This window comes from Neofelis nebulosa, chromosome 7 (assembly GCF_028018385.1).
Source record: "Neofelis nebulosa isolate mNeoNeb1 chromosome 7, mNeoNeb1.pri, whole genome shotgun sequence".
NCBI lineage: Eukaryota > Metazoa > Chordata > Mammalia > Carnivora > Felidae > Neofelis > Neofelis nebulosa.
In genome coordinates this window covers 137414790-137879982 of record NC_080788.1, presented here as the reverse complement: position 1 = coordinate 137879982, position 465193 = coordinate 137414790, and the positions used below count along the sequence as shown (strand labels likewise).

At 43.9% G+C, this 465193-nt stretch overlaps 3 protein-coding genes, 2 long non-coding RNA genes and 1 other non-coding gene across 31 annotated transcripts; 3 read left to right on the top strand and 3 right to left on the bottom strand.

Moving 5' to 3' along the window:
* Positions 1–24737: 24737 nt before the first annotated feature.
* LOC131518272 (uncharacterized) lies at positions 24738–25438 on the bottom strand. Its single transcript, XR_009264985.1, has 2 exons — positions 25213–25438; positions 24738–24959 (listed from the first exon to the last, which is right to left on the bottom strand). It is a non-coding gene; the product is annotated as an uncharacterized LOC131518272 (long non-coding RNA).
* Positions 25439–33497: 8059 nt separating this feature from the next.
* Positions 33498–36508, top strand: LOC131517678 (uncharacterized). Its single transcript, XR_009264740.1, has 3 exons — positions 33498–33916; positions 34501–34551; positions 35021–36508. It is a non-coding gene; the product is annotated as an uncharacterized LOC131517678 (long non-coding RNA).
* Positions 36509–55333: 18825 nt separating this feature from the next.
* Positions 55334–55680, top strand: LOC131518271 (large ribosomal subunit protein eL43-like). Its single transcript, XM_058740826.1, has one exon. It carries the CDS (start codon positions 55350–55352, stop codon positions 55626–55628), a length of 279 nt encoding a protein of 92 aa, XP_058596809.1. The 5' UTR covers positions 55334–55349; the 3' UTR covers positions 55629–55680.
* A 39703-nt stretch (positions 55681–95383) lies between these two features.
* On the top strand, positions 95384–159097 carry PRIMA1 (proline rich membrane anchor 1). 5 transcript variants are annotated; one of them, XR_009264738.1, is made up of 6 exons: positions 95716–95850; positions 96527–96652; positions 103945–104080; positions 140295–140424; positions 152538–152707; positions 154873–159097. XR_009264738.1 is itself a non-coding variant. In XM_058740154.1 (5 exons), exons 2-5 carry the CDS (start codon positions 96560–96562, stop codon positions 156152–156154), a joined length of 462 nt encoding a protein of 153 aa, XP_058596137.1. In that variant the 5' UTR covers positions 95384–95696; positions 96527–96559; the 3' UTR covers positions 156155–159092. The 5 variants fall into 5 exon arrangements, 3 of the variants coding, with proteins under 3 accessions (XP_058596137.1, XP_058596136.1, XP_058596135.1); XR_009264739.1 differs by having other exon boundaries at positions 156052–156164; XM_058740154.1 differs by lacking the exons at positions 95716–95850; positions 152538–152707 and adding an exon at positions 95384–95696 and having other exon boundaries at positions 156052–159092.
* An 8879-nt stretch (positions 159098–167976) lies between these two features.
* On the bottom strand, positions 167977–438397 carry UNC79 (unc-79 homolog, NALCN channel complex subunit). Of its 22 annotated transcripts, none has more exons than XM_058740139.1 (55): positions 437419–437522; positions 427837–427910; positions 395126–395246; positions 389366–389383; positions 387566–387870; positions 384071–384241; positions 373879–373971; positions 364675–364730; positions 363865–363994; positions 338086–338150; positions 333168–333256; positions 332497–332537; positions 329796–329824; positions 324546–324775; positions 320479–320650; positions 318637–318867; positions 304925–305115; positions 304234–304357; positions 302151–302291; positions 299819–300040; positions 297481–297708; positions 293193–293334; positions 291391–291470; positions 291158–291306; positions 285992–286149; positions 282354–282535; positions 280012–280213; positions 278759–278938; positions 277206–277271; positions 268323–268609; positions 265862–266044; positions 265112–265274; positions 262443–262592; positions 260643–261734; positions 252849–252956; positions 249432–249548; positions 246567–246650; positions 241869–241971; positions 239481–239621; positions 236372–236410; positions 225678–225790; positions 225504–225589; positions 224442–224615; positions 221155–221223; positions 218082–218192; positions 212423–212527; positions 203951–204028; positions 196482–196571; positions 194255–194430; positions 193111–193297; positions 191444–191641; positions 189576–189653; positions 171342–171383; positions 169005–169157; positions 167977–168219 (listed from the first exon to the last, which is right to left on the bottom strand). In XM_058740139.1, exons 5-55 carry the CDS (start codon positions 387810–387812, stop codon positions 168139–168141), a joined length of 7827 nt encoding a protein of 2608 aa, XP_058596122.1. In that variant the 5' UTR covers positions 387813–387870; positions 389366–389383; positions 395126–395246; positions 427837–427910; positions 437419–437522; the 3' UTR covers positions 167977–168138. The 22 variants fall into 22 exon arrangements, with proteins under 22 accessions (XP_058596122.1, XP_058596125.1, XP_058596112.1 ...); XM_058740142.1 differs by having other exon boundaries at positions 260643–261704; XM_058740129.1 differs by having other exon boundaries at positions 260643–261860; positions 437419–437521.
* LOC131518346 (U6 spliceosomal RNA) lies at positions 334217–334320 on the bottom strand. The gene has a single exon (XR_009265036.1). It is a non-coding gene; the product is annotated as a U6 spliceosomal RNA (small nuclear RNA).
* Positions 438398–465193: the final 26796 nt, after the last annotated feature.

Genomic DNA, 465193 nt, shown 5'->3' with positions numbered 1-465193 from the left:
AGAGCTTTACAGCTGCTATCTCAGATACAATGTAATCATCCGTAACAAACCAATGACTGAGTAAATAAAACTTTCTGAGGGGGGCGTCATCCTTCCCATCTGACAGATTAGGAAACTGAGGCTGCAGGAGGTAGAAAAGCTCTCCTCTGGCCTCTCAGCCAAGTGGCAGAGGACCTGGGGTTTGGATTCAGTTTGTGTCTACACCACAGCGCCCCTCAGAGGAGGCAGGGGATATTGTCCCTCTTGGCTTGCCGCCTCTGGCCTCACAGCCCAGCCCTTGGCCTACTCCCTGGGTCACCCGTCCCAGTGCCAACTCGTTGTTTCCTGACCTCTGATCACAACTCTGTCTGTAGCCCAAATCCAGCCCAAACCACACACTGTAAAAATTCTCTGAATAAAGTCTTGTCGAGAGAGAGAGAGAGACGTTTGCACAATCAGTAACTCCCAGGCTCCCCAGCACGGTCCTGCTCAGATAAGAAGAGTTACTACAGTGAGTTCAGGAGCCCCCTCACCTCCTCTGGGGTAACAAGGCTGACAGGGTTGCTCAGGCCAAACACTGTCAAACTCAGGTGGCGTTCAGTGCCCTGCACATGGTAAGTGCTCCCGGGAGCACATTTCTCACCCGGGAGCACATTTCTCACCCGGAAGCAGAGATAATGCACGAACCTTAGGAGTCAGGCAATTACATTCCAGTCCTGCCTCTGCTAATCTGGGCAAATAATTTCGCCTCTCTGGACCTCACTTTTCTCATCTGTAAGATGGGGGCCATTCTACTCACTCTGCTGGCTTGCTGGGACCATGGAGAAAGACTTGGGTCCGACAGGGCTCTAAGACGTACCAAGGCGTGGTGGAGGGGGAGAGAGAACCCCGAATAGTGCCCAAGGGCTTGACCACATCTAGCTCCAGTTCAAAGACATCTGTGAGGGGCTGGCAATGACAGTTCCCATCAGACCTTGAATGGATGATAAGGGTGATGTAAACAGGACCCCAGCTCCACAGATCCCTTCCCGCAGGCTAAAGGATGTGTTGGGTGGCTTTATCTCTGTCAGGATGCAGTGGATTCTGGGAGGAGAGAGTGTGGGCAGAGGAGGGAGGTAAGAAGCATGAGACGCGGGCTGGACAATGCAGGCCACTCCCAGGGCCAGAGATGCGGATTTTTCCGGCAGGTCCTGCCCAGAGTGGGAAGTGAGGCAGCAGATGTGCGCTCGGTATTCACCCAGTGAAGCCTGGAGTTGGATCGTCGGCCACAGCTCCAGGAACAGTGTGCTCCTCTCCTCTGCACTCACAGCCCGGAAAACTCCATGAGTCTCATGAGTTTTCAGCACCAGTCGTGAGCCGATCATTCCCCGCATCTGTCTCCAGCCTGGACCTTCCCCTAACCTCCAGAGTCCTATCCAGCCGCTCTCTTGCTCTCTCCCCAAGGATCTTCCAGATCCTCCAGCTTTCTACACCCAAGACTGAGCTCCGGGTTTTCTCCCCAGGCTTTTCCTCCTCAAATAACCGCGGCTCTTTCCTTCCAGGTGCTCAGGCCAGACCTCAGAGTCATCCCTGACCCCGCAGTCATAGCCTTCCATCGGCTTGCCCCCTGGACTCTGCTTGCAAACTATATCGAGAATCCGACCCCTCGTCACCAGTTCCTCTGCTCTACCCTGGACCCATCTCCCACCGTCTCTCGCCTCACCCGGACGCTTCCAGAGCCTCCTAACTGGGCTCTCTGTCCCCCTCCCCACACGCAGAGAAGTTTTACCAAGCTTTGCCCTGGATATAATGTTAATTTAATTATTAATTAACAGTGCCCAGGAGGACACAAGTGAACATTGGAGAGTCACTCTTTCCTCTTCCCCCTTCAATTCTGCCAAACGGTCATCTCATGTGGAGGGAGTGTCGAAAGTCTGCTCCCCACCCCCCAAAAGAGCACAAACCTTCAATGTGGGGCCGCCTTCTAACGCCCACTGTGAGCATCCTGGGGGCAGTGCAGGGAAGGGTCTGCCTCAGCTTCGTCTTCTCTCCCCACACGCAGCCCCTAGAAGCTCTAGAAGCTTCTAGAGCCCCACACCGGGAGCTGATGCTCTCTGAGACCAGTAAGCCCTGGCCAGCGCTTTATATACTGGAAAGAGGCACAGAGGGGCTCATGCTCACTCTCCAGATCCTCCAGCCATACTCTAGGGCTCCTCTGAGTACCCCTGTTTCACAGAGGAGGAAACTGAGGCACACAGTGATTTGTTCAGTTTCATTCAGCTGGGAACTGGCAGACCTGAGACCTGAACCCCAGGCTCTTCTGAGTCGGGAGCCTTAGCGCTTTTCATTGGTTTCTTCCTGAGGCCAAGCCCTGCAGAGACGTGCCAGCCCAGGGAACAGAGGAGAGCATCGGTTGGTTGTGAACTTCTCAGACACGCCCAAATCACCCCACAAGGGACCAATCACCTCAGCCAGACCCCTGAAGGTAGGTGTGCCAGGTAAACTGAGGCAGCTTGGGCTCTGGATAAGAGCTGAGCTCCTGGTTGGGCACTTGGCCCAGAGAACATTGTTTCGGTGGCTAGTTGAGTGGTGGCCTAATTTCGTCCTCTGCAAAGACTATGTTTTGTATACGGGATCACTCTCCACCTGTATGCCCTGTCAACTGACTCTTTCCTTCCTGCTGTGGCCCCCTGTGAGGACCCTAATGGCCCCTGTGGATCTCTTTCCTCCAGCAGGCACCCTGAACCACAGCAGAGGTGGTGGGGATCTTGAAGACCCTGAGAAGCACCAGGGAGTCAGACGAGGGGGCTTTGAAGTGACAGACCCGGCTTCACATCTTAGTTGTGACACAAACCAGCTGAGTGACCAAGGATAGGTCACTTAACCTCTCTGAGCTTCCGTTTCCTCCCGTGTCACTGGAGGGACTGCACTCCCAGGTCAGCACTGACCGCCAAATTCCTAGAGGAGGCCCAGTGAACAGGTGGGAGTGCTTCCCATCCGCCCCCCCCCCCCCCCCGCCGCCCCCCACCGCTCTAGCCTCACCTGTGGTCAGCATTTCCGTTCGTGAGAGCAGTTCCCTCATTATCAAACGAAGAAACTGAAGCTGAGAGGTGCAGTGGCTGGCCCAAGCAACCCGGTGAACTAGTGGTATGGTCAGGATTAAAATCCTGGCTCCCCAGATCAGGGCTCCCACCCCCTCTTTCAATAATGTCCTTGGCTAAGAGGAAAAGGCACGATTCTCCTCTGAGCGCTCAGTCTTGGCCTCAAATGGCCACAAGAGGGCGCCGTGGGAATTCCTCGGGGTCTCTTGCGCTTTCCACGGAAGGAGCCTTTCAGTTTCAACCTTCATGGCCTCCCTGGCTTGCAGCCCAAGGCTCCTGCACCTCAAGAACTCTGACCAAAGCCCCCCTTCCACACCCCAGCACTTCGAAGATATTCCAGAGCCCCTGCTCATTCTTCTCCCCTGTCTCTACCCTCCACCAGCGCCCCCATCCCAGGATTATGTATCCCCCTTTTCCTGAGTAGATGTGGGATCCTTAGAAACCCCATGTTGTTTTTGTCAAGCAGTTGGTTCACACTGGGCTTCAGGATCCACCCACACTCCCATCTATCTATCCACAAACATCTGCTCAGCACCTGCCGGGTGGGAGGAGGGCGGAGGGGACCCATCAGAATCATCCTCTGACTCATGGGGAGCGTAGTCTAGTGGGGGGGACGGAGTTAGTTATAACATGCGATGACATGATGCGCCTTAGTATGTTAGCTGGAAAGCAAGCAGAAGGGCTGACCGTAGGAGCCTCAGGGTTGGCTTCGGGAGGGTGTTACCCCTGGGAAGCAAGGGACTTGGGCAAAGAAGGCCTACATTTCCGAAGGAGGGACCTCCACCCCCAATGCTGGACACAGTCTTCTCATCTGTGTAAATGGGGACAATAATACCTGTTCTTCCATTCCCTCATAGAATGAAAGAATAAGCTCTGGGGTGAATAAAAATGGAAGCAGGCTGGACGCTGAAATACCATGTGGACATGCGGGGGGTATATTTCGGCACCAGCATTTTTGTCCCTTCCCAGCAAGCGCTGGTTGGCCGTTGGCTGTATCCAGTCAGCTCGCACTTCACATTCTCCCACATGCACAGTCCCTCGCTTGACCCGCTCACAGATGCATTCGCCACTCGAGCTCCTGGGTGACTGATGAGAGTCCCCAGGGGGCTCTTGCTGCTGGCCCTGCCAGGGCCACCCTCCCCTCTTCCTTACCTTGGTTTTTCGTGAGTCGTTTTCAGGTCCTTGCCTAAGGCTTGTTAAAATCAGAGCCAGAAGGAAGACAAACCAGGTGACGCTGGAGGCCATCTCGGAGCTCCTAGAAGACTGAAATCTGCAAAAGTGACCCCAGGCAGCTATGGGCACACTGCCCCCTGCTCCCACAGGGTGCTGGCCAGGAAGAGTCTGGGGTGAAGAACGCTGTTTGTATGTTGGCATTGCCTGGTTCCCCCCTTTCCATCTTGTCAGATAACACAAATGACAAGCTATTTCCAAGTTTCCCTCTCCAAACAGGGTCCTCCAGGTCTGGGGTGACAGTGGAGTGAGAGGTGAGCCCCCTGCACGCCCCAGCAGCCCCCCTCCACAGCCTCAGAGGACGGCTCTAGACATCACAGAAAGCACATTCACGTTCCAGGACCCGTGGTCCTTGCAGGACGTAACACTTGGTTTTGTCTTCCCTCCTTGCCTTGCCATGCGTAACCAGGTTTGTAATTCTCTGATTCTTCGGAACACACACTTTCTCCAGAGAGCATTCTCTGAGAGCAGGCTGGAGCTGCTGCTTCCTAAAAACAGAGCCTCTGGTGGCAGGGGGGGGGGGGGGGGGGGGCCTGGGTCCAGGATCAAACGCTCAACAGGGTTTGGTGGAGGGGGGCAGGGACTTACCCTCCCTGGCCAAGGAGAACACGGGGCAGCTCAGCAGTAGATTCATGTGCCTACCATGCTCCCTTTCCAGACCCCTTTCCTCCGACCGTTGCCCTAAATACCCATTTTAGCCCGATTCCAGCTGGACTTGAAGGTTGAGACAATCGGGGGGTGTCAGCATTGTCTAAAAACAGTGCTGTGAAGGATGGGCAGAGATAGATACACTTAAGCATTCTTGGTATGAGTGTGAGTTGCTGTCGCCTTTTTGAAGGGTCTGTTGGCAGCGTCTCTTAAAATAGGAAATAGGTCTGCCCTTAGAGTTCCAAGAGTCAATTCTACAGGAATATGGGCACATGGGCGCAAAGAGTTGTGCCCGAGGATGTTTGCGGAACTGTGCCCGAGGGTGTGTGTTTACAACTGCAACAAACACACAAAAGGAAAGACAAAAAGACAAAGACTTGAAATGTACACAGTACTGTAGCACAGAATGTTTTGTAGCCACTGATAGAATGTCCTGAGGCTACAGGTGCTGACTTAGTAAGGAGGACCTCAAGATGGATGGTTTCATGAAAAATAAATAAATAAAGCTCAGAGTTAGGTGTATCGTATGACCCCATTTATGTTAAAAAAAAAAAAAACAAACAAAGAAGAAAAGGTAAAGTAAAAGGGGCTGCTTGGGGAAAGTGTGGGAGGGAGGCACCCCAAACTGATAACAGTGGTGATTTACGAAAGGTTGTAGGATGGGAGAGGCTTGAAGGGGGTTTCATTTTTTAGTTTATAAACTTCCATTTAAAAATTTTTTTCTCAATGAGCACATAGGTATGTATCATGATTTCATCTTGAATATTTATATTTGATTTTGCTCAGCATAGTCCTGCTCAGAACCTCTGAAGTGGGTTGACAGTATAATCATTCAACAACAAACATTTCCCAAGTGAGCCTCTGCTCCACACAGCTCGGAGCTGGGTCCCGAGGACAGGAGACACCGTCTCCACAGAGAAAGGCACGTGAAGGGAAAAGCACCTTACAGCATGACAGAATCTATGACAGGGTTTTCACAGGAACAGGAAGCAGGTATGATCCATTTCCCTGGGTGAAAGTAAGGGAGGCTTCTTGGAGAGAGTGGTGCTTTGTAGTCTTGGAGATGATTGGGGTGTATCAGATGCATCAGTGGGAGAAGAGTGGGGGAGTCTTGTGGGCAAAAGCATTGCAGGAGAGGAGATGTGAATGTCTGGTACATTTCAGGGATCACAGTGGGAAGGTGATGAGATGAGAAGGGGCAGGACAAGGACAGAGACAGGGCTGAGCTTTCCACGGATGCACTCTGATGTGCAGGGGTTCAGCCAGCTGCCAGCAGGGGGCGCTGAACCCCCTCAAACCGCAGAATCTGGAGCCCGCGTGGGGGTGGGGGTGGGGGTGGGGTGGGGGGGGAGTTGGTCACAGGGCTTCCTGTGGCCTGTGTGCAGGACGCTGGGCTCTCAGGGCCCCAGGCTGGATGCTGAAGGCAGGCGGGTGGACAGAGACCTTGCCACAGACAGTGACTGCCTGTATGAGGATGGGGGGGCGGGGGTGCGTTGGGAGGGCACCTGCCCTGTCTCACTGAGGGACCACCGGGCCACTGGCCGTGCCCTAGAAGGCCACTCCCGAGCTTCTGCAGCGTGGCCTAGGACTTGAGACAGCCCGACACAGTGATTTCATGGATGATGTTGCTTTCCTTTCCCAATGCGTGTATTTGGATTTAAAAGGAGAGTCCACTTCCAGAAGAGTGTGAGTACGCGGTGACACAGGAGGCTGTGACCACAGGAAATGAATGGCTGGAGTCAAGGACAGCAGACACGGGGTGTTCTGAAGGCTGAGTCAGCGTGGAGTGTCTGTGGTGTGGCTGACTGCTGTCAGCCCATCCTGTCTGCCACCCTGCCCCCTTCTCTCTCTCTCTCTCTCTCTCTCTCAATCAGCTCTTCGCTCCACTCCTCCCAAGCCCTCACTTCTGGGGCCTAGACTCCCAGCCCTGAGTCCTTCCCCTGACATCCAGCAGATCCACCTGGAGCACTGCTCTGTGCCCGGTCTTCTTGGGGACGCTGGGCCACGACGGGAGACAGACACTAAGCACTGCAGAGCTTCAGGCAGTGATGGCCCCATGCAGGAAACGAAACAGGGCCACGGGACAGATCGGCAAAGGCCTTTCTGGGGAGGGGACGTCAAACTGAGAGCTCAGTGTCCAGATGGAGCCAGACGTGAGAGTAGGAATGTCCCAGAGAGAGTCCCTGAGGCGGGAATGAGTATGGGGCTTTCAAGAGAGAGGGAAAATTGAAGGGGACCCCTAGAGTTTTGGCTGAGCAACCAGTTTGAATGGCAAGGCTGATTCCCGGGAACGGGAAGGCGGCAGAGGACGTGAGGTGGTAGGACACTGAGCGTCAGAGGTGCGGCTGGAATGTCACATGGGCCGTTGGAAATATGAGCTTGGACTCCCAGGGAGAGCTCAAGCGAGAGGCTCCGTGGTGGGCAGGTGTCCAAGGCCTGGAGGTAGGTGAGGTTGCTGCCTGGTCTCAACTTATAAAGGTGACTCAGTGGCAACACAATGCCATTGAAAGAAGATTTTAGTGTTACTCCCTAGGAACAGGAGGCTGCAGGCGGCATGCAGGGAAGCAGTTTAAGATCGGAGACTTTGAATACTTCGGGCAGGCTTGGGATGCAGGGGTGGTCTCCAGCTGTCGGGGACCTGGCCCTGGGTGCTGAAGGCAGGGGAATATCAGCATGGTGTGGGGCAGGGCTGGATTTTCGAGTGGCTGGGGTGTGGACCGGGGAGGCTTCATGGTAGGGTGTCCTCGCCCCCAGGAAAGCCGGACCACAGGGAGCCATAGACAGCTTTGCTGTTAGCTTGGCCCTGTGATTGATTCATGTCCAACAGACAGAAACGGAATGCAAGAAAAGAGAGAACAGTTGTCCAGGGGACAAGGGACGAGTGAGGGGCCGGGCCCCAGCCCCAGGCGCACAGTATGAGTTAGAGGAGGGGGAAGGGAAGGAGAATGAGGAGTGAATGCCAGGAGAGCCCCACGGTGCCTTAGTGTCAAGGGAGGAAGGCATTCAGTTCAAAGGAAGCGACCAGCTGTGGCCGATGCTGCTGACAGGTCAGGGAGAGCTGAGACCTTGCTTCTGGGAGCCTGGAGGCCCTGGGTGACCGGGACACGGGTGGTACCGGGATGTGCTTCCCAGTTCTGGCTCCTACTCTCCCTGGAGCATCCGGGTCGCTCCACACCCCCCCACCCCTGTGAGTACCTCAATTGTATCCCAAAGGTCATGTGGGGTCCTTGAGGGGCCGTCCACAAGTGAGGGACACCACTGGGGAGGTCAACTGGGGCCCGGTGGAGGGTGGGTTCAGAGAGGGCCCCGCTGGATCTGGGAGGTCTGGAATAAGGGAAGGCAGAGCCCTGGGTGGGGGCAGCAGCGTGGGGACAATGTCAGGAGGCCTCAGCGCTGCTCCATCAGGGAGATGAGGGACAGATTCTTGAGCAGAGTGTGGCTTGGAGCTGGGGCCCGGGGGCAGGTGGGCCAGCCAAGCAGAAAGAAGGAGGGTGTCCTTGCCCCCCCAGACTGCTCCCCCCTACACTGCCCCCCCCCCCCCAACTCGGTCCACATAGCACTTCTCTGAAATCGTCTGGGGAGACACGACCAGGGCCCTGGAGTCCACACTGTGTCCTTCATTTTGCTGCTTTTGTACATGTCATGCCCTGAACCTAGAGCTGCTTTAGTTCTTTCTGGCAAACTCCTGCCCATCCTTCAAGACCCAGCCCAAGTATTGCCCCCTTCAAAAAACCTTCCAGAACCACCCATTGTCCAGGATTGACACCTCGGAGCACCCACAGCCTGGGCTCTGATCTGTCTGGGTCTTTGTTGTTCTATGTCACCCACTCCCTCCCCTCTCTCCCTCAGAGGCCAGGGAAGGACTCTTCCTACAGCGGCCCCAACAAGATCACATGTCCTGCCCTGATGCCGTTTCTGTCCCCAGTCCATCCATGGCCTCAGGTCCCCTTGACAAGCAAGTTAAACAAAGAGCAAGTTCAGCTGACCCAGCCCTGCCTTGAACCTCAATGTTTTCAAGCATTTTAGGCAGAAAGAGGGGCTTGTCACTACGGGGGAGGAACTTGACAAGTAGAAACACAGCCAGCACCTGATCCCCACTGGCATGGGGTGGGGGGTGAGGGAGCCTTTCCTTAGTAAAATCGCAGGTGCGCTCGGGTGTCTGGGATGTCAGTACCACGACGGTGACAAGAAAGCCTTTTCTTGACTCAGCGTGTCTTAGAGAAGGTTCTTCCTGATCCCTCCTCCTATAGATATGGAGACTGAGGTGCAGAGAAGGTCCTGGCCCAGGGTCCCTAGGCAGTTGAGGGCAGAGCCCTTCCTCTGGGGAGCAGGGTGTGGGCTTGGCTCAGAGCTCAGAGCTGGCCTGTGTTGTGGCCCACGTAGGACACACAAGTGGGTGCCGAATCCGTATTAACCAGTGGTTTACTAACAGCAGCTCCAACTCATGGAGCGTGTACTGTGCGCCCTGGCATTCGCCGCTACGCGTGGAGGGTGGGCAGCTTAAGGGTCAGCCCAGTGCTCCTGGTGCCCAGACGGGGCCAGGGCCGTCTGATGCCCTCAGGGTCTGGGCCAGCAGGAGCGGTTCTCCCAAGGCGCCCCCTGGTGGAGGAGAGTGGCATCCCCTCCCCCTTTCCTCCCAGATGGACAGCCGCCAGGGCAGTTTTCACTGCTACCTGCCTCTAGCTGGGCCTGTGTAGGGATTCCAAGTTCAAGGGTAGACGAGGGGTAGAGGTCATTCTGCAAGAGACGTCATTAGTCTGCAACATACTGGGGCCTCTAGCAGGGTGGTCAGCCCGCAAGGAGGAGAGAAGGGAGGCTTGACCCAGTGGGGGTTGAGAGGGTGGGCTCTAGGCGGGGAAGGGGGTAGCTAGCAGCCCCCTTGGGTGGGGAGGACCACTGGCAAGTGGGGTGACTCACCTGAGGGAGACCCGGCACCCAGGACAAGAGTACTGGAGGGGAGGGGAGGGCCCGTGCTCCCTGCCTGCAAACCCTTCCCCCTGTAAAGCACCTGGCCTGGTGACATGGCTTCCCCCGGTGGCCCCATTGTGGTCTGTCAGGAACCCAGCACCTGGCTGCCAGCCTGAGCCTCTGGGTCTCCCGGTCCAGAAGCCGGGCTGCCTCAGCTCCAGAGCCCATCCCCGGCATGGACTGGAAGGAGCCCACCGCAGCTCAGGGTCCTGGAGATGCAGGACCGCAGCGCCCCCACCTCCCCTTAGAGACCTTGCAGGCACCTCTTTTACGACAGCCTCAGACGCGATGCTGCCGCGACACCAGAGGTGAAAGCCAAGGGCAGCCCTTCCGCCTGCAGCCTGCTAGCCCTGCTCGGCCACCCAAGCAGGGGTCACTTGTGAGCTGGGGCTCACACCACAGAGGCTGGGGCTGCAGGGCATGTCTGTCATGCGTTAGGAGTCGCAGCAGCTATTTTCAGCTTCTGTACCAAGGACGTTTGGCTTTCCTGAGTCATCTCTGATTTGGTGAGAAGCCTGACGCAGGCAGGGAGGACATCACCACGAGCGAAGATGCATGAGAAAGGGTGGTGGCACAAGGCCACCTCTGGGTGGGTCATTCACGGCACACGCGGTCCGAAGGTGGAGCCTCAGATCCCAGACCTTGGGCCTGCCCCACCTCTGGAGCCCCCATCGCCCCCGTGACCAAGGAGAGTCACACACACATTCTCCCCAGCTCCATTCCCCCTCGCCCAGGATGCAAAAGAACAAAGAGTAAAAAGTGATTCTCACCCCCTCCCCTGCTCCAGCCTCCTGGGTCCCCTCCCTGGACGCAGCCTCTATCTCCGGTTCCTGGCGGGTCCTTCCAGAGACGGTGCAGGCAACTCCAGGCTGCTGGGTGTAGACCCAGTCTGCAACTCCTTCCAGCGTGTATACATTTGTCCACAGATGATAGCACCCTCCGTCGGACCACCGGGCCACGGGGTCGGTCCACGTCAGTGTGTAAATGAGCTCCTCATTCTTTTTATCAGTCGCATAAAGTCAGGCTCTTAACGGGTGTCCCCAATTCTGGTCTCCCCCACCTGACGCCAGAGTCGTGTTTCCAAGGCAGGTGCCCTGCCACGGTCTTTAACTGCCCCTAAACTCTACTCATTCGTAATTGTGTCATCAGTTACTTAAAGCACCAGAGTTTGTGAAGGATTTCATTTTTTTTTTTTTTTTTCCTGAAGGAATGACGGCAGTTGTAACGTTATCGCTGTAATAATACCAGAATAGGTTAGGAATCTTTCCGACGCATGGAATACAAATAGTGTCCAACTCTCTTAAACGAAAGGGGAAGTTCATTGGCTCTTGTAAGCTGGGAAGTGGAGAGTAGAGTCAGCTTGGAGGGATGGCCGGCTCCAGAATCCAGACGATGTCATCGGGACCAGGTTGGTCTTTAATTATTCCATATCCTCCCCTCTGGAGGCTTATGCTCCAGGATTGCCTGTGGCAAGCTGGGCACCAGTTCTGTCCCCACCTCGTCTCGACCTTCAGGTCTAGGAAGTACGAATAAGAATCCCTTTTCCAGAAGCCTAAGCGGCGGTCTCCCTTCGTCTCTGTAACAGCTCGGCAATGCTACGCTGCAATGACAAATAGACCCCCAAATTATGTTATATTGTGTTACCAGATATATATACATTGTATCATGTGCTATTATCTGTGTTATGTAATATAATTTTCTTATATAAACTATATAACTACATTTCACTGTCATGTCATATCCATGGTGGACACTCCTGGCCTCTTCTCCATCAGGTTGTTCAAGGATTCTGACTCTTTCCATCCTGTGGTCCACCGTCCTCTAAGGAAGGAGACTGTAGCTTTTTCTGTAAAGGGCCAGATGGTAAATATTTTAGGCTTTGAGGGTCTCTGTCACATAGACATTGTCTCCTCCTCCTCCCCCTCCTCCTCTCCCCCTCCTCCCCCTTCTCCTCCTCCTTCTTTTTTATAACCCTTTAAAAATATAAAAAAGCATTCTGAGGCACCTGGGTGACTCAGTCAGTTAAGCATCTGACTCTCGGTTTTGTCTCAGGTCATGATCTCCTGGTTCATGGGATCGAGCCCTGCATCGGGCTCTGCGCTGACAGCATGGAGCCTGCTAGAGATTCTGTCTCTCCCTCTCTCTTTGCCCCTCCCCCACTCATGCTGGCTCTCTCTCTAAAAAAAAAAAAATAAACATTAAAAAGTTAAAAAAAGGGGCGCCTGGGTGGCGCAGTCGGTTAAGCGTCCGACTTCAGCCAGGTCACGATCTCGCGACCCGTGAGTTCGAGCCCCGCGTCAGGCTCTGGGCTGATGGCTCGGAGCCTGGAGCCTGTTTCCGATTCTGTGTCTCCCTCTCTCTGCCCCTCCCCCGTTCATGCTCTGTCTCTCTCTGTCCCAAAAATAAATAAATAAAAAAAAAAAAAACAAAAAAAAAAAAAACAAAACAAAAAAAAGTTAAAAAAAATATATAAAAATCATTCTTAGCTGTGGGTCAGGCAAAAACAGTGTCCCACAGACCACTCTTGGCCCACAGGCCTTAGCTGGCTGCCCTTGGCCCTAGAGCCTTGTCATCTGCCCCTGGGCAGTGGAAGGGCAAAGAAAAATCAGTAGCAGATACTCCTGTTTTTAAGCCTCCACTCAGCAGCCACAGGCATCTCTTCACCTCATGCTCCATCACGCAGCCCCAGTCACAGGGCCACACCGATCTTGGCGTCTGCACAGGAAGAACAGGAGCTAGGTTCTAGTCTCACTGGCTTTCATAAGGTCCCATGATTATTATTTAATGAACTGGTGGGTGTATCGGTTAGTTTTTGCTGCGTAACAAAACTGTCTTAGTTTCCCTAGGGCCACTGTAACAAGGAACCGCCAACTGGCTGGTTTAAAAGCACAGAAATGTATTCTCTCACCATTCTGGAGGCCAGAAGTCTGACATCAAGGTGCCAGCAAGGCCACGCTCCCTGTGAAATTTCTGGGTGATAATCCTTCCCTGCCATCCCCTAGCTTCTGGGGGTTCCTTAGCTTTTGGCCACATCACGTGACCTTCTCCCTGTGCCTCCTCCATGTTTCTGTCTCCAGAACTCCCTCTCCTTTCTCTTAAGGACATCAGTCATTGGATCTAAAGCCCACCCCCATCTGGTATGACCTCACCTTAACTTGCTTACATCCGCAAAGACTCTATTTCTGAATAGGGTCACAGCCTCAGATACACGGGGTTAGAGCTTCAACATACCTTCCTGAGAGACACAATTCAACCCATTACACAGGCCATGCAGGCTCCCCACTCCAGAATTCCCACCCTCTCCACACCCCACGTTATGTGCATCACGCTGGCAATGCACCCTGACTCTGCTGCAGGAGCAAGTCACCAGGTAGGTTTCAGAGACGGAGGCCACTGGTTGTACCTGATCCCAGGTAATGAGCACTCTGTCCCTGGAGGTGTGAAAGCCAGACTGAGTTTGAGAGTCACTCAATTGAAGGAACTTAACTCGCGTGTATTAACAAACTGAGGCTACTGGGCTGGGTGCCGAAAACTGAGATGATTACAGCCCTCCGGGGAGATAAACAAAAAAACAATTGCCTCAAAATGTGGTAGGTGCAATTGTAGGAGGGGAAAAGCACTAAAGGCTAAAGGAAGCCAGAGGTGGGAGAGAGAAAGGTTTTGGGGAAGGCCTTCTGAGGGGGGGGGGTAGACCAAATGCATTAGATTGGGGAGCTCAGAGGCAGGTCTGGGCCGCGTGGACACGGATGGATACGTTCATCACTGGGGGTCAGTAACAAAGGCCCAGGGAGTGGACAGGCCCTGAGAAGAGGGGGGTGGGGGAAGGCAGGGACAGGAAGGGAAGGAAGAGCGAATGGAGGGAGCCACAGGAGGAGCTAAAGGAACAGAGTTCAAGACAGAGAACAAAGCAAGCGGAGAGTGACAAGCACAGTAACAATAGAAATAAAGCACAAATGATCTTTGTGTTTCCAATGGATTCAGAAATGCATGTAAATACATTTGAAATGGACTCAGGGAACACATGACAAACTGCCCACAGTGGGTGGGGGGGGGGGGTCACTGGAGTAAAGAGGGGTGGACGAGGGGGATTCTAACAGTATCTGGAATGTTCTGATTTTTTTGAAGGAGAGGGGGCCTGGGTGGCTCAGTCGGTTGAGTGTCCGGCTTCGGCTCAGGTCGTGATCTCACTATTCATGAGTTCAAGCCCCGTGTTGGATTCTGTGCTGACAGCTCGGAGCCTGGAGTCTGCTTCGGTTTCTGTGTCTCCCTCTCTCTGCCCCTCCCCCACTCACACTCTGTCTCTCTCTAAAAAATAAATATTTAAAAAAAATTTTTTAAGGAAAAATATATGTATATAGTATTTCTTTTACTTCTTTGACATCCACAGAGCAAAAAGACAGAGCGGCTATGCCAAAATGGCAGCCGTGGCCAATTCTGGGGGGCGGGGAAAGGTGGTGGTGGTCGTTTAATCTTCATTCTTAAAACGAGCACATATTATTTTTCATAAACAAGAATAGACTGGCTTTTCCTAAAAAAAAAAAAAAAAAAGACTGAAAGCAAAAATGCCGAAGGTCACCTACTAACAGCAGTTAATTCAGAGTATGGGCCGTGTCATATCGTTTTCCTGTTGGTCCAATTTCCCCAAATTAAAATGAGGCAAAGGATGGGGGCCAGAGTGGAGGACCCCAGCATCTGGGAGAAGGCCCAGCCTGGACAGCCCTATCTCCCTTGCTTCTCCAGGGACTTGACCCTGCATGGTTTTGGTAAAGGGGGAGAGAAGGAGGAGGAGAAGTTGGAGGAAATGAGGAAATAGGAGAGGGACGGAGGGAGGGGGGAAGAGAAGGGGGTGCCTGGCCAGCGAGCCCCATCTCCAGGGCTGGGGAGGGGCAGGCCTGGGCTCAGCCCCTGGTGCTGAGTCTTCTTTCTTTTTAATGTTTATTTTTGAGAGAGAGACAGAGACAGAGAGACAGAGCTTGAGCAAGGGAGGGACAGAGAGAGAGGGAGGGAGACACAGAATCCAAAGCAGGCCTCAGGCTCCGAGCTGTCAGCACAGAGCCCGACGCAGGGCTCGAACTCACAAACTGTGAGATCATCCGAAGTTGGACGCTCAACCGACTGAGCCACCCAGGCGCCCCTGGGGCAGAGTCTTATTGAGAATAAACCATCTTCTTCTTCGCAGATTGTACAGGGTGCAGCGTTTTCCTGCTTGGGGCTTTTAGAGAGAAGAAGAAAAAGTCTATCTTCTTCCGTATGTTTATCTCACTCCAGGGAATTCTCTGGAATGGAGAAAGAACCTAAGTGGCATTGGTTCGCAGTGAAAAACAGAAGAAGAAGAAAAGCCCTGTCAGCTGGAAAGTGTCTGCGTCGCCGTGGAGGGCCCTCTCGCGTGGCAGGGCGCCTATTATTAATACGGACGTAATGACATTAGGCCGCCTGATGAAGTCAGCAGCCCTGGGCCCTCATCTTTCAATTACGCTTTAATTTGAACATCTTCGACAAAGAGGCCAAGAGGAGAACCAAGCAGGTTTTAGCCTGGGTTTTTTTTTCCCTTCCCGTGAAGCAAACGAAGCACATTTCAAACTCAAGGAGTCTGGGATCGCTCCCCAAATCCTGACACTCAGTCTTGAAAGAGAATTATGTGAGCCCTGTGCACCTGTCACCAGCGGTCCCTAATAATAACACAGAAGACTTTCAGAGCTGAGAGGATTCCCCGGGGATCCAATCCAGCCTCTTCGCTGACAGGCCGGGAAACTGAGGCCCAAAGGGGCCCTAACTTGCTTGGAGCCAAGCCGGACCCAATTCACAGAGTCTAGATTTCTTTTTTTTTAATTTTTTTTTTCAACGTTTTTTATTTATTTTTGGGACAGAGAGAGACAGAGCATGAACGGGGGAGGGGCAGAGAGAGAGGGAGACACAGAATCGGAAACAGGCTCCAGGCTCCGAGCCATCAGCCCAGAGCCTGACGCGGGGCTCGAACTCACGGACCGCGAGATCGTGACCTGGCTGAAGTCGGACGCTTAACCGACTGCGCCACCCAGGCGCCCCAACAGAGTCTAGATTTCTAACCCTGCATCAGAAGGAGAAAACACCTCCGATGGATGTCGGTGCTTCTGTGGAGCCATCCCGTCACCACAGTAAGTGGAGGGGCCTTTGCCGCTCAGATGGGGGCCTCCGGGGGCTGGTGCCCATCAGACTACTCTCCTCCTCCTCCTCCTCCTCCTCCTCCTCCTCCGTACCCGCCTGCAGTTCCCAGCGCCGCCACCAGGTGGCCCCAGGCATCGCCGACCACAGCTTCCCCAGGCGAGCAGCCTGGCTCCACTCCCAGGGGCAGTAAGTGCAGAAGGCTCCGTGTTCCCCGCCCTCCTCCCTCATTGTATATTTGATCAGCTGAACCCTGGAAAGGTCGTGAAGTCTTGGGAGGTGCAGGAGCACAGGGGCTGGGGGCGGGGGCGGGGGGGGGGGGGGAGGCCTGCAGGTCTCCGGAGCCTGTCACTTCCTATCTCTGAGCCTTGCCTCACTCACCTGTGAACAGGTGAGTACCTAGCCAGCTGCCTCCTAGAGTTATTATGATGATAATGGATGCAAAGCCCTGTGGGAATGGCTGTCCAGAAGTTTCCAAATGCCAGACTGTGAGTCAGAACCCCCCCGGGGAGCTTGTTAACAAGATGCAGAAGGTTCAGAGCAGGTAAGTCTCCAGCGAGGCCCCTCCCTCCTCGCAGGCAAGCGGGTGACGCGATCCTGTCTGCCATCTCAACGCAGAATACTGGCGAGGGGAGAAGGTGTCCTGACCCTCCGCCCTGTCCCAGAGCTCTCCCTGGGGGCACCGCGGCTGTCTTCCCACCATGACACCTGCCCACACCGGGGATCACAATCTGGCAGGAGGCCGACATGGAAATTGCTAGCATCCTGCCTGGAAAGCCGTGACCTTGCAGTGGGACGCGGCTCACGCTGGGATGCTGTCACCCTCTGTGAGGTGCACAGCAAGACAGCAGTTACCAGCAGCCGTCGCCAGAGCTTGGCGCTTGCCGGTGACTAATGCTACAGATGAAAGCAGATTTCAAGTCATTCCTGTACAAACATCAGTCTCATCTAGGATTTCTAGAATGTCCTGGGGGTATGGTTAGCACAGCCATGCAGACAACCGGGTCCAACCCGTGGGCATGTGTCCTGCTGAGGCGGCCATGGGACAGTGGAAAAGACAGATTCTTTGTGCTTCAGGGGTTTAGGGAATGGCTCTTGGAGGAGAGGGCATTTGAGCTGGGTCTTCGAAGAGGTGAAAGGGCCCTCCGGGAAGTGAGGGTGTGTGAGAAAAGGGACAGAGGCCTGCAAAAGGCTGGGAAAACTACAGATATTTGGGTAGGACCAGAGAGAGAGAGCAGTGGGCGGTGGGTGACGGGGCGGGAGTTCTGCAGGGGCTGTTCTGGAAGGCCTTGTGCCTTGGTGACAAGAGCTGTCGATGGCCCCTTGGGCAGGTGGGCCTGGAGCTGTGGCCCAGGGAAAGGGCTGGCAAGAGGAACCGGGGAAATAGTAAGTGTCAGCTCTCAGGGCCGTTGCCTCTGCAAAGGCGGGCAGGACGGATGGAAGAGGAGCGGGTGAGGAGGCGGCCACAGGTCCGGGGGTGCCGGGACCTGCTCTGGTGTGAGCGAAACCAGGGGCAGCTTCGCTGAAACTCCCAGGGGCCACAGAGGGATGAGCAGAGCAAGCAGCACAACATAATTGGGACCAGCTCACTGTCTGACTTTGGACAAGTCCCTTCTTCTCTCTCAGCCTTAGTTTCTTTATTTATGTAGTGAAAAAAGGTGGATGAGGTGGTCTCAAAAGGCCCTTCCAGTGTGGACTCTCCAGAGTTGTCTAACTAGGGCATATCTTTGTTCCTCAAGGAAGCCTCAACTAACAAGAATGATGGGGACCTCTATACTGCATATGGGTCACTTCTGGACATGCCCTTCACACTGTCTGGAGAGTCTATTCATGTGCTTCTGGCAAGGACTGCTGCATACAGTTGCACAGGCTACGCACTACACAACTCCAGGCACTGCTATCTCTTTAGGCTGGAGTATGATGGAGCCGTGCCGTCTGCTGAGAGCATCCTGGCCGTTCCACGGACATACCATATGCAGAGCACCTGGAAGGCCTCGTTCCGGGAGCCTGGAAACTGTCCCCTAACGTGACTGAAGACAATATAAGAGCCCTGAATCAGGAAACCGAGGGCCTGAGTTCTAGGCTGACCTGCTGTGTTACGTGGCAAAACTGTCCCCTCTCTGGGCCTCTGTCCCTTTGTCTGTGAAGTAACAGGGACAAGCGGCCTCTGAGGCCTTGTCCAGTGACTGTGTTCCCACTGCCAGAACCACTCACCTCTGAGGAATGTGCACAGCTCCCCCATAGCGGATACAAAGATCATGACCACTGCCGAGGTCCTCGACAGACTCCAACATTGAAAGGGCCACATGGCCTCTCCTGGCCCATCTCTGACAGTCCTGGGAGCCGAGACTTTTCCATGGGCCTGCGTGCCGCAGAACAGAGCCTCCCCTGGGCTCGGTCCAACCCACAGGCTCCCGGGAGTCCCGGGGGATCATTCCATGCGTCAGCGGCTTCCCCCTGGTCATGGCCATGACCTAAGGCTTCATGACTGCCTCGGCTGCCAGGCCAGCATTAAATGTCCAGGCTGAGTGCTTGGTCACCACGGTGCCTGACAGCTGGGTGGTTCTTCCTCAAACCGTCATTATGTCCTTGAAATCCTATGAGTGAGACAGCTGGATATGCTGCTGAGGAAAGCAAACAGGGCATTCATCCTGGGGACTCTAGCCCACGGACAGGGTTGATGAGATTCACTGCTTTGCAGGAGCTCGGCCCCGTGACAGAGTGTAACGAACCTAACGAACAGCATTCCCTCCACACCTCACAATCTATGAAGCTCTTTCCACGCTCATTAAGTCACTCAACAAACACGGAGGGCCTGCTCTGAGCCAGCTCGTGGGGGCTGTCGACACGAACCAGCCCCGGTATTGCTCAGAACTGCTCACAGCCTGCCTGGCTCATAGCTCGTTTGATTCTTATGATCACCATGTGAGACAGGAATTATGTTCACCCCTCCTTTTGCAGAGTGGAAAACAGGACAGGAAGATTAGGGGACTTATCCAAGATCCCATAGCGAAAGGCCAAGCTAAGCCCTGAATGCAGGCAACAGACTCCAAGCCTCAGGCTCTTTGTCCCCTGCCAGGTGCTGTGGCCTGGAGTCAACACTTCCCCTTTCCTTCAGTTTCCTTGTCTGTACAGAGGGAGCCCTGGACGGGTGACCCAGCTCTGACGCGCACAGATCCTTTGATCCCCCGTCTAGAGCAGATTTGGCAAATACGAGAGTCAGCTCCAAAAATCAAGTTGGCAGATCTAGATCCCTAAATCAGAGGAGGACTCTGCCTGACAAGCCAATGGGGCAAGCAGGTGTTCGGGCCAAGTTTGAAATACGCACAACTCACCCTTATAAGCTATAAACACACGGTGATGCGAGTTCATGCTGTCCGTCATCCGGCCTGTGAGTTGACGTCCACAGTTTCTGAGCCAAGTTTCAGCCCAGAAGCAGATGTTCATTTCTCCCACAGAGTCCCACATTGTAAATCAGGTGCTGGGCAGGGAGAGGGGAGCGAGGGGGCTGGACCTGGCCACGCTGAGGACGGGGTGGGGGGGCGGCCACAGATGGTGGAGGACCAGTGAGCCTCCACAACAGCCAGGGAGCTCAAGATGTCCCATCCACAGGGTCAGCTGCTCCTGCCCACGGGGCCTCGGTGTAGAGCGCTGCCTTAAAGCGGTGGGGGTTAGGGGGTAGGAGAGGCCCACTGGAATACCGACCCTGCTGTTAGGGTAACGGTGCTTGCCAACAGCTCCCCCTCCCAGAGCCACCCCCACTCTCCATGCTGTTCTGTGTCCCCGGGAGGGTGATCACGCTTCTCAGCGGTTTCTCACAATGGCAGGCACATGCACAGAATGGAGGTACCACAGAGTGAGGTTGGGTGTTTATTCCTCTGGCTCTTTCCCTTTCAAAGATGGCAGGGTCAGCCAGGCTGCTGTCCCCTGCAGCCTCTACCGAGTTTTGGTAACCTCTCACACTCCTTGCCCTTCAGGCTGAGAGGTGACAACGGCTCCCAGGTGTCATCAGCCTTGTTGATTTCCCTTAGCCCTGCCTATGACTTTGTAAATGTCCCCATTCTCAAACTTGTGATTTCTCCCAGGAGGCTGACAATGCAGCCATTACTATATGTCATAGAATCTAGAAATATCAACCTTGAGATGCACTCTTATGTCTATTTCCCACTAAGAATAAATCTCTGCCTTGGAGCGCCTAGATGACTCAGTCTGTTGAACGTCTGACTCTTTGTTTTGGCTCAGGTCATGATCTCGAGATTCGTGAGTTCGAGCCCCACGTCGGGTTCTGCACTGACAGTGCAGAGCCTGCTTGGGACTCTCTTCCTCTCTCTCTGCCCCTCCCCCGCACTCGCACTCACACTCTCTCTCTGAAAATAAATAAACCTTTAAAGAAAAAATCTCTGCCGTAACAGTGACATAAATGAGACCCTTCAATGGTGATACTTCCCTGTCACTTTAAACTTTTTCATTCCATATTTATCAAAAACGCTATTTTAGGGGCGCCTGGGTGGCGCAGTCGGTTAAGCGTCCGACTTCAGCCAGGTCACGATCTCGCGGTCCGTGAGTTCGAGCCCCGCGTCAGGCTCTGGGCTGATGGCTCGGAGCCTGGAGCCTGTTTCAGATTCTGTGTCTCCCTCTCTCTCTGCCCCTGCCCCGTTCATGCTTTGTCTCTCTCTGTCCCAAAAATAAATAAAAAACGTTGAAAAAAAAATTTAAAAAAAAAAAAAAAAAACGCTATTTTAGATCTGTTTAGACCTAGAGGTTTTTGGTGTTTTTTTTTTTTTTTTAAATAATGCATCCCCCTTGTGTGTACATTGAAACAAAAACATAAGCAAAATAAGTCAATCAAGGTATTCCCAAAACTTCTTCACACACTCAGAGCCCCCTCTTGCCATGGAGCCATCACATCCACGTTTGTTCACATTGTACCAGCTCTGGGCCATCGAGGGCACTCGCGACGCAGCATTCCTTAAAGAAGTGTCCCACTGTTGTCTCTGGGATTTTTCCCCAAGCCACTGCCCACATTCTGCAAATGCTTGTGGGCCAGTATGGGCAATGCCAAGTCTACCGTGACTATCAGCCGTCAGCATCAACTGTAAAGTGTGCCTCTGCTCCAGAGAAGGTAAAGTGTTTGTGTCCGAATCAATGAAATATGAGTTTTAATTACATTGACCTTGGGTAAGTCAGGTTGTGTCTCTGGGCCTTCGTGGTTTCATTTGTAACAAGGTAACTTTGTCCAACTTGGATGCAATCCCAATCAAGATTGCCGCAAGTTATCTTGTGGATATCAACAAACTGGTTCTAAAGTTTATTTGGAAAGATAAAAGACCAAGAATAGCCCATGAAACACTGGAGAAGGACAAAGTCAGAGAACTGCCACGACCCAACATCAAGACTTACTGTAAACCTGCAGCAGTCAAGACGATGTGGATTGGTGAAAAAACAAATAGATTGAAGGAACAGAATAAAGAGACCAGAAATAGACCAACGGCTCTTCGAAGGAACAAAAGCAACGCAGTGGAGAAAGATAAGCCTCTTCAACAGGCACACGAAAAAAAAGAAAAAAAAAAAAACACCCAAGGTCTACACACGGACCTTATAGCTTTCATAAAAACTAACTCAAAAGGGGGTGCTTGGGTGGCTCAGTTGCTTAAGTGTCTGACTTTTGGTTTTCTGCTCAGGTCATGATCTCACAGTTTCTCACAGCCCCTGCATTGGGCTCTGCGCTCAGAGCATGGAGCCTGCTTGGGATTCTCTCTGCCCTCTCTCTGCTCCTCCCCTGCTCTCTCTCTCACTCTCTCTCAAAGATAAATAAATAAACTAAAAAAAAAAAAACTAACTCAAAATGGATCATGGACTTCATAGAAAACACAAAACTATAAAACTTCTAGAAGGTAACACAAGTGACCTTGGGTTGGGCCATGGCTTTTTAAATCCAACACCAAAAGTGCAATCCATGAAAGAAAAACTGATACGTTGGGCTTCATCAAAATTAAAAACTGTTTTGTAAAAAATAACAGTTAAGAGAATGAAAACACAAGCTACAGACGGGCAGGAAATATTTGCAAAACATACATCTGATAAAGAACTTGCATACATAATATATAAAGAATGGTTAAAAGTCAACAGTAAAAAAACGAACTACCCAATTTAAAAATAGGCAAAAGTCTGAACAGGCATCTCTCCAGAGAAGATACACAGATGGCAAATACGCACATGAAAAATGCTCCACTTCGTATGTCATCAGGGAAATGCCAATTAAAACAACAACGAGACACCACTACACACCTGTTAGAATAGCCCAAACCTGGAACATCAAAATCTGACAACATCAAAGGCTGGCAAAGACGTGGGGCAACAAGAAATCCCATTTGCTGCTGGTAGGGATGCCACGTGGTGCCGTCACTTTGGAAGACAGTGTGGTGGTTTCTTACAAAACTAAACAAAGGGGGGAGTTGGAGGGCAGTAAAACTTGTCCGTATGATACTCTAATGGTGGATACGTGGCATTGTACACTGGTCAAACCCATAGAATGTACCACAGTGAACCCCAACTACAGACTCTAGTTAATAGTGACATATCAACACTGGCCCATCAATCTCAGCAAACATACCACACCAATGCAAGATGTTAGCCATGGGGGACACGGTGTGTGTGAGTGGGGCACGTAGGAGATCTCTGTAGTATCTCCTCAATTTTCTGTAAACCCAAAACTACTCTTAAAAAATGAAGTCCATTTAAAAAACCAAGAAAGTGCATCTGTAGCTACCTCCTTGGGCTGCTGCGAAGTTTGAAAGAGATGACTAGGGACCAGCACGTGGTACAGGAGCTGACATGGAAAAGATAGTCAACACCTGTCAACTGCTGGGAGCGTTGCAGTGGTTTTTGGCTGGGCTGGGCTGGATGGATTCTGTCCCACACGAAGGCCATGGCTAAGCACTCTGCAGCTTACAGAGTCTACATAGACAGGATCTGAATTTCAAACAGCACTCGGTGTTGTAAGATGGTAAGAGCCGGACACAACTTACATTAGGTGAAAGAGGCGGGTGTCCTAAGGGAATGGGCCAAGCATGAAGAAGCAGGAAATGGGGAACTGAACCAGATCAGGGAGCACTAGCTCCAACACTACAGACCTGGTCCTTGCTTCCATGGACATGGCATTATAGAATGCATTCTAGAATGGCATTCTCCATGGATAGGATCTGATAGAAAGTGTGTGAGATTTTTAATGGGAAAGATTAAAAAAATTTTTTTTATGTTTTATTTTTTATATCTGAGAGAGAGAGAGCATGAGCAGGGGAGGGGCAGAGAGATGGAGACAGAATCCGAAGCAGGCTCCAGGCTCCGAGCTGTCAGCACAGAGCCCGACGTGGGGCTCGAATCCACGAGCAGTGAGATCATGACCTGAGCCGAAGTCAGATGCTCAACCGACTGAGCCCCCCAGGGCCCCCAGGAAAGATTTTTTTTTTTAAATAAAATGGAGGAACGAACTATGCCAGGCACCTGGGATGAAGTGCCCTCCATTGTACGGAAACTTTAGACCCACCAGAGAAAGGCCCTGGAGTTCCTGCACTGGGTCCCCCTCCTCCATTTTTCCCCTCAGCAGGCGGTGGTGGAGGGTGATGTTCACCCTCTGTAGTTCTTCTCTGTTCCAGAATGCACTGCAGGCACTGGGTCCCTTCTGGGAGTTTTTTCTGCTCTGGGAGTTGCAGACCATAGCCTCCTGGATGTAAGCTCCTACCTTTCATTCCTTCCTTCCAAGAAGGATTGAGGCCTCACAGTAATTGGAAGGAAGCCGAGTAAGAAGTGAGGAACCAGAATAAGCAGGACAATTGGCAGGAGGAAGGAAGATGAACGTTAAGGTTCATTGCCGGTGGCCGGTCAGTGGAGCAGGGACCTGAAAGTGCCAGTCCAGAAACAACAGTGCTCGGGGACTTCCAAGGCGGCCTCTGGTTCCTCAGGGGAGGGGACACTGGCGTCTTTCCCTCTGAAGCAGCATTTTGGGGCCCCTGCCCTCTCTCTACCAACCCCACCTCGGCCATGTCCCAGGAGTGTGACTCTGTACTGTCCGTGTGACCTGCTTCCGAACATGCTGTGGTGAAAGTGACAGTGTCAGCTGTGACCCTAGACCTTGAGGCCTTGGGCACTTGGGCCCAGCGTCAGCACCCCCAGGCCTGCATGCCACACGTGGACAGGTGACCACATGAGGCAGAGGTGAGCCAGGTCCAGCCACCCGTCCAGAAATCAGCCAAGACTGGCTCACAACTACAGAGGGACCAACCAACATATTACGTAGATAGGGGAGAAATAAAAACCGTTGTTTTCAGCTCCCAAAACTGGGTATTTTTTACACCGCTATAGCTAACTAATTCAGGTACATTTTCTTTCTCTAATATTTGCCTATAGTACAACTCGGGGTTGGTAAACCAGGGCCCGAGGGGCAAATCCAGCCTACCACCAGTTTTTATTATAAAGTTTTATTGGAACACAGCCTTGCTCATTAATTTCCACATTGTCTACGGCTGCTTTCAAGTACGTACGGCTTGTTTTGATTTGGATGTCTTGGATTACTAGGAAGCCCGAGCATTTTCCCCATGCTTTATTTCCTTCCTGGATCCTTTCTTTTGTGAATTCCTCGTTGCTCATTTATCTACCGGAGGATTGTTTTTTATGTGTTTGTTTACCAATGCATGTAAGCTCTTTACGTAATTAAAATAATAATTTAAAAAAGCCCAAAGACCAGGTATTAGCCAATAGACAAATAAATAAACAAACCAACAAACCAACAGATTAATAAAATATCGATCCACCTCTGTCCTGTGTGTCATAAATCCTGAAAACCTTTGCAGAGGCATTTCTGTCATTTAGTCGGGTGACTTTGTGCAATTCCCTCGGGCTCCTGAGTTTCCTCATCTACAAGACAAAAATAGAGAGATTTTGTTCATGAGGTTCTTCTGGAAAGTTAGTGAAAGCTGAAAACCACTAGAGAAGAGAGAGGTGTTGTTGTCGTCCCTACAACCCACGCTCACAAACCAGCAGAAGTTAAAGCATCGAAAGTGTCCTGCCTGAGTTTAAGGGTGACACAGAGCCATGGTCTTAAATCACGTTCACGGACCCTGACGTAGCAAGTCAGGATGCTCTCAGGTACAAGTGAGAGAGGGCCCACCTCAAACAGGCTTAAGCAAAGTAGGATATCTGTTGGCTCAGGTGACTGTAAAGTTCAGGGTTGCAGGTACAGCCAGATCCAGGACACCAAACAATGTCACCAAGACTTGCTTCCTTGCTTTCCGACTCTTCAGCCAGCCATCCTCTTGATGCCCATAGATTCTGGCTTGCACCCAACCAGCCCGGCGACCCCAGCACAAAGAGCAGACTTCTTATTCAGTGCTTCTAGGAAGAGTTCCAAGGCCAGACTCCAGACCGGCCAGGGTCACGTGTCCTTCACGAGCCAATCGCCGTGACCAGGGTGTGGCACCCGCTGATTGGCTAGGCCTGGCGGATGGACCGGCTGCCTGGGAATGGGTGAGGGTGGGTCCCCAGAGGAAAATGAGGGGCTGCTGCTAGACAAAGCGGGCCTGAGCATGGACAGGCACAAACCAGACAGCTCTGCGGGTGCCTGCGGGCCCACACGGGGCGCCAGGGGGGCCAGGCGGGCAGGGACAAAGCTTCAGGCAGACTACCTTCCTGTGTATCTGGTTTGTAGATTCGGCCTGCTGTCAGATTGTGTTTGGGGAGCAGCTGCTGCTGCTAAGTGAGTTTGGACATTCTTGCTGTGGACAAAGGGAGGCATATCCAGAGACGAGGCTGAGGGTGTGTCCCCACTGCAAGGAGACTCAGGACATGAGCACTCCTAGAATGAACATTTATTAGGCATCTCCTGTGGGCCGGACCTGGGATTACAGCAGGAGCGAGACAAAGACCTCTCCCTGGGGCTCACATTCAAATTAGGCAGACGGCAACACGAAAGTTAAGTCCCTACTGTGCCGGGTCATGTTGCAGTCACACAGGAAACGGCACAGGAAAATGTGATAGAGCAATAGGGGTTAGGGGACACTTTGGATGGCCAGGGAGGGCCTCTCCGGGGAAGTGACATTTGAGCTGAGATCCTGGAGAAGGAAGCCCAGGAAAGGAGCACCCTGGCAGAGGGAATAGCACGTGTAAAGGCTCCAACACGGGACGGCGTTTTGTATATTTGAGAAACAGACGGCATCAGCTTCGGAGCCCAGTCAGGAAGGGGGAGAGCAGACGAGGGCGAGGAAGGGGCTACGTGCCGCAGGCTGTACGGGCCCCATCAAGGAGGTCTGAGCAGGGGCGCCTGGGTGGCGCAGTCGGTTAAGCGTCCGACTTCAGCCAGGTCACGATCTCGCGGTCCGTGAGTTCGAGCCCCGCGTCAGGCTCTGGGCCGATGGCTCGGAGCCTGGAGCCTGTTTCCGATTCTGTGTCTCCCTCTCTCTCTGCCCCTCCCCCGTTCATGCTCTGTCTCTCTCTGTCCCAAAAATAAATTAAAAAAAAAAAAACGTTGAAAAAAAAAAATTTAAAAAAAAAAAAAAAAAAAAAAAAAAAGGAGGTCTGAGCACTGGTCCCACACAGAGAGGAAGTACCAAGAGGTGGCGAGCTGGCTGTATGAGGCCAGAGCGAGGCCTGGCTCAAGGGTGTAGCAGTGACTGCTATCGGAAGAGAGTTTCAATTCCAAGCTCACTTCGAGAGAAGACTTTTCCATCAGTCAGTGGCATCCTACTGCGGAATGGATGGCCTGGAGGTGGTGAGCTCTCTGTCCCCAGAGGTATGCAACCAAGAAACAGTGGCAGAACAGGCTAGAAAGCTGGGAGTGGATGACTCTGTGAGATCAGCAGAGAAATACAGAACCAAACAGGATAATAACGCTTAACAAAGTTTACGGTGGCAAAGGGCCACTTAGAACATTTTAGCGGCAGCCTGCTGCGATCAGAGCAATCTCTGGAAATGATTTATTTACATATAAAAATGAGACATTTCTCAACAACCTCGAGACAGCCCCTGGGGCGAGGCTCTCATTGGACAGCGCCTCCCCCGGGTCCGGGATGCTCAGCCCCCGGTCGCCTCCAGCCTCGGCAGGGGGCTGATTGCCTCTCTGAGGGGAGGCAGGAGGCTGCGGCCCACCCTGCCAGCATTCCGGAGAGTTCCTTCTCCAAAATAAACCTCGCCTAGGCATTTAAATGTGCGGCTGAGCATGAAGTACAGTCAACAATTTTATTCCAAGAATGCAAATGAATCCCTGAGGGGCCAGGAAGAGGCGAAATGCCCTGGCCCAGAAGCATTTTTTTTTTTTTTTTTTTTTTTTTTTTTTTTAGAGTGTGAGTAGGACACAGCAAATTCCACCGCCCCGAGCCAGAATTGGGGAAACTGAGGCTGGGGCATCAGCTCAAGGTCGCAGAGCCGGGAAAAGGCAGAGTGGGCTGGAACGTGGCTGCCAGATGCTTTCCACCCCGCATAGAACCACCCCACCAGGGCGCTATTCCTGTGCACAGAGCACGCTCCCCGATGTAGGCCAGTAGCCCCGGAAGGACTGGTAAGGTGATCATTCTGTGGAAGGGAACCACTCAGTGCACTTCCGCTGGGTCTGTTCTGGGCACCAGTGACCCGGGGGAAGAGGGCCAGTGCTCTCAGTGCCCTGGCAGCAGCATCTGCTGGGACCTCGTCTGGATGGTGCCGTCGGGCCTGGGTCCCTGGCGAGGCTCCTCCCGGACCCCCAGGAGACTGCCTAGGTCCTCGACCTGGTATTGATTAGCCTGGGAACACAAGTGGGGCACAAGAGGTAGGGGTGGTCGGCTTCCCTCTCTCTGCTGAAGCAAACACCTGGTCCCTCGTTCCCTGGAGAATTATAACTCACTTTAAACAAGAAGGCGGATGGCTTTGTGGCTGCCTCCCCCAGCCTCGCAGTTTAGCACCACCCGACTTCTAATTAGCATCATCAAGTCTCCCCTGACACCCGCCTCCTTCCAGGCGCAAAAAGTTTGCTCAAGGGCAAGGCACATTGTTGCACGTTCGTGAGCCCATTGATGGAATATACATTTATTACCACCTGTTTTGAGCCTGGTTCCTATAATGATCATAGTTACAACGGGGGGCCAGCCAATGTTGGGGGAGGGCAGGCATGGTGTCCTTACAGCAGAGGAAAAGACCAGCCTCTGGGAGGCTCAGTAGCCAGTGGAAAGTCCACCTGCCCTGGGAGCCCCGGAGATGGGGTGTAACCCAAGACTGGTTTCAAAGCCTGAGCTATGAATGCTGAGACGCTCACCACAGTGGCAGCAAGAGCATTGCTCTGGGGGTTACAAGAGATGATCTGTAAAAAACAGCTGGTGCCCCTGCACCCAACAAATATCAGCTCCCCCTGTTATAGGAGGTGGGGGTGAGGGGGAGCTGAGTCACACCCGTGATGTCCCTCTAAGAGTGGCCTTAAAGACTGACCCGGAAGCCATGCCGTGGCCCCGTGGATTCGAGCCATAAGAGAGGTATCATGCCTTGGGAATTGGAGGTAGGGCGGATCCTGCCAGCAGAAGGAATCCAGGAAGGCTGCATGGAGAAGGGGGCTTAGGCTGGTCTGGAAGGATGGGAGAATTTCAGAAGGAATAATTCCTAACTTGCAGAGGAAGAATTCCGGGCTGGCATTCTGTCTTCCAGCGTTTGCCCTTTCAGTGGGCAGAAGCTGCCAACCTGGTGGCCCTGGGATCAATCCCACAGACGTTGCTGTTCCTTCCCCAGTTAGTACCAGAGCCCTCCAGGGGCCAGCCCTGGCTCTGTGGGCCTGAGGACGTGCAGGCCTATAGTGCCTGGTCTCTGCTCTTTCCTCGGGCGCCTTAGTTACTCGCCTCTTCTCTGCTTCTGTGCCATTGACTGTGAGCCTCCTGAGGGCAAGGACGGGTCTTGTCCAGTGGCATAGCTGGGCCTGGCACTTGTTCAGCATTGAGCAGGTGCCTGGTGGCCTTCGCACGGTCACGCCTCCTCCTTCCCGCTACCCACGCCCCACACCAAAACACCAAGACCCTGAATCCAGGCCCAAGGGTTCTGTAGGCAGAGCAAATTCCCCTGCAGCTGGGAGCCTCAGCTGGCTCACCTGTAAGGTGGAGACAAAGGATCCCTGTCCGGCTTCCCTCCGGAGCTCTGGCAGATGGCAGGCGAGGTGACTCACTCAGGTGGGAGCCCTTTTGAAAAGTAAGAGACCCTCTCAGACTCTCTACACGTGCACACACAGGAAATGTTTTTTTTTTTTTTTAATGAACTTGAAAATATTAGAATCTTTTGCTTGCTTTTTGCCTGTCGAAAGTTTTGTTTTGCCAAATCTTTTGGAACATGAACTCTGGAATGAACTACCTATTAGCTAAAAGCTGATAATTGATTATCAGTCAAACAGCCTTGATTAAGTATCATCTGCCTTGTGCGGGGGATGGTGGGGGGCCCAGGAAGTGCAGCCCTGCTTGGAGGAGCTCATAATCTCAAGGGGTAGGAGGCAGCTGACCTGGAGGGTCAGAGAGGAGGCTGTCACTCAGCCTGAGGGGAGAGAGAGAGAGAGAGAGCGCGCGAGCGAGCAGGAAGGGACAGAGAGAGGGAGAGAGAATCCCAAGCAGGCTCTGGGCTGTGGCACAGAGCCTGATGCAGGGCTCGAACTCACGAACCGTGACATCAAGACCTGAGCCGAAATCAAGAGTCAGACGCTTAACTGACTGAGCCACCCACGCGCCCCCAGGCCAAGTCTCAGAGGATGAGTAGGAGACACCAGTGAGGACGAGAAGGCAGAGGGACAGTGCAGCCGAGGCCTGGAGGTGTGGGAGAGAGCGGGAGGGGCTCACAGGCGCCTGGGCTTCAGTCCCTCACTTGCCGGGAGCCCCTTTCCATTGTAATATTTGTCAGCCAAATAAAAATATGCAATCATATCGAATTTTCTATCCACGATTGTGTTTCCTTCCTTAAAGGAACTCCCCAGACTATGCTTCCAGCCCCGGGCTTTCCCAGAAGCCTGTGTAGACCCGCCCTGTGTAGAAACCTTGTGTCACACCAGACACCTGGGCTTAGGTGACAGGGGCTGGGGAGGTGGTGGTGAAGGAGTTTAAGCAAGGAAGAGCCCAGAAGTGTCAGGCGTCTCAAACTTGGAATGTCCAGAATGGAACTCTCCAGCCACTCTCCAGATCTCTAACCAGCCCCCCTCCCCCCCCCCCCCCCCCCCCAGCTCTGAGCACTAAACGTGACCTTCCAGGTAGATGCTCAGGTCGGACCTCAGGGGTCATCCCTGTGCCTCCCTCCTCCCCACAGCCAACCACCAGAAAGTCTTGTCTGTTCTGCATTCCAGAATTGCCCCGTCTGTCCACCCTGGGTATCCCCCCAGCTGTGCTCCACACCGGAGCATCCGCACTGCTTTCTCCAGCCGGGGGGGGGGGAACTACCTGCATTTTCCTCCTGAACCACGGCCATGGCCTCTGCGACCACCGCCATTTCCCTTCCTGCCCCTGCCTGAGATTCTGTTGCGAATAAACCATTCGTCAAAAAGCCAACGCGCTGCCCAGCCAGCCACGTGGCTTCTTCCCCATTCTCACCTGCCTGTCCCCCAGCACTGACCCCTGCCTCCAGGGCACACGGCTCCTGGCTTCTTCCCCCAGGGTCCTGCCACCTGCCTTCAGACGGGGGAGGGGGGGGGGGACTTCTCTGCGGACTCCTCACGCTCATCTGTACCAGCGACAGAACCACCTCCTTCCTGCCCCGCCTGTTGTCCTCCCATGAAATAAGATAATGGTTCTAAACTTGTTTGTTCAAATTGTACAGTTGTGTGAGTTGGAGATCCAAAGACACCTCGGAAGGCTGCTGAGCACAAACACGCTCGTGTTGGCCCTCTACTGGCAGCAGCCGGGTGCGCGGCGATGGTCAGATAAGCTGCTTCTCCATCCTTTTCAACATTTCTGAGCCCGCTATTCACCAGGCCAGGTGCTGGACCAGGTCCTGGGGACCCATGATGAGGGTGGAAGGAGCAGGACTTCTGCAGGATGAACACTCCCCACCCCCCCACCCCCCCCGCCCCCCAGGAACATAAATTACTCATCATGGCCATCTGCACTTGCTGGCCACCTCTGTAAGTCACTTCCACCCCAGCTGCCCCGTAAGTAACTTGAGGACATGGGGAAGAAGTCCAGGACTGGGTGTGGCAAGCCTACGTCCCCGCTCCCCACCCCCAAGTCCTCTGTTGGAGATCCCAAGAGGCCTCTGCGCTCTGCCTTCCGGAACCCCTCCTCCCAGCTCCTCTGTCTGTGCTGCTGGGACCGGCTGGTGGCTCCAGCTGGAATGCCTTCTTCACTGACTGCCCCCCCAAAGCTTCACTTCCTCTTTTGCACGGCCCATCCTCAGGGAGGCCATCGCTGGTCTCTGAGTGGTCTGGCCTCCCTCTGTGCTCCCATGAACATTCTGCATTAATGATAAATTCTGGGTTTACTTGTCAACTCATGCCCAGGACAAATATAGGGGAAAGACCTAACTCACCGTTGTCTCTGACCCCAAACCGAGCCTGGCACATAGTAGGTGTTCAGTGAACATTTCATGAATGGATGAATGAGGAAGCATCACTTTCAGCCAGCTCTGTGTGGGGCTGTCCACATCTTATTACCACCACACCCATCTAAGCTTAGGAGCTAGGTTTTCCAGAATCCCCTCTGTCACAGGTTAAATGGCGTCTCCCTCAAATCCATATGCTGAAGTCCTAACCTCCAAGACCTCAGAAGGTGACCTTCTGTGGGAATCGGGTCCTTAGGGATGTAATTAGTTAAGATGAGGTCATGCTGGACTAGGGTAGGTCCTTAATCCAATAAGACCAATGTCCTTATACAAAGGGGACACTTGGGCACAGACTCACACACAGGGAAACGGCCCTGTGGAGACAAAGGCTGAGATCGGGGTGATGCTCCTACAGCCGAGGATGCCAGAGGTGGCCAGCAAACCCCCAGCAGCTCGGGGAGGAGCCTGGAGCAGGTTCTCCCTCCCAGCCTCGGAAGGAAGTGGTCTACTGCGACACCTTGATCTTGGACTTCTGGCCTCCAGGGCTGTGGGACAATACGTCTCTGTCGTTTAAGCCGCCGGGTCTGGTGCTGTTCCTGCAGCCCAGGGAACTAATGCAGCTTCCGGCTGGGTCTCACCAGTGTGGCCAGCTCCTTTGAGACTGGAATGTACCGTCATTCTCAGGAGGCCATGAAGATTGGGGCCAACCACTCCCTAAAATGGGGGGTTTCTCAGGCCACCCCATCTGTGAGTGCTGTCTGTGGGGACCCCGGGCACCTAGCCGCTCCCCTGCTCTAGGGGTCTCGTGCTGAGGTTTGGTGACTATCCCCTGCTCTAGGGGCCTCGTGCTGAGGTTTGGTGACTATCCCCTGCTCTAGGGGCCTCGTGCTGAGGTTTGGTGAGTTTCTCTGAGCCTCCGGGCCCCAGCCCCTCCCACACTCAGCAAACCTCCCCTCCTCCACTGCAGCCCTGTTCTCATGTCACTTGCGGTGGCTGTTTCCCTGACCGTACGCAGACTGATCCAGACTTCAGAAACGTCAGGATGTGGCCAAATGCTGCCCTCACTTTTTAAGGTGACACGTTCTTCATCAAAAAGGCAATGAACGGGCCACCAGGAGTGTTCACTCACAGTGACAGTCACGGTGACAGGTGCTCTGATGGATGAGCTTTCATCTCTCCGCTGTTACGGCGACTCCCAGTCATGCCCACCCGAGAGAGAGCCTTCTCTCCAGGACGACCCCGTCACTCACGTGACAGAAGCAGGTCCTGTGTCCTGCAATACCCGTGTGCTGCTTACAAAGCTGGAAGGGCTGAGAAAGCCTTGCTGGGCATGTGTGGGGACCAGTCCCAGATGTCATGTGGTCTCGAGGGCAGCATTCGAAACCACCTCCCATCAGATCCAAAGCACACTCGGCCACACGCTCCTGTTAGGTGTCCTGGAAGAAGGTTCCAAGAACCAGGTCATCAGGCACATCTCCCAATGAGGAAGGGACAGTGCTTAAGTTTCAACAGGTACTTTGAAGACCTAGAAACCTTGAAGGAGCCTGATGAATCCAACACAAAGCCCACAAGGGATCCTCAGGCTTCAGAAGTGTCCACTTTGCCCTTGACCTGTCTTCCAGCACGCCTAGGGGCACTTCCCTCCACCTGCAGGGCATCTCCAGCACCTGGTACCCCAGCACTGGATCCTTCCCCTGCCTTCACACCTTTGCACTTGAGTTTCCACTGCCCTGTTTAGTCTCAGGCCAAGAGGCAAATATTACCATTCCCCACTTTCTAGAGGGGAAACGGAGTCCCAGAGGGGCTAAGCATTGTGCCTGACGTCACACAGGGAGTAGGTGGTGAAGTTGAGGGCGGGCCTCGACTTTCAACATGAGAGCAGTGGTTTTCAAGCTTTAAAGAGTGGGAGCTCATGTGCAAAATGCAGATTCCTGGGCCTCGCACCAGGTGGTTTTGATTCAGGGTCTCTGGGTGAGTCTCAGGGACAGATGAATCTATTGCCGCTGGTTCATGGCCCGCATGTGGGGTGAGGGGCTGGGGGTGGGGGGTGGGGTAGTAAATGATCCCACCCATAAAGAAGATCTTTCCTTATCTGCCCACCTTCTCCCAGCAGCTTGCCTTTGGGAATCTCCCTCCACACACTCCAAGGCGTGTTCCCGCTGACCCCCCTTTGCTGCGATGGCTCAAATCCCAAGTCCTCCACTCACCAGCTCTAAGACACCGGATGAGACATTTAACCTCTTCTTGTCCTGATTTCCTCCTCTGTAAAATGGGGAGCACGCTGGGACCTGCTTCAGAGCGGTTACGAGTTTGAAATGAGTTCAGATACAGAAAACACTTGGAACAGTGTCTGCATGGTAAGCTCTTGATAGATATTAGCTGTCTTTATTATTACAACCATTCATGTGATTGTTATTACCGTGGAGCTATTTCAAGGGTGTTTGTCTTGTCTACACAATAAGATTCTAAACTTCTGAAGTGTGCAGAGCTTAGCACAGGCTGGGCCATACGGTAGATGATAAATACTCAGTGAATGTATAAATTAATCATTAAATGCATAATTAATCACATCTTGTAATTAATATATGAAGGAACAGATGACAATGACCAGGGTAACAACACTAAATAATAATATTCTTGATCCCTTGATGGTCAATTAATACAGACCAGGATTCCATTTCTCATCGCAGCGAGAAAACTGGGGCACAAAGAACTTAAGCAGTTTGTCCATGTTCTTGAGCTACTAAGTACTTGAGCTGTTTTTTTACTCCAAACTTTTCCGGGGCAAGAGCTCGTCTCTTCTTAACCACAACACTGCGTTGGTTTTCTCTGATGAAACTGGAAAAAGTTGCTGGCGGGAGGTGAGTAGAAAAGTTGCTACAAGTTGCTTGCTAGCCTCTCCAGGGGAGTAACTGAATCTTGTTTAATTTTGTTTCCTTAGCGCCAGGAAAGGAATTCACATAAAGTAGACACCTAAGGAAATGAGCATTGGGTGTTGCATGGACGGGTGGGGTGCATGGACGGGTGGGTGCATGGACGGGTGCGTGCATGGACAGGTGGGTGCATGGACGGGTGGGGTGCATGGACGGGTGGGTGCATGGACGGGTGGGTGCATGGACGGGTGGGGTGCATGGACGGGTGGGTGCATGGACGGGTGGGGTGCATGGACAGGTGGGTGCATGGACAGGTGGGTGCACGGACGGGTGGGGTGCATGGATGGGTGGGGTGCATGGACGGGTGAGTGTGTACATAGATACATGGGGAATGGATGGGTAGGGTGATGGGTGGATGGATGATGGAGTGGAGAGAGCAGGTGGATGCATGAATGATGTTCAGTTGGAAGGGTGGCTGAGTGGATGCACCTGTGGGCAGATAGGAGTATGATGAGTAGGTGGAAGGATGGGCAGGTAGCTAAGTAGGTGGCGGAAGTGAGAGAGTGTCCTCTCCGTGTTATTCTGCAGAGTGACACTCAAAGAACCCCGAGACAAGGAGACGTGGAAAACAGATGTGCATTTGGAGGTGAAAGAAGCTGAAAAATCGTTGCTGGCAGTGCTGTTCCTGGAAGGGAGACGAAGGCGGGAAGACACATTTGGGTTACAGGAAGAGGCGGCCCCTCATTCAGCATCTTTAGTCTATAAGGGCCCAGGGCTCTGCACTGAAAGCACTAATTGGATTTCATTAAAGCAAAATAGATTTCCTAGCACTGGAAGAGCCAGTTCATTAATTTCACACATGCTCTACTGGAGGAAGGCATGGGGAAGGGCAGCCAGCCCCAGTCTCCCCAGGCTAAGATCAGAGCTGGGAGCCCGCTGCAGTTTGGTGCAGAGCCTGGATTCTGAGCACCTGCTCCATGCCAGTGCCTGGGCTGGCCATCGGGGGTGCAGTGATGAACCAGATACAACCGCCACCTCCGGTAACTCGGTCTTGGAGGAGGCAGCCACACAAGGCAGGGCGTGCACAGTGACAGGGTGCAGGACAAGGGTAAGCAACATAGAATGTCTGACCTGTGCTGCTGGGGGTCCTGGGGGTAGGGTGGAGGTAAAGAGCAGAGAAGGGAGAAGTTGGCTCAGCTGCCCTAAGGCTCATGGGGCCATGGTTTGCACGAAGGTTTTCATGCCCAGAGTGGGCAACACCAAGGGAGGAGAGAAGCAGGGGTGCTGGGGTTCATCTAAAATTCTTCGAAAATATTCACTGAACACTCATGGTGTGTCAGATGTGTTCCAGGTACTGGACATCCAGTGGAGCAGACCGACCTGGTGCTGGAGCTGAGAAGAGTGGTCTGGGCCGGAATTTTAAATTGGGGACATTTGAACATATAAAAGGTGGTCAATGTCCCGGTCCGGATGACGTCACCAGGGGAGAGAGTAGGAGGAGCGGGGGCATCTTAGTTCTTTCTTCCTCTCAGAGCAAGAATTCCTTCCACACCTTCCACTGACAGGTGGCTCCCCAGCCCCTGCTTGCATGCTCCAATGACAGGGAGCTCACTACCAGCCAAGCCAGTCCTGCCTGCTTTTGGAAGTGCTGGCTGTTAGTTAAATTCTTTTGTATGCGGGCCAAAGTCTCCCTTCCCTTTTGATTTTACTCCTTTGTTCTGATTCCATCTTCTGGAGACCCGGCCCGTCCAGTCGGTTCCCTCTTTGCCATGATCTGCTAGAACCCACAGATGTGGTTCACCACACCTTCCTTCTTCTCCGATAGTGGGGCCCTGGGTTTCTTCTGAAGGTACCGCACCGTCCCCTCTGCCGTCTCCCATCCCAGGAAGCGACAAAGTCTTGTTTTAACTTCTGAACCATGGCCTTAGAGACCAGAAGAAGAGGGGACACTTAAAACTAAGAGACTTCCCTTCTGTGTCTTTATTAAACACACCCAGTTCCTTCTGCCACTCTTAGCTGCCTCAGTGGCTACCCCAGATATTTTTGTCTCCGGGTTGGGGTCTCCACGCTGGAGGTCATCACATGAAACCAGCGGCTGTACCGGGGACCCCCTCATCTTACACACACTTTTTTTATTTTTATTTTTTAAATTTGCTTATTTTTGAGAAGGAGGGGAGAGAGAGAATGAGTGAGGGAGGGACAAAGAGAGAGGGAGACACAGAATCTGAAGCAGGCCTCAGGCTCTGAGCTGTCAGCACAGAGCCCACACGGGGCTCGAACTCAAAAACTGTGAGATCATGACCTGAGCCGAAGTCGGACGCTTAACCCACTGAGCCACCCAGGCGCCCCTTACACAAACTCTTTTATAACAACATTGGACCCAGCAGGACTTCCCTCTTTGAGCGGATGCTTTGGCAGTCTGAGTTGCTTGTCTGCTCTCAACTTTCCCTCAGTGTGATACAGCAACTTTCTCCTGCCAGCAGTGACCCTGAGGGCTCACCCTCAGGCCAGCCCAGCCAGCTTCTCTCCTGCCTCCTCTCCCCACACAGTCTTACCCAGCAGGGGAGAGGCTCAGGCTGTCCGAGTTCTCTATGAAATCTCGAGGGCAATAGAGGACTGTCCCAACAGGCCTGGGTTGTCCACACCTGGCACATTCCAAAGAGAGGTCCGGCCCTTGATAGGCTCCTGAGAGAAACCCTCTGAGTCCTTGGACTATTTATTCTTCCTGCCAGGAGCGTCTTTGGGCCATGCTGGACAGTCCCCACAAACAAGGGGACTTAGGCTGGAGACTCTGGGCCACGTGCTATCAGTCTGACATCTGGGAGACTGAGTAAGGTCAGCCATGTCTCCGTGCGGAGCTGGGCACCACGGCACCATGGCACCACGGTTCTCTGTCGCCCAGTGTTGCCACACGAATCAGGCACCGTGTGTAAGACTCCACTGGCAGAGGCACAGGGAAGCTGGTGCCTCGTGTCTCCTGGACCCCACCCTGCGCACCTTAACCCCTTGCTGATTTCAGTCTGTGTCCAGTCGCTGTTACAAACCACAGCCGGGAGTACAATAGCTTTCTGAGTCCCGTGAGCCCTTCCGGCAAATCATCAAACCTAAGCATGGCCTCGGGGCCCTCGAACACACCTGCTATCACAGAATCTGTCCTGTTTGACGACATGTTTGTGCCCCCACCCCCACGCCCCCAGACCGTGAGCCAGGATCCCAGGGTCCAGGTTTCAGCCCCATTTCCCACCATCCCCACTGCTCCTGTTCTGTGAGCTGGATACAACAGGCAAGGCTCTGGGTTACCGTTGACTTCCCCTGGGCTGCCTTCTGAATTTGCTTGACGAATTGTGAACCTGGGTTTCTCAGGCCCGTGTTGTATATGAGGGGCAGGACTCTCAAACACGACCGTCCCCCTGCAGACCATCGTCGATTTTCTATCTGGGACAACAGTGCCGTTCACAGCTTTCAGGGACCGTCCCTTGCTCTTGGGTTCTGGACGGAAATCCACAATGAGTCAAGCTACGCAAAGCTCAGCGGAGCCTTGGAAGCCCCTGCCGCCATCCCCACGAGATACTGGTCTTATCTGCTCACGGCTGAAGGGGCTTCGGCCCTCATCCTCACTGCTCTGATCCCTGGGAAAGACAAGTGGACCCCTGGCGGCTTCCAAGGGCGGTTCTACTCACACCCCAGGCTACAGAGGGCCTGAGGTGACCATGGCCATGTCAGCACGGTGGCCCCTGGGTCCCTCCAAGAGAAACACCAGAACTGTCCTCTGCCGGTTTCTTTGGCAAGAGGTTAAGAAAATAGAAAACAGCCAAGTCTGAGAGCAAAGAAAATCCTATTTGGTGACTTCATTGCTGGGCCTGAGCCGGCCGGGCTCCACAGACCTGCTGGAAAGGACAAGTGTCCTCATGATCCATGGCTATGATGAGGCTATCTCCTCCCTCGTCCCACTCCCTGGCCCCCTCCCCTGTGTCCCTAACCAGTGGATGGCTGGCCTGAGAACATCTTGTCTGCCCAGGGGATGAGGGAGGGCTGGGGATAAGGGAGGGGGAAATTCACATCCTTTTTTAAAATGTTTCTGGATAAGCGATTGGCTCAGACTCGAAAAAGCAAGACTAGAATCCAAATATTTGTTTGATGCTTCTGGTTTATAAAGCACGTTTCTTTTTTTCTTTTAATTTTGTTTTAATGTTTATTTATTTTTGAGAAGGAGAGAGAACGTGAGCAGGGAAGGAGCAGAGAAAGAGGAAGACACAGGATCCAAAGCAGGCTCCAGGCTGTGAGCTGTCAGCACAGAGCCCGATGCGGGGCTTGAACTCACGGGCCGCGAGATCATGACCGGAGCCGAAGTCGGATGCTTAACCGACTGAGCCACCCAGGCGCCCCTGTCGAACACTTTTCCAACCGTTACCCCACCTGAGCCTCATGATGATCCTGGAAACTTGGCAGGGCAGGGACTCTCCTCCCTGTCCCCAACCTTTTCCAGACAAGAAACAGGATCAGAGAGATTATATGGCTCGGAGGACTGAGTTGCTCTAGAATCTGGGGGTCTTCATGCAGGTGCCTGGCAGACCAGGTCACCCACGTTGGCTCCAGGAGGAAGGGAGCTGGGTGGGAAGACTAGTCACGGTCCACCAGAGAGCGGCTCTGGGCTCCCCTGCCGTGTGGCACTTGCTCAGGCCATCCCCTCTGCCAGGAGCCTTCTTCCTAGCTACTGGTCAAGTTCTTCTAGCCCCTGCAGAACCCCACCTAAACATCACCTTCTGGACGAAAATTTCAGGATGTTTGCAGGCCAGCCAGATGTGCGACTCCCTGGGCTGTCACAGCTCCTGGAATGACTCTATCACCCTGGTTGTTATTGCCACACACCTTCCTTATTGGATCCTAAGCTCCTTGGGGACACAGGCTCCGTCTGTCATCCCTGCAGCTCCAGCCCCCAGCACAGGGCCTGTCCCAGAGGACATTAAACTCTTTAATGTATACTGGCTGAGTGAATGAATGAATCGATCCATCAAATCCAGCTGCCACCCCATGTATTTATTATCCACAAAGCAGAGTGCCCTTTTCTTTTTCTTTTCTTACGCATTTATTTCTGCTCAAGAAGCACACGATTATATTTTTTGCTGTAAGCCATTCAAGCACTGCAGAGAAAGCCCAGCTTCCCCCACTCCCCATCCCCACCACCACCCATATGCTATGTCTCCTTCACGCCAGTCTTCCCCTGAGGGGAGCCCAGCCCAGGGGTCAGTGTGGGGTGTCTCCTTCCGGACCTCTTGATATACACTGAAAAGTACACGCGGAAACATACGACTTTGTATTTTGGGTATCTTTTAACATAAATGATTTCCTGCTGTGTATCTCACTGTGCCACTTGGTCTTACTGACTGATGTATCTTGGACCTCGCTCCTCGTCGTTCTCAGAGAACTCCCTAGGTCGTTTTAGTTGCTGATCTATTGTTTGTTTATCCAGACTCTTTTTAAAAAAAAATTTTTTTTAATGTTTATTTATTTTCGAGGGACAGATAGAATGTGGGTGGGGGAGGAGCAGAGAGAGAGGGAGACACAGAATCTGAAGCAGACTGCGGGCTCTGAGATGTCAGCACGGAGCCAGACGCGGGGCTCGAACTCACAAACCGAGAGATCATGACCTGAGCCGAAGTCAGACGCTCAACCGACTGAGCCACCCAGGTGCCCCTAGACTCTTTTTTTTTTTTTTAAGTTTATTGTGAGAAAGACAGAGGCAGTTGGGGGCTGGGCAGAGAGAGAGGAGAGGGAATCTCAAGCAGGCTCACGAGGCTCGAACTCATGAAACTGTGAGATCGTGACCTGAGCCAAAATCAAGGGTCTGACGCTTTACCAACTGAGCCACCCAGGCGTCCCCTAGACTCTTCCCGATGGGCGCTGAGGCTTTCCCCAATTCCTCCTCCCGACAAATGATGTTGCTGTCGGTACCAGTCAGATAATCTCCTTTCCCAAGTGAGCTCCTTCCAGATGCCTACTGGAGACCCAGGGAAACTCTGGTCTTCCTCTAGACAATGTGCACAGAGGTTGGTCAGAATCTTCAAGCGCCTGAGACCAAAGGCATTTAGTCCAACCCCTGCCTGAGGTTTGTTACCAATTATACAGCAACCGGGTCACTGCTTCAACAGCGCTCATCACCTCCCAGGGGAAACTCATCTCGCGGTACGGTGAACAAGGCTCGCGTTCCGACACTCCTGACTTGGGGGCCTGGGGCCTTGGGGTCCGAGCCTCAGATTCCTCTTCTCTAGATCAGGAACGGTGGCCCTTGCCTCCAGGGCGTCTGTGATGGTTACATGAGATGGAGTGGGCCCTGGGCCTGGAGCAAGGCCAGCTCTTTGCAGGCTCTCAGCACCATGGCTACGGGCATCCACGCCGGCCTTTGGGGGCCGGCCACTGTCACGGCCGCCCCGAGCCCCCTCCCTGCTCAGCCCTGCTCCACCACGTGTCCTGATGTCGCCCTTCTGATGGCGGGTCACCGCAGAGGAACGGTTTTCTCGTATGTTTGGAAACGTGAACTTGGTGTTTCCTTATGTAAGACAAGACTGGAAATTCACCTGCTGCCAAAGTCGCTGACGGTCAGTGTTCCGGAATCCAAAATAATTTGTATCAGCGCCAGCTCCCTCTTTGCAGCTCCTCCTGGCACCGTAGAGCCGAGGTTAGAAGAAAAGAAGACAGATCAGCAAAGGACCTGCCGGGGTCGGGGTGCAGACTCCCCACCCTGGGGCCCCAGCCCCCCACCCCCAGTGTGGCTCGGGGTTCAGCAGGCCTGGGCGGGGTGAGCCCGCGAAGCCCAAGGGGTCTGGTGTCAACCGGGGAGCTGTCCTGCCCCAAGCTGCACAGCGAAGAGGGCCAGAGCCAGCAGGAGGGTGAGGGAACTGGCCTGTTTCTGAGAAAGACCAGACCCCTCCAGAGGAGTCCATGGGGGCCCTGGGGGGTGGGGGTGGGGGAGGGGTCAGAAGGTGGACTTGCATTGGCTGACTTGAGCTTCACTTCTTTGCTGTGTGATGCTGGGCAACTCACTCACCCTCTCTGGCCTCCTCATCCACGAAACGGGAACGGGGCTGCTCTCTCACTGGGTTGTTGCCCCAGCACGTGCAAAAGTTCTTGGTGACATCTCAGGTCCGAAGCATCCGACGCATGTCAGGCCTTCCTCTTAGGACCCGCTCATGCAGCAGAGACAGGTAACAGCTTGCTCGAAAGGCCAACAGAGAGGAAGGAGGCTGCAGGCTCGAGCTAAGGAGCTGAATCGCAGGGCAAGCAGAGAGAGGAGAACTGGGATCAGGAGGAAAGAGCAGCAATGTGCTTCCTCAAGCTTCTTTTCACTCCTCTCCCCTCTGTATTTACTTCGTATTAGTCCTCGGCCCATGTGGCCCTGGGCTGATCTCCGGCAGGGGCAGCGGGTGTCTGTGGGGCTCAGGCACGTCCCCCCCCCCCCCCCCCCACCAGGCCTGCAGCAGGCTAGCCCGTGCCCCTCCACCCGCACCTGCCGCCCGGGACTTGGAACACACTCAGGGGCCGTGGCATTGTGATCCCCTGGTTCCCTTCCTCCTGTGGTGGAAAAGGGCCCTCACTCAGCCTCACTCTGACCCACATTGCTCACCACTCGCCATCCCAGCACCCAGGCTCCTGAGAAAGGCCAAGGAATGCCTACCCATCCTGGACCTCAGGCTGAGGCTGTCCCGGGGCACAGCAGAAACAGGAGACACACACACACACACACACACACACACACACACACGGAAATACAGAGAGCCAGTCAGAGAACAGAGGAAGAGGGGGAAAAAAACCTGAGACCTACAGCCCAGGGCTGGCCAACCCAGAGAGAGAGCTACACAAAGGGGAGGGTGAGGACTCAGGAATGTAGGAGACAGAGACTCAGAGACGCAGAGAGAAAAGACAGCGAGGGAGCTGGAAAGACAAACAGGGAGCAGGGCCAAGAGCGCAGAGCAGAAACCTGAGATTATTCTGCAGGATGTTGGTAGGTGTTCGGAGGTAAAAATGGTTCCATTGTCAAACGAGTCAGGTGGAAAGCGGAAAGCGCAGGGGAAGACAGGAACAAGAAAGGCTGTTTCCTGTGGGTGGGTCTGTGCTTCTGACACGCTAATGTAGGTGTGAATCTTCGAGACTGACTTTAGGTTTCCCAGCTAATGTCACCACCACAGCCACCAAAGACCAGAGGAAAACCCGGTGCTTTGAGATACGCTGACAAAGAGATCCAGAGGCAAATGTGGACACAGACACAGAGGCCTGGAGATGAAGGGGAAGCAGACAGACAGAAGGACATGGAAAGGCAGACAGAAAGAGGGCTGGGACACAGAGAGAGACACACACAGAGTGACCGAGAACTTAATGCAAAGGGAGAGGCGGGAAAGACAAACACAACGAGGGCAGACTCAGGAAGAGGGGCAGAGCCACAGAGACAGGGGCCGTAAGAGAGACACAGAGACCCAAAAAAGAGAGAACCGGGGCCCCTGCGGGGGCTCAGTCGGTGAAGCTTTAGACTCTTGGTTTACGCTCAGGTCATGATCTCACTGTGAGTTTGAGCCCCGCTTCCGGCTCTGTGCTGACAGTGCAGAGCCTGCCTGGGATTCTCTCTCTCTCCCTCTCTCTCTGCCCCTCTGGCTCTCTCTCTCTCATTCAAGATAAATTAATAAACTTTAAAAAGAGAGGGAGAGAGAGAGGACGGGTTGGCAGGGCCACCCTGAATCTAAAGCCAGAAAAGCTCTTGCTGGTCGTGAAGTGTAGAGCCCAGTGTTGTCCAAGTCCTCGGATGTCGGGGGACAGCCACCCCCCCTTCCCCCCCTCCAGGAACAGCCAAGTCTGCCTAACCCAGAGGACGCCCTCCCTGGGGACAAACCCTTAACCTGCAGCAACACAGAACCAGTAACCCCTCCGAGGAAGGCCTGCAAAGGACACCCAGCAGCAGCCAGAGGCCCCCGAGGGAGCACGGTTGCACTCCTCTCTGCTTCTAGAAAACCGGGGCAATGCAGCACTGGTTGGCACCGAGGCTCCGGAGGCTTCCGGAGGGCAGGGCTGACATTAATCTCCAAGAGTGAACTGAACTGGTTTTAAGTGATCTGCCATTAATCATCTGGTGTTTCAGGAGCCTTCAGGTTAGGAGATCAGCAAGAGACCTCAGGGCCTGTCACAGGGGTTAACGCTCGCTTAACCCAGCGGGGCCACCGCTCCTTCTAATCCCTGGGATCCTGCCTGTTCTGACAAAGAGCGGGGCCTAGGGGACTTCTCTGGAAACACTCAGGTCCCCTCCGCAGCAGATCTGTTTGTCCCTTTGTCCCTTGTGCTACGGTCTGGATTTGTGCTCCAGGCAAGAGGTACCAGAAGGTTCAGAGTCCTTCATTTGCTGCCCTGGGGGAGGGGGCAGGGGAGGAGGGTGCTGGCTCATGGTGGTCACACGGCTGCTCGCTTCTCCTCACGAGATCTTCCCGAAGCACAGATATGAGTGACTTCTCCCCCTGCTCCTACGCCTTTCATGGCTCCTGCTTGCCACACTGTCTACCTGGTCATCCTCAGCCCCAGCCCTGGGGAGATGTTTAAGCAGAACTCTTCATGGCCCTGACTGCTCTCTGACATACTCTGAGGCCGGTCCCACAGGATCTTTCTTCTGCACTGGCTTCGCATTCTGTGTTACAGGGTGACTTACGTACCCCCCACCCTCCAGAATTCACACGCTAAAGTCCTCAATCCCAGTACTTCAGAATGTGACCTTATTTGGAGAGGAAACTTTATAGCCCACTCAAGTTAAAATGAGGTCATTGGGGAAGGGGCCCTAACGCAATCTGGCCTTATGCAAAGGACAACTTCAGACACAAAGACACATACAGGGGGAAGACGGGTGTGAAGAGGCATAGGAAGGAGATGGCCTTCTACAAGCCGAGGGGAGGGGTATGGGACACACCCCTCCCTCGCAGCCCTTAGAAGGAACAGCCAGCTCTCCCAACACCTTGAGTTGGGACTTCTGGCCTCCAGCACCGTGAGTCAATAAATTCTCTCGTTAAGGCCTCCAGTCTTTGTCACAACAGCCATAGGAAACTCATACATTCTGCTTGGCCCGCCCTGACCTCGAACTCGCAGCTGAGTTGTACGCTATTCCACACCTCACCCCGTGACCTGCTCATGCTCAGTGTCTTACCCAACAGACTCTCCCTATAACCATCGCAGCCCCCACGCGATATTGAGAGGCATGTCTGGGAAGGGCCCGATGCATTCTGGGGCTTTTTCTTCCCTTCTCTGAGGAAAGAAGAGTCGAACACAGGACTGATTCTCACCTACCCACTTCATGGGGGCAGCTCCCTAACTGACAAGGCACCATGGTGTGCTCCAGGAACTCGAATAACTTAGCGAACTCAAAGTCAAACTCGTCATCTCCTTGCCTTCCCCACTCTGTCCCCAGGTCCCCAATCTGGATTAGTGCATGAACAGACCCCCAGTTTCCAATTCAAAGAGCCAGAAGTCGTCCTCACTCCCCACACCCATTGGTCATCAGTTCCAGTCTGTTCTATGTAAGAAATGTCTCTTATGCCTGGTCTCTTTCCACAGCCACTGGCTAGTACCTGATCTCAGTCTCATCACCTCATGCTGGGCTTGTTCCAGAAACTCCTAACTGACCTTCCTGCCTCTCATCTTTCCCCTCTCCAAACCATATCCCTGCCTCTGTAGAGCTAATCATGTCATTGTCTTGTTTGGAGATGTCAGTGCCTGATGAAATCCATACCTGTGACCACCACCCTAGGTTCACGTCTCATTCCTTCCCCACCTTGTTGCCACATAGTTTCTCGGACGTGCCCCACCTTTTCTTGCCTTTAGGGCACTGCACATGACATTGGCTCTGTCTGGGATGCCCGCCCAGCCTCTGACTTTGTGTCTGCCTCTCTTTGTTCATACCTCTTATTAGCACTAATATTATATCGTTGTTTATTTATGCGTTTCCTCATCCATCAGCCTGGAAACCTCTTGAGATATCAGCCCAGAGCCCAGGTCTATAAACATTTGGTGAGTGATGCCTGAACGGATGCATGCATGCATGGATGGATGGATGGATGGACAAGTAATTATCGGTCACAGGTCATGTGTTGAGGCTTGCCAGAAGACCACTATGGCCGATCACCAGCCTGCAGATGCTGAGGATTTTGGGGCGGGGGGTGGGGGGGGGGGTAGGGGTGGGGGTGGGGGATGGGCTGGTGGTGGGGAGGAGAGCAGCTGGGCTGTAAAATCCAGCTCCTGGCTCCAGGGTTGAGCTCAGCTTCTTTCAACTCCCAACAGAATAATAAATAGGAGTTCTTTTATTTCAAAAAAATTTTTAATGTTTATTTTTGAGAGAGAGAGAGAGTGTGTGTGAGCAAGGGAGGGGCAGGAAGAGAGAGACACACACAGAATCCGAAGCAGGTTCCAGGTTCCGAGCTGTCAGCACAGAGCCCGACGCGGGGCTCGAACTCACGGACCGCGAGATTGTGACCTGAGCCGAAGTCGGACGCTTAACCGACTGAGCCACCCAGGCGCCCCAGTTTTTACAATATTCGGATAAGTTCATTCTAATATCATTGTCGTTTTTTAAATCCTCTGTATTTTATCATATGCACTTACCTTACCCTGAGAAGGGGTCCATTGGTTCCCCTCAGCGGTCCACGCACAGAGGTGGTTAAGAAGACCTCCATCGTAGCAGAAGTCAAGGGCAGCCTCAGCAGATGTGGGAAGCCCAGGAAGAAAGCAAAGCCTCTGGCTTAGCCTGCCCTGGCCCGACCGCCTCTCGCCCGCACTCCTCCGAGCCCCGTGCACAGATGTCCACTCTCACTTGGGCAGACGTGGAAGCAGAGGTGAGTCCATCATGGGGGCCGCCCAGCTGGGCCAGGCTCCCCACCTAGCACCCCCGCCTGGGCCCGCAGCAGGTTTCAGCAAGAATCCCCTGGGTGGAAATTTTGAGATCTGACATTCAAAAGCGAAAGCTTCCTCCCAGGCCCGAAAGGATAATCCCCAAGTGTAGCTCTCTTGGAGCTACAGGCAAAAGCTTGCCCCGGCTGCCAAGAGAGGGACACATGGACGGTAAGGTGCATGGTCGAGAGGCTGCCAGGCCGGGGAATTAGCACGTGCTGCAGGGTGCAGGCCCCAGGCCCCCATTCTCCCAGCTGTCAGAACTTTCTGCTAGTGGCTCCCAGCTGAGCCCCTCCCCTGGAAGGCAGGCCGGAAGGAAGGTGAGTACCCTGAGGCCACTCCTCATCTTATCTCCAGGCAGCTGGTCTCCAATGGCAGTCCCCTTGGGGATGCAAAGACCCAACCCCCTTGCCTTAATCTGGGACCCTCGGAGGGCTATCCAGCTCCGGAGCCCCTGTGAGACTGACTGGTTGGCGCCTCTACTGCCCCGTTTTCTCTGCCCCTCCTGCTGGGACACACCGGAGGTGGAATTAGGAAGCTGCGTGTGCCACCACATTACAGACGGTGTCAGTAAGGCACAAGCACGAGCCTGTGGCTCGGGAAGTGCTCCCGGAGCCACGGACACCAGGCCATAATCTGCTGAGGACTACAGACCCCTTCTCAGTATCATGTTTGCAAATGCATAAAATCAAACGCAGAGAATGGCCACGTTGGTTTTGGGTACATAGCCAACAGACATATTCTAGAGCCCACACAACACAAGGGCCTGGAGCCTGCTGGTCTGCTAGATCAGACACAGGAGGGAGACGTTGGTGGAGACGTAACTGCCCCCAGAATCTCTCCTTCCTTTCTCTTTTTTAGTAATAGGATCACCAGTCTCCCTGAAGTTGGGAACATGACCACCCGGCTACGGCCTGTATGAGTTTGTTTCGACTGCCATAACAAAAGTGTAGCAAAGTATTTAAGTAACAAAAATTTATTTTCTCACTGTTCTGGAAGCTGGAAGTCCAAGACCAAGGTGCTCACAGGGCTGATTTCCTCTGAGGCCTCTCTCCTTAGCTTGTAGAGAACTGTCTCCTCCCCGTGTCTTTACGAGGTTTTTCCTCTGTGCGTGTCTGTGTCTTAATCTTGGCAGTCACATTGGATTAGGGGCCACCCATACGACCTCATTTTAACTTGATTACCTCTTTAAAGACCCTAACTCCAAACACAGCCACCTTCTGAGGTACTGGGGGTTAGGACTTCAGGGCATCAATTTAGGGGGACACAATTCAGCCCCAAACAAGCCTATATTCCCCAGCCTCCTTGCAGGCCCTGGGACTGAGCTCAGCCCCGTGAGCTACGTGCAGAAGTGTTGTGAACAGCTTCTGGGGCAGTTCCCTTAAGTGGAGCCATGCACCCTGCCCACCTTTGGTTTCCTCCCAGTGTCTGGAGCACCTGCCATGGACACAGATGGAGTCTCGTGTCAGGATAGCAGAGTTGGGCACCTGGGTGGCTCGGCTGGGTAAGCGTCTGACTCCTGATTTCGGCTCAGGCCATGATCTCATGATTGACTCATTGATCTCATGATTGGTCCGTGAGTCACTTCACGAAGCACAGCTGTGTGCCCTTCCTGGACTGTCACTGTAATGGCCACAAAGCCTGGACAGCCTACAACCACGGGCACATAGTTCACTCACGTGTTTGCAGGCTCTGGCTGAGACCTGCCGGTGGTCGAGCTTCCGTTTGGGTCCACATGTGGGCTCCACATTCCTCTCATCTTCCCTGGTTAGCTGGGGATTGTTCCTTCAACGCCAAAAAGCAAGAGAACAAGAGGGACAAACAGAAACATGGAAGCCTTCTTATAGCCTAGTTTTGCTGGAACGTTTTCCCTTCCTCCCATTTCCTTTGATTTGGCTATGGCAAGTCAAATCCTTGAGCCTTACGTGACAGCACAGGGGAGTGTCTGGTACTTCTAGCGAGGGGAGTGTAAAGAAACGTGGCAAAGAATGCGAGTCTCGAAAGGGGTGATGAGAGGGGCCAATCATTTACCACATCTGCCCACATTTAGACATTTATGTGAGAAGGAAAGCAACCTCTATCTTTGTGAGTCACTGTCTTTTGGGATTCTTATTACAGTGGCTCAGACTAACACAAGACCTAGGGTGTGTCCCACCTAGTGCAGCCAGCATGGGGAAGAGCTGAAGAGTGAGACTACAGAGACTCCGTCGCTGTTTCCAAGAGGCGAGCTGGGACCAGAAACAGAGGGCTAGCCTGCGAGAGTCGGACACCAAGGAATGGGGGTAGAATCCAGTCGAGTGGGCTTGTTTGTACTCAGAGAGAGGTGAAGGGGAGTAGTTGGCCTGGTTATGGGACCACCAGGAGAAAGAAGAGAGGTGGGAGAGGGGTCGGCATTAATCTCCACATTCGACAAATACTGATGGCGCACCTACTGTGTGTCACGGAGCACCTACTATGTGTCAGGTGCTGCACTGGGTGCTCTCCCCGCCACTGAGGAGGTTAAGATTGCCTCCAAAGCACAGCCACCCTTAAACACCTGCGCGCCTTACAGAGCAGCTGGGGGAGGGGTTATCTGGAGCGCACCTGAGACGGAGGCATCTATGGGAGGGACTGACGTCTCTCTCTCTGCCTGTAGGTACACGCCTTTCGTTTGGGAGACCCCCTAAAAGTCCCCTGGAACTTCATGAGGATATTCCCTGTATTTATGTTTTTCTTCAAAATGCTGTTTCAAAGGGGACTACAGGTTGTGAGGACATCGTGGCCCCAGGAGGGCTCCCCTACTCTTCCCTTACGGACTGCACTGCTTCGGGTGGGGTGGCGGGGTGGCTAAGAACATGGGCATGGGCTTTAGAGCCCAATTGTCTGGGTCCCAGTGCTGGCACCACCTCGTGCTAGCTGGGTCACCCGAAGCAAGTTAGTTAGCCCCTTTTGTTGTTTCGTGTCCCCATTGCCCCATGGGGACGATGTGAGCATTAAGGGACTAAATACATGTGATGTGCTTAGAAGAGTGTCTATAGTGCACAGGAGATGTTGTTGCTCTTACACCACCCAGCCGGCGAGCCTTTGTCCAGGCTCCACCCACAAAGACTAAGACACCCCGGCAGGAAGCACAGGCAGTGGCCATATGATACCGTCACAGTCGCTGGAGAAGAGCTGACCCAACAGCAAATCCAAGACAGTGGAATCCTGAGTCCACAGCGGAGACAGCCGGCAAACACCCCAATTTGTATTCATGACCGCCCCCCCCACCCCCAACCAAGACTAAAACGCGGGCAGCCATGGATGCTTCAGGAAATGGAATGAAACGGGACCAAGACAAGGGCCTTTGCAGAAGTCTGGGGGGTTACTTTCCAAAGAGGATACAACAGGCCAGTGGACTGGGGACACCAAGGACCGTCCAGGGATGGCTTAAGTACACTCTGCTTAAGGCAGGTGCACCCGCCTCCCAGTGCCCCTGCAACCAGCATTTCGTTTCCCGTAAGGGATGGAGCATTTGAGGAGGCCCAGAGAGAACGCCTGCAAGCGAAAGAAATTGACCAATCACAGTGAAGCCTGCCGTGGACAAGCTCCTCCCACCAACCCTAAGCTCCAATCAGCTTTCTAGTTCCCACTCCGAGGTAGGTGCGTCCAGCCAGTGGCCACCGGACATTTGACAGTGGCCAGAACAAACAGAAAGAAGGAAATCGGGGAAAGGAGAACCACGCAGGAGGAGAACTTTTAAAAAACCACACAAATTATTATTAGCATCCTCAGAGTGATAAAAACATGATAATAACAACCGTTATACCCAACACACAGTAATCTTTACAAAACCCTATGAGGCAGCTGTAGTGGATACACTTGTGTCCCCGCCAAAAGATACATTCAACCCCTAACTTCTTATTTGGAAATAGGGTCTTTGTAGATGGAATCACGTTAAGGTGAGGTCACGTGAGAGGAGGGTAGGCCCTACTCCATGGACCGGCGTCTTTCTAAGATGAGGGAAATTTGGACTGGAAGACAGGAAGACAGGAAGAACTTCATGTGAGGGAAGTGTCTACAGGCTGAGGAATGCAGACAGCCATCAGGGGTCAGCAGGCGGCATGGAGCAGATTATCCCTTGGCCCTCTGGGAGGACCCACCCTTGATTTCAGACATCTGGCCTCCAGAAGTGAAATAATAAATTCCTATTCATTTATGTCATGCAGTGTGTAATACTTTGTTATGGCAGCCTTAGAAAACGAGCGTAGCAGGTACTATCGTTTTAATCCCCATTTGGTGGATAGAAAAACCAAGACCTCGGGGCGCCTGGGTGGCGCAGTCGGTTAAGCGTCCGACTTCAGCCAGGTCACGATCTCGCGGTCCGTGAGTTCGAGCCCCGCGTCGGGCTCTGGGCTGATGGCCCAGAGCCTGGAGCCTGCTTCCGATTCTCTGTCTCCCTCTCTCTCTGCTCCTCCCCCGTTCATGCTCTGTCTCTCTCTCTCTGTCTCAAAAATAAATAAACGTTAAAAAAAAAAAAAATTAAAAAAAAAAAAAAAAAAAAAAAAAAAAGAAAAACCAAGACCTCATGGTGCTAAGCACCTGCCCGGGGTTCTACAGCTGCTGAGTGGGAGACCGGCTTTGTCATCCAGGCACTCTGGCTCCAGAGCCGCTAAAAATCCTGAAACAAGAACAGGATGCCGTCTGTTTAAAAAAAAAAAAAAAAAAAAAAAAGGAACATCTGGGGATAAAGTCAGAATGCTTGGAAATAAACACATGACGGTCTTCATGAGCATTCAACGGAAGGGTAGGAAGATTAACTGAAGGAGATGTGCCAGATTTTATTTTTTAAAAAGTGATCTCTGCACCCAATGTGGAGCTTGAACCTACAACCCCAAGATCAAGAGTCACACGCTGTACTGACTGAGCCAGCCAGGCACCAAGAAGATCTAGAAAGTGGAGGAAAAGGCAGAGAAATTAAAAATAAGAAGACTGAAGTTTCAATAGCCATATAATAGGAGAGGAGGAAGAGCCAGAGAAAGCAGAAGGGCAGGGCAGTGGAACAGGAGGAAGTGACAGACATTGGGTTCTGGACTGAAAGGGTCTGTTGAGTGCCCAGGACAGCGGGCAACAATAAACCCACTCTGGGACCCCACATGTGCTGGTGAGATTTCAGGATGCGGGGCGCAAAGAGAAGATGTGACAAGAGAGAAAAGGATGGAAAATCCAAACGTTGGTGGAATTCTCAACAGCAGCAATGAAGCCAGGACTAATGAAGGAATGCCTTCAAGATTCTGAAAAGTGTTCCCAGTGTAGAACTCTGTAGCTAGTGGACTATCAACTCAGTGTATTGCCAGTGAGATGCTCCGAAATGCAAGGTCTCAGAGGGTTTACCTCCTGGGCTGGCCAGTCGCCAAGATGGTCCCATGATTCCTGTCTTCTGGTATTCCAACCCCTGCTTCCATGTTGCGTCAGATCTGTGTAAAGTAGCAGCAAATCGATGGTACGTCTCTTCCAAGACTGAGTCATAGAGGACGCTGTGGCTTCTGCCCTGCTCTTTCTCTCCTGGTTCGCTAGCCCTGGGGAAAGCAAGCTGCTCCGTAGTAAGGACACTCAAGCAGCCCTGAGGAGAGGCTCACACGCTGAGGAACTGAGCCAACAAAGAACTAAGGTCTTCGGTCAACAGCCATGTGAGTGAGCTGTCTCGGCAATGATCCGCCACCCCCACGACAGGCCCGCAGCTGACTGCAGCTCTGGCTGACGGCTTTACTGCCACCTCCTGAGGGACTCTGATCCAGAACCACCCAGCTAAGCCACTCCCAGGTTCCTGACATGCAGAAGCAGCGTGACATCATGCATAGTTGCTTGAAGCTGCTACATTCGGGGGTAATTTGCTATCTGTATCGCCTTAGAGCCAATGAAATACGTTTGACTCTTTAGGTGCAAGGTATACATTTGGTTGATACAAAAATGACAATGATGACAGAGAAGAAGAAGGAGGGAGAGGAGAAGTAGGAGAAGGAAGGAAGGAAGGGAAGGAGGGAGAAGGAAAAAGGGAGGGAGGAGGAAGGGAGGGAGGAAGGAAGGAAAGAAGGAAGGAAGGAAGGAAGGAAGGAAGGAAGGAAGGAAGGGAGAAGGAAAAAGGGAACAAGGTGGGGGGAGGAAAGAAGGAAGGAAGGATGGAAAGAAGGAAGGAAAGGAGGGAGAAGGAAAAAGGGAGGGAGGAGGAAAGGAGGAAGGAAGGAAGGAAGGAAAGGAGGGAGAAGGAAAAAGGGAGCGAGGGGGGAGGAAGGAAGGAAGGAAGGAAAGAAGGAAGGAAGGGAAGGAGGGAGAAGGAAAAAGGGAACAAGGTGGGGGAAGGAAGGAAGGAAGGAAGGAAGGAAGGAAGGAAGGAAGGAAGGGAAGGAGGGAGAAGGAAAAAGGGAGGGAGGAGGAAGGGAGGGAGGAAGGAAGGAAAGAAGGAAGGAAGGAAGGAAGGAAGGAAGGAAGGAAGGAAGGAAAAGAGGGAGAAGGAGAAAGGGAACAAGGTGGGGGGAGGAAGGAAGGAAGGAAGGGAAGGAGGGAGAAGGAAAAAGGGAACAAGGTGGGGGGAGGAAGGAAGGAAGGATGGAAGGGAAGGAGGGAGAAGGAAAAAGGGAACAAGGTGGGGGGAGGAAGGAAGGAAGGATGGAAGGGAAGGAGGGAGAAGGAAAAAGGGAGCGAGGAGGGAGGGAGGAAGGAAGGAAGGAAAGAAGGAAGGAAGGAAGGGAAGGAGGGAGAAGGAAAAAGGGAGGGAGGAGGAAGGGAGGAAGGAAGGAAGGAAAGGAGGGAGAAGGAAAAAGGGAGCGAGGGGGGAGGAAGGAAGGAAGGAAGGAAAGAAGGAAGGAAGGGAAGGAGGGAGAAGGAAAAAGGGAGGGAGGAGAGAAAGAGGGAGGAAAGAAGAGAGAAGAAAAAGAGACGCAATGATGAAGTCTGTGTCCATAGGACAGTGGCCTCACTGCTGCATGGCCTGGACCCGGCTGGACCAGGATGGCGTAAAGACGAAACACAACCCCAGGATAACGCGGAAGAAGCACAACTCTCTTTTTTACCATGAGCCTTTGTTCATACTTCTGTCGTCATTAGGGGAGTCTCTCAATTAGCAACGAAGCAAGGACACACTTGCGAGCAGCAGCGGGCCACTGCGAATGACCAACTCCCGGACAGGCAGAAGACGGCATTGTCCGAAGCAACCCGCGACACGAATGTCCACTCATAGCGTCCATCACTCACCAACAGCCTTGTCTAGTTGCAGATCTGTCTCCCCGCCCTGTGAGCTCTTTGAAGGCGGGAACTGTGCCTTTCGTCTTTGAACTTTCCGGTGTCTCGTACAGTGTTTGGTACACAGTGGCGCTCAATAAATACTCACAGGAGGAAGAACATGACTGGGTTAATGAACTCCGGTTGAGGAATTAGTGGGGGACGGGGGCGCCTGGGTGGCTCAGTCAGGTAAGCATCTGACTCTTGATCTCAGCTCAGGTCTTGATCTCAAGGCTGTGAGTTCAAGCCCTGCATCGTGCTCTGCACTGGGCATGAAGCTACTTAAAAAAGAAAAAAAAGAAAAGAAAAAAAAAGGAATTTGTGGTCGACAATAGAATCATACTCTAGCTCTGACTTCACATCAGTTATGACTCGTAACTTGCTACATGATCGTGTTCAAGTGAACTCTCTTGAAGCGTGTATAATGGGTACATTGGGTTCTTGTGAAAGTTCAGCTTTTCACAACTAACTGCCTGTGGGTCTCTTTTTCTTTTTCTTTTTTTTTTAAGTCCCTAATTAAGAAATTGCTCCCCTCCGTGGAAAAAATACCTCCTGCAGTTGCCAAGCCCATTATCTAAGCTGTGAGCACATCTGGTTCTCGCAGCCGGAAGTTCAGAGGTGGCTGTTTCCAGGCTTAGTGAGTTCAGTAGCCCATCAACATTATCAAGAACCCCGGCTCTTCCCACCCCTCCCCTGGGCCATGTTTGGGGCCCAACATCGGGCCTCAAGCTGCTACCCCGGAGACACAGACGGGAAGGCCAGGTAACAGAGCTGAGGACAGACAAGCAAATCACTGGCTCAGAAGCAGAAGTGGGAACACAGAGAGGTGAAGTAACATGCTCCATGTCACACAGCAGAGCCAGATCAGTCTTCTTTCCACTGAGTTATGATGTGTCCCGTCTCATACCTGTTCTCTCTCCAATAGCAGCGGTCTCACGCTACCCCTTGGCTGGGAAGGAGTGATGGAGATTTGGGAGATACCTCCTTCGCGTATCACATGACCGTCAGTTTAATGCTGGATGTTTGAAAGCCTCCCTACAGTAGCTACTTCCCCTGTGCTGAGAATGTGGTGAACCCAAAAAAGGCCCTGGTAGACATTGACTATGAACCAACTATCAGGCCATACTAGTGAATTATGGTTCATGATGTTAGATGTGATAATAACACTGAGGTTCTGTCAGAAGACATCCCTCACACCCCTCTTTTTTGAGATGCAAATGAAGTATTTATGAGAGACGCGACATAAAGTCCGCAAATTCCTTTAAAATAGACGTGGGGGTGGGGTGGGAGAAAACTAGGATGGCAAAATTTTGACGGCTGTTTCAGGTAAGGGCGGGGCACGTGGTAGGGTCACCGTTCTCCATACTCCTAAGTGTTTGGAGATATCGTAATAAACATTTAAAACAAGTGAAAAACAAATTTCCAAGTAAACGGCAACAGAGCCTCCTAGGGAAGCTGTCCAAGGTTCTGTAGAGTTAGTGATGGAAACAGAGGGTGCTAAAAATAGCCGAGAGTTATTTGGTTTCTCCACATGACATCTTTGATAATTTATCATCGAAGCTCACATTCACTCCGTTTGTTCTCTGGATGCCCTGGATGGAGCTTGGTTTCGAGGGGAGAAGGGAATGTCTCCCACCCCTCCATGAATACATCCTCTTTCAAGTCGTGATGTGGCCTGGGAAGGAAGGGCTTTTCCCTGCCCCACCCCCACCCCCACCCCCACTGCGGCCTCAGTTTCCCCATAGAACATTACGCATGCAGAGTTTGCGGCGACATGGCTAAACGCACCAAGAAGGTTGGGATTGTCGGTAAATACGGGACCCGTTATGGTGCCTCCCTCAGGAAAATGGTGAAGAAGATTGAAATAAGCCAGCACGCCAAGTACACTTGCTCCTTCTGTGGCAAGACCAAGATGAAAAGACGAGCTGTGGGGATCTGGCATTGTGGTTCCTGCATGAAAACTGTAGCCGGTGGTGCCTGGACCTATAACACCACTTCTGCTGTCACAGTAAAGTTGGCCATCAGAAGACTGAAGGAGTTGAAAGACCAGTAGAAGCTTCACCATTTGAAACATTGCTAGCCTATAATAAATGGGTTAATTTATATAACAAAAAAAAAAAAAAAAAAAGAACATTACGCATGCGGCTCCCCACTTGGACTCCCTTATAGGGTTCTTGCCAGGGTCAAATAAGGCCTTTATTTTCTTGTTCAAAAGTGAGACATGCTCGTCGTAGGATATTTAGAAACCAAGATAATCAAAATAAAGAAAACGAAAGCCACGCACAACACTGCCCCCTCCCAGCGTATAGCTAATGTTATTGTTTTTTAGTATATCACCTTACAGATTGTTGTTTACCATACATACGTGTTTGTTGTTGCTGTTAATTTACAAAAACAGGCTCAAATCACATAGAATTTTGCGTTTTAACTTAACACGTCGGGAACACCTTTTCCTATCATCACAAATTCTTCCACAACATGATCGTATAGTTTCATCATCGCACTGCTTTCCGCTCTGGGACTCTACTATAACTTATTTAGTCAGGGTCCTTGCGGGAGTTTCTTAGGGCCACCATAACAAAGTGCCACCGTAGGTGGCTTAAAACAAAAGACACGTGTTTCCTCATAGTTCTGGACACCGGAAGTCTGAAATCAAGGGTTGGGTCCTTCTCAAGGGGTTCAAAGGGAGACTCTGGGGGGTGGGGCACAAATCAACCCACAAAACCGTGCTAGGGGGGCTCAGACACCTGATCTCTGAGGGCTCACCATGTGCCTCATGTGCAGACTGCTGGTCCGGAGGTCATTGCTGCTGCTGGACAGCAAAAGACAGCCCTGTATCTTCTTGTTCTTGTGCCTTCCGTTCTCCACCTTTGCCTCCCCCCTGGCCAGCTACAAGCCAACAAGGTGTCCGGAAAACATAGTTTGCATTATAGAGCAGAAAGGGGCGGAGGGGAATGGAATCGACAGGCAATAAATAAATAACTGTCTTAAAGGCTTTCGGTACGTATTATTCTATCATCTTCTGGAAAGTTTCTAGCAACTCACACTACAAGTTACTGCTAACAGAGAGAGCATGGAAGCATCTAGTTCCAGAGTTTTGTAACACCGGATGTTATCACTCAGAGCTTTGACCTCAAAAAATTCTTCCCTGTCTTCTTTTGCGTTTCTTGATGCTGAATATAGTTCTTATGTTTTTGGCCATCATGTTTATTGCTTGCTTTATGAATCATTGAAATATAAAGCTAAAATAATTAAAATGTCACATTTTATGCCCTTTACCCATTTTTATGACAATATTCGCTTTTTTCTTATCAATTCATAACACTACTTTATGCATTAAGGATATTAATCCTTGCTCTACAATACATGCTGCAAATAATATTTTCTCATTATGGTTTGACATTTTGTTTTATTTATAGCATTTCTGATGTCAGGCTTTTCAATTTACATGTGGTCAAATCTATTAATCTTTTCTTTCATGCATTTGCCTTCGGTTTCATGCTTAGAAAGCTCTTCCCCAGGCCAAGATTACATAAATATTTCTATTTCCTTTATGGTTTCTACATTTGTAGCGTTAAAATTTTGTTTTACATTTCAGGTTTTACATGGGATTTATTTGCAGATACAGTATAAAATTAGAAATCATTGAATAATGGATCTTTCCCTCTAGAATTTGGAACATCATCTTTATCCTTTGTTAAATTCATATACAAACATACTTTTCCACATAGATATGAATATATAGAGGTAAATCTCCCTCTATTTCTGCACTGACACTTTTACTCCATGAATCTATCTGATCATGACACCGTATCACATTTTCACAAAAATGTCAACCAGGTGGCGATTGCCTCTGTACCCCCGCCAGTGCCTAGAACGGTGGCTGGCACATAGTATGTCCTCAAGAAATACATGTTGAATGACTGAATGGACTACTTCTGTGCCAGAACCGTGTCTCGGTTTTGTTTTTAAGTCAGGCTTACTTAGGTATAACTCACATACGGTAAAATTCTCCCTGTTTAGTGTCCAGCGTAATGAGTTTAACACACACATATGGTCAGGGAATCACCATCATAGTCAAGATAAACAATAGTTCCATCACCTTCAAAAAACCTCTATCAGGTTAGAGTGGGAGAGAGCCAAAGCATAAGAGACTGTTAAAAACTGAGAACAAACTGAGGGTTGATGGGGGGTGGGAGGGAGGGGAGGGTGGGTGATGGGTATTGAGGAGGGCACCTTTTGGGATGAGCACTGGGTGTTGTATGGAAACCAATTTGACAATAAATTTCATATATTAAAAAAAAAAAGGAAAAAGAAAAAAAAAAAGAAAAAAATGAAAAAAAAAAAAACCCCAAAAAACCTCTATCACGCCTTTGTTTAAATTAATTTTTTATTTGAAATTGTGGTTTAAAAAAGCCACGTAGTATAGAATGTACCGTCTTAGCCATTTTTATTAAGTTTTTAATTTAATTTAATTTTAAGTCGATTTTTATTTATTTCGAGGAAAAGATAGAGGGGCGCCTGGGTGGCTCAGTCAGTTAAGCATCGGACTCCGGCTCAGGTCATGATCTCGCAGTTCGTGAGTCCGAGTCCCGCATCGGGCTCTGTGCTGACAGCTCAGAGCCTGGAGGCTGCTTCGGATTCTGTGTCTCCCTCTCTGTCAGTCCCTCCCCCACTTACCCTGTCTGTGTCTGTGTGTGTCTCTCTCTCAAAAAATAAACATTAAAAAAGTTAAAAAAAAAAAAAAAGAAAGAAAGAAAAAGAGAGAAAGTGGGGGTAGGGGAAGAGAGAGAGAGGGAGACAGAACCCCAAGCAGGCTCTGAGCTGCCAGCACAGAGCCCAGTGTGGGTCTCGAACTCACAAACCACGAGATCATAACCTGAGCCAAAGAGTCAGATGCTTAAGCAACAAAGTCACCCAGGCACTCCAAGCTTTTTATTTTAATTTTAGGATAGTTAACATACACAGTTGTATTAGCTTCAGGTGCACAAAACCATGATTCAAAATGCCTTCCGTTACTCAGTGTTCATTATGGTAAGTGTGCTCTTTACATCTTAACCATTTTTAAATGTAATGCTAAGTATATTCACATCGTTGTACAGTGGATCCCAGGGCTTTTACACTTTGCAAAAGTGAAACTCTGTACCCATAAAACAGCAACTCTTTCAGTCTGGCTTCTCTCACTCAGTGCAACGCGTTTGAGGCTCATGCATGTTGTTTTCAGTATTGGTAGGTCATTCATTCCTTCTTCTTGTTCCGTGATATTTCTTTGTATGGATGTATCACGGTTTACCCGTTTCCCAGCTGGAAATAAATTTGGGTTGTTCCCGATTTTTATTAAAAAGAAAAAAAGCTTCATAGAGCATTGTTATAGGGAAACCATCCGGGAAACTGCCACAGGTACACCAGTCGTGGCTGGAATGAGAGGAGCACTAGGTGTTCCTGGCACGTGGAGATAAGATTTCCCCCTGGGGGACGCCTGGGTGGCTCAGTCGGTTAAGCGTCCGACTTTGGCTCAGGTCACGATTTCACTGTTCATGAGTTGGAGCCCCGCATCGGGGTCTCTGCACGGAGCCTGCGTCGGACCCTCTGTCGCCCTGTCTCTCTGCCCCTCCGCCCCCCTCAAAGATAAATAAATGTTAAAAAAAAAGAAAAGATTTCCCTCTGGGAGTGAGGGCAGAAGGGAGCTACACGCAGTAGTTGTGGAGGCTGCGTGTGGTGTCTGAAGGCTTGTGGGAAGCAGCCAGGTCCTGCCCACCCAACTGGGCCAGGTGGGCTCACAGGCAGGGTCGCGGGAGGTAGGGGCATTAAGGGCATGGGCCCTGCAGGCAAGGAACTCTGGGTGTGGATCTTACCTCTGAGGCTTCCTCCCTGGGTCACTGGGGCAGCCTGTTGGAAGCCTTGGTTTCCCGTCTGTAAAATGGGGGCATGATAGCATAATTCCTCGCCTGAAGCAGTTAGCGCCGCTGCTGGCCCAAAGTAAGTGCTCAATAATTGCTACTTTTTATTAACTATCATTTCGGAAAGTGAGGCCAGAGCTTGAGAAAGAAAGTGACCTATGGATTAATTCGGCTGTGTTTTTCTGAAGGAAGGGGGTACAAACAGTGCAGGTGGTTATGGTAGCTCTGAAACATGCCTGCAAGTTGCCCAACATTCTTCTTTCCAAGAGATGGGCCTATATCCTCTCCCCTTGAATCTGGGTGCACTTGTAGCCACTTCCACCGATAGAAGAGGGCAGAAGTGAGGCCACGTGACTTCTGAGGCCAACTCTACCTCATACGCAGGACCTCCTGCTTTCCTAGCCCTGAACCATGATTTTAATGTACTTTTTAAAATGTTTTTATTATTTATTTTTGAGAGAGAGAGACAGAAGGAGAGTGGAGGAGGGGCAGAGAGAGAAGGAGACACAGAATCTGAAACAGACTCCAGGCTCTGAGCCGTCAGCACAGAGCCCGACACGGCGCTCACACCCGCGAACTGCGAGATCGTGACCTGAGCCGAAGTCGGACGCCTAACCGACTCAGCCCCCCAGGCACCCCCCTGAAACACTATTCATTAGTAGTCTGACTATGCTGATGCTTGAAGTTCCAGTGGGGCTACCATGTGGTGAATCCCTGAGAACACACAGCAAGAAAGAGGTCCAAACAGGCATCTTGGCCAGGGTACCACAAGGATAAATAAAGAACCTTCCAGATAATTCCAGCCCCCAGCCATGTGAGTCATCTGTAGCCTCTGGGTGTTCCTAGCTAACGTTCCCTACTGAGACATCATGGAGACAAGCCATCCCCTCCGTGCCCTGTCTAAATTCCTGACCCACAGCATTTGTGCACACACACGTACACACACACACACACGCAAAAGGTGGATATTTTATGTCACTAAGGTTGGGGTTGTTTTGTTACAAAGCAATAGATAACCAGGATGGCCATCTAGAAGGAATCGAGAGTGAGAAAGAAAAGGAAGCCAAATGGGGAAGATTCATCTGTTTCTCTAGCAGCTGGAGGTAGCCACACCCACCTCCTCCACTCAAGAGCCATGAACAGTGTTGGGAGAAGCTACCGGACGTTTCTGTAGCCTCCGTGAAATATCCCCCAAGAATGCGTAAGTTTGCTTCCTCTGCTTTTGTGCCTACAGAAAACCAATGGATAACTAACACAGCCATGATGGCCAGGAATATTCCAGACACCGGAGAAGTTATATCAATGTTGTAAACAGATAACCCTACGTTCTGGCTGGTACATCAGTCTCTTAAGACTTTGATATTTGTGACTCAAGCCCCACTGGACCTCCTTAGCAGTCCGGAGGAAAGATCTTGGGCTGAGTCTCAGTTCAGGCTCTAAATCCCAGACACCGTAGGAACCCTGGCAAGGCATTTGGCCTCTGTGGGCTCAGTTTTCTTGTCTATGAATTGGGTCAAGGGTATATCCTTCACACATACTACTGTGGGGGGTTAAATGAGATAGTGTCTGTAAAGGGTCTAGCACAGTGTGTGACTCATAATAAACCCACTGCTGATATTGTTTAATTCTCTCCCTTTCCCCAGCAACATGGGGAGCAGATTCTGGGCAGAGGGATCCCCTAACCCTCCCTCCCAGACCCCGGCACCACCCTCAGAAAGCCTGGCCACGGGCGGCCAGCAGAGCTGCTCTCCGACTCCCGCCCCTCCTGCTGCAGTGATGCTCGCACAAGTGGAAGCTAGCTGTTGGCCCAGCTGTCGACACCAGCTGGCTCCTGCATGGACCCATAGACATCTCTCCACTCTGCTCCCGCCCCCCCAGGCTCCGAGGCTTGAGAGGCTGAAGAGCAAATCAGATGGAAGCCGACAGAGGACGGATCTCTGGGATGATGGAGTACAGTCTCCGAAGGTAGACAGCTCTGTCCCATCAATTTGCAGGACAGGAGGGAAGACAGAGCTTGGGAAATTACAGCCCCATCAGGTTACCATCATCTCCTGCAGCCCATGAAAGTGATCAACAGCCCTTCAGCCCTCATTTTAAAGATTAAATGGGAGGAAGCATGACTCCGTCGGATTTCAGCCCAAGCTGCCGGCGGCCCTGAATGCCAGACAGTGTGATGGATCGAGTTCCTGAAACACAGAAAGACAACAGGAACCTCCATATTTCACTGGAAGAAGCCAGTCAGGCTTCTTCATCTCCCAGGCTTAGGGACAGACCCTTGTGCTCCCGTGGGGGCTCAGGCCCAGGCTCTGGAGCCTTGGTTTCAGAACAGCAGGGAAATCTGTTTTGGTTCAGCACACATTAGGCATCCAGTAAATGAAGGAATGAATCAGTGAATGAACGTATGAATCTTTGTTCTGTCTTTCTAGCCATGAAATCTTGGGGAGGTCACTTTGGATAGGTCAAATGACCTATCCTAGCCTCAGTTTCCTCATCTGTAAAATGGGACCAGGAATATCTACCTTGCCAGGGTTGCTGTGAACATCAAATGGCATCATACAAGGAAAACACAGTAGCTGGCGCCTGGTACAAGGGAGAGGCAAGGGAGAGGTCAGGTGAGAGTGCCAGGTGTGAGCCACGGCCCAGAGGGGTAGGATGAGAGCCAGGAGGGCAGGCAGGGTGAGGGATGGCTCTGTGGGGCACAGTCCTGAGGTGTTCAGGGCAGCCCAGGTTCACCATTTTCATTCTTTGCCCTGCTCACTTGTCTGTGTCCCGTGGGTCCCAGAGGAACCATACAGAAGGTTGTGACCTGTGCTTAGTGGGCCCTTTACTCTCAGTGGCATGTGAATGGTACTCACAAAGGATTCGGAAATGGCAAATCGCTTTGTCAGGAATGGTTCTGAAGGTGTCATGGAGGGAAGGGCATTTGTACCAAGACAGGATGGACAGGGCATGGCTGCTGGGGCAGGAGCCCAAGTGTGTTTATGGACATGGTACGCCTTCTATGGAGGCTCCAAAAGCCAGATGAGGACTTCACACTTAAACACCAAGGCACTGAGGAGCTATGGAAGGTTCTGGAGCAGGAGAGTGACTACCCAAAAAAAAAAATAAAATCCTTAGCTTTGTTAAAGTGGTGTTTTGACTCTTCCACAGAAAGGGGTTAGCAGTTCAGCATTAGTCTCTGGAGCGGAAAGAGGGGAGAAAATATCAGGGACGTAGTAGGATGAGGACAAATCATGGGCTCTGGGTTCAAGCCCCCGCTCTCCTCCTCAAGGACACCAGGCCCAAGGTGAGTCACTTCACTGCTCCAAGCTTCGGCCTCCTCTGCCTGGCACCTGGAGGGCTGTGAAAGGGTCCCAGGGCAGCAATGCTAGAAGGGGCCCAGCATAGGCCCCCAAAAGCAAGTTTGAGCTGCATTCCATTCATATTTTGGGTTCAAATAGAGGAGTGGGAAACCTGGTGAAATAAGTTATTTTGAAGGGTGGGGGAGGGGAGGTGGCAGGACCGGGAAGTTCAGGCCTTTGGAGGTGGGTGTCCCCCGCCTGCCCTTGGGGAGTGTTCCGTGAGCGATGCCTCCTCGTGGGGCCTAAGTGGCCCTGGGTAGGCCCCAGGGGTCTTCTCTGCCCCTCCAACTTCTCCAAAGCCCCAGGGGCCTGTGGGCTGAAACAGGCTAAGTAAGGGTTTCTTCTTTCATTGGGAACGGCTTCTTCTGGGCCAAGGCTGCCTGGTTGCAGATCCAATCGGACCCAGGGTTCCAGGGAGGCCCCCTCTGTGGCCCACGTGGCATCGGGATCGTAAAACTCTTCTGTTTCCCCAAAGATGACAAGCGGACTGAGAGACAGGAGGTGAGGGTGACGCCCCAGCCTGGTGACCGGGATCTGGGATCGGGACTCGGTGTGTTGGCATGAAATCCTCGATGCAGAAGCCACGCTCCGCAGCTTGGCAGCCACTGGCCTTGGCAGCTGTCCAACGTCCCCAGAGCCACGGCACTGACCGCCTTTCTGCTTAAATAGGCTGGGCCTTCCCAGAACAGGTAGAGTACTATGAGCCCAGGGTCCACCTGTCAACACTCAGCTCAGCGGGAGGTACTAAGTCAACGGGTCCGGCAAGATCTGTTTTAAGAAACACAGTGAGGGAAGCAAGCTCCCTCCCCACTCACGGACTCGCCTTTGGACCCCCTGCGGCAGCCCCCAGCTGTTTCCTCCACCTCCAGACGCCCCCTCTGCCCCGCCCAATTCAACCCTGAGCTTGCGGCCAGATTGGTCCTTCCAAACTGCAGCTCTGGCCTAGTGATTCCCCAGCTCAGAAAGTGTGCTGGGGCTGCAGGCACGGTCTCCCTGCCTCAAGGCCCATCGCAAATGCCACCTCCCCCAGAAGCCTCTCCGGATTGTATTTTTTGGTGACTGCCGCCTTCATAACTCCTGTCATATACTGTGTCACATACCAGAACCCATCCCAAGGCCGGGGGTGTCACACACAGAGCCAAGGAAGACAGGACACGAGGAAAAAGTGGTTCCTCCCAGGGAGAGCTGACGGCTTCCCAAGGAGCCCACAGCCACCCAGCCACGTTCGAATAAAGGAACATAGTCTCGCGAAGAGTCACCCACCATAACTGAGAGGCCAGAGAGGCCACGTGCTGGGCAGGTGGTGTGTGTGTGTGTGTGTGTGTGTGTGTGTGTGTAAGGGAAGCCCAAGGGATGGGAATATCCCAGGTTGGCAAATTTAAATCAAATCACAGGGTATTAGAACTGAAAGAGACCTCAGACCGTCCAGTCGGACCGTTTAGACGGAAGGAGGCTCAGAGAGGGGTGGGATTGCCGGGTAGAGACGTGGGAATCATTATTTAATACATCCGATCATTTGGTCATTTACCCTTTCAGTGATCCGCCAGCCTTCCCAGGCCCCTGTTAGATTTCAGACTTCACGCCGGATTGTGGGCACCCAGGGTTGAAGAAGAAATGGCCCCAGGTCCCGTGAGGCTGAGATTATGTGGGGAGTCAAAGGGCCAGGCCGGAGGTCAGCCTGAGTAGAGGAGGCGGGTAGAGGCCCTGCCAGGGGTGGCAAGGTAGGTGGACAAGAAGTGATCCTGGAAGGCTTCCCAGGGGAGGTGATATCTGGTCTGGGTATGAGAAATGTGTAGGCACTTTCTGGAGGATCGAAGCAGAGTTAGCATGTCCCCTGCATGCGGACTTCCTGCCCAGTGCTCTTCCCAAACGCCTGTGCATGGCGGCATTTTACCAACTCAGCCTGGAGGTTAATTGGAAGACATGGCCCTCTGTCACCCTGATTTGGTCCAGCCTTCACAGAGCCACAGGCCCAAGACCACTGAGGCCCTGTGAGGCCCTGTGCATGGTTGGAAAGGCCCGGTGTGACTCAGGGAGAGGTCCTGTGGGGAGACAGAGACCAAGGGTGACTCTGGGGCAGGCCTCGTGTTAAATGATTAGACCCACACGCAACTTGGCTCTTGGAGTAGAGAAGACTTGAGGGTTCGCTGGGCCATTTCACAGATGAGAAAGCTGAGGCCTAGGCCGGAAGAGCTTTCTGTTCAAGGCCACACAGCTATTCAGTGGCAGAACTGGGACCAGGCCAGCGTGCTCGCCTGGGCAGTAGTCAAAGAAAGCAAAGTTTATTCCCTCCAGAATCCCGGAGATATCACAACACGCGATTTTAAAGGGCTTTTAAAACTCACAGAAACAAGCAAAAAAGAATGAGAGCCTGATAAGACATACAATCAAGAAGAAATACAGAGGTGACAGCTTGTGAAGGTCTGCTGTGGAGCGTGTACTGCATGAGGTTCAGTTGGTTCCCCTTCCTCCGGGATGGCTTCCCTGACTCCCCTCTGGCTGTACTGGAGCCTCTGGTGAGCATCCTGGAGCTGTGTGTCTTCATCTTATATCTTCATCTGTACTTGAACCTAACAGACCTCTTCTCCATGGGACTGGAAGCTCCTTGAAGGCAGATGGTGTCTCCTTTATTGCTGTGCTCCACTTACCCAGCACACGGCAGATACCCAAGAGACAGGTGTAAGTGAATGACTGCACAATAAAAGAGTGAGGCCTCTCTGCAGATGCAGGCAAAGGAAAAGAAAGTCTCTTTTCCTCTTCTGTGAATTGGATCTCCCTCCACCCATCCCTCCATCCATCCCTCCACCCATCCCTCCTCCCATCCATCATCCTTCCACCCATCAACTACCACCCATCCATCCATCCCTCTTTCCACCCATCACTCCCTCCCTCCCTTTCTCCCTCCTTCCTTGTCCCCCTCCCTCCCTCCCTCTCTCTATCGTCCATCTGTCTGTGCATCCGGTAGCATTTCTAAAGCACCACCACGGGCAAGCCTCTGATTTAAACAAAGGGGAATGGGGCCTGGTGTCTAAGTGAAGAGCCCTCTGTTGGCAGGGGCCTTCCCAGAAAATGATCATCAACGTTTTGGAGAATACAGCGGAGTCATTTAGAGATGTGATTTAGTCAATATTTCCTGGTCCCTGAAATTCGTCTCTGTTAAATGACCAACAAAAGGCCGAGGTCAGGGAAGCACCCTGACCAGACTGGAGAAAACTCAGTGTGACATGTGATGGGGGAGAAATCCACCTGCTGGGGTGAAGCTGCCGGAACCACCAGGAACCTTCCTGTTATTAGCAATCACTGCACTGGGGCTTCTGACAGTCAGCGCACGGTCCCCCACTCCCCAAGCTCTGATGCAAGCAGTGACCACGGACCTCAGATAATGGCAGGACAAATCCCCGCTGCAGGAAGCCTTGCCCCCAGCTTGCCTCAGGTCAACCCGCCGCCGTGGACCAATGCCCCTGAGGACCCTCCTGCCCCCGGGGAATCTGACCAAGGGCGGCAGTAAAGTCAGCAGCTACATATTCTCTGCAGAAAGACATGCCTTCAAGTTCATTGCTCCCTTGAAGATCCTGATTGCGAAGTATCATTCTTCCCCTTTCCCAGATAAGAAAAGAGAGGCTCAGGAGGGTGACCCGATTTGACAAGGTGATAAAGTTTGCAACTGTCAGCAGGAAGGCAGGCTCAGTTCCCTGACTGATCCCCTAACAAGGCCTTCTGGGGATGTGACTCAGTATCAGGACATAATCAAAAATCCTAAATGGCATCTTCCAGTTTACACCCAGAGTGAAAACAGCCCAGTGCCGCGCAAGGAATGAGGAACACACCAGGACCTAGAATGACCCCCCCGCCCCCGCCATGGTCTTCCATTACCTGAGCCAAGGATAGGGGCAATGCCCCCTTTTCGAGGTTTTTTGAGGCTGATCGAGCCCCGTCTTCGTTCAAGTTCTGTATCACTCAACTCAAAGCAAAAAGGCGTTCCCGAGGCCTGCCAGCTGTCATTTCTATAAGGAAATGAAATTCGCTTTCAGAGCCCGAGGCCATGCTGATGACAAAATAAAGCCAAGTGGGGTGAAGCAGGCTCAGGCAGGGCATGTGCCAGGGAAATGCCAGGAAACCTCACACGGGGGCGGCCCGGAGTCGTGACTGAGATGCCTACACGGTACACACATACCTGCAGGTGTACTCACACGCACGCACGGGAGGCTCTGGGAACCAGGGATGTCAGGGGAAGACATTTAACCTGGAACAGAGATTTGCGGGGGGGTGGGGGGGGGGCACTTGAGACCTGTAAATACTTCAAGGGGTGGTTACGAGGGAAAGAAATCAGAATTAATTTGAACAATAGTTACTGCTCATTGAGCACCTACTATGTGTCAAGCCCCGCACTAGGGGACCTTCATCTTCACAATCAATCCTCACGGCAAACGCAATGGGGGTCCCACTTGTCCTCATTTTATTTCTTTTCTTTTTTTCTTTTTAATTTTTTTAATGTTTATTTATTTTTGAGAGAAAGAGACAGAGCTTGAGCAGGGGAGGGGCAGAGAGAGAGAGACAGAGAGAGAGGGAGACACCGAATCGGAAGCAGGCTCCAGGCTCTGTGCTGATAGGCTCTGGGCCCACTCGGGGCCCAAACTCGTGAACTGTGAGATCATGACCTGAGCCGAAGTCGGATGCTCAACCAACTGAGCCACCCAGGCGTCCCCAACTTATCCTCATTTTATAGATGACAAAGCAGAGGCCCAGACTTGGCATCCCTTGCCTGAAGTCAGAGTTCTGATAAGGAAGGGGGGTGGGATTTGAAGGCAGCTCTGTCCTAACCTCTATATTACTCTACCTCCCAGCAGTTAAAAAATAAGAGAATAAAACAAAAGGCAGGTGGCTCCCCAGGGCAGAACTGAATCTGGTAGGGAGAAGTCACAGAGAGGAAGCCTCTGTCTGGATTCAAGAAAGAACTGAACGCTGCCCGGTTGGCCCCAAGTGGATCCACTGGTGAGACTCCTGTCCCAGGAGGTATGCAAGAAACAGCAGAAGCCGCTCACTAGGGATGACCTGATGGTAGGTTGGCTCCTGTGTCTGAAGCCAACAGAGGACCCTCCCCCCTCCCCCACCACACTCACCAGGGCTGACAAGCCCCTGAGGTGGTGGCAGTGCTGTGAGCTCCCAGGAGGGGACCTCGCCCACGCCTGTCTCAGCAGCGTTCCAGAAGCAGCCATGTAACAGCCCCACCCCCGCGGGCGCCTGACCCGTGGGTCGAGAAGCCCCCCCCCGGGGGGGGGCGTTCCCACGCAGGCTACACAGTAGCTGAGTCAGGAGCTGCCTTGCTGTCACCACCGCCCCACAGCCCTGCCTGTGGCAGGTGCTGGAGGGAGACAGCTGCCCTGCCCACCGCCCCTGAGTGTCATTGTGTCACCCCCGCGTGCTGTTCTCCAGGCGCTGTCTTCCGCCTTCGCTGCTCTGGAGCACCTTCTGAGTGCCTACTGTGTACCAGGGCCGTGGTCAAGAAGCCGGTCTTGGAGTCCAACAGTGCTGGCTTCCCCACCCCTTTCCCGTGCCTCGGTTTCTCCATCGTCAGGACTGAGAGTATATGGCCCCGGCTGACGGGAGGACTACAGGAGCCGATGGACCTAAAGGGCATAGAAGGGTGCCTGGCACTCACCGGACAGTGGTCACTACTGCTCAATGAGATGGCAGAGGTGATCCCGCTTCAATAAGTGAGGAAACGGGCTCAGAGAACCACTGGCTCACGATCACATGGCCGGCAAGTGGCAGAGCCTGGACTAGAACCCACGAAGTTCAGACACCAAGTCCAGGTGGATTGCCTCCCTCCTCCGCTCTTGGGGGGGGGCGGCGCCCAACCTCTGGCCTGCCCCAAACCTGACCGTGCCTCAGCCCCAGCCAGCAGCGCCCTTCACCCATGCTGTGGCTCACCCCTTGGGGGTGTCCCTAACGGCCCTCCCTCCCTGCTGCCCCCACTGGGCTTTCCCAGCCAGCTGCGGGCAGGGCTCTCAAAGAAAAGATCGCAAGGTTATGATACAACCGGGCAAGAGTTGGTAATGGCAGAGAGAAGGTAATGGGGAGCCGGAGAGCCTGGGATTCTGACCTGACTAGGAACCTGCAGCTTCTCGACGGAGCCACCTTGACCCTTTCCTGCTCTGTCGGACGGGGTCATGTCACGCCATCTCCCTCGCTGGGTTACTGGAGGGATGAAATGAGATCACACGTAAGAAGTCACCCCAAGGGTTGGTAAGGACTGAGAGAAATAAGAACTCTGGTGTGTGAAATGGTGTACCTGCTGAAAAGAGCAGTTTTTGGCTCCTCAGAAGGTTAGACACAGGATTCCGTGTGACCCACTCTTAGGTACAACCCAAAAGGATTCAAAAGAGACTCAAACGAGTACAAATATGCACATGTTCGTAGCAGCACCGTTCACAACAGCTAAAGGGTGGACACAACCCAAATGCCCACCGAGGCATGAACGGGTCAAGAGACCGGTCTGTCCATATATAGAAGGTTATTCAGCCCCAAAAAGGAGTGAAGTTCAGATATGGTACCCCACGCAGGCACTTTGAAAACTGGAGGAAGCTGGACACGATAAGTCACATACGGTAGGATCCCACTTCTATGAATGTCTGAGGTAGGTAAATCTGTGGAGGCAGAAAGCAAATTCGTGGCTGCCTGGAGAGGAGAGACTGGGGGGCGGCTGCTTAATGATTTGGGGGTTTTATCTGGGGGTGATGAACATGCTTTGGATCTCGCAGAGGTGGTGATTGTGCAATGCTGTAAATCAGCTAAATACTGCCACATTTTTCTCTTGAAAGAGTTGGTTTTAAGTTGTGTGAATCTCACCTCATTAAGAAACCAAAAAAGGGCTGAGGCTGCTGGGTGGCTCAGTTGGTTAAGTGCCGGACCCTTGGTTTCTGCTCAGGTCATGATCTCGAGGTTCGTGAGTTCAAGCCCCCAGTCGGGCTCTGCGCTGTTAGCAGGGAGCCTGATGGGGATTCTCTCTCTCTGCCCTTCTCCCGACTCGTGCTCTACCTCTCTCTATCAAAATAAATAAATAAACTTTAAAAAAAAAAAGCAAAAAACAACAATAACAAAAAAAACAAAAAGGAGTTTGCACAAAGTGCCTGACATGACGGAGTCAGACAATAGACTTCAGGTCGCGGCTCAGCTGAGCTTTTCAGAATTTTCTGCCCTGAAGAGGAACAGAGAAATGGGAGCCCCCTGGAGGGGGTGTGGGGTCAGAGGAGGACATTTTAAATCTTGGAGATCCTCACAAAGTCCTTGACAGGAGAATGGGCAGAGAACCCAGCACAAGACAGGGACCCTTGCTTTGTTGTCCCTGGGGGGCAGGTGAAGCGTGTGGGCCCAAGGGCAAGACCATGAGGACAGCTGCATCCACTTGATTCCTGGGTGAGGCAAGGCTGCCAGTTGAGAGGGGGAAGCCGGGAACACGTGTGGGACCGAGGGCAAGTGTGACATTAACTCAGACAGCATAGAGGGGTGTGGGAGGATTTGGGGGCAGGGCAGAGGCACCCAGGGCACCTAGAGGCTTGGGCGAGTGGCCAGGCTGTGGATCACATGGTCAGGGTGCTTCTCCAACAAATAACGCAGTTGGGGAACATCTTCCTGCACAAAGCCATGTTTACATTGCACGCACTAGCTTCTCAGAACCGAGTTTTTGGGGTGCATGTGGATTGAGGCATTAGGAACATTTTGAAGATTTGTGACGGACGCTGAAAGCATATTGGTAACTTGCTTTCCCCAAACCGTTCAGCTCTTGCCGCCCCAGCAACCTAAAAGAGAGGGTTCTTTGCTGTTCCACTGCCAAAAGGCCGTCCTGTCATTAAAAACCAAATCCTTCCTAATTTGATAGGAAAGAGGAGTATTTCACTATTGTGCTCGCAGCTGTTCCATTTCTTTGATTCATGTTGGAGTGAAACATGTTTTCATAAGCTTATTAGCTATTTGTCTTTTCTCTTAGTATAGATTGCCCTTTCGTGGCATATTTAAAGAGTCTCCAAGGCAAATCTCAGTGAAACAATGGCCACACAGCCCATGAGGAGCGAAGCGGGGAGCAAGCTTGTGGCTATTTATTTTTCCTGGCAGCTGTAATGGGCATGAATAAACAAAAAGCCAGTAAACTGAGTCAGGGACACAAGCAGCATATTGGAAAGCTAATTTAAGATCAAAGGCTTTATTTAAACCGTCACCCCTCTCCTTATTACATACACACCAACATACGCAAACATATGCCAACAACAGTGAGGAATTATTTACGGGGTTCTATCTCAGCTGAGCTTTTTGTGATGACTTTTATTAATTATTGAATAATCCAATAAATAATTCATGATTTTCCTGCTGGGGAAGGCATGATCAAAAACTCATGAGTACAAGTCAAGTCAACCCACGGTCTTCCTGAAGCTGGGCTAAACCCTGATCGTATTTCCAGGCAGGGGTGAAGGAAGGCGTGAGCATGTGTATGTGTGTGCACATACATTTGAGAGCGTGCACACCCCTGCATGTTTGCCAATGAGTGTGGAAGCCTGTGTGTAAACAGGCGTGTGAGTGAGTGTGCATATGAATGCACGTAGAGTATACTGTGTGAGTGCACGAGTGGAGGTAGACATCTGGGAAAGAGTGAGTGGAAAAGGGATTTCTCTGCTGACTTCTTATTCTGCACATTGTTCTAACAGCTTTGGTCTCCAGTGGTGAGACTGGCGCATGAGTAAACTATTCTCCTGACCCAGCTAGGGTCATTACCTGCACAGATGTCACTTAATAAAAACATCCAGATTTCAAGGTAAAATAAAAAATATGCATGCACTGGGGACCGGTAAGGAGCAGGGCAGGAGACAATGGGGAAAGATAAGGAACATGGCTTCCACCTTTTCCCTCTTGATTCCCCAAGCTGGGCTTCTCAGTGCTTGGTGCCTGATGTTACTGGGTCAAACGGTTAGAAGAATACAAAAGATAAAGAGAAGCAGCAGCTCCTTTGAAAAGGAAGGCGAAGCAGGCAATCGACCCTGACCTCTGTAGCCTCAGCATGGTTTCTTTCTGAGCCCTTTGGGGAGGGGCCTGGGGCTCAGCCTGAGGATGTGATGGCTCCTGCGGCCAATCTGAATACCCTGTGTCCCGCAGTTGTTCCTTATTTAGTGTTTCTGGGCTCCTACTTACCCCATCTTCATAGGGAATCCCTGCCTGACCATCACTGGGGGCCATCGCTAGAGCTTTGCAGAGAAGTGAGGGCTGCAGGCCTGGGGTCCCCAGGGCCTCTTGGGAGGTGGAATGAATAGGAAACAAGGGATAGATCTCAGTCCGCATCTGGTCCCTACCACTCGCTGGCTGTGCGACGGGGCCAAGTTGCTCAGTTTCCTCAAGGGGAAGTGGGACACTATTAACTATGAGGTGGGAGGGGATGAACTAACAGGATTGTGTGGGGAACTAAGTGGGCTGACCCTGACACAGTGCCTGGCAGCTAGCCGGGTCAGGATAATAGTTTACTCATGGACTGCTCATCCCAAGGGGAAGCACCTGGGCATCCTCCGGTCCCCCAGTGCCCCAGGTTGGTGTCTGGTTGTATTACTGACTACTGACAAGCACGCGGTAAGAACTCCAGCTCTGGCTGCGGATACAACACTTCTCCGTCTAGTTCTCTCTTCTGGCTTCACGCATTTTGAGGCCCCCATGTGCCAGCACATTTATGATCGCTCTTTCTGTTGTATACCCCCACTTTATCGTTATGAAATGTCCCTCTTTCTCCCACATAATGGGCTTTGCTCTGAAGTTTTCTCTAATATTAAGACAGTCACACAGCAGCTTTCCTTGGGTTACCATATGTGTGGTAATGTAAGGGTTAAATTGTACTGTAAAGCTAACGCTTAGCTTGAAAGATAACAACTTTGTTCTGACACTGAAGGTCAAAAGATAAGAACCTTGCTTTTACTCTTGTAAATCATACTTCATACTCTTGTGAATCAGGCTTTACCAATGAAGGAAACAAAACCTCAAAAAGAGCATCAGAGACAAGGTCAAGGAGATCCACTGGTTGCAACTTAGCGGCAGAAAGTCTAAAATAATCACCTCATTCGATAACTGTTTCTGACTCATCTGGCAACTGTTTCTAACTCATCTAGAAACTGTTTCTCTGTTCTGTTCCCAGATAATGATAAAACGATGTGATCGGCTTTAAAAACTCTGTACCCCAGCTGTTCAGGGCCACACTCTTGTCAAGAGTGTTGGTCCCGATCGGTCGGCCTTGCCTCTTAGCGACACCGGCAACGAGTGTGTGGAGGTCCAGGTTCGAACCTGCAATAAATGACCCTTGCCGCTTGGCTTTGACTTACGACTCTGGTGGTCTTTTGTGGGAGGTTTCAGAACTTCGGGCATAACAGTAACCCATCTCTTCCCATCCTTTAACTTTTAACCTATGTCTTCGCAGTTAAAGTGAATTTCTTATAGACAGCATGGAGTTGGGCCTTGCCCTTTTTCCAGTCTGGCAATCTCTGCTTTTTAACTGATGCGTTCAATTCATTTACATTTAGTATAATTGTTGTTATGGTTGAGTCTAAGCTTATGACCTTGCTAATTTTTTTTCTACTTAGCTTTGTTTGCTTTTCTATTTCTCTTGTACTGCTTTCTTTTCGTTGATTTTATACTTTTGCCTTCTATTTTATTTCCTCTACTGCATTTTTAGTATACTTCTTGCCTTTATTTTTACTGGCTGCTCTGCAGATTCTAATATACAACCTTAACTTCCCATAGTCCACTAAGAATCAATATTGTACCACTTCGTATTTTTCTCTTCATATTTCTCAAATTTAAAAATGTTACAAGAGTACAATTATATTTACTTTCTCATCCTTGATGATATTATTGTCACAGACTTGACTTCCCCATGCATGATAAACCTGAGATTACAATGGTAACTTTGCTTTCAACTGTGATGTGTCTTTGAAAAAACTAAAAGAAGTAAAAGCTAGTATGTTATATTTGCCTACATCTCTGCCATTTCTGATGCTTACATTTCTATCTTTAGATTTGAATTTCCCTCTAGATTCATTTCCATTCTTTCTGAAGAACTTCTTTCAGTATTAACTGTAGCATAGGTCTGACGGTGACAAACTCTCATTTATCTGAAGCTACCTTCATCTTCCCCTCATTTTTAACAGATTGATTGAGATTCAATTCACGTAGCACATAATTCATCCATTTAAAGTGTACCGTGGTTTGGGGTACATTGCAGAACTGATTTTTCAAATTGTGATAAATAATTATAGAATTTTCCATTTGAACCATTTTTTTAATGTTTGTTTATTTTTGAGAGAGAGAGAGAGAGAGAGAGAGAGCGAGAGAGAGAGCGCTCCAGCAAGGAAGGGGCAGAGAGAGAGGGAGACACAATCTGAGGCAGGCTCCCGGCTCCGAGCTGTCAGCACAGAGCCCAATGCGGGGCTCGAACTCATGCACCATGAGATCATGACCTGAGCCGAAGTCGGACGCTGAACCGACGGAGCCCCCCAGGCGCCCCTCCATTGTAACCATTTTTAATGTACAATTCAGTGGCATTAATCACACCCACAATGCTGTGCAACCATGACCACCATTTCCAGTACTTTTCATCACCCCAAATAAGAAATATAAGCATTAAGCAACAACTCCCCATGTCTTCCCCTTCTGGTTTATGTTCTGTCTCTATGAATTTGCCCAGTGTAGGTACCTCATATAAGTGGAAGCGGGCAATATTTGTCCTTTTGTGTATGCTTTATTTCACTCAGCATATCTTTTCAAAGATCATCCTTGTTGGAGCAGGTATCAACAGTGCTTCATTCCTTTTTAAGGATGAATAATATACTGATCGTCTGGCTATACCACATTATCCGCATCCATCCATTCACAACGGACGCACGGGTTGTTTGCACCTTTCGGCTTATTGTGAATACTGCTCTGTGAGCATGAGTGCACGAACATGTTTGAGTCCCTGCTTTCAATTACTTTGAGTTCATCCATATTGTTGAAAGGTATAGAATTCTATGTTGACAGTTATTATTATTTTTTTTTCTTTCTCTGCCTCAAAGCTCTTATTCCAGGGGCACGCGGGTGGCTCAGTCGGTTGAGGATCCGACTTCGGCTCAGGTCATGATCTCGCGGTTTGTGAGTTGGAGCCCCACATCCGGCTCACCGCTATCAGCACAGAGCCTGCCTGGGATCCTCTGTCCCCCTCTTTGCCCCTCCCCCACTCACACACACACACTCCTTCTCTCTCTCTCTCAAAAAAATAATAACCGTTAAAAAAAAGTAAAGATCTTATTCCATTTTCCTTTGGGTTTCCACTGTTTCTGATAAGATGTGAGCCCTGATTTTTGTTGTTCCTCCAAGTGTGATGTGCCGTTTTTGTCTGGCTGCTTTCAAGGGTTTGGTCTTTATATTTGATTTTCAAAAGTTTGACTAAATTGTTTTCTAGGTGTGGTTTTCAAAGGCTTGGTGAGCTTCTTGGATCTGTCAATTAACATTTTTCATCAAATTTCATCAAATTTTCATCAATTTTTATTTCTCCAAATACTTTTCTGCCTTATTTTCTGTCTCCGTGCCTTCTAGAACTCTAATCCATGTGGGTTACACTGCTTGATATTGGCTCAGAGGTCACTGAGGTGCTGTTCATTTATTTTTAATCTTCTTTTTCTTTTCTCTGTTCTTCACATGGGATATTTTCTGTGGACTGTCTTCGAGTTCACGGACTCTCCAATCTGATGTTGGAGAGTGAATGTGGATGTATCATCTCACTTTTCTGGGCTAAAACATTCATATGGTTCCTTTGTTTCTGTTTCTGCTGTGATTCTTCATCTGTTTACTCAATCAGACCATCTTTCCTTTCAAACCTTTGAAAATATTTATAATAGCTTCTTCAATGTACTTGTCTGCTAATTCTCACATCTGGGTGTCTCTGAGTTCCTACTCACTTCTTTCTTTCTTAATTATTGGACACACAGGGACTCAAATAAAATCTTCTCACTTTTTATCTGTGTGACCAGGAGTGGACCAGGCAGAGAAGGAGGGAGGAGAGAGATCTAGGCCTAGCGATAGGGAAGAGAAGGCCCATTGGGGAGATGCAAATTAATGAATTCCTCTGGGTCTCAGTTCTTTCATCTGTGAAATGGGAATAATAGTTATCCCACAGGATGGCTGTGAGGACTAAGGAAGACAATGTAGGTCAATTGCTCAGTGTGTGCTGTGGCTCCAACTGGTCCTCAACAAATGACATCTGTCGTTACAATTGTTGTGTGGATTGGCCCCTGCTCCCTCAAGATACCCTGGGTTACCCCACCCACCCTATTCACCCACTCCATCAAAGAGAGTCATACCCCTTTTATAAACATCACTGTTCAGAGCTTCATGAACCATGGGCACCTTGATGTGACTGGTGGGGTGAGGCATGTGCCCCTGTCCATGGAGTCAGAGAGAACTAAGCACCATGAACAGTCAGCCGAAAGAAACACTGGGCGAAGAGTCTGCAGGACTGGGCTTTCATACGACCTTGGGCAAGTCCGTCATCTCCCTGAGCCCCCCAAATCCTCTCTTGTTAAATGAGAATAGTGACACCTACCTCTTGGGGTGATAAGGATTAAGTGGAATAACATGCTTAGTGTCTAGAACATAGTAACCCTCAGTTCATTCGCGTTGGTCTTCCTCATTCTGTTTATCATCATCTTCACCATCACCAGTATCTGCCTCCCAAGTTCACTGAAAGGAACAGTGGGCCAAGAGTCATGCATTTGAGTTAAAGGGGCTGGGGAGGACTGGGAATGACTTCAGATAGGAGAGGGCCACATGGGGAGGAAAGCCTAATGCATGAACCAGGTACTTATGGTCTTAGGGCAGAAGCAATGAGTAATAATGAGACGTTGATGCCATGAAAACGAAATGTCAGTAGCACATTACAGGCAAAGTGCAACTGCAGCCTCCACGAGACCTGATACAATTCACGCTAAATGCAGTATGAGCTTCAATTACAGCCTTACAGGGCTGGAGGCACAGGGCCCCCAGGTTTCCTGGCCTATGGGGAGTTCCCAAAACATTGCAGCTTCCTCCCCCATGTAACAAACTATAATAAGCTGTTCAGGCTGTACAACTGCTCCTGGCTTCTCCAAGAAGGGCCGCTTCTGTTGAGAGCAACAGGTGTGCACCGAGGACCTACTGTGAGTCAGGGACACAGTAATGAACACACTTTGTTCCTACTTTGGAGACCTCACAGCCTAGTAGGAGAGCCTGGGGTGAGCAGATAATGCAAGAACGTGCGGTTGGGAGGTAAGCCCAAGATACTGAGGGCACAGGGAAGGGGCAACCAACTCCAGAAAGAGCTTCTTGTAAGAGAGAGCTCTCATGAGCTTAATCTTGAAGGCCAATAATAGCCACCTTTCATTAAACACCTATTACGTGCCAGGCTCTTCACATACGTTATCTTACTTGATCCATAGGACAATCCTGCAAAGCAGCTGTTATCATTCTTTTTATATGGAAGGGGACACAACTCCAAAAGATGTTAAGTTGCTTTACATGGGTAAATATCATTTTATATGACTAGGTCCCTACATTAGTTTAGGGACCAGGGCCTGGCCCTAGAAAACTGGTTCCTTTGGTGGAGGCCCTGAGACCCCCCACTCTAGATGCAGTATACCTCACGGACAGGACACCTGGGATCTTATCCAATCTGCCTTTCAAACCTGAGGCTGCCAATTTCCCAGATCCATCCACCAAGCTGAATTTTCTTAGGCATGGACACTAGCCCAAATTGGGTCCAGGTACACTCCAATACCTGGACACTGGGTGTGGCTCATGGGATCTGCCCTTAGGGCCAGTCCAGCAGGCCAAAACAGCTTTGCCATTTTCCCCTTCCCCAAGTTTATGCCCAAGTTCCCAGCCTGCTTCGTGGCCAAGAGAGGGTAACAGCATGAATTCCCCATTTGGCCCACCCACAGTGACAAAGTCTACCCAATAAGTGATTAATTACATACTTTAATTGGCTTGGTGACCATCACCATCCTGAGCTGCCTCCCCAATTCTTTTCCTCCCATCATCCTCTTAATTTTTATAAAAGGTGGGATTACATGGAAGCATCAAGGGTATGACTCTTATTGAGGGTGAGAAAGTCCATGTAGAGACATGGTTATTTTGTTAAGGCCATAAGAGGAAATCTATGCCCTTTAGAGCAAAGTTGAGGCTTCCCTATGGAGAGGATGGTGTTCCCATTACTATGGCGGCAAATCAAACATGGCGGCATAAGATAGCCCTTTGCTCATCGATTCTGTAGGTCAGGGATTTGGGAAGAGCTCGGCTGCAGTTCTTGCTTCGATCCACTGATAGGTGCAGTCAGATGTCGGTGGCAGCTGCCATGTGAAGGCTTGATGGGGGCTGGAGGATCCTCTTCCCAAGTGGATCAGTCATGTGGCTGGCACGTTGGCACTGGCTGTTGGCCAAGAGTCTTGGTTTCTTCTCCGTGAAGCTGCTTGAGTGTCGCTCTCCTGGCGTGGCAGTTGGCTTCCTCCAGAGTAAGATATCCAAGAGGCCAAGTTGGAAGCTGCAAGAAACAAGCTCCCTTTTATGGCCTAGTCTTAGAGGTCACACACTGTCACTTTCACCATATTGTAAGGGTGACCCAGGCCAGACACGATCCATTGTGGGAAGAGGCCACACAAACACATGACTACCAGGAGACAATACTCATCGGGGCCATCTTGGGTTCTGGCTTCCATAGATGCCATTCCCAAGAAGAAAGAAGGATCTCCCCCCAGGTGGGAATGAAAACAACGGGACCCAAAAGGAGGTGCCACATCCCTCCCGAGGTTCTAGATTTAGAGGTGTCGAGATGTCCAGCCATGCTCTCCTAAACTGTGGGTGCCCTATAGTGCTCACCGCATGAAATTAGACTGCGGTCTGATGCCAGCTGCAGCTTTGGTGAACAGTTCCTGGTCACGCTGCATAGTCCCACCTATAGCGCCAGCTACATTTTGCTCTCCTGCCTGGTGCTTGCTTGGCCCCCACACGGGGCAGCCCAGAAGTACAGAAGGGTTAACCCCTACCAATGGGAGTCAATGGATCCAAGCCCTAGCCCTTCTTAATTCCCAGAAACAATTCTGAGGCTCACTCTACCCCGTTTCTTGAGGGTGCTCGGCGGACATGAGCCCCAGTTGCCCACAGCAGCTCAGTCATGCCCTCATAGCTGCCCTTGTTCTCCTTGTGTGTCTCTCCCTCCCTATTCTCTCCTTTTAAGAACCAATTCCATTCATCCAACTGCTCGACTCTGGGTCCCATTTTCTAATTTCATAATATTCTCAGCTGCTTCTCCTACTCAGCAGACACTTTTCAAACACTTGATCTGCACCAGGCACTGGGACTCAAAGGAAAACCAGACATGATGTCAGCCCCAAAAGACCTCAGCCTCACGCACGGCAGTCCTAGACAGGGGAGTCGAATATTGGAGTGTGGACCTGGTGTCCCAGGCAAGGACCTCATGTCCCAGGATGTGACAGGAACCCAGAAGAGGGGTCTCAAAATCAGACAGGGGTCTGGGAAGTCTTAGATCATTTATATTTGAGCTGAGAGGTCGGGAGGATGAAAAGTCGTTAATGAAACAAAGCAAAGGGTGAGGTTCGTTTGGGCCAAAGGAAATGCTCGAGAGAAACAAAAGGGAACGACATTGTCAAGAAACTACTGGTAAGGCTCGTGGCTGAACACTTCTGGAGAGCTTTTCCAAATGCCCAGTCCTCCGTGGATTATTTTATGCAATCCTCCTAAGAGCTTTGTGTTATATGCATAATTATCCCCATTTTATTTTATTTTTTCAAAGTTTATTTATTTATTTTGAGAGAGAGAGAGAATCCCAAGCAGCCTCCGCAATTGCACTGAGATTGCAACATGGACTCGAACCCACGGACCCGTGAGATCATGATCTGAGCCAAAATCAGGAGTCAGAGGCTTACCTGACTGAGCCACTCGGGCACCCTGATGATCCCCATTTTATAGATGGGAAAATGTAGGCAAGGGTTAAGTAGCTTGCCTGTGGTGACCCAGCTAGCAAATGGCAGAACTATAATTCAAACAAACACGGATCAATCTGACTCTACATCCCAAGGTCTTAAGCCCAGAGTGTGTCTGCCTCTCGGGTCAGTGGTGCGTGTGGAGAGGCGGGGGCGGGGTGGGGAGGCAGAGCTGGAAAACAGCAGACTCTGAGAGTTGAAATGAGGGGGTGACAAGATCACATTTGGGATTTTCCAAAGATAATTTTGGGCGTTTCTAGGACATTCCCTTCCCTGCTCCAGAGGATGAGAAAAAGGTCCTTGTCCATACCGGGCCTAGAGGGGTAAAGGGCACACAGCATCCCCAGAAGCTAGAGTGTGGGTGGCAGCCGTTATTAACATGGTCCCCCTCCCGAGCCATGGTGACTTTGTCCCAGCGAGGTTCAGCAACACCTCCCCACTCAAGCAACTGTCCCCGCCCCCCCCATACTAACCTTCCAGGGTCTAGGATTTTATTATGGACAGTGACATGCTCTTTCAGGTTTCTCCTTCTTGGAAAGCATAACAAGCATCACCTAATGAGCAACAAGGGCCTCTAGGGTGCAATGATATACACCATGACTATTTTTGACTCACTCTGCTCTTTTCCAGAACAATCTTAATTAAGTGGAAGGTGCCAGTAGCTCTAAAAGAATTTACCAACTGCCTCTCAAAGTAACTCTGATTAATAGCAAAGGCACAAAAGTGTCACCATAACCAGGTCACATGACATAATACAAATGACTGTCTGTTGCTATTTTTAAGTAATGTTTATTAGAATCCCTCGGTGCATAATAAATTTAATTTACGGCCGCTTGCAGCCCAACTTACACATGGCCTCCTGTGGCTTAGCTCATTAACACACTCAGGGAAGAAATGAGTTTTCTCTTGAATTCTCCCGTTCTATTTCTCCTTTCTAATAAGGCCAGATCGTGAAACTCTTCGGGAGAGAATTTCTCCATCGTCCCCAGTAAAAATCGGCTTAAATGCTCAATCTCTTTAATTATCACAGAAGTACACAGCACAAATTCACGTTAGGTGGCTCAGGGCGGAGCTGAAGGAAGAGACAGTGAATCATCCGTGCCCACGTGAGGCAGTGTGAACCCTGAGAAGGGAGGGCCAGAGTGGGAGGCCTGGAGAGGCCTGTGGACCAAGAATATTCCAGCTGGAGAGGTGGAAGCCTGTCAACAAATGCAACTATTGTCATTGGCCCTTCTAGAGAGCAGCAGGTGAGCTCTGATCTAGGAGGCCAGGGACCCAGGGTCTAATTCTGTTTCTGAGGTTGGGTTAGAAGTCCTCCGAGGGCCTCCCATGCTGTTAACAGTCTGATTCTTTCCATTTCTTTTTTTTTTTTTTAAGTTTATTTATTGATTTTGACAGAGAGGATGTGTGAGCATGAGCAGGGGAGGGACAAAGAAAGAGGGAGGGAGAGAGAATCCCAAGCAGGTTCCTCACTGTCAGCACAGAGCCCGACGTGGGGTCACGACCTCAGCTGAGATCAAGAGTCAGACGCTTAACGGACAGAGCCACCCAGGCACCCCTGATTCTTTCCATTTCTTGGCCTGAGGACCAAATTCAAAGATCAACATCTCAATCGAACTATCCTACAAGAACAGGAGTCTAGAAGCTTGTTCTGTAAAGAGCCAGATAGCAAATATTTTGGTCTTCGCAGGCCAAGAGGCTACATCAAGGATATAACAGAGATACTTACATAGTAAGAGGGAAGACGTTTTCACAAATTATTAATGATGAAATACAAAGTATAATATAGGAATGAAATATAATACTAATTAATTAATTATTAATTAATTAATTAAATTATAATAGCAGACTTAGGTCTACCAAGGAGAAGGATGGGATTCCTCTTATGAGACAGCATTTGTTTAATTGGGGTTCAAAGCTAATGTTTACTTACCTATCATCACCCTGATGGAAAATATTCATCTGTAATAACCGTTCTTAGCACACAAGGTGCATAAATCAGGTGGTGGGCTGGATTTGGCCTCCAGGCCATAGTTTGCCAACAACTAGCCTACAATAGTATCTAAGAGTATAAGGTCGCAGTCGGACTACCTGGGTTCAACCCTGGCTGCTCCAGTGAGTAGTTGGCAAGGTATGTAATCTCTCTTTCTTTTTTTTTTTTTTTTTAATTTTTTTTTTCAACGTTTTTTATTTATTTTTGGGACAGAGAGAGACAGAGCATGAACGGGGGAGGGGCAGAGAGAGAGGGAGACGCAGAATCGGAAACAGGCTCCAGGCTCCGAGCCATCAGCCCAGAGCTCCAGGCTCCGAGCCATCAGCCCAGAGCTCCAGGCTCCGAGCCATCAGCCCAGAGCCTGACGCGGGGCTCGAACTCACGGACCGCGAGATCGTGACCTGGCTGAAGTCGGACGCTTAACCGACTGCGCCACCCAGGCGCCCCATCTCTTTCGTTTTTTTAATGTTTATTTTGTTTTTGAGAAAGAGAGAGACAGATCGTGAGCAGGGGAGGGGCAGAGAGAGAGGGAGACACCGAATCTGAAACGGGCTCCAGGCCCTGAGCTGTCAGCACAGAGCCCAACGTGGGGCTCGAACTCATGAACTGGAAAATCATGACCTGGGCTGAAGTCAGACGCTCAGCCGACTGAGCCACCCAGCCACCCATCACTTGGTGCCCCAAGTTATGTAATCTCTTGTATCAGCTATGTACATCTCAATAAGGCTGCTAGACTTCAGTGGTCGATACTGAGAAGTATTTGCTTGGCTCCTGAATCTGCCGGGCCCCCTGATCTGGGCTGGGTTCTGCAGATCTAGGTGGGCTTGCTCATGCCCCCGCAGGCAGTGCCGAAGGACTAAGCAGCTTTGCTGATCTTGGCGGGGCTCGCCCACAGGCCGGAGGTTGTTGCTTTGGCTGAACTAGGGTGGCCTCGGCTGGGAGGCCTTGAGCAACTCAGCTCTGTTCCATAGCTCTTTCCACCTTCTGACAGGCTAGGCAGGCGTGTTCCTACCTCTGGGACACAGCAAAGGCGGGCATAAGAGGGAAGTATATAGCAGTCCAGGCCTTTCCAAAGAAGGAAGAAAGGTCTCAGATACACAACCTAACCTTACACCTTAAAGAGCTGGAAAAAGAACAGCAAACAAAACCCCAAACCCGCAGAAGACAGGAAAGAATAAAGATTAGAACAGAAATCAATGCTATCGAAATCAAAACAGATTGATGAAACCAGGAGCTGGTTCTTTGAAAGAATTAACAAAATTGATAAACCACCAGCCAGTTTGATCAAAAAGAAAAAGGAAAGGACCCTAATAAATAAAATCAAGAATGAACGAGGAGAGATCACAACCAACACAGCAGAAATAAAAACAACAACAAGAGAATATTATGAGCAATTATACGCCAGTGAAATGGGCAATCTGGAAGAAATGGACACATTCCTAGAAATATATAAACTACCAAAACTGAAACAGGAAGAACTAGGCCAGGCCCTGCTCTTCATGCGGCCCCGGAAAGAGAAGCGAAAAGAAGACAGAGACAAACCCAGTGACGGGGCGCCCTCCAGGCTTCCGCTTGCCTCACACTGTCCAGTGTCCCATGGGTCCAGAGCAGGGCCCAGGGGTCCAGACTCGGAGTGGGAGGGCAGTACCAAAGTCACAGGGCAAAGGGGTGGATGCCACAAGGGGTAGAATCACTGATGCAGACTCACTGTTCTTTGCGTTTTTCCCTATCTATGAAATGGTCAGCAACAGTAGCTTCCTTAAAAGGTGCCGCGAGGGCTCTTTCCGCCATGTGAGGATATAATGAGGAGTCTGTAACCCCCAAGAGAGCTCTCAGGAGCTGACCACGCTGCTACTCTGATCCCAGACTGCCATCCAGCCTCCAGAACTTTTCTCAGATGACAAATGCCTCCTGAAACGAGCCTTCCGCCATACAAAGATTACCAGGTGATGTGCCTAGGATGATCCTCCCTGCATCAAAAACATGCTGAGAGGTGCCTGGGTGGCTCAGTCGGTTAAGCGTCTGACTTCAGCTCAGGTCATGATCTCGTGGTTTGCGAGTTCGAGCCCCGCATCGGTTCTGTGCTGACAGCTCAGAGCCTGGAGCCTGCTTCGGATTCTGTGTCTCCCTCTCTCTCTGCCCCTCCCCTGGCTCACACCCTGTCTCTCTCTCCCTCTCAAAAATAAATAAACAGGGGCGCCTGGGTGGCGCAGTCAGTTAAGCGTCCGACTTCAGCCAGATCACGATCTCGCGGTCCGTGAGTTCGAGCCCCGCGTCGGGCTCTGGGCTGATGGCTCGGAGCCTGGAGCCTGTTTCCGATTCTGTGTCTCCCTCTCTCTCTGCCCCTCCCCCGTTCATGCTCTGTCTCTCTCTGTCCCAAAAATAAATTAAAAACGTTGAAAAAAAAATAAATAAACATTTAAAAAAAACCATGTTGAAATGTCAGAACTTCAAGAAAACAACAGGTCTCTCACTTTTCAGCTTGTGAAAGGTTTCCTAGGAATGCTCTGTTTCCAGAACATCGGGAGGAACCGTATGTGAGGTTTTGCTGAGCCTCCCTATGGAGAAAGCATACGTGAACATGAAGAAGACAGAGAGGAAAACAGAGCCAAGGAATGGAGAGAGACCAAGTCCTCATTTTAACCCAGGAGCCAGCCACACCTGGGGGTTGTTTTATTTTTATGAGCTCATAAATTCCCTTTTTTTTTTTTTTTTTTGGCTTAACGCAATACGTTAGTGTTTCTGAAATAATTCTAATTTTCAAAAGTTTCCAGCAGAATTGCATTATCAAACTGCTTTCCCAGGAAGCTGTATAAGTGTCCCACCACCATCAAAGGTGTTTGAGTGCTTCTTCCATTGCGTTTCCAGCATGAAATGTTGTTACTTTGGGGGAAAAGAAAAAGGCTGCCATGAGGATAGAGGGAGTTAATATCGTAATGCCTTTAGAACACAGTCTGCCACTTAGTAAATAGCCAGGATATTTTTATTGCCTGGTTTACCTACTTTTGGTATTACCATCTTAAGTCTAATAGCCTGGTAGCATCCATGCATGCTAAGGATCTAAAAATAAGAGTGCTTGAAAGAATGATTTACCCTAGGGCTCTTTCAAAGTGTCATCTATACTCAGGTAAGTGTGAACCATGGGGGCGCCTGGTGGCTCCGTCGGTGGAGCATCCAACTCTTGATTTCGGCTCAGGTTACGATCCCAGGGTCGTGGGATCAAGCCCTGCGTCAGGCTCTGCACTGAGTGTGGAGCCTGCTTAAGATTCTCTCTCTTCTTCTGCCCCTCCCTTACCCCCCCCCCCAACTCAATTAAAAAAAATTAAAAAAGAAAAATTCATTAAAAAAAATAAAGTATGAATCACTGATGCAAGAGGAGGTCCGGTAGTACCTCGTCTCGGTTCTCTGCTCCACCCATGAAGGAAGTAGAGGGGCTGAGAGAGGATCTCGTCTTCCAGGGACACACTCTAGGTCGTCTGGCCCCACTCCCTCTTGCATGGGCTGGCTGCTTCTTCTTAGACTCCTCTTTCCCTCTCCCCAAGGTCAGTGTCTTCGTTGGTTGGCTGTATGAAGGGTTTGCCTCCCTCCTAACTGTCCTCCTGGCCAGCAGCTGCCATGGGGAACTCGCCCCCTCCCCCTGCCTCCCTGACCTGAGGCTGCTGTCTGTTCTGTTCATCATGATTGTGTCAACGCGAGGGGCTTCTCAAGCCTCCCCTAAGGAGGTAAGTGTCTCCTTCTGCTTGGAGTAGGACCCAAAAAAGGGCCCACGTTATGGGAGGAAAAGGGAAATCTTTGAGTAAGTCCCTTGTAACATATGTAAGCGTCCTTCCCTCAACACTGCCTCTGGGGTTCCTGTTTCTTGTCCCATGTCCTGTGGGTGATATATCACTTTTAAGAAACCTAGCTTATGAAACTCTATAATGAAATCGTCAAAAAGCTGTGAGAGAAATTGCTAGTTGTCTAGTTGTTCCCCAGCATCAATATGTCTGTTAATTACTCATAATGGATTTTCTGATTTTCAGCTGGGCACATGGCTACTCTAAATAGGAAATGTGTTTTCCAGCCTCCCTTGTACCTAGGCGTCGTCATGTGATTATGCCCAGGTCAGTAGGAGATAAGCAGAAGTGCCATTTGAAACTAGTGGCAAGTGACCCTAAAGGGAGGAACATAGCCTTCTTTCTCTCTTGTTTTTTCCTGCTGGCTGGAATGTGAATCTGATGGCTGGAGTTCAAGCAGCCATATTGGACCATGGGGTGAAAAGAAACCTACATGCTGAAAATGGCAGATCAACAAGCTAGAAAAAGCCTTCACCCTGCTCTGTGGAGCACCACGATAGCCCCAAACTCCCTTTTGCGAGAAATAAACTTCTGTCATGTTTAAGCCTCTTCTGATCACTTCTAGGATTGGCATGGCACTTTAGAATCGACTAAACCCATTCCCATTTATGTTCTCTTGTGATCTCCCCAGGCAAAGAAAGTAATAGTATTCTTCCCATTTTACAGATGAAGAAACTGAGGTTCAGGGAGTTTTAGATGATTGCCCAAGATCATACAGCTAGGCAAAAGCTGCTATCCCAACGTAGACTGGGTAACTCTAGGTGGAGGCTCTCAGTCAGCACTTGGCTCCCATCTGCCCACCCCGTACACACGTCCCCCTCCCCGGTGTTGCCAGTGTGTGTACAATGCCGTTCTCTTGCTTAAAACCATTCGGTGCTTCCCCACTGCCCCCAGAGTGAATTCCAAAATGTCTCGGCAGAGCTCAAGAGTCCCACCCTGGCGGAACCTTTCCCTTCTGCAGGCTCGTCTCTGTTCTCTCCACTCTCCCCCGAGCCAGGCCCGAGAACACAGGCAGGAAACAACAGTCCTAAGATTCAAACCCAGCCCTGTTTGACACCAGAGTCAGTACGTTTTCCTCCTAAACCATGAGTCTCCCCAGTGCTCATTATTCACCCAAGAGGGTAAAAGGACAGCTGGACAGGTCCCCCCTATAACGCAGACTTCAGGCAGCACAGAGGATGAACGAGCTTGGCGGGGTGTGGACACAGGGGAGGGGGTATCAGCTGAGATCTGAAGTGATGAGGACTTTGCCAGGAAGACAGAAGGAAAGCTTCCAGGCAGAGGAAATGGCTTGTGCAAAAGCAGGGAGGCATAAGCAGCAATGTGTGCAGAAAACCGGTTTAGTGAGTCTAAAACAGAAAGTACGATGGTGCTGAGACACCGCTGCACAGATCCTTCCTGCAAGTTTGCATCCTGCCCCCCCTCCTCCCTCAGTCCTTCCCACACCGTGTCTGTCATCACCTCATCCCTTCTCTGCCTCCCTGCCAGCCCAGGAGCTCCTGGAGGGAGGACAAGGATCCTGTCTTGGGCAATTCTGATCCCCAGTGCCCGAGCCTGGGACACAACGTGCATTCTACACACGTTTGAGGAGTCCCTAAATAAGCACAGATTCTCTCAACCACATTTCAGGGACGATCAGACCAAATTAATCCTCCTACATCACACTCTGAGACAGGCGCGCTCTTAGAAAAGTTATAATGAGTAGCTGAGTGTTGGGCCGGTCAACTCAGGGGTTCGTAGGAGCTCTTCCGGCTCCTGGATGGCTTCTGACATTTCTGACTAAAGTAAATGGCAAAATCCTCATTCCCTGAAATATGTACAAAGCTCACAGACAGACAGGTTTCCAGTCAGAAGCCATTCTGTGAAAATCCCAGTGTAAACACCAAGAAACAGAGTTCGGCAAGCTTGCCCCACGATGAAAAATCACCCAGACGTTCCATCATAAGACGCAAAATGTAAAACTTTGTAAATGGTTTTTCTTTTCATTCACTCATCCATTCACTCATTCAGCAAATATGTACCAGGCCAGAGTAGGTCAATGCCATTCTATGGGGAGGTGAGGCAGCTTGGGCCTGCGGGTTTGAGAAGCAGGGAGGTGGCAGGAAGGGTAATAGGAGAAGGCGAGGTCCCTAGGCGAGGGGGACCCTTCCCCAGAGGTCCAGTGGCACATGCTTTGAGCTGTCGCTCTCCAAGATTTCTGGAACTATTACAGATGGGACGTTGCCAGGAGCCTGAACTCAAAGATGAATAAAACAGGGGCGTCTGGGTGGCTCAGCTAATTGAGTGTCTGACTCTTGATTTCAGCTCAGGTCACGGTCTCAAGGTTTGCGGGTTCAAGTCCCACATCGAGCTCTGCGATAAGCATGGAGCCTACTTGGGATCTCTCTCTCTCTCTCTCTCTCTCTCTCTCTTTCTATCTCTCTCTCACAAAATAAATAAATAAACTTTAACAACAACAACAACAACAAACATGAGCAAAACACAGTCCCTGCCCCCCATGGTCCACACAATTAGGAGAGGAGGCAGCCTCAGTCAGATGGGGTTCCTATGAGGCCTGCCCCGCAAAGGCATGAGGATCAAAGCTTTACAAACTTTGTTTCTAGTATTCCCCACTGTAGCCCAGCAAGGTGAACATCAGCATCCTTGTTTTAGAGTCAGGGAAACTGAGGCTCAGAGAGGTTAAGGAAGCTTTCCAGATTCCATTCAACTGACGTCAAAATCGAGGTTCTTTCCACTAAGCCCATGCTCTGCACACCCCTGACTGCATATGTCCTGATAATTAGAGTCCATTAAGAGGGGTACCGTGATGGAGGGGTGCGTAAGACTGAGAGAAGGGAGCCACAGGCTAAGCAGATGAAAGGAGAAGGCATTCTGGGTGGAGGAAACAGTGTGAGCAGGGCAGGGAGGTGGGAGAAGGCAGTTCTGGGGAACTGCAAGGACAAAGCACAAAGGGGCGAATGAGTGGGGAGGGGCTGGAGGGTGGTTGGGTGCTAAGATAGGGAGCCTTCTGGGGAGTTTTAATAGGGGAGGAGGGATGCCCCTATTTGTAGTTAGAACACGTGTATATTTCTCCTCCCTCTAATACAATGTGAGATCTTGGAGAATAGGACCTATCTGCTTTACTCTGTCGGCTCCTGCTTGGTGTAGCATATGTTGGGGCTCAGCTGAGTTAGCTCTCCTGGCTGCGTTGGCATTTGGATTTGACTGGCCTGCCCGAAGGGGTGGTCACCAAGTCAATCCAATCAAATGTCCTCTTGAGTCATATCTGTTCAGCGTCTCCGCTAACATAGGAAAATGGCACTGGTCCAGATAATTTTTTCCTGATAATTTTTTCCAAAATTTTAGTTTTTTCTTAGGGTTTAAGAAAAGATGACAAGGGAAAGAAGATGCAGGTGGTTTTATTTTTTTTTAATTTTTATTAAAAAAATTTTTTTTTAACGTTTATTTATTTTTGAGACAGAGAGAGACACAGCATGAATGGGGGAGGGGCCGAGAGAGAGGGAGACACAGAATCGGAAGCAGGCTCCGGGCTCTGAGCCGTCAGCTCAGAGCCCGACGCGGGGCTCGAACTCGCGGACCGCGAGATCGTGACCTGAGCTGAAGTCGGACGCTTAACCGACTGAGCCACCCCGGCACCCCAATGCAGGTGGTTTTAAAGTGAAGTTTAAAGTCTGGGCTTCTTTCTGACTCTCTTCCACATCCAAACATCTAAGTTCAAGGGATTTGGACCAAAATATTCTTGGGAAACAGAGTTAACTCAGAGTTTGGGGCAAGGCAAATCTACCCACCTGGCCCCACATAATGAGTCCTGCTCAGCTTCTAGGTGACTGGCTAGGCCGTGGGACCAAGCCGGGAAGGCCAAGTATGGCTGGCCAGGTCTCAGACAAAGCCTACAGGAGACTGGGTTCCCCTTCCCCCATACCTGGTCAATCAGGAAAACGTCCTCTCTGGACACAGTCGCAGCTGACCCATAAAATGTGACATTGACAATTACATATTTAATTCAAGCTTAAGTAATGAACAATTTGGCCAATCCCAATGTCTTTTTCAATAATTGCATGTTTATCTGCAGCATTTGAAAACATAATTAGCCTGCATGATCTCATGGTTCAATAATGAGTACTCGTAACGCATTTCTTTTGTTTTTTTGTGTGTGTCATACTCAAAAAAGATCCCTGATGTCAAGGAGCGCTCTTACAAAAGGGCAGCGTCTTTGCCCCTCTATCCTTCAAAATAATTAGGGATGGCCTTTTTTGAGCAGTTACTTTGTGCCAGGCTCAGTGTTTATATGAATTATCTGTTAATTCTTCCAAGAATTAACAGATTCTGTTAATTCCAAGAATTAACAGGCCGAAATCTAATTACAGTTGACTGTTGAACAACATGGGTTTGAACTGCCCGGGGCCACTCATACAGATATTTTTCGATAAACACAGTACAGTACCATAAATGTATTTTCTCTCCTTTATGGTTTTCTTTTATAAACTTTTTTTTTTTTTAAGTTTATTGATTTATTTTGAGAGAGAGAGGGGGGAGTGTGCATGAGTTGGGGAAGGGCAGAGAGACAGGAAGACAGAATCCCAAGCAGGCCCCTCACCGTCAGCAACGAGCCGGACGTGGGGCGCGAACTCACGAACTGCGAGTTGAATTTAGGGGAACACACTCAGTTCGTACCACCAGGGGTGCTCCGCCCTGTGCCCACTTTGTGACCGTAAGCCTCGATCCTCCTGGTAATCAAGGATGATCGGTCTGCCAGTGCAGCAACTCTTCTCTGACTGTTGTGTCCTTAGCACGAGGAGCCCAGGGAACCCGGGAGTAGTTACAGCTTCTGGTCTAGTGGAACGCTGACTGTGTTCAGTGCAGGAACATAAGCACGGAGTAGCACTTGGGCTCTGAGGGGCCAATCCTACTTCTAAACCTAGATTTGTGTATTCTAGCTATTGGAGACACTTCTTAGTTTGTTGTTGATTTTTTTTTTCAAGAGAGAGCACGCGCATGAGTGGAGGAGAGGCAGAGAGAGAGAGAGAGAGAGAGAGAGAGAGAGAGAGAGTGAGAGTGAGAGGAGAACAGAAGATCTGAACTGGGCTCTGTGCTGACAGCAGAGAGTCTGATGTGGGGCTCGAACTCACGAACTATGGAATCATGACCTAAGCCAAAGTCGCAGGCTTAACTGACTGAGCCGCCCAGGCGCCCCTGGAGGCATTTCTATCGACTCACGCCTCATTCAGGAGAACGTTGCCGAAAATGCCATGAGCCTCCATCTCCAAGTTGATGCCATGGATGTGCCTTCAGCAGACCATTCGGGAAACACAAGGCTGGCCAGAGAGAGAGGCTGGTTGACCTCCAGAGCATGGATCATCCTATCCAACTAATTGCTGAGAGCTTCCTTGGCAAGGATGTTCTCCGGTGAGTATTAATATGGGACAGAAACGTGCCCGAGCTCATGCCTCTACAGTTTTCCTGACCTCTATGCCCCTGGGTTTCTAGTCTCATTCTTTCCATGCTCCTAAACACTTACCCCTGCACACAGGAGCCAGTGTATGTCTGCACTTCAGGCCCCTCTCCTTCCGCCCCTGAACGCGGATGTGATGTAGCCGTGCCGTTCCCAACGGGCACCAACATATTGTGTTGATCTGTGTGTCGATGAGGCCCGGTGCCTTCTTGCTCCAACAGACTATTGTACAAAACTCCCCCTTGAGACTCCAGGTATGAGTTAAGGAAGAATCTCAGCAGAGTTGGGTGAGAGAAGAATCTGGGCCATCTGTCTGGGTAATGTAACTGTTCCTTCTGGACCTGTTAGAGCTTGGTCCTGAGTGGACCATGTCCATCGCATGTCAGGTTGCTGCTGGTCGTGACTGATCTCAGGACTCAGTGGCATTGCGTGTCCTTCAAAGGAACCCGGCCTCCCCTTCAAGCCATGGGCTTTGCGCCGTGAAAAAACTCAGAAAATTTTCCATTGCAGTAGCTGATGTCATCTTTTTGCTCTAACGTTCTAGATTATTTTAAAGAAAATTCATACGAATTGAGCAATAACCTTGTTAACTCTCCATCGATCTCATCCCTAGTGACACCGTGATCTTCGAGCCATGGACGTAGACACCTACCGCTCAAGGCACCCTAACTGCCACTCCGGCTTTGTTTTCCATGTGGTCATCACATCCCCTTTGCCTCTCATGACCTAGAAGGCCAGCTGGCCTTGGATGCCAGGGAGTCAACTTCACCACCACTTCCGGTCATTGAACCCGGCCTTCCTTCCTTCGGAGGATCGACACCACTGAACTTCTCAAAGATGCTGCTGCTTCCCTGACTCCCACCTCCCACTGGGCTTTTCTCTCCAGCTGAGTGAAGAGAACGCCCTCAGGACCACCCCAGGAAACTTAGCCACAGGGTAGATTCTCAGGTCTTGGGATTCTAATATTTGCAGCTCTCTGGGCCCTCTGTTGTTTTTTTCAACATTGTGCCAAAGAAGTTCTGGCATCTCACCTTATTTCCTACAGGCTATTGTCATGAGAACCAGCACCGTGGTGCAAGGCACCTGCTGCCATTAGGTCATTGCTTGGTCTCCAGGCCAAGAGGAGCTGTTTTTGTTTGTTTGTTTGTTTGTTTGTTTGTTTTCTGACAAAGGGAGAGAGAGATGCCTCTACCAGCCAGCAGGTTTAGGGAGATCTGGGGGGGGGGGGGGTGTCTAAGATTTTTCAGGGCTTGTCACCCAAATGTCTCTATTCCAGATCACAAGGTCCAACTCTCTCCCCATCAGAGCCCTGACTTGGACACGGGACACCTGCGTGGTTGCACGCCAAGACTCCTTGTCAGCTCTGCCACCCCACATACCAGTTCTGGAGCCTGACCTTCACACAGTCTGTCTTGTGGATGTCAGTTGGCAAATGGCTTCCCTGAGCCTATCATTGGCTTTCCAGTGCTGCCAGAAGCCATCTAACCCCACAGTCCTTATGATTATCATTTCCCCCACGTCGATCACGCACAGCAGCCACGTGACCTTCCAAAGCCTGGCTTTCTACCTGCATCTCATTCCAAGTAGCCACGGGTGAAGCTTCAGAAATTGTAGGGTCGCTATATGCCATATACGACCCTGCTTACCATCAGTAATGGGGCTCGTATTGCTTCCAGACAGATCGCAGTCCGGCTCCAACATTCCATCCTGAAGATCGGCTTTCTAGGGTCACTTGTGGTACCAATTGTCTGTAGTTCCTGGGGAGACAGAGCATGAAGCAATGCTTGCTTGCTAATCCTTTATTGAGGGATACGACCCTCGGGCAACAGACGTGAGCAGGCAAGGGGAGTGGAGCAAGGGAGGGAACACAAGGCTGTGTGCTACTGAGCTGGCCATGTCTTCAGAAGAACACACTGCCGGTTGCCCAGTCGTGCCTACTCGAATCTCCTGACAGGCCCAGTGAGACCACTACGATCCAAGCACCGGATCTTTCCTCCTTTCACTGGTCAAAATTTGCCCTGCCGTTCTGAGCAGTTGCCCCGTCCCCTGTAGGCAGATCCCAGGGACTGTGGTGTGCGGTTGCCATTTGGGTCCAGCAAGGGTGAGAGGAACCAGAGCCCCGCCTCAGCCCTGCTATGGGGGGAGGGGGCCCATGCCAGAGGCTGTTCTTTGCCCTAAGGCTGTGATGCTCCACAGTGTTAGGAAGGCCAGGAGGTTACGGGCCCAGAGGTACACAGAGAGGGCCGAGCACAGGAGTCCTGAAGACCAGAATGTATAATGCAGGCCTTCCAACATATAAAACCTGCCCAGGTCCTTCCAAAGAACGGGACGACTGCCTGGGGCTCAGTCCTTCTCAATCCCAGGTGAGCGGCTGTGTGAGCCCGGACAAGTTCCTCACGTCTCTGAACCTGTTGAATGGAGCAATTAATCACCTTCACCTCGAAGAGTTGTGAGAATGGCATTAAATGTCATACGAAGAACATTTTTTAAGTGGTAAAGAGCTCCGTGTACCAACATGACAGGTTGCTGTCACATCTAAAGACTGGAATCACAAACTGAACAAAATACCCTGACTGGCTTAAGTAGAAAGGCGTTAGCATAATCAATGTTGTTTTGACCTCAGCTGATGAATAGTGGCTCAATTTTGTGACTCATCCTTCTGCTTCAAACTATTAGTGAGAGAAAGTCACCTGGGAAGTCCCCTCTTTCAATATTTTCTTACCATCCCTCCTCCCTTCGTGGTTGTCGCACAGGACAGCACCAATATCTCACTTGTGCCCTGGTGTATACCCCTCCTCAAATGCTCCGTCTGACCTCAGTAGGCACTCGAAGACACCGTGTGTGGAATGGATGAATGAGTGAGTGCATGAATGAATGAGTGAATGCACAAGTATCTCCACCTCTTTGCCCAAGGGATTCCCAACACTTGAAATACTCTCCCATTCCCAGAGGCCATTTTCATCTGGTAGCCTCGACTGCCCTCTGCCTCATCCACATTCCTCTACCCCAGCTTACAGCAGAACCCTCTCTTGAACCACAGCTGGAGGGCACAATGGCCGATTTCACGATCTGTCTCCTTGACTGCACCCCAGGCTCGCGGGGGGGAAGGCACAGAGTCCCATTCACGTTTCTCCCCCCATGTCTTCTTGGTTCAGATGTGGCTCTAAAGAGTTTACCCGGAGAATAGTCTTGGGTGAGCACTCTGCATGCAAGAGGTCCCTAGAAAACTGGTCGGAAAACTGGTCTGCAGGGCAGTTTATACTTGGAGTGTGTGTCTATATGGGGTGATGCAGGGTGCCCGCGGAGACTGTGAGAAGGAACTGAGTAAATGTTTCTTCAGTGAGTCAACTACAGTGTCTGACTCTCCACTCTTAGTCCTGGGCTCTTGGTTCCCTCCTTCCCCCCCACCTAAAAATAGGACTGTCCACGCTTTGGGGGACCTTCTGGAAGGCCATCCATCAAAGCGCTTCCCAAGCGCTTACACCGGATAAACAGAGCGGCTGCGCATACCTGCGGTGCGGTCTGGGAGGCCGGGGGCAGCGGGTTTGAACGAAACGTGGCAGGCTACTTCGCGACCGACTTGTTGATAATCTTGCCTCCAACAGAGGAGTTGGAGACGGTTGAGGAAAAGCAGTGGTGGAGAGGTCCTCCCCAGGGCCGCAGGCAACTCCCTCCAAGACGCAGCGTGTGGGTGGAGAGGTCCCTGCACTGAGACTACAGAAGGGACAACAGGGCCATTGGCCCCGGGAGGGCCGGCTTGCCCCTTCGAGCCACGACACCCAGGGGACACTGCCGTTCCGAATGGGGCGGGGGGAGGGGAGACAGTCCGCAAGGACGGAGCGCAGGAAGGGGTCTCCGCGAGTCAGTCCTTGCCCCCTTCCCGCCGCCCCGGAGAAACTCGGGGGAAGGGCGGGCGTGGAGCCAGACCCCCTGGGGCCGGGAGTCCTCTTCCTCGCGGGTGAATAAATAAATTATTAAGCTCCCAATACACAATAGCCTCGCTAGATGGAGACGAGGAATCACTGCAGCGGCGCTGGCGGCGACGGCGGGGAGCGCGGGCGGGAGCGCAGCTCCGGGCGGGAGGCGGGCGAGGCTCTGGCGAGGCTCACGTCTGTTTTCCTTTTTCGTGCATTATTTATTTCGCCTCCGCCCGCGGCCCTGCTGCCCGAGCGGGCGCACCCGGGCAGCGCCTCCCGCGGGCCGGCGTGACGGACGAGGACGGCTCCGGCACCCCCGCGCCCCGGGCAGCCGCGCGGCGCCACCGGGAAGGGCGGGGATCCGGGGAGGCTCGCGCCGCCCGCTCCCGGCGGCTCGGAGGAGACTTTCCCCGCCCTCCCCTCCGCCTCGGCAGCCCGCCCCGGCCCCGGGCGCGGGGTGCCGCCCCTCCCGGCCCGCGCGCGGCCGGGAGCAGCCCGGAGCCGCCGCGCCCTGCGCCCCGTGCGAGCGCGCCGCGCCCGGCCCCCGCTCGGCAGCCCGCGAGGCCCCAGCCGCGCGCAAACTTTTGCTCCAGTGCCCGGCGCTCCTCCCCGGCACGTGAAGCCCCCAGGCGCCCGCGCAGTCGCCAGGGTGAGGACCGAGGCCCCGCCTAGAGGGCGGGGGACCGGGGAGGCGGCTGGCTTTAAATGGGGGCCGTCCGGCGGCTCGGGGACAGTCTGCCGCGGGGGGAACGCGGACCTCCCTTCCCCGCGCCGAGGATCTGCTGGGGCCGCCGCCAGGCAAGGTGGCGTGAGGCACTGGAGGGGTGCGGGCGGAGAGGGAGGCCGGAGGGAGGCTCACGCCCTGAAGCGGGAGGCCCGGGCTGGGGAGAGCGCGCGAGGGCGAACGGGGTGCGCACGGAGGTGCCTATGTTGCAGTGTGCGCAGTGGGGGCCGGCGGGGCAGGGAGGGTGCACGCAGCGTGTGATTTCCCGGTGTTGTGCATGCAGGGTCAGCGAGTGTGCAGGCATGAGTCGGTGGGTGTGCACAGCCGTATCTGTGGGTGCGCAGGCAGGGTGAGCGGTGCCCGCCGGGTTTGAAGTGTGCTCACAGCGGGAGTGAGTTGTGCATGGCTGGGGAGGTTTCTGGGGAGATCCACTGGGCTAGGTTAAGTGTGCTTGGCTGTTTCTGGAGGTGTGCATGGAGCTAAAGTGTGCACGCAGGATTCTGGGGGTGTGCACGGGGCCAAGGTGTACACAGAGGGTTCTGGGGGTGTGCGCCAGGACAGAGTGTTCTGGGATGCCGGCTTCTGTGAGTGTGCACGAAGGGTCAGCGAATGTGCAAGCTGGAGTGAAGGGGCAGGCTTGGTTTATGAGGGTGCCCCAGGGTGCCCGCCCAACCGGGACTGCTACGTGTGCGGGTGCGCGCGGGAGACGGTGCCCGCGCGGCCTCCGCCTGACCAGGGCTTTGCTCCCCTGACAGTTCGCCCCGAGTGCGCGGGTGCCGCGGGCCGAGATGCTCCTCCGGGACTTGGTGCTGCGCCGTGGCTGCTGCTGGCCTTCTCTGCTGCTGCACTGCGCGCTCCACCCGCTCTGGGGCTTCGTGCAGGTGAGCGGCGGCAGGGGGTCGTGGGCTACTAGGCAGGGAGGTGCGGGCTCCGCGGGCTGGACCGGGGGTGGGGGGGTGACACTGCTTCCTGCAGGCGCCCTCTGGTTGCCCCTGGGGAGAGTTTAGGAAAAGTAGAGGTGCAAGCCCTCCCGCTCTCCCCACCCCTCCATACTCTTGCCGTGAAAAGATGGGGCAAAACTCCAGGGGGAGGCCTCAGTCTTGGCGCGCTAAGGCCTGCAGGACAGGGCCTGGGAACAGAAAGGGCTTGGGAGTGCCTTCTTGATGACAACATTCTGTTGCAGAAATGCGGGAAAAGAAACCGTAGAGCGCTAGCACACTTAAAAAGAAAATGGTCCCAACAATATACATTCTTTATTTCCCACCAGAATCACTAGTAAACTTCCACTCGGTCTTCTTACCCTGGAATTGACACAGCAGAGGCTGTTCCACTTGTAGGCGGCGGAGTTGGAGAAGTGCAGGGATGGTGCCCGGTGGCCACTGGTGGGGATGGAGGAAGGAGCTGTCTGTAAGGACTGCCTGGGGCTGGAGTCCTCACCCTGGGCCCCCTAGACCCCCAGGGCAGAGGCCAGGAGGCCAGCAGCTGGAGTTCTGTCAGTTAGGGTCAGGGAGAGGGTTCGATGGCACGGCCCCTAGTACCTCCCAGGATGCCCACGGTCAGTGGTACGGTGGAGTGGTGAAGTGGACTTTGGTGTCAGCGCTGAATTTGGAGCCCCGGCTCTGGCCCTCGCCGGCTCAGGACCTCAGGCAGTGCCTCTCGGGGCCTCGGTTTCTTGTTCCTCTCTGTGCCGTTACAAGACTTGGATGAGATCAAGCGAGTAAAGATTGCTTAAAGCCGTGCCTGGACCGTAATCAACACTAAACGGTAGCTGCTGCAAGTAATTGATACTAGTAATGGTAATGCTGCTCTTCTGTCTGCATGGCCGGGCACTCTGTTGATCACGACAGAGTGTTGGAGATTTTTGAATTCTCAGTGGCTCAGCAGGCGCTGGAGGGCATTTTTATTGTTTGGAGCATTGAACCGCCCAACCCTGGGGTCATTGCGTCTTCCTGTTCTTCTGGTGGCATTTTGGGGGTGGGGGATCGTTGGGATGGTTGCCCTGAACAGGGAGGGAGAAATCAAAGAAAAGAGGATAGGGGGAGACCCCTTGCCAGTCTGCCGCGGTCCGTGAGCTGTCCCGAGGGATGGGGCCCCCCTGGGAACCAGCTGTCGTCTGTCCCGCTCAGATGGTGGCCTGGGTGATTACTGGGGAGCACCAGGGGTTCTCATGCTGGAAGGAGCGTGCTGGTTGAGCGGGTGGGTCAACCAGAGTCTGCCCCCCACCCTCAGCACCAGGCTTCTCTTCTCTGCTCTCTTGTCTGGCTTGCCTCTGTCTCCCTCACCATTGTTTTCCTTTTGGAATTGACAGCTTTGTTTAATGTGTGAAACAGCAGTTATTAAACTCAGCTGTGCCGCCTCGGGATTCAGGGTTTTGTCACTTGTAAACACTCGGGCGGTTTGGGACCAGCTTCCCTTGTTCAACTTTTAGGTTCTTGAACCTCAGATGTCAAGTTCACTGTGTTTTTATATTCGTTTGTTTACCATTTTCCCTAACACTTTTTGCAGCTGATATGTATAGACAGCCACATAATGATGTTGTCAGTCTCCAAGGCTGGAATTCTGTGGTTTCGACTAGCAAGACTGAGGCAGCAGACCCCCTGTCTCCCCACCATGACCACCAAAAGAAATAATTTTGTGACAGCAGCTCAGTTTTTTTAACCACCTCTTTCAGCCAGGCCGTACTTACCCAGGCGTGTGTGTGTGTGTGTGTGTGTGTGTATGTGTGTGCGTGCGCTTCAGATGCTGTTACTCAATACAAATCAATTTTTGTGAAAATCAATTAGAAAAGGAGTCCTCCAGACAAGTAAAATGGGTAAAATCTTGGCAGGAGGCTCTGGAAAAATTAATCTACAAATGATAAGGACCGAGAAGCCAGGGGAAAAGGGGCTTTAGAATGGATGGATCTGGTTGTTAAGCGGAAGAGCTGAATCCACAGGAACGGAGAGGAGAAGAGAAAAATACAAGTGCGCAAAGCCATGTATTTTCCTTTAAGTGGAGAGGTTAAAATCTGTCACATCATAGGAGTTCCTTGAATATAGAGAAAGAACTCAGAGCTATCTGTGTTTTCATAAGCATTTTGCCAGAAGAATCCCCCAAAGTTGTAAGCATTTGCGAGACGGAGACCGACATATTAAAGTGCTGTAATTAATAGGGTAATTGGTGAAGCAAGAGACCTGTGGTCCCCCCAAAGCACCAGGTTCCCACCTTGCAATCCGCCTGACGCCTCTGGCTGCCGCCCAGATGATAAGGAACTTAATCATTAAAGTCAGATGACATTTAAATTGCCACAAGGTTGGTGGGGGCATTCCCTAGCCTTTCCCCTTTCTTCTTTAATGTGTCTGGAATAGCGATTCTGAGCTTTTGTGATTTAGGGTTCTTCTAAGTTCACTTCCCGATGATTCCTTTTTTTTGCAAGCAAAGAGGATGACAGGCTGGCAAATTTATTAGGTGTGACAGGAGTGTGTCTCATCAAGTTACTGTGGTGCTGGCCTGTCTCCATAAAAGATGCCAGAAGCCATCATCTTTGTGGGCGTCCTCCAGGGAGACAGGCTCTGATCCGGGCCAGTGGGTCTCTGTGCGCTAAAGAGGAGCCACCAGCAAGGCTGAGCTCATTTCATCAGTAGCATTTATTGGGCACCTACTGTTTGCCAGGCCCTTTGTGAAGTGCGGGGGCAGTCCCTGCCCTCATGGCACTGACAGTCTGGCACTGGAGAGATAATTAAGTAATGATAGGTAAGAGAACTCAGCAGGAGCAGACAGCTTGGAGATGAGACCCGATGGAGGGGTCAGAGAAGCCTGGCAGGTGGAGGGCTTCAGCTGAGGCATGAACAAGGACAAGATAGGAGCAGGATGCCGTGTGAAGGAAGCCTCCAGGCAGAGGGAATAACCCTGAGCCCAGAGCAGAGAATGGGGCACTGGAAGAACCTTGAGGAGGGGAGGGAAGTCCCAGGTAAGGCTACTATTGTAAGCCGCTAACCTAGTGTCTTACAGCTTGGACTTGATCCTGAGGGCCGTGGGAGCTGTCGAAGGTTTTCAGCAAGAAATGACATAATCTCAGCCTGGCATTTTAGAAATCTTGGTCCAGCCCCACTGACAAGATAGATTTGGAGAGGTGGGGGTGAGGCAAGAGCAAGGAGGCCGCGGAGGGGAGCAGTTGCCAGATTTAGCAGGTAAAATTGCAGGACATCCAGTTAAACTTGAATTTCAAATCAACAGTGGCTCATGCTTTTAGTGTAAGTATATCCCATACGATATTTGGGACATACTTCTACTAAAAATTGCTGTTTGTCGAAAATTTCACAAGGTGTCCTGTATTTTATCTCACAATCCTAAGTCAGAGGCAGGTGCTGCCCTGGGAAGATACAATGGTGTCCTGGTTTAGGGCGGTAGTAGTGGGAGTGGGGAAACATTGATGGAGTTAAGGGCTATTCAGGAGGTAACATCCACCAACCCGAAAAGCTGCACTGATTGGCCGGGAGTGAGCGGGAACCGGTAACCATGGAGCACCATGGCCCCCAAACCACAGTGGCAGGTACCAAATCCAGGTGACTGTGGGACTTACCTGTCCCTCAGCCCGCTGTCCACGACAGCAGCGTTGACAAGATTCTGGCCCCAGGGGAATGCTGCAGAGCAGGGGCAGGAAGGCAGGGGACAGCAAAACGGGACCAGAAGTGGTTACAGGAAGTAATGGTGTCAGCTTTTGTTCGGCGGGCTTTAGGCAGGTGGTTGACCTCCCTGGGCCTCTGCCCATTTTTAGTCAAGTCCAGCCAAGAGCAGGTGACCTCAGGGGTAAGTTTCTTCTCCTTGTGGGACTCCCCACGATTCAAAGCAAGCAAGCCAGGTGTTGAGACAAGTTCCCAGTGCTGAGGTTGTTTTCTCTACTGGTCTAAACACAACAACCGCCAATCTGCAGAACCCCCAAGGGGACCCTGAGTTGGGGAACAGAAGAGATCTTGTGTTTCTCCACTGGTGGGCAGACCATCCCCCAACACGTCTTTTCATTGTGCACCAACTGAATGCAGGGCCCTGTGAAATCTTAGTGCGTTACTTAGCCTTTCTGGGTCTGTCGTCCTTATCCGAGCCCCCGCCCCACCATAAGCACGGATGACAATACTTGCCTCTCTCCGTGATCTTCATGAGAGTGAAACGAGAGCCTGTTTCCCATGGCTGACACACAGTAGGGCTCAGGAAGTCTCACTTGGTCAGGACTAATAAAGCACAGACCCACCCACCACCTGCCTGCCCCAAATGCTCAAGGCTCAGTGTGGGCAGCAGACATTACCAAACAGTGGGGAAAGTGCCCAGAGAGAAGGGTTTACAAGGTGAAGAAGCTACCCTGGGCAGATGGATCTATTTTCTGGGGTGGGGATGGGGGACGTGGGGCTCAGGAAGTTGGCAAGTAACCAGTCAAGAGAGGCTCGGTAGCCACAGGCTTGCACTGGACCACACCCCAGTGAGGGGCCCCAAGTGGGGTCCACCCCCCAGGGAGAAGGACAGACAGCCAAACACCAAGGAACCATGGATTTTTTTTAAGTGCCATGCGTTCCTTTGTTCTCTCCCCCTTCAGCCTTGAAACTTGGCCCCGGTTCCCCCACTGATAATTTCATCGCATTAAACTCTCTTATACATCCGTACCCTTATATCCTCTCACAGAAAACTGGGTCATCGTGTTGGGCTGGGTTAAGCAGACGTGCCTCTTGAACTCTTGCATAAATTGCCCCTCGGAGAGAGGGAGAGTAATTGCTTTAGCAGTGGCATTGCTTGACGTTTGCACACTGGTGGAATCCAGCAGAGGAACGCCCTCGGAGGCCCAGCATTGGCAGAATGGAGCCTTCGAGCAACCCCCGTGGTCTTAGAAGGTCTTAGAAGGTTGGAACCAAGAGGAGGGCAGCTCAATGGCCACGGGAGAGCTGACAGGTGCACTGGTGAAGCTGCTATGCTACGAGTTAGGCATCTCCATGGACTGACTAGGAGAGGCCCACCATCTGAGGATCTGCCCTTCCCAGCGGGCGATGAGATTGCCTGTGGAGTTTGAAACTCACTCCATGGCCCTCTGAAAGCATGCACCCTCTAAACGGTCGCAAGCAGCAGCTTCTTGGCCCGGTAGATATTAAGTTAGGGCTGTAAATCAGTCCACCTCCTGCTGCCATCCCCCAGTGGTCATTACCCAGCCTGTTCAAGGCCTCCAAGTGGGAAGGGAGTGTCGGAGCCCTGTGGGGTCTCTCTGCCGGGCCGGGGACACGCACAGAGGAGGAGGCTGCATTGAGCCTCCAAAGGCCGTCTGCAAAATGCCTTTCCCGATGGCACGCTGCATTGCAGGTGGCTGGTTGCAGAGAACCTGGGGTTCTGGGTTTCTACTCCCCTGAGATGACAGCCAGAGAAGTTACGGTGGGCTTCGTTGAGGTGAGGGTGACCGCCAACTCTTCCCTCCAGGCCGTTGAATCTGCTTGTTCCCTGGGACGGGCACAGAGCCGGAGGCTTATGGGTTAGGGCCCTCTGCTGCAGGGAGGGACGCTGGTGGTGTGTCTAAGCCAGCAGTTCTCACGCGGGCTAAACAGTAGAAGTCTAGCCTGGGGACATTAGACAAAATAGTCATTCCCAGCTCCACCTGCAGAAATTTTGATTTAACCAGTCTTGGGAAAGGCTCCAACACGAGTTTTTGTCTTTTTTTTTAAAGCTGCCCGGGAGGTTCTAATGTGCCATCAGGGTTTGGAACTACTGGTCAAGCACAGCCCCCGTCCTTGTTTACAAGTGACGTAATGAAGGCTGGTGTGGAAAGAGTACAGACCAGGAGTCAAGAGCTATGGATTCTGGTCCAGTTTTTAACGTTTTTTTTTTTTTTTAATTTATTTTTTTTTGGGACAGAGAGAGACAGAGCATGAACGGGGGAGGGGCAGAGAGAGAGGGAGACACAGAATCGGAAACAGGCTCCAGGCTCCGAGCCATCAGCCCAGAGCCTGACACGGGGCTCGAACTCACGGACCGCGAGATCGTGACCTGGCTGAAGTCGGACGCTTAACCGACTGCGCCACCTAGGCGCCCCTCTGGTCCAGTTTTTAATACTCATCCATTCATCCATCCATCCGTCCATCCATCCATTCACCAAGTATTTACTGTATGCCAGGCATTCCCTTAGTGGCAGAAAATCCAAGGCCCAGCCACCACCCCCATAGAGCTTATAGTCCAGTGGTGAAAACAGGTGGGAACCAGGCAATGACCCAAATGTAGATTTTTGCCCCACAGAGTGGAACCTGGTACCAGGAGAGCCTATACAAGGAGAACTGACCTGGTCAGGCATGCTTTCCTGAGGAAGTGATAGCCGCTCTGAGTAATGGACAAAGCGAGAGAAAGGTGTTGGAGAACATTCCGGGACGCTGGAGCAGCATATGCAAAGTGGAGGGGGAGGGGCGATGCATGGCCAGGGTCCAGGGAGTAGAAGAAGGGCATTGAAGGCAGAGCGGAAGCTGAGAGCATGGGGTGCGGTGGGGCTGGAAACGTTGTCAGGGGCCTCCTGAGCACGGCCCTGTGGCCACATGATCTCCTGAGCTGTGGGCAAGCACTCGGGGATTGCTGGGAGGATGTGGATGGTTTGGTCCTGTGTTTCCCACAAGACCCCTCCGGCTCTCTTGCTCACATGGCCTGGGAAGGTAGGCTTCCTTTCTCAAGATGGGGGCACCTTGGCTTGAGTTGACGGAGGAAGGCTGTCAGGAGCTGTGGACAGAGAGAAGGCGAGGGCTTCTGGAGACTGGAAGAACGGTTGGCTAGGGTTACTGAGGAGGTAAAATCAGTATCCTGTCACCACATGGTGTGGGAACCTTGGGCAGCCACTTCTCCTGCCTGGGTCTCGGTTTCCTCATTTGTACAGGAGGGAAATTCTGAGAGTTAACCATCAAATTCTTGTCGACCTCTCATTAATATCCAAGTTACTTGTCACGGCCTCAGCGGGTCCCTGGCAGAGCTGGGAATAACACCTTGGTCTCTAAACCTGCCCGGCCAGCCTCCCACAACATGGTTTCCTTTGAGCCAAGCCCACGCCTTCATTCTTCCCCTCGGCGGTCTTGGGTCTTCGGGGAGGATCCCGGGTTCCACCCTGGCTGGGATCGGGTGGTGTGGGTCCATTTCCCTCCTGGTGGCCTCATTGTCTTCTCTCGGGCGCGTGTGCCCGTTTCTGCAGGTGACACACGGTGAGCCCCAGAAGTCCTGCTCCAAGGTGACCGATAGCTGTCAACACATCTGCCAGTGCCGGCCCCCTCCCTTGCTGCCCCCACCGCCCCCGCCCCCACCGCCTCCCAGACTCCTCTCCGCCCCAGGTAAGTAAAGGTTTGTTTCTGGGGTTCTCTCTGTGTTTTCTGGGCCCGGAAAGGCCCCGGGAGCAGAGCAGAGGGCAGCCTTGCTTCCTTTGTAATTTTCCACTGGCCGAGCAGGAGGGAAGCCAAGGCCCAACTTTTCCCTGCAGTCTGCAGAACGCCTTTCCCACAGAATGTTCCTGCGGGATGGAGGAGGATGTCTCCATCGGTTAATCAGATAAAAGTCAATCTCCATTTGATGAGTAACTCGGCCTGGATTGTTCTGAAGGCCAGAGCTTGTGAGGGGTGCAGCCATCGGGCCAGTCTTAAATACCCTCCCCATGCGCATGCTTTCATGTCTCTATTTTAATTCGCGCTTGAGGAGGCGATTGGTTAGGAGCCCAAGCGGAGGCTCTGGGAGCGAACTTACACAGATGCCTGACAGCCATTTGCAGCGAGTTCTGCTAGAAACCTCCCTTTCACTTGTTTGCCTTGATTTCATCTACGAACAGGTTGATTGCCTGGTCATTCAAACAAAGGAGGGTTTTTCTTTAGCCGGAAATGGCCTCATCCTGATTCTCAGGGGTTAAGTCTCCTGCTTACAATTGCTGGTTGAGAAGGTCACTAAACAGAGATTCTGCATCTTGGATGGATCACTCCGCGTGCGGCCTCTAGACCACCTGTGATCGTGTGTGGCTCTCTCTCGCTGAACACATCTCCGTTGAGTTATTCGGGGCATATGTTAAATAACCTTGACGACGCTTATTCTCCGGTAGATGGTGTCTTCGGGCTCTCGGTGTCCAGACAGTGATGCAATGTTCTAGAGGATCTTTGCAGTTCAGATGCATTTCTGGGTTTGGTCTGCTAGGCCCTTACCTGTTCCCATTCTTCCGTGACACCTGTAGCCTGGTGCTTCTCTGAGGGTGGCCCTCAACGTCACCTGAAGCGTTCCTTTTAAAGTGTAGCTCAGGACCCACTTCTAACCCACCCAGTCAGTCTTTGGGTGCGGCTTAGGAATTGGCATTATAACAAGTTCAGAGATGATCCAAATATAAGTTAAGGTTGAGAACCTTGGCCTACCGGGCTCTCTGCTCCAGGCCTCTGAAGGACCCTGTAGCCCAGGATGTTCACCTCCCTCTCTCTCCTGGGGGAACCCCTGGGCTGTACCGGGGGGCCCAGCCTCAGGCACCTGCCTCTGCAGATCACTCCCTTCCCCCTTTCCTTCCTTTGGAAGCCCTCCTCTGTCCACTTTTTGGGCAACGAGCCTGTGCCATCTCCTGGGCAAGCCTATGCTTGCATCTGATTGGTCCACGTCCCCCAGCGGGGGTCCCTTCCATCCGCCCTGCTCTAACTGAGCCTCTGTGCCAGACACAGAGATGAAAGACCATTCTGGTCTTCGGGGGTCTCTCAGCCTCAAAGAAGAGGCTTAAAAAGTGGCCTGAGAGAGCACAGGTAGCCTTCAAATCTTTGAGTAGTTGGGCCACAGTAGACAGTTACATTGACCCGAGTCTTAAGGCATGGATAGGGTTGTTCTAAGTTGATGAGGAAGGTGTGGGGAAAGGACATCAGACAGAAGGAACAGCGTGGGCAGAAGGTTGGAAGCATGGCTTTGTGAGACTCAATCAAGGGAGTCCCAAGCCCTTCAGTGGGTTGGAAGGAGTTGTCAAGGGGCGGAACGTGAAGGGCCTTGTGTGCCTGGCTGAGGAGATCACATTTCATCCTGTGAATTGTTGTTTGCCAAACATCATTCACCATATCCACACTTGATCTTAGCCAAAAGGCCGAGAAGCGATCATTCACCATATCCAAATACATCCTGTTATTTGCCTTAGTTTTTATTTCGTTAATGTTTATTTGCTCTTGAGAGAGAGAGACAGAGAGAGACAGAGAGACAGAGCATGAGCAGAGGAGGGACAGAGGGAGAGGGAGACACTGAATCCGAAGCAGGCTTCAGGCTCTGAGCTGTCAGCACAGAGCCCGACATGGGGCTTGAACCCACGAACCATGAGATCGTGACCTGAGCCAAAGCCCGACACTTAACCGACTGAGCCACCCAGGCGCCCCTGCCTTAGTTTTTCTTTAAATAGATTCATTTTTTTTGTTTATACTAACCAATTTCCAAAAAAAAAATCTTTATATAACTACTGAAATGAGTCAATGAAAAACCAGTATCATTGGCATAATTAGAGGGTGACCATAAAAATAAATGCAATGAACACAAAACAGCGTTTCAGAGTTCTAGCTTGTTGTGGAAGGTTCTGAGCTCAAGGCTTTCCCTCTTCTTGTTAAAAAGGGAGAGGGTGCGCCTGGGTGGCTCAGTCAGTTAAGCATGAGACTCTTGGTTTCGGCTCAGCTCATGATCTCACAGTTTTGTGAGTTTGAGCCCCCCTTTGGGCTCAGTGCTGACAGCACAGAGCCTGCTTAGGATTCTCTGTCCCCTTCTCTTTCTCTGCCCTTCCCACTCTCACACTGTCTCTGGCTCTTCCAAAATAAATAAATAAACTTTAAATACATTTAAAAAAATAAAAAGGGAGAGAAGCAAGTGGTAGAAAGATAGATGTCAGAGCTTGAGCAGGGACCGGGTGGAGATTTTTCTCTGTAAAGAAATCAGAAGGCTTGTAAGAGAACCAAAAGGGGCCTAAGTTTCTTGTTCTGTGTCTCAGTGTGTTGGCGTGCTGGGTCCACCTGCCATCTGCAGTCAGCTCACTTACCTGCAGGGACATGCACCCCACCCTTTAGAAAACCGGTGCGGGTAGCAGTGAGCCCACAGAGGTGTTAAGCGGGAAGGCGGCAGGATTCCGTATCGTCTTCTTCAGAAAGGTCAGCTTTCCCGACCATGTGGAGGGTGGCTTGGGGGGTGAGCTGCCGGACCGGAGTTGAGTGGGGAACTCGTCGGAGACTGCAAGCCCCAGACCACCCATCAGGGCCTGGAGCCAGGCTGGGAGCTGCAGAGAAGGGGAGGCAGGCAGCGAGTGCCTCGTGTGAGGCGAGAGAGGCCTCCTGGTGGGCTTTGGGCCTGAGGGCTTCTGGGGGCGAGGAGAGCAGACGCAGTCTGGTCCTGTGGCGGGGCTCTTTCAGTTACACATAGCTGCGATACCAAAACTGGGGAGAGAGATGTTAGTTTCTCAGTTCATGTGTCGGGACGTTCTAGAAGCAGGTCTTGTATGATGATAGCATTGGATCTCTGTCTCCGCCTCTCTGTCTTCTGAGTTCTCCTGGGTTGCCTCTTCTCTCAGGCTGGCCCAGTGTCTGTGGCTCCAGTCTCTGGGATTCCATCACCCTTACACTTAGTAATCTTCCTACAAGGGGAGCTTCACTTTCTGAAGTCCCGGGGCTGACTGTCATTGGACCAGCTTGGGTCACATGTCTGTCCTTGGACCAGTCAAGGTGGCCTCTGATGGGATGGAATAAGCTGATTGGTCAGTCCTGGGCCATGTGACCACCCTTGGCGTTGGCATGTAGGGATAGAGGTTAAAGGACAGATGGCTTTCCAAGGGAGGAGCTAGGTAGAGGGGCTGTATACAGCCCAAGGACGAGGATGTGGACCCTAGGCAGGTCAGACAGGGGAGGCACCCCACAGCCATGGCCTCCCTGAGGGCGTGCGAGGCAGATTAGACCAGTGGCAGAGAAAATATTTTGCACAATTCGCTCTGCCCTTGTCGAGCCCAGCCTAGACCTTGCACACGGTGGTGCCCAGTAAATGTCAGGCAGCTATAGAGCCACATCGCAACTTCAGCCTGTTCTGTAATCCCCAAGGGAGTCGCCTCTCCCAGCAGGCACGGGGCTTCAGAGCTATGAAGCTGCTGTTGTCATTTCGTTCAGTAGGCGTACATGGGGCTCAGCAGGGCTGGGCACTGTGCCAGCGGCTGGGGAGCCAGTGGAGAGCAAGAGAGGAGCCGTTCCTGCCCTCATGCAGCTCAGTTTGCAAGAGGTATTGGCAGGAGCGTCCCTTCCTGCTATCTTTCTGGAGACACTGCATGTAGGCACGTGTCGCCTTTTGCCCATCGGATGTGCCTTTCGTCCCTTGTGCTGACACGAGCCTCTCCTTCACTGGCCAGCATTTGCCAAGCGCCTGCGTTGGGCACGCTGGAGGCACACAGAGGTGCACAGGGACTTGTCCTCACCAGCAGGGGCTGGAAGGGAGCATCTAGGAAAGAATTCTCCAGTAGATGTTGGATGAGGTGAAGCAGAGGGAGGCCAGCCAGTCGGTGGAGGAGGGGGAGCGGCTGAAACCCGGAGTTAGGAGCCCGAGGATCAGGCAGAGGACTCCCTGCTGAAGGAATGTTTGTCTGTAGGAGTGGGGGTCTGGGGTAGAGGGAGAAAGAGGGAAGGGAGAAACCTCTATGCGTCTTCAGGCAGACCTGTCCAGTCTCCCATGAAAGCGACTGCCAGAAATGCGTATTGGAATTGTTGGATGTTCACCATGTGGCCAGGCAGGCAGGCCTCCCTCTTCATCCAAACAGCACCCTGCTGCTCAAGGTGACCACCTTGCCATGTTTTGCCCAATACTGTCCTGGTTTTACCCCTGAAAATCCTATATCCCGTGAAAGCCGCCAGTCCTGGGCTAACCGGGACAGCTGGTCTCCCTTTTGCTGAGCCACTCTTGTCTGGCAAAGGCAAGGTGGTGTTTTTGGGTGTTGATTTGTTTGGTTTTGGCATGTTTGTTTTGTTTTGTTTTATCACGAAACTTTCAAGGACGCTGCCTCCCCCCCATCTCCATCTGGAACTCATTGCTCATGGGGGCAGCTCAGCTGTGCATTCCTCTCTTGGGGGGGGGGGAACCCAACCCTGTGCCACCCCTCCCAGCAGCCCTGAGAAGTCTGTTGAGTCCCACCTGTCACTGGAAAGGAGCATGGAAAAGCATCTCCACTGTCTGCCCTTTGTTCCTCCGACTCTGCACTTTGCACTTAAAAGGGGCAGCTGGACTTCGTAAACTTTTACAAGCTGTGGGCCAGAGGGAGAGGCTTGGCCAGTGGTTCCCAAACATGAGTGTGGTCAGAATCCCCTGGAGGGCTTGTTTAAACCCAGGTTGCTGGAGCCGGTCCCCAAAATTCCTGATTAGGTGGGTCTGGGATGGGGCCTGAGGATTTGCCTCATTCCCACATTCTCAGCTGTTTCTCCTGCTGGCCCAGGGCGCACGCTCTGAGAACCAGTGTCGGAGAGAATGACAATCAGGGCAGGGAACCTTAGAGTCAGACCCAGCCCTTCCACTCCTCGCTCTGTGACCCTGGGCACATCCCATCCCTCTCAGAGCCTCAGTTTCCACATCTGTAAAGTGGGGCTAGTGATACCTCCTGGAGAAGGCATTGCTGTGAAGGCTGGAAATTATATAGGCTGAACTTGGCAGAAGCTATGTGCTTGAAAAGCACTGTTACAGCCCAGTGACTCATAGCCTGGCTTTCCTGCCCTCCAGACCTGGTGGCAAATCCTTCTCATTAGCTAAGTGATTTGGGCAAGGTACCCTTTTTCTTTTTAATTTTTTAAAGTTTATTTACTTATTTTGAGAGAGAGAGAGAGAGAGGGAGAGGGAGAGGGAGCATATGAGCAAGCAGGGGAGGGGCAGAGAGGGAGGGAGAGAGCGAGCATCCCAAGCAGGATCCCAAGAATCTGTCATCGCAGAACCCGATGTGGGGCTCGAACTCACGAACCGTGAGATCATGACCTGATCCAAAATCAGGAGTCGGACGCTTAACCAACTGAGCCACCCAGACACCCCTGAATAAGGTATCCTTAACTGCTTGGGACCTCAACTTCTGCATCTGCAAAATGGGGCTAATGACACTACCTGGGGCATGTGCGTGGTCGTGAGGCTTCGGTGACATGGGGTAACCACCTTGCGGAACCCAAGTAACACTCCATAAATGGAAGCTAATAAATAATACTGGACGTGCCTGGGTGGCTCAGTCGGTTACATGCCTGGCTCTTGGTTTCAGCTCAGGTCACGATCTCGAGGTTTTGTGAATTCAGGCCCCGCGTCGGGTTCTGTGCTGGCAGCGTGGAGCCTGCTTGGGATTCTCTCTCTCCCTCTCTCTCTGCCCCTCTGCCACTCATGCTGTCTCTGTCTCTCTCTGTCTCTCAAAATAAAGAAATAAACTTTAAAAAATAAAAAAAAAATAATAATACTAACAGTAACAGTCATGATAATGAAAGGTCACTGGCCTCCAGGCTGGGCGTTACTTAAACGTGGTGCTGGTGCCTCTCTGTTGTCCAAGGGGCAGCAGGTTAGAAGCCCGAGGACGAAGTTGGCTCTTGAAGGGTGCGTAGGCTCCCCTAGGTATTCGACAGGAAGGAAAAGGTTTCCAGAGAGTTCCACCCATGCCCCTTGCCAAGCTCACAGTCAACCAGAGTCCTGGGTATTTCCGGAAGGCGTGGGCAGGGGTGAATCCTGGCAAAGGTGACGGCGTGCTGGGGGCAGCCGCCGGAGTTCAGGACCTGGACTCACTTGGTGGATGTCGGCGATGCCCACTCGTCCCCGCGTGTGACTCAGACGGCGGAGGCCGCGGAAGGAGACGCGTACTAGCCCTCAAGGAAGAACACGGGGCGGCCCTCCGTGCGACCTGCTTCTGAGGCTGATCGGGCCAAAAATAGCTGTGGCAGAACAGAGGTGGGCGCCTGCGTTTCCACAGTGCCTGTCTTCACGGAGTCGAGTCACCGATAGAGATTTTATTTTTGCATCTATTTTATTCTTAGAAAAACCAGAAGAGAGGTTAAGTGACTCCCCAGAGGTCACACAGCAGTGGCGGAGCTAGAATGGGGTCACCTGGTTCCCAGACCTGTGTGCCAAGGGCCAAGTTTTAACAAAGAGAAGCAAATGGGAGTGTGGGAGTTCTAGAATGCTTTTTTTTTTTTTTTTTTCCCCCACTCACCCAGAACACTAGAAGGAAACCAGTGTTTGGTTGCCGGTGCTGAGGTGGAAGCTTGCTTTCCTCATCTCATTTAGTCCTTAAACACTCTTTAGAGTAAGTGGTATCATCCCCAATTTCTGTGAGGAGCTTAGGGCTCAGAGAGGGTGAGTTACTTGTTCCAGGCTGCCCAGCTGGTAAGAAGGGGAGGTAATTCCTGCTTCCCGCTGCATCTTTTGCCCACCTCTGCCCCTCTGTGGCTGACCGTCAGGGTCAGGACCCCCTTTCCTTTCCTTGATCGGGCCTTACTCCTTCCTGTCTCAGAGTCTTTGCATATATGAGTCCTTCTGTTCCAGGCTCCCCCTCAAAGTGGTTGACCTTAACTCCCGCAGACCTCAGCCCAGGAAAATCCTCCCTGACCTCCACAGAGGTCACACCATTCCCAGGTCCATCTATGGCCGAGGAACAAATCACCCCAACAGTTAGTGGTTAAAAGCACAACACGTGCACCATCCTTTCCTCTCATGGTGACGGGGTTGACGGGGCTCCACCAGGAGGCTCTCGCCTGAGGTCCTTCCTGTGATTTCAGTCCCTTGGCTGGGGCTGGATCCATCTTGACGGCCTCGCTGCTCATGTCTGGTGGTTGCTTCTGGCTGGTGGTTGGGTCCCCAGCTCACCGTGCCCACCTCCAGACATTTTTGAGCAGAGGTGCGGTGTGGCCTCTGCAGAGACCAGTTCCCTAGTGAGGAGGCTGTCCTTGGGTCCAGGCCAGAACCGGTGGTGGGGGGCTGGATGTGGGGGCGATGGTGAGGTGGCAGTCTTAAGCCCCGGTCCAATTTAAGATGGTTTTGGAGGCCGGGGCGATAGGACTCGCCTGGTGGCTGTGGTTGTAGGGGAGGATCGGGGCCAGGGATTCTGCTGGGTTTTGTCGATGAAGGAGCAGAGAAGCCACAGGATGTCACCCACACTGCCCCCTCTCCTTGGTGCTCAGGACGTTGGTGATCTCACCAGTGGGGTCGTCGAGCAGACTCGTACGGTGCCACGCAGGGGTCGGCAGAGGCTCCGATGTCCCACAGTGTGTTTAGCAGCTGCCGTTTTAAGGACACAACCTCTGGGGCTTTAGCACAAGTCCAGGGGTTAATGACACTTCATTGCTGTAAAGAAGCCAACGAGAGTTTCTTCTTGGTTGTAAGGAGTTTGGGGCAAGCGGAGGAGGAGGCCCTCAGAGGCCTCTAAAACCGAGGGTGGGTGCCCCAGGTGAGGCCGACCCCTGGGACCGGCCTTCTCCACAGGCTCCTTACGAGAGCATGGCTGCCATGGTGCTGTCCTTGCCAAGAGGGAGACCTGATGAGGGACCGGAGGCGTCATCTAGGGCCCATGTCGCTTTGCACGTGTTTCGCTTCATGGCTGCATTGGCGAAGCTGGTCTTCACTGTCACATGCCTTTGGACCCGCATTCATCCAATTTGTGGGAGACGGTTTCCATCCTGTCACCTGTGAGGCACTTGCAGGCTCGTGCATAGGAGGACCGGGGGGCTGGGCCTGGCTCTGGCCCTTAACAGCCGTGCACTGGTCACTCAGCACCTCTCTGAGCTTTATGCTTATCTCCCTTCAAAAGTGGCTGTGGAAGTGGAAATAATATGTGAGGGCCTTGCCTCGCATCTGGCACATTCTCACTCTTAGTAGAGAGGACCTCTTAGTCAACATAATCCTGGCTTGAGCAAATCTCGTATCCAAACTGGCCTTGGCTCCCCCATCCATGAAATGGGCTGGGTCCATCTCGCATCCCACTCTGTGCTGAGCACAATGCGTGCGTGAGCCTGATTTTTGTCTCTGGACGTGAGTGTCTGGTATCCGGAAGAGCTCTAATAGTTGCTGGCTCTTTCTTTTAAGTGATTTTATTTTTTTTTTAAATACTGAATTTTCTTCTCCCAATTCAATAAATGGAATTGTCTTCCATTTATTTGTTTGTATCCAGCAAATAAAATATTACACATTTATGTGGACTCTAATTTAGTCAACCAACCTTTATTTGTTGATTTACTGAGCAAACTGAGTGCCAAGATGTTGTGCCTTGGCAGGTCCTGGGGCTGCAGAGATGAATTATCCACAGCCCTGCGCCTCCAGTTGGATGCTGGAGCTTTGGCTGCTGGGAGGTGTTGGCATCACCTGGGAGTGTTAAAAATGACTGATGCTCGGGCTGAGCCTGGAGGGAGGTGGTTCTTGTCTGAATCGAGGTTGAGACCCTTGGCTGTAACCAGAGGCATGAGGCAGGAAGGGCTCTGTGCCAAAAGGAGAGGAACAGGTGTGTGCAATGGAGTTAGGGGCTGGAAGGCCGGTGAAACTTGCACACGAGTGAGTGACCTCCCAGTGCCACCATAGGCGCTGGGATGTCCCCAGAGTCAAGGCCAAACTGGACTCTGGGGACATCCAAGAATCCGGGATCTTAGGAGGGGTCGACTCGGCACAGGGGTGGAGATGGGGAAATACACCTGTTGGCCAGTGCTCGCTTCCAGCCCCGACGTGGACCTCCAGGGTGCTCTAGATTCATATAATATAAAGTTCACCATTTTACAATGTACAGTCAGTGCTGTTTTTAATATCGTCACGAGGCTGTGCAGCCATCACCCCCTATCTAATTACAGAGCATTTTCATCACCCCACAAGGAAACCCCAAACCTCCTAAGACAGTCCCTCTCCCAGTCCCTATTCTGGACATTTCACATAAACCTGGGTGCCTCGGTTTCCTCATCTCCTAGCAGGGATGAAGCCTCCTTCCTCAGGGTGGTTGTGAGGAGGAATCCAGACACTGTGTGCGGGCTCAGCCCCCTGCCTGGCGCAGGGCAGGTGTTCGGAGAGTGTGGCCTCCATAATGGAAAGGGATCCTGCAGGCGCACGATCCTGGCTAAAAGGCCCCGTCTGCTGCATTGGGATCAAAAGCTGGTTCTGGCTAATTCTGGCCTCGTGTGGACCTCGTGGGGCCCTTGAGTGGGTCGGCCAGGCTTGTATGCAACCATGGTTAAAACAGTGCCAGCCCCAGGTGATCACCCTGTCAATGTTAGCGACTTCACATTATGGCAGAATTCATATAGGATGTCTCACTTGTGTCCGGGACAAAGCAGCCACTCTGACCTATTAAGTTTCGCGTCCGACCCCTGAGAACCAGGACTATTGAATTCATCTTCATCCGCTGAGACAGCTCAGAGCCTGACGCAGGGAAGGTGCACACTGAGTGTTTGAATAAATGAATGCGTGCGTGACTGGCATGAAGACAGAAGATAAACTCTCCAGGAGCAACGGGGTTGGGGGGGGGGACTAACAGTTTTGAGCGTGCCATTTGCCAGGGAGCATCTGGGACCGTGTCTTAGTTCGGGCTCCAGAAATAGATACTGAGACAAGAATTCGGGTACAGGTGGCTATTTGGGAGTTGAGCCCAGAAAACACCCATAAGGAGTGGGGGAGGGAGACAGGGCAAGGGGTGATGTCAAGACAGTTATCCCTGTGGGCAGCCCGAGGGAGCTCAGTCCTGCTGGGAGCTCTGGGAAATGGTGTAGGACAGCACCTAAGAGGGACCCGACCTGAGGGCCGAGGTTAAGAGCTGATCCCGGAGGGAGTGGTTCCTCGGCAGTTGGAGCCGAGTCAGTGAGCCCTGGAAGGACACCAGTATCCGCTACAGGCTGTGACCTTATTCCCCTGTTCTTTCCATGGGTGACCTCGCCCCTGGCCAGACCCAGATGGGTCTATGCCTTCCAGGAGTCCGCACCCCTCTTTCCCACAGATGAAAGCACATTGGGATACCTAGTTTACATATTTAAAGAGCAGTAAATCATTCACTGCTCATTTACTCATTCAACAAATATGTGTAGATGTCTCCATCGCGGTCAGAGACGACTCAGCGGGTAGGGCAGGGAGAGCCCATAGGGAAGGTTCATGGGGGAAGAGCGGGGTTCCGTTTTTTCTCACGTGGAATGTGGGATGCGTGTGGACGGCTCGAGGAGGCGGAACACGGGAATTGCGGACAAAACGGAGCACCGAGAATCCCCAAGCAGTCAAGCTGAGTGGAGAGTGTCCCACCCGGAGCAGGAGTCCTGCAGGAGGCGGTGGGGGCGGAGCTGAGGGGGAATGATTGGCCAGGTGAAGGCTGGGCGCAGAAGTGGGGAAGAGCGGCATGCTCTTGGCAGAAAGTTTGGCAGGGGCAAAGGATCGGAGGCCACAGAGAGTCTGTCCATCCCAGGACTGCAGATGCACACAGGGCTCGAGAGAGAAGCTAGAGGAACATGGGCAAGGCACAGCATGAACAAGTCCTGGACTTGAACCTCAGGCAGTGCAGAGCCCTGGACGGTGTGCGTGGAGAGTTGCCAGCTGAGGTGCCTTCAGACAGCCCCGGTGAGGGGCTAAGTGGCAGGGACGGAAGACAGGAAGCAGGGAGGAGACAGTGGCCCAGGGGAAGAGTGATGGTCTGGGTCAGGTGGCGGCTGTGAGCAAGGGGGTCCGGGGCTTGAGAAACTTCTGGACTAGCGACCCACATTTGTCCGGGATGAGCGGAAAGGAAGACTCCTGGATGGCACTATCTGATCAGATGCCTCTCACGGAGACGGGACACAGAGGGGGAGTGTTCCAAGGGCTTAGCAGGTCCAGATTTTGTCACGTGGTGTTGGAGGTGACCTGTGATAGGAGGACGCAGTCGGCTGGTGGGTCTGGAGTTGAGGGCGAGGCCTGAGCTGGCCCTAAGGGGGAGGGGGTGGGGGCAGTGACACTGAAGCCACCAGAGGTCACCCAGAGAGAGAGTGGGGAGGACAGAGCCTGAGGTTTGGGAGGAAGAGGCTCCTGAGGAGGGGGAGCTAGAGAGAGGGGAAGAGAAAGACCAGAAGAGGTGACTCGAGAGGAAGGAAGGAGCCAGGGCTTGGAAGAGTTCACAGGATTAGCAACCAGACACTGGTCTCTACCCTCCCCATCCACTTCTCTGTGCCTCCAGAGTAGAGAATGATGGAGTTTAAGGACCTAGAGCTCAAACAGGTGGGTGGCTCCCACTTGGGGACCATGGGGAAGCAGGTGGGGATATAAACCAGCATCCTCGAGGGGGCCCCCAGGAAGGCGTTAGAGCTCACTGTGGGCCTGGAAGGTGGGGAGAGGTCCGACTGGCCTCCCAGAGTGGGACGGCCATGAAGAAGGTAAGGGAGCCGGCTGCACGCGACTGGGAGCAACCAAGGGCCCCCAGTGGAGGTGTGGGTTGTCTCAGGAGTGTGTGCCGAGGCAGGGCGGGGGGGGGCGGGCAGGGGTCAGAGGCTGAGTTTCCGAGACTCTGAGAGGGAAGCTGGGGGAGGTGATCACAGGGCAGGCAGACCTTTATTCATTCAAACATTTCTCGACCATTCCTACGTTCTAGGGGCTTGGGGTACACCACAGAACAAAACAGATGCAGAGCAGAGCAAAGCGAATAGGATACACCTGTGAGCTGCATGGTGTGCTAGAAGCAGCAGGGGCTGGGGAGCTGGGGAGTGAAACAGAGCAAGTCGGGGCTGGGCCGGGGCAATCTGAACAGAGGGTGGCATTGGAGGAAAGCCTCACGGTCAGTGACGGAATGGAGCTCGCTGGCCCCCGGGAGCCTGTCCAGGTGGAGAGCACAGCCAGGCTGGGGCCTGGGTCAGGGACTCGCCCCGGAGAGGTTGAGAAGCAGCCAGGGGCCCGTGTGGCTGGAGCAGAGTCAAGGGAAGGGGCTAAGAAATGACAGTGAGGAGAAGCAGAGTGGATCATGTACAGGCCCACCGCGAGGGTGTCATCGGCACTGGGCGTGAAATGCGGGGCCAAGCAGGGCGTAGAGGAGGGGCGTGATCGGACTTGTTCCTGATAGGATTGCTCTGGCTGCTGTGTAGACCAGACCACGGGGGTCGGGATGGAAGCAGGGGGAGCAGTTTGGAGTCCTGTTGCAGCCATCCAGGTGAAAGGTGATGGCCACTGGGAACGGAGGGCACCAATAGGTGGTGAAAATGGTCACATTCCGGATGGGAGCCCACTGTGTTTCTGAATAAGCCAGGTTCCGAAGCGCTGCATCCTGGGGGCCCAGGACAAGGAGCAGAGAGGGAAGGCTGGACCCTGTAGTTGCTCCAAAGCAAGTGGCCACAGTGGACTCTTCTCTGGAGCGGCCCCAGCGATGGTAGGCTGGGGCTGTCCTCGAGTCAGGACTGAGCCATTTGGTTTCGTGTCCCAGACAGCCGCTTGACATCTCTGATTCCACCCTGATTCCCAGGGTTCTGACGAAGTGGCCTCGTGAGTGGCCTGGTGTTGGTCTAATTAAAAGGGGAAGTGACTTCTGCACCTGCTGGTTTGGGGGGACTCTATCACCCAGTGCTTCCGAGAGGGAAGCCCAGAGTCCTTCATTGCTGTCATGGGTGCTGGGACCAGGCTCTGCAGCCTGGATCCACTCTGGGTCTGCCCTCACAGGGCCCCAGGACTGGTGTTTCGAAAACTGCCTCCATACTGGCACCCAGGCCTGGCCCAGGGCAGAGGTCCACCATGGAGGGACCGTCATGGGGGTTCTTCCTGTGGCTATGGGAAGAGAGTCGAAACATGGGGACAGTTTCTCTAAAGTAAGTCAATGCTGACAAATGACAGTAACAATGAAGAGGCTAATATGGTCAGAAGCAAGAAGCCAGTCTTGGTTTCTGCTTAAAAAAAAAAAAAAAAGTTCACAGCACCAAAGTCTTCTAACTTTGTTAGTCGAGAAGCAAATGAAACTAGAATTCGGATGCCCAGAGGGAGACCACTGCAGGTGTTCAAGAGGACCATTCACTCACTCACACACTCATTCACTCAATAACTCACCTCCTGAACATTTACTCTGGGCCAGATACAGTGGTAGGAGCTGGGGATGTGAGCTGTAATGGTGGTTAAAGGCAGAAATGGAGGCTACAGGGAGGGCTCTGCCTTGGACAGAAGGCCAAGGCCAAAGAAGGCCCTTCAGGCTGCCTGAAACTTGAAGGAAGAGCCTTGTGTAGACTGGGGAGGGCATGCCAGGCAGCGGGTACAGCACATACAAAGGCCCTGTGGTGGGACAGCTCTGCTGGGCTTAGTGATCAAGGGCGAGAGAGGCATTATATGAGCATGGGGGCGGGGGATAGCACCAGATCTCGCAAGGCCTCATAAACCATGCTTTCCATAGCACGAAGCTGGATTTTATCCCCCAAAGTGCCATGGGAAGCCATTGAAGAGGCTTGGACCACGTAGGTGGCACTAATGGATGAAGTTTTTAAGGCAGTCATTGGTGGCTGAGGGGAGAACGGGTTGGAGGGGCAAGAGGACCATGGGGAAGACTCTTCAGGGAGCTACGGCAGGTGATAGAAGATGGGGGCCAGGCCTGGGGCAGTGGCTGAGGGGAACGTGATCCCAAGTGCAGTTTGGACACAGAGCCAGCAGGGTGGGATGGAGGAGGATGAGGAAGGAAAGGAAGGAGTCGAAGGGAGGAGGTCCGGAGATGAGTTGGTGCCAGCCGGTGTCTGTGAAGAGTTTGGTGGCCCTGGGATCATCTGCTGATTTACCCAGCTAGTGTGAGATGAGTTTCTCCTGTGTCCTGGGCTCTGGGTCGTGTGGCCCGGAGATGAGTAAGAACGGCTCCAGGCCCTGGCTGAGCTCCCTGGTCAGGGGATGGGGATGAGAAGTTGTCATCCAGCAGAGAGTACAGCGGGTACAAAGCACTGCAGGAGCCTGGAGGCCGCGGGCCCTGAGCCATCAGGGATGACTGCTTGGAGGAGGTGGCGTTGAGGTGTCTCAGAGAGCAGTTGGGATTTTGCAAGGCAGATGCAGGGAAGGGTATAAAGGTGCTTCTGGTGGGAGGAACGGCCTGAGCAAAGGTGGGGAATCAAGAAGGTCCGAGGCCTTTTGGGAACCTGTGATTTTCCCTTTCAGGACTGTAGGATGCCAGGGAGGGTAATGGGAGTGGAAGTGCCTCAGGGCGGATGGCCCAAGGAGTTTGGATGTGATTCTAGAATAGCGGAAGGTTTTTGAGCAGCCGAGGTAAGCGACCGAGGTGGTGTTCGAAAACTATTAATCTTACAGAGATGGGAAGGAGGCAGGGTCCACCGCACGTTTGTGTGTCTGTGCTCAGTCCCTGGCTGTGGCAGCCATCTTTTTCCAAGATGGCACCAAGACGTTGGCCTTCACAGATCAGTTTATGGGGAGTGATTTAGGCTGCCTCTCTGTCCCATTTCTCTCTCTATGGTTAGGTTGTACATGGGGATGGTGTCTTTTAGTCCTGTAGCATGGGCCTTCCGCAGTGTATCAAGACTGAGCATGACCTGGCAGTGGCATCTAGCCTGCCCTTTGGCCTCGGGAGAAGGAACTCAGTAGAAGTTCAAGGTGTCTTGGACCAGACTGTCTGCGAAGCTTCCAGACCGTGTGTTCACACCAGGGCCTCTGCTGCCCTCAGAGCGGGGTGGTGACACTTAGTCCCACGTGGTTGGTTGCTCGCCTTTCAGGAAGGCCTCCTCTCCTTGACGTGTGGTAGTTGAGATTATGAATGGCCCTCCAGTTGGCATGTGGGGCGGTGGGGGCACAGCAGCTGCTTCCTTTCTTACTCCATCCGCTCTACCAGGAGAATGACCGGGTTTAAGAGATTCTAAACTGTGTGTTGGAAATTCAAGGCTACCTTGAGTACACAGGGAGTGTTTTCATTCTTTCTCCTTCCCCTCCCTTTCAAGCCCTTTCCCTCTTATTCCAAGTTCATACTTTTCCAAGCTCAGATGAGTCTCCTGCACGCAGCGCACACACACACACGTGCACGCACACACACACACACACACACACACACACACACACACACTGGCAGGAAAACAAAAGGAAGGGATGGGGGGAGGACTGTGCTTAAGACGACTTCAGGTCATGGGACTGTTATCATGGCGCATTTGTCACATTTGTTCAAGATGGTGTCAATCTGGTTCACACACTCGTTCCCTCTCACCTTGAGTTGACTTTTATCCTACCAGTGGTTCCAAATCAGGGTAAAAACACCCCTTAGACTAAGTACATTTGGAAATGTGGGGGTATTCACTTTTTGGTTGCTATAATGACGGGAAGGGGGGGAGATGAGTGTTACCTGCCTTTAGTGGGCAGGGGTCAGGGCTGATAAATGTCATGCAAGGGACAGTTTTACACAATGAAGTCCCTCCCCTTTATACTGATTGAGAAAGTGCTTAGCCAGTAAGCCTTCTTTTGAACCAGCCAGGTTTCACATCCTAACCTGATGTCCCAAGGAGAGCAGATTCTTTCCATGTTTTGGAAAACTCAGTGACGCGCCTTGCTACCGTGGAAGACAGTTCCTGTCTCTTTGGATGATTCTGTTTCACCCTCGTATGATAGTGTTGGGCTAGTCCACATTCATTTATGAAGTATTTACGAAACACCTTGCCAACAACAGAGAAGCAAGATATCTAAGACCTGGTCCAGTCCTAGCAGTCTTTGAGGACCCACTAACTTGCAGGCCCCTGGGAGGCAGAGAATGGGTCCACTTCATCCCTGCATCGACCCCATGGAGCCGACCGCATGGCGCCTTGCTCACAGAGCACTAAGTAAATTTGTGTGTGTTGAATTGACCCAAGGACTCCCGCCATGGTTGTTGATATTCTGGTTGGCTGAAGGACACGGCTCTTTGGGTCCATCACCGGGGCTCTGCTCTACTCAGTGCTTTTGAATGTTAACACGTGAGACTGAACTTTTACACATAGTCTTATGTGGTCAGCTACTTTATTAGGCCGCATCTTTATAGACTTCATGGCTTTCTTGATTTTCCTTAGCCGTCCAGTCTTAGATCAGGTGCCCTGGAAGCAGAGCCTGAGGCATGGATTCAGGTGTGTTATTAGTGAAGGTGTGCTTTCAGGAAGAAGTGGCAGGGGTGTGAGGGAAACAGGGCAAGAAAGGGGAGGGAGTCCATTAAGGGTATGGCTTCAGCTAGAACCTAACTTCCGTAGAGCCTGTAGGGAGTGCTGGCTTGTGAACAGCTCCAAAGAGCAGACCATGAGGCGAGCGATAGCTGTTTATGCCACCATATCAATGCGTCAGTGGCCATTGACTGTGCCAGTGATCTGTGGGGGGGCCCCAACAGCAAATACTGCACTTCCCTCTTAGAAGTGAGGAGAGGGCTGCCTGGGTGGCTTAGTTGGTTAAGCATCCAACTTTGGCTTAGGCCATGATCTCATGGTTCGTGAGTTCGAGCCCCACGTCGGGCTCTGTGCTGACAGCTCAGAGCCTGGAGACTGCTTTGGATTCTGTGTCTCCCTCTCTCTCTCTCTGTCTCTCTGCCCCTGTCCCTCTCATGCTGTGTCTGTCTCTCTTGCTCTTAAAAATAAATAAACATTCAAAACGAATTAAAAAGAAGTGAGGAGAGCCTCCATCCAGCTAGATACTACACCATATGCGCTAAATTTCTTGGCCCCAATATGGCGCATCCTGCTGCTATAAAGATGGACCAAATTTCCTTTTCCTGCTTTAAAAAATTGTATGTGTATGTATATATATATATATATATATATATATATTTTTTTTTTTTTTTTTTTTTTTTTTTTTTTTTTGAGAGAGAGAGTGCAATGAGGGAGGAGCAGACGGGGGTGGGGAGGGAGAGAGAGAGAGAGAGAGAAAGAGAGGGAGAGACAATCTCAAGCAGGCTCCACACTCAGCACGGAGCTCAACATGGGGCTCGATCCCATGACCCTGGGATTATGACCTGAGCTGAAATCAAGAGTCGGATGCCCAACCCACTGAGCCATCCAGGCACCCCTACTCTTTCGACTTTTGAGATGGACAAGTATCTCTCTCAGCTTCTCTCCCCTCTGGTTCCTTTCATTCCTTGCTTTCCCCACTTCTGCTGAACTTCGGCTCCCAGAAGGCCAGAGCCCAGCGCCCTGAAGCGCCTTGGGGAGCCTGAAGTGCATCCTGCGGCCTTGTGCCCTCCTGGGAACCCTGCATTCCTGCACAGTCAGAAACACACAAAAGGATTTTCGTCTCATCTCTGAGAACATTCTGGGCCTTATAGCCAGCAAAGCAGTTTATCTCCTTATTCAACTCTAAGATGCTTTCTGCCGGCCACTTAAAGCCCGGTGGGATTAGCCGGCTCTGCCGTTTCCACCAAAGTGCTGCTCTTTCCCGGACAGTTCTCAGGAGTGTGGGCAGGAGGCGGCGGTGGCTGACGTTTATTAAGCACTGCTGCCTCTGAGGGGCGGCCACTAAGTAATACGACTAATTCCTTTCTTGCTTTTTTTTTTTTTCTTTCTAACACACATCCCACAACTTATCCATCCTCCCTTTGGAAGTTATCCCACTAAGTGCTGGCTCGGGCAGTTTTGTCACTGCCTGGAAAGTTTCTAGATTCTTCCCTACAAGGGTTTGAACCGGCCAAAATGGGGAGCGAAGTTCAGCAAAGACCGTAGGGAAAAGATGGGATTTTATTCTACATTTGGTAAGAAACTGGTGAAGGGTATTGAGCAGGAGTGTGATACGATCTGATTTACATTTTATGGGGAATCTTCCAGCGGGCAGAGAATGGATTGGGGGAAGGGAGGATGCATAGCTAGGAGGCTGTTGTAAAGGGTGGAGGAAGGGACTGGAGCGGGGGCCAAATCTGAAGGCAGAACTGATGAGAGGCATTTGTTCGAACAGAGGCGCCAGTGAGGGAGGTTGTCAGGAAGGACCCCCAAGTCTCTGAGTTGAGCCGCCGGGTAAGTGGGTGATTGGGAGGGAAGGAGGCTGAGGGGTGAAAAATGAAGAGTTCAGTCTGGGGCATATAAAATATGAGCTGGCCTGTGGACCGTCCAGGTGGAGATACTGAGTCATGGTTGGAGGTATGAATCAGCAGCTTGAGGAAGGTGCTGGAGGTGAAGCCATAAATATGGGAGTTGTCGGCACCTGACTGGTCTTTGAAGCCAGCGGCCTGGAGAGATCTTCTGGGGAAAGAGTACAGATAGAGACAGGGGCCAGGTGCCCGCTGCTGCAGGACCTTTGCCCTCCACCCCTTGGGTAAGAAGTCAAGGTCAGCCAGGGCAAGGCCAACGGCAGCCTTAGGACCTAAGAACACTACATGAACTTTTCTTCCCATTTTTCTGGACGACAGCTTCCTTTTCCTCCTTTATTCCCCAAAGAGATGGAGTAAAGCTGACCGTTACCCTAGTCGCTGCCCCCCAAGAGGTATGGGAATGGCAGCCACGGTGGATGCCACACCAGTGGGCCGTGGTCACGCCCAGCGTTTGAAAAGAAAAAGAGAGAAATGATATTTAACCATCAAAGATGTCTCGCATTTTGCAAATCCTGATTTCTGTATTCTTTTTTAAAAGTCAGCATCTTGAAATGCTTTTGAAAGGCAGTGCTTTGAAAGGAAAGGCAAGGTTCCTGGCAAAGGCCAAGAACTCAGAGTGGTGTTCCTCAAGGTGACAAGGGGGAGTTTGGGGCAGTGTTCGGTCAGGAAGGGGAAGAGCGGAGGAGGATGGCCTTTGGAGGTGGGGGAGGAGGGTAGGGTGCCTGCAGAACCAGAAAGTGTGTCTGTCCTGTGGTTTGCATGGTGGTCCCTTCCCTGCACTGGCCCCAGGACACCTTCAGCAAATGCCCGGCTCTCATCACTACCTGAGAGTTGGCTCTGGAGGTGAGGGTAGGGGGTAGGAGGGACGCTGAGTTGACCTCAGGGTGCATTTGGCCCTAGGAGCCCATCACCTCTGGTTGACCACACCTCCATCCAACACAAGTACTAGGAAAGCTCCACGTTGCCCGTCAGCTTGCAGCCGGGTGTATTTCCGAAACCTGAAAGCTTCAGATTTTAGATAAGTGGTGTCGCGTATATACTGTGGATTAAGGAACGCTGCCAGAAGCCCAGCAGCGTTGGTGGGCATCGGGGCGTCTGGGTGGCTCAGTCAGTTAAGTGTCAGACTTCAGCTCAAGTCATGATCTCACGGTCTGTGGGTTCAAGCCCCGCATCGGGCTCTGTGCCAATAGCTCAGAGCCTGGATCCTGCTTCCGATTCTGTGTCTCCCTCTCTCTCTCTCTGCCCCTGCCCTGCTCACATTCTGTCTCTGTCTCTCTGAAAAATAAATAAACATTAAAAAAAATTTTTTTTAAGAAATATGTGGGTACCACACTAAATGAGACCATATCCCATCAAGACCGTAAAGGACCCCACTTCTTGGCAGCTGAGGTTTTGCCACCAAATTTGTTTGGGCAGCAAACTACCTTTTGGGTTTGGAAATGACAAATAAGGAGTTGAGGTCCTTGAAAAACAGTTTCTCCCAAACTGGTTATATAAATCATGGCACAGCCAACAGTGACACTCCATTCAGCTCTTCAAGAAAAAAAAAAAAAAAAAAAAAAAAAGCAGTTTGGTTCATACCAATGTGAAAGCATTGCCAAAATATATTAAATGGAATAAATATTTTATGTCACCAATGATAGCAGTCCCAATGTGTATGGGTCTATTAGAGCTTCTATAGACTGGGGAGCTTATAAACAACAGAAATTTAATTCCCATAGGTCTGGAGGCTGGGAAGTCCCAAGATCAAGGTACAGGCAGATTTGGTGTCTGGTGAGGGCCCCTTTCCTGGTTCATAGACGTCGCCATCTTGCTGTGCTGTCTCATGGCAGAAGGGGTGAGATCTCCCTGAGGTCTCTTTTCTGAGGGCACTGTCCATTTGTGGGGACCCCACCCGCATAGGCCTAAACACCTCTCAAAGACCCCACTTCCTAATCACCTTAGGGATTAGGTTTCAATGAATGAATTCTGGGGGGGCAAAAATGATCAGTCCCTTAGAGGGTCTCTCACATAGCCTGCTCTCTCAAAGGATGCGTCAGAAATTGGTTACAGGGGCGCCTGGGTGGCTCAGTCGGTTAAGCACCCGACTTCGGCTCAGGTCACGATCTCGCGGTCCGCGAGTTCGAGTCCCGCGTCGGGCTCTGTGCTGACCGCTCAGAGCCTGGAGCCTGTTTCAGATTCTGTGTCTCCCTCTCTTTCTGACCCTCCCCTGTTCATGCTCTGTCTCTCTCTGTCTCAAAAATAAATAAATGTTAAAAAAAAAAAAAAAAAAGAAATTGGTTACAGTAGTGGTGGCCTCTGGAGAGGGGAACTGCATACCTGAACTAACCCCTGGGCCTCCTTTTCCTTCACTGACCAGTTTCTGGATATCTCGAGAACCTTCAGGGTTATTGATCCTATTTTATGGTTCAGAAGATTCCCAGAACTGGGGAATGTCAGCATCAGAAGAGCTCTTGAGACTTCATCCTGTCTGGACGAGGCCGTCCTCACCTCCAAGGCCCCATCGATGTCCCTGTCAAAGGAAGATGAGGGGACAGTCAGTTAGGGTGACCTGTCTGGCCAGCTGTCATGAAAAATAAAGAGCAGACGGCAGTGGTGGGGTTCTTGAGATGCTCCATGCCCGCTGGGGTTTAGAACAACGTGTCCGGGGAGCCGGTGACTGTAAGGAATTCAAGTGAGGGCAGATTTCATCCTGTATGTGATATAAAAAGTTACTCTTTAATTTCTCCCTTGGGAAGAGCATTGCTTCTGTTTCTCAACACTCCTGGGGTCCAAGGTGGGCATGAGGCAAACTTTGTGCTCCTAGGCCTTCCTCCTCACAGACTGTTTTGCTGAGGATGTCCTGCCCTCAAGAGGATTAACTAAAGGGCTGGAGAAGCCTGGGGGCACGGCTAGGGACACCCTCACAGAGGCCACAGGTTAGAGGTCACAGCATCTCCAGACAATGTTAGAATCTGTTCTCCCAGTTGGGCCAAGGTGCTCTGCCAGTAAAATCTAGTTAACGGTGGTCTTTACCAGATTTGCAGTAGGATAGGGGACAAGGAGGATGGACGTTGGCATCAGAGTGCCCTGGAATGCTGGCTTCTCTGCTGACTTTTCCTCACAGAGTTTGTCCTCTCTTCTGTAAGTGGGGACAGTGACATCCATGTCTCCTGATGGAGCGGGAGACTTAAATCACGTAATACGCATGCACGAAGTGTGGCTCGACAGGTACGTAGCAAAGGGGGCTCCTGTTATTACCATTATGTTCGTATTAAGCTCCTTGAAATATTTTGGAAATAGAAAGCTATTCCTCCATAAAGTTTTCTGGAACCTCGGGCATTTGCTCGTCTGCCCGTGGATGACAAATAACAAACACTAGTGAAGGCTCAGAAACAGCCTGGCAGGCCCGGGCCAGAGGTGTGGCGTTTTGCATGAACATAGGTGATGGTGACGTGACCGTGTAGGTGGCAGTCCTGGCGTCTTTTTACCACGGCAAAGATGTTCCCGGTTCGCACGACGGGACTGAACGCGTTTGGCCTCCTGCCCTCGGATTCGGAGCGGGTCAGAGAAGCCATGCTCCAAAGTGCTTTCCATTTATATCACGAGGGGAGAGGGCAGGACCATCCCTGCAGTCAGGCCAGGGTCGGTTCCAGGGGCCTGTGAGAAGGGCCCCTATTGTTGGGCTTCCCCCCAGGGAAAGATGATGCCGTTCTACCAGGCGGGTCAGAGGAGCGTCCTCTGAGCGTGGCCCCTTCTCCCACCAAGAAAACAGGGCAATATGAGCAGTGCCTGTTCCCTGCTCCCAGTTCTGTGTCAGCCTTGCCAGCCACCCAGGCCAAAGGCCACCGTTTCCTGGAAGAGATGTTGGCCTGCCCCCTGCCCCTCCGGAGAGTAAAAGGGCTCCTTGTTCTCAGATGGAGAATGAACTGGCCTGTGGGTGGCAAAGGCACATTGTCTCCTGCTTTGGCAGAGAGAATTGTGGATGCCTGCGAAATAAGGCATTCGACTCTTCTTGGACCCTGTTCCAGGCAGTTCCGCCGTGGAAACTCTGAGCAGTTGGCGGGGGTGGGGGTGGGGTGGGGTCAGCGTGGAGGCAACTGGCCTGGAATCGTCGGTTCCAGCTGGAAGGCCGTCAAGCTTAACTCCTTGAGTCGCTGGCTGGGGTCGGTGAGGTGCACTCTGGGAGCTGAGTCAGGTCTGCACCACTGGCTGTGTGCGCGTGGGAGGCATCGTCTCTGCACCAAGTGTAGGAGCCAGGGAGGAGCGCTGGAGACCTTCCAGGGCCCCGGTTTGCAAGTGGGAGGTTTTGCTCCCCGGGGAACATTTGGGCACCACGGTCGGGAGAGGGGAGCTGCTGGCATCTAGTGGGTAGAAGCCAGGAATGCTGCCCGCCAGCCCACGGGGCGCAGGCCAGCTGCCCACAGCAAGAATGATCCAGCCCAAAATGTCAGCAGTGCCGAGGCTGAAGGACCCCGCTGCTCTAGGCTAAGGTCATCACTTTCGTTTGGCAGATGGGCATTCGAGGTCCAGATTGATGAAGTGCTTGCAAAAGTTCAAAGGGTTTCCAAGACAACGCCGGAAGCCAGGTTGTGTGGCCCTTTGGAGCGAGCCGCTCGTCCAGAAAGAGAAGGAAATTCCCAGACAGGAGCTTGTTGCCAGGTCGGGACCTTCTGCCCAGTCTCAGCACGCCCCGTCCCTTGGACAGGCTTGTCCACGGGTAGCGCGGCTGCGGGGTCTCTGGGCCGCAGACTTGGCCCCATTTCGCCTCAGTGACACCCGCAGTCATCACAGGGGGTGCAGCCGGGAGTGGTCTTCTGCTTGGTTATCAGTCATCTCAGAGACACGGCGGCCACTTTCTGGATTGCAGGTGTCAGTCTACTCACCAAGCTTTGTGGCTATAAAAGGAGCGAGCCTTTGCACCGAGCGTGGCATTAGAACTCGCCTCTGCAAACTTACAGGGTGCCCTCGGCGTTAGAACAGAACGTGCCCTGCATACTCACGGGGTGCCTGTGGTGTCATACCGTGCCCCAGCACCCTCCCGGCCGCCCCAGCAGCGGCCCCAGCAGCCTTATCGCTCACAAGCTCTGACTCTGTCCCTTCTTTGGCAGCTCGGTGACTTGGCCTCTTTGGCCCTAGGAATCCTCAGTTTCATTACCTAGAAAATGGCGCTAATAGTCCCCGCCTCGCCCTTTTTGGTGGGAGGGGATATGAGCATAAAAGGACCTAAGAGGGAGGTGCTTTGGAAACATCTGTGTCAGCAGGTTTGTGGCTCTTGCTTCGCTTGGGGGGGGGGGGGGGCACCAAACTAGTCTTGCTGCCTTTTTAGAAGGGGAAGCAGAGCGTCTCCCCTCTCATCGCCTGGCCCAGCGCCATCCAAGCAACCTGCTGCGATGGTGGAAATGATCTATGTCCGTGCTGTCCCGTGTGGTAGCCGTCAGCGACATGTGGCTATTGGATTTTTAATTCATTTTGTTTTAATTAATTTACATTTAAAGTAGTCGCATGTTTTATATATACCATAGTGCAGCCATGGACCGTTGGTATGGGTTTGTTTCCCTCTTTAATATATGGTTTTGTCCCGAAACCACACACATTTCACATTCCCCTTCCTTCCTTCCTTCCTTCCTTCCTTCCTTCCTTCCTTCCTTCCTTCCTTCCTTCCTTCCTTTCTCTCTCTCTCTCTCTCTCTCTCTTTCTTTCTTTCTTTCTTTCTTTCTTTCTTTCTTTCTTTCTTTTTCTTTTTCTTTCTTTCTTTCTTTCTTTCTTTCTTTCTCTCCCTTCCCTTTCTTTCTCTCCTCTCCTCTCCTCTCCTCTCTTTCCTTCCTTCCTTCCTGCCTTCCTCCCTCTCTCTCTCTTTCTTTCCTTCTTTTCTCCCTTCCCTTTCTTTCTCTCCTCTCCTCTCCTCTCCTCTCCTCTCCTCTCCTCTCCTCTCCTCTCCACTCTTTCCTTCCTTCCTTCCTTCCTTCCTTCCTTCCTTCCTTCCTTCCTTCCTTCCTCCCTCCCTCCCTCCCTCCCTCCCTCCCTCCCTCTCTCTCTTTCTTTCTTAACAAAGATCAACTAAGCAGTAGTGATTTTTCTCAGCTGTGTCCCCATCCCTTTTGGGTCACAACCTGGACAAAAATCATTCTTAGCTTAAGCCAGCAGGGACCTTTAAACAGGACTTAGGCTCTGTCTGGAGAAATCGCAAAAGGTGGTTCTGGGAAGGAATCTGGAACATAGAAAGCTCACAGGAACCTCATAGGGATGTAATTTCATCTATTCGATGCTTGATCCTTTGCAACTTGGCGACCTGATGCCTACGGTTCTTGACGTGGAACCTGTCCTCAGAGCCAGCGATCCCAGAGGAAACTGGAAGGCAACAGAAGATATGGGACTGGGAAGGGCAGGAAGCCAAGTGAGAGTCCGGGAGGCCTGAGCGCAATCCTGGGGGGGGGGGGGGGGGGGGGGCGGACTCTGGAGGACCGCTTACGCTCTACCATTGCTCCCAGCCAGCCGCAGGGAGCCAGACTGTCCCGTCTAGCCCCTGTTGGTCACTGGTCAGGGACTGTCCGAGGTATGGGGGAGTAAACTTCCAGGCTCCCCGCCTCGTGCCTATCCACTCCAGCAGCCCGGAGGCAGCCTTCCAAAGAAGGGCTCCAGGGGCCCGGGAAAGTCAAATGTAGCTGCACATTCCCTTGCAGCCCAGCACAGGTGAGAAGCACCCCACCTTATAGTGCGCACCTCCATGGCCAAGACAGACTGGGGTAGCTGCCGAAGATGCTGTCTGAGTGCCAAACGAACAAAAAGCCCCCGGGCTGCCCCACAAGGGATCGGTGGGAGAGAGGAGGGGCCAGCGGCTCTCTCGTGTGCCTGAAACCGCCGCCCCAGGAATGGCAGGAGCTGCCTGTCCCACAGCTAAGCTTCTTATCAGATTGGGAGCCAGAAAGAGTCTTGGAGGCTGGCACCAAAGCAGCGGGCTCCACCTGCCTTAGAAACCAGCCTGTTCCACTGTTGGACAGTTGAAGAGTGTAGACAGTTCCCAGGGATATCAGTCCTAAATCCGCCCAGTGTCATTGCCTCTGCCATTGGGAGAAGGCGTTCTTGTAACCCCCGGGGTGATACTTGGCGCATGACTACGGCTGATCCTCTCCACCAATGTTCCAAGGAATGGATGGGGGGCTTATGCAATTTCAGTGCTTTATCTACGGTCACCTGGCATGTGTGGTCTGCCCAAGTCGGGATCCAAACTCGGGTCTGTCTGTCCTCTATGCTGCTGCTGTCTCCTCACGGTGTCATTGCTAAAATCTCAGACTGGACAGAACCTGAGGCACATGCCTCGAGACCTCCCGACAAGCCATTGGTATGACGTTTGGAGTGAAGCGCCCTTCTGAAAAATAATATAGAAGGAGTGAAATGTTTACTTGCAAGATGCAAATGGGGTATCCTTGCAGGATGCTCTCAGGTCACTCTCCTAAGCTTGTCTAGTAATCTCAGGTTAAGATCACCCCAAGAGTTAGGTAGAAATAAGACGCTTTGTTTCTGTAAAAGGCCAGATGGTAGATAATTTAGGCTCTGCAGAGCCACGCAGTCTCCGCTGCAGCCAGAAAGCAGCCATGACCACATATGCACACGTGGGCGTGTCTGTGTTCCAACAAAACTTTATTCCCAAAGCAGGTGGTGGGCCGGGTTTGGCCTGGGGCTCAGAGTTTGTGCTCCACCCCTCTTCAACATGATTACAGCTGTTTAGACGGAGAAGGCTCTACCTGACTAGGCACTCTTGAGGCCCCATCACGTATTAAGTGCCCTCTGGAAGGGAAGAAAGGAATTCACCATCTGATATACTGTATCAATTTAGTTGATACTCGGTATCTACGAGCTCCGGGGCGCTGCTGAGCATTTAATACACGCCCTCGGGAGCTTTTTCCCATCCCAAGGTCATGAGCCTCTCACAAAGAAAGGCAAGCTCATTATTCTCGGTCAACCTGCGCCGTCTCTGTGTTTTGCTTTGTGGTGCCCTGCTCTTTGTACCTAAGGCACAGGCACAACGAAGAGCCTTGGGGAGACAGGAATCGCTGTACGCATTTACGTAGTGATTACTGAATCCGTGTCCATTCTCCGGTAGACTGTAAGCATCGTGAGGGCAGGGTCCCTGTTCTGTTTCGCTGACCCTCTTATCCCCAGTACCTAGGTCAGTGCAGGCGCCACACAGAGTAGGCTCTTCGCAGATACGAGTGAGCGAGTGGATGGATCCGCGAAGGGTGAGGAGTCAGGGCCAGGGCAATGAGGGTGGGCTCCAGGGGTCACCCAGGGCTGTCCCGATGCGGCACCATCTCGTCACTTCCGCGGTGTTCCGAAGCTGGCGCGTGTGGACCGTCTGGACAGCGGTGCGTCCGCAGCCCTGGGTGGGAACAGGAGGCTCGGCAGATCGGGGGAGGGTCCCCCAGAGCAAGGAACAGAGAAAGGATGGATCGCAGCTACTAAAAACGAAGAGTGCTGTTGAGTAACAAGTCCTGGCCTGTTTGGCCAAGGAACAAGGGGAGGGGTGTTCTGCACTCGCCACCAGAAGCATAATTAATGGCACCAGGCAGCGGCCTGCTGTTCTCGGCTCCTGCCCCGGCCTCTGCCCAGATCTCTCCCTCGCATCAGGAAAAGCCGTGGCCGCCCCCACCATGGAGACCGAAACCGATTCATAATTTTCCTTTCCTAATTAGGCACGGGAATGATGGAGACAATTATTAATAATGTATTGGGATTTTTGTTTTTTTTTTTTTTAAATGCCCCCCTCAGGAGCCGGGCCTGAGAACAGCGTCCTTGATGATAAGCAGCCACACTGCCACCATGCTGGGCTCCGTGCCCGGGATGTTAGGCAGAAATAAATAAATCAGAGAAGTGAGTGTCCCGTGGAGCTCGGGCAACAGGCTGGGAGTCACAGATGGAAAGGCGCGGAGCCCCTCACTGGGGCTGCAGCGGTGGGGGGGGGTGGGAGGTGGAGCAAGGAAGCTTGGGTGCCAACTGCCCGCACCCCCTTTCATTCCCCGGCTGGCCTAGGCCAACCCGCGTAGGACCTTTCTGTAGGGCTGCCCCCGCTTGCCCACCCGGTAGGGCTCAGCCTAACAGAAGCTTCCCTGATGCCCAGGGTGACGCCCAGGGTGACACCCATGATCCCTTTCTGTGCACAGCATCAATCCCTCCACGTGACCCTGTCTGTTTGTCCCAAGAGTGTCTTTCCACGGTCTGGAGCCAGGCCTGGATCTGCTTGCTTGTTTTTGTCTGTGTAGCAATTGTGTGTCGGCCCTGGGACCAGATGTCTGGGTTCAGATCCCAGCTTGACCGCCTGCCCGAGTGAAGTTGGGCACCTTCACGAACCATTTCCCCTTCCGGCCCGGCACTGCACACACCCCCTGGGCACACGGCAACCCCCTGCCCGGCCCCCGCGTCATCACACACCGTGGGGGATCCCGTCCTGCCCCCCTCGCCCGGTCCCCGGCAGCTGAAGGTGGCTGGGCTGAAAAGACTGGCCCCGGACTGGACTCACCTCAGGTTCATAGCCCCAAGCCCACTGCCCCCCATGCACCTCCCTGCCCCAGTCCATTTGCTCGCCTGCCCTCTAGAACACCAGTTCACACCTTCCCTGCCCCACGGAGGCCCAACACCTCCCCCATTCTCACTCAGCTGCTGACCTCGCTTCCTGCTTTGCTCAGACAACCGACACTTGTTGGAAGGAAAGAAAGAAGCAGCCACCGACCCCACCCGGTCACCCACCCACACACTCTCCTCTCACCTTTCCTACACACCGGGGGCCCGTGTACGGGGACCCACCCTCTCCTGGGCCACACCCAGCATACGCACACACTCACGTGCACAGGTGCGTGCACACACACATCCCATCTCCCATCTGAAAATCCTTCCGTAGCCACCACCTGTCCCCTCAGCTGTGGCTCCCTGTTCTGCTCCCCTTTGCATCAAGGTTCCACCAACGAGCTGTGCGTAATTGCTGTTCTCTCTTAAATGGCCCCACTCAGACTTCCTCCACCGGTCCCCCAACGCCGCCTCTGCATGGGCAATGGTGGCCGCCATGTTGCTCTGTCCAGCAGTTGGCTCTCAGTCCTGTCGCATTTGCCCATCTGTCAGCTGCAGTGGACACAGCTGACCGCCCCCTCCTCCTCCTCCATGTTCTTCCCTGACCTGGCTGCAGGACTCCCCATCACCTTGGGCCCCCCCAACCCCGCCCATCCTTGCTGGCCTCTCTTCCCAGCCTCCTCTGTCCTTGGCCTCTACATGGAGGTGCCCCGGGGTTCAAGCCTGAGCCTCTTCTCTGCTCCGTCTGTGCTCCCGCACTTGATGATCTCAGGGCGGGGTGCTGACAGCTCCCAGGTTTGTGCCTCCAGCTGAGGCTTGGTTCTGAACTCAGAATCTGCTGCTTGCTCGCCGTCTCTCTTAGGGTGTGATGGGATTGTCAGTCCTCACTCCCGATCTGCACACCCAGCAGGCCTGCCCTGCCTTGGCCTTCCCCATCGTTGATGACAGCTCCATCCTTCCACCTGCTCAGAGTCACCTTTAATTCTTCTCTGACTCTGACACACACACACCCACATTTCCATGCACTCGACCTTCCGGAAGTATCCAGAATCCACCCTTTCTCCCCGCCTCCGCTGCTGACCCCGATCTGAGCCATCATCCTCTCTGTCCTGGGCTACTGGCAATGACCTCGCGGCTTCCCACACTGTGCCGCCCTACTGCGTGCATGCGTGTGTCCACTCTAAACAGAGTGATCGAGCCGACATGCACGTCAGACCTGACCGCCCCCCGTCCACACCCACAACTGGCACCTCGTTTCTCGGTGTAAAAGCCCAAACCCTTCTCGTCTCCTCCGTCCTTCCCTGGCCTGCTTCATCCCAGCCACACGGGCCTCCTTGCTGGTCTTCAGGCGTGCCAAGCCCCCGCTGACCTCAGGGCCTTTGCTTCGGCTCTTCCCCCAGGCAGCTGCGTGATGAACCCCCTTATCAAGTCCCAGTCTCTGCTCACGTGTTGCCCCTTGAAGCCACACGGCTGTCCTAGTTCACACTGCAACCCACCCACCCTGCACCCCAGCACCCTCAGCCCCCCAAAGCCACTCTGTTTAGGGGTAAAGAAGCACATGACAGTGTCCAAGAGAACAAGAGGCCTTTCTCTTCCCGTCCTTCTCCCTTAACAGCAAGGAGACAGTTCAGGAAGCTCCTGCAGACTTTTCCTCTCGTGTCTTCGGCCAGATCTGATGATGTGCCCACCTCTGAAGCAGTTAGGGGCAGGAGGGCTGGAATGACTGAGCCCGGCTCACAGCATGGAAAACACACCTCTGGGCCGGACACGCCTCCCCGGAGCCTGAGCCCTGTGGAGGGTGGGGGACGTAGAGGAACCTCCGGCCTGGGGGCGGGGGCGGGGGGGGGGGAATTGGGAAGACTGTACCGTACCCAAAGCCTGAACCAGATTCTGGCGAAGAAAGGGCGGAGGCCCCCCCCGACCCCCTTCAATCGGAGGTGCACATGCTCGCTGTTTTCATTGGGAACAACTCCAGAGGAGACTTTTTTCTCCAGAAATGGGGGTTTATTTCAGAGGTTTGCATAGGGTGCCAAGGTCCGATCTTGTATTTGTGGCTGTAAAGTCCGGCCAACACACTCTGGCACCTTCAGGGCGGGAGATGAGCGGCCCCACACCCAAGCTGGCCTGCATGGGAGGGTGGACGCCCCTGGCACAGGCCTCCCCGTGGATGCCCTGTGCCCATGAATGGATACGGCAGCGGGCTGAGTCGGCCCCTTGTGTTCCGGAGACAATGGGCTCTGTGTGGGGGCGGGGGGTGGGGGAGGAGGCCGCCCCATACCCCCTCCTTCCACGGCAGGGCTGGGGACACTGAGGCAGAGGCAGGGAAAGGGCTTTCAGCCACGAAGGAACTTCTGAGAACCCGTGTCCTTCGTGGGCCCCGGGGGCAGGACCTAAGGCAGGGCTGAGGTGTGGGGACAGGCCTGCCCCTCTGTTCCTCCCCTCCTCTGAGCTCAGCACCCTCCTTTGTCCACATGAAATGGATTCTGCTGCCACATGAATGTTTCAGCAAAGCTCCTGGACCCCTCACCGTCCTCACGAGCCCCATAAACCAGCGGTGCTTTACGTGAGTATGCTGAGGCAGGGGCAGAGAGTGGACAGCTCAGAAACGCTCTCCAGAGCTTCCCGGTATGTGTATGTTCCCAGACGGCTGCACAGTGTCCTCAAGTTCCTTCCTGTGGGCGAGAGGGCGTGGTACGAAGGGACAGAAAGGGACCCCCCCCCCCTCCCAGCTGTGCCAGGAGGCTGTCCGTTGGAGCGGGGCTGTGTGAGCGAGGCCCGGGCCAGCGTCCGACCACTTCCCCACGGTAGTGGCTGCACGTGTCCTCTGGTTGGGAAGCAAGTTCATGGACATCAGCCCCTTGGAGGAAGCGGGTCACAGCTCAGGGGACCCTTGACAAGCCTGTGCTCAGCGGTTGTGTCCCACTGATGGGCTGATACCACGGCTGCCAGCACCAGGCAGCGGAAGGCCACCGCGGGCCCCGTCTCCTCCCCGACCGCAACCCAGGCCAGGTCAGGAGGCTGACATTTGAGCGCCGAGGGGTCAGTCAGGAAACTGCAGAGGCCCAGTGCGTGCCCATGGTGTCACCAGCTGTAGCTGGCACGCAGGCTGTACTCAAGAGACAAGGAGCCATGAGGGCGCGTGGCTGGACGCCCCAGGTGGCCACATTCGGGGTCAAGAGATCGAGCCGCGGATAAATCCACAGACTCCATCTCACCATAGGTACAGTGTCAAAACGGAGGACGTGACTATAACTCCCTTCTTCTGGGAACCGTTGGAAAATATCTTGCAAAACTGAATTGTTGCCACGCTGCTTGCTGTCCCCTTGATTCATTCACGCCCCGCTCGGTACCCTCCGGTCCCTCAGGCATCTTCTGCGTACAGCCGGCAAGGAGACAGAAGCGGCGGGTTCCCCTTGGCACGTATGCGTTGAGTTGGCCGTGAGTGCCGGCCAAGGCACATCTGGGTTCACATCTTGATGGCTCCGCTGGCTGTGTGGCCTCGGTCTCCCCACTCCCCAAGGAGGGTATCAGTGGGCTCTGCCCTGTCGTCACTGATAGTGTACCTTGGGATCGGTGCTCAGCTGTACCCTCGGGAACCCTGCCTCCGCTGTCTCATCTGATGCTCACAAGAACCCGCAAGCAACGCAGGGAAGGCACTGGTTCCCAAGAGCATCTCCTCTGTCCTGCTCACTCCCCGAACTCTCAGCTCCGTCTCCCCCACTTACCCAGTTGTCTGGGCCCTGCTGGCTTCTCCCTTCCGGTCCGCTCTTTGCAGACTCTCGGGCAGCCAGCGAGGGCAGCCACAACTCCCTTCTTTGTTTCTTGTTCTTCAGAGATCGCTGCCCTCTGTTGCCTTGATGTCCACTATTTTGAAAGCCATCGCTGTATGTATTGGTATATTTTTGAGATGTTTGTGGGGTCTGTGTAGGGGTGGGGGGCAGATCTGGCCCCGTTACTGTGTCTTGCTAGAAAGCAGAGGTCCCGAATGCAAGTTCTTAATGATGCATCTCTTGACTGAAACGCCGGCGGCTCCTTTGATAAAGAAATGTGGAGCCTGGGTTCTCTAGTTGCCACTTTTAGTATCTTTACAGGCGTCAGGAGTGGTTAATGTATACAGCAGACAGAGCCTTACTGAGTCCCAGGAGAGAGGGTATTTCGACCCCGGAGAGGTCATGACAGCTGCCGCCTTTCTGTCAGTGTTGGCAGAGTCTTGGCCACGAGCAAGGGGGCGTGTCGGAGGGGGCGGAGCTCCACAGCCTCAGGTCCTGCCTCAGCCTCCCGGGTCTGATCACCTGCCTCTCAGGGACGTGGCCCTCCCCCTTAATCCTTAGCACCAAATGGCCTCCTCTCCTCAGCCACCGATCACCCTCACCTTGTGCACATTAGCAAATCTACGTGTCTGGTCCCCTCTCGGAGCCTGCTGGCGGCTTGAGCGAGACGACCAGGTCTCAGCCAGCTCTGTAGTGATCCATGGGCGGCTCATACCAGACCTGGTAAGGGCACAGTTTCTACTGAATCCATCTTTGTGCTCCCAGCTCCTAGCATGGTGCCAGGCACAGAGGGTTGATAGCAGATGGTTGGTGGATGAACGAACGAACGAACGAACGAACGAATGAGCACCTTCATGATGCTATCTTCTCAAATATGCACCATCAGTCTGCTCCCGTGGTAAGCTGATCACATCTGCAAAGGAGTGCTGGCCACACCAATGGGAAGGACGTTTAGGCAGGAGCAGACCTGGACTGCAGCCCAGAGCCTGGTGTCCCGACCCTGGCCCCTGGGAAAGCTGCTTCTTGATCCCGAGGGTCAGTATTTCTCCCTTTGCTGAAACGATCCAGCTCTGAGAGTCCCTGATCCTTTCTAATGCAAAAAGAATGACTGGGGCAGGGATAAATAAGGATGCATTCTTTGAACACAAGAGCCGTTTTCTTGGCAAAATCCAAGATGTATGCTTTGGACTGGATTCACAAAATACCTCCCTCTTTTTCATATCTGTTAGCTTTTTGCCTTGAGTAGTTTCCCCGCATGCCCTGCTGAAGGATATAGGGGGCCCTCCCCATAAGGACCCTCTCGAGTCTCCCTGTTTTCTGTATCAACCGTGTTTGAAAAACATAAGCAAGAAGGAAATCCCCACCTCATTACCAACGAATGTGAGGAACATCAAAAGAGGTGCTCTGAAATTAACTCTCAAATTCCAAATGAGGTTTGGAACCAACTCTTCTGTTTCCAGTGGATGGATTTTCTCAGCAAAGGCCCTGGTGGCATTTTTGGAGGGACAATCCTACCTTGTAGGAATTTCCAGGTCATTGTTGTTAACCTCTGTAGCTCTTTGGCTCAGTTATTGTGGCAATCATCATCAGCCTCCCTCCCCATATTTCCAAGTGCCCTCTGGAGGGGGGCTGCCCCCAGCTGAGAACACATTCTGGGGATGTGTGCCCCAGCCACCTGTGGGCCATTGGTGGGCGGGTGTGAGCGTCCCCTTGGGCTGTAGGCATGGCCCTTGGGACTTGCCCGGAGGTGTTAACAACCTGAAGTAGAATTGGCAGAAACCAAAATTGCTTCTCTTTGCAGTGATAACAAGGAGGCAAGCCCTTTGGGGTTGGGACTCAGTGTATCTGGTTGCATTTCTGAGTGTCCTGCAGTGACCATGTAGGGAAGACCCGGCCTTGATCTGTGCTGAGTCACCCTGGGGAAGACTCAGGTACACCCCAAAATGAGGAACTGAGTGGGGGGAAGGATTTTGTGTTTGGTACCTCACCAAAAAAGAAAAGCACTGAAGGGATTCATCATGGGAAAATGAGAATTCCATTGGATTTCCTTTCCCTTATCTTAGAGTTTATTCCTATGTTGAGTTCCATATTGTATATCTTTTCAGCGTTGGGGTTTCTAAAGGCCTGATCTCACCCTGGCTGAGGGCAGCCGTGTGACTCAGTGACATCCTGGTCCCGGGCATTTCTCAGGAAGCATTTCTGAACCTGCTTGGTTGTGTGATGATCTGAGCCCCATCTCTGGGGACCTTGCAATTTGTTAAAGGGGCTTTAGCACCTGCTCCCTGTGAAGCGCTTTCTGCATCTCCCCACCCAGCGGCAGCAATGTCACAATCTGATAACAGTTCAGGAACCTGTAACCCCTCCTCGCTTGTTCCTCTCTCCTGGTTCAAGAGTCAAAGCACTTTGGAAAATGAGTGGCAGCTCCTTATAAAGTTACTCGCATGCACCATAGGCCCCAGCGAGCCCACTCCCAGGTATTTATCCAAGGAAAACCTGAAAACATGTCTATACCATATATGCAAGTGATGATAGCAACTTTATTTTTCCAGCCCAAACCTGGAAAGAGCCTAGGAGTCCACAGCGGGTGAACAGATAAACAGACTGTGGTTTATTCCTGTAGCACACTATCCCTCAGCCATCAAAGAGAAGGAACTACTGAAATTTGCAACAATGTGGATGAATCTCAAAAAAATTTGCTAAATAAAGGGAGCAAAAACACACACACACAGACACACACACACACACACACACACACACACACACACTGCAGGATCCATTTTGTGACTTTCAAGAACAAGCAAATCTAATCTATGATTTTAGAAAGCAGAATAGTGGTCGGGGCACCTGGGTGGCTTAGTTGGTTAAGTGTCCAACTTCGGCTCAGGTCATGATCTCACAGTTTGTGGGTTCGAGCACCGCATCGGGCTCTGTGCTGACAGCTCAGAGCCTGGAGACTGTTTCCGATTCTGTGTCTCCCTCTCTCTCTCTCTCTCTCTCTCTCTGCCCCTCCCCCACTCACACTCTGTCTCTCTCTCTCTCTTTCAAAAATAAAGATAAAAAAAAAAATTTGAAAGCAGAATAGTGGTTGCCTGCAGGGCAGGGATTGACTAGAAGGAGGCACAGGGAAACTTTCTGGAGTGATGGGAAAATTCTGCGTCACAATAGAGGTGTGGCTTACGCTGGCTAACTCATTTGTCAAAGCCAATCAGACCACACGCATCAGATGGGTAAGAGTCACCGTACGTAAATTACACCTTGATGATTATGACAACATCAGTAATAATGGTGATGATGGTGACAAAGCCATCCATGGTATCCTTTGGGAAGTCATTCACTTTATTCCCCATGTAGTGTTGCACCCCTGAAGGTATCTGTTATTAAGTAGACACAGATCTAGGGCAGTGTCTTGATTCCCTTTACATTTAGTCACAGGTCTTGAAGACCTGCCCAAAGCTAATAGTGTCCGTATATCTGTCCATCCATATGTCCCGCCCTCCCACCCTCACCAGCCCCCCTCTTTCCCTCCCTCTCTCCCTCTCCCTTCTCTTTTGCAATTTGGGGCACTTCTTTCCAATCGTCTCTGAACCTGTCAGAGCCTCCAGGATGAGGCTGTGTGATGTCTCTGCTTTCCTCAGAAGAGCGAACCAGCTTTGCTGTGAGCCTCGTCTACACCAGTGCTGCGGTCCGCCGCACACAGCTGGTGCCAAGAGGGAGGACAGGACCACCCCCAAGGACCCCCATGGATTGAGTAACGACAGAGGGGCCCCATGGCAGCCAGAGTCAGATGCTTTGTCAGTGACAGACTTTTCCAAATTTTGGCCGCCCGTGCAGATTGAGACAGCTGTAGGCGCTCACCTCATGGGCCAAATCCAAGAGGGGAGACAGCCTGCCTCTTAGAAGAAATCAGCTTACCAAACTGACATCGACGGGCCTCCTCCCGCCATGTGCCCTGTGAGCCCTGCTCCCCACCCCCACCCTCAGAGCAAGCGGATTTAATGCCTCAACTGAGAGAATGAGATGCTCTGTTATTTTTCATGGGAAATTAAACCTGACCCTGCCGTCAGTTAGCTCATGCCAGGGGAGGATGGATGGCCCGGGGCTCAGCGCTTAACCCCTGCTCGGAGCACCCGCCTGGCGGGGGGCCAGCCATGATGTCACCTGCCGCCGGGGTGGGGGCAGGGACGGCAGGACAGGTCATTCTGGTGAATGAAGGACGGTGAGGCCACCGTGGTGTCACCACCCCTGTCCACCTGTGACGTGGCCGGCACCCGCTCATCCAGAGGACACTCAGCCTGTGCCTGTGTTTTTCAGCCCCCAACTCTACCTCGTGCCCCGCTGAGGAAAGCTGGTGGTCAGGGCTGGTGATCGTCATCGCGGTATGCTGTGCCTCCCTGGTGTTTCTCACTGTGCTTGTCATCATTTGCTACAAAGCCATCAAAAGGTGAGTGTTTACCCAGCTCTGAGCCCCAAGGGGGCGCCACCTGGGCCGGGGGCTGCTCGGCCCAGCCCCGTCATGCTTTTTTTTAAACTATAAGAATTGTCAAGCATTTAATAAGCAGAATATATGATGAATGCCCCATCGCTTCTCGGCCTTTTGGCTAAGATCAAGTGTGATGAATGCCCATCTTCCTTCAGCAAACACTGAATGAGCGCCCCTTGTCAGGCCCAGTGTAGCACGTGTGTGTGTGCATGTGTGTAAGTGTGTGTGCGTGTGTGCGTGTGTGTGTGTGTGTGTAGTGACCCTATCTGGAAGTCACAGGCCCTGCCGTTGGGAGCTCACTCAGGGCGCCTAGGAGTAGAGTTTGGAAATGATCCTTGCAGGGTGGCTGAGGGAGGCGCCATGCTGCTTTGGAGCAGGAACTGGGTTTTGGAGTCAGATCGAAATTCAGATACCAGTTCAAACGGTGTGACCAGGAAGAAATCACTTTAACCTCTTTGGCCCTCAGTTTCCCTATTTGTAAAATGGGGGGACAGCGCGCCAACCTAATACTGTTGTGAGGAATGGTGACGTGCTTCTGTAAACAGTACGCACGACACGTTTACTCTGCAGTGCCCGGCGTGTAGTAAGTGCTCACTGAGTACTGCCCCAGTGTCCCTTGTCCCGGTAATTCCAGACAGAGGAAGAAGGATGACAGAGGAGCCATGCTTCTCTGGGGGGAAGAGAGAGGTTGAGATGCCTCAGGGAAGGTTTTCAGCGAATGTGGCACCGAAGCTGGGTTTTGGAGGATGAAGAGGAGTGTTCCCGGGGAGATGTAAATGATCCAAACAGCAAACTCTCTGTCAGTAATACTCGCTGTCATTTCTGTGACTACCAACTCACTTTGCCCTTCCCAAGCGATTACCAGTCACCATCCCCTTGTCAAATTGGGGTCCTGCCGCAGAGTGTGGCTATTGTTGGGTCTGAGGAGTATTGAGGGTCCTAAGTATGGTAGAATAGGCCATTCTGTGGATGGTACCCCCTGGAGATACAGCACAGCAGCTCCAGCGATAGCCTCCAGGCTCCAAACAAAATGCAACCCCCAGCCCCCAAGGACCTTGGGGGAAGATAGAGTTTAAAAGACAAACAAAAATGTTGCAAAATGCCCAAGTGTCCTAGGCATTGTGCATAGATTTCTTTTTTTTTTTGTAAGTTTTAAAATTTATTTTGAGGGGCGCCTGGGTGGCTCAGTCGGTTAAGTGTCCGACTTCAGCTCAGGTCACGATCTCGCGGTCCGTGAGTTCGAGCCCCGCGTCAGGCTCTGGGCTGATGGTTCAGAGCCTGGAGCCTGTTTCCGATTCTGTGTCTCCCTCTCTCTCTGCCCCTCCCCCGTTCATGCTCTGTCTCTCTCTGTCCCAAAAATAAATAAAAAACGTTGCAAAAGGGGCGCCTGGGTGGCTCAGTCGTTTGAGCGTCCGACTTCAGCTCAGGTCACGATCTCACGGTTCGTGAGTTTGAGCCCCGCGTCGGGCTCTGGGCTGACGGCTCGGAGCCTGGAGCCTGCTTCCGATTCTGTGTTCATGCTCTGTCTCTCTCTGTCTCAAAAATAAATAAACATTAAAAAAAAATTAAAAAAAAATTTATTTTGAGAGACAGAGACTGTGAGCGGGGAGGGGCAGAGAGAGAGGGAGAGAGAGAATTCCAATCAGGCTCCAAACTGTCAGCACAGAGCCTAATGTGGGGCTCGAACCCATGAAATTATGAGATCAAGACCGGAGCCAAAACCAAGAGTCGGACCCTTAACCCACTGAGCCACCCAGGTGCCCCATAGATTTTTTAAAAAGGTTTTGGAAATTCCCAAAGGCCCAAAGTTAGGGGATCTATATTAAGAACAATTGTAAAACCTGAAATATTTCACCATAGCCTTTTAATCCGTTGTTCTATGTGATTTGCTTTAATAATTGAAAAGCAGAAAGAGTAAAATATCAAGTTCAAAGTCTTAAAACGAATGCATGGTCGGGCACGGAGGGTGAAGGGCTGTTTTCAGGCAACAGCCTGCATGCGTCCCAGTGGCCTGGTGGGAGAGGCAGGACAGGGGGCCGGGTCCAGGTCCAGGAAGTCCACGTGGACAGGCCAAGCCCCGGGGATCTGCCTCCCAGCCAGGAGCGCCTTCTGCTCCCTGCTCTCATGTTGTGAGGTCACGTCCAAAGCGATGACCAATCACAAAGAGTAGCTGTCATCCAGTGTCTCTTCCACAGCCGGGGGCTCATGGCCTCACCAGCATTCCCTCAGTTCGTCCTTGCCACACCTTTTTCCAATCTGCTGCGTTTTATAGGCGAGGAAACTGAGATTCAAAGGGGTAAAGGGAGCTGCCCCGGATGGCATAACCAGGGAGCGATGGACTCAAGAGTTGGAACCCAGAACCACAGGACTCCAAAGCCCAGCCTTGACCATGGCTCCTATACTGTATATATATATACTATACTCCTATACTATATATATATATACACACACATATATACATGTATACATGTATATACGTATACGTGTATACGTATACGTATACGTATGTATACATGTATATATACATGTATATATGTGTGTATGTATATATATATGTGTATGTGTGTGTATACACACACACACACACACACACACACACACACACATACACACACTATTGCAAGTATTGAGCTAAGAACACACCTCAGTATTCCTGTCTTTCTTTCCTCAAGGGTGCCGGGTACCTGGGGGGTGCCTGCTTCTTTGTGGACAGAAGGACAGATGGAGAGAAAGGCCCTGCAATTCAGGGGGAGGCCCAGGCGTTGGGAGACTCCCAGGGGCCACAGCCAGTCCAATTCCCAAGTGTTTCATGGGCGTCTACTGTGTGCCAGGCTCTGTGGGGACAGAGACAGGTGAGATCCAGGTTGTGCCGATGGGCTGCTCACCTGACCACAAGGCGCTGGGGTCAGATATGTGCAAGAAGCCGTTACAAGGCAGGTGGCGATGAGGCTGCTGGATGTTTGCGAGGACGAGCACGCCATCCACCAGTAGACTGCCTGGGGGTGGGCACTAGTCCCCTGGAGGACGCCCCTCCTCCGCTGCCCCAAACCTCTTCTCAAAAAACATGCTGTCTGCTCCAACGTCAGGAGGGCAAGAGGGCAGCATCAGGAGAACTAACTGACATTAAGAGCTGACTGTGGCAGTGTCGGCAGCTGTGGCGTGCTAGGCTTTGTTTCAGTGGAGCTAGGGGTCTCCCAGGAAGGCGTGTGGGGGCGCCTCCTCACCTCCCCTCGAGCAGCCTGAGGGGGCCTCGTGTCTGCCCTCTGTCCCCTTCCACAGGCTCTGAGTTCTTGGGAACAGCTAAGATCTGTTCTTAGCTGAATACTTTCATACTCAATACTGTGCCTGGAGAGACACAGAACTCAAGCCACATGGCTCAGGGTATCCCTTCCGGGTGTGTGGGCGGGGCTCCTTCCAGGGGTTGTAGGCGGGGATTCCTCCAAGGTGTGGGCCGGGCTCCCCTCCAGGATGTGGGCGGGTCTCCCCTCCAGGGGCGTAGGCTGGGCTTCCCTCCAGGAGTATCTGCTGGGCTCCTTTCCAGGGAGTGTGGGCGGGGCTCCCTTCCAGGAGTGTGGGCGGGGCTTCTTTCCAGGGCCTGTGGGCGGGGCTCCCTTCCAGGTGTGTGGGTGGGGCTCCTTCGTGGGTGTGGTGAGTTCAGGGAGCCAATGGTGCTGGTGAAGCACCCCAGGACTAGTAGCAGTGGGGGTGGTCAGCACCCCTAGGACCAGGACAAGGGGAGGAAATTGTGCCACAGGAACTAGGGAACTGGAGAGCCCAAGACTCAAAAGAGGGGCCGCTTACCAGGATCTGTGCTTGGAACAGCTGGAGATGAGCCCCAAAACAGGAAAGGAAGAGGAGAAACACCCCAGATTTTCTCCACACTCCCTGGTCTCCTGAGCGTGCCTCTCTTTAGCCAAACCCAAGGAACAGGAGAGGCCAGGACCAGCACTGGTAGGCATCAGCCCCCAGGGCACAGAGCAGGGAGAGAGGAGGGAATGGGTGAGTGGGGGCAGTAAAGACACCAGCACAGTCCCTGTCCCCTGTGCATCCGCACCATGATCTGCACCCATCCTCTTCTGGGCAAGCCCTGGGACTTGGGGTGAAGACCCAGCCCTCTGCCCCTCCAGACCTCATAATCCATAAAGGGCATCTGGCACACAAGGATGGATAATCAGTGACAGGAGGGGGCTCCGTTCACAGTCAAGTGGAGACAGAAATAGAGGCCAGCACTTCCAGAACTGGCCTGGAAGGACTCCGTGGGAGAGGCTTAACCCTTTGGGGGAGGGAGAAGGAGGCAGCCCATGTTACAGCCATGGAGGAGAGCAAATGGCCCCCACTGCTGACCGAGCTGACCTCTGCCGGGGGCTGTAAGAGATAGCATCGTGCAAGCCAGCTGTCTGTCTGCATTTTTCTCCAGAGTCAATGGAGGATTTCTTGCTCACGGCCAATTCCTTTTGGTTAATAATTCATTGGAAACATGCCTTTTCTCTCAGGAAACAAAAGCATTTCATGTCACTGTAAAACCATTAAAAGGAAAAACCAGTGATAAACCTGGCTCTTTTTTTAACTCTCACAGCCTGGAGTCCCTAGGGGAGGATTTCTGAGAGATCTTTGTGAATGGCCCAACACAGCCTTTGGGAGTCACATTGCTGGGAGGATGGTTCTAGAATCAGCTGGGGTAGGAAGGTGGTTCTGGAGATGCCAGCTTGGCTTGGCATCTGGGGTGCAGGCTGCAGGGTCCACAGGCCTCTGCAGGGATGGGAGGAGACAGGAGCAGGTGCAGAAGCAGCACCCCGAGGTGCCCCCACTGGGCGCGACCTTGGGGGGAAGTGGGAGGTCTAATCAGCACTTCCTACACATAGACTTAGTGAATCAGACTTCGTCCTGTGACTCAACAGACGCACCTGAGGTCCCAACTCTGTGCTGGGTGAAATGGTGCTCGAGAGTGGGGTCTCCCAGGCGAGGAGCCCGAGGAGGGGCATCTCACCCAGACCTGGGGCCCTGAGAGGTTTCTTGGAAGGGGGGAGGGGGACTGGTGTTAACCAGACCAAGATGCTGAGAAGGGGAGTTGCTCACGGTGAGACCAGCACATGCAGTGCCCTCCAGGTCCCCTGCCAGTGACCCCAAACTCTGTGGGTCCCCAGCGTGGGAGCCCACACAGCTTGCATTTCGGTGGCCTCACTGCCGTGAGCTGGCTGTGAGCAGCTTCTTTATTCATAGCTGCAGGATGATTGAGCCCCAGACCCCTTGGGTGGTCTGTACACTTGTGCCCCCCCCCAGGCCTCCTCCCCACCACCCCGCCCTGGGCCTGGCATGCACATGACATCAGACAGCCTGGGGTTGTTAAAAGAACCTGGGATGGGGAGTCCAGACCTCTGAGCCCCATTCCCAGCCTCAGCACAGCTCAGTGAGGCCGCTGTCTTCCCTGGGCCTGCCTCCCTTACCTGTAAAATGAGGGTCCTCTAAGTCTCTGTCCAGCTCCTGAGCCTTTGTTTCCATCCCTAGATGACAAAGAGGATTGCCCCGAGGGCATTCCACGTCTCAGAGGTATGAATGCTGATGGAAATGCTTGCCAAGGGCTAGGCCAGGCGGCAGGGCCGTGCGTGCTTGGCACAGGGGCTCCCGTCGTGGGGTGGGTGCTTCAGGCACAGTCCCTGCCCTCAATGCACACACCTCCTCCTGTGGGGAGGAGAGGGTATTGATCAGACCACCCTGGGAAGGACCACGTATTACAATCAGAGAAGAGTATCTGAAGGGAAGAGAGGAGTATGTGAGGGAAGAGAGGAGTATCTGAAGGGACTACCAAGGGGCGCCCGGGTGGCTCAGTCGGTTAAGCATGAGACTTCGGCTCAGGTCATGATCTCACGGCTCGTGAGCTTGAGCCCCACGTCTGACTCTGTGCTGACAGCCCGGAGCCTGGAGCCTGCTTTGGAGTCTGTGTCTCCGTCTCTCTCTCTCTGCTCTCCCCTGCTCACGCTCAGTCTCTCTCTCTCAAAAGTAAAAATTAAAATAATAATGATGATAATAAATGAAGGGACTACAAAGTGAAATAATGCTGTAAGGAGAAATAACAGAAGAAGCTGTCGGCCCAGGGTGGGGTAGGAACCTCAAACGAGCAGTGATCAGTGAGAGTCATCTAGACAAAGCTCCAGGGCACAACGTGCCCACTGCCCAGGTAGGAGGGCCAGGCCTCAGACCCCGGCCAGGCCAGGGCGAGGGAGGTCACAGGCCTGTGGACTCTTAAGAGTGACGCCACCCTCCTAGAGTGGCATTTGCAGCTTCTCTGGCAGCCACACCCTTCCTGCAGGGAACACCGTGTGTGGCAGATAGATGACGCCCACCCTGTCCAAGCCCCTCGCCTGGAGCCACCCCCGTACCCCAGGCACACGCAGAGCACCTTTCCTCCTGGGGCCATCCGTGGCGCGGGTCCTTCACCTTCCGCCGCCGATTTGCCATTAAGCCGCTAGACAGCCGTTTCCTTCTAATTTACAAGGTATTGGCTGAAAGACCGATCAAGGGACTGCAGAACAGTTTGGCTCATCCTGCAGACCATTAATCGCAGACAACTAGGGCACACACTGCTCGCTGGGAGTGAGCTCAGGCGCACGTGGGCCGGAGTGAGCCTGAGCACACATGTTATTGTGGGACTCTGGTGCTCCTCGGCTTGGTCCACAAATATTGACTGAGTACCTACTATGTGTTGAGGACTCGACTAGGCTCCAGGGATGTAGAGGTCTACACCATGAGTCCAAGCCCCCTCACCAGTGGAGGAAATGGATTGAATACACACACACACCTACAACTTAATACCTGAGGTGCTTTTAATGAGTGCTGTGAAGGAGGGGAGAAGCCTGAGAGTAATGAAGAGAGAGGGAAGGGGGTGGGAGACGGGTTGCTCCCCTAGCTCCGAGTCAGGAGCACTGTGCCCGCTTCCCGATGGGGCTTTATGGTTAGGAAGTACCGTTAGGAGGGCGCCTGGGTGGCTCAGTTGGTTAAGCATCCGACTTCGGCTCAGGTTCGTGGGCTCGACACCCATGTCGGGCTCTGTGCTGACAGCTCGGAGCCTGGAGCCTGCTTTGATTCTGTGTCTCTCTCTGTCTCTGCCCCTCCTCTGCTCGCGCTCCGTCTCTGTCTCTATCTCTCAAAAATGAATAAACATTAAAAAAAAAAAAAAGAAAGTAAAACTAGGGCTTTGTACATCCACTACCACCTTTTAATTTTTATTTTTATCAAGGTAATGCGTGCACAAAGCTTAAAATATCAAATGTGGGGAGCACCTGGGTGGTTCAGTTGGTAAAGCATCCGACTTCGACTTAGGTCATGATCTCACAGTTTGTGAGTTCAAGCCCTGCGTCGGGCTCTGTGCTGGCAGCTCGCAGCCTGGAGCCTGCTTTGATTCTGTGTCTCCCTCTCTCTCTGCCCCTCCCCTGCTCATGCTGTCTGTCTGTCTCTCTCTCTCTCAAAAGTGAATGAGCATTAAAAAAAAATTTTTTTTAATGTCAAATGTGCCACAAGTCTGTTAAGAAAAACAGCAGTCCCTGACTGCCCCCCCGTTTTCTCCCCCAAGTCACATTCTTGAGAGGCAACCATTTCTGGGTGTCAGCTCTTCTTCTGGTATTTTCTCTCCATATTCTTCTTCTTCCTCCTCCTCTTCTTCTTCTTCTTCTTCTTCTTCTGTTTGTTTATTGAGAGGAAGAGAGAGCAGGGGAGGGGCAGAGAGAGAGAATCCCAAGCAGGCTCCACCCTGTAGGGCAGAGCCCTATGTGGGGCTCAACCCCATGAACCATGAGGTCATGACCTGAGCCAAAATCAAGAGTCAGATGCTTAACTGGCTGAGCCACCCAGGCGCTGCTGTCCCCATATTCTAAGTGATAGTATATACCACTGTGAGAATTCTTGTTCAGTTTCACACACTATCTGTTGACTTTCCAGTCTGGAAGATGCAAGTCTCAGCCTCCTAACACAGCACCCACAGACGTACAAAACACTGCCCCTCTCCCTGTCCCCTGCCTACAGGTGTCTCCCAGGGGGGCGATCAGTGACAAGTGTCTGCCTTAGCACGATACACGTATTGTCTGCCGCTGACTCATTTCTTGTACTCTGATGTGTTTGCTGCCTTGGAGTGAGAGCGCCTCCTGTCAGTGTGGGCTAATACATCAGGTGATCTGTCCCTCAGTTCCATGTTCGCCTGGAGGCTCTGTCCTTTCCAGGAGGATGGTAACTCCCTGGGAACTTGGCTACACTCAGTTCTCTCCCTCTCGCATCCTCCGTTTCTCTCTCCAGCCTGATGCCACGGTGGAATTTTTTCAGGACCTTTCCTGAATCATAGACTCCACAGCAAATCAGCCAGTGAAATTAATTTTCTTTTTAACATTGACATTCTCTTTGGAGCTCGGGGGGGCTGCCGAGAAGGGTTGGTTCTTACGGAACGTGTGGCAAGCAGAGCAGGCCTGGAGGCCTGGGGCTGTGGCCTGCCACCGAGGGGTGGGAATGAGTTTCCTGTGGTGTCTGAGCCAGAGTGAGCCTCCAAGGTCGGGAGGAAACTGAGGCCTGGCTGGGGAAGAGAGCCGCTCAGGTCGCAGACGTTTCTAGCCCCTCCTCTCTGACGGCTGAGCCCCTCCTGCTCCTCACTCAGGCCCCGGCTCTAAAACCACCTCCTCTGACCAGCATCCTGGCCTGGCCTAGACCCTTCTTTCCTGCCCAAGCCCCGGAGTTGTAGCTCTCCTTGATTCATGTTTCTGCTTTCTGCTCTAGGTAGGTTAACGGTGGTGTCTTCTTTTAAATGTTTTGTTTCTTTTAATTTTGAGAGAGAAAGAGTGTGAGCAGGGCAGGGGCAGAGAGAGAGAGGGAGTCACAGAATCCAAAGAGGCTCCAGGCTCTGAGCTGTCAGCATGGAGCCCGACGCGGGGCTCAAACTCACAGAGAGATCATGACTTGAGCCGAAGTCAGACCCTTAACCGACTGAGCCACCCAGGCGCCCCATAATGTTGGTGTTTACACGTGCATGTGCCCCCGCGTGTGTGAGGGGCTGTGTGCACACACATGCCCACCCTTGCACACGCATCAGAGGTGGAAAGCGGTCACGTCTTCCTCATCCCTGTCCCCAGTGCACCTGGCACGTAGTAACTATTCCATGACTTTCTACGGCTTGAATGGAGGCTTGTTTACATAGACTTGCCAGATTCTACCTTTCAAATGAGCAAACTCTATTTAGAATTTCAGTAAACTCAGTTCTGTTTTGTTTTTTTCTCTCTCTCTGGGTAAGTGGAGGAGGATCTGCTTTATTTTTTATTTTATTTAATTTTTTTTTTTAATTTTTTTTTTTTTCAACTTTTTTTTGTAATTTACTTTTGGGACAGAGAGAGACAGAGCATGAACGGGGGAGGGGCAGAGAGAGAGGGAGACACAGAATCGGAAACAGGCTCCAGGCTCCGAGCCATCAGCCCAGAGCCTGACGCGGGGCTCGAACTCACAGACCGCGAGATCGTGACCTGGCTGAAGTCGGACGCTTAACCGACTACGCCACCCAGGTGCCCCAGGATCTGCTTTAGAGTACATAACACGCGCCCGATTTTAAGTGCCAGGCCCCTCCCCTTCACCAGTTTGGGTGACCCTCTGCCAGCTGTGCTCCCCTTCCTCTGACCCTCGTGTCTTGAGCCCCTCGCTGTACTCAAGCTGGAGTACATGTGCGGTGATTCAGCAGCCCCCTCCCCACGTCCAGGGTGGCCCAGCCTCCCCCCCCCCACCCCTCACTGGGCATAACACTCTCAGAGGAGCCCCCTCCCCTTCCTCCCCAGCACACACACCACCAGCCCAGCCCTCTCCCCCTGGCTTCTGCCGACCTGCAGAATCAAGGGCAGGGCTGGGCAGGAGGAAGACAAGATAGGTGGGGCCCAGGGACTGGGGACGGGAGTGGGACGTCTTTTTTTTTTTTTTTTTAATGTTTGTTTATTTTTGAGAGAGACAGAGACAGAATGCGAGTGGGTTAGGGGCAGAGAGAGAGGGAGACACAGAAGCAGAAGCAGGCTCCAGGCTCCGAGCTGTCAGCGCAGAGCCCGACGTGGGGCTGAACTCACCAGCTGTGAGATCATGACCTGAGCCGAAGTCGGATGCTCAACTGACTGAGCCACCCGGGCGCCCCAGGAGTGGGACGTCTTCATCCGGCCTCATCTCGCATGAACTTCTGGGAGCGAGATATTCACCTTGAGTGCACTTTGGATTCCTGGGGTCTCGAGACTGGGGCTACCTCGTGCGCCAAAACCTCTTGGGCCATGTAGGGCCCAGTGCCAATGATTGGGCACTTGAGACCCAGCCATTCCCGTCTGTCACTTCTCCCTGCTGCCCCCGTATGTTCTTATAGCAACACCACCCCCAGGGGCCAAATCCAGCCTCTCCAGCTGGGAATCAAGAGCAGCACGTCTGGCTATACCATGAGTCAAGTCAAAGCCAGTGCGCTCCGAGGAGGCACCGCCTTTGGCCGAGTGCTGAGCATGGGATACGTGACCTTTGCTGCTCCGAGACTATCTGACCTCCTTCGGGACCTCGGCTGGATTCAGGGAGCTGGTGCTTGTGCTTTGTTGCAGGCCCGAGACTCAGTCCTCTCACTCCGGGGCCACTGCCATCCTCCAGGTGGTCCAGGGCTCGCTGTTCCCCACTGGTGGGGTCAACACACAGGCTTTTCTGAGTCCCCTATGCCGCAGTATCTCATTATTATCACCTCCACAACCCTTCCTCCAAAAGGATTGGGCCCAGAAAGGGTGGAGGCAATATGTGTCCCCACCTGCCTTGGGCTGAGACGTTTATTTGGGCTCATTTCTTACCATCCCCCCCCCCCACGCCCCCAGAAGGGACCCACCTGCTGTGGTGGGTGATGAAATCCTGTCCTGGCGGGAGGAGGTGGGCAGCAGGGATGAGCTGCTTTTTGTAGCGGGGACCACATAGCGCTACAGGCCAGTCATTGACAGAAAGGCAGGCAGATTGTGGGCGCTCTCGGTGCCAGTGGGTAGGTCCCTGCTTCTCAGGGGCCCTTTTGTCACCAGGAAGCTGTATCCCTCTCTGAACTCATCTCTCTAGACATGCTCGTTGGAGGTCGCGAGGCAGGGTGAGGGTATAGACCGGGATCCCTGGCGTAAGGAGTCCTCCAGTGGCTCCCCACGGCATGCAGAATGAGATCCAGATGCCTCACCCTGCTGGCTGGGTCCCAGGGGTGAGCCGAAGCCTGGGAGACTCACAGACGCCAGCCTTCGACTTGCTCAGCCGGAGGTGGCTGAACAAGGAAGCCCTAGGGAGATGGTCAAACAGCGGGGCCAGCTGGAGCGTGAGGGTGCCGATGGGCTGCGTCCCTGACTCCCCTTCACCCAGGTGGTGGGGAAAAGTGTGCTGGGCTGGAAAGGAGGCCGCTGCTTCTCCTGGTCGACGACTCCCTTGGTGGCTCGGAAGGGCTCTTTTCGGCTTCTTCACCCAGGTTTGGAGAAGTCTGCAGGCCACAAAGGCATCTCATCGTGGAAGGGGGTGTGTGTTTGTGAAGGGGTATGTATGGACGTGCGTGTGTGTGTGTGTGTGTGTGTACGTGTATGGGTGTGGTGTGTGTGTATATGGGTGGGGTGGGCTGTGTTTGCATATGGGTGTGTTTGTGTGTGTGTGTTTCGGGGGCGATGCCTTCGGAAGAAGGGAGTCTGAAACTGCTACGCTTGACTGAGAGCAGTCCCTTCCCCTTCCGCGGGGTGCGTGAGACCAGAAGCGAGCCAGGCAGCCCTCCCTTCTTAGGGTGGGACCTGTCATAACATTGTCAGCAGGGTCCAAGAGGGGCAGCTGGGTCCCGGCCTTTCCTGTCCTGGCCCTTCCCGCCCGGCCCGGCGTGCGGGCGGAGGCGGCTCCTGCGGAGGCCATGGCTCGTGGCCTGAGCCCCCCGGAACTGTCAGCACAGCGCCCCGTGTAAGGAACGAGGAGTGCCTGCTGTTTGCCGGGATGGGGGCGAGGGGGGAAGGAGTCTCGGGGTGGAGAGCCCACCCTCCGACAGGCAGGAATCCCGGACATGGCCAAGGAAATCTCACCTCCCTTTCTCTTGGTTTTAGGAACCAGGCCTTGTAGGGAGTCGTCTGTGGCCATCTCTTCCCACACCAGGGTGCACATGCCTTACTTTGGTTTAGCGGGACCAGCCCTGGCTGGCTCACAGCGCTGCAGAGCCATGCTGGGTCCCGGCGAGCCTCTCTGGCCTTTCCTGAGCCCCACGGGCATCCATTAGGTAGGAAGTCTGTGCAGACTGGAGAGCGCTGGCCGTTGCCGGCCAACAGGACAGCTCCCCGCTGACACCTTTCCAACAGCAGTGCTGAGAGCTAACAAACACTTATGGAGCACTTGCTGTATGTCAGATGCTCATCTAAGTGCTTGACCTGCATTAACGTATCTAATCCTCCCAACAAGCCTATGAAATGGACACCATTATTGTGCCCCTTTTATAGACCAGGAAACTGAGGCACAGAGAGGTTAAGTGGCTTGCCCGAAGTCACATGGCTGGAAGTGGTGGGGCCTGGGTTCACTGAGGCATGACATCTCAGCACTCGGGCAGCGTCACCCTGTAGTGCCCTTTAGTGGAAGGATGGTGGGGGGAGGGGGGAGGTAGAGCCATCTCCTGTTGTAGGTAAAACTCCAGATTCCACTGGGCTCCTGTGACTCCCAGACAGGCTTTGGGAGGGGGCTGGGGCAGCAGTCCAGGGAGTAGAGCGGTTGGGGGCTTAGCTCTAGTAGAGGAGGGGAGCAGATCGAGCCCACTTCTCAGGAGAACCTTTGGGACACTAACCCCTCCCCTTGCCATGCCCAGGCTCCTGGAATGTTCCTGTAGGGGCGCTGGGCCAGCCACCGGGTGCTACTTTGCTGGGTGGAGCCCCTATCCAGACGCCCTTTGTCCTGGGACAAAGCTGGTCTTTGGTGGGAAGCTGGCTGGGGCCATTGAGAAGGCCCTGGGGCTGTCTCCTGGCCTTGTCCTCAGTGTCCCTCTGGCCAGGCTTACTTCCTGCCAGGCCCTCTGGGCCAACATTTCCCTCCAAGGCCCCAGGAACGCAAAGGGGTGTCCTGGCCAGCAGCCTGGCTTTAAGAAATGTCACCTCTTCTCTTGGCAGAAGTCCTGCAGATTTCCTACCCTCACCCTGAAAAGGTGGGAACTCTGTGCCGTCCATGCTTTGCCCATTTCCATGGGAGTTCCAGACGCATCTCTCCATTATCCACTCCTGAAGTCTCTTCATTCAGCCTCATCTCCCCTGACCTGGACCCATTCCAGTTGATTTTTCAGACTAGCCCAAGATTGAATATTTATTAGGGAGAAAAGCCGTGAAGCAGTGTGGGTTTGGGCTCAGAGATTTTTGCCTGTTAATATTTTCTGGAATCCCGATCCTGATGTCCCTCTCCCCCGTCCTCATATATTGATGATGAATGTAGGAATCTCACTTAACTCCATCGGTGGCCTCATGGCGAGAGCAACACAGGATCTCACTGTAAGAAAATATACCCTCCACCCGAGTTTCCGGGCCATGCACGCCCAGAGTCAGAAATGACGCCCGCCCAGCAGAGTCAGAGCCACTTGAAGCCCCTGGGAAGGAGTGGGCACAGGGGAGACATGAAGGAGACTGAGGGAGAAAAGGCCCAGGGGCAGAGGTTGGCTCAGAAACCATACTTCCACAAGCCCATCACAAACAAGGACACTCGTCTGACCCCTACACACCTGGGGGTTCCAGAAAGTGTCTGTAGCATCTAAATTAAGCGGGGCTCTTGGGACATGCTGGGTTAAAGCAAAATGAGACAGGCTTCTTGGAGGACTCTTGAGAACTTTTGGAACTCTCCAGGAGGAGGGAGGTGGGAGGCCTTTCCAAGCTGATGGGACCATAGAGCCTGTTTGCGGAGATAATGCCCTGCTGGGAATGCTGATTTAAGGGAAAGATGTCTGGACCAGGATATGGTGGAAGGAGATGGCGGTCCAGGCCGCAGCACCAACCAGCTGGGAGCCCATGGGCAAGTCCCAGCTATCCCTAAGCCTCAGTTTCCCCACGTAATGGATCTCTTAACCCCAGGCCTAGCTTCTTCAGGGGACCATTGTGAGAGGGGCCAGAAACATCTGTAGCTGAGAGTGCTTTGTCCAAAGCATAATGCGCCACGGGAGGAAGTGCTGGTTTGCATCTCACACTTCTAGAAGCCACCGTGGCTGAGCCTGACACCCAGAGTCCGTGAACTTGGGTTTCTCTCTGTGGTTTGTGAGCTAGTTTCTGCAGCAAGAAAAAAAGGGAAGGGAAGTTACTAGATTTGATCTCAGGGTGTTGTCTCTGAGCGGGCCTAATAATCCCACCCATGAAACTACCAATAACCACCTTGGAGACCCTGCCTCCCCTAAACTAATTCACCTCAGACTTTATTCCATAGGCAGCAGACTAGGCTCCAAGTACCAGTCCTCAGGCTGGGTTCCTAGAGGCTCCGGGGACGTTGGAGAAGGCAGAAGCAATCAATCACCAGGTTTTCAGAGATGGCCTTAGACATTCAACAGAGACAATACACAGCAAAGGCCAGGTCAGGCTCAGCCCCAGCGTTCCTGGGGACAGAGGTGACTGAGCTACGGCCCCACGGGCCTCAGATTCACCCGAGACAGCAGTATTGTGATATGGGACTGGGCTCCACAGCATGTGTGGCCTAGATCCAGAGGCTGTCGCCAGGGGCCTGGAGCCCTCCTGAACCAGCCAGGAGAGGAGGTCAGATTGGAGCCAGGCCAGAAAGTAGTGCTGCGAATTCAGAACCTCTGCGAGTGAGCAAGAGCCTTCTCAAAGCCTCCCACCCAGCCTTCCTGAGCCTTGTATGTATGGGAGAAATGGCTCTTGGGGTCAAATAGCCTCTGGAATGGTCTTCAAGTGGCCTGACATTAAGTGCTTGAGAACCACTAGTATGCACTTAGTTTGGACACTCGCCATTACATCACCGCTGCCATTGACACAACCATAACCATCAGCATCACCACCGCCATTACCATAACCGCCGCCGTTGACACAACCATAACCACCACCACCATCACTTCCACCGCCAACTCCACCACCATTTCCACCCCCATTACTCTTCCCACCGCCCCAAGCCACCATGGCCACCACCAGGCGTCACCATCACCGCCATCCTCTGTCACCTTTTCCATGTACCTCTGACCGCACAGAGGCAAGGCTGCAAAATCCAACCTCTGGCGCCTCAACTCTGCACCCCCAGGTATTCCTCTTCACAACCGCTTGCTCATAATCAGAGATCAACCAAGGCCTGACTGTACGTCTTACACAGGTTCTCCGCTCTTATTTGTCCCAAACAGTCCCAATTCATTATTAACAGCTGTTGTCCCCGCTTCATGATTAACAGCTCTCCTCTCTCACTCTCAATTGTGTCCTGGTGTGTACGGCACACTGTGCGGTCCCCCTCATTAAGACCACCTCCAGCTCCTGATTGGCCCCCACAAGGACCAGCGGCCCAAGGATACTAACCCAGAACAGAGTCTGGTGGCCTGTCTGGAAGGACAGGATGCACCTACCCCTGCCATTGGTCATTAACGGGTGTCCCTGCCTCCCCTCCCAGGAAACCACTGAGAAAAGAGGAGAATGGCACCAGTGTTGCTGAGTATCCCATGACCTCCTCGCAGAGCAACAAAGGGGTGGACGTGAACAGCGCTGTGGTGTGAGTCTGCAGACCCCGGACTCGCCGGCCAGAGGGGCACGTTGGTGGCATTAGTGGACACGGGAAAGCAGGAGGACACGAGCTGACTCTGGGCTTGTCCAGGATTTCCCAGGGAGAAACCATCCCGTTCCCAGCCTGCCCCTGGTCAGCTCTCGGGCCAGCTCACCTGCGTGCAGCAGCCGGGGCCACACCGCCACACCCACTCTTCACGTCTCTTCTCCATCTTGGACTTGATTTACTGTCTCCCAACTGCGCTCTGACAAAGGCAGGGAGTCTGTCTGTCTCCTGGGGTAGGGGGGCATCCTACCTTAGCCAAGAGAAAGGTGATCCAGGAATCACTTGCCTGCCAGAAAACCTCTCCTCCTCCCCAGGAAGACTGCTCTCCATTCACCATGCGTCCCAGCAGAAGCCATCAGCACAGCCATGAGATGTCCCCTTCCAAAGGTGCTTCCCACACATGTCTATCACCCCATCGGCGACTTGTCTTTAGTCTTCAGGGCCTGCCTCCTTTCTTCCTGTTCCCACACCCGCCGCGCCTGGCTCTTGACTTCTGACCCCTGCCACGGTGGGCTGTGAGCCCAGCCTGTAAGGTCCCCTCCTGACTGAGCAGAGGGGCTCTTTTACACCCAGAGCTAGTGTCTGACCTTCCAGAGGCAAAACAAGTCACTGAACGCCACGCCAAGGACCCGGGAAGGACAGAGCCCCCTCTACCCACTCGCAGACTCATTTCCACCCCTGATCCTCGCAGGAACTGATGCCTCCATGTGAGCCACACTCTGCCTTCATCCGGAGAGGCCACCACTCATGCCAAGCCCAGCACTTTGGGTTAGGCTGACCCAGCCTGGCGCTGGGTCTCCCCGATGACCCCCTAAGGCCCTTCCCAGGTACTCAGACCCTCTCCGGAGAGTCCCCAGCCTCTCTTCATCCGGAAGGAGGTGGTGTTCTCCCAGCGGCCCCCTTCGAATGTCTTGTGTTCTAAAAATGCTGAACCGTCCAGAGGGGTTGGTGGATGAAGGGAAGGAAGGGGAGGGAGGGAGGGAGGGAGAGGACCCTCCGGGCCTGGTGATCTTGGTCCCCCGGCCTGTTTCCCAGGTGGCCACCCGACCTGTGGGCACATCACTAGGCCCGTGGGGACAGAGGCCTGTGGTCTGGCATCGCCCGGATTGGGAGAACACTCCTGACCCCGTGGTTCCCTCACCTCCCATACACTTGCTCAGAAGGAAGTGGACACATTTAACGGTTCCGCTCTCTCTGTGTAGGAACTGAGCTAGGTGGACTCCGTCCACTTTCCAGACCACCAGTGTGGTTCTCTGAAGGGTATTTGGGCCACAGTGAGACTTTGCCATCCAGGTAAGCCTGACAAGACAGCAAACAAATCCCCGTTTGGGCTGAACCTTGGAAATCCACCTTGGGTTGGGAATCCCTTTGCCCATGGAGCTGTGTTCCATTGTGTTTCGGAGAGCAGAGGGGAGAAGGTGAGTTTGCTGTGACCCTCACCCGGGTCCTCCCCGCAGGTCAGCAGGAACAGGCTGAGGACAGGCCCAGGCCCATACCCTCCCAGAAAGGGCTCTGTTCTTCCTTTGGGTTTTCCTTCTGTGTGAGGGCCTGTGTTTGGTTTGGATTTGCGTTCTGCTTTCCCTGCCTACCTTGGCATGGCACGGTGCCACCAGTGGCCTTTGTCACTGCCTCGAGCTGTTGACAAAGGGCCAGGGGATGTGGGTCTGCAGCAAGGCTCTTTCCCTTACTGCCTGTAGCCTGCCATCGAGTCCCCTGCGTGTTCCCTGAACAGACACTCGGGCGGGACCCCAGCTCTATGCACACGGCACCTTGGGCTCAGAAGTAATGGGAAGAGACCTTCGGTCAGAGGGGAAGGCCCTGACTAAGGGGTCATGACGTGATGGGCATCCAGCCTGGGGAGACCTCAAGGGAGGCAGGGCACAGCCCAGCTTTGCACAACCCCACAACTCCCACCTTCCCTCACCCTGGCTGAAACCTAGGAGGTTTTACAGTTGGCCTAACCCTCCAGCCGCAGGCAGGGTTTCCCAACTGTGCACCCTTGGCATCCACCTTGCTCTAGGGACACGGCCAGCGCTCCACGAAAAGCTAACATTTGCGCATAAATTCCCCCCACATCGGGTTTGTAAAGTCTCCTCTCTCGGCTAGTGCAAACCAAGAGAAGAACCCAGTTTTTAAAAACGAAGTCACACGAGAATTCAACCCCACAAACCTAGAACTGGCCATTTGGATACCGTTCTGTGTGCCGCAAGGAGGCCTCACTGGATTTTTCGCTTAAGTGACAAGAAGCATCTGTAAAACCACACCAACCTGGTCTTTGAAATCGGAACTTTTGTTTAAGGAACGTATCTGCAGCCCCTAAACGCAGACCAATCTTCAGGCTAGCCCAGACTTTGAGGTCGAGAAATGCACATTTCTTGTCTGCATTTTCTCAAATGGATATTTTTTAACTGTCTCCTAGTTGAGCCCGACTTAGAATGGCATATAGGATCTCCCAGAGTTTTTAGGTGTTATTTAGGAGCTTCTAAAGCAAGTTTTGGAAGAAAGACTAATAGCTATAAAAATATAGACATATATATTATATATAGTTATATATATATTTAAAGAGATATCTATATCTATATAAAATTACTGTACTCTCTGAATCTGTACACAGTCTGACTTAAACAGCCCAGGTAGTATGGGATATCTAATGCATGAATGTAAATATCCTGAGATCTGCCTTCCTCGCAATGTGCCATGTGCATACGGGGAGAGGGCTCTTGTCTCTCATTCTGTCTCAACGGACAAATGTACAAGTGGTGCCGTCTTGTCCACCAGCGAGCCACTAATGTGGATTTTGTGCTGAGACCACGCAGGGAGCAGGACCGGCAGCACTGGGGGGGCAGACTGGATGCTACTTATGAGGAAGAAAGTACCATGCCTTTTTTATTTTCAATAAAAATACACTTATACAGATGATTATCAGCTGTCTTTTGTGGCAGGGGCCTGGTCCTGGGCAGTGGGGGGCATGGGAAGGAGAGAGTGGGCTGAGTGTGGAGTGTGACCCTTCTTTGAGGGCCCGGGGGGGGGGGGGGGACCTGCTTCATTTCCATATGGTTTCATCATAATACCCAAGACTGGCATTGATGGAGACTCTAAGGTCCCAACCTTGTCTCTCCTCCCCCGCACTCAGCCATCTTGATCCTTGACTCAGCTGAGAAGACCAACCCTCCCAGTTTGCCTGAGACTGGGAGGTTTCCCTAAAACATGGCACTTGCAGAAAAGTGCCTGGGTGGCTCAGTCGGTGAAGTGTCCCACTTCAGCTCAGGTCATGATCTCACGGTTCATGGGTTTGAGCCGTGCCATTGGGTTCTGTGCTGACAGCTCAGAGCCTGGAGCCTGCTTCAGATTCTGTGTCTCCCTCTCTCTCCCCTCCCCCATTTGTGCACGCTCTCTCTCTCTCTCTCTGTCAAAAATAAATTTTAAAAAAGTTTAAAAATTTAAAAAGAAAAAAAACCAGAAGTAACTAGGAATTTTCTGTGTTGCTCCTTCCATCCCCACCCTACACCTCCTAATTTAAAAACACGTCCTCCCTTCCAGACTCTGACACAGGGATAACAACATTCCAAACAGGGATTCCTAGAAGGGCAATGCCCTGCTGCAAAGAGAGGGGCGCTCTGATGGCGACCTTACAGGCTGGCAGATATTCTGCTCACGTGGGCTCACGGCTTGGAAGTGAGCCCAGCCCAGGGAAGTACAGTCCCTGCCCAGGAACACGGAAGGGTCCAAAGGGTATGAGGTCGTTCTGAAGCTGCCCTCAAAGAGCAGGGCGGAGGAAGATCTGGTGCCTGGGCACTTGTTCTGTGGAGTTCCAGGTGATGCTAGCTTCAGTGCCACTGACTTCTGCCTGGAGGGTTGCCCTTAACCTTTGAAACAGGATATAGTCTCAGGGGCTCACGTGTTCTTTATGAGAACTTGCGGTTTCATTTTTATGCCAAACTTAAAAAAACAAATGTAATAAGCATGCCCGGATCATGGGAATCCACACAGAGATTTTCAGAGCCTGTATGTGTGTTCACAGCCCGACGGTGACAAACGTCATGGTGGGGGATGAGAAAAGAAGCCAGCTGGGCGCCATGGCCGGCTTGCCTCCCCTCTGCCAGGCCTCGGCACCCGTCGTGCCTGGACACTGCCTTGAGTGATCTCCCTTCTGTGTCCCCCCACGCTCCCCCAGCAAGCTCGTCCAGGCCCCGGGCGGCAAATCCCCTCATAGGCACCTGATTCCACGTGTGCACCTCCAGCCCCGGCTGTCCCTGTCATCTCCAGACTTGGGTTTGTCCAGCAGCTCACTTGCTGTGAACAGGCGGCTCATCGCAGCCCAGCAGGACTCCCAGATCCCCCTCCATTGCCATCTTCCTCAGCTCCACGCGTGGCCTCGTCGGCCACCACCGTGTCTCAGTGCAAACCCCGACAGGCATGCTCTATGCCTCTGTGCCTTGGGCCAGTGACCGATAAATCAGCAAGTCCTACCACCTCCCATCTCCACATCTCTGAGATCCAGCCACTTAACACAGCTCCCCCTACCCGGGTCCAAGCCACCACCGCTTCCTGCCCGGACTACAGTGAGATCCCGACCTTGGCTTCCTGCTTCCACCTCTGTTGTCCCCACCATCAGCTCCCACAAAAGCTGGGGGAATCTTTACAAAACACAGGTCAAATCATACGTGAATTAAAAACCTGCCCATGGGGGCGCCTGGGTGGCTCAGTTGGTTAAGCGTCCAACTCCTGGTTTTGGCTCAGGTCACGATCTTGCAGACTGTGGGGTTGAGCCCCACATCTGACTCTGCACTGACAGTGTGGAGCCTGCTTGGGATTCTCTCCCTCTCTCTCGGCCCCTCCCCTGCTCTCCCTTTCCCAAAATAAATAAACATAAAAATTAAAAAAAAAAAAAAAACTGCCCACGACTTCTACAATTATAATAAAAGCCACACTCCTTCCCCTGGCTCACGAGGCCCTTCCCGACCTGCCCCTTGTTTCTCCCTTACCCCCAACCCGACCCCTCCTCCTGTTCCCCTTCTCTCCCTTGGCCACCCTGGCCTTCCTGCTGCTCCTTATGTGCCAGCTGATGCGCTTACTGTCACTCTTTCCCCAGTGATCACCTTGTGGCTTTCTTAGGCCACTTAGTCATTCTCCCTTCTATTGCCTTAGTTTATTTCAGTACAACACTTCTCACCCCTAAGAACCCTTGCTGACACATGCACGCATTTTCCCTCCCACGAGAATAGAAGTTACCTGGGGTGCCTGGGTGGCTCAGGCGGTTAAGCATCTAACTCTTGATTTTGGCTCAGGTCATTACCTCATGGGCCGCGTTGGGCTCTGCACTGAGCGTGGAGCCTGCTTGGGAGGCTCTCTCTCTCTCTCTCTCTCTCTCAAGATAAATAAATAAACCATTTACAAACAATAGAAGGTGCCTGAGAACAGGGACTCCACTCTGGTGTTTGGTCTTATTCATTGCTGAATCTCCAGCCCCTCAAACATTGCCTGGCACAAGAAATATTTGTAGAATTAATTAACTGTGGGTTGTGAATGTAACACCATGCACACAGCATAGAGAAAAAAAAATACAGCATTTTATTGCACATAACTTTCGAGAGTCTCCACCTCATTGTGGATGGGGGTGTGAGAGGCAGAAAAACCTGGATTTGCAAAATCAATGGGATTCAGGCCTCTTCCTGTTTAGTGGGTCTCTTTGGGCTGACTGTCTCTTGGGTGGACCATCTTCCCAGGCCTGCTCCCTTCTAGAAGGCACCCAGGTGTACCCCTGAGCAGGTGCCTGGGGTCTCTGGCGCAGAGGGAACCAAGCTCAGATGGAGTGGTTGAGGTCCTGGCAGGTGTTGGGGCCAGACTGGGCTGCTTCCCCTTCAGGTGACAGCAGGACTGTGCCCGGGCCCTTCTAATCTCTGAGGGTGAGCAGTCTGCCCCCACGGCTCCAGATACAAATGTCTGGGTTGCAGCAATCTCTTCTCCTGACCGTGGCCTCTGCCCAGCTTCCTGCTCTCAGCCCCAGCCGCGGGGACCCTGGAATCTGTGCCCTCATGCAGGCTGGGAGAGGGTTGCTGGGGCTGGGGTGCAGACTCCTGTGTGCAGCCACCCCCTTCCCACCGAGGCTGCCCACGGCCACAGGCACAATGTTGTGGGGCTCCCGGGTGCATATCCATCTGGGTGTTTTTACAACCTCCTCACCCCCATGAGAGAGGATGCAGACATGCCCGCCTGGCCTCTCAGCCCTGCCCTACATTTGTCTCCCTTTTTCTTTTGTCAACGATCCACTAGGGTCTAGGAGAGCTGGGCTCTCTGCTTCTTCCTCCGATCTGACCCGAACTTGCCCTACATCTGAATCTCCTCTTGGCTCATGCCATCCATGAAGCTAGACTGGGGACTGTGGTTTCCTGGAGAAGAAGAAAGAACATATCCATTTATTATTTTCAAAATACTATTCCCATGACAAACACAAAGACGTGTTCATACAATGTGAAGTCCAAATGATGACAGAACAAGCCATATGGAGAAGGATTTCCCAGTTGCTCATTCAAACAGAGAAACATGGAGCCTCGAGTCACCACATGGAGCACCGCAGCGTGGGAACGCCCGCACTTGGAAGAATTGGAACCAAATTCCCATTGCAAGCTGTGATTTCATTTCAGCAAAACACCAGCTGTCACCTGGCATTACAGTCTGAAGAATAAATGGCTGCATGAACGTCGGGCGCTTAGCACAGAGCCCGGCATACCTAGGAGTCATGAATGCTCCTTAAAGGCTAGCTGTCATTCTTGTTTATGATCCTCTCTCTCTCTGCTAAGTACCTGACAGATATCATCACGTTTACTCTTCACAGAAAGACTGGAAGAGAGGAATTACCACCTCCATTTTGTTACCGATGAAACCAAGGCTTAGCAAGATCAAGTGACTTGCCCGTGGTCAGAGAACAGGTCTGCGGCAAAGTCTCGAACCGATCTGGCTTCCCGGCCTGTGTGCACCTGACTCCCCCAGCCCTCAGCCCAGCGTTCAGCAGTCTGAGCTGCGGGCTCTGGGTACACCCCGCTGTCTGGAACTGGCCCGATGCCCCCCTCTGCAGAGCACCCCCACGCCCCCGCACCCCCAGCTCAGCGGGGGCCTGATTGTCCTCACCTGGAGTGTTTCTGTCCTTCATGCTTGATTACTTGCTGGTTCCTCTCTTTTCCAAGTGGCCACTTGAAGGAGCGGAAATCAGGGCGTCTGCCAGCCAGCCCCCGGGAGGCTCCCCTCTCCACCGGGCTGCTGGTGGGGGCCTGTCTGGGCTGCATAATTAAAAAGCCAGCTCTTTGTTCAACCAAATCCGAGGCTTCTGCCAGCGTCCTGTGCACCCTGCAGGGAAGAGCTGGTGCCTGACATCACCCGCTGACCTCCAGTGCTCTGAGGTGGGAGAAACCAGGATGGTGGCAGACCGGACAGACCAGCCCCAACCTGAAATGAGGTCAAATGGATGGATGGGTGGCTGTGGGGAGCGCCAGGGGCTCCAGCCAGTGGCCATGCAGGTGGGGGCCGAGGAATGATGCTGGGGGAGCAAGGCTACTATGGGCTGAGAAGACAGCCACAAATCCTGCTTTGCCACTGGCTTGCGGAGGGAGCCCATAAAATGCGAGGTCAGGCTAAACTGGGTGGCGAACGCACACGCCTGCAGGGTGGGACAGGTAAACGCGTGAAGCAAGCCAGGCCCTGTACATCAACCTAGATGCAACAGGACTTTTGCTGAGAGGCTTTTGGGGTCGGCCTGCTTGGGAGGCAGAGGTCAGAGGTCAGTAATGGAGCCCGTGTGCTCCATCAAAGAGGTTTCAAACCAAAACGAGAAATGACAAATTGAAGCTCGTCAAACAGAACATGGGATGGATGGGCCAAGTTCAACCAGTTGTCTGCCAGGTGGTGACTTTTGGCCTACATTGTTCTACCTTGTTGGTCAGGTGAGTAGCAAAGGACTCCAGACATCATTGACTATCAGATTATGTATCAGAAAGAATCAGGGATTTAGGAGGCAGGCAGATCTGGCTCGAATTTTGTTCTACCTTCTACTGAGTGACTCCTACAAGTATTTGGTCTCTCTGTGCCTCAGTTTCCTCATCTGTAATATGGGGTTGATAATAGAAGTGCCTTCCTCCCATCATGGTTGTGGAGACTAAATGAGATGCTGTATCTAAAGTGCCTGACATGTAGTCAGCCTTTATATATGGCAGCTATGATTATAGTTAACTGGGGCCAGTGTCCGTAGGGCTGCGAGAACTCTCAACAGGCCTCCAATCTAAGAGTTCATCATCATGCTTTTAAATTCATACATTTTTATCCTTTTCCATAAAACTGTTATATTAAGTGGAAAACTATAAATGATATATTTTGCGAGCATAATTTTTCCCCCAAATAAATGAATTCCCAAAGCAAAGGGGAAAATGCCCTTGTCAGAAGATGCGACGCTGGCTTGATGGAAATTTATGATGATCAATAAACAGAAACACCAAATTGAGCTGCTCCAAGAAGCCCTTAGATTTCTCTATCCCATGCTCTTAGCACATGTTAATCAAAAAAGCCCAGAAGCAGAAAAAGGTAAGAGAAATGAACATTTACTGAGTCTGACTTGGGAGTCAGACTCCATCCAGTCCTAACGTTATTACAGCTGGCTGCATGACCTTGGATAAATTCTATAATCTCTGGTCCTCAGCTGCCTCATCTGCAAAATGGGAATAATAGCGTGGGGGGTGCACTAAGAGGAGAGAAGGTAATATGTGTAACGTGTTCAGTACCTAGTACATCCCCAATAAATGATGGCTCTTGTGGTTTCTCTTGGATCCTATTCAAGAGGCTTACTGCTTGTTGCTCCTGCCGGTGGAATGAACTGGCCAACCTTTCATGCATAACATTTCAGTCCCCAGAGGGATCAACTCTCATAAAAACATGGCCTGGTACTATTCCATTGAGTTCCAACCACTCCCATTACTGTCAAAAGACTCAACCCGCCCGATATACATATTTGCATGTTAATTGTATTAAAGAAGTATATGAAACAATCTGCATTGTCCAAATTATCACCGGAGGCCCTTTGACCCCAGCTCAGGGAAGAGTCCTGGTGGATAACCCATCTTCTCCCATCCGATCCAATCTTAGCTGGCCTGTCGCAGCAAACGGCACAGTTGCTGCAACTGCTTGACTTCAGATGAGACTCTCTGGGAAGAGATTTGCTGAAAACACCCAGTGAGAGGCAGAATGACACGCTTGTAAAGGGAGGATACACGGTGGAGACTGGACACCCTTGGCTAATGAGCACGTTTGGTTCTCATGGCCTGTAGGTCTTGCTTCTGAGGGACTAGCGGAAGGAAAAACCAGGTGACTCTGCAGCTGGGAGCTGTTCCCTTGAGTGGTCTTCACAAGGCGAAGGCGTCCCCAGTCTTCCTGGCGGTCCATATCTCCCAAGTGCCATGTGAGCTTTCCATCACCCCTGGGAGATGGGTAGATATCTCCATTTTATAGATAAGGAAAAACAGAGGTCCACAGAGGTTTAGTATCTTGTCCAAGGTCACCCAACTAGTAAGAGGCATGCCGATGGCAAACAATCATGGGATCTATGCGTTTGCAGATTTTGGTTCATTCTACCCTTGGGAATCTCAGAATGTTCTGTTCACACTCTAAGCCAGTAGGATTCCATGGGGGAAGGAACACTGCCTGTATGCCTTGACCCTCTCCAAGCCAATAGTTAACACTGGCCAAATCTGGATCAAGAAAAGTGTGTTGGACTCCCTCTGCCTTCTGTGGCTGCCAGACTGTCACTGGGGGCTGGGGGGGGTGGTATAGCCGGAATCAACATGGGCAGTGATTGAGAGACCAGTCCTTGGCGTTAGCCAGCCTGTGGTCAGGTTCCAGCTTTGCCTCTTATTAGCCATGTGACCTTGGGCAAGCAGCTTTACTTCCCTAGGCTTTAACATGACAAAAAGAATAACTCATAACTTTTATTGAGTGCTTACCACGTGCCAGGCACTGCTCTCTTTGCTTGCGTCCTTGTATCACCTCAACAACCCTATGAATTAGAATGTGCCATTACCCCCATCATACAGATGAGGAAATACTAGTAATGACATTTCAAAAGCCCTGAGGTGGCAGGAAGCTACATCCATGCAAAGGTTCAACACGGTTTCTCTCAGTGGCCTTCAGCTAGGCCAGGAGTCAGCAGACTTCTCTGCAAAGGGCCAGATGGTGAATGTTTTAGGCTCTCAGGGCTGCACGTCTCTGTCCTACCTCTTCAACTCTGCCCTTGTAGCACAAAAGCATCATAGACAGGATGTACACGGTGGGTGTGACTGTGTTCCGATAAAACCTTACAAAAACAGGCAGTGGGCCCACCCCTGATCTAGGTGAATGGCTTCTCCTCTTACTTGTTAGGGCCAGTCCTGCTAAACTCCCATCTGTCCCCTCTTTTCTCCACTTTTTTCTTCTAAGAACCTGAGTCGGACTCACCCCGGGGGTGAAGGGGGGTGAGTGGCTAACATAAGGATATAAAAAGAAGATGAGGACACTGGGGAATGGGGGTGAGGGCAGTGTAGGTCAGAGAAGAGGCTTACTGGTCTCTCTAAACCAGTGACATAGGCAGGGTCCCATCAAGGACAGTTATTTGGGTCAGGTTGGCAGGAAGGTGGGTCACGGTTCTCAGGGGCAAGGAGGCAGACCTGGAGGAAAGGAAACATGTCTGGACAGTAGGAAGCTTTAGATGGGGGCCCAGTCAAGAGGGCTGAATTGAGGGCCCATCTCCAGCCCTTGGAGGGAGGGGAGGAGGGAAATGCAAATACAAAGGGACGCTGAGCCCACTGAAAGAGCTGGAGCTGGAGAAGAGCCTGTGGAGGACTCTGGACTTTGTTGGTAGGATGGGACGGCTAAGATCCCGGCTGTCTGCAGCAGGGTGGGCTCAGGACTAGCAAAGGGTTGGGCTACAGCTGAGCCAAGATGCGGAAGTCAGTTAAACCCCTCACGGGGAAAGCAGCGAAGGCCTCCCACTCTGGCCTGTGTCTGTTACCCACTCCAGGAATCGCTGCTCAAAAAAAGGTCACAATTCAGCCCTTGCTGAGCCCACTGGGTGGCTCAAGAAAGACCTGTTGCTTAATCAAGTCCATTCAGTTCAACAGACATTAGTTAAACCCGTACTACGTGCCAGACCCTGGGGATAGAGACAGGACATAACCTCAAAGCTGTCACAGTTTACAAGTGAGAGAAATACACGCACAACTTTCTATACGAGAGAACATTCACAGAGGCATAACCAAGCCCAACCGGGAGCCTTCTAGCTGGGGATGGCCTTTCAGAAGAGCTCATTCGGAAAATATGAAGCATGATCATTGCTATGTTCTTAATCTAGGAACCGAGTGGCTCCCTGCAAATTTTCATAGGGACGAAGCTCTCCCACCTTGTCTTTCTAGAACTCACGTGAAACACTTAAACATTTGAGGACTTGTTTCCCCCTGAGAAGCATGAAGAGATCGGACTTCCCAGAAGAAAAGAGAGGCCTCCTAATAACCAACATTAAAAAAATAATAATAATAAAAATAAATAAATAAATAAATAAATAAAATGGCCTCGTGCCCTCAGGTCCTTCCTGGAGAACAGACTTCAAGTAAATTGTGTATTTCTCTTACCAAAATGACCCGAAAGAAAGCCTTTCCTCTCAATAGTTGTACTTAAGTTTTAAGGGAAGTTAGAGGAGTTTTCCAAGTTTACAAGAAACGTATAAACTGATTTTAAAAAACCCCAGGCTCACAGAGATAATAAAAAATGCATTTAATAGCATTTCAATATACAGCTTAAATGTATAGTAAGTCTTCTTGTCGTCAGTGCATTACAGGGATAGAGAAGAGAAAGATCATTTGTGAATGCACAGTCAAATGCTAAGTAGGAGTGCTGATAAATCTTGGTGTTCTTACACTATTAAAATTCTGTTTTATGAAACATAACTTCAGGTGCAGTGTTCTGTGCCAGCGTGGGGAGTCGTCTGGTCCAGTGTGCGATCTACAGTTTTAAATTGAATTGTATTACAAGTATTAACAAAAGAATAAAATTTATTATTCACAAAACTTAAGTGGTTGTCATAAAGCTTACAAGAAAGTACAGCCTAGAACGAATGAGTTGAAAAATTAGTTTTAAAAATAATAAAACTTACTGGACAGTTTTGGAAAATGAGATTATAAAACAAAGAAAAAAACAATTGGCACAGGTTAACCACCTAATTTCTAAGTGCACTTTGTAATGGTCCTTGCAAGCTGCCACTTTTCCCAGGATAATGACAAAAAGCTTCAGTCAAGTGTCACTGGCTTGTGGTGACGGGTTTTTTATTGCATTGCCAAGAGTGGATTTTAAGAAAAAACACTACAAAGGTTTCAAAAACCCTATTTATTCTCTATCATCAAAAATAGCAACAGGGGGACTTATACAACTTTTCTGTGAGTACCCACCAGTCTATTTTTTTTTTCTTAAAAAAAATAGAAGTTAGTTAAAGAAAAATGATTTGGTTTTTTAAAAAATAATGTAAGGAAACACTTAATCAGATAGCCCAAGGAGTCATCAGAAATATGTGTAGCAAGAAAGCTTCATTGTTGGCCCTCTCTGGCCTTTGCACGTCTTTTACTAGACTAGAAAGAGAATGGACAGTACCAGTATGTTCCCCAACCTGCTTGGATCAAATTGTTTTGTTTTGAAACCCATTATTGCTAAACCAGAGTGTTGACACTGAGAGCCGAGGAGTCCACTCATAGAGGATAAAATTGAGAGGCTGCTTCCGAGGACTGGATCTCCACCTGGGCCATTTTGAACTGGGTGCACTGCAGCCACTTGCGAAGGGCCACCAGGCCGGCACTGCTCTGGGCGGAGCCCGGCAGCGTCCGTAAGCTGTGGTGGTTCACGTGGTTCTGAATGGCCTGGAGGCGAAGCTGGAGTCCGGCGGATAAGTGCTGTTAAGAAAGGGCAAGACATCTAAGTTTAGTTTCTTTCCTCCAAGTGGGCACGGTCAACCCAGGGAGCGCCGGCTTGGGCATCTTCTGCAGGCAGAACTCCTACGCGGTTCAAGCGCTGTCTGGCCTGAACAGGAAGGCCAGCTCTCCAATTTGGCAGCGTGCGGGGCAGGGGATGTGGGCAGGCAGCATGATTCTAAAGTCACTCTGGCCCAGATCCATCCCAGTAATGCCAATCCCAGCTTGACTCATCCATTGCAACGGGCACTGACAGCTGACACGTATTCTTGACCCCTGGGCGCTTATTCACCACGAGGGCCTGGGACAGCGGCGAAGGGCCTGGGCTCTGCAGCCAGCTCCCTGGGTTCAAATCCTAGCTCCTTTGTGGACAACCCTGGGAACAAGGTTTTCCGGGCTGCGTTTGGATTTTCTCATGGACAAACTGGGGAGAGTAACACCTCGTGGGTTTGTTTGTTTTTTAAGGATAAATGAGTTAACGGAGGGTTTAGAACGGAAGTTGGCGCGTAATATGTGCTCATTACATTTTAATCATGGTTACAGTCTCCCTGTTTTCGTGTTAGCGCACACAGAGAAGCTAGGTCCAAAGCTCTCTGGGCCTCCTCAGAGTTCCACAAAGCAGGGGCAGGGGCAATCCAATGCCTCAAGGAGGAAGTACAAGTGACTGTTTTCATAGTAAAAGTTAGTGGGAGATAGGTCTTCGGCGGTGTCGGGGCCCCCACCTGTGGCCACAAACTGCACCAACACCATGAACAAGACCACGCCTGCAGTCACTGCAGATGGCTGCATTTCTCTCTCCGTGTCTGGGTACCTTGAGGTCACGCCCCCCTTATTTCAGCCAACATCCCTCCCCAACTCTGAGAAGGAATTCAGGCAGAAGGTTTCCATCTTCTGCCCCCTGCTTGCCCTGTAATCCTCACGCCGTAGACGGAGCCCAGGTTTGGGTGGAGCAGGTGGCTAAGCTCTGCCATCATAATGTCAAGTAACTTTACTAGTCATGGAGTAGGTTTTGCCCAAGTGATGACAGTGTGTCACTCGAGGCGGGGTCTGGCAGCGGAAAAGTCACTGGGACAGGGTCTTTCCCTTCCTGACTGCACCCCCTACCCCCAGTTACCCTTCTTTCTGGTCCTATGTTTCCTCATATGTAAAACAAGGGATGGGGCCAGATCCTTGCCCTTCTAGCTCAAGTCCATCATTGATTCAATGTTATCCTTCCTTAATAGAATTCTTCTTGTCACAAAAAGTCCATTTTAGGGGCACTTGCGTGGCTCGGCTGGTTGAACGTCTGATTTCGACTCTGGTCATGATCTCACAGTTTGTGAGTTCAAGTCTCACATGGGGCTCTCCGCTGTCAGTGCAGAGCCCACATTGCACCTTCTGTCCTCCTCTCTCGGTACCACCCCCCCCAACTTGCACTCTCTCAAGAATAAATAAGCATTTGTTTTAAAGCCCATTTTATTTAAAAAAAAAACACAACCTTTTTAATGTTTATTTTTGAAAGAGAGAGAGAGCATGAGCGAGCAGGGGAGGGGCAGTGAGAGAGGGAGACACAGAATCCGAACAGGCTCCAGACTCTGAGCTGTCAGCACAGCTGACATGGGGCTCAAACTCACAAACTGTGAGATGATGACCTGAGCCAAAGTCAGACACTTAACTGACTAAGCCACCCAGGTGCCCCATAAGTCCATTTTATTTTTTACAGTTCATTTAAGTAATCTCTACACCCCACGTGGGGCTTGAAGTCACAACCCCGAGATCAAGGGTCATACGTTCTATTGTCTGTCTGAGTCAGCCAGGCGCCCCACAAAAAGTCCATTTTAGTGGCCAGGAGATAGCAATGAACACGCGTGGGCCCAGATCCCATGTGTGTCCTCTAAAGGTAGGGTAGGCCTGTGTTCTGGTCAGGAACTGAGCCTCGTCTGGACTCTGGGATCCCCCCTCCACCCACATCCTCATAGAGAGCGAACAGGACGCGCGTGGCCCCTGCTATCATCTCGGCCTGCACGGCCCTTACCTGGCCCAGTCTCCCACTTTATCAGCACTGGGCGGCCGAGAGGAGGGTGAATTCACCTTGCTCCATGGTAAGTGGAGCATCAGTGAGCCCTGGTAATGTCACGACCCTTCTCTGGAGGGGACTGGGCTTCCAGTCCACCAGGGATGACTTACCTTGGTATTTGACTGGATCATCGGCAACCACATAGGTATCAGCTGTGTGGAGAAACACAGAGGCCTTGTTATTAGCGGTCTCCATCCCCACCCCCATTCGCTTCCATTACTGCACAGGAAAGCAGAGCACACAGAACCCCTTTGACATCACAAAAGGGTGGGACCCTGCTGCGGAGTTATCCATTAACAGGAAAACATCTTTCTGAGGCCAGACCCTGCTGAGCTGGTGGCATTTGGAGGTTAATAAGTGCCCCATGAGTGCCTGAAACACACACTTTAGAGTAAATGACTGATTGTCTCTTGAAAGCGACCACACATGGGAAATTAAATGTGTATTTATTTAATTAAATCCTCACTTTCTTGAAACAGAATTTCCTCCACGGGATCTCTGAGACGGAGTCTCCGAGTAGGATGGCAACTCTATTTGCCCAGAGTCGTTAAGAAAATATCGCTGGGAATTGGTTGAAATGCTTCAGTGATGGAAAAAAAATTAAGCCCCAAAGTAGCCTGGCTGTGATTTGGAAGGTGGGACACAGCAAGAGTGACTTGGGCCAGAGGTTTGGACAGCACAGGTCACATGCAGGCGAGCAGCGGGGTCCCTGCTCCGACAGAGGGCGAGGCGCTCAAACTGCAGGCATCTAGGGAGCCTCGCCCTTCTGCTGCCTCTCTGGCCCACCCTGAGCCCCTCTGCTGTGCCTTTCCTAGGAAGCCACATGGTGTCTGGCCCAAGGGCCTCCAGGAGCAGCTCCCCTCTCCAAGCTTTAGTCTCTCAGCCACGTTTCAGCCCTCTGGAATATAAGGCTGCCTCGTAAATCCACAAGTTAGGGACAGAAGACAGTGTTTCCCAAAGTGTGTCCCACAGGATTCTAGTTTGGTGGGTTTAAATGGGGGAGGGAGCACTGGTACAGTAAGTTTGGAGATGCTAGGTTCCTTATTACAGCATTGCTCAGATCTTTACTGTACTAAATATGCATCATATCACTTCACTCTGTTCCTTCCAACCCTCTCTACTCCAAATTCAACAGAGAAGTACAGTGTCATGGGTTGAATTGTGCCCCCTCATGGTCCCTACCCACACTGCTTCAGAATGGGAATTTATTTGGAAGAGGGGTCAATGCAGATGTAATTGAGTTAAGGTGAGGTCCTTCTGTGGTAGGGTGGGCCCCTACCAGTATGACTGATGCTCTTATAAAAAGGGGAAGATTTGGACACAAGCCAAAGAAAGCCAAAGACTGCCAATCAACCTCCCGAAGCTAGGGGCTCAGGATAGAGCAGATTCTCCCTCACAGCCCTCAGAAGGAACAACCCTGCTGCCCCCGACCTCGGACTTCTGGCTTCCAGACTGTGGGATAAGAAGTTTCCATGTTTCAGCTGCCTATTCTGTGGTGCTCTCACAGCAGTCCTAGCAAACGAATTCTAGGGCACACTCCAGGAAGCACAGCCCACAGCTTGGAGTGTGCCAAGGGTGAGGAGGTGTTAGGGATCCAGTTGATGCTGAAGCGTGAGGTTCTCAGGAGGGGGGGGGTCACAAGAAACATGTTTAGTAAAGCAGAGGTGAGGCCCCTCATCGTCCACCCATGATGCCTTGGGAGGCCACATCAAGGGATTTGGATCTGTTTCCCAATCCAATATAACTTTGAAGAGGGAAGCCCCATTCACCATGAGTGGAGCTGTGTCCAGAAAAGTCACCGTGGCAGCAATCTGCAGACTAGGATGAGGAAGAGGATGGACCATGGAGGCCAGGTGGAGGCTGCCTCGATGGTCCAGGTAAGACCAGGCGTGGCTTCCAGGAGGGAGAAGGGTGGCTGCCTGCAGACACAACCTGAGAGGGTCTGAGGACAGGTCTGCTCTTTGGAGCGAGGAAAAGGTCAGAGCAGAAGGTGAGGTTTCTTTTTTTAATATATTTTTTTAATGTTTATTTATTTTTGACAGAGAGAGAGAGAGAGAGAAAGAGAGAGAGAAAGAGCACGAGCGGGGGAGGGGCAGAGAGAGAGGGAGACAGAATCCGAAGCAGGCTCCAGGCCCTGAGCTGTCAGCACAGAGCCTGACGCGGGGCTCGAACTGTGAGATCATGAGCTGAGCCGAAGTCAGATGTTCAACCGACTGAGCCACCCAGGCGCCCTGAAGGTGAGGTTTCAAAGTGTGGGCAAATGGGAGGAGAGCTGTGCCATGAACAAAATGAAAGAACTAGTGGGAGGACTGCTGGGATACAGGATAATGACCTGTCTGTTTACTACTCATGGCCACGGGCCGCAAGGCTCATGTGATTCATCAACACACACACACACACACACAAACTTAGTGAAGTGACAAATTACATTTCTCTCTATCCTTTGTTCCCAAGGCTCGATCTGGTTGCAGTTCTGCTTTGAGCATTTTGTTGAGATACACAATTTGCTAATTTGACTTCCACTGATGTTCACCCCTAAGCACATGGCTCATGTTGCAGCCATGTAATACTCCGTCTCTAGCATAAATATTGTGTTTAGGAATGTGGTATGATATGTACCAGATAATATAACTGGACAAAAACTCAAAATATCACAAAGTGACATTTTCTCTCTGCCTCCTCCAGCCACCAACCCTTATAAAAAACTTGTGGGATTACAAACGTCAGAGACAGATAAGGCTATGCTCTCTGGCCATTAGCAGGATTGGCTCATGTAAACATTCTGACTGGGAAAAAATAAACTAGTCTAACCACTTCCTCTCCAATGTCTGTACAGCAAAAAAACAAGCTCTAAGGGTCCTAATGTCTACAAACTTGCATTGACTTTTGACCTATTTAATATGGAGCAAGCCTATATGCCTCTTGATATTTAGGAAATACCCAAACTAACCTCCTGCTAAGATCCTGAGGGACAAGGAGGGTAGAAGCCAGGACGCACTGAGTACTCTGACCCTGGGTGGACACCTCTCCCAGTGCTATTCTTGGGGCTAATGGCCTGTATGAGGCAATCAAGGGGAATAGTGAGGTTGGGTTTAGAAGGGTTTTTGCTATTAGCCCATTTACAAAACACGTGACTGTATCATTCTAAAATATATCCGCAAAGGCCCTTCAGGTTTGTGACTTAAGAATCACATGACTGAAGTCTTCAAGTTAAATCTCATTATTATTGATAGCATTATATAAGCCAGCAGTCATCCTATTTCAGGAATGCTAATTTGACTTACTGAATAACACTCATTTCAGTTCTCTTTTCCTAGTGGCTCCCACAAAGCTGTCAGTAGGAATTAGATGTAATTTATTCTGGGTTGTGTAATGTCATAATAAAGTTGGTTGGATTTTTTTTTCCTCTGCAGAAACAATATCCAGAAAATGGAAGGACAATAAAAAAAAAATAGGTTGCTTTCCACCAAAATAAAAGTGATATATTTCCTTTTATCTCGGTTTATGCTACAGGATAAATGAAGACTTTCTGCTCAGTTAGACTGTATTCATTTCACTCCATGTTTGTTCTAGCCCTCAAAACTAAAATTAGTTGTAAAACTTTCTCTTTCAGCAAAGATGGAGTAACAAAGACCAGATTTTACCCTCTTGCCTAGAACGAGTAAAATTCCAGATGGAGTGTATGAAACAATGGTTTTCAGACACTGGGCATCAGCAATGTAGCACAGTGATCCCCGAGGGAGAGGAAACAAGGTAAGCCCTACAATATCTTAGCTAACTGCTAGAAAGCTTGCCAGCAGTAGCACAGGAGGAGGGACCTGGGAAGAGCCTAACTATCTTCCTGAGTTGAGATGGAGCTGTGAGTCCAGGGAGGTCAAGGTGTGTAGTCTGTCAGGAAGAATACTGCAGAGGAGAAGAGCTTCACAGAAAGAGAGCACGAGAGAGAACTCTGAAGATGCATAAAGGGTCCCCCTTGAGTCTTCAGCTAAATACTGACCAGTGCACACATGTAAGAAAAACTACCCGAGGCTGAAGAAAAACAACCCCAGGAGATTAGAGAGGTGATCACATGGCACCAGCAACAGTTTGTGTTCCCACAAGCTAGTGACAGTAGACAATTCTTACATTTAATAGAACATCAGGTAGAATACTTAGAAGGTTAGTCCCTTAATAGTGAAGAAACATTAGCTCTAGACAAAATGCAGCTCTGATCACCTGGCAAGGCTTACAAGCAAGTTTCAAAAGGAAAATAACTATTTCTAAATAATTTAACTATAACACAGAATACAGCTCAAAAATATTTATAGGGATACAAAAATATCCAGCACTCAAGAAAGTCAAATTCAAAATGTCAAGAATGTAATAAAAAAATACCAGGCATACAAAGAAGCAGGAAAAGGTGACCTATAATGAGAATAAAAATCAATCAATTGGAAAAGACCCCAAATGATACAGGTAACAGAATTAATAGAGAAGGACATTAGAACAGTTATTATAACTACATTCAATAGGGTCAAGAAACTAGAGGAAATATTGAGTGTGTCAAGTAGAGGCAAAGAAGGAAATATTTGAAGAAACAATAGCTGATACTTTTCCAAATATAAAGAACACTATAAATCCACAGATGCAAGAAGTTCAACAAACCCAAGCACAAGAAACACGAAGAAAACTACACTAAGGTGTTTCACCATCAAATTGCTTAACAATAATGGTAGAGAGAAAATCTTAGAAGAGACCAAACACAACAACAACAACAAAACCATATATTACATACAGGAGAAAAAAAGATTAGAATAATACAGATTTCTTGTTGGAAACAGTGGAAGCAAGAAGACTGGAGGAGAAATATCTTTACAGCACTGAAAACAAACAAACCTTTGAACCTAAAATTCACTACCCAGTGAAAATATCTTCCAAAACTGAAGGCAAAATAAAAACATTCTCATACACAAAAGCTGAAGCAATCAGTCACCAGCAGACCTGTGTAAAAAATAGGTTTTGTTTTTTTTTAAATGTTTATTTATTTTTGAGAGAGACAGAGACAGAGTGCAAGTGGGTTAGGGGCAGAGAGAGAGGGAGACACAGAATCCGAAGCAGGCTCCAGGCTCTGAGCTGCCAGCACAGAGCCCAACGCGGGGCTTGAACTAACGAGCCATGAGATCATGACCTGAGCCAAAGTCAGATGCTCAACCAACTGAACCACCCAGGCGCTTCAGACCTGTGTAAGAAATAGTAAAGGAGGGGCGCCTGGGTGGCTCAGTCGGTTGAGCATCTGACTTTAGCTCAGATCGTGCTCTCACAGTTCATGAGTTCAAGCCCTGCATCAGGCTCACTGCTGTCGGCTCAGAGCCTGCTTCAGATCCTCTGTTCTCCTCCCTCTCTGCCCCTCCCCTGTTCGCACTCTCAAAAACAAATAAAACATCAAAAAAAAAATTAAAGAAAGAATAAAGGAAGTCCTTTGAGCAGAAAAAAGATAGAAGTTTAGATCCATAAAAGGAATGAAAAACACTGAAAATGGCAAATATAAATATGGCAATAATAGCAAATATAAGTTAATATTGAAAAAAAGTTTAAGTCTCTTTAAGAGATAATTGTTTAAAGAACAAATAATAACAATGTATGGTTTGGTTTACTTCTACACATGTTTATAACATACACAAAGTGGTATAATATTACTTGAAGGTGGTAAGTCAAAAATGGATACTATAAACTCTAAATCAACCACAAAAAAATCCCTAAGACAGGTAGCTAATAAGATAACTAAAAAACACACTTCTACTTCTAAATGACTTGTCGGAAAAGAAGAAATCAAAAGGGAAATGAGAAAGTATTTTGAACGGAATGGAAATGAGAACATATAAAAATTTGGAAGAATGCAGCTAAAGGAAGAAATTCAGTGCATTAAATATTGATGATAGAACAGAGGTTTCTCAAAATAACAACCTTAGCTTCGATCTTAAGAAACTAGAAAAAGAAGAGGAAATTATAGTCAGAGTTTAATCATTATAAATTCAATCCAAAAGAAGGCAAAAGAAAAAAAAAGGAACAAGAAACAAAGAACAGATGGGAATTACAGAAAACAAATGGCAAGGTGATAGATTTAGGCCCCCAAATGGCACAAAACACATTAAATGAAGATGGTTTAAAGACCCCTAATTAAAAGGAAGGGATTGTCAGATTGGATTTTTAAAAAAAACAAAACCCAGCTACATGCTGCCTATAAGAAATATACTTGAAAAATATAAAGACACAAATAGGGTAAAAAGTAAAAGAATGGAAGAAGATATACCATCCTAACACCAGCCAAAAGAAAACTGGACTACCTTTATTAATATCAAAGTATGGTTCACAGCAAAGAATATTAATGAAGATTAAGACAGCCATTTCAAAATTCATTTCATTAAGAAGACCTAACAATCCTAAATATTTATGCACTTAATAACAGAGATTCACAACACATGAAGCAAAATTGATAAACCTGAAAAGACAAAGAAATCCATAATTACAGAGATATATCAATACCACTTTCTCAACAGTTGATAGAATAAGTAGACAGATATATGGAAGACTTGAACAACACTATCAATAAGCTTGAACCAACTGGCATAGGAAACTACCTGACAACAGCAGAGGACATATTCTTTTCTAGTGCACACTGAGCATTTACCAAGAACAACTATATTCTGGGACATAAACAAATCTCAGTAAGTTTAAGATGACTGGAATTATATACAGTATGTTCTCTGAACACAAATGGAATTAAAAATCCGTGGGCACCTGGGTGGCCCAGTTGGTGAAGCATTCAACTTTGGCTCAGGTTATGACCTTGCCGTTAGTGAGTTCGAGCCCCACGTCGGGCTCTGTGCTGACAGCTCAGAGCCAGGAGCCTGCTTTGAATTTTGTGTCTCCCTCTCTCTCTGACCCTCCCCCGCTTGTGCTCTGTCTCTGTCTCTGTCCCTCTCTCAAAAATAAATAAACACCAAAAATTTTTAAAATTTGAACTGAATGTAAATGAGAACACAGAATATCGAATGGTGGGATACCACTAAACCAGTGCTTACAAAGAAATTTATAAAATACAAAAAAGATATTGTTTATAATAGACAAGAGTGATTAAATCTAAAGTAATCAGAAGAAAGAAAATAATAAATAGAAATGAATAAATAAATAGAAATGAATAAATAGAAGAAAGAAAATAATAAAAAAACAAAGAGAAAAATCAATGAAAACAACCCCAAAGCCTGGTTACTGTAGTTTGTTAGTCAAAAGCTCACTAAAATTGATATGTCTCTATACAGACTGACAAGAAAAAAGAAAAGAAAAGAAAAGAAGTCACAAATCCCCAGTGTTAGGAATTAAAGAGGTAGCATAACTACTGATCCTACAGATATTAAAAGTATATTATAAACAATTTTATGCCAATAAAACTGACTACTTTGATGAAATGGACAAATTCTTTGACACTACACCAAAGATGACTCAAGAATAAACAGTAAACTTAAATAGCACTATATCTATTGAAAAAAATTGAATCCATAATTTAAAACTCTTCTGCAAAGAAAATTTCAAGACCAGGCAGTTCCAATGGTGAATTCTATCAAATATTTAAGTGAAAAATAATAATAAATCTACAAAAACTTTTCCAAGAAACAGAGGAGAGCCAGGAGTTAAGATGGCAGATAAGTAGGGGGACCAGAATTTCCCTTGTCCCTCAAACACAGCTGTACTGAAGTCAGACACTTGGAATACCCAAGAATACAGGCTGTGGAGTGACAGAGAAATCTCTACAGGTGGACAAAGCTTGGTGGGACAGAGGTGCCTATTCACGAATTGGAAGAGAGAAAACGGTGTCATAGGTACAAAGAGGGGGAGCCCCTTCTATGGAGAGACAAAAGGAGGTAAAGAGTGGCTGTGGAAGTGTGGTTTTGTGTTTGGACAAGAGAAAAACCTCTCTGGACCATGGACTAAGGAACGAAGAATATAGGGAGAGAGCCAGTTTCTACTTTGCAAACAGGCTTAAGAGCTAAAGACTGGAGTTTTCAGGGGTGCGTGACTTTCCCAGGACTAGAGTGTTGCCGTGTGCATTCGCCTGGCGGGGAGGGAGCCCGCCTCCTCTCCTGGCGGGGAGGGTACCGGAGCGATCTCGGGGGGCATGCTGGGAGACAGCAGGCCCCTCCCTCGATTACTGTGGGAAGAGGGTGTAGTGACCCCCAATGACAAAAGACCCTGCAGGCAACAGCCAGAGGCCCTTTGTTGGCTGCACAGCATGGAGCTACCCCAGAACTAGGTCCACGGGGTGTGGGGTCCTTTAAGACATCAGGTTTTGAATCCCAGCCAAGTGCCTAGGAGGACACACCAGCTGCCTGAGCTACTCTGTGAGGGCTGCCTGAACAGGGTGGTTTGAGACACCTGGTCTGGGGAGGAGATATTCGGGTGTCACTATTTTTCTCCCCATAATCAACATGGTGGGGCTTCAGGGAACAGCACAGTGGCCCCCAGTGGAGGTGAGACCCGCCTACACCAAACCCCGCCTCTCCATGCCTGGTAACTGTTTATCTACCAGAGTGAGATTGACACTGACCTAACCAGACAGCCTCTCCTCTAGACCATCACAGCCACCCATCCCAGGCACCAACAGACAACTGTCCTGTAGTTTTGAATGTTAGTCTATTTAAAAAAATTTTTTTTAAATTATTTTTTTCCCTCTTTTCCTTCCTTCTCTTCTCTTTTCCCTTCTTTTTCTTTCTACCCTCCTCTTTTCTTTTTTCTTTCCTTTGGAATCAAGCTCATAGTTTCTGATTTGATTTTTGGTCAATTCTTATTTTCTTTCTTTCTTTTGTCTTTCTTTCTTTCTTTCTTTCTTTCTTTCTTTCTTTCTTTCTTTCTGTTGTTTTTTTTTTTTTTTAATTTTTTTTTTTTCAACGTTTTTTATTTATTTTTGGGACAGAGAGAGACAGAGCATGAACGGGGGAGGGGCAGAGAGAGAGGGAGACACAGAATCGGAAACAGGCTCCAGGCTCCGAGCCATCGGCCCAGAGCCTGACGCGGGGCTCGAACTCACGGACCGCGAGATCGTGACCTGGCTGAAGTCGGACGCTTAACCGACTGCGCCACCCAGGCGCCCCTCTTTCTGTTGTTTTTTTAATGAGGAATGCTTATTCTTTTTACACCTTTTCTGTATCTCCTTCCTCTTTATTTTCCTCTCCCTCTCTCTGGATTAAGTCTTATAGTTTCTCTGATTGTCTGCCTATATTTCTCCCCCATCCCCCTTTCATTTCTCTTCTTGTATGGGATAAGGCTCCCCACCGCCCACCACCACTTTGCTTTCCTTTTTTCCAGGGATACTTCAATGAACAAATCAAAGCACACTTGGCGGAAGATCCAAACAATCCACCACTACAAGCAGTGGAAGAGAGCAGCCAAAGACAACAGAGTGCATGCAACACACTCCAAAAACACTTACTGAAGTGCCTGGCCCTGGACAGTGTGTGACCCCTTCTTAAGATAGTAGTACTTGCAGGTGCAGGACATAAAACAAGCTATTACATCATGTAAATGACAGAAGCCTAGCCAAAATGATGAAGTGGAAGAATTCTCCTCGAAAGAAATTCCAGGAAGAGATGACAGCCAGAGAATCGCCCAAAACAGATATAAACAATATATCTGAACCACAATTTACAAAAATAGTCATAAGGCTAATAGCTGGGCTTGAATAAAGCATAGAAGACAGCAGAGAATGTGTATTGGTGCATAGATCAGGACATAAGAAGTAGTCATGATGAATTAAGAAATTTTGTAAATGAGATGGAAAATAAACTAGATGCAGGGACAGCAAGGATGGAAGAAACAGAGGAGAGAATAGGTGAAATAGAAGATAAAATTATGAAAAATGATGAAGCTGAAAAGAAGAGGGAACAGAAATTACTAGACCATGAAGGGATAATTAAAGACTACGTGATTCAATGAAATGAAATAATATTATCTGTATCATAGGAGTTCCAGAAGAAGAGGAAGAGAGAGAAAGGGGGGAAAAGGTTTATTTGAACAAATTATAGTTGAGAACTTCCCTAATCTGGGCAAGGAAACAAACATCCAAGTCCAGGGGGGCACAGAGAACTCCTTTCAAAATCAACTAAAACAGGTCAACGCCATGACATATCATAGTGAAACTGGAAAAATACAAAGATAAAGAGAATTCTGAAAGCAGCTAGGGACAAATGGGTCTTAACCTACAAGGGTAGACACATAAGGGTAGTAGCAGACCTGTCTATTGAAACTTGGCAGGCCAGAAAGGAGTGGCAGAAAATATTCAAAGTGCTGAACAGGAAAAATATGTAGCCAAGAATCCTTTATCCAGCAAGGCTGTCATGCAGAATAGAAAGAGAGATAAAGAGTTTCCCAGATGAACAAAAACTAAAGGAGTTCATGACCACCAAACCAGCCCTTCAGGAGATCCTAAGGGGGACTCTGTGAGTGAAAAGCAGCAAAGACTACAAAGACCAAAGACATCACCATAAACACAAAACCTACAGATAACGCAATGACGCTAAATCCTTACCTTTCAGTAATCACTCTGAATGTAAATGGACTAACTGCCTCAATCAAAAGACATAGCATATCAGAACGGATAAAATAACAAGATTCATCTATACGCTGCCTACAAGAGACTCATTTTAGACCCGGAGACACCTGCAGATCGAAAGCAAGGGGATGGAGAACCATCTATCATGCTACTGGATGTCAAAAGACAGTACAGCCATACTTAATATCAGACAAACTAGATTTTAAAACAAAGACTGTAACAAGAGATGAAGAAGGGCACTATGTCATAATTAACAGGTCTATCCATCAAGAAGAGCTAACAATTGTAAATGTTTATGACCCCAACGTGAAGCAACCAAGTATATAACTCAATCACAAACATAAATAAATGTAGAGATAATAATACCGTGATTGTAGGGGACTTTAATATTCCACTTACAACAATGGGCAGATCATCTAGGCAGAAAATCAATAAGGAAACAACAGCTCTGAATGACATATTGGACGAGATGGACTTAACAGATATATTCAGAACTTTTCATCCAAAAGAATACACATTCTTCTTGAGGGCACATGGAACATTCTCCAGAATAGATCACATACTGGTTCACAAAACATCCCTCAACAAATACAAAAGGACTGAGATCATACCATACATATTTTCAGATCACAACACTATGAAACTTGAAATCAACCCCAAGAAAAAATTTGGAAAGCCCCCAAATACATGAAGGTTAAAGATTATCCTACTAAAGAATGAATGGGTCAACCAGGAAATTAAGGAAGAAATTTAAAATATATGCAAACAAATGAAAATGAAAACACGGCAGTCCAAACCCTTTGGGATGCAGCAAAGGCAGTCCTAAGAGGAAAATACACTACAGTCCAGACCTATCTCAAGAAGCAAGAAAGGTCCCAAATACAGAACCTAACCTCACACCTAAAGGAACTAGAAAGACAGCAGCAAAGAAAGCCCAAAGCCAGCAGAAGAAGAGAAATAATAAAGATTAGAGCACAAATAAACAGTATAGAATAAAATAAAAAGCAACCAGTAGAACAGATCAATGAATCTAAGAGCTAATTTTTTGAAAGAATAAGCAAAATTGATAATCCCCGAAGGAGACTTCTCAAAAAGAAAATAGAGAAGACCCAAACAGATAAAATCATGAATGAAAGAGGAGAGATCACAACCAACACCACAGCAATACGAACAATTATTAGAGAATACTACGAAAAATTATATACCAACAAACTGGACAATTTGGAAGAAATGGACAAATCCCTAGATACTCACACACTACCAAAACTCAAAAGGGAAGAAATAGAAAATTTGAACAGACCCATAACCAGCAAAGAAATTGAATCAGTTATCAAAAATCTCCCAAGAAATAAGAGTCCTGGGCCAGAGGCTTCCCAGAGGAATTCTACCACACATTTAAAGCAAGTTAATACCTATTCTTCTCAAGCTGTTCCAAATAATAGAAACAGAAGGAAAGCTTCCAGATGCATTCTATGAAGCCAACATTATCTTGATTTCCAAACCAGAGACCCCACTAAAAAGGAGAGTTACAGGCCAATACCCCTGATGAAAAATGGGTGCAAAAATTCTCAACAAGGTACTAGCAAATCGAATTAAACAGTATATTAAAGGAATTATTCACCATGATCAAGTGGGATTCATGCCTGAGCTGCAGGGCTGGTTCAATATTTGCAAATCAATCAACATGATACATCACATTAATAGGAGAAAGGATAAGAACCATATGATTCTGTCAATAGATGCAGAAAAAGCATTTGACAAAATACAGCATCGTGTCTTAATATAAACCCTCAAGAAAGTCAGAATAGAAAGAACATACCTTAACGTCATAAAGGCCAGATATGAAAGGCCCACAGCTAATATCATCCTCAATGGGAAAAAACTGAGGGCTTTCCCCCTGAGATCAGGAACACAACAGGGACGTCCACTCTCACCACTGTTGTTTAACATAGTGTTGGAAGTCCTAGCCTTAGTAATCAGACAACAAAATGAAATGAAAGGCATCCAAATTGGCAAAGAATTCAAACTTTCACTTTTCACAAATGACATGATACTCTACATGGGAAACCTGAATGACTCCACCAAAAAACTGCTAGAACTGATACATGAATTCAGCAAAGTCACAGGATATAAAATCGATGTACAGAAATCGGTTGTGTGATATACACCCATAATGAAGGAACAGAAAGAGATACCAAGGAACCAGTCTCATTTACAATTGCACCAAGAACCATAAAATACCTAGGAATAAACCTAAACAAAGAGGTAAAAGATCTGTATGTTGAAAATTACAGAAAGCTTATGAAAGCAATTAAAGAAGACACAAGGAAATGGAAAAATATTTCATGCTCATGGATTGGAAAAACAAATTACCCAAAGCAATGTACATATGCAATGCAATCCCAATCAAAATTGCACCAGCATTCTTTACAGAGCTAGAACAAACAATCCTAAAATTTTTATGGAACCACAAAGGACCCTGAAAAGCCAAAGTAATGTTGAAAAAGTAAACCAAAGCTGGAAGCATCACAATCCCAGACTTTAGCCTGTATTACAATGCTGTAATCATCAAGACAGTATGATACTGGCACAAAAACAGACACATAGACCAACGCAATAGAATAGAGAACCCAGAAATGGAACCACAAACATATGGCCAACTAATCTTTGACAAAGCAGGAAACAGTATCCAATGGAAAAAAGACAGTCTCTTTTAGCAAACAGTGTTGGGAGAACTGGACAGCAACGTGCAGAAGAATGAAACTGGACCACTTTCTTACACCATACGCAAAAATAAATTCAAAATGGATGAAATACCTAAATGTGAGACAGGAAACCATCAAAATCCTAGAAGAGAAAACAGGCAACAACCTCTTTGACCTCAGCCATAGCAACTTCTTATTTGACATGTCTCCAAAGGCAAGGGAAATAAAAGCAAAATTGAACTATTGGGACCTCATCAAGATAAAAAGCTCTGCACGGCAAAGGAAACAGTCAACAAAATTAAAAGGCAACCGACAGAATGGGGGAAGATATGTGCAAATGACACATTGGATAAAGGATTAGTATCAAAAATCTATTAAAAATTTACCAAACTCAACACCCAAAAAAACAAATAATCCAGTGAAGAAATGGGTAGAAGACATGAATAGACACTTCTCCAAAGAAGACATCCAGACGGCAAACAGACACACGAAAAGATGCTCAACACTATTCATCATCAGGGAAATACAAATCAAAACCACAATGAGATACCACCTCACACCTGTCAGAGTGGCTAAAATTAACAACCTAGGAAACAACAGATGTTGGCGAGGCTATGGAGAAAGGGTAACCCTTTTGCACTGTTGGTGGGAGTGCAAACTGGTGCAGCCATTCTGGAAAACAGTGTAGAGGTTCCTCAAAAAATTAAAAATAGAATTACCCTATGACCCAGCAATAGCACTACTAGGAATTTATCCAAAGATATAGGAGTGCTGATTCGTAGGGGACATGTGCCCCAATGTTCATAGCAGTGCTATCAACAATAGCCAAAGTATGGAAAGAACCCAAATGTCCATCAACTGATGAATGGATAAAGAAGGTGTGGTATATATACACAATGGAATACTACTCGGTGATGATAAAGAATGAAAGCTTGACATTTGCAACAATGTGGATGGAAGTTGAGGGTATTATGCTAAGTTAAGTAAGTCAGTCAGAGAAAGACAGATATCACATGTTTTCCTTCACATGTGGAATTTGAGAAACTTAACAGAAGACCATCAGGGAAGGAAAGGAAAAATAAGCTACAAATAGAGAGGGAGGCAAACCAGAAGAGACTCTTAAATACAGAGAACAAACTTAGGGTTAATGGCGGTGGTGGAGGTTGCGGGGGGGGGGGGGTGGTGGTGGTGGTGGGAAAATGGGTGATGGGCATTGAGGAGGGCACTTATTGGGATAAGCACCGGGTGTTGTATGTTAGTAATGAATTATGGGAATCTACTCCTGAAGCCAAGACTACACTGTATGTTAGCTAGCTTGACAATAAATTATTAAAGAAAAAAAATACAGAAGAGGAAAGAATACTACCTAAATCATTATATGAGGCCATCATTACCCTGATACCAAAACCAAAAATAGTTATTACAAGAAGAGAAAATTACAATCCAACATCCCTCATGAACATCAATGCAAAAATTATGTTAAAATGTTAGCAAATAGAATTCAGCAAGATATAAAAAGGATAATACACATCACAACCACATATGGCTTGTCCCAGAAATACAAGATTTGTTTAACATTCAAAAATCAATCCATAAAAAAGAATACTCAAATGACCATCTCAATAAATGTAGAAGAAGTATTGGAAAGTCCTGCATTTATTTCTGACAAAATTCCTTAGCAAACCAGGAATAGAAGAGAACCTTACTCAACTTGACAAAGGGTATCTATGAAAAACTGACAGCTAACATTTATATTTAATGAGGAAATACAGATGCTTTCCTACTAGGAAAGCAAGGTTTTTCACTCTCATAACTTCTATTCAACTTGTACTAGAGAATCTAGCCAGAGCAATGTGACAAGGCAAAGAACTAGAAGGTAGAAAGACTGGAAAGGAAGAAATAAAACTGCCTTTATTTGCACATGACATAACTGTCTGTACAGAAAAGCTGATGAGATCCACAAAAAAGCTACTAGCACTAATAAATGAGTTTAACAGCTTATAGGTTATAATAAGGTCAATACAAAATCAGTTATATTTCTAAATACTAGCAATGAACAATCAGAAATTTAAATATAAAAACCCAAAGCACTTATAATACCCTAGGATTATGATAATGTAGCGATAAATTTGACAAAATATGCTAATCTTGTATATGGAAAACTACAAAATATTGCTGGAAAAAGTATTTTTTTAAAAAATAGCAAGATAGGGGCGCCTGGGTGGCTCAGTCGGTTGAGCATCCGACCTTGGCTCAGGTCATGATCTCACAGTTTGTGGGTTCGAGCCCCGCGTCGGGCTCTGTGCTGACAGCTTGGAGCCTGGAGCCTGCTTCGGATTCTGTGTCTCCCTCCCTCTGCCTCTTCCCCACTCATGCTCTGTCTCTCTCTGTCTCTCAAAAATGAATAAATGTTAAAAAAATTTTAAAAAACGAAAAAAATAGAAAGATATACTGTGTTCGTGAATTGGAAGACTCAATATTGTTTAACATCTCAGTTCTCCTTGGGTGAGGCAAAGGTTTTTAAAAATACGTTAAGGCATGATCCATAAGAGAAAAATTTGATAAATGGTAGTTCTTCAAAATTAAGACCTTCTGCTCTTCATAGGACACTCTTAAGATAGTGAAAAGACAACTGCAGGGAAAATCTTTGCAAATCACCTATCAGATAAAGGACTTTGCCTTAAAACTCAATTATAACAACAACAACAAATCCAACCCAATATTAAATGCACAAATACTTTTAACAGATACTTCGCCAAGCAGACATATGGATGGCAGACAAGCACGTGAAAAGCTGTTTAACGTCATCTGTCAATAGGGAAATGCAATTTAAAACCATGATGAGATACCAATACACAATTCTTAGGGTGTCTAAAGTGAAAGATTGACTATACTAAGTATTGACAAAGATGTGCAGGAACTGAAATGCTCATACACTGCTGGTGTGAATGTAACAGGGCACAATCACTTGGAAACCAGTTTGTCAATTTCTTGAAAAATTATACACATATCATATGGCTTAGCCATTCTGCTCCTAGGTATTTATTCAATGTGCATGACAGCGTATCTTTACACAAAGACTTGCACATGAATATTCATAGCAGCTTTATTTGTAATAGCCCCAAACTGAAAACAGCCCAGACGTCCATGAATTGATGAATGGAAAAACAAAAGGTGATATATCCATGGGGCGCCAGGGTGGCTCAGTCAGTTAAGCATCTGACTCTTGATTTTGGCTCGGGTCATGATCTCACAGTTTCATGAGTTCGAGTCCCTGCAGAGCCTGCTTGGGACTCTCTCCCTCTCTCTCTCTGACCCTCCCTTGCTCACACTCTCCCCGTCTCTCTCAAAATAAATAAATAAACTTAAAAAAGTATTTTAAAAAGGTGATATATCCATACAATGGAATACTACTCAGAAAGAAAAAGAAATGATCTACTGATACATGCAACAAAATGGATTAATCTCAATGTTACTCTGAATGAGAGAAGGCAGGAAAAAAGTCTAAGTATTGTATAAATCCATTTATATAAAATTCTAGAAAATGATAAGTAGCCTATGGTGAGGGAAAACAGACCAGTAGTTGGGGCGCCTGGGTGGCTCAGTCGGTTGGGTGTCCACCTTCGGCTCAGGTCATGATCTCACAGTTTGTGAGTTTGAGCCCCACATCAGGCTCTGTGCTGAGAGCTCAGAGCCTGGAGCCTGCTTCAGATTCTGTGTCTCCCTCTCTCTCTGCTCTTCCCCTGCTCACACACTGTCTCTCTCTCTCAAAAATAAATAAAGATAAAAAAGAAAGAAAGAAAGAAAGAAAGAAAGAAAGAAAGAAAGAAAGAAAGAAAGAAAGAAAGAAAGAAAGAGAGAAAGAAAGAAAGAAAGAAAGAAAGAAAGAAAGAAAGAAAGAAAGAAAGAAAGAAAGAAAGAAAACAGACCAGTAGCTGCCTGGGGACAGGGATGTAGGATACAGGAGTGGTGGAAAAGAGCAACTAGAAAGAATATGGGAAACCTTTAGGGGTGTGAGGGACATGTTCATTAACTTGATTATGGTGATGTTTTCACGGATATCATCTATGTGAAGACTTACCAAATTGTACATTTTAAATATGTAGAGTTTACTATATATAAATTATACTTCAATGAAGCTGTAAAAAAGAAAATCAGGTATGATCATCTGAGTGTCAGATCGTTTCTCTCATGGTGTTGACTTTTGCTGTTGACTATCAAACTAGAGAAGCTCCCTCTACCCCATTTGAACCAGCTACCTTGCAGTGTTCAGACAACAGTCAAGTTTTCCCTGAAAATGGGTTGCTTTTCTCCAGCACTGTGTGAGTTAACTTGACAAGTGACCATAATTGAAGAATAGAGACAACCAAGGAGTGAAATTGCAAGTTATAAGGCCCCAAACTGACCCACTTTGTGTGGTGGGGTGGGGGTGATGGCTGAGACACTGGAATCCAGACATGACAGGTAAACGGGAGTGCTGCAGGTAGAGGAAGGACAAATAAAAAGGCAGGGAGTGAGAAACCCAGTTCTCCTTTACTCTCATTTTTTATCACAGTAGTATGCTTCTGAGGTCCTTGGACAGATAACAAATACTTAAATTACACCCATAGACTAAACAGTGATTTAAAATAGTAATATTAGAAAGGAACTTAATTTATCTGAGAGAAAAGTGATAGCTACCAAGTCAAACAATTAATGACCATTTGCCTTGGTTTCCTGGCTATCTTGTAAGGTGAGGCATCACCAACCAATTTCTATGACCATAAGGTCATTTTCAGATCGACGTTCCCCAGTAATATTTTAATGACTTGTATTCACAGGCAATATTGGGCCAACATATTTAACCCAGGTAGACTTGGTTCCAGTGGTAGAACAAGGGCAAAAATAACATGATAACCATCTGGTGAAGGGTTGCCCCATGAGCCTGAGTCCTCCAGCCCCCAACTCTGTCAAAACTAAATCAGTTTCTTTTCCTCTTCGAAGTCACATTCAAAGTAAATCCACATTTGTTTTTAGCAGCAAGAATCAGTCTCATAAAAATCATAAGATTTTCCTACCTTGACAAAAATTGTTGAATTGCACTCTTGCAATGCCTCCATTAAACTAATCACGTGGAGGCACACCATTTCCACCATCTGAAACAACAAACATGAAAATCAGGTCCACTCCCAGTAGCGCAGAAACCTCGAAAGCTAGTCTGCAGCCACAGAGGATCCATGCCATGTGCCCGCGAGGCTTTTGGCACAATGACCAGAGGGGACCGCAAGCAGTAGTGCTTATTCACCTCTAAAACTCCACCTAGAAAGTGACTTTAAAAAGCTCCAGAGGTTTTTCATTTGGCATGCCTTCCTTATCTAACTCAGGGCTGCCAATGGAACGGGGTATTGATCTTGCTAATCTGCACTGAATTGTGATTCATACCAGAGGATAAATGCCTTCTGCTTCCCTCCTTCCAAATACAGAACTTGGGCTTATGTCCTTTTCTTCATCTTGACCCTTTTTCCACAGTTTCTTCACCTGGAGCAGCTGTTTAATTTATTATACACCTGTCTTTGTGGCTTTGTTCTCTAGGGAACAAGGTAGCCATGCTGATGACAGTTCAAAAGTCCCTGATCAGAAATTCCTAGGGAATTTTACCAGACTAGCATACATAGTTTAACACATTTTTCAGAAAAAAAGTTAACTCAAATCTGTTAGTAGCATTATTTGTACAAAACTCATTTGTAACATTCATTTCTAACATTTATATGTCAAAGAGATTTGGAGCAGAGATATTAATGGTGTCAAAAAACTAGTATCAACAGAAGGAAACCGAATCTCTATTTAAGGTCCCAGTTTCATTGCCTGTAAAGTAACAGAATGCTTGATCTCCAAGTTCTTCTTCAGTCTCAGACTCTATGATCCAATAAATGTTTCTCAGAACTGTTTGTGCACCCTAAAATTGCCACATAAATTTCCTCTAAATTGAACTAAAATACCTCTCTCCATACAGAATTGCCTCATAACATCTGCTTCTCTAAAGAAAAGAAAGTGCTTCACTAAAGGAAATATATAATCCCCTTTCCAATTAGAGCTGAAAGAAACTGTTTCTTAGAGTAGTATCAATCAATCAAAAGTCATTTCCGTTATGCCTTTCGTGGACGGTGCGTTGTTGGGTTTCTGGGCACACTGGGATCATCGTTATGATGTTCTTCCAGATGCCCTGCCCCTCACAGAGGAGAATTAGCCTGATAAAGCCCCCCATAACCAAGAAACTAACTGTTGCTTTCTCCACTGAGGATCCTCCTTCAAAGTAGCAAAGGACTTCCTTGTAAATTCCTTCCATACACCCTCCGAGCCTGACTTCAAAGGACTAATCCAAGCTTGTTCGATGAAGTGGGCTCATGCTAACAATACCTCAGATATTTTCCAGTGAGGGTTAGAGCAGCCCCTCTCTTGGTGAGGCATCTGAGTTAAAACTGAACTGGATTTGAAGACTGGGGGAGCTCAGGTCCTCCTAGGGCAACTCAGAAGGGTGAGGCCCTTTTCAGGGTTTGAGCCCTGGGTAGAATGAACATGTGTGGTTGGTCTGCTCTTAAATACCACCAGAGGATGACCCAACTGGCTCGGGTTTTTCCAAATTGCCTTGGAATCCAAAAATAATATGAATCTCCTTTTGACTTTATAGCACAAAACAACCCTTAAAGGTAGATTTCATATAAAATAAATTTTTGGCACTAAGCAGAGCAAACAAAAGTTTCTACTAAATTTATTTGCTTGCTCTGTTTCTCATCAAACTTATTATACAAGCAGAACATCCAGCTTAAAATGGGTAAAAACCCATTGATATAATATTACAATTGAGACCCTTAAAGAACAGATAATGTGAGGGCTGGGTGTAGGTTACACCTTTTATCCACGATGGGAAATTTATTCGTGGACTCACCACTTTGTTGTGAGCCATCAGCTGAAGGATGCTGGGTGTCACCCTGCTCCAAAACTCCAGTGCGGTCAGGATCGCCGTGAAGCTGAATTCATTCTGACTTTGGACATTTGTAGCTACGGCACTTTGTTCGCAATATACGGTCCAGAGCTGAGCAAAGATAAATGCGTGGAAGAGAGAACACATATGCAGCACGGAGGTCTGAAAAGGAGGAGACAGGAGCCATTACATTTCAGTGGAATACAGTGCTCCACAGGGCCCATCCCACACGGTCTCGGCCTTCTGAGGAGCACGGCTGAAGCACATCTACTTCCAGAGATCGGAGGCTGAAGGAGTTCTCTATGAGTTACGGATTCGTGATTCACCACCTTAAGATAATCTGCTTTCGCTCTGTCAGTGGGAGTGTGCTGAGAGAACAAAGCATCTTTCCAAAGAGAAGGCACCTTAGCTTGCAGAACGCTACCCACCGCCTTGCCTGTTAATGACAATGACGTTCTCATCCCTAAACTAGATCAGGGAGAATAATCATTCTACCATCTTGAGGTGTTTCCTCGCCTGTGACATGGGGATGATAGTACCCTCCTCAAAGAGCTGGCGTTAGGAGGAATCAGGTGGCATATCTGAACACATCGCCCAGCAACGTGTTACTAATTATACTGTTACCAGTAGTAGAAGTGGCAGCAGCAAGCACTAGTGGTGAGCACGGACTGAGCATGCACCTACAATGTCCCAGACACCGTGCTAAAGACTTTCCAAAGATCGCTTCCATAATTCTCAAACCATCCCCTCGTCTCTTTTACAGATGAAAAACTGGAGCTCAGGGAGGTCACAAGGTCAAGGTACCTTGTACAAATGACCAAGTACCATCGTTAGGAATCAAATGCAGCTCTGGCTTGAAATACTAGGAACTGACTGCCTGGCCCCTTTTGCAAATATCATTCAGGCTGTTTGGACGGTGCTCTACTTTACCACAGAGTCAGCTTTCCCTGGCCCACATCCCAGCTGCTCCCAAACCCACCCTGACTTCCCGGAACTTGCCTAAACTTGTGAAGGGCCCTTGGCTTCTCTTAGCTGATTAGTACCAGTGTGTCTGGTTTGCTTACACTGGCTCATGACTGATGCCTGCCTTGGGTTTACTTTATTCCCTTAAGCACATCATCTGTCTCTACAATTTACTAAGTTCCTCTGTGTCGGTGATTCCAGCGTGTGCTTTAGTGAGTTCCCAACTGGCCTTCTTATTTTCATTTTGAATCTTTATGGATCTATCTCTAGAGATGTGAGTTGCAAAGATAGTGCATGAAAAATCAGAGCATAAATTTTCCTCCAATTCATATTCGGTTCCAAAAACTGATCATGGGATTTTTATTATATTTCTAGCCTTTTATTTCTCTTCATTATTTTGAGACAGAAATGCCTAGGAAGCTAACTCTTGCCTGCCTCCATAATTTATCTTTATAAAAGTAAACAAAGACATTTTAAGGGGGAAGAAAAGACAGTGCGGGAACTTAAACAACTTTAAATAAGGCATTAGCACAAAGTCGCTTTCCTAACATCCACAGGAGGGCAAGTGATAAGATGCATTTTCTTCTCAGAAGAAACATAACAGGCTGATAACGGTTTCCATTAGCAATTTCGATGCCTATGGTCTTAAGGTTGCAGAAATCGCTTACCTTTGATTGCTCTGGAAATCCAATCAGGATGACAATGAGATGGTCTGCGATATGAGAGCCGGCATCCAGAGGTATGGGCAGGCACGGAGAGGAGGCATTTGGACACACCGCGTTATGAGTGAGGGAGCCCAGGAGCAGCCAGGACAGCAGACGGATGCGGGAGATACACTCGATGAATTCTTTTGGCCTATCAAGTAGAAGGAAGTGTTAACGGCGATTTTTATGGTTTCCGTTTTGTTGGGCGCTCACCAACGGCTTATTGATGGCATTAAAAGTGTGGTTTTATAGGCGATTACATACAATAAAACACCCAGGTGACAGTGCCAACAAAATGTATCTGTTTTTCTGTATCTGTATCTGTATCTGTTTTTCTGCTCGCCCTCTCTAATCCCGGACCATAGCTGCTTGAGCAACGAGCAGCCTCTGGTGACAACACGGGATTAAAAATCATTCTTCCACCAACCTTGCTGCCCTTCTGACTAGCTGCGTTTTCTAAACTCTTTCCTTTCTTCTTAGAAAGTCTCACATCCCCACTAGAGGGGAAGGAATAGAGGCGGAGATGTAACACACGCCACCCATTTTCCTGCCCTGCAGTCGTTGTCTCCTGCTGCTCTCCTGCCCTCCTGCCCGCCTCGCCCCAGCTCCAAGCCTTTCCTCTAGCCAGGGAGCCGACCGTGCAAAATGGAGTGCTCACAGAAACCAGCCCATGGGCCCCTCTCCTTTCTCCGCCTCCTTGCGCTCTATTTCATCTTTGCTATGGATTTTGTTCAAGCCACAATCTAACATGCTCCTTGAAGGCAGAAGTTATGTAAGTGCTCAATAAATACCTATTGATTTATTTAACTAGTTGAAATTAAGAGTTAAAATTGCACTTCGAAGCTCCAGGTTTTCGTCATCCATCAGGATATGGCTGAGGTTTTCGTAGGAGGGGAAGTTCCTGTTGCTGTCAGCATAGCATGGAAGTGCTCGGTTCAAAAATGCTGCTAGGTCAGCAGGTATGGAGATGACGCTCACCTCCTACCTTCCCCACCATCACACTGCACTCCCATCCATCTTCAAGGCATTCATTTGCTCTGAGTCCCAGAAAACTCGGGGTGGTTCCCTGACTCACCGACCCTCACTGCTAAAATAATAAGGGCCTTACCCTTGTTGCATTGCAGAAGGGGGATGATAGAGCCAAGGCAGGTAGCGAATCACAGCCTTGTTATCTCTGTGGTTGCCCCGTGAGATTTCCATGGCTGTAATCTGAGCCAGCCCAACTTTGAGGTGTCCACCAAAAGTATCTTCATGCAGAGGCTGGGAACATGTCTTCATGTGGCTCTGCAAAAACAAATGGTATTTCATGGCTTTGGCAGAGTACCTGGAAAACTCCTGGTTGCTCTTTAAAAAGATCAGGTTGTCATTCCCTCACCTTCTGTCACCACTCCCAAGTATACAACCCATTGAAACTTCTTCCATGGTTTCCCATTTTTCTTAGGATAAAGGGGGAGAGGGGAAATTCCTTAGCATGGCCTAAAAAGCCTGGAATGATCTAGTGACTGCAGACCTCTGCATCCTACCCCTTCATCCCCTCTACACTGGCTCCCTCCCATTACCAGCCTTTGCTTGTGCTGGTCTCTCTGCCCGAAACACTGTTCCTGCCTCTCTTCACTTAATTGACTGCTATTCATTGTGCACGTTTTAGCTCAAGTGTCACTTCCTCCAGGAAGTCTTCCCTGACCTCCCTGGCTAGGCCATATCATCCTATTAGAAGCTCCTATACCACTGTGTACCCCTTCTTCAGAGCAATTATGAAAGTCACAATTTTACTTTATGTTATATGAGATTTTCATTAAAATTGGCACCTCACTACCCAACTATAAATTAAATGAGCGTGGCTACTGTGTCCTTTTGCTCATTGCTGCATCCCTACATGCCCAGAACAACACCAGGCACATTATGGGTGCTTGGTACGTATTTGTTGAATTAATGTAGAAAAGTTCCTTTTCTTGGTGTGGCTTAGTGGAAAGAGCACTGAAATGGAAACTGAGACCTAGGCTTCGGCCCCAGTTTAGGCCACTTGCCACTTGGCCTTTCTAATCTGTCTCCTAAATTGGAGGGTTGGATTATATCTCTAGTCCCCAACCTTTTGATCATCATGGATCCTTCTTACTCTTTTTCTCTGTATTTTGAAAGTGGTTATAAAGCTAGCTCAAGTGTTTAGGTAACGAGATCTCCTCTTCTTGACACTTGATGCCAAAGCCATCTGAGTGTGGGCCACCAGATTCGGCACTCAGTAACGAGCGCGTGGTCAAGTACAAGGGGGGCTTACTTAGGAATGAGTGGGTTCAGATACTGTGAGAAGTCACCAGTTTAAATTCCGATTCTACTTTCCACCTAGCATTTGCAAATCCATCCCTATCCCAAGAAGCACCTGGATCACTGGAGCAGAGTCTAGAAACTGAGTTGGGCGATGGAGGAACCTCATTTGTAGCTGATGAGCTTCTGGGACGACTAGATCCTGTTTAACCAAAAGGATCATTTAGTGCCAGGTTGCCGTCTGGCTGTTCCTTGGACCATGTTTGGATTCCCTTCTGCCCTCTGTCCAGGGCCTTCCCCAAATCTCTCAAGACTATCAATCTTTTAGCTCCCTAGTCAACTCACGGCAAGGAAGCTGACTTACATCAGTGATTCATCCCACCCTGTGAGGCACTCAGTCAATAAGCTCGACAACTTTGCTGGGATCTTGTCCACATGCAAATCAGAGTTTGTCCCATCCCTTGTCTTTAATCATTTTCTTGAAGAAGAGAGCTTTGATGCAGATAACCATGAAAGGCTTATGTTTGCATAATGTGTTCCAGTTTACAAAAGTCTCTTTGCACGCACTGTGCCACATCAAACCTCCTCACAGTCAGTAAAGGTAGATATTAGGCTTGTGTCACAAATGAGGAAACTGAGGCTCAAAGGTAGTTAAATGACACCACATGGCATAGTGAAAAGAGAGTGATCTGGTGCCGCTACAGTCTTAGGCCAACCCTGACTCCACTGCTTATCGGTAGCGCCACCTTGAGCACGAATCACAGCACTAACCCAGGCCTCGGTTTCTACATCTGTAGAATGGAGACGCTTTAACAGGGGGCAGCGGGAGAACTGAATGAATGGCCAAAGTAGAGCCATGCACAGAACTCCTGCCATGCAAACAGCCTTTCCTTTCTCTTTTCCCTCTTGCGCAGGCTGAACTCAGTTCTCCAGGCTCCCAAGACAGGGACTGTTAGAGAGCACCACAGCTGCCGCCCCAGGTAACAATAAGTCCCATCTGGTCTGCGTAAGTCCCTAAAACTGCCTCTGTCTTGCTCACCTGAGAAGTGAGCAGTGTAGGTAAGCCCTCTTACCTTCAGTTTGGTGAGAGTGTGCATGTCCGCCATGAAGTCCAGCACTTCGTTGATGTACTGCCTCACACACTCCATCGCGGCTGTCCCACACTGAAACACAAGGACACCGCTGGGTGGGCCCTCCAAGCCACCGCCTTCACTTTGGCCCTGACTGCGGTCACTGTCTTGTTGTGACTTCACGCTGTTTACTAACGAGTTGTTTCACATTCTGGAGTTCTGACTCACTCCGTTACTCTCCACCGTCTGTAACTGTCTGCCCGCGGTTTGGACAAAAATTGATAAAAGGTTTGTGGTGAAGAGGTAAGAAACGGGCGGCCTAGGGTAGACTGGGTTAACATGCTTTTTTCCCACTGGGTGATCTAACTGATTTTTGTTTGCTTGTTTTTGTTTTTGTTTGTTTTTGTTTGCTTTTAATATAATTTATTGTCAAATTGGCTAACATAGAGTGTATGCCACGTGCTCTTGGTTTCAGGGGTAGATTCCCGTGATTCATTGCTACATACAACACCCAGTGCTCATCCCAACGAGTGCCCTCCTCAAGGCCCATCTGTTTTGTTTTGTTTTTATTTTGAGAGAGAAAGAAGGAGAGCACAAGCAGGGGAGGGACAGAGAGAGAGAGAATCCCAAGCAGGCTCAGCGTGCCGCCCAACATGGGGCTCAAACTCACAAACTGAGATCATGACCCGAGCCGAAACCAAGAGTAGGACCCTCAACTGACTGAGCCACTCCTGTCTGCTTGTTTTTAAACTGGTCTGGGGCACCAAGGTGGCCCAGTCAGTTAAATGTCCGACTTCGGCTCAGGTCATGATCTCACAGTTCGTGGGTTTGAGCCCCACATCGGGCTCTGTGGTGACAGCTCAGAGCCTGGAGCCTGCTTTGGATTCTGTGTCTCCCCCTCTTTCTGCCCCTCCTCTCTCTCTCTCTCTCTCTCTCTCTCTATCATAAATTAGCATTAAAAAAAATTTAAACCAGTCTGTATACAAAAATTATCTTATGTAGAGCCATTATGCATCAGAGTCTTTATGACATGAATCACCCTAAAACTACAGTAACCCTTATCACTCTGGGGAGTCTTAGATACACATAAAATACGTGCCACCTAATTCTAACACCAGAATCTCGAATCTTTTTCCATCAAAAAAGAAAAGTATATAAACAAACATCACATTTGCTGAAAGGGTCAAAAATTCTTATTTTCAAGTCACTTACAATCTAACTCCTTACACACAGCAGGCGTACTATTAAATAGATAAACGTGATTGCTGCGTTCTTGCTAGGGATAAAGCAAGAAAAAAAATGAAATGAAATGATCAGCTTCCCCACACGCACTGGCAGCATGTTTGGGAAATTTTAAAGGCAAAGAAAGCATACTTGTGTCTCTGGTTATTAAATGACATAAACCTGCCCAGGGCAGTGCAGTGAATTTAGGATTATAAGCAAAGAAAAGGAAACCGAACAGGCGGGCTGCTACATCAAAGCTGTATGAGAAAACCCACACATCAGGCCGGGTGTAATGTGGATGAAAAGCAGCCGTCTTTGAAGCCATCTGAATACTATGCTAAGGCCTTTCTTAGCTTTCTTTTGGAAAATCTGGAACATTATATACTTAACTAGCTCACCCAGTGGCTCTCATTTTCCCATATTCATGTAAATCTGCACAGCCCTGAACTGTATCACCTCCCATCTCTTCTACAATGTTACGCCTGTCAGTTCCTCTGACAGGATAACAAACAGTAAAATAAGGTCATTGGCGGTTCTGTCAGAGTGTTTTCCAAGCATTTCATATGTTCTAAGGTTTTCTTCTTTTAATTTAAATCAAGTGAAGGAATTATAAAAGGTTATTGTGTTCTTGCTTTTGGAATATTAATCCTTTGGTGCAAGAAAGGATTTCCCTCCGATTTATTCCATTTTCTCTGACCTTTCACATGTCATGCAAACAGGAGCATATACTCTGTTCTTTAATTTCTTGAAAGGGATTTGTTTCTCTCATAGGCAATATTTTATATCATTTCAGCTAGGCAAATGTCAAAGAAAATAATTACTAGGAGCATTATTCAATATTTGTCTTTTCACTTTGAATTTCAAAGAATGAGAGCAAAGAGTTTACTAATATGCAGTTACTTTTGCTCTAGAGACAGGATCTACATCTAATAAAAGCCTTAAAATATAGGATCATCTTAGGGAGCCTCTACACTTATAAAACAAAGCATGCAATTTCTAATCCCCCCCCCTTTTTTTTTCTACTTTGCAAAACATAAGCATAGCCCTGATGTGTTGTTTTAAAAAAAAAGAAAGTCAAGCTCCACTTGTTTTCAAAGGCCTATATTTATTTCAATGGGAAACTGATGATAAGGTGTTGAAAAAGTACTCTAAACTCAAAAACATGAACGCAAGTGAATCATATCCAATTCTTCCTTGAAACTTATGTCTGATTTTAAAGTTATGTTTCTTAGATTGTAAGGAACATATGCTCACTGTGGAAAACTTGGAAAAACAGAAATTAACAAAAATCACATAATCCTAATTCTTGTCCTCCATCAGTGAAGCCACTACCACCGGTATTTCCTTCCAACGTGTTTTGAACACATATAACATACACATATACATATAATTTTTATAAGTCTGAGATCATTTTTTTGTAATGTGCTTGTAAATTAAATCCATCATAAACATTTTCCAATTATTTATTCTTTTAAAACTTGATGTGGTAGCCACATAATAGTCTTTTTTATAGATGTATCTTACTTTTTTTTTTATTATGAAATGTATTGTCAAATTGGTTTCCATACAACACCCAGTGCTCATCCCAACAGGTGGCCTCATCAATACCCATCACCCACCCACCCCTCCCTCCCACCCCCCATCAACCCTCAGTTTGTTCTCAGTTTTTAGGAGTCTCTTATGTTTTGGCTCCCTCCCTCTCTAACCATTTTTTTCCCTTCTCCTCCCCCATGGTCTTCTGTTTGTACCTTACTTTATTTAAACAATACACTAATGCTGGTCAACACCAAAAAAACCCCCAAAAAACCACAATCTGATTTAACAATGGGCAGAAGACATGAATAGACATGCTTCCAAAAAAGATACCCAGATGGCCAACAGACACATGAAAAGATGCTTAATATCACTCATTGTCAGGGAGATACAAATCAAAGCCACAATGAAATATCACCTCACACCTTCCAGAATGGCTAAAATTAAAAAGGCAAGAAATAACAAGCATTGGTGAAGATGTGGGGAAAAAGGGACCCTTGTATAGTGTTCGTGGGAATGTAAGCTGGTACGGTCACTGTAGAAAACAGTGTGGAGGTTCCTCAAAAAACTGAAAATACAAACACTGTAGGATCCAAAATGTCTACTACTGGGGATTTACCCAAAGAAAACAAAAACACTAATTCAAAAAGACATGCACCCCTATGTTTACTGCAGCATTATTTATAATAGCCAGGATATGAAGGAAACTTAAATGTCCACCCATAGATAAATGGAGAAGGAAGATATGGAATGGAATATTATGCAGCCATAAAAAGGAGGAGATTGTGCCATTTGAGACATGGATGGACCTAGAGGTATTACGCTAAGTGAAATAAGGCAGACTGAGTAAGACAAATACCAAACGATTTCACTCATACATGGACTGTAAAATAATAAGGAAGTATAAACAAACAAATAAAAAGCAGAATCAGACCTATAAACACAGAGAACAAACTGATGGTAGCCAGAGCAGAGGGGTGAGGGTGGGCAAAATGAGTGGAGTGGGAGACACAGTTTTCCAGTTATGAAATGAAGAAGTCACAGAAATAAAAGGCACAGCATAAGGGATATAGTCAATGATACTGTAATAGTGTTCTATGGTGACCTAGCCTAGGGGTGAGCACGGCGTAACATAAAAACTTGTGGAGGGGTGCCTGGGTGGCGCAGTCGGTTAAGCGTCCGACTTCAGCCAGGTCACGATCTCGCGGTCCGTGAGTTCGAGCCCCGCGTCAGGCTCTGGGCTGATGGCTCGGAGCCTGGAGCCTGTTTCTGATTCTGTGTCTCCCTCTCTCTCTGCCCCTCCCCCGTTCATGCTCTGTTTCTCTCTGTCCCAAAAATAAATAAAAAACGTTGAAAAAAAATTAAAAAAAAAAACAACTTGTGGAATCATTACCTTGTACACCAGGAACTAATGTATCCTTGTGTGTCGGCCATACCCAAATTTAAACAATTTTTTAAAAAACAATATGCTAATGTTAGATCTTAATTTTGCTTCCATATTTTTACTATTTTAAATGCTGCTTTAATAAACATACTTTAATAAATATACTCTTTATGTGTGTATTAAATTATTTTCTCAAATATATTATCAGAAGTAAATTGTCAAACTGTTTTTCAGCAAAGTTGCACCGATTTTCACTACCACCAGCAGTTCATAAGAATGCTTGTTTCACATCATCAATAACTCTAATAATTAAGAAAAACCTATTGAGTTGCTAGCTGATTTTAATTTTATATTTTAAAATATTTTAATACTTTATATCAATTTACAGTTCACTGATTACTAGTGAGAGTAAGAAGTATATTTTGAATGGCTTATTGGTCACTGGAAAGGTTCCATAAATGGATCTTATTAACTTTTTTTTAATGTTTTATTTTTTTGTTTCTGAGAGAGAAATAGTGTGCACACACAAGCAGGGGAGAGGAGAGAGAGAGAGAGAGAGAGAGAGAGAGAGAGAGAGAGAATCCCAAGTAGGCTTTCCGCTGTCAATGCAGAGCCCCATACGGGGCTCAGTCTCACGAATTGTAAGATCATGACCTGAGGCGAAATCAAGAGTCAGTCACTCAACCGACTGAGCCACTCAGGTGCCCCTATAACTGTTTTTGTTTTTTCATTGCTATTGGAATGTTTGTCTTTTACTTGTTGACTTCAATAAAGCTTTTATTTATTAGGGATATTATTTTTCAAGCCAGCACAGAGGTGGCAAATGCTGTTTTAAAGAATTAAACAACCAGGAAACTAGTGAGTGTGCAGCAGAGACTGGCTAAGTGCTCACAGTCCCATTTCTCTTCCTCCCTAGCATGTGCCTAAACCAGAGTTCCCATCATTGCTTGCAGTTGGGTGTGCCCATATGACAGTTCTAGCCAATAGGATGGGAGTAGAAGTAATAGGCATCATTCAGACCTGGCCCATGAGAACCTTCCAATGTACCATATTCCCTTCTCTTTCCCCAGCCACCAGCTGATTGCAGAGAGCTGCACGTAAACTTTCATTTGAAAGTCCTCCTTCTTCTGCTAATCAGGATACCCATTCAACCTTTATATGAGCAGGGTGCCTGGGTGGCTCAGTTGATTAAGCATCGGATTTCTGCTCAGGGCATGATCTCAGGTTTGTGAGTTCGAGCCACGCGTCGGGCTCTGTGCTGACAGCTCAGAGCCTGGAGCCTGCTTTGGATTCTGTGTCTCCCTCTCTCTCTGCCCCTCCCCCACTCACACTCTGTCTCTCTCTCCTTCAAAAATAAATAAACATTAATTAATTTATTTAATTAATTAAACTTAATTTTATTAAACTAATTAATTAGTTTAATTAATTTTTAAACTTTATATGAGCAAACAATAAACATTCTGTGTGTTAAGTGGCTGGGAATTCATCACATGGCATCCTTCATCACCCTAACTACTAAAAGCTCTTTAAAAACACATAGTCTAGGGGCACTTGGGTGGCTCAGTCAGTTAGGCATCCAACTCTTGATTTCAGCTCAGGTTATGATCTCACAGTTTGTGGGATCAAGCACCATGTCGGGCTCTGCACTGACAGCACGGAGCCTACTTGGGATTCTCTCTCTCCCTCTCTTTCTGCTCCTCCCCTGCTCATGCACACTCTCTCTCTAAATAAACTTTTTTTTAATTTAAGAAGCATAGTCTAGAAATTCTACTCCCCAAAATCTATTATAAAAAATAGTCTCAAATATGGACAAAGATTTAAACACAAAGATGTTTCTCATATATTAGTTACAACTGCAGAATATTGAAAATAATGAAAATATACAAAAATAAGTAATGTTGCTTAATATTCTCTTTAATAGGTTATGTTTATTTAGCATTTACTATATGTCTGGCATTATGCTAATATGCTTTGCATACATTATCTCACTCAATCCTCAAACTAGACATTGGGCCCTATTATATCTCATTCTATAGATAATACAAATCAAGAATCGTAGGTTAAATAACTTTCCTGATCACACAGCTAATAAATGGCAGAACTTAAACTCTGGTGTGGGTCTAAACCCCGTGCACTTAACCACTATTTTATGGTGCATTTGCATGAGGTAATAACTCTGCAGCCACCAAACTTTGGGGTAAATGCTTATAACATATGAAGCCAGAGCCACATTTATATGCTATGGTTTGAACTATGTTTAAAAAAACATGCACAGAAAAAGTTAAAGTAAATACATTAATATGTTGGCAATAAAATTATCTCTGGGTTGAGTTACTATTTTTTCTCTGTCATAGAATTTCTCCACATCAAAAAAATTAAATAAACAGCATTTTAAAAATATAATGTTTAGCACTGTGGGTAAAATTGGTATACTTATAAGTGTAAATAAATAAAACCCTTTTAGAAAACAATATGAGAATACATACCATCAAGATAGTCCTACTCTCTAAGGAATTTATGCCAAGGATATAATTCAAAATAAACATAATGATGGTCTTTGTAGAAATATGTGTGTGTGTGTGTGTGTGTGTGTGTGTGTGTACATACTGGCAATGAGACTGGAAAGTAAATAAACTTCTAACAATATGGAAATAAGCAAATTAGCATACTGAATAGATAAAAATATGAAAAAATTTTCCAAAACAATATTTCTGATTGGCAGAGGGATTACAGCTGATCCTTTTTCTTTTAAATTTTCTCTATTAAAAATTTAAATAATTTTTTTCAATGAATAATTAATATCTCTAAAGTTTCTGAGTTTCACTGCAGTCAACTTGCTACCAATGTTATTGTGGTTTCTCATCCTCAGCCCTTCGGTGAGAATCTTAACCTATTTTGCCAAATAGTTCACTAATGGGAATTTTTTAATTTTCAGAGGAAATATTGTAAAGAAAAACAAAGTATCACAACGCTTATTTCTTTCTGGCAGTAGTCAAATCAAATTGGTTAACAGGTGCCAGTGTAAGAAAAGTGATTCTGGAATAATTGAATTATAATCAAATCTATTTTTTATGTCTGGTAATTCCTCTCCTCCCCTTAACTGGCTGCTTCAATTTTACTCATGTTTCCTGGAATTAAAAGTTTCCACAGGCTGGGGTTAATATAAATTTTCACTACCTCTCTTTAAAAAAAATGCTAACATGTTTTCAATTTTACAGTGTTTGTTCTATCAAAAATGAGCCAGGACACAGGCCAAAAATAACTTCTTTAATAAATGGGGAAATGAGAAGAAATATAAAATGTAGAGATGATTAATTCAGTCAGGACTTACTCCAGGTACAGAGGCAATCATCTGCTTGCTCAGGATTGTTGACTCAGCTAGTTTGGTTCCAGCATCTGCACAAATAAACTAGTAAGAAATTGAAAGCATAATTACTTTTAAGAGCACTTGGACAGTAATAAGTTATTTATAGTTTTATTAACTTGGCCTACTTTCATTAGTGTTTACTCCCGTGACAATCTGCCCTGGGTATATATAGGACTTGCTAATCCTGACAGTTGTTCCTATCAGAAATTGAGGATCATAGTACTGAGATTAACACATGGATTCTTACTTTACCCAGACAGCTCAGTGGCACTGAAATGGTGCATTCAATCAAGGGAGAAAGGAAAGACATCAACACTGTCAGATTTATTCTGAAGTTATTATATTTACTCTCTAGTGCTTCTCAAGAGTTCCTGACTTCTCATAGATTTTCCAGATTTCTATCATTATACATTTAAAATGAAAACAGAAATATAACAAACCTCATTGTGAGCAATCTGCCTGTGTCTTCTCTAACTTCACCCATGCCTATCCTCTGTGCTGATGATGACCCCACCCCCACTCCTGTCCTTGCCCCACGGAACACTTCACACACTTCCACTATAACAGTTGTGACCTTAGACTGCAGTGACCTATGAAGTCTGTTTCACAACCTGCTACAAGCTCTCCAAGGGCACAGACTCCATCCATGCATCTGACCTGCCTGACTAGCTTCCTGCCTGACATCATGGAGGGGCTCAGCAAAACTTGGTGAAATGGATGAATTAACCAATTATGACAAGCTCAGGATAAGGACACATTGGCCAGGTTCCAATTTAATTTACTTCGTTACGGATTTTTATAGGTGTTTCCCACCTCATGCAACACCCAGCTATTTATTAATGGTTTCAAGACAAAGTTACACATGAAGTCTGCAGACTTTGCTATGAGCTAGTAGGTCCTGGTTAATTTGTCCTCTCTGGCCTCTGGCCGGTGGTCCCAACAACTTTGGGGTCCAAAGCTGCTGCTGTGCATGGTTCAGCGGCTCTGAAAGCTTTCACACTGACAGCCCTACCTTCTAACCCATTCCACTCTCACTCTAGAAGAGCACAGAAAAGTTAGGAAGATCAAGATGAGGAGTTCAGCAAGGAAGGCTAGCTCCCTGGCAAACTGGGGAGAAGTAATACGGGTTCGGGTGCTAGAGAAAAGCTCACGGGGGCCTGATGAAGACCAGAAACCAGCATGTTGTCAGGCTAATCAGGGGTCAGGATCAGAGCATAATAAATAGGTAACAGGCTTTGGCTAACAAGGCAGAGATTTAGGCCGAAGACCTTCTGAGGGCAAGTATCCCTGAGGCTTCTCATTCAAGGCTTTGTTCAAGAGCTGGTCATCAAGTGTGGTCCTGCAAGAGAGGTATTTCAACACGTAACTGAGCTGGGGGCCAGAGGACAACAGGCAGAGCCTTCTCTGAAAGCCACATTGCAGGAGCAGATACATACCACAACTCTACATTCATGTACAGTCATTTCCGTTTGCCTCAAATACAGTTCCAGAAGGCTGAGCAATCTATTTGGCCATTAACTCTGAATCTAGCAAAGAAAGTACCAGCAGGTACTATCCAGGGAATACCTGCAACTTTCCATTATTTTATTCAGGAATGCTTACGTCTTCTGTCAGCTCTCTAACTAGGACTTATTCCTAATATAAGAAAAAGTAGGGGTGCCTGGGTGGCTCAGTCGGTTGAGCGTCCGACTTCGGCTCAGGTCATGATCTCACGGCTCATGAGTTCGAGCCCCGCATTGGGCTCTGTGCTGATGGCTCAGAGCTTGGAGCCTGCTTCGGATTCTGTGTTTCCCTCTCTCTCTGCCCCTCCCCTGCTCATGCTCTGTCTCTCCCTGTCTCAAAAATAAATAGGGGCGCCTGGGTGGCGCAGTCGGTTAAGCGTCCGACTTCAGCCAGGTCACGATCTCACGGTCCGTGAGTTCGAGCCCCGCGTCAGGCTCTGGGCTGATGGCTCGGAGCCTGGAGCCTGTTTCCGATTCTGTGTCTCCCTCTCTCTCTGCCCCTCCCCCGTTCATGCTCTGTCTCTCTCTGTCCCAAAAATAAATAAAAAACGTTGAAAAAAAAAAAAATTAAAAAAAAAAATAAATAAAAAATAAAAACATTAAGAAAAAAACAATTTTTTTTAAAAGTAAATACATCAGAATTTTTTTTTTTTTTTTTAAAGGAAAGCCTGTAACTTTGGCCAGAACCTGTCGGTAAGAAAAAGTAAAATATCTGATAGAAGTACATGATCAAAAGAAGAAACAGTCCCAACCTCCTGGCAGATAACACATGTTTTCCCATAAAATGTATTTTCAAAAGCTATCAGAGTCTGCAATCTAAGACAAACTACTCATAACTAAGTTTCAAAACCTCTGTCAGGATACCAACATTTTAATTAATTTCTTTGCAACAGAAATGAGAGCCAAGAGAGGCCAGAAGGGAGAGGACAGAACTGCACGTAAGCGTGAGAGAAGGGAAGTCAGGGCAGTGGAGATGCTCTGTGGTGGGTTCACACCGGGGGTCCCCAAAAGTGTACTTGCCTGGCCTGGCTGTGCCCTTGAGAGCAAGAGAAGATTCGCAGAGAAGCGATACTTCAATGTCTCTATCTCCCCTGAGCAGAAGCCTTTCTCACCTATGACACTCAGCCAAGCAGAATGAGTAGCATAATGGAAGGACAGTGTCAGCCACGTAGCCCCAAGATATGAGGCCAAATTAAAATGTTTGGTAACTCTTAGAAGTCAGAATTAATCAGAAATCCCCCCCCCCCCCAAATTTATGGAAGTACCGTGGAGAGTCTGGTGTATTAACAGGTATAAAAGTGGATAAGCCTCTAAAACCATCTACTATTGGGGCGTCTGGGTGGCTCAGTCGTTTAAGCGTCCAACTTCGGCTCAGGTCATGATCTCATGGTTTGTAAGTTCAAGCCCTGCGTCAGGCTCTGTGCTGACAGCTCAGAGCCTGGAGCCTGCTTCAGATTCTGTGTCTCCCTCTCTCTTTGTCCCTCCCCAGCTTGTGCTCTGTCTCTCTCTCTGTCTCAAAAATAAACACTAAAAAAATAAAAATAAAAATAAAACCATCTACTATTTATTTTTTATCAAGGCATTTAAATCCAGTGTAATTGCAAGGGGCGGGGGGCACCTCCATGGCTTAGTTGGTAGAGCATGCAACTCTTGATCTCGGGGTTGTGAGTTCGAGCCCCATGTGTGGTATGGGGCTTACTTATTAACATTTTTTAAAAGTTTTTTTTTTATCAAAAATAAAAATAAATCCAGTGTAATTTTTATATAATATGTACAACTAAAACCTTAATAAACACTTCTTTTTACATAGCTGCCAACCATAAGCTGAAAAATCCCATTACAATTTTATAGAATTGCTCACAATATAAAGACATAACTAAAACTCAGAGAGGGGAAGGATGTCTGTTGCAGAAGGAAGAATTTCATACTTTGAGACAGAAATATGCTACTGAAACACACACTCCCACATGAATACAAAAGAATACAAAAGAAAGGCGATATCCATTATGTGTCTTACTAAATTCATTATCAAAATGAGACTCAAAATAGTATCTCCACCTCTCATCCAAAGAGTGATCAGATTATTACTAACTCAACTAATGTTAATACCCCACGTCAATAGTATCTGTGACTTAAAAAGAGGCGTCCCTCTGTCAGTTCTTTGTCCTCTAGCCCACCACTAGCCTGTCTTTAAAAGAGAAATCTTTCACCCACACAGTTTCTTACACTTGACTGTACAGGTGTATCCCACACAGTGGGGGTGCTCCATGCAAATCAGCACAATGTCTACTCTTAACACATAATAAGGGCTGAGGAAATTTGTTTTGATTTGGGCTCATATAGCCTTTACAGAAGCTTTTAATGAGTTATCACCCTATTATGAAAATTCTGCTTTAATCTATCTAGATAACACTTATGATAACCTATTACACCCAAAATATCTCCAGCAGACCAGCAGCAAAGATGTCATAAGTGAAAAGTTAAAATGTTGACAGGTCTGAATTAAAACAAGATAGGGCATCTGTCCAATGTGCAGAAGAACTATATCCTGGTGGTTGACAACTTAGATTCTGAAGAATACATATATTTTTCTTATTTGGAAAATCCTTTCCTACCTCCAAGCCTCTTTTTCTTTAAAAAATAAAACACCCACTTGTGCGTTTACGGCCTTCAGACGTTATATGCAGGTAAAAACAAATAACAGGAGTCTATGGCTAGACGACCACAAGAGAGCAGGTGGGAGATTTCCCACGATGCCGGGCCTCTAGAAAGAATTTCTAGGAATTAAAACAGATTGGTACCTATCATGATCCTGAAACATTTAAAACTTGGATGGCCACACATCCCTTGGGCAAGTGTTTCGTTGTTCTTTAAGGGCAGAGTATTTGATAAACAACAAAGGTATCATCTATCTATGAGAAGAATATAAATGGCTCAAGGCCTGTGAATTTATCTATCTAGGACATTATTAGAGGGGTAGTAATGGAAATACCCTGGTGGTCTCTGTGGGATGGAAGAATGAAGGGTAAATCCAAGGTCTGAGCAACTGACTATCTTGCCAGTGTCACTCATGATGGATCACCAGGGGAGTTTTTCCTTCCAATTGTTGCTTTCTTTTCTGTTTCCAAGTTCCATTTTCAGTTCAGCAAAGCCACCCCCACTGCCATCAGATTATGTTTGCTGATATCTGTGGAAGAAGTCACTGTTGGCCCCAGACATATTATCTGTCCATACTGTGAGCCTGGTCCTCCAGGTGCCAGAAACTGATGCTCATCAGTAAAGAGGAAAGCTTTTCTCTGACTGCAGACTACATTCACTGGCCTAAGAGAAGCCACCAGAGAAAGGCTATCACCTCCGCCATCCTCCAGAGAACACCTGCAGGAACCAGGCGGTCAAGGGCAAGAGAAAAAGGAACTGGGAAACCCTACCAAAAGATGTCCTATTCTTGAAGAGAGACAAAAGATGCTTCTCCCTCAACCCATGAGGGGCCCCATGGAGGACCTCTCTCCATGGCTTAGCCAGGAACTACCAGGCAGAGATGGAAAGTACTTTGGTTTTTTAAAGCATGACTCGCTTTTATTTCTCTCAGTAATGAAAATGGACTGTATATAGAACAAAGACATAATACTTCAAAATAGCATAATGTTTAATATTTTTTGTTGGGAAGATTGAAACATTATTCATAAAGTTGTTTCTCTTTGGCATGACCTCAAATCTTCTCTGAAATACCTCTCTAACCCAAATAATTTTACAACTAGATTCTTAAAATGTAATGATTCCATGACAAATACATACTGGTTTTAAAAACACGGAGATGGTATTTATTTGAAATGGTATATGAGAATCCAAAAAAAACCCAAAAAACAAAAAAACAAAACCACATTCAGAAGAATCTACTTTTTTGGCTTCTTTATTCCTAAAGCTAATTTGTTTTTGTTATTTATTCACCTAGCTGTGATACAATAATCACTGTTTTCATGGTTTCCTTGAACACTGGGCAATTTAAACTGCCAGTGTTCTTTTTCTGTCTTGTGACAAGTGCTTATTATGGTTGACTAATGTACTTCACAGAAAGCCAGGCCCCAGCAGCAGTCACTGAACGGCGTGCTAGACCCCAAGAAGATCAGCCACATAGATCAGCTCTGCTCAAGATTGAGGGCAACTGAGGAAACGTTCTCCCATGGAAGCAGGAAAGCACCTTCAGCATCTGGAAACCCAGGCTGTTTTGAGGTGGCAGGTTCCCATCCAGAACGCTAGCAGAAGCAAGTGACTCCCAGACACTGTCAACCTGCTAGCTTAAATCCCTCACGGGCTTTTTCACTAAGCCCAGTTCACTTGCCCTCTTCTCCAAACCAGTGTCGATCCCATCAATCCTTATGGTCAGTTTGGGTCACAGTTGTTGGTACTCAAAAGCAGTGGTGCTGCCCAGGCGTAAGTAGGAAGAGCTGGCCAGTGGCAATCCACTGGTAGAGATTCAAAGTCTGCCTCTCCTTAGGAAGGCCAGTAGCTCCTGGCTCTGATTTGTTCTTCTGTCTTCCTCTGGGGTTTTCTAGCATCCTGATACAATGGGAGCCATTTCATTCTGACTATATTGTACCTGACATTCACTGCTGCCACTCGCCAGCCATCACTGCTCTCAGCCAGCTCCAGTGTGCCCTGCAAAGCTAGGCCATGGCTCACTGAAAGTACACCAACTTCTTATTAAATCTCATGCCTTCGAGAAAAATTCAATTCTGGTTCTAAGGATTAGTAGTATATGGCAGGGGAGGAAGGAGATCAGTAGTGAATCTTAGATAGTAAATGATGGGTATGGTTCCTCCTCTTCTCCCAGGTAAACTCCTGAACTTCGGCACATACTTTAAGGTCCATACGGTCCCTCTTCTACACCACACTTCCTTACTCAGTGCACACCTCTGCTACTGTACCCATCACCCTGTGTTGGAAATGCTTGCTTACATGTCAGCTTCACCTACTGGACAGCAAATTCCTGGAAGGAAGGAGGCATGGCTTATTCATTATTTCCCCAGCACCTGGGCCAGGTCTGGGCTGCTAGTGGCTTAATGAGCCTTCTTCCATCTCCCAGGCTGAGCTGGCCACTCCCTCCTCTTTAGCACTCTACATACTGTGCAGACTTTCAGTATAGGCATTAGCACATGATCAGGATAGGGTTTATGCCTTTTACATTGCTATACCCCTAGAATCTAGCCCCAGACAGATGGCCAGTAAACATCTGCAGATACTACTGAAGGGTCACATGGGGCCACAGGATGGAAGACAGCACAGTTCAGGTCAGTGTAGGTTATCAGTGCAGGGAGTGATTTGAGAAAAAGCAGAGTTTTAGCAGAATTCCTTTAGTTAGCCAGAGGCTGGAAGACCGAATTTGTGTGCAGAGAGAGGAAGGCACTGCAAACAGCTAGGAGCTCTTACGGTAAGAGGGGCGAGTGATGCAAGGAGCCCGACCGGGCTGTGAACAGACCCTGTGGTCAGATGCGGACACCACTTCTGCCAGCTGTGTGCTCTTGGGCAAGTCACTGTACCTCCCTGGGCCTGTCTCTCATCTGCGGTCCAGAACTAATACCTCACATGGCGGTAAGGATTAAGGGTAACATGTAAAGCACCCAGCACAGCCCATCACAGGTGCTTAGAATGTTTCCTTCTCCCTCATCTCTCCAAATGGCACCCAAGGTACCTAAGATTCAGGGAAACTTGCCTAGTTCCTTGATATCAAGCTCCCATTTTCCTCCAGTCATTTAACCTCAACCTTGTAGGCCAAGCCCCTGGGACGGGTCTTAATGTTCATCAGGAAGAAATAAAACAGCTGTGACTCGTTTACTGCGCACTTTGCACAAAGGCAGTCTGAATGATACTCTGGTCCTAGCCCTGGCTCATGGCCAAGTTTCTTTAAGTCTGGCCTCAATCCTTGGGAGTATGAGGTGGGGTCCCATGTTACCTGATTTCCTCAGGTCATTATCCCTAAATTTGTCCCAACTTCCTGTTGAAGCCTCCCTCCCCCCCCCCCCCCACCCCCATTGCTTGAAGCCAGTCAGCCTCTCGTGCTGAACTCCAACTTCCTAGAAAGGCTTTTGCCTGCACCCAGTAGTCCTTTGTGGTCTAGCTCAAATGCCACCTCCTTCAAGAAGTCTTCCCTGATTTCACATCACAGGGGATGGGATGCCTCCTGCTCTCAACTCCCCCCAGGACTTTGTTATATCTCTTTCTTTCTCTCTCTCATGGCACTAGTCATAGCTGGTCTCATGTGATTAAAAACCTGCACGCTTGTTTAAGATGATGAGCTAAGGGAGCCAGGGATGGAGGGCTCCAGCCCCTCATGAGCAACCCTACAGCCAAAAGCACCAACTCTGTAAGTTCTCCAGAACCTGCCTTGTATGCGTTCAAGCCCCTCTGCCTCAGGGCTCCCGTGGGTGCTGGTGCTTTTCACATCCACCTGCCACCATGCTCGAACTCTGTACGTCCCACCACGGAATGTACCTGGTCGGGCCTACCCTCACCCTCAGCTTTTCAAGGAGATTTGGTGACCCACCCACATGCATGGGACTCTGCAACCAGACCTCAGCCTGGTGACCCACTAGTGGCTTCATTAGTCCTCCGTCAGCTCTATTAGCTGTCAATGAGCTGCCCTCCGACCTACCTGGCTGTAAATTTCTTGAGGACAGAAATTATTGTTTCATTATTCTCTTTGCCCCTCACAGAACTAGTTCCACAGTAGGGACAAAATAAATACTCCTTTTTTGTCTTGTTTAGCCAGTGGAGGTGTTAAGTGTGTAATATTGGTTCGATCATGGCTCAGGTAAGATAGATTATTTCTCAGTTCTGGGCAGAGATATTTGATTTTTGCATATGCCCCACACCTTCCTTAATTTTTCCAAACATAGTGGATCTCGTGGAAAGTATTTCAAACAACACATAGGCCCACCTGGACAAGCAGGAGGAGGTTTGTATCTGGTAAAGGGGATTTGAGCTTCAGGGCCTGCAGGAGTTCCAGAACAACACTACGAGACAAGTAGAATTTATCCCGCTCCTAAACAGAACAAAAGAGAAGAAGGTAAGCTATTTCTAAAAACTCAGAATAGAACTGTCAAAAGAGCTTCCAAAAGATTCACAGATCGGAAATGAAAAACAGTATTTGAATCTGCATAATGAACTGTCCTTAAGAAATAAAATTAAAACTGAAAGGAAAAAATTAAAAAGGCATTTTTGTGTGTGTAATGAGTTTACTGAAGCACCCAGAGCACATAATTCAACGGGTAAGAAAAAGATAGGAGGTCTCTTCAATACTGAAATGGCCAGATTTGGTTTTTGCTTGCAGGAAATGATAGGTTCTAAGAAATGCAGAAATTAAATCCAAAAGCGTTTTTTTCCCAAAAGAAAATGATTTAGAGAGAAACATATACAGCTGTTTCCAGGGGCTCATATCCTCTCTGAGGAACTTACTTTTCAAATGGACTGCTTAAACACACAGAAAAATAAATGGAACATACTAGGTACCACCACTCATCTTTGTCACATTGTAACATTTGCTTTATGTAATGTCACAGAAACAGTGGAAGCTTCCTTTATGGTGCTCTCTTTTCTTTCTCCCTTCCTTGAAGTAGCCACAATTTTGAATCTGGTGCTTACTAGTTCATGTATGTTTTTACATATCCATACGTATGTATGCCTCTGTTACAAGGTATAATATTATTTTTCCGTGCTTGTTTTTAACTTTCTCTGACAGTATCATACTATGCATCTCTTTCTGCTTATAATTTCTCGCTACATTATATTTTTGAAGTTAGTTCCTATTGATACATGTAGTTGTGGTTCTTTTAACTAGGGTTTAACAATATTTTATTATAAGAACATACGGAAATTCATTGATCTGTTTTCCTGTTAACGGAACATGAGATTGTTTTCAATTTTGCAAGTTTTTTACCGTCAACTATAACACACATGCATAAAAGGACATAAAACACAAACATGCAGATAAATGGGTTCATATAGACTGAACACCCAGGTCAAACAACAGCACGTCACAAGCACCTTGGAGCCCCTCATGTGTCCTTTCTTGATCATAACCAAGGAACTGGAGACCCAATGGGTCTGCATCCACTTTCTTTTCCTTTTCCTCATTTTCACTCATGGTATATACAGCCACCTGTATGCCCAAATAGCCTTGCGTGCTGAACACTTTTTTAAAAAATTATTTCTAGAAATCATTTGAGGCCTGAAATGTTATCTTCCTCCAAAGAGCTTTCTGCCTGTTTTTTGCCAGGTCCCTGGAGGTACTAGCCTGGTCCGGGGTTACCTTAATAAACACACAAGCCTTGTAATGTCTTATATTGGGCCACCAAAGGGCTTGACACTGAGCTCGATCTATGTGAGGACAAGTTCACCTCTGGGTTATCTTTATTTTGTAGTCCTGACCAGACAGGGATGGGCTGCAGGGGTGCAGGATCATACCAAGTCCCTGCTCTTGGTAGGTCCTGGATTCTGACTCTTGTTCCCCGAGCCTCCTGGATCTTCTAGAACTGCAGCTCAGCCTCTCAGTCACATCCCTGCATTTCTGTGCTCTCCCGGATCTTAGCCGGGTGATTCATTTAAATCTGGTTAGCATTTTGATGCTTTTAAGAAGTTTTCAGAAAATATCTTGCTCATTTTTTTAAGCTTTTAAGTAGGAAATGATCTAGCCCATAATTATCAGGAAAGAAGTCTAAACTTTTTATTGAAATTATACTAAATTTATAGGTTATTTTATGAGAATTAGCTGTCTTTATTATGCTGGGTCCTCATCCATGAACATGAGATCTGTCTCCATTTACTTAATGCTGTTTAATAAAACTTTCTGGTTATCTCCATTAAGTTCTTGCACATTTTTGTTAGATTTATTCTTTGTTGCCACAGGAAATGACATTTTACAAGTATATTTTATAATCATTTGTAGCTGAATATGAAAGGTGGATGATTTCTGGGTATTCATTTGTAATCAGCATCCTTGCTGAACTCTTACAAAAGTTTTGAAAAGGCAGATTTTCCTTGGTTCATTTGTAATCATATCATCTATGGAAAGTGAGAGTTTTATTTTTCCTTTCAAATCCTTACACCTTTGATTTCTTCTTCCTATCTTACTGAATTGAGTAGGACCCCCCTGGACCATAATGAATAGAAACAGTGATAATGGGCATTCTTGTCTTATTTACAATTTTAAAGGGACTACTGTTGGCATTTCACCATTAAGTATAACATTTCCTAGAAGTTTCTGGTAGGCACAAGCTAAGGAATTTCCCTTATATTCCTAGTTTGACAGGAATTATCACAAATGGATGTTGAATTACATAGAATGCTTCTTTTGTATTTGCTCAGATAATGATATAAATTTTTCACCTTTCATCTGGTATCATGGTGACATAAATCAATGTTCTAATATATAAACCATTCTTATACTTCAAGAAAATCCTCACTGGGCCATGAGGCTTTATGTTTAACACATTAATTTGCTATTATTCATTCAGAATTTGTATACCTTAGAAGTAGAATTGGCCCATAATTTTCCTTTCTCCCACTGCCCTTGTCCAGTTGGTGTCAAGAGTCTACTGGCCTCACAGAGGATGTTGAAAGTGTTCCCTGGTTTTGATTCTGTGCACAAAGTGGAGCTCAGTCTGTTCCTTCAGTGTTCAACAGAAGTCATCTTTAAAACTGGGACGTTTTATAGTTACCCATTCCAATTTTTAATCATTTAGGTCTAGCCATTGTTTTCCTTAGTTGTAGTGTGTTACATTCTTCTAGAAAATTGTCCCCTTGTCCAAGATTTCAAATTTACCCACACAGAGTTGTTCATTTCAAAATCTCTGCTATGTCTACAGTTACATAGACACTATGTCCCTTTTTCACTGCTGATAGTCTTTATCTGTGCCTTTTCTCTGCTTCTCTTGATCAGTCTCACCAAAGTTTTGTCAAAACCTCAAAGCCCCCTTCTGGTTGTACTGATCCTCCATTGTAGCTATGTTTTCTATTTCATTAATTCCTGATCTTATCTTTATTATTTCCTTCCTTTAAATCTTCGTATGGTTGCTCTGTTATGCCTATTAACTTGACTTGTTTACCTCATTTTGTTTCTCTTCTTTTCCAAGAGAAGTATTTAAGACTATGAATCTTCTTCTAAATATCTCTGTGGCTTCATATCTCAAACTTTAGAATGTAGTATTTTCATATTTGTGTAGTTCTAAATATTTTTGTAAATTCTCCTATCTCCTCTGATCTATGAATTATTTAAAAGTATATTTCAAATTCCAAATATAGCAGGTCCCAGACACCATTAATCCATTCAATATCTCTGTATGAATTCGAAAAAGGGACACACACATAATACAAATACACACACAGCCATGAAAAAGAATGAAATCTTGCCATTTGCAACAATACAGATAGACCCAGAGGGTATTATACCAAGTGAAATCAGTCAGACAGAGAAAAACAAGTATCCCATGATTTCACTTATAAGTGGAATCTAGAAAAACAAAACAAACAAAAACCAGATTCTTAAATACAGAGAACAAAATGGTGGTTGCCAGATGGGAGGAAGGTGGGATGATAGATGAAGCAGATAAAGAGGATTAAAAGGTTGTAAATATAAATAATTCATGGAGATGAAAAGTCCAGCATCGGGAATACAGTCAATAATATTGTGATAATGTTGTATGATGACAGAAGGTGACTATACTAATCACAGTGAGTATTAAGAAATGTATAGAATTATAGAATCAATATGGTGTACACCTGAAACTAATATAACACTGTATTTAATTATACTTGAATTAAAAAACCAAATAAGCAAAATAAAATTAGATACATGCAAATCTAAAAAACAAACTTTGAGCCACTAAGCTCCCAAGACAAGCAACTCCCCCACCCAAGACTGCTACAATATCAGCTTATATGCTTCCCACTCTGGTTCTCAATCTCCTCTCCAATTTTGCCCCTTTCATTCTTATAAAATTACCAATACATTTAAAATCATATTCATTACATTTTACCCAGCACTTCTATTATTTTAAGTGGGACAGTTTTCAGGTATTTAGGCTGCCAGATTGCCAGAAGGAGAAGTCTACAAAGCCCTTACCCTTCTATGCCTTTTCTTTTGATTAAACAAGGGAGAATGCTCAGCTAGATACTGCTCTTTCTGAAACCATTTCCAATAGTTTCCCATTATCTGTGAAGAAGGTGGGAACACCCTAAGACTGAAGCTTTCTACAAGTAATAGTTATTTTGAGTTTGACCACTGGAGAACAGGAAGTAGAAGGCCACTAAAGCAATCATGGGGTAGGAGAGCATATAATGTATAAGGAATGTTCAAAACTAAGAATATCCTGACTTTAAAAAAGTGGAAGTTCCCCTGTGGTCAATCTCTATAGTGCACAACATAGAAAGTACAAATTCATTATGGTTCTTCCCCTTTAAAAAGTGCATAATTCAAACAAACCAAGCATAAAGAAAATTAAGAAATAAAATAACTTCTTTTCATTGCATGTCTTTTCATTGCATCTGGTACTGTGTCCTACAGATCTACTGTTTTAAGTGACAAAAAAAAAAAAAAAAGAAGTTATTTTTCAGGAAGGATTTGAAAGGAGAAAAAAAAATGCTGATTATTTAGGTAGTTAGAAAACTCCAAGCAGAGTAATAAGTTTATAATCAGAAAGACTAAAGACAAGATTATCATGGAACACTTAACACGGCAGAATGGACACAAGATGGTAAGAAAAAAAGGACAAGAGTGTTTTAAATAGAATGAAAGACTTGATAGAAAATGAAATTTTTAATGAGGAAAATAAAAGGCTTATAGAAGTGGACAACATGAAAAATGGAATATTCTAGATGTTCAGGGGAGAACAACAGAAACAGAGTCCCCACTGAAAAGAAACTTGGAAAATTTGGAAATTGGGTGAGTAACATTGTACACTGTTCTTGAGGGCAGACATGCTCCCAGTTGGCCTTGCTTTTCCTTTAGGACAGCATCTACCAGCTCCAACAAGGCTGCTACAGGCACTGGGCAAGCAGTACTTTTCCACTCCTCAGCAGTGGGCCAGGGGAGAAGAAAGATAATGCAATACAGAAACCATTATGAAGGCAAGATGACAAAAGATGAGATTACAATCTCAGAGGCCAAGAACCCAGAAGTGGAGAGACAAACAAGTGATGAGAATTAAGGAGCTCTCCTCAGGATTTTACAAATTACAAGCTGATATTTTTCTACTTTGGGTATAAAAATGACACGGAGTTATGGCTTGCCCACTAATCATGGGATGGTGAACTTGAAAAGGACCTTAAGAGGTCATTTAGAACCACTATCTCGTTTTACTCAAAATCTCTCTTCTCTTCTAAACCATATGAGCCTCATTTCTCCAAGTTTGTATATTTAAGATACAGTTTATATAGATTTGCATAAAGTGTTTCCTTCCTGTGATATTTATTAGACCTCAGTAGAATTACTCATTTTTAACTATAGTGAAGCAATGAACGGAACAAGCATTGACACCGGTTAGAAAGAATGTTTCTGCCAGTTTTCAGTTTCCCCAGAACAAACGGATACGCAACCTTACCTTTGTGAAAGCTCGGTAACACAAACCACACACCTCCACCAGGTAGGCTAAAGTGAAGACGGCATTCTGAATCACAAAGCTGAGCAGTTTTGAAAATGGTTCCAACAGACTCTGCAATGAGATTGGGGCCAAATAAAACCAATTGCTGATTCTTTCATTAAAAAAAAAAAAAGTATTAAAGTCTTCTGATACTTAAACTAATGGGATCATTCCTTTAGTTAAAATCTGTTGCCAGGTGGCTAGTGGAGTAACACTATTGGTCTAACAAGAACAGAACTGTACATTCAATCAGTGCCTTTAAAGAGCATGATTTAATCATCTTGTTCCTCAAAAAAAAAAAAAAAAAAAAAAAATTCTTACTTTCCCAGGTGGCATCATTTATAAAGCTATTCAACTCCAATTTTGTCCTTATGTCCACCCCCAGCAATCAAGACTTTGTGAGGTTTGTTCTAGGATTTTCCACTGTATTTCTCAGAATCTGTAGGCATCTCTGGGCTCATCCATCCAGCTCCTTTAAAGCCTCTCATCTCAGTTTTAAGTTGCACAAACCATCCAGCAAGTAAGTACAAGGCACTATTCACTCAGATAATGCTCATCATTAACCAGCTTCCTGCCTATGTGCATCAGGAAGGAACAGTTTTGGTTTCTCCATCTGAATCCCACCCCTAACGGGTCAGTTTTAGATCCATATGCTCTCTGAAGTCATTTAGAAACACTTTTTTTTTTGAGCACCTACTAAGTATCAGGCAGAGTTGGATGCTTTTATATGTTTTTCCCATTCAAATTTCTTACGACAATCCTGGAGAGACGGTATGTTATAATAGTGACACAGGCCTTAGAATCCCACACAGCTGTTCTCAAACTCTGGCTCTCTGTGACCTGGAATAAGTGATTTAACCTCTCTAGACTTAGTTCTCCTCTCTGTAAAACAAGGATAACAATGGTCTCCACCTCATTAGCGTTGCTGCGAGAAATCAGGAGATAACCCAGGTAAAGCACCTGGCAACAGTGAGTCCTCCATTGCTGTTAGAACTCTGGAGCTTTGGTGCCCCTATTTTCCTCTGAGACTTAAGCAGGCAAGCAGCTCGCCTAAGGCCATACAGCTATTGAATGGAATTCAAATCCAAATTCCAGGGCAAGTTTCCCAAGGCAGAACCACTCTTTAGGGGAGACAGAATTTTAATTGGACTCCAAAAGACTTCATGTGATTTCCACTACTCCTCAACCTCCATAGTCCTAATTGTCTGGATTATAAAAGTAAACACACTCAATGCACAAACGCAGGATCTGCAGGAATGTACATACGAGGAAATAAAAGTCCATAATCCCACCACCTCGAGATAACATTTTTACATACTTCCTTCTTTGCTGCATTCCAATTCACTTGGCTAAAATCTTACACACATCCCATCCTACATTTTGTTAATTGCATTTTGTTAATAATATATAAGAAGTTTGCAGTGCTATTTCTTTATAATCATCCATTTTAATGGCACAAAAGCCACATTTTATTATAAATAACATCCCACTACATACGTTTTTATGTGAAGTTTACATTTTCATTTTCTTCTTTAGAAGAGATTCCCAGAAAAGGAATGATTAAATCAAAAGATATGAGAATGTTTGTGATCTTTTTTCTTTATTGATACAAAAATGAATTTGTTACATGCTAGTTGCTGCTGAGGATAAGAATTATGTCCTTTGTTTATATTCCCCACAGAAACCCATATAGAAAATCTTAAAGGAACCTCTTGAAACAGTACTGTTGATTCAATTATTATTTGCTCTGTTTAATGTTGCCTTGAAATACTGATGATGGATGAATAAGGTCAGGAATGTATCTCCAGTTGATATATACTGCATCTTTACTCATCAAAAAAGGAAACCTGAATTCAAACCTATACAGAGACTTGTTCTTTTATCCAGCAATCACATAGTGATGGGGCAATATGGTACAACAGAAAAATTAAGGAGGCTGGAATCAAAGGGTCTAGGTTCAAGTCTCAAACTTTCCACTAACCAGCTATGTAATCTTGGCCAACACAATTTATCTCTCTGAGCCTGTTTCCTTATCTATAAATGAGCAGATGAGATCAAGTGATCTCTTTGTAACTTTCCTGCACAAAGTATTAGTTTATAAAAACACAGTCAAGGTATGAATTTACAGGGGGTGGGCTTCTTGGTATATTAACTAGTAGTTACAAGCCATTGCAATACAAACTATTGCACCATTGTGTATAATGGAATACAAGCAGGAATACAAAGGTGAATGAGACACAGTGCTGGACTTCGTGAAGCTCACAGTCTCACTGGGGAAACGTTTGTACCATGTAAGTGCTAATATAGAAAGCTCTATAGAGTACTGTGGGATCTGATACAGGAGGAAGTTGCTACGGAGAGTTCATATCCATTTTTTGAAATTTAAATGGGATTCAGATTATCATCTTGAAGAATGAGAAGGAGTTCGACGCACCAGCAAAAGTATAAAGCATTTCAGGCAGAGGAAATGGCCTAAGCAAAGGCAAGGAAGTATGAAATTAAATAAGATTATAAATGTAAAGCAGTTAGCATAATGCCTGCCATATGGTAAGTGTTCAACAAAGAGTGCTTGTTGTTTTGATGATAATGATGATGATTCCGAAAGTAAACAGGAGGCATGGGGGATGGTACAAGTAGCCCAAGCTGAAATTAGGAAGGTAGGCTGGCAAATTAATGAAATACCTTCTTGTATGCCACATTAAGGAATCTGGATATTATCCGAAAAGAAATGAGACGTGATCAAAGACTTTTAAGCACGGAACCAAGGCATCAAGATCTGTGTTTAGAAGGATCACCTAGATCATAATATGAAGGGCAGCCTGGTGGCCCTGGCCCAGGATTAAGAGGACTAATAGCAAAAAATGATATTGTGATGTATTAGAACTCTTCATACTAGAAACTGTCAAGGTGTGTGAAAGTGAAACATTCAGTATGCAGTAACCGTTTCTCCAGTATTCCTCTATGCCTGTCTTTTTAGGTTAAAAAAATAACTAAATAACCAATGGGTTGTTTTTCTGAAACATACAATACATACCCTTGTGGCATTGGTAGAGGGTATCTTCAAGAGGCAAATCATAATTCTCAAACTGGAATCTAAAGAACACTGTGAACAAATATGAAAACAATAAAAGTCAGTACCCTTCTTAATGTATCTTTTACTTCATGTATTTTTTATAAGCATTTATTTTAGGGGGAAAAATCTCAAATACAGCTGCCTCCTTACAGTTTTCTATGCCATATATTCGTGCTGAAAAGAATCCTCAGGTTTTAAAAAAAACATAATTAAGCCATTAATTAAGCCATGTTAAACAACTAAATAATTAAACACAGCTCCTAAACTACTTCTCAAAGATATATTCTTAAAATTAAATCAGATAGTTGGATAAAGAATTGAATGGATGGATGGATGGATGGATGGATGGATGGATGGATGGATGGATATATGAATGGATGGATGGGTGGATGGATGGGTGGATGGATGGGTGGATGGATGGGTGGACAGACTGACAGAGAGGTGGATAGGTAGGTATTAAATGTGTCCAACTCTAAAGAGGTACACTAATTTGTGAAATTTTCCCATGTTGGGAAAAAAACTACTCAAATCTATTTAAAATCATTAGGCTTATTAATCCAAAGAACCAGTTTCATCCGCCCTTTCTCTGTTGCTAAAGGATATGACAAAAACCTGGGAAAAAGCAGCAAAATTTCTACAAGAAAAAAATCATGCCTCGAAAATCTATTAGAGTTGCATTTTGGCAAGATTCCATAATCAAAATATACTTTTAAAATTGATTTTACTGGTATGGGGAGGAAGGGGAGAAATGTTACAACAAAAATAAATCTTATTTAACACAGTAAGCCTATCACAATGGTAGGCTATAGTTAAATCCCTGCAGCTGTGTAGAATACTAGCCTTTTAAGATAGTACAAATTAAGCCAGTGGTTCCCCAAGAATAACCCCTGGACCAGCAGCACTTCTAATTACCCGGAAGCTAAAAACCCGGATTTGTCAGAATACAAATCCTCAGGTTGTACTCCCAGTGAATCAGAAACTCTTAGAACAATGCCCAGGAATCTGATTTTAGCCAGTCCTGCAGGAGCACTGGTGCACTCCGAAGTCTGAGATCCACATCTCTACACTGATGAGAACTACAGAAGGTTTTTCGACAGTTTAAGATTTTCCGAAGGTATTAAAAACAAAGCAGAAGATGACCAGAGACAGTGCCTGGATCTGATCTACCAGGGCAAGTTTTTGCTTTAATTCTGGAAGTGTTTTACAGGTACCTTCTAAGGGAATTAGTGGTCTATTTAATCTGCTTAACACCCATCGGAGTTCATGTGACATTTACACTACTTTAAACCAGGGGCTGAAAACTGGCTGTTCATTAGCTCCCCATGGTGTTTTAAAAACCAGGAAATATCATCTTCAAAAACATGGGAAGACCAATGATACAAAGACTTAATTCCCACATGACAATTGGCTGGTGTATCGCAGCGTATGGACTCATTAGAAGGGACTGGTTCTTTCCTGTTCTCAAGGGTCCCAGTTCTCTGTATAACCGTATCCCATTCTACTCATTAACCTTATAGTCAGGGTCCCTATGGGCCAGGCTGATTGTCACAAATGAGGCTTACCAGTTGTTTACTGCTGGCAATACTTCCAATTGGTCAGTGATCAAGTTAAATATTTTGATGATCGTATCAACCTACAGGCATGTGAATTTGCCATGCCTGACTCACCCCTTCTCTTCAAGTGTGTGGCTTTATGCAATGAACAGCCCTGAATGGCTCTTGGTCCTAGGGAGGCTCCATGTGGCCGTGTTAAAATGCATCACTTAATCTTCTACATGTGTATATACAGTATCTATATACCACATGGTTTCAAAGTACAGTACTAACCCTCTTTGCTTGGATTTACTCAGCTACTCTATATTTGTGAGCAGATAGGATCATAGGATGTGAGAGATAGTAAAGATTTCAGAATATCCACTTGTCACAGTAACTTCCAACTCAAAGAAAACAGCACACACCAAGCTAAGGGTCCCTGAATTATCCTTACAGACCCTGTTTTGGGGTCACATATTCCAAATCTGCCAATTTGGAAAAAGGCATTATCAGGGGTGGTCCATCTTTTTTTTTTTTTTTAAGTTTATTTATTTATTTTTGAGAAAGAGGGAGAGAGAGAGAGGGAGAGAGAGGTGAAAGGGCAGAGAGAGAGGGAAAGAGAATCCCAGGCAGGCTCTGCACTGTCAGTGTGGAGCCCATGACCTGAGCCGAAACCAAGTGTCAAACACTTAACTGACTGAGCTACCCAGGTGCCCCGGGGGGTGGTTCATCTTTAAAAAACATTTTATATACATGTAATACTCATTTGAGAAACGGTGCTACCAACATGTAACTTCACTTGTCAGATCAACAAGTGATTGATTTTATTGTGAGTTAAATATTTCTGTGATCTGCATAAAGCTCAAAAAGCTCATGGAGCAAATGAGGTTCAAAGACATAGAAATGACCACTACCAGCCACCTCCTTTCTCCCTACTACAGAGACTAGATGCCTTCAATTCGCCCCTGCTGTAGAAGGACTCTAGGAGACTATTAGTGGAGAGGGCACTGGGTCAGGAGTCAAGAGTCTTGAGTTCTAATCCTCACATAGCCACCACCTCTCTGATTTTGCAGTCCCCTATCTGGAAAATGGGGGGCATTGGAAAGGGATGGTTCTTATGGGTCTCTTCCAGCTTTAACAGTATAGAGTTCTGCTTCTGCATTTAATGGACTCATGTCAAAAATGCTCCTTAGGTCACGAGATTCACAGCTAGGTAATTGTGTGTGTATTCTTGGAAAGTGGTATGGTGGCCACAGGGAGGGGGCAATGGTGGTAGTGGTAAGGCAGCCAAACAGAAACATAATTATCACCTTGGCCTTGCAAGTAAGTACTTTACTCACAAACACGTAAACAATCACTTCCCTTTAGTTTTCGGAAATTTAGCTTTACATGGTATGTCTACTCTCCTTTTAGACAAAACTATGTACTTACTGACTTACGCATTTATTGAAAAAAAATTTCTAGATAAACACCATCTACTACTATCTTCCTGATTTTTAAAAATCAACTGGAAACATGAAATCACTATGTCAAAATGCCTAACACATTTTGCTTTTTAAGTTTGTAACACTTGGAGACAACAAGCTACAGAATGCTCTACACTCTGTGGCTAACAGAGATTCCTTACAGCCCTTTATGAAACATCAAATCTCTGTAAGCAGATGGTCTGCAAACTGTAAGATCACAATTGCAGATGAAATCCTGGACTCAGCTTACCTTCAGAGGCAAAACACAAGGCAGCTTGGCAAAAAACGTCTGAAACTGGTTGCTGATTGTGGTCCAGAGGCTGCTAGGAGAATCCATGGGCAAAGCTTCCATGAAGGTAGCAATGTTTTCCAAACAGCGTATCATAGCACCCCCTGCTGGTAAATTCTTTTTGTTATTTAGACCCTAAAAACACAAAAGCATAGGCAATCAACTGCTGAAACAGCTTGGGGATTCATAGAGCTATTTGTCGAAGATCAGCTTTAAAAATCACACATTCACGGATTAAACATGTGTTGTGTGCCTACTATACAGGCTGTTCAGTGTAATTGGCAGGAGGTGAACAGAGAAGAATCAAAAAATTCGGACAAACGGGAAAAACTGTGACTTTTAATTCAGTGGGAGACGGTGAAATGTGAGTAAGAAATAAGAAACACGTTTTAAGGATCTGCAGTTGGTGTGGTTAGGTGCTAAGAAGACACAATGAACGATGCTTGCTGGAAACTCCACTGGCCAAAGCCTGAGAGTAATGACTACAGAAGCAGCGAAGTTTATAGGGCCATTGGCCAACCCTGCAAGCTAACTGAGAACGCTACAAAGCAGAGGACTCGACATGTGAACCCAAGCGTCCGGATATGAACCGGCAATGGAGCTGAGAACTGAGGTTGTCTCATGACTGAGCACAGAAGCAGGACCTGAATCCCAAACCTCACGCTAAATAAGCAGAATCCAAGTCTTGCAATACAGTGCACACGGCTCCACCCACTGCGCATTTGGAAAGCCTGAAAGCTCAGTGCAGGTGAGCGCTTAACAGCTGCCATCCGGCCCTCAGTTGAGGGTGCCCAAGGAGCTTTAAATAAACAGTCAATCCACACACAACAGCAACGTCCAATTGGCACTCTTCCATGCGTTGGCAATTCTTATTTTTAATTAATTTTAAACATTTAAAGAATTTAAGATTAATTGGACATGTGTTAATACTTAGTTTAAATTTAATTTTTCAGTTAAATGACAGGCCTTCTTCCTCAGCTGCGATTTCGGCAGGGGCTTAGACAGTCATCAAAGCAAACCTACCTCCAAGAGCTGACTGAGAGCAGCGAGAGAGCTCAGCTCATTGAAGTCCATGAGAGACGTGGCTAAGGTCCGTAAGAAAGTCCCATCTGGAAAGTCAACAGTCAGATTTAGAAGCATTGGGGTTTCAGCGAGTAGCCACGTTTGTGGTGTTTGGATTCCCTGTGGAGGAATTACCTTTGATAGTGCTCTGGAACAGCTGTGGGAAGATGCCGTTGGGGGCCAGCTGATGGAAGATGCAGCGTAGGAACTGCTTGGCCACCCCCGCTGCGTTGCCGGGAACCATCATGCTGGGGGGTGAATGGGGAGAGAAAAGACAAGGACCCATGGGGCAACCAGCGTGAGCTTGGGTATTTCTGTATTTGTTTATTTTTTTTAATGTTTATTTTTGAGAGAGAGAAAGAGAGAGCATGAGTGGGGGAGAGGCAGAGAGAGTAGGGGACAAAGGATCCCAAAGTGGGCTTTGTGCTGACTACAGAGAGCCTGAGGCGGGGGATCCGGCTCACAAACAGTGAGATCATGACCTGAGCTGAAGTCTGATGCTCAACCCACGGAGCCACCCAGGCGCCCCTCTGTACTGGCTTATTTAGAGTTCAGGCATTTACACACCAGTCCTCTTATGGAATATCCCACTGTCTTTTTCATCAGTGAGATGAAATACTGCAGTTGCACGGAATCCCTGTTAATAAGAAGCTTCTAGAAAGAGAGAACCAGGAAATGTCAGAGGGGTGCCAGACTAATTCTTCCAGCCACCCCAGAGTACAGATGAAGGTTCTGAGGCCCAGAGAGAAAATGTGACCCACGAAGGCTACACATCCAGAAAATGGCAGAGTCAGGATGAAAACCGGGATGAGATTATCAGCAAGATCCTCCCACGAAGGGTCATTAGCTAAAGAGAGCTGATCTGAGGGAAAATGCAGGGAGGGAGAGATGTTCATACCTAATGGGAGACAGGACAATTTTTCTTGGGGTGCCTTGAGCTGGTACTTACAGAAAGGAGAGGGCTTTGATCTGTGCAGTCGATCCCCACCCTCCACATCACTTATGCCCATGAAAACAGGGAGCCAAGAGGTGATATGTGGCCCCAGAGACCAAAGGATCAGGAAGGATGTTCCCAGAGGTGATTAGACAGTGAGTTACCAAAGGAAGAAAGAAGAAAAAAATCAAAGAGCCCAAATAGGTCGGTGGTAAAAAGTCCCTTTTACTAAGCTGTTATTATGCTACCCAGAAATGCTGATTCAAACTCACAGGTCAAAAACATTCTTCATTCAGAAATGACATCAAACTCACACAAACTCTTTCAAAAATTAGGGAAGGAGGGAACCCTTCCCACCTTATTTTATGAGGCTGGCATAGCCCTAAAACTAACATCCGATAAAGTCTTTACAAAACTAAACTATACTAAACTAAACTAAACTAAACTAAACTAAACTAAACTAAACTAAACCAACAGTCTTCATGGACATTGAATCCAACTATAAACAGGATGATGGTCCATGACCAAACAGAGTTTATCCCAAGAATGTAAGAAGGACTTAATATTCAAAATCCAATCAATGGAATTCAATATATTAAAGAATAAAAGGCTCAGTAGGTTACACATCTGACTCTTGATTTCAGCTCAGGTCATGATCCCAGGGTCATGAGATTGAGTCCTGTGCCAGGCTCTGTAGTAGGCATGGAGACTCCATAGGATTCTCTCTCTCCCTGTCTCTCTGTCCTTCCCCTGCTTGCACATATGTGCTCTCTATAAACAAACAAACAAATAAATAAATGAGTTACCATCTCACACCAGTCAGAATGGCTAAAATCAACAACTCAGTTAACAACAGATGTTGGTGAGGTGGTGGAGAAAGGGGAACCCTGTTACACTATTGGCAGGAATGCAAACTGGTGCAGTCACTCTGGAAAACAGTGTGGAGTTTCCTCAAAAAATTAAAAATAGAACTACCCTATGACACAACAATTGGACTTTTAGGAATATATCCAGAGGATATAAAAATGCTGATTCGAAGGGACACATGCATCCCAGTGTTTATAGCAGCGCTATCAACAACAGCCAAATTATGGAAAGAGCCCAAATGTCCATCAACTGATGGATGGATCAAGAGAACACACACACACACACACACACACACACACACACACACACACACACACACACAGGAATACTATTCAGCAATGAAAAAGAATGAAATCTTGCCATTTGCAACAACACGGATGGAACTGAAAGGTTATGCTAAGCAAAATAAGCCAGTCAGAGAAAGACAGATATGATTTCGCTCATATGTAGAATCTGGGAAACTTAACAGATAAACATAGGAGAAGGGAAGGAAAAATAAGATGAAAACATAGAGGGAGGCAAACCATAAGACACTCTTAAATACAGAGAACAAACTGAGGATTGATGAGGGTAGGGGGTTTGGGGGGTGGGTTAAATGGGTGATGGGCATTAAGGAGGGCACTTGTTGTGATGAGCACTGGGTATTATATGTAAGTGATGAATCACCGGGTTCTACTCCTGAAGCCAAGACTATACTGTATGTTAACCAACTTGAGAATGAATGAATGAATGAATGAAATAAGATATAATTGAAAAAAATAAATAAATAAAAATAAAGAATAAAGGGCAAAAGCCATACAGTTATTTCAACAGATACAGAAAATGCATCTGACAAATTTAACATCCATCCATGATAAAAACTCTCAGCAAATTAGAAATAAAAGCAAACATCATCAGTCTGGTGAAGAGCATTTATGAACACCTACAGCAAGCATAATTAATGGTGAGATACCAAAGGTTTTTCTGGTAGAGCAGGAACAAGGCAAGGAAACTCACTAACATCTTTATTATTATTACTGGAGATCCTAATCATTACAATAGGACAATAAGAAAATAAAAGGCATGAAAATCAGAGAGAAGTGAAATTGTCACTATTTGCAGACCTGACTTTTTTTTATATACAAATGCTTTTAGATTCTATGAAATCTTAAAAAGCAATGACTACAACTAGTAAGTGAACCCAGATTATTACATTACAATGTTAACATAAAAATTCAATTGCATATTTATACACCAGCAGCAAAAAAGTTGGAAAATTTTAAAAAATTCCATTTATGTTGGCTTTAAAACACTCAAAAATTCTTGGGAATAAATTTAACAAAAGATGTGCAAAACCTCTACGCTGAAAACCACCAAACACTGCTGAGACAAACAAAAAAGACTGAATAAAATGAGAATATACACCATATTCATGAATTGAAAGAATCAGTATTTTTGTGCAGTTATCCCCAAATTGATTTATAGTTTCAGGACAATCCCCACAGGCTTTTCTCCCCCAAATTGAGAAGCTTACTCTAAAATGCATATGGAAATTTGATAAATTTATAACATCCAAATCAATCTTCTTGAAAAAAATGAGCCAAGTTGGAAGATTCATACTATCAGACTTCAAGACCTATCGTATAGCTATAGTAATCAAGACAGTTTGATGCCAGCTTAAGAGTCAACATACAGATAAACGGAACAGGATAGAGTCTGGAAGTAGATCAACCCTAATGTGGCTGTTTGATTTCAACCAACACCAAAGTGATCCAGTGGGGAAAGAGAAAGTCATTTCTTTTAATGATGCTAAAATATTTAGGTTTCTACATGGATAAAAAGGAACTTCAACCCCTACCCTCACACCATACATAAAAATTAATCTGAGGGGCGCTTGGGTGGCTCAGTCGGTTAAACGTCTGACTTCGGCTCAGGTCATGATCTCACGGTTCATGAGTTCGAGCCCTACGTCGGGCTCTGTGCTGACAGCTTGGAGCCTGGAGCCTGCTTTGGATTCTATCTCCTTCCCTCTCTGCCCCTCCCCCACTTGTGCTCTGTCTCTCTCTGTCTCTCAAAAATAAATAAATGTTTAAAAAAAATTTTAATTACTTTGAGACTGATCATATAAATGCTAAATATAAATGCTTACACCATAAAACTTTTAAAGGAAAATACTGGAGAATATCTTCTTGATTTGAGGACAGGCAAAGACAACAGGAAGAAATAGTCATAAATTGTTTAAAAATTTTAACACAGTAGTCTTCACCTGAATTAAAAACATCTCACCAAAAAATATATTAACAAAAGGAACAAGTAAGCACCAGAGTGGGTGAAAATATTCTCAGGGCATATTTAATAAAGGACTGGTATTTAGGATATATAAAAAGGTCCTACAACTCAACCCAGTTGAACATGTACAAAAGATTCCAACAGACACTTCACAAAAGAAGACTTACAGAGGGTCTTGAAGAGCACTTGATAATATACTCAACAGCATTAGTCACCAGAGAAATGCAAATTTAAAGTATAATAAGATACCCACCAGAATGGTTAAGATTAAAAAGACTAACACCACCAAATTTTGGTAAGGATGTCAAACAACCAGAAGTCTCATACAATCCTGGTGGGAATACCAAAATGGCACAACCACTTTAAAGACACGATCTGCTAGTATCTTATAAAATAAAACATACACCCATCCAGGAACCCCACAATTCCATTCCTGGGTATTTATCTAAGAGAAATAAAAACATTTGTTTCCAAAGAGACTTGTATAATGGCCACAACAGCTTTATTTATAATAGCCCCAAACTGGAAACAATGCAAATGTCCATCAACAGGAGAATAAATAAATAAAGTATGGGATAGTACTTAGCTGTAAAAAAAAGAAACAAACTACTGATACAGGCAACAACATGGATGAATCTCAAAAACGTTATGCTAAGTAAAAAAGCTCAGACACAAAGAAGCACAAGCTGTATGATTCCATTTATATAAAGCTCTATGGTGGAAAAAAAAAGTAAGGCTAGTATTTGCTTATGTGGGTGGGAATTGGGAAGATGCATGAGGGGACTTTCTGGGGGTGATGGTAATGTTCTATATCTTGACAGAGATTTAGGTTATGCAGGGGTATGTATTTGTCAAAAATCAGTGAAATGTACACGTAAGATATGCATATTCTCTAGTAGGTAAATTTTGCATCAAAGGAAAAAAATCTTAATTTTTTTTTAACGTTTATTTATTTTTGAGACAGGGAGAGACAGAGCATGAACGGGGAGGGTCAGAGAGAGAGGGAGACACAGAATCTGAAACAGGCTCCAGGCTCTGAGCTGTCAGCACAGAGCCTGACGCGGGGCTTGAACCCACAAACCATGAGAGCATGACCTGAGTTGAAGTCGATTGCTTAACTGATTGAGCCACCCAGGTGCCCCTAAGGAAAAAAATCTTAAAGTCAAACTTCAGTCAGTGATAACTTTGCTGAAGGATATATGGGGGAAGTATGCTAATATCTGAAATTGACTTTGAAATGCATCCAAAAATAAAATGGATTGATGATGGGTGGGTAGAAGGAGAGAGGGATGGTTGGATATATGATAAAGTGGGTAAAATGTTCATTGTAGAATCTAGGTGACAGGTATATATGAGTGTTCACTATTAAGTTCTTCCAACTTTGCAGTATATTTAAGTTTTTACAAGAAAATGTTAGGGGGGAAAAGTTTTAAAAAATCTATAAAGGAGCATAAAAAAGAGGAGCAAATATTCCTAAAACCAAGAGTTACAGAAGTACAGTAACAACAGCACCGTCTTATGGTTGTAGGGGTCGGTACAGTTATGCTAACACATATCCTCTTTCACTGGGACCTCACAGCACATACCCCTGTGACCTAACAAGGCCATGCACTGGTATCCCTCTTTTATAGATGAGAAAACTAAAGCAGAGAGATTAAGTGTGTCCAGAGTCACACACAGTACCCACTCTTGCTCTCCTCTGGTTCTTCCTCCCCACTGCAGCCAAAGTAGCCTTTCACACACACATCCCCTGCTGCATAAAAATCTTTCAGCAGCTTCCCACTGCGGCTAGTAGGAAGCCCAAGATATTTAATATGGTTTATAAGCCCGTATACACTGGCAAGCCAATCTCAGCAAGAGCTCACATGTCTGTGCTCTAGCCACACTGGACTTTCTGTGACTCTCCCTACACAATCTGTTCTTCACCACCTTCAGACCTGTGCACATGCTTTTTCCATAGCGATTTGCATGGTTAAACGCAACTCATTTCTTTCACATCTTAGTTTATTTTTTTTAATATAAAATTTATTGCCAATTGGTTTCCATACAACACCCAGTGCTCCTCCCAACAGGTGCCCTCCTCAATGCCCATCCCCCACCCCCCATCAACCCTCAGTTTATTCTGGAGTCTCTTATGGTTTGGCTCTCTCCCTCTCTAACTTTTTTTTTTCCCCTTCTCCTCCCCCACGGTCTTCTGTTAAGTTTCTCAGGATCCACACAAGAGTGAACACAAATGGTATCTGTCTTTCTCTGTATGACTTATTTCACTTAGCATTACACTCTCCAGTTCTATCCACATTGCTACAAAGGGCCATATTTCATTCTTTCTCATTGCCACGTAGTATTCCATTGTGTATATAAGCCACAATTTCTTTATCCATTCACCAGTTGATGGACATTTAGGCTCTTTCCATAATTTGGCTATTGTTGAAAGTGCCACTATAAACATTGGGGTACAAGTGCCCCTATGCATCAGTACTCCTGGATCCCTTGGGTGAATTGCTAGCAGTGCTATTGCTGGGTCATAGGGTAGATCTATTTTTAATTTTTTGAGGAACCTCCACACTGTTTTCCAGAGTGGCTGCACCAGTTTGCATTCCCACCAACAGTGCGAGAAGGTTCCCGTGTCTCCACATCCTCACCAGCGTCTATAGTCTCCTGATTTGTTCATTTTAACCACTCTGACTGGCGTGAGGTGGTATCTCAGTGTGGTTTTGATTTGTATTTCCCTGATGAGGAGTGACATTGAGCATCTTTTCATGCGCCTGTTGGCCATCTGGATGTCTTCTTTAGAGAAGTGTCTACTCATGTTTTCTGCCCATCTCTTTACTGGATTATTTGTTTTTTGGGTGTGGAGTTTGGTGAGTTCTTTATAGATTTTGGATACTAGCCCTTTGTCTGATATGTCATTTGCAAATATCTTTTCCCATTCCGTTCATTGCCTTTTAGTTTTGTTGATCAAATATTGTTAAAATGTCGTGCAGAAGATCAATTCAAGTTACGTCTGAAGGGAGTTCTCTGTGCCTCTTGGATTTCAATGCCTTTTTCCTTCCCCAGTTCAGGGAAGTTCTCAGCTATTATTTCTTCAAATACCCCTTCAGCACCTTTCCCTCTCTCTTCCTCCTCTGGGATACCAATTATGCGTATATTATTTCTTTTTAGTGTATCACTTAGTTCTCTAATTTTCCCCTCATACTCCTGGATTTTTTTATCTCTCTTTCTCTCAGCTTCCTCTTTTTCCATAACTTTATCTTCTAGTTCACCTATTCTCTCCTCTGCCTCTTCAATCCGAGCCGTCGTCGTTTCCATTTTGTTTTGCATTTCGTTTAAAGCGTTTTTCAGCTCCTCCTGACTGTTCCTTAGTCCCTTGATCTCTGTAGCAAGAGATTCTCTGCTGTCCTCTATACTGTTTTCAAGCCCAGCGATTAATTTTATGACTATTATTCTAAATTCACTTTCTGTTATATTATTTAAATCCTTTTTGATCAGTTAATTGGCTGTTGTTATTTCCTGGAGATTCTTCTGAGGGGAATTCTTCTGTTTGGTCATTTTGGATAGTCCCTGGAGTGGTGCGGGCCTGCAGGGCACTTCCCCTGTGCTGTGGTGTATAACTGGAGTTGGTGGGCGGGGCCGCAGTCAGCCCTGATGTCTGCCCCCAGCCCACCGCTGGGGCCACAGTCAGACTGGTGTGTGCCTTCTCTTCCCCTTTCCTAGGGGCGGGATTCACTGTGGGGTGGCGTGGCCCGTCTGGGCTACTTGCACACTGCCAGGCTTGTGGTGCTGGGGATCTGGCGTATTAGCTGGGATGGGTAGGCAAGGTGCACGGGGGCAGGAGGGGCAGGCTTAGCTCGCTTCTCCTTAGGTGATCCACTTCAGGAGGGGCCCTGTGGCAGCGGGAGGGAGTCAGACCCGCTGCCAGAGGGGTGGCTCCGCAGAAGCACCGCGTTGGGTATTTGCGCGGAGCGAGCAAGTTCCCTGGCAGGAACTGGTTCCCTTTGGGGTTTTGGCTGGGGGATGGGCGGGGGAGATGGCGCTGGTGAGCGCCTTTGTTCCCCGCCAGACTGAGCTCTGTCGTCTGGGGGCTCAGCAGCTCTCCCTCCCTTTGTCCTCCAGCCTTCCCGCTTTCCGAGCAGAGCTGTTAACTTTTGACCTCCCAGACGCTAAGTCGCGCTTGCTGTCGGAACACAGTCCGTCCGGCCCCTCCGCTTTTGCCAGCCAGACTCGGGGGCTCTGCTTGGCCGGCAGGCTGCCCTCCGCCCCGGCTCCCTCCCGCCAGTCCGTGCAGCACGCACCACCTCTCATCCTTCCTACCCTCTTCCGTGGGCCTCTCCTCTGCACTTGGCTCTGGAGAATCCGTCCTGCTAGTCTTCTGGCGGTTTTCTGGGTTCTTTAGGCAGGTGTAGGTGGAATCTACGTGATCAGCAGGACGCGCGGTGAGCCCAGTGTCCTCTTACGCCGCCATCTTTGTTAAAATGTCAATACTACCCAAAGCAATCTACACATTCAATGCAATCCAAATCAAAATTGCACCAGCATTCTTCTCGAAGCTAGAACAAGCAATCCTAAAATTTGTATGGAACCACAAAAGACCCTGAACAGCCAAAGTAATATTGCAGAAGACCAAAGCAGGAGGCATCACAATCCCAGACTTTAGCCTCTACTACAAAACTGTAACCATCAAGACAGCATGGTATTGGCACAAAAACAGACACAGACCAATGGAATAGACTCTAGAATTGGACCCACAAAAAGTATGGCCAACTAATCTTTGACAAAGCAGGAAAGAATATCCAATGGAAAAAAGACAGTCTCTTTAGCAAATGGTGCTGGGAGAACTGGGCAGCAACATGCAGAAGAATGAAACTAGACCACTTTCTTACACCATTCAGAAAAATAAACTCAAAATGGATAAAGGACCTGAATGTGAGATAGGAAACCATCAAAACCCTGGAGGAGAAAGCAGGAAAAGACCTCTCTGACCTCAGCCGTAGCAATCTCTTACTCGACACATCCCCAAAGGCAAGGGAATTAAAAGCAAAAATGAACTATTGGGACCTCATGAAGATAAAAAGCTTCTGCACTGCAAAGGAAACAATCAGATCTTAGTTTAAACATCGCTCCTTAAGGGAAGCCTGTCTCTCCTCCCTTCCTCCCATTACCTAGACTACCTCAGCTCTGCCTCATATACACCCACCCATCTCCCATCTCAGTAAACGGCACAGACATCTACCCAACTGTTTGGACCAGAACCTAGGAGTCATTCTTGCCTTCTCTCTTTCTCTCACACCCAACATCCAGTCTATCAGTGAATTCTGTTGGCTTGACTTGAAGAACATTTCCTGAATATATCCTTAATGGGACCTCTTCTCACTTTATTAGTTTGCACCTGCACCACTGAAATGGGCTCCACACTGGCTCCTCTGTTTCCACCCCTGACCCGCTTTCCTGCATGACCTATTTTCTTTTCTTTTCTTTTTTTTTTAAACGTTTATTTATTTTTGAGACAGAGAGAGACAGAGCATGAACACGGGAGGGGCAGAGAGAGAGGGAGACACAGAATCTGAAACAGGCTCCAGGCTCTGAGCTGTCAGCCCAGAGCCTGACGCGGGGCTCGAACTCACGGACCGTGAGATCATGACCTGAGCCGAAGTCGCTCAACCGACCAAGCCACCCAGGCGCCCCATGCATGACCTATTTTCAACACAGAAGCTGGAGTGATCTTTTCAAAACACAAGTTAAGTCATGTCGCGCCTGCGCCCCGCCTCCCCCCCCCCCTCCCTGTTTCTCCCAGTTAAAGTCCTAACTCCTTACAATGACCTCCTAGGTCCTACCCAGCCAGCCTCACCGTCACCTCGTCCATCTCCTCTCCTACCCCTTCTCCCCACTCACTCTGATCCAGCCTGCCTTAGTCTTGTTCCCCAAATATCCTGGGCACTTTCCTGACTTACACTTTTGCATTTGCTGTTTCCTCTGTCTGGAACATTCTATAAGTTGCCACCTGGATCACTCTCCCCCTTTTTCAGGTTTTGTTTGAATACCACTTCCTTAAAGAGGCTGTTCTTGACTGTTACTACATCCAAAATACCACCTCTGGTTGTTCTCTATCTCCTAGACTTAACTGATTATTTTTCATAGCATTTAACACTGAATGATACTAAGTTACATGATCAGTTTTCTTGTTTGTTAATTTGCTTATTGTCTGCCTCCTCAACTGGAGCAGAAGTTCCAGGAGAACCAGGCTTCGCTGTTTAGTTAACTGGTGCCCTCAGTTTCTAGTGGTCACTCCATAAGTATTTACTGAATAACTGAATGTTATATGGTCTCCCTATACTTTTTGTTCATAGCACTAAGCACTGTTTACAATCATACATCTGCACAAATATTTTCTTCTTGTTCACCTCCCAGGCAGACTGTAGGCCCCACAAGGAAAGGAATCATGTCACTTTTGCCCCGAGTTGAAACCTAAGTACCTGGCACAGTGCCTGCTACAGAGTGGACCTAAAATAAGTACTGTTGACTAAAATGAGTGCATGCATGAAAAAGTAAATAAATAATAAAATTAAATGGGTGAATGCATGAGTGGGTGAATGAACGAATGAATGAATAAAGGCATGCACAGAAAATGAATGAATGCTCTCTGGGGCTGCAGTGAACCTAACAATATTCCCTCTGTGGTACACCCTCTGGTGTTTTAGAAACAGGATGAACATGCACAGGGGACAAAAAGAACGTGAGATTTGGGCTCACTTTGGCACCTTACCTTTCTGCTTGATTGGAAAAAGTAGTGCTGGATGCCAATCTAGGAAAAGCAAACAGAGTTACATGAATATCTTAATTTTTCATGACGAAATGTATGAGTACTGCAGTAGGACCCACTGTGGCCCCAGTTCAGATGGGGAGACAAGAAAAACTGTTGGCAATTCCCCTGCTTATGGACAGAGCCACGTGGTGGTCAGTCTCCCGGGTTCAGCTTAGCCCAGTTCCTGAGACCTGCTTTCTGCACCAAATCAGATGTTTCCACGGAGATGCACAGAGTTAAATTTGGTTTAATGTATCACCCGGCCAATCTACAAATTGGCCTTTACAGCCAGGTTAGACAGATAATCAGGACAGCATTTGACCCAGTCTGTCTCTTTACATATTAACTCAAAATTCATTTCTTTGTGTTCCACCTCTGAAACGTAACCACAAACTAACCACAAACTATAAAAGCCTCTCTAAGAGAGTAAAACAGGCAATAGGGGTCTCTGTCAACTAATCTGTCATTAATCAACTAAATGACATATTGAGAAGAGAAATGTACTAAGTAATCAATATGTAACGTAATTTTTTGTCATTATATGGTTCATACACATGGAGATCTTCTATATGCATAGTAAGAAAGAGAATGTCTAAGCCCACTAAATTGGTGGGTTTAGAAAAACGTGTCTTCATCAGTAAGACATTGAAGAAACAAATGAGGAGATGCTAAAGAGTTGATGTATTTAAGACCACAAGAGAGCGCCCAGGCAAGAATGCATCTGGAGAGGAGGGTCTAGCAACCACTAACACAAGACACCGCTCCCCGTTGCTTTGCTTAATGACACTACAACGAATCAATAAGTGCTGGCAAATGAAATAAACAGTCATTAAGGGTGCAGCAAATGCAATCTTGATGGCGATATCTAAAAAAGGGGGGGTGGGTAAATTTTAAGGGGGAGCTAAGTAGAGAGCCAGCTACAGAATCACAGACAGCCTTGGGTGATAAATGCTGAGCTTACATACTCTTAGAACACCCTGGGAATAGTTCCTGTGGGACTAACACAAGTAAACTAAGTGTTCGTAAATCCACATTACCTCATCTGGAATTAAGGCATGCAAGGAAGCCCTGAATCAGGTGACGACTGAATCCATTTCCTGGTAGGTTTGGAGATCAGGCTTAGGTTGCTAAGGACTGTGGCAGCTGCTTTAAGTGCTCCTCCCCCCTACCCTGTCTCCTGCTAGTCTACCCAAAGGAGGTAGAGATTTAAATATATGTATATGCAAGCAGGTAAAAATATATCTGCTACTGTTTTTCCTTCACTTACCTTCAAAGCTCACATCTTTACATCCAGCAGCTGGCAATGCTTGAACATGGTTTATTCTCATTTATGTTAAACAAAAATGAAATAAAACCCCTCTATATATCAATTACAACTTAGACCAGCTATTTCAAGGAGATGATAACAGATCAGACCAATAACGCTATCTGACCTACATCTGAAAAGTACTGATGGGGGGCGCCTGGGTGGCGCAGTCGGTTAAGCGTCCGACTTCAGCCAGGTCACGATCTCGCGGTCCGTGAGTTCGAGCCCCGCGTCAGGCTCTGGGCTGATGGCTCGGAGCCTGGAGCCTGTTTCCGATTCTGTGTCTCCCTCTCTCTCTGCCCCTCCCCCGTTCATGCTCTGTCTCTCTCTGTCCCAAAAATAAATAAAAAACGTTTAAAAAAAAAAAAAAAAAGTACTGATGGTAAGAACCATGACCTTGCATAAATAAAAACTCTCAATTCCACAGCTGGTATATTTGTTCCATAATTGCTATGATTAGGTTAAAATCAAGGACGTAAATGAGATTAACTCATCTTTTCTTATCTATCTATCACCCACTGTTCATCACTGCACACTGGCTATTTCTAGGTATCAGAGGCACAATAGTTTTACCATCTCCTAAGGATATACACTTCCTAAGGACACTACGGAAAAATCTGGGGAAGGAATGTTAAGGGTTGAGGGGTTTTTTAATGCTTTCCTGTTTGTCTTTCATTTGAAATCAGCATTTCTTCTTAAAAAGAAAAAAAAGACCAACTTTTAGCTCCATTACAATTTATGTTCGTTCCCTGCCTCGAATACCAGGAATTGGCAGAATCCTGGTTTTTCCCTACCTCCTCCATAGAGACCTTCCCTAAGAAATTCTTTCCAGCCTGAACTTCTATAGCACTTACTACGTGCACCACTCGTTACAGCTCTTAATCACATCCTATCTTGTATGGCTCCTCAGTTATTCCGTACATCACTGAGCTCTTCAACAACTAAGCCATAAAGGGCTTCAGGGCAAGGGCTGGGTCTAATGCCCACAGCCTGAAGCACCTGACTTTGTGCCAACACACACCAGAAACTTAATACATTCGTGCAGAATTTAATCCGGTCCTCTCCGATAAGCTGTGCATGCTAGGACTACAATTTGTCACTGAATGTGAACTTCACTTATATCCATGAAGCACGTCACTTTTCTTCAAAAGTCCTATCCACTAAGTGGAGTTTTCTTAACATGAACATTCTCAAAGTAGATTAAGTTTAATCTCCCTTCAGTGGGGCTTTCAGCCCAAAATATGTGCATCCTTCCCTTTTCTGAGTCAGAAGTGTGAAACTACACTCCCAACTTCCCCTCATGTGACAATGCTCCAAGATTTCAAAGTGCCTTGAGAACTCATCTTAAAATAGGTAAAGAAAGATAATAATATCTAAATCTTACAAATAATAATATCTAAAGAATATCTAATAAGAATATCTCAAACTTGTAAACTGTTTAACCATGAACTGTGCACAATTCTGAGTACTATTCTGCACACCAGCCTATGCAGTCATTGAGGGCAACAAATATTAGACTTTTCTTAGTGCAGTTTCCTCTCGCTTTATTCTGACACAGTGACATTGTGACTCATGACCAACACAGCTAGGGCATTCAATCAAAAGTTTGGTCCATTCAGTTTTTAAAATTAGTCTGCATTGATCCCACAAATATCAAACACCTATAAGGTTACTGAATGTTTTGCTTCTGAACTGATCGTTTTTATTTCAAGCTGTAGACTGAATAAGGCCCCTTCCCCCACTGAAAACACAAGTGATGTTCACCTTCCCACAGACTGCATTATATCCAGCAACAACGGGGCTGCCAAGTCGGGGCTTAGGTGAATGAATGTGGAAAGGACCACAATGGCCAGCCCAAGGGTTTCCTCATCATATTCTTCAAGAATGGCCCCACAGTCATGGCATCTGCAAAGAAAACAGAGGAACGCTGTCCACGAAGGCCGGCAATGTTTCCAAGACATAACAAAGTATATACAGCCATTTCTGGTGAGTCTTGGAGAAGTCCCCAAAGTCCCCGAAAGTCTGCTATTTAATGCGGTCCCACTCTCATAATCAATAGTAGACTCCAATGCCACCCTCACCGTAGACACAGAAACAGCACACATGGAAATCAGGAAGGTTCTTTAAATCGCTGAAAAGATTCAACTCACAAGCATCTGGCCCACAGTGAGTGCCAATCAGAATAACAGTTTGGAGCTTCTGGTTGAGGAATTCCGTGCATGTAAAGTTATTGCTAGAGATAGTCAGTAACTAGATATTTTTTTCATTTGTTGAAAAGAAAAATGCCTTAGGCACAAATGGAAGCTTTCCTAAGCTGCCAGCCTGAAAAATGTCCCATTTGTGGAGGCAAGATAGGGGGGTTAAGCCAAGAGAACACTCTAGAAAACCTGGGGAGTCTGGATCATAGTCTCTTCTCTACCACTCACTTAGATCAGCCTTACGAGCTCCCCACGCCTACTCAGTGTAGTGTGTCAAAACACAATGGCCCCTGCTCCTATGTGCCTTCCAACTTATTGCTCTTTGTAGTGTCTAATGTAGGTTCAATTTAGTTCATCTCAACCAAAGCCACAGCCCTTCTATTCAGCCGCAGCTAGTCAGCTTTACAAAGTGAAGGGGAAAGCCCCCTGGGAAGAGCGAGTGAACTAGAGCACAATCACTGGCACAAACTTATTTAGGAACTTCCTAAATGCAAACTATATATATATGAAGTCCCTGGAGGCGCCTGGGTGGCTCAGTCAGTTAAGCGTCCAACTTCGGCTCAGGTCATGATCCCACGGTTTGTGAGTTCGAGCCCCGCGTCGGGCTCTGTGCTGACAGCTCAGAGCCTGGGGCCTGCTTCAGATTCTGTATCTCCTTCTCTCTCTGCCCCTCCTCCACCCACGCTCTGTCTCACTCTGTCTCTCAAAAATAAATAAATGTAAAAAAAAAAAAAAATTAAATCATGAAGTCCCTGGCAAACGGACCTTTTTAAAAATGGAGGATTCACATTTGGAACTGAGAAAGAAGAGAAACGGAGTGCACACAAAGATTGGGACATGGAGGAGTACACAAATGGGGACATTGTACCGAAGGAGGAGCCAAGAAGAGCCCTCCTCTCGCAGCGAGGTGCTCCCCACGTGGACATTCCAAGGCAGCTCTTCACGGTGGACACCTTCACTTCTTCAGTAATGACCGCTGGCTGTGGCCAGCTGCACGGATCTTCACGCCGGCCCCTGACAACACACACTCTTCCTCCCTTTATCCCAACCTACCCGACATGCCACCAAACTTGGAATCCTGCAAGTCTTATTCTTTACCATACTCACTGAACAGGCACCTGTGTTCCAGGCAAGGTATAGGGAGCTTAGAGTATAAAATACAGAAGAAAGAGTCCCAGGCCCCTAAGGGACTCCTACTCAATTAAAGAACCCATGTGTATAAGCAACTAAATAATCAAAATACAATGTGGTAAGCAGTAGACTAGAGAGATGTAGTAAATACTATGGAGATTAGGACAATGGTATGATGAATTCTGCCTTGTGCAGTCAGGGACACTTTGCCTTTAGCTGGGTCCTGAGGCATGAATAGTTGTTCACCAGGCACAGAAAGTCCAGAGAGAAGGGCACCTATGTAATCACAGACAGGAGAACACATCAGGCATGCTCTGGAGAAGGGGAGGGGGCTGGGGAAAGAGCTCCCGGTGAGGAGTGGTAAGGCCGTACCTTCACAATCTAAAGGGCCTTTATTATGATCAAAGGCATTTGCACTTTATCCCAGAAGAGATCTGGGGATATTGAAGGCCGACAAACTGAGAGGTGACCTTACTAGTTTGGGATTCAGAGAAAGGATGCTGCTGGCAGGATGGGAATCAGAATCAAGTCTCCAACTGAGTCCGATCCTAACAATCTGAACCTTCTAATTATCAGTAAGTGGATATTATTTGCATTTTTGTCCAGACTGAAAAGGAACGTGCCCTGGCAGAAACACATGCTGTCCGTGCAATGAGACTACGTTTCTGAAACAAGTGCATATGAACACTTGTGGCCATGGCCAGTTGAAGAACACGTTATGACGTAAAGCACTGCATGACTCCTCTGGTGCTTTCTCACAACCATGGTGAGCGAACTATCAGACTCTGTAAACATGGGGAGCGGAAGGACTGTGTGAGCTTACTTGTCTGTCATCACCGTCGGCTGCTCGTCCGTGAATTCTTCGGGTGCCGGCACAAACATACTGACGATGCTGGGCGCTGACAGCAGGCTGGATTTTGTGGCACCTGGGTGAGCAGCAATGAGACACCTGGTGAATAAAGGTCTGTTTCTGGGGGCCGGGAAAAGCCCCATCCTCCTCTTAGAAATCTTCCCAAGATCACATGGGATGTGACATGATCAGCAACATTGCATTGTGGTAAACTCTCAAAGGTAAAATGAATCCAAGAAAGACTGCGATTTGTTTCTGTTTGTAGGATCTCAAGAGCCAGACTCCTAGCTCTCCCTTTGCCTTCTGACTTGGAGGACATCAGAAAGAGCTCAGGTGTACCAACAGGGGACGAAGACAAAAGTGGAAAAAGGGGGAAATCTATTCAAGGGCACCCTCAAATGAGTTACAGCCCTTATTTTCTAGGCATAAAGGGAAGATGTCCTTATGATCCTACATTTCCCGAATTACAAATGTGTACCAACCCTAAAATGCTGCCAATTTGAGAAGAGAATAAGATCCCAGAACTCTACTTAAGTAAGGGGAGGTGTTTGAGCTATCAGATATCAGAACAGCTTTCTACTTTGGAAATTAGTATCATAAGCCCTGAAGCAAAAGACTTCATTTTTCAAACTGAAATATTTATGAGTGAAATATCAAGTGTTTTGAAGGAATCATCCAGTGACTTCAGCTAATAAATACCGGAGTTTAAAACTTTGGGTTTTGATGCCTTCAAAGAAATCTAAGGCAGGAATCTTGGCAACATGCTCTAGTGATAAGTACATCTAAAGAGCCAGCTGACCATTCTCTATTAAGGAAACCACCAGGGCTGGACTGATTCTCCAGGAACAGTGGAAATGAGGCACTCCAAGAAGAATCTCAAAGGAACAATCCAGGATAACGTCACGTTCTGCAGACTGATAACTGGGACTCAAGAGTTTTTCAGACAGCAAAGAATGCAGAAAATCTCAAGGGTCATTAAAGAATCTATTTCTCTTCTTTCCCGTCCGTAAGATGGCGGATGCAAAAGCTGAGAAGCCAGATACTAAGAAGAAGAAACCTGAAGCAAGGAGGCTGATGCTGGTGGCAAGGTTAAGAAGGGCTAGGTGGCAAGACTAAAACGCCAAAGAAGGGGAAGCCCTGTCCTAGTCAGAGGAGTTGGAAGATATTCCTGATCAGCTATGTATTCCAGAAATACCACATACAAAAGGAAGTATTCAGCAACTAAGTCTAGGGTTGAAAAGAAAAAGAATGAGAAGGCTCTTGCTGTTGTTACAAAACCAGTCACTGGTGACAAGAAGAGCGGTACCCGAGTGGTTAAACTTCACAAAATGCCTAGGTATTATCCTACTGAAAATGTGCCTCAAAAGCTGTCGAGCCACAGCAAAACCTCTTTCAGTCAGTACATGAGGAAACTGTGAGCTAGAATCACTCCTGTGACCTTCTTGATCATCCTCAGTGGACACCACAGAGGAAGAGGGTGGTTTTCCTGAAGCATCTGAGCAGTGACTTGGTATTTGTGACTGGACCTCTGGACCTCCATCAAAGTTCCTCTGCATGGAACGTACCAGAAATTTGTCATCACCACCTCCACCAAAATTGGTATCAGCAGTGTGAAAATTCCAAAACGTTTCATTGAAGCTTACTTCAAGAAGAAGCTGCATAAACCCAACACCAGGAAGGGGAGATCTTCGACACGGAGGAAGAGAAATACAAGGTTATAGGGCAGCGCAAGGTTGACCCAGAAAGCTGCGGACTCGCAAATTCTGCCAAAAACCAAAGCTGTTCCTCAGTTTTAGGGCTACCTCCAGTCTGTGTTTCTGTGTTTTCTTTCACAAATGGAGTTTATCCTCACAAATCGGTGTTCTAAATTTCTTACAAAGAACCTAATTAAAGAACTGATCCATTTACAAAAATAAATAAACGGTTTCTCATCAAGAATTGGTAATTCAGTGCTGAAAAACAAAACAAAATTGTATGATCTTCCCATAAATAGGAGAAAAATAATGATTCAGGGAACTGGTTTTGAAAAGAAATAACGTAAAAATTTTAGAGACCTAGTGAAGTAGGCAATGTATTTCAATATGAGGGAGAAAAAGAAAAAGGGCATTGAAGCCTCTGAAGAATCAAGATGCTTCCACACTGTACAGACTCCCTTACCTGATCAAAGGCTACAAAGTGTGTTTATGAGAAGCAGGAGGCCCTGTAGACCCAACAGCAAAGGAAAGTATCTAAAAGCATCTTTATGTCACTTCCAAATGTCCCTCATGGGTATCTAATTTTACTATGATATTTAACAGCTATTTCTGAGTAACATTCGTTCCTACCTGTACCCAAGTGTATCATTAAAAAGGATCTCCAGTTGTTCTCATCAAGATGGTGCTTTGAGTTGAAGCAACGGTATTTATGATTGTAGCATAACTATAAACTGATGGAAAATAGAAAAGGCAAGAACTGGGCCAAGATAAAAGGTGGCATGATTGATCATTAAACACTAAGGTAAACAGCACAAAGTCACTTCAAGTAACCAAAACACAGAAGGTTGAAGTCCAATATTCCACATTTCTTAGACATTGACAGCCATGCCTACCAGATGCCAAAATGCCTGTGCTAAAAGTAGAAAAATTCAGCCCACAAGATGGTGATATATACACAGTTTTACTAGGAATGAGAAATTGAACAAAAGACCATGGGGGAGGGGAAGAAAACAAAATGGTTAGAGAGGGAGGGAGCCAAAACATAAGAGACTCCTAAAAACTGAGAACAAACTGAGGGTTGATGGGGGGTGGGAGGGAGGGGTGGGTGGGTGATGGGTATTGAGGAGGGCACCTGTTGGGATGAGCACTGGGTGTTGTATGGAAACCAACTTGACAATAAATTTCATAATAAAAAAAAAAAAGAAAGGAAAAAAAAAACCTCTTGAGTCAAGGCTTTCAGAAGATTATTACCAATTACTATTAAATAGAAATCACAATTCAAATCAAGAAAAGGGATGGAATCAAAGTCATGTGGGTGGTTTCAAGCCAATTATTACCCAACACAAATGCCAAGACAATAGCATTTTTAGTGTTTTTGACAATAGCATTGTGAAGTTGCTTATTCACGTGACAACACAAAATATGTCATGCAATATTTATGGCAGTCATCTATAAAAGATATTGGGTGCTGGCTCCCATAAGGCAACATTAGCTGAATCAATGGATTTCTGAATATTGCTAATAATATGGGAGCAGACTAATGTATAAAAAGAAGGTGGGAACCATAAAAGGAAGCTATAAGACCTCAGCTACTTTTTGTTAGAGCTGAGTTACAACTAAGTCTGTAATATTAAAGGCAATCCCATTATCCCCCAGTTGTGGGCAATACTTCTGGATAGTACCACTATGGTTCCCTTACTGAATACCCAAAGTGTACTCTATATGGAACTGGGAACAGAACTAGAAGGTTCTCAGAGACTTGAATAAAGAGAAGACTTCCTCCAAAGACCAAACCCAAAGCTGGAGATTTTGACCAAAGCCCCTTTGGGAATCTTAGAGATAGGGGATATTATAAAGGTGTTGGTTTGTCTCAAAGCACACATGTACCCATCAGTCCCTTAGCTACATCAATGGACTTCTTCAGTTTACTGTGAAAGAGACTCACTTTCTGTCTCTTTCCCATGACCTCATTCCGTTTTTGCTGCTACTAACTTGGTCACTGGACCGTGGATAAGCACCAGAGTTGTTTGACCATCCTGACTTCTGTTCATAAAAGCTTTTCCTAGGCCCATAAGTGAGAAGGGTCTCACCGCATACAGGGGCTAAAACTGCTACTCATTGCCCAATGAATATTAGCAAATGCCAAAGATAAATGTCTCCTCGTTCCTAAGGAAAATTAGAAGAATGGTATGGTTCTGAGTGATATGGTCCTAAATAATAAGTCTGCTTGATTTAAGGAGCTAGCTAAGAGATGTGGTCATAGTTCATTTGTTTATTTGTTTTTTGTTTTTTGTTTTTTTTTACAAATGATGGTGAACCTTGCTTTATGAATTGAAAAAGAACGAAAGCAATGATTAACTAGCCATGAGAAGAATTTTGAAAATACATATTCTGATGATCTTGGCACAGATTTATCTTCAGCTTCCTCCTATGAGCAGCATAAAGCCCAGTGTGTATTTGGTGCAATTTCCAATTTCAGATTTCAAAGAAGCTATTCATCTCTGATCTCAGCATTCTACACTTGATCTTACCCAAAAGGCCGAGAAGCGATCTGATCTCAGCATTCTAGAATGAACACAGATAAGCTAGACCATGTTCAGAGAAGTTACACAACAATACAGACACCTGACATGTATTAAGAAGAATACCAAAAGACCCAGGGACAGTGGTCTAGAGAAGATTGAGGGAATACGCAACGCATGGCTCTTTTCAAATGTCTGAAAAATTATGTGAGAGACTAGACTTGTTTTGTGTGGCCCCAACGGTTAGAAAGTCACCCTAAGGAAGAACTTTCTGTCGATAATGGTCAAAGATGAGGTACCATGCATTCCCAGCCCCTGGAGGTATTTTAGCAAAGGGTGGATCCACTCCCTGGAGCTGCTGAAGAAGAGCTTTCAGCCCCCGCTAGGGGACCGGGTGATTGACATACACAGTGTCTTCCAGCTCATCCAGTCTGAGATTCCACAGCTCAACTAACCTCTCATTCTCAATGGTTGTCCCTCCAGGTCAGGGTTTAGGCACATCGGCACATTGCATTGGCGTTTCCCGGGCTGTATCTGTTCTGTGGATAAATAGAACATTTCAGTCTTCAGTGTGGTCAATTTATCACGACTCACAACACAGAGGATTTAACAAATAATTTCTTGGGGCCGTTTTTTTTTTTTTTGGTCATTGTTATTGTTGATTATTGCTATTTACAGGAAACATCCTAGATGTTAGGGGAGGGTTGTCTGGGCTTTCACTACAAACCTTTCATTCAGGTATATGAAGTGCAATTAAAAGCAGGAGAGCATCTAAAACTGCCCCCCAAAAATGCAGATTTTCTACCTCCTCACCAAGAAAGCTGATACTATCATCTCTTGATATGAAATGAAAAAAAAAAAAAAACCAACTGAAAGGCTAATGTCACAGCCATGAAATAAATGTATTATGCAACTCAGTAAATATATAAGTGATCATTTGAGGCAATGGCCAGAAAAGTCATACAGAAAACATGTGGAACTGGTAGCAAGGACATGGCAGATGTTTCACTGAGGGCTGGGGAACAGGAAGAAGGGAACGGGGGAAGAAATGGAGGAGTGGTGCTTCCGGAACACTTGTTTCCTATGAAAGATGAGACAAAGAAGCAACCATCGGATGTGCACGGATGGAGAAGAGGCAGGTATTCAACGAGCAAGCAGCTGCATGCTGAGGTGAATCGATCATGACCCAGGTTTTAGACTGCCTTTCGCAGTGTCTACGTGATTAGACTTGTTCCTCTGGGGACCAGTGAGTCACTGAGTCGACACGTGTAGTATAAAGTGGCACGCCACCTAATACCGAACTCTACATTCATCGATTCTCCCGTGGTCTTAGATGCGGGGAAAACTTTTTGTGGCACTAATAAAAACAGGCGTATTGAGATGATGCTCCAGTGGGACTTGGTGGCTAGAGAACCAACTTGGAGAATGGAGAACAAGCCCAGGAAAACGGGTGAAAGAAATTCAGGCAGCATGTCAATGGTGAGTATTAAGTGAGAAGCCAGAGTGATGTGAACAAGGCTGAAGTTTGGCTGAATGGGAAACATTCAGTTAAGTGGGTTATTTGGCATCATGTAGATTTTCTAAAATTAAAATTTGGGTTTGACATTGAGATCTTTTTGCCTTTTTATAACTCCACTAAGTCAATCAAACTAGGTTGCAGTTGTAGTCTGAATCTGGAATGGTTAGCTTAGACTGAGGTACTTGCTACAGAAAACAGAAGCATGGTAAAATAATCTTCAGAGCCCCAGCTCAACCTACCAAAAGTGGGGGGTGGGGGAGGCATTAAATTATCAGAGAACTAACCAAACAAATGCTTCCATTCTCAGTTAATCACATAGTTTCATCTCAGTAGAGGGAGAAACAGAGGGGCACCTGGGAGGCTCAGTCAGTTAAGCGTCTGAGTCTGGATTTTGGCTCAGGTCATGATCTCATGGTTCGTGAGTTCAAGCCCCACATTGGGCTCTGCACTGTGGGATTCCCTCTCTCTCTCTCCCTCTCTCTCCCTCTCTCTGCCCCTCCACCACCCCCACCTCACTCTCAAAGTAAATAAATAAAGAGAGAAACACAGTCCTCTCTGGTGTGGACAGAAAGACCCCACCTAGACCCAGTCAGCTGTCAAGGCTGGTTATCCTATCTTTCTCCTTGTCTCTCTTGCCTGTTGGCTTTGGGCCATTACATTTTTCACTACCACTTACCACCAAAAAGAAGATAAAACAAGAAACCTTTAAAATGTTAAGAACTCTTATAAAGGCCAGGAGAGTTGAAACTATTGGTTAAATGTAGGCTTGGGTATGGTGTGGGGGCCTAATTTATCTAGCTCTCCTTTTTGGAAAAAAACAATGGATGGGGGTGGGGGAGATAAGATAAAATGTATGTGATGATTATAGTTTTGAAAAAATGACAGTATGTCAATATTTTGGTTTTGTAGACATAATTCCCGGCCATAAGGAAGGATATTGAAATAATAATCTCATATAACTATGGCCAGTAAGTCCTAAACCAAGACATGAAAATAGTCTGGTACAGGTGTTGGTCCCAGAGCATACCACTGTAATAAACTGTATCACTTTCATAGTGCATGCACGTTGCAAAGTGCTTTCACATATGTCATCTTGTAACTCAAATGACCCCTGTGATTAGAAAAGAGAAACACGAAAGGCAGGCACTCAAAAGAGCAGGCTTGCAAGTAGTACGTGCTCGGAACGTGGTAACAAAGTTTAGAAAATGCAGGGTGATCATGTTTAAAATAGACATGTCATGGCAGCCAATTCTTACTTTAAAATTGAGGTTAGATGCAATGCCACTATATAAGCATGAGGGTGTCCAACCTGGTGGCCCTGCCGACTGAAGTACAGAGCTCATATTCCCAAACCTACCGGCGGATCATGACATCGCTAAGCTATGTTGTTAGTATCAATATTAGTGCTAATATTCCCTTATTTGGGGTACTTTACAACATAGAGGATATTGGTAAACTGGTGTTTCTGTTTGTTAATCCACATTATAAAATCATAATTCCACTCCCTTCTATAGGCATTTACGTTGTTTAACCCCCAGATAGGTAACCTAATATCTGGAATCCGGGTCTTAGAAGAGAAAGAGTTGGACCAGCCTAAACGGACAGACAGGTGGCTCTAGAGCACTGGGAAAGTTTAAATGGACTTATTTATTCACTACTGTAGGTTTAAAAGAAAAAAATTATTTGAACCACAAAACACAAGAGAAACATCTAATCCTTAACACGAGAGAGCAGAGGGGACACACAGAAAGTGGCATTAGCTGATCTGAGAGGTAAAACAAGAAGAAAAGGCTTGACCCACCAGTGTCCCAGTTGCTGATGTTATGGGGGGCGCTAGACTGATGCTCCAGCTGTCGCTTCATTAACTGGCTCATTGTTAGAGCTCCCAGGGATCCCCTTTTCATCTGCCTATACTGAGCTATATGGAGGAAATTAGGACATCATTACTAGGGGGCATAAATTTCCACAGCACACAAAGGCTCTACAAATCCATATAGAATCTTAATTGAATCTTTATTGGCGACTTGTAATTGTTCAGCAAATTGTATGCTCTTGTCCTAGGCAAAAACTAAGGCACATTGCTATTCCCGGTGCCTTTCTTCCCTCAGTAAAAAAAGAAACAGTGCCTATGAGCATTTATCTGTAGTCTGTAGAATACCTACAGTTGCAACAATGTCGTTACTTTCATTTACTTTTTCATTTGTACACTCTGCCTTGTTCCAGAAAGGATTTAAGGCATATAATACTACTTTGAATTTAAAGCTTAACTTCTTTTAAAATGGAGCTTGTGCGTCCATAGTTTAAGGCTCCATTATATCCCCGTAAGGTGCCCATATATATGTGTATACATGTATGTTTTGGACTAAAATGACACATATCAACCCCAGTTTTTAGAGAGGGAAATTGAAGCAAATGAAATTATGTTACTTGGGAACCGAGTAGCAAATGGGGTGGTCATAAAATCAAAACGTGCTGACTCCAAAGTCAATGCTGTTTCAATCTCTGTGTGAGCCTCTGCCTACTGTTTCGGAAATGTGAATCGAATCACATTCCACAGGTGTATTCCAGTACACATCTTTGTTTTAGAAAATAATGGTAATATTTTTATCCCGTGATTTAAGCATTGACAAATGCCCCACCAAAGAAATGTCAAGTTATGAGCATTTCCAAACCAGAAAAACAATGAAAAAAACACTTCTGCCAGTAGACTGTTGAGTGAAAAAGCAACTTGCCTCCTACCCTCCTATTCCTCTGTCAGTGTCCCCATCGGTCCCTGCCACCAGCCCAGTGAGAAAAGCAGAGAATCAGTGATGTGCCTTTTCTACATGATCCCAAACTCCTGGACATTTGAGAGCATGTGGTTATTCACTCTCTTATGAGGACAATTTCAGAAACTGAAGTTCTGAACTGCAGGCCCTAGAAGGGGATGGTAGAAACCGGGATGAGTGGATGGCCCCTGGAAAGCTTTAAATGTTATACCCAGGCTTCACAATCACCATACCAAGACGGCAACTTGGTGAGATGTGAAATCAATTATAACATTTTGAATGTAATTAGCATGCTGTTTGATTCATGGTAGTCACGGCATGGTTAGCTACAGAAGGATCATCTAGCAAACTGATCCAGAGAGAGGGGTGTGATGGGAATTCTTGTGTCTTGGAATCCATGTCAGCTAAATTCACCAACATGGGAAATCTCTGATTCTTGTTGACTGGCAGAATTTACAATGTTATGACTCACTGGAAATGGCGCAGCTTCAGGTAAAATACAAAAGCAGAAATCTTCTAGAAGGCTTAACCAATTTAAAAATTAGCATGCTCAAAAGAGGTCTTAAAACCTCTAGTGATTTCATAATTTCTCCAATTCTCAGTTGTTCGTAAAGACAGCAGAATTCCCTGAGAGTAAAAACCCTTAACGTTTAGCTCCGTGTGTGGGGTGCCTGGCATGATGCCTCCAAGAACACACCAGCAAGAGCCATCTAATACATGCTTTTAATGGAGAGGAGGAGGAAGGTGCAAGCGTAATGAGGCACTATGCTAACTCCAAAGAAGCCAGATTCAGTCATGACGTTAGGATCATGAGACAGTGGATACACTTATTTTACGACACATTTAACTAGCACTCAAGTCAAGCTGACTTAGCCACCCTATCCCAATTTATACCCAACTTGGAATTCTAATTAGAATTTGCTATCTTCTTCTTTTTTTTTTAGATGACTCATGTAAATTAGGAGGAGAGAGAATACACTTGCATGATTTTAGTATGTGGGCTTAAAAGTGGGCGTTTTATTATGTTATCAACAGACTTTCATGACAAAAGAGCAATTACATTCAGAACCAGCTGTCCTTCCCTGCTACCAAAAGGGCAAGTAACTGTCACTTGAAAACACCTTCTTAGAATTTCTATAATCTCTATTATAAGTGAATTTGAGTTATTCTAAGGCAGTGGGTTATACCAAAAAAGAGCACGGACTTGCAAATCAAACAGACCTAGCATCAATCCCTGTCTCTATCACTTAGTAGCCACCTGACTTTAGGTGAGTCACTTAGCCTCTGTAGCCTCTGTTTCCTGGTCTATAAAATGGGGTCAATAATACCTGCCATGCGAGGCTGATGTAAGGATTAAGTAAGATAACAATGTGTGTAACCATTTGGCACAGCGCCCAGCCAAAAGTACCAAATAAATGGTGGCTATTATTACTACTATGACTATAAAATCCTTGAACAAGGGGTGTCTCTTATTTATTCACCTTTGACCCTCAGTCGCAAGCACAGGGCCCGGCACCTGGCAGACAATACATAGTTGGTGAATGAACGAATGCATGAATGAATGAATAATGAAGATGACGAGGCTGTTCCATACTACCAGTCCAGCACTTAAGTTAGGATCTTTATTTGGTCTTCAGGATCATCCTCATTTAAAAGACAGTCAGAGAAAAATTAACCAGCTCCTCAGGCAGCGTTCACATGGAACACAAAATAGGCCAGCGCGTGGGATGAGGGCTGGCAGGAAGTGCCCCTCTGTATCTCTGATTCTTGCTGAGAGCCTCCCATGCTAGAGTCCCTTCACTGGCCCCACTGAGCCAGGTGGACACCTTACTGTCACCTCAACAGAACTCATGCTCTTCAAGGACCAGATCTAGGACCCGACCACAGAAGGCAGTTTCAAAACAGTTGCCTCCTACAGATCCTGTAGAATTTCATGCCATTTGTATTTTCAGATCCAAAAGGGCTAGATTCAGTCATGACACCGGGATCATGGTATATCTGCTACATTTATTTTATGATAATTTAGATAATATTGTGTCAGTGATGGAAGTGATTCAAATTGAACACAGGTGTTCAATGTAAAATTCTGTCACAAACAGTGCTTTTCGTTTATCCCAAAACTAGTTCCGTGCCTTAGGTTTAGGCTAGTCACACACAATTCTTATTTTATTTAGTTATGAAATTCGGTGATCAATCCGTAACAAATTAGGATTCTTGGCCAATCAGTAACCGTAGTGATTTAGCAAACACTTGAGATATTGACGAAACTGAGGCCCATGCCTCAGGATCTCTGAGATCTTACAGCAGAGTGTCTGTCACCCAGGAAGCTAACACAACATGTATTACAAAAAAACGCCGCCAATACCAGGAGTGTGAAAAGTGAAACCAATGCAGTAGTTATTGTTCCAAAATCAATGTATAGGTGAAGCGATCACCAAAGGGAATCTTACTTGATATTGAGGAATGGCTACTTGTTTCTGGCACCCCTGCTTCTAATGTTGGGGCAGATGAGGATTCTCGTGGCATTTCCAAAGTTGAAAGTCCTTTAGTAGAGGGATCTACAAACAGAAACATTATTTAAAGCTCAGGATATTGAGTAAAAGCAAGGTCAAGGACCTTTTCCATATCTTTTCCCTCTTGCCTAATACACCCATTCGAATCATTCTGTATGTTCTGGCCCTGTTAATTACTTTAACAGAATTTTATATACACACTGGTTTCAAAATTCCCCGGAGAGTTGCTTCCACATTACCCTCTGCATCTGTGGGTATGCCTCCCAGAGATTAACAACAGAGCAATTACAGAGTTAAAGCTCCAAGCATGCCCCTCCCGCATATCCTCAAGCAGGTTACTTAGCCTTTCCAGCACTGAATTTCTTTTCATCCACTACCTAAAGACGGTTGCAGTTCATTCCACCATTCCACTTTGTCCTGGCAGTATCCTACTCGCTAACTACATCTCAATTATACAGACAATTTTTCCTCCAGAAGATCTTCAAGATAACCCTTTCCCCCCCAAAAATACAAGCCAAAATATGGGTCATGTGATCCTCTTACGTAATCCCTGAACACCCTGTCCTTAACCTTTCCCAAACTTAACACACTATAATGGAATTCTCTGTATACTTGTCTATAACCTTTGCTAAGCTGTAAGTATTGCAGAGCAGAGATTGTATCTAACTTGGAATAAACAGTATTAACTCAGGTTTTCTATTTTATTCGTTGCGCAAGAAACAGACCGTATCATGTGCTCCTTCTGTTTGACAAACGTATGTATCTAAGAGGAAATATCTTCTGCGTATACTATTGTCTTCTCAATCTATCAGTAATGGGAAACAAGCTGTTCCACATTATTCTAGGTAAAGATGATCCTTTAAAACTTGATAGTTTATCATAGCAAACCCCCTAAAATTCTTTACAAACGTCTCTGCCACCTTAAAGCAACACTATATACTGAAGAGTGAGCAGCCTGGCGTTACCCTATAGGCTTCCATGAATGTTCCATGCTATCACCTGGGGGCGCCCCTCCTACATGGCTTCAAGTTCTCAAGCTTCACGGTGATTCAGTCCCATTCTTTTTATATTGTCAGTTTTTCTCTTGTCCAGGGTAAGTCACCATACACTCATCCATATGTACATCTGAGGTATGCAGATGCGAGTCTATTATTAGATGATCACTAAACTTGTAGGGAATGAAAGTAAAATTGATCCTGGGTGAGATCCTGGGAGGAAAGTTTTCAAGCACTGATGCTAGAACATCCGCTTTTTGACTCTCAGAGGTCTTTCTGAATAGATATGATTGCCAGATTAGTAATTTATTGATTAAAAAAAATAAGTATAACTGTTACAGTGTTTCCTGCACCCTCTTGAGTAATTATGCACAGAATGACTACCTGTTTTAAATTACCTTAGTCACTAAGATATTAGAGATTAGGTTATTACTTTTCTCTTAGGTATTGTCCCCAAACCTCTAGTGAAAAACATGCACAATCAAAAAATAATAAATAAATAAATTAAATAAATAAATACATACATACATACACAATCACCTCTCTTCACCCTCATCTGCCTCTGTTTTACGTATGCCTGCTACCACGGCACAATAATCCTACCAATAATATAGAACAAGAAAGCTTAAAGTTCATTTTCGAGAATTCTTTGAAAGACCATTGAGACTTTTAGAGTTTTGCTGTGCTTATTGAAATCTTTGGTGTATCTCTAATTTTAAAGAAATGTAATTTCTTTACTGTAAGGTAGTTGTTAATAATTGCTAGTGTACAAAGATTTCATAAGCCAGGCAATTTTTGCTCAATCTTAAATCATTTTACAAAACCTTCCATTTGTATACAGTTTAAGACATACAACAAATATTTGAATAGACCTATACACTTAGCTTAAAATATTTTATTCAGTTTAAAAAATTGTTTTAATGTTTATTTTTGAAGGATAGAGGCACAGAGCATGCGCAGGGAGGGGCAGAGAGAGAGAGAGAGAGAGAGGGGGGGGGGGGGGAGACACAGAATCCAAAGCAGACTCCAGGCTTTGAGCTGTCAGCACAGAGCTGACGCAGGGCTCGAACTCACAAGCTGTGAGATCATGATCTGAGCTAAAGTTGGACGCTTAACCCAGTGAGCCACCCAGGTGCCCCTTTATATTTTTATTCAGTTTTTATAGTGATGTGTAGAAAATGGCATAACCATCCGTTCAATCATCAAACATTTGCCAAAGCTGTTAGGCACTTGATATACAATCAGTAAACAAACCAGGCAAGAATCCTTGCCTTTGGGAACTTTCATTTTAGCGGGAGAAACTGACAATAATTAATACACATAAAAGTAAATTTTAAGTTAGAAGAGTAATTCTCTGTAGAAGAGAACCAGAAAAGAAGGGATTCCAAGATGCCAGACGGGTGGAAAGGTGGGGTGTGGTCCAGGCCTCATCGGGAGCCTGGTGTTTGATCAAAGGATCAAAAGAAGTGAGAGAGTGAGCTGGGCAGACAGGTGGGGAAGGCTATTTCAGGCTGAGGGAACAGCCAGTTGTAAAGACCCTCAGGTGAAGCTATGTGGGGAGGGCTCAAGAAATGGCAGGAGGATTTGCAGAACATGGATGGAACTGGAGGGTGTTATGCTAAGCGAAATAAGTCAGAGAAAGATACCATATGATTTCACTCATATGTGGAATTTGAGAAACTCAACAGATGAGCATAGGAGAAGCGAAGGAAAAATAAGATAAAAACAGAGGACGAAAACCATAAGAGACTCTTACATACAGAGAACAAACTGAGGTTTCCTGTGGGGGGATGGGTTAAATGCGTGATGGGCATTAAGGAGGACACTCTTCAGGATGAGCACTGGGTGTCATATGTAAGACACGAATCACTGGGTTTTAGTCCTGAAGCCAAGACTACACTGTATGTTAACAAACTTGAATATAAATTTTAAAAAAAGAAATGGCAGGCAGTCACTGCAGCTGGGTAGACGCAATGTGGTGACAGAAGCACAAAATGAAGTCAGAGAGCTAATGAGAATCAAGACCACACAGCACTTCAGGAATATAAAGGACCTAAGCTTTTACTACGGAGGAAATGGGGAGCCACTGGAGGGTTATAATCAGAGGAATGGTATAAATCTCATGTTTTAAAGGCTTGCTCCACCTGCTGTGTTGAGAAGATATGAAGACAATAAGGGTAGAAGGCAGGGGGACCAGTTAGGAAGCTACCACCACTGACCCAGGTGAGAGGTGTTGGTGGCTCAGGGCCAAGTGGAAGAAGGGGAGATGATAAGAAGGGACCAAATTCTGGGTATATTCTCAAGGTGGATTAAGGTGCCCAGACAAAATTGAGGATGCCCAGTTAAAATTTAATTTCAGATAACCAACAGATAATTTTTTATTATGAGTACATCCCGTGTAATACTTGATAGATATGGCTCCAATTCTTCACTCCTCCTTGAATCCATGTCCTTTGTCATGTGACTTACAAGTTCCTCCCTCATAAGAGGCAGGGTATATTTCCCTCCTGATTTGGGGTTTGGCCAGGTGATTTGTTTTGGCTAATGAAATGTCTGCAGGCATAGCATGACCAAAGGCTTGAAAAGCACCTGTGCAATTAGGCTTGCTGTCTTGTGCCTCTGCCATCATCATGAGAGGATACTCCTGAGCTCCAAGACTCCCAGGAGGAGGTTGGCCACCCAGCTCAACTCAGCCTAGATTAGCCAATCCACAGTAACCAATAGACTGTCCAATTAAATAAGTACCCATTACTTATCCCTAGATGTTGCAGAGATTTTATGCTTGTTACACAGCATTCTTCCAGCAACTGGCAACTGATGGAGTTGTCTCAGCATACAGACAATACGTAAAATCATAAAACTAGACGAGATCACCCAGAAGAGTGGGTGTAAACAGAGGACTGAGACTGTAGGGCACTCCCTTATTAGGGAGATAAGGAAGAATCAACAAAAGAGTTTGACAAGGACTGACCACTGAACAAGCAGAAAATAAAGAGAGTATGGTATCGGAGAAGCCAAGTAAAATGGGGAGAGGCGGGTAAGAGCTTAGAACTTACCACTGGTGACCTTGTCAAGTGATGTTTGGGTGAACCACTAGGGATGAAACTTCATAGGAATGATTAATTCTTTAGAAAAAAAAAGAGTGAGGGGTATCTAGGTGGCTCAGTCAGTTAAGCGTCCAACTCTTGATTTCAGCTCAGGTCATGATCCCAGGGTCATGAGATCAAGCCCTACATTGGGCTCCGTGCAGAGTGTGGAGCCTGCTTGGGATTCTCTCTCTCTCTACCCCTTTCCCCCTGGTGCCCTCTCTCTCAAAAATAAATAAATAAACCTCAAAAATAAAAGAGAAAAGAATGGGAGAAAACTGGAGATAATGATTGTATAGGCAACTCTTTAAAACATTTTGCTAAAAGGGGAGGAGCAAAATGAGATAATAATTGGGAGAACTGGGATCAAGAGCTTTTTTTGTAAGAGAGAAAAATAAGATTATGTTCGTATGCTCACGTGAAGAATACCTTAGGAAGAAAAGCCTAAGGAGGGAGAAAGAAAGGAGAATTTCTAGGCCTATGTCCTTGAGTAGGTGAGAGAAGTGGAATCTTGTCCACATGTGGAAAGGCTGCCTTTAAACAGTAACCAGATAGTTCACCTATAGCCCAAGCCAGAAAGGCCAGGTGTACAAGTGCAGACATTGGAAGGCAGGCAGAGGAGGTAGCAGGAGGCTGTGGACATTTCTTCTGATTCTGTCAAACAGGAAGAGTAATCGAAAGTTTGGAAACACAAGTAGCCAGGACACAGTCGCTTAGGAGAATGGAAATGTGAGTGGGCCACAGAAATATGGTATGATTGCCAGGTAGTTTAAAGAGCCAGTTGAGGTCTGGAGTCATGAATCTGAAATGAGACCAGCCACTATTGGTACGTGTTTTTCTCCAGTCACACTCATCCAATACCTATCTGTACCTACTGCACCTACAGATGCTGGTAGGTGGAAAGGTGGATCTGACAAGGTTGTGTTTAGACAAGCAAGCCTGAAAAAGCAAAGGCCAGGGAAAATGCAGCACCGGGGAGGGTTACACTGATTGACCTGAGTAAGGAAGAGGAGAGGAGACGTGAAGTATGGGAGGGACGTGAAAGACAGTAGGACTGACACAGCGTCGTCCAGAGAGAGGGAAATAGAAATCAGAGAACAGGAGACATGAGAATGACATGGAAAGGCTGCACTTTTTGGCAAAAACAAGGTCTGTGACGTGACCATGGGAAGGAATAGCTGAACTGGGGTGGAGGTTAAAAACCAGTCACTAGGGCAGACAAATTCAAGGAACTAAGAAGCCAGAGCCTCAGAAGAGTCATCTACTCTAATATTGGAATCACTAAGAATTAAGGCAGAAACAGTTTAGAAAAGAGTGAAAAAAGAACCAGGAGTGAAACTGTCACCAGATTAAAAAAAAAAAAAAATCAGGGGTCAGTAATATGAAGTTCAGAGCTGGGTGTTTTCAGAAGTAAGGTGGGAATGGTCTGAAAGGGGCAGTGATGAACAAGGAAGGTGCTTACCCGTGACCCAAGCCCAAGGGCACAAGGCAGTGAGGAAAACTGTGTCCTCAGGCAGAGCTGGTTTCCTCTGGACTAGGGCGTGAAGGGAGCCATCAGAGGAGAGAGCATATATGAGATTTTGCTCATGAAGGAAGAGGGAAGGATTTCAGTAGTTAGCGTAAGTTGGAACAAAGGTTCAGAACAGGAGATGTGCAGAGCCTTCTGGAAATTAGAAGGGCAACCTGGGCCTTCCTGCAGGGACTCACATGCATGAGACAAAGTGCTCGATGCGGTTAGACCTAGTGGTTCAAGGCAATCAGCAGTGGTAAGGCTCTGAGTTTGGAAGGACTAGGAGCCTCCCTTTACTCCAGCTGACAGAGGCAAGAAGGTCTGGGGAAGCCTGTGTCTTCCTCTGAGAACACAGGCCTCCTTCCAGCTCCCAGATCTGTGTGTCTGTGGGAGGTGGGATGCTATACAGATATAAAACTGTGACAGTACTGCATATCTTAGAAACATTTTAAAGACATATTACCATAATTGTCAGGTGCTTTCCTCTTGTTCTGATAACAAATGTATTAACATGAAACCAATCTCTCCCCAGGTAGCCTGGGGAACAGTCTGACATAGGATGAATAAAGGAGGCAAAACACACACACACACACACACACACACACACACGCACAAGCACTACAACCTATATAGCATACACACCCACTCTGTGGACTTAGTTTCTTATATATCCCCCCTATAGACTTTATATGGCGGACTTAGTTTCTTATATATCCCCCCTATAGACTTTATATGGCTTCTTATATACCTACCCTATAAAAGTCTATAGTCTCCAGGTCAATGTTTTCCTTCATCTATATGTAGCAATTTTCCTGGCTCCAAACAATCAAAAGGTTTACCAGTTTCCCTAGAAACCTTCTTAAACGTTCTTGTTATTACCAGGATCTTATTCTTCCTGCTACCTGGAAAGGGTCTTCCCATGACCCTTTCCAAATATACTCATGTTCATTCAACAGATTTTTACAGACCCCTTTCAAGGTACACAACTCTGTCCTAGGAGGTAGAGAACAGCTGGAAATCTCAGGAAATGACCGGGGTGAATAAAAGATCTGAACGCCTCGTCTTAGGAGTTGATTTTGTGTGGAGCAGTGGGAGAGGAAGGACTAGAATCAGGGCAATGGTTCTGGCACTGCTACTGCCTATCTGTAGGACTGGGCACATGACTTCCTCAGAGTGTCTCCTTGTACAGAAAAGGACAGGTTTTCCACTACAACTTTCCAAGATCTTTGCCAGTTCTCAGCGATCCACATGCTATGAATCTACTACAATAATCATCCCTGGCCAATTTCATTTTTTCTAACAAGCCACATTATTTTGTTTGTTTGTTTGTTTGTTTGTTTGTTTGTTTATTATCTGAGCTGAGACACAAAGTGTTGTGATCAGCATTCTGGTAACACTGCAGAAGACTGTGTTTTAGGATGAGGTGGACTATTGGCTGGCCACCTTTTCAAATTCTCTTTCTTAAAAACAGTGCATCCAAGGAAATGTGAGAAATGACACCTGAGGCAGGAAATCCAAGTGCTGTGACAACTTCACCATGAACTGGTGCCCATGAACTAGGGTCTGGGTTGTAAGCTGGGTTTTTCGGTTCCTGAGGACACACAATGCCCACCAGACTACTGACGTTTGGTTAGAAGATGCAACCAGCTGTGGACCCTACGTGATTACAGTCAAATTCTTAACCATTCCCAAACGCTCTTTGCTTTTCTGTAGCCCTTCATGTTTGCTCCTTCTTTGGACTACATGTCAAAGCTGGCTGAAATATAGGAAAACAAAGAGAGCAAACAGAGTTCAAATTAATGACTTTTTCTGTTTGGAAGGAAGACTGCGATGATATTTGGGATATCTTGATATGAGTTAACTATTTATTGCCTCTTCTTGCCAAGGAGGCCAAGAATTGACTGTAAAGCTTTAGAAACAACAAACACAGAAACACTGATGGAGCCAACAGAACCACATCTGAATCCAACACGCTCTAGTAAGCAGGAGGCATTCGGAATGATTCTGAAGCAATTATAATGTCACTCCCTGACATTATAAGATTGAGACTTCGATGCCTAGTCAGTGAGAGACCCTAACAAGAAAGAGGCACAGACTCGATCGAACACAAGGCTGGGAGAAAAGAGAGAGAGGCGCTTACCTGGATCTTTCTGTTCTCCCAGCTTGTCTAGAATGTTGAAGGAAATGTCCAGGTACTCTCTCTGGATGGCACTGACAGCGATCTTCCTCTGTTTTCTCTGCCTGGGAACAATCTGGATCTTGAATTCGGACTCCTCAGCGCCCTCCTCTTCGGTCTTCCTCTCCGGATTCTGTTCTGTATCCGATTCGGCACTGGCTTCCCCCTTCTCACTTTCCACTGGGTTCTCAGCATCCTCGGGGACTTTGAGGAGGACGGTTTTTGCCCCTGAACTTGGCATCGGCCCACTGGGCTTCTCCTCCTGGATGCTGGGCTCTGGGCTGTCGTCCAGTGACACCTCAGGGAGAGCATATGACTTCTGAAGGAGGTCTCGTTTCTGCTTCAGCGTCAGCGGGCTGCCACAGGGAAAGTCCTGTGGCTCCCCCAGCTTTGATAATTCTGCGGAGTCCGTGGGATCCTCCAGAGCTATGAGCGCTGAGTCCGTGGCACCTGCTGACTGGTTGTTTCCTGAGTCCTTGGAAGAAAAGTCTTTGGAACAATCCTCCACGCTCACTTGCACGAGGGGAGGCGTGCTGAGGCTGGGGACAGAGCGGGGGCTGGGGACTGAGGGAGAGGAGGTGGCCTTCTTAGCAGAGGCCCCCTCATTTCCTGGGCCCGTGATCTCCTCTTCTTCATCGCTCTCTACTATTCGGAGAGGGGGAAGGGGCTCAAACACAAGGGAGTCGCTGTCAGACGTTGAGAGCACCGAGCGTTTCTCAGGCCCAGATGTTGAATCGGAGGACAAATCTATCAGATCTAAATCCTCTTTAGGAGCAGGCTTTACAGGAGAATCAACCTTGACCTCAAACGTCTCCATGCAGTTTAACCGAACTTCGGGTATCACGGGCCTGCGAGCTTCCTGGAAACTTTCCATTGCTGGGTTCTCGGGTGGTTCGGGGTCGTCGGGCCGAGTAGCAGAATTCTGTCGGGGACGTCCGTGGTCATGTCTTTGCATGATGTAAGCGGCATGGACGGGAGGCTTATCTAGGTCACACCGGTCTATGCAGGACTTCCTCCGGTGCTCGTCTAATGTAAACAAGAGGGAGTCTGCATTCCCTATATCAAGAGATTTTTGTTTTAAAGAGCGCAGCTTTTTTTTCTGAATGCTTTCTTCTCTCACACAGTGCAGAATGCTGTCTTGTAATGCACCCGTTTCTCTATATTCGGCCAGTTCTATTTCACCTGATTAAAACAGAAAAAGCTAGTACTATTTTACTTGGAGACGTCACATTTTTCCCCCTCATACTTGGGCACACAATTGGCATAAATCATAACCACAATCCCGGCTCCAATAGGAGGTAAAACTGACTTTCTGGCCAAGTTTTTATAAAGTTCAATTCTAATTTCAAAAACCAGAAAAACTCTGGAATGAAAGAACCCGAAATGGCAGTTTAAGATCTTATTTCCATAATCAGGCTTCAGGATAATTCCTCAGCTCTATTCATTTGTGCACAGGAGAGGGGAATCGCTTTTGGCTGAGGCAGATCTAGGAAACTGTATTCAAATTGTGTGGAAGAGAAGCAAACATTTTGCAACAAATCAAATCAAGCAATGGCCCTCTAAGACGATCATGACGTTAATGATGTATCCATCCAGTCACGTATATATATAAATGCATATATATATATACTGTTTGTGCATACATATATATAAAATCAACAGTATTAAAATGTGTAGTAACATAATAAAATTAAGATTTCACCCCAAACAAACGGTAGAGTACAACATTTCTGCATAAAATTACTAAGAGGAAAAAATTCATACTTCTCTGAACATTCATCTCAACCGGCTGATATTTCACCATTTTGCTGCCGCCTATTCTTTTCAATCTTGCAAAAAAAGTTTGAGACTCTTTATTGCAGGGTCCAGTAGGTGTATCATGAATATCAGATTCATCAAAAACACTATCTTCTTCTAATTGGGGAGAGAAAGTCAAAATTACACTTAGGAGGTTATTCTCTCTTAGGCTGTGTCTACACAAGCATTTCAATGAAAGCATGAGGGAACAAAGTCTGAGGTGGTTTCTACACCAGCTCAAGTTCTGGCCACAGCTTGGTATTTCATCCAGATGTCAAATTATCTAAATGTTGACAGAGCAACCTGTTACAAGGTGGCTCTCATTTCCCATGTGACAACTGGCAGCACTTTCAAGAGAGGCATCTCAATATTCTAATAGGGCCTTCGTGGGGACACTTTTCCAATGCTCTTAAAATCGGATAACGCATACATTTCGGGAATCTGTGACACTCCTTGAACATGCCTGCTTTGGGTGAATTTTCAGGCTAATTTGGCAAAAGAGAATTCAACACAAAGAGTAGGTCTTGCCCTTTCCAAAAACATATGCCTTCCTGGGATTTGAGAACTGGCATAGACACAGCCTAACAGTACATGCACCTTATACTTTGTGAATGCAAAATACTGTACTCTACATTTGGTAATGAGACACACGACACACAGAAAAAGCTTAGAGAAGCCACTGGTCATTTCAAAAGCTCCACAAATGAGTATGGACTGAAAGAGTAAACAAAGGAAAAAGAAAACAGAAAATAACATTCCCCCCTATTAAAGTAAGACCCTTCTCTGGGGAGTTTGCCATCTGTAACTGTTATGAATCCTAGAAAGCCTCTTTGACGCCGATGATCCTGAGGCTCCATAAACAAACCTGTCACTTAGAGTGCCTAGCAAGATTATTTCTGGTACTCTTTTATCCCTATTTAGCTACTTTTAAATCAAAGATAAACCCAAAAACATATTAATGAGGAAAGGGTTGCCATGTTGCAACCCACAAAGTTCAGTTGATAAATTTTCTTCTTTCATCCTTTGGAAAAGCCAAAGCCCTATACAAAGCAGCAAAACAAAACAAAACAAAACAAAACACTAGAAAAATGCATTTAATACCACAATAAACATAATTAACCTACTAGTCAAGGTGAATATCACTGAAATCATAGTACTTGGCCTATTTTTATGTCTACCCATATGACAAAATAAGGCTCGGGTGTATTATAGCGATTTAAGATTCCTTGAGCATTTGGGGAGTACAAGAGAGAGCCAAATTTTAAGGATTAATCCTGTCCTAAGACACAAGACTCTACCACTAAATGAAATTTGAAGCAGCAGATGATAGATAATCATACTAATCTCTTTGGGTCAAATAATAACTAAGTGTTAATGATCAAAATGATACAAAACGTCTGCAAAGAAGACAAAGCCTATCAGATCCCCATGTTTCTGGGGAGATGCCACACAATGATCTGTTCTATTTCTTTACATCCTTTAAAAAATATATTCCCTTTCGAAAAATACAGTTTTCAAGGAAATAGTTATGTGACTTCCGTTAGGTAATTTTGAAATAATTCTCAAAACATACTGAATGAGAGATGGAAGGACTTCAAGATGGCTCCTCCCATTCAGAAAGGCTCATCTGAGACTGGCCCAAATGCTGAGCCCAGATTGAGGACCTCTGTAGTTTAATTGAGTCTATCCAATTTTCCAGCAACTAGGACCAAAGCTGGTAGACAAGATATTCTTCAGGAAGGATTGGAGTGCTACCAGAACTTAAAGAACTTCGGTCTCACAGTTCCCGTCTACGGCCAACCTAGATTCTTGGACCTTTTAGCAATAAATGAACACTGGTCCAATCCATCCTAGTGAGGTATTTCCAGAGCAGTCCTAACAAGTCAGAATCTACACAAAGGGTCATGGGGTGCTTGGCCTTCTCCCAGGATTAGATTAGATGATGTCACCTTTTACAAGTCTAGACACCTTGTGACTTGCACTAAAGACATACACCTTGGTTCTTCATCTCTCATCTGAAAACATCCAGGCTGGGATTTTACTCTATCTAAAGTTTCATTCTACTGCCTTCTTTGCAGAAAAGCTATCAATATAAAAAGTGTTGATACTGGAAATAATTTAAACCCACGCAGCAAAAATTGCATTTCAGTTGCCGTAAATCAATTCTTACTGAACAAGGAGGCTAGGAAGAAGCAATTGAGTGAATTTAGATTCCATTCAAATCTGTGAGCACAAAGTTCAGGAGGAAACTAGAGACGACAAGATTATGGCTCATGGTTCCACGGAGTGCTGACCAAGATGTACTTCACAGCCCAAAACAAGATGCTTCCAACGCACAGGAAAAGGCTTACAAAGGCTACTTAACCAAACTGCCGACAATTTTTTTTTTTTACAACACACTTCTCATGAAATGGGCTTTAGAAGCATATCAGTTATTTCTCTGGAATGCTCATTTAAAAAAAAAATTAAAGCAGCAACATTCATAGGAAAGTTGGAACGTTAACGAAGCAGTAGGCGGTTTTTTGATTCCAGAATGATACCAGGGGGCGTTCCACTATCTCCTAAGAAAAACATTGTCCAGAAATGTATTACATATTCAAGCTAAGTTCGGGGTAGAATTGAGATAGGTAAAGTACCTTTTTCTTTTTCGCTGTATCTGCTTATGTTACTGTTGTCACTGTACAAAGGTCCTGCCGTGGCATGGGGCTTGCAGCTATGATACTGTGCATTGAGTGTATTGACTGTTATGTGAATCAGATGCAGCAGGACCTTGCTGATATCGCAGTCTCGGTATGGATACTGCTCAATAAAATGGAGGAGAAAAATATAAACAGTTATTTTGAAGGGTAAGTTTTTCCACTTGATCTTGCTAGATGTTTTTCTCAGTATTTCTCGGGGTGATAAAAAGAAATATACAGAAAAGCAAAACCGTTAAGTTTTTATTATGGTCTTATTTTGACAAGGGATCACATTCCCTTCTACTTGTACCAAACCACAGACGGCAAAGCGTGCCAGTTCACAGTTACAATTCCTTTCGAGGAAATTCTCTGGCATGAACGCAATTTTAAATATTTTCTTTGTTTTCTGACATAATAATTAAAACAAAGATAAAATCTGAGATTCTGACCACAAACAGAGATTGTTGATCTCAGTAGCCTACAATTTGTTATTTTTTGTTTTTGACATTTGTAGCACCTCCACTGGCCTGGTCTCTATTTCTATTTCTATTCCCATGGATTTTGACTTCTCAACACTAATTGTACATCATGATTCCTTCTCTGAAGGTCAAATTACTCTCCTACAAAATTCTCAAATTAGATCTCTTCAGTGTTCTCCTCTCTAAGAGAATCATTGCACCCTAAAAAGGAGTGACGACAGCCACTCACCTTGTAAAGGATGACAAGCAAGGCCTTCAACCACATCTGCCGGATGTGAGGTTTTAGGGACCAGAGGGAACAACGAGGTGGCTGTTGGAAATAATGCCGTAGCTGAGGACAAGAGCAGTATTTGAGCACCTGAACCACCAAGGGGAGAAGGTGTTTGCCCAAGTTAATGTTATAGTCCATAACCTGAAAGAGGAAAAATACTAGTAACTGAAGGAAAGCTGTAAAGAATGTTCGCAAGCCTAAAGGAAAATTTGAACCATCAGAACAATAGGCAAAATATTTAAAAGGCATTTCACAAAATATTAACAGTAATGGCCAATGGACAAAGAATGGGAAATGTTAAACCCTACAAGAAATAAAAAACTTGTAAATTAAAATCATTTGAATCCACTTAATTATCTAATTGTTTAATGTATCCACTAAATTATGAATTAAAAATAAAATTTTATCTATTAAAATGTCCTATTAAACTATTAACTAGAATTAAACTAGAATCAATTAAAACACCCACTATTGGTAATCACTGGGGAAAACAGGCATTCTCAGATGTCACTGGCAAGAGTATTATTCAACACAGCCTTTCAGGAGAGCAAGTTAGCAATATCTATTCAGAAGTAAGAAAAGGTACTTACAGCCCCCAATACAGATTTAAATAAATCTTAAGGAAAAAATCAGACAACTGTTGCAAGATGTATACATAAAGATATCCAGCCTTATAGTCACTCCAAATTTGAAAATAACCTCCATAGTCAACAATACGAGATTAGTTAAGTGAAAGATTGTTTGTATGACAACACTATGTAGCCATTAAATGGGATATGATACAAATTTATTTACATGATATCAACTTCATAATAAAGTTTAAAAGAGGTTACGTATATTTATCCACATGTATAATATGATCCCATTATTGTAGAAAATATGTGCGCGTATAAATGTATATATGTATATACGAATGTATATAAATTTAGAGCCAGCAGTATACACCAAAATGTTAGTGACTTATTTTGTCATGGGTTTCCTGGAGATTTGTATTTAATCTTTTGCTTTATTAAAATAAATATGCATAATATAAATATAGAAAGAGAGTAGGGGGTGTCAGGGTGGCACAGTCCATTAAGCGTCCAATGCTTGATCTCAGCTGAGGTCATGATCTCAGGGTTCATGAGTTTGAGCCCTGTATCGGGCTCTGCACTGACAGTGCAGAGCCTGCTTGGGATTCTGTCTCTCCTTCTCTCTGCCCCTCCCCTGCTCGTGCTCTCTCACTTTCAAAATAAACTTAAAAACATTTTTTTAAAAAAAAAAAAAAGAGAGTAGTGAGGGAAGAAAAGAGGAAGGGAGGGGAGTCTGGACCTGAAATGGAGGATCCCTTCATCATAAACAACTGAGTATTCAGGTTGATCCGTCTAGTTACCAGGATCAGCAAAAGACAACTACGTACATATTGCTGCCAATTTGCTTATCTGTGTTCATTATATTACAATCTATTTGAACTAATTGATAAAAGCTACCATCACTGAGCTCCTACCATGAGACAGGCACTGATTAAAGGCTTTGCAATATGGTGTCTCTAATCTTTCAAAAACAAAAATCTGTTACTAATGAGCAAAGAAGCAGGGGATGCCTAAGGCCATAACAGTTAATAACAGTGGCAGAGTTGAAATTCATAGCAATTTCTCTCTAGCCCCATGTTCGACACCTGTTACAGATTGGTTCTGGAGAGTGAGATTTGTAGCACTGGTCAAATTAGGCATACATATACCCAATAATAACATTAATTCTGCCCTCTATCCGCATCTGAAAGGAATTCTCACAGTGGTGGATAAGACACGTGTGCAGGATGTTCACTGCTGAGCTGTATGGAGTGGTGAGGAGATGGGAGCAATATGAGTGTCCATCACTGGGGGAATGACTATCCATCACGGGGGGACTGGATAGTTAAAGCATGGTAAACGTACACCACGGTGTAAAATTCAGCAGTTAGCAGTAACAGACAACACGGAAAAAGCCAGTGATGATAATGTAACATGGAGTAAGTCGTATGATTAACTCAATTCTCCACTTGAAGCCAAAAAAGATACGAGATTTTTAAAAACCCATAAACAAAAATTCTACACTCCCTTACTGTTTAATGGGTAGAGTTTCAGTTTAGGATAATGAAAAAATTCTAGAGATGGATAGTGGTTACATAACAATGCAAATACACTTAATGCCACTGAATTATATACTTAAAAATGGCTAAAATAGTAAATTTTATGTTAGGTATGTTTCACTCCTGCCCCCACCCCAAAATTCTATACTCCCTGTAAGTCTTACTCATCTCATACTCCTTTCCACACACCCCTACCTGATAAAGTGACTTGTGTAAACCTTTACACAAAACCAATGTTGGCCAAATGGAACTTAATGACTTGCTTCTCCTAAAACGCCAACGATAGGGCTCCTGAAAGCTTACACTTACTTGGGCAATTCCTGCAATAAACGCATTAAAGCAAGTTGACAGGCGCATTTTTTGAGGTGCGATCATGAAGCAACCTTCCTGTTGGTCATAGCCGAGTAAGACGTACAGGTGCCGCTTGACTGTGTTGAAGGCCTTCGCACTGCTGATGTCTGACTCGGCACTGCTCTCGTCCTTGGCCATGAACTTCATGAGCACTGTGATCAGCTGGTGAACTGTCTGGTGGTCGATCCCAGCATCTTCGGGGAGCAAGTCCTTGATGGTGTTGTCATTCTCAGGAGACTGTTGTCCTGTCAGTGCAAGAAAGGCCATCAGTGAGTGGCTCCCTCACAGGGAAGTTCACACTAAAATCACACTAAATGGTGTCGATAAAGCACCATTCTAGCTGCTTCCACTAAATATTGAAAGGGTCTGTTCTGGACAAATTTAAAGGCAAACTACGGCTACCAAGCAAAGCATTAGTCCAGGGGTGGACGTTATTGTGTCCATCCACGACCAAGTAATTTGGGAGTAATAAGGGAATAGAAATAAAAATAAGGTACTAGAAAGCACGGTTATCTTTGAACAGCAATAAAAATACCTAAATAAGCTTTGTATTTAGCAATTTTTTAAGTCTCTTGGCAAAGTTTTATCCTCAATGATAAAGATAAGTTTCTCTTCCAGCTTTGTAAAATAAGCACATAAAGATAACCACAAAAATAATATCCTAAAATCCACTGAGCACAAAAACATCCACTGAGTTATTTTGTTTAAACTATTATCTCAATTCAGATATGTTCATCAATCAGCTGGTTGGGGGGGCGGGGGGCGGTGGGGGGGGGAGTAAAGTTTTCTTTTCCAAATCCTGAGATATTAGCAGTGTGTGCTCTTTGAAGGATATAGCCAAAGTTATAAATAATAAATTATAGTCCCTGCGAAACATATAAGGGAGGGGACAGACAGAAAGAAAGAAGCATGAGCTTTTGAAAACAGAAAAGTATCACATGAAGGTGAGCTGAGAGTTTACATGGAAAGAAAAAATACCTCAGTCCTTGACTTACTCTTAACCTAACAAATAATTGTATCTGAGCAGCTCCCTGACACTGGCTTTGTCTCTGTTATTTTTCAAAGTCAAAAATTATACCCTGTCTCCACTTGTTTTTCTGCCTCTTCTGATCTGGCTTGGTTTGGGACTTTTGGTGAAGGAAGAGTGAGATTAGCTCTTCTATATTTATGTTTGGGGCCTTATTCAAGGGTTATTTGGGGTTTGAATTCGTGCCCTTTCTTTGACAGGCAACATCAGAATTTCTCAGTTGAAAACAAGGTTTTTGCCTGGTGGCTTAGGTGACACACACCAGCACTCTCGTCTCTCATTCTGCCAGAAAAGTTCTGCTAAACAATGACAGGCTTTGGTTGCAAACCATTATAAACCAGACCTTGATTATATCTGGTATAATTGTGGGAGGAAGGCTACAAAGAGGAGGTAGGTAGTAATTTATATCCACTAACTCCTCAACTAATTTGGCCAAGTCTCAATCTTTCAGGACACACCCAACAGAAACAAGAAAGAGGAAATACTACTTCTGGGGACTGAGGAAACCAGCTGTCTCAAGGCCAAACACCTCCCTAGAGCAGTGGCATGAAAGTAATGTCAACTTCAGAATTTACTAGTTTAGAAGTGAGGTAACAAGCTTGGCTGTCTAGTTTTCCCCAGATGCTCAGAATAATGTCTGTCTGTTCCAGAGTGATATACTGAGAAGGGGTCATTGGCAGTGGGTGAACAGCAACATTGTCAACTAAGTCTAAGAGCCTCTCATTTAGGGGAAACCACCCGACAAACTTCAATAGGACCCTAGGACATTAACATTTTCTATCTGATAGAGTCTGTGTATGAAGAGTAAATGTGTGCAATGTACTTTAGAGAAGGTTTCACCAAAAACTATTCCTATAAAACCTAAGGACTGTTTATTACAGTGTTCTATATGCATCAATGACAGTGATCAATAATTTGCTAACACCATTATTTATGAGGCACACATCAGCCATCAGGAAAAAATAAGTCATTTATGTGGAACACCCTATTTTACCAAGAGGCCAGAAATGTGAAACATTGCTGTATATTACAATTAAATTAAATGTCTGAAATAGAAGATCAGACCAAAAGCAATACCTATGTAAATCCTCATAAAACAAAATAGGAAAAGTTTAGAGAACCATCTTTCCGGCATTGAAAAATATTTAATCTTGATTTTTTTTTTTTTTTCTCTTCTCCAGACTATTACTTTACAACTAGAAGGAATTATTGCTTTGGGCAAGATCAGGCCAAGAATGTCACAAGTGTGAGAATGTAGGCTCCCTGCAGGGTTCAATGTTATTGTAACAGCAAGTGATGGCTGTTACAATATAGCTCCATTCCTCAATTTATTTCAGCTGGGGGTGGGGGGTGGGGGCAAAATTTAAGGGACTTTGTATCACTATCCTGTGAAGCCACCTCCAAGTTCGGACTGGCTAGACTCCAAAATCCCCGTGTTAAAAATGGAACAAAGGAGAGTTTGCAAAGGAGTCACTCTTCGTTTATGGCCCTAAGTATCCAGGGACCTCAATACAGAAGTAAGGGGGTTCCAAACAAGGCTGAACTAAGACACTGGCTCCTCATATCATTCCATCCTAGTTCAGGTCTAGAAAACAAATCATCAGACTTCATCTTTTAAATATTTCAAAACCCTTCCCATTGTAAGTAGACGTTCATTTAAAAAGTATGTAACCTAACCTTTCTGGTCAAAGCCTATTTTCCTAACGATTAAGTACCACTTCACGAATGCCCTATTTTCATTTGAAATATATCTTCATTGATCTTCAGTGTTTTAGTTTTAAGTTTGCTGCTCTTTCTTTGCTTCCCCTGAATAAGCAATAATGAGTGATCTTTAACCATTAAATGTACTGAAGAAAAAAAAAAAGAAATAGTTGATGAAACCTTTTTCATAAAGTGGAAAAAAAAAATCTTTCAATCCAAAATTTACTCCTCTAGTGTGGGCTTTGCAAGTCTATGCCGTGTCTATTATCTTTCTTTACAACAGCATAAGTTTGTCACTGGGACACTCTCCATAAAAAAAAAAAAAAAAAAAAAAAAAAAAAAAAAAGGTTTCCTTAATCAAATCCCTAAGAAAAATGAGCTTAGAAAAGCTGGAGTTTTCTTTATTGATAAGGACAGTATTACTGGCTTAGTTATCTACAAAGGGTATGAAATTTCCATTTTAAAACTGAAGGACTATGATATTTTCTCTAAGATGTGACAATTAAAACACTTTGGAATTCTAGTTTTGCATCATAGTCTATGAAATTCCTGTATCTGTTTTTAACTATGGAGATTTAACGTGTTGAATTTTTGCTTTTACCATTTCTCTAAAGAAAAATTAAGTATCTTTATAATCATGAGGCAGAGTTACTCTTACCATAAATTTATCATGGACTGTTTCCATCATAATCTGTCCACAGAGTGGCACAACTGATTGAAACTCCAAAGTGTAATATAATTTTATTTGATGATTTGAAACCAGGCAGGATCAGGATCTGCTTTTCCAGACTTATCTCCTATTACTCCACCCCAAATGGTCAACATTCTTACAAGCTGGGCTACATGTGGATCTCAGAACATAGCCAATACTTTCCCACCCTTGTATCTTTGCTCAGGGTGATATACTCTCCCAGCACCCCCAACCCCAGCCAATCTCATCCTATGAATCTCAGAAGCCATTCTTACTACATATCCCCACCCTCCTCTCAGCCTCTCAGAATTTAGGGTGTGATCCCTAAATTCTATAAATCCCCAAAGACAAGAGAAGAGGGAAGATGGGAGAGAAGAATGGGGGGAAATTTCCATTATCATTTCCTAACTCTCATGTGGCAAACTGCAAGGCAGAACTTTTTATTTTATTTTATTTTATTTTATTTTATTTTATTTTATTTTATTTACATCCAAATTAGTTAGCATATAGTGCAACAATGATTTCAGGAGTAGATTCCTTAATGCCCCTTACCCATTTAGCCCATCCCCTCTCCCACATCCCCTCCAGTAACCCTCTGTTTGTTCTCTCTATTTAAGAGTCTCTTATGTTTTGTCCCCCTCCCTGTTTTTATATTATTTTTGCTTCCCTTCCCTTATGTTCATCTCTTCTGTGTCTTAAAGTTCCCATATGAGTGAAGTCATATGATATTTGTCTTTCTCTGACTAATTTCTCTTAGCATAATACCCCCTAGTTCCAGCCACATAGTTGCAAATGGCAAGATTTTATTCTTTTTGATAAGGCAGAACTTTTTATTTACTCATTTGCCTATTTCCCTTATGGGAACAAAGGCTCCTTGAAGGTGAATGCTATGTCTTACCCATTTTCATACCGCTCACAGAATATGGGGCAGGTTCTGACATATACTAGATGCTTATTATTCCTAAGTGTCTAAGTACACTGAATTCAAATAAATATCTCTAATAAATACTTCTTCTATATAGGAAAAAAACTGATGAGGTCCCCAAACAGCAAGGAAGTGGCTAGGGAAATAGGGAATATTCCTCTGTGTAAGTGGACTCACTGACCCCCCTGTCAAGCCAACAAGTGACAATTAGGTAGAGGAAGGAAGCACACTTCCATGAGCTTGCTCTGCATTTGTTCAGAGAAACCAATGATCAAGCACTGTAAATGAGTATTATGTTGGTAGTTCTAATGACACCACCTCATCGATCTCCCTAGCCCATCAACCCAACTTAAAGCTTCATTCACAGTTCTGTTGTGTGTGTGCACAGCCACAAAAGGGCTGTAAAGCTGGGGCCAGTGACTAGCTCCATATTGTCATGTGCTCCCCATCCTTGCCTTTGCCTCTTCCTATCTCACATCCATGCCTTCCCACCCTATCCACCAGTCAAGGCCTGGCTGTTGCCCCCCAAGTCTCTTCCTGCTGTACCTGATGTGAACCAACCTGTAGCACTGTCACATTCACTCTGGAAGAGAGCTTACTTATGTTCATCCTTTATCTCCCTTACTTGACTATAAGCAAGTTGAGAATATAAAAATTTCTGATGTGTCTTTGCATTCTTCATATTTCCTAGTATTGCAGGTGGCCAATAAATGTTTGTTCAATAGAAACTATCATTTCCCGGGGCGCCTGGGTGGCGCAGTCGGTTAAGCGTCCGACTTCAGCCAGGTCACGATCTCGCGGTCCGTGAGTTCGAGCCCCGCGTCGGGCTCTGGGCTGATGGCTCGGAACCTGGAGCCTGTTTCGGATTCTGTGTCTCCCTCTCTCTCTGCCCCTCCCCCGTTCATGCTCTGTCTCTCTCTGTCCCAAAAATAAAATAAAAAACGTTGAAAAAAAAATTAAAAAAAAAAAAAAAGAAACTATCATTTCCCAAAATGATTATTTCAAACAGGGCATTCCTATAAAAATAACTGTTCTCTTTGAGTTACTGGATCTTAATGATCAATAGGCATTTTGCAAGTTAGTGAAGATGTGAGTTATTAACCACCTCTAGAAAGAAAAGAGAGAGCCCTTCCAAATTACTTCCAAAGAAGTAATTTGAGCTTGCTCTGCTTGCTCTGCATTTGTAATGCTCTGCATTACTTCTTTGGAAGTAATTTGGAGTTTTAGGCTAGGACACTAACGGGGGGGCGGGGGGGGGGCAGGAGAGGCCCATACAAGAGAGTTTTACCAATGCTACGTAGCATTGGACACCTTCTCTTGTTGATACAAATTCAGACCAAGAGATCTCAAGATCTCTCTGCAGGCTGGAGTAGAAATGAGAGTACCCATGTTGCTTTAGGGATTAGGATACTTCTAGATCAATCTGGGGATCCTAAATGGGAAGTTCTTTTGGTGTGGACGCTCATGACCTTAAGGCACACTGTAGCAGAAATGAATGCCCAGGTTAGCTCCATAACCAGACTAGTCTTTATGTGGTACAGGGCAGGAACACCCTAACATCAATGCATCAAGAGGTAGTTATAGTGGAGAGAAAGCAAATCAAGTCTCTTGAACTCAAGCATTAGTCTCCAACTAGTTAGTTATATGTGATCTTGAGCAAATTATCTAAGCAGAATTACTTAATCTCTGAGGACCTCAGTTTTTGTATCTACATGTAAAGCAAAATTAATAATAATACTACTTGATACATATCCAGAATTGTGAAATCAAAATTAGATTACTCAGATTAAAAACCCTCTTAGTAGATAAAGAGGTACTATACATATATGAAATGTTATTCTTATTATTATATACCTATCATTATTTAATTCTTTATTCTGGGGGATGACGAACAGGTTATAATTAAGCTCCCCGTGACCACATGGGGTGGATACTAGTTTTTCACTGGTAGGCTGTTACAACCTATCAAACTGTTATATTATATTCAATTAATATTCAACAGGTATTCTGAATCACCAAAGGTAATTCCTGGTATTCACAGAATCAGTGAAAATATACTTATAAATAATTATAATTACACCAATTTCAGATTAGCAGGTGAAACTGAATATTTCATCAATTAGGATTAAATAAAGGTGCTGAGCTCCAGTTGGCAGTTACCATGCACGCCTTGCACCAGAGATCAGGATGCCTGGGCTTGAGACCCAGATCTGTCACCAACAGCTTGTGAAACGTGTTCCTTTCTGGGAACTTCAGGTTCCTCTTTTGTAAAATGAGAATGTTAATATACCTCTAATTTTCCAGCTATAATTTCCTGGGAATTTCATTTATGAGCAAAGACTCATAAACGTCATAAAGGAATGCAGCTCTTCACTAGCCTTGTGAAGTACACCTTCTATACAAGTGTATTTCTGATGCAAAATTTGCCATATGTAATATGTAAAAGCTAAGATAAAAAAGCCATTAGTTACAAATCCAATGCCAAAAAGCTCAGCCTAAACAGCAATTAAAATAAGTCTTGCTGCATAATTAAAGGGCATATGCTATATTTCAGGCCCAGTCAATAAGAGGTCTTGCACAGAGAAGCTCAAGACTTGGACGGAACAAAAGTATGTCCCGCAAGTAACAAGTTCTTCAGTTTCCATTTAATTACTATCTTAAACCATCCTGTATAATCTTATGATTATCCTGGCATGTCTTTGCTCCCAAGGTAAAAAATATACTGTCTAGTAAACAATAATGCAAAAATGAAAAACTAGTTTGAAATGGCCTCTTAAGCTAAGCCAGTTGTTTCCAAATCTAAACGAGTTTTTATTATGGTGGTGTTGTGTAAATTACCTTTCCAGGAGCTTTACCTTTATATTTAATATAAACAACGCTGTTATCTGCCCCATTTCTATCTGGTCACTTTTAGTGGGACAATTAAGGCCTGAAGGCTTTTTTTTTTTTTTAATGTTTATTTATTTATTTTGAGAGAAAGAGAGGGGGAGGTGCCGAGAGAGAGAGAGAGAGGGAGAGAGAGAATCCCAAGTGGGCTCTGCACTGTCAGCGCAGAGCCCGATGAGGAGCTCCATCTCATGAACCTTGAGGTCATGACCTGAGCTGAAATCAGGAGTGGGATGCCCAACCGAATGAGCCACCCAGGTGCCCCTGAAGGCTTTTTTTTTTTTAACTTCAAGAAACATATGTATACATTTCCCCAAAGAGAAGTGAGAGGAGTCCTTTGGTTGGATTGTGAAAATGGGTAATAATAATAATTAGAGACTTTAATTGAATAATTAATTCAACTAAGACTTATGACAAAAAGAAAAGATGGGGTAAAATAAAAGATAATTTATGAAATTGCATTAAGACTCATCTCAAAAAGACCTCATTGTAGGGAAACTGGATGGATTCCACATTGGTAATGAAGCTAAGGGTCAGAGGTTGTTACTTTTATTCTTTTTTAAATCCCAGTACAACTGAGGCATGAGCAATGCAAACACCAAGGTAGGGGGCCTCAGCCAAGGGCTTGTTGATCCTTCTTTCTCATCAATTTTAAGAGAAAATACACTCCGGCCAACACCTGTCATTGGCATTCAGAATCTTTGGGGCTCTCTCTTCCCCCCCACTCCACCCCTAGCTGCCTCTCCTTCTGGCATCATTTTTTATAACACTTAGCATACACGGTCTTGAAAAGCCTCCTTACTTGAAATTTTCCTTTTGAGGCCATTCTGAAGAGTTTATCTTAAAACTATTCTTAGATGAAAAACCAAATGTTCTATAGCATGATAAATGGGTGGTAATTACCAAGTTTGTTTTTGACAAAAAAGCAGGTATTCAGACCCTTCACAACCCTCCCAATGCACTGTGGCATTTGTACAGACAACATTCGATCTGTCCCAGCCTTGCCAGTGCCCCCTCAATCCTTAGGATCGATCCTTCATGATGAACTGTAATCTCGCAAGGGACATCAAATGGTAGTTACACTGAACCAAGTTGAATATGATCCTATGGTCTTCCAAACAGTTGAAATCCTCCTTCCTCGGAGACACAGAAATGCGCGTAGAGTCGCAAATAATCAAGGATGGCTACGGGGGATGGGTGAGTGATGGTGGCTCCAATGTATAACCTTTTAAAATGTAAATGAAATGTATGTTTTTTCCTATAGCAGGTATAGATGAACATAATATTTCTATGTGTAAATACACATACAAATATAAGCAGAATGTATACTTCTAGTCATAACGGCTCTCTGGGAAAAAAGTGCATATTCAGGTAATGTGATACCTCTTACTGGACCAAAAGTGAATGGGATCAAAAAGTCATCCGCCCACGTTAAGAGAGACAGAACTGCTATGTCAGGGGCTCAAATGCTTGGGCCTCTGGGGTAAGACCCTTCCAGTTTGCAAACCCTAAATCTAGCACTCTGGTCCAGTTACAGGCACCGCATTCTTTACCTTGTGCACCTGGGGTATGGACACTTGCACACAGCCCTTCCACGTCAGAAGTACCTACCTGGTGTCTGTTCGGGTGTCCCACCGAGAGCTGGAGCAGACTGCTCATGCCTGGTCAACCTCATAGCTTAAAAATCAACAACAACTCTATTTAAATAAGCATTAAAAACAACTTGAGCCTAGAAAATACACTCAGTGCTAACTCACTGGATAGGAGGGGCATGTTCAAGTTTCGTTGTCCCATTTGTAATTAATGTTGCGCAAGAGATGTTTGAGTCACAAAAGCTTTGTGGTTTTATGTGAATCTCAAGAACATCCTTGAATGTTATTTCAACTCTTAATCTTCAAAATTGTTATGTGGAGTCAGTTAACAAGAAAGAACAATAAATGAACTTTATATCCCCAAAGTGACGAGTTAAGTTATAAAAGAACTGAGAAATTCATAGAAATTGTCATTTATTTAATCTAGATATCAGTTTCTAGGATCTGATTCAGTCTTTCCTGTAGCCTAGCACTAATACAGGTTATTCCTAAATGGCCACCTGCTATTATCTCTGCTCCCTGAAAAACTGAGCTATTGGTGCCTTAAAGGGCTTTCATTGACTCCTTCCAAACTTCACAAAATCACATTTCTATAGCTTGTCATAAATTAGAGAAAAATGCAATAAATAAAATCAAATCATATTTATGATTCAAAATGATTATGCTATATAAGGTTGTCTTCTAATAAATGCCAATGAAAAAAGCAAACCTTTTCACTTCTGACAGGATAAGAAATATGTCTTATGGGGTTGTGTTATGGATATCACAGCAGTTGTTTAAAAATTAAATCATTTAATAAATTTTACAAGTTACTAACGTATTTAAATGTGCCCATTCACTGGTATGGTGATTTAGTTATGAATTTTTAATTATTCGTCATTCACGAGCCATTGCTAATCATTAGTGGTCATTTAGTCATTTGGTAATTTAGGGAAGTTTTTGTTCTCTTTCCAAGTGCAATATAAAGAAAGACCTTTAGAAAACAAGTATATGTGGTCTTTTTTTAAGCTGGCAATGAAGCTTCTTTTTATGTATAAATTATCTGGTAAAGTTGTGCAGAAATTCAACTTCTCCTCAGCCTGGTTCTTCCTTTTCAAAAGCAACCCTTATTTTTGGTTTGTCTGGGAGCTTGTTTGACTGTCTCCATCATGCATGAAAAGCAAATGTACGCCAAATTTCCACTCTGCCTCCTCCGCTGCCATGGGTCTGACCTGTCTACGTCTTTTTGGGGAAGCTCTTTGGTTACAAGGTTGGTCGTGCACACCTTCGTATCATAGGACTTAGGAGCGAATGGGGCTTCTGCGTTTCTGGCCAGGCCTCAGTGGATTTGTTGCCGTCTACATTTCAAAACAATCTACTGCTGGACCAGGGCTTTGCTTCACCCACAAACTGGAAAAAGCCCCCCATAGCACTGACATCCCTGGGGTGACCCTCTAGAGAATCTGAAGCCCAAAACTGCTGAAGGAGCTCAGTTTGCTAAATATGCTACTCTCTGTGAACATTCGACAAGACAAGGCAGCCTGAGAAAGACATTAAACAGACTTCAAGGAAGGATGGAAGAAGATACTCAACGAATTTTGGAAGTTAAGGTCTCAGGGAGGGAGAGGGCCCTCTTGGATTCCACAGGCCCCTTCACGCTGTCTCTCAGAGAACGCACACTCTTCTGGCGGTTCCTCGCAAAACGAGCCCTCTTGATCTTCCACAATGCCGCATCACTGAGATTAGCGACATTGGTCCTTACAGCAGTGATAGCTGTGCAAAAGGAATCAGATGTTATTTTCTTTAACAGGCTACGTAGCACAACTAGTTTGAAACAATCCATCTGTGTATATTTTCAAGATTAAAATACATCTTTCATGGATACATGAATCATTCATCTCTCTTTCTGTGGTGGGTCTTATATAAAAAGTCATCACTATAGGGGCACCTGGGTGGCTCACTCGGTTAGGCATCCGACTCCTGATTTCTGCTCAGATCATGATCTCACGGTCATGAGATGGAACCCTGCATCTGACTCTGCACTGGGCATGGAGTCTGCTTGGGATTCTCTCTCTCCCTCTTCCTCTGCCCCTTCCCAGCACTCTCGCTCTCAAAAAAAAGTCATCGCTATTGCCTATCATGACTATTGCCTATGATTTTCCCTTTTTCTTATTTTTAATTTTTTAAAAATTTTATTTTAGAGAGAGAGTATGCAAGTGGGGGAGAGGGGCAGAGAGGCAGAAGGGAAGAGAGAGAGACTCTTAAGCAAGCTCCATGCTCAGTGCAGAGCTGGACACAGGGCTCAATCCCACGATCCTGGGATCATGACCTGAGCCAAAAATCAAGAGTCAGACATTCAATCGACTGAGCCACCCAAGCACCTCTCACCTATGATTTTTCTGTTTAGACTGTAAGATTGCATTGTCTAATTTTTATTATCACTGGATAAATGGTTGAGTGACCAACTTTTCCCATCTATTTAGAGCTGTAGGTAACTAACTGATTAATAAGCATGTAAGAGTGAATTTGCAAAGTGTAAATATATCTCACAAAACTCTTCACAAACATTGCGTGATGACTGAATAATATTTAAGAAACACACCATCAGAAATGGTTATCATAGGTCCTCAAGGAAATGAGAAGAGTTTTGAGGTTGGAATGCCAGAAAATGGTTAACCTATGGATTACTAAAGAGTTACTCAATAAATATTTGATAAACTGAGTTCATGAAGTCAGGGTATCCTTCATAATGGGAAATTAAGTTACAGGCATAGTATTGTCTGCTTTTCTAGCAGGTACAAGAACAGTTACTGTGACTGTTTAAGGCAAGCTCTTCTTTTGCTTACTTGTAGGAAAAGGAAATTCTTTGTTACAATCCAAATGTAGCTGAGCTTCCAAAGAAAGTGTCTCAAATCTGTTGACAAAGAACTCCCAGCTCAAAGCAGGAATATCTTGCTTAAGAAAATGCAGGAGTAAAAGCTTGCTCAGTATTGTGGGTCGATCTTTAACCACAGTATCAAACTGGAAATCAAGACAAAGACACAGACCCTGGGGTAAAGAGGGGAGAAAAGGTAAGTCAGATGTAAACATCTAAGCTACTTCAAAGCAGCTACACTAAGCAAAGTCAGTAAAACGAGGTAACCTCCTCAATCCATACGTATAATGTAATATAGGATAATATAATGTAGAATACTCCAACTAAAATCTTTTTTCATTGCAAGTCTGGTAGAAATAAAATACAGAAGAGGAACTTCTACTTGTAGGATCTCTCTTGAATTTTAGTTCAGAAATCTAAATTAAATGTATGTTATTGGTTTTTAGATGCATTCCCTAATAACCACTTGATCCAAATGCTCTCAAACCAATGTTTCTTTTTCCAATGTCTGTAGTTTCTATCAAGAGAATCATACTTCCAAAGCTACATTGTAGAATACACAATACGGTTTTCTAATTCCCTTTCAATGCTATATTCTGTGGTTCTGAAAGAAAGTAAACTCATCTTGTCATCTTGGAATATGAGTGGAACACAGAGTCTTAAAAAATCAAAGTTGGAATGGATTGAGCTTCCATTTCTCTAGTATATGAGCCTGCTTACCATTCCCCCGGCTCCTCTTTTTTAAAATTTATTTATTTAAATTCAAGTTAGTTAACATACAGTGTACTATTGGTTTCAAGAGTAGAACTCAGTGATTCATCACTCACATATAACACACAGTGCTCATCCCAACAAATGCCCTCCTTAATGCCCATCACCCATTTAGCCCATCCCCACACCCATGAAACTTACAAGCCATGCTTCACTCAACCATTCTATTAATTCATTCAACTCTCATCTGTTGAGTGCCTCCTACATTCCACACCCTGAGCAGGGATAGGACCAACAGAAAAGGCCTATCCAGAAGACAACTGGGAATTTTTATAAGAGAAGATGTGAGTCCACACTTAGCAAAACCATCTCATTTCTCAGCTCCTGTGCTTTCTTCTTGGTCCCTTTTAGAGGAAGAACCTTTACTCTGGATTGGAAGCAGTGTATACACTCAATAGTTAAGAATGTGGACTTCATCATGACTCAGACCGGAGTTTCCTCTGCCACGTACTAGCCATGTGACTCTGAAAAAGTTACCTACCCCTTCTGACCCTCAGCTTCTCTATCTATAAAATGGGAACCCACAAGGTTATTGTGGGGATTAAATGAGACCATGGATGATGGGACACATCTAATACACTGCCCTGGAAAGACAGGACCTATTTGACAAATTTTAACTTTTGCCATGATTATTAGTTTTAATTATAATGATATAATAATAAGCCAGGTGCCATTGTGGGGAAACAGGAGATCAGATCTTTGGAGGTTCTAGTCTCCGTTCTACTACTAATTCACTCTGTGTCCTTTAAAAAGTCACATTCTGGGGCACCTGGGCGGCTTAGTCGGTTGAGTGTCCAACTTCAGCCTAGGTCATGATCTGGCTGTTCCTGAGTTCGAGCCCCACATCGGGCTCTGTGCTGACAATTCAGAGCCTGGAGCCTGTTTCAGATTCTGTGTCTCCCTCTCTCTCTCTGCCCCTCCCCCACTCATGCTCTGTCTCCCTCAAAAAAAAATAAATAAAATAAAAAATAAAAAGTCACATCATCTCTCCGAGACTTGGCTTCTCCAATTATAAAATAAAGGCGCCAAACAAAATAAATGCACAACTCTCTCCAGGTCTCATATTTCATGTTCCTTTGACTTTAATTTGTGGTGTTTCATTTTGATAGCATATTTGCCTTCTCATGTTTTGCTTTGATTTATACAATAATTCATCACGGAGATTTCTCTTAAAGTAACTAGCAATTAAAGACAAGAGCTCCCAGCCCAGGAACCAGCCAAATAGTATAAGATAAACCAGCTTAGTGTAAAAATCTGCCATAAAAAAAAAAAGTTATACCATAATTATATCTGTCAAAAGTGACATCGCCATATGGACAAAGAAAAGAAAGTATTGACAAATAAAAACAAAAGGTCTGTTAATAAGGCGTGGTTCTGGGATATTTTCCCATTTGAAAATTCCCACTGTTTTTGTCCTCCTTCTCCCCCTCCTCCTCCTCCTCCTCCTCATCATCATCACTACTGTATGTGTGTATACCGCTACGATTTGGTTGACCAGAGATCCATCTGCAGAGCAGATAACACACATCTGAGGGCCGTCACCTGCAATGCCGGCCTCTTTATGGTGTCAAGCAGGAGACCGGCCCTGGTAGCCACGGCTGGGTTGACATCCTCCACAGCTGTCAGAAAGCAGCAGAAGGCATGTGCCAGGGAGTACTTCAGCAGGTGGTTTTTGGTGACTGAGTGAATATCCAAAAATCTACAAATTACAGCCACTTTCTCCACTGCAAAGTAAAAGGCAGAGGGGAAAAAAGGGGGGGGGGACATTTAATAAGCTAAGAACTGAACACATAAAGAAAAAGTTAACTCTGGGCCCCCACACACTATTTTGAAATACCAAAAGGAAATTTTAATGCCACCTTCTTGCATGTTCCATCTCATCTGGCAACAGAGACCATTTCTACCTAGTGCAGTACTTTCCTGTGGGTTTGCCTTTTTTTTTTTTTTATGGTCTTCCTCACTGTTTAATTCAAACTACATTTCAAACTATTCAAAATGTCTCCATGCTCATTTCTTTGTCCATTCCATAAGACCTTCTGTGGACCATACAGGGAGACAGGAGGTGTCCACCAGGCCTGGCTTTAGATTCTAGATCCCCTACTCCACCCTTAATATGTCATGATGTGAAATGACAACAAATGGACTTCCCAGGGCTATAGCAGCCACATATTTTTTATATGCAATATATGCTTTCTTACTTGATAGATTTTTTTAATTAAGTTTCTTTAATTCTAGTACCGTTAACATACAGTGCTATATTAGTTTCAGATGCATAATATAGTGATTCAATAATTCCATACATTGCTCAGTGCTCATCATGGTAAGTGTACTCTTTAATCCCCATCACCTATTATCTCACCCATCCCCCCACCCTACTCCATAAGTCAGTCAGTCTAATTATTCTGAAACTCTATATTAAATGACTCCAGGGGCGCCTGGGCGGCTCAGTCGGTTAAACGTCCAACTTCAGCTCAAGTTGTGATCTCACAGTTCATGAGTTTGAGCCCCACATTGGGCTCTGTGCTGACAGCTTGGAGTCTGGAGTCTGCTTGGGATGCTGTGTCTCCCTCTCTCTCTGCCCCTTCCTTGCTCATGCTCTGTCTCTCTCTGTGTCTGAAAAATTAATAAACATTGAAAAAATTATATTAAATGACTCCAGGCACCCTTAAAACATGGCTTTATAAGAAGTTAAAGTAACTAGTTAAGTAACAGAGTGCCATGAAAATAAAACTTTCATTACTTTGTTGAAAGCATTCCAGCAGCCTAGAATATTCTTCCTGTTCTTCTCTACTTATTGCTATTGCACCATCTTAAAGAATATGCTGCTGAGATTCTACTTGTTCTGTAAAGTCTACTCTGACCTAGAATGGCCTTTGGTCTCATGAACTCCTACAAAAATACTACTCATTTACATCCTATTCATTTACATAAGATATTTGTGTGCTCATATATAGCTATATGACATGTCTTCTTTTGTGGTCTTGAGTTATATTTGTATCTTTAGTTTCTTTTTTTAAATTTTTTTTAACGTTTATTTACTTCTGAGAGACCGAGAAAGAGACAGTGTAAGCAGGTGAGCAGTAGTAGAGAGAGGGAGACACAGAATCTGAAACAGGCTCCAGGCTCTGAGCTGTCAGCACAGAGCCCGACGCGGGGCTCAAACTCACAGACTGCAAGACCATGACCTGAGCTGAAGTCGGACACTTAACCAACTGAGCCACCCAGGCGCCCCTGTATCTTTAGTTTCTTAACCTCCTACGTGTTTATATTTGGCTTGATCAATTAAATTAGTAGTTTCTTGAGAGCAGGAATCTGCTCTTACATTTCTTTTTATTGGTCCCATAGTACCTAGTACATATAATACTTATCAGTAAATTCACCAATTCACTTATTTTAAAAACATATACTTAAAAATATATTTATATATTTAAAAATGTGTGTGTGTGTGTGTGTGTGTGTGTGTGTGTGTGTGTAACTAAGAAACTACCCCAGGTACTTGGAGGAAGATGGAAGTAAGTGGAAAATGAATTGTTACAGACTCAATGTTTGTGTTCCTCTCCCTCCACACCAAAATTTGTGTGTTAAAGCCCTAACCCCAATGTGATGGCATTTGGAGGTGGGGCCTTTGGGAGATAATTAGGTTTAAATGAAATCATGAGGGCAGGGCCCCCATGATGGGATTTGTATCATTATAAGAAGAGGAAGGGAACCAGAGCTTTCTATCTTTCTCTCTACCATGTGGGACACAGAGAGGAGGCAGTCATCTACAAGACCGGGAGGGAGACCTTGCCAAGGAACCATATGTGCCGGCACCTTGACCTTGGACTTCCCAGCCTCCAGAACTGTGAGAAATAAATGTCTGCTGTTTAAGTCCCCCAGTCTACGGTGTTCTGCTACTACACGAGTAACCTAAGCACACTAACATATGAGTCATCACAAGTCTTGGCTTAAAAGTCAAGTCAACGAAAAGAAATAGGAAAGGCACAGCTATAACTGAAATGTAATTTTTAAAGCTATAAATGCCACTAATGAGGTATAAATAAAATGCCAAGGAGACCAAGAGATAAAGAAATAACTTTCCACTGAGGGAACCAAGAAGGTGGAACTCACTAGTGGCATTTGAAAGAGGATCAAATGGAGGCAGCATTTGAATGGACCTTGAAGGAAAGAGGATTTCAGATGGACAGCAGAGGGGCCAAGCCAAGGGTGATGGGAAGCAAGAAGCGATGGGGAAACTGCAAGGGTATGTTAGATAGAAGAGTAGGAAATGAGGCTGCAAACACTTACATTTAGACATCCAATGCGACAACATTGGATTTATCATATAAACCAGCCCCAGGGATTCACCTGGCACTGAAAAATAAGAACTCTTTGAGGTGGCTACAGATTACAGATGAACTCTTAACATATAACAGTCAACTCATCTAATGGAACTTCCATTTCTTGGAGGAATTTTGGACACACTAAAATACACAGAACCATCCAGTAAGGCACACCATGGCACGTGGGCCCTGCTTGGTGCTCCCTAAGAATAGGAGCCCTAGCAGACTGGGATGACAGTGAAGGCAGCAGATGCAAGGCTATAAGAACACGTCCAGGTTCCTTCCTTACCATGTTCCTCTGAGCACCTGCCATTCTAAGCACCAAGAAATTATACCCATCACTGCACCAGACTTGGTCCCTGATGTTTCAATGGCAAGGGCATAACAGCAGACTATCAAACTTCACTGAATTGCCTGCAGACTTTGTTAAAAATGTAGACTCCTGGCCTTACCAAAAATCTGCACTTTTAACATCCCCAGTTACTTTGTACCATGTTGTATTATATATTATGTTGACCACATAATATCATGTATTATGTTGACTATATAACTTATCATTCAAGCCAGGATCTATTTGAGAGTAAACAACTGTACAATTAATAAATGTACCTAGGAAACAGTCATAAAATAGGACTATCCCAGGCAAACCCGAACAGGGTCTTCCTCCATAAGAACCACTTTGCAAAATACTATTATAGAGGAAGCTCGATTAAGTTGAACCACCAAAGAACACTAGCAAGGAAGACAGCACTCTTTAAAAAGAAAGGAGAAAAGGGAAAGCCAACAAGAGACATCATGACTGGACATCTGGTTTACCTTGTAACCCCAAGAGAATTTTTAAGCTAACACAGAGGTTACCTGCTTCAAACCTCATCTTCCAGTCTTTGCTGTTGAAATTGCCATTTATAATTGTCCAGAAGATGTCAGCACCATGAGGAAGTGACAAAGCATGGAGAAGCAGAGGAACTGCTAATGAAGACAGTTGGGAGAACTCAGATTTGACGACTCTCCACAGGCTGAGGAAGCAACAAGAAGCAAAATGGTCAAAGTTATGATAATGTTTCTAGACAACAAATATGAGGGTGTCTGGGTGGCTCAGTCGGTTAAGCGTTCGACTTCGGCTCAGGTCATGATCTCACAGTTTGTGAGTTCGAGCCCCACATTGGGCTCTATGCTGACAGCGTGCAGCCTGCTTAGATCCTCTGTCTCCCTCTCTCTCTGCTTCTCCCCCACTCACACGCATGCTCTCTCTCTCTCTCTCTCTCTGTCTCAAAAATAAATAAACTTTTAAAAAAAGGAAACAAATACAATTATCTTAGTTTATGGGAAATGTCGTTAACAAGTGACTGGTAGGAATGCTTTTGGTGAAATTACAGTCATCCACAAGACTATAAACCTCTGGTAAACTTTTCCTATGCTCTGTTCTGTTCATTTTTTTAAAAGAGATTCCTTTTATGTAACAACATAGGAAAACGCCACTTAATATTACATATTAACATAAAAATTAAAAATCGTATATTAGAAATCAGATATATAAATGAGCAATGACTCAAACACTATACAAAACTGACATTAGTTCTGGGAGTGAAAGTGATTCTTTTTTAAAATTTTCTTATAGTGAACATCTGGGGAGTTTTGTTGGTTTTGCCTGCCCAGCAGCCTTTTCCTCTTTATTCTAGCAAAGAACAACTCTTTCTCTGTTAAGAACAGCCTCTCCACCCACTGGCAGGCCTGTCATTCAAGGTCTCCCCCTTCCTTAATCATCAAGAGTGAACACAAAACCAAGGTTTTTCAAAGTAGTTGAAGGAAGCAAACCATATACTAGAGCTGACAGAAAACCATCTTAGTGACACAAAAAAAAAAAACCCCTGGATTTCACCAGTTCCATATGGCCTTCCCAATTCTCTAAGGCAGCCTTGTTTGAAATTAGGAAAATAATGTCCTTCCCCAGATCCGTCATTGTCCGTCATGGCTTTGGTATCAGAGTGGTACTTTGAGGAAAAACCTTGGCTACGTACCCCAAAGGCCAAGGTGGAGACCCCAGAGCACCAATAATTGATTTGGCCTGGGTCAATGGCCTGTAAGAGGCTGCTTTAACAACAAAAGTCAGTCCACATAGGATTCCCACTCCCATGGAATTCACAGAGCTTCTGCCTAACTACTTCTGACCCTGCTCCTTCAATGGCTTTTGCCTGGATTTGCTCATCCTTCTGTCCAGATCAGTCCTAGTCTTCCCCATATCCAGCTCAGCCAGGTCTACCCTTCCACCAGCTCCTCCCATTACACCTGTAGAGTCGCCATTTTATCATGAGGAAAGTTCTGGAGACCCTCCACCTTTCCCATTGTATGCTTCTGTACTGGTTTGAACCGTATTCCTACCCAAAATATTCCTAATCCCAACTAAGACTTCTTTTCCTTCTCTTTCATACTTTTCTCCCAAATATCAATCCTCCTCTGATTTCATTTGCCTCCCATCTTAGCCTGGATCCCAGAGTCAACCATTTCCTTACTCTAAAATTCCTTGTCCCCCTGACTTCTACCAAAATCACAAATCCCCACTTCTGAATAAACCCACATTGCCCCCTTTTCTCATCCACTCTCAGACCCCTGGGACTAACTTGTCCTACTAATTCCTGCTAACTTGATCCACCACAAACTGGTGCTAACTAATTTCAGCTTGACCCTGAAGCTGGTCATTCTTAGATTACTTCTGGTGGACACCCTACTGCTTTCTTCTATGAGTTATTCCATACTTTTTTCCGTGTTCCTTGAGCTCCCAACCTAATCTCTATCCTCCTCCCTCTCAGGAAAAGACATTAGCACTCATTATTCTTAAGGTTCCGTAATGAGCTCTCTTTGACACGTTATTACTCTTTTCCTTAAAATATATTTCCTTACAAAGGAAAGAACATCCTTCCTCTCTTCCACCCACCCTTTGTTCTTGATCACATATTCTTGCCTTCCAGGACCTGGCTCTACCAACTACTCCCTTTCCTCTGAGCCATTCCACTGACAATAAATATTTTCAGATCTTTATCCTAAAAAATCTTTGACATCTACTCCTTTTCCCCTCTAAATATCTGATCTCTCTCTTCCTTCTCTAACAAACTTTTCAGAAGAAAGTTCTGTGTTATATCTTTACATTCCCAAAGCCCTTGCAATATGCTCTTTGCACTCCCTTAAATGTGGGTGGTCCCTAAGGATCCCTCTCTAGGGAGCCATATTCATGCTATTAAAGTACAACTCTGACCCTGTTCATGGTTTTAAGATCTTCCATAGATCTCCAAACATCATAAAATGAAGTCCTTATCTTCAAGGCTATTCACACTTGCATCCCAACCTACTTCTCTAGCTTTATTTTCCATTACTCCCCTAAAGCCACACCATGCAGCAAAAAATAAAACCTTGGTACCACCTAAGTATGCACTACTCACTTCTTGTCCCTTCCTTCTAACCCTGCCATCTTTACTCTTGACATTCCAACTTTCCACAAAATGTCCTGCTCATCTCACATCTCTACCTGTTAAAATTTTATCATCCTCTCAATGTCCACCCAAATGGTATCTGTTCCTGAGCCCTTCTCTAGTCAACCAGAAATGATCACTCCCACCCTCAAACTATCCAAATAGTCCATCACACATCCCTTGGATTGACAGTGACTCACATATACACAGGGTGACCATATGTCTCAGTTTATACCAGATCTTAGTCTACTTAATACTTATTGTTTGAGGTCATTATGAACATCACCCCTTCTTCATTCTCAAAAGTAGACCAGGGGCGCCTGGGTGGCGCAGTCGGTTAAGCGTCCGACTTCAGCCAGGTCACGATCTCGCGGTCTGTGAGTTCGAGCCCCGCATCAGGCTCTGGGCTGATGGCTCGGAGCCTGGAGCCTGTTTCCGATTCTGTGTCTCCCTCTCTCTCTCTGCCTCTCCCCCGTTCATGCTCTGTCTCTCTCTGTCCCAAAAATAAATAAAAAAAAAAAAAAAAAAAACGTTGAAAAAAAAAAAAAGTAGACCAATGTGAAGAGCAAATTATGTGATCACCTTCTGTAAAAATAGTATTCACCCCCTTCCAAACTAGATTGTGAATTCCCAAAGTGCCTAGAATAAAAACATGTATCATAAACCCCCAATAATATTTGTTGAATGAATGACTCAATAAATGAAAAAATGAGCGAAGACAGATAAAGCCTCAAGTCAGTTTTGTCACCAAAACTTTTCTTACCACCTCATTCTCTTACATATAAATGAGGATAATATTTTTCTGACTTCCTTCCTGGAAGACAATAACAGTTACTTTAAGGTTCTCAGGAAGAAAAATTCTATATAAATCCAGGGCAATATTTTATTATTTTTCTTAAAATGCTTCAAAAGTCTCTAAAAATTACCTTATCAGACAATATGCAGAGAGATTTCTGATGTCTGTTAGCACTTCTGTTTCAAGTAAGAAATTGAGTAAGTCTTTAGTAGCAATGTTATACTAGATAATACTATGTATAGAGTAACTTAGCACATGTTGACATTTTTCTAGGGGACACTATATTCTTAAGCCGTCCAACAACTGATTACTAACTATTCCTTTTTTTGCCTTTTCTATTTCTAAAGAATCTAGCATTTTTCCCCTTCCCCTCCCCCATGGTCTTCTGTTAAATTTCTCAAGATCCACATATGAGTGCAAACATATGGTATCTTTCTCTGACTGACTTATTTCACTTAGCATAATACCCTCCAGTTCCATCCACATTGCTTGCTATAAATGGCCAGATTTCACTCTTTCTCATTGCCAAGTAGTATTCCACAGAGAATAAACTGAGGGCTAATGGGGGGGTGGAGGAGAGGGGAAAGTGGTTGATGAGCATTGAGGAGGGCACTTGTTGGGATGAGCACTGGGTGTTGTATGGAAGCCAATTTGACAATAAGTTATATTTAAAAATAAATAAATAAATAAAGAATCTAGCAAACAAAATTATTATTCCTCATGTTTACATACTTAAAAATCAGACTCAATCAAAGAAACAGAAGTTATACCTATGACAATAAAAACAAAGAATGTTCAGTCCCTATTAGCAGAAGACAGAAAATAAATTAAAGTGAAATGATATTGATCATTAACTATCCATTATTTATTGACTGTTCAATATTGACATGCCAATTAATTTTATTGATACAAAGGAATAGACAAAAATTTATCAGGCAAACATAAGACAGTGCCTACGATATGTTTTTAAAATTTTTTTTACAGTTTATTTATTTATTTTGAGAGAAAAAGAGACAGCACAAGTGGGGAAGGGGCAGAGAGAGAGGGGAAGAGGGAGAATCCCAAGCAGGCTCAGCACTGTGAGCACAGAGCACGACCTGGGGCTTAAACCCATGAAACTGTGAGATCATGACCTGAACCAAAACAGAGTCAGATGCTCAACCAACTGAGCCACTCAGGCATTCCTACAATATGTTTTTAAAAGCTAATAAAAATGAACTGATTAAACTCATAAGGTAAGTAAAAATACAAAAACCAGGAGTTTCCTAAACTTTAGCTGTAATCAGAAAATATAATGCGTGGAAAAAAATAAGGTTTGTAATAACACTAAAATTTCTTTCTGGAAAAGAACAACAACAACAAAAAAGGCAGAATGAAAATAATGAAAAACATTTGAGGAAAATAAAAGAGGACTTGAATAGAGAAGTCTTATAATTTTTTAAAGGAAATGTTCTTAATTAATCTATACATTTATTTCAAATTTCATCAAAACCCAAATGAAATTTGAAATTAAAAAAAATCTAAATAAAGTCTTTTAAGAAAAATAGACATTGGAGAAAAACAAAGATAATTATAAGATTAACAAGACTGCCCTAAAATATAATAAATGATATACTGAAGTTAAAAAAAAAAAAAGGTCATTCCTATAGGCGATTGGGCTGTCCAGGCTCCCAGAAATAACCCAAATGAGTTGGTAAGACTTGTCCTAACATTGATTTTCATAGCTAAGGTCTAAAATAGAAACAAACAAACAGGAAGACTTACCTTGCAATCAACATATGATCCTGAATGTAGGCTAAAAATTGAGGATGGTCTTTTCTAGCAATGTATAAACACTCTCCATGTAGACAGAGAATCTTCAGGCAATTGAGCATATTAAAAAGAATGTCTGGCTCTTCAAACTTAGCCATTTCCTATGCACAGAACCACATGGTTACTGAGTTACCCTAAATAGCAATGCCACCAAAGCAAACCCTTAAATATCTCAAAAAACATACCTGGAAAATGGTGTATATTAGTCTCAAAGTTACTGGAAGCTGTTGGTAGCAAAACTTTCTCTCAGTGTCATTCTTTATTGCTGTGAAGAAATTATTACACAAAGGTTAGCATACCTCTTCCTTTCCCACCACTCATGACCTGATAAAGACCATAAAACCAAGAGGAGTAGAAATAAATATATACTACATTAAAAGGCATGTTATGTAATGCTTTTATTGGCTTTCCAGGGTAGCATATATCCCTTCTATGATGCAATTTCAGGAAACCTTCTAGATTCAGGGTTCTCAGCTTCCCTTTTCCACTGTAGCCCACCATATATTCAGATGCCCTTGACTCCCTAAAGCCACCCCATCCCAGCCCTATGCTCCTGTGGTCAGAGAGTTTGGCTGCTACCTATAGGGCCTGGTGTCTGACTAGGTATGCCTTCCTTATTGAAAAGGAGATAAGAAGGTATTAAAGAGAGGTATTCAGGTTGTATTAGCACCTAAGGAGGAATTTATCCCATGGACTCATGCCAAAGGGAATTTTTTTTAATGTTTTATTTATTTTTGAGAGATAAAGAGAGACTGAGCACGAGCAGGGTAGGGACGGCGGGGGGAGACACAGAATCCAAAGCAGGCTCCAGGCTCTGAGCTGTTAGCACAAAGCCTGACATGGGGCTCAAACTCACAAGCAGTGAGATCATGACCTGAGCTGAAGTCAGTTGCTTAACCATCTGAGCCACTTAGGCACCACTGAATATGCCTAACTTCTTTAAGACACCTGGAGGGGCGCCTGGGTGGCTCAGTCAGTTAAGTGACCCACTTCGGCTCTGGTCATGATCTCACAGTTTGTGAATTTGAGCCCTGATCTGGGCTCTGTGCTGACAGCTCAGAGCCTAGAGCCTGCTTTGGATTCTGTGTGTGTGTCTCTCTCTCCGCCCCTACCCTGCTCATGCTCTCTCTCGAAAATAAACATTAAAAAATATTTTCTTTAAAGAAGTTAGGCATATTGAAATCAGAACAACTACTCATGATTTTATTTTCCTGTGAGTCTAATACCTTTGCTCCTACAGTGGGGATGGTGGTCTATGGTACATGAGGCATGCTAGAGAAAAGAATTCACAAGTTAGCCAGATGAAAAAACTAATCTAAAATGTTTTCAAATCACTATTCTCAGTTTTGGCAATTACTGGAACCAGAGACAACAGGAGTCAAACTCTCTTAGCATATACGCTAAATAGTTCATTAGCAATCTTGCACTTGAATGTTATTTTAATATCTTTCTTTTTTTTTTTTTTTTTTGAGAGAGAGAGAGAGCAGGAAAGAGGGGCAGAGGGAGACAGAGAGAACTTCAAGCAGGTTATTGGATCATAAGTGAAATCCTTGCTTCCTTTAGGGCCTGGTGCACAGAAGCTGCATGAGCTCAAGTTCCACTGGCTCTCTCCCAAAACCCTCTGCTTTGGCCAAATGCCCTACATGGCTGTCGAGAGTGCCAGAACCCTCCTTTCCAGTCGTTCAGCCTTGGATCAGAGCTACTTCTCCAGTGAGAACATGATACGCCATAAGTAGGAAGGTGCTGCTGACATGACAGGTTTTGTTGATAAGAAGCACGTGCTGCCAGAAAGATGCTCAGTGACCGCGGCTCTACTAGGAGCACATCCTGGACCTGCTCACTTCATAATCTGAGGGGAAATGGTTCATTTGCACCAGTCTCCACTAGGGACACCAAGCCTGAACTTGCCCAAGTCGACAGTAATCTAAAAAACCAGGGCTCTGAACGTTAGGCCTGTGCAAACTGGGATATGCCAGAGTTCACCTACCAGCATGCTCCGTGGACTCGGCGCGACTGCCTGGGTTTTCCCCATGCTTGGTTGCTGGATTCTCCTCCTCCTCACCTTCAGGGCCTATAATAAACTCTGGTCTGGAAGAAAGGAGGCTGTCCTCAAGGCTGTCTGTGGGCTCCTGAAACAGATACGACAAGCAGCCAGGTGAGCAGCCTGTTGGGGAGGTAATGAATGGTTTCGCTAAGTTCAATAAAGATCGACTGAGTGCCAGCTGTGTCCCAGCCCTGTACTGAGCCCCAAAGGGCAAATGCACCTGCCTCAGAAGAAATGTGAGTTTCTTTCCATACTAATTAAAGGAGATTTGGGTCAGCTGTTACCAAAACATGTTAATTCCCTTGAAATAAATATGGAAAAAATCTCAAAAACATTGCTAAATCGGCCTAGGTCGGCTTTCCCTATGAGCCTGTCTCACTCACCAAGTGATTCCAATCCATGCACATTTTGTTCAATAATAGGACTTAATTAGCAGGGAATAATAAAGGGCTCACAGCAGTATATTAAGACACAAACACTGGTTGTCCAGAGAAGCCAAATTTTTAGGAGCAAGAAATTGCTATAACATGTGAGTTAAAGAGAGTTAGGTATGGCAACCCAAGTGTTCATCAGCAGATGAACAGATAGACAAAATGTGTTATATACATACAGTGAAACATTAGTCAGCCTTAAAAAGGAAGGAAGTCTGACACATGCTACAACATGAATGAACCTTTAGGACACTGTGCTAGGTGAAATAAGCTAATCATGAAAAGGACAGTTATCGCATGGTTCTAGATATATGAGGTCTCTACAGTAAGTCAAATTCAGAGACGTAGAAAAATACAATGGTGGTTTCCAGGGACTAAGAGGAAGGGGGACGACAGGGAACTACTGTTTAGGGGATATAGAAGTTCAGTCATGCGAGATGAAAAAGTTCTGGAGATTGGCTGCACAGCTATGTGAATATCCTGAACACAATATATTTATAGATAATACATGTCATATATAATATATATGTATAAAACAAGCTACTAATACAGGTGAAATTGGAAAGATTGAGAGAGAGCACTCCTATGGCTGCCACTTAAAACATCCATCCCCAATTATCCTTCTACCAGCCTTCTTCTTTCCTTCAAGTCCCACTTCAAATATCCTCTTTTAAAATCATACTATTTTGGTAACACTTTAACCACTGCACATTTTCTCGAGAATTATTTGACAGCCAGCTCAAAGTGAGGAGATCAAGACGGATGAAGTGCTAGGACACCCACAAGAAAATGAGCACAATGGCTGGGAGGGCCCTGAAGAATATCTCTGCCAACTTCACAATTTTGTTAAGGCCAAACCTGTCCTAGGTCACCCATGAGCAAGATACTAAATCAAACTATAAAGTGAGTTGCAAGAAATTCGATATGGTAAAGAGTTTCTTGCTATTTACTGACTCCTCAACATTACCCACGTGTCTGGAATCATCCTGCTAGGTGACAGGGACTGGTGCTGTCCATCTTGCATACTAGCTTAAGCCTCCTGCTAGCCCCCATGTCACATCATCGCCCTTTTATCCCCTGCCTGTCCCAGGAAGAGAAGTAAAGAGCGAAGGGGGCTGACATGCACAGTGAAGACCATGCATTCTAGGGCACAGCCCTCTTTTATTGATGGGCATCTCTCCCATAAAACTTTGAGAGAGGAGAACAGAATCCTTTGGGTTCACCTCCAAATTTGTTACTTCCAGCACATGACAAATGTCAAAAGCATCATGCACATGGGAGATTATTTGGATGGCTCAGTTCCTCCACACTTCTGCTTATTCCTCGCTTCCTGGGATGGTGCTGGGAAAATGGACACAGTAGAGACAGGGTAGGGCTCGGGACATCTGCCTCCATCACCTTCACCCTTTCATTCCCTCCCTGAAAGAGAAGTCTGTACTTCATGCAGCCACACCCTCAGCTGATTCTGTTCTTAAACACACACTACTGGAATCCATGGTTACTCCCATCCCCAAGGGCATAGAGGACCCTCAATCTCAAAATCCCCTGGCACATTCAATCCTTTATTTTTCCTCTTTTCTCTTCATGTGAGCGACTATTCCTTTTTTTCTAAAACTGCCTCCTACCTTGGTTTTGGAGTTCTTGTTCTCCCCTGGCTCTTCCCCTGTGTCTCTGGCACCTTCTCAAATTGTTTCTGGTCATCAGTTCTCCTGTTTTCCCTCTAAACAGTTGGTACTTCCCAGAATGCTAGCGAGGCTCTTTTCTCATTCTCTGCATCCCAACACAAAATGCTGGCGGCTCCAAACTTTTATCTACTTCTGACCTTCCTAAAACCAGATCCACATACCCGCTGGTCATGACAACCTCACCAGGATATCTGAAGGCATCCCAATCCACCATGTCTGAATGTGCCCGCGTCATGCCCACTCCTGTCAAAAAGATCACTTGTACACCAGTAAAAATCTTCTATAAACGGCAACATTATCAGTTCCCAAGCCAGAAAACATGGGTTTGTCCTCAACTTTTGCATACCTCAATGCCAACTAAATCAGCACTGATGATTCTCTTTCCTAAAAATCCACCAGGCCTGCCCCTTCTCTTATCCCCACCACCATTGCTTTAATTCAGACTTGCCCATTTCCTCCCTGAGTGACCACATTAACCTTCTGACTAGATGCCTGTCCCCAGGGCCCAAATCCTCCAATCCCTCTTCTCCAATGGCAGAATGAATTTCTCAGATTCATCACATTGTATCACCACCCCGATTAAATTCTTCAGCAGTCCCCCATTCACCAAGACAAAATTCAAACTTCTTAGTTTGGCAGGCAGAGCCCTTAATGAATGTGAAAATAAGACCGAGTCCATCTTGCCTGACTCAGCTTTCATTCACTACTTTCCCATTCTGCTCACTGCTCCAGCAACACTGAACTGCTTGCAGTTTCCTGAATGTATCATTCCCTGCTTTCTTCTGTATCATTAAAACAGAGAGTTTTCTGGGTCTCAAAAGTCCTTCTCTCCTACCACCTTCCTTTCATTAACTCCACTCCTTTCAGATATGAACCCAGGAGCTCTCTCCTTCCTACCATACCTCCAGGCTGGATATGCTGACCCTTGTCTGCCCCCACAGTCCCCTTGTTCAGACCTCACCCAGCACACTAATCACTGTGTCTAACGGTTTGTCATTTATTTAAACATCTCCTTGATTAGACTCTAAGCTTCTTGATTTTAATTTGGGTTTGTTTTTTTTTTTAAGTTTATTTATTTTTGAGAGAAAGAGTGAGAGAGAGCACAAGAAGGGGAGGGGCAGAAAGAAAAGGACTGTCAGCATGGAACCTGATGTGGGGCTTGAACTCATGAACCATGAGATCATGGCCTGAGCTGAAATCAAGAGTCAGACACTTAACCGACTGAGCCACCCAGATGTCCAATTTTAATTTGTTTTCACATCATCTAGAACTGTGACTTTTTTTTTTGGTTAAGTACCCAATGACAATGTTGAAAGACCTTACTACAGGGATGTTATTTTGCAACACATAGGACAAACGAGTTCAGTAGGTGGAAAGGTATTTAAAAACTGTAGAAAAAATTTACTGTATGTATGTTACACCTCAAAAAGATTTTTTTAAGAAGTCTCTTTCTACTTAGATAAATATTAGTGGAAAGGAAGAAAAAGAGAAGAAAGTAAACAAAGGCCCGAATAATACAGATCCATCTACCTTTGATGGTGTGAGGGTATTTTGGTGATGTGTGTGTCTTAAATGAAAACTGGCTAAACAGTAAATAACTAATGTATGGAGTAGCTAATGAATGGCATATGTTAGTTGTTTCCTATTGAAACAGTTTTCTTGGAAAGTAGGAAATGAAGCAAAGCCTTTATCAGTTGTTGATGAAGTCAATGGGTTTTCCAAACCAGGGTTACCTAGGAATTCTCAATACCCATATCCAATCTATGTCCTCGATATTTGATACGTATATTTTATAGTTTTCACTGTTATCTGAACTTTGTGATAAAAGTTATCTCTGGAATACCAGTAATGCTTTGTATTTATGAAAATTGTATGAATGGATGCTCCACAACACTAACTCAAGACTCAAGAATTCTGTATGATATAGCTCCAGCTCATATCCCTTTCCACGAGCATAAGTTGGTGGAAGGAACAGGAAAATTTCTCTTTTACCACAGTCTCACATATAACTCAGCATAGAGCATAATGTAATATTGGAAGAAGACACCATTATACATGCTTTTACAGGCATTATCACTATCAGACAAGGGCAACCTCATTTTTTTAACTTCTTACCACCAGCCGGCTTTCTTCTTTAGGAGCCAGTCTCTCCAAGAGTTCACAAGCAAGCTGATAGCAGAGAATACTAGACTGACATAAATTACACTCAATTGCCTTTTCTTCCTTCTGGCAGGTGTGGGAGCCCCCCCAGGGAGCTTGGAAGACATTGTTTATAATGGAAATAATGTCCTTTGATAAGCTGTGCTCTAAACCCATCGTAATCCCATCATCTTGTAACTCCATCTGAAAGACATCAAAATAAAGGCCAAAAAAAACCAAAAAACAAAAAAGAAAGAAAGAAAGAAAAAAGGAAAGAAAGAAAGAAAGAAAGAAAGAAAGAAAGAGAAAAAAGAAGAAGGAATTTGGTCCTTTTGTCCAATATTCCACTGGCATACAAAATGGGGATAAAATTTACTAACTAACAACAATATTAAGTTATTTAAAGATGATAAGAATTATAGAACATGAATATATATTGCTTTCCATGGATTCTTCTAAAAAGACTCTAAACACAAGACAAACAATGGGAATTATTTTTAAAATCACGTAGGACATTTTAAAAAGTTGTTTTTTAAACATCACTTTGTGAGATTTTACACATTAAAAAAAATGCTGCTCCTCACCTAACGTCCAGATCTTGGTTTCTAAATACCATTTATCCATTATCCACTAAGAGGAACCAGGGCTCCTTGGAGAAATGGCTGATTTCAAGGTTGGGGCGAGGAAAACATAAAATGAGCCTGGAACATCTTGTTATGCCAGAAATTGAGGAAGTGTTCAAGGAATGACTGGGATATGTCAATAGAACACAGGAGCCAGTCTAAAGGGACTCCCACTGGTCAAATACAGGACAATATGAACACCAAAATGAATAATCATAGTAACAGATTTAACTCACTGAATGAAATAAGAATTCATGTGTACATGCAGATAAAAAAACAAATAAATATAGAAATGGGAGAGAAGAGAAACTGTTTCCTCAGTAGAATGCCAGCTAATAAATTAAAAGAAATGATAAAATTAGAAAATTATCATTTGGTAACTATAATAGTAATAATTGATCCAGGCATGAATCAGCCCTGGATGCTAAAACTATTAGGTAAAAGTCTGATGAGAAACAGGAAATCTCAGCCTGCAAGTTACTTGTTAATTACAAAGGGGGAAATAGTGGCTTTGGAGTAGAGAAATTTGGCAGAAATCACCTTCCCAAGTTATCACCACCAGGTAAGGCAACATTATCATGTCACCTGCCTCCTGATATAATGCACTGAAAAGGATATAAAATCACACTAGTAGTGTTACTGCCAAAAAATGCTTAACCCAAATAAATTCATAAAGAAACATCAGACAAACTCAAATTGAGGAACATTCTACAAAATAACTGGACTGTACTCTTCAAAAATCAAGAAAATGGAAGATGAACAAAGACTGAAGAACTGCTCTGGATTAACAAAGACTAATGAGACAGGACAAATATTTGCAACGAAGTGATGCTGGTTTGTGTCCTACATCAAAAAAAATTTTTTTTCTTTTGCTATAGAGATACAATCATTGTATCAATTTAAAAAATGATTAGTTTCTGTGGGTCAGATAATAGATAATAGTATTATAACAATATTAATTTCCTAATTTTGATTGATTTCCTTATTTTGTACTTGGTTATATAAGAGAATGTCCTTATTTTTTAGGAAATACAGTCAGAAGTATTTAAGGATAAAGGGGCACCATATTTGCAACTCACCCTCAAGTGGTTTATTTTAAAAATTCTACAATTCATACATACATATACAGATTAAGAGCAACAAAAATAAATGTGGTAAGTGTTAACATCTGGAGAATCTGGGGAATGAGTATTTGGGAATTCTTTGTGCTATCCTTGCAACTTTTCTGCAAGCCTGAAATTATTTCAAAATAAAAAGTTACAAAGAGATGTTCTCCCTACCAGACTTTTAAACTTGTCTTTTAAAATTACCTTCAAAAATCAATTTCTAGAATATATTTAAATCAGCCCATCACTATAGAGTTGTACCTTGCTCTTTCTAACAATAGCATGACTCAGTTCCCCAAATTTTTTCAACAGATCTATGTTCAACAGATCTATGTTCAACAGCATCTAATGATGCTAGAGTGTTTCTAAAATTCATATGCATTCTCACATGTCAACATTATTGCAGATATTCATACAAGTATTTTTCAGACTCTAGGGAATCCCAAAAGGAGTTTGCAAAATGTCTTGAGTGATGTTGCATCATTTCAGCAAGTATGAAGATGTCAAACACATAGCAAGAATCACTATACAATGCTTTCCCTTATTCTTCACCTCTGAACTAAAGGAAGCTCATGCTTCAGCTACCTGCTTCAGGAGAAGATCAAACATGAGGATGAAACAATTTAGATTCATTTCATCATCTTCACAATCAAAGTCAATAGTCCTTCCTCCTGGGTGTCCAAAATTCTTGAAAGGGCTACGAAATGGACTACGCATAGGACTCCGAAATGGACTCTGAAAAGGACTATGAAATGGACTCAGCATATTGTGCTGAACTCGTCGGCCAGGATCAGAGGCAACACTCACCTAGAAGAAAGAACATCAACACACATAAGTGAACTCACAGAAGGTAAAATGGCTTATATAAAATATCTGGAGACTCATGGAAGGTATTTCCAGCTGTCACACTGATTTCCTTCCTTAGTCAATAGCATTAGTACTTTCAAATATTATGGATCTTCTCAAAATATAAAAACAAGAAATAAAATCATCTAAACTTTGTGACTGTCAGGTGAATGAAACATCAGCACCCTGAAGAATGAAGGCAGCTGTCTTTGCCATTATATTGTTCATCCCATCACACATTTCCAATTAAAGTAAATTGTTTGCATCAACCTAAAACCATAACCAGATATTGCAAGACCAGTTTGAGAATCATGAGCACAAAATCTCAGTTTAACATGACTGATTAAAGAAGAATGGCATCTGGATAGTACAATTATCAAACTATCATGGGAAAACAATATATGTCAAATTGTTGTACTGGTTGTACTGATTATTCTCCATTTGCCTACCCAAGCCCCTCACTGCCCTCTTCTGCCCTGCTCTATGCCCAAGGATGCCAAGGATGGAGTCTTTCCCAGATTTCTTGCAAGCTGGCTTCCAGTTGGGGTCAATCAGTGGGAGATACCAGCAGAAGCCCTGAAGCTGATGGAGAGAGAGGTAGACGTGTATCTCCCACCCTCTGCCTGCTTTGATGCTACATCTCTGGCAATCTCTCCACTACTCTTCCAGCCAGCCCTTCCTTAAAATTTCAGCGCTCAATGGGCTCCAGGAACTCTCTTCCTTGTTCCTTCAGCCTTAGGGGTCTAATGGCTTCCTACTGAGCTGTTGCTGATGTCTAGGTGCCTCAACCAACCCTTGTTGCTCCCTTAACTTTCCCCATAACTCTATAGGCAAAGTCTCCATGAAAGTCCCTTCATTTGAACCATCTAGGATAAATTCTGTACCAGGACCCTGACTGACATACCTGTATATCACTCTGAAATCATATTTTCTCTCTTAAAGATATAATAACCAGAGAGTTCCTTGAACACAATATTTAAACTAAAGAAAAAGAGTACCCCACCAAGAGTCAGAATATCTGGATATTGATAGTGTTGTCTACGGCAAATCACCTCAACTCACTGAACCTCAGGCTAAGTATTTATAAAATGAGGACAATGAGCTCTTCTCCAACTGCCTCACACAGTTCTGTGCTCTGGTTCACTGTGAATATATTGCACAGTATAAGGCACCAATTAAGTTATATAATATTAAAGGTTACAGAAGAAAGAAACAACATAAAAATGTTTGCCAGCTGGTTCTTATGAGGCAGACAAGAAAAGTAATGATGATTAAAAATCAAAAGAGAGCACTGAATACAAACTATGATCCCATGATTCTGATATATTTTCTAGTCCCTAGATATCAGGTAGAATGACAGTAAGAAAAAGTGGTATGGAGAGGCTGACAAGGGAAAGTTGCGAACAGTCCCTGCCTACCATCACATTGAGAGTGAACCTCTCCAGAACTGATCCTGGTCTAGGAATGTCAGCACACCAACAGAAGCTCTATCATGTCCTCCACAAAAATATTATCAGAAATTCCCAATAGTTTTCCTACACCTCGGACTAGACTATGCTGACTTTTCTCATTCACAGAAGTACAAAGGGGCCCCCCAAAATGGGCTCAGTCGGTCCACAGTGACAGCATCACTCACAGTAACCATCAGATGACCACATCTTCTCAAAACATGATAGAACAAAACACCCAAACTCCTCATCCCCAAAGTGAAGCACTGATCTGCCTAACAACTGGTAAAGAATTCTTATTCACCAGGAGACCAAAAGAAACAAAAAAAAAAGAATACCTCAAAGCTACTCTTTTTGCTTTCATCAAGGATGAGAGATAGCTAATAGGTATGTGCAGGAGAAAACTCAAAGGAAAATGAAAACTCAATAATTTAGTGACTGTAGATTATACAGAACATATCTTAGATCAATCTTTTCTATTATTTAATGTGCTTAAAAGATTAACAGAGTGAGATGGGATGAAAAAGCATTTTTAGAGAATTTTACTATGATGCTACTTTTAGACCTGGTATAATTGACAAAATCTTAACAAGTAAGACAAAAACAGTTGTGGCAATAATTACCCTTCGAGCTGCAAGGTTCCCTGCCAGTTCACTGACTCTTGATTTTCTTTGATTTGCCAGTTCTTTAACAGAATTAACTCCATCAGAAAACATACTTATCAATAGTTGAAGTGGAACCATGATGTCTAACTCCGATAATACCTGGGGAAAAAAGGCATATATCCCCCCAAAATATAAACTTTAAAACTCAAAAAAAAAAAAAACTGCATTTAACATTTTTTCCCAAAGTGAACTACTGAACATAAGGATACTTAGCCTTACGTATATTCTATCAGCACAGCCAACCTCAATTTTTCATAGTAAAAACTCAAAGTTATTATTGGACCTTCTATCTTCCCCACTCCCCGCAACCCATAAACTGCCATGTTATTTCTATTAAAACTTCTAAGCATCTCTTGACATTGTCTCCTCTTTTCCATAGCACTGCTAGTGCCTTACTCATCATCTTCCTCCTGGACTAGTGTAACCTGTGTGCGATCTTCCTCCAGTCCATCCTCCCTCTGATCTGACTGCGCCATCTGACCTTGCTTTCTGATACAAGCTCAGGTACCCTCTGCCAAAGTCAAGTGACTTTATCTGTAATGAATTTTTGGAAATAGATGCATCTTTCCTTCAGACAGAATTAATTCATCCCTCTTCTCTGCTTCCTTAGAACTTTGTACATACATTTATTAGAGCAATGATTACTTTTCATTATATTTGACTGTTTGATACTGTCTCTCCCGCTGTGAGTTCCCTGAAGCTTTAAGGAAGTGTGAGGACAGGACCATCTCTTATCTCATTTTCATCAGTGCCAATTACGATGCCTGGCACAGAGGAACTCTATACATGTTTCCACAATTAATTAATAAATGAGTCGGCTCCAATCACTATACTGTTCGCTCTGTTCCCCAAATGTTAGACCAGAGGTTTAAAACCTCCTTCAGTTGCAGAACCCTGTCTTCAAACCAGAACTCTGGGAAAGCTGTAATTGCTCTAGCCATGCTGAGGACAGAGGTTTAGAGCCCTTTCTGCTCACCCCTACAGAACTCGGCCTAAAGGGCATGTAACTGAGTAACAACACCTAGCCATCTGTAGAAGGACTGGCTTTCCTAAAATGAGAGATAACCTTGCTGAGATCTGCTTGGGGATGAAATGTTACAATTCTGGGTCCAAAAGGTACTTTTTAAAAAATGGTCCCTTTACTCTTTCTCAGTTGTGAAAAATATTGTTCCTCAGTTTAGAACCCAGAAAGGCATCTTCATGACTTGAAAATTCATCCTTCTGTGATACAGCAACGTATCTGCACCCATAGCGAATCTAAACATTGACTCTGGCCTCCTTTTTTGAAACTAGCCAAACTTTCTGACAGACATTCAACTCAATTTAATGAATTTTTAAGAACATTCATCAAATAAATACAAGGCATGTGCCAGATGTTGAGAGGAAAGGATGAAGGGAGATATGATTTCGAAATGAAAAAAGCCCTGCCTGGTCCCTGCACTCCATGCATTTGCAATCGGGAGAAGAGACAAAAATGAACTAAATATTAGGCTGAATAAAATTTACACAAGGAGCCTGTATGAGTACTGGGGGAAGGAATAGTGAATTCCAAAGAGAAAATGGGGGTGTGAAGAAAACTTCATAGATGAGATCATTTTTGAGTTGGGCTTTAAGGATAAGCTGGAGTTCAAATGCAGACCGGGGAGAAAGGCATTCCAGTAGCTCATGCTACTCCCTAAGGCAGCAGCTCTCAACCTTCCCAAGTAAAGCACCTATTTAATATCAAAAGATTTAAAAGAACCCCACAAGACAGCCTATTATACTTTTAGAATCTATTGATGGAAAAATGCATAAGGACCAAAAGCTATTATGAATTCAGTAATAGTATTGCATAAATCTGTATTTTACTAACCATAATGATAGACACATATATACGACATATAGTTATTTACCTATGCAAGGAGTTATTAGTCTATAGACTACCCTCAGCAAACATGCAAATTTATAGACTCTGCAATAACTCCCCGCTCCTCTACCCAGGGATCTAAATTCCCAGGCTAAGAACTATTGCCCCAAATGATTAAAAGTACCATTTACTCACATGAAGCCACAGTAAAGCTTGTTCCTGCACAGAGGAAGGGTATCCTGTGAACCGACAACTAATAAAGCCAAACATTTCTTCCAATGAAAAAGGTAGAGGACAGAGCTCAATGTCAAACATTTTGCTGGAAAGCAGAGCAACAAAAGTAAATGACCAATGGGCATATATCAGGGTTGAGTTGCATTTTTTAACTGTATCTTATTTGGGGAGCCAAACACTTTAGATTGGGCTGTGTTCCAAATATTATCATGTTTCATTTTACTATAATAGTTTATTTCATTAGAATAAAGAATTCATACTGTTGTTAATAACATTAGTGTTTATACTCATATCAGGCTTAACAGAAAGAATTGCATTTCTAAGGAATTAGAGTTGCTCCCCAGCATCTAAAAACATTATCCCCTCGCATTCTCCCCACTTTATTCAAATCATAATTATATTTGAAAATAAACAAACAATATGGTGTATCTATTATTCCACCAGAACCAAATTTTTTCTCGACAATTCCAGGTCATCTTAGCACAGTTTATTGCAACTGCTTCATTTTGCACCTTCAGATTTCTCTATAGGGTTGTTAAAAAGTAAACAAGATTATATAAAATACTTAACACCGTTCCTGGCACACATTACATGCTCAATAAATGTCAGACATCATTATAGTTGTGGTGGCTTCATTAAACTACTTACCCACCTTAATACTTCCCTGAATTCTTTTAACTGGTTATCTGGGACTTCTGTTCTGATGGCTTCCAGCCACTCGGGCATAATACACTCCCACACAGACTGACTGATCACATTGTAGGGGATCAGGCAGAGGATTCGGTTGAGACCTTCCTTCAACTGAGTCACCGTGCTGCAGGATTTATCCCAGTAACCACCAACCTGATGGCATTTCCACAGCCATAGGGGAAAAGAACAAAATGCACCTGTTAAGGTTATACTCTAAGGACTTCCTAAAGGAGATGGATACAGAGGAAGACCGAAATCCATTACATCTGAATTGCGGGCCAAGTATCTTCCCAGTGAGATATGTAAGAATCTATAAACCATCAGGATACATTAATTACAAAAAAAACCCATACTTACAAATAGGTCCAAATATTAATCACAGACTGGATTTCAACTATTCTACTGCAGTCCGAATCTCACACATGAATTAAAATTCCAAAGATTTATTCCTAACAGGATGAGCACACAATTGGAGCATTATTATTTCTAAAGTTTCACAAACCCATTACAAATACGTGCAGTTACACCTGTGCTTCAGAGGAATATAGATTTCTACTACTGTACACTTTGCATTTAATATTTTTCAGTATGGAAAATAAAGTGGCAGAGAGTGCTATTCTTCCCTGTGCTATATTATGCCACAATTTTTCTCCTAAAAATGTTCTAAGGATGGATGAATTCATTAATTAAAAAAAAAAACAAACGTGTTTTTTACTAAGATAGTATATTAATTTTCTAGTGCAAAAAAAATTATATCGAATTAAATTCAGGTTCTGTTCATAATTCCAATGTCATTTATTTATTTTTTAATGTTTATTTTTTGAAAGAGAGAGAGAGACTGAGTGCAAGTGTGGGAGGGGCAGAGAGACAGAGGAGGAGACACAGAATCTGAAGCAGGCTCCAGGCTCTGAGCTGTCAACACAGAGCCCCACACAGGACTCAAACCCACAAACTGTGAGATCGTGACCTGAGCCGAATTCAGACGCTTCACTGACTGAGCCACCCAGGTGCCCTTATAATTCCAATTTTAGATAAAGACCTTATATTCTTATTATGTATGTCAAAGTAACAACAGCTCAACTGGTCCTGAATCTTTACCATATAATACAAGAATCGTTGGAAACTACCTTATTTTAAATGAATCCAATTTTAAACATTTAATTATTATTCCTAGAATTCTAAGTTATTGAAAACAATTAAATCAATTCTATTTAAAGCTCAAATATCTATTTGGTATCCTATTTCCAAAATTCTAGATGATTGATTAGAAATTTGCAGGAAGTGACTACATTTCTGGGACTGTCACTGTTGTTACATACACTCAGAGGCCCACGGGGTTTTTTCTTGTTGTTGTTGTTTTAAAGTTTATTTATTTTGGGGGTGGGCAGAGAGAGGAAGACAATTTCAAGCAGGCTCCAAGAGCTGAAGGCAGATCCCAACGCGGGACTCAAACTCACGAACCATGAGATCATGACATGAGCAAAATCAAGAGTCAGACGCTCAACCTACTAAGCTACCTAGGCGCCCCAAATGCCTACTGGCTTTGAGTCACATTTTGGAATAAGTATCTCTGGGGTGTTCCTAAATTGTCAATAGCTAAACAATGGATCCTTTGATTTGGAAAAGCTGTTATATTTAAAAGGATTTTAGAGAGTTCTCACCTTAAACAAATGTCATATTACCAATATGGGAGGATCAAACTGGTAAGACACACACACACAAAAGATCACAGCTAGCCTAAAGACTCCCCTAGCAAAATTCTAGAACAGAAATCAGATTTAGAACAAAAATTAAAATCTGCCCCTACCATGAACTCCCCTCCACCACCTTCTCCTGCAAATGATCCAGTCAGAGGCCCATATTCAGAGCCTGATAGGAGCTATCATAGAGGCCTTCCCTCCAAAGTTTAATTGGGCTAAAGTGGAATGACATACTCCGAAGGAAGGAAAATATCCTAAAGTCTTCGCCAAACAATTTACAAAAATATTGCAAGGCACACAGCTCTAAATCTACACATCTCAGAACATAGGAATCTTCTGTTTTCCCCTTAGTTGGAAATCCTCTCATTGATATAAAGAATTCAAATTAATGCAGTCAAGGGGGTAGCCTAGCTCCTTAATTAAATATTATCAAGGCTGCCATCTTATTCTTTGAAGAATTAAAAATAACTGTCCTCACCTTACTAATCGAATCTTTACAGAAAACGTAATTGTGGTTCTGGAAGTATCCCAAAGCCCACCCATGCTTCTTCCCAATCCCAGAGTTTCCCCTATTCATCTCAAGATGCCTGCAGATACTACGGAAAGTCAGGACATGGGAAAAGGGGACTATGCTGCACTGAATAAACACTTTATTAGTAATTGTCCCAGGCCTCAGCCTCCTCAGGCAGACCCTCCTGAACCCTCCTCTGTACTAAGGCCTCAACGTGGACCCACTCAAGACTTCAGACTCAGCACAAATAATGTTGCCCACCTCCCAAACCCCTCCTCCCTTAAAATGCCTGCTCCTAAAAGCTCCATGCTACCTAGAGAATTCACTATTTGTCCCAATCAAAACCCTCTTAGACCAGTGACTTTAAAAGTTTGCATCCTTTCTCTCCCTCTTTGAGATGTAAATCTTCTACCCCTCAGAACTATCTTCTCAAGGTCCTGAAAGCATCTCTCTAAGATGCAAACATCCAAGGAAATAGCTGGCTCTCAGGCCAAAGGGATGTCTTGCTTTTACTTGTACTATTGCCTCCTATGATTAAAAAAAAAAAATTAATTTGAAAAAAAAGGAGAAATTTATTCTTCCTCCTGAGAAGCTCCAATTAACACCCCCCGCCCCCTGCCTTAGCAAACCTCCAATGCCTTTTTCCTTAGCATATTCCAGCTTTTAAAAATGGATAAAGAAGATGTGGTTTATATATACAATGGAATACTACTTGGCAATGAGAAAGAATGAAATCCTGCCCTTTGCAGCAACAGAACTGGAGGGTATTATGCTAAGTGAAATAAGTCAGTCAGAGAGAGACAGGTATCATATGTTTCCACTCATATGTGGAACTTGAGAAACTTAACAGAAGACCATAGGGAGAGGGAAGGGGAAAAAAATGGTTACAGAGAGGGAAGAAGGCAAACCATAAGAGACTCTTAAACCCAGAGAACAAACTGAGGGTTAATGGGGGGGGGGGGGGGGGAGGGGAGGGAGAGGGGAAAATGGTTGATGGGCATTGAGGAGGGCACTTGTTGGGATGAGCACTGAGTGTTGTATGTATGCGATGAATCATGGAAAACCAAGAGCACACTGTATACACTGTATGTTAGCCAACTTGACAATGAATTTTATTAAAAATAAATAAAGAGTGTAGGCACCCCCCAAAAATAAAAAAATAAATAAAGTAAATACAAAAAAATAAAAAGTAACTTCTTAGCGGACTAAAATAACTAACTGCCTAAGGCTGAACCACAGCCTTCATTACACATCAGGGCAAATAAAAAGATCTTGAAGGGGCGCCTGGGTGGCTTGGTCGGTTAAGCGTCCGACTTCGGCTCAGGTCATGATCTCACAGTCCTTGGGTTCGAGCCCTGCGTCGGGCTCTGTGCTGACAGCTCAGAGCCTGGAGCCTGTTTTGGATTCTGTGTCTCCCTCTCTCTCTGCTCCTCCCCTGTTCATGCTCTGTCTCTCTCTGTCTCAAAAAAATAAATAAACGTTAAAAAAAAAAAAAAAAAAAAGATCTTGAAGGTCTCTCCAAAAATATTGATAAAAAGCTTTAGTCCTTACATTGAACAGGTTAACCACTTGTTCTATCTGCTAGAAACATAATTTGAATAAAAGTGATGATGAAAAGTGAATTTGAAAAACAACTCTTACATAAACTAGTGAGTTTTGTATTACTATGACAGTCTCTACTGTTAAGGTCTCTACAGATCTTTCTCGACTCAAAATTGCATTGTGTCCCAATAAGCCCATCATAAGTTGAAGATACCGTAAATTAAAAATACACTTAACACTCCCAACTTACCAAATATCATTGCTTAGCCTGGCCCACCTTGCATGTGCTCAGGACACTCACATTGGCCTACAGCTGGGCAAAATCATCTAACACAAAGCCTATTTTATAATAAAGTGTTAAATAGCTCATGTAAGTTATTGAATACTGTACTGCAAGTGAAAAACAGAATGGCTGTGTGGGTGCGCAATGGTAGCTGGTATAGCAAAGGTTGACCCAGTGACCACGTGGCTGTCTGGGAGCTGAGGCTCGTGGCCCCTGCCCAGCATCATGAGTGAGGATCATACTGCATACCACTAGTCCAGGAAAAGATCAAAATTCACATGTTGAAGTACGGTTTCTACTGAATATGTATCACTCTTGTACCATTGTAAAGTTGAAAAATCCTAAGTCAAACCATGGTAAACTGGGGACCATTTGTATGTGTGTCTGTCTATACTTTTGCATAGGTATATTATGTATATGTGATATTTTGTTACTTCTGAATGGTATTGACAATTTACAAAATCCATTAAAAGATCTATTCTAAATGAGTTTTAAAAACGTAACTCATATGGGGGCACCTGGGTGGCGCAGTCGGTTAAGCGTCCGACTTCAGCCAGGTCACGATCTCGCGGTCCGTGAGTTCGAGCCCCCCGTCAGGCTCTGGGCTGATGGCTCGGAGCCTGGAGCCTGTTTCCGATTCTGTGTCTCCCTCTCTCTCTGCCCCTCCCCCGTTCATGCTCTGTCTCTCTCTGTCCCAAAAATAAATAAAAAACGTTGGAAAAAAAAAAAAAACGTAACTTATATGAATTAAATATTCCCCAAACTCTCAGAAATATAGAAAGTAACCCAAATGTTTTTCAAGTTCATGTGATTTGGGTAAATCTTTCATAAACAAGACGAGATTCATATAGTTGGTTTAATAAAAACAGTTGTGTCTTCTGAGTTATCAGCAGTGAGTATAATCTAATCATACATTTTTATTCTATGTCGGTTTTCTAGTCAAGTAAGTTAATATTATATTTACTAGATGTTTAAGATTATAAAATGTATAGATTTAATTTTAATTAAATTAAATTATTATTCTGACAAGCTTTATTTCAACAATAGCTGTGTTTTATAATATGTCTACTTAGTAGTTTCCAAAATGTTTTTTTTTTTTTAAATGTTTTTTTTTTATTTATTTTTGGGACAGACAGAGACAGAGCATGAACGGGGGAGGGGCAGAGAGAGGGAGACACAGAATCGGAAACACGCTCCAGGCTCCGAGCCATCAGCCCAGAGCCTGACGCGGGGCTCGAACTCACGGACCGCGAGATCGTGACCTGGCTGAAATCGGACGCTTAACCGACTGCGCCACCCAGGCGCCCCTCCAAAATGTTTTTGATAGCTTGAAACGAAAGTTATACTAAGTTACATTAAATGATATGTACCTGTTGAATATCTAGACCATTTCTAAATAAGACAAAACACTGAGGGGTGCCTGGGTGGCTCAGTCGGTTAAGTGTCCAACTTTGGCGCAGGTCACGATCTCACAGTTTGTGAGTTTGAGCCCCATGTCAGGCTCTGTGATGACAGCTCGGAGCCTGGAGCCTGCTTTGGAGTCTGTGTCTCCCTCTCTCTCTGCGCCTTCCCTGCTTGCGCTCTGTCTCTCTCTCTCAAGAATAAATAAACATTAAAAAGAAAAAAAGACAAAACACTGAAACATTAATTACTGAATACAAGTTTATATACTTTTAGATTCTTTTTTTTTCATGTTTATTTATTTTGAGACAGAGAGCACAAGTGCATGTGAGAGGGGGAGGGGCAGAGAGAGAGGGAAAGAGAGAAAATCCCAAGCAGGCTCTGCATGGACATGAGTCTCGACCTCACAAACCATGAGATCATGACCTGAACCAAAACTAGGAGTCAATGCTTAACTAACTGAGCCACCAGGTGCACCTACTTTTGGATTCTTATTATGACAGAGAGACTAAAGATATTTTGATCTGTTAATAAATATGTTCTTTTTGCCATATTGAGAAATTATACTATGAAGTATAGCTCTTGAGGTTATAAAGTAGTATATTCATAAAATTTGCTAATATGCTACAAAACACTGGTAGGTGACAGGAAATTCACAAACTGTCTACCTCTTGGTTTTCTCTGAAAAATAGAGGTTATCAAGTGTTGAAAACTATGATCAATATATATAAGTGAAACTATTAGATGGGGCGCCTGGGTGGCGCAGTCGGTTAAGCGTCCGACTTCAGCCAGGTCACGATCTCGCGGTCCGTGAGTTCGAGCCCCGCGTCAGGCTCTGGGCTGATGGCTCGGAGCCTGGAGCCTGTTTCCGATTCTGTGTCTCCCTCTCTCTCTGCCCCTCCCCCGTTCATGCTCTGTCTCTCTCTGTCCCAAAAATAAATTTAAAAACGTTGAAAAAAAAAATTAAAAAAAAAAAAAAAGAAACTATTAGAAATAGTAAGAGTGATGGAAAAAACTCCGTATGCAGAATATTTAAGGAATATATGAGACAATTTTGTTAAGGACAAAAAGAGTAATTCTGTCCTAAAGTCATTCTAGAGGTGGTGTGAAGGCTTTCTAGAATAAAAAAAGAGTAAAGTGAAGGACAAAAACCTGAATAGAAATAAAAAGTTGTAAAGGATGGTGTGGAGGGTGGGGGTGGAGGACAGAGAGAGAATCTTACCTTGTGTGGTCAAACTGGCTAAGATTGATGGGGAAAGTTTCTTAAGTGAACTTTATTTTTTTATTTTATTTTATTTTATTTTATTATTTTTTTAAATAGGAAACCTATTGTCAAAGTGGTTTCCATACAACACCAAGTGAACTTTAATATTAACAGTGTAGCAGTATAAAACCTGTGTTTGGGTTTTTGTTTTTTGGTTTTTTTTTTTTTTTTTGTCAATGTTTATTTATTTTTGAGAGACAGAGCACAAGCAGGGGAGGGGCACAGAGGCAGGGAGACAGAATCCAAAGCAGGTTCCAGGCTCTGAGCTACCATCACAGAACCCCATGCAGGGCTCAAACCCATGAACCATGAGATCATGACCTGAGCCAAAGTTGGACGCTTAACCAACTGAGCCACCCAGGCACCCCTGAGTTTGGTTTTCTTTCACAGAAAAGGACAAAGTTTTTTGGGTTACTGGTGTGTTCTTAATAAGAAATTGCATGCAAAAAAAGCATTTGATAAAATATAGCATCATTTCTTAATAAAAACCATCAAGAAAAGGGATAGAAGGGATAGAAGGATCATACCTCAAGACCATAAAGGCCAAATATGAATGACCCACCACTAATATCATCCTCAAGGGGGAAAAATTGAGAGCTTTCCTCCTAAGGTCAGAAACATGACAAAGATGTCCACTCTCACCACTGTTACTCAACACACTGTTGGAAGTCCTAGCCTCAGCAATCAGACAATATAAAGAAATAAAAGGCATCCAAATCGACAGGGAGGAAGTCAAATTTTCACTCTTCGCAGATGACATGACACTCTGTGTGGAAAACCCCAAAGACTCTACCTACCAATAAACTGCTAGAACTGATACATGAATTCAGCAAAGTCACAGGATATAAAATCAATGTACAGAAATCAGTTGCATTTCTATACACCAATAATAAAGCAGCAGAAAGAGAAATCAAGGAATCAGTCCCATTTACAATTGCACCCAAAACCACAGAATACCTAAGAATAAACCTGATCAAAGAGGTGAAAAATCTATACACTGAAAACTATATGAAAGCTTATGAAAGAAATTGAAGAAGACACACACACACACAAATTCCATGCTCGTGAATTGAAAGAACAAATATCGTTAAAATGTAGATACTACCCAAAATAACACCAGCATGCTTCACAGAGCTAGAAAAAAAAAAAAAAAAAAAAAAAACCCTAAAATTTGTGTGGAACCAGAAAAGACCCCGAATAGCCAAAGCAATCCTGAAAAAGAAAACCAAAGCTGGAGCCATCATAATCCTGGACTTCAAGCTGTACTATAAAACTGTAATCATCAAGACAGTATGGTACTGGCACAAAAACACTCAGATCAATGGAGGAAAATAGAGAACCCAGAAATGGACCCACAAATGTATGGCCAACTAATCTTTAACAAAGTAGGAAAGAATATCAAATGGAACAAAGACAGTCTCTTCAGCAAGTGGTGCTGGGAAAACTGGACAGCGACATGCAGAACAATGAACCTGGACCACTTTCTTACCCCATAAACAAAAATAAACTCAAAATGGATGAAAGACCTAAATGTTAGACAGGAAGCCATCCCTAGAGGAGAAAACAGGCAACTACCTCTTTGACCTCAGCCGCAGCAACTTCTTACTCAACATGTCTCCAGAGGTAAGGGAAACAAAAGCAAAAAGAACTATTGAGACCTCATCAAGAAAAAAGGCTTCTGCACAGCAAACAGTCAGCAAAAACACTAAAAGGCAACCGACAGAATGGGAGAAGATATTTGCAAATGACATATCAAATAAAGGGTTAGTATCCAAAATCTACAAAGAACTTATCAAACTCCACACCCAAAAAACAAATAATCCAGTGAAGAAATGGGCAAAAGACATGAACAGACACTTCTCCAAAGAAGACATCCAGATGGCCAACTGACACATGAAAAAATGCTCAACTTCACTCATCACCAGGGAAATGCAAATCAAAACCACAATGAGATGCCACCTCACCCCTGTCAGAATGGCTAACATTAACAAGTCAGGCAACAACAGATGTTGGCAAGGATGTGGAGAAAGAGGAATTCTTTTGCACTGCTGGTGGGAAGGCAAACTGGTGCAGCCACTCTGGAAAACAGTGTGGAGTTTCCTCAAAAAATTAAAAATAAAACTACCCTACAACCCAGTAATTGCACTACTAGATATGTATCCAAAGGATACAGAAGTGCTGATCCAAAAGGGCACATGCACCCCAATGTTTATAGCAGCACTATCGACAAGAGCCAAAGTGTGGAAAGAGCCCAAATGTCCACTGACTGAAAAATGGATAAATAAAGAAGATGTGGTGTGTGTGTGTGTGTGTGTGTGTGTGTGTGTGTGTGTGTGTGTATATATATATATATATTTATATATATATGTATATGTAATGGAATACTATTATACTGAATTACTGAATACTATTCAGCAATTAAAGAGAATGAAATCTTGCCATTTGCAACAATTTGGATGGAACCATAGTGTATTATGCTAAGTGAAATAAGTCACTCAGAAAAAGACAAATATCATATGACTTCACTCATATGAGGACTTTAAGATACAAAATAGATGAACATAAGGGAAGGGAAGGAAAAATAAGATAAAAGCAGAGTGGGAGACAAACTGTAAGAGACTCTTAAATATACAGAACAAACTGAGGGTCGCTGGTGGGGTGTTGGGTGGGGGGATGGTCTAGATGGGTGAGAGGCATTAAGGAGGGCACTTGGGATGAGCACTGGGTGTTATATTACATGATGAATCACTAAATTCTATTCCTGAAATCATTATTATACTAATGTCAACTAACTTGGATTTAAATTTAAAAAAATAATAATAATAAAGTAAAAGGATAAAAAGAAAAGAAATTGAACAAGGTTTTTCTTTACCTTTTCAATAATGTGTCTAGGAAACAACTATTCTGTGTCTTACCATAATTTCCTGTGACCCAAGTCCTCAATTATTTAAGAGAACTAAGTCTTCTCAATTAAAACAAAAAAGCCAATTTTTAATTAGCATGTTACATCCTATATTTACTTTTGAAATCTTTTTGTCCTTGTGGTTAAATGGATAATTAAGTATTGTTTCATAGTGACCCTGTGATCCTGGTGAATTAAGTGTTTAAACCTTTTGACATTTCTGACAACTTTTCATATTTTTGCCTTCCCAAAATCAAGTCCTTAATAAAATCTTGATCTCAAACTGGCTTTGAGATTTCTGAGAGGGCCTCTAGAAAATCTCAAAGGATTTTTTTCTTTTTCTAGTAAAATAAGATATTAGGTTTCCAATAACCAGTTAGGTTTATTTGATATGTTGAATTGCATGAAAAGCATCATCAAATACGAAGAGATGCTTAACTTTCCCTAGCTTATATTTGTATAGGTAAAATGTTATGAAATTTCTAGCAATTTGTCATTACTTTTCCTGCTCATGACATAGCCTCTTGATGCTTTCCCTAATGTGATCATAATTCCAGTACTCTCAGAGGATCTGATTATAGCCATTTTTAAAGTCTTTTATCATTCACAGTTTGTTATTGTTTTTTTTCTGATGTTTTCCTGAAAGCTCTTGTGATCAGCCACTAGATAGAAGGCTTTGGCTTTAGCAAAAAGAACTGTCTCTGAGACCCAGGAACAGTATGACAGGCAATACTGAGTACAAGCTTCTGGTGGTATTGCATGCTGCCGGCCTGAGAAAGGATTCCAGAACGTTGGTGGAGAAGCTGATGTGTTCCTAAAACTGCTACCCAAGATTAAAAGGAACAAAAGTTAATTAGATGGGGTTGGGGCACTTGGGTGGTTCCGTTGGTTAAGCATCTGGACTCTGTGTCAGCTCAGATCACAATCTCATGGTTTGTGAATTCGAGCCCTACATCGGGCTCCACGCTGACGGTGCAGGGCCTGCTTGAGATTCTCTTTCTCCCTCTCTCTCTCTCTGCCCCTCCCCACCCCTCTCAAAAATAAATAAACTTAAAAAAAATTTTTTAATTAATTAGATTAGGTTGAATGAACTGATGAATAAAGGTAATCATTTTTTTGTGTTTTTTTTAGTTTGGAACTTTGCTGGCTCTTTAATGTTCTATTTTCTGGATATAAGGTTTTTCTTAAACTAGCTACAACTCACAAGAATTTAGTAGATTATTTTTGTAAACAACAATAAAAACACTTGTCTTTTTCTCCCCCAACATCTGACCCTTCAGAGTTCAGAAACTCTTAGTATTTTTATTTCCATGCACAAGTTTCTCAATCTGTTCTCCTTGTAACAGAACATAATCAGAAAAACTGGTAATACCACCAAGGCTTTGCCTAGACTGTCATAGTAGAGAAGGATGTGCATAGAATCAGATATGACCAGTTTTAAGGAACTAAGGTTGACATGAAGGAGCCAGTGCTTACAAAGCCCTCTTGGAAAAAACAGGATAAGCAAATACGAAATGTTACTTTCTGAAAGGTCCAGGAAACTTAGAATATTTTGGTGACCTTAGAGATAAATTTACCCAAATCTAGAGGTACTGTAGATGAAGTATGATGACAAGTTACTGGCTTAGCATCCTAACCTCTAGCGGTTTCTAAAAGCCCAATCTGAGATTCTCCATAAACATTCCAGCAAAGCCAACATTAAAGGTTTATTTTGGTCAATTACCATTGACTGTCGCTGCATCTACATAAATAATTAGGCCAAATTTAATGAGACTAGTCTTACTTTGTGAATAAGATTAATCTTATTTTGATTATCTATGATCAAAATGGGGGGTGACTATAGACAGAAATTTTATGTTTCAATGGAAAACTATAACCCACGCTTGTGAATTATCAGATTCTAGTCCTGCTCACGGTCTTTGAGCTATTTGTCACCTCCTCATAAACTGAATCCTGCTGTCTCGCACATTTTGTCAGTAACTGGTATTTCCAATTTTCCTCCCACCCTGCTTACTTGGTGTCACTGAAAACTAAAACCTGACGGTCTAGATCCTATTGAGACTCTAGGTTGTCTTGTCCCAAAGCCCTGCAAGCCAGAGCAAGACAATTTGATTTGAACTTCAAAGGACTTGTGGCAATAGCCAGGGCCAGTCAGGAATCTCACCAAACACCAGCATCGCCCATGCGCTGCTCATAACCAGGACAGAGACACTGACGACCTCACTCTATTGTCTAAAGACACTTTGAGCCCAACATCTGCAAATCCTGACTGGCTGCCCTCTGGCCTTGGAAACTAGGTTTAGAGTCTACTGTCACCATTAATCTCAGGTTTTTTTGTGTTTGTTTCCTTGTCCTAATCTATGCCTGCTTCCTCCTTTGCAGATCTCTTACCTGGAAGCTCCTAACCCAAATCTACAGCAATCAACCTACCTTCCTTTTGGTGTGAAACTTCTCTCGAAGTTTCAGAGGAGAGAAATGTGCGGAACCACTCAGACCCCCACACTTGTCATAAGGATCATTTTAATGAAAACGTTAGAACTAAAGAAGATGCAGAAACTTTATCCCAACTTCCCTTGTCTGACTAAAGCAGAGCTTTCAGAAATATCATTTCCATTAAAGGGAGTAGTTACCTGTGAATTCAGCTGCTGTGGAGACAGACTGCCCAGTGCCACTAAGTATCAAAAGGCTCAAGAGAACCTTCCATATCTTCCCATTCCGGCCCTAACTCCCTACCCTACACTTTTTATCTTTGGCTACTGAGGGAGATGCCCATCACTGATATGCAGCAGTGTACTGAGTACTGACTATAAGTATAAATAAACTTTGTCTTTTCTTTCCCAAATGTGTCTGTTACAGGCCCTCAGCTACCATTTCCTCTTATCTTCGATAATCAGATTGGACCAATCCTTTACTATTCCAAAGGAAATAATAATAGAAAACATATCAACACAGTCAAATAATGCCACAAAATAGGGAATTTCTGTTATGCAAAACTCCAATTTTATATGTGAGTCAGTAGGTGGCACCAAAGAAGAAAAAAGTATATCTTGAATCACCCACAGAACTACTCTGTGTCCCAGAAACCTAACGAAAGCTATTTCTTTAGATGGTCTGTGTTCTATTTTATCCTTAAATGTCTTAATTAGACTGAAAAATGCCTCCCTATCTCATTGAAAACAAACCAAAATAATCACAAAATAAAATCCAGAAAATATCTTGAAAAAATGTCCTATATTTCTGCCAAAAACTGATTCTGGACATCCACCTTGCTAAGTTAGACACAAATTATATTGTATTTTAAAAATATGGGGTCTTACCAGCTGTGTATCTGAAGCCTATAATCCACTAAGCAAAAGGATGAGCTCAGAGGAATTTGTCCTATAAGCTGGAGGAAAGGGAGCATTTTGGCACGTCCTATGCCTTTTGTGGCATTCCAAATGAGAGGGCAGGGATTTCTGCCATTCACTTCTAGAAATTTATGTGAAACCACAGAAATTGCTCCTAATCAAATGTTAGCCTTTACACAGACAGTAGACCAGAGAAGGACTGAGACCTTGCAATCTCATAGAAAAACTTTTTTCTTCTGTTTCTTAATTTAAAAAAATACATTCAGCAAAGTCAGGGAAGAATCCTCCCTTAAATTATTATTTTTTTTTTTTTAATTTTGAGAAAGAGAGAGAGCGCGCACGAGCAGGAGAGAAGCAGAGAGAAAGGAAGAGAGAGAATCCCAAGCAGGCTCCAGTCTATCAGCTCAGAGCCCTATGGGGCATGACCCCACAAACCACACGATCGTGAGCTGAGCCAAAATCAAGAGCCACCGAGGTGCCCCATTTTTTTATCTTCTTGTAAATTCTTAGATATCTCACATATTCGTTTTACCATTCTTCATCCCAAACCAACATCAAAGCAGCACATCACTTAAAATGTAGTTGCTCAACTAACCTCATTCAGCTGTATTGACTAAAATAAGGAGAGATGCTCTTCTATAGACAATGATAACATGCTAATGGCTAGGGAAGTGTTTCTCCCAATTCCTCTCCAACAAGGTCAGAGTGGGGGGCCTCCACTTACCCTGGCAAATTCCATTGGTTTGGGAAGAAGGCACATGACCATGACATCAAAGCGAACATCACAGACTGTCTTCAACCACTTGGTGACAAACTGAGGCTTCAGTTTTTCCACCAAACTTCCAACTTCATCATCCATCATATATGCCGTGGAGTGGAACCACTGAAACACCATGGCCACCAGCCTGGCCAAGCTCTCTGTAGGTGTGTTCTCACTGGGCGTGCAAAGGCTCACCTGGAAATGGGCAGATTAGACTCTGCTTTAGCCTTCATCCATTTTACATCATTATTAAGATTCGTTTAACAGCAAAAACAAACAAACAAACAAACAAACAAAAAACGGTTCCCAATAATCCATCTAAAGTAGGCAGTTTATAAATGACACAGGATCATTTAACCTAGAAACTGCATTCCTTACAGGGAGAGAAGGATTGCAACAATAATTTCCCCTCGAGATTGCACCTTTCGATAAGCCTTTTCTCCTAGAAGAAACCTATTTTGTAATCTACACTAGATCAATGCTTTTTTTAAAAGTTAGGTCTGTGGGGCGCCTGGGTGGCGCAGTCGGTTAAGCGTCCGACTTCAGCCAGGTCACGATCTCGCGGTCCGTGAGTTCGAGCCCCGCGTCAGGCTCTGGGCTGATGGCTCGGAGCCTGGAGCCTGCTTCCGATTCTGTGTCTCCCTCTCTCTCTGCCCCTCCCCCGTTCATGCTCTGTCTCTCTCTGTCCCAAAAATAAATAAAAAACGTTGAAAAAAAAAAAAAAGTTAGGTCTGCAAAGTGAAATTTCATAAATATCTTCAGTGAAAAAATAATCTACCTATGTTTCCATTCTAAAATTATCAGATTTAGCTAAGGATTTTCTATCAGTAATAATTCTGAAAGCCTAGAGCCCCCTAACTCAGCACATTATAAATACCCTTTTAAAAGCAGCTCATCGTTTATTCATTATTCATTCTGCAATAATCTTTTATGAAACACAATAGTAGGAGTCAGGAATGTACAAATAAATAAAACAGTATCCTTGCCTTCAAAGAGTTCATAATAGCAGTCATTATGTCATTAGGTAGTAAGCTCTAGGAGCAAAACGTGAAATCAGCAATTAAATACCAATTTGGTAAGACAAAACAAAACACAACTTTTTCAGATAACCATGCAAAAGCATAAAGAGATATATTACTATGGAGACTCAACCTATGTCTCCGTTGGGCAAAAACAAAAGTCTGCTTCTCTAACAGAACTGCCATGTTCAGCTTGCATGGAATCTGGGACCGGGATGTTTGATCTTTACTGAATGAATGTTGCCCGTGAACCAGCCAAAAACAATCAAATTGCCTGTGTTAATACAGCTCTGATTTTTCTGGTTGTATGCAAGCTTGCCCTAAATAAACAAAAAGTGCCACAGATACTGAACTTTCAAGAAAAATGTCATGTGTATAGATGATAGGATGCGAATGATCTGTAAATTATATTGACTCGGTTATTTCACAACATACCCTAGCAACATTCCCATCCATTTTCTGTCAAAGGTGCATTTCAAACAGTCAAGGGTCTGGCCGGTAGGCTTCAACACCTGGCTATTCATTAGAATCAACAAGGAAGCTTTTTTAAAAGTTCCCAAGACGCTAGGGTGGGATCTGGGCATTGCCATTCTTTGAAAGCTTTCCCAGGGAAACCCAATGTGCAGCCCAGGGTTGAGAGCCACTGTCCTACAATATAGAGTCCCACCGCTAAGGTTAACTTTTCACTATTCACTAGCTTCTTTAAAAAGAACAGGAAATATTCCTCATTGGTGCAATGTTGTCATGAGAAATAAGAAAGCAGAGAATAGCTAACTTATTTTCTTACTAAAAACCATATTCCAAATTGACTGAGTAGTCGCTGGTCGTGTTTATCATCATCCTTGTTGTCAAAGTCAGTGTTATCCAGGGAATGGTGGGAAGAGGAAAGTCCCAGCTGCCGCCGGCGATTCAGCTCATATTCCCGCTGCTCAGCATGGAACTCGGCTTCTTTCAACAAGCTGCCAAAGATGAGAGATGTCAAGTTAGGTGATCGAAAAACACATTCTAGGTTATGACCTATTCAGAGCAACAACTTCATGAGTACTCAGGCATAACTGGCTGCTCTCCTTCCAGTTGGTAGAAGTTGCTCCAACAGGCCTAATTTCAGTTCTTTACTATGTTGGACTCCATCCCCATTTCCAAAGTGAATAAACGGAGGCACAAAGAGGCTGCTTCCTCCAATCAATTAGAATCAGGCAGAACTGATGCCTTCTGGCTTCCAGTGTACCAACCATCCCGCTAGACGCCAATACTTCCCCTAGATCTAATCTGAAGTTATATGGACCTCAAATGCATGGTACAAAGAGAGACCGAAGAATTTATACCCAAATGGAAAAATACTCAATATCTAATATTCAAAGATCTGGGAGGTTGGAAGATGGCGGCATAGGAGGACACTGGGCTCACCGCGCGTCCTGCTGATCACTTAGATTCCACCTACACCTGCCTAAAGAACCCAGAAAACCTCCAGAGGATTAGCAGAACGGAGTCTCCGGAGCCAAGCACAGACGAGAGGCCCGTGGAAGAGGGGAGGAAGGGCGGCGAGGCGGTGCGCGCTCCACGGACTGGCGGGAGGGAGCCGGGGCGGAGGGGCAGCCTGCCGGCCAAGCAGAGCCCCCGAGTCTGGCTGGCAAAAGTGGAGGGGCCGGACGGACTGTGTTCCGACAGCAAGCGCGACTTAGCGTCTGGGAGGTCAAAAGTGAACAGCTCTGCTCGGAAAGCGGGAAGGCTGGAGGACAAAGGGAGGGAGAGCTGCTGAGCCCCCGGACGGCAGAGCTCAGCTTGGCGGGGAACAAAGGCGCTCGCCAGCGCCATCTCCCCCGCCCATCCCCCAGCCAGAATCCCAAAGGGAACCAGTTCCTGCCAGGGAACTTGCTCGCTCCGCGCAAACACCCAACTCTGTGCTTCTGCGGAGCCAAACCTCCGGCAGCGGATCTGACTCCCTCCCGCTGCCACAGGGCCCCTCCTGAAGTGGATCACCTAAGGAGAAGCGAGCTAAGCCTGCCCCTCCTGCCCCCGTGCACCTTGCCTACCCATCCCAGCTAATACGCCAGATCCCCAGCACCACAAGCCTGGCAGTGTGCAAGTAGCCCAGACGGGCCACGCCACCCCACAGTGAATCCCGCCCCTAGGAGAGGGGAAGAGAAGGCACACACTAGTCTGACTATGGCCCCAGGGGTGGGCTGGGGGCAGACATCAGGGCTGACTGCGGCCCCACCCACCAACTCCAGTTATACACCACAGCACAGGGGAAGTGCCCTGCAGGTCCCCACCACTCCAGGGACTATCCAAAATGACCAAACAGAAGAATTCCCCTCAGAAGAATCTCCAGGAAGTAACAACAGCTAATGAACTGATCAAAGAGGATTTAAATAATATAACAGAAAGTGAATTTAGAATAATAGTCATAAAATTAATCGCTGGGCTTGAAAACAGTATAGAGGACAGCAGAGAATCTCTTGCTACAGAGATCAAGGGACTAAGGAACAGTCAGGAGGAGCTGAAAAGCGCTTTAAACGAAATGCAAAACAAAATGGAAACGACGACGGCTCGGATTGAAGAGGCAGAGGAGAGAATAGGTGAACTAGAAGATAAAGTTATGGAAAAAGAGGAAGCTGAGAGAAAGAGAGATAAAAAAATCCAGGAGTATGAGGGGAAAATTAGAGAACTAAGTGATACACTAAAAAGAAATAATATACGCATAATTGGTATCCCAGAGGAGGAAGAGAGAGGGAAAGGTGCTGAAGGGGTACTTGAAGAAATAATAGCTGAGAACTTCCCTGAACTGGGGAAGGAAAAAGGCATTGAAATCCAAGAGGCACAGAGAACTCCCTTCAGACGTAACTTGAATCGATCTTCTGCACGACATATCATAGTGAAACTGGCAAAATACAAGGATAAAGAGAAAATTCTGAAAGCAGCTAGAGATAAACGTGCCCTCACATATAAAGGGAGACCTATAAGACTCGTGACTGATCTCTCTTTTGAAACTTGGCAGGCCAGAAAGGCTTGGCACGATATCTTCAGTGTGCTAAACAGAAAAAATATGCAGCCGAGAATCCTTTATCCAGCAAGTCTGTCATTTAGAATAGAAGGAGAGATAAAGGTCTTCCCAAACAAAGATCTGTAAATGAGCAACAAAGACTCCTTTTTCAACCTGCTAAACAAGTCATAATTTTTTTTCAGTTTATTTATTTATTTTGAGAGAGAGAGAGAGAGAGAGAGAGAGAGAGAGAGAGAGAGAGAGAAAGTGCAAGCAGGGGAGGGGCAGAGAGAGAGGGTGAGAGAGAATCCCAAACAGTCTCTGCCAGTCAGTGCGGAGGCTGATGCAGGGCTCAAACTTGCCAACTATGAGATCATGATCCAGGCCGAAACCAAGAGGTGGACGCTTAACTGACTGAGTTACCAGGGCACCCCAACAAGTCATAATTTGTAAGAATAAGACCCAATGTTGGCAAGAGTGTAGCCAAAACTAGCAATTTCATACAATGCTTTTGGCATTATAAATTCATATGCACACTCTGAAAATCAGTTTGGTAATGCATCAATAGCCATTAAAGCATTCATACCCTTTGACCCAGCCAACCATATCTGGTCATCTACCCTAAAAAAATAAAAAAATAGAAAAACAGCACTATTCACAACAATATTTATCACAGTCATATATAATAGTAAAAATGGAAGCAATCTAAAAATCTAAAGGTGGAGGGGAATAATCTAGATGAAAATTATGTTTCCACTAAAAATGGTAAATACGGAAACTATCTAACAACATGCAAAAGAGCTAATGGTATAATGTTATATCAAAAAGTTATGATATACTGTGATTATAATTCTATAAATAAGATGTGCATTTGAGTAAAACTAGAAGAACATGTGCAACACTGATAATGATGACAGCAGTATAGTTGGTTTTTTCTTCTGTAATGTTTCATCTGACAAACATTTATTGCATTTCTACATGCATCAGCCACTGAAGTAAGAGACACAGAAAAGAGTCTCTATCCTTAAAACATACAGTCCAACGTTATTTCTTTAATTTTTAAAAATCTTGCTTCAGTGACTATTATGCAAAAAGAGAACAAGTCTAAAGTTATCATTTCCAAAGCCCCTTTTTCTGTCACGTGATAGGAGAGAAAGCCAACCACCTGCACGACTGGGCTCCTGTCTCACTGGAGAGCCCGCAGCTTTACCCCAGTCCCGAATTACCTAGAGCTCGCCACACTTTACAGTGCACAGTCAGGCCTCAGGCACCCTCTTCCCACCCCTCACTCTGAGGGGTGCCTCTGCTTCACTTTCCTAAAACTCTGCTCTGCACTATCACTCTGCTTACCGTATGAACCGCAATCCTGTGCTTCTGTCTTTATACTCCCTACATGGGTAAGGTGAAGGTGGAGACTACATTTTATTCTCTCTTGTCTCCCAAGTGCCTAACACACGCTTGGCTGAATGAATGAATTAAAACATCGTCACTGGGGCGGCCGTGTAGCTCACGTGGTTAAGCATCTGACCTGGGCTCAGACCATGATCTCATGGTTTATGAGTTCCAGCCCCGCATAGGGCTCTGTGCTCTGCACTGACAGCGCAGAGTCTGTCTGGGACTCTCTCTCTCTCTCTCCCCCCCTCTTTCTCTGCTGCTCCCCAACTTGAATGCACACACACTCACTCTCTCTCTCTCTCTCTCTCTCTCTCTCAAAATGAATAAATAAACTTAAAAAAAAATCATCACTGCATTATGGAAGGTGAGAGGCTAGGCTGAGGGCACCTGAAGTTGAATGAACTTTACCAATGTGCCAAGGGTGGCTCAAAACCAAGGTGCTGTTTCCGGTAGACCACTAACCAGCTGCCTGTTACCTGATCACAGCCTCCACGGCGCAGACCAGCTCCTCGGCACCGCATTCCCGAGTGTTGATGGGTGGAGGGGAGGTCTGATAGAGGTGGGTCTCCGACGCAGCCCCCACTTCATTGCTGTGATGATTCGAGTGGCATCTCTTGCAGTACCGAACGGGCCTGTTTCCGTGACGGCCACAGCAGCCCGCTGAAAAGCAGGTAACAACTGCTCTTCTTACATGGGAACTGCAGTTCTAGAAGCAAAAAATAGCGAAATCAACTAAAACTGGTCACTGAGGTAAATGGGGCTAAGAAGTGGAACAAACGGAATGTAAAGGGGCCTCCGAAAGTGGCTGCACATTTCTAAAGTTTCCAAAACACGGGTCACTCCTAACCAGTTACATTTCAGGCAGAGCTAAAAATGAAGGTAAGATGCGGTTTCTATTGGTGTGAGTGGCAGAAAAGCTCTAAAGAGGGAGGAGTGGAACTGTGTTGAAAAGCCCTCTGTAAAGCTACCTCAGTCATGGGTTGGGGATGGGGCGCTTTCTGGATTATTTCCAGTTAGTGTTTCAAGAGTTTTCAGCAGAAATACAGAGGAAAAAAACTAAAACTGTGGTCCAGAGAGAGTGCATCACAGCACATCAGAATAGGAAGGGAATAATTTCCCCCAAATTACTTTCAAATTACTTATCCACCACTGAAGGAGCAGATTTCCAGTGCAGCTCTCCTGTCCTTGCTGTGTTCAAGGACAGGTAGGGGGCCCTAAGCAGGCCTCCCACCCACTCACGCCCTCCACCAGTATTCTTTCCATTAAGACCTAAAGAATACATCAAATACGTCAACAGACACCACAGGAATATAGCAAAACACAGCAAGAACCATTCACAGAACGAGCTGCTGACATCAACTATAGGCAAGGAGTCAACAGATGAAGGGATGCCAATGAGAAAAGTAGGGGCACGTAAGACAGATTCCAGAGTCCAAGGGGGCTATGTCAGAGCTGCCCTGACAAGAGGCAGGGGAGAGAGGCACCATCTGAGGAGCTGTGGGGAAACGCTCCTGACTTCTGCAAAAATATGTGTCCCAAGTCTGTGAGAGATGCCACACCATGTGCTCAACATCTTGTGTCCTAAGAGCTTTGCAGACTTTCAATAGAGCTTATAAAGATGTGAACACCTCGCGGGGATGTTATACTATAGGCCATTATGAACTCAGAGCCTGGTGAATATTTGAGACCCCTCCATGACAGATCTTTTGAGGGCAGAATAAGGAAGGAGGCCAGCACAAAACCTACACCAAAACACTGACAATGTGTTGAACTGCCTATCAAAGCGACCATTTCAAAGTAGGGTTTGTTCCACCTTGCTTTTAGCACAAGGCTTTGGACACTGGTGTCAGCACATCTCACTTTCTAAACAGGACTCAGGCCTACAAATCATAAAAGCCAAGTGTAACATTTTTGTAATTTTTTTTTCTTTTCATTAATAAGGTTTTTAAAATTATTTGTTAAAATACAGTGTGTTTATTCTGCAACTGAGGCCCAAGTCTTGTGAGCATCCAACTCAGTCCTGACTCAAAGTGGTGTATTTTTCCCGTGTGTCCTTCCTTTCTCACTCACACACTAACTTTCATTCTGGAAGCACAAGAACCCTTATTGGCTTAGGGCTTCTGCTTGCCACCAAACCAATACCACACCACTAGCAGTGTGGTATATATCAGAGCATGTTCTTAGTGTTTAATTTCTTCCTCCTCATTATAATTAGTCTTTGTTCCTCTGGCATTCCCACCATTCTATAAACAAGAGAATGTGGATATGGGTTTAGTGGGTAGTTATTCACTATAATAAAGCCCTGAAGTTTAAGGCCTGCAATTTACCATCCTATTTTCTGTTCACATATTATTTACATTCTTCCCACATGCAAATTCTTGGCTGGAGGTTCAAGGTCTTGTCATCTAAATCAAGTCCAGCTGTGTATGAGGCTCTTTGGGTTGGCTTCCTCAGGTATGCTTCCATTTGCCTTGAATCTAGATGGTCTCATGGCTGCTTCAATCAAGAGAGTATGGCAGAAGTGATACCTATATGACTCTTGAGGCCAGATTTAAAAAGACATGCAGCTTCCACCTGGCCATCTTGAAATGTTCTCTCTTCAGATGCTTCCTCATTGGAATACTCAGAACTTTGTCCTGGCCAAGCCATGTAGAGAGGCAATGGGTAAGTCTCTTGTCAACAGCGCTGCATAAGCCCAGCCTTCAAGTCACCCCACCCGAGAGCCAAAACATATGATCTGGAAGCCTCTAGATAATCCCAGCCCCCAGTTATTCAAGTCTTCCCTGATGAGACCTCAAACATCATCAAGCAGAGACAGGCTATGGACTGTGCCCTGTCCCAATCCCTGACCAACAAAATCTATGAGCATAATTAAATGGATTGTTGGTTTATGCTACTACATTTGAGTGATTTAGTGATTTCTTATGCAGTTATCTGGATACACACCAACTAGGAGTCAACCTGCTTTATCACCATGTGCTACCAATTCTAAATAATATCGGCAATAAAATACTTTCCCCCATAATAACCTTTGCTTGACTTAAGTTCTAACCAATTCTTGTGGTTCCCACTAAGTTTTAATAAGCCACAGTCAGTCCTCAACCCATGTGGACTCAGTGATATGCATTCATTTCCAAAGTAAAGTAGAGAGATTTCCCAGAGATTCAAATTCAGATGGGCATAGTTTCTCCAGCTACTCTGTTTCACTGCTTTGAACTTTAAACATAAAAAAAAAATCCCAACCTGTCTCACAGAATGACAGAATTGACATAAATCAAAGTCTTTCTCTTTACCTTTACAATCTTGATGCTTATTTCAAACCCACTGTTCAACTGTAGGAATATGTACTCCAGAAGAGGTAGACACAAACTGTACCCAAAGCAAGCTCAAACAATTCTGAACTATCACGAACTTAATGAATGTTCTCTAAATAACTTTCATATAAAACACATTTATTAAAGGATAAGTAATAAAAATCTGCTAATTTGAAATTTATTACTAAAAATAATTTTGTCATATAAAGTAGGGCAGTGTTAAAAAAATGATCCACTCTGGGTATCAAATATGTTAGGTATACCACCAGAGTCAGGACATACTAATTTGGAATATAAAACTGCTTCTCATCCTCGTCCCTCCAGCTTATAAAAGATTCTCAAAGTAGGATATAGCCTCAGGATAAAAAATCGAATCAAAAATATGCTGACTGGCTGCACAATCCTCTGTTAAAACTTCAGAAAGATAAAAGATGGTGATGCTCAGTTGAGCCTTTCAGCTAGAAGAGGGCTTCTAATAATTTTAAGGGCAGACTGAAATGCCCCAAGTACAGAAAGGACCGTCCCCAAAAGAATTATAGAGGCGGTTTGGGGGGCACTGAACTCCAATGAGATTTATTGAAAATCCACAAGGTTTTACAGAAAGTCTTATTAGCAAAAGCGCCATCGACTTAGACTACAGGGGACAGACACAGTTCAACATGAAAGGAAGTCTATGGGACCCGACTTCTGCATCAGGGAGCAAGCTAAGGGAGCCCCTCAACTGCACCATGTGCCATTTCTTTTCGGAAAAGATGTTTTAGAGAGTAAAGAATGTAGGAGAACAACGATGGATTAGGGAACTACTCCCAGGATGTAAAACCACATCCTAGTCAAGGCACACTCGCTATCCCTGGAGACAGAGGAGCCGTTGTCATGTTCGTGGCTGGAGCTGCTACAGTCCTCTGACAGCTATGTGCTTCCATTTCCTCTTCCAAATGGAGGCCTACTGCTGTCATCCTGTCCCTGTCTCACCATCTTGTGTAGGGTGTGGAGGGGGCAGGTAACTTGCCTTTTTAGTTCACAGGTCTCTGGATCAAGAGAATTTGTACCCAAGGAGTTTCATCAGTGACCAGACCATATGCAGATCACAAGATGATGAACTGAAGCCATAAATGGATTTAAGACTTTAGGAGGTCTCGTAAGGTGGTGAAAGTATTTTACATGTGGAAGAAATGTAAGTAATTATGTCCAGAGGGTAGATTATGGTAGATTAAATGTGACCACGGAATTCTTGTCACTCCTTTTCTAAAGGGCAGAGGTCTATGTCCCCACTCCTTGAATCTGGGCTGGACTTGGGACTTGCTCTGACCAGTGGAATGCAGCAGAAGTGATGCTGTGTGACTTAGGAGCTTCAATCTCAAAAGGCCTTGCGACTTCCTCTCTCATTCGCTCAGAACACTGCTGCCTTGTGAACAAATCCAGCCTTGCCCCCTGGAGGATGAGACACCTAATGGAAAGAGGGAGAGCCAGACACCCCTGTCATCCAACCATTCCAGCTGTCCCAGCTGAGGCCCCAGACATGGGAGTGAGCTCATCTGGGGCCAGCCAATCCCTAGGCTACCCACCAATTGACTGCAGGCACATGAGTGAACCTAGGGGAGTTTATCAAAAGAACTGTCTCATTGAGCACAGGCCAAATTGCCAATCCACAGAACTGTGATCAATAAATGCCTGTTGTTACAAGCCATGATATTTTAGATTATGTGACAACAGATCACTGAAATAGCCCTCCAAAGGTACCCACTCATGACCAATTCCTAAACATTTAAGTGACTTGTACATGGTCTCATAGGTAGGTGGGGATAGAGCTGGCCAGAAACCAAGGGTCTCAACCAACTAATCCAAAGTTCTTTGTATGATGCCTTACTACCTTCTCTTGTACTTTTCAACAACTAGAACAAGAAAAGAAGATGGAAATGGCTCAGGGAAACTGTTATGAAAAGTGGCTAAAGGCAATTTGAAGGTAGAATCTTTAACTAGAGATTTCATTCATCTTACATCTAAATGAATGTTTTCTATATAAATACAGTCAGTCTGGGTATGTTTTTGACACACATATATTGAACTATTTGCACTCCACTTCAAAGCAATAAAGATGTCTAGCACACAAGATACATCCTTTACCAAGGTTAAGGTAAAAGCTTTTTGTAACTAGAGTCACATATGCTTTTATTTCAGATTACATACCAAAAACACTGTGCGTAAGATGGGTGAGCAAAAGCAGAAATGGAAAGAGAGACCATTCGGACACAGTAATCTTGCATGTTCAATGATTTATTTTCCCCCTTCAGGAATACAGTGACATGTACATACTGGGAAACCGTGGTGCAGAAATGAGGCAGATGTCAATGAATGAATTTACATACAAACACAGCAAATCATGCCCCCACCACACAGATAGTTTGCTCTTACCTTTTTCTGACATATAGCAGATATTTCAGCTGTAAGGGGAAGGTACACAATATATTAACAAAGAAAGACAGCCCATTTTAAATGAGGGCAGCCACGAAGGTGAGTAAAAGCAAGCTTAGTAACACAACCTCTAGACCTGACCAAAACAGCTTCTCTCTTGTCTTATTGTCATCTCCCTGTGTTTGATGAGGTTAGGAACACCTGCATGCTGCAAATACTTCCCCTATTCTTAAAAGTAATTCAACCTCCTCAGACATGACTTAGAATTCAGATCACATTAGGGGCACCCGGGTGGCCCAGTTGGTTAAACGTCTGACTTTGACTCAGGTCATGATCTCACGGTTCGTAAGTTCGAGCCCTCATCAGGCTCTGAGCTGACAACTTGGAGCCTGGAGCCTGTTTCAGATTCTGTGTCTCCCTCTCTCTCTGACCCTCCCCCACTCACAGTCTGTCTCTCTCTCAAAAATAAACAAACATTTAAAATTTTTTAATAAATAAAATAAAATAAAATAAAACAAAACAAAAAGAATTCAGATCATGTTAAAGCCAAAGCAAAATAACATTCATCTCACCTCCTCATCTGACATAGAACAAAACTGAGGTTTGCATAACTTCTTCAACATCACACAGGCTATCAATTGATAAAGGCAGATCTAGAGATGACATCTCTGGATTCCCTGTTTACTGTCTTCCATTATGCTACGACACCAAGTTGATGTGATATATTTAGAGCTTCACCATGGAGATGATTTGCTATTTCAAAACTGTAGAAAAACCTTACTAACTTGGATTACTCAGAGACGAATTATTGATTTATATCAGTCCTTAACTAGTGTAAAACCACCTACATGCTCATTTCAGAGAAAGCAATTGGCAAACTCATGGATTGGCCAGTTGGAGTAAGGCGCTCAAACTACTGTCTACTTCAGGATCAACAAACAGATACATATTCTTTTCAGTGGGCACAGCAATTATTTTCGTGAAAATTGATGCTTGAGAATACTTGAAAATAATTTTTCCAGGAATATGTTAACATTCCCCATGAAATAGTTAAGTGTTCAAAAAATGAACTGAAGCATTACTTACAGTATAGTCTATGTTAAAATTTATCAAAAAGGTCAAGATAAATGTCTCCCAAACTGTCTGGAAATTATGAATTAGTAGATGCTAAACTGATGAAATTTATAACTCAGTTTTTAAAACTGGTTTTGAATAATTAATGGTTATTAGCAGTTTGATATCTTAGAGTCTGTCTTAACCAGAAGTTAGTGTCACACCTCTAGATAAATAATTAAAAGTTATTACAAGTTTTCTTCCAAAGATGAATATCTTCTGGAGAAGGTGACCAGAATTCAGCAACACATCTGATATTTAAAAATGTAGTTTTGCTCCTGACTATAGACTTCACCTTGGAGCACTGGCAGTTCACTAACAAGGTAGCCTAATTTAAGGAGGGAAAAATTTACCTTTACCCATAAAACCCAAATCTTTTCACAGTTATTCTTATATAAATTTTCAAAATGTCTCTTTGAAGGATATAGAGGCTGACATTACTGACCCATTTTACAGAAAAATATCATTCACTAATTTATTTCTTAAGGGTGAGATGACCTAATATTAAAAGTTAGACTACAGGGCACCTGGGTGGCTCAATTGGTTAAGCGTCCGACTTCGGCTCAGGTCATGATCTCGTGGTTCGTGAGTTTGAGCCCCGCATCAAGATCTGTGCTGACAGCTTGGAGCCTGGAGCCTGCTTCAGATTCTTTTTCTCCCTCTCTCTCTCTACCCCTTGCCTGCTTATACTCTGTCTGTCTTTCTCTCTCAAAAACAAACATTAAAAAAAAAAAGTTAGACTACAAAGAAATAGTGTAATTATCATCAAGAAAATGGCCTTAAGTTGTTTTTTTTTTTAATGTTCACAGAATTTAGTTAACATAAGGTTTTTACAGTTCTTCTTAAATATGGCCTTTCATAGAAAGTCTTCTATTATCTACCTCTGAAGTCATATATCAAAGCTCCTATGGACCCCCAGCTTTTCCACCTTTCATCTTTCCTCTGCTTTCCCGAATAATTTTCCCTGGTCATTTCAGCCTCCAATTAAGTGGCTGGGATACCTGCTTCCAGATGTGTGAAGGAAACCTCTGTCTGGGACCTGCCACCTTACAAGACATAGCTTTCAGAACTCTAACCAACTACAAACATCACAGTCCCGTCTTTTAACTGAGATGAGTCACCTATACTTTATCCCCACTTTACTAGGGAGACTGAGTCTCAGAGCAATTAAATGATGTTCCCTAAAAACACAGAGCTAGTAATAGCAGTAGGAGAAAGCCCCATGATTCAATGTTCTTCCCACCGATGTTTCCTATTCCCTTTCTGACCTGGCACAGCAAACATCATTGGCAATGCCTGTTATACATACAGAAAATCTCTTAAGACATAATTCAGCAGGGCTTTTGTCACACAGAATCTTAATTCCAACATCTACCCTTAATTTCGGCAAAGGTGATACCTCTTCCTTCATTATTAAATGTGTGGGTATAAGGAAGACATTGATCTAATGCTTCATCTCAATGACTATTCACAGAATATAATACTTTGGTTACTGTCCTTGTAAAATAATACAGTACAAAAGGAGACAAACCAACCATGCCATTAGTCATGATTACTTATTATTCATCCTTTCTCATGTAAACCATACCTTGAGGCAGAAGCACATCAATGAGCCATTCACTGTGGTCCCTGTAAAGAAAAGCAAAATTCATTTTTGAGCTTCTTTGTAATGTTACCCTTCCACATGAATGTTTATAAGCTGCACGCTATTACTAAGAGGCTTTCGATAGAAAGGAAATGTCATTAAGAGCACTATCATAATCAACTTTTTAAAAGTCTAATGCATTGCAGCTAAATTATAAATTATTGGCATTTCATCATATTCACTTATCTTTAAATGATAGTTTCCAGATGCTAGTGAAGCCAACCAAAGTACAGCATGATGTGTACAACCCTGAGTGTGATTCTGTGAAACTAACAAGCAGGGAGAACCCATTTGAACTATACGTCACGTTTGAAAGCCATGGTTTTCTTTTCTTTTTCTCTTGTGGCCTTTTTTAACCGGGTCACTTGAAAATTGGAGCTGTTTTATTAAGTGTCACTGCTTTCTCTTATCACATGGGGAGAAGTACTGCAATTTTTCAAAGCTGAAATCTCTCAAATGAAAATTTGCTATATATCAAATATTTGACAAACTAACCTTTAAAAAACAGAGAGCTTAGTGGGAAATGTGGGCAATGTAACCAATTTAATAAAACTGGTTGTTCTTATCTTCTCTGGTTACCCTACTTTCTCTTCTTGGAGGACTCTTATACCTACCCCGCAATCCTCTGGCTGCATTCTTCGCAGAGATACAATGGGGGTGGTTTATCCCCTAGAGCTACTGACAGGGAAGGGTCGATACACATCTGAAACACAGGAAAAGGCAGAATGAACTCTCCTGTCCTGTTTATCACAATCCCCACATCGTAAGTGCAATCGTGACAGATTTTCAAAAGCAAACTGGAATAAATATTGTTAGTAAAACCCATTTTAACCTATAGCTATTTTTGCTGCACTGGCTGAGGAGTCCACACTGGAGATGTAAATGTGGCTACTGTGGTTTTTCATTTCTCCTGTTGTCTGCAGTTTCAAGTGACAAATAGTGTCAAGAAATCCACCCTCACTCCACAAAGAGAAAAAATCTTGTTCAATAGTGGCTCGAATTGCCTCTGTATTACTCGTACAGTAATTCCTTCTCGAAAGTGGTAAACATAGCAATCTCTCTTTAGGAAAAGGAAAACATATCAAGATTTTAAAATCATAACTGCTACCAAAATTCTGGCAGTAGAGAATTTTGCTTCTTAAAAGAAACCTCATTCAAAAAATTTCCCATGAAATCTAACACTGAGCAATTTGCTTTTCTTACTCTGAAATCTAAGTTCTATATCAGTCATCCAATGTTACATTTTTAGATGTTTTTTCCTTACACACATGACCTGTGGTTTGCTTAGCTCTGTTCAATTTTGGATTATTTATGGCTCAGTTTTCATGAGCCTAAGCACAGAGATGAAAAGTGTTAATTTTGCTGTTGATCATCAGTGTATTTTCCAGTATCTAGATATTTAAAATCAAGTGAATGCAACTAGCTAAGTTTTGTACTTTGCATCCTGTTAAATGTCTATAACTTACCAAAGTCATTTTGAATTCTGTTTTCCTGTCCTTCAGGAAATAATGAATCCATGCTATAGCTGACTGTATAGATAATGTGCCTAGGACACAAATTCCTCTGGAACTCCACTCTGACTTTTTTTTTTTTTTTTTTTTTAGCTGTTTTTACTGATTTGGGAGGAAAAATGAACTGAACTTATAACCCAAACAGCCTGACATTTAAAGTTAAAACCCTGAAGAATTTTGTGTGTCATCCTTGCACAGGGACCATGCTAAACTTCTCTGTATCATTCCAATTTTAGTATATGTGCTGCCGAAGCAACTATATGTGCTACCTGAAGAGTTTCAACAATTGGGGGAACAAGAGTTAGAACTCCTAAATTTCAATCGTTATACCATCAAAATCTGTAAATTATATATTCCCTGATGTTCCAAGTCCAGTGTGAAAATTTTCCTTAGATAAGTTTCATGCTTCTTTTAATGCCATGAATAACTACTTTTTGGTGTGTTAATCCAGGATTAGCAAACTTCCTGGAAATGATCAGAGAGTAAATAGTTCAGGCTTTGTGGACCATACGTTCTCTGTCACAACTACCCAACTCTGCTGTTGCAGCATGAAAACAGCCATAGACAATAATACACAAGTAAATGAGCACAGCTATGTTCCAATTAAACCTTATTTACAAAACAGTCAGTAGCCCAGATTTGGCTATGGGCCATTGTTTGCTGACTCCTGTGTTAGATAATTATCTGGGCTCCAAAGTATTTCATAAAGTGATCTGCAAACAGAACCAAGGAAAACCAAAAGCAGAGTGTGATATGATGAACTCTAAGTTCCAACATATTTTCATTTTGAATCCTGTAGGAGCTTTTGGCTCTTGCCTAAAAAATACTTTTTTGCAATGTATTGCAACCAAAATAGATAATACTTTTCTATTTGGCTAATCATCACTGCCTAGTGATAAAGCTCACGAATATGGAGACAGTATTTTTTGGACGGATAAATCCACTTTCCCTGAGTCTTCCCCATGTACCCCACGAAATCTGTTCTTCAAAATAGTTACTTTACTTTCATTTCTAGTGAGTCATTGATACTCCTGTCAGGTAAACATATTTTTTCATTCCATTCAAAAGGAAAAACTCCTAGGCTGTTAGAACTATAATCACTAGTGATTAGCTAGGTGACCTCTGACATGTTCAATGAATTAGTTCATATGACCCATCACATTTGTGGATAGTAGGGTCAACTCTGTTTACTCTGAACAGGCCAGTTTACATCCATATTAATATGTTCATATCTGACTGCTGCATTAAAAATAGTTATTTTCCATTTATAAATACAATGATGCCCAACGTAGAGGCTTGAGAAAATGGAGAGAAGAAGAATATTTAAGTAACTCATTAACCCTCCATTTCGATGCAATCACTAATAACATTCTAATGAGTATTATTGGTTGTTTTTCACTATAAATATGAATATAAATGTATATTTATGTGATTTTTAAATTAAATTGGCATCATACTATACAAATTCACGACTTCATTTTCATTTAACATTATTCTGTACCTATCTGGATGTTGCATACCCTCAACCTATATGTCATATGGTCATATCTATGTGAGTTTGAGGAGTGCTTATATTGTAATGAAAAAAACAATACTGAGCCAGACGTGTTGTCGAGCAAAAACAGCCCCAGCACTGAAATCATTAACAAGAATGTTACCTTTCCAAGGAAGCAGAGTAAAAATACAAAAGAAAACTCTTCAGGAAAACTGGAGTTCAGAAAGTAAAATCTGGAGGGCGATAAAAATGTTTAGGCAGACAGAGATGGTAGCTACACAGCATTGTGAATGTGCTAAATGCCATTGAATCATTCCCTTTAAAATGGTTACTTTTATGTTATATGAATTTCACTTCAATAAAATGGGACTTTAGAAAGTAGATGGTGTGGCCTGTCCTGCACAACTGGCTACAGGGACCAGCTTGTAAGAGAAAGAAAAGCAAAGCCAGACCAGGGCGGTGGACTAACCCATTTGCCTAGAAGGGAGGGAGAAAATCTAATTTGTGACGACTTCTGTGAGTAGAAAATCAAAAGTCACTACTAATTAGGAAGTCAGAAGACTCCTGAGAATGCAGGCTGACATAAGATCAGGAGGAAAGTAACCGGAAAAATCAAACAAAAAATACCTCCTTTCTATCCATATCTGAGTAAACCAAAAGAGGGCATTGTAACATAGGCAGAAAGAGAAAAGGGCAGCTATAGAAACTAAAGTAAGGGAGCTATGCAATTCTCACCACCGTGAAGAATTAAGCTGAATTCCATGGCTAAAATGAACTCACATGTGTTTAGCTCAAAATGTCATCACACCAAAGAAAAGTACCTTTGAACCCCAAATGTTTGTGGAATTTCAGAGGAGGGGCACACATAGTAGGATGGGTAAGAACTATGCTTCCATTAGTGAGTTACCCTCACACACGCTCTTTCTCAACATAAAGTCATTCAATGTGCCTTCTTTAATTAATTATTTTATTTTATTTTTTAATGTTTTATTTATTTAAGAGGGAGAGAGAGAGAGCACACGCCAGTGGAGGAGGGGCAGAGAGAGAGGGAGACAGAGGATCCAAAGCAAGCTCCACACTGACAGCAGAGAGCCTGACGTGGGGCTAGAACTCATGAACCGTGAGATCATGACCTGAGCAGAGATTAAGAGTTGGAGGCTTAACCTATTGTGCCGTTCACACGCCCCTATTCATTTTTTATTTTAGAGAGAGAGAGCATGAGCAGGGGGGAGGAACAGAGGGGGAGAGAGACAAAGAGAAAGAGAAAGAGAGAGAGGGAGAATCTTAAGCAGACTCCATGCTCAATGCAGGGCTCTATCCCATAACCCCGAGGTCATGATCTGAGCTGAAATCAAGAGTTGGATGCTCAACTGACTGGGCCACCCAGGCACCCTTCAATTTGCCTTTATAAAAGCAGAGATCAAGCATAATAATACAACAATGTTCTTTGTTAGTAAGGTATATCCGGATGACAATGTTATTATTGGCACTCCTCTGACATTTTTGGTATATGAAACACATTTTGGGGTCCCTTTATATTTCTTTTTTGGTTCCGTGTATATTTATATTTCTTATGTCTCATTTTACCTCTTCTACTCTGTTTCTATAAGATGATACTATTATGTTTCTATTATTTGGTAATCTTTATTATTATATGGTAATCTATTATTTGGTAGTCTTCCTGTCTATAGAAGAGAGGCAAGCTCCCATGACACTAGGTTCTAACAATTATCTGTGAATTCTAATGACTTGACCTAACTCCCACTCTTCGTAATATAAAAATTAATCCTTGCAAATCCAGACACAGGTCTCTCCAGCCAAGTGTTGTATCCAACAAATATACCATAAATAATTTTGTTAAAAGGTGTGATTATTTTTCCTAACATTCAAATTCAACAATTTAGGGTTATAACAAAAGAACCGATCTGATGTGGCAGAAAAAGAATAAGGCTGAGAGTCAAAGTACCTGGTTCTGGCTTAGAAAAGTGTCTTGGCCTCTCTAAACCACTGTTCCTTACCTCTAAGGTACCTTTCCATGTGACTGCTGCCCAACTACCTCTTAGTCATTTTGATTAAGTCATATCTGTGATCTGAGCTAAGACTTACCAATTTTATCAAGTTTTTCTATGACACTTGAATTCATGTAGTCATACACTAGACACTCACAATTTGAAATGAGTGAAACAGGGGCAAAGTACATTTCCCTGAATTTATTAGCTCAGACAGAAGCCAAATAAGGACTATATAAGTGTTTCACCAGGAGTATTCTGCTAATTACTCATTGCTACACAGCAGTTGACCATGAAATCATAGCCAAACCTGCAGACACCACTATTCATTGCTCTGTCCTGAACCAACCCACCCAAGTACAGTCAGATTGAACACAGAGATGCTTGAGATTACTACAGAGCATAGGCCTTTGCTTTACAGAGAAGGATGTGATCTACTCCATTTCATTCAGCAGTTTGCTCCTGATAATTTGACCACTGACAATACAATATGGCACCAGGTCTAATAAAACAGTACCTTCACAGCTGGCTTGTTAATTGCATTGTGGCATTCAATGTGCTGGCAGTGGATGGGATTCCAAGCTGTAAAGCAAAGCATAGCTGATGAATACTTCTCATTGAAATTACTTGTGCCTTAGTAAAGGCATAGCAAATACTACACTAGTTTTCTTTTTCCTAAATAGAACCATCATAGGAAGGCTTCCTAAAATAATCATTTTTTTTTAATCTATGACAAATTTAACAATTGAACAAATATATCACAACTCCATACATTTTCCCACAGGGAAATACAAGCTAATATAATGTGGCATACATGGTACAATAACATTACCTCACAGTGATATATACCATTAAGTTCTCGAAGGTTTTGTATCTATGGTTTCACTTCATCCTGCCAACAAGTCTGTAGGATAGGTATAGCAGATTATTAACTTCATTTCACATACGAGTAAGTAAAAGTTAAAAAGGTTAAGTAGCTCACTACGGTCACAGAGTTAGTACCTGACAAGCTGAGACTAGAACCTCTATCTCTTGGATCTCAACACCTGCTCTTTTCATTGTAGTGTGTACTATGCTGAACATCCTAGATTTCTGGCACCAGGAAGTGCTTCAAACTGATAATAACTGAAATGAATGCTAAGGCAACTTCCACTATTCCATTTCCCACCCCATTCCCAGCAAATGTGGAGACTGAAAAGATGAGTTTCTTGCCCAAATGAAATACATCTCTCTCTCACACCACAGATTGGGACCCACAGACTAATGTCTGCTAGTTTGTTAATACCCACTCCTTAACACAGTATGCATGCAGAATATAGATAAGAAACAAGTGATCTGGGATAGATTGGAATGAAAGTCACAACAAGTATTTATCATCATCTAGATGATTCTGTAAGTCAAAGCACTTAGCTAACAATATTCCATCATTACAAAATGCAATAAAAGTACATATTTGGAAGTAGGACATTTTTCTAAATCACCAAATTCTAATCTTATAGGACTATGATCGGCCTAATATACAAGAATTTGCAGATGAGAGGATATTCTTACTTACTTATAAATCCAATTGTAATTCAAAAACATGTATTGATAATATTCCAGACCTAATTTATGCTCCAAATATAAAGTGTTTTTTTTTCCCCCAGGGGTGTTCCACCTTCAAATCTTCTAGCCTACGGTTAGACCAAGTATAAGATTATGTGTCTGATTTAAAATTTAGGAAAATATGGTCAACAGAGCCATTGACCTTGAAAAATACACAGTGGGTCAATTTATGTAGAAAGAAGATAAGAAATATAGACCAGAAACCACTACTCTAATAACACAGTATCATATTGCTTATATGTTCGATAGAAAGAAAGAAGAAATGAGTAAGGAATGGATGAATGAAGAAATAATTTGAATATAGGCATTCCAAAACTATAAAATTTGTTTACTACATGTGGAAAAGTCAGGATGAAAATAGAGAATAGCAAAAAAAGTTTTCTTGTGTAACTAGAGAAATCTAGAAAAAAAGAAAGAAAAAAGACTGCCTTTAACAAGTATAGGAGTTGCAAATACATGGGACAAGTATCTCATTCCTCCAATCCCAAACTCATGACAGATATCACTAATCCATAAGAGCCTTCCTTCTTGCTGAGTCCAAAACTGGCCTTAGGATCCTTCTCAACACTGAGCTTCAGAAAGTTGCCACTAATAAAACAGAGTTAGCACACAAGATAACATATGCTAGCCATTTCTGAATCTCTATATTATGAGAATATTTGGAGATCACTTTACAAATATTAAGAATCCTGACACTTAGAAACAGCGGTAATATTCAAAATATATAGCAACTGCTATGGCAAAGGCACAGAGAAATAAAAATGTACAACAGCGATAGCACTTTATCAGGGCTCTAAAGACTCCTGCTTTTCAAGAAATTAATGCTTTATATGTGGGGATATCCAGGAGGTCCTACCCCTCTAATATTCTATTTCATTTTTACAGAGCGTCACTGAGTTAAGAAAAGATTGTAAGATACCTCACTTAGTTTACCAAAGTCACACTAGATTTAAACTTACTAAAATATGGATTCTTAGCCTTTCTTGTGTATCAAAAATCACTTGTCAAGATTTTTAAAAATATGATACCTGAAAATCATGTTAGATCTACTGAATCAAACTCTTTACTTTTTTTTTTTTTTTTTTTTTTTTTTTAGAGAGAGAGAGAGAGAGATAGCATGTGAGTTGGAGAGAGGGGCAGAGTAAGAGAGAGAGATAATCTTAGGCAGGCTCCAGCTTCAGCATGGAGCCTGACACAGGGCTTGATCCTACAGGCCTGGGATCATGACCTGAGCCAAAATCAAGAGTTGAATGCTCAACCGACTGAGCCACCCAGGGATCCTAATTACAAGTATTTGTAATTAGGAAAAGCACTACAATTGATTCTGATATAGGATTGATCTACATACCTTACCATATGGCAAATATACTCATGATGGATCTCCCTTCATTTGAAAATAAAAACAAAAAAACATAATATAAAAACATGGTAGGTAATAAATCTGCTTCCAACTACAACGGAGCAAATGGTATTAAAGATGCCTTTCTACTATAAACAACTAGAAAACTGGAAAATATATATGAAACAACTGTTTTCAGAAACTGAACTAGGTAGTGTAGGACAATGATCCTTGAGAAAAGAGAAACAATAAAGTCAGTCTTACAATCAACATGACTTTCATCCCAGAAGTAATTTCTAGACCTTGGACATAGAAGGAGAAAGATAAGCATCCACAAAAACTTGAGTTTAAAGAGGTAAGGTGGCTTGTATTTGCTGGGTAGTGTGCCAAAGAAGAGGGAGCTATGTGAAGAAAGAGCTCCAGAAATTTGACCAAGAATCCTTTTGGGCCTTTGGCTTTATACTAAGAAGAACACGTGTAAGGCAAAACTCCATTAGGCTGCATAGAAAACAACTATGGAGGATCTGTAAGCAGAATAATTCCTACATCTCATACAGGACTGGGAGATATTCAAGTTCCAACCAGTCAGAGTAAAGGGAACTCAGTGAAAACCTGGGACATTCAACAGAGATGACTCTAGCAGGTCATACCTTAGCAGTAGGGCTAAACCAACATTAGGGACAAGGCTATTCCAGGCTTACCCTAACAAAATATAGGAACAGGACTTAAAAGTGTAAAGTTGATCCACCAGTAACTTGATAGCCAAAACAAACCTCAAAACACTGTAACGAAAGACAACAAAATCCAGATACTCAATAATGCAATACTCATTAAGTCCAGAATCCAATTAAAAAATTACTGATACGGGGCGCCTGGGTGGCGCAGTCGGTTAAGCGTCCGACTTCAGCCAGGTCACGATCTCGCGGTCCGTGAGTTCGAGCCCCGCGTCAGGCTCTGGGCTGATGGCTCGGAGCCTGGAGCCTGTTTCCGATTCTGTGTCTCCCTCTCTCTCTGCCCCTCCCCCGTTCATGCTCTGTCTCTCTCTGTCCCAAAAATAAAAAATGTTGAAAAAAAAAAAATTTAAAAAAAAATAAAAATTACTGATATTTGGAAAGGGAGGAAAATGTTACCCATAATCAGGAAAAAAACTGACCAACAGAAATAAATCCAGAAGCTATAGAGACAAGGTAGTTAGCAAACACGGACTTTAAAACTGCTACTTTAAAACATATTCAAAGGAAAATATGAACACAATGAGGATAGAGATGAAAGATAATAAAAGAAAAATGAAATTTATAAAATTAAAAATATAATATAGAACATGGGAAATTCACTGAATGGGCTTAATAGCTTATTAGACAATGCAGAAGGAAAGATCAGTGAATTAGAAGACATAACAACAAACTATCAAAACTGTAGTAGTGGAAGAAAAATAGAGCTTCAGTGAGCTGTGGGAAAATATTAGGCAGTATAAAGCACATGTAGTTAAAAGTCCAAAAGGGGAAAAGGGGGGGAAGAGTGAAGACATTTGAAGAAACAATGGTCACAATTTTTCAAATCTAATAAACACTATAAGCCCACAGATCTAAGAAGCTCAGTGAATCTTAGGCAAAATTAAATCAAAGGAAATCACACCAAACTCATTATAATCAAATTGATTTAAAACCATGATAAAGAGAAAATCTTAAAAGCAGCCAGGAAAAAAAAGACACATTACTTACAGGGGAACAAAGATAAGAATGATCGCTGATTTCTCTCCAGAAACCATGCAAGCCAGAAGACAATGGAACATCTTTAATAGGCTGAAAGAAAAAAACTGTCACCTAGAATTCTATAGCCAGTGAAAATATCCTTCAAAAATGAATATGAAATAAAGGCTATTTGAAGACAAACACAAGATAAGAGAATTCATTGCCAGCTGGGCTCCACAACAAGAATTGTTAAAGGAAGGCTGATGGAAAATGATACCAGATGGAAGCTAGGACCTACACAAAGGCATAAAGAGTTCTGGATACAGCAAATATGGTGAATAACTGCAAAAGACCTTCTACTTATATTAGCATGTTGTTAAAAGATGATTCACTGTTTAAAACAAAAATAACAGCCATGTATTGTGAAACTAATAATATATATAGAAGTAAATATTTGAGGGGCACCTGGGTGGGTCAGTCAGTTAAGCATCAAACTCTTGATTTCAGCTCAGGTCATGATCTTACAGTTTGTGAGTCCGAGCCAGGCATCAGGCTCTTCGCTGACAGCACGGAGCCTGATTGGAATTCTCTCTCCCTCTCTCTTTGCCCCTCACCCCCCCACACACACACACACACTCTCTCTCTCTCAAAATAAATAAATAAACTTTAAAAAAAGAAGTAAATATTTGATAACAAGAACAAAAAAGGATGAGAGGGAGGACATGAAAGTGCACGGGGTTCTTACACTACATGCAAACTAGTATAATATTATTTGAAGGTAGACTGTGAAGTTAAAGGTGCATATTGTAAACCCTAGAGCAATTCTTCTTAAAAGGAGGTATAGCTAATACAGAGATAAAATGGAATGCTAAAAATAATTAACCAAAAAGAAAACAAGATATTAAAAAGAAAAGAGACAAAGAATAGATGGGACAAACAGAAAATGAGTGTAAGATAATAGACTTAAGTTATTTTAATTACATTAAATGTAAATGGCCTAAACAATAATTACATTATATGTAAATGGTCTAAAAGGCAGCGATTGTCAAATATCATTTAACTTTTTCAAAAAGCATGGCCTGAATAAATGCTGCCTGTGAGAAACACACTTGAAATATAAAGATAGATAAATTAAAAGTAAACAGAGGGGAATCTGGCTGGCTCAGTCAAAAGAGCATGTGACTCTTGATCTCAGGGTCATGAGTTCAAGCCCCATGTTGGGTGTAGAGATTACTTAAATAAGTATTTTTTTTTTAAAAGTAAACAGAAAAGTTATACCACACTAATATAATGCTAATCACAGGAAAGCTGGAGTGTCTATATAAATATCAGACAAATAGACCCCAGAACAAAGAATATTACCAGTAATAAAGAAGGATATTTGACAATGATGAGTCAATTCATCAAGATGACATAACAATTATAAATATGTGTGTATCTAATGATGGAGTTTCAAATTAAATGAAGCAAAACTGAGAGAACTAAAAGAGAAAGAAGTCCATAATTCGTGTTGTAAATTTCAACAATCCTCTCTCAGTATTGAGACAGTATTCTGGTCCATTACACAAAGCTCAAAAATTTAGATGGAGTGAAATCACAGTGTAAGTTTTCTGACCACATGGAATTAAACTAGAAATAAATAGCAAAAAGCTACCTGGAAAATCAGCAAAAACATGTACATTTAAACAAACACACTTCTACACAATCCATAAATGAAAGAAAAAGTCATAAGGAATATTAGAAAATATTCTGTACTGAAATACAATGCAATCACACCATATCAAATTTGTGGGCTGAAACTAAAGCAATGCTTTTAGGTAAATTTATGGCTTTAGACTCTTAAATTAGAGAACATAAAAGGTCCAAATTAATGATTTATGCTTCTATTTTAGTAATATAGAAAAACAATTTATGCTTCTATCTTAAAGCAGAAAAAAGAAGAAGTTAAACTCAATATTAAAGAGGGAATCACAAAGATAGAAGGCAGAAATCAATGAAATTGGAAACAAAAAACCAATAGGGAAAATCATAAAACCAAATGATGGGTCTTTGGAAAGTTCAATAAAATTGATAAACCCTCAAGCTACCCTGATGAATAAAAAATAGAGAAAAAAACAAATTACCAATATCAAGAATAAAAGGTAGAACATCACCACAGATTCTACAGATATGACAATAAATTTGGCAAGTTGGAAAAAATGTATATGCCATTTATTCCTCAAAATACAGACTACAAAATTATAAATATGACTGGACAAAAAGTAGAAAAGTAAAATGTGACATAATATTAAATTGAATTCATAATGTGAAACCTTCCTACCAAGAAAACCCCAAGTCTAGATAGATCCACAAGTGAATCCTCTTAACTATTTAAAGAATAAATAATGCAAACTAATTTTCTTTCAGAAAATAGAACAGTAAGAAACTCTCCCAACTCATTTTATGAGGCCAGTATTACTCTGGAAACAAAGCCAGATGACATTATAATAAAAGGAAACTAGATCAATGCCCCTCATAAATACAGGAGCAAAATATTTTAACAAAAACTAGCAAATTGAGTCTGGCAATATAATATAGCTGACAGTGTGGAGTTTATCCAAGGAAATACAAGGTTGTATTAACAATGCAAAGCAAATCAATGTAATTTACCATATTAACAAAATAAAGGGAAGAAGTCATGTGATCATCTCAATAGATGAAGATGTATTTGACCAAAATTGACATTCACTCATGATAAAAACTCTCAGTAAACTAAGAATAGACAGGAACTTCCTTACTCTGATAAAAAAGCATCTGTTGAAAGCCTACGGCTAACACCAGATTTAATGCTGCATGCATGCCCCATAGAGACAGAGGGAGAAAACAAAGATAGTCACTTGCAGTACTTCTATTTAACACTGAAGTGGACATATGAGCCAGCACAATGAGGAAAAGAAAGAGAGAAAGGAAGGGGCGACAGGGAGAAAGAAGAAAAGAAGGAAGAAAGGATGGAAGGGAGGGAGGGAGGGAGGGAGGAAGGAAAGGAGGCATGGCAGGAAAAAGAAAAATGTTTAATTATGTTAATTTGCCAGAGAGTATAATCATGTACATAGAAAATCTTAAGAACTTAAAAATAAGCTACAAAAACTAATAAGTGAATTTAGCAAGGTTGCTGGATATGAAGTCAAAATAGAAAAATCAATTACATTTCTATATAATGGCAATAAACAAGTAGAAATATTAAATTTTTAAATACTATTTACAACAGTATCAAAACCCACAAAACATTTAGGAATACCTTTAACAAAATATCTGTAAGACCTATACACTGAAAACTAGAAAATATTGCTGACACAAATTAAACAAGGCCTAAATAAATGGTTAGATATGCCATGTTCATCAATCGGAAGACTCAATTTTGAGTCTTTTCTCAAGATGTCAAATTATCTCTTTCTCCATTTTAAATAGCTATACTGGGGTGCCTGGGTGACTCAGTTGGTTACGCATCTAACTCTTGGTTTCCACTCAGGTCATGATCTCATGGTTGTGAGATCGAGGCCTGTGTCAGTCTCTATGCTGGGCATGAAGCCTGCTTGAGACTCTCTCTCTCTCCCTCTGTTCCTCCCCTGCTAATGCTCACTTGCTCTTTCTCTCAAAAAAAAAAAAAAAAAAAAAAAAAAAAAAAGTAGCTATACTGGACTTTCCTGTGATGTGTACCAATAAAGTTCCTTTTGTTGCTTAAGTCAGTTTCAACATTCTGTTATTTCCAACACAAAGGAATTCTAACTGATGCAAGTTCAGAAAAAAACAAAATTTCAGAATTCTTCTTGCCAAAGTAATTTTGATGATTTGAAGTTTGTATTGAATAATGATGTCTTAGTCTTTTGGGGCTGGTATAACAACCTACCACACACTGAACAGCATCCCACATTCATTACATTTATAGGATTTATTACCAGTATGCATTTTTTTTCATGCCTATTAAAAGAAGAACTATTACTGAAGGCATTTCCACATTCATAGAGTTTCTCTCTAGTTTGAATTATCTGGTATATAATGAGGTTTTTCTGCTAAAGGCTTTCTGGCTGAATTTGCATTCATAGTGTCTCTCACCTGCATGAGATCTCATGTGTCTAGTAAAGGATGATCAATCAGTAAAGACTTTCTCACACTTATTACATCCATAGGGTTTCTCTCCAGGATGGACTCTCTGGTGTCCAATCAGGTATTTGACAATACCTGACTAAATACTTGCCCTCATTCATAAGGTTTTCTTACCTGTATCAGTTTTTTTCATGGGTAATTTGAAATTAATTATAGTTGAATAATTTCTCATCTCCATTAAATTTAGAAAGCTTCTTTCTTCTAAATTAAGTAAATCTAAGTTATCTTTCAAACTCCTTCCACCTAAGACATGTTCATGGAGTTTTTGTCTGGATGGGACAATGTTTACACTGAGATGAAATATGTTTGCAAAAGCTTCATATTCATAGACTTTCTGCTTAGTAGGTGCTTCATCATAAACGAAATTCACTTGATTGAAAAGTCTCCTTAAATTCTTGGTGCATTCCTATTTGATTACCAATTTCCTAGTCATCTCCTGGACAACCTGGAGGTGGTGTTCCTTCCCCTACTATCCACAGCTGTCCTCCTGACTCCAAAGTGAAGATCATATCTGACATGGAAACTGAGCATCCCACTGATGTGAAGTTCCTATATTTCCCTAGCCTCACATCCCTAAAGGTAGTCCTTTAAGCAGGATCAAGCTGCTGCCACTTTTCCAGTGTTAAGCCAATGGCCATATCCTCAAAGGTCACAGATCCAGCACACAGAGTATAAGTAACTTGACAAGGTCATGAAGCGAGGTCACGCTGGAGTCAGGACTGCACCCACGCAGCCTGGCTTGCATCTTTGCACATATATGGAATGAACATAGCAATCAGGCCACATGACGATCTAGCTGATGCTTCAGGGGTGGCCAGTGGTCCAGTCGCCTGGCCACAGCCTCCTCATTCACACAAGTGGGGCTCCCTTAGGCAAAGATACATGTGCACCTGGCCCAAGAGACCCAACAGCCCTAGCCTGGCACAGGCCTCTGCACCCTTAGGGTGAAGAGATGGAAGCCATGCACAAGATGGTCCCCACTGGTGGGACTTAAGTCCTGGTTCAGGCCCACCTGGCTGCTGCATGGGCCAGGACAGCACCACCATGAGGCACAGTCCATACTCACCTGGCCACTAATGGGACCAGCAAAATTGATTTTAAAAAGAAAAAAGTGAAGGACCAACCAAACATATACTTCAAAGGAAAGGAAATATTATGCAGACACTTGAGAGAAAACATGTCTGAAAATTATCTAGTCTATGAGTCAAAATATTTTAGGAAGGTATTATAGCATCTGCAACTTGATGTAAGAACACATGGCCTCTATAAAAACAGAAGTAGAAAGTCACAGAAATTCATGGTGAGATGGGAAGCCAACAGAATGAGATAAAAAGGAATTTGGACAAGAGATATGATAAGTATAATTAAACCAAAAATGAAATAGCAGAATTAGAAATCCTAATTCAAAGCAATAAATAGAGCTGATTGGGGGGTGGGGGGCGGGAGTCAAATAAGTTACACAGTAAACCAACCTGAGAAGCTAAGAATATAGAAGATAAATGTATGGGAAATAGTGGTTAGAATAGCTACACAGTACAGAAAATGAAATTTGACCTATGAATTATAGGTATTCCTGAGGGACATACCAACCTGAAAAAGCAATAATTTAAAATTTCATTAATGAGAAATTTCCTAAAAAAGATTGAAAAGGGATCTGAAAGCACTCTTAACGTTATTGGTGAAAGTCAATAAAAAGATACTCATACATAAAGATACTTAAGAAAAGTCTTTTTAATAAGTAAATCTCCAAGAATTAAGAACGACCAAAAGGATTTCTATAAGAGACAAATCACACTTGTCTAAGATTTGTCTTCTATAATTCTAAATGCCAGAAAATAATGAAGCAATATTTACATATTTTTCACAGTGAAGCAGTCTTCTTTCATGTGTGAAGAAATAGAAAGACATTCTTAAATATGCCTGAACTCAAAAAATACATATGACCTACATTCCACTCTTGAAAATATTATAAGAAAAAAGTTTAGGTTCCATTTCCCCAAAAATGACAGACAAATTAATTTAAGCTGATTCTCCTACTGAGAACAATTACAAAACTGGACAAGATTAAAAGCAAAACCAACAACAACAAAAACAGAGAACTTTAGGGGGTGTTAAGGGGCCATGATCCAAAAAAAGAAGGAATCATCAAAAGGTGGACCTGGCATTTGATGCCACACCTCCTTCTTTACCAATTTCTCTATATGCCAATCCCACAAGATGAACAGATTTCAACAAACTATTTGAAGTAGGGGAACAAAAATTGAAAATGGGAGACCTAAAAATCCCCCTAGGACGTGGGCAGAGGTCTCAAAAGGCCACACCATAGAGTAAAGGGGAACCAGAATTAGACTAACCCTCAAAGGGACTCAGAACCAGCCTCAAATCATCTCAAGAATGGATCATAGGTCTTCTTTTTTTAAGCTGCACTAAAGTGACCTGGATTGCTAATGTCCATAGCCTCAAAATTTCCAGAAGCAAAAGCAAATCCTGTTTGAAGAAATATAATCTTCTAAACCTCAAATTAGCTCTACAGTTTTTCTATCGGCTTGCACACAATTTATAATATATACAAATATAAATATATATATGTATAAATAATGAATGAATAAATTTATACACACACACAAGACAAGTAAACAAAAGAAACAACAATAAAATCAGAATTTTCAGAGATTCAAAAATTGAGTTATCAGAAACCAACTAACTTTCAAATAACTATGCTTAATATGTTCTATAAAGTAAAAGACAAGTTTAAAAATATCAACAAGGAATTGGAATTTCTTTTTTAAAGCACCAAATGGAAATTCTAGAACTTAAAAATACAGTGAGCAAAACTAAAAATACAATTGGGAGGCTAAAGGATTAGTGAACAGGAAGACAAGTCAGAAGCAAGATTCAGAGTGTAGCACAGAAAGATGAATATATATAACTTTTAAGAAATATTGGCCACAGAAGAAGAAAGCATTAGTAAACTTGAGGACAGATTAATATAAACCCAACTAAAGCACAGACAAACTTTCCCCCCTCCCCAAAAGCGGGGCAGTGGGGGATGGAATACCTGAGACCTCTGAAACAATAGAAAATATTTTTTTAAATCCTAAGATGAGAGCTGACAAAGAAAGGGCACAATAAATACCTGTAGAGGATAACAACCAACATTTTTCCAACACTGAAGAAGAACATGAAACCACAGATTCAAGAAGCTCAACGAATCTCAAATAGAATAAATAAAAAGACCTTTACTCTTAAGCAGATCATAATGAAACTATATGAAATTTAGTATCATTACGAAGCACTGAAAATCAAGAAAAAATCTTTAAAAGAGGCAGAGAAAAAATATATTACATTTAGGGATACAATCATAAGAATGATGTCTAATTTCTGTCTGATAATTTGTTTCATTATCAGAAACAATGGAATGACATCTTTGAAGTCTGCGCCTGGGTGGCGCAGTCGGTTAAGCGTCCGACTTCAGCCAGGTCACGATCTCGCGGTCCGTGAGTTCCAGCCCCGCGTCAGGCTCTGGGCTGATGGCTCGGAGCCTGGAGCCTGTTTCCGATTCTGTGTCTCCCTCTCTCTCTGCCCCTCCCCCGTTCATGCTCTGTCTCTCTCTGTCCCAAAAATAAATTTAAAAACGTTGAAAAAAAATTAAAAAAAAAAATTCAGATTACAGTGCAATTACAGTGGAAATCAAAACAAAAAATTATTAGAACCCAAATATCTGAAAAGATTCTTCTAAATAACACAGGCAAAGAAAGATCTAGCACTAGAAATTTTTAAATATTTTTAAATCAATGATTGTAAAAACACAACAAACCAAAATTTGTGGGATACAGCTAATGTAGAGCTTAGAGGGAAACTGATAACCTTACATGGAAAATTAGAAAAAAATTAATGTTGAAAGCCAACAATTTAAGCTTTCACTTCAAGAAGCTAGGGAAAAGAAAGAAGAGAAAATTAAATTCAAAAAAAAGAAAAGGAAGAAAATAGTAAAGACAAGGGCAGAAAGCAATGAAATACATAACTATTACTGTTTTCTTCTCTGTTGTTCTTGTTTTAGTTCATCTAAGTATTTGTAAAAAAAAAAAAAAAATAACACCTTTCCTGGATAAAGCTCTCGATCAACTGGAAATAAAACAAAATGTCTCCAAACTGACCATAAAGGATATCTGCAAAACCCAAGAGCTAAACCCACACTTAATGGTGAAATATTCCCTAAAGTTAGGAGCAAAGCAATGCTGGCCATTCTTACCACCTCTATTCAACATTGTTCTAAAAGTGCTAGGCAATGAAACAAACAAACAACAATAAATGTTAACAAAATTAGAAAGTAGCAAATTTGTCTTTACAGATGACCACATTTATATAGAAAATCCGACTAACCAACAAACTACTAGAACTAATAACTGAATTTAGCAAAGTCATGGGATAAAGATGAATATGCAAAAATCGACTGAATTTCTGCATACTGTTAATAAACAAATGGAAATTAATATTTTAAATAATGCCATTTACAACAGCAACAAAAAAATCAAATATCTAGCAACTAATTTAACAAAAGAAATACAAAAATTCTATACTGAAAACTACAGAACACTGTTGAGAGACTTAAATAATGAAAACTTAAATAATGAAGAAATATATCATGTTCATGGATTAGAAAACATATTTTTGCAATGTCAGTTTTTTCCTAATAGAATTACAGATTTAACACAATACAGATCGAAATCTCAGCAGAATCATTTTTGCAGAAATGAAAGCCAATACTAAAATTTATATGGAAATGCATTAGACATAAAATAGGGAAGATGATCAAAGAAGAAAAACAGACTTGCAGTATCTGACTTCAAGACTATAAAGCCAAATTATTTAACATAGTTTATACTGGTATTCAGATCAATGAAACAAAATAGACTCCAGAAACATACTCACATATATATGACCAAGAGGCCAATATAAGCCAATATAAGAAAAAGGATAAACTTTTTAACAACGGGTGCTAGAACAAACCATAAGGAAATAAATGAATCATACCCGCCACACACAAAAATTAAACTTAAATGGGGGAGCCTGGGTGGCTCAGTCGGTTAAGTGTCTGACTTCTGCTCAGGACATGATCTAGCGGTTTGTGGGTTCCAGTCCCGCATCAGGCTCTGTGCTGATACCTCAGAGCCTGGAGCCTGCTTCAGAGTCTGTGTCTCCCTCTCTCTCTGCCCCTCCCCTGCTCGTGCTCTCTCAACAGTAAATAAATGTTAAAAAAAAAAAAAAAAAATTAAACTTAAATGAAGCATACACCTAAATGTGCAAGCTGAACTAAAAGCTTCCAAAAGAAAACAAGGGAGAATATCTTCATGACCTTGGAGAAGGTACATATTTCTTAGAACAAAAAGTCACTAACCATAAATGAAAAAATGATAAATTTTAATTTATCAAAATTAAAAACTCATGCTCATCAAAAGACACTGTTAGGAGAGTAAAACAGCAATCCTAGATTGAAAGAAAATATTTGTAATATATAAATCTAACATATGACTCCTACCAAACGACATAAAAAAACAACTGTATAACAATAATAAAAAAGGCAAACAAGGGCGCCTGGGTGGCTCAGTCGGTTGAGCGTCAGACTTCGGCTCAGGTCATGATCTCACAGTTCGTGAGTTCGAGCCCCGCGTCAGGCTCTGTGCTGACAGCTTGGAGCCTGGAGCATGCTTCGCATTCTGTGTCTCCCTCTCTCTCTCTGCTCCTCCCCTGCTCACACGCTGTCTCTCTCTCAAAAATAAATAAAGATTTTTTTAAAAAAAGGCAAACAATCCAATTAATGCCTATGCAAAAGATTTTAGCAGGTACTTCATAAAATAAAAATATCTAAATGACCAATAAGCATATGAAAAAATACTCCACATCAGTCACCCAGGAAATGCAAATTAAAACCACAATGAGATACACACACCCCCAGAATAGCTAAAATTTAAAACACTGCAAAGTGTTAGCAAGGGTGTATAGTATCTGAAACTCTCATACATTGTTGAGTGAAATATAAAATGGCATAAACACTTTACAGAGCTGTTTAGAATTTTCTTATAAACCCTATGACCCAGCAATTCCACTTTTAGAACTATATACCCAAAAAAAATGAATGCATATGCCCACACAAGATTTGTATAAAACGTTCATAACAGCTTCATGTATGTTGGCCATAAACTTAAAACAAACCAAATGTACATCAATATCAGAGTTGAAAACAAAACAAAACAAAACAAAATTGTGGTATGTTCATGCAGTGGAATACTTACTTTTAACAATAAAAAGAACTACTAATATCGTCAACAATACAAATTAATCTCAGTAACATGTTGAGCGAAGAAGTCAGAAATAAAAGAATACATACTTTGATCTCTACTTATATAAATCCCTGAATTATATGAATATAGGAATTATACATAAACAGGAGTAGTGACTACATCAGAGTGGAAGAAAGGGCATTAACTGTTAAGAGTCATGCCATTACTTTCTGGGGTGATGGAAACATTCTATTATGTTTATGTGGGTAATGATTAAATGAGCATTATACATTTGTCAAAATTGATCCAGCCATGCACTTGATACTTGTGCACCTTGCTATATATGGAATATGCCTTTAAATAAAGTATTACACACACCAACAAAAGAGAGATAATGCCTGACAATTTCCCAAAACTGATAAGAGATATCAAGCCAAGAAGTCCTATGAACCTCCCAAAAAGACAAACATAAATAATATCGCAACTAAATGTATCATAGTAAAGCTACTGAAAAAATAAAAAATAAAAAAATAAAGAAAACCTACTCTCAGCAATGGATAGATCATCCAGACAGAATCAATAAAGAACTGCATATTTGAGCACTATAGACCAAATGAACATGACAGACATGTACAGAACATTCTATCCAACAACAGTATAATACACTTTCTTCCCAAGCACACATGGAACATTTTCCAAGCTAGACCATATATACAAGCCACATATATAGAGAAACAGGCCACAAAACAAGTCTTGGCAAATTCAAGAAGATTGAAATCATACCACATACCTTCTCTGACCACAACAACATGAAACTAGAAATCAGTAACAAGAAGAAAAATGGAAAAATCATAAACACATGGAAATTAAACAACACTCTCTTGAACAACCAATGGGTCACAGAAGAAATTAAAGGGGAAATAAAAGTTTCCTGAGACACAAATGGAAACATACCTATGAGATGTGGTAAAAGCAGTTTTAAAAGGGAAGTTCACAGTAATAAATGCCTACATTAAGAAGCAAGAAAAATCACAAATAAAAAACCTAACCCCACTAGAAAAAGAAAAAAAACTGAGCCCCAAGTCAGCAGAAGAAAGGAAATAATTAAGAGTAGAGCAAAAATAAGTGAAATAAAGAACAGAAAAACAATAGAAAAGATTAACCAAACTAAGAGTTGGTTCTTTGAAAAGATAAACAAAACTGGCAAATCCTTAACTAGACTAACTAAGGAAAAAAGAGAGAAGACCCCAATCAACAAAATTTTAAATGAAAAAAGAGACATTATAACTGATACCCCAGAAATACAAAGGATCGTGCGAGGCTACTGTGAACAACTGTATCTCAACAAACTGGACAACCTAGAAGAAATGGAAAAATTTTTAGAAACATACAACTTACCAAGACTGGATCAAAAAGAAATAAAAAATCTGAATAGACTATTAGTAAGTAGATTGAATTAGTAATCAAAAATCGCCCAATGAACAAAAGCCCAGAAACAAATGGCTTCACTGATGACTTTTCCCAAACATTTAAAGAAGAAAACACCAATCTTTCTCAAACACTTCCAAAAAAAATCAAAGAGGACAGAACATTCCCAAACTCATTTTATGAGGCCAGTATTATCCTGATACCAAAACCAGAAAAGACACTATTAGAAAAGAAAACTATAGGCCAATATCCCTGAATAATATAGAAGCAAAAATTGTCAGCAATACTAGCAAATACTAGCAAACCAAATTCAGTAGCTAATAAAAGTATCATTTACCATGATCAAGTAGGATTTATCCCTGGGATACAAGGATCACTCAACATATGCAAATCAATTAATGTGATACATCACTTAATAGAATGAAAGAAAAGAATCATATGATCATTTCAATAGACACATAAAAAGCCCTCGACAAAATTTAACATCTATTCATGATAAAAAGTCTTAAACTACATGCCAGAAACATCTCAATATACTAACGGCCATATGTGACAAGCCCAACAGTTAACAACATACTCAGCAATCAGAGGTTGAAAACCTTTCCCCTAAGATCAGAACCAAGACAGGGTGCCCATTCTCACCACTCCTATTCAACATAGTACTGGAAATCCTAGCTAGAGCAATCAGGCAAGAAAAGGAAATAAAAGGTATCAGAGTTGGAAAGGAAGAAGTAAAATTATCCCTATTTGCAGGTGACATGATTTTTATATAGAAAATCCTAAAGACTCAACCAAAAATCTGCTATATCTAACCAATGAATTCAATAAAGTTGCAGGATACAAAAATTAACATATAAAAATAAGTAACATTTCTATACATTAACAATGAACTTTCTGAAAAAGAAATTTAAAAAACTGATCCCATTTACAATAGCATCAAAAACAATAACATTATTAGGAATAAATTTAACCAGAGAGGTGAAATATCTCTAAACAGAAAACTATAAAAACAATAATTAAAGAAACCAAAGACACAAATAGAAAGGTATTGCATGTCCATGGATTGGAGGAATAATTATTAAACTATCACTACTACCAAAAGCCATCTATAGATTCAATGCAACCCCTATCAAGATTCCAATGGCATTTTCTACAGAAGTAGAAAAAACACTCCCAAAATATATATGGAACCACAGAAGACCCCAAATAGACAAAGAAAGCCTAAGAAAGGAGAACAAAATAGGAGGCAACACACTCCCTGATTTCAAAGTATATTATAAAGCTACAGTAATCAAAACACTATGGTACTGCATAGAAACAGACAAATAAACCAATGAAACTGAATCAAAAGCCAGGAGATAAACTGAAACGTATACAGCCAACTAATATTTGACAAGGGAGTCAAGAATACTTCAATGGACAAAGACAATTTCTTCAATAAAATGGTGCTGGTATAATTTGACATTCATATATAAAAGAATGAAACTGAACCACAATCTTATACTACCCACAAATATTAACTCAAAATGGATTAAGGAGTTAAATGTAAGACCTGAAACCACGAAACTCCTAGAAGGAAACATAGGAATAAAGCTCCTTAACATGGGTCTTGGTAATGACTTTTTGGATATGACACCTAAAGCATAAGCAACAAAATCAAACTACCTCAAACTAAAAAGCTTCTGTACAGCAAAAGAAACAACAAAGTGAAAAGACAACATCCAGAATGGAAAAAAATATTTGCAACACATATATCTGATAAGGGATTAGAATCTAAAATACATAAAGAATCTATACAATAACCCAATTTAAAAAATGTACAAAGGACTTGAATAGCTGAATAGACATTTTTTAAAAGCAGATATACAAAAGGCCAACAGGCACATGAAAGGATGCTCAACATCACTAGTCACTGGAGAAATGCAAATTCCACAGTGAGGTATCATCTCATGCCTGTTAGAATGGCCATGATCAAACCGACAAGAGATAATAAATGTTAACATGGATGTAGAGAAAAAGGATTCCTTGCACTGTTGGTCAAACTGTAAATTGGTACAACCACTAAGGAAAACAATATGGAGTATCCCCCCAAAATTAAAAATAAATCTATCATATGATCCAGCAAGTCTACCTCTGGGAATATATCCCAAGGAAATAAAAACACTAACTCAGAAAGATATCTGCATGAATGTAAAAGAGCAGCATTATTTTCAATAGCCAAGACATGGAAATAACTTAAGTGCACACCAATAGATGAATGAGTAAAGTTGTGATATACACACACAAAGGAATATTATTTAGCCCATTAAAAATGAGGAAATCCTATCATTTGCAATAACATGGATGGACTTTGAAGGCATTATGTTAAGTGAAATAGGTCAGACAGAGAAAGACAAATACTGTATGATCTCACTTATATGTGGCATCATAGAAAAAGAGAAAAAGAGATCAGAAAAAGAGATCAGTTACCAGAGGTGGGGTGGGGAGGAGGAATTAGAGGAAGGTGGTCAAAAAGTACAAATTTTCAGTTATAAGACACATAAGTAGTAGGGATGTGATGTAAAACATGATAAATACAGTTAACACTGCCAGATGATATGTAGGAAAGTTGTTAAGAGAGTGAATCCTAAGAGTTCCCAATACAAGGAGAATATTTTTCTTTTTTTTCTCTTTTCTTTTCTTTTCTTTATATTATATCTATATGAGATGATGGAGGTTAGCTGAAGCTACTGTAACAATAGCAATATATGTAAATGAAACCATCATGCTGTATGCCTTGAACTCTTACAGTGATGTATGTCAATTATTTCTCAATAAAACTGGGAAAAGATATTTTTTAAATTTCAACAAAATAGAAAAAAATTCAAAATACAAAAGGCAATTTACCTTCAAAAGAGCAACAATGACAGCTGACTTCTCAATAGAAACAATGAACATGAGAAGATCATGAAATATCTTCAAAGTGTGAAAAGAAAATCACTGTTATAGAATTCTATATACTAAGAAAATAGCTTTAAAAAATAAAGGCAAAATAAAGATGTTTTCAAACAAACACTGAGAAAATTTATCCCCAGTAGAAGGGCACTAAAGGAAATATAAAAATGTATTATTAAGGAAAAATAAGTAAATCCCAGATGGGAGCTTAGAAATATAAAAAGGGGCAGGGGGCGGGGCCAGAAAAAAGAAAATCAAGTGAATATTGGCTGCAAGGACCAATAATAATTACATGTTGTAAAATTATAAAAAATAGAGAATATAGCATGGAAGTTTGGAAGGGCTAAAAAAAAAAGTTAAAATCATCTGTCATTTTACAGGAAACGGTAAAAGTGCTATTTTATACTAGACACTGATATGTCAAGAATGCATGGTATAATCTCTAGGGTAATAATTAAAAGACTACAGAAGATTGAATAATTCAATAAGACAAAGACAGAATACTTAAATATACTCAATCAGTGCAAAAGAGGCAAAAGGGAGAGAAAAAAAGGGAACCCAGAAAAGGCAGGAGAAATAGAAAGCAAACAGAAAAATCGTGAATTTAAAATGAAATATGCCAGTAATTATATTGTATATATATGGACTAGGTGTTCCAAACAAAGGCAAAAATCATGAAAATTGACTTTAAAATATAGAACTCTATGCTGCTCAGAAGACACACATGAAATATAAGAATGTAAAATGGTTGAAAATAAAAGGGTGGAAAGTTACAGTATGCAAACACTCATGAAAGCTGGTACAGCTATATTCATGAAAGCTGGTATAGTTATATTAGTCTAAGACAAAGTAGATTTTAACACAAATAAGCATTGCTAGAGATAAGACATACATTTCATAATGATATAAGTTTCAATTCACTTGAAAATATTGCATTCTTGGGGAGTCTCAGTGGTTCAGTCAATTAAGCATCTGATTTCAGCTCATGTCATGATCTTACAGTCTGTGAGTTCAAGCCCATGTCAGGCTCTGTGGTGACAGCTCAGAGCCTGGAGCCTGCTTTGGATTCTGTGTCTCCCTCTCTCTCTGCCCCTCCCCACTCACATTCTGTCTCTCTCTGTTTCTCAAGAATAAATACACGTTGGAAAAAAATAAATATTGCATTCTAAATTTGTAAGCACCTAATAATGTACATATCGGCAGAACTACAAGGAGGAATACACAAATCCACAGTCATAGTAGGAGATTTTAAAATTCTACCCTTGGTAACCAATAGAAGAAAAGATGCAATAAGGATATAGAAGTTTTAAACTACACAATTAACAAATTTTATTTATTTGACATATATAGAACACAGTAGCAAACAACTACCAAATACAAGAGATGTTTTTTAAGTATACGGAACATTACAAAATAACCATAGGCTCAACCCTAAAGAAAGTGTAAGAAGTGTTAAAGAAATGAAATAATACAAAGTATGTTGTCTGGCCACAGAGGAATCAAACTATAAATCAATACAAAATTTCACAAGGAAAATCCCATATGTTTAGAAATCAATCATCATCCTTCTATATGACCCATGGGTCAAAGAAGAAACCATGAACTTAAAACTCAGCATAGCAAAGGAGGTTTCAGCCAGTGCAATAAGTCAACAGACATAAAAGACTTAAGGATCGAAAAGGAGACATTAAATTGCTATTATTTAGCAGTAATATAATTGCACACAGAATTTTTTTAACTGCAAATAAATTATTAGAATTAAAAAGTGATTTTGCAAGGTTTCTGGATACAAAATCAATATACAAGAATTACCTGCATGTCTACACACTAGCAACAAAGAGTTAGAAAGTTTAATTTTTCAAAGATGTATCACTGACAATAACATCAAAAAAATAAATACCTAGGAACACACTACATGAGATATAGGTAAACCACCTACACAGAAAACTACAAAACAGCATTGAAGGAAACTAAAGAAAGTCTAAATAAATGAGATATGCTATGCACATGGATTGGAAGATTTAATACTATAAAGAAGTCAGTTCCCCATATTGATCTATAGATTCCAGGAAATGTCTGTCAAAATCCTAGTAGTTCAGGTGTGTTTGTGTGTGTTTAACTTAACTCTTTAACTTAGCAAATAGCTAGGAATAACTTTGAAGTAGGAAGAAGAAAATAAGGAGAAGGAGAAAGAACAGGAAGAAGAGAAATCAGGGGGAGACAAGGAAGAGAAAAATAATAACAAGGTAGAAAGACTTGCACTACATTAATTCATTAAACTACATTAATTCAGTGTGGCTTTGGGGAAAAGAAAAATATACTAATTAAACTAAATAAAGACCCCAGAGAACCATCCTTAAATAAACACTTGATTTATGATAAAAATGTACCAAGCAGTAAGAAGAGGTCAATCTTTTCAATAAATGATGTTGAGTCCACTGACTATCCATAGAGGAAAAAATTGACCATTACCTCACACCATACAGAAAAATTAATTTCAGATACATCTAAATGTAAAAGGTAAAATTTTGAAAACAAATCAAGTATTGCCCCAAATGTGGAATATAGACAAAAATAACTCTCATATACTGGTAATAGGAATATAGTTTAGTACAACCCTTTTTGGAAAACTGTTTGCCATCATCCATTAAAATTAGATATATGCTGGGGGGGGGGAGATGTAAAAATTACATATGTGCACACCCTTTGATACAGCAATCCCACCATGGGCATATATCTAACAGAAATGTGTGCATGCACACACCAAAAGATACATAGAAGAATGTTCAGAGCAGCATTACCTGTAATAGCCAAAAAGTTGGAACAACCCAAATATCCATTAATAGTAAAATCAATACATACACTGTAGTACATTAATTTTGTAGAATATATGTAGCAATAAAAACGAACAAAACACAGTTATGCTCAACCCATAGACAAATCACATGCACATACACACAGACACACACACACACAAATAATGCATGATTCCATTTATATACAATTCAGAAATAGGCAAAACTAATCTTGGATGTTGGAGGTCAACTTAGTGGTTACCTTTGGGGTAGAAGGAGGAGGTAATCATGGTGGTAAACATGGTGGAAGATGTTCCCCATACACCTAAAATCTGTGTTTTTCCATATGAGTATAAAGTACAAATATAAAAGGTTTAAAATACTTTTTTAAATTTGTGGAGATAAAATAACAAAAAGATAAATAAGAAGTCAATAATGGAGAAATTATGACATAAAAGTACTGGTAGACTTTCTTCTACTCGTATACAACTCAAGAATCCAACTGTACTAAGGTAAGGTTAGACATCTGGTAGCCTAGCCCAAAGTCTAACCTTGTAGTACTTATTCTCAGTTCATTTTTATCACTTCTGCAACAAACTGTCTTGGAAATGTAGATCTTGTGCTACATCTTTTGTTCCATAGTTCAGATGGAAACCACACAACAACCAGTGCTGACCTAAATTATTTACCAGTTGAGACACCGTCACACACATACAAAAACAAGACTCAATAATTTCTTTCTCCCCCACAGAAGCAGAGTGTTATAGGACAACAGAATGGCTATTTCCATTGCCAAGAAACTTCTTGTAATTTTTGCATCTTTAAGACTCATATTCGATGAACAAACTAATTGAAGGAGTTTTTGTTGTTGATAAATAGTAATAAGCCCAAAAGAGGCAAACATTGCATCTTGCCAAATCCTCACTATTTGATTTAGACATCTAATTAGACATCAGATCTAATTATTCCCATGTCACTATGCTTAAAAAACAACAAATAATTTATATACACATATATAAAGTTAAAATAATGGCTAATTACTAACAATTATTAAATCTAGGTGGCTATAGATATGTTCATAGTGTTATTCTTTGAACTTTTCTGATCTTAAAAATGTCGTAATGAAAGCTTGGGAGGGAAACCTTGTATAATTATATACAATATGAGCTCTATTTCGTTTTAAAATACATATCAAAAAACTAGAGAGAAATACACCAAAATGTTAACACTGGTCATCTCTGGGTAGTAGTATTCTTTTTTCTTTCTTATATAGTTCTATAATTTTTCTAAGAGCAATGTTTCCTTTTAAAAAATTAATTGTACTTTTTAAAAAAGAAATAAATCACTCAGAAAGCATACAAAAGCTTCTGGTCCCTAAGAAAGTATTTCATATTTGAGTTTCCAAGCCCATGAAATTCTGTATCCATATAACTTTTATTATTAAGAATAATGTATATGTAGAGTCAGAGTAACAACTAAATACTGATGATACCCATCAGTGCATCTTTCATTGTGACAGATGTTGTAGAAAATTTCTTTTTTTTATTTAAAAAAGATTTTTTAATGTTTATTTATTATTGAGAGACAGAGAGAGACAGAGCATGAGCAGGGGGAGAGGGAGACACAGAATCAGAAGCAGGCTCCAGGCTCTGAGCTGTCAGCACACATGCGGGGCTCGAACTCACAAACCACGAGATCATGACCTGAGCTGAAGTAGGACACTCAACCGACTGAACCACCCAGGCGCCCCTGTTATAGAAAATTTCTAATGCTCCTGCTAAAGTTTAATTAAAGAACTGAATTCAAAGAAGTGATGTCACACTGTTAGAACAGAAAAATGTGGGTTTTCAATGAACATAATGTAAGTCCAGATTCAAGCTGTGCTCCCTTATTCTCTGTGTGAATTTAGGGATGTTACTCAAACTCTGTGTCCCATTTGTCACCTATAATGTTTAAATAAGAAAACCTACATCCCAAGATTTTTGTGAGGATTAATTGAGAAAATGTCTGTAAAACCCAATATAATGCTGGTCCATAACTGTGTTCAGTCAGGATAAGGTGAAAGTATTAAGTGAGACAGAAGCAGCTAGAACAATGTCTGACAAACAGCCATTGCTAGATCAATAGTAATACATGGAGCAGAAATGATTCATTTTTTTCCCATGATCTCTTGTTTCCTGCATAGAATGCCATGGTCAACTAGGATGGGGGTTCCAAGAGAGTCACTACCCCAGGGCCTTGGACAGTGCCTGGCAGGTAGCAGGCACACAATGACACACTTGAAAGAATGAAGGTGGACGGAAGTACAATCACAGCAATGGACTGAAGAATGGATGCCGGTAGACACAGGCATCTTGTTCAGATCGGCCAAGAAAAGATGAAAGAGTAGCTCTGATCTCAGTAGACACAGACTGAGCTATTCTGGGGAGACATGGTTGACTGGCTCTTCCTAGCAGGTAGGGTCACAGGGGTAAACGGAAGCTGCTGTCAGCCTGCCAGGCTTCTGGGATGCTCTGAACAGGCGAATCTCATCATGCGGCTTCTCCGTTTAAAACCTGTCAGTGGTTTCCTTTTGCTGTTAGGATAAAATCCCAACTCCCTCACAGGCCTTGCCAGCCTTTCTGCTTATGTCTAGCTGCTCTCCTCCTGTCACTCCATTGTCTGGCTGCACATAACCCTTTCTGGTTCCTAAATAGGATCATGCTATCTCCGGCCTCTAAGTCTGAACCCATGTGTTCCTCCTGCCTCAAATTTGCATTTTATCCACTCATGATCCCTTCTCCCTTTGACATCTAGAGTGTGCATATCTTTCAGGTGTCAGCTTACATGCGAGTGACACATGACACATGACAATTTAACCCTCCCCAAACTTGCTCACCCTCAGGGTGAGGTCAGAGGCCCCTGCTGCATATTCCCATAGCTCTTTGTATTTGTTCTGCCTTAGCCCCTATTACACTGTAAAGCAGTTTCCTGGTCTTCCCCGGAAAACTGAAATGTCCACACACAGTGATTTTAGTCTGTTTTCATCACTTTACCACTCGGTGCCTAGAATAACACCTGTCGACACCCTATAAACATTTGTTGAAGAAGTGAATCAGTTTCCATATCCAGACTGCATTAAGCTCCATGGGGTCTGGTTCTGAATCGGTTCTTACGGCATCAGCAAACAGTGCCTGGCACATAATAGTTACTCTTCAAATATTTATCAAATAAATTTCATTTGATACTGGTTCCCCATTCATACATCACGTCATGCTTATTGCAGGGATATATTGAGAAGTTGAATATTCCAGCCATTTCATGTATTTTATTAGTGCTTCCAAATTTTTTCCTTTTTTTATATTCAAATTATCCACTTAACAATATTTAAATATTCTCTACTATCCATGATTTAAAATACCAATGATACCAATTTCCATTTTTTAAAAAGGTACTATTTACCTTCATTGTTTTAATTAATATTATTACTACCACTAAAGCCAATATTATTTTTTCTGAATTCAGAATAAGCCCACCAGAGACCATCAAAGCCCAAAAAACAGGTGTTAACATCTCTTAACACTTGGCTTTCATCAGGAACATAAATCAGACACCTGAATTAAGTTAAATCCCCTTTGAATCACCTCAAATCATCATGGGAAAGACAAGTAATACCAAGAAAGAAGGAGATTCTCAGAGGATCAGTGTACAATCTCACAATAACTTGAATAAAAGCTATCTTCAAACGTGCAAGTCTTCTCCAAGCAGAATTAGCCAGCTGAGGTTTTGCTAAATGGTGGGCAAACCAGCGGCAATACTCACTACTCACACCTTTGATTCAGCTTAGCGATAGTTAACACCCATGCCAGGTGTACAGCGAATGAGACTAAGACTTAGGCTATTTGCTGCAATGTCATAAATGCTCTTGAAATTGACTTTCATTAATTGATTTTATAACACCTAGTTTCAGAAAGGGTTTATGACAATGTCTCAAGGCACATAAATATAATCCAGCAAGACTAAAACAAATAATAAGTAGGTGAGGCAAATGTGGCCGAAGAGAATTAAAATGGGGCATCCCAGGGCTTATTCTCATCTTACCTGTGTACTGCAAGCCCCTGTATTCACTTATTGCCCCAGGAGGTTTTAAATTGGGCCAGTAATGGAACAACATCTGTACAGCCGGAGGTTTCACTTGTGAAGGCCCATAGGCAATCACGTACAAAAGATCCTAAAGGAAAGAGGAAGCATATTTTGACTCAGCATCATCAAATAAAAATACAAACAGCTCACTTAATATTACCAAAGCAGTTAAAATTCCAATGGAAGGGTTGGGTGGTTAATTTCCCTGACATCTCATTACCTACGTCTGTTTCTCAGATGAGATCACATTAAAACATTATTTTTTATTATTCATTTATTGGTTCTGTAAATAAGCCCTCCCTAATTCGCCCTCCAGGTAATGGGCAAAACTACACTGTCTTTTAACAAATTCTTCTCTATCCAGGATAACGTTAAAGAAAGATTTTAGAATAGCATAAACCAGTTTGCCAAACACTGCATTTTAAAAATAGTTTTCTAAAACATATTTCATAACAATTCACATCTCCTATTTGAAAGAAGACAGGTTCTTGAGCACCATTTCGAATTAAATAAAATTGTCATGTAATATAGTATTTGCTAAATTATAAGAATAAGAGATACTCAATTACTTTTTCTGTCAGGCTACTGTGTTAGTCAAGTAACATTTCTGCTTTAAATAGTAAGTTAACCAGGGAGGAAAGAACTCCAAGTTCTGCCACACCAAAATAATAAGACACCAATAAATTTGACCTTTGTTTTGCAAACAATTTTTACTATATTATATAAATTAAGTTTGTGGCAATGAGTTAAATTTGGCCCAAAACTTACTTTCCAGACTTCTTGCTTATATTTCATGAGGCATTCCAATAATTGACAATGATACACTGTGAGGAAGAAAATATAATTTGAGCATGAATTGTAAATACTAGATAAAATATCCTTTGAGATATAATAAAATATATTAGTATGACTTTACACTCTAATCATTAAATTAGAAGTTACTTATTTCCAAAAGAATAAAATTGGATTACTATCTTACAGATACATAAGAATAAACTCAAAATGGTGGAGCCTGGGTGACTCAGTTGGTTGAGCACCCAACTTTTGATTTCAGCTCAGGTCATGATCTCATGGTTCCTGGGATCGAGCCCCCCATCAGGAGCCTGCTTAGGATTCTCTCTCCCTCTTTCTCTGCCCCTCCCCAACTCGTGTGTGTGTATGTGTGTGTGTGTGTGTGTGTGTGTGTGTGTGTGTGTGCGTGTGCACGAGTGCACATGTGCACGCATGTGTGCCCGCTCTCTCTCTCTCAAAATATACAAATAAGTATTTTTTTAAAAAAGAATAAACTCAAAATGGGGGCACCTGGGTGGCTCAGTTGGTTAAGCGCCAGACTCCGGCTCAGGTCATGACCTCACGGTTCGTGGGTTCGAGCCCTGCATCGGGCTCTGTGCTGACAGCTAGAGCCTGGAGCCTGCTTCAGATTCTGTGTCTCCCTCTCTCTCTGCCCCTTCTTGGCTCACACTGTCTCTCTCTCTCTCAAAAATAAATAAACATTAAAAAATTTTTAAAATTAAATAAGAATAAACTCAAAATGGATTAAAGACATAAATGTGAGACCTAAAACCATAAAACTCCTAAAAGAAAACATAGGCAGTAAACTCTTGGACGTCAGCCTTATTAGCAACATATTTATGGATCTGTCTCCTTAGGCAAGGACAACAAAAGCAAAAATTAACAAATGGGCCTACACCAAAATAAAAAGCTTTTGCACATTAAAGGAAACCATCAACAAAACAAAAAGGCGACCTACTAAATGGGAGAAGATATTTGCAAGTAATATGTCTGATAAGGGGCTAATACTCAAAACATAAAAAGAATTCACACAATTCAACACCAAAAAAACAAATAATTTTATTAAAATATGGGCAGAGGACCTGAACAGACACACAGATAGCCAACAGACACATGGAAAGATGCTCAACATCACTCATTATCAGAGAAATGCAAATCAAAACCCCAAAGAGCTAACCCTCACACCGGTTAGAATTGCTAGCATCACAAAGACAAGTAATAACAAGTATTGGCAAGGACATGGAGGAAAGGGAACCTTTGTGCACCATTAATGGGAATGTAAATTGGTACAACTCTTGTGGAAAACAATATGGATGTTCTCAAAAAATTAAAAATAGAAAAACACCACTGGAGGGGTTGTGGGAGGGGGGATGGGCTAAATGGGTAAGGGGCGCTAAGGAATCTACTCCTAAAATCCTTGTTGCACTATATGCTAAATAATTTGGATGTAAATTTTAAAAAATAAAAAATAAAATAAAATAAAACAGAAAAATACCATATGATTCAGTAGTTCCACTACTGGGTATTTACCCAAAGAAAACAAATACACTAATTTGAAAAGATACATGTAACCCTATGTTTATTGCAACAGTATTTACAAAAGCCAAGATACGGCAGCAACCTAAATGTCCATCAATAGCTGAATGGATAAAGATGTGGATATAATATATACAATGGAATATTACTCAGCCATAAAAAAGAATGTAATCTTGTCATTTGTGAAAACACGGACAGAACCAGAGAATATTACACTAAGTGAAATAAGTCAGACAAGGAAAGACAAATACCATATGATTTCACTTATATGTGGAACCTAAAAATCAAAACAAACAAACAGAAACAGACTCATAAATACAGAGAACAAACTGATGGGTGCCAGAGGGAAGAAGAGTGAAGGATGGGCAAAATAGGTGAAGGGGATTAAGAGGCAGAATCTTCGTTATAAAATAAATAAGTCATAGAGATGAAAAGTACAGCAGAGGGAATACAGTCAACAATATTGTAATAATATTGTATGGTGACAGATGGTTACCACATTTATCACAGTGAACACTGAGTAATGTACAGAATTGTTGAATCACTATGTTGTACACCTGAAACTAATATAATTGTATGTCAGCTATACCTCCATAATAAATTTTTTAATAACAAAAAATTTTAATAAAATAAAAAATTACTTATGTCCTTATAGTATTCATACATTTCAAAAATCATGTAAGCCCTTGACTTTATCAAGCTTTTGACTGAGATCCTTCCTCTTATTAACAAAAGAAATATTAAGGAAAATCCCTAGCAACAATAATCATATAATATAAACATATCAATGAGATCAAGAACTACATAGGATAAAAAACTGCCCAATAGGATTGTAATAAAGCCTCATATTTATTTTTTTTTTTTTTTTTTTTAATTTTTTTTTTCAACGTTTTTTTATTTAAAGCCTCATATTTATTGAGGGTTCATTATGTGCTGGGTATTGTTTTAGAAGTCTTATACATATTATCTCATAACCACCATGTTGCAATTAGGAAACAGGCTTAGTTTCCTATCTTGCCCAAGGTTAAACAAATAGCAAGTAACAGAATGATAGATTAGAATGGGAGTCTTTTATCATTCAGTCACCAATTTCACCTTGTTGAGGAATTCTTAGAAGCTATGCAACAGCAAGCTTCTTTGATTTGCCTATGTTTACTTGTCACCTAGTTAGACACCTGTTTTGCATATTCCTGAAGCTGTCGTCCAACCCTATCACAGCACTGAACCAGGTTCCACTTTGGTCACCAGTGACCTCTGTGTCATTGAATTCAATGGACATACTTCAATCTGCCTCTTATTTGACCTTCAGAAGCACTCAGTAGTGCTGACGGCTGTCTCCTTTTCAAAATACTCTCTTCCCAGGGCACCTGGGAAGGTTGAGCCCAATCCATTGAGTATACGACTCATCTCAGGTCATGATCTCACGATTAGTGCGTTCGAGCCCTGCATCAGGCTCTCTGCTGTCAGGGTGGAGCCAGCTTGAGATCCTCTGTCCCCCTCTCTCTCTGGCCCTCCCCTGTTCATGCTGTCTCTCAAAAATAAACATTTAAAAAAATTAAAAAAATAAAAACCTCTCTTCTCTTGATTTCATGACTAACCCTCTTTTATTACCTGTAGCTGACACTACTGTTGCTACTCAAACACTATCAACAACCCTTTCTTCCTCGTGTATCTCCCAATGCACAGACTACAAAGCAAGACACATTCCCAGAGCCCCTGCAGCTAGAGATGGCCATGTGACTCAGCCCTGGCAAGTTAGACCTAAGAGAGAATCCACTGGGGGCTTCTGAAATATTTTTCCTCTGTGATGAAAGAGGGACAACAGGAGACCTTTCTCTAATTACCCTGACTGATCCTGTTACCTGTTTGTGGATGTGATTATTCAAGAATATAACAAGTCCCACTGTGACAGCCATCTTGCAAATATGAGAAGTCCAAGAGAAACACAAAGACGCCATCTCAGTCCCCTGATACTGTGGCGCTGTCTGTAAGATTTCCTACTAAGTAAACAAATAAACAACAAACGTTCTTGTAGTTCAAAACACATCCTAACAGATACAGCCTCTCTGCCTCCTTGACAAGTTCATCCTCTTCTACTAGATCTTTATCTATTGGAGTCCTTGAAAGCCCAATCATAAGCCCACTCCACTTTTCATTCTATGCTCTCCTCTCCCCTAAGCAATCTCACACTCATATACAACTTCAGTTACCATCTATATGCAATTCAATAAAGGTCATTGAACATTTATGTGTAGGTTCAAGGTTCATTACCTCTAGCCCAGAGCTCTGTACGGAGTTCCAGACTCATAATTCAACTTCCTAATTACCACTGCCTCTTTTTTTTTTTTGACATATTTGGAATATTTATTGATTTGTCAATATATTAGGACCTATAAAAGAGTTCTGCTCAAAGTATCTTAAAAATTCACATTTTAGGGGCGTCTGGGTGGCTCAGTCGGTTGAGCGTCCGACTTCACCTAGGGTCATGATCTCGCAGTCCGTGAGTTCGAGCCCCGCGTCAGGCTCTGTGCTGACAGCTCAGAGCCCGGGGCCTGTTTCAGATTCTGTGTCTCCCTCTCTCCCTGCCCCTCCCCCGTTCATGCTTTGTCTCTCTCTGTCTCAAAAATAAATAAATGTTAAAAAAAAGTTTTAAAAGAAATTCACATTTTAAATGGTAATTTATATATCCTTATATATATCCTTATACATTAAAACAATTGAAAATTTTGATCTTAATTTTATAATAATATATTCAATTTTTTATGTTAATTATGTGATTACTAACTTTTTTAAAAACTTGTTTCATTTTTTATTTTTTAAAATTTACATCCAAATTAGTTAGCATCTAGTGCAACGGTGATTTCAGGAGTAGATTCCTTAGTGCCCCTTACCCATTTAGCCCATCCCCCCTCCCACAACCCCTCCAGTAACCCTCAGTTTGTTCTCCATCTTTATGAGTCTCTTCTGTTTTGTCCCCCTCCCTGTTTTTATATTATTTTTGTTTCCCTTCCTTTATGTTCATCTGTTTTGTCTCTTAAAGTCCTCATATGAGTGAAGTCATATGATTTTTGTCTTTCTCTGACTAATTTCACTTAGCATAATAGCCTCCAGTTCCATCCATGTAGTTGCAAATGGCAAGATTTCCTTCTTTTTGATTGCCAAGTAATACTCCATTGTATGGATATACCACATCTTCTTTATCCATTCATCCATCGATGGACATTTGGGCTCTTTCCATACTTTGACTATTGTTGATAGTACTGCTATAAACTTGGGGGTGCCTGTGTCCCTTCGAAACAGCACACCTGTATCCTGTGGATAAATGCCTAGTAGTGCAATTGCTGGGTCGTGGGGTAGTTCTGTTTTTAGTTTTTGAGGAACCTCCATACTGTTTTCCAGAGTGGTTGCACCAGTTTGCATTCTCATGCCTCTTTTTTTTTTTTTTTTTTTTTTTTTTTTGAGGAAGCTGATTTATTTGCAGTGTTGTGTTTTGGTCATATGGAATTATTACTGAGATTATGCATGAGGTTTTTTTCCAGTTTTATTGAGATATAATTGACATTTAACATTGTATTAGTCCAAGATATACCATCTCCTCTTCAACATCTCAAAGACACCTTGAACACAACATGTCCAAAACAGATCTCATTAGCTTCCCTCAGAAGCTTGGTTTTCGTCTTCTAGTGTCTCCTTTCTCAATGAATAGAACCACCATGCATTCAGTTATGCAAGCCAAAAATTCACTATATCTAATATGTCACCAACTCCTATCAATTTTACTTTTTAAATACTACTTTTCTTGGTCTCAACTGCCCCTGACTTTTACATGCCAAAACAAACGCAAGGGCTCCTCAAGAGTCAATCTACATCCACTCTGGTTCCTTTTTCTTTTATTTATTTATTTATTTATTTATTTATTTATTTATTTATTATTGAGAGAGAGAGAGAGCACAACCTGGGGAGGGGCAGAGAGAGAGAGAGAGAGAGAGAGAGAGAATCCGAAGCAGGCTCCAGGGTCTGAGCTGTCAGTGCAGAGCTTGACACAGGGCTCAAACCCACAGAACATGAGAGCATGACCTGAGCTGAGGCCAGACACTTAACTGACTGAGCTACCCTGATTCAGTTTAAAATCTACTCTCAACTGCAGTCAGGGTGACACAAGTACAACTACCCAAAGTCCTCCAGAGCCTTCATATTAGACTCAGGATAAACACAGGACCCCAAGCAGAGCCCACATATGCTGCATGTTCTGGCCCATATGTGTCCACGATATTACCTGCCATAAGGCAGCCCTTACACTGAGCTCCAGCTGTACCAATCTCTCAGCCCACCTGCTTACCAGGCTCCCTTCTGACACATGAGACTCTTCTATTTGAACCCCTTACCCCTTGTAGGCCTTGTGAATCCTACGCATCCTTCAGTCCTCAGACCAAAAGTTACTTCCCCAGAGAAGCCCTCTCTGACATCTTCATGAAAAGAAAAACCCCAGAGCGCCTGGGTGGGTGGCTCAGTCGGTTAAGCATCTGACTTCGGCTCAGGTCATGATCTCATGGTTCCTGGGTTCGAGCCCCGCATTGGGCTCTGTGCTGACAGCTCAGAGCCTGGAGCCTGTTTGGGATTCTGTGTCTCCCTCTCTCTCTGCCCCTCCCTCACTCGTGCTCTGTCTCTCTCTCCCTATCTTTCTCAAGAATAAATATTAAAAAAAAGAAAAATCCCCTCTCATAGAGTCTCATAGTACAAAGTGCATCTTTCAAAGTGCTTATCACCGCTGAAACTTTATATTTGCTTTTAAAATTACTTAATTAATGTCTTCTCCCACCACTACCATATAAGCTCCATGAGGCAGGGGCAGAGGTCAGTTCTGTTTTGCTAACCATGGTGTCTCCAGTGTCTGGCACGGACTAGATATTCAGTGACTATTTACTGAAAATATAAATAGCCCTCTAGAATTGGAATGTTGTCATTAAGGCATCAATGAGTTCACAAGTACAGCTGTTCCAGACCACTTTCTCTTTCTCCATATGGCTGTCACATGAACCCAGTTCACAGTAGTCCACTGACTGTCCCATGAACACACCTGGAGAGTCCCTGTGTTTAAACTGCTTGCCCTCCCAGATTGTCCCACTTACCCTCTCAATCAAAACTTTATCCATATTTTAAGACCCACACTTTGCTCAAGTGGCCCAAAGCCTTTCCTGATCATTCCAATCCATAGAGTTCACTCCCTCTGATGAATTAATACTATCTATAGTACACATTTTGTACTTTCTACATTCTACTTTACATTGTAAATTAATGATTTATGTGAATATGCCTAATATTTCCAATTAGACCTAAGGTCTACAGCAAGCACCATACCTTGTATTTCTGGGTGGTTTTCACAATGTCTAGCTCAGAGCAGTGAACAAAGGAATCAACCAGTTGAGCAGGTCTACGCTTCATCCTTGATATACAATGGGCTACAAGGACCAAACTGCCACTTGCTGTCTTCCCCAATAAAAATTCAAATGACAAAATGACGCCCTACCACTTGGTCCCTGAGAGCCCGCTGGTGGATATCGCCTCACTCTTAACAGTTTCCCACAACTTAAGACTAGTTTTGAGTCCCAAGTGTAATTTTTAGCATGGAAAAGCTGGCTATAAACATTCCCCATGAACAGATCAAGATACAGATTTGGGAATAACAGAAGTAACGCAGCCTGATCACAGTGGTTTTCCAGTGAAACGCTCAACTCCGAGAAGAAAATGGCAGATTGCAGCAACTTGCATCGCTCTTTATTGAGCATTTACAAGGTGTCTGTCACTATGCTACGTAAGCATTTTACATATACTTAACTCATTAAATGCTCACAACATTTTAAGGCATTGCAGAAATTACTATTCCTGTTTTAGAAATGAGGAAACTTGATCTTAGGGAGGTTAAAAAACTTGCTCAAGGTTAACACTAACTGGCAATTTGCTGGTGAGCTCAGATATGACCCGCAAACCTCTAACCTCATAATTTTAGGGCCCCTACTCTACTGTCTCCCAACTTAGAAATTAGGATCAAAGCCTCAGGATGAGATTTCAACTTACACCCTCCAAATGAAGGGTGTTTTCAAAAAATAATATATAATAAATACAAATGACATTTTGAGGGCCCTCCAAGCCAGAGTGAGATAGGAGATAGAACTTCCAAAAAACTATACATTTTAATTACTCATATAATAATCACAAGCCATTTCATATTTAAAGGGTAACACTCCAAATGAAGAAGCATTAAGGTTTCAAAATAAAACACTTTGGGGCACCTGGGTGGCTCAGTTTGTTAAGCATCTGACTTCAGCTCAGGTCATAAGCTCACAGTTTGTGAGTTCTAGCCCAATGTCGGGCTCTGTGCTGACAGCTCAGAGCCTGGAGCCTGCTTCAGATTCAGTGTCTCCCTCTCTCTGCCCCACCTCACTTTCTCTCTCTCTCTCTCTCTCTCTCTCTCTATCTATCTATCTCTCTCTTTCTCTCTCAAAAGTAAATAAACATTTAAAAAAAAAAAAAAACACTTTTAGGGGCACCTGGGTGGCTCAGTCAGTTGAGCCTCCGACTTCGGCTCAGGTCATGATCTCACAGTTTGTGAGTTCGAGCCCCGTGTCAGGCTCTGTGCTGACAGCTCAGAGTCTGGAGCCTGCTTTGAATTCTGTGTCTCCCTCTCTCTGCCCCTCCCTTGCTCATGCTCTGTTCTCTCTTTTTCTCAAAAATAAATAAACATTAAAAAAATTGTTTAAACGCTTTTTAAAATAAACAATAAATTAAAAAATAAAATAAAACACTTTTTCCCCATCCTGCGTCAAAAATGTAATTATTATTTATTATGTAATTAAGCAGAAGATTGAAAACAGTGCCACCAAATTTGTTCACTTTCTATATAAACAATACATGAAAATTAAAATTGAGTTCATATCATAGCATGTGATGCCAACAGTCAGCCCCTTTTTCAGGTCAGTTTCCCAAAGTTCATATGCAATTATACTGATGAATGAAAAGCAAATTATACAGATGAATGGAAACGACACCAGTCCAACATGAGTCATAAGAGAAGAAATACAAGTCAAAACAAGATATTCTTCTTCATCTGTCTGACAGAATACAAACTTTGATAATACTCAATGACAGGTTACTGTACTCTCCTATGTAGTTAGTGAGACTACTGAAATTGTTTCAAGTCCCTTAACTTATTAATCCCTCTTTTATGAATTTGTTCTAAGGAAATAATTGGAAATGTAGTAAAAAATTCATGTTCAAGGATACTCGTGTGGCACTGGAGTAGCAAATTCACAAAGTATTAACAGTAATTATCTTCAGTCATTAGAATTGCAAATGATTTTTTACATTTCTAATTTAACTTATTCCTATATACTTACATTCAATTTCTAGTCAGTGTTCTAAAATTGCCCCAAACATTCAAAAAATATGACCAGCCAGCAAGATTACGGCTAATAGCAACAGGCAAGGTGAATTTATTTCAACCCGAAAATCTGTCTTGTAACACATCCCCAGTTGTCTATCCACAAAGAAAATCTCTTCCCACATGAGAATTTCTAGCTTACTTATTTCATATCTTGTTTAACAACTGTTTCTGAAATTAGTCAAGCCATTCAAAAGGCCACTTACCTGGGTTGGATGTGTATTGCATTGCAATCATTAGCATGGATGATGCAGACAGATTAACATGGGCAGGAACGCCTTCTCTTCTTGAGGAACCCACTGAAACAAAAAATCTTTTGATTAGACACAATTAGTCTGTATGTATACTTCTTGTCATACAGCATGATAGCTGAGAGGAAACTTTGTTTAAAAGTCTGAACCAATTCAGTGGATGTTCTGCACAAATAAAAGCACAAATTCTGTCCTAGCATACAAATATTACATCTGTCATCATCAATAGCACACATTTGGTAAGAATCTCCAAGGAGAAGAAAGAGTGCCAGAGCGTGATGTCATGGCTTTATCAGAAATATACTTAGATGCAATCTCTGCTCCCGAGATGTTTACATCTAGGTGGAAAAGAAAGAAAAAACAAGATCCTCATGTGCCCAAATATAAAGGCATATTGAAGGTTATCTCAATAAAAGTAAAAATAAAAGGTTTATTTATTTTGAACTCAACTTGAATGTATCACCTTTCAGAGATGCAAATGAAGTAATAGTCCACTTAAAATAGGGACCTTATTAATTCAGTTACACAAGTTTCAAATCAGGTATTATTAAAAAAATTGTCTATTGATTGAAAAATTATTTTCAGCTCTCACATATCACTTAACAATTTTATTCAAACCTTTACATGTAACTCAGCAGCAGCATCTTCATCACCATGAGAACCACTTTTTTTACTTTTCCAGAGCTTACCATCTTCACATCCAACTGAGTTGTTGGAAAGAATGCATTTTTCGAATCTGTGAATAACACTGTCACTGAACATTTTAACCTGTGCCACAAGTATTCAGTCACAAAGCAAGCTGGTTTCTTCAAAATTCATCTTGTAGCTGTGTCTCCATGGTCTCCACATGATAATCACTTACATAATGCTTTTAAGACATCTTTAAGTGGCTTGTTCACGAGGCATCCAACACCATATTACATTTCTTTCTCTCTCCTTTTTAGCACTGATGGAGGTCATTCGGAAGAACACTCCACAGAGCTGCGGTCTCCAAAGAGTACTTTATTATTCTAACCAGTAATTGAGAGAGGGCTCACATAGAAGAAACTTTAAAAGCACTGAAACATAAAATGAATTCCTCTTCTCAGGGATAATTGCAGAAGTAGGAGGAATCTCTCCTTATAGTCAGGTTTGTGGCAGATCATCAAGAAAGCGTGAGCAGAACGGTGTAGAGTGAGTATGACACCCTCAGTCAACCCTCAGTTTCCTCCACACAATAGAGAAAACCACTAATGTGGGCAACAACAAAAAAATCAGTTGACCCACAAATCTGCTTTATTTTATTTTTATTATATTTTACATTAAAGTGCAGTACGTGGCAATAGTATCTCAACTCCATCCATTAAGAATAAGGCAACTTATAAGCATACACATGGATAAAAGAACCATTAAAACACTACAAGATTTGTCATGTAATAGAGAAAACAGAAATTTTTAACATGATTCTATTCTTTTCTTTAAGTAAAAGAAAGACTTTGAGCACCACAATGGATGGTTTACAACAGCTTTACAGACATAAGCAAACAAATAAAGAAAAGGGATCTATCATTATGTTCTATTTACCCGAATTTGCTTTTATTAATCATTCACAGCTGGGATGCTGCTACCCCCACCAAGCTGGTGATATTCAGGTAGATGAACTAGTTTGGCTGTGCAATATAAATGGGTACTAATAATTATACAAAGATATGCAGATCATGTCAATGCTCTTAGATGGTAAAGTTGATTAATCAAATGAGATTAATCAAGGGAAGAGAACTTTGAGCCAAATACTAAAGAACAAGATGCATTTTCTCTCAGATTTAGCCAGGGAGCTTGTTAAAATTCAGCTTTGGGGCCCGTATCTAGAGTTTAACTCCATCAGTTTGGAAGCAGAAAAGGTACAAGTTTAATAAGCACATCATGTGACTCTGATCAAGGGGGCCCTTGAGCCTTGTGGGAGAAGCATTACTAGAGGGACAGGAAATAAGAAAGAAAGCACTCAGTAAGGTGTCTAGATGTGGGAGCAAGAAGTGCATGCCCCGATGCCCTTTGTTCAGGGCGGTGGCAGGAAAATCTAGTCTCTGACACACTCGAAGAAAAATAATTACATACGTTTAAATAATTATCTATATCTGTATCTATATCTATATATGTATACACATCTATATATGGTCCTCCTGGGACAAGTGTTTTCACCTTTGTTTAAATTCATCTGAAACTTTTTAATAATAAATGTTTCTAAAAAAAATAAAATAAAATGACTATTAAGGGAGTCTGAGAATCCCTGTGCCTGGAGGCCTTTAAAACTGGGAGAGATGCCCAAAATGTCTTGATGATTTAGGTGAAGTCTATTTGGAGACTAGCCCAAATGGCTCTGTGACCTTTGCATGTCCCTTTTACCCCTACAGAACCGTGCTCTCCGTCAAGTATGGTCAACCACAAAGCCAAAAGTGTTCCCCTGGTTCAAGCCCTAGGAAATTGGCTCCAGGACCTCTATAAACAGACAGGGCTTTGCAATTGCATAGCCTTCTGACAGACTGAATAAAATTACCACAATTCTAATTAATAAACATGCACAGGCACACATCATTTATTGAATCTTGGTAAAAAGGCATGATGTAAACAGATGTGTAGCTTGTCCCCGTGCGGGTGTATAAAGCCAAAGCTACATACAGTGGAAGGAAGAAGAGAATTAATCCAAATAAGAAAATTTTATATGTAATATTGTGCTCAGGAAATACAATTAAAAGTTTTAAGACCTATTTCCTGATCCTCCAGCACCACCAGAACAACCATTTCTAACCTTTCCTCTATGAGCCATAACTCATAGGAGCTTAATCTCTTCCTGCATCTTATAGTTCCTAATGTACTATCCCATACAGCTTTCTTACATGATTCTCACCCAAAAAACAATGAAGTATATGGGGAAGGCCATTTTATAAACAGAAATCAGATTATTTGCATGGGATCACCAACTTAATTATTAGGACGATAGCCCAGGTCACTTAACATCACAGCTAATGTTCTAGTGACTTATTCACTCAAAATTCATTTAAAAATTCAAAGAGTATTCTTCCCATAGCTCCCATGTCCCAGGCATTGTTCTTCCCCTGGAGACACAGTTGTAAACAAGACAGGTAAGCCTTTGTCCTTATGGAGCTTAAATGGTCAAGTTCTGCCATCCAATATGGTAGCCACTAGCCACATGTGGCTATTTAAATTAATTAAACTTCAATTAAATTAAAAATTCAGTTCTTCAGTCTCACTAGATACATTTATTTTTTTTTTTATTTTTTTTTTTATTTTTATTTTTTTTTTTTTTAATTTTTTTTTTTTTAACGTTTATTTATTTTTGAGACAGAGAGAGACAGAGCATGAACGGGGGAGGGTCTGAGAGAGAGGGAGACACAGAATCGGAAACAGGCTCCAGGCTCCGAGCCATCAGCCCAGAGCCTGACGCGGGGCTCGAACTCACGGACCGCGAGATCGTGACCTGGCTGAAGTCGGACGCTTAACCGACTGCGCCACCCAGGCGCCCCTCACTAGATACATTTAAAGCACTCAGTTACCATATGTGGCTAGTGTACTAGACAGCATGGAGGTTTTTTAAACATTTCCATCATTGCAGAAAGTTCTATAGACAGAGCTGTTCTAGAGGAAAAGGCAAACAAGTACCTGTGAAGAAATGTAAAGCAGGGCAAGGGAATAGGTAGAAAGTGATGGAGCGTCCTGATTTAGCTTGAGGGTAAGGAAAGGCATGTTGAAAGATGAGACACTTGAGCTGAGACCTAAAGAGAGTGAGGAAGAATCATAAGACCATCTGGGAGAAGGGCTACTGAGACACAGGAAAGCTTAGTGCCTTTATGAAACCGCAGAATGGCCAATGTGGATAGCATGGAGTGAACATAGAAGAGACAGTAATAAAACAGTAAGGTCAGCAGTGGCCAGAGCACAGAGGGCCGTGTGGGCTAGGGAAGGGCATTAAATTTGATTTGTCAGAGTAATGGAAAGTGATGAAGGAAGTGGCATGGTCTGATTTACATGTTTGGAGGATGGCTCTGGCTGTTTGGTAGAGAACAACTGTAGGATTGCCAGGAGTAGAAGCAGGGAGACTGGTTCAGAAACTACTGGACTGGTCCAGGTGAGAGATGGTGATAAGAAGTGGTCTGAATTGGAATATATTTAAATAAACCCCACTAGCCTTATTATTTTTTAAGGGGTAAAGGTAGGAGAGTCATCTGGGAAGAAGAAACACATTCTGGTGCCATCTGACAGAACCATTTCCTGTGCTTGGGCAGACTGCACTGCCTGAATTAACAAGCATCTCTGTGTAATCACAGGTATTTGTATTCCATGAGATAGGGTTTGAGCATAAGATACCTATGCCTTCAGAAGGGCCTATCAATTCAACATAATGGGAAGACTGCGACATCATGACCCAAAAGTCCATGCAGCATTACAATATTTGTAGACTGCTATATCAGTGAAAATCATAGACAAGAGTGCCCATCAACAATGCAGAGGTGAAGTGCCTGACTGGCTCAGTCAGTAGAGCATGCAACTCTTGACCTCAGAGCTGTAAGTTCAAGCCCCATGATGGATGTAGCAATTACTTTAGAAAAATAAAATCTTTAAAAAAAAAAAAATGCAGAGGTGTTCTGTCAGATTCTATGCGATCAAAACCTATTCTGGTCATTATTGTTACTATACAACAAACTCTAGCGGGGGAAAAATCCCAAGCCCCCGACGCTGGCCCCTTTTCCCAAGCTATGTTTAAAATAATAAAACTTTAGGACAACATGTGAATTGGTACAGTATATTGGAATCAGTTGCAATGGGATTTGACATGACTGTGGATTTGGTCTGTTATACATTTGTTTAACATGACACAATATTCAAAGGCCATTGCTGTATGTTATCTTCTGGTCTTCACAACAAACATGGGCACAGGCAGGGGAGATCATGATAATTCACAATTTTACAGCCAAGGAAACTAAAGTTTGATGAGGTTAAGAGATTTGCCAATCGGCGAAAGACTACACAATTCAGCTCTTCTGGATTTCTATTCCAACATATTTCCACAAATTGAACAATAAAGCTCTTACAAAATAGTAAGACCTATTTTATAAAAACAATCATTAGTTAATAAAACAAATTTTATATCTAGAAGAATATTTAAATGTCATCAATATGCAGTGTTGGGTTCTGACTGTCTTTTTTTAAATATATATATTTATTGGTTTTTGGAGGATCATAGAAGCATCACAGGCATCCTCTGTAATAGTAGTAGAAGACAAATGATCCAGGGCTAATGGCCTGGAACCAGATACTCAATTAACCCACACAATTGCTTTTAAGTGCAAAGATCTAAATGAACCTTTATTTTTCCTAAGGGTAAGTGATTTTTTGAGGAAATTTAAGTCTAGGCTACCAAGATACACTATAAGGGTCTTTCACCGATATCATCGCTCAGTCTTATTGTCATCTTTGAAATAACACAGCCTATATCAATTAATGTTCATTTGGGATCCGCTTTTCTCTTCTTTGCCAATATCCATATCATCTTCCCAACATCCATATTTCAAGTTGGTCCACAAATCACAGACCCTTTATTGCAAAAAAAGAGGTTTCCATGGTGAAATGCTAATGACTTTTTCAATTCTTAGTACTCCTTTAATATTTTTAAAAACAAAAAACAGAGCCTATTGCACACATTTGGAATAAAAAGAAGTGTATCTTATTTGTGGAAGGAGTTAAAAAGAAAAGATTATGTCAGATGAAATTTTTATAATAAATTGCAGTTTTCTCTGCAGCATCTCAAAAGGAGTGACTTAAAATAAAGCCACAGTACTAGATTTATTGACAAAAATGATGGGAGGGCGTAACTGACAAACACGCACGGCCCTTACATGGAAAGAACCGTAATACTTCATTAGATCCACTTCAGAGCTTGGCGCTTCATAGTCTATGTTCTTAACGACACTAACATTTAACACCTGAAAAACTGTCCACATTTTACATCTTGACCTTGTGAACACCACACCAAAGGCATAAAATCTGTCTTGTCTTGAAGATTTTATCAAATACTCAGAAAATGCAGCCTCCTTAATCTCCTAACATCTCCATCCTGAAATGAAAACATTCTGGAAGAAGTTAAATGCTCCTCTCTCATTTCGGTCACAATTTCTACACATCGAAACAACTTCCAAAGACAGAAACGACACGGATGCAAGCAACAGACACATATTCTCACATCAATTCCTTTACACGTGATTAATCTGGAACCCGATTCCCTCGTTCTTTGGGTCTGTGTCTTTGCAAAGAAACAAATACAAAAAAAACACCTCAACGGGGCGCCTGCGTGGCTCAGTCGGTTAAGCGTTTGACTTCGGCTCAGGTCATGATCTCGCGGTTCATGAGTTCCAGCCCCGCATAGGACTCTGCGCTGACAGCTCAGAGCCTGAAGCCTGCTTCGGATTCTGTGTCTCCCTCTCTCTCTGCCCCTCCCCTGCTCATGCTCTGTCTCTCTCTGTCTCAAAAATAAATAAAACATTAAAAAAAAAAACAAAAAAACAACACCTCAATCATTTAATAGAATGTGGTTTTAAAGGGTATTACTACTGGGGTGCTTGGGTGGCTCAGTCGGTTAAGCAACCGACTCTTGACTTCAGCGCAGGTCATGATTTTGTGGTTCTTGAGTTCCGGCCCCACATCAGGCTCTGCACTGACAACAGGAGCCTGCTGAGGATTCTCTATCTCCTCTCTCTCTGCCCCTCCCCCACTCGTGCATGTGTTCTCTCTCTCTCAAAAAATAAACTTTTTTTGAAAAAGGGTATTACTACCATTTATTTTCAAAGATTTAAAGGCTCCTCAACCCACAGGGATGGTAACAATAAATGGAAGTCACAAGTAAGAAACTAAAACCAGAGCAATAGAGATAAATGAACTAGATCAACAACTGGGTTACAGGAAGACATGTGCCTCTTACATAAAATAAGATTGATGTTATTTAACCTAGAATGAGTAAGCCAGAAATAACCTTAGAGATGGAACATGTTTTCCAAAACTCCCCTTTACAGCTGAAAACACAATGGAGCCCCAGAGACATAAACAGCTTGTTCACAATTTAAATAAACACCAAGTTAATCTACCAATAAGTATTGAAATTCATACACATTTTGTAGACTCAACTTAATATTTTGTTCCCCTCAGTTGCCAAGGCTCACACATTTAAAGAAATAAGGATTCTAATGTGACTTTAAGACATGTTTTGGGCGCTGTGCTTCTAAGTAGAAATTAATAACCAGGGATGAAGAAACAAATTGCCAGTCATCACAATGCTTGATCAGAGTGAAGCATAACTTCAGAGGCCTGATATATTCAATGCCTCTCCCTAAATTATTAACGTATTCCTAAGAAGGAGGGTAGAGTGAATTTAGATTAATTATTACAAAGATGCTCCTCCTCACCTGTAATTCTTTAAAAATAATAATAATAAATAAGAATTCCTATGCCTAAATTTCACAGTTAACATAACTATACAATTCTAAGACTGTATTGAGAAGCAAGCATTTGTCAGGTTACACAGAACAAAAAAAAGAGAGAGAGAATGATCAATAATCTATTGCTTGAACCATACCATCGGTCTGCTAATGTTTCTGAATCACCATAAAATTTAGGCAGAAGACAGACTCTTTGCTTAAAAGACCTGAAACTACAGGGGCGCCTGGGTGGCTTTGTCAGTTAAGCGCCCGACTTTGGCTCAGGTCATGATCTCACGGTCTGTGAGTTAGAGCCTCGCGTCGGGCTCTGTGCTGACAGCTCAGAGCCTGGAGCCTGTTTCGGCTTCTGTGTCTCTCTCTCTCTCCTCCCCTCCCCTGTTCATGCTCTGTCTCTCTCTGTCTCAAAAATAAATAAACATTAAAAAAAAAATTAAAAGAAAAAGACATGAAACTATAATTCCCTAGCTAAAATTAAGCTTAACTATAAAATAAGTAATGTAGCTTAAAGGTACCTATGTTTGCCACTATTGTTACATAGCAACCACTTTAATAAGATGATAAGCACATAAAATTAAAAATGGTGAAAAATGGTCACTAGGAATCGAATGTGACCAATAAAGGTATTTTAATGGCACAAAAGTTTAGGGAAGGAGAGCAGTAAACTAACACTTAGTGAACACCTGGCATTGAGCCAGCCAGCACCTTACCAACTTCTAGGTGAATCATCTCTGTTATCACAACCACCCAGGCAACTATTATGATTATTCTTCTTACATAGGTAAGAAACAGAAAGGTTAGGTAACTTGCCTAGGGCCACACAACTAGTTCGGCAGAAGAGTTGTGATTTAAATCTACATCTGTTTGGCTCCTAAATCCACAATCTTTTCAGGTTATCCGCTGAAGTATAGATTGATTCATAATCTAATTCTTTTTTTTTTTAAGAGAGAGAGAGAGAGAGCATGCAAGAGCAGGGGAGAGGGGCAGAGGGAGAGAGAGAGAGAGATTATCTTAAGTAGGTGCCACTCTCAGCCCAGAGCCCAATGCAGGGCTCGATCCCACGACCCTGGGATCACGACCTGAGCCAAAATCAAGAGTAAGACATTCAATTGACTGAGCCACCCAAGCACCCCCTGTAATCCATTTCTTTACAAAATACTTTAGAAGGATTCTGATCATAAAAACCAACCCAATTTGGCTTTTTCTCTCTGCTCTCATGTGTGGAAAGCCTATTAGAATTAATCTGCAACACTTCTCCAAAGAAGACATCCAGATGGCCAACCGACACATGAAAAAATGCTCAACATCACTCATCATCAGGGAAATACAAATCAAAACCACCATGAGATACCACCTCACCCCTGTCAGAATGGCTAACATTAACAACTCAGGCAACAACAGATGTTGCTGAGGATGCAGAGAAGGAGGATCTCTTTTGCATTGTTGGTGGGAATGCAAGCTGGTGCAGCCACTCTGGAAAACAGTATGGAGGTTCCTCAAAAAACTAAAAATAGAACTACCTTACGACCCAGCAATTGCACTACTAGGCATTTATCCACGGGATACAGATGTGCTGTTTCGAAGGGACACAGGCACCCCCATGTTTATAGCAGCACTATCAACAATAGCCAAAGTATGGAAAGAGCCCAAATGTCCCTTGATGGATGAATGGATAAAGAAAATGTGGTATATCTATACAATGGAGTATTACTCGGCAATCAAAAAGAAGGAAATCTTGCCATTTGCAACTACGTGGATGGAACTGGAGGCTATTATGCTCCAGTGAGCATAGTGAAACAGAATTCAAATCAGCTCCACATTTATAACAAACTTGCACATGAGTTGCGAGCCTTTTTTCAAAGAGTTTTCATACGTATTGATTCACTTTATCATCACAACATCCCTGTGATGGGAAGTTAATGCTAGCATCATTCTGGAGATGAGGCATCAACCATGTGAGATGCCTAACACCACACAGCACATTTACAAGTGAAGCTGAAACTAGGATCTATATGTCCTGACACTGTCTATTGCTCTTCCCATCACAACCTTCTGCCTTCAGGTGCAAAAGATAAGAATTTCCATACCTGAGGCAGCACTTTCTCCATACTTTTTTCTTAAGTTACACAAAATACCATAGTTTCTATGTCAGTAATAGCCTATGCCTTGATGTTTTCTTCCTACTCTATAAGATCAAATTATGCAAGTAAAACAATTCTAAGGTATAATCATCATTCATTTCTTTGATTCTCTCCATAATCATCATGCTGAAATGACAATTTAAATCACAGCACATGTGGGGCGCCTGGGTGGCGCAGTCGGTTAGGCGTCCGACTTCAGCCAGGTCACGATCTCGCGGTCCGTGAGTTCGAGCCCCGCGTCAGGCTCTGGGCTGATGGCTCGGAGCCTGGAGCCTGTTTCTGATTCTGTGTCTCCCTCTCTCTCTGCCCCTCCCCCGTTCATGCTCTGTCTCTCTCTGTCCCAAAAAATAAATAAAAAATGTTGAAAAAATAAAAAATAAAAGATAAAAAAAAATAAATCACAGCACATGTATATAGCAAGTGATTTCATTATAATCTTGAAAATCTATAGCCTAAAACAGTGCAAGCAAATTCCATTCGTACAATATGTTAAAAGAATCTAGTATTAGGTAAGATTGAACTTACATATAGCCATTGGTAGAAAAGATGTGCTAAGATATTCAATAATATCCTTGTGCAGAAATGGAGGAAAGGTAGCTAACGTTGATATCATCGTGTAGGGCAAAGTACTCAGAATATCATCATTGAGAAAGGGTAGCAAACATGTAGTTGTATAAAATATCGACTGTCCAAGATCTACAAAACAAAAGTGAGTAATCAGTCACTGAATATTTTGCCATTTAACAAAATATGCTAATTCTATATTTTTAGTTCTTATGAACTGGCTTAAATTGAAAACAGCTTTGCTCCCTTCTTATTAAGAGCTCTGAAACATAATGCTCAGTAGAGTGCACAGACAGTATATTTGTTCAATAAATGACTGGTGAATAACTGCATTAAGAAATATAAATATCAATTTCATGAGCTTTTCCTCAACCCTCTATCAATCTTCAGTAACACTGGGTATTCCTATTATTCCTTGATTTTAGAAACTAAGCACTTTCCACGTGATCATGAATCCTAAAATGTTGTCTAGCATTCTTACCATCATTACATTTTACACAAAGTAACTGTGGCACAAAGATGTTACATTATTTACCCAACGGAAGTTTTAGCAAAGTCAAGGGCAGGACCGGAAATAAAGCCAGGCTATCCCTGCCCCATCAACCAAAAAGCACAGTCTTCCTACATCTGGAGTGTTGAGCAATGAGGGAACATGCATCTTCCAGTACAGCAGCATATTCCGCAGGTGCCAAAGAAAGGAAGCTGTAAATTGATGTTGTGTGGCCCTGTGCATTCAGTTATCAATCATCACAGAAGGATGTACTACCTAGTGGTAATCTTCCTATCAACATCTTTAAATGGGGAGAGGAAGAGTACCTACCTCACTTCTAGAAGGACTGTTAAGAGGCTTAAATGAGATTAATATAGAGTGCTTAACACAGCACATAATGTGTGCTCCACAAGTATGGCCATTGTTAAATATAATAATAGTGTTACTATTATTACCTGCACAAGGAGCAAAAATAAAGGACATTCAAAAAAACCATAACTATTTAGCTTTAGAATGCATGTACACCAAATCCCAATATACTGAATATATCTTTCTGTTTTTAAGTAGGCTTCATGCCCAGCGCAGAGCCCAACACAGGGCTTGAACTCACACCCCTGAGATCAAGACCTGAGCTGAGACCAAGAGTTGGGTGTTTAACTGACTGAGCCACTCAGACACCTCTACTGAATATATCTTTTGATACTTCTGGATCTCCCAATTTGTGTGTCATCAGTCAGGACTTGACAAGGAAGATGTGGATCACTTTCCTGTCCACTATAAAAGAAAATTATTGGGTTTGTTTGTTTCGCAGCAGATTTACCTTCTTAGTGCAATTTTGATGCCTAATGTTATTTCCAACTATCATGGAATTAACCTGCCATCTCAACAAGCACATCAACTGACAACAGAGAGGATGAGGCCACCTGCACGCTGGTGAGTGAGGGTCAGTCAACCTTGGCCTCAAGCTGATAAGACGTAAAATTCATAGGTTGTTTTACTAAGAATTAAATGAGGCTGTGCATAAAGGACACCTTAGCTGCATTGTAACGTAGTTACAGAACATTAGTGCTGAAAGGGGCCTGAGAGCCAATCTGGAATATCTTTCAAGTGAGGAAACTGAGGCCCGGAGAAGGAAAGTGAGGGTCCAAGATCGCCTGACAGCTGGTAGCTGAACTGTGTCAAGAATGCAGCTCTCACCAGTGCACAGCCCTTCCCCCTGTGGAGACACCGCCTCGAGCCCTGGAACGGTAGTTCACACGCTCAGTACACAAAAGAGTCACCCAGAGGGCTCAGTAAAAATTTGGATCCCCAGGACACACCCCTCAGCGATTCTTATTCCTAAATCCCAGTGTGGGACCCAGAATTCCATATTCAAACTCCCTCAGTGATTCCAGTGTTGTTAGGAAACACTGCTGAACTGCTTTTTTTTACCTCTAAGGGAGAGTCTAGTTTTTTCCTCTCTTCTAAGAACAGAGAACACAGTCTACAGATAACAGTGAAGAGTAAAGTCACAACATAGTTGTAGGTAAAAAGCAAATACATAAATCATTCCCCCTGAAATTGTTGTAATTTAACACAGTTAAATTGCAGTTAAATGGATTGTGAGTTATCAAACTGAATGCTTTTTATCTTAATAAAGGGGTTCTAACACAGTGGCCCAGCCCAGGACCAGGCAGGTCTACAGTGACCTCAGGACAGGTTGTCACAAAGGAAAAGTACTGATGAGACCACCACCACAGTAAGCTCTGGCAGTCTTATGTTCAGAGAGTCATCTCTTTGAAATTCTGAGTGGGTACAGGGATCACAGTAAAAGTGACTGGGCTCAAAACAACTACAAAGTTACACAACAAGCAAATTTACAAATTTCTACATTTTTTTATATTCACTATAATACAGAACTGTAAATATAAGAAAAAAAAACAAATTCAACAATCATTATTTCATCATTTTTAAGAAAGTAGGTTTTTTTAAATTTTTTAATTAGGAACACATCTTAATAAACCATTAAACATTCTCTTAGGAGAGTTAGCTGCAAGTAAAGGGCGAAATAACTCCCACAACTCACTCATTTCCCAAATTCCAGTTTCTCTATACAGTGAAACTTTGGGTATCGTACTTCCAGAGACCAAATTATCAGTGTTTTCAAGTTAAAATGCCGTTTTAATCAATGTTTTAAACATTCACTCTCTGGAAAAATCCCTTTTCTTACTCCATGGTTTTCCATTTGATTCTCACAAATATAATACTGAATAGTTAAACAAGAGATACTGTACTCCTTTTTATGGGTTAGAAAATGGTAAGCAAGTGAGATAATGACATTGGCTAAAACACACTGTGGAAAGGGAAAGCGTTAGGCAAAGAAGCATGCTCTTAGGTCACTGTCCCGAAGCACCCCTAATAGTGTGTAGTATATGCCACATACAGCTTATAGCAGCACCATATATCATACCGACCGCCAACACTTTGTAATAATAACTAGTGATCGCTGGTTAAATTTGGAAGAGTTCTTAGAGATTTATTCTTATCGAACCTCCCGGATTTAAAAGACAGGAAAAGTAAGTCCCAGGGAGATTCTGTGATTTGCCGCAAAAAATCACAGGATTAGTCAGTGGATTTGACGTGCCCTTCAGGCTCCATCTCTTACATTTTATGGGGGGCAGGTTTCTAAATCTTAGCCCACAAATCATAATTCCAACAAGCACCTCCATGATAAGCAGGTAAATTCCCATTACAGCTCTACTCGTCCTTTCAGCCCATTCCCCTCCAAATGTAGGCCGACCTGGGTAACATCCCTCTGGTCATAAATGAGCGAAAAATGACAGGATGGGAAAAGCCATAATTAAGTTTCCATATAAGAAGGGCTTTAGCCACACCAAGACCTTTTAAGCAATTTATTACAGTAACAACAGTCTCCAGCATCCATAAACATACACATACATTCTCAAAGATTTTGATTAAATGCTCACCGTGTTGGCCGTGCTGGAGTAAAGGAACTAGATCCAGAAGAGTCACCAAAGTCACGTAGAGGCCTTGATAGTCCAAAGAAGGGTAGTCTGACAAGTGAGCATCACGACTTTGCAGGCCGCGTTCAGAGGGAGCATCTCGCAGGACGCTGTAAAGGAGGGAGCGAGTAACAGTAGGGTTGATGGAACTGACCTGCGGTCTTAGAGATGGGGTGAGTGGGAATGGCACAGGAAAAAGACACATGGTCATGGGCACTGTCAAATTGGAGGCATCTTGGTTTTCCTTCTTCCCTGTGCGGGACAAAATGCTGTTGGGGGGACAAGGAAAAAAAAGAGACAACAAAGACACAAAGAACAGCACATTACATTGAAATGACACTCTAAAACAAATAATAAAACTCCAGATATATCCCACATAAGATGCAATTGCCACACCAGCAGTGTCTACACATCGAGTAGGGGTCACATAGCTTCGTGCTCAGAAATACCAATAACGCACGGTTTCTTTCGTGGAAATTGCATTGCATCTCATGTGTTATCTGGTTAGTAAGGAGCAAAAATATAAAAATGCATGTTTCAGTGCCAAACCCATGTTTTACAGTTTATCGGTTTGGTGAAGGAGAGGTTTCCTCGAAGGAAAAACAATGGTTTCATCTAATGAATTAGGGCTTTTATACTAATTAAAACAAGCTTTCAAGGCAAAAGAAGTTTTCAGCTAGACTGTCTTAATCGGGTAAACAAAAACCTGCAAAATATAGGTATGGCACTTGCAGAAACATGTTTTAGCAAAGAATAAACATGTGTGTTTATTAAGAAAGTCTTAAAAATCACATGTTTATTGCATCAAAATAATGTCTATATGTATATTATGATACTGTTTCATGACATTCTATCAGTATCATTTGAGATAATGAAGTTTAAACAGGCATATGAATTTAGAAATAATACATATTTCTAAAATGTTAGCTAAACTACATTGGAAAAGCTATAAAATAATATATAGTAGATGGTCCGTAGCATATGTTTGTGAACTAATGATAATGGTTATTTATGTGTGTTTTTTTTAATTTTGCATGTTGGGGAGGAAACATTTTATTTTATGAATACAAACATTGGTTTATTAAATAGTTACCTTCAAAATTCTAAAGACTAGGCAAGCAGTATCTGCCATATAGCTGCACATCATACAATAGTATCTTATATATTACTGCTGCTACTTACGTTATTATTCAACAAAACTCACTAAAAACTAAAGGAAAGATCATTTAGAAAGTTAAAAAAAAAGTTTAATGGGAATAAAAATAAACTCTAGAAATAAACTAGCTTTCTTTTAGCCTTCATTTTTAAATAAAAGCCTTTTAGTAAAAGCGATAAAGCAGAAAACTTGTTAATTTAAAAATAGAAGAAATAACTGCTTGGCCAGATGTTTTAAGTTTTTAAAATTAGGTTTACTATTTATCATCAAAGACAGTAGTTATACATTATAATGATAATCTCTGCTGCGCTTACAAAGTGCTTTTATATAGTACACTTATATGTGAATCAAAATAGATAACAATTTATAAATGTTTCATTACATAAAAATAACCTTGTTTTACACTTACTCTATGTGCATCAAACATTACTAAGTTCTTAGTTAATGATATTACATTTACAATTTTACAGTGGTGTGAAGAATTGGTTAGTGTCGAGCATGCTTGCTATTTCAAATTGACATTTATTTTTATTTACTCTTAGTGCAAAATATGTTACAATGTAAGAAAAATGACTACATGCTTTTTATTTTCCATGTGCCTAATTTACCTCGATTTCCTTTGTCTTCTGTTACCCAATGTCCAGGGAAAAACAATTAATAATAATAAAGATAATTTCAGAATAGTTATGTAATACTTCTTAGCAAGAAATAACTTAAGATTTAGTGTTGTTGTTTTTTTTTTTACTTTTAAAGGGATTAAATTAACCTTTTTTGTGTGTGATGTATTTATCTTAAAGTAAGATACATATACTTTATACTTTACAATGGGATAATATCAACATTCCAGTACCATCAGATTTTCCATCAGACTTTATAGTTTCCTCATATAACTTGATTATTCCTAAATGTACCACCTTTAAATGTTATGTTCTTGATAAGCCCAGTCACCAAAAATCTATTTGAATCCTGGAGGGTTCTATCCCACTGAAAATTCCTTTAGAATCATAATGGATATAAGTTAGAAATACTATTTCCCAAATTTCAGTCCTAAGTTAACCCTACTACCTACATCTTTTCAAAATTACAAGATGTGGATCTTCTAGAAGTGGTATAGAAAAACAACATTTTGCCTTAGAGAATAAAATTAGCTACATATCATATATTAATGCTATCCTTTAAATTAAGTACCGTTCTGTCATCAACTTTTCCTTGGTGGGGGAAATATAGCACATTATTTTTTTCGAGTATACTTCAGTATTGTTCCAAAGTTGGATATAATTTAAGACACTAGTCAAATCAACTTTGGAGACTCCATTTTGATATTTTTCCCTTCCTGTATATGTGGGGTTCCCAAATGATAGCAGCAACAAGTTCATACATGCAGGGAGGGAGAATGTCAGCATTGAAACAGTAAAACTTCTCTCTCACTGCCTCTAGATTTAATAAGTAGGTGAGGTTGAGGAAAAAAATGGCTGAAATGAATTATCCATGAAACCAGTTTTAAATTACCATTCATGTTTCAATGTAAGGAAATGTTTTCATTTGTGGTAAAACTTAAGAAGGGCTCATGAATCAATGTACAATGCATTGTGATTTTATGATGTTTTGTGAAGTTTATTCAGAAAAAAAAAAAAAAAAAAAACTTACTTCCCCAACCAAACTGTCTAACTCGGGAATGATAAAACCATCTACCCCATCTAAAATTCTTTCCCAGAGGACTATACACCCAACCAAAAAGAACATTAAGAATGCCCTGCTCAGAAGAGTTTGACCCAGCAACCAACTTTACACCTTTCCTTTTCCCTCCTGAGATCCTCTTTAGCAAATGTTTACTTCCAACATCAAGAGGAACCAAGAGAAGAAGACCCCTGTGGGTATGGAGAAAGATGAAAAGTTGCCCTGAGGTATTTATAGCACATAAAAATAATACATCAAATAAACGTTCTATAAGCTTATAAATTTTGACATCTTAGTTGAATCTATACACTAAATAAAATTTACTTTATCATGCGATACTCTAAAGCTACTCTGTGGACTTCAAATCAGTCATTGGAAGGTCTGTTTTCTTCCTAAGCAAGTAAAAATTACAATTCAACTAAGCTTATTGAACTGAGACTAGAATCCCTTTTAAAAAACATATCAAACATTTTCTAAAGAGTTAGCAGCAAGTAGTTTTCCCCAAACATAATGATTGTTAAAAAGATTTTATGCGCAAGCAGCTGGAATGGCACCAGAAGAGAGATCTGGGGGAAGGAATTCCAAAAGACAGCATGACATAGGAAGACTGGAAACCTTTAAATATTCTGCCAGGTAAGAGGCAAGATCCTTAAAGAAGAACTTAGATATTTTAAATATGGCCCCAGAATGCTTTCAATGTAAAATGGACAGACTCCTCTGTAGCAATGAGGGGGGGATTAAACTAGATGATCTTCATAGTTCCTTTTAATACTAAAAGCAAACAAAAACTAAACTCTGAAGTTGTGTGTAAATTGTGTGCCTGTTCCCATACTTAGGTCCCTACTAAATTAAAATGAGTACAAGTTAGCACTCAGACAAAATTTTACCCAGTACCCCAGGTCACTGCTAGATGAAATAATGCTCTAGAAGGGTTACTGCAATGGATAAAATCTGGACCAAAGTCAACTCAATTCAACAGATATTTGTTGACCCTCTTCTAAGGACCAAACTCTGCTCTAGGCTCAAGGGTCAGTAAGCTGAATACCCCGTAAGACTCATCTTCTACTAACCTAAAATTTAGGGAACCCCCATGAACTACAATGTGAGTCTAATTAAGAGCTAAGTGAACAGATGTGGACTATTCAACCACTGATATAGTTAATTACGGTAACACATAATCTCTCCTCTCCTGTGGATTAAATTAATTGAAGTTAAACACCTAGGCTAATCTCTGCCTTTGGGAATATGTACAAAGTCTACTGAAATCAGTAAGAGTCACATGCCACACATGAATACCAGAGGACTATTCCTCTAAAAATGCAATTCTGACTCAAATGAAGCTGCTGGTACTTCAAGCTGCAGATTTTACTCAAAATAATAATGATTTTAATTTCCTTGAGAATATCCAAATAGACAGAGGGTTACTCTGTGAGAATTCGTCTCTAATTCTTTCTTCTTGTTTCTTTCCAAGAATCTGCATTCTGAAAGCAAGAAGTGCTTCTGAATGTAAAAGTAGTTTAAAATGAAAGGGAGCCAACTTGTTAGTGAGTAGAAACTTTTACTGTCAATAATCTTGGACACCAAATACCTAGACCATCTTATCTGTCTTGAATTTTCTAATAGCATAAAGAAAATTAAGAAATATATAGAAAAAATTAATACAGAACTTACAACTATTGTCCTACATTGGACCAAACTATGACCACTTTCACTGTTGATATATATATATCCATAATAATAATATTTATAAGTTCTATATTTCCAATAAACAAAAGAAATTAAAGAATTTTGCGTTGGGTTTTGTGGGGTTGTTGTCGGGGTTTTGTTTTTTTTTTTTTTTTAATTTTTTTTTTCAACGTTTTTTATTTATTTTTGGGACAGAGAGAGACAGAGCATGAACGGGGGAGGGGCAGAGAGAGAGGGAGACACAGAATCGGAAGCAGGCTCCAGGCTCTGAGCCATCAGCCCAGAGCCCGACGCGGGGCTCGAACTCACGGACCGCGAGATCATGACCTGGCTGAAGTCGGACGCTTAACCGACTGCGCCACCCAGGCGCCCCCTTTTTTTTTTTTTTTTTTTTTTTTTAATTTTTTTTTTTTTTTTTGGTCGGGGGTTTTTTTGGTGTTTTTATTTATTTTTGATTTTTGCTTTTTATTTTTTTAATGCTGAGGTAGGCAAAAAGAAGAAAGAAATTGCTTTGGGTTCAGCCCAAGAGTTGAAACCTCTAAGCACTGAAGTTCAGCCTGTGACATGTTATGTTTCTTACTGTTTTCTTTCTTCTTCCTACTTCATGTGAGTGTGTCCTATAGGCTATCAACTCTGCTCTGACTTACTACCCACAACAAATTGCTAAGTGAGAGACAGCTAAAGCATCTGGGAATTAAAACACTATCCAGATCGCCTCAAGTACAGCTCAATTTAACTTCCAAAAAGTTGGCAAATCTTTGCACTAAGCACTGTCTTTCCTCCCTTAATCTCCAGGAAAACCAAAACTATGCCAAGAACTCATAATGGATGCTGGTATTCCCAAAGGCCAAACCCAAGTATTTACTAAAAGAAGTGTCTTTGCACCATGATAACTAGTAATATGAGGGAGAAGCAATAGAGTGTAATTATTGAGAGTATGCTGTGGATTAAAACCACCAGGGTCAAAGCCAGGTTCCAACGCTGACTAGATAGGTGACTGAGCAATTTCTTTCACTGCTTTACGCTTTAGTTTCATTATCTGTAAAATAGGTATAATACTACATTTATTTCATATAATTATTATAAGGGATTAAATGAGATGACATGTATAGTTCTTAGAACAGTGTTTGACACATATAATTACTAGTATTATCATACAATATTGCTATGATAATGGTAGTTATTGTTAATACTACCATTAGAAGCAGCTGCTGATATTGTCTCCCTTGAAAATGGTGGAACTTAAGAAACACAACAGATGAACATAGGGTAAGAGAAGGAAAAATAAGATAAAAACAGAGTGAGGCAAACCTTAAGAGACTCTTAAATACAGAGAAAAACTGAGCACTGCTGGAGGGGAGGGGAAGGGGGCATGGGCTAAATGGATGTTGGGCATTAAGGAGGGCACTTGGATTCTACTCCTGAAACCAATACTACACTGCATGTTAACTAACTTGAATCTACATAAATAAATTTTAAAAAGAAAATGGATTCAGCTCAATGGCACAGAATCTTCTCCAACAGCTACTTGAACAAACTACCTTAACACCAGTTTTATCATTAAAATGCTATGAACCATGATCATATCCTAATAATCCATGGCTCAAGAAAATGGAAACTTCATGTCTTGCAAACATGACTTCAGTATCCTAAATTTCCAAACTTTCTGACACAATGACTAAGACTTAAGCAGTAGGCTTCAAAGTGCCAACAAATGCCACGGGTTCGTTGCAAAGTGAATTCAGAATCTGCTTGCTACCGAAAAAACGCCTCCCACTTTGAGAACTTCCAGAATTTGTGATAAAGGACAATGTTTCCCGTTGAGAACCCTGACCTCAAAGACAAAAGGAGAATTCAAAAGAGCAGGATCAGATGCTTGTATATCAATATAAACAAACTGATTATTTCAATGAACACTGAGCAAATAATCCCACTGCAATTTGAAAAGAAGGGAAATCGCCTCTACTTACTAAGCAAGTATGAAATCTATGAATCTGATACACAGAATCCCTTTAATACAGAATAGGGACACCAAGTGTTCTAAAGAAGACAAGATACTCCAAAGAATAAGAAGAACAAAGATCAGGGCTGTAGAAGATGAGCAGCTGACTTAAACGCGTGAAACTTCTTTCTACAAAGCATTCAGACTGCCAAAGGCTCGCCTTGGACAAGCGGGGACTCCAGGGCAACTACACTCAGTCGGAATTGGCGTTCCCTCCCTAATACCTGTCTCACAAAAATGTTGCTGTTACACAGCAAAAAGAAATAGTAGCAAGTCAAGTTGTGTGTTTCCAATATCAGATTTGGAGTGAGAAGATCATGGTAATGGGGAGACCAAGCCTTAGAATGTAATGGAAAGTGAAGCGTTCTCCTTTATTCTTCAGTGTTATTTCCCAAACAACGGAGTCTTTACTTGAAAGGCTCCCCTTGTTTTTCCTAAAGAGAACTATGAAGTAGATAGGTCCCTCCTGTCTCCGTCTTATAGTAAAAGCATCCAGGATTTGTTTTTCATTCCTCGTCCTCCTCAGAATTTCCACATCAATTGTAAAGCACGTTGAACGCTTGAAGTGTTGCACAGATTGTTATTACCATACATTATACTTCAAGAAACAGGAAATACTATTGATGAACCTAAAACACTACTTAATTCTGATTTTCTTTAAGACCGTGTTTCTTATTAATTTTAGCAATGTAAATTCTCCTGTCAATCTCATTCTATATTAATGCCAGACATATAACCTTTATCACTGTATAAATCTCTTGAAAAGACGTAAAGTGGAGGAAAGCAGGCGGTAGCCATGCAACCCTTTTTTTTTTTTTTTCAGTTAGGCCTGTGAGCTGACCTGCTATATACACCCAGAGAACTTGAGTCCAGACTCTTCTGGCAGAGCACTAGAAAACATAAGGCCCTTCAAAACTTTCAGTGCGATAAAAGTTTAGGTCCCAATCAATTCAGCAAAACTACCTAATAATTCTTTTGAAGTAGAGGATATTTTAAAGCTTACCTTAACAAGGTCTGAGAAAAGTATTTCAGGGTGTTTGCAATATCTGTTCCTGAAGGTACAGGATAAATGTTGTGAAGAACCCGGTTATGATATTCCTGTAAGTACCGGATCTTGGAAGCAACTAGATAAAAGCAAAACAAAAAAAAAAAAAAAAAAAGAAAGAAAAATTATCTTGTAATATGTATTAGGTACACAGCTTGTTGGGTTTTCTTTTAATGATTAGATACAGGAATTTAATTAGTATTTTAAGGAAAATATGCTGAATTTTATTGGAATGCCATGATAGAAACAATTTAAAAGATCTTTAATTTCTTATAATTGTATCCAGCACACAATTTTTTTTAAGTTATCTGGCTTAATATCCTATTCACAAATCTTCCATAACTTTTTTTATCACTAAGAAAGGCAATGCTCCAAATCATTGTATAATCACCCCCAAGTTAGCTTATTATCAAAATAATAATAGATATAAATCTCTGCCACCAGAGAATTATATTTAAGACTGCTTAACTAAAACTGAAGGAGAAAACTCAAAGGTCTTTCAACAATACTCCAAAAATCCTGAAATATAGGGAATCCGTTGCACAATGGCATCAGTCAAAATCAGATTTTTAATTCAATGTGATCATAAAAGCACGTAGTGTGTTTACTGAATGTTTGAACTGTGAGAATACGTTAAGAGGAGAGTAACTTGGTGAGTGTTGAGTAAGAATATAATGACTGGATAGTAATAAAAATATGAAAAATAAATGTCACATTTTTCCTTCCAAGGAGTTTCATAAATTAGAAAACTTCCTAATAGCTTTTCTGAGCAGAGCTGCTCAGATCTTCTCAAGATGCAGGAGGGACTCAATGGGCTTGTTTACCCTCCTAGACCTACCTGGAGTCACCAGCATTGTCCACATTCCTGACCTGACCTTTGACCTGGCTGCAGTGAATGGCCCAGTGCTAGTCATTCCTCTTTGCAAATCCCAAGGGGCCATGGTGATCACCGTCTCTCAGGTCTCCTCTTCCACAGAGCTCTCAACACTGTCCATTTGTCCTTTCAATCTTTAAGGCTACCAAGGGAGCCTTTTAGGTGGTATGGCTCACTGTCAGCAGTTAACAGAAGACATATCAAGTCCTGGAGAAGCAAGGTCTTGCTGTTCCCAACAGCCCATGGAAACAAACTCCTGGATGCAATTCTAACTGAAATGCTGGCGTAAGCAACTTAAAAAAAGTCATATGCTTTTGACAGGCGAAGAATCACAGAATGATGAAATAGAACTGGAGGGACCTTAGCGACCTTTTCTCATAACCATTTCATTTTAAAGATAGGGAAAATGAGGCACATAGGTAGTCAATGGCAGAGGTAGACCAGAATTTATACCCCTAGTTCCCAACCTGTGTTCCTTCCACTAGGACATACTCTAGATTACGAATCTGAAATGAAGTCAGTATGCAGATAGTGGGTGTTTGTTGCATGATATCAAAGCAATTTTTAGCTGCTATTAGGCTAACCATTGATTCTAAATCCCACACATACCACTGATCAAATTTGCCTTTCCTCCCCCCTTCTAATCTGCACTAATCCCATAATATAGTTATCATTTCCCACAAACAGAAGTCTAGATTGCAGATAATAATACCTTGAGTTTGTATAGCACATCACCTCTGAAGAAAGCAACAAGTTTATAGCCGTTGTCTCAATGAACCCCATAAATGTTTGGTTGTAAATAACTGTTTTCCTGAGATGAGGTAAAAAGAAGGGATACTTGAAAATGTTTCAATTACATAATCTACAAAAACCCATTTTCTTCTCAGTGTTTTTGATCTGCTGTTAACCACCTTTGAAAAAAATCACATTACTGGGAACCTCCCCGCCCATTAATACATAGTTCCAAGTCCCAAATATTTGAGGTATGTTCTAGCTAGCGTATGTTCTCAGCTCACCTACCACCACAGGAGTGCTCTGTTACTGTGATTTTTCACAAGCTTTAATATTCAGCAGGTTTCTGTCAAGTATTTCAGGGACACCATTAACCATCCTATCACCTAAAGAAAGGTGTTGATGGTGTCAACTGTGGACAATAAACTCATGGGAAGAGAAAAGCCATAGATCCCAAACTCGATGTTTGCTTGTAATTCAAGAGCTACAAAACCATCACTACACAACAAAAATAAGCATTTAGAACCATGAGTGAAATGAATGGATATTCTTTTTATAGTTCCTTTTGTTAAAATGCAGCAACGGCTCCTTTCAACAGGTATCCAAACATGCAAGGGAAAGCAGAGACAAGAATCATTCCCTTCTTTGAGAAGTGATTTTAATATTTTACCAATGTCACATTGCATTGTCTTTATTTACTTACCTGTTTATGTTTTGTATATCAGGTTGTAAGTTTCTTGAGGGCAGAAACTGTATCTTACTCCTGTCTCTATACCAAGCCTAACACACTGCCTGACACTCAGTAAAAACTCAATATATTTGCAGGATAAATGAACAAATGAATTATTACCTTAATAATACCCCTTACCAATTGGGGGCTTTTTTTTTTTTTTTTTGCATATATACATCTGTGACTCCCACACTAGATTGTTGACTCTTTTTTACCCTAGTGCCGGACATCTAGTAGATACTCAATAAATAACTGATGAGTGAAGATGATAACAGGGAAGAAAGAAAGAGGGGGAGAGAAAGAAGCACAAAGAGAGTGGTGAGTAATCATGAAAGACAACTTGTAGAACCTGTTGGAAAATGTTCAAGCTAAATTCTGCATTGGTGAAATGCAACAAATTCTTAGCAATCATAGATTTATTTAACTTTCATGTTTTCAACTATTTGAGAACATCCAGAAGGTCCCTGACATACAGTAATGTGTAATTATGCTGAGGATGTGAACAGAATGCATTTACATTTCAACTTTGTACACAAAAAAAATGGTCATGTAGCTGGTTATTAAGCCTATGTGAGCAACCAGCAGCCTCGCTGCAGCACTGAGTTCTTACTCTTTACTCCAATCATTTACCAGAATATTGTATAGAACCTCAGATAATTGAGATATAAACAAACGATCTCCAAGCTCAACTGACTGTAAGACTGTAAGACTACCTTTTTGTAGTAAGCTCCTATCCACCCTCTTCAATCACTGTTTCATCCCTCTCCACGTTCTTCAAAACTCCCCCACACCTACTCTTTTCCTTACAGTTTTAAGGAAACAGAAGTCATCTGTTACAGACTGCATTGTGCCCCCCACACACACACATAGGTTGAAGGCTTGATGTCAAAATGTGACTATTTGGAAATAAGGCCTTTAAAATGGTGAGTAAGTAAAAATTAGACCCTTGGAGTAGGCTTTGATCCAGTCTGACAAGTGCCCTTATAAAGAGAGGACATTAGGACACAGGAGAGACACCAGGGATACATGTGCACAGAGAAAAGGCCATGTGAGGACAGGGAGACAGTAGCCATCTGCAAGCCAAGGAGACGGGCCTCGGGAGAAACCAAACCTGCCGACACCTTGATCTTGGACTTCTGGCCCCCAGGAGAGCGAGAAAATTAATTTCTGTTGTTTACACCACCTGGTTTGTGGGAATTTGTGATGGCAGCCCTAGGAAACCAACTAATACACCACCATAGAGGAAATCCTCCAATAGTATAAGCCAGAGCTAAGGGTCTAAGCTCTGAAATCAAACACTTCTGGATTAAGACTTTGGTTCTACTTCTACTTAACTCCTGTTTCCTCATCTGTAAAATAGGGATAATCATAGCAACCTCATGGGGTTACTGTGAATAGTAATCACTTACTGTGCCAACCACTTAGCATAGTACCTAGTACAAACTCAACACAGAGTAGACAGCAAAGCCTACTTACATCTCCTTTCTTGTTCCAATCAAACATCATCAATCAGACCACTAGTACTCTCCCTCCCACTAAGTCATGGCCATAAGCATTCAAATAAATTCTAGAATCTCCCTTGTTAAAGGGAAACAAAAACTCTCTCCCTTGACCTGACATTCCCCTCCAGCACTGGCCTCTCTCTTCAGAGCCAAGATTATAAAGAGTTGTGTACACTCTCTCATTTCTCCATCATCTCCAATTCTTGGACTCACTCCTGTCAGGCTTCCACCACCACCACTGCCCTGAATCCCCCTTTCCCACCATCATCTGGAGCCTCCATGTTGCCACATCCAATGGGCACTTTACCGTCATCATTTTCCTGGATGTTTTAGCCCATTCCATACAGCCAATCTCTTCCTCCTTGATACACCCCCATGGGCTTCCCAGAAACCCCACATTCTAGTCTTCCCCCTTACTGCTCCAGTGCAGCCCCTCACTGAGCTCCACTACTTCCTCCATTACTTGATGTTTAATGTGAGAATTCCTCAGGGCTCAGGCCTAGATTCTCTGTTCCTCTGTCTCCATATTCTATCCACAGGCAATCCCACCCATCCATAGAGCCTGCAGCACGATCTATGCCAACTACTCTTAAATTTCTATCTCCATCCCAGATGGGTAGCTCTTCTGAGTAACATACCTCATCAATTCAATTTCTCTACTTAGGAATCTTACAGATATCACAAAGGCAAACATGTTCCACACTGAACACTGAACACTTATCTCACCCTTTACCCGCCCCCCAAAAAAACCTATTCCACCATCTATACAATCTACTAAGTCACTCCAACAAAGTATTCTGAGAATCATCCTGACAGCTCCTTTTCCCTCTCCCTCACACCCTTAATCCAACCTGTCACTAAATCCTGTCAATGCATAATATACCTCCAAAATATACCTCCAATCTCTCTTCTGTTCTTTATCTTCATGATCGTTACTGGGCACCATCACCTCCCCATCAATTGTGAAAGCCCCTTATTCATCTTCCTGGATCTCTCTTGCCTCTCTCCAGCTCTTTCTCCTCAGAGCAGTCAAAGAGATTTTTCTAAAATATAAACTATCTCAGGGGCACCTGGGTGGCTCAGTCAGCTAAGCATCTGACTCTTGATTTCAGCTCAAACACTTCAGCTCAGGTCATGATCTCGCAGTTTGTAAGTTTGAGCCCTTCATCAGGCTCTGTGCTGACAGTGCAGAGCCTGCTTGGGATTCTCTCTGCCCCACCCCCATGCACTCACATGTATGTACACACACACTCTCTCTCTCTCTCTCTCTCAACATAAATAAACTTTAAATAAATAAATAAATAAATAAATAAATAAATAAATAAAATATAAACTATTTCACGCAAATCCTTCAGTGGCTTCCCATTGCCCTCAGAACAAAATCTAAAATCCTTAACATATTATACCAGGTCCCTACCTACCTTCCAACTTTGCATCATACCTTACCAGTCAGACATACTGACTCTTGCTCCAGTTTTTTGAACTGGCAAAGCTACTTTTTGCCTAAAAACCTTTATATGTACTTGTCCCTCTTCCTACAATGCTTTTCTCTCCATGTTTGTCTGGCTAACTACTACTTCTACTTCAAGGCTGACTTAAAATATCACTTCCTAATGGAGGTCTTCTCTGACTTCCCTGTCTAAACTGATTCCCTTTCCTCCACCTTCATTTTGCTCTGTCATCATACCCTATGCTTTTTTTCCCCATAGTAGTTAACACAATTTTTAACACATATTTTGGTGATTTTTTTATTGTCTCTTCCAAGTGGACAATAGGCTCCAAGAACTAGGTCTTTTGTTCTCTATTATATATCCCTGAGTGCCCAAGGAATGCTGAATTTGCTGGGTCCCAGAAAAGATGAAAGGAAAGAAGGGAGGGAGAGGGACAGTGGCTTTTCCCAGTGGTTAAACTCTATTTCTTTATGAAAATAGCCAAGAAAGCCAACTGTTAAAGTTGTGATAAAAATAAAGAAAACACAGAAAGGAATCTGAGAAAGTGATGAATTTTATCCAGGTGTATGCAAGTCTAATATCTGCTCTGCTCCTAGCCCCACCATTCGCTAGAAGCTTTGCTACATGTGGAGAGAAACATCCACAAGGGCAAAATTCAGGCATTCATTTTAGGCATATACAAATACTTCAACAAAATTAAGATCATATAGTACATAAGTTTTAAATCATTTTTTCTTTAAATCTTAAGTATTTTCCTATGTCACTAAGTATTTTTAATAACAACCCATTCCTATTTTTAAATTTGTATCAATCTATGCTTATTACCATAAAAGTAAAAAATTCATATTAAGTTCAATGAAGAAATAAAAATTAACTAAAGGCGCCCTATTCAGAGATAACTATACTTAACATTCTGGTGTATTATCCTTCCGGGAAATTTTCTTTGCATAAACTCAATTTACAAAATTGGGATTATTCTGTAGCTTTAGAATCTGTTTTCCTCATTTTCTATATCAGAAATACATTCCTACATCATCACTTTAATGTAAGTACATTTTATTTATGCAAGTAAATTGTAATTTATGTCACCGATCATCTATCTGTAAGATTTGGGGCTATTTTTCATTATTCTATTCAATGCTGCAAAGAATATCCTTTCAAACATGTGCACACATCTTCAGCTATCTCCTTAGAATACATTTTTAGTCACAGAATTGCTGACTCAGACAAGAAATACTCATTTTAAAGCTTTTCATAGGAATTAAGACATTTTCCTTCAGAAAGACTGTTTCTCTTTATATACCAGTCATGCACATATGAATAATAATGAACAATGTTTATTGAATGTCCACTATTTATCAGGTGCTCCATACACATTATTTTTTAATCTTCACAATAATATTATGGAGTGATTATTATCATTTCCATTTAATGTTGACTAAACCAGGGTGCTTGGGTGCCTCAGTCAGTTAGGCATCCAATTCTTGATTTTGGCTAAGGTCATGATCTCACACTTTGTGAGTTTGAGCCCCAGGTCAGGCTCTGCACTGACAGTGTAGAGACTGCTTCAGATTCTCTGTCTCCCTCTCTGTCTGCCCCTCCCCTGCTCATGCTCTCTCTCTCTCTCTCTTAAAAATAAATAAACATTAAAAATAAATAAATAAGGTTGAATAAACCAAAGCTCAAGCATAACTGACTCACCCAAAACACAAAACTAGTAAGTGGCAGATAGTTTCCTGGCTAGAAGCCAGGCTTCTCCTTCAGGCCACACTGTTCTTTAATTATTCTTACGAGCTTAATAATATTTAATTTCATGATATGGCAGGAAATATTGATATTTCCCCTATTTAACTATTTGAGGATTGTGTTGTTTCCAGTAATTCATTAAGGAACACTGCAGTGAGCAGATGGAATATTAAAACTAAATGAGTTTTACTTTTGTTTTTAGAAAACACAAACTGATACTTGTTTACTTCATTGGTACCACAATTTTCTTCTTGAAAAATCAAATCCTGTTAATCCTTCAAGGCCCATCTTAAGAGTCACACCATTCATGACTGGTTGACTCTAGACATTATTACCATCTCCCTTTTCTGACTGACTGCTCAGAGCACTCATTATCTGCCTCAAAAATTTTGTCACTTCATTATATAAATTTATCACTAATAATAAACTGGTCCAGATGGTTCTAAATTAGTTTCATGTTTGCAAATACAGTAACCCTAACAATACCTTAATACCTTTGAGGATATAACTGTCTTATATACCATTTGTAATTCCCTTAGAATTTGTCACACTGCTAGGTACATAAGAGATGATTAAAATGTTTAACACATTTCATCTTTAAAATGCGATGTGATGTTTAACACAGTGGTTAACATGAATTAAAGTTTAAATGTCACCTTTGTTATATCCTATTAATACTCTCTAAATAAATTCTTTAAAACACTAATGACATTTATGCAAATAAATAATTTCTAGATAAAAATGTGTTAATATAAAATGTAAATAGTGGAGGTTTACTCAGTTTTCCTGTGTCTCTTGTGTGAACACAGAACATAAGAATGCAGCCCAGCTGATATCTTGATTGTAGCTGGTGAGACTGAAGCACAGAACATAGCTTCACCACATGAAGACTCCTGAAAAACTCAAACTGTGAGCTTCCTTCAACAAGCAAACCAAAATGTACCTAGGATCTAGCTTCGTTTACTTTTTTGTTTTGTTTTTAATTTCTAATTCTTATTTTTTTATTTTATTAATTTTTTTCTTCCTCCAAAATGACAAAATGAAGGAATTCACCCCAAAATAAAGAACAGGAAGAAATGACAGACAGGGGCTTAATCAACACAGATATAAGCAAGATGTCTGAACTAGAATTTAGAACCACGACAATAAGAATACTAGCTAGGGTTGAAAAAAGCATAGACTCCCTTTCTGTGGAGGTAAAATAAATAAAATCTAGTCAGGACAAAATTAAAAATGCTATAACCAAGATGCAATCTCGAATGAATGTTGTGATGGCAAGGATGGACAAAGCAGAGCAGCGAATCAGCGATATAGAATATAAAATTATGGAGAATAATTAAGCAAAAAAAAGAGGGAAACAAAAGCAAAAGAACATGACACAAGACTTGGAGAACTCATGACTATTAAAAAGGAATAACATCCAAATCGTAGGAGTCCCAGAAGATGAAGAGAGGAAATGGAACAGAAGGTTTATGTGAGCAAATTATAACAGAAAACTGCCAATCTGGGGAAGGACACAGACATCAAAATCCAAGAGGCACAGAGAAATCCCATCAGACTGAACAAAAACCAACCATCAACAAGGCATATCATAGTCAAATTCACAAAACACACAGACAGGAAAGGAAAGAATTAGGAAAGCAGCAAGGAAAAAAAGTCCTTAACCTATAAGGACGACAGATCAGGTTCGCAGCAGACCTATCCACAGAAACTTGGCAGGCCCAAAGGAGTGGCTGGATATATTCAATGTGCTGAATCAGAAAAACATGCAGCCAAGAATTCTTTATCCAGCAAGGCTGTCATTCAAAATAGAAGGAAAGATAAAGAATTTCCCAGATAAACAAAAACTAAAGGAGTTCATGAGCACTACACCAGTCCTGAAGAAATCTTCAGGGGGACTCTTTGAGTGGATAAAAGACAAAAGAAAACAAAAAAGACCAAAAGCAACAAACTAGGAAGGACTGGAGAACATGACCAGAAACACCAACTCTACAGGCAATGCAATGGCACTAAATTCATATCTTTCAGAATGCACTCTAAATGTCAATGGACTAAATGTTCCAATCAAAAGACATAGGGTATCAGAATGGATAACAAAGTAAGACCCATCTGCATGCTCCTTACAAGAGACTCATTTTAGACCTAAAGACACCTGCAGATTGAAAGGGGATGGAGAACCATTTATCATGCTAACGGCTGTCAAAAGAAAGCTAGAGTAGCCATATTTATATCAGACCAACTAGATTTTAGAATAAAGACTGTAACAAGAGATGAAGAAGGGCATTATATCATAATTAAGGGGTCTATCCATCAAGAAGATCTAACAATTATAAATATTTATGCCCCCAACATGAGCGCACAAATATATAAATAAAATAACTACAAACATAAAGAAACTCATTGATAATACTACCATAATAATAGGGGACTTCAACATCCCACTTACAACAATGGACAGATCATGTAAACAGAAAATCAACAAGGAAACAATGGCTTTGAATGACACATTGGACTGGGTGGACTTAACAGATGTATTCAGAACATTTCATCCTAAAACAACAGAATACACATTCTTCTCGAGTGCACATAGAACATTCTCCAGAATACATCACAGACTGGGTCACAATCCAGCCCTCAACAAGTACAAAAAGATCGAGGTCATACCTTGCATATTTTCAGACCACAACACTTTGAAACTCAAAATCAACCACATGAAAGAATTTGGAAAGATCATGAATACTTGGAGATTAAAGAACATCCTACTAAAGAATGAATGGGTTAACCAAGAAATTAAAAAGGAAATCTAAAAGTACATGGAAGCCAATGAAAATGATAACACCACAGCACAAAACCTCTGGGACACAGCAAAGGCAGTCATAAGAGGGAAGTATATAGCAATCCAGGCCTTACTAAAGAAGGAATAAAGGTCTCAAATACACAACCTAACGCTGTACCTAAAAGAGCTGGGGAAAGGACAGCAAATAAACCCCAAAACCAGCAGAAGAAGGGAAATAATAAAGATTATAGTAGAAATCAATGATATCGAAATAAAAGAAAAATATCAATGAAACCAGGAGCTGCTTCTTTAAAAGAATTAACAAAATTGGTAAACTCTAGCCAGATCGATCAAAAAGAAAAAGGAAAGGACCCAAATAAAAAAAATCAAGAATGAAAGAGGAGAGATTACAACCAACACTACAGAAATACAAACAATAATAAAGGAATATTATGAGCCATTATATGCCAACAAATTGGGCAATCTGGAGGAAATGGACAAATTCCTAGAAACATATAAACTACCAAAACTGAAACAGGAAGAAATAGAAAATTTGAACAGACCCATAACCAGTAAAGAAATTGAATCACTAATCAAAATTGTCCCAACAAACAAGAATTCAGGGCTGGATGGCTTCCAGGGGAATTCTACCAAAGATTTGAAGAAGAGTTAACACCTATTCTTTTGAAGCTGTTCCAAAAATAGAAATGGAAGGAAAACTTCCAAAGTTATTCTACGAGGCTAGCATTACCTTGATTCCAAAACCAGACAAAGACCTCACTAAAAAGGAGAACTACAGACCAATTTCCCTGATGAATATGGATGCAAAAATTCTCAACAAGATACTAGCAAACTGGATCCAACAATACACTAAATACGTTCACCACAATCAAGTGGGATTCATTCCTGGGCTTCAGGGCTAGTTCGATATATGAAAATCAATCAGTGTGATACATTACATTAATAAAAGAAAGGATAAGGACCACATGATCCTCTCAATAGATGCAGAAAAAGGCATCTGACAAAATACAGCATCCTTTCTCAATAAAAACCCTCCGGAAAGTCGGGATAGAAGGATCAAACCTCAAGATCATAAAGGCCATATCTGAAAGACCCACAGCTAATAATAAGGAGGACACTTGTTGGGATGAGCACTGGGTGTAATTTGTAAGTGATGAATCACTAAATTCTATTCCTGAAATTATTATTATACTATATGTTAACTAACTTGGATTTAAATTTTTAAAAATAACAAAGGCTTAAAAAATGTAAATAGTGCAGAAATTTTTTCATAATTTATTTTCCTCCCATCTCTCATATTTTCCTCCCAACTCCAAATAATCATTTCCCTTGATATATTCCAAAATATTTATAGGTTCTTCATTATCATTTGCAAAATTTACTCATTTTTTCTTCAAGTGGACCACTCATTTTCCTTCTCATGACTTGAACCCTAAACATTCTGGGTAACTGTCTTGGAGTTGTCACAATGTCCTGCAGACAGCTCTGAGATGCAGTGTGAGTTCCCACCTACACCAACGTGTGACCTCAAGCAAATCACTTAATATCTCCGAGCCTCAGGGGTTCTTGTTTGTCTGTTTTGATTTGTTCTGTTCTGGTTTTGCCAAATGAGAAATTAAAATAGTATTTCCCCCATATTCTTTATAAGCTGGTTATTAATGTTATAGACTTGAAAGCATATACCCTAATTCCATCTTAATTTTTATTGGTTTCTTCTGCTGCTACATAAAGTCCAAGACTTTATGGATTTGCTGTCATTGTTCCCTTTTAAACTAGTCATCTTCTTTTCAGCTAAGCTTTCACTGAGAAATGATAGACATAAATAAAGAGGTCTGGACATACTTTACAAATTTGGAGTACTATAAATATTTACCACAATGGTTGAAGTAAAAAAGTATGCCTCATACCTTTTTCATTTCTTCTCATAATTAGAGGATCAGTAAAGAATCAGACATCCTTCTTAATCACCTTGCATATCTTAAGAGATGACTTTTTTGTCTCCCAGGTCCTTAAGATTCTACTTTTTTTTTTAATTTTTTAATTACATTTATTTATTTTTGAGAGACAGAGTGAGACACAGCACAAGCGCGGTAGGGGCAGAGAGAGAAGGAGACACAGAATCCAAAGCAGGCTCCAGGCTCTGAGCTGTCAGCACAGAGCCCAACGCAGGGCTCGAACCCACAACCGTGAGATCACGACCTGAGCTGAAGTCAGACACTTAACCAACAGAGCCACCCAGGCGCCCCAATTAAGATTCTACTTGTTGGTCCAATTGGTTCTATCTAGAAATCAGCTCTAAAATCTACTCTCTTCTCTAACTGCACTGACATCACCTTAATTTAAGCCTGCAAAAGCTCTTTCCGAGATTATTGCTGTGATATCCAGACTGAAACCCTTAAGAACCCTTTTTCACATGATCTTCCAGAGTGATGGTTCTAAAATGCAAATCTTCCTCATTTCCTGCTGGTTGAAATCCAAGCAATTAGCTAGAAGAGTCCAACATGAACAGATCCCTGTTCATCTGTCAAGCTTCAACTGTCTCTTCCATATGTATCACAGTGTAGCCATAATGACTTGCAAAAATCCCAATTCATATTGCTCTTACCCTTCCATAGTTTTGTACACTATTGTCTCTGCAGGAATGCAATCCATACTTGTCTGCCTGGCCAACTCCTAATAATCTTCAAAGCTCAGTTGTAACCACTTCCGCTATAGATAACTAACCCACCCTACCACAAGATACATCTCTTTGGTGCTTTCATAGCACACAAGGCTTCCCTCTATCACAGCACTTACCACTATATTCTATAATCATTAACTCATTCACTGTCTCCTCACTAGGCTATCAGGTCCTTGAGATCAGAAACTGTCTCTTTCATTTTTGCATTCCCAGAATTTAGTAAGTATCTGGTTCTAAATAAATGTCTGATGAACAAGAATGAATGAATGAATTCATATATCACATGATTCTTGGTAGCAAAGCTGTTTCAAATTTATATGCCTTTCATGGGCTGGTTTTGGATCTTGGATATGACACTAATTCCCTCTACCTCTTCTTCCTATTTCTTGTAGGAAGGACAATTTATATCACAAGAACTACTGTATCACCTTCTTCCACAGTCCCCAGTTCCACCACTAGCCATCTTGGGGATCTTGTTGAAAGTTGACTAAAGGGCTGAGGATGTACTTGTGTCTACACAGATGGAGAGAGAGAGCAAAAAATTACCTACTCCAAGAGTCAAGAGGAACAGACAGAAAGCCCCGCTCTAAAAATTTAACAGTGTGAGAAACCAGGCATGACCTTATAGTCATAGGACAATATGTGCCCCATTCTCACCTGACCAGCTCAAGGAACAGAATCAGGGCAGAGGAATATAAATAGTCCTTATCCTCTGAGTCAGTCTCAACTGAAGACTAGAGCTATGTACCCCCAGGTTCAGGAAAGTGAGATACCCTCCATTGAAGCATACCCTTAGGAAGGATAATTGGCAAAAATAATTTCAGGAGAAGTAGAAAATATACAGGGCTTGGCACAGCTAAAATTGGTCCTAATCTATTCAGAATGAATTAGGGTCACTTCCTCCACTACATAAGGACCATAGAGAACTTCTGAGGGCAGAGGTGCCAGGCTACCCCATTTGAAGACACAACTTGAAGCTCTGATATTGGTAAAGAAGTCAAGCTGAGGGAACTTTGGTTGGGAATAAGGCTCTACCAACAGACCAGAATTTAGAGTCTTGTCTACTGCCCACTGAGCCTAAATTCAGCTCGTTGCACTTGAAAGTCCTCCTTGAATTTAATGTCTGTCTATCCTTTATTTTCATGTGGAGTTTGGGGTGATGGAGTTAGGCTTTGGTCTTTTTATTTGTTTACCTTTTACTATGGAGACTGTAAATACGTAATAGTAGAAAGAAAAGTAAAACAAAGCCTTGTACCCAACACTACACTATCACATTTGTTTTTTCATCAGACTATGCCACTTATAAATACTTTAATATAATCTCCAACTAATAAAGACACCTATAATTGAATACTACTACCACCCCCAATAAAATTCACAAATAAATCTCTTAATATCAGGGGTCAAACAAGATTTGCAAGGGGCATTTCACGAATTGCATCTGCATCCCTTCATCATTCCCTTCTGGTATCACAACTTCGTTATGCACTCACCAGGCTCCTAAGGAGGCTCTAGAACACAGAGAGTTTGGGCCTGTGGTCTCATCTGCATTTCTGCCCCACATACCAGCTCCTCCAAGCCTCTCAGAATTTATTTCATTATATACCTGTAATTGTCTGCAGCTACAAGACACATCTCAACCCTGTTCCTTACATCACCTCCAACAACTGGAGCTTTTCACACACAAAAAGTTCCATTTTATAGACAGAAAGATGGAGGAACCAAGAGTTAAAAGCAGAAAGACTGGGGTCAGCTAAACTAAAACCTAGCTGTCAGATGAATTCAGGCTCTTCTACTTACTGACTATGAGAACTTGGGTAAAGTAATGAACTTCTATGAGCCTCAATTTCCTCACCTATAAAATGGGGATAATGATATCTGTCTCACAAGGTTGCCACAAGGGTTTTTAAATATTACATTAATAAACTACTTAGCACAATTACTGGCACATAGCAGACAATAAATTGCAGCTATAATTAGCAGCCACACGTGGGATCCTTCTCCTTTCCCTTTCCCAGTCCAAAACTCTGAACCTTAAAAAGGAATAATCTGTGGAGTAAGGAAAACACAGCAGTGATATTTCATCAACAAAATTAAGCATAACCTCCTACACACACACACACACACACACACACACACACACACACAATCTACTACTGCATTTGGTACTAAAATCTAGTTTTATATTCAGAGACTTATCATTTTTAAAGAATAAAAAACAAATATAGCTAATAATAAAGACATTCCAAAGTGGAGGTGTGAGGAGAACAATTGTTTGGGAGGTCTACAAGAAACCAGAGCTCTTTGCAAATCCTTGATCAAAGGATGATCCTTCTTTGAGGAAGGTCGTCCTCTTCAAATGAAAGCAAAACCTCATAAAAAATACAAACGAAGAGTGATGGAAAAGGATACACCTATTTAGAGAGTTAAAAGAGTCAAATCTCCCTTCAAAAGCAAAAAAAATTCAAATGTCACAAATTTCATTGTTAATTCATCCAAATATTCATATACTTACATATATGTTCCTCAGTGGGTTTTAGTTCCAGGTGGCAAACATTACCTGGAACTTTCAGCAGACAGGGTAGATCAGCAAAGAACACTCCTGTTCTTTGGCAAGTGAGGCCAATACCATCAACATCATTACATTGTGTATCATTACATTCTCATCATCAATTACATTTGTACAGCCATTTACATTTTTTAAAGCACTTCCACATACATTATTCAGTGACATTTCTGTGCAGTTAACTTTTAAGAAACACTGTAAGTCAGGAGTTGAAGGGAATTTTAGATATCAAGTAAAAGTTAGGCAACAAAGGGAAAGGAAAAAATATCAATATTCTTATTCATTAGATATTGATTGAACACTCACTATGTGCCAGGAACTTTGAACTGTGAATAAATCAACAATAAGAAAGGCATAATCATCGTCTTATGGGTCACAATAATCCCAATAATAATTCTAAATTCTGAGTATTTACTTTGTGTCATAAACACAAAAACAATAGTACTACTATTATTATTCCCATATTACCAATGAGAAAAACCAAAGCTCTGGAGGTTAACTTGCCAAAGGTCACATAGGAAGTAAATGATAGAGCCACTTTCTGACATGTCGCCTATAGAGAAACAACTGAACTAGTTATAGCCCACCATACATTTTTCAGCACTTTTTTAAAAAAACACGTAGATACATAAAATCACCCAGTGCTTTCATGCATGAATTAGTGAGACCTAACCACTTGCCAAATAGAAAATGTCTTAACATGGAAACACTGCGTTTGCCAGAGATGGGGCACTTGTAATAAAGAAAAGGGAAAAAGCAATGTATTCAAGTCAAAAGAGAAGACTACTGTTCGAGTTTTTATTGCACTACTGGTCAGGAGAGTTTGTTCTAGGAACTATGAAAGATTCCATGCTGTGGTGGAGAAAATGATAAAGGCAGTGAATTTCTTCAAATTGAGTGTTGTGTTGGATATTAGCAATGATCTGACATGGAATATGGAGCTCCATTCTATTTTAATGCAATCAAGTCAGGTTATAGAAGTTTCTTTTAAAAGTTTATTGAGCAACCTCCTCAGATCAAGATTTTGAAATTGAAGAACCTAAGAGGCCAAATCTTAAGTAACTCCCACCCCATCCAAAGAGAGATTCACAAATTTGTATCTTCCTTCTGATGTGACATCTGAATACTGTACTTGAAACTACAAGGGTGAGGGTGGAGGGTGGGGAACAGGAGCATCACTGATTTGTTCAAGGAAATATAAACCCAGATACAGATTTAGCAGATGAAAACTAGAGAATGTTTTAATCTATCACTACTAAACTGTACTGCACTCTCTATAATCACAGATTTTTGAGGAACTGAGGAACTATGTGGTGGAAATAATGTCAGAGATATACAGAGGCTGATGACTATGAATCATTTATGTTTCTACATCTAAGTACAATACTCAAGATGTATCTGAGTTATCAACCATCAATCCATCAATCAATCAATGTGGCTCCATTTTAAAAGGAAAGGATTGCGCCGAAAATAAATTCTACTACCTAAGGAAATATAGATATCCCAGAACTGCCTAAATAAGAAGATGAATTATAGACAGCACTGTCTGGAAATGTAAATGTCTGGCTACATAGACAAACTCTAGGAAATATCTGGGATCCTGCTTTTCTGTTAAAGTACACTGTCTTTCATGAAAGTCCAAGCTGAGATTCATGACCCATCAGGGGTTAAAAGTCAGATGTGCCATGACTCAGAATACACACGGTAATTCTCAAAAATAACTCAGTCCAGGGATGTCTGTGTGGCTCAGTCGGTTCAGCAGTTGACTCTTGATTTCAGCTCAGGTCATGATCCCAGGATGGTGAGATCAAGCCCCATGTCAGACTCCATGCTGAGCATGGAATCTGCTTTCTCTCCCTCTCCCTCTGCCCCTCCCACACACATTCTCTCTCAAAATAAATAAGTAAACATTTTGAAAAAAAGAACAATTCAGCCCATCATACAATATTTTCTCTAACTTGATCAAAATAGAGCAATAAGTAAATATAAAAGCATAACTCTTTAGAAACTCTCTGAAACTCTTAAAATTATAACATGTCTTTAGTATTTACTATGTCCCAGGCATTGTTCTAAGCATTTTAGCCTTTTAACTCTTGTAAGCCTCACAACAAGCTTGTAAGATAGATGCTATTTTATTCCCCCGCCCTTCTTTTTTCTACATACGAAAAAAAAATGGGGCATTTACTATCAATTTTTTTAAATCATGCAGTCTACATATAATTTGTTCTTTCACTCATGAATATCAGCACATATTCACTGGGGGTCAACCATGTGCCTAACAGACAAGTAGCAACTGACTTGGCGGAATCCCAGGCCAGCAGCAAGGAAAGCTGAGAACCAATGATTTGTGTCTCAGACATAACAGTACATGAGACAGCTATAGCCCCTGATCTCATGATGCTATGGTGAAGTATAAAAGACCAACAAAGAGAACAAGAAATTGTTCTAAACATCTATAGAGAAACATACAAGAAACAAAAAGAAACATACAAGCAGCTACAATAGAGAACAAAGAAAGCAACAGGGAATGCTTTCTTTACATAAGGTGGTTTGGGAAGGCTTCTAAGAAGAGATTGTATCTAAGTTAAGACATAAGAATGAGAAGGTGCTAGACATGAAAAAGTAGGAGAAAGTTTCTGGGTTAAGACCACAAAGTGAACACAGTCATCCAAATCATAGCATCTGGAATGCCACCAAACTACAGTAAAAAGACTTTTTTTAAAGACAAGAAGAAAGGGACCATAGGCCACAAGACACACAGCAACATGATATTGGAAGCTTGAAAGCCAGTAGACAAGTAACAACTGACTTGGCAGAATCCCAGGCCAGCAGCAAGGAAAGCTGAGAACCAATCATGTGCATCTCAGAATTCTCAAAAGACATGGAACTGGCAGTACCAGATAGCTCCAGAGCTAGAGATGCAGGGAAGGAATGGGAGCTATAAAAAGAGGGATTGGCTGAAAGCTATTTAAGAAGCAATTGGGTCCTTACATTTTCTCCCCTACCTCATCCCTGAGAGAGTACCTCTCCCCAACTCGCTGGATCTAAAGTTTTTTGTCTAAAGAGAATATGCAACAGAGGGTCTCTGGAATGGAAGAAAGCAAACACAGTTGAAGACCAAAGTAACTGACCTAAACCAAGGAAATCTGGTGGCTATATGAAGTGTGAATACAGAATACAGAACCAAACCAAGCCCTGCCCTCTAATACCTAGCAGCCAGACCCTCACTCTTCATGCTGGAGAATGGAAGCTCCTTTGTAAATCCTTCCTTCTGTGAATCTGACCAATCAAATAGGAAAGACCTGAAGATAGATTGTGATGTCAGGGGTTCCCAATAAATGGCTCATCAAACGCACAGGTTAGCTTCTTAGTCTGAACCCTTAACTGTGAGTAGATAGTAAAGAATGGCCAACCATCTAAAATAAAGCCTCTAACATGGAAGACAGGCAAGAAAGAACAGAAAATCAACTGTTTGGAGAAAAAAAGAATCTATGTAGAAGAAAATCTTCAAAAAAAAAAACCTGTTATTACTGTCAGAAACATGAAAGATTCCACCTATGAATGAATGTTCAGGTGCTATAAAAAAAAATACACAGAATAAAAGAAAACAGAGTTCTAATAAATTAAAAGAACATGACTAAGGAAATTAATAATTAACAGAAGGGCTAGAAGATAGAGATGAGAAGATTTTCTCAAAGAACAGCAGGAATAGACAAAGTAAGAGAGAAATCTGATCAATCCAGGAGGTCCAACATCAGAATAAAGGAGTCTCAGAAAAAGGCAATAGCAAAACGAGAGGAGTTAAAAACATTAACAAAATTAATTAAGAAAATTGTAGGGGCGCCTGGGTGTCTCAATCGGTTAAGCAATCGACTTCAACTCAGGTCATGTTCTCATGGTTTGTGGGTTCGAGCCCCATGTCAGGCTCTGCGCTGACAGCTCCGAGCCTGGAGCCTGCTTCAGATTCTGCGTCTCCCTCTCTCTCTGCCCCTCCCCCATTCATTCTCTCTCTCTCTCTCTCTCTCTCTCTCTCTCTCTCTCTCTCTCTCAAAAATAAACATTAAAAAAGAAAGAAAATTTTAGAAAATAGCAGATTAAAAAGACCCATCACAATAAATAAAAATAAACACATAAGGCATATCATAGTGAAACGTCAGAAACTGATGGCAGGGAAAATATTCCATAGGCTTTTAAAGACATTTTTTAGGGCCACGTGGGTGGTTCAGGCTCAGTCACTTAGGCATCTGACTTCAGCTCAGTCATGATCTCATGGTTTGTGAATTCGAGCCCCACATTGGGCTCTCTGCTATCAGCACAGATCCTCTGTCCCCCCCACCTCTGTCCCTCCCCTGCTTACACTATCTCTCAAAAATAACATTAAAAAAAATTTAATAAAAACACAATAAAATAAAGACTTTTTAAATTTACATCAGAAATCAAAATGGCTTTGGATTTCTCAAAAGCAATACAGGAAGCAAGATAAATAATGAACTCTGAAAAAAATTATTATGGAAGTAGAATTCTATATTCAGGCAAACTATAAATCAAGAATAAAGGCATACTTAGACATTCATGATTTCAAAAAATTTATTTCCCATGCGTCCTTTAGCCTGGAAGAGACCCAGTTGTACATCAGCATAGAGGGCCATCTGTCACTACGAAAGCACTGTGTGTAGCTCAAGAGACAGACTGTCGAAAGATGTCATCACCAAGAGCCCTACAGCCAATATACTGGATTTTTAACCCAAAGCAGAATATCTGAGAGACTGTGGCCCAGATTCTTAATTTGTTCTTGAATGAGTAAAGTTCCTATTCTCTTCCACAGTCTCCTGAAACAACTAAGGACACTTATTTTACTCCCAAAGAAGTGTTCTTCCTTGACCTACTTCTAAGATCTAGAGGTAGAACATGTGAGCTTAAGTAAAAAATACAGAGTAACCCACTCCCTAATCATATTTTTGCCCAAAGTCCAGGTCCTGAAACACAATGCCATATCTGCCAAAAGCCCCAACTGTGGTGAACCCTGCTTTCCTTGGACTGACTCCTGACCTTGCTCAGAGATGTCCCCCAGGAGGGGCTCTCAAGGACACCAAATTCAGACTGTGTCCCAGACACTATGTTTGGCTTATTTTCATAAAATGATAGACAGCTCAGAATTATGTATATAATTTCAAAAAAAAAATAAATGCAACACATAAATACATAAGTACAAGACAATAAATACCCAAATCTGGGTACCTACCACCCAGATTAAAAGGCAATACATTCCCCACCTTAACCTGTATCCAGCTATAATTTCATTCCCCTTGCTCATCATAGAGGTATTGACCCTTCTGTTAGTCAGTCTGTTGCTTTTCTTTATCATTTTATCCTGAACATGTGTATAGCATATATAAACACTACATTATTTAATTTTTACAAACTGAAGAGCAGGGGGCCTGGGTGGCTCAGTCAGTTAAGCATCCAACTTTTACTTTGGTTCAGGTCATGATCCCACGGTTTGTGAGTCTGAGCCCTACATCGGGCTGTGCGCTGACAACACAAAGCCTGCTTGGGATTCTCTCTCTCCCTCTCTCTGTCCCTTCCCACTCACGCTCTCTCTATCTTTCCCTCAAAATAAATCAGTAAAACTTTAATAAATAAGTAAATAAAATTTAAAAATAAAAAACTGAAGAGCAAGCACAAACCCAATGGTGAAAGGAAAACACAATATTGCCACTGATTTGGACACTCCCATATTTTATATGTTTTGGTCCTCTCTGAATGGCAACAAGAAAAAAGATAGAATAAAGGGGCTTTCTAAACTTCACTTTGATACAAGCACAGCCTGTTTCTAAAAGCAGCAGCCACTTATTCAAGAAATGGATTTTAAATACCAAAACATAGGGTTTTTTTAAAAAGTCAGGTTAAGTTGCTAAAAGAGGAGGATTCTGGGAAGAGGGCAATGACAGCAGCATTGTTTCTTAATCAAACCAAGCCTCTCCATTAAAAACAAATCAATGACAATGACAAACCCAAAGACCGGCTGACAGTCTATAACAAAACTGGGGTGGCAAGGTGGCCCCATGAACCAAGTATGAGAGGAGGGAACAACTTCTGACAGCTACATGCCCATGTGATATCAGCACCCATGCTAAAAGACCCAAAAGGAAAGCCTTTGAACTTCTGATGGTCCTCTGGACAAGAACTCCTAAATTGTCCACAGATACTCAGTAGAAACTGTGGTGGCCCAATCTGAAAGCCAAAGTCAAAGCAAGAAGGGTGTTCTTCAGATGATAAGACCTGATAGTGATGATGAAGCAGTCTCAGCTATAAAAACTAACAAACCAAGGCAACCGTCAAGATAAAGCCCTGTGCTCAGAAGAAACTGCTGGAAATAGAATCCCAACTGAACAGTGCAAGGATATGAAACGCAGGAGAGAAAGAAAATCTGAATAAGAGTGGGGATAGGAACCAAGGAAAGTAGTTGGCAGAAAGTATATGAGGATATTTTGTATCACTTTGCAAAAACAAAAACGAAAAGAAAGAAGAGAAGCCCTAAAGTTATCCAGACCTCTCCCCCACTGAAATTATAGAAAAACCTATTCTGCTTAAAAAATGAGCAAAAGAAAATTCCATACGAATTTATCATAGGAAAAAAGAATAGGGAGCAGAGACATGTGCACTAATCAGATGAAAACTGTTAACCTAGTATTTCAAAACAAGCTGAAGGAAATTGAGCTGTGTTACTGAACACACTGAAATTAGCTGACTAGAGAAAAGAGAAATTTTTAAAAAGGTGAAAGGACTCTGGAGAGAATTAGAAATAAATTAAAAGATATTTTAAAAATGAAGACTAAACCAGCAGAAACACAGGAATAAATAAACACAATGGATAATGCTTAAGAAAAATAAACCATGGAAAAAGAGAAATTCTTAAAAATGAAAAAGAAATTAAGGGCTTTGGGTTATGATAAAATAAAGCTCTACCAATAATCCCAATTCCTCTCACATAAAACAACTACAAAGCTTAGACACAATGAAAAACTCCCTGAAGGTAAAGGAGAATAGATTTCCAGTCACCAAGGAGGACAGAAGACAGGCAGCTAAACCAGTTAAGTTCCCAGCTCCAAGGCTTTTAGCCTGGGGCTAAGTGCAATCCAGGCAGCATGCACCATGCTGAAGGCAGACATAGAAAACCCACAATCTTTTTGGCCTGGGGAACCAGATAAGGAATGTTGGCAAGCTGTGAATACTGGCTGGTGACAAAGCAAGAGGAGGAACCCCACCAAAAACAAAAAGAGCAGGACGGGGTACCTGCAAACTCCAAACATTCACCTCCCTCTCTAACACCTGAACCGCACAAATACAAAGCAGACTCAAAGCAGCCTAGTTCAAGATAAAAGATCTAAGCGGAGTAAGAGGTTACTTCATAAGTAACAGAGTCTGCGGTTCAAGCCCAGCCAAGAAAATGACCTACTAATATAAAGAAAACATTCTTCATCAGTGGGAAATGACAGAATCCAAAGTATCCACAACTTCACATTTATAATGTCCAGGACAACAATCCAAAATTATCCAATACAAAGAGCCAAGAAAATGAAACACATTTCTTCTGAGAAGAAAAGAAAATCAGTCTAGTTCCATCATGAAATGAAACAGATATTGGAACTAACAGGCAAGGTATATGGCGACTGCTAGAATTATCTTCAATGAAGTAAAACAAAACATGCTTTCAGTGCATGAACCTCTAATCAGAGAAATAAGAAGTCTCCGCAGAAAAATAAAAATAATTAAAAAAGAACAAGATGGAAATTCTAGAACTGAAAAATATAATTTCTGAAATAAAAAAATTCACTGGATAGGCTTAACAGCCAAATGGACATGACAAAGGAAAGTATATGAACTTGAAAATAGATCATCAGACAGTATCCAAGATTGAAGTACAGAGAAAATAAAAGACTGGGGGGAAAAAATGAACAGAGCTCCAGAGACCTATTAGATAATATTACACAGTAAAATTATGGATGTGTAATTGGAAGGAGAGGAAAAAAAAGAATGGAGCAGAAAAAATATATGAAGAAATAACAGCCAAAAATTTCCCATGCCCATAGAGACCCATATGAGAGTCAAACTGTTAAAAGCCAAAGATAAACAACGTATCTTGAAAGCAGCTAGAGAAAAACAATATATTACATACATAATATGCACATATTGCAATTGATGGCTAAATTCCCCTCTGAAACATGAAGGCCAGATAAAATATGATCTTTAAAGTACTGAAAGAAAGAAAAAAAACATCAAATCAGAATTCTATATTCAGCAAAATATTATTCAAGGATGAAGGCAAACTAAAGACATTTTCAGAGAAAAGAAATCTAAGAAATTTGGTCACAAGCAAAGTTGCACTACAGAAAAGGCTAAATGGAAGTTTTGGGGTAGAAGAGAAATGATACCAAACAGAAACCTGAATCTTCAGAAAACAATGAAGACCATCAGATATAACATATCTCTTGGAAAATACAAAAGACTATATTTCCTTTTTCTTCTTAATTTCTTTATTAACCGTATAACTTAAACCATATAACATTAAAATCGTAACATTGCCTTGTGGGGCATATAACATATGTAGATGTATTACATTTAATAACCATAAAATAGGGGCACCTGTGTGGCTCAGCCAGTTGGGCATCCGACTTTGGTTCAGGTCTGATCTCAGCGTTTGTGAGTTCGAGCCCCGCGCCGGGGTCTGTGGGAGAGCTCAGAGCCTGGAGCCCGCTTCAGATTCCATGTCTCCCTCTCTCTCTGACCCTCCCCCACTTGTACTCTCTCTCTCTCTCTCTCTCTCTCTCTCAAAAATAAACATTACAAAATTTATTTTTTTTTCAACGTTTTTTATTTATTTTTTTGGGACAGAGAGAGACAGAGCATGACGGGGGAGGGGCAGAGAGAGAGGGAGACACAGAATCGGAAACAGGCTCCAGGCTCCGAGCCATCAGCCCAGAGCCTGACGCGGGGCTCGAACTCACGGACCGCGAGATCGTGACCTGAGCTGAAGTCGGACGCTTAACCGACTGCGCCACCCAGGCGCCCCTAAACATTACAAAATTTAAAAAAAAAAAAAAAAACTATAAAATAAAGAATGATATGGGTATTAAGGGTACAAGATTTCTATATACTAGCTAATGTTGGACATGATTAATTGTATATTAGCTGTGAAAAATCAAGGATGTGCATTCTAAACTTTTTTTTTTAAGATTTTTTCAGTAATCTCTATACCCAATGTGGGGCTCAAACTTACAACCTCGAGATCAAGCGTCACGTGCTCTAATGACTGAGTCCGCCAGGCACCCCCAGGATATACATTCTAATTGCTATGGCAAACTTTACTTAAAAATGCAAAAGACAATATCTTAGAAGCCATAGGAAATTGGGGGCGGCTGGGTGGCTCAGATGGTTAAGTGTCTGACTCTTGATTTCGGCTTAGGTCATGATCTCATGGTTGGTGGTTCAAGCCCTATATTGGGCTCTGAGCTGACCACACAAAGCCTGCTTGGAATTCCCTCTCTCCCTCTCTCTCTGCCCCTCCCTTGCTCACATGCTCTCTCTCCCTCTCAAATAAACATTTTTTAAAAATTTTTTAGTATTTATTTATTTTTGAGAGAGAGCACAAGCCGGGGAGGGACAGAGAGAGAGGGAGACACAGAAAGCAGGCTCCAGGCTCCGAGCTGTCAGCACAGAGCCTGGCATGGGGCTTAAAACCACAAACCACGAGATCATGACCTGAGCCAAAGTCAGACGCTTAACCAACTGAGCCACCCAGGTGCCCCTAAATAAACACTTTTTAAAAACGGATTTTAGAAAAGAAGCTAATAGGAAATGTTTAAAGACTATAAGGCAGGGGCGCCTGGGTGGCGCAGTCGGTTAAGCGTCCGACTTCAGCCAGGTCACGATCTCGCGGTCTGTGAGTTCGAGCCCCGCGTCAGGCTCTGGGCTGATGGCTCGGAGCCTGGAGCCTGTTTCCGATTCTGTGTCTCCCTCTCTCTCTGCCCCTCCCCCGTACATGCTCTGTCTCTCTCTGTCCCAAAAATAAATAAAAAACGTTGAAAAAAAAAAAAATTTAAAAAAAAAAAAAAGACTATAAGGCAATTAATGGAAAATATATGCCACAAAAATAGTAAATAAAAGTAGCCTGGAGTAGCATTATTAATATCAGACAAATAGATTTCAAAGCAAAATATATTAACAAGAATAAAGAAGATACTTCAAAATGATAAAATAGAAGATTCAATAGGAAAACATGACAATCATAAATAAGTATGAGCCCAATAACAGAGCTGCAGAACACATGAAGCAAAAATTGGAAAAATAGTTTCATAATCATAGTTAAAAACTTTAATATGCTTTTATCAACTGATAAAAAAACTAGACAAAATATAGCAAGGACATAGATTTAAACACATCACTCTACAACTACAGAATACTCATTCTTTTCAATTATACAGGGAATATTTACAGTATAAACCACATTCTGGACCATAAAACAAGTCTCAATTAATGCCAAAAAATTGAAATCATATAGATTATGTTCTCTGACAAAAATGGAATTAAGCTAGAAATCAAAAACAATAAATAAGATGACCAGGAAACATTCCAATTATTTGTAAATTAACATAATACTAAAGAAACTTGGGATCAAAGAAAAATTATGCTATAAATTAGAGAATATTTTGAACTGAACAATTATGAAAATACAATCCATCATAATTTGTGAAACGTGGTTAAAGTAGAGTTTACAAGGAAATCTGTGGCTTTTAGTGCCCGTATGAGAATAGCAGAAAGGTCTCAATTCAAAAATATAAGCTTCTAATGGAGTACTACGTGGCAATGAGAAAGCATGAACTATGGCCCTTTGTAGCAACGTGGACGGAACTGGAGAGTGTGATGCTAAGTGAAATAAGCCTTACAGAGAAAGACAGATACCATATGTTTTCACTCTTATGTGGATCCTGAGAAACTTAACAGGAACCCATGGGGGAGGGGAAGGGAAAAAAAAAAAAAAAGAGAGAGAGAGAGAGAGAGAGAGAGGTTAGAGTGGGAGAGAGCCAAAGCATAAGAGACTCTTAAAAAATGAGAACAAACTGAGGGCTGATGGGGGGTGAGAGGGAGGGAAGGGTAGGTGATGGGTATTGAAGAGGGCATCTTTTGGGCTAAGCACTGGGTGTTGTATGGAAACCAATTTGACAATAAATTTCATATATTTAAAAAATATGTATATACATATATATGTGTATATATATATATATATATATATATATATATATATATACACACACACACATATAAGCTTCTACTCTAAGAAACTAGAAAAAGAAGAGCAAATTAAATCCAAAGTAAATCAAAGAAAGGAAATTGTATAGATAAGTGCAGAAATCAATAAAACAGAAAAACAGGCAAACGTTAGAGAAAATAAGCCAAATGCTCACTATTTGAAAGATCAATAAAACTGATAAACCTCTAACTAGATAAGTCAAGAAAAAAGAAAGAAATGTAAATTGCCAATATCAGAAATGAAAGAAAGACATAGCAACAGTTTCTCCAGATATAAAAAGGATAAAGGGATAAGAGGGATTGTTACAAATAACTTTGTGCCAATAAATGGACACCTGGACAAATCTAACAAATGAACAAAACAGACATATTCCTTGAAAGACACAAAAAACAGAGGCTCATGGGTGGCTCAGTCAGTTAAGCATCCGACTCTTGATCTCAGCTCAGGTCATGATTTCACAGTCATGGTATTGAGGTACACATCAGGCTCCATGCTGACAGCAAAGAGCCTGCTTGGGATTCTCCCCCCTCTCTCTGCCCCTCCCCTGCTTGCATGTGCACGCATATGCATGCACTCTCTCTCTCTAAGTAAATAAAATAAACATATTTCTAAAAACACACAAAGAACAAAACTGACAAAGAAGAAATTAAAACAATTATAACAAAAAACTTGAACACCTCCAAATCTATTAAATTCAACATAAAATTTAAAATTTTCCCACAAAAAAGGAAAAAAAAAAAAAGGCTCCAGTGGCTTCAGTCATGGATTTTATCAAAACTTTAAGGAAAAATAGGGGCACCTGGATGGCTCAGTCGGTGTCAAGTTCTGTGCTGACAGCTCAGAGTGTGGAGCCTGCTTCGGATTCTGTGTCTCCCCTATTAGCTGCCCATCCCCCCTACCACACTTTGTCTCTCTCTGTCTCTGAAAAATGAATAAACCTTTAAAAAAAATTTTTTTAATTTAAGGAAAAATGAAGATTAATTCTACACAAACTCCTTCAGAAAATACAGAAAAGGAGAACACTTCCCAACTTATTTTATGAGGACAATTTTATTTTACTCTGATTCCAAAACCAGGTAAAGATACCACAAAAAAAGAAAACTATAGACCAGTATCTCTCAAGAACATTAATAGAAAAACTCTTAATAAAATATTAGCAAATAGAATACACCACCATTTTTAAAAGATATACATAATGACCAGATACAATTTATTTCAGGAATGCAACATTGGTACAATATTGTGAAAGGCTCAAAGCATTCTACGTAAAACCAATAACCAAGCAAAGATGTCTGCTCAAATAACTTTCATTTACACTGTTCTGTAGGTCCTAGCCAGTGCAATAAGGCCATAATAAAAAATAAAAGGCATAAATATTAGGGGTGCACAGGTGGCTTAGCCAGTTAAGTGTCCGACTCTTGATTTTGGCTCACATCATGATCTCATAGTTCATGAGTTTGAGCCCCACATTGGGCTCTGTACTGACATCATGGAGCCTTCTTGGGAGTCTCTGTCTCTCTCTCTGCCCCTCTCCCACTCACGCTCTCTCACTCTCTCAAAAATAAATAAACATTTTTTAAAAATTGTAATATTTATTTATTTTTGAGAGAAAAAGAGACAGAGCATGAGCATGGAAGGGGCCGAGAGAGAGAAAGACACAGAATCTGAAGCAGGCTCCAGGCTCCAGCTGTCAGCACAGAGCCCCACGTGGGGCTCGAACTCATCAACCATGAGATCATGACCTGAGCCAAATTTGGACATTTAACCAACTGAGCCACCCAGGTGCCCCAAAACATATTTTTTAAAGGCATAAAGATTGGAAAGATAGATGTAAAAACATTCTTTATTCACAGGTGACATGATGGTATGTGTTGAAACCTTAAGTAATACCCCCCAAAAAGCTACTAGACTAATAAGTAATTAGCATTGCAGCAGTGCAGGATATAAGATCAAAATAGAAAAACTAACTGTATTTCTCTATACTAACACCAAGTAATTAGAAAATGAAATTTGGAAAACAACTCCACAAAAATACTTAGGAATAAATTTAATGAATGATGTAACAATTGCAAGACATTATAAAGGGAAATCAAACAAGACCTAAATAAGTACACATACGTCTCATTCCAAGAATTAGAAAACTCAGTGTTCCTAAAAAACTCAGTGTTCCTCAGTAATCCTCCTCAAACTGATGTATTGGCCAAAATCCAAATAAATTTCTTTTGAAAAACAATGACATGTTGGTTTTTAAATTTACATTGATAGAAAAGGACCTACAATAGTTAAAATAATTTGTAAAAAAAAAAAAAAAAAAAGAACAAAGTTGGAAGATTTATACTACTTGATTTCAAACCTTGCTATAAACTTACAGTAATAAAGAGAGTATGTCACTGGCCTAAGGATAGACATATAAATGAATAAACAGAATAAAGTCTAGAGAGAGACCCAGATATATGATAGGCTGATTTTCAACAAAGGTACCAAGATAATTCAAAGGAGACAAGATATTTTTTTATAACAAATGGTGCTGGAACAACTGGATACTCTATATGGAAATAATGAACCTCAAACCTTACCTCTTGCCAAACATAAAAATTGACTCAAAGTATTCATAGACCTAAATGTTAGAAATTAAACTATTATATTTCTAGAAGAAAACAATGGAGAAAATCTTTGTGTCATTAGGTGAGGCAAACATTTCTTAAACAGGACACCAAAAGCACAAATTATAAAAGAAAAAAAATGTTGGTGAATTGGACTTCATGATTTGAAAGTTTCACTTCTCAAAAGTCAGTTATGAAAACACAAAGGTAAGCCACAGACTAGAAGCAAAATTTTTCACAACAAAGAGCTTGTATTCAGAATCAACAACTTTTACAACTCAACAAGAAGGCCAAAAATCTAACAAAAGATTGAAAGAGACATGTCCCATAAAAAGATATGCAAATGGCCAAGAAGCACATAAAAAGCATCACTAGTCCTAAGATAAATGCTAATTAAGACCGCAGTGAGATACCACTACACACACCTACTAGAACAACTTACGTTAATACCAAGTCAATGCCCAGTGCTGGTGAAGATGTGGGACAACTGGAACTCCCTCCTCCAGTACTGGTGGGAATGCAAAATGTTACAGCCACTTTGATAAACAATATGGCACTATCTTATAATGTTAAATATTCATTTACCATAATACCAAGCATTTCTACTCCTAGATGTTCACCCTAGAGAAAAAAAAAAATATGGCCCCATGAAAATATGTATGCAGATACCTTTAGCAGCATTATTTGTAATAGCCAAAAACTGAAAACAGCCCAAATATTGTATGCATACCATGGAATACTGCAGAACAATAAAAAGGAGAAAAATATTAATATATACAACAATAATTAGCCTCAAAGACATTATGCTAAATAAAAGAAGTCAACAAAAGACTATGTTCTCAATTGTTCTATTTATATAAAGTCTAGAAAACACAACATAATAGCAACAGAAGGCAGATCTGTGTTTGCCTGAGACCAGCAGTAGAGGAAGAAGATCAAGAGCGAAGGTGCAGATAAATTGGTGCAGCCACCATGGAAAACAGTACTGGAAGTTCCTCAAAAAATTAAAAATAGAAATATCATATGATCCAGTAATTCCACTACTGAGTATTTACCCAAAGGAAACAAAAACACTAATTATAAAAGATATATTCATGCCTACGTTTACTGCAGCATTATTTACAATAGCCAAGATACGGAAGCAGCCCAAGTGTCCATCAATAGAAGAGTGGATAAAGAAAATGTGGTATATATAGGCAATGGAATATTACTCAGCCATATTAAAGGATGAGATCTTGCCATCTGTGACAACACATATGGACCTAGTGGGTATTACACTATGTGAAATAAGTCAGACTGAGAAAGAAAAATACCATATGATTTCCCTTATATACAGAATTTAAAAACAAAACAAACAAAAAGAAGAAACGGACCCATTGCTGCAAAGAACAAACTGATGGCTGCCAGAGGGGAGGGGAATAGGGGGATGGGCAAAATGAGTGAAGAGAAGTAGGAGATACAGGCTTTCATTTATGGAATGAGTAAAGTCAGGGGAATAAAAGGTACAGCAAGGGGAATACAGTCAATGGCACCATAATACCATCAGGTGACAGATGGTAGCTACACTTGTGGTGAGCAGAGCATAACGTACAAACTCATCAAATCACTATGCTGTACAACTGAAACTAATGTAATATTGTAAGTCAACTACACTTCAATTTAAAAAAGAGCAAAAGCACACAAGGACTTTTTAAGATAAGGGGACTATTCGTTATACTGGTTAGGGTGGTAGTTACACTATTATATATACTTAGCAAAATTCATTAAACTCTGCCTTGAAAATGGGTGAATTTTTTATATATATTATTTCCAGAAAAAAAAAGAGGGAAGAAAATAACATGTATTCCAATACGTAGGTACTTGGGCATGTTTACACTAGAAGACATAATGACATAGTCAGATGCTTGTACTTACTTATACTGAATAAGTTTGAATTTGTGAGAAATAAGATAATATTCAACAGAACGGTTTCATTTTTTTATTTATATTTGACATTTCAATTGTCCTCCTCCTGCTGGGATAGTTTTTTGTTTTTTTTTTTTAATTTTTTTTTTCAACGTTTTTTTTTTAATTTATTTTTGGGACAGAGAGAGACAGAGCATGAACGGGGGAGGGGCAGAGAGAGAGGGAGACACAGAATCGGAAACAGGCTCCAGGCTCCGAGCCGTCAGCCCAGAGCCTGACGCGGGGCTCGAACTCACGGACCGCGAGATCGTGACCTGGCTGAAGTTGGACGCTTAACGGACTGCGCCACCCAGGCGCCCCTATATTTGACATTTCAAATTAAGGATTAAATAAATATATTTCTATATATATGTGGAATCAGCATGAATAAGCTGATTCACATATAGAGAAATAAAAGTACATTGTGTGGGTGACTCTTAAAAAACTCAAAAGAAATGAAGAAAGATTTTAAAAACATTCAACAGAAAGTGATCCATACAGAAGATAAGCAAAAAAAAAAAAAAAAAAAATTACATATGATAGGGATCACAAAGAATGTCAAATAATAGAACAAAATAAATACTAAAACTATTCCAGAACACGTTCCTAAAATTTTTTTTTTTAATCTTGAAATTAAGGCATCTGGGTGGCTCAGTCAGTTAAGCATCTGACTTCAGCTCAGGTCATGATCTCACAGTTCATGAGTTCAAGCCCTGCATCAGGCTCTGCACTGACAGCACGGAGCGTGCAACCTGCTTCGGATTCTGTCTCCCTCTCTCTGCCCCTCCCCCACTTGCACTTTCTCTCTCTCTCTCTCTCTCTCTCTCTCTCTCTCTCTCTTTCTCAAAAATAGATAAACATTTAAAAAAATCTTGAAATTACATATTGAAAAGACACACCACAATCATTTCAGCATGGCCAACACAGAATCATATTATAGTTAAAACTACTTTAAAGAAAAATTAAAAAAACCTTGGGCAATCAGGCAAAAAGGCTAAGTCACTCATAAGGGAAAGAAAACAAGACTGTCACCAGACTTTTCAACAATTCTTAATGCCCACCCCACCCTCAAAAAAAATAGTATAACATATGTAAAATACTAAAGGTAAAGAAATATGAGTCAAGGGTTTTATATCTCACCAAACTGATGTCTGAATACAAGCTGCAAACTACTATAAACTTGCCAAATTTGGGATACATTGGTCCTGTGAGCCCTTCCTAAAGAATCAATTAGAAAAGAACATTCAGACAATCAAAAAGATTGAGAAACAGTAATATAAGAATCCGCGATGGTCATTAGATATAAATATACCTGTAGAACAAAGCTAAACTGTGGTTATAAAGGAAACAATATAGTAAATACAGTATAATTATCAATAGTTGGGGTGAGGAAATAAGGAGTACATATGGATATGATTGTCTAATAGACACTAATTGGAAATAAAAGGATATTACTTTAGATCAGATAGTGGAGTAGAAGGAGTAAGGGAGAAGAGGTTACCAGATAATTTCAGTGTTGTTTAATGTAGGCAACCAATAAGTATGCCCCCCAAAAATGGACTAATGCTATATAAAGGTATCAGTAAAAAGTTAACCAATGAAACACACAAGCAGATAAAACCCACTACATGATGAGAAAGCACAGATACAAAAGATATAAAAATAAAACAATATGATAGAACTGAGGCCAAACATATTAATAATATCAATAGATGTAAATGGACTTAACTCACCTATTGAAAGAAAAGGATTTTCAGATTGTCTAATAAAGCAAAATCCAACACTATGCAGAATACAAGAGACACACCTAAAACAAAGAGATTCAAAAGAGTTAAAAATAAAAGGATGGAGAAAGATATATCAGGCAAACACAAATAAAAGAAAATAGGGTTCATAATCTTGATATCCAACAGGGTGGAATTGAGACCCAAAAGCATTAAAATGTATAAAGAAGAACACTTCATAATGCTTAAGTCTACAATTCACAATGAAGATAATATAATTATTAACATTTATGCACCCAATAACACAGCAATAGCCTTCATTAAGCAGCAACCTACAGGAGATGAAAGGAGAAATAGACAAAAACACATTAATAATAGACTTTAACATACCTCTCACAATCCAAGATCAAGCAGATGAAAAATCAATAAAGGTACAGAAGACCTAAACAACATAAATAAGGTAGATCTTATAGATCTACATCAAACTCTGAACCCCAGTAACAGAGATTACAACTTCTTTTCAAATACACCCAGAATACTCATAAAAACTGACTAAATCTTCGGCCACAGAGAAAACCACAGTAAGGTCCAAAGAATAGAAATAATGCAAATATCATCCTCAGATTATAATGCAATAAAAATAGAAATCAATAACAAAATTTTAAAAAACTAAAATATCCTTCCACTTTTAAGCAACTCCTGGATCAAAGGGAAAATACAAAATTAAACTGTAGAATTTCTTGAAAATGATAATTAAAGCCTGACATTATCAGAATCTGTAGGCTACAGAGAAAGGAAGGATCAAAGAAAAATACATAGCATGAAATGCCTATATAGGAAATATTAAAATAAATAAATTAGCGCCCGACTCAAAAAGCCTTCTAGGGAACACCAAAATAAAACAAAGAAATCAAGGAAAAGGAGGATTAATAATAAATGGCACAAGTTAATTTAGAAACCAAAAAAAAAACCAGTAGAATCAATACATAAATCCAAAAACTAGTTCCCTAGAAAAGAAAGCAACAATGGACAAACCACTAATTCACTCATGACAAAAGGAGGGAGGGGGTAGTCAGGAGAAAACATAAATATATAGCATTAAAAGCACAACAATTGAAATGACAAGGAAGTTAAAGAAAATTTTTAGAAAAGTTCTAAGAGACTCTTTTGCAAAATTTTATACAAACAAATTTGAAAACATCCTTGGATGACATGAATAATGTTTTAGAGAAATAAAACCTACCAAAATAGACCCCAGTAGAAACAGAAATTCTAAACAGAGTAAGAGTCATAGAGGACACAGAGAAAGAAGTTAGAGTTCCACTACAAAAGAGCACCAAGCCAGATGGTTTCACAAGGGAACTCTAACAAACTTAAAGATCAGGTAACCCCAATGTTACTTTAATCATTCCAGAGCATAAAAAGAAGGAAAACTTCCAAACTCATTTTCCATAGTGAGTACAACAATGTTCTCAGATCCTGACTAGAACTGCTCCCAACCTCCACCCCTACAAAAAAAAAATGAATGAATACATAAATATTTTTTTTAAGTTTAAATTTATTTATTTTGAAAGGGAGAGAGACAGCACACAAGTGGGGTAAAGGCACAGAGAGAGTGAGAGACAGAATCCCAAGCAGGCTGTCAGCACAAAGCCCAATGCGGAGCTCCAGCTCACAGTTGGTGAGATTGTGACCTGGGCCAAAATCAAGAGTCAGGTGCTTCACCAACTGAGCTACCCAGACACCTCTATAAATAATTGTTTTAAAAACCTGTGGACCAATATAACTCATGAATATCAATGCAAAAATTATTAAATAAAATATGACAAAATCTAACCCAGCATATTCATAAAGTTAAGAGAGGTCATATGGCTTCCAAAAATATAGAAAACTCAGCACCAGTCAGGTTTTTGTAAAAAGCTCAATAACATAGAAATTGATGGATACTTCCTTAGTAAATTATCTCAGCCCCAAATAATAGCTCATTTAAAAAAGAAATACTAGAGGCTTTCCTATGAAAATTAAAAACAAGGCAAAAATACCCACTATCTACACCATATTTAACATTGTGTTGGAGATATTCACCAATGCAATTAGAAAAGAGAAAGCAATTCAAGATATAAGAATTGGATAGAAAAGAAAGGATAAAATTATTTCCTGTTGTTCACAGACTGTATAATTATATATACATTGAAAACTCCCCCAAAAATAAATGGCAAACTGCTACACAAAGATCATTTAGTAAAGTAGGATTATAAAATTTGCATACAAAGATCAATAGCCTTCATGTAAAAAATTAGAGATGGAAGATAGACCCCAATTATGATAGAAAAAAAAGAGAAAATACTAAACATAAGGTTAACAAAAAATTCCAAAGCATCCCTAAAAAGGCATGAAAAGACTTGAACAAACAGAAGAACATATCATGTTGTTAGATAATAAGATTCAATATCCTGGGGCACCTGGGTGGCTCAGTCAGATCATGATCTTGATTTCAGCTCAGATCATGATCTCACGGTTGGTGAGTTCAAGCCCCATATGGGGCTCTACTCTGACAGCACAGAGCCTGCTTGGGATTCTCTCTCTCATCTCTCTCTGCCCCTTCCCTGCTCGCGCACACACACTCTCTCTCTCACTCTCTCTTTCTCTAAATAAATAAATATTTTTAAAAGTAAGATTCAGTATCCTAAAGATATTAGTTCTCCCTACATAAGTTATTTTCTAATTTTAATGTGATACTCATAAAAATGCTATCAGGCTTTTTTCTGGAGATATATAACTTTATTATAAAATTAATTTGGCAGATTGAGAAAGAATAACCAGAAAAGTCCGGAAAACGAGAACAATGCTGAGTGGCGGCCAGGGATTCTAACAAGATTCTCTACAAAAATTTTAGCCTCCAGTAAGAACAACAACAACAACAACAACAACAAAAGCAATAATGGTCACAAGGAGCAAACATTGTCTCTCTATGAATAAGTCATGACAAGTTCATCAATTTCCTATTATTTTCAGGGACCTAGACAGCGCATCAAAGGAAAGCTGAAAATAGAGTATATACACCTCAGCACAGTGGGATGCCCCTGAGTACTCAACTGTAATCTTCTCTAAAACCTAGTACAGAGTCTGACACATTGTAAACACTCAATAAATATTTGCTAAGTAAGTGAATGGACAAGTTGATGAAATATGGATTGCTTGGTACCACAAAAGAAGAGAAAAACAAGACAAAAATATAACATATGAATTGAAAAAAACTAAAAATTCTAAATAAAATGGTTGAGCTTTCCATACTATAGAAAGCAAGCTTATTGATAAAAATACATTTTGCTTAATGTACTTCTTGATGCAATAAACATTTCAGTTCTAAGCCAATATATGTGCTCATCTATGAATAGCTACTCCTATCTTTTCAGAATATAAGTAATAAGTGTGAGTTTACAACACAACAATACTATAAAATGAAAATCCCAATGTAAAGCCTACTTATAGGTTGAGTAATCAATACATAAAACTTGAACAGATGTATTATCAAAGGATCCACATTAAATTACAGCATCACAAGTCCCCAACTTCAAATGTATTGTCACTTTATCATAAGAAAAACAGTTGGCTATGTACTAAGATTGGCTACCAATTAGGAATCATAACTATTATGCTGAATATAGTAACAGAAAATTTTAGCTAATGAGAAAGAAGCAAAAACACAATTAACATTCAGAAAAAGTATAACTTGTTATATAAATACTATAAAATTTGATTTAGCAAATACGTTTTATATACTTTTAAAGTGTATTTTTATTTACTTGTAAATCCAATTGAAAAGCATGCATTCTGTATAGTTTATATTCACATTGTACTGAGTGCAAAACTTCACATTAACAAAAATGTGAAATCTTCAAATTAATGTATCCAAAAATTGGATTATGTAATCCTTCTTTATAAATCCTTCTTTATAAAAAGACATTTAATGCACTCTCAACCATTTTTACCTTGAAGAAACAGCTTTTGTGCATACACTGTGCTCTAGACAATGGTGTTTGCACACTGGAGACACAAAAATGAACATAATACAGTCTATACATAAAGTAAATGAGGTCCCCTAACAAGAAAACAAATTATTCCATACAGTGTGAGTACACGAGAGGGGCGTACAAGGGGAGACTGGCAATCAGGCAGGGCTTCCAAGCTAAGTACTGGACAAAAGAAAGGCAAAGAAGAGGGCATGGAGAAAAAGAAAGCATTTCAGGCAAAAAGAAAACAGTACATTGGAGGAACTGGAAAAAAAAAATCCAAAATAACTAGATCAAAGAGTTGGGCAGCAATTTAGTTGCATGGGCTAGAATCAACAGGGGTTGGTGATTTGTTGTATCTCCGTGATAACAGAGAGTAGGAGAAGCTTAAGAAGACTCCCCAGTTTTTTCACTTGGGTGAATGGGTAGATAGTAGTGCTATTCATTAAAATGAGTAATATCCAAAGAAGTACACGCATGAGGGAGAAGACGAAGAGTTTGGGTTTGAGATGACTATAGGATGCCTGGATAGAGACAGAGGCTTTTGTTCAAGAGACATGTTTAGACTTTAAACTTGTATTTGGGTGCCATCCACATAGAGGTGACAACTGATGAAAGTGAATGAAACCAAGAACCTGTGCAATTTAAAAAAGGAGGGGGGAACCTAATGACAAAATGCTGTTCATAAAAAATAGGGAGAAGAAAGTAGCCCTAAGGGAAATAATCTGAGTAGGAACAGCCAGAAAAGAAAGAAGAAAAGAAGAGTTCAAATTTAAAATGTGGCAACTACTGTCAAATGATGCAGAGAAGCCATGTAAGACAAGAGCTAAAAACCATGTGCTCTTTTTGCTACCACAAATACGGCTAATAACCATATTCCAATTTTTGTATGTGTGAATAAAACTAGTTTTCTCTATAAGAGGTTAGCAATGTTGTTGTGCCAAGATTTCTAAATGACTACAAGTTGCAGTACTATTCAAAGAGATGTTTTTCTATTATAATAGTAATACAGCAATATTCTATTTACAGTAATATAATGTACATAAAATAATTTTTTAACTATCAATTTCTTTTTTTTTAAATTTTTTTTAACGTTTATTTATTTTTGAGACAGAGAGAGACAGAGAATGAACAGGGGAGGGGCAGAGAGAGAGGGAGACACAGAATCAGAAGCAGGTTCCAGGCTCTGAGCTGTCAGCACAGAGCCCGATGCGGGGCTCGAACTCACGGACCGTGAGATCATGACCTGAGCCGAAGTCGGACGCTTAACCAACCAAGCCACCCAGGCGCCCCTCAATTTCTCTAAACATGACCCTTAAAGATGCATGGGACAGGGCCAAGTTCAACTTCATAGTGCTAATTATCTCTACTCTTAAAAGTGTTTTTCATATAATCAAAAAGACTTTTAGTTACTAAGATAAAGATGTTGAGCAGGACTGGGGCACCTGGATGGCTCAGTCGGTTAAGCATCTGACTTCAGCTCAGGTCATGATCTCACAGTTCATGAATTTGAGCCCTACATCAGGCTCTCTGCTATCAGCACAGAGGCCCCTTTGGATCCTCTGTTCCCCTCTCTCTCTGCCCCTTCACAGCTCATGCTCTCTCTCTCTCTCAAAAATAAATAAACATTCAAAAAAAATGTTTAAGATGAGTAGGGTAAGCACACTAAAAATAGCATATATTCACATTTCTATAATTAGCTTTTTTGAATTTATACTCAGCAGGCTAATTTCCAAAATTGACAAACATTTTGATGGATATTTATATAAGTGATTTGTGTTTATCAGCTACTACACCATCATTATAATACAAAAAGTGATGGATAGGGATTTCATGCTTTAGAAATCCTCTGTTTAGATGATTAGCCAGTGCCTTGCTAGATATACCAAGTCAAGGAATTGCCATGCAGAAATCTCCTCCCACTTAAAATGGGTTAGGCTGACTGCTGTAGAGGAGACCCAGAGACAAGGAAAGGAGAATAAAAAATAGTCCAATAGACCATGTCCCATTTAAATAATATCATGGTTACTTTTTTTTTCTGCTACACTCGGGGGGGGGGGGTGAGTAGATCCAAATTTATAATTATCCTCATTTTAGCAGCAAGCATAAGATTTTATACTTGGTAATGATGATGATAATAATAGCTAACATTTATTAACCCCTCATTATGTGCCAAGATTCTGTGCTAAGCACTTTTCCATGGATCACCTCATTTTAATCTTCACAACAACTATGACTATCCCCATTTTATAGATAATACAGTCAAGGCTTAGAAAGGTTGAGTTAACTTGTCTAAGGTCACAGAGATTGCAAGAAGCAGAGCCAGAATTTATACTTAGGCAGCAGTCTGATTCTAGAACCCCAACTCAACTTCTGCTGTTACTGAAGGATGCTTCTTTTGAAAGAGCACATCCAAAGTACTCCAGATTATTCCATTTTAACTCTTAGAAGACAGAGAAAGGGAGAGGAGGTGGATTCCTTAGAACCCCAAATAAAAGAATCATTTCAGATTCTACAGCAACTACAAAAACATTTTCACTACAGTGAATGTTGTAAGAAAAAGAAGCATTTGGAGGAAAAAAGTTTTAGCTCTGTGCAGTCGCCTTAAGAAATTGCTAGGAAGCTTTCACCTTCTGTTATGATGTTCTGCACATTATACAGGAAACAGAGTGAATGTATAAAAAAAGCTCCAAACTATATCCTAGCTAATACTAGTCTCTCTTTCATCATTATTACTTATTTCACACAAGAAAATATCACTACATAAAAATAAAATCATTTTTCACATATCTGTGATACATTACATCTCAAAGGTAAATCACGTAATCTGTTTGGATTGAAATGCAAGTGCTTCCTCTTGCTGGTTCAACCAAACTATCTCCACTTCCTGCACCAGTGAAACCTCTACCTACATCAAGACGCCTCAGGAAGAAGAGCAATAGAAATAATATTGTGACATTATATTAAACCTCATTCTTCCTCTTGGTCCTTAGGCAAGTGGTACTATGCATAATCCTGAATTCAGAGGATAAATAAATTCTCTAGTTCTCTCCTGTTCTGGTGGTCTTCGCATCCAGTAGGAGAGAAAAATCTCGTAGCCTTCCCTTCTTTCTCCTTCCTTCTAGCCATATTCCTACTAAGTCCAAAGATAAAATACCACAAATCTGCAACTTCTCTTTATTAAAAAGTATTCACCCTTCATGAACGTCAACCATGCAGATTTTCATGTGTTTGCTCTATTTTCAGGTATACAATGTGCACTCAAGTGACAATACATTCATGTTAGTGCATGTAAAACAGAAAAAAAAAGAAATTTTTAACTTCCCTTCACTATAAATAAAGATACCTCAAAACACCCAAAACATCTTTATCCTTTTCACAGCCTATTCCCATTTACCTCCTTTGCCTTCCAGAACAAAACAATTAGGACAAATAAAGCTGCTACTATTATCCCTTAATTCATAGATGGAAACTCTGAGGCACTAAAGTATTAAGTTAATTGCCCTGTGTCTCACAGTTAATCAGAAGGGCATGAAAAACTCAAATCCACATGTTCTAACTTCAAATATGGTGTCCTTTCCATTATCTACAGAGGGAAAAAAAATCTGTTTTACAAACACTTCTAAAATAGCTTCTTAACTACACACTACCTGTACTACACAACCAAATCCACCAGTAGATTTTATTCATCCTGGCATTAACTGCCCAGGAAAGAGACAAGACAATGCATCCAGTGCATCTCAAATATAACAAGGAAACAAAAACACAGAAAAAAGACAGTAATACTCACTGGTTTTAACCTGAAGTCACATAATATGTAACTATAAAATCAAATGATAGGTGGTGGGTTTTTTAACATACTATAATAAAACCTTCAAGGGTGTGATATTCTTAAGTGGAAAGTTCACACTGATTCCAACTATGTTACCATTACTCAAAACATAATGCATTCAATTTGTTTGAAATCCTATGTGGAAGCAAAATTTTTCTTTGAGGTTTAGATTTAACTTTTAAAAACAGGCCAAAAAATTCACAAAAGAACTTTCTGTTTAGAAGAGATGGAATATTAAGAGGGAAAGAGCTATCATTTCTTGAGTTCTTTTATGTGCTAGGCTCACTACTCAATCTTCCATGTGTATTCCCTCGTTTATAATCACAACGCCATCAGCATTATTACCCCAGGTTTACAGATGAGGAAATAAAGTTTAGAGACATCAATTATCTTGCCCAAGGTCAAACAGTAAATGGCAGAACTAGGATTCAAACCAGGTGTTCCAGATTCCAAAAATAACATTGTTAAGAGGTACAAGCACTGGATGGTAGGTGGGCATAGAGAATCTCTAATGAACCATCAATCTGGGAATTCTGTGAGCCTTCAGTTCATTTCATCTATCTGGTGAATAAGTGGCACACTGCATATGCATATCATATACAACATACTGCCCCACAATAATGAGACTACTGTGTCGGGTGTCTCACAAAATGATTTTTATAGCCATTCCAAAAAAAGAAATACAAAGACTTAAGTAGTGACAGGACAGCATTATCAACTTAACTGTGTACTTCTTTGAGAGAAACAAGAGTCAATTAGATGAACCAGTTCTGGCATATTTGTTAAAAATTCAAACTCATTGCTTAATAAAAATATCTTTTATTTACAAAAACTAAGTTCCTGAATCCCTCAAGTGCACTCGGGAAAAGATTTCACATTAATCAACCTACGAAGTACATACCACCGGCCTACAAATGCGCACTGCAATAAGAGAGGCTATAGGAAGCATATTAGAAACTTCCTCTGTCCACAAGGAGTTAGCAGGTTGTTTCCAACCAAACACACTGGGACAACTAAAATCCTCTTGCTATTTGTTGTAGTTTGTGTGAGCTGCCCTACAAAGGAAACCTCTTTGGAAAAATAATTAGATCATTTTCTCAGAGCCCCTTTCACCTTCATGCAAAGCACCAACTCTTGCTTTAACCTGTGGTTGGGGTTAGTTTTTGCATTAGTGTAGGTATTCAGGAGTTGATTTTCCTCACACTGGTCCAGAATTCTGCCTGACTCCCGGCTCCCTCTCCCTTCTCTCCTTTCCTGCCTCTCCAACCCGAAGTGGAAACTGCAGACTCAAACTCCCCGATGGCTCCAGCACCTAGAACTGGGCATGCTCAGAAGGCCAGGCAGGCTTTGGTTGCACTGACAGTTCCCCGCCCCTGATTTGCCGCTGCCCCCCTTCCCCCACTCCAACAAGAGATACTGAAATGTTTATCTGAAAGATATGAGGCCTCTTTTTCCCGAGAATGACCCCATTTCAATTTCATTTCGCAGGGTCTTTCAGTCTTGCGAAACCCCACCACAAGCCCGAGAAGACAGCATTATTTTTCAGCACCGGGGACAGCGCCGCGTTGCCATCCACGTCCACCCTCCCCCACTTTCTCTTCCGCCCCCCACCCCCCACCCGACCCAACCTCAGCCCCCACCCCCGCACCAGCACGATGCCAAGGTCTCCCGGCAGCCGCAAACGCCGCAACTGCAATAGCTCCCAGCCGGAGGCCGGGCCGGAACGCCGGGCCGGCTGCTACTTACACTGCTCCGCTTTGGTGGACATGGTGCTGTCCAGATGGAAAGGCTTTGCCCCAAAATCTGTGTCGTGTGAGCTCCCTCGCTCCGCCAGCGATGTTGCGAGGAAAAGAGCGCATACCCCCCACCCCCCACCCCCTCGCTTTCCCCCTCCCTTAGGCCCGTGTCGCTACCATTCGGACAAAACGCACATCAAATTGCAGAATTCGGTCCCGGAAGGTTAGGAAATCGCCCCCGGAGAAATGGGTGGGATTTAATAGGCGGCCAAAGGCTTCCTGTCCGTCCCCTCCTGGAGCTGCCCGCGTTGATGTGGGCGGGGAGACCGAAAGGAGAGAGCAAGCCGCGGCTCCTGGTGAAATGGGAAAATGGGCTCGACCGGGGGAGGAGTATTTCCATTCATAAGGCGCTCGGAGGGGACGGGTGTTTCCCAGAGAAAAGCCTCTTAAAGTGCCGGAGTCCCCGACCATTTGGATCTCCCATTGGCGTTCTCCGGGCCTGTAAATCCTGCTCCGGGAGCAGCCCCGGTGCCTCAACGAGGTGACCGGAGAGGGACACAAGTGCGTCCCACGCTTGGTCTCAACCTCCCGGAGGAAGGAGGGGGAGGCGGATCCGGGGCGGGCTGGAGACAGCCGGGGCCGGAGGGCGGCGAGGACGCTCCAGAGGACCGCGAAGAAGGAAATGCACAAGTAACCCTCAGCATGGCTTCCCGGCGTGCTGCGGTCCGTGCCCTCTGCCTCCCCTCTCTGATGGGCTCTCCTGCTGATGATTAGTATGGGAGGTCCCACTGCCTGGGGGCTGGGAGACGACTTAAAAAGTTGGGGCAAAGGAAGGAGGAGAATTCCACGGAAGGTGAAGCTGGAGGGCCACAGAAAAGAAAAATGAAAGATTAGAGACAAGGAACCCAGGTGTGTTCCCTTGCAACCACCCAGAATGGAAATTGGCACGTGAGGAAATTGGCACGTGGCACTGCTGAAAAACCAAATGAAGCCAATGGAAAGGGGCATCATACATGTTAATAGAAGATACTTAAAGAATCAACTGCGGAGTGGAGGGACGTTCTGAGCCTGGACTTAGAGTCAGGCAGAACCAGATTTAAGACTTACCCATTTTAGGACCAATCTTTTAATGTCCTTGAGTCTCAGGTTCTGCATCTGTAAAATGAGAATAAAACCTGCTTGGTCGCTGAAAAAGACTTATTGGGCAGATCAAATGGTCATGGATGTGAAAGTCCTTCTAAATTAAAGTCCTTTTAGTTAAAGTCTTTTTAAAATTAAAGTACTGTACATTTGCCAACCGCTGTGACCACTCTTTAATTCAAATAACCTAAATAATTTGTGAAAGCTAAGAAGCAATGATCAAAGCACGTTGATTTAGCAAAAGCTATGGAAACAATACTGTAAGAGTTGAGCAATTGTTTTCAGTGCTAATAACTGTGGTGACTAAATCAATATCAATATTTTTCCATCTCACCAAAAAAGAATAATCCTTGGGGCGCCTGGCAGAGTCAGTCGGAAGAGCATGCGACTCTTGATCTCTGAGCTGTGAGTTCAAGCCCCACGTTAGGTACAGAGATTACTTAAATAAATAAAATGTTTAAATAAAAATAATTTAACAATTAGAAAATAAAAACTTAAAAAGCATAATCCTTATTTTAGGGAAAAGGATGTTAAATTGAATATGATACATACAACACATTCAAAATAAATCTTTGACAATTAAGAAAAAAATATGTGACCACATATCAAGAAAAGATGTTTCTGAATAGCCTGAAAAAGTCTTCTGACAGCAAGGAAACTGCCCATTATGACGCACACAGTGGCAAAGCTCTATAATAGTGGCAAAAATGTTAACAATTTAGCTCTTTGGGGTGCATACACAACTAAGACTGAATCACCTCACTGATTGACAGGTTGGTCTTCCTAACCAGGCTGATCACCCTACACCATTGTTCATTCCTAAAAATACATCCCAGAGAAGTTCCATTTTTCAGTCAAAGATAAATGGTGGTGTAAAGAATAATGCTAACGAGTTAATTTGGGGTAAAAATAAGCTAGAACCGTTCTGAAAGAAAATATGAATATAATATAAATCTTTGAAGATATCAAATATTGTGTGATTAAAAGAAGGCTCAATGATTTACTCAGAAATTTCTGGAAGGCTTGAGGCTTTGATAAAGAAAACAATTGGAAAAAAATTTAATGGTGTCCTATGGGTAACCCAGAAAGAAAGCAACAATGTGTTGGAAACTACTCTTCCATGGCCTGCTTACTAATCTTGCTGTTTGTCATGAATTAAAACCTCCTACTACCCCACTGAGAGTGTAACATTGTTAAGGGGTACAGACTCAGGAGTTAGATAGCCTGAGTTTGACTTCCAGCTCTGCTTCAGTGTGACCTTAAGCAAGTTTCTTCTCTGTCTCAATTTTTCTCACCTGCAAAATACTCATAATAATATAGCTACCTCAAAGGTTGTTGTCAGGATTAAATGAGTATACACAAAGAATCTAGAATAATCCTTGACACATTTTAATGACATGAGAATCTAGAATAATCCTTGACACATGTGTTTGCTTTTGTTAGCGTTACTGTTCAAGCCATTGAAATGTACCCATTCCATTAAGGCTAGTTCTGACTGTTTCAAACCCTTCAAAGCCTGAAATCATCTGTATAATTGATACCCTAATTAACAACCTAGGCTCTTACAACCTCAACCTTCTAACATGCCTATTGAGCTAATTCACTAACCTGTATCATATCCATTATCCACTTTCTCCACTCCAACAGAGGGCCTAAATTACTACTTCAAACAAAGATGAACCTCTACTTCCCTTTGTCTCCACCTACCTGTGTCAACCTTTGTTTCTTTTATTCTACTGCAAAAGGAGTGCCTCTCCTCATTGCCAGGTGAAATGCCCTTTTCTAAAACTATACCTCTAATTAAAAATGCTCCCATGAATTGTCCTGTATTTCCAACATTTTAAGTCTCTATCTTTTCAATGGATTGTCCCATTCTGGTCACAAACATGAATCCTGGAAAAGCTGTACCTATCATAATAGCGAATCAGTGATCTCCATTTCTCCACCTACTGTCTCCATTTCTTCAGCATCCCACCTATTAGCAACTTTTGCTGAAACAGTTTCTTTCAATAGTCACTAATAATTTCCTAATACTCTATTACAATTATCTTATCTCTTGATGACTAATTCCAGCATTTCAAATATCTCCCTATTCATTTTTAAAACAACCTCTTCCCTTAAGTTCTATACTACAATGTTCTGAAAAATCTTCCCCAAACCTTTTGATGTCCTTTTGTTTAATGAAGTTATTGCCCACATAAAAATATAAAAAACAATATAACCACAACTTTTGCCACTACCCAGTGCCATTAGATCTTAATATAGTCATATTTTCATTAGATACTTTATTTAAAAGAAATAAAACATTTTATTTTTTTAAGATTAAAAAAAAACTTTTTAACGTTTATTTCTGAGAGACAGAGAGAGACAGAGCATGAGCAGGAGAGACGCAGAAAGAGAGGGAGACACAGAATCCGAAGCAGGCTCCAGGCTCTGAGCTGTCAGCACAGAGCCGGATGAGGGACTCAAACCCACAAAGTGCAAGATCATGACCTGAGCTGAAGTCAGACGCTTAACCGACTGAGCCACCCAGGCGCCCCTAGATTTTTTTTGTTTTAAGTAATATCTACATCCAGTGTAGGGCTCAAACTCACAACCCCAAGATCAAGAGTCACATGCTCTACAAACTTGAGGCAGCCAAGTGCCCCAAGAAATGAAACATTTTAGATTCATGAGAAGCCCCCATAAAACTTTCCTAACTTTGTAGTTAATCAAACCTTCATATATCTATACTATTCAATTATTCATTCAGCAAATACTTATTGAATACTATATATATATATATCTCCCTGGAGATACTATAGAGAACAAAGAAAACACCAATCTCTGCCTTCATGGAGCTGTCTAGTGGAGAAGAAAAAAAAATTAAATGAGGTAAACATATAGAACACTAAAAACTGATAATTGCATAAAAGAAAAAATGCTACCCCAGGTAAACAAGATAGGAAATGTTTGAAGAGATTGGAATTCTGGATAGGGTAAAATTTCAGATAGGGTAGCTACAGACATACTATATATATATCTGCAGCCCAAACTATATGAGTTGTTTCACATATTTTTTAAATTTATATAATTAATACTATACCATACATATCTTTCTGAGAGTTAACACTTTTCAGTCAACATCGAACTTTGACTTAATCACATTGGCACATATAGCACTAGTTTATTCATCTTTAATATTGTATAGGATTGCATTTTATAAATATCCCACAATTTATTTACCTCCTGTCTTATTGATGAACATATGGGTTATTTTGCCATTTTTTCCTATTACCAAAAAAAAAAAAATGCAATGATCATTCTTACATATGTATATATGTGCAAAAATTTGTTTTAGGATATTCTAAACTTCAACTTTTGCTAGCTATTGCCAAATTTCTCACTAAAATTATTGTATCAACCTGTACTCCCCTCCAGGTTCCACTTGCATTATGGCCAAATAAATGATTCCTGGACCTACCCTTTCAAAGATAACAGCTACAAACTGAATAAAATACAAAAACAAAACAAAACATAACTTACCTGAAGCAATTGAAGACCAGCCAAAAGCAGGTAGATTCTAGAGAGATGATAACACTTGGAAGAAGTAAATGGCACAGGAATATGGGTTTCCATTCTCTATTGCTTTTAGACTGGATGATGGCTTCAGTTTGTGCCACACGGGGTGGCTAAAATTCCAATAGCTTGCTCACAGATATTTTTGGTCTGAATTACCAAAGCACAGAGTTTAAAACAACCATATCTACTGGAAATGGAAAGGGGACCTGCAAGAAAATGACAGCCAGAGAGAAGGAAATATAAATTATGTGTCTCTGTCCAAATCTCTAGCTGATCCCTGAACCATACACATGCAGAACTGTGTGCAAACAATGACAATGCAGATAGGAATAAAAGAACTAAACTCAGACTTAAGCTGCCACCAGAAAGTTAGTTTGTAGTTTTACTCTATTTAAATTATCTACTAAAAAAAAAAAAAATCAACACCTTTTAGAGGAAAATAACAAAATACAGAATCTTCACAGCATAACATTCACAATGTCCAGAATACAATTCAAACTTATTTGACACATAAAGAATAGGATCTTTTCTCAAGAAAAAAAAGAAAAAAGAAAAAACAAGATCCAGACTTGGAATTAGCAGACAAGGATTTGAAAGCCTAATTCTGCTCAGTGAGGCAAAAGAAAATATGCACATAATGAGTGAAAAGATAGGAATGCCAGCAGAGAAATAGAAAGGTTTTTTTAAAATTTTTTAATGTTTATTTATTTCTGAGACAGAGAGAGACAGAGCATGAGTGAGGGAGGGGCAAAGAGAGAGGGAGACACAGAATCAGAAGGAGGCTCCAGGCACTGAGCTGTCACCACAGAGCCCGACGCGGGGCTCGAACTCACAAACCATGAGATCATGACCTGAGCCGAAGTCGGTCTCTCAACCAACTGAGCCACCCAGGCGCTCCGAAAGTTTTTTTAATAAAAGAGCCAACTGGAAACTTTAGAACATAAAAATACAGTATTTCTAATTAAAATTTCACTTGGGTGGGCTTATGACATAAAATAGATGAAATAGTAAACCTGAATATAAATTTATGGAAATTGCCTAATATGAAGAAGAGAGAGGGGAAAGATGGTACAAAATGAACATACCCTTGGGACCTTTGGGTCATTAGCAAAATGTCTAACACGTGTGTAGTGTTAGTCATAGAAGGAAAAGATAGAACAGGCAGAAAAAAAATACTTAAAGAAATACTGGCTGGAAAAAATAACCCAATTTGGTGAAATAAAATTTACAGATTCAAGAAGCCCTGAAAACATCTAAGCAGGAGAAATACAAAGAAAATCATGTCCAGCTCCCATTAGATTCAATAAAAACTGACCATCAACAAGGCATATCATAGTCAAATTCACAAAATACTCAGGCAAGGAGAGAATCATGAAAGCAGCAAGGGGAAAAAAGTCCTTAACCTATAAGGAAGACAGATCAGGTTTGCAGCAGACCTATCCACAGAAACGTGGCAGGCCAGAAAGGAGTGGCAGGATATATTGAATGTGCTGAATCAGAAAAATATGCAGCCAAGAATTCTTTATCCAGCAAGACTGTCATTCAAAATAGAAAGAGAGATAAAAAGTTTCTCAAACAAACAAAAATTAAAGGAGTTTGTGACCACTAAACCAGCCCTGCAAGAAATTTTAAGGGGGACTCTCTGAGGGAAGAAAAGATGAAAATATAAAAAATAAATAAATAAAGACCAAAAGCAACAAAGATTAGAAAGGACCAGACAACACCACCAGTAAGTCCAACTCTACAAGCAACATAATGGCCATAAACTCATATCTTTCAGTACTCACTCTAAACATCAATGGACTCAATGCTTCAATCAAAAGACATAGGGTAACAGAATGGATAAGAAAACAAGATCCATCCATATGCTGTTTACAAGAGACCCACTTTAGACCTAAAGACACCTGCAGATTGAAAGTAAGGGGATGGGGAACCACCTATCATGCTAATGGTCAACAAAAGCTGGAGCAGCCATACTTATATCACACAATCTAGACTTTAAAATATAGACTGTATCGGGGCGCCTGGGTGGCGCAGTCGGTTAAGCGTCCGACTTCAGCCAGGTCACGATCTCGCGGTCCGTGAGTTCGAGCCCCGCGTCAGGCTCTGGGCTGATGGCTCGGAGCCTGGAGCCTGCTTCCAATTCTGTGTCTCCCTCTCTCTCTGCCCCTCCCCCGTTCATGCTCTGTCTCTCTCTGTCCCAAAAATAAATAAAAAACGTTGAAAAAAAATAAAAAATAAAAAATAAAAAAAATAAAATATAGACTGTATCAAGAGATGCAGAAAGGCATTATATCATAATCAAGGGGTCTATCCACCAAAAAGACCTAACAATTGTAAGCATTTATGTACCAAATGTGGGAGAACCCAAATATATAAATCAATTAATAACAAACATAAAGAAACTCATCCATAGTAATACCCCACTGACAACAATGGACAGATCACCTAATCAAAAACTCAACAAGGAAACAATGGCTTTGAATGACACACTAGACTGGATGGACTTAACAGATATATTCAGAACATTTCATCCTAAAGCAGCAGAATATACATTCTTCTCCAGTGCACATGGAACGTTCTCCAGAATAGACCATATACTGGGACACAAATCAGCCCTAATCAAGTACAAAAAGATCAAGATCATACCGTGCATATTTTCAGACCACAATGCTATGAAACTCGAAATCAACCACAAAAAAATTTGTAAAGGTAACAAATACTTGAAGACTGAAGAACATCCTACTAAAGAATGAATGGGCTAACCAAGAAGTTAAAGAGGAAATTAAAAAGTATATGGAAGCCAATGAATATGATAACATCACAACACAAAACCTCTTATGACCACCTTTACTGCATCTGGGACGCAGTAAAGGCGGTCATAAGAAGAAAGTATATAGCAATCCAGGCCTTCCTAAAGAAGGAAGAAAGATCTCAAATACACAACCTAACCTTACGCCTTAAAGACCTGGAAAAAGAACAGCAAATAAAACCCAAAACCAGCAGAAGACAGGAAATAATAAAGATTAGAGCAGAAATTAATGCCATCGAAACCATAAAAACAGTAGAACAGATCAATGAAATGAGAAGCTGGTTCTTTGAAAGAATTAACAAACTGATAAACCACTAGCCAGTTTGATCAAAAAGAAAAAGGAAAGGACCCAAATAAATAAAATCAAGAATGAAAGAGGAGAGACCACAACCAACACAGCAGAAATAAAAACAATAATAAGAGACTATTATGAGCAATTATATGCCAATAAAATGGGCAATCTGGAAGAAATGTACAAATTCCTAGACACATATACACTACCAAAACTGAAACAGGAAGAAATAGAAAATGTGAACAGACCCATAACCAGTAAGGAAATCAAATTAGTAATCAAAAATTTCCCCAAAAAACAAGAGTCCAGGGCCAGATGGATTTCCAGGGGAATTCTACCAAACATTTAAGGAAGAATTAACACCTATTCTCTTGAAGCTGTTCCAAAAAATGGAAATGGAAGAAAAACTTCTGAACTCATTCTATGAAGCCAGCATTACCTTGATTCCAAAACCAGACAGACACCCCACTAAAAAGGAGAACTACAGACCAATTTCCCTGATGAACATGGATGCAAAAATCCTCAACAAGGTATTAGCCAACCGGATCCAGTAATATATTAAAAAAATTATTCACCACGTAAGTGGAATTTATACCTGGGATGCAGGGCTGGTTCAATATCTGCAAAACAATTAATGTGATTCATCACATCAATAAAAGAAAGGACAAGAACCATATGATCCTGTCAATAGAGGCAGAGAAAGCATTTGAGAAAATATAGCGTCCTTTCTTGAGAAAAACCCTCAAGAAAGTAGGGATAGAAGGATCATACCTAGAGATCATAAAAGCCATATATGAACGACCCAACGTTAATATCATCCTCAATGGGGAAAAACTGAGAGCTTTCCCCCTAAAGTCAGGAACAAGATAGGGATGTCCACTCTCGCCACTGTTATTCAACATAGTATTGGAAGTCTTAGTCTCTGCAATCAGACAACACAAAGAAATAAAAGGCATCCAAATCGGCCAGGAGGAGTTCAAACTTTCACTCTTCGCAGATGACATGATACTCAATATGGAAAACCCTAAAGATTCCAGCAAAAAACTGCTAGAACTGATTCATGAATTCAGCAAAGTTGCAGGATATAAAATCAATGCACAGAAATTGGTTGCATTCCTATACACCAACAATGAAGCAACAGAAAGAGAAATCAAGGAATCTATCCCATTTACAATTGCACCAAAAACCATAAAATACCTAGGAATAAATCTAACCAAAGAGGTGAAAAATCTACACACTTAAAATTATAGAAAGCTTATGAAAGAAATTGAAGAAGACACAAAAAGTGGAAAAAGATTCCATGCTCCTGGATAGGAAGAACAAATATTGTTAAAATGTTGATACTACCCAAAGCAATCTACACATTCAATGCAATTCCTATCAAAATAACACCACCATTCTTCACAGAGCTAGAATAAATAATCCTAAAATTTGTATGGAACCAGAAAAGACCCCGAATAGCCAAAGAAATCTTGAGAAAGAAAACCAAAGCAGGAGGCATCACAATCCTAGACTTCAAGCTATACTACAAAGCTGTAATCATCAAGACAGTACGGTACTGGCACAAGAACAGACACTCAGATCAATGGAACAGAATAGAGAACCCAAAAATGGACCCACAAACGTATGGCCAAGTAATCTTTGACAAAGCAGGAAAGAATATCAAATGGAATAAAGACAGTCTCTTCACCAAGTGGTGCTGGGAAAACTGGACAGCAACACGCAGAAAAATGAACCTGGACCACCTTCTTACCCCATACACAAAAATAAACTCAAAATGGATGAAAAACCTCAATGTAAGACAGGAATCCATCAAAATCCTCAAGGAGAAAGCAGGCAAAAACCTCTTTGATCTTGGCCGCAGCAACTTCTTACTCAACACATCTCCAGAGGCAAGGGAAACAAAAGAAAAATGAACTACTGGGACCTCATCAAAATAAAAAGCTTCTGCACAGCGAAGGAAACAATCAGAAAAACTAAAAGGCAACCGACAGAATGGGAGAAGATATTTGCAAATGACATATCAGATAAAGGGTTAGTATCCAAAATCTATAAAGAACTTATCAAACTCGACACCCAAAAAACAAATAATCCAGTGAAGAAATGGGCAAAAGACATGAATAGACACTTCTCCAAAGAAGACATCCAGATGGCCGACACATGAGAAAAAAAGGCTAAAAATCACTTATCCTTGGGGAAATACAAATCAAAACCACAATGAGATACCACCTCACCCCTGTCAGAATGGCTAACATTAACAAGTCAGGCAACAACAGATGTTGGCAAGGATGCGTAGAAAGAAGATCTCTTTTGCATTGTTGGGAACGCAAACCGGTACAGCCACTCTGGAAAACAGTATGGAGATTCCTCAAAAAGCTAAAAATAGAACTACCCTATGACCCAGCAATTGCACTACTAGGCATTTATCCACGGGATACAGGTGTGCTACTTCGAAGGGACACATGCACCCCCATGTTTATAGCAGCACTATCAACAATAGCCAAAGTATGAAAAAAGCCCAAATGTCCATCAATGGGTGAATGGATAAAGAAGATGTGGTATATCTATACAATGGAGTATTACTCAGCAATCAAAAAGAGTGAAATCTTGCCATTTGCCACTATGTGGATGGAACTTGAGGGTATTATGCTAAGTGAAATTAGTCAGAGAAAGACAAAAATCACATGACTTCACTCATATGAGGACTTTAAGAGACAAAACAGATGAACATAAGGGAAGGGAAACAAAAATAATATAAAAACAGGGAGGGGGACGAAACAGAAGAGACTCATAAATATGAAGAACAAACTGAGGGTTATGGGAGGGTTTGTGGGAGGGGTGATAGGCTAAATGGTAAGGGGCACTAAGGAATCTACTCCTGAAACCATTGTTGCTAACTAATATGCTAACTAATTTGGATGTAAATTTTTTAAAAATAATAAAATTAAAAATTAAAGAAAGAAAGAAAATCACGTCCAGGCACATCAGATTCCAAATGACAAAAACCGAAGATAAAAAGGAAATATTGGAAGCAACCAGAGAAAAATGACAATTGCATACAAGAAAATATCAATTCTACTAGCCATTGATTTCTAATCAGAAATAATGGAAATCTGAGGGGGGGCTCCTGGGTGGCTCAGTCGGTTAAGCGTCCGACTTTGGCTCAGGTCATGATCTCATGGTTTGTGAGTTCAAGCCCCATGTTGGGCTCTGTGCTGACAGTTCAGAGCTTGGAGCTTGTTTTGGATTCTGTGTCTCCCCCTCTCTCTGCCCCTCCCCTGCTTGCTCTCTCTCTCTCTCTCTCTCTCTCTCTCTCAAAATAAATAAATAAACATTAAAAATATTTTTAAAAGAAATAAAGGAAATCAGAAGATAATGAATCACATCTTTAAAGTGCTGAAAGGAAAAAGGAAGCTGTCAGTGCAGTATTCTATATCCAGCAGAAATATACTTCAAAATGAAGACAAAATAAAAACATTTCAGATCAAAGAAAACCAAAAGAATTTATCATCAACAAATTAGACTCTAGGAAATGGTAAAAGATACTCTTCAGTCTGATGAAAAATGATACCAGATGAAAACTCAGATCTTCTCCCAGACTCTGGCTTGTTTTTCATTTGTTTGTTTACAGTCTTTATTGAACACAAGTTTCAAAATGTAAATGTAGCCAAATTTATCAATGTTTTTCTTTATAATTTGTGCTTTTTGTATTTCAAGAAATGTCTTTCCTATCTCCAAAGTTGTAAGATATCCCTATATTTCATTCTAAAAGTTTTAAAGTTTTACTTTTACATTTAAGTGTTAATTACAAATTAAATTTACCTTTGTGTATACTGTGAGGTAGGGTTTACTTTTTCCCATATGGATAAGTATCGTGCTTAAACATTTACTAAATTCTTCCCTAATAATTTCTTTTTTTTTTAATGTTTATTTATTTTTGAGAAAAAGAGAGACAGACAGACAGACAGACAGACAGACAGACTGTGAGTGAGGGAGGGGTAGAGAGAGGGAGACACAGAATCTGAAAGCAGGCTCCAGGCTCTGAGCTGTCAGCACAGAGCCCAATGCAGGGCTTGAACTCATGAACCATGAGATCATGACCTGAGCCCAAGTTGGACACCCAACCGACTAAGCCACCCAGGCACCCCTTCCCTATTAATTTCTAATCCCATGCCAACTTTGTCATAAATCAACTTTTCATATATGCATGAAACTGTTGCCTACAGTTTTCTCCTTTTCTTCCATACTATTTTAAATATTAAAAAATTTCTTTTTGGGTGCCTGGGTGGCTCAGTTGGTTAAGCATCTGACTCTTGATTTTGGCTCAGGTCATGATCTCACATTTCTTGGGTTCTAGCCCCATGTCGGGCTCTGCACTGACAGTGTGGGACCTGCTTAGGATTCTCTCTCTCTCCTTCTTTCTCTGTCCCTCCCCCACCCCACTCTAAATAAATAAACTTTTAAAAGTTTTATTTTTTCCTCTGCTCATAGACTGTGTTTCTAGTCTTTTACTGATTACTTATTTTAAAATAAAATGCTGAACTATAAATTTTTCTAAGAAACTCAAACTATCAGTATTTCTATCATCTTTGAAATTGAACATGACTCCCCATTTTGTTATTGTCTAAAGTTTGTTTGCCTTTTAAAATAAAACTTCTCATTCATTTCACCAACATATTTTGCAACATATTTTATTAATTTCTGTGCTCACAATTATTTCTTGTATACCATACCTTACTTCTGAGTTCACTTTTCTTTCTTACTGAAGTACATTCTTTATTTTAGTTCGAGAATTTCCATATACTGAAATGTTTCTCTTTTGGTCCACACTTTCAAATATATTTAGCTGGGTATAAGATTCTAGCTCAAAATCATTTTCCTCTCAACATTTTGAAGATGTTATTTCATTGTTTTCTGGAATCCTCTATTGATGAAAAGTTTACTGTCACTCTAATTGCCTTTTATTAAATAATCCATTTCTCCCTCTCAGTAGCACTTAAGATATTATTTTGATCATCAATGTTCTGCAGATCCACTATGATGTGTCTACATGTAAATTTATTTTATATTGTTTGGTATTAAGAGTACGCTTTCTATCTGAAAAGTCATGACATTTTTTAATTCTGGAAAACATCTACCATTTTCTCTTAAATATTTGTTCTCTACTGTTTCTTCCCTTTTCTTGTTGTGGGATTTCTGTATGATATTTCATAACCTCTCATTCTATCCATATCTCCCAACTCCTTGCTTATATTTCTTATCTTTTTACCTCTCATGGAACATTCTGAGTAAATTCTTCCGAATTATCTTTTAATTCACTGATTCTCTTTGTGTCCAACCTGATGTGTGTCCCAACTATTGAGATTTTCATTTCAATGATGTAAATTTTTCATTTTTATACATTTAGTTGTATTATTCATATCTACTTGTTCTCATTTCATGTACATTTGATATTTGTTCACAATTTTTTCTCTCTATGAATTTTAGTCCTTTAATCTAAAACATACTTGTTTTAAAGTCTTTGATAGCTTGTTCCATTAAAAATAAATTTATTTATATTGAATTCATCTTATAATTTTCCTCTTGGCCATGTTTCTTGCCATTAGACTTATTTGTGTAGTCTTTGTTTTAATGTATCTTATTTAAGAGGATTTTGTTCTTATTTTTCTTTTTCTCTCTCTTTTCCTCTGTTTTCCACCTTTCTGTACCAGCTCTCATGCCAGCAGATAAGATTATTAAATAGAAATATCACAAATCAGCAACAAGTGATTGCGCAGTTTTGATTCATTCCAAATCTCAAGCCTATCTCAATACCTTCCTGAATCTCTATGTTTACAGTGTGCTCTAAGCTGTATGTATCCCAAGCAGGAGCCAACAGTTTTGGGGTTTTTTTCAGACTCTTCTTAAGGTGGAGTAGGGCTGGGGAAAGCAGAAGACTTCAAGCAGTAATTGTAGTTCCAGTTACTGTCTTACATGAAACACTTTAATCCCCATTACCTTGGAAGAGCTAAATCCAAAACACCATTGCCTACTTTTAGCCTGGAGTCCAGTAGGCTTGTGACATCAACTCTACTCAAAATTTCTATTTCAGTTGTTTCCAGTATAAATTGGTATTTATCTTGTTTTGAGCTCAGCCATATTTTATCTATCATTACTATAAGTTTAGGCCCAATGCATAAATATACTACCATCTTGGCCAAGTAGAATCTGACTACTTCTCCACTGACTCCTCCTTCATCTTTTGCATTCTAGCCCCCCCAAATGGGAGTCATTTCTCAAAGCATCAGCCTTGGAATTCTTTTCTTTTCTCTAAATATCTCCCTCCTTCAGATATATCATCCATTCCCCTGCTTCAACTACAACTTACATGTTGAAAATTCTCAATTCTCTTTATTTTTCCCCAGCCAGTCTGCCAAGATTCAAGCTCAAATTCTTAACTATTTGATAGACGTTTATATCTGGATGTCCCATTAGTACCTTAAATTCAATATACATAAACCATGCATTATTTTCTTATCCCCCATCAACACCTTTTCCTGATGTTACTTATTTGTTTTTAAATGTTTATTTATTTTTGAGAGGGAGAGAGAGAGAAAGAGAGCGAGCATGAGCGGGGCAGTAGGGGCAGAGAAAGAGGGAAACACAGAACCTGAAGCAGCCTCCAGGCTACAAGCTGTCAGCACAGAGCCCAATGCGGGGCTCAAACCCACAAGCTGTGAGATCACGACCTGAGCTGAAGTCGGACACTCAACCGACTGAGCCAACCAGGCGCCCCCTGATTTTTATTTATCATAATGGAGCCATTATTCTCAGTGTTACCTAGACTTGAAATCTCAACGTTGTCTTATTCTCCACTATACTTCATCCATATACACTAATCAGGCTTTGCTATGGACTGAATGATGTCTCCCCCATCAAATTTATATATTAAGCCCTAACCCCCAGTATGATGATATTGGAAGGTGAGGCCTCTGAGAGAATTGGGATTAGACAAAGCCATGAGAGTGGGGCTCTCATGATAGATTAGTGTTCTTATAAGAACAAGAGGAGACAGAGCAGAGCTTCCACTCTTTCTTTCTCTCTCTCTCTCTCTCTCTCTCTCTCTCTCTCTCTCTCTCTCTCATGTGAGGACACAGTGAGAAGGTGGCCATCTTCAGCCACCCTCACCAGAGAACTGAATTGCCCAGCACCTTGATCTTGGATTTCCCAGCCTCCAGAACTGTGAAAAACAAATTTCTGTTGCTTACGCCATCAAGTCTATGATAGCTTATAGTATTAGCAGACTAATAAAGACTAAGTCACATCATTTCCTTTTCAGAATCATCCTTGAGTTCAATTCTTTCTTGCCATGTTTTTTACTATAACACTAATCCATTTCTTCTTGATTTCACATATGAATCATTGAGACTTCTTCCTTGGTAGTTTCCCTAATGTTACTCTCACTCCACTCTAATCCATTCTTCATGCTGCTCCAAGATTAATCATCCTAAAGTAGTATGAACCATAGATCCCAGTACCCTATCCTATAGTCAAATTGATCCTTGTGATTTCTCATCATTAAGCCTTTATTCGTGTCATTCCCCTTGCCTAGAATTCCTTTCTGTACATTTCCACGTATTAAAAGTCTACCTCTACTGTTCAATTGCTTATTTTAGCCATAAAAATCCTCAGCATTCACTCAGAAAAAATTTCTCCTTCACTGAACTCCCACAATGCTCCGCCTGTGCTATTCATATGGCTCTTATTTGTTCACTTATACCTCATACTTATGGCATCTATTTACTGTTAGTTCCTTGGGAATGGGGTAATTTACATACTGACATCAAACCTAAGAAAAGGCTTACCCACAAGTACAGTAAAAAGAATAAAACCTTTGAGATAAATTGTCATTCAAATGTTGGCTCTGCCAGTGCTTAACGTTAGGTGTATTAAATTTCTCTAAATACTAAATCTGTCAAATACCATGCCTGATACCCCTGCAGCTTCTTAGGTATATTGACCCAAAACAGCCTCTACTGAAAGAGTATAAGAAGTTCCTTCCAAAAAGATTCCCCCTCACAGAAAGGTAAACAAAACTGTTTTCAAAATGAGCAAGTTAATCATGGTAAGTGAAGAGCACAGATATATAAATAGGCAGGTAGGGATCCCTGAGATAGGTCAATGGTAGACCACTCACAAAGACCCACAGACTGAGCTTCTAAGGTTCCTAAAACTCCCAAGCATTATGAATGACCATCTCATTCCAGGCTCTATCTCAGCTTGTCATGGTTCCCAGTCTTCCTGAGGCCTAGTAATTTAGCTTTTCCCAGACAACTATTAACTAAGATTCCTGTTTCCTATGTTCACAAGCACGCACGCACACACACACACACACACACACTTCCTTTATTTGATATAATAATATTTGCATATCTTCTTATAGATGTGAAAATATTACTATATTATTATACCAAACTATTAACATCATGAAATAATATGTTATTATATTTTATATTAAAAAGTAGAGCCACAATTCCTCTTAGGAGGTCAACTGTATTACTCTAAATACTCTGACAAGTGCTTGGGAAAAGAAAGTCTTACAGATTTGGGTGTGGAAAGAGCTACTCTGCCATGGGTAAAAGGTATTTTCCTATTATTCATGATAAAGTGAGAGAAAAGAGAAGGAGAAAGTAGAGACAGAAAAATGATAGAAGTCTGTCCAGTGCTTGATCTGACTCCTTTCTGTTCTCCCCTGAATATTCAACAAAGTTAGCTAAATAGTAAAAAGTCTTGGTGCAAAGGGATACTTTGTGGAAAGAAGAGTCTGGGCTTTATGGTCAAGACAATATGAGACAAAACTTATATAATCTCAGAAATGCAGGGATAGAGGGTGACAGAAGCATGATAAAACATGACAAAGGAACAAGTAAGTACCAAAGAAAGGCCAATTTAACCAGACGTCTACTGCAAAGAAAGATCCCAACTAATCTAGGATTGCCCCCACAATAAAACTTCCACTACTTGTGGTAAGTTTGGGTTCCACAGAAAGAAAGGGGCCACAGCTAACATGCCAAATTCCTTGTATCTGTAAAATGGGTAACAACGACTACCTTTAAAGGTCAGATGTGAGGATTAAATGAAATATACATGTAAATTGTTTAGCATGGTGCTTGGCACATATTAAATGTGTAATAAAATTAGGCCTCTTTTTTTCCTCAAAAATTGTAAGAGATGAACAGGAAAAAATAGCAAAAAAAATGACTGTACAGAATAGACTTACTATTGATTCATGTTGTCTAATTTGAATAGGGCCTAGCAATCATTTCACATATTTCTTTTTGATTCCCTAGTAGCCATTCATCATTCTGTTGTGGACGATTTCTTCTTTTAAAATTTTCTTCTTCCCCAGTATTTTACCAAGAAAGTTTACATAACCCAAAGTGAGTTCCCCTGTTTACCCCAACATATACCTTCCATTTCATATTCATTTCTACTTCATGTCTGTGGGTACATGAAGCAATTCTTTAGGTTCTTACCTATCCAAACCCTATCTATTATTCAAAGAGCAGCTTTCCCTCCTACATGAAGAACCTCCTGACAACTGCAGCTGTTACTGATTTCCCTCTCCTCTAAAACCCTTCAACATTTATAGACTAAAACATTCAGGAAATCCTAAACTATCTTAGATACTCAGCACTTCATTATGGTTTTGTCTTGACAATCAAACTACAAGTGATTTACCAGGTGCAACTCCTGTGAGCCACAATACCTCTACCACACTTCCCCAGGAACATGCAACAGACATCAGGTACATAGAACTCTCTAGTCTAGTCTGCTACTCAAAATTTCCATCTTAAATGAATCACTGGGCCTGCTTATGTGATTAGGCTCTACCAATTACTGTAGACATTTCCTATTTCTGCCCACATTTCCAAGTTTATGTGTAAAACTTATGCACCCTTCCAAATTTATGTGCAATATTATAATCCAGGCCCCAACTCTGTCTCTTCGACATAATGTTGTTGCTTCACTACCCTGGATGCCCTACCTCAAATTCCCTTGGCATACAGTCCTCCTGGTTACACTCAATCTTGTGCCTGGGGCAAAATCCCACCTAACTGGTTTATCCCAATCTGATAGATAGGACTAAATCACAAGATTCTCATGGCATGCAAAAATATATATCTTATGCTTCTGTATATCCACATCATGTAAAACAGAGCAGCTAAGTTCTTCACAGGTACAGAGAAGATGTCAGTAAAAAGAGGGAGTAAGAACTTCTGAAAATTCTTTTCCATAAAAGCAAAAGGAAAACTAGCAAAAATGGTCGGAATCGGTTTCTGAACTCTGGAAATTAACTAAAGGTTTCCAGCAATCCAAGCAGCATTTTAAAAACAAACAAACAAACAAACAACCACAAAAACCCTGAGTCTCAGTAAGAAGAGAGAGCTTTGTGGCATTTTAACTTGCCCTAGTCCAATCCCCCACTCTCCTGCTCTGAGGCAGCCTTGAAAACTAACAGACTGCAATCGCAGTGAAAACTAGCATCTGGCAGCCACTGATTGGGATAGAATCAGCTGGGGGCTTCTTCAAAGCCCAATTCAAAGAAGATTCTCATTATCTGGTCTGCCTAATGGCTTCCTGGAAGATTGCACTTACAAAGTTGTCTGTGTTTAACCTGACTTGGAGTTTGCCCAAATGCAAATACAAAAAGACTTTTCTTGAGGCATTTGTCAAAAACAATCTCTGGCAATTTTTTAACTTCACAGCTGCCTGAGGGGGTGTATAATATTTGGGGTAAACAACAGGGCAACCAAAAAGCTTAAAAGGAAAAGATGGAGAATGAGATGTTGTAGGGGCTTTGAAAAGCTCCAACATATTCCTAAAAATCTAGAAGACCATCCACACATAAAGGGCTGTGTATATGCCCAAAGGTGTGCAATGCTCAGGAAATACCTGAGAAGACCCTAAGCTCTCACCTCTGGCTGATCATAAGATATTATACATGAAGCGAAGGCTAAGATAGAGTTGCCAATTGCCTGGCTGAGAGTTGAAAGTTTAGCCCCAACACACACACACACACACACACGCGCGCGTGCGCATGCACGCGCGCAAACACACACCTTCAGCAAAGACTGGAAGGCTTGTTGGTTATAAACAGTTAAATCTCCATCCAACAATTAACTGACTGCTAAGCTAACTAGAGACTTCAGTGGCGACACACAACAAAGAATACAGACTTTACATAATTAATTAAGAAAACTCACTAGCTAAGCAAGCTATAACAAAACAATAACAATAACAAACCCTGGGAAAAAAGAAGAAAAACCAGATTCCTAGAGTTACTACATTACGTGATTTTAAATGTCCAGTTTTTGACAACAAAAAAACTGAGAGGCCAAGAAACAAGAATGTATGACAAGCATACAAGAAAAAAAAAAAGCAACCAATAGAAACCGGCCCTGAGAAAGCCCAATGTCTGGACAAAGACTTAAGTCAGCTATTTTAAATATGTTCAAAGAACTAAAAAACAAAAACAAAAAAACCCACACATATAAAGGACTAAAGGAAAGTATGAGAACAATGTCTCACTGATTAGATAATAGCAACAAAAAGGAAAACTTTTAAAGAGCCAAGGAGAAATTCTGGAGTTGAAAATGTCAGTGACTGAAATGAAAAATTCACTAGACAATCTCAGGGAAAGATTTAAACAGAAAAAGAACATCAGGGAGCTTGAAGACAAGCCAATTGACAGTGTTCTGTATGGGAAACAACAAAAAAAGTAATTTTAAAAACTGAACACTGCCTCAGAGACATGTGGGACATGATCGAGCATACTAACATATGTGTAATGGAAGTCCCAAAAAGAAAAGAAAGATACAGACACATTTGAAGAAATAATGGCCGAAAACTTCCCAAATAGGATGTAAATATTAATTTACACATCCAAAAAGCTCAACAAATGCCTAGTGGGATAAATGCAGAAAGATTCACACCTAGACACATACATCACAGTCAAAAGTCGAAGACAAACAGAATCTTGGAAGCAGTAAACAAAAAGCAACCCAACACTTAACATGTGAGCCTCAGCAACATTAACAGCTGATTTCCCGTCAGAAACCATGTATACTGGCGGCGCCTAAGTGGCTCAATTGATTAGGTGACAAACTCCTCATTTTGGCTCAGGTCATGATCTTGCCATTCGTGAGATTCAACGCTGCATCCAGCTCCGTGCTGACAGGGCAGAACCTGCTTGGGATTCTCACGCACTCTTTTCTCCTCCCCTACTCACGTGAGCACTCTCTCTCAAAATAAATAAATACACTTAAAAAAAAGAAACCATGTATACTAGAAATGGTGGGTGATATATTCAGGGTACCAAAAGAAAAAAAGTTATCAACCAGAAACTTTATTCCCAAAAATGAAGGTGAAATTAAGATACTCACAAATAAACAAAAACCTAGAAAATTCATTACTAACAGATCATCCTGAAAAGAAACATTAAAGAGAGTCCTTGAAAAGGAAATGAAAGTACTCAAATCCACAAGAAGAAATAGAGTACTGTAAAGGTAATTACATAGATAAATATAAAAGGCAGTAAAAATGCATTTCTTGTAACTCTTTTTTCTCCTATATGATTTAAAACGCAGCTGAATAAAGCAATAATCATCAATGTATGTTGACATGAGGATAAAATGACTTAATACAAGTAACACTCTTAGAAAAGTACCTGGCACCTAGTGAGTACTTAATGATGAAGTATCATTATTATTGTTATCAGTTATTATTCCTGTGTGTGAAACTTTGGTGGAGATAACCACATAGCTAGAGAAGGCTAACCAAACCTGATGATCAATGAGATCATAGATTTCACAGTCAAATAGCCTTCACTTCTGTCTTGAGAATAGAACTATTTATTGGTGGAAGCTGGCAGTTTGAAAGAAGTCATGGGTTCTAGGAATTCTATTTAGAAGACATTTAGCTTGAAGTGATGGTGGAATGGAACATTCAAACATCCCAAAGAAATCTAAAATAATTGGACTGGAGTTTGAATAGGAAGTAAAAGCCTAGAAATTATCATCATAAAAGTGATGGTTGAAGTAAAGGGATAACAGTAGCTTCCTAAGTGAAATAGTATGTATACAGAATAGCAGAGGGCCAAGGATTGAGACTTCAAAGAAAACTGAAGAATGGGGGTGGGGGGGGGGGTGGGGGAACTGGGCAAAGTATAAATATTTTCTAGGAGGAAACTAGTCAATCATACAACAAAAAGAAAAACGATTCTTGAATTTCTAAGAATGCTGTGGCTTTTAAAAATTGGTTCAATTTAATTGTTTCTATAAGAAGATTCTAAAGAAGATGCTAAAATAAAAGATCCTCTACAGTATACCTAAGAGGTTTTTTCAAAGATTTTATTTTTAAGTAAGCTCTACACCCAACATGGGGCTCAAACTCATAACCCCGAGATCAAGAGTTGCATGCTCTACTGACTGAGCCAGCCAAGTGTCCCTACCTAGAAGAGTTTATACATGCATACTTCACATGACTGTGCTCCTGAAATGTAATTTCACCAAGAAAAATAGCAAGCATACTTAAGTAATGCTTTAATGTCTTTATCTCAAAATTATTCTTGACAGGTAAAAATTTTGGAAATAAGCCTGTGTCATTTGGCTCACTTTGATAAAGAAGGGAATCTTATTTCCTATGTTAATTATGAAGAACTCTAACCTTTATTCTCAATAAAATATTAACTGAAGTCATCAAATGTAAGGACCAGTTTCTGAAAAGAGCCCTATTTAATGACTGAATGCTAGGTTATTCCAAGAAACATTTAATGAATCCTATTATGTGACATAGATTCTGTTCCTCATTCTCTGGAATATCAAAGTCTCTCTCTGCTACCTGATGCAAAATACCATAACTAAGAAGCTAATAGGAAATTTTGGGGTGCCTGGGTGGCTCAGTCGGTTAAACGTCCAACTCTTGATTTTGTCTCAGGTCATGATCTCATGGTTCGTGGGTTCAAGCCCCACATTGGGCTGTGCACTAATGGGTGGGTGCAGAGCCTTCTGGGGATTCTCTCTCTGCCCCTCTCCTGCTTGCGCACACACTTTCACTCTCTCAAAATAAATAAATGAAATTAAAAAAAAAAAAAAAGGAACAGTATTCTTTTTTTTTTTTTAATTTTTTTTTTTAACCAATATTTTTGAGACAGAGAGAGTCAGAGCATGAACGGGGGAGGGTCAGAGAGAGAGGGAGACACAGAATCTGAAACAGGCTCCAGGCTCTGAGCTGTCAGCCCAGAGCCCGACGCGGGGCTCGAACTCACGGACTGCGAGATCGTGACCTGAGCCGAAGTCGGACACTTAACCGACTGAGCCACTCAGGCGCCCCAATTTTTTTTTTTTTAATTTAAAAATTTTTTTTAACGTTTATTTATTTTTGAGACAGAGAGACACAGCATGAACGGGGGAGGGGCAGAGAGAGAGGGAGACACAGAATTGGAAGCAGGCTCCAGGCTCTGAGCCATCAGCCCAGAGCCCGACGCCGGGCTCGAACCCGCGGACGGCGAGATCGTGACCTGAGCTGAAGTCAGATGCTTAACCGACTGAGCCACCCAGGCGCCCCTAGTATTCTTAAAAAAAAAAGAGAATGTATACTTTTCTGTGTAAAGATATTGTACATCTTTTCATTGATCTATTCCCAGGGTATTCTTTTTTATACTACTCTAAATGATTGGATTTTTTATTTCATCTTATAACTGTTTCTGGCTGATATACAGAACTATAATTGATTTTTGCTTAGTGACCTTCTATCCTACATCTTGCTAAGCTTATTTATTAATCCTAATAATTTACTTGTACATGTTTTTGTTGTTGCTGTTGTTGTTGTTGTTTTCTAGAGAGAAAGAGACAGTGTGCAAGTGAGAACAAGAGGAAGAGGGAAAGAGAGAATCTTAAGTAGGCTTCATGCCCAGTGTGGAGCCTGGGTGCAGGGCTCAATATCAATACCCTGAGATCATGACCCGAGCTGAAATCAAGAGTTGGATGCTTAACCAACTGAGCCACCCAGGAGCCCCAACTTGTACATGTTTTTGGATATTCTTGTACACAATTATCTGCAAATAGTGACAGTTTATTTCTTCATTTTAACATATATTCTTTTTCCTATTGCACTAACTAGCACTTCTAGTACAATGCTGTAGAAAAGTACAGGTAGGCATCCTTGTCTTTCACATAAGAATAATCCCTTTACTTTCAATTTTTAGGATTGTGTCTCTAGTAATATAGGTGGATTTTTTAAACCAGTATGAATATTCTAGTAGATAATTTTGATTCGTTAAATTTTTGATTGGTAGTAAAATTAAACAAAAAGTCTCAGCATACCAGAAATACCTTTCCTCAAGCCAAACCCAAATACAAATAAAAGCTAATCAAAGAAAAATACAGGGGCACCTGGGTGGCTCAGTCAGTTAAGCATCCGACTTTAGTTCAGGTCATGATTTCACAGTCTGTGAGTTCAAGCCCCGCATTGGGCTTTGTGCTGACAGCGCAGAGCCTGGAGCCTGCTTCAGATTCTGTCTCCCTCTCTCTCTGCCCCTCCCCTGTTGATGCTCTGTCTCTCTCTCTCTCTCAAAAATAAATAAACATTTTTTTTAAAGTTTAAAAAAAAAAAGAAAAATGCAGATATAAAGCAAAAGCAATTCCTAACTCATTTGTGGCGGCAAAATGAACAAAACTGGAAAATGGGCTTAACATGGGCTTAAAGGTTCAGGGCATGTGGTATAGTAGAATCACTCTGAGAAACTACTAGACAGGAAGAAAGGACAAAAAGTGTTTTGGATTTTATAGAAATATGTAAATCCAAGCCTGATTCACAAGAATGCTGTGTCCCATTGCTTCTCACATTGACTCTGATCAGAACACTGTAGTTACTATGTTCATATTGATTTCTCTATTTTCATTATTCCCACCCCTCGGAGAAATCATGGCCTAGAGAAAGACAAATGGTCACTCTCCTGTTGGCCCAAATTAGAGGTGACTGGGACAAATTGTGCAGCCTGTTGCTTAGATTGTGTGCCTGCCATTACCACTACCCAGGATAGCTGGGCTTGCCCAGACAAGGAAGTAACACAGGGAGTCAACACACTTGTAATTAGGAGTGACGATGCAGGGTTGCAGGACTCCCTCCAGACTGGGGCCTGCCACCCTTTACACAGGCCTGGAGGGGAGAAGGATCCAGCATCAGGCTTGGTAGCTAGCTCAGAGGTTTGTTGGGAGAGCAGTCCCCTCCCTCAAGTGCTGTGGGAAGGTACACTGCCACTTCAAAGACAAAAGATCCTGCAGGGGCCCACCGGCCAGAGGCCCTTTGTCAGCTGGGCAGAGTGGCACTACCCTAGAACCAAGGCACACAAGCAGGATCCTTTGACAGCAGGGTCTGAATCCCAGCTGAGCACCCAAGAGGCCCATGACACTGTGGAAGGAGACAAACTGGCCCGCTCCCGCCCTCATTGTACTGTGAGGACTGCTTGAACAGTGTGGCTTGAGACATCCGGTCAGGGGAGGAGAGACTGGGGTGTCACCATTTTTCTCCCCATCACCAAAAAGGTGGGGTTTCAGGAAACAAGGCAGTGGGCCCACAGTGGAGGCAAGGCTGCTTACACCAAACCCCACCCCTCTGTGCCTGGTAACTGCTCTGCCAGACCGAGATTGACACTGACCAAACCAGAGGGCCCCTCCTCCAGAACCAGCACAGCGACTGGTTCTGTCATCAGACATCCGTCCAGCGGTTTTGCATTTTCTGATTTGATTCTTGGTGAATTCTTATTTTATATTTATACATATTTTTTCTTTTCTTTCTCTTATTTCTTCCCTTCTCTATTCTGATTGTTGGTTTGTTTAAGCAGACATTTTTAATCTATTCTTTTTATACCTCTTCTGTATCTCCTTCTTCCTTATTTTCCTCTCTCTTTCTCTCTCTCTCTGGATTAAGCTGTATAGTTTCTCTGATTCTCTGCCTGGTCAATTTCTTTTCCTTCTCCTTGCCCTTGTCATTTCTCTCTTTGTATGGGATAAGGCTTCTTCCACCACCACCCCCCTTTTAAATTTTTTCCAGAGTTACTTCAACAAACAAATCAAAGCACACCTGGTGGAAGGTCCAAACCACCATTACAAGTAGGGAGATAAAGCAACCAGAATCACAACAGACGGCACGCAACACTCCATTCCTCTGGAAAAGGCCAGGCCATAGACAGTGTATGACCCCTTTTTAATATAGTAGTGGTCACAGGTGCAGGACACATAACAAGCTATTAAAACACATAAAGGACAGAAAACTAGCCAAAATGATGAAACCAAAAAATTCTCCTCAAAAGAAACTCCAGGAAGAAATGACAGCCAGAGAATTGCTCAAAACATATATAAACAATATATCTGATCAAGAATTTAGAATAATAGTCATAAGACTAATAGCTGGGCTTGAAAAAAGCATAGAAGATAGCAGAGAAATCTATTGCTACAGAGATCAAAGAACTAAGAGATACTCATGACAAATTAAGAAATGCCATAAATGGGGGCCATCTGGGTGGCTCAGTCAGTTAAGCATCTGACTTCGGCTTAGGTCATGATCTTCACAGTTCATGAGTTCAAGCCCCACATTGGGCTCTGTGCTGACAGCTCAGAACCTACAGCCTGCTTCAGATTCTGTGTATATGTGTCTCTCTCTCTGCCCCTCCCACACTCATGCTCTGTCTCTCTCTCAAAAATAAATAAACATTAAAAAAAATTCTTTTAGGGGCACCTGGGTGGCTCAGTCAGTTAAGCATCCAACTCTTGGTTTCAGCTCAGGTCATGATCTCACAGTTCATGAGGATTCTCTCTCTTCCTATCTATCTGCCCCTCCTCCACTCTGTCTCTCAAAATAAAATAAACTTTAAGAAGAATTTTTTTTAATTTTTCAAAAAAGAAATGCTATAAATGAGATGCAAAATAAACTAGATGCAGTGATAGAAAGGATGGAGGAAGCAGAGGGGACAATAAGTGAAAGAGAAGATAAAATTATGGAAAATGATGAAGCCAAGAAAAAAAGAGATAAGAAAATGCTACACCATGAGGGGTAAATTAGAGACCTAAGTGATTCAATGAAATGTAATAACATTTGTATCATAGAAGTTCCAGAAGAAGAAAGAAAGAAAGTTTATTTGAACAAATTATAGTTAAGAACTTCCCTATCTGGGGAAGGAAGCAGATATCCAAATCCAGGAGGCACAAAGAAGTCCCTTTAGAAAAAACAAGAATAGGTTATCACTATGGCATATCATAGTGAAATTGGCAAAATACAAAGATAAAGATAGAATTCTGAAAGCAGCTAGGAACAAATAGCCTTTAACCTACAAGGGTAAACACATAAGGGCAGTAGCAGACCTGTCTACTGAAACTTGGCAGGCCAGAAGAGAGTGGCAGGAAATATTCAATGTGCTGAATAGGAAAAATATGCAGCCAAGAATCCTTTATCCAGCAAGGCTATCATTCAGAATAGACAGAGAGATAAAGGCTTTCCCAGACAAACAAAAACTAAAGGAATTCATGATCACTAAACCAGTCCTAGAGGAGATCCTAAGGGGGACTCTGTGAGTGGAAGGCTACAAAGACTACAAAGGACCAGAGACATCACCACAAGCATGAAACCTACAGATAACACAGTGAAACTAAACCCATATCTTTCAATAATCACTCTGAATGTAAATGAACTAAATGCCCCTATCAAAAGACATGGAGTATCAGAATGTATAAAAAACCAAGATCCATCTATATGCTGCCTATAAGAGATTCATTTTACACCTGAGGACACCTGCAAATTTAAAGTGAGGAGATGGAGAACCATCTAGCATGCTACTGGAAGTCAAAAGAAACCTGGAGTAGCCATACTTACATTAAGACAAACTAGATTATAAACTAAAGATTGTAACAAGAGATGAATAAGGGCACTATATCATAATTCAGGGGTCCATTCATCAAGAAGAGCTAACAATTGGAAATGTTTATGCCCCCAAGTTGGAAGAGCCCAGACATATATATCAATTAATCACAAACATAAGCAATCTTATTGACAATAATATGGTAATTGTAAGTGACTTTAATACTCCACTTACAACAATGGACAGATCATATCAGCAGAAAATCAACAAAGAAACAATGGCTTTGAATGATACACTGGACCAGATGGACTTGACAGATATATTCAGACTTTTCATCCAAAAGTAGAATACACAGTCTTCTGGATTGTATGGAACATTCTCCAAAATAGAGATCACATACTGGGTCACAAAATGGCCCTCAATAAATATAAAAGAACGGAGATCATACCATGCATATTTTCAGGTCATAACGCTATGAAACTTGAAATCAACTACAAGAAAAAATTTGGAAAGCCTCCAAATACATGGAGATTAAAGGACATCCTACTAAAGAATGAATGGGTCAACCAGGCAATTAAAGGAGAAATTTTAAAATATATAGAAGCAAATGAAAATGAAACACGACGGTCTAAAACAGCAAAGGCACTCCTAAGAGGAAAATACATTGCAATCCAGCCTATCTCAAGAAATAAGAAAAATTCCAAATACAAAACCTAACTTCACACCTAAAGGAACTAGAAGCAGAGCAACAACAACAACAAAAACAAAAAACAAACAAACAAGCCTCAAAACCAGAAGAGAAATAATAAAGGTTAGAGCAGAAATAAACAATATAGAATTAAAAAGAAAAAAAAAAACAGATCAATGAATCTAACAGCTGGTTTTTTGAAAGAATATACAAAACTGATAAACCCCTAGCCAGACTTCTCCAAAAAGAGAGAGAAGACTCAAATAGATAAAATCATGAATTAAAGAGGAGAGATTACAACCAACACCCCAGAAATAAAAACAATGATTAGAGAATATGACAAAAAATTATATACCAACAAACTGGACAACCTGGAAGAGATGGACAAATTCCTAGA

Coding starts and splice junctions, on each gene's coding strand:
- LOC131518271 (XM_058740826.1), top strand. CDS start 55,350: ATGGCTAAACGCACCAAGAAGGTTGGGATTGTCGGTAAATACGGGACC.
- PRIMA1 (XM_058740154.1), top strand. CDS start 96,560: ATGCTCCTCCGGGACTTGGTGCTGCGCCGTGGCTGCTGCTGGCCTTCT. Junction 104,081..140,294: donor CAGACTCCTCTCCGCCCCAG/GTAAGTAAAGGT, acceptor TGTGTTTTTCAG/CCCCCAACTCTACCTCGTGC. Junction 140,425..156,051: donor TGCTACAAAGCCATCAAAAG/GTGAGTGTTTAC, acceptor CTCCCCTCCCAG/GAAACCACTGAGAAAAGAGG.
- UNC79 (XM_058740134.1), bottom strand. CDS start 396,108: ATGGCCCCTTGGGATTTGCAAAGAGGAATGACTAGCACTGGGCCATTC. Junction 291,471..293,192: donor CGAGTCCACGGAGCATGCTG/GTAGGTGAACTC, acceptor ATTTCTTCACAG/CAATAAAGAATGACACTGAG. Junction 246,651..249,431: donor CATCAGCAACTGGGACACTG/GTGGGTCAAGCC, acceptor ATTTATCCACAG/AACAGATACAGCCCGGGAAA.